At 43.5% G+C, this 576,716-nt stretch overlaps 4 protein-coding genes across 10 annotated transcripts; 2 read left to right on the forward strand and 2 right to left on the reverse strand.

The window, feature by feature from the left end:
* Positions 1-53,314: 53,314 nt before the first annotated feature.
* Positions 53,315-394,220, forward strand: Adcy2 (adenylate cyclase 2). Of its 3 annotated transcripts, none has more exons than XM_070042164.1 (25): positions 53,315-53,379; positions 74,169-74,366; positions 158,077-158,238; positions 249,742-249,891; positions 296,891-297,039; positions 298,665-298,776; positions 301,479-301,606; positions 305,513-305,671; positions 306,562-306,694; positions 307,992-308,168; positions 310,197-310,240; positions 314,080-314,160; positions 320,363-320,432; positions 322,768-322,865; positions 331,374-331,458; positions 344,988-345,125; positions 351,432-351,551; positions 353,814-353,983; positions 363,488-363,572; positions 367,823-367,981; positions 372,776-372,922; positions 374,168-374,275; positions 385,910-386,024; positions 389,962-390,086; positions 393,403-394,220. In XM_070042164.1, exons 2-25 carry the CDS (start codon positions 74,316-74,318, stop codon positions 393,553-393,555), a joined length of 2,919 nt encoding a protein of 972 aa, XP_069898265.1. In that variant the 5' UTR covers positions 53,315-53,379; positions 74,169-74,315; the 3' UTR covers positions 393,556-394,220. The 3 variants fall into 3 exon arrangements, with proteins under 3 accessions (XP_069898265.1, XP_069898263.1, XP_069898264.1); XM_070042162.1 differs by lacking the exon at positions 53,315-53,379 and adding an exon at positions 57,016-57,228; XM_070042163.1 differs by lacking the exons at positions 53,315-53,379; positions 385,910-386,024; positions 389,962-390,086; positions 393,403-394,220 and adding an exon at positions 57,016-57,228 and having other exon boundaries at positions 367,840-367,981; positions 374,168-374,256.
* Positions 394,221-396,939: 2,719 nt separating this feature from the next.
* Positions 396,940-404,703, reverse strand: Cfap90 (cilia and flagella associated protein 90). The gene is made up of 3 exons (XM_070042071.1): positions 404,383-404,703; positions 399,223-399,339; positions 396,940-398,546 (listed from the first exon to the last, which is right to left on the reverse strand). The coding sequence occupies exons 1-3, from the start codon at positions 404,611-404,613 to the stop codon at positions 398,367-398,369; spliced, it is 528 nt and encodes a 175-aa protein (XP_069898172.1). The 5' UTR covers positions 404,614-404,703; the 3' UTR covers positions 396,940-398,366.
* Positions 404,704-411,002: 6,299 nt separating this feature from the next.
* Positions 411,003-419,086, reverse strand: Fastkd3 (FAST kinase domains 3). 2 transcript variants are annotated; one of them, XM_070042165.1, is made up of 7 exons: positions 419,032-419,086; positions 416,818-418,291; positions 415,983-416,068; positions 414,323-414,497; positions 413,162-413,231; positions 412,791-412,905; positions 411,003-411,857 (listed from the first exon to the last, which is right to left on the reverse strand). In XM_070042165.1, the coding sequence occupies exons 2-7, from the start codon at positions 418,265-418,267 to the stop codon at positions 411,759-411,761; spliced, it is 1,995 nt and encodes a 664-aa protein (XP_069898266.1). In that variant the 5' UTR covers positions 418,268-418,291; positions 419,032-419,086; the 3' UTR covers positions 411,003-411,758. The 2 variants fall into 2 exon arrangements, with proteins under 2 accessions (XP_069898266.1, XP_069898267.1); XM_070042166.1 differs by lacking the exon at positions 419,032-419,086 and adding an exon at positions 418,412-418,738.
* A 186-nt stretch (positions 419,087-419,272) lies between these two features.
* Positions 419,273-452,282, forward strand: Mtrr (5-methyltetrahydrofolate-homocysteine methyltransferase reductase). 4 transcript variants are annotated; one of them, XM_070042169.1, is made up of 16 exons: positions 419,596-419,751; positions 420,650-420,804; positions 422,602-422,755; positions 424,569-424,686; positions 427,570-427,930; positions 431,022-431,144; positions 432,740-432,893; positions 433,463-433,551; positions 435,141-435,321; positions 437,191-437,233; positions 438,276-438,459; positions 441,173-441,291; positions 442,615-442,707; positions 442,818-443,000; positions 444,724-444,911; positions 451,881-452,282. In XM_070042169.1, exons 1-15 carry the CDS (start codon positions 419,709-419,711, stop codon positions 444,866-444,868), a joined length of 2,145 nt encoding a protein of 714 aa, XP_069898270.1. In that variant the 5' UTR covers positions 419,596-419,708; the 3' UTR covers positions 444,869-444,911; positions 451,881-452,282. The 4 variants fall into 4 exon arrangements, with proteins under 4 accessions (XP_069898271.1, XP_069898272.1, XP_069898270.1 ...); XM_070042170.1 differs by lacking the exons at positions 419,596-419,751; positions 451,881-452,282 and adding an exon at positions 419,273-419,400 and having other exon boundaries at positions 444,724-445,451; XM_070042171.1 differs by lacking the exons at positions 419,596-419,751; positions 451,881-452,282 and adding an exon at positions 419,273-419,377 and having other exon boundaries at positions 444,724-445,451.
* Positions 452,283-576,716: the final 124,434 nt, after the last annotated feature.

Raw genomic sequence — 576,716 nt, forward strand, 5'->3', positions numbered from 1 at the left:
GTGGTTCTGCTTGCCTACAATCCCAGCATTTGGAAGGCTGAGTCTGAGGTCCAGCCACCTCGTCTCAACATGATAAAACATAGTGTAATTTGTTTTCACATCATCATTTCAGATTTTCCCCCAAACTAGAATAGGCTATGCAAAGAAAGAGGCGCTATTTTATTTAAGGTATACCCCAGATACATCAGTTAAAATACATGTTGTCTTTCCTTTAGAGTCATATTTATTTCATCATTTTGTTACAAAATCTTACATAAAAACCAATGAACATGGCTATTTTACATGGTCTTATACATGGTTATTTTTTATACCACAACCCTAGTCTGTGTTCTAGTCCTACTGAATACTGGATGTAACATTAACTTTCCCATTATTTTCCTCTTTGAAGCCAAATCAAAATACTAGCAGAAATAATGATGAAAATTATGGAACCAGGAGAGACCTATTCACCACAGATTGCATAAGGATTTTAAGTGGCAAATAAGCTCTTACCACAAATAAATATTTCTTGAATAAAGGAAGACTGTTAAAATAATGTTATTGGGTTGGAAGATTTTCTTTATTTATTTGTAATAAGGTCTCATCATAAAGTCTATGCTGGACTTGAACTTGCCAAGGCTGAAATTGAACTGCCTCCCGAGTAGGCAAAGCCCAATAAAAGGCTGTGAGACTCCTCCTCAATACCGACTGTGTTTCCTGTGCACATGGAAATGGTCTCTCTTGATTTCTCACCTGTCCTGTCTTGTCACCTGCAGAAAGTTTTCCTCTACACTGAGAATCCATGTTATTTAACAAGCAAGCAAAGAAGATTCCCGAAGAAACCATAAAGAAGCCTAGAGAATTCCTACCCAATTCCTACCCTCATTCATCCATGGCACCAACCATAGAGTTCATTCAGAGATATGTGTGCGTTGTATGGTGGGGGGACAGATGCCATTAATCTTCTCCTCATTGCTTTCCTTCGTTGCACTACATGAGTGCATCTAGAACGGCCAATTTCTATCTTTGGGAATTCATTCTGGCCAGCTCTCATGTATACATTGTTGAGAGTCTCTTTTTAAACAATGCCATCCACTCTAGTAGAGTTAATTAAGGAGGGACAGTGTTGGGAGCTCTAGGTCTAGTTAATACAGTTACTGGAATGGCTGGAAGGAAGGATCCAGAAATGTAACTTTCAGTCACCATATTTTCTTCTTCAGTAAAGATTGCTAGCACAGCTGATGGAACAGAATTGTACCTGCCAAGTTCTAGATGGTTTCACTGCTGCACTAAAGCATCTAGATGCACACAAGACCTTTCTGTGGGCCTCAGAGCTGCAACTACAGAGTCAGGCTAGATTGGAACCGCTTCAGTCTCCCTCTCCACCACCAAATAGGAGCCTTGTACCAGACTTTTCCCTTGGAACCGTCTCAAATCAGATCTCCAGTGAGTCTTGGTGGAGCGGCAAGATCAAAAGAAAATAAGTGCATTAAACATTCCTCTTTAACTATTGCTTCTTTGCCTATATCTTGCCAGTATTAAGCATCAGAATTTTCCGTAAGTGACAGCTCTAACTTATTTCCAGAGTGTAACTACCTTTCCAGTTATTCCTCATTCTTTCTTTTGCTGCCTTCTTTAAGAAGCTTATAACTACCCTTACCAGGCTAGTTATTGAGATTCTAGATCTTTTAATACAAGAATCCCTGTTATTATGATGTGGGATACCTGTTTCTGCAGCACCTTAGTTTGAATCTGAGAGATGGTTATGTTGAATTTTGTGTCCTCCTGTGTAAAGAGACAGTTTTGGTTGTTGCTTGATCTGTTATGGAAGGAACAAAAGGTGATTTGTTCAATTCTTTTTTTTTTTCCTTTTCTTGGTCAGTCATGGGGTCTGAACTCTGGGCCTGGGCACTGTCCCTCAGCTCTTCAGCTCAAGGTGAGTGCTCTACACTTAAGCCATAGCATCACTTCCTGCTTTTTCTGCTTATGTAGTGTTGAGGAATCAAACGCAGGGCCTCATACATGCAAGGCAAACACTCTACCACTGAGCCACCTTCCCAGCGCTGATTTGTTCAATTCTTGAGGCAACTTCTCTTCATTAGTATGGAGAAGACAGCATGGTGTGTGCTCTCCTACTGCCCATCTGAGGTATCCCAGAAGCCCTTGCAGGTTTCCTCATGGGCCGGGCCTTGGCCCTGCTGACCACTGATGAGGAGGCAGGGACAGCTCAGATTGCTGTTCTGCTGAGCCTGGTGGGCCCCCTGACAAAGCATGACAAGATGTGAAGTTGTAGGAGTTCCTTGTCCTGTCGGTCCCAGTGCTCCGGCCGAGCTGGTCCGTCGCAACAAGACCCATGGGGCAAGCCTGGCTTTGTTTCAAGGGTTTGATCTACAGATGGAGAGGACCAGGTGCAGAGCACGGTAGGCTCACTCCTCATTTCCAGTGTCTCCGCTCAGGGTATGTGGAGAAAGACGGGCTTCATCAAGGCAACCCAGAGGGAACAGGGGGCTGGGGAGCCACAACTGGACACTGCCTGATTCTTGCTATGACAGCGTTCGTAGGTCTTGGCAGGAACTGCCCTTGACAAGGAAAATCCAGGACCAAGTCTATCCAACATAGCCTCCAACGAATTCTACAGAAGCCAGCAAATCGTTAACTGTAGGCTTAAGCTCACTCATCATTCTCTCTTGCCACACTCCCCCTTTATCTTCTGGCCACAGCTCACTCTTCCATGAAGAGGCCCAGACCCCTGAAGTCATGTCTGATGTCACCGTTAGGAGGACTCTGGCCTCACCCATTGGAGGAAGTGCTAGAGGCTGATGTCGCCCTGCCTATCCATCCATCTGAAATAGCTTGCAGCAGAGCCGAGCGTCTGTGGGTTCAGCTTGCTGCTTCTTCCCTTCTTTGCGGAACGCTGACTTTTCGTGGTCCGTTTTGCTATTCTTTCATTAGTGTATGCTTATCACCCAAAATAATGGTGGCATTCACCTGACATCTTCACACACGTCCATAATGTCCTTTGAGCATATGCGTCCACCCATCTTGCTTTCTTGTGCTCTCTCCCAAGGGTCTCCCCTGTGGTTCTACTTAGTTTCAAGTCTTTTTTTGAATATCCAAAAGAAGGTAGGCCAGCAGACAATAGAGAAAATTGCAGACCTATGTGTATCACAGTACTATTCATAAAAGCCAAGTGACGGAGTCAGTGTAGGTGCAGAATGAGATCCGACTGCCGAAGCCATGGGCAAGGACTGAGGACAGCCACGCACGTCAGAGAGCAACGGAATGGGGCCTCCTCCCTCCTCCGCGCCCCCTTGACTCTTGTGCTCTGGACTCAGTCTGGATTTCTGATCTCCAGAACTGGACAAGAGGATTGTGTGACTTTTGAAGCCAAAGCCTTCCTAGGAAATCGTTCCCGAGGACACAGAATAGGATGCAGGCCGTTCACATGGAAGGCAGCTTGCATCTTAGGAAGGCTGTTGCCGGGGAAGTCATTTTCATGGATCACTCAGTCCCAGAAGGAAAGTGGAGAATCCACATCCTCTGGGTCCTTCAGTAAGTCACGCCCGTCCTTAGTCAACACTGGAGAACTCTGTGCTTATTGAGCTCAGCTTTTCACGCCACCCTGTCACCGAGGATTCCTCTACCCCTGTGTGGGGAACACATTGTGATCACCCAGTTGTCAACGAAGAGATGAAGTCGGTGAGTACACACAGAACCTTCCCCAGCCCACATGACCTGGCATTTCCAGATGCCTCTGGCAAGTACGTTCTGGTCCTACTCCTGGACAGTCAGCCCTACATCGTCCATCCTCTTGGTGCCCAAATTAAAAATTTGCCTCCACTACAGGTGTTGGTGGCTCACACCTATCGTCTCAGGAGACTGAGATCTGAGGATGGCGGTTCAAAGCCAGCCCAAGCAGAAAAGTCCATGAGACTCTTATCTCCAATAAACCACCAGAAAACTGGAAGTGGAGCTGTGGCTCAAGTGGTAGAGCCCAGGCCCAGAGTTCAAGCCCCACGACCAACAAAAAAAAAAATTGCCTTCTTCCATGGACAGCTATATCCCATGATTTATTAAGGAAGGGTTAGAAATAGAGAGGAAAGATGCAAATACAAGTTCCTCTAGAAATCGCCTCTGCATGCCTTGGGACAAGTTGGAGGAGGAAAGGTTCCCCTCCTCCTTCCCATTCCTCTTCCATCTTGTCCCTGTCTCCTCTTCCTCCTCGCATTCCTTCTCCTCACCTGCCTCTGCTTCTTCCGTTTTCCTAGGCAAGCACTCCTCCTTGACCCTACAATCTCACCCCTCATTTTCTTCTCGACAGCCCCATGTAGATCTGCTCAGAATTTTATTCAGGCTTGATCAGAGCTCCACTTCTCTTTCTACTCAGGTCTGCCCCATTTTTCTCTGCTTCTAGAAGCAATACCAAGAGCCCCTAGTAAATGCCCTCACTCAAACCTCTACATCAGATTCCACTTCTGTTGCATACATAATGTCACTGTGTATCTATAGGATGGGACATTTTTCTTTTCTGTAAGAAAAGGGCTGTCGGTGAAGGAACCTCTGTGTAGAGAGGAAAGATGCAAATCCAAGTTCCTCTGGAAATGGCTAGCATTGCATTCAGCTTTCCTTCTGTGCTGATGGCTCCTTGGTGCTGGAAGCCTGGCTCTGTACTTTAGAGTGAAACTGTGCTAGCAAGCAGCCCATGCTGAGAGAATCTGTCCTGATCACCACTCACCTTCCTGCCAGGGGAGGATGAGGTACCGTGCTAGCTCCAGGCCCAGAGGATAAACGACCCCAAGAATAATCCATCAGGGAAGAGTGGCTTCCCAGAGCTGACAGGGTATTGTTTTCAGGAGCTGGGAAAATGGCTGGGAATCCATTTGCATTTAAAGAAGTGTCACTTCTAATTCTGGACTTGTTTGCTGGCCTGATTTCTATGCTTTAGTATACAGAAAACTCTCACCAAGTAGCTGATATAAATACAGCTACATTTATTTATTAAAATGTTACTTCCCCAAAGCTGAGGAGGGCCTTTCTTTTGATGTCATTGCTGGTTCTCAGAATTTCAAGGTGACTGTATTACAAAAATCCCATATTCCATAAGAACATTTCATTTTATAGAGGATAATTGCATCTTCTTTCGTGTGTGTGTGTGTGTGTGTGTGTGTGTGTGTGTGTGTGTGTGTGTGTGTGTGTGTGTGTACATGCACATGCATGTGCCAGTCCTAGGACTTGAACTCAGGGCCTAGGTGCTTTCCTTTAGCTTTAGCTTTTTCACTCAAGGCTGTTGCTCTACCTCTTGGCTCATAGCTCCATGTCTAGCTTTTGGGTGGTTAATTGAGATAAGAGTCTTTCATATTTGTCTGCCCGGGCTAACTTTGAAGGGCAGTCCTCAGATCGAGGCCGCCTGAGTAGCTAGGATGATAAGTATGAGGCTCCACTGTCGGGCTTGCATCTCTCTTAACTGAGCCATAGAATGGAAAATGTCTTTAAGGTTTGTAATCGTTCCTTAGCATGTATTAGTCGAACGAGGGGAGCACATCTTGGCCCATTTTTATTCATGAATTCAGTGGTTCCCACGCCCCTCAGCCTCTCGGTCACTCTCTCCCTCATCCTCCCCTCCACTTCTTCTGACAGTTTCATCAGGTTTCGTTTTCTTACAACACACATGTTAGAACATGCTCGCCCTCTCAGCTGCTCTGGCTACGACTGCTGGGGGGCGGCCCCCAACCTGCACTGCCTCACTTTCTGTGATTTATATTTTTTCATCATCTACTAATTGTCCAAAGGGGTTTCATTATGGTAATTCACACATGCATATATTACAATTTACTCAGATTAGCCTCTATTGCTCTCCCTTGAAATCACTAGAAGAGCTATATTTTATTTTACTATAATGCAAATATAACAGTCTACATTTTGAAATGGAGTTCATGAGACTTCATACTTAGAAGTACGAATGTTATACTTAAATAAATGTAATACTTAAATACCTTGAAAGGCAATAGAAATCCAACTATAAGATGAAAACGTATCATGGTGGACACCTGGATTGCATTCATAGGTCAGCTGTTGTAAATACTAGTGTTCTGTTTACTGAGAACTTGATAAGAAAGCAGACTTCCGATGACTTCCACAGCCCCATATATAATAACTACACAAGGTAGAAAGAATCACGTTAATTAGCTTGATGTATACAAATAATTACATTATATACCTGAAATATCCACTTACAACTTTTTATTAAATATCTTATTACTATCATCATCATCATCAACATCATCAGTGTGTGTGTGTTTGTGTGTGTGTGTGTGTGCTGGTTCTGGAGCTTGAACTCAGGGCCTAGGTGTTGTCCTTTAGCTTTTTTTACTCAAGGCTGGGGCTGTACCATTTGTACCACAGATTCACTTCCAGCTTTTGGGTGGTTAATTGGAGATGAGAGTCTCATGGACTTTCCTGCCTGGCCTGGTTTCAAACTGTAATCCTCAGATCTCAGCCTTCTGATCATCTAATCCTCTATGTGTCAGGCAGTGCACACATCTTTACTGTTACCTTTAAGTAGATGTACAAGGAGACTTCCACCTCCTGGACTATGGTGTCTCGGATCAAGCATTGAATTGGGAGAACTTCATGGAACTGACTGACTGAAACAGAAGTCAACAGGTGCAACACAAAAATAGAACAAAAGCCCTCCATGTTTTAGATTCTCCACAGCCTACTTGGAATGAAGTAGTGGGAAAGCCAGGCTACAATATGGCATGTGAGAACAGAATTCATGAGAAATGGGTCTCAAATAATCTTCCACTGATCCTCCACTTTGTGTATCAAAAAATGTCCTAATAGGCTGTTGAACAGAGTAGAAAGCAATCGACAGGCTGCCTAAAGCTAGGGGAGGTAGGGATGAAGGAGAGGAATAGGATGTCTATCCTGTTCCACACCTACGCCCCTCTAGCTGTGCAATGGGCTCCATGGCTCTATCAATAAACTGGATGTTTGGCATTGGCTCTCTGCACCTGTGTTTCCTGCGGGCCGAATCCCTCCCGGAAGGCAGCGATGAGCTCCTCGGCTTCCCTCACCTCTCTGCAGTCACAAGCTGAGGATGGACAACCACTCCCAACAGGAGGGCCAAGAAGCTCAGAACTGCCGAGCTGTTGGCTGATCATCTCTCAAACACCACACGCAGTTCTTGACTTCCTGGGTATCAGTCACAATGCTCTAGAATATTTTCAACACGAACTGCAAGAACAGGAAAGCACTCAACACTGAAGTGTTTTCAAAAATAGTTACAGTGGACCAATTATACAAATACCAGTACGGATCAAAATTGTCCAATACCTTAATTTTTCTCTCTCTGCATGTGAAGATTTATGTGGGTGATAATTACATCCAGGTGTTGTGAACACTAAAGCCCAGCACATGGGAAGGGAAATGGGAAATCTAAAAATGTGAAGGTGCCTGGAACATTTTCTATTGTTCTTGGCTTACATGGCATTCAGACTTCAGTATTTCTTAAATATTAATAACTGAAAAATATTTTCGGCTCTCAGTATAATCTTGAGATTTGTTTAAAAGTGAGTTATCTTGCCACTCTTAAAGACTACATTTGAGTCAGAAAATAATAATAAATTGAGCAAGAACTAGCAGAGAGAGTCATCAAAAATTTGGAGCTTTCATTCCATAGACTGAATTGGAACTTACTATGATTTGTAGTCTTCTCTAGCTTGTACCAACAGTGAGAGCTCTGTTAATCAATTCAATGGGGCATCTATGAAAAGCTCGAGTTCACGCTTCACAAACATATGTTTGAGACATTAAGCCCAGATATGTAGGAATATTCACATTAAGATAAGATGTAAGAGTGGCTCTAACCCAGGATGACTGGTGACCTTGCAGAGGAAGTGATGCAGACGCACAGGGAGAAAGCCACGGAGATCGGAACCATGCATCTAGAAGCCAAGAAAAGCCACGAGTTGCCAACACCGCTGGAAGCTAAGAGGAAATCACAGAACAGGCTTCACTCAGAGACTCTGGCTGAGCATGCACAGGCTGTGACGCCTTGATTTTGAACCTCTCCCTTCCAGAACGGAGGCACATACACGGTCACATACACGGGCCTCTCCTACCAGTGGAGGAGCTTCCTGATTTCAGCCAAGCAGTCAAGCGTAGTCTGAGAATATTCAGTGAAAAATACCAGAAAGGAGCAATCCATGGCTTGAAATGTAAGCCCATCTCTGCCCAGCACAAAGAAATCTTGTGCTATCCTGTCATTCTTCCCATTCATTCCCAGGTGCAGTGTGCACACATTACATATTCTACCAGCCCATTAGTCACTTAGTGATTCTCTCGGTTATCACAGCATTTATGTCCATCTAATTTTTTTTTTTTTACAAAAAAACAATGTTCGCAAACAGTAAGGGTAATGACGCTGGCAACTTTATTACAATTTTTTTAAAATAAGTGTTCAATTTTGTTAGTAGTTCTTCTTCTTTTCTGATGCCTGATTTTTAAATAGAGCATAACATATTTAGGCTTGTAGGTAGGAGTATTTAAACATAGGTTTGTGGCTTCCGAGGCTTTGGGCGTCTGCTGGGGATGGTGGGACATGAGGATAGGGGTCCTTCTGAGATTTGCAAGACCAGTCCTGGGAGAGTAACACATTATGCATATGCATCCTAGTTTCATCGTCATAAACGGCTCGGAGGAAGACCTGAGTTTCATTCAAACGTAAGCATCTTAGCTTGGTTATTTTCAGTGCACTGTGGATTGCAGGGCTATGCGTCCATTTGCTGATCACCCTGCGGCGGAAGCTCTACCCTTCCCTGTGCTGGCTCCTGCAGGAGGAGGACTCGGGGCTGTCCAGACCTATGCCGACGCCACATGGTCACATAAGTGCTTTGCTTTTCACAAAACCAGGGTCACAGGTAGAACTCTATAAGGTGGAGTTGAATTTAGACCTTCCACCCAGGACCAGCCTGAACGGGCTGCCTGCTGCCCCACAGGGCACCCCACAGGGGCGGCATACTGAAAACGGTGCCTTCTTACCCAGCAATGGATCCTGCGTGCCATTCTATTTTAATTGCAGCTTATCTTCTTGTTGCTGCTCTGTGCGATCCTAAAAGCGCAGTGCGCACCCATGCGCTCTGCTTTATCCGGGAGCCTGGCTCACTGTTCCTGCCCCTGGGTGGTACCAGCAGCATGCTGTGTAGGCAGACTTTTCCAGCCTGAAAGAAATTCCCCGAAGTGCTAGATGATTCTCTATGGAAGAACACGGCTTACTACAATGGGATTATTCACCACTGGAAAAAAAATTAATGACCGATAAACCTAATGGAAAGGTTAAATTGAAAATAAAGCCAACAATGCTTGAGACACTTGAGTTTCAAATTGAAGTCATAATTGCTTTTTGCTGGGATTATTCTGGTTACTTAAAACCTTGTTCCAACACTGAATAAATAAATCTAGTGCTTAACCTCGAGGATTAGTAAAGGGCTTTTCTTGGAGCAGAAAATTATACAAGTAATCCATTAACAGTCATGAGTTCTGACTTGCAATTCAAACAATATCCACTACCATTGCCTCTGGGGCTGAACTGGTTGGACTTCCTTGTGCCTCAGTTTCCTAATCTCTACACCCAGGGGAGTAATGTCCTATTCACTGGGCTGTAGGCACCGGTTACAGTGTGTGACACACAAGAGACCGTCAGAAAAGGCCAATATTATTACTGTTGTCCAGTTCTTCTGCAAACTGTTAATCTTATTTTATTTTGGTGATACTGAGGTTTGAACTTACAGCTTTGAGTTTGCAACGCAGGTTCTCTACCACCTGACCCATATTTCAAGCTCTCAAATGATTTTGTTGTTGTTTTTTTTCCTAATGACTTTTCCCCCCCTATATTATTAAGGTTTGAACCCAAGGCCTCATACTTGCCTGGCTGGAGTCCTCCTACTGAACCACAACTCCAGCCTGTTCTTCTGTGTACTTTTAGGATAGGGCCTCGCTTCCTGGCAGTCCAGCATCAGAGCTAAGATCCACCTTTGAGGTGTTACACCTGGTCTTGCTTTCCTCGGTGGAGACGGATGGGTTTTCATGACTTTTCTCTGCAAGGTCGCCCGGAGCCATGATCCTCAGCCTCAGCCTCCCCGTCTCCGCGTCAGGGAGTGGACAGCCATGGGCTGAGAAGGCAAAGCCCTTTCTGCCTGGGCTGTCCTCACACCGCCGCTCTGCCGTGCATGGCCCCCTCGTCACTAGCACTGCAGACAGGAGCCATGAGCACCTGCCTTCCTGGGAGGTTGGAAAGACAGGGAGACACTGAGTCCCGGTTGCTGCTTTCCCCAGAAGCCACAGCTGCCTTTTAATCCTCTCTTGAGGAAGCAGAATCTGGAGACAAAAGCCCTGATGGAGGTGTCCAAAGACACGGAGATTCTCTTCAACCAACGTTCCTGTTTACCCAACTATGTGATGTACAGTCTATTGGGAAATCTCAGTTGATATAAAGAAAGCTTGTTCAACTTGCCTAAAAGATTATACAATTCGCAGTAAGTTCTTCATGAACTAGGAAGCTCCTCCATTGTCTCTGACAGCTGAGTCAGCACAGCATTGATTTAGACAAGGAGGAGGAAGTTGTTCCTGGCTAAGGTAACAAGGACAAGCGTGGTTTGGGGAACAGGTTAATATTTAGCCATCTCGGCCATCTGCTGGGTACATTATACAGACTTTCTTGCTTAAATCTCACATCTGTAACAGTAGATTTCACTTGCACCTTAAGGAAAGCCCGTTGATTCTCAGCGCTATGGAATAGCTTTGCACAGCCTGCCCTGGGCAACCCTGCCCTCCTGAAGCGTGGCCTCCTGACCTCACCCCGTGAGCAGCCACTGCTCCCACGATCGTTTTGCCTGCCTTTACCGAACCACCATCCCATTTGTACCAGCAGCCATTTGGTCTTCTCGGGTGCTCCTGGACCCCACGGGGGTCCTGTGGGGTCAGCTCCCACCTCTTGTGAGCTCAGTCTCTGCATTGCTCTCTGAGTGCTATGGTTTCTGTGTGTCTCCTAAACCCACACACTGGAAGCTGGCTGCGCAGAGGGGCAGGCTGGGAAGTGGGCCTCACAGGAGGCAAAGAGGTCAGGACGGAGAAGACCTCATAAAAGGATAAAGGCTGATGCTTCGGAATGGGTGTGTTGAAGGTGGGTGTAGCAGAGTGGGTTGTTATAAAGCTGACTCTGAGCCAGGCGCCGGTGGCTCACACCTGTAATCCTAGCTACTCAGGAGGCTGAGATCTGAGGATTGTGGTTCAAAGCCAGCCCAGGCAAGGAAAGTTCAAGAGACTTATCTCCAGTTAACCATCAGAAAACTGGAAGTGGCGCTGTGGCTCAAGTGGTAGAGCGCTAGCCTTGAGCTAAAGAGCTGAGGGACAGCGCCCAGGCCCAGAGTTCAAGCCCCACAGCTGACCAAACACAAACAAACAAACAAACAACCCTGACTCTGCCTGCCTTGCTTTTCTCCCTTAGACGATCTCTGTATCTGTTCACCTTTCACCATGCTGTGCCACCGCATAGAGGCTGTCACTGGACACACCCCGTGTCTTTGGATGCAGTGGCTGCCTGTGTTGTAAATGACCCCGTCTGTGATGTGTTCTGATACATAGGAAGCAGACCAAGATAACATGCAACACAGTAAGACACCGAACCTGCAAAATTCCCTGTGAAGCTCATCCGCATGTCTGCCTTCTCTGGTGATGCCTGTGGGAATGCAAAACGCATGGTGGAAGCTACTTACTTTGAAGCTGTTTGTTGATTTTCTAAAGCAGTAGGGCCCTTTATTCTTCTCTCATCTCCTATTCCTTGCGGTACTCTTTCCTACCCCTTTCTAAATTTTAGACACTAAGTGGCTAACACCATTAGCCCCTTCTTATTGTTCGGACTCCAGAGCCTCTCTCTTTCCTGCAAGGCAGCCAGATTTTCTCTGGCTGTCTCTTCTAAAGCTTGGAGCTGGAGCTGTTTGCTTTGTTTTTTCCTTGAAGGATGCTGAAGTCTCCCATGTTGGAAAGCTTCATTATTCCTCTTTGGCTGTAATAAGGGCCCGAGATTGAAACAGAATGTCTAATCACATTGGAAGGGGAAATATCGGCGTTCATTTATAAATGATCTTCCCGGTGGCTTCATAGATACATGTTCCATGTAATGAACCTGACGGTGACCCAATTCAATCCCACCATTGTAGAAATTATAACAGAAAGCTAGCAGAGCCATGAGGCAGAGGCTGTGTGGCCTTTGGCTCTGGTTTCCTAGCCCTGGGTTGTGCTGCAATACAAATGTTTTGAGCTGAGGCTGCTTCACTGAACACAAGCCCAGGACTCATTAGGGCGGCAGCAGGAGCCAGCTCGCGCTCACAGGCCGCGGTGAGGTACGGTGGATAATTGCAGGGTAGTTTTGTTTTGTTTCGTTTTATGTTTGAAGCTGGGGGATCTGAACTTTGGGACTAGCGCGGCCAAAAAGGGATGAAAGAGGGAAAGAAAGGTTTGAAACGAACATCTAGAGCCGAGCAAAGCTGAGCAGTGAATTGTGGGGTGGACTTCACTCTGCCCACTGGGGTTTGTGATAAGCAGGCAGGGCAGCCAGCCACCACCCTCAGATTCCTTTCTGTCTTTTCCTTCGGGGACACAGCTCACTCCACGTTATGCAACTGTACCTCTCAAGGAAACTCTGCCTAGTTGCTGAACTAACTGAGATCCTGGAAGCCCCCAGGGGAACTTCTGTGGGCAGCCCTGTTGACGCTGCCAAATAGAAGAACAGGAAATTGCTCAGGGGAATATTAGTTTTTGCTTTTCTTCATGAGATGAAAGAAAAAAAACAACAGATTATTAGTGGCTTGGATTAGAAGAAATATGTGTATTTAATCACACTAATTGTATTATTCGAGCAGGCTTACTCTGAGCTTGTGTCTATTACTGTGTATTTTTTTTTTTTGGTCTGTAAGTTTCATTGCCTACATTTGTAAGATCAAAAAGATTTTTTTTAAAAAGACACTAGTATCATGAAAGTGTTGGGAATCCCCTTGAAGTTGTTACAGTAATAAAAGTACAAAAATACATTCCATTTCTGGAGCCCAGTAGATGCGGCTATTAACTGAGAACTGGAAAATGTATTCAGATTTCTACCTACTTTGTAAAAGAAACTTGATGTTGATATTGAGACCGAGGGACTAGAATGTCCACCAGAAATGTGGGCCTGGTGAAATATTTAGAGACTGATCTATCCTCAGCTACAGCACTATCAGGCTTGATATGGAATCCTTGTAAAAATGTAGCTGGGAAAGGAAGTAGACAAAGCATTCTCACATTTCTCCAGCTTCACTGTGTGACCTCAGGACCTAATGTCACCGTCACTGGCCTGGTTAAGGACCAGGTTAAGGTCCACATGTGCTTGGTGGTCTGCTGACAATGGTGGAAGAGGACAGACCTACAGTGATATAGTCAACCGTTCTCTGTCCTTTGCAGAGAAGGCAGCTCAGATTGGGACCCTCTAGCACGCCATACCTCCAGGCATCAGTAAACAAGAGGGTTGGGTTTTAGCTGGGTAATTTATTGAGGTTTTGGCACGTGTGCGTGCATCGTTGGTAGTAATGCAGGGAAATTCAGTGTCCTCTTTCCCTGATCTTGTCAATAGTGACATCTCAGAAAATGAGGCAGAGTGTTTTGGATTTGGAATCTTTTTCAGAAATATTTGGTAAACATAATGAGATATTTTCGAGATGAGACCCAAGACTAATCATGGCATTCCACATGAACAGAGCCTGACTGTAATTTCATACAATCTTTTTAGTGTACATGTATTTCCACACAACCCTTCCCATGAGGTCAGTATGGACTTTCTGCTTGGGGCATCACTCAAAAAGTTTGGAGTTGGGAGTGTTTTCAAATTTTGTATATATAATATATATATATATATAAATTTTGTATATATATAATATATATAAATTTTGTATATATATATATATATATATATATATATATATATATATATATATATGAATGGAGCTCATCCCTCCCTACCATATCCAAACCACAGTACTGACATAGACAGAGTACCCCAATCTTATTCACATTTCTGTGGTTTTGCTCTGTGCATATATGTGAGAATGTTTGCTTCTGTGCAATTTTACTACACCCAGTCAGATTTCTGTATCCACCATTGAAATTTATAGAACAAGATTATATGTTCCTTCCTCTTTCTCCCCTTCCCCTCCCCTCTCCTCTCTTGTACCAATGCTGGGGCTTGAACCCAGGCTCTAACATTCTCAGATGACTTTTCCTCCTGAAGACTGACTCTCTATCACTTGAGCCACTTCTGGTTATTTTTTGCTGCTTAATTGAAGGTAGAAGGCTATGGACGTTTCTTGTCTGGTTTGGCTTTGAACTGCAGTCCTCAGCATCCTGCATAGCCAGGTTACCCAGCACTAGGTCCTGCTGGAATAAAAACGCTTCAAGCCACCACTGCCTGGCTCTCATTGAAAAGCATACCTATCTTTTTATTTGTCCTATGCCCTAGACTCCCATCGCTATTAATCTTTGAAAGTGTTGTGTAATGTGTGGACTTTGCGGGACTCGGTTCGCTCAGCGTAATCCTTAGAAATTTGCCCAAATCCCAATATTCATGAATAGTTCATTTGCTTCTGATCACTGTTGTGTGGAACGCTGTGGTTTACCATGATTGGTTTAATGTTCGCTAAGTGGCGGGTATCTGGGATGCTTCCTATTGGAACCATTACAAATGAAGAGGCGATGAATGTTCAGGGCAGTTGTTGGAGCAAATGGAAGTCTCTGGATTACATGCTGCATTGCATTTTTGTATTGTCTTTCTAGGAAATTCCCACACTTGTCTCCCTCATGGTGGTGCTCTTCCCCATCCTACCTCAGCACGTGGCCACCCAGCATCTCCGCACACTCTCGTCAACATTTGGTGTGGTCACGGCTCTTTATTTTAGTTAGTCTAGTCAGTGTGCGGTGATGGCTAATGCTAGTTTCCATTTGCATTTCCCTGGTGGCTAATGAAGTTGAGCATTTTTTTCATGTAATTATTTTCCATCTGCATGGTTCTTTTGGTAAAGGCTCTGTGGGTAGGTTGCTTGTTTTCTAGCTGGATTGTTTGGGTTTTAAGAGTTTTCCATAGAAATCTCCACCTTAGTCCTCTGTCTGATATGTGGATTGAATATATGGTCTCCTAGCCAGTCACCGATGGCTCACACCTGTAATCCTAGCTACTCAGGAGGCTGATATCTCAGGATCAAAGTTTGAGGACATTCCATGTAGAAAAGTCCAGGATACCCTTATCTCCAATGAACCATCCAAAAGCTAAAGTGGAGCTATGGCACATGTGGTACAGCATCAGACTTGAGAGAAAAAGCTAAGAGACAGTTTCTGAGTTCAAACCCCCGTACTGGCACAAGAAAAAAGTCTCTAATTATGTCATTTGTCTTTTTGATAACCACATGGTCTCTAAGCATAAAGGTTATTACCTTTACCATACTATTTATTCCCTTTCATAGATTGTGTTTAGGCGATAAATTGAACAACTCTCTGCCTCAATTCAGTTTCCTTTTCAACTAAAAGTTTTATAGCTTTAAGGATTACACTTAAGCCAACATGTATATTTGAGTTAATTTTTGCCTGGGGCATGGGGTTTAGTTGATACTCCTTTTATGACAAGTAGATGCTCCATTTCCTCACCACCATTTGTTGCAAAGCCTGTGAACACCACGTGTTTCTGATGAGAATGCATGCCCTGCAATGCTAGGCATGGTTAATGAAATGCATTCAGTATGAATGCATTTCTGAGGCCACCATAAGAAAGCTGGGCACCTGACCTTCAGGTGTGGGACACACAGGCCACCCCAGGGGGGCTGCTGTGTCCCTGGCTGTCAGTGATACCATGAGAAGCACATCCATATTCTCACTACCCAGAAGTAGGAGCACAGGTTGAACTGTGGCATTCAAGCCAACACAGTGAGACAAAAAAGAAGAGAAGAAAATTCAAAGCTGCAGAGAGGTAACCAAAACCCCTTAGTGGCCATGGATGGCTATTTAAAGTTCCACATTTGGACACCTGATGTCTATCTGCTGTTGGCTGGTCCGTTTCAGCTTGTTTATCTGTTATCGTACAAAGCAGCTTTTCACAAGAAAACTTGGCAGACTTTCCGGCACTTCTTGGCCCGTTTCATTTTGCATTGCAAACACTGTGCAGAATGAATAGAATCTTCTGCCCAGAACATTTTGCTTTGATTACTGCGAAAGAACTGTATTTTACACATTCTCAACTATGTCAACTCCATCTCTGTATACTTTACTACTAAATCTTTATTTTTAATGGGTACAATTTTAATAGAGTTTTTAGAGTATCTTGAGGTTCACACTAGAACTGAACAGAAGCTAAGGAGATTTCCCAAATTCTTCCAACCACTGCTTTCTCCAGCTCTCTTTTATCAACATTTCCCCACCCAGTCATGTATGTGCTAAGATCGGCAAAATAACATAACAACATGGATATTTCATTAACCACCCCACACTCAGGTGAATGGCCACTCCTGGTGTTATATATCTCAAAAAAATCTGAAATGACTTATGTCATTACATAGTCACTCTGTATTATGTGTACAATATTAGTTCATACTGTTAGGCAGTGTAGTTTAAATTTGCTGTTCCAAAGTAAAAAACAAGGTCACTGGGGGGTTGGGTAGTGTTAAGACAAATGATGGGATGGGTAATACTAATCAACATGCTGTGCACTCCTGAACTCACAAGTTGAACTGATACCCCTTACAGCTATCTAAAGACAATAGATAGATAGATAGATAGATAGATAGATAGATAGATAGATAGATAGATAGATAGATAGATAGATAGATAGATAGATCGAAGTTGCTGCATCCTGGTGCATGGTTTGGTACTTTTACTAAAGCATTGGTACATCCCTCAATATGGTCTGTCATCTTGCATTTCAATCTCCACCTCCAGCTCTTGACATCCACTGATCTTTTGGTTTTCTCTACGTGTTTTTTTTTATTTTTCCAGAATGTCATCAGTGGAATCATATGCAACATTTACAATTGATTTCTTTTTTTATCAATACATAATTTAGTTCCCTGGATGTCTGCCCTTAGGGAGTGATGATAATCCTCTTCTTCATTCACTGACAGAAAGCCATCTTAGCTGGTGGTTACAAAGTCTGAGCAATCATGAATGCAGCTGCTGTAAGCATCCACGTACAGATGTCCCTAAATGTACATGGATAAACCCGCTGTAAGGTGAATACACTGTGAGGCCAAAATCCATTTCATACACCTAGCCCATGAACGTTACAGCTTAACAGCACGGCGTCTTCGAGGATCCTGGTTGCTTCTTCTCTCCATTGTGGTGCTGTGCATCATGCTATCTCAGAAAACCATCAAGATTCAAAGTTGGAAGTGAGGCTTCTCCTAGAGGAATATAACTTCTGCAGTGTCATAGAGTCCAAAGGTTGACAAGTCCCATTTTATCAGTCAGGACAATCTGTACAGGCTCCTGAATGATGCTGCGCTGGAGAGCAGTGAATCTAAGTGTGGAGTTCCAGGGAAGGTGCATTTAGCTTTGTAAGCACTGCTTGCCCGGTGCAATGTGGCTGCACCATTTGCACTGCCATTAACGACCCCAGTGCTCTCCAGCATCTTCACTGCTGGTGTGGAGCACCTGGGCCATGCCCATGGGTGTGCAGAGACACAACATTGCTGTTTCCATCGCCATCTTCCTGATAACATAACACATGGAATGACTTGCCACAAACCTGTTTGCAGTCTGCATATCATCTTCCATGATGTGTCTATTAAGGTCTCTGGTTCATTATTTTAATTGGGCCGACTGCTTTCTATTGCTGAGTTTTACAAGATCGTCTTCCTTGTTAATAATCTTTTAACAGTGATCTTTTGGTTAATAACCCTGTATCAGGTATGTCTTATGTAAATATTTTCCCTTAGTCTGTAATTTGTCTTTTTAATCTTTTGGTAGTAGAGTCTTTCAGAGCGTAGAAAATGTGAACTGTAATGAAGTCTAATTTATCAACTTGTTCTTGAACATTGTCACATGCCTCTGTGCTTTATCTAACAGGTCATCACAAACCTGGAAGATTTTTATGTATTCTGTCTTCTGCAGGTTTTTATAGTTTTGCATCTTACATCCAGGCCTATGATCAGCTTTGAGTTTAATTTTGTGGCACTTCAAGGCCTGTGTCTGTATTTCTCCTCTTCCTCTTTCTTTTTCTCCTCATCCTCTTCCTCCCCTCCTGCCCTTCTCCTCCTCCTCCTTCTTCATCTTCTTCTCCTTCTTTGTGGTATCGTCTTTGTTTCTCTGTCACAGATTCATTGACCAGGTCTCTGTGGCTGTCTCTAGGCTGTGTTCTATTCTGTTGTTCTGTTAATTCTTTACTCAGTAGCATCCCTTCTCAATCACTGAGGTTTCTCTTGGTCCTTCACATCTGTCCTGCCCTTCAGCATCAGGATCTTTTGCTTTCGCCTATAAACTTCAGTTTGCCAAGATTTAAAATTTGAATTTCCTTATTTTAAGAAAACCAAGAAAGTCCTGCTGGGATTCTTGTCACGATTCTGCCAGTCAACGTGTGCTCCTTAAACTGTTGACAAACACAAAGCATTTGTCACCAATTCACTAGAAAAACATTGGGTGCCTTGCAGACCTTTAACCATGCTGCGTTGTTTTTGAACATGGCTTTGCATCTTATATGGTTAGTCCCTGACTGAGCAGGTATACAAATGTTGATCTTTGTCAACAGATAGTTACAAAACACAGTTCAGTACTACTATTTTAGGATAAAATTTACTTCTTCAAACAGCTTTGCATATTCTTTGTGCTAATGTGTAAAATGCAAGTCAAATAACAAGTTTAAAACTTTGTATCCAGTACAGCTTTTGATTTAACTATGTATCAAAATGTGAGTACTTGGATAATAAGAATAACAATTAAGATCAGAGATTTAAAATTAGGAGTACTTCTCTGTCAATCATAGTTAAGCATCTTTATGAAGTGATTTGATTTGTTTATATTGGTACTACTGAGGAACAATATTTGGGTAATAATTTTGTTTTTTAACATATATTTTTATTGTAAAGGTACTGTACAGAGGGGTTACAGTTACATGAGTAAGGTAATGAGTACATTTCCTATCAAGCATTGTTAGCTCCTCCTTTGTTTGTCCCCTACCATCCCTTTCCTCCCCACCTCCCCAACTCTTCCCTCTCCCCCAAGTTGTAAAGTTTGTTTTCAACATAGTACCTTGTACATCTCACTGTTACAATGGATCAACCTGTATCCTTATTTCAGTATTTTGTTATTTTCCTTCCTTTCCCTAAATTAGAAAAATGTATATACATGATACAGGGCACCAACATCAAATACAGTGAAAACAGAAGTTATACCATGGGGGTAGAACATACAAAAGAAACAAAAAAAATCAGATAGTACATTCTAAGTACAGTTCTTTCTTGTGAGTATAAGAGGCATAAAAACTAAATATTTGATGGCTTCCTCAAAACTAAAATTTTTCTAAATCATCTTTATTATTTTGCTATTTTCAGATTAGCAGTGAAATTCTATAGGAAAATTATGTTTGAGGGAGTCATCATAAGCTAATAAAATATCACTCACTAGATGATATTTTGTGATTATAAAATGCAAATCATAGCTGGGCACCGGTGGCTCATACCTGTAATCCTAGCTACTCAGGAGGTTGAGATTTGAAGATTGGTTCAAAGCCAGTCTGGGTAGGAAAGTCCATGAGACTCTTATCTCCAATAAACCCTAGAAAACTGGAAATGGCTCTGTGACTCGAGCAGTAGAGCACTTGCCTTGAGTTGAAGAGCGCAGGGACAGCGCCCAGGCCCAGAGTTCAAGCCCCATGACCAACAAACAAACAAAAAAAAGCAAATCATTTCAGTGAGGATGTTTAAACCTGATGTGGTCAAGAATCTTATAGCCAAGGTGGTGGAAGAGATTACAAAGGAATGGATGCTGTTTTCTGTCCTTGGAGAAATCATGAGCTCTCAGGAGAGAACCTTCCAGCTGTCTACTCCGAGGCTGCTGTGGAAGAGCAGGTATGGTGTGCGGATTTCAGAGCAAAGCAAAGGTGATGCTGGAACTGAGTTGATTTAAGAAGCCTGTGTACAGGCTCAGAATGTTTGCCTAGGCTTTGAAATCTACAACAACAGAATATCAACTGGCAGAGGGAGAATATTTGACAGCCATCCAAAATAGGTTTGGAAGAAGGAGGGGACGAATGGCTGGGGCCTGAAGCATGCCTAATGGAATCAGGAAACCAGTTTGATTAGAACAAAGGTAGATTGGGGAGAAATAGAAAAGAAGAGGAGATAGTTGTCAGATGTGTTTAATGACAGCCCATGTGTGAAGATGGGATTTGTGGCTTTGAGACACAAGGAAAGAGGGCACTTTTAGCAGGAGAGTTCTGTGATGCCAGCCACAGATCTCCTGAACACCATGAGTGAGTGCAGTGTCCAGATAAATCCTCAGATGCTGGTGTGGTTATACTGCGCCATAAACCCTACAGCCCCTGCGTGTAAGTCAGACATCACCGTCAGAGACTTACTTCTTAATTCAGATTGCTCTGGAGCAAAATGCGACATGAGTTTCAGAAGGCTATGGCGGTGGCTTTGTTCTCTGTGTAATGCAGTAACTCTGTAATGACCACTGTAAACATTTTAAAGTGTGGAGCTAGGGTAGGCAAGACTGATGTCACTGTCAGAAAAATACAGAGAGACAAAAACAGAACTGAGGACCAGAAAAGAGGAGGAAAAAAGAAAAAAAGAAAAAAGAGAAGGGAAGAGGAGGGAAGAGAAAAGAAAGAAATTATTTAAAACTCATTACGGCTGGTCACAGAGTATGGGCCTGGGCTCCCTGGAGACCACTTGGCATTCCCATGTCTTAATAGCGGCCTGTCCAGGGATTGTACAGCATCATCTGTTGGCTTTTGTTTTAGTTATAAATTATACAACAAAGCCTTTTCATTACTCTAGAAAAAATCTCAACAATCTTTGAGATGACCCTGTTGGTAATAGTAACTGCTGCATGCATTATACAAGCTCATCTACTGCTGTCATCATTAATATAAAAAAAGAAACAGTCATCAAAGGAAACAGTTGAATATGACCAATACATATAAGTTTTTAAATAGATTTCTTTAGGCTCAGCTGTAAGTGTTAAGGTATATAATCATTCAGGAGCAAGACTGAAAGGTTGTCAGTCCATCCTTAAAGAAACTGTAGCATATTTTTCCCATGAGAAATAGCACCCGCAGATACAATGGAGTTACTCTACAGAAGGTTGCATTGTCCACATTTATACCACCAAACTGATGCAGGAGAAGCATGGTGACCCAGATCCCATGTCTGGGAAGGGCAGTCCTGTGGAAGGTGGGCCCAGGCACCTGGGGAAACGGAGGAGACAGAGGCAGGATTGCCTGCTACTGCGGATGACCTGAGGGGTGAAGCTCCCTCCATCTCAACTACTGCTTTATTGTAGCGTTTCCTCAGAGAAATAATACATAGGGCACAGAATTTATTGTTTCCTAAGCATCCTGATCAGAAGAAGCTAGAGTGCACTTTTTGGTATCTTAGAGTGCATTTGCCTTCAGAGTCAGAACATGGTACCCGGGTGTGCAGAGGAGTGCACCAGACAGCCCTCTCCAGCTGCTCATGGTGTCCTACAGCAGGCAGGATTCAGCTCTGCCAGTCCAGCCTCCAGGCACTCTGGGCTCCACAGTGGAAATGTACTTTAAGAATCTCAACCCAGATGCCCCTCAGTAGACAAATGGATCAAGAAAATGAGATATCTATACATCTCTCTCTATATATATACAGATAGATATATGAAAGAATGACATGACCCCATATCTCAAGAAATGGAAAGACTTGGAAAAAATGATATTGAGCGAAGTAAGCCAGACCCAAAGAAATATAGGTCCCATGGTTTCCCTTATTTGCAATAATTAATATATGTGTAGGATAATCTTATCAGGTGAGCAGAAAAGCTCAAAAGTTATGTACATATGGCCATATAAGATGATATGCAGTGAAATGAACCCCAATATATGGACATGAGGTTTTTTTCTTTGTTGTTGTTGTTTATAAAGTACTAGGTGATTTTTTTGTTTTTTGTTTTTGTATGTTCTTCCCCCTATGGTATATCCTCTGTTGTCACTGCATTTGATTTTGGTACCCTGCATCTTGTATATACATTTGTCTAATTTAGGGGAGGAGGGGAATAACAAAATGCTGAAACAAGGACACAGAATGACCCATTGCAACAATGATACCCACAGATCAGTATATTGGAAATGAACTTTACAACTTTGGAGGGGGAGGAATGAGGGCGGAGGGGAGGAAAGGGATAGTGGGAGAACAACACAGGAGGGGGTAGCAACGCTTGACAAGAAACGTACTCATTGCCTTCCTCGTGAAACTGTAACCTCTCTGTACAGCACCTTTACAACACAATACAATTTTAAACAAAGAATCTCAAAGCATCAGTTGGGTGTTTTGTTTAAAAAACAATAATAAAAACAAAAACAAAAAAGAACAAATGTTCACACTTCCTCCTCAAATCGCACGCATTATGGGTAAAATGCTGCGTAATCCTGCCGCCTTGTGCCTGCTTGTGCGGAGGTGGCTTTGAACACGCTGCTCCGTGTCCTCCTAACTCAGTTCAGGAGGAATTTATAATAGAAGTAGAAAGGGTTGTGTGTGTTTATTTCAATTCAAACATTTTCCATATTGATCCCGAAGAAGCTCTATGCATCTGTGCGTGGAAATAATTTGAATAAAATCACTGAGACTGTCAGGTAGAGAGTTGCACTGTGGACCTCTTCCTTTATGTGTGTGTGTGTGTGTGTGTGTGTGTGTTACTGTAAAAATACTGTACAGAGGGGTTACAGTTACATGAGTAAGATAATGAGTACATTTCCTATCAAGCATTGTTGCCTCCTCCTTTGTTGTTCTCCTACCATCCCTTCCCTCCCCACTCCCCAGCTCCTTCCTGCCCCCTGACATTGTAAGTTTGTTTTCAACATAGTGTCCTGTACATCTCATTGTTACAATGGATCGAGCTGTCTCCTTATTTCAGCATTTTGTTATTTCTCGTCCCCTCCTCAAATTAGAAAAATGTGCATATAAGATGCAGGGCACCGGAATCAAAGTGAAAACAGGGGTTATTCCATGGGGGAAGAACTTACAAAAGAAACAAAGAAATCACATAGTGTGTTATAAGCACATTAAAAACAACAGCAACAAAGATAAACCCTCTTGTGTCTCTATCTTGGGGTTAATTTCACTTAGCATCATCCTATATGGGCATATGTTCATAGCTTTTAAACTTTTCTGTTTGTCCTAGACATATACTAGTTATTGCAAATAAGGGAAACCATGGGACCTATGTTTCCTTGGGCCTGGCTTACGTCACTTAATAGAATTTTTTCCAAGTTTTTGCATTTCCTAACAAATGGGGCAGTGTCATTGTTTCTGATGGAGGCATAGAATTCCATTATATATCTATATCTATATCTATATATATCACATTTTCTTGATCCATTCATCTTACCGAGGGGCTTCTGGGTTGGTTCCATATCTTAGCTATGGTAAATAATGCTGCAATAAATATAGTTGTGCTGGTAGCTTTAGTATGGCCTTATTTGTGATCATTTGAGTAAATGTCCAAAAGTGGGATTGCTGGGTCATAAGGGAGCTCTATGTGGAGTCTTTTGAGGAACCTCCATACTACTTTCCAAAGTGGTTGAACAAGTTTACACTCCCACCAACAATGCAGTAAGGTTCCCTTTTGGCCACATCCCCTGCAGCATCTGTTGTTATTAGCATTCTTGATTCTAGCCATTCTAACTGGGTTGAGGTGGAATCTCAATGTTGTTTTGATTTGCATTTCTTTTTTCTTTCTTTCTTTTTTTTTGGTCCGGTCAGGGGGCCTGAACTCTAGGCCTGGGCGCTGTCCCTCAGCTCTTCAGCTCAAGGCTAGTACTCTACCACTTGAGCCATAGCGCCACTTCCGGCTTTTTTCTTTTTGTTTATGTGGTGCTGAGGAATCCAACCCAGGGCCTCATGCATGCACAGCAAGCGCTCTACCACTGAGCCACCTTCCCAGCCCCGTGATTTGCATTTCTTTTAAGGCTGGAGAAGTTGAGCATTTCTTCATATGTCTATTGGACATTCTTATTTCCTTTTCAGAGAAGTTTTTCTTTAAGTCTTTAGCCCACTTGTTGATGGGGGAGGTTGTTTCTTTGAGGATTTGTTGTTGAGGGATTTAGTTTTTTGAGTTCTAAATATATTTTAGATATGAGACCCTTGTCCATTGTATGGCTAGTGAAGATCTCTGCGGGCCCCTTCCTATTTCCTATTTTTTCCCCAGCAGCATTTTACTATGAGTAGACCTACATCCTCATAGGATCGAGGCCTATGTGAATCACCAACTGGATTTTAACATACTGGTAATGATAATACAGAAGATGCAAGGTATTTCTTTTACTTATGGTTGGGGTGCTGAAAGTGATACCCCAAAATATACCACTTTGGCTTAAATGTCAGAGCACTGCAAGCAGGAGACACAGAGGAGGGCTCCTCTGTGAGGTTCCTTCATCTGCCTAAAGACCACATTTATCAGAGGAGCACAACTAAATTTTGTCTTCTGACTAAAATGTCATTTGCAAGAGAGTCAACTCCCACCATAAGGAATATAGAGGAAAATAAGATTTCCCACCGAGAGCCCAAGAGAACTTTGTCCCAGTCATGCTTGGGGCCACACATTTCCCCTATAAACATGTGTGACTCCCCTGATTATCTACACTCCTTCCCTCTCCCCTACAAAGAGGATACGTCAGCTTCCATCCGGCCCTTCGGTGAGCTTGTTTTGTGGGACTCCTGTGCACGTGTGCATGCTCGTGAATACATTCACCTTTCCCCCCAGTTACTGTGCCTACTGATGGTTTGTTTCAGCAGATGTACTTGCTGACATTTCAGAAGCGAAGTGTGAACTTCCCTCCCCACAGGCAGTGGACACAGAAGACATCACCATTCTCTCTGCCTTTCTCCTGTGACCTTCAATGACACGAACCTTTCAGGATTGTCCCTTTCTAAGTGATTTGGTTGTCTCTGGTAAACAAGGAGACAGTAGCCAGACATATATTTTATCTCGGTAAAGGTAGGTGTTTTTTTTTAACAATACAAGAATTCTTACCTTATATTAAAACTTGAAAAGATATTGTCATAAGTAAGAAAGCAAACCTTGGCATTACACCCAATAGACTTTTCAACAAGGGTATCTCACAAAACAACTGAGAGCAAAAGTAAAAACAAAAGCACAAGCAGGCATGAAATAAGCAACATTTGATAGACAAGAAACATCAATTATTCAGAAATGAATACAATGCAATCATTTTAAATTCAGAACAATGTCTGTGTCTAATAAACCACACAAATCCATTACTACATCCCTCTTGGCACAAAAGAATTCTGCCCAAACAGAGGTGTTTCAAGTAACACAATTCTTAACCTACTGATTTTCCTTTGTCTTCCATTCTGACATTCTTCCTAGTGACTTATCACTAAGCTAAAGGCTTATGAAGAAATTGAATTAGTAGCTGGACTTAAGGAGGAAAATGTATTGAAGTACTTCTGAACACAAAGCTTCTATGGTTTGCCTCTTTCTTATCAAATTATTAGATACCCTAGGCTAAAAAGAATACAAGTCCAGACAAATGAAATGAATTCTCTATTTTCAATTACACTTGATAAAATACACTGGCAATGTTAGAGACAGGACTTGGGTGAGCATCGAGGCATTGAGGTCTGATTAAATATGGGAATGGGAACATGGCTTTTGAGAAAGAAAGGATGGTGATGTGAATTTTGCTGGAATTTATTCACAGAAAACTAGATGATCCCCTGGAGTCTGGGAGGCTGAAGCCAGGTATGGCAGAGGCATGATTGCTCCCTAAAGGAGTCCACAGCCTAATTCCTAAAACCTATGGGTGTTACCTAATAACAATGGCAGAAGGACTTTGCAGATAGGGTTGAATCCAACATTTCAGGACGAAAACCTTCCTATAAAATATGTGACAGACCCAGCATAATCCCTGGTCTTTAAGACAGGGAGGCGGATTGTCAAGGTAGAGGGCTGGGCTTGAGGATGGGGGAATGTGGGGCCTCCCAGAAGCTGGGACTGGCAAGGGGAACAATGCCAGGAAGGAACACACACAGCCCTGCTAACATCCAGAAAGACTCGGGTCCCACTCCTCAGCTCTAGGCATAAATTTGTGTTGGTTTCAAGATCCTGAATGAGTGGTAATTTCTCCCAAGAGCCCTAGAGGCAAGTGCAATAATTAAAGCCAACACATGCCAACGTCAGGAAAAAAAATCCAAATTACTGCCATTTCTGCCTTCATCGTAGAAAGACGTGAATGATTAAAAGTGAATGATTAAAGACACTTCTTGTAAAACTCTGATGCAGTCTTAGCTCCTCATCCCAAGTCACAAATTTTATTTTATTTCTGTGTCTTATTGGGGTATGTTAATTGTACAATGGGAGGGTATTTATTGTGCCATTGTCGTGCATGCGTATGTTTTGATTATCTTCTCCTTCTCTTTCTTTCTCATCTACAGCCTGTATCCCATTTTGTCTTTCTTGCAGTTTTTTAAGGGATTCATGATGGCATTTTCATATAGCCATATGATAAGCTTGGTTCATACTCTTCCTGCCTGTCTCCATTTTCACCATTCTACCTCTGGCTGGACCCCACCTATTCAGGCCCGTTTCTTTCTTCTTCATTTGTTGGTTGTACTGGAGTTTGAACTCAGGTGCTCTACCACTTGAGTCCCATACTCAGCCCCTTGCTTTGGTTTTGTTTTGTGTTGAGATAGGGTCACCCTTCCTTCCCAGGTCAGCTTAGACTGCAACCCTCCTATTTGTGCTTTCCACTCAGCTGTGGTGAACAGCATGCACCACTGCACCTAGCTTTGCCTGTTGACATGAGGCTCCATGAATGTTTCACCATTGCTGTCCTCAAACTGCAATCCTCTTCATCTCAGCCTTTGAGTTGTGAGGATTTCAGGCATGGTCTGCCATTGCCTGGCTTCCAGACCTTTTCTTTAGATCTAGATTTGCATCTGAGAGAAGGGATGTGAAATTTGATCTTTTGAGTTGTTTGTTTGCTTGACATCATGATCTCCACAAAACTTCATTTTAGATGGTGAAAGGAACAAGGGCTCATCAGACATAAGGACAGGAAAGCTACCATGATGCTGTTGATGGAGCAACCTAATGCCAAAGTAAGGGTCAGGGTGAGCCAGGGAGTCCACACAGGAGCAAAACAGACAGACGTGAGCCTGGAACTTCAGGAAGACTAGTGGTATTTATACATTCTCAGAATTCTTTTGTGAGTGGCACAATAGTTTGTCCTGGACACCACTTCTATCACTGTAACCATCCATTGACCCAGAATAGAAATATGCAGAGTCCTCATTACAGTTACCATGTTGGAGGCTAGCATGATAGGCACAGAACCCACGGCCACAGCCCATCTTAGTCCCCGAAACTTACCTGCCATGCTTCTCTTCATCCCATCAAAAGTCTGATGGATTCCCACTCCTGTTCAGAGCCTTGAATCAGGAGTAGCTCTCCCAAGAGAGAGAGAACACGTGTCCTTCCAAACATGAAGCCAACGCCAGTGTTAACAGAGCTGAGAGAGGAAGAAGAAGGTTCTGGGACAATTGGGCTGCCATTACCTGCCATTTAGGCACCGTTGTGGCGGACCTGAACACTTCCTGCTATCTACACCCAGGCCGCGGCTCTTGTGCTTTTAGTTGTGAGTGACGGTTGCCTTTGGGGCAGAAACTGGGTATATTTTCCCATTGCTACACATTGTTTGTTAGGGCTGATTTCAAACATACAAATTAGGAAATTATAAGGATGGGGTAAAAATAAATGTACCTAAAAGAGCAGCATACCAGCAGTCTTCCTCCTGCCAAATTTGTATAATGAGAAGTTTTTGGCACCTAAGACAATGAATATAATTCATCACTCGAGTTCAAAAGAAGATAGATCTATCGCCAGCCTGAACAAGGCTGAGAAAGAGGCAATTAGCCGTGAAAAATCACAGTTTTAGATGTAACTAAAGTCAAACTTCCAAAAAGTGCTGGTTGTTCTTTGTCCAAATCACTGGAATATTCTACCAAGTGGAAGACCTCAGGAACAGTGTCATTGTTCACATTTCAGACAAGGGTACTGATGTGTGGTTATTGACCTGGGGCTGGACTCTCTTTCTTTCCAAATCTTGTCCAAATCTCAGCATATATGTCTAGACTGGTGACAGTTCTTTGTTCTGTACTCTGATAAACTCACCCACCTCCGTAATGCAGATGCATAATGGGACGCTTGAAAATAGTTGGGCACAAGTTTCTCCTTGTAAGAGTTTCTCTTTCACAACAGATGGTTGGTACACCATGCTTCAGAAGAGAATGCTATGTGTTCTGTGGCCGAATAGTCAACAGAAGAGGCTGTCTGCTTGGAAATGCAAAGGTGTTTACTGATTAAAGAAAAGGCCTCCTTTTAAAGTTCAGAGAAGTCTGACATTTCTGGCCTGTCTCACTATAGCTTAGCTACAGGCATGATGCATCACAAGCCTGCACTATTCCTCATCCTCGTAGGTAGGTAAATTCCATCTAGCTATCCTCTCCAGTGCACGGGCAGGATTACTGTGTCCGCTGAGAATCTGATGTAGGGCTGTGATGGAGCTCAGTGGTAGAGTGCTTGCTCAGCATTTCCAAGAGTGTACGTTTGATCCCTAGCACTGAAAGGGGGAAAAAAGGGGGAGACTTTTCAAATATTGGTGTGTGGGATGTTTCGATTTTGCAAAAAGGTTAAGGAAATTTGATTTAGAAAGGCTTCAGGACGGAAGGCAGATTTTCATTGTATGTAGGTATGACAGATATAACTCATTGTCCCAACTCCATTAATTGGATGAAGATTCTTATTTGTCATGAGCTTCAATTATACCTGTTATTTTCTCTGCAGAATAATTCAACGATGCTCTTCCCAAGTTCTCCCCAAATGTTTACTCTGCATGCTCACTGAAAAAGAACCATAAGAATTAGTACTGTTACTAGTTTGGATGCTTGTATGAGGTGGTCTTTTAAAGGGGAAGAGAAAGCCAGTGTGTGTATACAACTTTTCATTAGTATAGTTGATCCTGTCCTCTGCAAAGGGACATGGTCCTTCAAATAGGAACACAAATCAATGATGATATACATTTTGGACAGGAGAGCTTGTCACTTATGAAGGGCTGTAAAGAAAGCTTCTTGACATGAAGAACAAAATGCATAGGAGTTGATTAAAGTCCTGGAATCCTTTCCTGGCAGGAGCTAAAATAATTTATGCATTTTTACTCTAAAGCTTCCTGTCTGATTGCACTGAGAAGAACAAAGTCATTAAAAGCAATTACCATGTTAATAGACAAGAGCTTGACGGTGCAAAAGCCTGGGTAAGTCCATCTCACCGTCACACACAGTGGCTTTGCATCTGCCTGTAGATTTCCAAATGAATATGAATTGGTAATCAGCACGCTTCATATTCATAATGCAATCAAAATTCATATTTGATTCAACGTTCATTTAATAAACCAAGAAAATGCACATAAGAGTTGTGTTAATCATTAGGGTATTTTTAAAAATTATTTGCTATTTAGGTATAGTCATGTAGAGTAAAATGTTTCAATCTTAAGCATACTCCATGATGAGTTTTTTTAAACGTATATAACCAACCATGAAACCAAAATACAAACAAGTATAGAGCAGACCTCCAAACCTAGAAAGTTCCTTCATGTTTCTTCCCAAACCTAGAAAGACCACCATGCTGAGTTATATTCCCACGGAAGCTTTAGATGTTCTTGAACTTCATGTTTGTGAACCGTCAGTTCACATCTACATATGGCTTCCCACATGTCCATGGTGCATTTAAAGTGTTCATTCATGACATATGCCTCATTAGCTCCTTCCTTTCTGCTATGAAGTACTAGAATATTCTATCCAGGTGCCATACATATTTGATTCTACTGTTGGTGGTTTAAAGTATTTTCTGTATGGATAAAACTTCAACAGGCTTTATTGTTCCAGCATTTGTGTGGACATGTTCTCGGTGGATGTGGAAATACCATAGATCATGAAATAATTTGCATTAATTCTTACAAGAAGCCATCAACCTGATTTCTAGACTGGCTGTGTCAGTTTACACTGCCTTCCCACAGTCTCTCCAGCATTTGGTATTGGAAGCGGTTTGGAGTTAAACCAATGCTAGGGGCTGTATAGTTACCTTGCTCTGGTTTTAATGTGTGTTTCTTTGATACTGACAACTTCAAACATCTTTTAGACTTTTTGTGAGTATTCTTATCATCTCCTTTTGAAGTAGCCAGCTCTACATAATGATTTTTCAGTCCTTAAAATTGAGCTCAGGGCTTCACAGTGCTTTACTACTTCAGCCAAAACCAGAGCACTTTTTAGTTTGTTTTTCAGATAGAATCTCATGCTAATTTTTCTCTGAGTTGTTCAGACTTTAACTGCAATCTTCTGCCTCTGAATAGCTGGGATTATATATATACATATACAGATATTATACATATGTGTGTGTATGATCATGTCCAGATTGTTTTAAAGCTTTCTTGCTAACTGGTGCCTGAGCTTAACTCAAACTATAATCCTATAATCTCTGTCTCTCAAGTAGCTGGGATTACAGGTGTATAGCACCATGCCTTGATCATTTTTAATTGAACTGCTTTTTTTGTTTTTAATGAATATATATATTTATTTATGTAAATTGTTTTCATGACCTCTATCAAATTAACAGATTGTAAATATTTTCATAGCCTGTGATTTACATTTTTATTTTTATTGATAGTCTCTTTAAAGAGTAGAATTTTCCTGATTTGTTTAATGAAGTCAAAATTTACTTTTCTGTTTGTTTTCCCTGTTAGGGCTAATATAGAAATGTCACATTTTTCCATTTGGGTTAGTGCCTTTGCAGTCTCTCTAAAAATTGGCCACAAAAGTAACTAAAACATGGCTTCTACATAGAAGTTTTATCATCTTAGCTTTTAAATCTCATGAATAGTCTGTCCATTTCTGCCCACTTAGATGGGCAGATCAAGTTTCAATCTCGTGTCCACAAACAACATCCAGTTTTCCTAAATCCTTCTTCTGAAGGCTTTCCTTCCCCTATTGCACAACATTGGCACATAGATCAAATGTCGTTTCCCTGGTGCTGCACATCTCTGCTCTCCTTCAGTCTCCAACCTGGAAGCAGAGCCTTGCTCTCTCCATCAGAGTTGAGCTTTATAGCAATGCTGAGAATGAGAAGTAGCTTATAAATTCATGCTTTTTCGAGTTTGCTTTGCTATTCTAAGTTCTTTACCTTTCTATATCAATCTGGCATCAACTTTAGCATTCTTTATTATTTCTAAAACAAGCTTCCCAGCAGTGACACCAAAATGCTGGGTTAAATCAACACCTCTCAGCACCTGGTATGGGAAAAACCAGCTCCTTGAAATTTCTCTTTCTGTTCCTTGATCGTTATTTGCCTTTGTCAGCGTACCACACAAAGAAGGCTCAGGGTCAGGGCTTCAGATATCATGCTGTAATTAACATTTAAGGAGCTATTACTCTTTAAGTCCTGGTGAACAACAAAGAAGACTCTTCATGATTACCTATTAAATATGCCTCCTTTCCCAGCTGCGGGCCAGATCTTCATATATGTCAAGAAAAAGGCACATCGAATGTAGAACACACAAAAGCCCAGCATTCCTTTCTTCAAGACATGACATTTGGTAAACTTTCAAACCATGCCATTTCATATGACTAATTTTGGAGGGGAGGGGGTGGGAAAATGTACTTTTCATTAAAATACAACATTTATGAACACATGTAGTTTATCACAAAACCTAAAGTATGTTTTTTTAAGTGCTTCAGTTTTAATTTCTCATGTAGAAAAACACCTGCAAGATATAACACACATCAGCCAATCCTGACATGTTTTCAATGTATTTTGACAACTCTTTATCTCATTTTAAAAGGTAATTTTCCAGAATGTTTTTTCCAAGTGTTTTATGTGGAGGACCAATAGCATACCAACTTAGGAGATGGTGGTAATTCTTTCCTATTTGGATATTCAGTATCAGCCATTTACTAAACATACATTGTTTTTGCTCATATAATCTGTCTCCAATATGACACACTTAACTTGTTTTTAAACATTTAGTTTCTTGTTATTTTAGAGGTGATATACAGCAGGGTTATAGTGACATACTTCAGGTAATAAGTATACTTCCTTTCACACAGTATACTTCCTTTCATCTGCTCCCTCACTCTCTCCCAATCCCTCCCTCCCATCTCCACCCATGAGCTGCATAGTTCATTTTCATTAATGTCCAGTTCACTCCATTGATGCACTTTTTCATCCTATTTCCTCAGATTCTTTGCCCTCTCCTCACCCTCCCACAGATGTGCACCTGAAAAACAAGGTAAAGAATACAGAATCATCAGAAAAAGAAAAAACAAATTTATTTATTTATTTATTTATTTATTGGTCCGGTCCTGGGGCCTGAACTCTGGTCCTGGGCACTGTCCCTCAGCTCTTCAGCTCAAGGCTAGCGCTCTACCACTTGAGCCACAGCACCACTTCTGGCTTTTTACTTTTTGCTTATGTGGTGCTGAGGAATTGAACCCAGGGCCTCAGGCACGCAAGGCAAGTGCTCTACCACTGAGCCACCTTCCCAGACCCCAAAAAACAAATTTAAAACGTCCTTTGTTTCCATATCATTGGAGTTCATTTCAGTGTGTATATTATTTTGTATACATATGAAGAGCACTTGGGTATTGAACCTTTGTGATTCTCTCCTAAGACTATCTTCTTTCGGTCTTGCTGTGTGTGAGTATCTAGAATCCTGTGTAATTGTCATATCCCAGTGCAATTTAGATCTAGCTTCCGTAAATTAGGGAGAACAGGTGCAGTTTGTCTCTTTGATCTTCGCTTATCTCACTTATCATGATTTGTTGTAGTTCTGTCTATTACCCTGCAAAACACATTATTTTATTCTATCTTATGGCGGTGTAAAATTCCATGGTATATAAATTCCACATTTTTGGATCCACTGATCTACTGTGGGATGTCTGGGTTGTTTCCATGTCTTGGCTATTACGAATAGTACAGCAGTGACCATGGATATGCAGGTGTCCTTGTCATATCATGGTTCTTCTTGCTCAGGGTAGTTGCCTAGGAGTGGTATGGCTGGGTTAGGGAACGTCTATGTTTAGGCTTTTAGGAACCTCCAGACTGCTATCCAGAGTGGTGGTACTAGATTACACTCCCACCAGCAGATCAGTAGTGTTTCTTTTCCTGCACATCCCGGTCAGCATTTGCTATTAGAATTCAAAATGTGGGCCAATCTAACTCTGGGGTAAGAGGGTATCTCAGGGTTGCCGTGATTTGCATTTCCTTAACAGCCGGAGATGATGAGCATTTCCTCATGTGTGTCTTAGCTATTCTTTCTGAGAAGTCTCCGCTTAGGTCCTTTGCCCATGTAGTAATTGAGAGATCAAGTATGGAAGGAGTTGGTTTCTTGAGCTCCTTGTACACATTGGAGATTAGGCCTTTTTCTGATGTGTTGCTGGTAAAGATCTTTTCCCAATTGGTTGGTGGTCTTTCTAGTTTAGTAGCTATGGCCTTAGTTGTGCAGAAGCTTTTTAGTTTAATGGAGTCCCACCCGAGCCTCTCTCTTGTCTGTTGTCCCCCTGGAGCTCTATTCAGGAAGTTCCTGCCTATATCTATAATTTCTCATGTTCCTCCTACTCTTTTTTGCAGTAGTTTCAGAGTTTCAAGCCTGATGTTGAGATCTTCGATCCACTTTGAATTGCTATTAGTACACAGAGACAAACAGGGATCCACTTTTAGTTTTCTGAATATGGCTGCCCAGATTTCCCAATACCAATTGTTGAAGAGGCTATGCTTTTTCCGTTGTCTGAATTTGGCGCCTTTGTCAAATATCAGATGACTGTAAGTATGTGGTTTTATTTCTAGGTCTTCTCATCTGTTCTGTTGATTTTCAGGTCTATATTTGTGCCAATACCAAGCTGTTTTTGTAATTATGGCTCTGAAGTAAAGTTTAAAAATTGGTATTGTAATACCACCCACATTGCTTTTTTTTTTTTTGCCTAGAACTACTTTGGCTATTCTAGGTCTTTTGTTGTTCCATATGAATTTTTGGATTGTTTTCTTTATTTTAATGAAGAACGTCATTTGATGGGGATTGCATTGAATTTGTGTATCATTGAATTTGTGTATCATTTTTGGCACTACAGCCATTTTCACAATATTGACTCTACCTATCCACATGGAAGATCTTTCCATTTCCTGTATCCTCCTTGATTTCTTTCTTCTGATTTTTATAGTTTTTGCTATAAAGATCTTTTATATCTTTCATTAGGTTAATTCATAGGTATTTTTTAGGCTATTGCAAATGGGGTTGTTTTCAGGATTTCCCTTTCTGTTTGTACATTGTTGGCATGCAGAAAGGATACTGATTTTTGGTGGGTTATTTTTATAACTTGCTACTTTTCCCAAGTGGTTGATGAGCTCAAGGAGTTAGGGGGTATCTTTGGGTCCTTTAGATATAAGATCATGTCATCTGTAAATAGTGATAGTTTAATTCCTTCTTTCCCTATATGAAACATTTTTATGTCCTTTTCTTGTCTTATTGCACTGGCTAAGAACTCCAAAAGCATATTGAAGAGGAGTGGAGAGTGGGCATCCTTGCCTTATTCCTGATTTTATGGGAAATGATTTTTGGTTTTCCCCATTTAGTATGATGTTGGCTGTTGGTCTGTCATATATAGCCTTTATTGTTTTAAGGAACTTTCCTTTTATACCTAGTTTCTCCAGAGCTTTTAACATGTATTTTGTCAAAGGCTTTTTCTGCATCTATTGAGATGATCATGTGGTTCTTGTCCTTGGCTCTGTTGACATGGTGAATTTCATTTACTAATTTGCATGTTAAACTAGCTTGAATTTGTGGGATGAACCTGGTAGGTTCATCATTTTTAATTTTTTCTGGATTCTGTTTGCTAATATCTTATTGAAGAGCTTTACACCAGTGACCATTAGAGAACTGGTCTGTAGTTCTCCTTTTTATTGGATCCTTACCTGGTCTAGGGATGAGTATGATATTGGCTTCATAGAATGAGTTTGGAATTGCTCCCTCTGTTTCTATTTCATGGAAAAACTTGAGCAGTATTGGTATTAGTTCATCTTTAAAAGTCTCCTAGAATTCCACAATGAGTTCACCTGGGCCTGGGCTTTTCCTTGTTAAAGATATCAGATTACTTCCTCTATCTCATTGTGTGGTATTGGCTTTTTTTAGCTGGTTTATATCTTCTTGGTTCAGTTTAGGAGTTTGTAGGTTTCTAAACCTTCATCCATTTATGCTAAGTTTTCCTTCTTTAATGATGAGTATAGGTTTTGAAAGTAGTCCTTTATAATCATTTGAATTTCATGAATGTTGCAATTTTTCCTATGACATCTCTGATCTCATTGATTTGAATCTTATCTTTCCTTTTTCATTAATCTTGCAAGTGGCCTGTCAATTTTATTAAGTTTTTGGAGTCCTAAATCTTCTTTGTCATTTCTTTGTACTCTTGAAATTGTTTTTGTATCTCCCCTTTTATTTTATTGGCCAATTCTGTCATTTCTTTAATGCTTCTTTTGTCCTCCATCTCTTCTTCATTCTCACCGGGGTCCTTCCCTAGATTGTTGTTGGCTTTTGGATTTGGTTTGTTGTCTTGATTGTTCATGAATCTTGTAATCTTTCATTGTGATTTACACATTTGGGTTCAGGGATTGTCAGGGCAGAGCTTGGACTGCTGATACCCAACCGGTGGCAGCCTCTCTTGGGCTGGGCTGGCTCATCCTGGGTGGACTAGATACACTAGGTCCCGGGTTTGCAAGCACCTGGACCCAGGCCAGCTGAAAGGAGCTCAGCCCTGGGCCGGCAACTTGGTCTGGTCTGCAGTGAGGAGGGGAGTGGGGAGCTGGGAAGCTAGATTCGGTCTCCAGGATGGGTGTGCACTTCGGAAGGGGCAGGCTCCTACAGGTCTCTGAGAGTCTGTCTGTGATGTTTTAAACAGGTCAGGCTTCCCTGTTGATAGCAGGGCTGGGCAGGACACAGGGTCTTGGCACCCCAGTATGAGAAGCGATGGAGGGCGGTAAGGAAGGGCTCTGGCCTCTTGGTCCTCTTCAAGTGCAGTGCCCTTCGGCAGCGGGAGTGAGCTCTGTGGGTCATCACCAGCGCCGGTCTCCGGTGGGGACAGGGGTCCCAGCAGGCGGCCAGCGGTGCTGTGGAAGTGCACTGGACCATGGATCTGATGTGTCTCACGTTGCTGGTCTGTTTGGTTCATTGTCTCTGCAGGCCGGGCTGGAGCTGGTGCTTGGGTTTTCTGCCTCTGGATGCTGCAGTCGCTCTGTCCGGATCCTGGAGTCCCAGATACCCATGCAGCTGCCCTCGCAGCCTAGCTGCACTATCGGCCCGGAATCAGGAGCTGGGGGAGGGCTCTTTGTGGTTTTCCACTCTTAGATGTTTAAGTTTTGAGTGTCCCCCCCATTCCTATGGTTCTCTATTTGCTTGTATGTTTACTTATACATTGTTGTTGATCTCTTAGGGAGAAGGACCTACATCTCTGTTTGATTAGAGAGAGCTAGGGTGATTCCCTACTGCTTTGCCACCCTCTTCTTCCAGTCCATCACACTCTTAATTCTTAAGAATTTATTTTTTGGTCAGTCGTGTGGCTTGAACTCTGGGCCTGGGCACTGACCCTGCGCTCTTCAGCTCAAGGCAAGTGCTTTACCGCTTGAGCCACAGCACCACTTCCAGTTTTCTAGTGGTTTATTGGAGATAATAGTCCACAGACGTTCCTGACAGGGCTGACTTTGAACTGAGATCTTCAGATCTCTGAGTAGCTACGATTACAGTCATGAGCCACTGGCGCCCGGCTTTCTTGAGAATTTTTTAATCTAATAAAAATAATACTTTATGGTGACCCTACATAAATGAAACCCAACAGTGTCAGTATTTCTTCTCTTTAAAATGTTTGCAATGAAAGGAGGACAGTTTTCTTTCTTTCCTTCACTATCTCTCTGAAAATATGAAACAGTATTTAGTTTAATCCATAAACCTTAAAATAGGTGGATATTTTAGAAAACATCTATGTGTACAGATCATTTTTCTATCCAACTTTAAATCAATAGATAGAGTCTTATAAATTTATTCAACAAACACTTATTAAGTGATAATAGAATTTGTCAAAGACTTAAATCTAAATTCAATAATATTAATATATACTTATTTCTAAAGAAATGTATTCCATTATATTGTATAGGAAACTGGGGGGGGGCATACCATGTAGTATATAATTTGGGTTTCCATGGAAGATATTCCACTCCTATTTCAAATGATAATTTTGCTACCTTTTAATTTTCACTCCCATCCTACAGAAAATCATATCCACCTATTCCAGGTCACATTCTTCATTCATCATTAAAAGCTCTTAACATTGCATATAAAGCCAACTTCAACTTTATTCTAAAGAGAAAAGTTTGAGATATAGTCACTTTTCCTAAACAAAAATGACAATGGCAGGTTCTGGTATAGAGGTAGATTACAAATCTGGATTTTCATGTGCCCTGAAATTTTATTTCTTTTTTCAAAGCATATAGCCAGTTCATTCACCAAGACCGGTGTGAGTGGGAACGCTTACACGCAATTCTGCATCAAGAATGCCAGCATTTTGGACCCCAAACATAGAGGCCATAGAGTACTCAGCACATCAAATGAAAGCCAGAGAGAGAGGGAGAGGGGGAGAGATGGGGAGGGAGAGAGACATGGTTGAGACCACCTCCAGTGCTGGCCTGGGACTCTTGTTTATCTGGAGTTATTGCAGGAACTGTGAGAATGGGGACCTTGGGGCCCCCTGGGGCTGCCCTGAAATGGCTCTCCTGGGTAGAAGTGGTCATCTGATTCTCAAGTGGACATCTTCAGAGACAGACATGACTACTTCGCCAGCAGTGTTTTGGAGGTGATTGTTCCATTGGCCAACGCAACCTCACTGAACAGCGTCTGCTGTCATTGAATAGCGTCTGTGGTCATGTGCTTTTCCTCCAGTTCTTTCCGGATGTGGAAAGGAACCCAAGCCAGTGGCACCGCATGGGGTCCATTTCCCTGGAAGCTGCCCAGGAGCACTGTGGGGTTGTGCTGTGTGACTGCTCTCTCTGTGGCTTCAGCCACAGTCCCAATCGGAAAGAAATCATTAACCGATCTCCAACTCTGGTGGGCTCAAGACAGAACTCTTGCCCCTACAAGACTAGACATTAAATTCATCAATTAATTTACATCCAATTTAATTTGCCCGTGGGGGTTAGAGCATCTGATTCTCAATGATACCATGAGTTTCTATTAACCACACAAGTGTGGTCCCTTTAGGTTTTGGTGAGAGACTTCAGGATCAAATTAACAATTTATTTGGGTCTCTATCAGGGCTCCTGGACTCATTGGGCAGTTTCTAGTCAGTTGGCTTCAGAGAAGCCTTTTTATTCTGCAAAAGGATGGATGGAGACAGAGGTGTGCTTGACTTCTTCTTCCAGATATTCATTCATTCTCATGGCCACATTCTCCCTACATCCCAACTTAGGTCCTACTTACAGCCTGCCAGGGGCAAAACCAAGAACACATTGGGTCAGGAAAACATTAGTAATATGTGAACTGTGAGTTGGTGAGCCAGGACCTGGGGCCAATTTGTTGGCAGAAACATGTCCCTGAATTCTCCAGACTGCTCCCCCAGGAAAAGCTGCTCCATCCTGTTAGTGGCAGTCCATCAGCGATGGGAAGCTATGTTAGCTTGTGTCATACCAGGCTTTCAGTGTAGTCAGTAATTGTCGAGGACTGCAGTGCACCAGGTACGAAGAGAGGCACTGAGGTTAGAGCAGCAAATAAAGACATTAGCATACACAAGCATGCTGCAAAAATACTTCTGTACGCTTTCCGAGTTTCCGGCCATTGGTGTGGGGAAGCAGCAGCCTATTTGAGCCTTGTAATCATGGGCCACATCCCCTGCTCATCCATCTGATTGTGTCTCCATCTGCTTAGCTCAGTTTCTATGTACAAAGATGGCTACCACATTGACCTACTATTATACATAGATAGCATGTTTTAACGATCATGTTTTTTGCTTATCTGAATTTTATATGGTAACTGCCAAAAGCCCTGAAATCGTTATGGATCTGGGAAACTGTGACTCCTAGCCTGGAGCTATTCTCTCCCTGTCGATAGCTTCCCGATGAGTTTACCCCTGCCTCACCAGGCAGACGCTCTCTTCTTCTCTCCACTCCATCTCCGTGGCCATGACTCCCTCTACCATCACAACTGCCACTCCTATTTCTACCCCCAGCACCCCACCTCCCACCATTATACCTTCAGTACCAACACCAAGTAGAGATCACATCACCACCCCCATTACCCTAATCACTATCGAACTCACCGCTACCTGTTCCACAACTCCTCTCATCTTCAACGCTCCTCCATCAGCAACACTGCGGCAATTCTACCTACACACAGTACCAGTAACTCTGCTACCACCACCACCATGGCCACGACAACCCTCATCACCACCACAACCAACATCATCATTACCACCATCACCACCATCACCGCTACCACCGCCACTACCACCACCATCACCACCACCACTATACCATGACCACTGCCACCATACTCACAACTAACATCATCACCACCATCTCCACCACAACCCTCACTAGCACCATCATTACCACTACTAACGTCACCACCATCACCACCACCACCATTGTCATCACCACTATTACCATAATCACACTAACATCACCACCACCATCAACACCACCTCCTACCATCAGTACCACCTCTGTAATTCCAACTCCAAACAGCACCAGTAGCTCTGCTACCACCACCACCGACACCACCACCATCATCACCACCACCATCACTACCACCTCTTCTAATCAGCACCACCTCCAAACACCAGTGGTTGTGCCAGCACCACCACTGCTACCATCACTTAGTGAGATGCTCACCAAACTTAAGACAGTCTGACAACCTCCCAAGACACAACGTTAAGAGACCTAGAGACTAGACGAAGATATAGTCCAATTTCAAGTCTGAACCAGGTGAAGTGGACCAGAGAAGGCCACGGGATGCCATGGAGGGAAAATACAAATGCAGATAAAGAAGCTCAGATCATCAAGGCAATGGATCCAGAATAAGAAGGACGTGGCAGTTCCTGGCTCCTGAAAGATTTCCTGAGGTCTATCTTCCTTACAGGTGGGGCTTCTAAACTACACCTACACCAGATCTACTTGTGCTTTAACTACCTGCAGAGTGAGAATCTTCTGTTTTCTTGCTCTTCACCAATACTTAAATTAGAGAATGACAATATAGACTCAAAATAATCATTAGTAAGACATTATGAAAAATTTATTGAATTGTTAATACTCAAGTATTAAATATACTTAATATATGAAGCTGGATTATGGCTTATGTGTTAGATACTTGCATAGCACATGCAAGGTCCCAGATTCAATACCCAGAACTGACAAAAAAATTATTGTGTCAGTTCCTATAAATATATTTACAAGAGAATCACTATCACTTCCTTTAAGTACACTGGAAATTTTATGGTTTTGTCTTAATTGAAAATTAAGACAATCTCTATATGTTCTCTTTGGTTTAATGCGTTAAGAATGAATGATGCTGTGACTGTCTAATTTGGAGCATGTCGAATGATCAACACATTTGGCCTTTGGGTCAACATGGAATGAATAATGTCATTATTTATCCTGACCCTGAGTTGAATACTGTATTTGTCATAATTCAAACTGCTGATACTGTGCAAACATTTTCTCACTGCAACCAAAGCCAACCTGACTGGGGAAATTGTCAGTACCCACTGGTGAACTAATTCATGCTGCAAACTTAGGGAGAACTGAGAAAGGGGTAGAATTCTGAAGGCAGTAAAGTCATAACTTTGTAGTGAATGAAATTTCAGTCACTGCCTCCAGAGGGGACTCAGAACGAAGATGCTCTGCTCCTCCTCCTTCTCTGGCTCTCTTTAACCTACACCAAGGGCAGGCATCTGCTACTGAGGAGTCTCCAACATTTCTCTTAAAATATTTCAGAGCACAGAGATCTCTGAATTTTTATTTCCAGTAATAAAAAGGTGGTAGAATTCTTTCATTACCACTTCACATGCTGACAGCAAAAGTGTTTAATTTTCTGTTTACCAGCTGGGTATGGACTGCATTTTAAGCAGAATGACATTTCCCAACACACTCCCAAAGATATGCATCCAAGGCAACATGTATCTTGATAATTGCTGAGCTGAATTCCTAAAAGTAGTCCAAAAACAATGGTCTATTGCTTATTCATTCCCAATGCATGTTTGAAGAAATGGTATGCCTATATTAAAAATAGTTGCATTCATTTTTATTGCTTCTAGATATTAACATAATGTCAAGGTTGCTTTCTTTAGTCTTTATTAAGAATTAAAAAACAGTTTACTAATAGAATGCACTGTCTCTTTGGAAAAATATCAAAAGTAACGTCAGCAGAGGGAAAATCGCCTATAATTCTATCACCAGTAGTTTATCACTGATAACAATATATTAGCTTCTGAATTTACTGTAAAATTTTCTCTATTCACTTAAAATACAGGATAATTCCCACAATGTCATATATACATATATATATATATATATATATATATATATATATATATATATATATAACTGAAAATGCCATCTTTAATCATCTTTAGCAGCAGCATAGCTTTTCATGGTATCCAGCATACATATTGACAAGCCACAGAAGCAAACAGGCAGCAACTATATTTTTAAAAAAAATAAAAAATAAAATATAAAATAGGTGAGTTTCTGTCTTTCAACTTCCCCTCCCTAAATCTATCTACCTATTATCTCTTAATATTTCCATAGCACAGATATTGGTGACCCTTTCCTGAGTTTGTTGGTGGTGGTGCTCACATTTAAGCGGAGAAATGGTTGAAATGTTAATATATATATATATATGCATTTTAATTTTTAAAAGGTGCTTCACTGTGAATTTCCACACAGACAGTGTCCTCTGACTATATTTACCCCTACATAATTTCTTCTGTGGTTTCTTCTCATTTGTTTCATGCTTTCAAATTCTCAGAAAGCTAATGCCTGCATGCATTCTTTGGTATTGTTTTAGTTTCTTCGTTTATTAAAGAAAAATAGTGAGTGCAAGGCACTCATTTCAAAAGTGACAACGTGATGGTGGGAATGAGTCTGGCTTCCCTTACCTCTGCTGTACCTCATCCCAGGTCCCATTGTGCACGGTGAATCAAAACCAGTGTCCTATGTACCTTTCAAGGGTTTTCTTTCAATGCACAAGCTTCTGCTTGATCTCACTCTTATGAATCAACAAGCTTACTGGAAAATGCTTAGTCTTAGCAGAAGGTAGTTTGGTCTGTGGAAATAACCTTGAATATAATCTCAGCAATTCATATATGCACGCACGTGTGCCTGCACACAACCCACACACAGAGATTCTTCCAGCGCTGTGGCTTAGTTTCCATCTACCACTGTTTTGCGACGTTTTTAGATCTGCAAGACAAGGGACCACTAGTTTGGAGCTTCCTCCTCTTGTAGAGAATATGAGCAGGACACTGCAGGATGGATTTCACAGTGTTACTGGGCATGTTTCCTTGTGTTCCTCTGCTAGGAATAGACAGGAGAAGGTTCTGAAGACCGAGAAGCTCCGCTAGATGCTTTGTGTTCATGCAAATCTCTTCTATCTTCACACTTGCAGGAGGTACAATCAAGTGCCTCTGTTCACAGTGCACACACAGTCAAGACCCAGTCCATTTTTGCCTCTGGCCTTGCCTATGTACTTGCCCAAGGCAGTAGTGCCCAACTCCAGTACGCTCCTACCTGCCCCACCCTTCCCACCAGCACTCGTGTGTCTCAACAAGAGTCTGGTACTGCTCTTGTTTGAACATCACTTCCCATGACACCGTTACCTTTGACCCCTTGGCACTCATCTGTTCCCATCAACTACTTAGGAGGCTTTCCATTTCTAGTCTCACCTCATCCCTTCTTAGAACACTACTTTCCTAAAAGGGCAAAATCTCTAATGATGGTGACAGAATTTAAAATCGGTATTACCAGTGATACAGTTATTATGATTGTTATTGTTATCTTTAATCTCAAGTCAGACTGTTCCATACCTCTTGGTTCAGAAATTCCTAGAAGACTTGACTGGAGCCTTCAAACCTCTGTCAACCTTTTCCAGAATTTGGATGTTGAGGTAGGGAAAGTAACGAGAACCTCTTGTGGGTAGAGAAACAAGGAAAAAGCGAAAGGCGAGCACGTGGATGATGAACTTCCCCCTTGCCATTCTCCTGGCACCACATCTTCGCCACTGGGCTGTTCGCCCATCTGCTCACCTTTGCCACCTCCTCACCCTGTTGCCATCACTAATTCTTACAAATCTCCCCAGCCTCAATCCCCACTTGTTTCCTGCCATTCTCTTTTAGGAAGCAGTGGCTATAGAAACATTTCTGACACAAAAATACTGGTTTTACCATATTTACACTAGATCAGCACAGCGCAGCCCTGTGGGGTAAGGGTATTATTCAAATACCATGCAGAAAATCTGTCTAACAAATGTTCACTGATGATCATTTTTCATGGACCAAAGGGACCAGTAAGTCTAGTGCACTCCATTTTATAGTGTTCTTTTCTCTCCATTAGTAATATTCAATAAATGTATAATGCATTGCTTACTTTCCCATAATTCCTGCATTGATATTAGCCAATAAATAAGTAACTGAGGATTATGCATTACCACTGCAGTACCGATGTCTCTGAGGCCGACAGAGTCAGTGATGATTCATGACTAGAATCCTGTCTGCCCTGGGCACCATTATGCACAGCCATGGGCTGATAAGAAAAGTCTAAGTCTTCATGCAATCGTTTTTCATACCATAGCATCACATCTTAATCACTCCAGACAACTTTCTGGGATATGTGTTACCTTTGACATAAATGGGAGAATGGGGAAAAAAGTATTGTTGAATTTGATACAGAAAGGACAAATCTGAGTATCTGCTCAATTCATGATGTTGTTTTTTTCTCATATTGTGGATTACCTTCTTTTATTTCTGAAAATTCTGCTAATTGTTATAAAATTTTGTGCCACATTCTAGAAATTGCGTGCTGTGTTGTCTTTCTCTCACATTGTTGATTTTCACCTTGGTTATTGGCTCTCCTCTTCTCCGTCCAACAGGTTTTATGCGTTGTTAGGGCAAGGGAGCTTTGGTTTTGACCTTGGTTCTAATGGAGTCCTTAGACTCAAGGTGTCGTTTTACTTACTGGTGATTTAATAAAAGCCTGATGTGTTCACTACATCCTTCTAGTTTGGAGTCATTCAAACTTTAAACCTCATTTCTCTTGAGGTCAGTAGCAGCTATGTTCTCTGCTTAGCTCCTTTGACTTTCCAGGACTTGTTTATTCATGCTTCTCAAAGTCCAGAGTTTAACCAAGCATTAGAGAATATTTACACTCAGATCCACGTCTTCTCCTGCTGTGGCCGCCTCCCCTCTTCCCTAGCAACCCAACCCTCATTTCCTGACACCTGAGAGAGCTAAGATATAGCTTTCCACTTGAGTCCTGTGTGACAGTCCATGTGTCCTACAGAACTTTCGGGGCAGAGGGGGCGGGGCATGTGGACACAGGTGGCTTTGCCCAGTGCACACGCCTCTTTTATAGTTCCTAGCCCAGTCCTGCTTTATGCTTGTTAAATGAGTCATGATCCAGTATGTCCTAACAGGTATGTGTACATGTGTGTGTGTGTTGTGTGTGTGTGTTGTGTATGTGTCTGCCTGTGGTATGTGTGCATATTCACATCCCTAAAATTGTTCATTTCCAACTGAACACTGCTGTTCTCATGCAGCCATTGATCTTTCAGTGGAACCTGAACTTTTAGACTACTGTTTCAAGATGTGATTCAAATCAGGCACGTGGCATCTGCAGTGCCAACTCCTGGAGAAAATGAGGCAGGAGCATCACTTAAGCCCAGGAATTCAAGACCAGCCTGGACAAGAGGGAAAAAACTCCTTCTCAAATATATGTGCATGTATTGTATAAATTACATAAATATGTAAACATATATAAACACATATATATATACCTTTATTTAACCCATAACTATGTAAATTCAACATCATTTTATAAGTGCATGTAACAACATATGCCTAGCAGATAGTAAATTGTATTTAAATATAAAGTAGTGTATTTTTAAAAATCATTAAGTTCAATAGTGGGCATTTTTAAAAAGATTGTTTTAATTAACCCAGAATTGTACCAGAATGGGGTGTCCAGGTAACAATACTTCTTATCAATAATGATATTGGCCTAAATTAATTTTCTGCTTGGAAAATAAAATTATAGAATTCTGAAAGCAATGTTTAGTTGGCTAGGGAATGCTGCCAACAGAGAAAATCTAATTTGTAAGTACAAACAAACTTTACTATTAAGATCTCAAGACATTATTGAATTAGTTTTAATTGAATAAAATAATTTACCCCAAGTTTCTGCATACGTGTCAAGGAATATAAACTTGGTGGGATAATAGAAGCTACTAATACTTTTAAATTTTTCTCAAGCTCTTTTACCATTGGGGTTCTGCGTCCAAACTCTAATCCTAAAACAGGGTGCTTCACGTTCTCAAAAATATTCCTTTAGAAGATAGAAGGCATTTACCTTTAATGTTAAATAATGTGCTCCTGTACACTGTGCAGATTCCATAAAAAGATGTTAGCTTGAGGGTTATTTACTGTGTGGATTTTCTAAAAATAATTTGTCATAAAACTGGGTGTGAGCTGGGTGCCAGTGGCTCACGCCTATCAGCCTAGCTACTCAGGAGGCTGAGATCTGAGGATCACAGTTTAAAGCCAGCCCAGGCAGGAAAGTCAATGAGACTCTTATCTCCAATTAACACCAGAAAACTGGAAGTGGTGCTGTGGCTCAAGTGGTAGAGAGCTAGCCTTGAGCTGAAGAGCTGAGGGACAGCACCCAGGCCCAGGGTTCAAGCCCCACAATTGACAAAAAAACAAACAAACAAAACCTGGGTGCGTTGTCAGTTGATTGTTTTGTATTCCAAAGGATATGTGCACAGTAATCATATCATAGAATTTTAATGCAAATAGCACTTGTCTGGGTTTTGTACCCGTGCTGATCAGAGTTTGCATTAAGTGTAATGAAATATTAGAATCAGACAAGCAGGATGTATCAGCTATCACTATGCACCACAGATGTATCTTCAAGGTTACAAGTTCCCTAGCTAAGCCAGTACATTTTAAGTAAGCATGAGAAGTTAAGCTTTCTGTTGACTAACATGTGTCACTCCTTAATTTCAGTGTATGGCTTTTTTGTTCCTCCATGAAGCTGCTTATGTAAGCTGCTTTCCTATGCTAGCTCAGGCCTCAGTACCACTTTCTAATGCACATTCACTCTCTGAATAAAAGACGTGCCACCATCCAGGTGCTGCTGGCTTAAATGGGTACTCAGGAGGCTGAGCTATGAGGACTGCGGTTCGAAGCCAGCCCAGACAGAAGAGTTCATGAGACCTTATCTCCAATTAATCACCTAAATTGGCAGTGGAGCTGCAGCTCAAAGTATCCTCACTAGCTTCAAGGTCTTTTAGAAAAGTTCTTGCACATGTAATAAACAAAAAAGTGTTCAGCCCCCACCCACCCAAACTGTAGGTACTACAGCCCTAGTGGGTGTGGGGACCTATCTCGATGAGACCAAAGAGAAATTACCTTTCACTCTTACCATGGACCTTGACTTCAGTTAGGTGATGGTTGTCATGGAAGGGCTTTGTCAAGGGAGAAAAGGCTGCGGAAGTTTCCCCGCTTCCCCTAAGAGAGTATCCCTTTGCCGATCCAGCCTCCATGCTGACTGAAACAGCATGAATTCCTTGAAGGATCTGCTGAACGCATGTTCCTGGAAGCTGCTCTCCAGAGAGTAGATCCCAGTGGATTTTGCATGCTTGAGATCTCACTGCTTTTCCTGGGGCTGAGATGAAGCCAGGTAGATCGGTCTGTCAGTGGTAAGTGGAACTTTGCTGTCTATGAAGGACGCTGATTTCCCAACTTAGGGAAGGGCGGAAGTCCCAGAAGCAAGGGCTTCTTGGGCCGATGCACTTCCTCTTCAGAACAGCGTGTGTGAGCATAGGATGCTGGTCACTGGAGCTGGCGTGGTGAACTCGTGCCCAGGAAGTGACAGGGTCAGGATGCAGAGATGACAGGGCAAGGGACTGGAAGCTTGGGAATCTAGGACTGCATGGAGCCACAACCTGCCTCTATGCTTCTGTTTTGTAAAGTGATGGTATAGATGACCCAGCCAGGAGTACCCAGGATTCCCCTTCATTCATAGAGGGGATACTACATCAGCAAGTATATTCTGTCTCCAACAGAGAGACATCAACACCAGCAGAAGAGTGGCTAGGGGAAAGGGTTAGCCAGTGGATACTGTCCCCAGCTCCAACAAGCACATGATCTGAAAAGAACCCAGACATCCTTGCTTGCCTGTGAATAGCAGAGTCCCTGTGGCTAGCTGAGGTGAGAGTGGCCGATCCTTCCTGAGGCTTTATGATGGTTGCTTGCCAAGTCAGCTAGGCCATGGCCATGGAGAATCGTCAAGGAGAGTGCAGAAGTTCTGTCTGGTCTAGCATGCCACAGAACCTTGACTCAGCTGGCCGCTGGCTGACCTTGTATCACTAACTGCCCCTGGAATGAAGCGTGAGCAGCCAGGCTTAGGCTCCTGGCACTGCATGCTGGTGTCACAGTGAAGACCACCAAGGGCCTCCCCCATCACTGATCTTCTATTCCCCTCACTCGCAGATACATCCGTGGTGCTGCGTGACACACGCATCCCGAAAGCTGAGGGGCTATAGCTCTTCAACCAGAGCTCAGGTTGGTTACATAAAGGGAGCATTCCATTGCAGAACAGAGCGCAATGCCCTTGAACTCGGTTGACATTCTCTCCTTTCCATCCAACACTCAAAGAGCTCAGTGAGGCTCAGGGGAACATGGAGAGGTGACTCTGAGTGTCTGGGGGGCTCTGGAGCCAGCATGGGGCTGCAGGGCCCTTCTTTCCAGGGGAAGCTCTCCCAAGTGAGCCACACAGCAAGCTGTCCCCAGGGGCCCCAAGAGCAGTCGCCATTCTAGCTGTGACTTCGCTTCCTGGCATCTTTTCCAACATTTACTGTGGCTCCACAAATACAATAAGCACTCTGAAATAGTCGTATCTAGATTGCATATGTGCTCATTCCTCACTTTTAAATTAACTATGCCATATATATATATATATATATATATGTAATCTTAATTACCTTCAGATTGTCTTCGAGTAACTATAAGTTAGTTCAAATTAATATCTCACTTTTTTTCTAAGATAGTTGGAATTGTCTTATAATTAGTGCTAGTTAAAGTAGAACCATCAGAGAACTGCCATTGATCTAAACCATCTTCCAGCTTTGGTGGAGACCCATCAATTGCCATTCAGCAAAGAAACAGCAAAGCTTCTGGATGGTTAAGAGAAGAGAGATTCAGCATAGTATACGATTGTATACATATTATGACATCAGTGAATGGGAAAGACAACTAACATTATGTCTGTGCATCGTCCAGTGGTCTGAGCAGTTCAGGCAGTGAAGTCTGCTCTTTTAAAGGTCCTGTATAAATGTGTGTTTGCTTGAGAATTTGAGATTCTGGGCCGTGGATCAAAAGGAAGATAAATAATCCCAAATCATCATTCATTAAACACTTGACAACTAAACATGTTAAAATTGCTCACTCAGCAATCAGTGGGTTAAAGGGTTGGCTGGGGTGGGGGAGGGGGCTGTCTCCTCCCACCTGGACTATAGGGATGGATGTGCTCCATCATGTATCACACCAGGAGACACACAAGCTACCTAGGGTGCAAGTTCAACATTCCCCACAGGATTCATGGCCTATTCTTGAACTCTGGGCTCTGAAATGCATCTCCATAGACACAAAATAATTTCATAAATTCAATGTTGTAGTTTTGTTTAGCTATGACTAATGGAAACATTGATATAGCCTAAAGAAGACAAAAGGCTGAATGGTATTTGGGCAAAGAATAATTTATCTATGAGTCTAGCATCTATATATGAGAAAAATGACCTTTTGTCCTTCTGAATTTATCTGACTGCATTTATTATGATACGTTCTAGTTCTATTCATTTTCCTGAAAATCATATAACTTCATTCTTTGTTATGGCTAAATAATATTCCATGCTGTATACATGTATTGCATTTTCTGTACCATTCATCCATTGTAGAGTATCTGGGCTGCTCCATGGATTGGCTACTATGAATGGTACAGAAATGAATATGGATGTGCAGGTGTCTCTATTGTACCCTGAGTTACTGCGTCTCTACTGTACCTTGACTTACCGTGTCTCTATTGTACCCTGACTTACCTTCCTTTGGGTAGATGCCCAATGGCGGTAGCATCAGACCATATGATAGATCTATTTTTAGTTTCATGAGGAAATTCCATATTGATTTCCATAATGATCACCCTAGCTTACATATCCATCAACAATTTTTAAAGATTTCTTTTTTTGTGTGTCTGTATTGTATCCTGACTTACCTTCCTTTGGATAGATGCCCAACAGTGGTAGCATCAGACCATATGTTAGATCTATTTTTAGTTTCATGAGGAAATTCCATATTGATTTCCATAGTGATCACCCTAGCTTTTTTAAATTTTCTTTTTTTTCCTATACTTTACAGTGTTGTTGCATGAGTGGATTCTAGACCAAAAAATACACATATACATAAACACATGTGAGATCACAGTCATGTGTGTATGTGTGTGTGTGGGTATGTGGGTATGTAGAACATGTTTGTGATTGTGAGTCTGTTTGAGCAGATTAGACTTGGAGGACAAAAAGAGAAAGTTAATGTTCCAGAGTGACCAGTAACAAGCTGCCTCAGACTCACTGTATGTGTGAGCGGAGATGGGAAATGGAAACTCACTGGAGGCTGAGACAAATGTTGAGGAATATGATGCAGGGGGAAAGAGAGCAAGAGAGGGTTGATCTGGCGAAAGTATTGCACACGCATGCATTCAATGCCATGACTATTACCTTTGAACAATTACTATCCACTTTGAAAAGCGAGTGACAAGATTGTAAAATGGGTCCTGACAGGGAGTGGGCACTAGTGGAAGGGGATGGATCAGAGAGGGTGAAGAGGCATCACTAAGGTGAAAATACGCTCAGTGCACATTCCAAATCAAGGAAAGAGTCTGACGCACAGTCATTGGGGTAATCAGGTTTGGTCGCAGCCTAACAATTGTGATTCCTAGTTTCCCCATTCCAAGCTAATTATCCCCTAAACTTTCTAACAAACTGTAAAGAAATCAAATACATGTTTTCTATAACTTTGGTATAGAATTGGTAAAACTGTATACCTGTAAACCACCTGTCTCGGACTCAGGTCCTTTGCACTATAAACACTTGGTATTAAGCAATGTGAACAAAGTTGTACAACCTCCAAGTCAAATGTCTGTTTTCTATATTTTACTCAGACACTTCAATGTTAATATATTCACATTTTATTTCCTCCCTCCCTCATTCCCCTTTTCCCTTCTTCCCTTCTCTTTTCTCTCTCTCCCTTCCTTCCTCCCTCCTTCCCTTCCTTCTTTCCTTTGTTCTCCTTTTCCTTTCTCTCCATTTTTAAGATAAGCCCTCCTGGTGTTGGCTCTTTAATAGAGCACATTTAGAAACAAGGGCCGGCTCCAGCACAACGGGGGGGGGGGGGGGGAAGAGACCTTTTTTCACGTATTAGCTATTAGCCTGTAATGCAATAATGAGTGTCTAGTTTTAAGATTGCCTTTTTATTTCTTTAGCCTGCTGAGCATGAAAACATCTTCAACGTTTCCCAGTAACAATGTAAATACAGCCTGTCTAGATGGAGTTGGCACATTAACTGTATCTGGCCATTTGTAGGTTATTTAATCGAAGGCAATTGGCCACACAATTGCGGCAACCTCCCGGACCCCCGTCCCGGGCGCCAGCTTGGACTGAAGTCCAAGTACGGCCAGGTGCAGCACTTCTTCGGGAAGGCTTTGAGATGCTTCCCGGGAAGGACGGTGGATGACAGTGACAGTCTTCCATTTACTTAAGTGGCTTCCCATGGAAATGGACTTACTATGCATCTATGTATTGAAACGTTCTATTTTTAAAACCCCATGGTTGAGATACCCTCATTCCTACTGATAGAAATGATCATGCTGTTATTGGAGAGTGAAAAAGAAACCTGGGTTTTAGTCATCCATTATAATGCATTAATTTTGTAAGGGCATCCTTTAAGAATGTATTTTACTTAAGCCTCCCAATACCCTGTTTGGCAACTGTGGCTGGCTATTTTAGGAAGGCTATAGGGGCAGAAGTACCATGCAGTCAGCTGATAGTGCTGAGACTCAGTGGAAGAGGAGGTCAAACGGCATCTCCAGAATGAGAATTCTGGACTAGGGGAGCGGGCGAGGAAGAACACGGCTGTAACAGGCCGTCAGTGATCTCTATCTTCATTAACACCCAACTAAGATGGTGGTATTAACATGGCCATGGCACACAGCTGATGTCTGCTTTATGCCAAAGGAAAGAATAATAGAAAGAATTATTTAGAAAAAAGATAAATATTTAGGAAAAAACAGACTTTTGGCACAGTTCAATTTACATGACTAACATGTTTGTTTTTGTCAGTTGTGGGGCCTGAACTCAGGGCCTGGGCACTATCCCTCAGTTCTTCAGCTCAAGGCTAGTGCTCTACCACTTGAGCCACAGCACCACTTCCAGCTTTTTCTGCTTATGTGGTGCTGAGGAATTGAACCCAGGGCTTCATGCATGTAAGGCAAGCACTCTACCACTGAGCCACCTTCCCAGAGCCATGACTCACGTGTTTTAAATTCATATCAAGTGATGTTTTATTTCCTTGTTCTAGAAAAGTCCATTAAAATCTATTTTTTGAAGTAAAGTAGCATAAGCCCATTTGAGAGAGCTCCTTAGAAAGTTGCCATTTTGTCCCTTTAACTATAAATTAATTGAAGCTCAGAGATCTTGCAAGATTTCTCCAAGTATGCACAGTTGACCTCAGAGATAAAACAATTTCCTTAGGGATGTTATCTGAATATTGATGATGATTACGACACAGCGTGGAATGATACTATCAGTGAGCTTAATTTAGTTTTCAAATTAAAATAAATATGAAATCATAAATAGTGTGAAGTGATTTAAAAAACAATCACAAGCCATGTTATCTGAATTGAATGAGAGACATGAAATTAAACACAAATATTCCGGAACTGTGTCATTCAATGCTTTTCTAGTTCAATGCATCTCTAGTTCCTTACAAATACATTGTATCTCAAGTTTAGACAAAAGCTAGGCTGTTCCTTGATGATTGCTCTGGGGAGACTTACTGCTCTAGTTTGGGTGTGAAGTGTCTTATGGAAGGGCTTCTGTATTAAGGAAGGGTTATTATACTTCCATGTGATTGGGTAAAGAGGGCTCTAAGTTCATCAGTGCATTAATGAGCTCATCTCTCTCTCCTGGTCCCTTCTTCCCACCTTCCTCTCTTCCTTCCCATCTCCCGCTTTCTCTTTTCCTCTGTCTCTCCTGCTGTACTCGCCTTCTGCCATGATGTTCTGTCACCAACCCCAGGCCCAGGACCACCCCAGCTGAGTGGCCATGAGCTAAAGTGAATCCTTCCTCCCTACAGTATAAATACCCTTGGGTATGTTATCACAGCTGTAGAAAATAACTAACACAGTTAAAAATTACTTTTTACAAAGGAGAAGGCAACAATGCTTAATAAGAAATGTCTTCATTATCTTGCCCATGTAATTGTAACCCGTCTGTATGGTATTTTCACAATTAAAATATATGATGCAAAAAATTTTAAAAATTGCTTTTTAAAATCGGAATCAGCTGAACTGCCCTTATAAGCTTCTAATGAATCTCTGCCTTCCCGTAATTCTCCAGGTGACAACTCCCAGAGCCCTTCTTGCCAGCATGACTCACAGCTTTGCAGATCCCATCTTCTGAGTAAGAGACAAGGCAATCGATCTCCCTCCCCCAGTTATAGAAAGGTGAGAAAGGGATTCATCATTAATTTGTTCTTTCTTCTCCTGAGGCTCATGGGAGAAATTCTTGCATCTCGGTGCATGTTGAATCAGTGCCAGTAACTAACTCCTCAACGGCAGGGGACTTTGGTGAGAAGTGTCTTCTGAAATATCACAGTCCCAGGAAGTCCTGTAAAGTTGGAGCTCATAGATGATTCTAGAAAGCACACTAGTTTTGTCACTGAAGAAATATGTCAGCTAATAAGCCAGGCAAGTAGAGCCTTTTGAAGGCTGGTAGACATCATTTCATCCTGAATGGAAAAGTAAGTACAGACTCAGGTTGCATTCTGATGCTCTGAAAACTCAACTGCAAAAAGAGGTGGGGAATGAACTACAAGGGTTAATTTGACTCTGAGGAGCCAGCAGCTGGCTTTGGCCAGCTGGAACCTGTATTCTTAGACTCTGGTTCAATAGAAATGTAAATGCTCTGGGTAGGCAAAACATATTTCACAGTGATAATGAATCTGATCACATACCGTTTTTACTTTATTGTATAAATTTTAGTAATGTATTTGCCAAAGAGAATAATAAATGCACAGGGAAAGACTCCACTCTGCTCTCCAATCTGCCCGCGTTGCCTGGCACATGTCCACTTCTTTCCTTGTTGTAGTTCGTTGGTCTGCCTTTATTTAATCAATCAGGTCACTGTGGATGTTGGAAGAAACACGCCAGCATCCTATTGACTGAGCTAATCTAACTGGATTTGAAATAGGAACTAGGAGAGGGGTTATTTTTAAAAGCAAAACCCATTGATGCATAAACCCGTCCTGCAGCATGATTACTTAGACTTAGAATCGATGAGGTGTATAACCGTGTGGGAGAAATCCAATTAGGAGTGTACAGGTGGACTGGAGTCCCAGGCAGAGGAGGCCTTCTCCTCGGGCCAGATTTCATAGACTGCACGCAGGTAGAGACGGGAATGCCGAGTGCTGGGTGTCTCTTGTTAACAAGACTAGCATTTAGGCTTACAGGGCTATCACCAAATGGAAATTTGGCCCTGCTCAAAATTGGTAGCAAAACCAAGCACCCAGGTCTCCCACCCAGCCCTCCAGCCAGCTTTTTCTGCTGCAGCTGCTGCAAAAAAAGGATTGAAGGCTGCCCTCTAGCGGTGCATGGGAAGCAGCAAGCAAATTCTCCTCCAATGAGGCCCAGGCCGCTCATCTTTTTCTTTACCCTCTGAGGCCCAGTGGAGCTGCCATCGTTGGTTTCCTTGTGTGTTTTGTGACAAATAAATTGATATAGAACAGACTTACAGGAGCGGCCCCTTGCTCCCCGAGCCCACGCTGCACAGCAGTCCTGATAACCGAAAGGTGTAGACATGAGCTAGAGGACTCCTTGGGATCCCACACATGCCACGAGTCTATATTTCATACTTTGGAGTGAAAGACATTTTTCCCCCATTTCATTTCATACTTCTTAGAAGTTGTTAGTTTGTTTCTTCTCCTTTTTTTTCTTTCTTCTTTCAAAGTTCCTGTTGAGAATATTTAAAACTGCCTACTTGACCGCACTGATTCTAAAATGCTGATAGAAGAATAGTGATGATTATAATGGTTCACATTTGTGTGTGTGTGTATTTTACAGATAAAACACTGACATAGTTTCCTATAAATTCAAGCATCAAGAACAAAATAAAACAGTAACCAAGCCTCAGATAAGCCTGACACAGCCTTGAGTTTTGTAAAGGTCTGCCTAAGACCTTTGTCTAAGAGGAAACAATTTGAATGGTAGTGCTGGGAGGAGGGGAGGAATGCAGGCTTTGTTTCTGATTTGCTTTATGTAGTCCTGCTTTCTACAGTCACTGGACTCTCCCTCGAGAGAGCTGGACTCCTTGCCACCACCCCTCCCCCCACATCTGGCACATGGTAAGAACAAAATTAAATATTTGTTGAAAGAACTAATGAAGGGGTGAGCGCTTTTAACTCTCCCGAGGGTGAAGGACAGGGTGTCCACACAGTCTGCCCCAGTTGATTTTCCACTGTATTTTTAACGAGATCTCCTAACGATCTGCCAGCTCCCTGTACCATGGATGCAGCTAGCATGCTCACTGGATAGTAAAAGAAACAACTGGGAAAGGAGATCATGAAGCCCTCGGTGTTCCCATGTAACTCTTCCAGCTTTTACCCTTCCCTCCCCATTCAAACTGCATCCCAGTTTGTGTGATCTTCCTTGTGTGGTGAAGGTGGATGTGTACCGACACATGAGTGAGGGAGGGAGAGTTGGAGCAGGTGGATAACACCCTAGAGCACAGGCCAGGGCCAGCGTGGTGGACGGACCCGCAGGGCCTGGCGTGTGTGGGCCTGGCTTCGTGGAAGGACTGATCGGGCTCTGGATAGTTATAAATTCGATCATCAGTGTTGACTGTGATTGAAGCCAACTCTCAGAACTTCCACAAACCCAAGGTGGGGCGAAGTGGCGAGGGGGCCCGTAATCCCACTTCCTGACCCCAAGGAGAGCGGCTCCCAGCCTGAGGTTTGGTCTTCCTGGGGAGGCTGAGGCAGGATGGCCCCCGGGAGGGTCAAGGGTGGGCTTTGTTCTGGGGAAGCTCAGGCAGGCTGAGGCCTGTTGTCAGGGCTGGAGTACACACCGAGAACCCCCACCCCTGACGGTGAGGACACCCGGGGCGCCTCTTCTCCCTCATCCAAGGCCTCCTTTCCCTTCTCCCTGACCAGAGAAGAGGCCCAGGACGAAGGGGAGTCTGCTTCCTCCACATCCCACCCCTGCCCGGATGTGGGGGGGGGGGGAGGTCTTGGCTCTCCCACCGGTCTGGGTCCACGTGTGTGACCCTGGCCCAGGGATACAAAGGCCCTCGGTGGTGGTGTAAATGTCCCAGCGGGGAAGGCGCAGGGCAGCGTTGGGCCGGAATGGCCCCGGGGGCTGCTGCCTTTGGGAGAAGAGAGGATGGGAGCCTGGGACACCTCAGCAAAGGCACTGGGGTGGAATGGGCTTGAGGAGGAGGAGGAGGCTGGACAGGAGGATGCGCTCCTTCGCGGACCTCAGCCTCCAGAAGGCCTCAGCCGGGAGGCGCATGGGGAAAGGCCCAGCGCCAGCCCTGCCCACGCGGGGCTGGCGGGGGCCGGGCTCTGCTCCTGGGACCCTCCGGACAGACACATCCCAAGCATGGGCTTAAAGTGGGGTGCCAGGCAGGTGGCCCGGGGGACTGGAGCGGGGTCGCACCACCCCCAGCCCCGTGCCTCTCTCCGGTCCCGCAGGCTGGGGGGGTGGTCTGCCGGGGGTGTGGAGGAGGAGGGTGCCCGGGACGAGGACCGCCCCGCCGCCCGCTCAGCCCCGCGGTGCAGTGCGCGCCGCCCGGCCGTCGGGGGGCGGTGGTGGGCGCGGGCCGGCGCCGCCCAGCGCGGAGGCGCGGGGTGGGGAGAGGCGGGCCGAGGGCCCCGTCGCGCCCGCCCCCCTCCCGCGCGTGGCGGCGGCGCGGCGGCGGCGGCGGCGGCGGCGGCGGCGGCGCCCGGAGCTGCCCGAGGCCCCCGCCCGGCCCCAGCCCCGCGCGTCCCCGCGCGCAGCCCGGGGCGCCGAGCTCCGCCCGCGCCGAGGCCCCAGCGCGCGGCTCCGGTGCCAGCGGCCGGCCGAGGCGGCGCGGGCGGGGAGGCGGCGGGCGCCCCGCGGGCCGCCCCGATGTGGCGGGAGGCGATGCGGCGGCGGCGCTACCTGCGGGACGGCGGCGAGGGCCGGCGGCGCGCCCGGGACTGGCTGTACGAGTCGTACTACCGCATGAGCCAGCAGCACCCGCTCATCGTCTTCCTGCTGCTCATCGTCATGGGCGCCTGCCTCGCCCTGCTCGCCGTCTTCTTCGCGCTCGGGCTGGTGAGTGTCCTCCCCGCGCCCCGGCGCCCCGCGGCGGGCGGCGCGCGGGTCCTGCCCCGGGGCTGCGGCGCCCGGGGTTCCCCGCGCCCGCCGGCCCGGCCGGGGATGGAGGGAGCGGTCAGGGCTGCTGGCCGGAGGGCGGGGGGAAAGTTTCCCTGGAAGGCTTTGCCCGAAATAAAAGTTGGCGGGGTGCTCTCCAGGTGGCTGGGCGTGCGGGCTGCCCGCCCCGCGCCCCGCCCGGGCTCCCCTCCGGCGCGGCCGCGGGCCCCCGAGCCGGCCTTGACTCCAACCCCGCGCACACGCCCGCCTCGGGGAAGCGGCGGCGGACACCGGCGGGGGGGGGGGGGCATGGAGTCAAGAGCCGGGACTGCCAGCTTTGCTGTGGCCACCGTGCGTGCCCGGCCCCGCACGCGGAGAGCGGCCGGCTGCGGTGCGGCTCCCCGGGGCTTGGGGCTTGGGGCGCGGGGCGCGGGGCTGCGCGCGCGGTGTGGCCGGCCTGGCCCCTTCCCGAGAAGCAGCGCGCTGCTCCACGGCTGATGTCAAGTTCACGCGTCCCCCCTTCCTCACGCGGAAATCCCCCACCCGCCGCGGGCACGAGGGAGAGGGGGAGGCTGCAGGGGCCGTCACTTCCCGCTCCTGCTCTCTGAGTGGGGGGCTCAAACTTTGCTGCCACCCTTGTCCGATCGTGTGCGGGGCGGGGGGGGCGGCTCCCGGGTCTGGGGAGAGGGGGACCGGTGTGGGCAGCCGCGGGTCTGGGGGTGCCTCCCACGGGCTACTTTTGGGGCTGAAAGCCAAGACACAGGGAGCGGTGAGCAGACCCCGCCGCCTCTGCGGGCGCACAAATGGCCTGGCTACTTGACTTCGTTTTAGACCCCCTGGCCCCAGGGCGCTCATATTGTGCCCGGGAAGAATGGTGTCCATCAGGGGTTTATAATTTTGTTGTTTAATCATGTCCCCCCCCCCCCACTACTCAACGGGTGCTGTTTTTGGATTAAGTTCCCTGAGGGTAAGAAGAGTCAGTCCTATGGGGGGATGACGTCAGAGATGACACCCGAGTCTGCTTGTCCAGCCAGAGGTCGCCTGTGATCCTGGCGGCGCGGACACCAGGGGAGGGCAGCCCGCACACCCGCACACACGGCAAGACCGCGCGCTCCTAGAGCCAGGTCTTCACCTGTCTCTGTGGCTTCCGGCACAGAGAAGGACTTGTAGAAAGATGCTCACGCCAGCGGTAGCCAAAGACATTTTCTCCTCATGCCCACCGTGCAGGAAAGAAAGCACAGCCGAGTTTTCCTTTGGGAAGCTGTTTGTCTAGGGTGTGTCCTGTCATGGTCCCCTTGAACCCGAAATCCACACCGCTACGCTCAGGCTGATTGCTTTCCAATGCCAAGGAGAGACAGGTGATGGTCTATTTATAGCCCCGTGAGTGCTGGAGGCCAAGCTCGAAGTTCATGGGCCTGTACGGCACTACTTTGTTTTCCATGATGCAACAACCTTCATTTGGGAAGGCTCAGTAGTCTAGGTGTTTTTGAAATGGTCAGAGAGGAGACAGACAGAGACGGAGAGAGACAGGGGGATGTAACGCCCAAAACATTCCATCTTCAAATTGGCTTCCTTCTTCAGGTCTGAGTTTCTTTCCACCGTTTCTTTCTGGTCTGTGCTGCTTGGTGCACATGCTGGCAAGAGGGCTTTTTAGAAGTGGGCACAGGCATCTTCACTCTTCCTTGATGGACCCAACATTTCCACACACACCTGTGTTCAGCCAAATCAGTTAAAGCACCTGGTGATCACCCAGGGCGAGCTCAGGCGGTGGACAGTCAGAGCCAAGGATCCCGATGGTAGCTGGGTGGTCTATGGAAATCCTTAGCCATAATCCGCCCTGTGGAGATTCTCAAGGAAGGATGACTGATCCGCGTCCAAAGGCAGCTCCATGTCAGGACTGCACCTAGAAGAAATGGGTGCTGCCTTCTCAAACAGCACCCTGTCATGACCTGGGATGCTCCCCACAATGCAGTTCTGTTTTGGTTTTTAGTAATATTGTACCTTGAATCTCCACAGTCCCCAAACCTTCTATATCCATACTGACAAAGATGGGTGGTGGGTAGGCATGCCAGAGACCGAGCAGGACTAGGTGAGAGCTGTGTTGATGTGGGTGAAGGCAACTTGGTGTGTCAGACTGAGCAGGGCTGGCGTGGTGGAGTCCACCTTGGGCTTGGAAGTGCTGTAGCGGCTTTGAGCTATGCCAGCTTTCCACCTCGGAGCCGTCTGCTGGAGTAGCAGTGCTCTCATGTAATTCAGGAGAGAAGCAGATCTATTTTTTGCTGCCTGAAGTCTTGGATACTTTCCTTCGTTTCCCTGAATCTGCCTGGTTTTCATTTCCATTAGACTTGCATCAGTTCTTAGAGTAGAATAAGTCTGGTAGTTTTCTTCAAACATATCCCTTTTGGATTACAAAATGATCTTAGCATAATCTGAGCACAGCAAATGTCTTGCTGTTGTAATTGCCTTTTAGTTGATTTTGAACATATATTAAAGAGAAAGAAATGCAAGCATTCAAATTCATTTCCCCCCAAATTTATTTCACTGAATTTTAATCCATGGTGAGTCCATTTTCCTACCTTGCTGACTATGAGTTGGAGTGATCATCAAAGTTTGTTAGTTGGTTTTGGTGGAACTTAAATTTGAATTTAGGACCTCTAATTTGTGAGGCAGGCAGTTAATCTCTTGAGCTAATCATCCATTCCTTTATTGCTTTAGTTCCCTTTGACATGGAGTCTCATGCTAACCTTGTCCAGGCTGGCTTCAGACTGTTATCCTACCTCTACCCTGCCTCTGCTTCCTGAGTAACTGGGATTATTTATGTGTGCCACCATGGCCAATGTGCTTGTTCGTGGGGGATAGAGTCTCTTGCCAAGTTTTTTTTTTTTTTTTTTTTTTTTTTGCCTAAGCTAGTCTCAAACTATGATCCTCACACAATCTCCCTCTCCCAAGTAGATGGGACTATACATGTGATATAATAATATCTGTCTCCTCAAAATGTTTGTATTATTATATAAAATAACTTGAATGGAAATAACCTTTTTGTCTTGCATAAGTAATTATTCCCTACTTAAAAATCTAAAAAATAGGTTTAATCTCATAATGAAAATTACTGAATACATGACACAAGGTAAATAGGACGTAGGATGACATGCCTAGCATTTTCATATTCTGTTAGTCATATACATGTCTCTGTTGCTTATTGTGGACATTTGAATGAAACATTGTCTGAATTGCAGCTTTTCGCCATTGGCCTAACTATTTGCCTGGCACAGGATAGGTGGGCAGAAAGAGCAACCCAATCTTGATGCTGAAACAGGGAACTTAGAACTAATGAGATAAAACAGTGACAAATCTCAGCATATCATTTTCTTTGCTAGACCCGGATCGCATTATTGAATGTAGGAAGCCCCTTTTCTGAAAAGAAATTCTGCCATTTATTATGTCCAGAATTAGCCATCTTTTCTCAAAATTTGCCTGTCATTGTTAGAAAGGTTGACATAAATTTAGTTGGTCAAAATACCAGCTGGCTCCAGCCAGATTTGTTTTTGCTAAAGTTTATGAGCTGAAATGGCCAATATTTCAATTTGAAGGATAAATGATATTCTTGTAAGGAGTCAGAAACTTCAATATGATAGGGTTGTTTTTTTTTTTCAAAGCATGACCTTATATAAATACACGTACCTGGATTGAAAATATTTCCTACCATCTTTTGCTGAGCTTGATTTAACCATAACCATAACCAAACATACTTTACATTACAAATAAGTTTTCCAGCACTAGGCTCTCCCTACTCTAAGGTAGAATATATCAGACTTCGTCTTTTATCTGTATATTTACAAAGAATCTTACCCCTCCAAAACAAAGAAACAAACTTCATGCTTGCAATCTTCCAGGGCTTCCAGGCTGTGCAAGAAGCGCAGCCCCCTTTCTTAGAGGCTCGAAAGCAGATAGATGTACCTCATATCTCTAAGAAGCAGGAATATTTGTGCACTCTTTCTCTACTTCCAAAATTATGGGGGTGTAGAGGAAGATCTAGAATGTTCCTAGATACTGGTATTTAAATATACTTTTTTTTTTCATGACTTTGGATATCCATACAGGAGCATCCCCCTCTGCAGGTCTTTGTAATTTGCAACTAGTAATTCACTAAGTCATTTTAGTTATAATTTACCTGTGGTGTATACAGACGCCGAGCAAAAACGGTGATGTTTGGCAGGAAAGGTGGCTAATTTAGAGACCTAGCAATGAAGGCTGTGCAGCTTCTTTTGGCTCCTGAAATGCATGACTCGGCACATGCCTGGGGGCTTGCCTACTCCACTCTACATTCCAGAAGCATGCAGTGGCTAAGAGCATGTATGTTTTTTACCCCTTCACACCTTTGACTTTAGATTGTTTAACTAATTCGCAGCCCTTGCCTCATAGGTGGTACACCTAATTAGTACATGCAAAGCACTTAGAATGTCGGCTGGCCCAGAATAATCCATTCCCAAGTCTTCTGTTAGGGTGTTCTCGTGGCTCCTAGGGGAGGAGTGTGTAGCCCACCTTGCAGGTGATCTGCTCTCATCTTACCAATGAGTACAGATGAGAACACGGAAACTCAGAGATGTAGATTCACTTTTTTCTAGGTGACCCAGCTCCAGGGTTTCGGCCAGGCCCTAGCATGTCTGAATTACCCACAGTGACTTCTGGAGGCCTTCCGTTCTCAGTTCTGGGCCAGACATGGTTGCAGTTCTCAGTAGCCTCTTGGTTCTGTGTCAGAGGTATCCTTACGAATGCCTTGTCCAGTTGTGGCCGACATTGATCTTGGTCATCTGCAGAACTAGTGCTCCCATAGTGAGTCTCTACTGACACAAAATGGCTTTGCTTGGGCCAGGCATTCTTTAAGGATTTTGCACATGCTCTTTGGATCATCACTGTGTGACAGAGGTTCATAGGCTAACCATTCTGAACTCAAAGCTGGAAAGTGAGAATGCCGAAGTTCAAATGCAGATAGACAACAGTAAGGAAGGGAGCAAGAAGATTTTGTCCCAGGAAGCACAGCATTCTCCTGTGGCTTTGTTGTGTTGTCTGAGAAGTCCCGGCCAACCGTGTGGCCTGCATAGCATTCCCTACTGAGCTGAGATCCTTACTGATGTTTTAAAGTCATACATTCTACTAAAATATAAGTTCCTAGTTGGAGCTGCTAGGTTACTCTGTGGATGTGTCTGGTGGGCATCTTGTTGCTATCTTTGATTGGTAATTGGTAGTGATGGGGAGATTCACTTTAGATGTCCGTAAGGGTCATCCTGTGACTTGCTGTTAGCTCAGGGCAGTCCGCTGTGCAGGGCTCATCCCTTCCCTCCTAAGTGTTTCCAGAGCACATGATAGAGGCATTGTTATTGTTATTTTGTTATTGACGTCACGCTGGGTGGGATTTCACTGGAAAGAGCTCATCTCCAGAATGAATGTCAGGGGATAGTCTCTCATTCTGGATCCCTGGAGCTGAGGATACCCAGGGGTGGGGGAGGGGTGGGGGGTGGGAGGGTGCAGGTGGGCTCCTCCTCTCTGGGCTGCTCTCTGTTCACATTGCTGCTCTTCTCCTTGATCCCCACTGTCCAGACCTTGCTGATCATTTCTGCTTGTGTTGATATCTGCTTCTGGTATCTGCAGAGCTCAGCAACTATGGGAAATAGTTTAACCTCTTTATTACCAGCACACTTGAGGTAGTTCTGTGCGTTGATTTCTCTCCATTAATTGTTAGTTTTTTTTCCCCCCTCAGGAAGAAACTTGCATCTTCTGTATTTAACACAAAGCAAACCAAGCAGCAGGTGTTTAATTAACCTCCACAGAATGCTCAATGTAGCTGTCTTTCCCTCAGCAGCTGGGATTCTATTGTATAACCTCCTAGATAAAAAAAAAAAAAAAAGTCACAACCTGTTGACAGATCCTGATGTGGGCCTCAAGTTTGCCCCAGGGTCTATGGGCTTCACAAGTTACATGATCCTTTCCTAAATTCTTGCCATGAGTGAAGAAATGACAGAATCAGGCTCCTGGATCATAGTTGGGAATTATGTAAACTAGATTGTTTGAGTATTTAACACAATACGAAGCACATAGTATGTATGAAGCAAAGTACGTGTCTGTTGTTTTTATTTATACTACAGACAGATATCCTTGTCAAGGGCTTTTATAGACATCCCCGTGTCAGACCAAAAACAAAATAAATACTGTAAGTAATTAATTCTGGTTGTGAGAGAGCAGAAGATGTGATTCTGCGCATGTGATTACCATGCACAGAACTTTGATTTGTTAAAAGGAAAGCCAAGACAGGAAGAAACATAGATGCTTTAATTGAAAGTTTAGTATTCCCTAGCACTAAATTTCTTCCTATATTTCAGTCATATAGCCCACCATACTTTGACATTTTGTTGGTTTTGAGTACTTTTATATAAACCCACCCAAAGTAATAAGGAGATGTTTTCCATGTGGGGGCACGGGTCCACACACCTGGTAGCTTTGGCTGGCCTCTGCCGGGTGTGCCTGGTTGAGAGGAAAGGTCATTGGGTCCCTTCGTGTGCTTGGCCCACGAATTAGGCCTGTGCTAATTCAATGCCCTCTTTGTATAGGGCTACAGTAAAAGCACAAGGAAGGGAATAGGAAGAGACTTGGAGCAAGAATTCATCAATAAAACAGTTCTGGCAATGTTACAATTAATTCTTTTTACTCTGTCTTTTGTTAAAATAACTTCCCCATGTGCTTCTGTGTCCAGCATCAGACTCAGATGAGAGAACACGAGAAAAACCTGCACCAGAGAAACCAACACGCACAGCCGAGCCGCCTGGCCAGCCAGCCTTCCGACTCTCCCTAGAGTTCCAGAACAACTGAGTTGAGGCAGGGAAGGGGGGAGGGAAGGAGGAAAGAAAGGAAGGAAGAAGGAAGAAATGGGGAGAGAGAGATAGAGAATGAGAAATAGAGAGCCCGGAGTGCAGTCACAACAACACATAAGGCAAATTATCTCCCAGTCCAGTGGTCACTTTTGACAGAGTAGGTGCTTGAAATGGAGACTTTTGAATGATTTGAGAAAAGTATATTAAGTAAATAATTGATTGCAATTGGCACATGTAGACTGAGAGTATGTAGTTTCTTTTTAGAACGTTGACATTCTGAAGATTTCTCCAGCGGTCAGTGTTCCCTGGGAGAATCCTTAGAGTAAGGCCAGTCTGGGGTCCCTGTCCCCACAGAGTTCCCAGCGAAGAGGGTGGCCGGTCAGATCAGGGATATGTGACCAGGCCAGCTCACCATTTGGCACCGCTGGACAGGCCAGCGCACACACATGCTCACAGACGCCCACTCCTCCCACCAGCTTTGCCCCGAGATCTAGTTGTTGTGTGGTGTTTAGTTTCCTTTATTAAGGATAAAGAGCCAAAATAAAATGTCAAGCTAGTGGGGGTCTATAGACTTCTTAAAGGGAAATTTTAGATGTATGTTATCAGAAACTAATGAAAGCTGTAGATGTTGAAAAATGCACTAGAAATCACCTGGATACAAGCAACACAGATAATGAAGAGACCTTAACACACCTCCACAGATGGCAAACCGATGTCTAACCCTTTCCCATCAGGGACTTGCATTCATTCCATCAGGCAACACGCATGCTTTTCATGACTGGAGTTGAGGTGTGAGAGTGGGATTAACCATTGAGTGATCCTGAATTCTTGAGCGCGGCGCTCCTTGATCTAATCAAGCTTCCTCACTTGTGTGAAAGCAGCTAGCCATGAGCACAGGTTATACACACGAGCTGGGTTATACCCAGCGACCCCCATCCTATTCTCCTGGGTCCCTTCTGTTGTAAACTTCATGTTGCAATTGCTTTCTATTTTGTTCATTTTTATCATAAACACATGCAAGCACACGTATGTATTATAAACACACATGTAAGCACACCCAAGGGAATAATGTTTGACTTGGGACCTTCTGACTTAGTGAAGGGTGGAAGTGAGCCCTGTGCTGTAGAAGCTGTACTTCTCTTCCTGTCAGCAGGATGGGCGGTGACACCAGGGTCCTGGGGGGCGGGGCAGGCAGCCCTGTGTCATGGGAGGGGGGTGGTGAAGGGGGATGGGGGGGCATGGCCCAGGCTCCCAGCGTCCTGTGCTCTGTTAAGGTGATCCATAGGTTAGGTTGCGTGTGCATTTGCTGCTTGTGACATTTTCCTTTTACAGTGGGATTGTCCCAGTGTGAACCACCCAGGGCTGATGGGAAGAAGGGTGTCTATGGGGTGTGAAGGGCAGAGTCACACCATCCACATGGAGTTTCTTCTCATATACTCCAAGACATTGCATTGCTGTTCCCCGCATCTCTCACGCCAAAATTTTGCCCATGTGATTTGCTAAGAGCTGGCCTGCTCCTTTGGCTGTCTTTTCCGTTTTTGTTTTTGACCCTGCAAACATACACACCGCAATACTAAAGCTTTGTACTACATATTGGGAAGAAAGAATGCTTTATTCAGTTTTACTAACAGTATCTTGGACATTCTGTGTGAGTGTGTATATGTGTGTGTGTGCACACACACACGTGTGTGCATGTGCATGTGTGCACATGTGCTGGCACTTGGCTTGAACTTAGGGCCTAGGCACTGTTTATTAGCCTTATTTTCCCCCTCAAGGCTGGTGCTCTACCACCTGAGCCACATCTCCACTTTTAGCTTTGTGATGATTGGTAAGAGTTAAGTTTCACAAACTGTCTTCCCTGGGAATGGCTTGGAACCATGATCCTCAGCTCTTCATCTCCCGAGTGGATGGGATTACAGATGTGAGCCCAGTGCCCAGTTCCTTGGGCCTTCTTAACCTTCTGTTCTTCAATATAAACTTTATAACCAATTTATATCAATCTGTATCTATAAACTACTGAGAGTTTCTTACTGTCATGTTGAAGCTACTGATTCATTTATGACAATTAACTTTGGATATTACATTTTTCTTTCTCTAAGATTTCACTAAAGTTTTATAGTTTTCTATATCCTCTTCTTGCTCCTCAGTCTAAAAACGTATTTTGTAGCTATTGCTTAGTGTATGTGATGTTTTACAAATTAAGATTTTATTGTTTTCTGCTCATCTGAAGTAATATAGTTGAATTTTGGATATTCATCTTCAAGTAACTCATCATCATATCCCATTTTATTACAGTTAACACAACTAAATATTCTCTTAGGTATCCTACACGGAATACTGTGTCATTGACGAATACTGAGTTTTCTTATTTGTTTTGCTTGTAGCATTGTGTAGTTCAGGCCGGTGATCTTTCTTGCCTAAACCTTTCAGTTGTTAGCAGCTTGTGTTCCCATGCCTGTGTTTCCATTTCCTGCGAAGGTGTTTTTACAGTGTTGTAAAGATGACATGATTTGCCTACCCAGCCAAAGGCCCCTTACCATCTATGTCGGGAGACTGACTACCTTTGGCAGTCATAGGACTATGCAGTATTTCTAATTTTATTTCTTGAGTCAGTTTCATTAAAGTATTTCTCTCCAGGATTTTTTTTTGTATTTCATCCAAATTTTTAAATTTACTAGGATGTACCTTGAAAACACTATTCTCGTTCTGGTGTTTTACAGATATTCCACCATTGGTTTTTATCTGTAGCTTGACCTTTACTTACCTTCTCATTTTTTGTATTTAATCTTATCAGAAGTATAAACCTGACTTCTTTATCCTATAACATATTTGATTAATTTCCATTCTTTATGACCTTCTGTTACTTTAGTCAGAACACATTAGATCATGATATGGACACACACACACACACACACACACACACACACACACACACACACACACACACACACACACACACACACACACACACACACACACACACACACACACACACACACACACACACACACACACACACACACACACACACACCCCTTCCTGTGAAATCTGAGTGCCTTAATACAACGAACTTTTCTGTTTTGCTCGGGTACCTAGGAGGTATGAGTGAGCAGGTGTCTCGGGTCACCCGTTGGGGATCCTGGATGAGGGAAGGGACAATGCAGAACTCACCCCTTCCTCACTCGCTACACCAGGGAGGGAGAACACGTCTGTGTCTTGATACTGACAATACACATCTCATAGACAGAAGGGACATGTTTTCCATTCATTTTCTTGCTGGCCAGAGTAGGTGTTCTAATAGTCTTTTGTTGCTTTAAAAACCACCCAATGCTTGATGACTTAAAACATTAGTATCTTTCATTTCCTTCCTGCATCTGTAGTTTGAGCAAGATTGTCAGAGGTCCCTCCTCTCTGCTGCTGGTTCTAATGAGGCTGGCATCGTGTAAGGCCTGCTCATTTACCTGTCTGGTGGTTGATGCTGAAGTTCAGCGGGGCCTAGCTCTCTGGCCCTGGCCCTTTGGCAGGGTGTCTCCTGCCATTTATCAGGCGAGCCTGAACTGCTTTGCATGGAGCCAGAGGGGAGGACACACCCGCTCTCCAGACGTGGTGGTGTCTTTGCTTGTGTCTTGTGGTTGCAGGCAGGTTGGCATGTGGCTGGGGCCAGAGTGACTGTCATAAAAAAAATACATGGACTTCATCACTGGTTCTTTGACTCTTTTTGCAAGTTGCCTGAGGTATGATGTATTTTTTCCCTTAGGGCTTGCAACCAAACCAAAGGCCTCGTGCAGACTTGGCAAGTGATCTGACGTTGAGCCACACCCCTGCTACATACTGGAGTTTTGTAAATGCTCCAGGCAAACCCAGGAAGAACACTGTCCTCCGGATGTGGAATTCTGTACTTGTCAGTTAGGCCAAGTTGGATAATCATGATGTTCGTCTTTTGCCCATCTTTTTGTTTATTTATTTATTTTTGCATTCGTGTTTGTGTGCTTGACGTGTTAGTACCTAGAGGTGGGTACTGAGATCTTCCATTCTTGGTAGACTAGTTTAATTTTGTATACTTGAAACTCTATTATTGGGTTTTTATGTGTCCAAAATTATTATACTTGCATTCATTTTATGCTTCATGGGAAAATACAGGATAACTATGTGGGTAATAATGAAAACAATCTTCGTGTGTGTGTGTGTGTGAGTGTGAGTGTGAGAAAATACCTATCTCTACATATTACTTTTGTCAAGTAGAGATGACAACTCAATACAGATTCCATTTTTCCAATGATCACTTTCATTTGTATTATGTCTGTGGTGTTACTAAATACCCAGCACCCATACTTAGTCCTGGTCAGTATATGAAAACAAAGGTGATGTGCGAAATGGGCACAGTGGCTCACACCTGTAATTCTAGCTACTCAGGTGATGGAGATTGAAAAAATCATGGCTCAAGGTGAATCCTGCAAGACGTGTGTGGTTTCTCTTCTCCACTAATAAAGAAGGCACGTTGGCACAGCAGCGCCTGCCTGCCCATCCAAGCCGCACAGAAGCAGAAATAGTAGAATCACAGACTGAAGGTGAGATCTTATTCAATCAGTACCTAAATCTCAGGACATGGTGGCTGCCTACCTACCTTAGCAGGTGTAGAGCTTTGAGTTCAATGCAGGGAATGGACCAAAAACTGGGAGGAGGGAGGTGGCTGGGGAAGACTCCTTTTCACCTGGGTTAGACAGCAGGACGTGATGGAAATGGGCTTCTACCTTCAGTCTGGCTTCAAAGCATTATACTAAAATATTTTTTAATAGAGAAGCATTATTTTCCATTAGCCTCTCCTTTGCTCTGGAAATGAAAAGTAGTACTTTCAACAAAAATGAAACGTGCGCATGGCTAGGAGTGAAAATAAGATAAACGGTTGCTCTATCCAGCAGCCTCTAAGAGACAAAGGCATTGCAGAGAATAAATAAAAGCTATGGGTATTTAATAGGCCTGGCAATTAGAAGCCACGCAAAATGACCAGAAAAGGCAGAAGAAATGAAAAGATAACATGTTCAAAGAGAGCGACAGAAACTCGTTTTCATTACGTGGGATGGCACTGTGCGGAAAATGCCCTTTGTAGAAGGCTGCTCGGTATACATTGACTATGTATTATGTGGTATTTTCTTTTTGCCTTTTTAAAGGCACTTCAAAGCATTTTAGTACCACTAAAGGCACTTACTTAGAAAATTCCATTTAGTTTGGATTTCATGGTAACTTTTTATTTTCTACAAAGGAAGGAGGGAGAGGTACACCTAGAAATGCTCCATGTAAATTGATGATGTTTTTGGTATTTTAGTTTGCTGTTGTAAGTGACTCTCTTTTATACCCTGAAGTTTGAAAATTCAGCCCTCTCAGAACACAGCCGAGGGCCATGGCTCTGTGGCTTCCTTGTCTTCTATCTGCTGGGGACGGGGAGGGATTTGAGGCAGTGCACATGAACACAGCGAGGTTGAAGGAGGATGTAGCTTATAAACATGCACATTTTTTTAATGAATGCTCGTCTGTGTTTTTGAGGCACCATATAAAAAGTTCTAATTTGTGGAATCTATATTAAGCCTCATCCAGAGCTGAAGCTCAAAGGCAGATGACGCACCAGTCAGAGGCTGCCCTCTTCCCTGCATTGGGGGAACGGTGAGGGGACAGCATCATGAGCAGCAGCTGATTTGACCAGTGCAGTTGCCCATGAGGGACTTTGGCTCATCCACACCATGAGTCTTCCTGGGAAGCAGCTCTGCTCTGCCGGTATATGGGGTAAACCTGAGGCTGTCCGCCTGCCTGGCCACAAGGGCACACCGAGCCACCCAACATCCTCATTTTGGCTTAGGTACTGAAAACATACAAAGAACTATAGTTGGCAACTGGGTTACTATAACGACGTGTATAATCATAATCATTGGCTCTAAAAGTTAGTGCTTGTTTTTTCCCCCCCTCTTTTTTTTTTTAAATAAAATACTTTGTGGATGTCTAAGGGAATTGTGGGAACTAGGGACTGTGTCTTGGGGACAAATGGAGAAGGCACCTTGCAACCTAGACAAGTGATTTCTCAGCTATCCGATATTTAAAAAAATTTCAGTGGCTCATGCCTGTAATCTAGCTACTCAGCAGGCTGAGATTAGAGATTATCGTTAAAAGCCAGCCTAAGCAGAAAGGTCTGAGGGACTCCATCTCCAAATAGCCAGCAAAATGCCAAGCTGGAGGCATGACTCAAGTGATAGAGAGCTAGCATCAGCCCTGAGCAAACAAGTCAAGCAAGAGCTTAAAGCCCTGAGTTCAAGCCACACTATGACAATAACTAAATAAATGTTAATTATAAAGGGAGAATGGCAAAGAAACATAGGTCCCATGGTTTCCCTTATTTGCAATAACTAGTATACGTTCAGGATAATCTTACCAGACAAGCAGAAAATGTCAAAAGCTATATAAGATGATGCTAAGTGAAATGAACCCCAAGATGGGGACATAGAGGTTTTTTTTTTCTTTGTCGCTGTTGTTTTAATGCACTATGTGATTTTTTTGTTTCCTTTGTAGGTTCTTCCTCTATGGTATAAACCCTGTTGTCACTGTATTTGATTCTAGTTCCCTCTATATACATTTTTCTAATTTGGGGAGAGGAAGGGAAATAACAAAATGCTGAAACAAGGATACAGGTTGACCCATTGTAACAATGAGATGTACATGGCACTAAAAGAACTTTACAACTTGGTGAGGGGAGAGGAAGGGAGGGAAGGGATAGTAGGGGCAAAACTATGTGCCTTTCCTATGCTCAGTAGGAAATATACTCACTACCTTACTCATGTAACTGTAACCCCTCTGTACAGTATCTTTACCATAAAAAATATTTTTAAAAAGGGAGAGTAGATAGTTTAGTCAACAACAACATCCAATCTTATATGCTGTGTCCACCAAGACCTTGAGTGTCATGTTTACAGGTGGCTCTCGTAGGGGGCTGTGGAAGAAGCTCCTATGGGACCACACTGATCCATACTTACTAGAAGGATACGTGACAATCTCCCCCCCCCCCCAGTTAACTAATGCTTATTTTGAGCTTTTTAGTCTTTCTGGAGAAGTAAGATCCCATGAATTTGATATTGTTCTCTCTTCCACTAGATTCATCATCTAAGTGAAAAGTCCTACTGGAAAAATAGTAAGCTGGCCTTCTGCCTAGTTATTGGGGAAGATTTGTGTGAGATCAGCTTGCTGTCCACCGCAAGTCTGATGATGTAGGCTGTGTGGGGCTGGTGGTATCTGACCTAGCCTTTTGCAGTGACAGTCAGAAGTATCTCAGGCTAACAGTAATGACTTAAGGACATGCTCCTGGTGATGGTAGTGGTAGAGGGAAAGAAAGGGATCTCATGCAGTGTCTGGTGTCCTGCCAGTTCTGGGAACGCTTGCTCTTCTGCCCAGGCTAAGGCAACCCTGCCTCGCTTGAGCCAATGCCTGCTTCCTGACCAGAGGGCTGAGTACCTGCCTTTCAGACTCTGCAGGAGATCCATGGACTGACTGGAGTTCCTGGCTGTCTCTGTGCTAGCCTACCATCCCTTTCAGCCCTCCCTGTGCGCAGTTTCTCTGCTTTCATAGGAGGTTAACATGAGGCCTCCCTCATAAAATTGTAATGCAGATATAGAGAGAGTGAAGAGGGGATGCTGGGTCTAACCGGCGCCATCTTGGCCACAGGGTGGATAGGGAAATGGGCTTAACTGGTGCCATCTTGTCTCCATGGTGGAGGAAGGGGAAGTTCCACCTCCTGGGTGATGGGTGTGCCTGAATTCCTAGAAGCAGGAGTGGTGACTTACATGATAGGTTACTGGACATATGCTGTGACTTGAGCTTGAGAGGTTCTCGCATTTCCTGTGACCCTGCGCCCTGACCTGACCCTGTTTAGGCCCAGACCGGCCCACTCACCATGGTGCCGGGAACGCCACACGTCTCCTGTCTCTGTGTCCCCTGGCTGTCCTCCAGCCAGCCTGGCGTCCCACGTCAGCCCCTCATGGAAGTTGATCCGGCTTGTCGGTAATGTTTCTGCTCTTTCTTTACTCTCTGGCTTTCATAGCTCAGTTTTCTAACAATGTTAAGTGTACTCGCAGGGCTACACATCTTTGTGACAATAGTCCATACAGACACCGACTGTCCAATTTGACTCCCAGTTTGACCTCTCAACATGTGGCTTCGCTGGTGGCTGGATTTACCTTACAACAATAGATAGATAATACATAAAACATGTAACATTGTAGTAAGAGAAAGAGAAAAGCAGATGAAGTTCCTTGTAGGGCGTCTACATTCAGTTCTTTCTCCTCCCTGGTAAGCTGGCCTGCTGTGGGTTGCCTTCCAGTGGTCAGCTTGGCATTTGGATAGAGCCACCTCTCATGTGAAGTTCGAGCTGCTAGTGTGATGGTAAAGCTTAGGGAGCATCTGGCAATACTATTTGACAGCTGCTCCATGAGTCCCAGAGCTTAGTACTCAGTACTTAGATCCAAAACCTCAATGGAGGCTTGTATGGTTCTGAGATTTTTTTTTCTTTTTCTTTTGTTTTTTGCCTGTCCTGGCACATGAACTCTGGGCCTGAGTGCTGTCCTTGAACTTCTTTTGCTCAAGGTTAGCACTCGACCACTTGAGCCACAGCCCCACTTCCGGCCCTTTTGAGAAGCTTATTGGAGATAAGAGTCTCATAGACTTTCCTGCCCTGGCTTCAAACCGCAATCTTCAGATCTCAGCCTCCTGAGTAGCTAGGATTACAGGCGTGAGCCACTGAAGCCGGCTTTATGTGAGACTTTTAAATTGAAAACTGTGTTGTATATCTTAGATGAGGATTAAAGGACGTTCAGCTGTGTTTCACCCCTGAGTGATGCTGACCATAGCAAGACCCTGGTTTAAGGCATGGCAGAAGCCACACCCCAGCCCTAGCATGGGGGGCTAGAGGCAACACGATTATCTGTGGCATAGTGTGGACCTTATGTGGGTCTGAAATTGCGTGTGTGTGTGTGTGTGTGTGTGTGTGTGTGTGTGTGCGTGCGTGCGTGCTTGAATGCACATGTGCATGTGTGTGGCTGGAAAGAAGCAAATAGAAAATAGTCAGAAATATAGGAAAATGAACTTAGAAAAATGCACTGGAGGGGCTGGGAAGGTGGCTCAGTGGTAGAGCGCTTGCCTTGCATGCATGAGGCCCTGGGTTCGATTCCTCAGCACCACATAAGCAAAAAGAAAAAAGCCTGAAGTGGTGCTGTAGCTCAAGTGGTAGAGCGCTAGCCTTGAGCTGAAGAGCTGAGGGACAGCGCCCAGGCCCAGAGTTCAGGCCCCACGACCGGACCCAAAAAAATAAAAAAAAAAGAAAAAAGAAAAATGCACTGGACAGAGGCTAATCAGAACTGCCCATTTTCTGTTTGCTTCTGGAGCTATGAGAGGAGGAAGCAAGGTAGTCAGAGTGGTACTCTTCTAAGCACTTCCCGCTCCCCAGATGTCTATATTTAGTATTCTCTGACCCTCTTCTATTAACCTGTGATCCCGTTAAAACGCTAATTGCCGTGCATTAAAATAAAAGCTCATCATTTCAGAAATGGAGGTAGTTGAAAAAATTTTTGAATTAAACATTTTAAATCCATTTGAAGACTTATTTCCCGAGGCCAAGGTATTTATGATCCTCTGGTTCAGGCAGTAAATTTGGCAATGTTATTATTTTTTTTCCTGGCATTCACTCATTGATCTTGCATTCATTCATCTCAGATGCATACCTGTATAACTGTCTAACGTTCATTCATCTCTCCAGGTCTCAGGGCAAATGTGTACATAAGGGTGTTTTACCTACTTTAAGTAGGCAACAACTACCTAGCAAAACAGCTATTTAATGTAAAACGTAGCCATTTGAAAGCTCAAACTCTTCTACGTGTGAGAAGCTTAAACCCAGTGTGCGTCCATGTGGGTGGCCGTGGGCAGTGTTGTCACAGCACATGTACACCCTTGCTGTCAAGACGGCTCTGGGTCTCACCTCACCATGTTTTATTTCTCTTTCCTCAGGCGGTGGAAGACCACGTGGCGTTTTTAATAACAGTTCCAACTGCTCTGGCCATCTTCTTTGCCATATTCATCCTCGTGTGCATTGAGTCCGTGTTTAAGAAGCTGCTGCGTGTGTTCTCCCTGGTGATCTGGATCTGCCTGGTCGCCATGGGTTACCTGTTCATGGGCTTCGGGGCCACCGTCTCTCCGTGGGACCAGGTAAGGGCAGAGCATGTTGGTTGTTTCCTGGGTGGGCCTTGACTTCTGCCATACTTACTTCTGTAAACTTGGCCTTAGACACTAAAGAGGAGATCAAGAACAATTTTTTTAAAAATCTAGAAATGGTGCACTTGTTCATCATTGAAAAAAAACTATATCTGTACTATCTATATATGAATATATACATATATACGTATACATATATGCATGCTTTGATGTTCCTGGGGCTTGAACTCCAGGACTTGGGCTTGCCAGGTATGTGCTCTACTACCTGTGCCACACTCCTAGGACTTTTGGCTTTAGCTAGTCTTTGAAAGGCTCTCAATTTTTTCCTGGGCTAACCTGAACTTGAACTTTGCATAGCTGGGCTGCAGGTGTGTGCTAGCATAGACACCATGATCCTTTGTGTCTAGATGCTCCTAGTAACTGAACTAGGCTTATAGGCATGACCCAGGATGCTTGGTATAACTGTATATCTTTATGGGATAAAAATATGTCTCGATACAGCTATATTTTGTAAAAAGATCATCTCAAGCTAATGAACATGTTAAGAAGCTTGCCTCCTTGTGTTTTCAGAAGGTGGAATGTTTAGAACCTATTTGAGCAATTGTAGAATGTATAATTGATTATTATTATTTTTTATTAACAACTGTGGTCAGAGTATGGGCAAAAATAAAAATCACTGAATCATATTCCTCTCATCCAAATGACAGTAAAATAAGCCAAGAACAGAGAAGCAGATCTTTTTTATATAGTCATTGCAGACCTGCTAGGTGGCCGAGGTCACCCAGTGGCCGTGGTACCTTACCAGTCCTGCCAGCAGCATGGAGCCGGTCCAGTCCTGCTGACTGTGATGGTTGGACTATGGAGCTGTCGCCTGGTCTGCTCTTGCCTTCCGTCTTGCAGCCCAGCACCCTGTGTGCCCCTAACCCTGCCAGATGGTTGGAGCTCCTACATTCTTTCTCGACTCTGATCATCTCCCCACTGCTTGGCAGAATCTTGTCAATGAGATCACATCCTGGGAAGTTGGCTTTGCTTTCTGGTCAGGACCTATGGGTTATTTTGCTCCTGGTAAGGCGCTTAGCTTTGCAAATGCCCACCTCTGTTGGCATCGTGTCTTTCAGAGATTGTGATCCACCAGTCCGTTTTCCCTCATGTTGCTGATCCGCTGCCCCGTGGGTGGTCACCCCTGCCCTGCCCGTCTGGTGGCTTGAGAGAATGGCAGATGGTGTAGGTCGCAGGTCTGGGCTGGAGACAGTAGATGAGCTGTTCTCTGACAGCTTGTAACCACAGCCAAAGGCATTTGTGCCATTCAGGGAGAGAGCTAATCAATGGAGCAGCCCAGGGGGCCCTGCCAGTGTTGGTGAGGCCATCAAGAACTGGGGGAGGGGAGACAAACAGGATCACAAGATCCAGGAGCAGACAGAAGAAGAGCCACAGGGAGAGGAGACTAGCTGGTGTCCTTGCTGCAGAGGCTCAGATGGGAATAGAGGAGTCAAGTGCACAGCAGGGGAGAGGCGTGGGGGGTGTCTTGGTTGGAAGGAACCTGCAGACAGAAGGGCCTGCAGCTGAGTTTTTAATCAGTCCCTGCTCTTGGGCCATCTGCCAGGCCCATTCTAGTTTCTGGGTCTCAGCTTCTTCTGGATGTGACATGGTGCTGTGATGCTGGGTGCAGGAAGCTGAAAGTGGCCCCAGTGCACTTCACTGCTGTCCTTAGAGAGTTCCTTAGAGAGTTGACCATGAGCTCCTGGGCCTAGCCAGCTCCCCTGTCCCCAGCGCCTGCCTCTCTGTGTGCCTTGGACCCTGGTGTGCCTGGCCCCCCACTGGGGTTCAAGTGGCTCAAGGGCACTCCCTGAGCACGCAGAACGCAAGATCAGGAGGGACAGAACAGCACTTCTCCATTCCATGACCCCAAGGCCTCCCTGCCCCAGCCACACTTTCTGTTTCTTGTTTTTGTTTATTAGTATGAATCCTCTCAGGTAGGCCACGTTTCTCCCGCTTTGAGTTCTAAGCTTGCTTTTCCATATGGATTGAAGAATCAGTGCTATTCAATATCTGGATTGATATCAGAATTTTTTATTTGAAAGATATTTAAAGCCCAGGAGCTTTTAAAAAGATACTCTTAAAAAAATCACCCTCCCCCATGGTATAACCCCTGCTTTCATTGTATTTGATGTTGGTATAATTTGTGGAGGGGAAGGGCAAAAACAAACCGTTTAAATAGGGATACAGGTGGACCCATTGCAACAATGAGATGTACAAGTCGTTATGTCGAAAAACGAACTTTACAACTTTTGCGGGGGGAGGTGGGGGGGAGATAGAAAGGGATGGGAAGGGGAAACAAAGGAGGAGGCAACAATGCTTGATAAGAAATGTACTCATTACCTTGCCCATGTAATTATAACCCCTCTGTACTGTATTTTCACAATTAAAAAAAAATCACCAGACATCTTGCTGTCTTTTATGTTAAGTCTTTCTACTGAATGATATAGTGATGTTTTGTATGTTTCTAAGACTTCTCCTTCTTTATAAAATTAGTAGTATTTTTGACATTTGTTCTTAGATGCCTGATTTTTTCTTTATTAATGGAAATTTTACAATTTTTTGTCTAATTGGTTAATATTGATACATAAGAACAATATTGTTTTCTATGTTGATCTCTACTCTGTGATCTTTGCTGACTCTTGTTAAAGCTATTAGTTTGTCTGAGAGTCTCAGCTTATTTTCTACAGTGACCACTGTCATCTGCTAATTGCCAGAGATGATTTTCTCCCTTTCTAATGTATTGTCTAGGACTTTTAGCACAAGGTGAATAAGGAAGGGCAAGTGTCATTAAGATGGTTCCCCTTAATGGGACATTTAAGTTTCATCAACAATATGGTGTTTACTTTATCATTATTGCTAATAATCGTAGAATTGATTCATTAGGATAAGATCTTCCCCTCTTTCTGGAATGTTCTTTTTCTACATGTTGTGTGTCTTTTTCTGAACAGCATGGTGTCCACAGGCTACCCCAGGAGACACCGCCTGTGCCCTCCTTGAGGTTTTCTGCAGCACTTAGGGTTATTTGTAGCACCTCTGATCCGTTTGCGCACACCCTGCTCTGTTTGCTGGCTGTCCTCTTTGCTGGAGCGTGAACTCCCTCTGGGCAGAGATGAGATGCTTTTCTTATCCCAGGAAAATTCTGTCCTGGGCATCCGGGCAGCTGCTTGCTGCTTGTTTGATGTGTTCATTAATGGATGGCCATGTTTCTTCACCTCCAAGTGTGTTTCTGTTGTTTGTACCAACTTATTCTATTTTTACCTGTCTTTTGATTGTATAACACACCATTATTTCTGATGCTCTCTCCCTGATTTGGAAAACCTATCAAAGCATCTGAAACACGCCTATTTCATACTCATTTTGTGTCCATTTTCTTGGGGCCAATTTCTCTCAGGTGTTGAACTTGTTGGCCAAATTACTTGGTATTATATTATTAGCTAGCCCTGTGTCTATTGACATTTCTATTTCCAAGCTGATCTTGAATTAGATTTCTTTAGAGTGATGGATGCTAGGATTTTAGAACATGTCTTGTAGATAGTATCAAGTCTCTCATTAATGCCTGGGCAATGGATTTGCAGGATTCTTGGATCCAGCTGTTTGGTGGTAGCATTTTCATTTTACATGGCCATCTTTCTCCCTCACCTACAGCTTTGTGCAATGACTTCTGGTTAAGCCTCAATATCCCATGGCGAGAACAGACACGAGGCTTAGATGGCATGCTCTAGTTGCTTTGGCTTAAGAACTCTTGAACTGTTATGAACTAGCAGTCAGCACAAGAGCACAGAAGGAGATTCCTCTGTCCTGATGGCAATGGGATAATTTTACTTTTAAGAATGTGGTCACCACGCTTGTGGAACACATCTGCCCTTCCTCTGCCCGGTGCATTAAGACAGAAGACAGGGACAGAATAGGGACAGCGCTAGCTGTCTTAGCATTAGTCCCATGGGAAGTCTCCATCAAGCTGACAAATGGTGTGGACCTGCTGTGGTGCTACTCAGTTGGTCCAGGAGAGGAGGAGCAAAAGAGCTGGAGTTAGAGAATGTGCCTGTGTCTCTTGTTCTGTGTGCAGAGTTGGCTCCGTGGTTACCTGCTGCTTGGGGTTCTAGTGCACCTGTCACCAAGTACCATGGGAAATTGTGTTCCCTATTAGAATAGCAGAAATGCGTGGTCGCTCAGCTCTGGAGGCAGAAACCTGAGATCACAGTGCGGGTTCTAGGGGAGTCCCTTTCCTGACTCTTCTGGGCTCTGGTTGTCCCCAAAGGACTGCACATTCTTTGGTTGTAGATGTTTTGCTCTAGTCTCTGCCTGTCTTCATTGGTATCTCCCACGTGTCCCTGTCTATGTGTCTCTTCTCCCTTTAGAAGAACATGAAGCCTAGGTGCCCATGGCTTATGCCTGTCATCCTAGCTACTCAGGAGGTGAGATCTGAGGATCACAGTTCAAAGCCAGCTCAGACTAGAAAGTCCATGAGACTCTTATCTCCAATAAACCACCAGAAAACCAGACATGGTGCTGTGGCTCAAGTGGTAGAGCACTAGCTTTGAGCTGAAGAGCTGAGGGACAGCACCCAGGCCCAGAGTTCAAGCCCCACAACCAACAAAAAAGAAAGAACACGAATCACAGTGGATTATGACCACCCAGAGGGTGTCATCTTTACTTGATCTGTTTCCAGATGGGTTCAGAATAGAATCACATTCATTTGAAGTGGTGTTTAGGTCTTGAGTCCCCCTTCTGGAGGTTGGCTCCTAAGATTTTGTTTCACTAGAGAATACACTGTCCGGCCCTGTAGTGGGGGCAGGCACGAGCCCGTGACTCGCCACCCTAGTGTCCACTGTCCTTGCTTCAACCCGAGACCTCTCTTGATGTCCACCTTCTTTTTACCCACTCTGCCTGGAGGGAACTGTGTGGCAGGGAGTTAGTTTATGAGCCTCTCTTTTTCAAACCACTGTTAGTCAGGAATTAAAAGCATTCTTGTTGTGTGAATGCTGTGTTAAAGTAAGTCCATACTGATGAACAAAAGAAAACATAACTTCTCTTTCTCACATGGGTGTGGAAAGACAGCGGGTAGCCTCGGCTAGTTTGCGTTACTGTCCCAGTGATGGAAGAAGGTGCTACTTCTCACTTCCTAGGTCTAGTGATTCTTTGTTACTTGGTGCTTAAAAAAAAATAACTTCAGTTCACATTACTACAAAGGCCATGCTTTTAAATGACATCTCAGTAAATTTTTAACCAGATCAAATAAATCCATCTCAATTGATAATTACTGACTGAGGATCTGTTTCCCAAGATGATTTTAAGAGAGGGAAATGCCATGCAGAAGGCAGAAGTTGAGGGGAATTTTTGTCACCAACATGGTCAACATGGCTGGTGCTCATCCACTTACTGGGAGCTGGCCAGAAGTGCTCACTTGTAGATAAGAGTCCTGCTTGCCTCTGACTCTAGTTTTATGCACTTTCCTCCTATGAAGAGTTCATTGAATAGAGATAAATGGAAACTTCTGTTCCAGCGGAGGCAGGGAGACCATGCTGAATTATTGTGAAGATGTGTTAAATTACCAGGCTGAAGCATCGCTCCAGGAAGACAAGACTTGCATTGTCCTGTTATCTGAAAGGATTTCAAGCACCCAGTGTGTATACAAGTATGTTTTCTGATAAAAATAGGACATCAATTTGCAAACATCTTTCTTTTTTTTTCCAAAATGGGGGAGAATGAAAAAAAAGAGAGAAAAAGAAAAGAGGCCTCTCAGCCTCTGAAGTGGTTCAGTTCCGTTTGCTTTTCCCCCAGTGCAGTCATGTGGAATGCTATTAGAGAATTTGCTGGCCACTGGAAGAGCTGAGTGCATATGAATGAGAAGGGGGGCAGACATGCACAGCCCTCCCTGGGCCACACCAGAAAACAGTCTCTGAATGCTGCTGTGCCCGAGGGCGATTTCTCAGGGGCCACACGTCTGAGGACAGTTAAAAAGTCATTAAGACTGTATCAGTAGACAACAAAGCTGAAGGATGTGTCGTTTTGGCAAGCACGGAGGGATGAGGTGTGAATTTTAAGGACGTGTACTGAGTTGGGCCCCTCCTGCAGTGCAGCTATTTTGGGGATCCCACACATTTCTGGCTGTTTAGAGCAGAGGCGGTGTTTGTGAATTCTCCCTACTGTTAGGTCCTGAGCAGCATGTGGTGGAAACCGCGCCCCCCGAGCTGGGAATTTACCACGATCCTCAGCAGGGCCTTCCCAGACCCGGGCTTGCTTGAGGAAAATATTCTGTTGCTGTTTCTGGAACAAGCTCTCTGCTTCCTCTTATTCTCCTTCTGGACTTTTCTTAAAAGGAGCCCTGTCTTGGTACTGAAGATTGGCCTTTCAATTGAAGTGTTACCAAGTCACTGAGCTGACTCTACCATCTTCCCTTTGTTCTTCTGTGGGCTTCCAGCATAACCACTTGGATCTTAGCATGGTCGTGCATTCTGACTGCTCACCACAGCCCACGAGCACACACACACACTCTCTCATACAGAAATGATCATATGAGTACACAAATTATCTGTCTATCCACCTGATTCCTCCACCATAAGATGATGGAAGACATTTCCGAGGACTGCCTCATCACAGACACCGTCCAGTTACTTTCCATTCACAACTTTTCTGCGCAAACTATGCAGCAAATGCCATTTGGGTTTACATTTTGCTGATGGGAAAACTTGAGCCCAGAGAAATGAAGTAAATTCCACAGAATCTCACTACTAGAAGAGAAGCAGGATGTGATCGTGGCCTTCTGATGCCACGGCAGAGACCTCTGTGTTCCGTGGTCTTCAGCGGTCCTGGAGTGTCCCCGCCTGCTGTGCTGGGCAAGACTCAGTGTGCCATTTAATGTGGAAGGGACACCCCTGGGAAATCCAGTTCTCCTCTCTGGGTTTGATATTAGAGAGCAGATTTCATGGGGAGGCTGCTGCTGCTTCAGAGATGGCAGAATCTCAGCGCTATCCCTGTTTTGGACTGCCAGCCCACACTTCCATTTCTCAATAAGAGGAGTAGAACTTCATAAATTCAATAAATAAGGGATCAGATGTATGTGTATTTATCACCTACAGATACACATTGTTTAGGAAACAATTGTAGATTTTATACAGAAATGGAAGTTTTACTTCCTGATAGCAGATTCCTTATTAGTAAGTTAAGTTTCCTTAACATTTCACCCTTTGTGTTCACTGTTCATTGGGGATTGCCTGAGATCCTGATGTCTGCTGCAGGCCTCATTCTTCCCTGGGGTGGGGGTGGGGGGCGGGGCCATGGCAGGCTTAATGGATGCAGGGTAGGCATTCATGTGTATGTATGTATGTGTGTGTGTGTGTTTGCTCACATGCACACATGCACACATGCTCACAGCTCAGCTTTGGCCTGTGTTGGGCTTGAATTGGATTCTAACTGTGGCCTCTCACAGAGTGCCATGAGGCTGTCTGTGTCATAACTCCAATCCTGCACGTGCAGCCTCCTGGGAAGGGTCATGACAGCCTTCTGGAAGGGTTTTGGTTTTGGTTTTAGTTTTTAGGGCTGGTACTAGGGCTTGAACTCAAGGCCTAGGTACTGTCCCTGAACTTCTTCTCTCAAGGCTGATCCTCTACCACTTGAACAACAGCTCCAATGCTGGTTCTTGTGGTGACTAACTAGAAATAAAGAGTCTCACAGACTTCCGTGCCTGAGCTGGCTTCAAACCATGATGCTCAGATCTCAGCCTCCTGAGCAGCTGAGATTACACGCATGAGCCACCTGCACCTGGCTGGAATTTGGTACTTCCTTGAAAGTTGACACATTGAAGGCTGCCTGGCCTTAGTCTTGTTATTCCAACCACTCCTCCGCTGGTTCTTGAACACTGCTGCCAGAGTCCAAGAAACAGGCTTTGGGACATTGGTGACCAGTCACAGCACAGCATCATAGCCACCAGGGAGGGGCTCCGTGTGTGTGTGTGTGTGTGTGTGTGTGTGTGTGTGTGTGTGTGTGTGTGTGTGTGTGTGTGTGTGTGTGTGTGTGTGTGTGTGTGTGTGTGTGTGTGTGTGTGTGTGTGTGTGTGTGTGTGTGTGTGTGCATGTACACGCGCACATCATCTAGGCAGGTATGCGGGATGCTGCCGGAAAGACTAGGAGTGAATTCTAGACTCAAGGCAAGAGCAGCAAGTTCTCAGGAAAAAATAAATTCCCAGTTCAAATTATTTCCTATTAAGAGTTGCTAAGCAACATCTCAATGTGCTCCTCCAGTTTTCTGTATTTCACACTTCCTTTTCTCTGTAGCCGCTAATATCATCCTCACCTTACTCAGACAGGAAGGAACAGAGAACACACCTCAGATCCAATACCACATGCACTGGAAGGAGGAGGCTCCACAAAACACCTTGCAGCTACATGCCCATGCCAAATGAACATCCATGAAAAGTATTTTATTGTATAGTATATATCCACTCATAGTTTCTTTCCATTATACATTCACAGTGCTTCCTTAATATATGTGTCTTATCAGAGCTACAAGGTTTTCATTTGTTTGTTGGCTTTGGGTATTAAAGATAAGTAGTTCTTAATTAGCACATTGTGTTTCTCTTACGCACTGTACTCTCCCCTCTCTCCGGCGTGAACTTTCCAATATCTCACTTACAACTCACACCTCTAAACCCCAGCCTATATAGAAAGCAAAGCATCACAGATACAGGCCTTGGACACAGTGTGAGAGCAGAATGCCTATCTTTCCGAAGGGGATGCCATCGGCACTTGCAGACACTGCCCACCAAGCATCAGCTGACTCCAGAGCCATGTGCCATTCTGCAATCAGAATACAATTTTTATAATTATGTGTTACAATTGTATGTATAAATTATGGTTATAATAATTATATATTACAATAATTGTATGTATATTATGGATTATACTAATTATATAGTTATATATTATAATAATTGTATATATATTATAGGTTACAAGCTGAATACAATATTTCCTTGAGCTTATAAGTGAATGTTGGGTTCCCATCACATACTTTTTAGGCATGTTTGGCTATAATAAAATGCTGCAGATTGGATAAAATCTATAGATAGCAAAAATTAAGGTCAGCTGTGCTGCTCTGCCTGCCCACGTGAGCACCCTCTTGCATTGTTACCACATGGAAGAAGGTGGGAACGGAAGGGGATAGGTGCTGTGTCTGTGCAGGGCAGAGAGGTGGAAGGACCAGACAGGCGTGTCTGAAGACGGACTCATGAGAGTCCTGACCCCATTCCTGAGTGTGGGGTCCTGTGGCCTAATGGTCCCTGAATAGCCCCATCTATGTATCTGGCTTTGCCACAGATTCAGTTTCAAGGTAAATGTTGAAGGGTTTACATATGGTCAAACCACAGCAGCTTGGGATGGGATTCCCCGTATATATACATGTACATATTCATCCTTTGACAGACATCTGGGCTGATTCCATACATTGGCTATGGTGAATAGTGCTGCAGTGAATATAGTTGTGCTGGTGGCTTTACTGCCTCCTGGTTTGTAATCTTTTGGATGAATGCCCAAGAGTAGAATTGGTGGGCTAAAGGGTAATTCTATGTTTAATTTTTTGAGGGACCTCCCTACTGCTTTCCAGAGTAGTTGAACAAGTTTACATTCCTACCAACAGTGTCAGGATTCCCTTTTGGCCAGATCATTTCCAGCATCTGTTGCTGTTTGTATTATCAATAATGGGCATTCTAACCAGGCTGGGGTGGAATCTCATTGTTTTGATTTGCAAACTTCTTATGACCAGAGATGTTGAACATATCTTCATGTGTTTGTTGGCCATTTTTCTTCTTCTGGGAAGTCTCTCTTCAGCTTATTAGCCCATTTATTAATTGGGATTTTGTTTTTATGAGTGTTTAGTTGTTTAGGCTCTCTGTATATACTGGATACTAGGCCATTATCTGATGTATTATCTTTAGTTGAATTATCTTTAGTTTCCATTCAGTATGTCAGCTTATGAGTACAGTGTGTCTTGATCAATCTCATTCAGCTTTTAATGTGAATAGGATCTTCAGTGCCAGAGGGTACATTAATATATACCAATCTATCTACTGGTATAAATTGTGTTACATTTATTTTGCAGTAAATCAGTTTTAGCAATTTATTGTTCAGTAAATTTAAAGCTGAGATATACATGTACTCTTCTTGAACAAAGTGATGTTAAGTTTTGATTCGAAAGCCTATGCAGATGTGATAGAGGTAACAGAGACCCACTTATTATTTCACTAAAAATAAGAGATAAAATACACGAAAAAAAGTTTTATGACTGTGATCAAAGGAAACTGTAGGAACATTTTATGAGGAGAGAAAAATTACATGAACTCTAGAATTTCCCCAGCTTCCTGCCCTTGGTTCCTAAGCTACAGCCCAAGGACTAGGGCAAAACAGAGCCTAATAATTTCACTGAGTTGCAGAAACAAAGTTAGGAGACTGAGTTCAATGGCTAGGATTCCAAGGAGGAGAACAGAGAGGGAAGGAAACAAAGAAGAGAGAACTGCTGAGATTTGTAGGAGTTCTGTTGTTCTTCAGCAAAGCACTGATCAGCACATGGAAGAACCTTCCAAGTTCAGAGAAAGAATCTCCAGGAAGAAGCACATGAACAGCTCTTGGTCCTCCCATAGAGCTGGGAAGAACCATTACAATGGCAAAGACAAACCTCCTGTAAGCTAGAGAGTCATCTCAAGAGGAATTAATAGCCTAAAACTTATACCCTTGGTATGAAAGATTAGAAATCTAAGACATCAAAATCTGCAATTCTAGTTAGCGATTTCAACACTTGGTGTCAATAACTGATGGTGCAAGAAGTAGCAACAGTAGAATGTTGGAAAAGTACCAGTCGGCATGTGGACCTGATTCACAGAGCACTCTACCCAACATTGCAGGAGATGGATTCTTTTCTTTTCTCTTCTTTTCTTTTTTTTTTTTTTTGTCAGTTGTGGGGCTTGAACTCTGGGCTTGGCCACTGTCCATACACTCTTCAGCTCAAGGCAAGCACTCTACCGCTTGAGCCATAGCACCACTTCTGGTTTTCTAGTGTTTTAATTGGAGATAAGAGTCTCATGGACTTTCCTGCCTGGACTGGATTTGAACCGTGATCTTCAGATCTCAGCCTCCTGAGAAGCTAGGATTACAGGCGCGAGGCACCAGCACCCGGCCGAGATGGATTCTTTTCAGTGCACACTCTACTAGGCTTCAGGATTTATTATAAATTTGCAATAATCAGGATGCAATGGTTCTGATGTAAAAATAGATTCAGGCCTGTGGGATTTATTGGACTGTCAAGAAATGAAATGTGCTAAGCCAATTTAATGGAGAAAAGTGTAAGTTGTTTTTTTTTCAGAAATAGTTACTGAAAAAATTGGACAACCCATGTAAAAAGTAGAGTTCTACTTTTATGTCACATAATATATAAAAGTTAACATGAAACCATTTTCCTAAACATTAGAGCTGAATCCATTAAACATCCAGACAAAAAAATGTGGGAGAGGCTTTTAGTAACTTGGGGTAGAAAACTATTTTATTTTCTTCAGTCTGTTCATTCAATACAAGTGTGTGACTCCAGGGTCTCATGCTTCAAGTGCTCTACCATTTGAAATATACCCCTATTCTTTTTAAATTCTTTCCCTCGCCCCATAAAATAGGGTCTAGCTAACTTTTCCTGGCCTGACCTTGAAATCTCTATCTTCTTGCCTTTCCTTCCTGAGTAATAGATTGCAAGGGTATTCTTACATAGAACACATGGAAAGATGTGAACCACACCCCCCCATAAATATAATTTTATCAACAACCATTTTAATTTAGAGCACCTGAAAAGATCTAAACCACAAAAACCATCCCCAATAAATATAATTTTTAACAACCATGTTAATTTGGAAATGGCAATTGGATGTAGAAAAAAATTAGTCACAAAGCATCTCTGACAAAGCTCTGGTATTCAGGATATATAACAGACTCAAATAACTTAGTTCTAAGAACACACAATAACAAACTAGCATGGGCTTCCAAAAATATGTCACCACAGGAGACAAAGAGCAAATATTCTCATGAAAATATGCTAAGCATTGTAAGGTTAGCATACAATACAAGTTCTGAGTCCAGTCAGACAGAATAATGTACCCCTCAGATTTTCCAGTGGTAATTGTTGTAGAGGTGTAAGATCAGACCCAGACACTGGCAGCGCCAGACATTGAGGCATGATAGCTCCTCACTAGCTTGACTGTGCTTAGAATTTCATGGATTGTATACTCAAAGTCTGTGTAGACTTTGTACAGTTTATCAGTTGCAGGTCAACAAGCATATAAAATAGTATCAAAAGTTTATTGTATGTAAATAAGCCCCTCATTTTCCATGTCAGATAACTGATATTTATCTTCAACAGGAAGTCATTATTCCTATTGATCCTTAGGCAAAATAAGCAGGTACAAGAAGAGGATTTGTGACTTGCTTCAAGCATGGAGTATATCCCGGGCTGGACCCACTGTTCGCTCCTTCCTTCTTCTTAGAGGGGCTGACAGTGGACTTCTGGATTATCTCTTCCCTGATGTTGAAGAGTCAAGGAAATGTGGGATTCTGAGGGAGGATGAAGTTCTTGAGTTACCCTTAGAAATTGGTAATGTTAACTTCGTCAAGTCTGAGATGCTTCCTTGAGCAAAGATGTGAAACAAGTAATGTATTTATTTATTATACAAATTGGAAATCAGTTGCTAAGTCATTTAAATTTCAGACTCTAGTTTCTTTTAAATGGTGTATGTCATACACCTATGCATACACACATGCATGTGCATATACACAAATACACACAGATGTACTCACATGTACCCCTGCAAATATACATATACCCATGTACACATATATACATAGAGACATATATACCTATATGCAAACACACACATGCACACACATAAACATCCATCTATACACAATTCCTAAGCACTAGTCTGTTCTCTTTAACGTTCCCCAAACTGCAAAAATTTCTTTTATCCCAATGTTTGACCTCCTGCTTAGGGCCATAGCTAAAGAATTAAGTATTCTAGGAAGCACGAAAGCACAGAATGCACTCTTCTAAAAATTGTGAAACAATTAGATAAACAAGCCAAATTCCTTGTGGAAGGGAACCAAAGGAAAACTAATTTTGGTAATAATAATAATAATAATAATAATAATAATAATAATAATAATAAGCTGGCTGCTAGTGGCTCATACCTGTAATCCTGGCTACTCAGGAGGCTGAGGTCTGAGGATCATAATTCAAAGCCATCCAAGGGAAAAATAGTCCATGAGACTCTTAACTCCAATTAAGCACATAAAACCAGAACTAGAGCTGTGGCTCAAAGTGGTAGAATGCTAACCTTGAGCAAAAGATCTCAGGGGCAGTGCTAATGCACTGAGTTCAAGCCCTATGACCAACAGAAAATAATAATGATAATAATAGTTATTTAAAAATTATATCATATTGGTCCTGATAGTAAAATATAATTCATACTAGCTTCACAATCACCAGAGATCAGTAAAGCAGTCCTGCTATTCTTGCTCAGGGAAGTATTAAGGAAGAGTCAAATAGAGAAACTCCAGGTAGTATGGAATATATCATGTTATACTTCACAAGTGGTGTACAAGGGACTCAGCCCAAACTCACGGTGACACATTCCAAGTCACCTTTACTTCATGCACGTCTCTGGAGAGGTGAAGTGCAGTCCGTATCTGGCAATGGATATTCACATCTGTCCACAGAATGCAGCCTGGCATGCAGATTCTACAGGTTCTAGCAGTGTGGACACAAGTCCTAAGAGGGAATTTAGAAACCAACATGGAAGCATGCCTTTCCATCCCATTTGGTGGTTCGAGGCCTGGCCTCCCTGCTCCTCAGACTGGTTGTCTGTGGGTTTTGGAACAGACAAAGTGCAACTTGGTTACTACCAAGTTTGTGTCTCCACATTGTAGTTATAGAGAACCAGACATACAGACCAGTCAGCATTCACTGGGTTTCAGAGTGTGGGGGTCTACAAGTCCAGAATTTCTGTTGTTGCTCTGTAGGGACGATCTGACAATGGGAAATTCACATAGAGATCTAGTGTGTGACCTGATTGCTGTGAGGAGAATGCCCCATAGGTTAACCAGAATACCCTTTTTTCTGTGTGTGTGTGTGTGTGTGTGTAACCAGAATACCCTTTTTTCTGTGTGTGTGTGTGTGTGTGTGTGTGTGTGTGTGTAACCAGAATACCCTTTTTTCTGTGTGTGTGTGTGTGTGTGTGTGTGTGTGTGTGTGTGTGTGTGTGTGTGTGTGTGTACATGTTGAGCAGATCAGAGCCAAGAGGAATCATACACTCTCCTTGGACCCTCCCTCCAGGCTCCCAGAGTCTAAGTAGCGTGGCTGTTTCAGGCAGGGTCTCTGGGCATGGACATTGTTACACAGAAGTTCTGTGGGATCTCTAACACTCAAGTGATCTTAAGATCTCCTACATAAAGTGAGGTCCAGGGAAGAGAATGGGTATTTTTCAGAATAATACTATTCTGTTTTACTTGGTTTGGCTAGCATCTTCTTCTGCACATGACCTTTTCACTCATGATCGAATACATCTGCCAGTTCAAGAATCCATCCTTCCAGTCATATGATGTGATCAGAATTTCCAGTGCATGTGGTCAGCAAGAGTCTGTGGCCAACAAGGGCCATTTAAGGCACAACACAGTTTATTTCTAAGTACAAGAAAAACTCTTCATGCATAAAAGCCTTTAATTACATGAAGATAGTCTTCCTTTAGAGCCCCATAAGATTTCTAATGAGTTGAACTAAAAAATTAAGACTCCTGTGGTAATAGGAGAAGGTGTTGCTCACTAAAAGAAAGCTGGGGTTCTCATTTCAGCTAGACTCTATTTTGGGTATGGGACATTGTCTACGTGTGGCAATCATGGGCTGCGTGTCCTCTAAGGGTCCTTTGAGATGTTTGCCAGGCATGATTGAACAGCAGGGAGGTGGATGCCTATAGCCATTAGGCAAGAATAGCCAGTTCCTCTTTTCCTCTAATGGGTAATACAGTGACTTAGCAATGGTAGAGTTGTACAGAAAGAAAGCTGCTGTTCTGAAGCTCTCTGAAATAACCTCTTTAATTAGGTTTTAGAACGGCATTTACCTGCAGTGAAAATATAATTCATCCTATTATTTGGGGGGTTCCAGCTTTGTGAATTTTCCTATTCTCTAAAATTTGTTGCTCCAAAGTCAGTATTTAGGGTCATTCACAGACATGTGTAGAGAGATAACGATTTTGAGCCACCTGAAATTCTCCTCCCAGATAACAATGAACAAGGCAATATTGTGTTCTTTGTGCTCCCCAAAACTTATACAAAGTGCTCCTTTTGTGGTCTGGTGTCAGTTGCTCAGATTTTGCTTTACGTCTATGATTATGCTGTTTGATTTGGTACCCAAACATTTGGCTGAAACTATCAAGGGTTCTAATTCATTATATATGTGTGTGTGTGTGTGTGTGTGTGTGTCTACACACACACACATATATATACATATATGTATATATGTATATATATATATATATGCCCTAAATAAGGTATTTTGAACAAATAACACCTAAAGCAAGGTAACCCTGATCCATTGATGAGCATGCAGTTATCAGGACTATACAGGGATGTATCCATGCTTCTCAGGACTGTCTCCACTTGTCCTTGGATGAGTGAGCAAGGACGCCATCAGCACATCACCTGCGGAAATGGCGTGCGATGGCTGGGTACCGACTTCCGTCTCTGCGGTCAGCTCCCCCATGTTCAGATCTGGTGTGCTGAGACAATACGTGCTCTCATGGTTCTGTAAGTTGTGTTTTTGTGACGTGAGCCCATCTTGGACATATGGTAAATATGTGACCGGTAGCATTAGAGGAACTGAACTGGTCCGCAGGAAGGAGGGAGGACTTCAAGGGTTAGCAACAGTCCCCGCCTCCACGTGTTCTTGACGCGTGATCCCTAGTGCCTTTGGTGACATCTTCACTTGTTAGCAGCTGGTGCATTGGCAAAGGCTTGATGGCAGGCGGTGGCAGGTTAGGTGACATGCCATCTCTGTGCTGTTATGGTTCCTGAAGACAGCACTGCAAGACAGCCTAAGGACAACACCCAGGCAAGTGCAGCCTGCCGGGCACGCCCTGCAGGTCTGAATCCAGGGTGAACCACCGCCCCAGACATCCTAGATTTGTCCAAGTCAGTGCAGGGGTGAGGGAGCAGGCATAGGTCGTAGTCACGGAGTCTGGACCACTGCATAGAGTAGCAATGGCTAGTTGCGTGATTATGAATGTTAGATTCAGGTCGTCTGGGAAGGCCACCTGGAGGATTCCAAACAGACAGTGGCTCACAAGGTCCTTAAGAAAGCTTGATGTTAGTGTGGGAGGCTTAAAAAATAGTAAGAACAACAGGATTACTAGTCCAGGACAGCTTAAACGTTCAGTCTTCTCCCCATTAGGGCTTATGCTCATGGCTGCCATTCAGTTCCTTCCACAGGTGATTGAAGAGACCCTGGAGAGAGAATGTCTTGCTCTATGAGCTTCCATTCTGGTGGGACAGGGAGAAAACAAACAGTGTGATGCTCAGCCCAGAGGATGTTCATTATGTACAGTTAGCAGGTGGAGGGTTTCAGGAGAAGAGGATGCAACCTGAGACTGACAACGGCTCTTGGCTGGGCTTTGCAAGGATTCTTCAAGCTGTTGATGGGAGGTGCTGCGGGGGTCAGACCCTCACCTGGGGAAAAGCAAGGTGGGCAGAGTTCCAGGGCTGAGAGACCAGAACCACCAAGCTCCAAGTGTGGCTTCATTACTTGTCAGCTTCAAGTGATTTATTTTTTAGTTTCTTCCCCTGTGCAGTGGACCCAGTGAATCTTCCCAGATGATATTCCAGACAGCACAAGTAAGGAGCCCTGTAGTATTTCCTCTCTGGGTCATGGAACCCAGAGATGATATTCCATGGACTGAGAAGTGTGATTAGGAGCAGTAAGTAGGAGCTAAAGCACCCGCTCTTCCCTAGGGAAGGTGGGCCCAGAGTTACCTCACACCAGCTCACAGGCACCAGAGGGAGGGCCATGCTTCATTCCTTCTTTTCTTCTCTCCAGCATTACAAGATATTCCAATCCTCTGTGAGTATCTTTCTCTGTTGGCCTAAAAAGAAAAGCAGAATTCTGTGGTAGAGTTCCCTGTATATAATGGATTTTTGTTGAAGCATTTTGTGAAGTAGGAAGCCGGAACTTGTGGTGTTGGCAAGAGAGTGAGGTCAAGGGCAGGGGTGGGTGAATGCGGTCAGAAGATTCAACGTACGCATGTGGAAATAGAACTGGAAAAGTTGAGGGAACACAGTGAAGTGACCCGGATCAAGGGGCCTTGTGTTTGTAAACCGCCTTGTTCACCCGCAACCCCTTTGTACAACCACTTAAAGATAATAAAAATAAATAAATAAAAGATGTGCTATACTTGTAAACTGGCATGTTGAATTGAAACTCCTTTGTGCAACTACTTAAAGATAAGGAGGTAAGGAGTAGCAGTATTAAGTATCCACACGCATGTGGATCCCCGAGCAATATGTGTATACACATGCTATACATATTTAAACTCCACAATAAAAACCCAATATTTATTAGAATAATAGAGTAATTATGCTCATTTATTATTCATCAGGAAGGCATGCCAGATGAACAAAATCAATCTGACTGTAAGAAACACTGGGTAGGGAGAACTCATAGAACCTCATGCCATCGATGAGAGCCAGAATGAGGAGGAGCTGGGATTGCCTGTAGGTGTTCAGTTTGAGGCTGTGCAAAAGTAGAAGACAAGTGAATGTAAGCGCGCCCCTGCCATCCAGGTGAAGGGAATGGGGTGTCAGATGGTAGTTTAGAGCCCAAGAGAAGGCTCCTTTAAACAATCACTTGTTGGGCTCAGAGGCAGAGTAATTATAAGACAAGCACAAGACTGCGCTCCAGCATCAGCACTGCAAAAAATAAATAAAAGCAGAGTTTCAGGTGTTCAGACTTGTGTGATCAGGTGGTAGATGGGTAGGTAGCACAGTGGTAGACAGTGACTAAATCGGATGTGGTCAGAAAAGCAAGAGAAATCTCAGCCAGGTAGAGGGAAGGAGGTAAGGACAGAGGTTCAGAGCATAGGTTGGGAGAAGGCCATAGAGTCTGGATGTTGACCTTGAAGTGGCTCAGGATGAGCATCTACCCAGGCAAGATGACGCTTTCCAATGCGTCCTTTTTCCTCTACTTAATGATGAGCCCTACTTTGAGATGGCACTAACTCATTTAGCAAAGGATGTCCTTGATTTCCTCTCACACAAGAGGATGATTCACTGAGAAAAATGCACTTGTGGGCACAGCGTTTATGGTTTTGCCCTGAAATGTTTAATTACAGAAGCTTTTCAAGTATTTTTTTCCTAAGTGACTTTGGGGAGGAAAAAAAAAGCATGTAGCTTTTCAAGCTTTTGGAAGCATACATTTTTAAGGAAGAATAATTAGCGGAGCTATTTTAGCAGGAGTCGTTTGGTCCCTGACCCTCTGTGAGCTTATGCCATGTCTTATTCAGTTCTACCTGGTCGCAGATACTCCATGTGGGCTTATTTTTTTCTCATTTTAAAGAATTGTCTTTAAGTCATTGTACAAAGGGTTCCCAATTCACATGACGGTTTATGAGTACCTTGTGTCGTGATCAGTATCACCCCTTCCACTGTGGTCTCTCTGTTCTTACTCTGACTCCATCCTTCCCCTCAAATTACCTGGTGCTGCTTTCACTTGTGTACATTCCTTATAACTATGTTTAAGAAAAAAGAGAATAGAGCTCTATCAATAATGGCCAAAGATTCCAATGACCTTTGATTGTGAGGAATTTGTTCAGAGACAGAACACAGAGTGGGAAACTCCAGATGTTTTGCAACATGTCAAAAAACAATGTATGAAATAAAAACAAGGAAAATTTATAATCTCGGATAAACAGAAAGAAACATTTTGTACCCAACGTCGGAGCTGAGGTCAGCCTCTGCGGGGTACAAAGAAGCAAGGCCACGGACACAAACGGGGTTGACTGCAGCCCCGAGGTGGAAGAGGCTGCAGTCTCCACAATGAAGACTCACAAGAGCTCAGCTTACCCGGCTGGACTGAAAGGGGAATCAAATGTGGTTTCTGGTTTTGGAGGCTGACAGCATAGTCAGAGCTGGAGATCAGGGAGCAGAAAGAAAGGCATTTCAGGAAACTCAGTCTGAGGAGGAGGTGGGATTTGATGTCCTCACAGTGGCCAGCTCACTAAGTTCTTGCAAGGCTTAGTGTTGAGTTTGTCTAGTAACGTCTGGTCTCCTGTTCACCGAGAGAAGATGAAGAGACTGGGACTGGGATCCAGGGGAATGGCCCTAGGTCCTCAGAGTTGTCACCACCTGCTGCCTAGTGACCCAGCTTCCTGATGCGGGGAGTCCACCAGGGATGGAACAGGCCGAAGTCTACCAAGAACAGAACAGGGACTTCTTAGATGCTTAGTTGAATGATATTACAATAATCTGTAAGTTGATAGATATGTGTCCCCCATTTTCTTGATAAAGAACGACAAGAACAAGTATTCTGGTATAGTCACTTATCAGGGAAATGTACATTCCCACTGGCATGTTCTCCAGTTTTCAAGGTGTAGCTGGACACTGAGCTGCTGCCCACTTCGAGAACCCTGAGCCCAGAGAGCTCTAGATCTTCAGCATCTGGCTTGGTGCTAAATAGTTCCAGAGGGCATCTGCAGAGAAGGCTTGGGGTAAGACCCTGACGTTGCTGCTGCCCCACCTTTGTGGTGCGGGGGACAGAGACGGGGCAGGGAATGCCATGGCCAGGCTGGCTCAGGGGTTTCCAGATTGATGCATTTTTCTTCTGTTACAGTGGCCTGTCTATTCCAACTCAGAATGTGGCTTTGGGAGATGTAAAATGAGTAGCATGGAAAATTTCAAGTAAACCCAGAAGAAGAGAAGAGTGGATCGAGCGCTCACGTGTCAGTCATCTCGATCTCACAACCCCAGAGGTGGTTTTTATGGCTCCGCTTGCTAGGCCATAGTCCCTGGTGACTCAGTTCAGTCACAGTGTTTCTCTGAAGGTAGATGTGACTAACGTCTCTCATCAATTGATTCCAAGAGGGTGAGCCGTGATGTCTGGGCCCCATGCAACCTGTTGAGGCCTTTAGAACACAAGGGAATTGTCCCAGAAGCTTGAGCTGCATCACCAGCTCAAGCCCCAGCCGTACTAATCTGCTGGGCTGCCCTGTGAAGTTCAGCCTTCCCAGGTCCCCAATTATGTAAGTCACTCCTTGAAATCTAGCTCCGTGTACATGTCCTACTCATTCAGTTCCTGCCCCAGACCCTGACTGTCACAGTGCTTCTTGCTATCAGATAACACCAGTCTATGCACAGATTGCTCCCATGGTTCAAATACGTCTCCTTTTTTTTCCCACTTGGCTCTCCGTAATAAAGCCCACATCAGATCCACAACTGTGCTTGCTGGTGGGCTTTCTGTCTTCTCACCTGAGTGCGTCCCCCATGGTGCTCTTGTTTCCCGTGGTTTGAATTTGCCTGCGTGAACTCAGCTTTGTGGCCAGCAGCAGTCCTCAACTTCTGGGTTTCTGCTCGCTGTCTCCCGGGCTGTTGAAGTTGTCTCTCTGTCGGAGGCTACATGTTACCTGGAAAGGGGGTGTCAGATTCAGGCTCAACATTTGGAGGAGAGCATGTGTGTGTTTGCTGTGCATCACTCGAGGAGGAGGGGTGCTGTGCCTTCTGAGCAGGTCTTGCTAGTGGTACAACTATCCATTGGATTTGGGTACTAGACTCAACCCCAAACATGCGGTCCTTTCTCATGATGCTTTCTCTCACTCAGCCTGGCCTATATCCATTATTTCTTTGGTTCCTCTTAATTTTCACAGTTTTGAAATGATTCAGCAAAGAACTTGTATTTATGAAGTATGGTTAATTTGTATAAAATGAAACTTTAATAAGAAAGGAAGAAGAATCAGATCTGAGCAAGGAATCTGAACCCTGATACTTTTAGTGCTGACTAACATATTTTTTGGAGTATCACATGAACCCTTGGATCGTACCCTAAATATTCTACAAATACGTTTATGCACATGAGTGCTGGGACCAATCACAGTCGTCATTTTTGATCCCCAAATTGTCCCTTCTTTGAGTACCTGAGGCCGCACAAAGCTCACTCCTGTATCCCCGGCACAATCCCAGAGGTCTAGAATGGCCCTCAGTCATCAGCACAGCCCCAGCCAAGCAGACTTGACGTTTCCCCTTCACAAGAATGATGGGCAGGGCTGAAAAATATCCATGTGGTCTGGGTCATGATGGCCAGGATTTTCAGGAGACAGGACTTGCAACTATAAACATTGAGAAGAAAGTCAATTATGACTTTATACTGACATTGTTGCTACTTTGATTTTATGCATGCATGTACTCTGATGCTTAAATACCTATGTCCTTAAGTACCTTATATGATTATGTACTTGTTTAATTTTAGGATATATTTGTGTATAGAAACAATTATTTATATATGACTACATTAAACAAAATACAAGCTATCACCATAAGACCTTAGAATGAGTTTTCACTATTCTTTGTAGTTCTTTTGGGCGGAGACTCTATCCCAGTAGGTACACAGAGTCCAACATTATGTTCTAAAATTCCCTGGGATATATTCTCAGTCTGTTTTGGCCTCTACCTATTAGGCAGCTGGGCTCAGTTTATTTTCAGTTTTTAGGAAGTTCCTATTTAATAGAACTTAGTTTGACTTGATGAATGTGGAAGGCATGTAATTCTAACGTTATGGCTGTGCATATAACTGTAGCCCAGCAATCTCACTTTAGTCTTCCTTGTATATCTTGTTTTTGCTCTGTTCCGCTTTTGCCGCTCTCGCTTAGCATTTCTCTGGGTTTAGCTATTTATCTTTTCTGTTGCCCACCTCCTTCCCCCAGTTATATTCTGCAGCTAACACCCTGTAACACCACTAAGAGCTCTTGTTTGGCTCAAACTCGTAAACCATGCCTGGATTGATTGTGACTTAGTTTCTCTCTTTTACTACCACGAATGCCTGTCTCCATTCTTTGGGATAGGCTCCTAGGAGCAGGATTTTTTTTTTTATTGTGATAAGAGCAGGATTTTTAGGTTGGGAGATAAACGTGGTTTTGCTAGATGTTGTGAAATCTTCCTCTCTGAGCTAGGGCTGCCAGCCTCTCCAGCACTGCCCTTGGGTCACTTGCTTTGTGGCTAGCTAACCATTGCTGTGGCACACTGGCAAAAGTTGTGTCCCACAGTTTCATTGCTTACTCCTGAACTGAGACAAGATTCCATATGGTCCAAGGACATTTGAATTTCATCTCTCGATTTTTTTGCTTGGTTTTGCCCATTTTTATGTTAGCTTGTTCTTTGCTCAGGAGGTATAGATGTTGCTTGCCTTGCTGGAAGTCGAAAGTATTTTCCCAAGTTGGTCCTTGCGTTTTGAATTTTGTTATGATGTCCCCATATAAAAGTTTTAGTTTGAATTTTTACATAGTAAAATGAACCAATGTTTTTTAAAAAATATTTTTAGTAGCTGTACACAGGAGTTGCTACTTCACAAAGCAGTTCATGAATGCGATACATTTTGATGACGTCACCTCTCTCAGCATTCTTAGCCACCCCTCCCAGCCCAGCCCTTACCTGGCTTTTCTTAATTTTGGAAGACACACACTGGATTCTTGACAGCATTCTCCTCCACTTCTCCACCTCATTAATCTATAACCCTCTCCCCCTGGCCCCACCCACTTGTTGCAAGTACCCATTTCCTGATGTTTATTTTGTTGAATTTTGGGGATAATGTATTCTAAGGAATTACACTATTTGAGTTCTCTCTTAAATCTATTATGATGCACTTGTATACATGTTTGTATTTGTATGTACTTGTTCATGTATAAGCTAATTCTAGCTTCCACATATGAGGGAAAACATGCATCTTTGGTCTCTCTGGGCCCGACTTTTCTTAACAAATTTTTCCATTTCTTTATAAATGATACACTATCAGTCTTTGTTATTCCTTTCAATCCCACAGATAAGCGATAACATGCTGGTATTTAATTAGGACTGGGATAATGGGATGAGGAATGCACTGTGGGCTTGTGGTGGTATCCATGAACATAGTACTCTTTTCACTAATATTTACATTTATTTCAGGACTGTTTGAAATGTTTTATACAAGTTTGCTGTGCATACCATTTATATCAGTTATGTGATTATTGCTGCATTACTGTCATGCGTTTATTTAATTATTTAGTCATTAGTAAAATATTTCCCCTACTGTCTTCCATTTTCATATATTTATTATAAATATGTTTTGGTTTCGGTACAGTTTATAAGCTGCTATTTCACTATGTTTTTTTATTGGTTATGAAGTCTTTCGGTAACCTTTTGATTTTCAGACATGACTGTCTGAAAATAAAAATCACTTTCTCTCCCTCTCTCCCTCTCTCTCCCTCTCTCTCCCTCTCTCCCTCTCTCCCTCTCTCCCTCTCTCCCTCTCTCCCTCTCTCCCTCTCTCCCTCTCTCCCTCTCTCCCAATTCTCCTGTCTCGTTGAAACTCACATCCTGGGCCCCGTGGTGATACTCTTTCTGTTGGCATCCAGGTCATTTTTTTCACTCTGGCGGTTCTGTCCCCAGTGTCTCCTCCCTCATTGTAGATGGGCCTGGCATTTCAGCCAAGATCTTTATATTTACTTAGTTCTGTTCAACGTTAACTAAGCCACCACCAATTCACCTATAACTGGCTATCTTCCTTTTTTAATAGTTACAGTTGCATTTTGCTAACTGCCATTTTGACAGTTTTGAAAATGAATTTTGTGAATTTCTGAATATAATCAGAAGAGATTTTAATTTTGATTATCTCTAACATTATAAAGTACTCATTTTTTTTTGCCACTAAGACATTTTGTCCTAAGTTCTACCATGTTCTGGCATCAACAATGAAAGCTCATATTAAGTCTTACAGTTTTTGTCTGGTATATAATTTCTTGTTTTTTGTGTGTGGTACTAAAGACCTGAACTCAGGGCTCATTGCTATTGCTTGGCTCTCTTTGTTCTTCTATGGTGAGTGCCTTTACCACTTGAGCCATGCCTCCAGTCTCGCACTTTGATGATTAATTGGAGATGGAGTTACACTCATGTTTCTGCTAGGCTAATCTTAACTTCCTGAGTAGCTAGGAGTACAAATATGAGCCACTGATTCCTGGCTTATACCTTTTTATTTCAATGCATTCAGAGCATTTTAAGAATCTATTCTTTATAGCAAACATAATATTGTTTTGTTTTCTGAAATCATTTTAATAGGTAACAGAAATATTTGCATTTTTGATGTCTAATATTCTTTAGTTCGGTTATGTGTAGGCACACAGGGAGACTGTGCACAGGTGTGTGTACACAGCCCAGATCCACAGAGTTCTGTTGAGAGCTGTGTGCTTTGACCATATGGAAGCTTTGTATGTGAGGGGAGATAGTTGCTCCTGCCACAGAAGCAAGTACCCTCTTATCTGTTGCCTTCATGTTCACCCTTTCTGCAAGGTCTTGAGCACCCTCTTTGATAGAAGTTCTGGTTTCCAACTCTTTTGTGCTTGACTGGAAGGGTAAGCTCAGCTGCAGTTGGATTCATTCTTCTTCCCTGCCTATCTTCAAAGGGCTGTCAGGAGAGGAAACTCAAGATACAGAAGACATTTTGAAGAATGTCCCTCTTCAGGCTGGGTCAGGTGATGAAACCCTTCCTTTTCCCTGTGCCTGGCAGTCCTGGTACAGGAAGATTCATCTCTCAGTATCTCCTTTACCACATTTTCAGACTCACTTCTATCTGAGGGCCATGAGGTCTCTGTGTGGGACAGCCCCATCCATAGTGATTACCACCTTCCAACGTTCAGAAACGCAAGGAACCAACCTATCAAGTTGCACTTCCTGTCCCAGACCATCCTTTGTGTTTAAAAATGTTTACACACACACATACACACACACACACACACACACACACACACACACACACACACAGAGCAACTAAAAATGAAACCATTCTTCGTCAAAGCAGTACTGTACTTTGAATGTGTTTTCAGGGATTTAGTGCTGGACTCATTGTAACAAGAAAGACAGGAGAACAACAGGAGTGTCTGGTCTAGGCTCAGATTGTTACTGAACATGAATAGCAAAATAAATACAGAAAAACAAAATAGGAAATGTTGATTCCCCTGTTTATAAACACAATAACTGCCTCCAGAGCTTGGGAGCAGGAAGTAATTGACTTTCCCCTTTGAAAGGAGCCAACTTGAAGTATTTAGTTTTCAGATCTGGATGGAGAAAAGAGTTTTCAAATATTTCAAAATGTGTGGTATGAAGTTCCCCTTGACTCTTGCCTGGCAGTTTTGTCTTATAGTTCTGCATGCACCATGTACAAAAGTGACCGAATGCTTTCTCACCTAACCTGGCAAAAGACTGGAATAAAGATGCTTTCATTCATACAGCATTGGGAAACAGTGCTCTGTCATAAAATTATAATTAGCTTGCAGTGAAGAAGATCAAAATTCACAAATGATTTCAACTTGCAGAGCTGACACATGCTTGTTTCAGACATTCCTATTTAGCTAACTTCCTGGATATTTGATTAGTCCAAATTTTCTGATTATTATAATCATGGTGTGATTCCTATAGACAGAGTTATTTTGTTGATTCAATACTATTTCTTAGTATCAGTTGCAAAATACCTGGCTCAAAGGAGCATTTGTCAGGTTCTATACTTTTGCAGAGAAATTCAACATTTGGTTTCCTGTGAAACCAGAGTCTATTCTTTTTTTATTACACAAACTAAAACCATGCTGTCATCTTACCTAGTCTGTGTATGTGTGTGATATGCAGTCCAATGACTGTTTAAGAATAATAGTGGAAGAGTAAAATTAGCTGAGCTATTATAATTCTGCCTGTTGTCCTCAGTGATTTTGTGTGGTGACGGGAATCTAGAATTGTCTTTCCATGTGTAAACATGAGCTGTCTTTAGATTTAGAAATCTGTCTGAAAAGGAGAGATAGTGATGATGTACCGTCCACTAATATTTGTATGGAAGCCGAAACTGTGAGTAGAAGCAGGAAAATCCCTGGCCCCTGTGCTATTGCTTGCCATAAAAAGTTAGAATTATATAATTACTACGTGATTGAAAAGCACAACTAAAATCACGTAACATATAAATTTTAAAGTGTCTATAGTTTATTTATGTTTATGCCATAATTTATAGACTAGAAATGAATATAAATGTGTAATATAAATTAGAAATTATATAACACATAGGTATTATGATACTATGCAATATATGAGGTATCATAATGATATACTATTGTATAACTCCAAATTCATGTTATATTTCTATAATACAAAACTTATAGAAATGACTAGAAACTTTTAGTAGGAATAAAATTGAAAATCAATTCAAATTTTAGTGGATACTCCCATCTATAACAAATGAAGTCTGGAAATAGTATGTTTACATTTTCACTGGGAAGGAAAAAAAAAGTCTTATTCTAGGAGCATAGTATTTGCTTTGAAATTATTCACTCGATAAATTTGTGGCTTACCAAATAATGAAATTTAAAATTGCTTCTTTAAACATGAATTTTAAATGAAAAAAGAATACATTAGTGCTCATCTAAAAATAAAAGTCAGTTTGGGGGATTGTAAGGCATTGTGATGATTTGAACAAAGTGAATTCATTGTGAAGAGCTGCCTTCAGAGTCCTGGGCATATAACGGTCTCTTAAATGCAAAGATGGATGAAGGCTGCATGGACAGCGCCACAGGCCTGCAAAACATTAGACATTACTTCAGTGAAGTGCAGGGGTTCAGAGAATGCAAAGATACTTCAGTCACCGAAGTAAGACGTTCAAAATAACACACTCCATAAACCGTGATGGTGTTGAAAGCATGGGTAATATCTAAAACGCTATTGCAACTAGTTGCAAAGAAATAAATGTTCTCCTTGCTATGATTTTCAAAATTTGAATATTAATATTTTATGGAACCGTGTTTATTCCTGCTACAGTATTTAATGTGCCTCATAGTCTTTGCAGTGTTCAAAAAGCTTTAGGTTTAAATACAGCCATAAAGCATCGCATGGAGCATAATGCATGGAGTGTTTGTGGGCTAGGTGAGATAGTCTGTTTCTGCCAGTTTTAATGTTCATTTGCCCAGCAGGTCTGCAGAGTAGACATAACTCCTTTTCTCTTTATACTGAAATCTGATAGGACCCTTCCCACCCCCACCCCCCACACACTCAAACTGGATTTGTCTCCTTTCAATAAGTTTAATCGTTTGTAAGGGAATCTTTTCTGTGCCGTCCATGTGGTTCAGTGACGCAGTGGCTCTGAGTGTGTGCTCCCCATCCCAGAACAATCGACTTAGCAGATCTAGCAGAGGGGTTTCAGAACTGCAGGTGCTACATTCAGTACAGGTGATCCCTACTTGAAGTTCCCGGTGGGGTTTCAGAACTGCAGGTGCAGCGTTACGTACAGGTGATCCCTACTGAAGTTCACGTTGTGACACTTCATCCTGTCAGGTGTGCATTGTATCCGGGTTTGTGATGAAGACCTTGCATGCCCTCGAATTTCATGGTTTCAAACAAACAGGTGGTCTCTACAGGTCTCTGGGCTTGGCTGTGATTCCCTCTTTCATCTGTGGTTGGTAGCCGGCTGGCTGGCTGGGGCTGTGCACTGTGATGTCCTCTGATGCATAGCCTTGCTGTCCCCTACGTGGGTGTCTTCCCTTCCTCCCGTAGGCTGCACCAAGATCCATCCCAGGGTCTCCCTGAGTGGCAGCACCCTTCAGGTATGTACATACAGACATATCAAAACACACAAGGCCAGAACAGCCCTCTATACCCTCTGTCATATTCTCTGACCAGCCCAGGATTTAAAGCCAGGTGGACCTCAAAAAGTACAGAGGACTGGGTTTTATGGGCAGACTTTTCTTTTCTTTTTTGGGTCCCGTCGTGGGGCCTGAACTGTGGGTCTGGGCGCTGTCCCTCAGCTCTTCAGCTCAAGGCTAGCACTCTACCATTTGAGCCACAGCACCACTTCCAGCTTTTTTCTTCTTACTTATGTGGTGCTGAGGAATCGAACCCAGGGCCTCAGGCATGCAAGGCAAGTGCTCTACCACTGAGCCACCTTCCCAGCCCAATGGGTGGACTTTTCAAAGTCATACCCTAAAGAGGAGAGGGTACAGGAAGGCATGGCGTGTGGTAAACTGCCCACCAAGCCTGGGCGTGAGAGTTGAGACTGGTGACCTAACCAGCTGAGAAGTTCCAGCCCTCTGGCCTACAGTCCACTGAATCCAAAGCACAGACCTCAAAAGGGCTTTCTGACATCCCTGGAACAGATAGATAAGAGACCATGGCTGAAAGAAAATGCGGTGTGTTACAGGTCAACAAGCTAACCTCCAGGTTGCGAGAACAGGGTGCTTTCCAAAGTCAGGTATGCCTCCACACTGGATAAACAGCCTACCAAACAAGCTGATTACAAACGAGGAAACACACATTTTATTTCAAGCACATTTTCCTCTTGTTGGGTCCTGAGTTTGCTGTGCAGTTTCTGCAAGGACTCTACATTGTCCCATGTGTGCTGTGTCCAAAGGCTTACTGGCCATGTTCCTGGGTTACTCTAGGAGCTGGATCTTCATCATCATTAGATTTTAATAATGAAACTCTGATCTGATTCCGCAGCTGCCAAAATTATCAGAGTGTTCAGGTAAGTAAAAGCACGAGAAGTTTGGAGGAAGAATACGTTTTCTTGATTGATAAGCTTTGGACCAAAAAATAAAATGAAAAAAAAAACCCACGATCTTTTCTCTTATTTACATCTGTAGCAGTTTTGAATCATTTTATTATATTTTAAATCAGTAATGATGGGTACAAGAGTCTTGTACAATATGATGATACAACAAGGAAGTGATAGTTCCTTTTGCTAATGTGAAAATAGAGCAGTGATTTGCAAATCATGGTCAGATATATTCAACAATCAGAGTTTGTATTTTAGAGACACTCAATATATGATTAGGTGGTATTTCTCCTCCATTGAGAATTTCAGTTCTCTTACACACAAGTTCTGTCATTCCATCCAGCATGTTTTTAATGACTTTTCTATCTAACACTGTTTCTGTCTTTATAAAAGTGTAAGAGCAAGTTGATTTCCTCAGGGATCTTGAAAAGATACAATATGGAAAACTCCATTGCCAATCACGCCACAATCACAGCCGGCGAGGCAATGTAGACAGAGGTCATTTGCGAAAGCTTTGTGGTGCAGCAATCTGTTTGCACAAACTATTTAAGAAAGTGTGGTGGGTTGGTTTTGGGGAAGTCTGGAAGGAAGTGCTCAGACTTACGTAGTTCTACTCAGTGCTCGAAGGGCTGGCTGAGGGCCATGCGTGAGGATACCTGCTCAGCTCGGCAGGGCATCTTCCATGACTGCGTCCATCACAAAGAGGTTGCGAATCTCCCACGCCCAGTGGTGCCACTGTGAAGTCACGAGCAAGGTCTCACGCAGGTCTGTGAGTTAGCTGAGATTCAGTGTCTGCAGGCTGCTGGCGGGTTCAAATTTTCCCTGCTAACATTCCCATTTTCCATGGATTAGGAGTTAGTCAGGGTGTTGTCTCAGGGAGAATCGTCACAGCACAAAGACCAAGACATGTGCAGAAACACGGAGGCGTTCCCACTGTCTATGATCTGCAGGCCGCAGCGTGCGCTGCTCACCCCAAGGGAGCAAAGTAAGCTTGCTTCCAGAACCTCCCTCAGCTTGCCCCTGCCCTGCTGGCCTTTCCAGATGCACGCGTGCTCCTGTTACTTTCTGGCTGCTCACCTCAAAGCCACACACAAGTTCTGAAGACTCTGTGAGACTTGTTTTTCTGTCGTGTAATTAGCCTGTAAGGAGGTTTTTTTTTTTTTTTTTATTAGCAGCAAGTTAGAAATAGCTAAGTTTTTTTTCCTAAAAATAGTGATGACAACTTGAAGAATAGTGTGTGTGTGTGTGTGTGTGTGTGTGTGTGTGTGTGTGTGTGTGTGTGTGTGTGTGTGTGTGTGTGTGTGTGTGTGTGTGTGTGTGTGTGTGTGTGTGTGTGTGTGTGTGTGTGTGTGTCCTTGCTTTAACTCCAAATAGCATAGACACTGGCTATTTCTCTATTTGGCAATTTAAATATAAAATGACTCCAAACTGTAGACACAGCTGGTAATAAAAATGATAGATAGCATGAATAGTCAAAAACGAGAGTTCCTTGTCAAATGAAAACAAACTTCCATTCAATGTTCTGGGCTACCTTACCTGTGCCATATAAAATTCCTTGGTGTATAAAACAGACACCCTTCATACAGAGTGCTAGGAATTCTGGGAATACTTGCTTTGGCTTTTGCTATAAATTCTCCAAAAAATATTTTGGTTTTGGTTTAGAGTTCATTACGGATATGAGAGGGCTTCGTTTTGACAATTCCATAGATTGGATCAATGTACCCTGGACAAGTTCCGCCCCTGTACCACATTCCTGTGTCTCTCTCCCTCCTCTTCCGTGTTTGAAGGGTTGATAGGTTTTTATTGAGTCATTGCAAATGTATATGTGCATATGCAAACATACATATATGCACATGTTTGCACACCTATTTGTAACACTTTGATCTTCTTCCCTGCCCTTTCCAGCTGGTAACTATTCCTTTCTCTTTCCCCTGTCTACAGATTCCCCATCCAGGCTGCCTCCTCTTTTATATTTATGTCCAATTATTATTGTTATGGTCATTTTAAGGCTGGATTCTATAAGTAAGCAATGATATGGGAGATTTAGCTTGTGTAGCTTGGCTTATCTCATTCAACACAATGATCCCCAGTTTCATCCCTTTTCCTCTGCATAATTTAATTTTTCTTTATGGCTTGGTAATACTCTGTGGTATATGCATGCCATTTGTTTGTGTACGTGTTTGTCTGTGCCAATGCTGGTGCTTGAACTCAGGGTTGGATGCTAACCTTAACTGTCTCTTAAGAACGGTGCTCTGTCTCTTGAGCCAAACCTCTACTTCTGGATTTTTGCTGGTTAATGGGAGATACAAGTCTCATGGACATTTCTGCCCAAGCTGGCTTCAAACCATCAGGGGTAATGATGGATGTCGCCTGGAAGAGGATGGGTATTTTAACACCTCCCTTCAAGTGACCCTGAAGATTAGGGTTCTTGGCATTGAATAACAGAAACGGTGTCAACCACTGTGATTGCTACAAGAGGGAGGCTGTGTCATTTGGTTTCCCGGGTCCAGCATGAGGAACGTGTGGCCTGTTGGGAGACTTGGAGACAACAGCAGACACAGCCCTTCCCCGCACTGCTCTGTCTCCATACCTTCTCAGGGTCGCATCTGCAGGACCGTCAGCCCCATGGATAGAAACATCTCCCTCCATTGCCAAGGGCCTGGCAGGGAAACTCAAAGATACCGCTGTCTGAATTACTTACGTGTTCACACCATCCTAGAAGGGTCACAGGAGTGTGGGCTAGCAGCGAACTGGTCTTCCTGGACCAGATGTGTCTGGTCTAGCAAACATTCTGCATACAAAGTTGGGGGCACCCATGGAGAGGTGGGTCAAATTCCAACGTTTCAGTTACATTCACAGAAGCTTCCTTATTGAGTGTGATATTGAGTGTAATATTATCCTTCTCTTGTTTATTTTATAAGAACTAGCTTCCAAGCTAGGTAAGCCATATTTTTTAAAGGAATTTAGTTGTGTTACTCTACCTTTGCATGTGGTTCTTTAATGAAAAAATAAACTTGGAATTTAAATTTTTTTCCTTACAGTTTCAGAGTGGGAATTTATTAGTTACGTTTTCTGGTTTATATTTGTTGAAAGTTTATTTAAGTATGGGACATGGTACTACTTTCCAGGTAAGTTAAAATGTTTTACCTGTTGAGCTAGACATCAATGGCTCACGCCTGTAATCCCAGCTACTTAGAAGTCAGAGATCTGAGGATCATAGTTCAAAGCCAGCCTTGACAAGAAAGTCAGTGAGACTCTTACCTCCAACTAATCACCAAAAATCTGGAAGTAGAGCCTGTGGCTCAACTGGCTCAACTGGCTCAACTGTGGCTCAGCACTCAGGCCCTAAATTTAAGCTCCAGGATTGGAACCCCCTGCTGAAAATAAAGCTGTTACCTTGAAATTCACATTTGAAACACCATGTGGCTACTAGGGCAGACATCATTGCTACCCAGGCTTCCTATATTGTGGCCCAGGTCAGGAAGGCACATCTCCTGCAGGACTGATGTCACTTATTCCTTTGATGGTTATCGGAGTCCCCACCAGAAGTAGTGTCATGAGGTACGACACTGCATCTTGTCTGTTACTGGATCTGCAGGGGAGAAATCAGGGTGAATCCTGAGGATGCTTTTCCTAGCTGTGGGTTTATGGTCCTGCATGTACTGCTGCACTGGTTCTCCATGAGGATGGAGAAGCGTGACGCTGTCTACAGAATGAGACCCACGGGAGCTCATGTAGAACGTACATTCATTAAAAGCAACCTAAGAACCTAACGTTGTAACCTAGTACGTCTAACCTTATGATTTTCAAGTAGCAGTTGAATAACACTTGGAAGAGAGTCATAAATCTCTCGGGCTAATTAATGGAAATGTTTTAAAAATACTGGCAGATGAACGTAACACACATGTCAGTCCCCAAATTGTGTTTTCTCAGCTACTGATTGAGAATAATAGGTCAGTTGCCAAATTTTATTTTGATTAAACGGCATTTGCAATATTGCTGTCTTGTGCAGATTCACTAAAATTAGTCAGGAATGCTTTTGATCCTTACTCTCTCCTGGAGGAAGTATTTCTTCTCATTACTCAAAAGGCAGGTTGTTAATTATAACTGTGAAAATGATTTTTGACATGTTATTAATAAAAAATTGAGGACTATGGTAGCAATTGATGACAACTATTACCAAAAATACCTAAACATTCTGCAGTGCTTTTTGAGTCAAGTTGGTAAAGTTACCTTGGGCATATTTTTAGAACTCCCTGCCTTTCTTTTCTTTCTTTTCAGCATCCGGGACATGTGATTCAGGACATAAGTGGCAACTTTCTGTTAAACTGGTTTGTCTGATTGTTTTTGTTCATGTGTGGGGTGGGTGAGCGCGTAGACATTCGATGCAGCTTTCTTGCTGTGGCTCTTCTCACATCCAGCAGGACCCGGATGCTCGTAGAGAAGCTGTTGCCGTGGTCAGTGAACGGGGTGATGCACGGGTAAGAATCTGCCCGGTAGTGGGCGGAGATGGTGTTAGGACAAGGATGGATAGCCAGGTGGGCAGTGTGGAGACTCCATGATGCCTGCGTGTGGTTGGACTGCTCATCAAGTCAAGTCTAACCTCAGCTTCTTCTCAGTTGGTTGATGTTTCTCTTGGAGTTAGTGAAAGTGGAGTTTTAAAGTAAAAGCTACTTGAGTACGCATGGCTTTTGAACCCTAGTACAGCACTTAGGCTTGTGGGGGTGACACTGAGTGGTTTCCTCTTCTCCCGTGGATTGCAGTCTTTTAAAATCTTGGTGCCATCATTGTGTTACCACCAAAGCTGTCCATCAGCTGAAGATTTCCCAGTGTCCATTTCACACTGACGGAGGAGACGGGAAAAGTTGTTCCAAGGATGGTGGCCTGGTGCGTGCATCCCCGCCACGCCCAAGCCAGGCATGTTCAAATCTCTCCTTTTCTCTTCCTAAGGAATACTGCTGCTGTCTTCCTTTACCCAGGGAGTAGTTTCTCCTTTCCCCAAACTCGGAGCTAGTTTTCAGTCCAGCTCAGATGTAACTCAGCGAAGACATTTCGATGTGGTGTCATTCCATCACCCTTTGTCCTTCACGGGGCCGTCATGGGGCTGGGAGCACAGGAGACAGAAATAAAAAGAATGAGACAGACTGAGATGAGAGTGGGTTAATGATGGAAATGTCTGTCGAACATGCCAAAGACAGGACAGCATCCGCCCTCGGGGAACAGAAAATTCCCTGGCGGCTTTTGGAGGAAGAGCTTGCTCTAGGTTGAAAGACTGAAAATGCTCCATGGGGGTGGGGCTTTCAAAGGTGGGGCAGGATAGCAAGAGAAGGACAGCTCTGCAGGATGGAGAATTTGACAGCCACAGCAAGGCTGTGAGATCAGGGCCCCATATGCAAATAGCAGGTGTGGGTAGCCTCGAAGAAATTGATTGAGTACGGAATTAACGAAACGACTTAGATCTACAATCTCCTAAAGGTGATGTCCTCCATAGAGTGCTCTTCAGCCCAGGGGGCCAGCTGGCCTGACAACCTTGCGCCTGGATTAAGCCCCTCAAGATAGGGTGTTTCCGACACTCCCTACATTCTCCAAGCCCAGTAGACTGCCTGCCCCTGCATCCATCCGGCTGCTTTGTTGTCCTTCCCTAGGACACCAGCTCCACTTCCTCCTGCTCCACAGGCCCACCCAGAAGAGCCTCTCTCTACCTGCATGCTCCTTCGTCTGACAGCGAGGCACAGATGGCACAGGACAGGGAGCCCTCTGTCCTAAAGGGCACAGGTGTCCCAGGCTGCTAGAATGGGCCCTGCAGAGCGGGCACCACCGGGGACTGGAATAACACCCCTGAAGATGTTAGATACCCGTGGTTCTTTGGGCAGGAGCCATGCTGGCCTTTCTTTTTAATCCGATTTTCTTCTATATTGAGGTGAAACTTTTTGATGTTAGGGGAACCGTTTAGAAGCGTAATCAAATATACATATACACATACACATGTCTGTTCAGAATTGTTTTAGAAAGCGTTTTCCTCTTTATTTGGTCTGTGTGTGGCGGGATGACTGGGTTATCTCACGGGGAGCACTGTGGGTCTGAGCCCAGGCATGTCGTCAGGGGGCAGGACAGCAAAAGAGGGCCTCGGTGGCCCATCTTCATTTGTACCTCAATGAAAAAAAATCTTCGCAAATAAAACTGTTTTCTAACCCCAGAAATTATCCCACGTACATGAATTCTACCTCTTTGAAGTGTTTCCCACCTCTGAGCACTAGAAATAATTATGCACAATTAGTAAGACCAAAGCATGGTTAAATGAAGGCCTATCCCATGATGATTAAATGAAATCCTGTCCCATGTGTGCTGGGGTTATTGGTGATATTGACAAATAGCGATCTTATGTTTAGTACTAGAAATTGAACTCTAGAGCTTTGTACATGCTAGACAGGAGCTCCACACAAAATATGTCCCCAGCCCTGCCATTTTGATTTTAAGATCTCACACCACCCTCACCTGAATTGTCCTCAAACTCAAGATCCTTGTGCCTCTACTTCCCACATATCTGAGATTACAGGTGTGATCAGTACACCTGGTTTTGTGACTGTTTTTAAAGTTGATTTTTAATCAGATTCTCTTTGGGTCGGGGTAAAATTCTCAATTTACGCCTCCAGGTTTTCTTTTACTTGTAATGTCATTTGTTGGCCTGTGGAAAATTACTTTTATTCATTTTGCCCTAAACTTATTTGTCTATAGCAGCTAACATCAATCGAGTATTTTCTATACAACCAGCCCATCAAACACCTTTTGCCTATGTTGACACGTTTATTCAATTTCCCAGGTCTCATGGAAGAGGGGGTGTCATTATACCCATCCCACAGGCAGAATGGTGGCACAAGGGCATTACGTGCCAAGACCGGATGAAAAGGATGAATCAGAGCCAAGCTGTGACAAAGCCGAAAGTTCTGACCACTGTACTACACACGCAGTCTCAACTGAGAGGATATGCAAACTGGGGAAAACCTGGGAAAACCAGAAAGTCTGTAGGTGAAACTCGGAAGTTTCTCATAACCATAATTCCTAGGTTAATGTGTAAATGACAGCACGGGCATCATTGAGCATTGAGTTTGGGTCTTAACTTGTCCAGTGGATGAGAAATGATAATACAGGCCCATCAGGCTTTTGCCTTTCTTGAGTCTTGTTGACTGTCATTCCAGCCCAGGCAGATGAGATAGGTTCAGTCAGTCGCACAAATGCCAGCCCATGAGCAGTTCAGCCAGGCTGCTGACCGGGGTGGCCAGTGGAGCTTCTGCTTTGTGCTTCAGCTATAAATATGTCCCTGGTTGTGCCTTCATACGTGTACATTGAATGCTATGACTGAATTCACCCATCTTTCCTCTATCCCTTTGTTTTCCCCCTTCCCTTGACCATGACGATATTTTCTCTTTTTTTAATCTTATTTTTGTCTTTAAGTCGTTGGACAGAGAGTTGCGTTCATTGAGGTGGTGCGTGAACACAGTGCATCTTGATCCAGTCCTTTCATCCCCCCCCCAGCCCTCCCGCTCCCCTTTGCTTCACTTTTCTTAATTTTGTAGGGAATGCATTGAATTTATGACTCCCCCCGCCGCCTCTCTTCATTAAGCATGTTGGGAAATGATCATCTTAAGATTCGTATTGGCAGGTAATGAGATAGGCAGGCAAAGGAAAGCCACCAGTCTGCAAGCCACAGTCCTGTGAAAAAGACAGTTGCACAAATTTCCCGTTTCATTTAAACATCACAAAATATATTCATGTTATTTCTGATGATCTCTGCATAGCATTGACTGTTATGATGGTTACAGTCATCGTTTGGAAAAAATGAAAAAATCATAAATATGGTTTAAATAAGGTTGTTTGATCTCAGGGTATTAGAAGTGGTTCTGAATCTAAACACAAACAAGTACATCGGCAGTCTTTAGAAGAACATACTGGAATGGATCAGGTTTGATGAGCTGTGTTCATATTAGACCTAAAAGAGGAGACAAAACATGAGTCTCACAGAAAAGGAGATGTGAAAATATGTAGGACGCGGTGGGAGGCTACTTTACTTTTGGGAAAGTGGAGGAGCTGCATTGGCTAGGACGGAACTCTGGAGAAAACATGTCCCATGGACCAATCATTTTGCATTTCATCGCTTTGGTAACATATTGGAGGCAGGGCACTTTTTAGAGAGATACCTCGCCCTCTGCCTTGGAGGCTGGAAGTCCAAGCAGCATGGACAGCTTCTGGCATGGGTCTCCAGGCTGCATTCCATCACTGTGGGAAGCCCAGGTCCAGCACTGGAGTTTTCTCCTTCTCCGCATAGAGCCTCTGGATTCTGATCATGGGGTTCCTTATAATCACTTCTCGAAGGCCCTATCTTTAAATGTGTTTCCATAATGTTCCCATCCTTCTAATCCCATCCACATGAAACTCTAGTGATTACATTCCTGTAGGCGTTGGAGGGGGGAGGGGCAGAGAATCATATTCAAACCATGACAAAAGAAAAAATACACTCTTAAATAGTTTTGGCAGGTTTCCTTTCGTTTGGATAAACCAAATGTATTCATTTTGTATGACCTTTGAGAGTATGTTTTATGATTGTTTATTGAATTTTTAAAAAATTTTTATTGTGAAAATACTGTACAGAGGGGTTACAATTACATGGGCAAGATGAGTACATTTCTTATCAAGCATTGTATATTGAATTTTTTGCAAGATTATTTTTTTCATGTTGGTGGTTAAAACTTACCTGCCTTATAAAAATACCATGCTAGTAATAACAAGGATGTTAATTTAAAAATGGAAAAGGTGAATGGGATATAGATGCAGAATTATTGCCATGAATCTAGGTCTACAGCAAAAGTCTCCTATTTATCTGTCGAGAGCGAAAGCTAGCTCAGAGGACAAGGTCCCAGAAGCCCTAGGTTCTGTCTTAATGACTTTCTCCTAAGTCAAATGGTCCTATGTGGTACCATCCTGTGTTACATGTTAACCGTCTCTTGTGGTGGATCACCTGCATAGTTTATAATCTCCTAATCTTTGTTGTAAATGTGCTCATCAATATGTACTCCACATTATTTATTAGAATAAAACCTTGCTCTCCCTAGGAGAAAGATTGCACATTTCCTGGAAACTTACTTTAGTTTCCTTCACCCAGCTGCTTATCCTTTCTATTTGACTCTTCTTCCATCACTGGGAAACATTTCCCCAGAATTTCTTTGTAAGTCTTAGTAGCATTGTGTCTTACCTGCAGACAAATTTTGGGAAGGTAACAGATTCACAGTAACTAGGCTTTCTGGAGCAACACAATTCCATAAAATTCTTACTCATCAAGTTCACTTCTTTTGACTTGGTGAGGATCTGACATTTTCTACATAATACTTTTTGTACTTGTACTTTTCCATTCTGTTTATTTCCAAATCCATTATAATGCTCACATTAGTATGGGGATATATAACTTTGTGCATATTTTAACTTAACTAGTTATTTTAATGCTTTTTTCCTTCACTTTGATCTTTCTGCCAACAAATGTAATTTCTTTACTCATCTTCTGATATTAATACCTGGTAATATTTTTCATCTCAGTGTTCTAACTAGACTCAGAGAACAAGACATAAAAAACTGCCCTGGCATTAATATCCCAAGGTAATGTTAGAAGACTGGAATAGTTGTTGATTGTAAGTTGATTTGGATATTCTTTTGTGTGTTATATTCTCTTTCATGGATTACTTCTGGCCTCTGGCTTCTTTTAAGCTATTGATCTATATTTTGCTGAGGATATTTGTCCTTGTTTCATAGCATTTTTGAAAATAGGTTTCTGTGATTTTTTTTGACATTGCATTTATCTCCAGGTTAAGGTTCAGACATTACATGATTATTTCCTAAATCTGTTCTTGAATTCTAGGTTAGTGTCTGCTCTTATGGTGAGAGAACACACCTTACATACTTGTTCTGATTTCAGTGTTTGAAGGTAGTTCTGCGACTCAGTCTGGTTTGGTGATATTCCCTTGGGAAACACTCAGAAAGGAGCCCCTGACCATACCTGGCAGCCAGGCTGAGGCTGGAGAGTGGAAATGCTAAGAACCATCATCTGCTTGCAGCAGCCAGGATGGAGAGAACAGGGGGCCAGGTGGTAGAGCAGGAGCAGGCTGCTTCCAGATGTGCTTTAGGGGAGCCAGTGGGGCTTATCGAGGAAGCCAGCACTTTTCTGCAAGTGAGCAGGAGGGCGACAGGGTTCTGTGAGAGAAGAATATGCGGTGATGTTTCAGAGACCATGAGTAGGGAATGTGCCTTTGAGATGCCAAATGCAAACGCTAAGCAGGTCAGCCTTCCCCTGTAAGCCTCCCAACATGAGAAAACACTTATGAAATACATTATCTTTACTTTGGACAATAGCAGAGAAGACCTGGTGTAGTGTGGCATGGGAAGAAATCCAGCATCTTCCTTTAGATGTTACTCCTGGTAGTACCATGAGGATACGAAAGCTTAATTACTTCTTGAAAACTGTAAAATTTTAGCTTACAAATAATTTTTCCAGACTCAGTCTTCTTGTGGAAGTGTGTTCCCTCTGCCTTGTTCTTATTTCTACCTCCCCTTCCTCTGATGAGTATGAAGCTTTTCACAGTTTATGAAAACTTGATGTTTCCGCCAAAGAGAGTCACACCAGGGGGCCTACAACATTAAACTGCTTTCTGACAGAGAGAGAGAGAAGTTAGTTGATATCCTTAATCCCAGTCTAATTTATCCGGCACTTCAATTTATAGTTTTCCTGGTTCTTGCATCGTCAATTTTAAAAATTTGGGGAGGGAAGGGAAAAAAACAAAATGCTTAAATAGGGATACAGGTTGACCCATTGTAACAATGAGATGTACAAGATGCTATGCTGAAAATGAACTTTACAACTTCAGGCGCAGGGTGGGGAGGGCAGTTAGGGATGTGGGGGGGGGGTGAAGGGATGGCTGGGGAAAAACAAAGGAAGGGGTAACAATGCCCCATAGGAAATTTACGCATTACCCTACTCGTGTAACTGTAACCCCTCTGTATAGTATCTTTACAATAAAAAAATATATATTAAAATAAATAAATACGTGGAACAATGGATTTATTTATGTTCTACATGCTAAATTTTCAACCTTGAGCTGGGGAAAATGCAGAAATAGGGGTTCTCTTCCCTCCTAGTGAACTGTCATCCACAAAGTGGGTACCAAAATCACCCCATTTAGAGATCTGCCTGTCACCGCCCAGCTCAGACCCAGCTCCTCAGCCATGCACCAGACACAGAATAGACTTTGCATAAGGGCACTGGCATGTTTACATCTGCTATCTTTTTTTTTCTTCTCCTTTTTCTTTTTTTTTTTTGTCAGTTGTGGGGCCTGAACTCTGGGCCTGGGTGCTGTCCCTCAGCTCTTCAGCTGAAGGCTAGTGCTCTACCACTTGAGCCACAGCACCACTTCCGGCTTTTTCTGCTTATGTGGTGCTGAGGAATCGAACCCAGGGCCTCATGCATGCAAGGCAAGCACTCTGCCACTGAGGCACCTTCCCAGCCCTATCTTTTTAAGATTTGCTGTCCTCTGGTTTTTAGTGTATTTGTTTCTAGATTAAAAATACCTTTGTGGGGCTCAGTGGTAAAGTGCTTGCCTAGCAAGTACCACATCTTGGGTTTACTCAGTACCAAAAAAAGAAAACATAAAAAATACAGTTAAAATTAGCATTGTGTCCATGCTTTCTTTGAGGACTTGGAGCTGAAACCAGACTCTGACTTGTATGGGGTGGAAAGGGTCGTGGTCATTATTGTAAGAATCACTGCTCTCCTCCTAACACCCAGTCATTTAAATAAAGCAAGACAAATGTCCAGTGACATGGGTTTACTTCAACACATCGTGCCGCGGTGGCTTGTGAGAGGGCACAGTGGCGAAATAAAGGGCTCTTCCTTCACTTTATTCTGTCTTTGACCCTCTGTGGTTCCCGGGAGCTTAAAAATAAGAAGAAATCATTTCTTGATTAGAATCTAAGTGACGGTTTTGTAGTATTTTTGTAGCTTTGTATCTTGTTCCACTGGTATGGACTGAGGGCTGTTTCTCTGCTCTCACACTCTGCACGTAGTCTAGCTGGGTAGTTCTGGGTGAACAGGATTGTTTTAGGTATTCTACACAATGGGTGCAAACCATGCATGGATGATTGATCATAAGATGATTGGTAAAGGTTGAGCCGAATTATAAAAGAAGCCTTTGAATAAACACATGTAAGCTAGTTAATGGAGCCAGAAACCAGCACCTGCTGCTATTCGAATAGAATTGAAAGAAACTGAAAATGTTCTTATCTTTTTTCATCAATCTCAAATATATATGCATATATATTGTGTTTATCTGTTTAAGCACATATGAGTGTGTACATATATAATAATAATAACAGACTCCATTTAAATCTACCAGGAACTCAAATATTTGTTTCATGAATGTTTTACCTTTGTTACCCAATAAATATTTCCTAAACTGTTGAATGAAAATGGAAACACACTTGATAAGGCGATGCTATTCTGTCAGCTAATGGTTTATGGTAAGGCTAATCTTTGAAACCACACAAAGGCACCTCTATTTCTACAGGGTTGTTAAACACAATATACACTAGCAATGTTTTCTTAAAGGGGGAGACCCCGGGCTGAAATAGATTTAGTCCCAAAAGTATGTTTATTTTCCACTGGTGACACAATGGAGTGACACAAAGGGACGATGACTTTGTATTCAGCATGGGAGGCAGAGTAAAACACTGAGGCCTTTCACATGACCGTGGCTAAGTTTTAAAAGACCAGGGCAGGGGATAGTAATCGATCATTTTCCTCAAGAGTGTGGAGGTTTGAAACTTGATTTGTAGGTTGTCATTTATGCTGGTGAAAGTCTGTCTATGTTTAGAATTAGTAGAACCTTATGTAATTCAGTATTTATGTTTTATTTTGTGAATGCATGTTTTTTTGTATTTTATGTAATGGTCAGGGTTTGAGTGATTAAAACTTAGCAGAAATCATGACTAGACTTAAGATGTGTTTCTGGAGCTCTCCTTGGAACATAAAGTAGGTCATAATATGCTTGGATCATAAACATATTTCATATGTTGATGCTTTTAGGGGTTCAAATGGAGCATGAACAAAGCATAGGTTTTTTTTTTTTTTAAGGGCCACATTTGCAGAACGGTGTTAAGAGTATAAGTGAGTCTTGATGGCCTAGATGTTTTAGTTGGGCATATTCCTGGTTGTTTGGGGTTATTTCCTCATGCACCGGAACGAAGCTGCAGCTTCAGGAGTTGTCTGATTGTAGCAGCAGGCCCACAGCTTAGTGCAGCTGTTCGGCAGCATGGCTCACTGCATGCCTGCAGGGTACCTCAACGGCTGCAGGAAGTTAGTTTTAAATGAGGTTCTAAGAGTGAGGACTACAGGTGAATTATAGAGGTTTCAAGGCTCTCCTTCCTCTCCTTCCGACCCAGAAATGTGTAAGATTAGAGTTTTCAAAAGGTACGAATGCCCTGGAAGGCTATGATGAAAAGAATCTACAACTGGAGTTATGCTCGCCCCCCCCCCCGAAAATGCCCTGGCTTTCCAGTGAGTGAAAACTGTGCTGCCATCTGAGGAATACCAATGGCACTTCAAGTTGTCACTAATAAGAACACTGAAAACATTCCCTTCTGTGACTAGCATGCAAATATAAGAGGGTTGTCAACTTGCAAAGTAAGGAGCTTTGAGCATTTGACACAACCTTTAGATTAGCCATGCTTGCAGCCCAGGGATATGGGTGGAGGTTTTTGCTGAAGGTGCTGGATGGGGAGTTGGGGAGGGGTGGGGATGGGGGGCGGTCCTGGCCATTGCCTTGCTGGCCCACCCACTGACTCCTATGGCCACACTTCCTCCTGGTCCTCCTCCATTAAGTGCCTCTTGCTTCAACTTTGCACTTCAAATCCTGATCAGCATACAGGGGCAGTCTGGCTGTCTACTAGGCCAAGTGTTACTTGTCTATCTCTTAACTAATAAAATCAATCATAGCTTGTATATTTCTGAATAATTTATAAAGAATTGTATATAAAGGGTCTGGGAAGGTGACTCAGTCATAGAGTTGTCTGTACTCCCTGGCCTCAATTTGCTCTGAACCCCAAGCAGGTCCCATGTGGATAATATCAGTATGGCATTAACAATAGTCAAAGGGTAGCAGACCACATTAGGTTCATTTGCACTTTCTGAAGGTCATAGGCAACAGATCCATTGGTCATTCTCAGCCCATCTTTAACCTGCCATACTCAGTAGATTTCTTTGTACCTCTGAAACATGGAAGGATGTGGATGGCCATGTACCCATTTACAACTTTTATAACTATGAAAGAAAGACACATGCATTGAAGAATTAAGACTGGGGGCTGGGAAGGTGGCTCAGTGGTAGAGCGCTTGCCTTGCATGCATGAGGCCCTGGGTTCGATTCCCCAGCACCACATAAGCAAAAAGGAAAAAAAAGCCGGAAGTGGTGCTGTGGCTCAAGTGGTAGAGCGCTAGCCTTGAGCTGAAGAGCTGAGGGACAGCGCCCAGGCCCAGAGTTCAGGCCCCAGGACCAGACCCCCCCCTCAAAAAAAAAGAATTGTTAAGACTGGACTACAGGCTTGGAAAAGTACTTGAAAATTAATGAAATGTCACAAGAACAACTTTCCCGGAAAGAAATAAATACAGTCAAATATAAAATTCACACCACAAATAGAACGTGAAAAACTATGTTTATTCTTACCAATAAAAAACAAATTCACACAGGCAAGTCAGCTATATTTTCTAAACAGAATTACAATGCATCAAAGAAGAGGTATGCAGATCTATGCCTGTGGTGTGTAAGATGCTATGCATCTGTGGATGGTATTGTGGCAAAATTTCAAACCAGTCTTAAACTGTTCTTTTCTTTTGAAGCATTGGTTCCACATCTGGTGAACTATACTAAGAACATAATTACAGCAACATGCAGCATTGTCACTGAGCCTTTGTAGTTGCATTCCACAGCTAAGAGATGCTAGATTTTAAAGAAATGCTAGATTGTTAAAAAAAAAAAGTATTGCACATTAGTAAACTTCAGAACATGAAGATTTATGAACGTCCTGCTGTGATACGTCACTATGAAATAATGTGTGGATGTTGGTCCCATTTTCTATTCATCTTAGAAATAACGCAGGAAATAAATATCCAAATGGGAAGAAGGGGAGTCCCTGGACACTGGTAATAGATGTGTTGATAACTGATGTTTCTCCCTTATTTCAATTCTCTATGTTTTCTTTAATGAATGTCGATTCACATAAAGGTAAAATAGTAAAATAGAAATAATTCATTATCGCTCATTAAGGAAGTTACATAATTTAAATCCTAAGTATAAATCACACAGTGAAAATATATGCAGTTTTGCTCATTAAGAATCCATAAGATAAGAGACACCGGATGGGTCCCCAGGTAGGCAGCGTCTCAGGGGAGAGAGACGATTCTACAGTGAGCTGCACAGACTTCCTTGAGCTTTTATCTCGGTGTTACTGAAAGACTAAAGCAAGTTCCTTGAAATGTTATAAAGATAGACACATAGGACCTTCACACACACACCCATATACACGTAGTGGAATGCTTAACTCTATAGAAGTTAGCATATGCACACATGCATACATGTACCTGTACATGTACACATGCTAGAATGTATTGTAGAAAAATGTTGGAGTCACCAACACACCAATCCTGTCAGGCTATGATGGAGCTGATAATGCCTGTCACCCAGGGCCACCAAAGGCAGCACAAGCCCTCAGCCTATGCAACGCTCACACTTTTCTGGTGATGCTGGTGTGAACAAACCTACTGCACTGTTGGTCATAGAAAAGCATAGCACATTAATTATGTGCAGCATGCCACGCTTTGTAATAAAATAGCTTTGTTACTAGGTTATGAATCTCTGAGACTATACTTTGGTCAATATTATAGTATATGCTTACTTACAAGGAAGTTTCCGGTAAACACGCCAGGCTCTGCCACCAGTAGCTCATTCACCTCATGTTTCCTGGTCATGTGCCCTGACTGATACGTGCATCTAGGTTTGCATGCAAAGAGCCTGCTGTGTCACACAGTACCTATTTTTCACCAAGAATCCCTTAATTATGTGATGCATGGCCAAGCACATGTGTTTATTTGACATTTCTGGAACATCCTTGATACTTGGTTTATAGCTTCCTGTGTGACTTTCCAGTTCTGTTCAAAATGATTTATACGAGGTTTCTTTAAAAGCAAGCAAGCAAAGAAAGAAAGACAGGAAAAAGACAGGAAGAACGAAAGAAAGAGTGAAAGAAAAGAAGGAAAGAAGGAAGGAAGGGAGGAAGGAAGAAAGGAAGAAAGAAAGAAAGAAAGAAAGAAAGAAAGAAAGAAAGAAAGAAAGAAAGAAAGAAAGAAAGAAAGAGAAAGAAAGAAAGAAAAAGAAAAAAAGAAAAAAGAGAGAGAAAGCAAGCAAGCAAATGCTTCTGGTAGAGGCGGAGCGTTTCAGGCAGTATTTGGGGAAGGGCAGCTCCACTTCCTGCAGCAGCTGGCAGCCATGTGAGCAACTGAAAAGTCTCTGACACCTCCAGGCAGATTGTTACTGTGGAAACAGACCTTGCTTTGTGAAAATGGGTAGCAGGCCTGCAGAACCAAGCTTAGCTTTACCCCCTTCCCCACCACATCAATCCCTTGCCTCCATGAATTCTGACATTTTAAAGGACATTTTTGAAAATACTTTGCCCTTGGAGCATGTACGACCATTTGGAACAAACTTGAATGTAGAGTGTCAGATAGGAAAGAGGTCTGAGAATTGCTACCTAGTCATGACCCAAGCTGGCCCAAGGAAGGCAAGCCAAAATAAACACCCGGTGTGTTTCCATCAGAGTTCGTTCATAGGACCAGGTCCTAGCTGGGAAGGGCCTGTGTGTCACTCCTGAGGTAGAGGAGGGTGGGGGCTGTGGGAAGGAGGCAGTGGCCATGCACACAGGCTTCCTCTACAAGGTTTTGGAGATTAGCTCTAGTTTGCAGTGATTAAAGAAGGTCTGGTTGTCTTAAAAGGGTGATATGAGCAAGCCTAGTCCTGAGGAGAGCACTGTGGTACGGAAGCAGCTGTCTTTGCAGTTGTGTGTCTGTCCACAGTTGACCTGGGTCTCTAATCCCCAGACTTGAAGGTATCTTGGACAGGGGCCTGCCCACTTCAGGTCGTAGGTGGGGCAGGCGTCTCCTCCCTACCCCAGCAGCCAGGCCAGGCTCCCAGGCGTGGCCTCAGAGAAGCTTTCTCTGGAATGACCTCCACCGTCACCACCACCGCACAGAATGAAGGACTGTGTACATGTCCCGAGGCCCCTGTGCTCTCTGTGTATTGCTCTCTATTTGTGGCGTCACTGGGGACACATAACTAAAGGTCTTATGGATGGTGTGTTTAGGGAAAGCCTTTTCTGTGTGTGTATCAGAGGCTTTCCAAAGGCAGGGCCGCCTCCTGTGCCACCCAGATTCCAACAGTCTGACCTTAGATGCGTGGGGTCCTCCCCCAGGGCACAGCTCCCGCAGAGCACATTTATTTTGTTCAAGATCAAAGGCATTGGTCCCTAGGAAATCAATATTTTCATTCTTATGATGAAAAGAAAGTGTACAGTGTACAGCTATCTTCAAAATGGTGATTTTTTTTTTTTAGCCATGGTCCTAGTCGATTTCCATCTTCTATTTCAGCAGCAAACTATGCATCCTTATGCAACAAACTTAGGCTATTTATTTATATATACTTTTATTGGGAGGCTCCAAGTGATGTGGGTGATAATTTGTGTATACAAAACATATCATTATAAAAAGGACTTTAGAAGTTGAGTCTCTACTGAAAGGGGAAAAGAATACCACATTGTGATACTAAAAAGAAAGTTTGGCTCTCTTAGGGCTCATGCTTGTAATTCTCGCTACTCAGGAGGCTGCTATCTGGAAGATCCTAGTTCAAAGCTAGCTTGGGTCAAAAAGTTGATGAGACTCCATTTCCAATGGAACTCAGTGAAAGGCTGAGCTGGACAGGTTCCATAGTGGTAGAGCACCTGCTGAGCAAGCTGAGCAAGCACAAGTCCAAGAGTGCAAACCCCAGAACTAGCAAAATAAAGTAAGATCAGGTAGATAGCCTCTTAAGGTGACCCAGATGGTCCTGTTGGGGTTTCGGTCATGTGTCTGAGCTTGTGGGATCACTGACGCCCTTCCTCGCTAGGTCTTATAGTGTGAACAGTAGCTTTTCTCTCTCACATACTGCTGTGGAGAGTCTTGGAGAGACTGACAAAGCATCAGGGGAGTGCACCAAAGGGAGAAGTTAGTTTCTTGTCACCCCAAGGCTGGCCTGTCCCCCAAGCCTCGCCTGTCCCCTGAGGCGGAAGTGGGTTCTACAATGCATTGGCCGGCCTAGGGTAAGGGACACTCCAAATTTCCATGTCGCAGGGAGCAGGAGCCCATTGTCCTTTTGCTTAGATACATTCTCCGTTTCTTCTGGAATCCTATAATGCCAAGCCTCTTGGGAGGGCTTCTGTGCCTGATTTCTTCCACAAACTCACCAGTGGGCCAGAGCTTCCTGTGAAATGCCGACAAGCCCTATGAATGAGGCCCATCCCTAGACAGCGGCTGACTGTGGAGGTTGCTTTTGCGTTAGCTCCGTCAAATAGGCCATTCCCTCTCACAGTGCACCGTTCCTCTGACTCTTCCGCCCACCCAGAGACCACTCCTGGGCTCCTCTCTCGATTCTCACATCCAGTAGCAAGCATGTGCCTTAGATTGTTTGGACGCTCACTGTGCTGCTATTTCCACAGCTGCACGTCGGAGTCTCAGAGTTCTACAGACAGAAATCTCACAGAGGCCATGAGCGAATGCCAGTCAGATCCCAAGCTCAGTAGCACCTGCAGCCCAGCAGACAGCCACGTTTCTCAGAATACATTCCCCCGTGCCCCTTCCTCTGTGGCACCACTGATTCTCTGGGACAGCCTGCCCACGGTCACCCTCTGCTAGGCTCTCCCTGGGTCCTGGGCTGTGAGACCAGTAGAACTGCCACCTTCCCTTACATCCGCATTTCCCTTCCCTGTGTCTTTGGCCCCTCCTGGGTCCCGCTCTGAAGCCAACTAGGGAAGAGGCTTTTTGGTTATAAATCTGAGGGTCCTCCCAAATGTGTAAAAGAGATTCTTTTAAAGCGAGGTGGCTGAAGTTGCCTTTGCCCTTTTGCTCAGAGAGAGTGTTGATATTGGCTGTTTAAGACCCAGGTGAGAACCAGGAGGAGGAGTCTGGCCTGGGGTCTGGAGCCACGCCAGCTGACCTGCTAGACAGCCAGTCCATGTTTCTGGGCTTTGGCGTTGGATTCTGAGGACATTTTCAACATGTCATTTAGTCAAAGGACTTCATGGTAGCAATGTTTGTTATTTTTAGTGAGCAGGGATCATACTTCCAAGAGATTGAAATTGGACATGTGATTAGAAACTCATTCTTAGCGTGAGAGTAAGTAGGAGGTCTCAAAGATTAAAATATATACAGACAATTGATGTTACGTTTTTCTCCCCCTTATACCTGTAGTATGAATAGCTGCTATAAAAGCTGCCTTTTATTCTGCTAATGCCATTAATCAGATCTCTCAGAAACTCTGATAGAAAGCAAGGCTGTTTTCAGCTGAGAACACTGAGCTGCAGGCTGGCTGCTGCCAGTCCTGACCCACACCAAGCGGGAGGTAAATAGGAAGGAAGGCAAGCACCGCACTCCGCCTCCACCCATGGGTGAAGTGGCCCTGAGAGGGAATTCAGCCCTAGACAGCTGGCAGGAGGAGGAAACTGAGGCTTGGGTTGGAAACTTCTCCTGAGGAGGTATTGCCTTATTCAGAAATAAAAGGAAACAATGTGAATTATATTACAGGTAACTGTCCCATACATTTGATTTTTTTTTTTTTTTTTTTTTTTTGTCGGCCGTGGGGCTTGAACTCTGGGCCTGGGCGCTGTCCCTCAGCTCTTCAGCTCAAGGCGAGCGCTCTACCACTTGAGCTACAGTGCCACTTCCGGTTTTCTGGTGGTTTATTGGAGATAGGAGTCTCACGGTCTCTCCTGCCCGGGCTGGCTTTGAACCGCGATCCTCAGATCTCAGCCTCCTGAGTAGCTAGGATTACAGGCGTGAGCCACCAGCGCCCGGCACATTTGATTTTTTTAAATAAGTTTTTTTATTGTGAAGATACTATACAGAGGGGTTACAATTACATGGGCAAGGTAGTGAGTACATTTCCTATCAAGCATCGTTGCCTCCTCCTTTGTTTTTCCCCTGCCATCCCTGCCCTCCCATCTCCACGACTGCACTCCCCCTGGCCACCAAAGTTGTAAACTTCGTTTTTTGACATAGCATTTTGTACATCTCATTGTTGCAATGGGTCCACCTGTATCCCTATTTAACCAATGTGCTTTTTTCCCTTCCCCTCCCCAAATTATACCAACATCAAATACCGTGAAAACGGGTTATACCGTGGGGGAGGGACATACAAAGCAACAATACAATCACCCTATAAATATGTTAGAAACAATAGCAAGAAAGAAAAAACCACTTGTGTTCTTATCTTGGGGTTCATTTCACCTAACATCATCTTATCTGACCTTTTCTGCTTGTCTCAGACATATACTAGTTATTGCAAATGAGGGAAACCATGGGACCTATGTTTCTTTGGGCCTGGCTTACTTCACTTAATATAATCTTTTCCAAGTCTTTCCATTTCCTAACAAATGGTGCAATGTCATTCTTTCTGATGGAGGCATAGAATTCCATTGTGTATATATACCACATTTTCTTGATCCATTCGTCTACTGAGGGGCATCTGGGTTGGTTCCATATCTTAGCTATGGTAAATAATGCTGCAGTAAACATAGTTGTGCTGGTAGCTTTAGTCTGGTCTTGTTTGTGATCATTTGGGTAAGTGCCCAAAAGTGGGATTGCTGGGTCATAGGGGAGCTCTCCACATAGATGTGTGTATTTCTATGTATGTGTATGTATACATATGTATTTATATATATGTATATGCACATGGGTTCTCTGTATGAAAGAATTATGTCTTTATAAAAATGCGTAAGTACTCCTGACGTACAGAGTGGCCTCACTCAGCACCGTGGCCGTCTGTATGGTGTTGGGTGCTTCTCTTGTGACTGCCGACTGACAGCCTTGGCTCCCTGCCTCTGCCCGCGTCCTGAGAGACCCACACATCTACATTCCACTAGGCCAGAACTGAGAATTCAGATGACAGTTTTTTTCCCCCAGTGCTGACCTGTTTTCTTCAGAATTGGAGCCATTTGTGCAGTGCGTTTGTGAGGAAACAGGGTGCGGATTCGCGAGGTGAGGAGGCGGCAGATCTGGGACTCCTCGAGGGATCCTCAGAAGCCACACCATGGCCGTGGTGAGATCGCCTAGTGATCAGAACCCCGGGAATGGCTGGCAGGTCTGCGGCAGCATCCCTGGAATCACACTTGGTTCCTGAGCTGCGTTTGATGAAAACCATGGGTATAGGAGGGGTTGGAATTCTTGTTTCTCGGGATAATGAATGATGGAAAGTCATGACAAATCATTGGTGTAAGGGATGATATAGAAGGAAACATGAAGAGGAACACAAAGTAAAGTTGTAAGAATTGGGGGAATGGCGGGAGTTAGCCCTGGTCGGAGGAAGGAGAGACTAGAGACAGGGTGGGTGTAGCTCTTCCCGGGGCACTGAGGATTGGTGCTTCCGTCTACTGCATTCTTAGTCCAGACATATAAGGTCATAAGCAGTAAACAATGGGCCAACAGTAGGCCTGCCAAACTAACTTGTTAAGTCCAGTGTCAACAGAACTATTCTGAGACAATCTGCTGATTTTGTTCAAGCACAAAGAAGATGTCTTCAAACTCAAGCATACTGGCTCCAGGAAAAGGAAGGTTAAGGGTAGAAAGGAAACTGGGTAGAATTAATGCAAAATAATACTTGGCCTGGGACTGTTTGCTCCAATTCCAGTTCTAACATTCCCTCCCCTATTTGGGGAAGGTTCTCAGAAAAAGCCAGGTGTTGGAGAGAAAAGGTACCCTGCCCACCTCCTGGGTGCAGTGTAGAATTGGCCTTGCTGTATCAGCACCCAGAGCTGCCGAGCTAGGAGATAAGCAAGAACTTCCAAGCTGAAGCTGGGTCTCCACCTCTCTCCAAAGGCAGCGGGGAGGGGGAGCGGAGGTATCCCTGCCTTTTCTGGCAATTGTCAAGAAATGGTGCCTTTTCTAACTGGACCGCCCCAGCGGGGCTTGTGCTTTCTGCTCCATCTTCTAGCTTGGGCTTTGTAATCCCTCACCAGGGCAAGGTGACGTCACTAGAACCCAAGCGTGCTCAGGTCACGGACCTTGGCACCCTGCCTCTGCTTGAGTCCCAGCCTGTGGTGGAAGGCGCACATCTGTTTGTGCTCTGGCCTCTTCCGTCTCCTTCCATTCTTTCACACGCACTTCTGTGCTTTGCTTTTTCAAGTCAGTGCTTTGTGCGATGTTGCGGCGAATGCCTTCTCGGCCAGCGAGGAAGAACAACCACCACACCAGGAGTCTTCTCAGATCACGCTTTATTGGAGAGCCTTCTTGTTTGTAGGAGAGCTTGAGCGCGAGAGAGCGTGCACAAAAACATGGCCGCTTATATAGGGAATAGGGACACGTGTCGTCCTATCATTGGTCGTCTGCCTTTCACCGTCACCAGGTGCCACGGGATTGGCTGGGGACTCTACGTGGCTCGCGCATGCGCAAAGCCCAGGACCCACCGTCCCTCCAAGCACTGCCTAATATGGAGTTGTTCACCTCAAAGCTGCAAGGGAGTGGGCGGCGTCTAATTGCGTTCGCCCCGGCTCCCCGCAGGATGTGGCCTGCAATTTGACACTGAAGTGAGTGTATCATACATACACCCAATTTCTCCATCCTTGACTTGTCCTCTTGGGCAGGGTCTGCTTCCACCATCCAAAAACTCCTCGAAGCCAGGGAGATGGTGGGGCTCAGCAGGCCAAGGGAAGATGGGCAGTTCCATTGGTGTTAGTAATTACCTGAACCTAATGACCTGAAATGGAGACAGGCTCCGAGGCCCCATTTGAATGTCATAGAAAGAGGACTTAGAAATGTTTTCTGTGGGTTTCCAGTCGAGTGTGAATTGCCTGGAGAGATACTGAGGTATCTAGTGACAGAGCTCCACAGGATGTCAAGGACAAAGCAGAAAGAAATGGACTTCACTGCTGCACTTGCAGCCTTCACTGAACATTCAACGGGGGAAGGGGTGGGGAGGGAAATGGTGTGGGTATTGCTTTAGATCTTGCCTTCCTAGAGCACCAGACTTAAATTAACTCCTTGGAGAGGGGCCAGCCGTCCCACGCCACTGGAGCTGTGCAGCCGATCCTCATCTGTTGGCCTCTGTTTTTACTTTTGCTTAGAGGAAGCTTCCCTGGCTTCGATATGACACAAAATCCAGGCACATTCAGATTCCGTTTCCTGGAGACACTTCATCCTGAAAGCTCTGCTTGGGTGATACCCACATGACCAGAACCACTATCCAGGACCACTCCTGCGTCATTTCTGCATCACGCTCCAGATCTCACGACCCTCAGGAATTTGCTCTTACAAAGAAATTCGTTCTGCTTCTAAAAACTAGTTTGTTTCCCTGTTTATTTTTTAATCTTTTAATTTTTTTTGTCGGCTGTGGGGCCTGAACTCTGGGCCTGGGCGCTGTCCCTCAGCTCTTCAGCTCAAGGCTAGCGCTCTACCACTTGAGCCACAGCGCCACTTCCAGCTTTTTTACTTTTTCTGCTTATGTGGTGCTGAGGAATCGAACCCAGGCCCTCATGCATGCAAGGCAAGCGCTCTACCACTGAGCCACCTTCCCAGTCCCTAATGTTTTTTAATTTTCAATTTTTAAGTAGCTGTACAAAGGAGTTGCCATTTTATGAGGAATTATGGATACAGTGCATCTGGCTCAGTCACCCCTTCCACATTCTCCCCCCTCCCTCCCCTTGCCACCCTTCCCCTCTACTCACTCCCTTGACTCTGTAGAATATACATTGTGTACCAGCAAACATGTACATTTCTGTATCTGGACTCCCAATTCTGTCACATCATCTAATTCATTTGTTTGGAAGATTATATGGGGACCCCCATGGACTCTGAAAGTACAATTAAGAAATTAATAGTGTACATTTAAGATAAAATACCACTGCACACAAATAATAGGTCTCAATACCTGAAATAGTGAGTTATTTCCAGGAAATGAAACTGAACATATATAAATGATGAGGAGGAAATGGCTTTACTTGGATATATTTATGTTCTTTTAATCTTCAGGACAGTATTTTCATCTATTTATACTAAAAGGCTCTTTATTTCTAATACAGATGGTGTTGATGCAAACTGGCACAATCATACTGTGCCTTTATGTTTATTGGGAATCTATATTGCATGAGCAGGGTGAACCTGACTATTTTTGACATCGTATATTCAGCCAGCTCCTGAGATCATTTTCATTTCGTTACCTGGGGGTTAGACTTGGAGATACTCACTGAGTGCTTGACCAGGAGAGCCTTCACTCACTTCCGAAGAGGATTAATCATGGAGAAGATGACTAAAGTTTTAGACTAATTCTCTTTCACACTAATTAAAATGTTATTCTGTACCTTGCCTGCAGTAAGGGCTTTATGTTCTGAAAGAGCCCTGGAGGGTTGTTCTGGTTTGTGCTAGAGACACAGCCAGGGTTACAATATGGCTGGGATGGTTACAATTCAGAAAATAAGGAGCAGAACTGACAGGATTGTCCCAACTGGCTTTGCTTCTATTTGTTTTCATTAAATATTTGAACTTGTATGGAAAACACTGGGGAGAGCATGCTTCTATAAAGAGAAGAAATAAAGTCACTGTGGCAGAGGTGATTGGATTACTTCCTTTTCTGTTGCTGTCACAGGATGCCCGAGGTTGGGTGTTTCAGTCAGAAAAGAGATTCATTTGGTCAGTGGTTTGGAAGGCCCAGCTTGGACAGCGCTCTGGTAAGGGCTCACACTAGTAGACAGGGGCATATGTCAGTCGGTGAGAGGCCAGGGTGGGAGGGCTCAGGAAGTAAAGGAAGCAGGGCTGGGCCAGACCTGCTCTTTGATAATAATCCTCTATTAAGAACCAATGAGGACCCCGGGAAGACTGCTTCCTCCCTGCAGAGAGCACAGGCCCCCCAGGACTGAGTTCATTCCCCACTGGATCCCCCCCCCAGGAGCCTGGGGGACACCCCTGAACCATGTCCACATGAGAGCCATGACTTCACTTAAGGATTACTCTTTTGACTCAGCGCATTTATACACTCATGGAGAAAATGCAGTACACACAGACAAGTGAGGCGGCGAGACACAGGTGAGGCAGAGGGACAGGTTGACAGCTGATTGGCCAAAGCAGTTGGTGAGCAGTAGATGCGCATAGACCTCGAGGATGGCATTAGAATGCTACAGTGCCCTCAATTGGCAACGCATAGATTTGAGGACGAAGGATAGAACGTGGTTTAATCTATCTGTGCTTTTCTGGCATTGTGAGTTTTTCTTTTTGGTTATTGTTTGGTTCCATGGCACAACTGCGCTTAAATTTAGAGGTTTTTTAAATGGTGAATAATGCATGCAGTCTTGACAATGGATTTAATTTCCTACAGACAATAAGGAGAGGGTAAAAACTTAATTTTCCTCATTTGTTCTCTCTGTGGCTCTGGGACAGGCCCTTCCATCTCTGCCATGGAAGTAGGCAAATACTAGAAACTTGCAAAGCATTACTGTGCACAATTCCATGTTGATAAATAATTAAAATCTAAACGAAGTAGAAGATTTCTAAAAATATACACATGGATATACATAAATATTCTAAACACAAGAAAACGGGATGAGTGAAACAGCCAGTTGAGAAATTGAACAAGAGAAAAGTTCTCATAAGAAGGTTCTATGCTGTGTGCCAGTGGCTCACTCCTGTAATTCTAGCTGCTTAGGAGGCTGAGAACTGAGGATCAAGGTTTGAAGCCAGCCTGGGCAGTAAAAGCCATGAGACTCTTCTCTCCAATTAAACAGCAAAAGCCCAGAAGTGAGGTGTGCCTCAAGTGGTAGAGCTCCACCCTTGAACAACAAAACTCAATGACAGTATCCAGGCTCTGAGTTTAAGCTCTAAAACAAGCAAACAAAAAAAATTAAAAATAAATTTCTGGTATCGGGAAATGTTGTTTTAGGTCTGGGAGTTTCTGCAGTTGTGAACGTATTACAAAATGTAGAAAGAAAAAAAAAACTCTTCAGTGCGTTTATGATCACAGGACTTAAGACTCTAGAGAATGTTTTAGCCTGATGAAGATGTATCAACAACTGCTCCTGACAGAGCTCATGCCTACAGGTGAGATATCTTATGAAAAATGCCGCCAAGCTTAATCCAGTGGTGTACTGAATATCTAACACTAACAGAGGCCAACGCTCCTGTAGATGTTCCTTTGTTCCTGCTGGGTTCTTATCTCATTAACTGAATAGTAAGCTCAGGAAGTCTTTTTCTCTGTTCAAACAACAGTGGCAAGAACATTCATGTGTGACTCGTTGCAGTGAGCAAGGATGTGGAGTCAATGAGCGGACAAGGTTCACAGCAAGCATGTGAAGTTGAGACTGCTTGTGTTCTCGTTCTATGTGAATGTGTATAACTGCTTGACAGGACACAGATGCCATGCACACTTAAGCAAGAATTCCTTTAAAGTAGTTTTATTTCCAAATGGTCAGACAAGGGGCGTCTCGATTTAGCATGGTTGTTTAGGGGTGCAGCATCTTGATCTGGGCCCCCTTCCATCCTTTTCCACTCTCATCCACCGCCATTAGCCCCCACCCGTCACATAGCACATTTCCACTTTCTTTTTCACACACATGCCTAAATATTATGAATGTGTGAACTGAAAATAGAGTTAAACATTAGCAAAGTCTAGTAATACTGCTTAATTAACTTACTGTCTTTTTCATTTCTTGTTCGCACCGAGGCTTGAACTTAGGACCTTATTCTCCCTTGCCTTACCAGCTGTGCTACAACTCTGCTGATTTTCAGAGTCCCATTTAGGTGCTTGTGACGCCTGCGCTGCGTCCTCCTGGGGGACTATCATGCCGCTGTGCTTTCTGGGATGATAGCCATGTGCCACCAGACAGCCGTGGAGTGAGGTGGAAATGGAGTCTTGAACCGCCAAGCCTTAATCTCTGCCTCCCAAGTAGCTAATACCATACGCTTCCATCACCATGCCCAGCCTGATTTAACCTTTAGCTATCAAAGGATAAAGTTAGATTGTCACTTTGATTGGTCTCCTAACAGTTCCATTTGTAAGGTGGGCACTTAGTAAACAGAAATCTAAAGAAAATCTAAACATATTATAAACATGTGTTTTAAAATACTTAAAAGTTGTTTTAAAATACTTAAAAGTTTTAAAAAATAGCTAATCACACATTGATATACTGATTACCATGAAATCAGTGAAGAATGTGGATAATACTGTCCTTAACCAAATTAGCTGAACAAAGGGCAAAATTAGAGTATATCCAAAGGAAAATAAAAGGTAAAATTTTTTTATTAATTATTGCTGTTATTCACTAACTAAAAAGCTAGATTACATTGGCCAGGTTCTTCAACATGTCCAAGGTTTACTATTTAATATCTCAGTAGAGCATATTACTACCACACACTTTATAAATTTGTTAATATAAATTCGATAATGCTTTATAAGTTGCCTCTTTTATAGTAGCAGGCAAATTGCACATACTCGATAAGTGCTACTTATCTTTTATTATCACTTTAAAAAGACCAAAGTGACTCACAGAAACCATTAGTATTAAGGGACAGTTCCATGAGTCTGTGCTAGGAGTTGGCGTGGAACGCTCAATTGCATTCAGTGTGCAAGTCCCCAGAAGTTCCCTCATGTACTGTAAAGTTAGTCCTAGTTGCCTCAACAATGGTATATCCAGGAACATACTATGATTAAATTACAATGTTAATCATATCTAGAAAGTAACATAAGAAAAAGTTCAAAATCCCTTGGACAAAGCAATAAAAGAATATCCTGAGAGACAAATCAAGAGATAAACATATTTCCCCATAGGTAGATTCAAGAGACTTTAACAACATGTTAAAATTTGCCAGTCTTTCATCTAAATTGAGTGCCTAATCAATCAAAATATAGATATGAATATGAGATTAATCACATGCCATTAGCATTAATATAAAGATATCAGACAAGATAAACTAGAGAAGGTAGGTAGAGCACGTACATACATGGTTACATGAAATTTGGTGAAATTAGATATGTGACATTTATAATGATTAAAAGATTGGGCTACTGAAATAAAAATAGACAGATGGTTAGTACAGAAATAGTTACAAGTACATCTATGTCATTACATATAATAAATGTAAGACTTGAAATAAAATCTTTGCTAACCATTAATAAAAACAGGAAATGTTCATTTCTAGTGTCAGTATTTCTCGCGAGGTGGAAAGCAAATTTAACTTTCTCCTCCTAATTTAAAGTTTTCCAAATATATCCCCCAAACTTTCAAATCAGAAAGACTGGAAATAAGACCATCTATAATCTTCCCCCAAAGCATCTATAATCTTTAAGACAGACAGACAGACACAGACAGACAGACAGACAGACGGACAGGCAGACACACACACACACACACACACACACACACACACACACACACACACACACACACACAGAAACATCAATACAATTTGTTCAAAGACATCTAAACTTTCCTGTACCAGGTACTAATAGAGCCAAATGTAGAGCCATGCCTGAGTAAAACCAGGGGAAAATTACACAAACAGAGGGAAGACCATGGCAGCCTGGGGTGGGGAAATAACCCACATAAACCTTTCCCAGTGAGAGAAGAAGATCCATGAACACATGGGTGAAGATGGATGGGTCAGGATTTGGACTTGGGGAGAATTCATCTCCAGTCATTTGGAAGTTCCTGGGAGTAGGGCTGGCATTGCTTCTTGGCCAGGAAGCGCAGACAGGAGGGTATGCACTTAATACAGAATGATGGAAGAAAGGAAGAATGGAAGTGGGAATTAAAATCCTACTGAAACAAAAGAATGAAGAATCAGTACCAAGCCTGCTCCCTCCCAAGAACCCATTGATAAAAGTATATGCATATTTCATCATACCAAACTAGAAAGTGCCTTCAGTCCTGCCTACACATAAGCAGCATTTATTTTTCCTTCAGGAAATGAACAGAACTTGGCAGACACAGCATCTGTACAAAGCTTCTTTAGAAAGAAATCAGAAATGAAAGGAGAAAACAGTTTTTGAGAAGTGTAACACACTACTTCAAGTTAATTTATAATTTTAAAAAACATTTTCAGATAATTTTATGACTTGAAATTAGAAATTCAAACACTCAGAAAGGGATAGATAGGACATAAGAGATGAAATATGAACTAAGGATTTTCTAAAGTGGAGACAAAATGTTGAAGAAAACTGCAAAAGAATCTAAGACAGAATAGTTTTCATGAAAAGTATGATGAAGGATGTTGAATACCTGCCAACAGCCTGAGAACCAAGAGAAGACAAAGAGACAAAATAGTCTAGAGAAAAAGGACAAATGTAGAAAATAGAAAAAGAAGTTTCAACATTTACATAAATGGAGTTCCTGAAAAGAAAAGCAACATAACCACCTTGATACTTTAAAAATGCAATGAGATTGTTTCCAGGTCCAGGGGTTTGAACTCAGGACTTGGGTGGTATTCCTGAGCTTTTTTGCTCAAGGCTAGCGCTCTGCTATTTGAGCCACACCTCAACTTCCAGGTTTTTCTTTTTCTATGTGTGATTAACTAGAGATAAGAGTCTCATGGATTTGCAATATGAGAATTTTGAGGAAATTAAGGAAGGTTTTTATCTATATTTTTAAGAATCCATTCCATCCTTATGAAAATTAATGTGAACCACTTACTATAAGAGAAGTCATAGCTACGATTTTAGAGGTAAGAGCAAACCTTCATGGTATTCACACAAAATGACCCATTCTCAAATATACACTACTTGAAATAAGATTCCAATGATATTTTTCTTGTTTGTTTGTTTACTTATTTATTTATCATGATCGTACTAAAGCTTGAACTCAAGGCCTTTGGACACTGACTCCTAGCTTTTTGCTCAATGATGACAATCACTTGAGCCACAGCTACATGTCTACTTTTTGATGGTTAATTGGAGACTGGAGTCTCAGGGCTTTCCTGTCTAGACTGGATTTCAACCATAATCTTCAGAGCTCAGTTTCCTGAGTAGCTACTATTACATGTTTCAGCCACCAGCACCTACCTTGTCTTATGTTTTATAGTTACACAGAATTGCAGCAGTAACTCTTGAAAGTCTACCAGAAGAGTGCTCCTCACAGGATTGGGAGGAAAGTAACTTAATATATCACTGTCTTTTTAAATAAAACCTTGCTCACAATCAAACATGAACAAACCACACAAAAGGAACAACAAAATCTGAGCCAAACCCTCTTCTTGGAAAAATAATTAATTCAACTCTGGCCCAAATTTAATCTTACCTTTTTTTCACTAGAGCATATTTTTTGTAAGAACATACAAACAGACAAGGTTTGCCCAAGGGGTGACAAAGGGACCAATTATGTGCACTGAATTGATTGAATTTTGAGTTATGATCATGTTGGATCTATTCAGTCTTGAGGTAGAGGTATACGGAACATTCACAATTGTTTCTAGGTCATTATCATTTTGTAAAACAATAATAAGGACATTATTACTTGTTTCTAGATTCTGTGGGTACTATGTAGGTCTAAACACAATGAAACTGGAGACTAGCTTGGGATAACAGAGTATGTGACTCTCATGTGCTCTGAATAGACACAGATAATAAACCTTAGAAACGGGAGTAGTACTAGCAAGGGCAATTAAACACTCACATGTGACTTGGCAATGAACTAGGTCTACTGTTTAGAGTATTAGTTAGTTCACTGGCACAGCTCTACACATTCAGAGGCTACTTACTACCCAGCAATTATAGTCCATAGATTATATTCAATATGGAGGTGCAAATGTATTTTCCGAAAGATAAAGCTCAAAGATGGTCCTGGTAGCATTTGAAATGGCTGTAAATCTGGGAAGTACTTGTAAGCCCACTAAGTCGAAGACCAGTTTGAATGAACAGTGGTCACTTTACAAAATGTGATGCTAGGTTTTTGAAGGAAACACAGTGAATGACACTGGCCTGGGGATGTGGCTGACTTCCGCACACGCTGGCAGACAAGACAACTCAATCGAGGATAAATGGTAGACATTTGAGAATGTATAACATTAACCTTCGATTTTGAAATCAGTTAAGGGTTACCTACATAGGGTGGCTCATGAGAGCCAGAAGAAAAGGTTTTTTTTTTTAAATTGTTCTGAGTTCTGAGCACACAGTTGTATTTAGTATGTTAAAACCATTTTGGTATGCAGGTCGATTTTTTTTTTTTTACTTTATTTAGAGTGCAATGTAGGGATCAAGGTTGGGAGAAAAAAAAGAAAAGAAGAAAGGGAAATAAGTTCTGTTATTGTTGTTTAGATAAAAAATAATATTACGGCTGTTAAAGTAAATAGTATATGCCTACTAACAAAAGAAGGACTAAGGACACTAAACATGTATGTGTCATTCGATATTGATAGGTATTAGATATTGATAGATAGGTTATTTCTAAAACAAAATTAAGCCTGGTGCTAGTGGCTCATACCTGGGATTCTAGCTTTTTAAGAGGCTGAGATCTGAGAACCAAGGTTTGAAAAGTCCATGAGTTCTTAAATCAATCACCAAAAAGCTAGCAGTGGATCTGTGGCTCAGATTGTAGAGTGCTAGCCTTGAGTGCAAAAAAAAAAAAAACACAAAAAACCTCAGGAACAGCATGCAGACCCTGAGTCCAGGCCCTGATAAAAAGAAAAACACGTATCCTTATGCACAAAGAAACATAATGAAAAATCAAAGAAACTCCTCCTCAAATTGAAATGTGATACCCAGCAATAGAGACCCTGACTTCACTGTATCATCTATAAAGATTATATCTAACTCAGTGTTGTTTGCATTTTCATTTTAAGTGAACATATTCAAAAATTAAATTGAAGAGGTATAAAAATAATCAAACCTTCAAATAAACATAAACCTATGTGGTACCTCAAAATTGATTTATAAAAGTCACCTTTGAATATACAGTACCCTTGCTCACAAGCTTAGGAAAAAATTAAGAACAGAAAAATTGAAAGCATATTCTAAACTTTACTCAGGCCTGTGTTAAGCAACTGAGTTAATATAGTAATTCTAAAGATAGGAGTATGTGCTGGACATAAGATAAACATCTGGTGATGTTGGGCAGAATTATAACTGTGGGAAAAGAGAGAGATATTTGCATTGTGTGAAGTGGAAAGAACCATTTATTGCTGGGTTCAAAAGTCAGGACAGGCCATGATATGAGTGTGTGTGTGTGTGTGTGTGTGTGTGTGTGTGTGTGTGTGTGTGTGTGTTATTATTATGACCACAAAAAACAGTCCAAAATAACCTAGCATTTTAGAATAATAGTTGCATCTAGCATCCAGTTCCTGGTTTCTAAATCTTCTTTCCAATTAGAAACCAAGATCCTTGGGGAAATCTTGATTGCTTGAAGCGGAAAAGTATTATTTGAAAATTACTGATGCTTGCTTTCCGTGTTTCTGAAGTGGTTAGGGAGTGCAGGTTGAAATGATGATACCGGTTTTATGAAATTTGATATTACAAATGTTCATATAGATGACTTTTAAATTATTGTTGGCAATGGGTACATAAAATAATCTTTAAGTAAATGAGTACAAGAGTGGAGATCATTCGAATATATTCTCATTAGAGACTCTTCAGTGACATACTCCTGGTTTATGGGTTCATAATTAACAGCCTCTCTTGTGTCATACCCATATGTTTTGCCTGGCAGCTTTTTAGAAACTTTTCAGGAAAAGCGTGATGTCCCTGCTTCTAAGCTGGGTTTTACAATACGAGGGTTGACCTAATTGAACTAACGCAGTGTATGTGGAAACCTGGAGAGTAAAATCACCTCTCCTATGGATGGTCTCCTTCAGCTCAGGCCTGGCCCACGCTGACCTCTCCCCGCAGTGTGGGGTTTCCCTCGTGTTGTTCTTGAGCTGTCCCTGGGAGGAGCCTGCGGGCACCTGGGCCGTGGCCAGAGCTGTTGGGCACACCAGCCCTTCACTCCTTCCTCTTTCAGCATGGAGCTCAGAGCTGGGCGAGCTGACGATAACTATCGTTTCAGGAACAAAGAAGGAAGGGGATACTTGATCCCATTGGACTCAATCTTGACCTGAAGTAGTTAGTTGCATCCTTGTCTTTCCTATTCATGGCAGTGCGGTGGGCGCTTTCTATGCTTCTTAAAAACCCTTCTGTCAAGATTTTAAGTGTTGTATAAGTGCCCAGTGAGTTATCTAGTAAAACACTCCACAGTGGCACCCACAGGAGATGCACACATAACAAATTAGAAGGATACATTGCAATGAGAGACTGATCACCTTCTTACGTCTCTGCTTATGCTTCAAGATGAAGCAGACTGGACCCCAAAGTCATGTCTGTTCTGTAATCCTGTGCTGGTGTCCGGCTAAGCCCAGGATCAGGTTCTGTGGTGTTCAGACTCCAGGCTCCACCCAGTGTTCCTTCATCCACTATAGTGGGAAACACCCAGGAAAGGTGTTTCAGCCAGGTCACTCAGTGTCCTTACCCATGGAAAAGCTCAACCTCTCATGGCTACCAAAGGTTTTCCTTAGCTTTTCCTTTCTAAGTTTTTATTATCAATTGGCCAACATGCCCCCATGCCTTAGATGCGTGTGGCACGTATACCTGCACAGATGCCCCTCGCTTTCTCCCTGCCCTTCCCTTCCCCAGATCCGGAACTAGTCTCAACAAGCTTCATTGTTCCATGTTCACAGATGATACACATAAGGTATCTTTTTGTTGTTGTTGCTGGTCGTGGGGCTTGAACTCTAGCCTTGGGTGCTGTCCCTGTGCTCTTCAGCTCAAGGTAAGTGCTCTACCACTTGAGCCATAGTGCCACTTCCGGTTTTCTAGTGGTTTATTGGAGGTAAGAGTCTCACGGACTTTCCTGCCTGGGCTGGCTTTGAACCGCGATCCTCAGATCTCAGCCTCCTGAGTAACTAGGATTATAGGCGTGAGCCACCAGTGCCCGGCCACATAAGTTATTTTGATGATATACACCCCCGTTCACCTTCTTTATTTACCACCTCTCCCCCCATGAATATTCACTCCTTACTACTAGGTCCTGTTTTCTACTGTTGGTGGGAATATAAATTGGAGTGACCACTATGCAAAGCAGTATGGAGACTCCTTTAAAAACCAAATCTAGAACCCAAAGCCGTATCAGTCTGGGACATGTATCTGAAGGAATGTGAGTGAGATACAGGGCAGTACTTGTACACCATGGTCACTGCAGTCCTATTCAACGTAATGAAACTGTGGAGGCATCCCACGTGTCCTGAGCCGATGAGTGGATGAGGACAGTGAGGTATAGAGAGAAAATGGAGTATCCGCAATAATAATAATAATAATAATAATAATAATAATAATAATAATAATAATAATAGAAGTATGTCATTTGCAGGGAAATGGAACTGGAGAGCATTATATTGAGCAAAATCAGCCAGGTGCATGTTACATAAGAGCAAAGTTGCGAAAGTTGCATGTTTCCTCTCATTTGTGGACCTAAAAGATAAACATGTATGTAAACATACATAAAATAGGTGTGAGCATGATGTTTGTAATTGGAGAAATTTTTGGGAGGGGGCCCGGAAAAAGAGAATGATAAAGGTGTGAACGATAGCACTTGTGGATGAAGAGGATGGAGTAAAGCTCACTATACCTCTTTAAATAGTTCTAAGCAAACGGGGTAGGGGGTGGGGGGAGAGGAAGTGTGTGAGAGAAGGGATGGAGAGGGAGAGAGCATTTCTGTGGCAGAGGGAAATCCCAGGGGAGTGGAGGACACTGGGTAACCCTGGAGTACCATGTGTAGCCTGGTGTTTACAGCCATGGGTGCACATACACATACATACTCACACACCATATATACAAACACATAGACATACCACAATATATACACACACATAGACATACCACAATATATACAAACACATAGACATACCACAATATATACACACACATAGACATACCACAATATATACAAACACATAGACATACCACAATGAGTGCAAGGTGCGTCTCGCTGAAGGTTTGGCTGTCCAGTGAATGTTCAGGTGATTGACTTTTGCTCCATTCATTTCTGGAGTGGAGAAAATTATGATGGCTCAATTATGAACCAGAAAGAAAAATAAAGTGAAATAGGTAATAGGCCCAAACACAACATTCAAATATCAAATTCTACAGGGTCTAAAACTGAAATATTTCTTTTAATAAAACCCTATTGAACCTGCTTCAGAATCTGCATTTTCTAAGGGATAAAATTGTGGGGAAGAAAAACATTCACAGTCTGCAATTTTCCTATTTTGTTTCGCTCACATTGCCCTCTGGAAAATATTGCCTATGCAAACAGCAATTCATTCACACTTATTAATATTTAGTCAATAATGAGGCCATTAGTCACGTTAAAAATAAATGTGATTCAGCTAGAGGTAAGTGCTATACTTTTCCTAACTTTGAAGTGATTTTAAAGTCATGCAAAGCCCGTTGGACTGTGTAATTTGTTACGGCTTTTCATGGTTCAATCACATTTCTTCAACGAGCTCGTTACATGTCAACAGGATGGCTAAGCCTCATAGTCCAGCCTCAGAGTGTAAAAGAGCTTTCCCGTGTGAACCGGAACTGGCCATTCCAGTAACACGAGGGTGGTGGGCATGGTGGGTGGTGGTGGTCTAACTCCTCTGGTAGATGAGGCCTGCTCAGGAGGGGGCCTGTTTGCACCCATGGGGGGCCACGCAGTGGCCTCACCCCTCTGCACTGACGGGTTGGAGTGGGTAGCTACGCAGGAAGGAGGAGGTGTCACTCAAGCAAGCCTCATGGGGCCCTCCGAGACAGGGGAATAATTCTCTTCTACTGCTTAAGAATATGTGTTCTCTCTACAAGCATTTCCTCTCTGAGAATAAAAGAGACGGCAAACAAAGGCAGTTAGGACTTGGTGGGTCTTTTTGTGATAAGGACGCATTGTGCCAATCGAGTGCCCTCGCGGGTGCTGACTTAGGGAGCTGTTGAATACACAAGCAGAAAACTGAGTCCCCAAACAATATTTGTTTTTAGATGAATAATTCACTCATTTTCCCTGCATGAATTTTTTTCTCCTCTGATGCACTGGCCTTTCAGATTAAATAAATATAATATTTCAAAAGAATATGGACATGAATATTCATAAGGACCAAAACAGCAATATAAATAAAAGCTCTTTTACATAATATTTCATTTTTTAAAAGCAAGGATCTTTTTTTCCCTTTTACTTCTAAGATGATATTTTGGAAACTCATTTTCCGGGGTACCATTTCATCGGCAAAGTCTGTGTTATTTCAAGGTAGTGATCACTCTTCTTTGAAATCATTTCGCGGCAGAATTTCCTGAGCACGCATAGAAATAAAGCAATGCTTCCTTTTGCAAAGTACATTAGCCATGGTGCAGCCCAGCCTGGTTCTAAGCACTCAATAAAATATTTGTCTAAACAGCTGGAGGGGTGTCAAAAACAATAAAATAAGATAAAATACTACTGTCTCTCCTGCAGATTTTAGCAAGTGCATGGACATAAAGCATGATGGATATTTTGGGGGTGTTTGTATACATAGACCAAAGATTTAAAAGTTTAAAAAAAATCTACTAGACACTGGTGGTTCACTCCTGTAATCCTAAAGTACTCAGGAGGCTGAGATCTGAGGATTGCAGTTTAAATCCAGCCCAAACAGAAAAGTCCATGAGAATCTTATCTCCAGTTAAGCACCAAAAAAACTAGAAGTGGAGCTGTAGGTCAAGTGGTAGAGTACTACTCTTGAGCATAAAAGCTCAGGATCAATGCCCAGGCCCTGAGTTCAATCTTCAGGACACACACACACACACACACACACACACACACACACACACACACACACACACACACACACACACACACACACACACACACACACACACACACACACACACACACACACACACACACACACACACACACACACACACACACACACACACACACACACACACACACACACACACACACTCCTCATACACACAAAGTGTATATTATTACATATTGGACATACAGCCAGTAAAGATATTCTTGTAGTTACTGAAAGGCAGAGTGAATCAGCTGCCAGTGGGATTGAAAATGGAAGATAAATGAGATGAAGGCTGAAGTTATCACTGCCCAGAATAATAAGTTTGAGAAGACCCATGGGATTGACTTCTTTTGGGTGTTCAGTGAGTGAGGCCCAGCACGTAAGGCTCCAGTGTCTGCTCCAGTAAGGCCCTCTGTTGGTGACCTCTGAGAACACCGGGATCGGAGGAGCAAGTGTCTCCTTTACAGCACTACCTACACATGACTGTTTCTGCTTGTTTTGCTTTGGCTACTGGAGCTCTTAATCCCAATGCAATGACAATATACTGTATGATTTAAACTCAAATGTTAGTGGTGGAACACAAGGTGGACAAATACAGCAGTGAGATTCATTAGATGCTAGGTTGAAAATGAAAATGCTACATTGCGCTATATGATTTGTGTGTGAGATGGTTACAGGAGTGAAAAGGAGGAAACAAGGGAAGGGTGACACTGTTCAAAAAGAAATGTAGTCATTCATTACCTGACTTATGTAACTGTAACCGCTCTGTACACCACCTTTACACTAACAATAAAAAGAAACTAAATGCAATTATAATAGGAAGGATGTAATTTCAGCACACTGGAGGCATGGGAATTTGTTTTGGAGATATGGCCCAAGTGCTAGACACTAAGTCTTGAGTTCAAATGCCAGCACCAATCCAAAAAGAGCGATGGCTAATGGTATACTCAAGTCGAACAATAAAGGCTGGCAGGGGATAGAAATCATTATAAGGCCAATTTTGTAAATATCTAAGATCAGAAAGTAGAAAGTCATTTCCTAACTTCAGAAAAAATGATTCAAAACAATCATAAAACAACATATTATTTTCTTCTGATCATATAGCTGTAGAAATAAGGAATAGACACTTTCTAGTTAGCATTATTTTGCCTGATTGCTTCCAAATGAATTTGTTCTTTTCATTCTTTGCTTTTGTTGTGAAAAAACAAGTTTTAAGGAAAAGGGCTTTCTGGTGCTTTGGGCGGGCTGGAGGACACCGGTTTCCCTGTGGTTGGAATGACTTGAGCAGCCCTGGCGTGGCACCCGCTCATCCCTCCACTCATCCACCAACCCTCAGGGGTCTCCTGGTCACCATGTCCTGACAACTCAAGACCACGGCTGACTCTCATGTGTATGAATTTGGGGAAAATGCTTAGCTCCTCAGAACCTTGGATATTCTGATTATGATAGATAGATAGATAGATAGATAGATAGATAGATAGATAGATAGATAGATAGATAGATAGATAGATGTATATATATATATATATATATATGTTGGTAAATTCTGCTTTTGAACTATTTTTAGACAGAGCTCAGTTCTAGGCTGGATAACACATTGACAGACATTATGAGAAAGCTGCAGTTTTCCTCAGCTGTTCTGCTTTTTCTAAAGACCTCCCGATTCAAAGTGCTGCAAAGCCTGTGGGTTTTGGTGAAGATGTTAATATCCACAGCCCTGTGATGACTCATCAAGAAGCAAGGACTTGGTGTTAGGGTAGTATCTCTCACTTCTTGTATCAGTCATGTTTCTAGTTGGACACTGCAGAGTAACAAATAGCCCCAAGTCCCAGTGTTTTTGCACAATAACAATGTGCTCACATTTCATCTTCACAAGTCTTTGAGTTAGTCAAGTGTGCTGTCTGGTACACAAATGCATTCAGGTTAGCAGTGAGGGCAGCCTCCACCTGGGCTCCGTGATGAAGGAAGGCTGCAACTCCAGGGTGGCTGGGAGCAATGCGATTGAGTTCTGAACTGGCATGTCTGTGTTCCACCTCTGCCCTTATTCAGTCCCCAAAATGAGTCAGGTGGGCAAATCCAGAATCACAGGTAGGACGTATTCTCCACTGGCTTTGTTCATTGGCAAGAACAAAAGAAGAAGAAAGTTAATGACTGATAATACACTCCACCCCATCTTCCTTATTAGGAGAATGAGGAAAGTCCAAGACAATGCCCTGTGTTCTTGCTTGCACAAAGCCCAGGAGACAACCATCTGAAACCAGGTTTTAAATGGATCTCAATAGGTCCTGTGGGAAATGGCTGTATAATGTAGAACTGGGATGTTTTTATTCCAGGCACAAGGAAGATGGATTAAACACTTCGCACAGAGATTGGAGATGGTAGCCTGCTTTTTAGACAAAGAGAGGGCTTTCTAATTTGTTGGTGGGAAGGTTGCAAACTTGAATGCCTTAAAATCCAGCATATGGTCAGACCCTGCAGCCATTAAGTTTATATCAGCAGGGGATAAAAAAGTATAGGAAATAAATATCCAAATGTAGAAACTGGTATTTACTCCAACAGTCGTCAAAGCTCATAAGAATAGTAAACCTGAAGCTGGATGCTGGTGGCTCCTGCCTGTCATCCGAACTACTCAGGAGGCTGAGATCTAAGGATCATGGTTCAAAGCCAGCCCAGGCAGGAAAGTCTATGAGACTCTTCTCTCCAATAAACCACCAGAAAACTGGAAATGGTGCTGTGGCTCAAGTGGTAGAGTGCTAGCCTTGAGCTGAAGAGCTGAGGGACAGTGCCCAGGCCGAGAGTTCAAGCCCCACAACTGACCAAAAAGAAAAAAAAAGGATAGTAAACCCACATTATCATTACATGTTAGTCAGCTTTCCATTTCTGTGGTAGTACACCTGGGGACATGAACCTAGAAAGAAGTCTTACTTTGCCTCCTGATTCTAGAGGTTACTAGGTGTGGTTATGTGGGGTCATTTGGCACATTTTGAGCCTGTGGCAAAACAGAACCATTACAGGAAGGAGTGTGAGGCAGTCCAAGGGTCCCAATGGCCTAACTTCCTCCTGCTAGGCCTTACCCCTAAAGCTCAGAGCCTCCCAGCAGCACCAGGGGCTTCGGACTTAGCCTTTGACTTAAACGATAGCACTTTCATAGCTGATAAAATGCCTTCCTCGCTTGCGTCGCTAGGTTAAATGTGGGCAGGTGAGAGTAGAGATGTGAATGAGGAGTTGAAGGCAGCGTGTTCATTCTCCTACTCTCCTCTTTGTAAAGCCTTTAAAAATGTATGATAGACCTGCTACCTCTTTTAAATTAAAAAAGCACAGCGAAAGTTATTGTTTTAGCTCTGATGCCATTATCAGTCTCTCAAACTCTGCATAACATTTTCAAAAGAAGTATGAAAGCGCCGGTGATTCATGATTCCATCATTATACTTTTAGAGCCCAGGTTTCTGTCAAAGAACGTAATATGTATTCCTTTATATAAGAACATAAAATTCAAAAAAATGCTCTCAGTTCTTTAACAGAGTTGATACTCAGAAAATATTACTGGCCTGAGATAACTATATAGAAAACGTAAAAAATCGTTTATATCATCTAGCCATCAACAGGCCTGAGTCTTGTTTTCCTTGTTTAGTAGTTTCAAAGGGTTTTGTGTAAATTAGCTATTAGGGAAAGTAGTATGGAGTTCCTGAGATTTAAAGTAGAAGACCCCATGATCCAGAAATCCCTTTCCTGGGTTTATATACACAGGGTTTATACTAGGTGTGGCAATGGAATCCTGGTATGTTGAAGAGGAAGCTGTGTGTCCTGGTATTATGGCAAGGTAGCTGTCTGTTATCCTGGAATATGGATGACATAGCTGTCTGTCTGTCCTGGTATGCTGACAAGTTAGCCATCCATCTGTGCTGGTAGGTTACAGGGTAGCCGTCTGTGTGTCTGTCCAGCTGTGTTGACGAGGCAGCCTGTTCCTTTGCTGTATATTACAGCACTATCTGCTGCAACTAAGCTATGGAATGACTGCAACTGAGTTTCCAGGGGTGGCTGAGTGGGTAGTGAGGTGGGGTCTGTGTACACTGTGTATATACCATGTACACGCTGTATACACTGTGTATGTACTGTGTACACACGGTATGCACTGTGTATATACTGCGTACATACTGTATACACTACGTACACATTGTGTACATACTGCGTACACACTGTATACACTGTGTATATACTGTGTACACACGGTATGCACTGTGTATATACTGCGTACATACTGTATACACTGTGTATATACTGCGTACACATTGTGTATATACCGCATACACACTGTATACACCGTGTATATACTGCGAACACATGGCATGCACCATGTATATACTGTGTACACACTGTAGACACTGTGTATATACAGTGTACACATGGTATGCACGTGTACATACTGCATACACACTGTATACACTGTGTATATACTGCGCACACACTGTATGCACTGTGTATATACTGTGTACACACTGTATGCCCTGTGTATATACTGCGTACATACTGTATGCACTGTGTATATACTGTGTACACACTATGCACTGTGTATATACTGTGTATACAGTATATGACAGTCACCATTACAAAAGGGAGACGTTTTTGCAGCAGTGTGAATGAGCCAGAGGTATTAAGGCACACAGACATACATATGGTCTTAGTTATATAGCCAGTAAATAGATTCAGAATTCATTAATGTAAGGGGCAGGGAACTGGAGAGACTTTATTCAAAGGATACTAAATTTCAGTTAGAAATAAGATAACACTATCATATCACACAGTAATTAGTAACAACGTGTTTTTTAAAATTTTGCTGAGATTAGATTTTTTTTCTTGTAAAAACACAAGCATGTGTGATAATACATATATTAATTAGTTCTATTAGCCATTTCAGAATATTATACATATTTCAAAACATCTTTACTGTAAAGAGTGCGTGTGTGCGTGTGTGCATGTGTGCGTGCGTGCGTGTGTACGTGCATGTGTGTGTGCGTGCGTGTGTGTGTGTGTGTGTGTGTGTGTGTGTGTGTGTGTGGCAGACCTGGGCTTAAATTCTGAGTCTGAATGATGCTGTCTCTGAGCATTTTTTAAAAAAAAATTTGCTCAAAGCTAATATTCTACCACTTGAACCACAGCTTCACTTCAGGCTTTGTGGTGGTTAATTGGAGATGAGGATCTCACAGACTTTCCTGCTGGATTGACTTTGAACTGTGATCCCCAGATGTCAGCCTCCCGAGTAGCTAGGATTACAGGCTCACTGTAAAGATTTTAAATGGATTTTTGGAATTATATGAAATTATTTTTTAAGAATTTACAAGCAGGGTTTCCACAATAAGAAGTGCATGTCTCTGTTTAAAGTATTAAGATATGGAGTAAGCAATTCCATTTGGTGGGTCACAGGTCACTAAATGTCTGAAATAAGAGTTCTCTGTCATGAAAGCCGTGGCAGCAATGTGGGGTAATGTACAGCCTCGGGGATTGGCCCGGACAGCACACATCCTCTGCTTATGAAGCAGAAGTAAGTTGAAAAACCATAATTTTAGTAGCCTTGTAGTGAAGGAAAGTTAGTTTGGACATGTCAAGAAAGAGAAATGATTAACCACTCTGAAGATAATTATTCTTTGTAATTCCTTAGTTATCAGCTTAGTCAATGTTTGATTTTCACCAGACATGGAGTCAAAGTACCTGGTAACAACTGACAGACGCATTCTCCTTGCCTCTGTTTACCTTGGGGGGTATTCTGGTGGCCCCCAGCAGTGACTTCCCCACACAGAAGGAGTGAGCCATCCCCCGGTCCCTTGGGAGACGGGCGGTCACATGCACAGCACCCAGTAAGCAAGGGTGAAGATAGTCTGAGGAAACGTGAGCAAGGCCCAAGGAGAATAAGCACCCAGGAGAAGCTGGTGCTCCACCCTGTGCACAGTGCAGCCCGGGTCCTGAGCTCCACCAGGCAAGGGGCCCTGCAGCTGCCGAGGTCACCGGGAGAAGGGAAGGATTCATGGACATCTAGTAAATGCCACTGCAGCAGGCAGTTGACTTAGGAGCCTGTTTAGTCTTCACAGTCTCCTCCTAAGAAGTTTTGATTATCCACAGCATATGTGGGTCTTGTAATGAAGAGCAAGCAGTTATTAATGCTTTCCTATTCTCAGTTATCTTTGTGGCTGGTATGAGGTTAAGATTTATGGGAAGCCACACACCGGTGGCTCATGCCTGTAACCCTAGCTATTCAGGAGGCTGAGATCTGAGGATCTCATTAGAAGTTTGCTCTGGCAGGAAAGTCTATGAGATTCTTATCTCCAATTAACTACCAAAAAGCCAAAGTAGAGCTGTAGCTAAAAGTGGTAGAATGCTAGCCTTGAGTGAAGGACAGCACCCAGGCCCTGAGTTCAAGCCCCAGGACTAGTGAGTGCATGCACATGTGTGTGTGCGCTTATACACACACACACACACACACACACACACACACACACACACACACACACACATTTATGGGAATAAATGGAGCTGTGGCTGAAGTGGCAAAATGCCAACTTTGAGTAAAAGAGCCGAGGAATAGCACCTAGGACTTGAGTTCAAGCACATGGGGATGGAAGGAAGGAAGGAAGAAAGGAAGAGAGAGGGCAAAAAAGGGGAGGAGAAAGAGAAGAAAAAAGAGAGAGGGAAAGAGAGAGAGAGGGAGAGAAAGACATAGGGAGAGAGAGAAAAAGAAAACTAGCAGCTCATACCTGTAATCCTAGCTACTCAGGAGGCTGAGAGTTTAGGATTAAGATTCTGGATTCTCAAAGGCAGTCCTGGCAGGAAAGTCCAAGAGACTCTTATCTCTAACCACCAAACAGTTAGAAGTGGAGCTGTGGCTCAGGCAGGACAGTGCTATCCGTAAGTGGAAAGCTAAGGGACAGTGCCCAGGCTTCAAGTTCAAAGCAGAAAAAATTAACTGTGGGGTACAAATGACTTCCACACCAGATGCTGCTGTGACGCTGACATCTGCCCAGCCAGGCTCACACCTTGGCAGCTTCTAGTCCATCTTTCAATGGGAATCTTAATTTCCCATGTAATCAGTCAAACTGTCTTAATCCTTTCTTCCTTCTTTCAGCAAATGTCTATTACAGTTTTAAGGTGCTGAGTACTAGTCTCTGTGTTCTTGGCCTCATGAAGCTTTCCTACATAAGTTGGGAAGAAAGGAAATTTCACAAATTAAACATAAATAACATTCTAAGCACCTTGATGATCTGAAGGATGTGAAGTATTGAGATTAGATCAAGAATTGGAGGTCGGATTTCAGATATGGGATTGGTGAATTCTCTCGGGGGAAGGTGTTTGGGTTCTGAGTTTTGAGTAGCAGGAAGGAACCAGTCAATAGGAGACTCCAGGGTAATATTAGGGGCAGCCGAGGCCACAGGAGCAAGGAGCAAGAAGGTGACCTGCAGGGAGTGCTGTGGACATGGACGATGGACTAAGGGCATAGGAGCTCCAGCGGGGACAGCGTCTGCACGGCCCGTGACAACTGCATTTTCCCAAGCAGGATAGCAAGATGCTGCAGGTTCAAGTACAGAAGTGGCCATAGGATCAATTGAGCTTCTTAAAATACCACTCTGAGTTCTGCATCGAACGCACACCTCTGCTGTAAGCAGAGGTGGCATTTGAGTGCTTTGCGGGAGTTCAGGGGTGGCAGTGTGATTTGGATTATGTTATGGCCGCAGGCAGAGGACACAGATGAGTTCAGGATGTCTCAGTAATGGAGAGAATGAAGAAAAATGAAACTATTAAGAGGAACTCTTAGGAAACCTAGGAAAGGAAAAAAGGAGGAAGGCGGGGACAGAACTTGAGGAAGAGGATAACCGTAGAGACTCTAGACAGGGACTTTGACCATGTGAGGAAGAACTGAGCTTTATCTTTTAAAGTCTTAGAGTACATTTGTGGCTGCATCACCTTCTATTTATGTTCTCAGAAATTTAATTAAAAATTGTTCTTGACTTGTAAATTATTATTTACCAAAAAAAGTGCCTAAGTTTTAAGCTGTTAGATAATATACAGTGTGGAAATTTTTATTTGATTGTAAAAGTTACCTTCCAGGATACTCAGCTAGATCAATACAATTGAAAATTCTTTTCCTTATAATATTTAAACTTTACCTTGAAAACTTGTAGCTGTATAAATTTATGGGTACCAGGGGGTGCGCAGTTATGAATACATTGTGAAATCATCCAATCAAGTTTATTAACATGGCTGTCACCTCAAATATCGACCATTTTGCTGTTGAAATGGGACTGCTGGAAGTGTACATTTTGCCATTTTAAAATGTACAATACATTATTGAAGTACCACATTGGACAATAGATCTGGAAGTTTACAGAACAAACTTCTCCCTGTGGAGCTGAAGCTTTGTATCCTCTGATCATCATCTATCCATCTTCATCTATGACATCTTCCTTCTCCCCTCTGCTTCTTGGAATTCAGTTGTTTTTAGATTCCACACATAGCTGAGAACATGCAGTGTTTGTCTTTCTATGCCTGGCTTACATTTAATGTAAGAAATACTCATCGTGTCCTCCACTTCCATCCTTGTAGCTTCTTTCTTTCTTCTTTTCTTATCCATTCACACAACAATGGATGCACAATTTGATTGTGTATGTGAACATGGGGTCATCTATCCCTTCCACCCTTCAGATCTGGACCTCAGATCTGTTATGACTTGAATATGAAATGTCCCCTGTAAACTGAGCACTCTGACCTAATTGGTGCATTTATCCCAGGATGGATGAATGAAGTGGGTTGTGAAGAGGAAGAGGTCGGGCCTAGCTGGAGAAAGTACGTGACAATGAGCGGCTCCATCCTGCCCCGGCCCCTCAGTATGCCTCTTTCCCTCTCTGCTGCTTCCTGGCTGCCATCACATGACTTGTTCTTCTCTGCTGTCCTCCAGCCCAGCCCACTGCCATGATGGACTGACTCTTTTCGAAGCAACTGTGAGCAAAACCAAGCGCCTGAGTCGTTTATGTTGGATATGTGGTCACAGTGATGGCAAAACATAGTTAGCACAGCAATTTCACTCAGAATTTCACCTGAGAATGTCTTTATAAAATTTCCTTAACAACTACAAATGTACATTCCCACCAACAGTGAGTTGTGCTTTCTCCACAACCTGGTGGCCTCCTGCCGTCTTTTGTTTTTGGTCATATCCAAGCTGACATGCAGGAGGAGACAGTTTGTGGTGGTTTGAATTTGCATTTCCCTAGTGATGAGTAATGGGGAACATTCTCTGCTACAAAAATATCTAAAGACTATTCTCCATTTTCCTTGTGTCACTTTGTAAATATTTTCCATTGTATCTCATGTTGAGATACAACATTATAAATACTAGCTCCTAATATAATAATTAGACTGATATAATTCCCGTTTTTCAGTGAAGACCTATATCTTTGAACAGTGAGATATGACTTTAAATACTGTAAGTGTTCTGGAATTTTCAGAGAATTTTTTTGAAGAGAAGAACAGTTTGGGTAATTCTTCTGGTTATAAAATTCTTACACTCTATTCACTGAGATGTTATTTCCCTTAACATCATTAGCATAACAAAAATAGAACATCTTCCTCTGGTGGTGCATTTCTACAGACACTGTGATTTACATAACTAATCCTGATTATCTTGCTGATTATGCATGTTTATACATTCTATTAGAGAGTGGCTTGCAAGGCAAAGCTTCAGTAAGATATTAGAGTTGAAGGCACTGCTTGAAAGAAAAATACAGAAATTCTGTCTCTTTAAGCTTTTTGGGGGGCTTGTTCTATAACTCTTTTCATAGCATAAACTCTAAAAGAAACTTTGAGTCTTACTCTGAAATCCATAAGCAATGACAGAAGCTGGATTATCAAGTTACCTTGAATTTTAATCAGCTTGGTGTCACTGTGAAAACTTACCTGAGAAAATCAACCTTACAAGAAACAGACTTATTTTGGCTCAGAGTTCCAGAGGTGTTGGTCCCTGTCTCCAATGCCGTGGGGACATTTGTTGGAGTAGGCAGTTTGTTACCAACAAGCAAAGTAGGCAGAAATGCCCTTTCAGGATACTCCTCAGTGGCTCACTTGTTCTGACTACAGTCCATACCCTAACACCAGCCCTAGCACAGCTTCATGGATGGTTTGTCTGTTGATGACTCTCGGCCCTCATGTTCACATCGGCTACAGAGGCCCATGCCTGACTGTTTCTGAATGAGGGTCAAGCCTTCAGTAAAGGACCAAAGCACATTGTGCCTCTTAGAAACACAACTAAGAACTCCCTTTGTACAATTAATACACAAAAATTTTTAAAAAAAACAGACAAAAGTACCATTTAAAAAAAAAAAAAGGTTCTTTGGAGAACAGCTTCTATCTACACATAATGTCTATGTCTGAGTTTTAAAATGTAAGCAGTCTCAATTGCAGAGACCTGCAGGAAGAAGCCGCTTGAGGAAACACACGCAGACCCCAGGGACGAGGTTCTGTAAGGAAGGATGGTGGCTGAGACGGGAGTCCTGTCTCCTGCCCAGCGGGTGCCCAGAATTGCTTAGAGTTGTCCAAGTCCACCTAGAGAGAGACATGATGGAGATTCACACTCAGCACCTCTGGGAGAACCAATCCTGCAGATGCACACAGTTTGGTCTTACGCTCTCTAGTAATGTTTTGTGGTTTTGATTTGTTTTGATGGGTGGGAGAAAGTCATATGCCTGGCATGTAACTGCATAAGCTGTGGGGGTCAGGAAAGCTCTAGTCCTCCAGGGATGGCTTCCCCCACCTCTCGGACCCTCACACCTGGCGTGGACCCACAGACCCCCCCATCCTCACGTCACTGTGCGTGTGTGGTCTTGCTCTTGGGTACCTTCCGCTCCAGCTCCCCCCGAAGCACTGGGTCCTTCCACTGGAGGCCATGCTTTCCCTGCACATGTGCTCAGGCCTCATCTGGGGAGAAGCCTTTGTGTTTTAAGAACTTGCTTTATGCGGAAAAGGCACGGTAACTGAAGTACTAGAAGCGTACCTTGGAATCCTATGTACTGAGGAAGATCAAGGTTCAAAGCCAGCCTCAGCAGAGAAGTTCATGAGACTCCATTTCCAAACCAACCTGCAGAAAACCTGGCTGGAGGCATGGCTCAAGTGGTGGTGGTAGAGCTGGCTATGAACACATAAGCCAAGTGAGTTGTGAGGGCCTGAGTTCGAGCCATGGTGCCATTCAGAGGTGGGGGGGGAGAGGGAAAGGGAGAGAGGAGGGGGTGTCCTTTTCTTTAGTTTCCACTGAGATCTCATCATACTGAACTTTTTGAGAGTGTGCTCTTTTGGAAGACCTCATGTTGTGGTGAGTACCTGTGGATTCACATGCTGCTTCCAGCTCATGTGCGGCAGGGCAGAGGTGATTAAAAGGGAGAATTTCATGGGACAAGGTTATCTGCCCTGAGGTCTGTCACTGGTGGCAGATTAGCAGCTCAGGGAAGCTCGGAAGCCAGACTGATGTCCAAAGCCGGAGACATGTCTTCTTCCCATGGATTAAGACTGGCTTTGCTCTTTTCAATGCCAGAGGAGATTTCTTACCTGGGACTCGAGGGCTCCTGGGTAGAGAGCAAGACAGTGCTGTGCAGCACAGCTCGACCCCAAGCGTATGAGATGCTGTCAGCATCCCACTGCTGTCAGCCGCAGGCTCCCAGATAGCTGAATCCTTCAATCTCATTGCTCTATTACATAGAAAAATGATCACTCAAAAATCAACATGGTTATAGCTAATGATGGGTCAAGGTGGTAGCACAAAAGTTTTAGAGATAGGGCCTGGGAAGGTGGCTCAGTGGTAGAGCGCTTGCCTTGCATGCATGAGGCCCTGGGTTCGATTCCTCAGCACCACGTAAGCAGGAAAAAAAAGCGGGAAGTGGTGCTGTGGCTCAAGTGGTAGAGCGCTAGCCTTGAGCTGAAGAGCTGAGGGACAGTGCCCAGGCCCAGAGTTCAGGCCCCATGACCGGACCCAAAAAAAATTTTTTTAGAGATATAGTTAGTGAGGAGATGCTGAGTACGGCTTGACTTCAGGTCATATTGAGGTGTATTATCAACTTGCCTACAGACAGAAAATATTTGTGGAGAGTGTGCCTTGTGCTATTGAGGTCTTTCTTAAGGGTAAATTAAGTCCTTGCTCTTGAGGGGTCCACTATTCCTCACTGCAGGTGTGTCGGGGGGCAGGGGAGATTATTACATGAATTGGAACTATAAGTATGATCAGTGAGTGAAGCCTGAAGCCAGTGGAGAGGAACCACTGTGTATGGGGAGAAGTGTGTGTGTGTGTGTGTGTGTGTGTGTGTGTGTGTGTGTGTGTGTGTGTGTGTGTGTGTGTGTGTGTGTGTGTGTGTGTGTGTGTGTGTGTGTGTGTGTGTGTGTGTGTGTGTGTGTGTGTGTGTGTGTGTGTGTGTGTGTGTGTGTGTGTGTGTGTGTGTATACTCATGTGTGGAGCGTGGGACAGGTTTACGTCTCAGGCCTGTGCGTTCAGAGCCTGTGTTGGCAGTGGTATTTGGGCTGGATTGGAGAAGACAGAATGTCAGAGCAGCAGGGGACATCAGAGAGAGTGCATTGCAATCCGCTGGCAGGCATCTGTTCTGCCATGAGAGATTAGCAGCGGGGAAGGCCTTAACTGTAAATGACGCTGAACCTGTTACTGTGGAATGCTTTGTCACTCGGAAAAAGTAATGATTACTTTTTTAAATCTGTAGGCTCAAAAATAAGCCCACAATGAATAGTTAAGGGAGAAAAGTAATTTGGAGACTATTGGATAGTCAATACTTTATAAATGCACATCAATAAAATGGAAGGAGAGAGCCGCATTAGTATCCGCCCATGTACTTAGGGATAAGGGGCTAAACACCACCAGGCGTCATCAGTCGATTGCATGTCTGAAGGTCCCTATGGAGCCCCCAAGGGACTCTGCCCCTCACCTTGCTGACGCATGGCTCTAATGCCATGACCCCATGATTCCCCGGGGAGACAGAGGGCAAGGTGTGTTACACACTCACGCCTCCAGTTTCCACCCAGAAAGGACAAATCATCACTTCTGCTTGCTTTGTCACAGCAAATTGTGAGACCTCACCTAACTGACAAGAAAAGTGATGTACACTTGTACCAGGTACCCAGAGAGCGCTCGTGGCTCCCAAGAATGGACTTGAGCTGATGCACACAGAACCCTGCTCTCTCACTGAGGGATCGTGAGAAGAATGAGAAAGAAGCCAGTGTCGTGGAAAGGAAGAGTGGAGAGGCACAGGTGGAGGAGGAAGCAAACGTCCAAGTTAGGAAGAGAACTTTCATTGAGTGTGGACATGAAGCGTACTATGGTTGTAGTCTGGCTGATTGGAGACTCATCACAGACAGAAGTGAGGGGTCCTGGAGGCAAAACAGCTTTAGGGGGATGCAGGAAAGTCTTTGTTGGCTGTGTTTGAAGGAGGAGGTCTGTGAAGGTCTGCCTGTCTTCCTGCTGGGCTGGGCCAGTAGATGCACTTGAGCTGCTCTCTTGGAATGAGTGCTGTGTCACTTCAGATGTTGTATCTACACGCCTTTTTGCCTGGGTTGGTGGCTGTCAGATCAGTGGCTTCTCATTTCAGCCCCTGGACAGAGAGGTATATCTTATGTTCATAAGAGTCTTACATTCCCATGGTAACATGGAAAGCCTAGAGATTACATTAGGTTTTTTAGAGCATTTTACCCACATGTTCTTTAGATGTGCCAAATCCATTTTAGTTTTACATATGGTCCTGTTTGAAGTTGTGTTGGGAAAGCAGGCTTAAAAATTCAGAACCCTCGGTGATTAATAGGATGTGAAGAAAGCTCCCCATGTGGAACTTGAAGTGAACGTAACCCTCTTTTTAGCTCAGACCTGTAGACAGAAGCTGTTCAGGTACCTTTAGCTGAGCTCCTAAAATGGTGCCGCTGAAGTCCCCCAGACTGATTTAATACCATTTGTTTAACCAACCATTAGCTATTTATTTTCCCATCTACTGTGATTCTATCACAGGAACTATTATATTTGGGCAGCTAAAGGGCTGTTCTTCACATAATTCTATTTTGAGGCTCTATTTGTGGATGGGTGTATTAGTAAAACGATAGACAAAGTATCTGTAAGTTCTGATCATCGCAAAGCAATGTTAAGGATGTTTGGGTTAGAAGTAAAATATGCGGCAGTAAAAGAGAGGGACTTTGAAAGTGGCTATAAATTTTGGTGTCTGAAAAGATTTATTTAATACTTGCTGGAAGGTAGAAGCTTTTTTTTTATTATATGCTATGTTGTAGAAAAAATAATATATTAATTGAATGTATTTCCTTTAAACTTGATGGATATCAGAATTTACAAAATAAAAGCTAATTTTTGCAATAAACCATGACCATGCAACATTTTTTTTTCTCATTCCTGAAGAAAAACATTTCCTGGAGCTCATTGTTCTCAACCATGCATTGTATTGCTCCTGAAAGACATTTGATGTTGTCTGCAGATCCTTAGTGTCCTTAGTGAAGACCCGGGTTCTTCTGTTCAACACATTCCCAACACTCAGCCCCATGTATCAACAGTGCCGAAGTCAAGACTTTCCTTAATAGAACCTAGGCTGTCATTCAACACTCAAAGCACAAAGTCTCTATTTAAACTAGTTTTCAACTCTTTAGTATCACTTTCTCCATGTCATATTTTTGCTGTTTATTGTAGAATATTATTTAACGAATCCTATTACCACATTAGAAGTTAAATTTGTACACATGAAGGCAGTAAGTGGGTGTCTTTGGAATATTAGCCATTTTGGGCCGTCCTCTTTACTGACAGAATCAGCAGCTTGTGGCAGACTGAGTGTGGCAGTCCTGGCAATAGGAAAACTCCCTGCTGTCACTCTTAGAATTGCAGAAATGGCCCCATGTGCTTGTGTCTTGCACTTGTGTCCTGCTAGGCTTTTCTTTTACATTCCGATGCCTCTCCCAACAAATGTGATTTGTATCTGCCACAAGAAGAAGCTCTTATAAGCTACCAAGAATGGATGGAAGCGTTGGACCCTGGGACTCTTATTTGAGCTGTGACATTAATTATAAGCTATCAGTCAAATTTCCAATTCCTCTGGGTCAGTGAAACTGTTGTGAAAATAGGACTGAGGACTAGTACCTTGGGAGGCTCTTGAAGGGCTAAATGCTTCTACAGAAGTCATCAAAGATGTGTGCATGGATGCCAAGTACAGAAATAGCAATATCTTCATTAGAAACCTTCCCTGTAATTTCATGAGGATCGGGGATTCCAGGGGAAGTTTATTTTTCTCAATTATTTGGAAATACACAGAAATTGCTTTCCTGTTTCCTGAAGAATCCTCTCCCACAGCTCAAAGATTCTCAGCGATGAGCTGTGGAAGGTCTGAGCAGTAAGTACTCAATAAACTCTGGCACTGGTAATTTGTAGGTTTGAAATTGCGTTATTGATTGTCATCTCACCCTGAACACACTCATGTGAAATATGAGTATCGATTCAGTGAGCTCTCTGTGTACATTCTGTCCTTGGAAAGATGGTAAGAGGGCCCCACTCTCCACAGGAAAAGTCTCCTAGCTACATGTTACATCTTCATTGGTGAACTAGCTAAGCCCAGATCTTTGGCCTCAGCATTATATTTCACATACAACATGGAGTGAATGGATTACTAAGTAATGCATGCTAAGTAATAATGCTTGACAGAAAAAAATTCTTCAAAGTCTTTTATTTTGAAGAGGTGAAAGGAAAAAAATTGCTCAAAAAATATCACTATGGTAATCTGTTTCACCCACATTTTTTTGGCCTGAGGCTCTTACAAATATAGATTGAAGGGGAGGAAACGGGGGCATGAAGCAGATGGTCCACACCAAACCCGGGCTTCCTGGTCACTTGGCCCGCCCACAGTGGCTTTTTCCTTGGCTGCCATTTCAAGGAATGGCGGCAGTTAGAGAGAAGAAGATGGAGGGCAGATCATGGTCCTTGGGTGGAGCTGGTCGTGAAGTGTGTCCTTCTCTCTGGATATGCGCGCTGTGAAGTACAGCTGGCGTAGTACAGCTGGTGGGCTGGCATGCATGACCCACATTTCCCCCAGTGGAAAAGGACGAGAGCTGGGCTTCAGTTGTTGTGTGGGCCTCTGTCCCTCAGCGTGCAAGGCATTTGTGAAATGAATGACCGTCCAGGCGGGAATGCCCTGAAGAAAATGAAAGGATCTTAGTTGATGTTCAGAGTGTGAGCACTTCATCTTCATTAGGCTTTTTAACCAAGACAATTAGACAAAGATACCAGCCTGGTGACAGACACTTGCTTTTTAGGTTATAAATGTAACCCAGGTCCCTATAAGTGGATAGTTAGGAGATAAAGCCTGGTGTCTTTCAGACTGGGTACTCTTTGAATCCGTCTGTAGCAGAGCCTCATGCCCAAGTCATGCTTGGAACTCAGAGAAACAGCTGAGCTGACTTGTCAGTGTCGATGGGCCATGCATGGCTTTCGTGCTCTTTCCATGTATCACAGCACACTTGTGCAAGCTGGGCGGGCAAATTGCTCACCTAAGGGAAGGAGCTCCATGGTGTGGAGCCTCATTCCTCAATTCTCTGACCTTAGGTCCTTTGCCTGCTCGACTTATGGCTTATTCTTTTTTTATATTTTCTGTCTCAGCTTCTTGTGTGATGAAATTGGTCTATTTTACTACCTGTTAAACATCATCGTTTCCATTCCAAACCTTTCTCTGAGAGGTTTCTTACTGCTGGTTTCTTTGATATGAAGTTCACATAACAAATTAGACATTTTAAAGTAAAGAATGTTGAGGCATTTAGTAAACTCCCAGTGTTGCACAGCGAACATCTCTGTCTAGTTCCAAAACCTTTTTCATCAGCCCCAAAGCAAACTATAATGCTTATTATGCAATGACTTTCCCTCTTCATCCCACTCTGTCCCACCCACAGGCAACCACCAATCTGTCTCCTGTCTATGGTTTTCTTACTTGGTGTCCTTCCTATAATGCAATCTTGCAATATGGAGCCTTTTTTATCCCAGCTGCATTTACCCCGTATAATGTCTGTACACCTGGTGTCATGCATTCACAGTCAGTTGGACAGTTGGACAGTGCTGTGATGTATGAATACCAGGTGTGGTTCACTCGTTCTTCTCTTGGTGGGTATCTATCCTTTCTGCCTTGTGGCAGTGAGGTGAGCGCTTGTCATGCACATATGTGTCTGAGAATCTGTGTCCAGGTTGTTGTTTTGTTTTTGTAGGGAATATACCCAGGAGTGAAATTGCTAGGTCACATAGGTATTCTAAATTTAATCTCTTCTGGAGGAAATACAAAAGTGCATTTTACAACTGCTGAACCGTCTCCGTCCATGCTGGAGGGGTATCCCTTTGCTCATTCTAAAGCACGGATACCAAAGGTTAATGGTTTAAGATTAGCATTGCATACATGCATGGGCACCACTCAGATCTGCAGAAGTTTGGTCTCAGAACTGAACATCTCACGGTTTTAATCAAGAACTTCTTTTTCCTGTTACTATGATGAATCCTTTGCTATAATCTGGTGGCTTTGTCTCAGTGTGCTGTCGTATTTTGCCATAATGGTATTCTTAAGTAAACATGTGTTTCCTGCTACCATTAATAGGAAGGAAAGAGACGCCACTAAGGAGCCAGGTACTCCGTTCACCTTCCTTTTCTGCTTTCCCATAGGTGTCCTTCTTCCTCTTCATCGTCTTCGTGGTGTACACCATGCTACCCTTCAACATGCGAGACGCCATCATCGCCAGCGTCCTCACCTCCTCCTCCCACACCATCGTGCTGAGCATCTGCCTGTCTACAAGGCCTGGAGGCGTGGAGCACCTGGTCTGGCAGGTAGGTGACCCACCTCATCTGGGCCGATGGCCTTGCGCTGTCCACGGGCCTGGGGAAGACGTACAGGCGTCTGTTCAGGGACTGTCTGTTGTCTCCCCGGTCTGCACGTCTTCCTTCTCCCAGGTGTTTCTGTTCCTGACTATCGCAAGGGGTGCTCCGACCCGCCCCACTCATCACTGAGGCCCTGTCACGGAGCTGCTAGCAACAGGAAAGCTGACTCTAGCTGTCATCTGAAAAGTATAAGTCCATCTGGCTGATTGCTGAATTGCGCTATGATTTTGGTGATTGCAGTGTCCTCACTGTACATTCTTATTTAGTACTCGTACTTTTAGAATGAGATAACTTGTATACTTAAATTCATAACTCTGCCCTACCTTTCTCTTTACAAGGGATAAAGGTTCCCCATTTCTCAGTCCTCTGGCAGGTCTCTGGGCATGAAAACATAGAGTTCGTGAAAGGGCTACAGCAGCAAATTTTGTTTTGTTAGTAAATGACATTTCTAAGAAGCTACTCTATTTAATTAGGTAAAAGCATTTTAAATGTTTATATATGCATATATAAGATTGATATATACTATCTATATTCAAGGCACATAGATCGCGATTTAATGTGTGTATGTGTATACTATTACATAATAATTACCATTTATATCATGCATCATATATATCATACACATGTCAGTGAACAGTAGAGTTAATGAACTGAAGTTATTTCAGGCAGACAGGTTTTTACCTGTCAAAAGTATGTTTTATTTTGCCTTATTGGGATTATTTGAAACAAATGTGGCTGTGGTAGCAAACACTGAAGCTAGAGGAGTTATAGTTATGAACATCACTGTACAATTAGAAAGAAAGCTTTATTTTGGAGATTGAGCTGGCCTTGGGTATGCCAGGGCAGCACCCTGCTGCTAAGCTATACCCAGTCCTAGGGAGATGACTTTGAGACAAGGATCACTTGAGGCCTGCAGGGTCTGAGAAAGCAGATTTCCATGAGCTCGGTAGGTTTGTGGTATTTGTAAGCTTGAGATGTATCTGGGGGCTTAGGTTGGGGCCTGTGGGAATCTCTAGTCTTGAAAGCTCCCTAGGGATTCCTCTTCTGTGTATTTATCTCCTGGTGTTCATACCATTACATTCATTAAGAATAGCTAGTCATGGTGACAGTACCTGTGAGCATGAATTAAGAAAGAATTTGCCTTAGCTTATGGTTCTAGAGGTTTCTGTCCATGGTCACTGGCCCTGTCTCTGGTGTGGTATGGTGGGGGCGGGACATCCTGGTGGAGAGCATATATTGGAACAGAGTAGCTCAACTTCTGATGGACTGGGTGGGAGGGAAAGAGAGAATGAGAGAAAGAGAGAGAGATTACTGGGGAAGGGAGAATGACTGGAACCAAGAGAATCAGTCTCAGGACTCTCCAAAGGCACACCCCCAGATTCCCACCTCCGGTGAGAACTCATTACTGGATGACTCCATTGATAAAGTTGGGAGACATGTTTAGTTTCAACCCATAACAGCACCTTTTGTCTTCACTGCGTGCAAAGACCTGGCCTCTTGTGTGTTGTGCACCTGCATTGCACACCTGAGCACAGCTGGAGCTGGCCAGGGACTATTTCATGAGAAAGTGAAGGTGGAATGTTTGACTTCAGAGTATTTAGTTGACAAATAAAGGTTACCTATATCCAAGGAATGTAGAGCATGATTTGGTATGTATATATTATGATAGTACATAATGATTATAGGAGCAAATTAGCGCACACATCTATCACCAGTGGTGTTATTCTTTAGATCTCCAGAATGTACTCACCTTATCTAGTTTTGTCCAACATTCTCCTCCCTGCCAGCCATCAATTTCTGACCACCAACATCTAACTCAAAAGATAAACAGAGCAACTCTGTTTGGGATGATATTTAAGAAATAATCTTTTGCACACACTCTCAGCCATATTTTTTTTTCCTCTCTATGAATTTGCCAGCATCTCCTTTGAGAGCATTTCTCCCTTTTCCCTTCTACTCTGTCCTGTACCAGTCCTTGAGCCAGGAAGCTCAGCATTGGGTTGGGTAGTGGAGTCTGGGTCAGGGTGTGGCTGGGTCAGGGCATGGCTATGCTTTTGCAGAAGCAGTACGGACCTGATCTGCCCAGCCACTTGAGAGTGTGGAAGCGACTGTGGACTGGAAATTCTTCCTGGCTTACAGTACCTTCAGCTGGGGTCTCCCCTGGCAAACTTCTTTGAACATTTTGTACCTCTCTTTATCTCCTCTGTGAATACATGAAATGTCTGCTGGCACAGACATAAGAGAAAAAATTCTGAGAAGAGATGTTTTTAATAACTGTCCGTAAGGATCAAATTGTGTTTTTTTAAGAGGAAAATGAAAGTGCTTCAAAAAGTATTCTAGGTTATTGAATACTATATTGAGCCAAGCTGCCTAAAAGCATTTTTATCTTCATGTATTAGTAAAAAGAACTTGAGAAAATGTAATCCTTAGTTTTTATTTACCCATTTTCCAGAGCCAGCAATGAAAAATAATTTATGGCAGCAGACAGTCAGATAGAATATTTCTGCAGAAGCAAAAAAAGTGAAGAAAAACAGCCTCATCTGTGGCATTTCATATAAGAAATATATTTCATGTAATACATTTCATATAAATATATTTCATTGACAGGAAAAGAAAGAACCACGGATTCCATTTCCCGTCACTTCAGAAATAATTACATAATGATTCTAATAGCCTTAAAATGAAAGGATTATATGTAAACATCAAAGAATGTTTGAAGCCTGGCACTGGTGGCTCACGTCTGTAATCCTAGCTACTCAGGAAGCTGAGATCTGAGGATCATGGTTCAAAGCAGCCTGGACAGGAAAGTCTTTGAGACGCTTATCTCTAATTAACTACCAAAGCTTTCCATACTTTGGCCACCATGGAAAATACAACCTAAAAATATCACTGGTGTGGGGTGATAGGTGGAAAAAAACCCATTTCATTGAATTCTTCTTATGTACAGTGTATATAAATTAGAATGTAATGAATTTACTGGTTAGATTTCTTTTAGGTATTTTAAATATCATACTGTATAAAATAAAAGGAACTGGTTTGGTGTACAGAAGCTGCTTGTCCAGCCGGTCAGCTCCTGCTCAGCCCTCAGGGGAGGGCTGTGTTTTGCTGGCTACTGAGGTTTTGTTTCAAGTTTCTTTGGCATTGGGGCTCATGAGACCATGTAGTACTTACCTGTTAACCAAAATAATGACTTAAGAGAAAACCTGTTCCCTTTCTAAAGCTGTATAATAGAGTTCATTGTCAGAAAATTCATGTCACTGCCATATGCTTTGAAGTATAATAGCTAATAATTAAACAGTACAATTGGCATCGCCATACCCATTTCAAACACAAACTGAAATCGCCTATACACCACGTAACTTATTTTGAAGCAGCTCCAAATTCTGAAACAGTAAGTTGTAACTACAATACTGCTTCTTTTTTCTCCCTAACCCATTTCGAGGTCAGTTGCCAATTTGATGATTCTTGACCCCAAATGCTTTAGCTCTATATTTTCTCTAATACCATTTCTCTTACCTAACTCTAATAGAACTGTCAGAGTTGGGAAATCCTCTGCCCTATTACTGCTGTCTGATTCTCAGTCTATTCAAGTCTGTCCTGTGTTGCCAGTAATCATTTCCATTTGTAGCGGAAGGGATCAGGCCCAGGTGAGAACCTACATTGCCAAGTACAGTGAAATCTGTTTGGGTTTCTGTCTGAAACAATTCCTTCCTCTGCTACTCACAATCTTGACACACTGGACATTTGCAGTCCCATCACATTGTAAAACAAATGTCTTCCAGTGTTCAGCTAGCCTTTGGCTCTTCCTTGCAAACAGACTCAAGTTCCTTGTTGTGGCCAGGAGTCTGTGGTGGTGGGGTATTCTCATAGAATCTTCCAGGGGTGCATGATTCCACTTTGCTCTGTTGCTTCTAGTGTAGATTTGTGTTTGGAGGAGGTTGTCCACTTTGAAATGACTGTTTTCCCTTTTGTGAGCAATACTTACTTTGTGGGAACTTTCTTTAGGCATATGTTCTATTTTTACATCAATTTTTCCAATTTATTTATTTATATGTATAAAGTCTTAGGTTTAAAAACGTCCTTTGATAGGTTATTTAGATGACCTCACCGCTTTAGATTTGTTCAGGATGCACCCACCAAGCTGGCTTCTGTCTTTCCAACATGGCCTCACCTCTTTTGGGTACCAGAGGGCTCAGACTCATCTTGTTCCTCCCTGCGCCAGCCCTAAATCCAGCTGGGCGCTGTCCCTGTGTGTGGCTTTCCCATAGTGTACACTCCTAAGTCATCACTTTGTCACCTGTGGGCAAATGCAGTTCTTATATCCTTTATTGTCAGTGCACATGCTGCCATCTTGGGCCTCTCTGATGGCTCAGGACTGAGTAATTCTGGAAGGAAGGGACAGGACAGGTGGGAAGGAGAAGAGGTGGGAAGAGGCAGGCAAAGAGGACAAACATTTTGAACACAGCACTTATTTGTAGGCGAGGAAGAGATAATTTTTGGTTGCTCTGTGATTCACTATGTACTGATCTCATGTGAATTTTCTCATAATTCTTTTCTCTCTGTTATCCTGAGTCTCAAAGAAATATGTGTCTGTAATCTGTGATTATGGAGGGACTTTGAAATCTCCAAGGAAGAGGAGGAAATGTTAATCGCAAGTAGTTCTATATTGTCCCTGTAGGAAGAATATATCATTTATGTGTGATAAATTACATTGATGGGAATAATCACTTGATGAAAGAGAATTAAGGAGTCTTTTCCGCTCGTCATTAGGCCAAAGTAAAGGGAGACTGAGGCTGGGAAGATACAGTGCGAAGCCTGCCCTTCTGCTGCGGTACTGCCTGCCTCCTGGGCCAGGGAAGGAGGAGCCTGCAGTCCTGCTGCGTAGAGTGGTCCAAGGGTCCACCTGAATCTTGTGTTGATGGAGTACGTGAGCATCTGGAACATTCACCTGATCTGCTCCACTTTGTACATCAGAGTCTCTGTTAGCAACTACTGAACCAACTTCAAGGAATTTTCACATATTCCTGTCTATAAACCCTGATTATGTTTTTTTTTTAATTGTATTTTATTTTATTTGAGAACATACTGTACAGAGGGGCTACAATTACATGGGCAGGATAATGCATACATTTCTTACCAAGCATTGCAGCCTCCTCCTTTGTTTACCCTTCACTTCCCTTCCCCGCCTCCCCCCTCCCCCCACCCAATTTTACCCCCCTCCCCCCACCCAATTATACCCCCCTCCCCCCCCCACACCGACATTGTAAAGCTGGTTTTGACATGACATTTTGTACTTCTCATTGTTGCAACAGGTCCACCTGAATCCTTAAACGACTTGTTTGTCCCCATCTCCTCCACATGTTATACTGACATCAAATATAGTGAAAGCGGGGGTTACACTGTGGGGGAGGGACATACAAAGCAACAAAGAAATAATCTTATAAATGCGTTAGAAACACATGCATGAAAGAAACGAAAACATTAAAATACATATTTAAGGGTTCATTTGATTATGTTTTGTATGCAGTTTACTCACTCTAATGGACTTTTATTTCTTGGGAATTTATAACACGTTCTGAAGTTCATTTCCTCTACCTTTTGTTTTCCCATAAGAAGGGGGGGAGGATTTAATACTGATCTACTGCAGTCAGACAGTTATATGAGGACCTATGTTTATTAAAGAAGATATTCTAAGGAGCACCTGTTGGTTTTCTAGCAGAATGATTAGGGTATTAGCGAAATGGTACAAGATTCTTTTACACTACAGAAGCTTTCATGTGTGTGTGTGTGTGTGTGTGTGTGTGTGTGTGTGTGTGTGTGTGTGTGTGTGTGTGTGTGTGGTATGTGTGTGTGCGTGTGTGTGTGTGTGTGTGTGTGTGTGTGTGTGGTATGTGTGTGTGCGTGCATGCATGTGTGCGTGTATGCTATCCCTCCACCACTTGAGCCTCAGCTCCACTTCCAGAGTTTTGGTTAGTTAATTGGAGATAAGACTCTCATGGACTTTTCTTGCCTGTGCTGGCTTCGAATTGCAATCCTTAGCTCTCAGCCACCTGAGGAGCTAGGATTATAGACATGAGCCACTGGTGCCCGGTAAGCTTTGATAGATTTAAACTGTGATACAATTGGAAAAAAATTTTATTGCACCTAATGTAGACAATCATCTACAGCAAGTGTGTAATCAGCAGCAATGTGGCTTTGTTACATAACTGATTCTTTTTAAGTATAATTCAGGAAGTACATATTGGAGTCTGGAATTAAATTGCATTTAGGATCTAATCTGAGAAGCCCAGAGGAGAGGAGGGGAGAGACAGCAGGTTACCAGCTGCCTGGCTTCTGGCTGTGGAAGAAACTAATTGCTAGGAATTTACATCTCTGTTCTTACTGTTTGTCTTTGGAGACATGTGGAACAGTTTTCCCCCCTCTGTAGAGGTTAAAAAATGGAGAGTGGGTCACTGCCAGGTTTGCATAGCATGAAGGCATGGATTGAGTGTAATCTTTACCTTGTTTTAAGAAGCCATTGTTTACTTTCACGAAAGGCAGTGGGATTTAGAAGAAACAGGCTAAGAATGGACAAGAAGGAAAAATAGGAATGCGCCTGCCAAGACTAAATCCTAGAGTGAGTTTAAACATACTTCACTCCCCTGCCCTTTTGTCTTTCTTGGTCCCGCCCCCCCTGACCCACGCTCACTGCCGGCAAGAGTCTTGGTGACTCAACTAAACAGCGACTTCCACGCCTGCCTGCAGGCCCTCCGATCCCAGGAGACATGGTCGGTGATGTTGAGACTTGAAATTTAGAGACTGATTTTCATATTGGTAATTAGTAGCTGGACTGCAGTTTTGGAATGGGGTCCAGTGTCGGTGGAATGGCATCGAAGGGACGGTGAAGGAACAGAGCTAGGCAGGCAGGAAACCCCACCAGCACAGGGCTTTGTTCTTACGATCTGGCCAAAGGAAGAGTTCTTTATAAAAAAAAGTGTCAGCTATCCACAAAAGGTCTCTATCTTCATCTGTCATCTGAATTCTCTGTTTTCTGTTTATTCAAAGCAGTGGACTGTTATTGAAAATGATGCTTTATTGTAGATTTATTAAATGGGGCTGTGGCAGTTTCTTCACTCATGCCTCTTGCCAGCTAGCTAGTGATTTTCTCCTACTTTCACTAATTCCTGTCTCTTTGGTCCACTATTGACAAATACCAGAGACTCTGCCAACTCTGAATGTTTATTTTTAAGGGAGGGAGGTAGTTTCTGACAGCTACAGATTCTGAGCATTAGTATAGCATTAGTAACTGGTCTTTGAAACCCCTACAGTACAAGAAAATCAGCAACCCAACTTCCTTGGATCTCTTGAAGAGTTATATAACCTGTGAGCCTGCAGCCTGGATCCGAACCATTCTAATGGACTCCTTTAAAAGAAGAACCCTGGGAGCTGCTGCGGTAGAGATTATGTATATGTTGTCATTCGGACATTTTTCCAAGGAGAGACAGAGCTGGCGCTGGGTCTATTTATTAGCAAAATGAAATAATGATCGAAACATCTTTCTAGGGCCTCGGGGATGATGAAATGAGGGGATAAATGGACTTAACTGAGCCAGGTACATACTTAGTGCTCAGAAAACAGCAGGTATTAATCATGATCACTGCCCAATGAGAATACAACATCAACATCTCCTCTGTGTTTGCAGAGTTTAACAACCTAGGTAGACTGAGGACAGAGGGAGGAGATGTGCTTCCTGTCTGTCTCTTCAACAGTAATCACAGCCTAAAAATAATGTCCACTGATTTTGCCTCCCATAGGAGATGAGAGGCTCTGATGGCCAGCCACCCCTGGGTCATTTCTGATATTCCTCTCAGCAGCCTGAGGGGGTTGGAGTAGGGAGGAATGAGCAGATCCAGCTTTGTGCTGCAGGCAGAGTTTCAGTTTGGACACCTTTTCTGCCTCATGGTTATGTGTAGTGGCCACAGAGACAGACCGCTCTCCCGCTCCCCAGGGAAGAGTGTCCCGCCAGTGATTTGGGCTGGTGTCAGCACTAGCTTTCTTTCTGTGAGCCCCTTTCAGGGACTGCCCAAACATATCCAGCAGCCTGAGGTCATGCTACCCTGACCTCCCATGCCAGAAGTAAGGAAGTCTTTTCTTTGTGGCCCCACATTGGACAATTGTGGTCAATCATGTCAGCTCCAGCACATTTGTGGATTTGGCTGAAATTGTTGGGCCTAAGCTGCAGCTCAGCTTCTGTGCGTAGTTCTGCTTCTTGTCACCCGATCCAAAGGACACTCTGGAACCCACTCCAGGTCAAAATGTGTTTCCTCAGGCACTCAAGCTGTGGCTCCACTCAGTTTTCCCACGTGTACAACTGCAACAGTAAGGCGATCTTCGTCTATGGCTGCTGGCCTTGGTGCTGATTAGGAAGGGTACTGAATGACAGTCCATTACTAAGCTGCACTGGTGCTGAGCTCCCAAGAATAGTTTATTCTTGGGAGTGGCAATAGTATTGTTCACTCAGTAGGTGTGATTGGGTAAAACTTAAGAGAGCTGGAACATAGAAATACTTGGGGAAATGTAGTCACAAGCAGATCACTGGCCCCAAGAGCTCAAGGTCCGTTCTGATGAGCCACCCCAGGGAATGCTCTTCCCTGGCCCTGGGCAGAGCTCCCTCTTAGTGGGAGCCTAGAAACTCAGGCTCTGTGAAGGAGAGGAGTTCAGCCTTCCTCCATTGTGTAAGTGTGAGAATCGTGTGCCTTGTGGCATGGTTTGTATGTGCAGTGATAGCCAAAGGCTAATGGTTTGAAGGGTTAGTCCTCACCTGGTGGTGCTGTTGAAGAGGGACTGGGTCAATGGATTAATCCATGGTGTTCCCAGAAGAAGGTAGAAGGTAGGGCTTTAGACACAGAAAAGATGGAGCCAGTGGGCCGTGGACTGAAGCCTCTGAAACCAGGAGATAAAAGTAAGTCTTGAGGGCTGGGCTCCAGTGGCCACGCCTGTAATCCCAGCTACTCAGGAGGCTTGAGGTCTGAGGATCATGGTTCAAAGCCAGCTCGGGCAGGAAAGACCGTGAAACTCTTATCTCCAATAAACCATGAGAAAACCTGAAATGGCGCTGTAGCTCAAGTGGTAGAGCACTAGCCTTGAGCTGAAGAGCTGAGGGACAGTGCTCAGGCCCAGAGTTCAAGCCCCACGACTGACATGCACAGAAAAGTCTTAATATTAATTACGGTTCTCAGCATTCTTAATATTACCTTTCTCAGTATTCTTGATACTGTCTTTCCCCATATTTTTAATATTACCTTTCGCATGTGACTAGAATACTAGCCAGTATACCAGGCTTTAGGAATCCTTGAGCTACAGTTGGCAAAGTTAGCCTAATAAGAAAAATGAAGGGGAGAGATACAAGAGTAGACACTTGTTGGAGACTCAGCGCTGACTGGATTCCCGGGCTACCCTCCTGCTGAGGGTCAGCCTTGGAGAGGGCTCTTTTCCCCTCTCTCTAGCCATCCTCCTGGTACTTTAATCTTGACCATTTGTGGTGAAGAGATAGACACCGACTCTGTCAGCTCTGAAGTCCTTCACTACCTTCCACTGAGATACTATATTGGTTGCCCAGTGCTGATATAAAGAAGCACAGAAAACATTGGTGCTTAAAGTAACAAGTATAGACATGCATAGATACCCATTGTTTTGTGGAAAATTAAAACAAGATATTGGCAGGTTTGAGGAAGAACCTGCTTATGTCTCTTTCCTACTTTCTAGTGGTTTTCCAGAAAATCTTGTCATTTGCTTGGCTTGGAGATGTGTAGCTCAATTCTATGGTCTTCTTGTGTTACAGTTTTCTCCCCAGCTGTGCTGTCTTCTTTCTGTCTCTTCATCTTCTCTTCTAACTGTCATGGAAACACTAGTTCTTGTGGTTAGGTTCCATTCTATAACCAGCGTGATCGTATTGTACCCTCTATCCCTTAATTATATCTGCAAAACATTTATTTATTTTAAGAAGTCATATATGAGATCCCCAGAGGATCTAAGTAGAGGGAGAGGCTACAATGGAACTCACTTCGGATACCAGCATCCAGAGGTGGCTGTAGGGCCCCTTTTCTCCCTCTGTGGGTTGTTGCAGACAGCTCCAGTTGTTCTTCAAGGTCTGGGCCTGGGGGATTCACTTCTCTGGTTTGTCAAGCCCTGCAGGGCGTAGCAGAGGAAGGTACCTTCCTGGCAGGTATTTATGATAAAATAGGAAAATACATCCGATTTCAAGCAAAACCCAGAGTAGACACATAGGGGAATTTTACTTCATATTTAAACAAAACTGTCATCACTAGAGAAAGCAAAGAGAAGTCCTGCCAAGTGATTATAAGTAGCTCAGCTAAGTAAACAACTGTCCTTTTAAATGGGAGGGAAAGAGAGTGAGAGCAAGAAGGGGGAGGGGCAGGGAGAGGCGGACTCTCAGTGGAGTCTTCAGTGAATGTACATCTTGTTTCCACTTGTGAATTTACTCCTTGTATCAGTTCCTTCATCTGATCCTCTTAGTTCTATCACCTAGCTACCTATCTATCATATATCTATCCATCTGTTTGTCTATCTGTCTTTCTACCTACTTACCTATCTATTTTGAAGGTACTGGGGCTTGAACTCAGGGCCTTTGAGCTCTTACTTAGCTTGCTTACCTATCTGACACTCTACCACTTTGGCCATAACTCTAGTCCTGAACCTCTTAATTGTTCAGGTACATAATCACATCACTTTCATGTGGATTTTTACTTTCTAATTAAAAAATAAAAACTCCTTTTCTTTCCAGTTGCTTTGCCATATACCTCCAAGGAACTGATTAACATCACGGCTGTAATAGTGGATGTATTTGTTTACTTTTTAATTTCCCAGCTTTTTTTCCCTTTAAGCCATACACTAGCTTTTGGGTTAAGTCACATAGATTTTTTTATAATTTGAAGGCAATACTGATGGCAACTTACTTCTCTTTCTTTTTCCCTTAAAAAATGACTCTTGTCCTGCTACCAAAGGACTTAAAATCATCTATGGACAAAAATTTAAGATTTCTGTGCTTATGTAATACCAAATAGTTCTTGAATTTCTGGACTTGTTTTCATTAGGTTATATTGTAATTTTCCCTAATTTGCTGCTTGATATTTTTGGCTAGTTCTCAAGGCTTCTGCATCTGTTTTGACTATAATAACAGCAATCACTTAGACAAGGCCCAGGCATGGGTCTGATTGCTTGACTTATTTGTAAACTTCTTTATTTACCAATATTTATGCAGAGTACATTGCATTACATATTATTCTTTACTTTGCCTGTGAAAATACTTCTGTCCATCTTTACCTTTTGATTATATATTTTTTTGGTAGGACTGGAGCTGAATTTAGGGTTTTGCAATTACTGAATTTAGGGTTTTGCAATTACTGAATTTAGGGTTTTGCACTCTATTGCTTGAGTTGCACCTCAATCCCCCAAATTCATTTTTTTGCTCTGGTTGTTTTTGAGACAGGCTCTTGCTTTTTGCCCTTCTGTTTATTCTTCCTGCTAGAGTTGAGATGACAAGCATACCATCACAGCCAGCTCTTTCTGTGGAGATGGAGTCCCGTTAACTTTTTCCCTTTGCCAGCCTTGCAGAGTGACCTTTCCTAACTCTTCCTACTTAACTAGCTGGGGTAACAATGTAAGACACTGCTGCCCAGTCACAAATAACACTTCCTTATAACTACAACCCTTTACATTCAAAGGTTTAGTTGCACTTTAGAGTTGAGAATTCTCATGATGGTTTTGATTGCTTCTATGGGTATGGTTTTCCTTGGGTAGTTTCTTATTTTATTTAGTGACTGTTAGGTATTTAAAATATTTTTATCCCTCATATGTGCTTACTATTTTTCTGTGTTTTTTTTTAAATTTGAGTTTCTTTCTTTTTTGACAGATAAGCCTTTCCTGCTTAGTTCTACTTTGGGCATGTTCCTTTCCCTTGACTCTGCCTTCCCAGTTCATGGCAACTTGATGAAAAGTGGTGATCAATCATGACCTAATCATGACAGCTATGTCCCGATCGGGTCCTAATCCTGACAGCCCAAGTAGCTGCACCTTTAGGTGGAATTCAGATTTCTTTATGAGCTTCAAACTTATGGTCTTCTAGAGAAATCAGAAGAAAGACCGAGAGATGATTGAGAAAATAGGATAGACAGAAACTCAAGAATCTGGGATTACTTGTCATTGGCAGAAAATGAGCTAAAATTGACATGCCCATAATGACACTATTTAACCCATAGAAGCTGTAGGCCCAGTTTCACAGAGGCTGAGAGAGTGCTGTGTTTTAGGTATTTTACGGAGCAGAGAAGGTTACTGATTTAACTTCCTGTGTAACACATCGGAAATGCCTCTCTGTGGACATTTTCAAAAATATTTACAACTGACGCCATTGATTTGATAACGGACATGGTACACAACTCAGGGTGTTTGCTCTGAAAACCCTTATTGAGCCAACCTGGAGGTTTCCACCTGGATTTAAGACTTCTTTCCAGGTGGGAGACCAGGTTGATTTGGGGTATAGTTGGTCCCTGCCAGGTGTAGCCTCTAGACAGTGATGAAGCACATTTCCACCCACCAACCATCACCTAGTGCTCAGATTTCAGAGTTCTAGGACTGGAGGTGATAGTGTTGAGATAGACAGATGTATCTGAGTGGACATGACCTGATGATGTCAGCACTCCATGGCGGAGGTGAGATCATGCTCACCACCTCCCTCTTGCTCCCATCAACTTCACCTTCCCTCCCTCTCTCAGTCCCTCTTTTTCTCTCCTTTTCTCCTCCCTTCTCTCCCTTTCCTTCTATTACTCAATTTCTCTCTCTTCTCTTTTTCCTCTCTTCTCCCCTCCCTCTTCTCTCTCCTCTCTGTCTGTCTCTCTCTCTCTCTTTCACACATACACTCACCTCATAAGTCTTGTGAAATTGGCTCTGTAATACTTGTTTCAGTTGATTGCATTTCAGTTGCTTTCTTTGGGGAAATGATCTTACTTACAATTTTTTCTAGTTCTTTCTGCTGCCCAAATGTCTGTACATCAAAACCCATTCTAGATATTTGTATCAACTGACATTTGGTTTATGTACATATCTAATAGCTGTTTGGATTATTTTGTGTTTCAGTTCAGCTTCGATTTTTCTGATAAATAAAGTTTGCCATTAGTTTCAAACTTTTAGGACAAAACTGCTATTTGTAAGGAAAATATAAGTGCATGCATGACTTGAGAAAAGCAAAGAGTCTGCCCAGTTATTTCCGTTCCTTCCTTTAAGTGTCTCCAGTGGAATTTAAAGAATTTTGTGAGCCTAGGTAAAAAAAGGCTAGCCGGGTGTGAAAGTGATCCTGGAATCAGAGAGGGTTCTTGCAGGAAATCTTACAGACTGTCTCACACGTATTTTGGGACCAACTTCAGAATCCAATTTAAGAATGATATTATTTTCTTTTTTAAATTATATTTTATTGCCTTTAAGTAGCTGCACATCTAAAGTTACCATTCAGCAAATCAGTTTATCAGACCACTGCATCTGGATGCACACCGCCCTTTCATCCTCCTCTCCCATCTCTCCCAACCTTCCCCCTCCCTTCAGTTTTCTTATTTTCACAGGATATGCATTGTATAGTACGATTGCCTTCTCCTTCCCTTCCTTTCCTTATTCCTCTGTTCCCCTCTCCTCATCCTCTCCCACACCTTTCAAGTGCCAGTCTCCTAGTAGTTATTTTGCTGGTCTGAAATCATTTTTCTAAGGAATTATACCATTTGAATTCTCTGCAATTATCATACTTCAGTTCATATGTCTGTTTTCATTTGCTTACAACTCTTATGTGTTTCCTTGTACGTTTATAAATTAGTTATAGCTTTCACAGACAGGCTCTGTCTCTCAGGGCCTGACTTAATTCATGCAATTGCTTTGCAAATGGTACACTATTATTTCTTATTCCTGATGAATGAGTAAAATCCCATGGTGTATAGATACCATATTTTCTTGATCCATTTGTCCATGGAGGGGCCTCTGGGCTATTTCCATAGTTTTGGCAGAACTGGTGTTTTGAGTTCAGTTTTGCTTAGCATACATAGCTAGCATTCTACCACAGGTAGCCCATTTAAAACTATTCTCTTTATTGCTATTATCCAGGTGATGTAGAGAGGGAGTCCATATACGTGAGTCAGGGAATTTGTATGTTTCCTGGCATGCAGTGTCCTCTGTTTCCTCACTCTCCCCCAGTCCCTTCCTCCCATCTCCACCCACGAATTGTATGGTTCAAGTTCATCAGTGTCCAGTGAGCTCCACTGCTCGATGCTCCTGTCTGTACCTCTCACACAGTTGGGGTACAGACATGAGCCACCAGGCCAGGCTTGTCCTTTACAACAGGGTTGTGCTAAACTTTTTGTCATAGTTCGCCTTGGACTACACAATCCCTACCATCCTATCTCCACCTTTCAAGTGTCGGTGATTACTGGCATGAGCCACCGTGCCTGGGCTCTCCTTTATTATTAATGCATTTTAAAATCAAATATTTATAACATGCAAGAAGTAAAAAAAAATAGTTCTACTTTATTGCTGGCCTTTTGGCTTGCACATAATTTAACCATATTTTGACGTTTCCTGCCCTCCAGTGCTTGATATATACACTGGTCTTCAGAGTCTGTGAGCTCAGGGTCTCCCCCACGCTATCCTTGGGCTCCTCAAAGTCAGCCCATCATTTGCAAGCTGTGTGCCATGCATCTCTGGATGGTCCCACTCCCAGAATTCTCAGCCTTTGAGCTGGGGCCCTCTTGTCCCTCATCCTTTCAGTGGTCCTCCCACTTGTTAGATCCCAGACTCCTTTGTAGCTCCTTCTCGTCTCTGTCCCAGGACCCGCTCCTGCCTCTCATCCTTGGACCCTGGCCCTGGGTCAGGATGAGTTGCTTCAGGCCGGTTTCCTCTAGAAGCTCCGAACCATCGGTTGGGGTGACTGTCCTTCAACATGCCTGCCCTTCAGATCCTTCCGCAGCTCCTCTGTGTTCTGGGAAGAGAATAATCCAGGCTTTAGGCATTGCCTGCCAGGCCCTGTCTGTATGACCTGGCCCAGCTGATTTTCACAGTCTGCCACCTTCTGTCCCTGGCATGTGTTGGGAGCTCTGCCATTGCTGGTCCCGCCCTGGCCCTTTCTCAGTGCTGTTACACCTATCCTGTCCTCTACCTGGAGCATTCCAAGGTTGTAACCTGGCCTTCCCTGAGGACAAATCTAGGGATGACCTCTATCAAATCCCCATGACCCATAGCCTGTCTCTAGACTGTGTCCCAGTTCTTGAACAGACTCACCTCCCACCCTGTCAATCACCCCAGAGTCTCTGCGATCCTAAGGGGAAGGGCTCTGCCTTTGATCTGTGGTCCCCTCCCCCCGCAGTGCTTACTGGGTTTACTGAAAGCCTCTGTGGCTGTTCCTAGCCCTGTGATCCTCCGCCTGCAGAACTCCATAAGATTACTTGACTCTCTCATGAGCAAAACATTGAAGCAAAATTCTTTTGTAAAAATATTTTTTGCTCAGTCTCCCAAGACTGAAAAGGCATGCTTCCCTTTTCAAAGATAGCCTGATGTATAATGGAAAGAACTTTAATAACAGCATCAGAAAGGCTTTAGCTCAGCTTCCAGTTCTGCATGAATTGGTTGTATGACTTTGCGCAAGCAATTTAACTTCTCTGACCATCTGTTTACTTATCTGTACAAAAGGACCAATAACAGAATTAAGCTGAGGATTAGGGACTGGGCGTGTGTAATTCCCAGCTGAATGCTTGGCTCATGTGTTCAATAAATGACAGCCATTTGCTAGGTTATACCTTCCTGGGATTCCTTCCCTATTCCCCCCTCTCTATTTTCTTCTATCTCTCCAGTTCTCTCTCTCTCTCTCTCCCTCCCTCTCTCTCTCTCTCTCCCTCTCTCTCTCCCTCTCTCTCTCTCTCTCTGTCTTGTTTTCTCTTTGCTGTCATTATTTTAGTCACACACACAAATCAGCTTCCAGAGTTAGTAAAGAACTTCACTTGAGAGATTGAAAGCAGAGAAAAAATATGCCTGGTGTGTTTTTAGAACAGTTAATGGATAAATCAAATAATCATAATGGGAAGATAGGTGACCCTGGCTCAATTAGCGAAACCAAAGAACGTCCCAGACTTTAGAAAAATCACGATGCAGTATGACAAGGAAGCGTGAGAAATGGCTTAACAACTTCTCAAAACAAATTTCTTGCCTAAAAATGTGTAACTAAATGATCTTCTTTCCACAAAGCAGGTTGCAATTTTGGTAAATCCCTCTCCTCTAGGTTTAGAAAAATTGTTTCATTGATGTCTGTTGGTCCTTCACTAATCTAGACTTTAAGACACTCAGCACTTTCCTGACAAAATGGACATGAAACTTTAAAATGACAAAAACAAAAACACCTAAAGAACCTTAGTCTCTGTTTGGAGACTGGGAAGTGACACAGATATCCGGGATATGGAATCAGACCCTTTATGGAAGCCATTTACAGTGGGATTTTCTGCTGAACTCAGCTTCCAGCCTGCACCCGACCTGCAATGATGCTTTATGGTCACACGGGTGGCGCACTGCTCACCTGTGCGTTGTTAGTAAGACTTGAGTGGAAGGTCCTGAGCCACAGCAGAAAACTTAGGTGTGTTGTAGAACAAGGGATCCAGGCTGTTGCTGGGAAGGACAGGGATTAAGTATTTTCAAATCATGGCCTGTTTTTAGAGCCTGCTCCACTTGGCTCCAGGAACAACCACAGCAAGAAGGCAGCAAGTGAGTGTGGCTATGGCCTGATCAAACTTTATTCATAAACAGATGGTGGCACATGGTCTATTCCAGAACAATAACTAAAGGTCTTATTTTCTCTTCAGGATAGGAATGTATCACCCTACAAACCCATTTACAAATCTGCTAGCAACATTACTAAACACAGGTCATTGTTTTCTTCAGAACATTTAAAAGATGCAACATCTAAGAGCAACTTGCCCTTAGAAATACACCTCGTTCAGCTTCAGAATGCGCAGCTGTGTGAAATTCCCAGCGAGAGAGGTCAGTGTCTGTTGAATTGTCTCCACACCTCTCCTCGGGCAGTTGCGCTTGGCGTTTTCCCCATTTTTCCCATCTCGGTTCTCCGGGAAGCCAGGGCCGGGTGTGCACAGCCTCGGCTGCTCCTCCAGCAGATGCTTCTCGCTTCACGCAGCACATTTACATCTGTGACGCTGTGTCAGTGCCTGGGAATTTTAGGCACAAATGCCATCCATTTTTCAGCAATGCTGGGTACGGCGAAACATCTCCCAAAGAGTCTCTCGAAAAAACAGATGGGAATATTCCAGAAAAGGTTGGCCAGCATTTCTCACAGCTCATGTCCTGGCTGGGGGTCAGTGTTTTACAAAAACAGACTGCTGGTGAAATGAGCCTGTATTTTAATTCACCACAAGATCCGCTGACCCGCCAGATTTCTCTGGCATCCCTACCTCTGCCCCTTGATTTTTTTTCTTTCTGTTGTGTTTAGTGAGTTTAAATTGAGAAAGGTGTTGAGAAGAGATCGGGCTTGCATAAGGGGGTCACGCAAGGATACCGTGGTCACGCCAGCTGTCTTCGTATGCAGCTGTTGCTTATGAGACTGTTCCCCGGTGCGGTGCGGCCCTTTCCTCGTGGTCCGGCTGTCAGTTCTCCAACCAGCCGGGCACTGTCCAGCCACGGAGGCCCCTGCTCTGGGAACGTTTCCGTTTGCATCTGCTTTGGTTTTCCTGTTGCTGAAACAACCGAGCGATTCTAAATGATCTTGGCTTCTGACACGATCTGCTCTCATTAGGTCTTCAAAGACGCTTGAGAAATTTTGTTTAGAATGTCTGACAATGTAGCCTGCGGGGTTTTCATGCTCTGCCCAAAGCAGGCATCCAAAAATAAAATTTAAGCTGACTGGCAGCAAGAGAAGTGCCCAGATCAGCAGATGGTGTGAAATGCAAGGCTTGTAAAAGGAAAATATATTCACAAAGATACACATTTTTCCCCATGTATTAAAGGTCTGTCGGGAACACATGCTCCCTGGGAGACCTGACGGCTGGTAGGCTAAGCTTGTCCAAGATGGAGGGAAGCTGTATTTGAGTGGGTTCCTGATAGGCTCCTTCTCTCTTTCTTCAGGGACAAGACAGAGACTTGTGGCGAGGTGGTGGTGGTCACCTGGGTCGGTGAGGAAGGGACCTACAGTGTTGGAGGGAGGGTCAAAATCCACCTGAAGGGAAAATTCTCAGGTGTGTGTTGCAAGAGTGGCTTTTGTTCTACTCTGTGTGTGTGTGTGTGTGTGTGTGTGCACGCGCGTGCAAGTGCATGCGTGCACACTGCTCTTGGAGCTTGAACTCAGGACCTGAGAGCTTTATTGCCTAAGGTTAGCACTCTACCACTTGAGCTACTGCTCCACTTCCGGTTTGTTTGGGAAGTTCATTGGAGATAAGGGTCTCATGGACTTTCCTGCCCAGGCTGGCTTCAGATCTCAGCCTCCTGAGTAACTGGGATTGTAGGTATAAACCACTGCCACTGGCTCCGATCTCACGTGTTGGTGGTGCAGGGGAGGCCGACACAGCCCGTAGTAACATGTGATGATGTGAGGGAATACAATGTATATAATACAACATCCCAAAAGAATTTTGCCCAGTGATGAGGTGTGAGAAATTGGTTGCGCTATGACTTTCTTCCAATGGATGGAAGTCCAAAGGTGAACGGTATTTGCCCAGGAAGTGACTTTGCAGATCTTCTTAGTGAAGCGTTTGAAGGATCTCTGTGTGTCTCCTATGGTTTACTTAGACTAAGGCAGAGTTATCACTTCGTATACCCTGTGATGTTTTTATCATGTCAAACAAAACCAAACAAAGAAAGAATACAAAGACAGACACCTCCACCTTAATGTCCTCAGTGGAAAAGAATTATTTCCAGCAAATAGGGTGATAACACCAATTAGCCTCCTTAACATTGGGCTCACGGACATTTGCTATTCTAAGCACTTGGTGCATCCTGATTCGCCCCCATCACCCTTCCCAAATCTGGGTGGAGCCCGGAAGACGGTAGCTCAGAGGGCCTGGCTTGTGAGGGGAAGATGTCGGGCTGGGACCCTGGTAACCTGACTGGAGATTCCACACCCCAAACCACTGTGGGATCTTGGAATACTTGCTTCAAACAGTTCAACAGAGCCTCACCTGATCAAAGCAGAGTTGTCCAATTCTAGAGGATTGTTTCATTTTGCTAATGGATGGTGGGGGGCAGGAGAGGTATACTTTTGGCCCACAGTCTGTAACTTGGTGTGCCAGGTTATGATTTGAGAAGAAAGACAGTTGACGTATTACAGAAGAATGAGTCTTCTTGAGGCCCATCCTAGGCTTTGCTTCCTCCTGGGCTCTGCATTGGTCATCCAAGGGGTTTGGAGGTGAAACCCTGCGACTGCTGCCACTCTGCCCTTTCTTGATTAGGCGAAGGCAGTCCATCACACTCGCATAACAACTGTCCTGTGCAATAGGGAAAGGATGAAGACTATGGCCTGCCTGGAGGGACAAGATTTCCCGGAATGGCGAGGCTGTGGATGGCAGCATTTCTGCATCCATTGAGCTGAGAAAGCTCAAGGTGATTGAGAACTGACCCACAGCAGGGCTCCTCAGACTGGGGTGAGAGTCACCAGGCTTCTCTTTCTTCTTGTTTTCCATATTTGTTTTTCAATGAAACAAAAAGACAAAATACGGAGAACCATAGTCCACTTGACCTGAAGAGGTCTTTGAAAGCCAGAAGCACTGTGACAGGGCATACTGCTAAGCTGACATACAAGAAGCAAACTGGGTCTCCTGTCCACCTCCTGTGTCACCCAGGAAATTGTACTTGCAGATCCAGTGGCTCTTGTCCAAACGGTTGCCTTCATCTCTGCATGGCGTTCGGAGCCTCCCTAGCTGTCACGGAACCTCCCAGGAACCTGACCGAGACAGTAACCAAACCAGGCATTCTGGAGTGAATAATTCACTGAATGCCAAACAAAGCGAATGCCACACATCGTGTTCACACATTCGAAGCCTGTTCTTTAGTCTGGATAGAAATCTATCATTTTCTGGATCTCTTCAAAGAAACAGATTTTAATTTTTTTCATTTTTCTCTATCACTTTCCTGATTACAGTTTTATTCTTCTCTGCTCCAAATTTTAGATACAGTTCTTCTGCTTGCTTTGAGCTTCACTTGGCTTTCCAAATTTTCTTTAATTTCACATGATAACATTTATATTTCAGATCTTTCTTCATTTCTAATATATGAATTTAAAATATATATTTTATTGTTGTGTAGAGGTGATTATAGAGGGGTTACAGTTATATAAGTGAGGTCTAATATATGAATTTTAAGTCTATAAATTTCCATCTAAGAACTACTTTAGGTGCATTTCACAATTTTTGATAAATGCAACTTTCATCTTGTTCCAAATCTTTTTAGAGATTTCTTTGTCTAATATATTATTTATAACTATGTTATTAATTTCAAAATATTTGAGAATCTTCCAAATTATTTGCCTACTATTTATTTCTAGTTTAATTCTAAGAATAATACACAATTTCACAAAATATATATCATATTTAGTTCCTTTTTATCGATTGATATCTGTTTTATAGCCCAGAGCATAGTGCATTATGGTGAGCAATGCACATCCGATAAAAATTTACATACTGTTGCAAGTCCATGACCTATAAGTACCATCAAGGTCAAAGGAATTGCTGAGAGATGTTTAAGTTCTTTATACCCTTACAGATCGTTTGCTTGCTTGATCTACCAATTATTGGGAGTAGCATATCCAGGATCCCAGTTGTCATAATGGGTTTATCTACCTCTTTCTGTTCTATATGCTAGGTTTGTGTCTTATGGTTTTTTTTTCTCTTGTTAGTTATATAAGTATGTGGATTATTATTTATTCTTGGATAATTGGCAGTTTATCATTGTGCAATGCTATTCTTTTGTTGTTGTTGCTTTCTTTTTGCCATTCCTGGGGCTTGAACTCAGGGCCTCAGCACTGTCCCTCAGCTTCTTTTGCTCAAGGCTAATACTCTACCACTTGAGCCACAGCACCACTTCTGGCTTTCTCTGTTTATGTAGTACTGAGGAATTGAACCCAGGGCTTCATGCATATTAGGTAAGTACTCTACCACTGAGCCACATTCTCAGCCTGCAATGCTATTCTTTATATTTCTTATTCTGTGGTCTATATTGTCTGAAATTAATACAGCTAATCTAGCTTTCTGTAATTAGCATGATCAGGTGTATCAGTCAGAGTGTTAAAGAAGAAAAACACACATACAGAAACACACAACACACACACACACACACACACACACACACACACACACACACACACACACACACACACACACACACACACACACACACACACACACACACACACACACACACACACACACACACACACACACACACACACACACACACACACACACACACACACACACACACACACACACACACCCCCTCCATGGCCACATTAAGAGATTCATTTAAAGGAACTGGCTTGCATGGTGCAGAGGGTTAGTGGCATGTCTGATGTTGCAGGCTGGCCGCTGGGGGATGGGGGTCCTTGAGTGGGAGCTGGGTTAAGCCCTTCAGTAGAAGTCTTTTGTCTTGGGGATTCCAAGTATCATTCTGAGTATCTACAACTGACTTGAGTCCTGTTGTTAGGAATGAGGAACCATCGAGATATGAAAGTAAATGAAAATCCAGCTAAACCCGGCGTCCCAACCTAAGACCCTGGCCCTGAAGAGAAGGGAAATCCCCTTCACGTGGACCCAAGGCTGTCTACCCTGAGCACCTGTCAGCCTCTCTCCACTGGATCACAGGGCCTACCCGGAAGCAGAGTCCCCAGGCTCTGTGGCCTGCTGGCTTCAGGCCCCTGGCATCAGAAGAGATTCTGGAGGCATAGGAAGAAATAACAATATTTGAGGGCTGGGAAGGTGGCCTAGTGGTAGAATGCTTGTCTAGCATGCATGAAGCCCTGGGTTCGATTCCTCAGTAGCACATAAGCAGAAAAAGCCAGATGTGATGCTGTGGCTCAAGTGGTAGAGTGCTAGCCTTGAGCAAAAAAGCAGAGGGAGCATGCTGAGGCCCTGAGTTCAAGCCCCAGGACTGACAAAAAGAAAAAAAAGAAAAATAACAAAGTTTGTCTCCTCTCCTTCAAAAGTTACTTCTCCTGTTTGGTGCCAGTACCTGATGCCTAGGCCCACCTTGGCTCTGCCCAGTAACCTTTGGGGTCTGAGGACATCGTCTGTCTCCTGTGCCCTCCAGCAAGGGTCCGGGCCATGGACCTGCTCTCCCTGGTCTGGGTTGCTTTGCCTCTGTTGCCTTCACGTTGCTTCAAATTTCTCCCATCTCGATGTGACTATCTCCAGTTCTGGTTCTAAAGGATATCAGTGCCTGTGGCTACTTCACAAATTCCCCCTCGATGCAGTGGCTCATAAGACACATACGATGCCCCTGTGTGTGTGATCAGGGATCCAGGCTGTGGCTCTGAGCATCTCTCATTGTTGATGGGGGTTCTCCACATCCCAGGGCCCCGGAGCTCCCCGAGGGCACCCCAGGTGCTGTGAGCTGTGAGGTCTCAGTTTCTCATGAACCTGAGCTATTGGCATGGACATCACAGAGTTCCCGGCCTTGTGTCCCTGTCTGGGGGGCAGTTCACAGCATCACAGCTCTCTAGCTCAGCCAAGTGTGTGTGAGCAGAGTGACAGGAGGTTGGAAGTTAGCAATGAGACCTACAGATGCAGCATCTGACCCATTCCCCCGACGCCCCTTCCCTCCCCCATTCTGGTCATGGAAAGGAGGTTGCTGGTCCCCCATCTGAGGAGAGCAGAACCAGCTGGGGTGGGGGAGGGTCACTGGGCCCTCTAGGCAGCTGGACGGCTGACGCTCCATACTTCCTGGCCAGCACCCTGGCTCTGCTCCGGGGGTTGCTTGCGGTTCTATCAGATTCTGAGTTCCGTCTCCTCTGCTGGGCGGCCTTGCTGTGTTCCTTCTCTCTAAATGGAGATGAGAGCGGTGCTTTTGAGATCCGGTTCTCCCCAGGGTGTTTGGGGGAGGTTTGCCTCCTTGTTAATGCAATTAATGGTTGTGGGGAGACTTTCTGTGCCAGCCAGGCAGAAAAGTGAGTGCCCACTCTGTTCTAGAGGCCTGCAGAAGCTCCTAGTGAGGAAAATAGGATTACAGATTCCTCAGACCTAGCCACAAGAGCGACAGTGGTGTTTAGAGAATAGGTATGTTCCACTCTATTCCTGTAAACGTGTCTGCCTTTGAGCTCGGAGACTGCGGCTTGTCCTGTGGAAGGGCAGTTGCTTCTCCCTGAAGGTTAGTTAGAAGGCGGCATGGTAATCCTTCTGCACACAATCAGTGGGTTCCACTCCAGCTCATAAGCAGCCCCTTGGCATACTCCTTCTCTGTGACTGCATTTTGCTAGTAATCCCCACCTGCTGAGCTGCTCAGCCTAGGCCGAAGCAGCTTGGGGAGTGGATGTGTTATCAGAGTCCGTGCAGCTGCTGTGCATCAAGTGATGCCCGGGTCTCCTCTGAGTAGTGGTGGCAGATGGTGTCTGAAGCAATTTCTCCTCTTGAATTACTGTTTCCAGAACCACTGACAAAAACTAACCATTCTCTGGCTTAAGAAACCATTTGCGAAGGAAGAACTCTCTCCTATCCTATCCCTGCTACCCCATAACTGTGGAAATAAATACCATTGCACCCTTCCATTAGAAAATGTTAAAAGCCTTTGTATCGGATCGTGGAAAGGCATCTTGCTCTGTACGGACCCTGTGGTCTTCTCTCTACAAGGCACAGCAGAAACCTAGTTCATCTCACAATTCCTTATAGATCTTTATTTTTCTAGCACCATGCCTAGAAGAGGCTTTGAGTGAAGGATAATGCATGGATATAGCCATCAGTGGTACTGGAAATCGTGGTTGGCTATGACAATCACTTATTTGAGACTTAGTGTATCCAGCAAGCAGTACCCCAGTGCCTGACATGGCCCATTTTATTTCCCTCTGGTAATAATATCCCTGTCTCCTTTTGGCTGGTGTGAAAACTGTGCCTTAGAGAAATGAAGTGACTTGCTCAGACCTCACAGAGGGTGAGAAGCAGAGCTGGGGTTTGAGTTCAGCCACGTGGACCCTACTGCCTGGCCTACCTTCACCCTTGTCCTATTCCCCCCAAGTGCGGTGGTACCTCCAGACATCCCACCATCATGGGAAGTCCTATCTTGCTTTCTTCTCTTAATTCCCTCTCTATTCAGCAAACTCTATTCAGTAAAACTCTACTGGAGCACATGAGGCCTACAATAAAGATAAAAAGAGTCTTTTGTGAGGCCCCTGTTGTCCTCCCTGTCCTCCAGCTGGCCTCTCTCCCAGCTGGGAAGACCTTCTGCACCTTGCTTGACCGGAAGGCTCCTGGCTCCTTCTCCTTCCTCGGGTGTCAGCTTTAAATGGTTTACTTCCTTAGACAAACCACAACCCCGATAGGTCTCCTTTGTTCCTCTTCCGACCCCTATGTCTTTGGTGGTGAAGTATTTCTCATAACTTCAACCCCATCGGTGAGATTTGTATGTATATGTGGGTCATATGTGTGTGTGTGTGTGTGTGTGTGTGTGTGTGTGTGTGTGTGTGTGTGTGTGTGAACTCCACCTCTAAAGCTCCACAGGCTTACAAAAGGACCCGCCTTCCTTGCATGATACTTGTGCACACTCCCAAACTACTACTGAGGAAGAGCCAGCATGGACGTTTCTCACCCAAGTCAAGTGTTTGGGATGTCACACCGTGAAGCATGACCGCTGGCTTCCTCCTTTTATCTGTTCTTCCATGCAATGCTATGGTGTCTACTCTGTGCTAGAAACCCTAGTGACGAAAAGAACAGTGGCCTGGGGCTTTTACACCCCAGAGGACAGACAGACAGACACTGCAGCAGCGCTGTAATTATCTGCTGCATTTGTTGAGGATGGGAAAGGGCATGTGTTGGGAAACCCAGAAGTCTTAGAGAGTTGTTTCTTCATGTGGACAGCAGAGGCTGGAGAGTGTGCCCAGAGAGACCAGCGTGAGCGAGGGAAGGGGTCTCTTGTGTTGTAATCTAAAGACACAGCTTCCAGGAATTTCTAACAGGACTCTAAAAGCAGAGAGTTTCTTTTTTTATTGTGAAAATACCATACAGAGTGGTTACAATTATATGGGCAAGATAATGAGTACATTTCTTATCAAGCATTGTTGCCTCCTCCTTTGTTTCCCCTTCCCATCCCGTCCCATCTCTCCCCCACCCCACCAAAGTTGTAAAGTTCGTTTTTCAACATAATGACTTGTACATCTCATTGTTGTGATGGGTCTACCTGTATCCGTATTTAAACTATTTGTTTTTTCCCTTCCCCTCCACAAATTATACCAACATCAAATACAGTGAAAACAGGGGTTATACCATGGGGGAGGGACATACAAAGCAACAAAGAAATCATCTTATAAATATGTTAGAAACAATTGAAAGAAAAAAAAAACATTTGAATACTTACCTTGGGGTTCATTTCCCTAACATCAACTTATCTGGCCTTTTCTGCTCGTCTCAGACATATACTAGTTATTGCAAATAAGGGAAACCATGGGACCTATGTTTCCTAACAAATGGGGCAATGTCATTCTTTCTGATGGAGGCATAGAATTCCATTGTGTATATACCACATTTTCTTGATCCATTCATCTACTGAGGGGCATCTGGGTGGGTTCCATCTCTTAGCTATGGTAAATAATGCTGCAATAAACATAGTTGTGCTGGTAGCTTTAGTATGGTCTTGTTTGTGATCATTTGGGTAAATGCCCAAAAGTGGAATTGCTGGGTCATAGGGGAGCTCTATGTGGAGTCTTTTGAGGAACCTCCATACTACTTTCCAAAGTGGTTGAACAAGTTTACACTCCCACCAACAATGCAGTAAGGTTCCCTTCTGTCCACATCCCCTCCAGCATCTGTTGTTATTAGAGTTATTGATTATAGCCATTCTAACTAGGGTGAGGTGATATCCCAATGTTGTTTTGATTTGCATTTCTTTTATGGCTAGAGAGGTTGAGCATTTCTTCTTGTGTCTATTGGCCATCCTTCTTTCTTCTTCAGAGAAGTTTCTCTTTAAGTCTTTAGCCCACTTATTTATTGAGCAGTTGTTTCTTTGAAGATTTGTTGTTGGGGGATTTAATTTTTTGAGTTCCAGGTATATTTTAGATATGAGACCCTTGTCCGTTGTATGGCTAGTGAAGATCTTCTCCCAATCCATGGGCTTTCTATTGATCTTTCCATCTGTGTCCTTTGCCATGCAGAAACTCTGCAATTTCATGCAATCCCATTTGTATGGCTAGTGAAGATCTTCTCCCAATCCATGGGCTTTCTATTGATCTTTCCATCTGTGTCCTTTGCCATGCAGAAACTCTGCAATTTCATGCAATCCCATTTGTCCACCCTTTCTTTGATTTGTTGTGTTTCTGGGTCTCTATTAAGAAAATTTTGTTCATAATAAAAAAAAAAGAAAAGAAAATTTCGGCCTGCTCCAAGGAGACCCAGGGTTTCTCCTATTCCATCCTGTAATTTTTCAGTGTCTGCTTTGACTCTGAGGTCTTTGATCCATTTGGAGTTGATTCTGGTGCAGGGTGATATATAAGGATCTAGCTTTAGTTTTCTACAAGTAGTTAACCAATTTTGCCAGCACCACTTACTGAAGAGGCTGTCTTTCTTCCATTCTATTTTTTTAGCTCCCTTATCGAAGATTAGATGTCTATAGGTCTGTAGGTTCATTTCTGGGTTTTCAATTCTATTCCATTGGTCCTGAGGTCTGTTCTTGTACCAGTACCAAGCTGTTTTGATTACTATGGCTTTATAGTAGAGTTTGAAATTTGGTATTGATATTCCTCCAGCACTGTTCTTTCTGTTAAGGATTGTTTTTGCTATTCGGGGTCTTTTATTGTTCCATATGAATTTTTGGATTGTCTCTTCTATTTTCTTGAAGAATGTGGTTGGAATATTGATAGGTATCACATTGAATTTATAGATAGCCTTGGTAAGTATTGCCATTTGCACGATGTTGATCCTTCCAATTCAGGAGCATGGGAGGTTTTGCCACTTTCTAAGTTCTGTTTTGATTTCTAAAAGCAGAGAATTTCTGAGCTTGTCTATCTTCTTGTTCCTTTGTTATCAATGGCACACCTGATGTCACCTGTCCTAAGAAAGGGTGTTCTTAAGATACCCTGTCTTGCTGTTTACAGAGTAATTAGGCACTGAGTATGTTTATATTGGCTGCTGCTGACCTGAATTCTGTTTTCAGCAGTCGCTCCCGTGCTTTGTGGGTTGATGATACACATGTCCTCTTCTCTCCTCACTGAGACAGACTTTGCTATATGTAGGCAGGAAGCTGTTCATACTGACAGCCTTCCTCTCCAGATTTTTACCTGCAAAGCCCAAAACGGCATGAGACTATTGACAATTGCCTTGCGCTCTGAAATGGATGCTTCTTTATTATATATTCTCCCAACCAAGTTGTCCTGAGTTATGGATCCTACAGAAGGAAAGTTTGTAAAGCCCCAGCTCTCCCACTGGGATCTGCGCATGGCTACAATGACGCATGCACATGTGAGCCAGAAGTGGGGACAGCATTTGTGGAAGGGTCTGCCTTTTCTTATAGGTCCACGTTACACAAACGTACCACCTCTGGCATGCAACAAAACTGTCTTTGGAAATTAGAAAAGCACTCGTACTTGGAAAGTTCAACTGTTAGTCAATTTCGCCTTATTAATGTGGGGTTTTTTTCTTATGTTGGTTTTCTTTTTTGAATAAAAAGAAAAAAATAGCATTGTCTATTTAAAGTGGAAATAATGATTCTTCTCAGTTATTATATGTATATGTATATGTATATTTAAAGATAAGATAGCCAGGTGTCCAGTGACTCAAACTTGTAATCCTAGCTAATTAGGAGATTGAGCTCTAAGGCTCATGGTTCAAAGCCAGCCCAGGCAGAAAAGTCCATGAGACTCTTATCTCCAACTAAGCACCAAGAAGTCAGAAGTGGAGCTGTGGCTGAAATGGTAGAGCACTAGCCTTGATCACAAAAGCTCAGAGACAACATGTGGCGCGCGCGTGCGCGCACACACACACACACACACACAAACACACACACAACAATAGTCTATATGTGAAATGTGTATATTTATGTCAAAATTATATGGATATACATACATATATCATAATGCAAAAGCCAGTAAAGTCAGTTGTTTCAAACTATCTGAGGAAATGAAATACCACATAGAAATAGTTGTGGCAAGAATGAGGATTGACTTTGGATTGCTTTCAGAACCATGCAGAATAGCTGATAAAGAATCGATATCCCACTGTGCTGCCTGTCTGTGTTTACATAAACAATTGCTATCTCAGTTTCGCACCAGTGGCTCATAATTATTCTGTCCCTTCCAGAACATGCTACTACAATCTCAGTTCTTGCCAGTTGTTATTATACATTGTAAAAAATTTTTATAGTAGGGCTGGGAAGGTGGCTCAGTGGTAGAGTGCTTGCCTTGCATGCATGAGGCCCTGGGTTCGATTCCTCAGCACCATATAAGCAGAAAAAGCCTGAAGTGGTGCTGTGGCTCAAATGGTAAAGTGCTAGCCTTGAGCTAAAGAGCTGAGGGACAGTGCCCAGGCCCCAAGTTCAAGCCTCATGACTGACAAATATATATATATATATTTATTTATTTATATATATTGTATTTTATATATATATTTATTTATATATATATATATATATATATATATATATATATATATATATATATATATATATATATATCATGTGCCAGTCTTGGGGTTTGAACTCGGAGCCTGGGTGTTATCCCTGAGCTTTTGTGCTCAAGGCTAGCATTAGCCTTTTACCACTTGAGCTATAACTCCACTTCTGGCTTTTAGTGTGTTTATTTGAAGGTAAATTTCTTGTGGACTCTCTTGCCTGGGTTGGTTTTGAACTGTGATCCTCAGATCTCAGCCTCCTGAGGATTACAGGCATAAGCCACCAACACTCAAGTTTGATACTTGTGTTATCAGCAGCAGATCTAATGTCCTTCATTGGGCTCAAGCACTTGAATTGAGACCACCAAAAACTTTCCTCACAACTTGTTCAGAAACCCAAGCTATTGCTGCTTTGTATATGCATGAACATTGTGAAAATTAACAATATATATGCCACCATCACATTTACTTGTTTGCCTGTGTTCCTTGCCTTGCGAGGAGAGGTAGGAGGCTGAGAGCAAGCATTTGCCAGGTGCCTGAGAACTAAGCAATGATTCTGTTAAATCTTCATGTTGCAACAAATAATTCATATGTCCTGGTTTTGTAGGCAAGGATTATGGGATCAAAACAAACTTAGAAAGCCTTTTATGAAGGCAGTAGTGTTACAAAACAGTTGTGGTCTCCATCCTGTTGGAATTACCTTGTAATTCTTTCAAAGCACCACACATATCAGAAACCAGGCATATTAATCAGGACGGCAAAGTTATGCTGCTGTAACCAATGATCTTGGGCTCCTAATGGCTTACAGAAGAGTTGTATTTCTCATCCAGATGCCATTTCTGTCAAGGATAATTGGCAACAATTCTCTCTTCAATCTATTTCTGCCAGACCCCTGGTTGAGGGTACCTTCCCAGCTCCAGGCAGATGGAAAGAAGAGTCAGCAGAGGCACATGACGGTGTTTAGTTTGTGCTCACAAATGGCTCATTGAGTAGGGAAATAAAATTCCCCTAACAGAACTGGAGTCACTAATAGGAAGAATGTTCTTGAAGATAAAGGGACAGGAAGGTCTCCTTTTCTCATGGAATGTTCCAGTGCCTTCCTAGGAACGGTAGTGCTATCTACCACATCTGGGTCTTTCAAATCAGAAGGTTTGGGGTTGGGTTTTCTTTTCTTTCTTTCTTTTTTTTTTTTTTTAAGATAAATCCCTTTGCAAGCAAATGCAACTTGTTTCTGGATCACTGCTTTACCTCTGGATTGTAAATATCATACCTCTGTGTGATACGACTCTTTTGGCTGAGTTTGAATAGGCTGGTGTAATTGTCCATCAGTAAGCTCTGTTTAGTCATCTGGGTGCTGTGTCTCCAGAGTTCTCATTGTGCAGGAACTGTTAACTGACCTCTCTGAAATGCACGTTGAAGCTCCATCCTCAAACTCATGGGTTTACAGCATTTGGAAATAGGACCCTCTTGGGTCATGGAAGGGAAGATCTATTCTAATCCATTCATGAGTTACTTCACTAATAGGTTAATGGTTTAACAGAATGTCTTGGTGACAGAGGGGGCTCTGTCTGGCACATAGACTTGGTTGTACTGTGTGGTGCCGTCTGCCACGTCTTGCTGTGCCAACCAGGCCTCCACCAGATGCCAGCCAGATGCTGGCCCCCTGGGCTTACACATCCCCGCTTCTCTAGCCCCCAACCAAACGAGTCTCTTTTTCTCCATTTGTTTGTTTTTCTTTTCGTGCCAGTTCTGGGCCTTGAACTCAGAGCCTGTGTACTGTCCCTGAGCTTCTTTTGCTCAAGTCTAGCTAGCGCTTTACCACTTGAACCACAGCTCTAATTCTGGCTTTTTTGGCAGTTTATTGGAGATAAGAATTTTCCTGCTGGGGGTGGCTTCAAAATGTGATTATTCTCAGATCTCAGCTTCCTAAGTAGCTGGGATTACAGGTGTGAACCGCCAGTGCCTAGCCAAGCCTGTTTTCTTTTTTAAAAAATAACCCATGATCAGCCACCAAAAATGAACTAAAAGAGTGTTGCATGGAAAGGTTCCCCCCCCCTTTCTCTCTCTAGATGATACCTGCAGTGCCCTGGACAGACCAACTTTTCAACTAGGAAGCCTATATGGGGCACTGCATATTATTTTTCTGCCCTCTTCCCAATTTGGGTCTTTGCATAGCCCTGTCCATTGACCAGGCCACCATCTTCTTTGCCTATGTAATTTGCTTTTCTGGGATCCTAGGAAATTTTTCAACTAGATCTCAAGGTCTTGTCTTTTCAGTCCAGAGTTCTAAAATTGAAAATTCAAATTAAACCAGGATTTGGTAACTACAAGGAGTGGCTAGCACTGGTGTATGAACAGAAGCAGCATCTATCTATCAACCCTGGCAAATCACAATTTTGTAGTTTACTAATTTCAAGAGGTACTCGACTTCATGGATATTCTCATTTGCTTGTCTGGCCATGCAAGTGTCCAGTATATCATCATTAAGTCCCAGAGGTTCTGGCCACCCCAAGATGAAGCCTTGTCTAAAGTTATGTGCAGTCTACTTCTATTATTTGTTCTCTATACCTCTATGAAAAATGCAGTGATGCGATATATATATATATATATGTTTATATATATATATGTTTATTTATTTAAGTTTATGGCCTGAATAATATGCTAACTGAAAATAATGAAATCAGTAGAGTTGTATCATTCAATTAAAATTGCCATCAGTGGTTTAATGAGAATCTTGTAATATTTGGAGGTAGACCATAATAGCGCTATTGATTGGGAAGAGCAATAAATTTGTCATAATTGCTTTTAATGAATAGAGCCTTTTATTAGACTTAGAAAAGGCTCTTTTATGAGGAACTGAGTGCTGGTATAAACCTCTTCAAATAAACTGATTTTTTAAGGCAGAGAAAAGACAAACTTTCCTCCTTAATCTACATTCTAATTACATTATTGTTTAACGAATTCCATCTGAAAACAAGCGTATGGGATTCTGAGTCTTTTCATCTTTGAGAAGCAATACATAGATGGCTCCAGGATTCTCTTCCAAAATCTTTGCAAGTGTCAATGCAAAGGAGCTTTATTTAGCTTTATTTGTTGTAATTTTTTTCTTTTGGAGAGAGTAAAAACATCCAGATATCATATTTAAAAGATTAGTGAAAGAAGTTGGATCTGCTATACCTCACATGGTTAGAAGCCATTGAATATAATACAATTGGGTCCAGTTAGAAAGATTTACCTAATGCTTCCTATGGTAGTTTCTGCTGATCTCCCTTTGGTCTGATCATCCAAGTCAGATGGTCAGAAGAAACTGTAGAAAACAATTTTCTCCTCTTTCTCCCCCTCCCTCCCTCCCTCCTCCCTCCCTCCCTTCCTTCCTTCCTTCCTTCCTTCCTTCCTTCCTTCCTTCCTTCCTTCCTTCCTTCCTTCCTTCCTTTCTTCTTGCCCTCCCCTCCTCCCCTTCCCCTCCCCTTCCCTTCCCTTCTCTTTGAAATACTAGTAATCAAACTCAGAGCTTCACACATGCTAGAGAAATCTAGGCCTTATCTTGGAATTTTTGGAAAAGAGGAAGACAGAAGAAAGTAGTCAAACTATAGTAGAAACTCAGGTAAAACCACACACACACACACACACACACACTTCTTTTATTCATTATATTTTTGTTATCTTTAAACAGTTGTGCAAAGGGGTTACCATTAACAAGTCACTTTATATGTACAGTGCATCTTGATTGATATCACACTTTCCATTATTCTCATGTGTCCCTCCCCATCCAAACCCTCCCTTCCTAGTTTTATATCATATACATTGAATATTATGACTGCGTTCTCCCTCCCAACCTCTCTTTATTCGTCTCCACTCTTTTGGCCCTGGATAGTGATTTTAAGAAGCAGCATAGCAATTCCTGGACCCCCTGAAAATCCCTTTAGATAAACTGAGATAGTGCTGAGCGCACTACAGCCTCAACTCTGCCCTGGAACTTGTACCTTCCCCGCACAGGAATGTGGACCAACTACAGGGCTTCCCTGAACCTGTGCTCTCCCAGCACCAAAGTGCCCTGTAATGTTCCCAAGCTCTCTTACCAGAAGTAGAAACATGAGAACATCACTCTATGCAAGCAAAACTGCCATTCTAGTGTCATGTGTCTGTATCCCCAGTCATCAGACCAAAGAGTCAGACATGTAAATAACGAAATTGTTTATTAGCAGTTTCAGTGGTGAAACAAAGTCAACTCTGTCTGGAGCAAACGAATAGCCAAATTTGGAACATGGTTGAATTTACATTGTTCTTCCTTCCAATTAAAAAATTAAGTAAAGGATTTGTCTTCAGCTTGTGCTAGAGAACTTTATTACTCCTGTTTAATTGTTTCTAAAAATGAAAACATCAGTCAGAAAACTACAGAATGAAAGACCACAGTATTGTAACAAATGTGAGCCTGCCATGAACACATACATCAAAGGACAGAAGCAATTTCTGCATGAGAATAATGGTTCCCTCCTTTCTACCCACAGGTCACCATGATCTGTTCCACACTTTCACCATGTGGAGGTCATGGTCAATGCAGGGCTCTTCTTGATGCTTTACTCTTGGCTCAAATTGTAGGAGTCTATTCTTTCTGATGTAGTGGAGGACTCAGGGGGGACCAGTGCTGCTAGAGCATAGAGATCCAGTTCTTGTCATCAGAGTCTGACAGTTCCTTTATGTGAAGACACAAAGAGTTAGTGACTCCTTTCTCTGTCCAAATGTATTAATATTTTTCTAGTAGTTAAACCGTATCCTTTTCTTAGCTTTTCTCTTAAAAAATACACTAACTTTGTTGATTTTTCTTCTTTTTGACCCTTAAGTATATATAAATTTGCGATTATAATTAATCATGGCTTAAAAACACATTTAGGACCGGCATGATATTACTTGCCTATAATTCCAGGACTCAGGAGGCAAAAATTAGGAGAATCATGGATTCTAGGCCAGCTCAGGCTACATAGCAAGACCCTGTAACCACCTCCCCCCAAAAAATGGAAAGAAAGGAGGAAGGACAGAAGGAAGAGAGGGAAGGAGGGTGAGGACAGAGAGAAGGTCACAAGGAGGGAGGGAGGGAAGAACAGAAGGAAAAAAAGAACATACTTATTCTTCTAAAGCTGGATACTACTTAGTGAATTTTGTTTTATCTTCTCAGTAGCTTATATCATCTACACTTAAATATAAGATGCGAATTTTGGAAGGATATAGTCTCGATAAAGTGCAAACTTTTAAAATGTGAAGGTAAATAATAAATATATTTCTGCAGAGCTATTAGGAACTATCAATAATTTGTTGATTTGGAATTGACTCTGTTTTCAGAAGCCCTGGGTTTCTGCCTGATTCCATTTGGATGAGGACTGTGTGGGGTGTGATTCTCCTTCACACCGTGTATTCACCCCAGAAACACTGCATTAGTGACACATTTCTGTGATTTCTTCCCTGATGTTTGTCAATATGGGCTTATGTATTTCTTGTTAACTTCTGAGTATCTTTGTTGACTCTGGGTATATTTTTAAGTTGTTAATTACTCTTTGTAACTAACTTTTTGCTGATTTTTAAGAACGTGTCTTTATTTTGATATTTTTAGTTTCTAATAGGCCATCAAATACATAAGAGCTCAGTGCGAGGATTTGAATTAAAGGGTCTCAGCTTGCTAGGTTAGTTCTCTACCACTTGAGATATGTTCCCAGCCCTTTTTGCTTAAAAACTCACTTAGGACAGGGATGATGTTGCCTGCCTGTAATCTCAATGCTCACAAGGCAATCAGAAGAATCTAGCCAGTTTGAGCTACTAAGAACAGCTACCCAGAGTTGGCCTAAAACTGTGGTCTTCCTACCTATTCCTCCTCAAAGCTATGATTACAAACATGCCTTGCTTGTTTCTTAAGATGGAGTCTTAGTAACTTTTTGCCTGGGATGAGACTCTTGTTCTCTGTTTTTGTTGTAGCTAGAATCACAGGCACTAATTGAATACTGTTCATATTCCTGTTGTGTTTTTATTTTTTTTTCTAAACAGTATGGACATATTTGTGAATAATATTATTTATCATTATTAGCAGTGTAAACTTAAATGATTATATCCCTTATATTTACTTATTTGGTTTGTCTAATGAAATGAGTCCTGAGAGATGTTAAATAAGATCAGCATGATAAGTGGTCCTGGTCATCTGATATGAATGGAACCACCTCAGATGTCCATCTCAACATGACCTGTGACATCTTATTTGCTACAATAATGTATAGATTAGAGACATCCTTTGAATGACTTGTGTAGCCCAACCTTCTGTGTTGAACAAATAATGTGTCAGTCTTTTCCTATTCACTTAAAGAATTCACATAAATACATGTTTTGAGTTACTTCTATCTAGAAATGTTCTTCCAAACACATTTGGTCTCTCTCTGTCTCTCTCCCTCCCTCCCTCTGTCTCTCTCCCTCTCTCTCTCTCTCTGTTTTGCCTCTCTCCTTCCCCTCCCCCTTCTCCAGCCCTCTTGCCTCTCCCTTCCCCTCCAGCTCTTCAGACACACACATGCATGCACACATACCAAGGCTTTAAATAATGGGATAACTTCCACGAAAACATGTGTCAAAATGGTAAAGCCTTTTAGTTTAGCTGGAAACCCCAAGGCTTTACCTTGCTTTTCAAGTGCTATACTCTTTGCACAGTCTGTCTGTATTTATGAACTGTGTTTTCATTGTACCTTGGAATTGGTGAATAAGGCATTAGGTTTTCCTTCTTGCACACTCTAGAGCTCTCCTTGTAGGACAGACTCTGTTCTTGGCTAATAAGGAGGGACAGTGGAGCATTTCCATTGACTATTTCCATTCGTGCTTTCATTTATCCTTTTGGAAACTATGCACCTCTGATATAATCAGCATTTTCTGCTGTTGTTCTGCAGATGGTTTGCAATGGGTCATTTGGTCTTGTTGCCTTTTTCTAACATTTTAGAGGACATTTATCCTTTGATCTAAGATGCTTGGGATCTATTCATAGAAGATGAGACCTATGGTAGAGTTGAAAGGAAGGAACAGATCACACGCTGCCTTGGGGCCCTCATGAACAAGCTGGCCCCCACACTGTGTGTCAGTACCCCCCTCCGCCATTACATTGGAGAGCAGCCCTCCTGTGTCTGAGCTCCCTCACCTCCATCAACAGAGACTCGAAAGCGGGTGAGCAGAAGTTACCATATGCAGGGGTATGTGGTTATGAATGGGATGGCAAAGCACCCCAGAGTCTGGAGGCCCATCCACCTGGGCTGCGTGTGGGCCCAGGATGCTTACTGTGCACCTGCTCCAAGCCTCCTCTGGTTGAGCTCACCTGTCAGATCCTCATCAAGATGAGCCGTCGTGGGCTGGGAATGTGGCCTAGTGGTAGAGTGCTTGCCTAGCATGCATGGGTTCGATTCCTCAGTATCACATACACATAAAAGGCCAGAAGTGGCACTGTGGCTCACATGGTAGGGTGCTAGCCTTGAGCACAGAGAGGCTCCGGACAGTGCCCAGGCCCTGAGTTCAAGCTCCAGGGTTGGCAAAAAAAAAAAAAAAAAAAAAAAAAAAAAAAAGATCAGCCTTCACACATGCCTGTCCTGTTGGTGGTACCTTCATGACTGTCACAATATTTGAAGGTGGCTAAAAGCTATAAATAGGAATCAGCATGGCTCTTATAACTTTGTATAACCTGGGCAAAAAGCAGCCAATCCCTGAGAGGGGACAACTTTGGTCTTCAAAGCACACCACAAAGACTTGGCCAGTGAGGGGGCGGAGTGCACACGGCGCCCTCTCCATGTGCTAGCCTGGGAAGGAAACCCACACGTCCTTCCTCAGTGTTCTTGGTATTCATTTCATGTTCTGATGTTTAGGGCACTGTCTGACCTTCGTCCTCACCATGTTCCACGGTGTGAAGGAGGAGGAGCCTTGTATTTTCAACTTTATGTCTCTCTGGCAGTTTCCTGGTCGCTCATGTTGATTGAGTGAATGTTCACCTGGCAAGGTGCTGTAATTAATTTTTAATAGTGAGACTTCTTGCTTTTATCCTAAGCAGTACACAGTCCAGCCACATCTCATACAGAGTGAGGATTCTTTTTAGGAATTGCATGTTTAGATTCATTCTACATATGCAGCCAATTTACAGCTCTGTTCCTCTTTGGTTTGACAAAGAATTTAATTCGGTTAGTGTTGAAGGTTTGTTCTCCAGAACTAGTTTTGTAAGCAGAATGAAGAAACCCTTTCACTCCAGGACATGGTAGCTTTCTCCAAGCAACAAACCCTTTCTCCCAGAACATCTTGATGTTTGAGAGTATGGCTTCTCTGTTGGTCGAGGGTCATTCCTTTATACCCCATAATCCATCATAGCTAGCAGAATAAGGTTACATCTATAGAGAATCTATAATAGATGAAAGAAATAATTAGTGAAGACTTGCTTCTCACTGAGCTGGGAGAAGTATTAGGAGATACGTGACTTAGCCATGAAGAAGTTGAGAAGGCTCACTGTGAGGTAAGTGGCCTGCAGGTAGGGTTCTTCCCTGTGCCTGTCGCTCTCAGAGGTCCTCCAAGTACCAGTTCTCTGGAACAGCCTCAACTTGCCCAAATCCATCCAGCTGGTAAGAGGCACGGGCAGGAACCTTTCTTCTGTGTGGTCTTCCCAGTCTGGGAACTTTGTGCTGCTCATAAATGCAAGTCGCACACTTGGGTCACGGTAGTTGGCACTGCTTTTTCCTGTGTGTGGGGCCATTTCCAAAGCCAGGCTGCCCAGTGAGGGCCGGAGCTTCAAGTGGTTTACTGTGTGCCTTCTTCAGTGAGGGCCAGCCCTGCCGCCATGTTGGACGCTCACAGCTCCCGATGAAGGCCATCCTGAAGGAAATGGAGGTCTGCATTCCGCTCTTGAGCCCTCACAGTAGCCAGGGTGGCTGGTGTGGATGAGGAGCCGTGACTGACACCCTCGAGAGGCGTGGTGTGTTACCACAGAAGACCAGGGACATTGGGCAAAGAGTTCTCTATTTTCAGTGTGTGTTTTCTAGCATTTGTCCAAGTTCAAATCTATGACTTCAGTTTGCTTCTCCCACTTAACAAATAGAAACCCAGAAGCACATAGAAATGACCTACGCCCAGCTAGACTCACAGATGCGGCTGTGCAAACCCCACACAGCACCCAGCTCCCAGCTCACCAGCAGAGGCCAGGCTTTGCTCCTGGCTTTGTTCTTTGGGCTTGTTCTCAGGACATTTGGATGTTGATGTTGAGGCCACTTGCTGTTCTTCATGAGCCTTTTGAAGCACATATAAATGAAACTGGATAATTTAATAAGTGTTCTTTTCGAGTCTAAACAATTCAATGCAGAAGTGAGGCGTATTCTTCAGCTTCATCTTTCTGATGTACTAAAAGAACCACAGAACCATCACGCCTGTACATACATGCACACACACATCCTTCCTTACAAGTGATTCTCTGTGACAATCACCGTAGGACAGAGAAGAACAAGAAATGCACCCTGACACACAGTGCAGTGAGCCACTCATTTCCTTCCCGGTCACCCTGCTGACAGGATGTTGGGGTTCAGTGGGCGTAGGCATTGGCCACAGACTGTCTACTCCCCTAGAAGTCGCCTTAGCAGTTGCTGTTACCAACTCTTGGGGAGTTTGGGCTTGCAGTCCTGAGCTCCCCAGCGTCTCCGATGCGTTCATTACATCAGCCCCACACCGGTCTGGCACGTCACCAAGCTTTACCTGGAGCGATGAAAAGCGAGGCATTCAGGGCAGCACAAACTCAATTAAGGATTGTCTTGGAAATGTTTTCCCAGTGAACACTTAACAGCGTCTCTAGGCCTTAGAAACACGTTTTGGGAAACTTACCTGGATTTTTCTCCACATGAATAAAATCAATCAATCTAGTCTTATGCTTCTAATAATGTCCAAAAGATTCTTCACACAAAGTATCTGCAGTGAGGCAGTAAGAACCGGGAGGAGGGCACCATGGTCTAAAGAAGCATGACATGTTTCCTAAGCAGCAAGAAGAGAAAGGAGCTCCATCTCATGCGCCGCTGAGCTCTTTTAGCTCTACTTTCTGCTGGTGAGTGTGCAGATGCGGCCTGACTTGCAGAGGTAAAATGTGCACCCTGGACACACAGGGCTTCCAGGGATGGGGCTGGTGGTTGAGGGGCCACTTCGCCCCTGGGCAGACACTTAGGCCCGCTGGAGGCTTTGCTGCATCAGTGGCAAAGTGGTGGAATTTGTCCCAGGGCCACCTTGTCTGGTCTTGTCTAGGCTTTGCCAGTTAAGGTGCGAAAGAGTGCTTGGAATTGTCCAGCTATTATATTTTGGCTTGGGGAACAAAATTATAGAAATAACTAAGACAGGAACAACTAAGTTTCCATTCCAGTGTATTCTAAGAATGTACGGACTGATTTCAAATGACTGCCTGGTAAAATGTACTTCAAAGCATTCTAAGGAGTTATCTTAATCATTCTATCACTTACCTGATATTAACTGTGTGGGATGCTTTTTCTTGGCTTGTATCACTGCATGTCTTCCTAGGGTGCATCATAATATACAAATGACCTACTTTTCTAGATAACAAATTAGGTAACGTTCTCTAATTGTCTGTTGGTTTGTACGTGCCGTTTTATTTCTGCAAGCTTTGCAACCTTTTTTCTCCGCTTCCCTCTCCCTTCTCCCTTCTTTCTAGTCCCTTTCTATCCTCTTCCCTTTCTTCCTTCTCCCTCTTCCTCTCTTCCCTTCTCCACTTCCTTCCCCCTCCTCAGTGTTGGGGGTGGAGCTCAGGGCCTTGCATGTGCAAGCCACGTGCTCCAGGCTCAGCTTGGTAAGCATTTTGCTGCTGATGTTAGCTATCTGTGTCTTTTTTTATGTTAGTTGTCAATTAAGTTGGCCTCCACCCCTAGGGTTAGTTGTTGCCATCTCTTTTGTACTCACATGTAAACCTGGAACAACTTGACTTTTGTGGACTGGATTTGTCTTGAGTTTTGATATTCACCCAAATTAGAGTTTCGGACTCCACCAGGCAGGTTTGTATGTAATGTTCCCTTACCCTGTAATCTTGGTTTTGTTGGTTATCACTGTACAGAATATATATGTAATATATATAATATAATGTGCAATTTAATATATATTAATTTATTATTTATATATAGAACTTATATAATTTATATGTAACATTCATGTAATTTCTTAATTTCTATAGTTATTGAAAATATGTTTTCTTACTTGGTGAAAAACTCACACAGATAATACTATGTAAGACAACTGAGACATAGAAAAATCTGACCTAGATTTGGCTCCAAACTTTAAATGTTTAGACTTTAAATGAAGCAACATTCTTTTTTATTTATTTTTATTTTTTTATTTTTTTATTTTTAGTATTGTGAAAATACCATACAGAGGGGTTACAATTACATAGGCAAGATAGTGAGTACATTTCTTATCAAGCATTGTTGCCTCCTCCTTTGTTTCCCCTTCCCATCCCTTCTCCTCTCCACCCCCACACCTCCCTACCTGAAACAACATTCTTACATACATTCTCTCTCTCTCTGGTGCTCTCTCTCTCTCTGGTCTCTCTCTCTCTGGTACTCTCTCTCTCTGTCTCTCTCTCTCTGGCTCTCTCTATCTCTCTGTGTGGCTCTTTTAGCATGTCACTTACCATTGTTTTTTTTTGGTGTGTCTCTCTCTCTCTGGATATCTCTATGTGCTTTTCTGGGTCTGAATCTCTTTGTTTCTCTGTTTCTGTCCCTCTGTCCTATCTGTTTCTCTCTCTTCTACACACACACACACACACACACACACACACACACGAATCTCTTTGTTTCTCTGTTTCTGTCCCTCTGTCCTATCTGTTTCTCTCTCTTCTACACACACACACACACACACACACACACACACACACACACACACACACACTCTTACATCTTAATCGAAGGAAGACCTGCCATTTCTTTCTTCATATCCATTTTTCTGTTGCAATTAGTTCTATCTAGTTCATGAAGAGAGAACAATATTCTGATTTTCACACACACACACACACACACACACACACTTACATCTTAATCGAAGGAAGACCTGCCATTTCTTTCTTCATATCCATTTTTCTGTTGCAATTAGTTCTATCTAGTTCATGAAGAGAGAACAATATTCTGATTTTCAGACCTAAATTTGCAATCTGATTATTAGAACCTGTCTTGTCCATTTGGCACTTCCTGTGTTATATAACCAAGGCTCAAAATCAGCTCAAAGTTTACTTTTATTAGCACACATTTCCATTCATACAAATTAAATGGAGGAATAAAATCTATAGCGTCTATTCATGGCCTACTTGACAGATATATTCGTGACTATTGTCCAACTTTTACCATGAAAAATTGCTTCTAAAATAGAAGCTATCTTTCATTAAGAAGTTGGATATGCTGCATGACTGTAGATCCACAGTGGTCTGCAGAGTGTGTGTGTGTGATTGCACCGAGGGTAGACATGTTCACCAGGTCCATGTGCATGTGGTTTGCACAAGGTGCTGTGTAATAATAGAGAGATTCTTGAAGCACTAAACAGTCAGGTGTACTCCAAAAGAAGAGGGCACTGGGCAGCAGAATCTGGAAGACAAAGGAAACCACACAAGGCACTGAGATTTAGGGTTACACATACCTTTGGGGAATTACACCTGTCAAGAGTGGTGTGACCTGGCTGGTAGGTGTAGGTCCAGTGTAGGTAAGACCTTACAATGCTTCAGAATGACTTGAATTAAATCAGTTAAACACAGATGGTCAAGGACAAGTAATTTGACCTTCATTGTGAGCATCAAAGACGTCATTACTATTTGGATGATCCCTGAAAACATGCCTAGGTGTTCTCAAACATTCCCTAGCTCCAGCCCTTGTGCAGAACTAGAATTCTTCAGTCCCCCCTGCTAACTGACTCCTTATGTTTTTCTGCTTTCCTGGGTCACCAAATACCAAAAACTTGACATTGATGATTCTTTTTCTTATTACTTGTTTGTTGGTGTGTTTGAACTCAAAGCCTATTACTTCCTAGACTAAAGCATATACAACCCTTCATGCACATTTTAGATAGGGTCTCATGTTTTTTGCCCAGGGCCAGCATTGAACTTTGATCCTGTCATACCTGAGGGCATGTGGCTTGTTGGCTGAAGTGGTGTCTCACTTGGCCTGGGTTGTTTTAAAACTATTATCCGCCCTGTCTCTACCTCCCGAGGAGCTGGGATTACAGGGATAAGGCACTCTGCCTGGTCAAAAGGCTCAAATTGATGACTCATGCAGCTGGCTTTTTCACATCTCGTTTACTTGACTTTGTGACTAACCATTCTGTTGAACTGCTGTAATGTGGCCTCTGGTTTTCCAAGAATGGAGGGAGGAAATGGCGGTGAATGTACTCATGATATTCAATGTACATTGTGAAAATGGAGCCAGGTAAATTGAGGAGCTGGGTGGGGTGGACAGAGATGAGAAGAATGGTGAAGGGGTGACGTGTTCCAGATGCCATGTTCTAGATGCCGTGTTCTAGATGCCATGTTCTAGATGGCGTGTTCTAGATGGCGTGTTCTAGATGCCGTGTACTCACAAGCTGATATGTTGACTTAGAACCCTTTTCTACAACTACTTACAGATGTCAGGAAGAAGAAGAAGAGAAGAAAACCCCCCATACGATTAGTTGATGTTAATAAAAAATCTGGAGAAATATAAAAAAAAGGTAAAGCCAAGTATATAACTTGATTATTTTGGAGTAGTGAAATTACAGTTGATTTTTATATTTTCTTTTGAAATATCTGTTTCCCATAGCTTAAGCATAAAATATTGTTTCCCTGACTCTCTTTTATTTAATTTTTTATGTCAGTCATGGGGCTTGAACTCTGGGCCTGGGCGCTGTCCCTCAGCTCTTCAGCTCAAGGCTCGGGCTGTACCTCTTGAGCCACAGTGCCACTTCCTTAAGCATAAAATATTGTTAAAAGCAATACCATTTATTTGACTCAAGAAAGATGGTAAGGAGAATATACTTTTATGATTGCTTTGGCTTCACTAAGATGAGGATATAGAAATGAAATCTGAAGGACTTTTGCCTCTGTTTATTAGCAGTTAGTTCTTTTTTTTTAAATTTTGTTTAAGTAGTTGTAGAAAGGAATTGCTATTTAACAAAGCAGTTAATGAATTCAATGCCTCTGGGTCACCTGCATCATTCCACCCCTCCTCCTCTCCCCGCCCCCACCCTTCTTAATTTTGTATGATCTACACTGAATAGTTGACTGAACTCTTCCTCTCTCCTCCTCTGTAGTTTTTTAACGCCATTTTTCAGAATCCGTGTTAGGCTCTTACTTTGTTCATTTAACTAGATGTTATCTCTTTTGAAAAGTATTTCTGAAATCTAGGACTTTGGACTCAGACTAATATAGATATTCTAGACTATATTTACCTTTGGTAAAGTCATTCAGTTAAAATTTACTCTTTTGAAAAACAGTGCCAATGTGTATGATCCAATTATGGACCAGTTTAAAAAATCTAACAAATTTATATTTTTACAACCAAGATTATCCTTTAAATATTAATATTGATGCCAAAAAATCCCAATTTGTTGTAAATAATCCAGCCTGATGCTTTTCTACAATAAATGTCTTCTAACGTAGCATGATTGCCTTTCAATAGTTAAGAAATACTGAATGTGATAAGTTTTTGACAAATGAATATGTTCTGTCTCTTTGTAGAAATAAAGCAATAAGGAAGTTTGTTTGGGGACTGAACTATTTTGAAATGGGTCCTCTGGCGGTGGTGCTCTGGGCTTCAGACTTCTTGCCCAGGAACCCGGCATCTGTGCCTGCTCTGCCTCCTGGCTTTGGCCTGTACTGAAGCAGAGCCCAACGTGGTTTCTTTCTGGCTGAGCACTAGCCCTCCTGAGGGCGGTGGGAGTGGCCGAGCAGCCACAGGCTGTCACAGAGGGTTCAGTGCTCTGTTGGCATCCTGGGTTTATGACTCCTTGGCGGGGGGAGGGTGGCTGGAAGTGAACTCACATGCATGGCAGGACCCTGGGGGTCAGCAGGCAGAAGCAAGCCCATTCATTACAGAGGGCAAGCGTCTCCTGATGCTCTTTGCTTTCTCAGGTTGGCCTCTGGAATCAACAAGGCAAAAATGTGCTAGATGATGTATATAGGTGAAATGGGGTTCAATTAAAGGAAAATCTCCCAATACCTTGCCTCAAATATAGTATTATAATCTAAATTTCCAAGGGTACTTGAATAAAGAATAATAGTAGCTACCATATCATTTTTCAAATGCACCAGAAACTGTATAAAAACATTTTTTCAATTATTTTGTTTATATATTCCTACTTCACAGAATATGGGACTGATACACTGATAGTCTAAATTGCTAAAGGTCTCAGGACTATAAACACAGACAGAAAATAAACCCCTTTATTAATACTCTTCACTATCATTAGGAACTTTCCTAACGGGGGATTCATTCTAAGCAGATTCCCAAATATTAAACAGATTTTGGTGATTAGCAAGTAAAGCAAGAATACATATGAAGCTGGCAGGCTCTTTGTAACCAAGTTTTGGTGCAAATCTGAATAACCTAGTTGGGTTTATTTTTACAAAAAGTAAACTTTACTAATGTCACAACAATTCTTAGATACCCCATTCCATCCTCATTCACCTGTAACAAGTGCTATTCTGTGTTTCTTGAGTTGATGATGGGAAAGTTGTTAGCAGCTCTGTTTTTCCAGACCATGTGATATTCCACAGATTAGTCATGCTGTGCTAGCTAGAGGAATACATTGTTCCAGCATTCCAGAATGGGAAGGAATGCTTCTTGAAAGGATGACAACTTGTACAGAGCTTATTCAGATCTTCAAGGTAAGATAACATATTATAGTAAAGAAAAAGAATGTTCTAATTCAGTTCCAGATGAATGACCTATTAAAAAGAATCTTGAGAACATGTGCGTCAAACTACTTTGCACTTGAAGACATTAAACTAAATGAATCACCTACCTGCAATATTCCAAAAACAATTTTAACACCCACTGAATTTGCAATTAACATAAGTTGTGTGATTCTGATACTTGTGTAGCTAGGATCCTGACTTTTCTCAAAGGTGCCTATGATTTATACTCAAGGAAGATGATAACAAATTTGAGACCATGCGGCTGGAGTTGTAAAGAGGCGAGCCTGTGGCTTTAGGTTTAACCCACCATTCATGAGAGAACTGTCACATGACAAATACCTGCTGTGTGTCTATGTGTGTTGGCTTTCCTTTGACTGCTTTTTTTTTTTTTTTTTTGGTCAGTCATGGGGCTTGAACTCTGGGCCTAGGTGCTGTCCTTCGGCTCTTCAGTTCAAGGCTAATGCTCTACCACTTGAGCCACAGTGCCACTTCCAGATTTCTGAGTGGTTTATTGGAGATAAGAGTCCCACGGATTTTCCTGCCAGGGCTGACATTGAACAGAGATCCTCAGATCTCAGTCTTCTGAGTAGCTAGGATTACAAGCATGAGCCTCCTGCGCCCAGTTTGACTGCTTTCTTATAACAGTTAGTAGTAATATAATAAAATAATAATAGCAAAGTACACCAAAGCTTAAACATTTAAGAGAAATCACTTACACCTGAATCATGAGAAAAGGGAGATCTGAGAGATTATTACCTGACTGCAATGTAGCAGAACTGAGCACTGTGTTTGATTTAAAACATTTACAATGCGGTCACTGACAAGAGCAAGAGGAAAGCCAGATTCTGGGTCCCAGTGTGTAAAGAAAAGGAAGGAGAACAGAGAAGAGCTGCATGAGATCTGGCCTGGGTTCTGCCCCCAGATCTGACAACCTGTTCATGTCGCTGGGAGGGGCTGTCTTTAGTCTTCTGCAGAGCTCCTGCTAGTTGTGTGGACTCAGACTCAAGAGACTGAAGCTCTGGCTGGTATCTTGTACTGATAGTCCTGTAAAATCTGCACAAACACAATATTCACTGATCAAAGATGCACGTAGGGAGAATAAATGTGGTCACTTGGTATTTTGTTTTGTGACACTTTATCAAAGAAGTCTTTGAAAATTGTCAGAGAGAGGGAGCCTTCTGCACTGTTAACCAGAGCATTGATGTTGGGCTAGTGGTCAGATTAAAACACAAGTAGTCTAGAATGTGTTCCCAGTGCTTTTTTTCCTTGATTGAAAAAGTTACAGAAGTACAGCAACAAACCTTCCTTACTACAATCACCAAACTCTTTATTCTCACCTTGTCCAAATCTGGAATCTTTTTCATGGGCTTCTGCTTACTATATGTGTAATTTTCAAAGTGAAATTCTTTTCTTTGGGAAGTTTTGTGTATGTGTTCTTCATTGTGTTTTTGTTATTTTTGTTTAATTATTTCTGAAGTAAATTGGCTATTTATTTATCTGCTTTCTCTGAGTTGCTCAAGTATTTTATAGTTATGGGCATATTATTTTACAAATTTGCTTTTAACCAAACTGAAATGGGAGGCTCTTCTTCATTACCACTTTCCACATTTGAAGAGTCAATGTTCCATCTACAAGGTCCACCCTGCTCCCATTGTATGATTCCTCCTTGCTCCCTTGGGCTGCATTGCAAGGATTCCTTGCACATCTGTGGTCATAGTCTTTCATGATGTGGTACATAGCCGCTGTGGTCGCAAATATGGTCTCTGTTGATTAGCTTGTTTGAATGGTGGGACTAAAGACAGACAATGCCCTGGGTTAGGGATTGGGCAACAAAGGACTTTTCCTAAGTAGCTAAAATCATTTTCCAATCAAATAGAGAAGTTTACTGATTTTGATCTATAAATATCCCCTTGGAATGCTAAGCCCTGGAAAAGCTACCTAGATCTTGGCCTTCATTCTTTTTTCATCTTCCCTGGGATGATAGAGCTGTGTTCTCCAACCCTGGTGAAATAGCATAAGGTAAAAGCAAAACTACCCAGAGGCTCTGAGGAAAATCAAAAAAATGAGCAGAACTAGGTAGAAGTCTACTTCTTGTAAGCATGGAAGAGAACCAGAGTGAAGTTTCTATTTCTATAAATTTTGACCTCAACAAAGACCTTAGTAGGTGCCAGAAGGCATGGCAAAAATATAACAGGAAACGCTGAATTAATTCCTAGTCCAAAGAGGCCTACAGTAATCTAGCAGCTGGGACATGAAGGAAGAAAGCATGAGAGGAGAGATCTGTAGAAAGAGCTCCCAGTACTGCATATAAACTTCTCAGATGTGAGCACAAACAGACAAGAATCCCAAGAGTACAAACAAGGCTCAACAGCCCAAAATGAGGTGTTAGCTGATACTCACTCTGGGAAGGTCAGATGTAGACTTTGAACTTTGCAAGAATACACAAAACAAAATAATACATGATTTCCTGAGAAATAAAACAGAATACAAGGTCTTTTAATCTTAAGTTAAAGGCAGAAAGATTCTTATGTTACATCTCCACAGGTGTGCACCATACTCTTATCATTCTCACCCCCTTTATTATTCTTTTTGCATCCTTTCATTCCACTCAAAATTCCTAGCAGGTTTCACTGATCCATTTTCATAGTTCAGAATAATTTGTTCCCCCAATATTCAGCTTTCTTCACCTTTCCCATCAGGACAGCTCCATCCCACTGGTACCCATCTGCCTGCAGAATCAATTTGTCTTTTTTCTCCCCTTCATTCTTCTACTACCAACAACTTTTTATTGAGTTTCTCCATGCTGCTCTCATATATACTTGCAATATATTGCAAAACTACTCACCTTTTTTATGACAATGCCTGGAACACAATTCAAATAAAATAAGTATAAATAAGTGATAAAGATAACTATATTTTAAAAAGTCAAACTTAATATTGCCTGGAAGTCATAATTACTATGCAAAATTTTAAAGTGGCTGCAATTAAGAAACAAGAAAAAAGGAAGAAAAGAGATACAAATAACTTAAAAGATCAATAATGAGTAATCAGATGAAGCAATTTTAAAGCACCTCTCAATAAAGAAAACTCAAGAAAAGATATATTTACTGCTAAATTCTACCAGATGTCTTAGAAACTAACACCAAATGCTCTTCAAACTGTTCTTCTAAATACAAAGGGCAGCAACATTTCAAAACTGAGTCTATGAAAGCAGTATACTCTGTTATGAAATCCAGAATGAATACACACCAAAAAATGTGGAAAACTAAAGGACAGTTAACTAGTGAACATAGGTGGAAAAATCTTTGGTGAAATTCTTGCAAAATGAATTCAACAACACATCAAAAATACACACTATAATTATTGGCTTCATTCTAGGAATGCAAGGATGGTTCACCACATATAAATCAATAAATAAAAAAACAGCATATAAACAGAAGTTAATACAAAAAATAGCATAATCTCCTCAACATATGCAGAGAAAGTCTTTAACACAACCTAAAATTTCTTCATGATTAAAAAAAAACACTATGAATCAGCCTGGCACATTTAATTCGTACATAAACTCCTACCTACCTACTCTAGAGGCTGAGATCTGGTGGATCATGGTTTATCTTAGCAGAAAAGTTTTCTAGACTGCATTTCCAAAATAAGTAGCAAAAACAGATGGCTGGAGGCAAGGCTCAATTGGTAGAGTGTCAACTTAACAAGTATGACATCCTGAGTTCAAACCCCAGTACTTATTTAAAAGGGGGGGACTTGAGGAAACTAGGAATAAATATTCACATCTCAGCATAATAAAAGGTATCTATCTATCTATTGGTAGATAGATATGTATGAAAAATACAGTAAAGTCATTATATTGAATGGGGAGAACTTGAAGACATTTCCTGTCAAATGATAGTAAGACAACACTTTCTCTTACCATTCTTATTCGTATTCATGCATGAATTATTAGCCAAGGGAATGAGGCATGAGAAAGAAAATTTTAAAAATACAGTTTATAGTGATATGGTTGTGTACTTAAAAGTACTGAAATGTATTCTGTAAAGCAGCAGGATACAAAAATTAACATTATAAAAACCAGTATTTTTCTATACACTAATAATGAACTCATTTTTCAAAATGTCAGGAAAATAATCTCATTCATAATGTCACTACCCTTTAGAAAAAAGCACTTAGTCACAAATTTAACCAATATATTAAAGATCTCTAAAAGAAACCTATAAAGCACTGAAGAAAGAACTGTAGATGTCAGAAGATGGAAATATCTCCCATGTTCCTGCTCTGGAAGAATTAATACTATTGAAATGAGTACACTACCAAAAGTGATAGACAAATTCAGTGCAATCTCCTTGAAAAAAATGAAATTAGATAAATTAGTATATAAAGTAGATAAAGACCCTGCACAGCCAAAGCAGTCTTGAGCATAATGAATAATGGTTAAGGTACCTCATTTCAAATTATGCTGTCAAGGTGTTGCAAAAAAAGAATTTAAAATTAAAAAGCAGCATGGTACTGGAGACACATAGTCCAATGGAGTAGAATAGAAGATCCAGAATCAAATAGCATTGGCAAAAAGGCAAAATCATAGCCTCTTTAACACATAGTGCTGGGAAAACGGGATTGCCACACATAGAAGACTGAAGCTAGATCCCAGACTTGTACAAAAAAAAAATCAATGTGGATCAAAGGATTTAATGTCAAACCTAAAACTATTAATTTGCTATAGAAAACATAGAGAAACACCTCAACATACAGATTTGACAACAACTTTATGGAGAGGATTCTAATTGTTCAAGAAATAAAGAAAATTAACAAATAGAATTTAATTACATTAAAAACTTTAATGCAGAGCAAAAAAAGCAATCAACAGAATGTAGAGACAGCTACAGAATGTCAGAAAAAAGTGGCCAATTATCCATCCAAAAATGGATCGATATCCTTAATATGTAAAGGACTAAAAATATTAAACATAAATATAGCCAATAATCCAATCAGTGCAGCAAATGGACTAAACAGTAGAACAAATATGTAATGAAAACATGAAAAATGCTCACAATTCTTAGCCATCAGGGAAATGCAAACCAAAACTAAGTTGAGAATGTCTTATCCCAATCAAAATAGCTATCATCAAGAAAACAAGTGACAACAAATGCTGACAAGGATGGTGGAAAAGATCCACTTAATCACTGATGGCAGAAATGTAAGTTAGTGCAGCCTCCACAGAAGTCAGTGTGGAGGTTCTTTGAAATGTTAAAAATAAGAGGCCCACGTGATCTGGTCATAGAACTTCTGGGTATATACCCCAAAGAAGCAAAATCATTTTCCTCTGTTTCAGAGATTCCTATATACCCCGTATTTCAATGTTGATCATGAGACTATTCAAAATAGCCAAACTATGGAAACAGCCTTGGTATCCATCCATAGAGAAAGAAAGGAAAAAAATGCAGAATATACACACTAGATTTTTATTCAGCCATTAAGGGAAATGAAATTATTTTGCCTGCTGCACAGTATGAAGATCATTTTGAGTGAAATAAACCAGTCCCTCAAGAACAAATATCAATTGTGTCCTCTCATTTTAGAAGTTTAGTGTGGGAAAAAAAAAGCAAAGCAAAGAAGAGCAAAAAGAGTAGAGACTACTGTGTAGATGAGAGACAGGAAAGAGGAGGAGGGCAAGAGAGCAGTGAGCGGATGAACATGTGCACAGAGCAGAGGTGCTTGTGTGGAAAGTTATGAGACTGCTGTATGCATTTCCTGTACACCAAAAAAATAGGGACAATCATTTTAGAATATAAAATAAAGGATTTGTACATGTAAATATCCAATTGTACTTGTACATGCATGCTTAAATGTTCAGTAACCAGTATACTTATTTCAGCAAGCTCCTTGAAAGTACTATGAGCTCATGGATGGATAAGTTAGTAGAAGAAAAGGTGGCTAAACGACAAACAATGACGTCTTTTGTACGTCTCTGAGCATTCATAGTTAAAATTTACCTATCTGTTGGAAATTTTCCAGTTAAAGTATCAGTAGGAAATTAATGAAATGACCAATACAAATTAAAATGTGAGTGCGAATAAGGAAGTATGCTGTCTCACAAGGGTTTTGTGGGAATCAAGTGAGGAGAGATTCAAGGTGCCCTTGGCCCGTTCTCCATCACCTCGCTCTGATCTGCAGGCTTGTGCTGGTTGTTTAAGTCAGGTTGGCCTCCCAGGGTTCACGGGGTGGGGGGGCAGGGTTCGAGTGCAGCCCAGGTAGTCCACCACCATTCCAGACGCCATTGCCTTCCCACCCATGCCTTGGAGTCTTCCGGAGAGTTCTGCAAGATAAATGGCATCCAAGCTTTACACTGGCATGCTGAGATCCTGCACTTTCCCTTCCTGCCAGTGGGGAGGAGAGCCCAGGGCCTTCGCTGTGCTTTCTTCTCCGCATTTCCACAGATACTGGATGAACATCGCACCATGCCTCCTCGCCTTGGAGGGATTTACCTATTTACCTATCTCGTGGAGAACACTAAAGATCAAGGTTTATCATTTGGATAAAAACAGAAGTGCTGTATAGTTTAGGGCCCCGTAGTCATGTGCTGGCAACTGATGAACTAACGTAAGATTGGCAATTAAGTATGGATGTGGGATAGAGTCAAGGACACCTATAGACACAGGTGATGGAGTTCAACTTCATATGAGTGGCTTTTTTTTTAGCCTGTCCTGGGGCTCAAATTCTGAGCTTGGGCACTGTCCCTGAGCTCCTTTTTTGCTCAGTGCTGGCACCCTGTCACTTAAGCCATGGTACCACTTCCAGCTTTTTCTGTGATTAATTGGAGATAAGAGTCTCATGGACTTTCCTGCCCTGACTGGCTTCAAACTGTGATCCTCAGATTTCAGCCTCTTGAGTAGTTGGGACTACAGGCGTGAGCCACTGGCACCAAGCTATGAGTGTTGATTTTTTTCTTTGCTCATGGTGCATTTGTAGTAATTCACTAGGTTACAAATTCAGAATGTCTCAAGTGAAATGACCAAATGTTGAATTTGCTTAGTTTGAGTTCTTTTAAAAGCAAGAACAAAAATCTTCCTTCATGAAACTAGAAGGACCTTTTAAACATTCAGATCCTCTGTGCTGATGATCACAGCATCCCTAATTGTTGTGTCTGTGATTTGGAAGTACCTTTTATTGTCTTCTTAACCTCCAGCTTGCAGTCTATCAACTGTAGAGCAGAACAGTGGATGTGCACATAAACTCTTGTATGAAGCAAGGGAAGACAGATCTCCTCATGAAAGGGAAGCAGTGTACTTGAGTCTGTTAGACAAAAAATAAGCTTCCCAAATTCATCTGCTGTTTCATATTTCTCCTCGTATTGTGGCTGATAGATGCAATTATGACTATATTGAGAGTGGAAAGGAAAGCATTAATTTTGTAGATCTCAGTTTTCATAGTTTCTTTTTTTGTGGCAAACCAGTATTGCAAATTTGGATTAATGAGCCAGTTGGTAGAAACAGTATAGAGGTTGAGAAAATAAATACTAATAAATTATTGGTGTGGTAATGCAAGGCAGAAGAGTAATTTTTCAAAGGGTCGAAGCTATTTTCTGCACTCATCCTGGTTTTCTGGCTTCTGGGGTCTCCAAGCACAGGTGTTTATCTGCATACAAAATTGTAGGTCAGTTCATGAATTCTAAGGCAGGAAGAGAATGTGTAGTTAATTAAATCCCATCCTGTCTGCCAAGGGCTTCATTGCGGAACATGAAACAAACTAATCAAGTAAGTAACTGACAGGGACCTTGAATGCAGGCTTCTCAGGGGATGTGTTGAGGTAGTTAGCAGGCTGTCTTAATTTGCTCAGATATGTCTGTGTTACATTGTATGAAAGACTGTCAGGGGCAGGCCTGCAGCCAGTGGACTTGTAAATCTGTAGCCTAAGGTGGGATCTAGGATCATATCACGTATGTAGTCAATTAGTATACCTTGAAGTTATGGCAAAGGCCAGGTAAAGGTAACCTTGAGTATGTATGTAGATGGAAATAGACTGCATTTATGTTCATATCTGTATCGCTATCTGTCCATGTTGTATTTCCATTTCTGCAGCTACCTGTACTCATCCAGTGAACCACAGATACCTGTGCGTATGTGATACACTGTAGATATCTGTGACCATCTAATAAACCACGGGTAACTGTGCCCATATAACACTGGAGATACCTATATTCATATAATGCACTATATGTGTGTGTGTGTGTATATGTTCACACTTAAGTAAATTATCCATCTGTAGATACAGTGTTCAGGTCTGCAGACAGATCAGTGGCAGATACCTGTGTATGTATGCATGTCTAGGCAGAGATACATAGATTTAGATAGCAATAAATTACATAGTGCAGCCGTGGACGTCCAGCAGTGTCCTGACACCGGTCTGTTCACGCGGTGTCTTCCCTGCTCTACTGTGAAGTACCTATTGACATGGACCATTTTCTTTTGTAACTGAAGAACTTTAGTTTCAATTTTAGTTTTACTTTCGATCAAAAACTGTACCATTCATTATAAGCATGATGCTTGCGCACAACGTCCATGAAGAAATAATTAAGAAAAAGGCATGTCTCCCTCCCCCAGCCTGACCTTCCAGAGTCTCCCCCAGAATTCTCTAAATCTTAAATTATATGTCTGGAATAAGACCTACTGAAATTAAGTCTTTTGCCTCTTGAATTAAGAAAATAGAATAAATACTTGGATGATAACAATCTGGCTTATATGTACAGCTAAGAGAGAGATTTGGTGAGGGAGCAAGTACTATGAAATATAAATGTAGAGACAGCAAAATATGTAATAACATTTGAAGGTGGGAGGCTCAGGGCTGGAGATGGCGGGGGTCGAAGGCCACTAATTACACTTCCCCAATCTCCCATTCTTCTTAAACTTACTATGTCAGGCCAAGCCAATGAAATTAATAAAAGAAATAAAGAAGCTATAATTATTGGGGAAAGACATGGTGGTTTATTATTATCATTTTAATCTCTATTATTGTCATTATAAAGGATATATTGCATACCAGAAATATCCAAGAATTTAAGAAATGTAACTCAAAGCAAGGCAAGAAGCCAAGCAACTTCCCTTATTTTTAGTAATAGTTATGTTCAAAATGTAACAGAGCAAAGGATGTAATTGGAAACATTTAAAATATACATTTTTGAAAGAAATTAATAAGAAAAATAGAAGACACATAGAAAAAAATCAAAGTTCTTCCCTGGGAGAATATGGGCATACCATATTATTGGCTAAAAATAATATAACAAGGCTGGTCTTTGCCAAATCAGTTATCAAGTCTCCCATTCAATTACTGTCTGAATCGAATGTGGTCTTAATGAATCTTTTTCTGTATTTTATCTGAAAAAAAAAATAAAACAAGAAATAGTGCTCTTAAATTTGCCATCATGTATGGGTTAAACATCAGTGGGCCTGGGACTGGGACTGTGCCTCAAATGATGAAGTATTTGTTTTGCCTAATATATTCAAGGCCCAGAGTTCAATCTCCAGTACTAAAAAACTAGGAAAAAATAAAAATAATAGTAAAAAGAAAAGAATCAGGAGACAGCTGAGCATGGTAGCGTTTGCCTCTAGTCCCAATGTCTTGAAGAGCTAAGGCCCACACACAGAAATAGTAGACTGAATAATGATTGTTAAAGTTTTACGACAATGAGGCAGACAATGCTTATTTTGGTCTCTGTGGGCCAAATTACTTGTTTTTGGTGTTCCAGATCAAAAGCAGCCATAGACAACATGCAAACAATGAGCATAACTATGTTTCCATACCACAGTGGTATGCAATTCAGTGATTAGTGTTAGGGCAGAAGAAGAAAGAAGTTCTTTCAGACCTTCACCAATGAACATGTAGACAACTTCCAAATTAAGAGGTAAGTCATTAAGATGAAGGAAAATGCAGCAAGCAAAACTAACGGATTGGCATCCATGCAGAAGTCCTTAACCACTCACCTTCAAGTATTGCCCAATTTTCTTGACCTTTCCAGAACATTAATAGCATCAAATTGCCTCATATCTCATGTCTTCCAGCCTCACCCCAATTTATTATTACTATTGTCTGATTTTTCTAAAGAAAAGACTTTAGTAAAGGATTTGGGAAACTAAATAGAAAACATGTACTGTAAGAGAAATATCATGTTCTCAATTTTGTGTTTACAGAATGTATAGATGAAAAAAGTAAGAGTAGAGACTGGTAAACCTTCGAACAGGAAACAACAGGAATGTATAATTGAATAGTTAGTTTTGTATTGGCGAGGTCACTGACAGGCCTCCTCGGGGACACCTTCGTGGGCCACTGCTTCCCTTGGGTCTCCGCTGAATGTCCTTCAGAAGCTGGACAAGGATTCAGGTCTTGTTTCTCCAGAGGCCTGCAATGAGCAGAAGCCCGATGATCTGTGATGCAGAGCTGGAGGGCAGCACGGCTTATTCCCCGTGTCAATCTGGAGGAGGCACTACGTAAGCCTTTGGTCCCTCTCCCAAATACATACAATCCAGTGGACAAAGAAGAGCCTTCATTGTGCCACGTGCAGTGGAAAAGTTCAAGCAGTGTTCCTTCTGCACCTGCAGGAACAGGTACCATCCACAGGTGGCGCACTCTCTGGGCCGATGTGGACTCCTGGCAGCCACAGGTGCCCACATCCCACACCCAGGGGGAGAGTTAATTCCATCCACTGCAACTTGAGTCAAAGCTGATGAGGGGAGCTGTTGGAAGTGTGCTGAAAGGAAATGAGTCATTTGGGAGTCACTGTACTGTTTGAGGAAGTACAAAGGACAAAAAGACTAGTACTGTAAAAGGACCAAGAAGGCTAAATTTGGAATCGTTGCAACGATGATAGGATGTAGAGGTTATTAATTAAGCTTGGCAATGTTTCAGTTTGGCCATTTAATTTCTTTTACTTGGAAGATGATAGTTTTTTTTCTTGGTAGATACATCAGTGAGCAAATGATATCTATCCTTTTTTTAAAAAAATTCTGAGTTTCTTAAAACAGTATTACTGTTGTTTAAATCTAGGATCTTTATGTTCTCTTTATCGAAAGGCATATTTCAATAATGAAAAAAAAACAGTTTCTTTGGATTTGGAGGAAAATTAGGAGATACGGCTAGGATCACCTAGTGAACATCAGGGTTGGGATTGCAAGAATGGCTTCGATGGCTTGCCTAAAAAGTATCCTGGATTTGATGCTCACTGAGAGAGGGGAGGGGAGAGGAGAAGGAAAGGAAAGAGAAGGAAGGGGAAGGGAAGGAAAGAGGAAAGGAAGGAAGGGAAAGGGGGAAGTAGGAAGGAAGGAAGAGAGGAAGAGGGAAGGAGGAAGGAAGGAGAAGGGAAAATAAGAAGCAAAGTTTTTTCTGTCATAATTCAATAGCTTAAGAAAGTATCACCAGTCTTTCATCATTAGAAAAGGTAAAACACTTCCCAAAATTATTTAATAGGGGCATGGTATCATCCAATAATACTAACCAGGAAAAGGCATACATAATATAAGTGTGGTAGTGTTTGATATGTACTGAAAACAGTTACATTCATATTTGCTATTGGGAACTTAAGGATAGTTATTAATTTACATCAAGAATATATTCAGTACTCTTATTTTGTTTTTTTGTTCTCTGTTATTTATCTTTTTTGTGTTTTAACATAAGAAAAATGAATAACATTCAAACCAAGAATGAATAGCATTCAAGAAAGGAAGTGGTTATTATTTCAATTTCCCATCTTTTCTATTTTAAAGGTAATTCCACTTTTGTCATGGCTTCATCTCAGTTTTAAAAGCTACAGCAGTAGGGAGATTTTGAAATGATTACCTTTTAGCTTTTGAAATTGCTTATATGATTACTAGAGCATTAGAAGAAGAGCCATGGGCTTAAATTTGAGACAAAGCTATGTACAGTAGTTGACATTTCTTTGTAGGTAAGGAAAAATACTTATGAGTTGGTAGATCTGAAACAGAAAACTCAGACAAAACCTTTCTTGTTCTTTTTTTTTCTTTTTTGGCTCTCTATTCAGTGACAGTTGCTTATAATTTGCCATTTATACTAGAATACTTTCATATTACCTTGTCATCATGCATCTACAGGCAAAGTTAAGAAAAAGATGGTCACATATTTATAAGCTATCCAAACATGATCTTCCATATAAACAGAACAGTTGGTGTTCGCGTATGTTGGAAAGTCAGGGGTCTGATCTTCGAAATCCAGACCACTTCCTGTGAAAAAAGTAGCATTAGTCTGTCTATGTTAGCTTGGCGGTTTCTATGCTAGGTCTAATACCCAGCTCTAAATCCATCTCAAAGTACTGAAAATCCCTGCTTGGTTGCGTTCATGCTTGTGTGGTACTTGCATGGTCTTCATTTCTGTGATGTCCAGCCTGGAGGATAGAGAGAGATGTAGGATAGCAAGTCCCAGCTGAGTCCTCAAGCCAGGAAAGTCACCACACAGCCTGGGAGGACAATCCAGCAGCCCCGCGCAGACCCAGGGAAGAGAGCCCAGGATGCCCTGTCCCTCTCTAGTCTCAAGAGGTTGATAATCATAGCATCTCATTTTCATTTATGTGCATCTCTGGTTGCTGGGAAATCTGACCATCCATCTGCTCATAGGTTTACTGAATCAGATAGTTGGGCTTTCTCAGAAGTGCTTTTATTTTTTAATTCCTTTCACCTGTAGGGTTTTTTTTAAAAAAGATATCCTATATGAATTGCAAGAAACTAACTCCCAATGTATGTGCTACGAGAATATCCATCCAAGTCTATCGCTGGTCTCCTGTCCCTATTTGCAGAGACCTTTAACCATTTCCTTCATCCCCTAGGCTTCTGGTCATAGTGCTTTCCTGCAGTGCCTCCAGGTTTCAGTCTTGATTAGGAAAGCCTCTCACCCTCTGTTATGAAGTGAGTCCCCCTAAATACCAATGAACACATTGCTGTTTCTATTACAAACACAATCCATCTGGAAAACTGTCTTTAAATAGTACAGAGCCAGAGCCTGGTGATATTTTCTCCTCAGTGGAAGCTTATATCACTGAATGGATATAAAATAAGGTTCCGTAGTAACAAACTATCGGTCATTGGTTATCCATTATAGTTGATCAAGTAATTGCAGAACTGTTCCAGATAGAATGTTTCAGCGCCTGCATGAAGATAGCCTACGATGTTCTTGGAAAGCAATGTGTGGCCCAGTGCCAGCAGAGATGGATTTGGGACGGGGGGGGGGGGGATTGGGGGCGGGGGGAAGATCCAACCAGGCCTGCTCCTCCCTCCTCCCACAGTGTGCGGACATCAGGAGGCTACAATTGCACAGTCATCTTTTCTGGAGATGGCAAAGTTCACAGAAAAGGAGAAATCTTGGGAACAACAAAAGAAATCAAATAATAAGAGAGAACTGACAACATACTATTTATGATCACACACTACGAGGTGAGTTTTGATGCGGGAGCGCACCAGTCACTAAACCAAAGATTCCAATAACAGATATACAGAGGAGAAAACCTGGAAGGGTGTGAAGCTTTCTCGGGAAAACTCAACGCTTCACTTGGGACCAGATGGTGTGGCAAATTCTACCTGAGTTATGAAGAACACCAAGCACCCACATGCGTCCACACGCACAGCACCTTTGTGAAATAGCAGCAGAACGTGAGTGGTTTTCTATGGAGAGCAAACCTTCCTGGCAATGGGAAAGCCTCCTGCCTCAGTGTGCTTCGCGGCGTGCGGTGAAGGTGAGCGCACAGCTCAGCGTGTAGGTTACATTCCACTGATGAGCCTTTGGTATCTGGGAAGCACCATGCAGAAGGATTGGGATTTGGGGAAGACTTGGGGCCCTGAGGCAGCTTCTGGGTCACTGCAGGGCAGTGCGTCCCTGCTGCCCAGGGACCTCCTGGGGTGAGTATCATACTCCCTTCCCCTCCTCATCCTTCATCACATGGAAGGCCGATGTAACACTTCATCACCAGTTTCTACTCATTATACAGAACATGTGGGAAGCATGGGAGTGTGCTGCAGCCAGGCTAGGCCCCTCCGGAGCTGTCTGGGTTCAGGGAAGGCACGTTAGAAGTGACGCTCAGGCCTGCACACACCGTGTGGCCCCAGTGAAGGAGCACTACCCACTCAGTCCAGAAGGAGCACCAACAGCAAGAGTCAGCTGTGAGCCTGAGAGCTGCAAGGGTGATGGAGGCTCCCAGGAGAGTGTGAACAGCATGGCCGCCTCTGGAATCCTGGATCTCCTGTCGCTGGAGAACTTCTAGAGTTGTGCAACTTGGAAGAAGATACACAAATTGTACCACAAGCTGTGAGGGGAATCAGTAGCACAGGGGATCAAGTGTTCAAAACAGCCATTGAAAGGTTTTTGTTTGGTTTCCTTTTTGTAGGGTTTTTTTGGTTTGCTTTTTAATGGTCCTGGGGCTTGAACTCAGGGCGTAGGCACTGTCCCTGAGCTTCTTTTACTCAAGTGTTCTACCACTTAAGCCACAGCACAACTTCTTGCTTTTCCTGAGTAGGTTATTAGAGATAAAAGTCTTACAGACTTTCCTGCCTGGGCTGGCTTCAAACCATAATCCTCAGATCTCAGCTTCCTGAGTAGTTAGGATTACAGGCGTGAGCTACCAGCACCCAGTTTCACTGAGAGATTTTTAAGCTAATCTCTAAATTCTTTCTTTTTCTTTCTTTGCATTTTTTCTTTCATTCTTCCTCTCCTGTCTGTCCGCCTATCTATCTCTTAACTCAGAAACTATGGATGTTAAAACTACTCTTCCTCTACTCTATTGGTTCCATCTTCCCACCCACAATCTCTCTTCATCATTTGCGAATAATACCCAAGGTTTCTTTCCATATGAAGAGTGTGGTGACACGGAACACTCCAGTGCTCAATCAAAAGGAGTTTCTTGCTGTCTGAGTTCAACAGAAATGTTTCATTATTTCAGTATAAAATGTGGAACTAGCTCCTGTGCAGAAACGATGGCAGGACAATGAATGGGTCTTATGGGAGTTGAACTGAGTGGCTGGTGGCTTTCCTTTGCGCAGTGGGGCACCGAAGGCTGGGAAGGGACCGTCTTTCCCTGTGAGGCCAGATGAGCAGGTGCAGTCTCTGCCCCCTCTATCCTGAAAGGGGAGCACAGCATTTCTGTAAATAAGAGGGGAGAGAGAAGGATGAGATGATGAAAGGAAAAATAGTCCAAAGCTGTGAAAACTCACTGGAGAAGGAAGAGAGTGGAATTATTCTTCTTATAGAATACTGACTCAAACAGATGTGCAGCTGTTCAGAACATCCTTTCAGCATACGAGAGTTAAATACCCCCAAGTATTTCTTCTAGAAGATGGAGAAAGCTGTGCCAATCCTGAATTTCCATTCTCAATGAAGGACAGAGTGTGGTAAGTATATAGAACAAAAGGAAGCAGGAAAAGCAACAGTGCCGCACAGGAAGAAGTGAATCTTGTTATACGGCATAACCACAAAGCACCACTTGAGCTGAAATCTAAATGGTAATACACGCATTAGCACTCTGCCAAGACTAGCAAGGAAGTCAGTGGACATGGAGTGAGCAGTGAGTCATGCATTGGGGAGGTGGACATCAGGTGGGCACAAGTGGCTTGTGTGGTGGTGCGAGGGTTTCCTTTTTGCCGTGAGTTGATTACAGAAATCAGTAGGGTGTCGCTTGTTAATGAAGGCTGTGGTCCATCCTATGCTTAGTGTCACTGGCCGCAGTGCTGTGGGGCCAGAGGTGGAGATGAAGTCAAGCTCAGGGTAGGCATATGGGTCACTGCCAGTTCAGGTGCAGGGAGGGCCCTCAGCGGGGATCCGGGGAGTGGCGGAGCTGGTAAGAAGTGTTCCACCTGGGATGTGTGTTGAAGGCTGCACAGTCTGTATCTCCAGCCAGTCGGCGGTGGGGGGTGAGAACAGAGGCAGTACATAGGATTCCAAGGTTTGGGGATGGTGTATGGATGGCTACCAGGCCAGCCTGTAGAAGTTTCAGAGCTCCACTGGTTGGAGCCCCCTAGTTTTTAAATAATAATCCGTATTTTTCTTAGACACCTCAGTCCTGGGATAACTAGGAACTCTGGTGAGATCATCTAGATAGATGCTTATTTGTGCACTGCAGTGTGTAATTAGTTATTGACTTAATTAATGAGTTTACACACTTGCTGTCAGTTGTCCCCTACCAGAATATAAATCTGCACGAGGGCAAAGATTTGTCTGTCTGTGTGCAATCAAATGTTCAAGGAATCAATCACATGATGAACAAAAATCCACCAGGAAGGGGGAATTTCCTATCTATGGGAAGCATTCACCCCAAAGAAGCTATTTTAAATTATTAAAACAATGCAAGGCTCTGCTATAAAGAGTTCTTTACCTTCTTAAACCAGTATTTGAAGCTTATTTTATAGCAGAAAGAAAAATAGTGTCTAAGAAGAAAACAGAGCCTCCAGGCTGGTTTCATTGGACAGAATTCAGAGCCTGCTTTTAAATGCTGTCTGTTTGTGCTTACTAAACCAATTATTTGAGACACTGGCATATCATTCTAAATTGGTCGTTCTCCTCCCATGTTAATCTGTTTTTTGTTGTCCTTGACAAGGAGACAGTGGCTTCACTCACCATCTAATTATAATTGTTCCCTTCAAGAAGCACATTTCAGCAGGCACCAAACACCTGGTCACACCTCAGTACCAACTCTCAGAATCTTGAAAGTTAGAGAAAGTTGTAAAAGAGCAGTGTTGTCAAAAAGAGTGCAATTTAAATAAAACCCAACAGTACCTTCCCTGTTGACCATTGTCATTACTAATTTTCCAGTGTTTATGTTGTAATATTATGCACTAATATTTTAATGTCATTCCCTACAAATATTTATTTATATAACTTATGTTACTCTTTCCAGGCTCTGCAATATTGAGAGGGATTGATGTGCTTTTTAAAACTATGCATGACGGTGTTTCTAGTTCTTGGCCTCATTAAAAAAAATCAAAAATGGTGAGCATGTTCAAGGCCAAGGTTTTGTTTTGGTTTGTCAGTTCTGGGGCTTGAACTCTGAGTCAGGGCACTGTCCCTGGGCTCCTTTTGCTCAAGGCTAGCACTTTACTACTTGAACCAACAGCTCTACTGGCTTTTTCTGTGATTAACTGGAGATAAAAGTCTCACAGATTTTCCTGCCTGGGCTGGCTTTGAAGCATGATCCTCAGATCTCAGCCTCCTGAGTAGCTGGGATTCCAGGTGGGAGCCACCAGCACTAGCATAAGGCCAGGGGGTTTTTCTCTGGGTGAAAAGGAAACTTCCTCCCTCACGTTCAGAAACAAAATAGAGTACCTACCAACCTCATAAGCAACGAGCATCTCTGAGTTACAAATAATTTAGCTCTTAAATGCTAGGAAACTACATAAACATACCAGAAACTTTATGTGCGGATGCTGTTTTGAAAGCACTCTCTCAGCTTCTCCATGTGGCCGCCATTCTCCCTTTAACACAGGATGACTGTAGCCCCAGTCCATGCCATGGTGCCTGCCATGCTGCTTCTTCCTGTACTGTCCCCTCGGAAAGCTGCCCCTGGGGTCCATGTGCCTTCCTCATACAGGGACATGTTTTGTGCATTTGCTGTGAACTATGCGTGCGCGTGCGTATACACACACACACACACACACTCTCTCTCTCTCTCTCTCTCTCTCTCTCTCTCTCTCTCTCTCTCTCTCTCTCTCTCTCTCTCTCTCTCTCTCTCCTTCCCTCCCTCTCTCTCTCCCTCTCTCTCCCTCCACTACTGAGAGTCAGAAGGGGCTTGGAGCTCCACTCACGGAGCAGCCAACCTCCACAGACTGGAACATGCATGTAGACAAAGAAAATTGGCTGGGCTGATTTGCATGGAAAAACTGTGGTGTTTCGTGATTGGTTAAGTATGTAATTTAATTTACAGTGGGCTTTGATATTGTATCTATCTTGGGCCTAATGGCTCTCTAGTTAAAATCTATCTATCTATCTATCTATCTTTCTATCTATCTATCTATCTATCTATGGGAATTATCACTAGTATATATTTTTTTCAGTAGGTGTTATCTGCAGTCATATACTCCTTGCTGAGGAAGTTACATATTCCCCATCCCCTCCACCTTTCCGTGGTTGGTAAGCTGTATGTCACAGGGCCCCTTGCAAGGCGAAAGTAGATGGGGTGAATATTTACCATCCGTCTCTCCTGTGGATGACCCTGAGCACCCAAGGATCACAGCTTGTGGATGAGGCAATCCCACGGACCCAGCGGGTACCCGTGGTGTTCCCTCCATGCCCGTAGCATGCACCTGCATCGGAACCCCGGCCCACACACAACTCCAGGCACTGCTGCTAAGCACTTTCCCTGTTTGTTTGCTTACTTCCTCTATATTTGAAAGACCCACCAACCCCTCAAGCGATCAGATTGCTGGATGTACTATCTTATCATTAGCTGAGGAAAAAATGAACAATGACAGCAAATCTGAACAACTTTTCTAAGCATTAATTTGTAATTCCCTCAGGCAGGGTGAAGGGGCGGGCAGCTGAGCGGGTGCCCTCTGGTCAGGCATCCTGGGCCCTTGGAATCCTGGGCAGTCAGCACTTGTCTCTGAGCCTCGCATCTCCAGCTCTCAGAGAAAAATGGGAGTCAGAACTGGCATGCAGCGGTGAGCCTGCGCTGGTCCTCACATTACCCAGCCTGGTGGGCACTGCACAGCCCTCATCCGGCTGCAGCTGGAGCCGTTTCTATCACGGGCAGTGCATTCCCATGTCAGCTGGTATGGAGTAGTGAATCGGAGCCATCACCATTTAATAATAATAATCTGACATGATTGTCAAAGGGGGACTGTTTGGGAGGAATGTGCAGGAGAGAGGGGAAAGTAGATGCTAAGGGGGATTAATAGTCTAAGAGTACATTGGATAGCTAGATAGCTAGACACATAGATAATAGCATAATGAACCTACTAAAAGTTTTTTAAAAAGAAGAAGGGAGGAGAAAGGATATTAGAAAACAAACATAGATGGAGTATATTTGATCAAATTCCATTTTTTCTATGCATGTATGCAAATATCACAGTACAACACCTATGAACCATTAATTTATTCTACTAAAAATGAAAGAAAATAAAAGGAATATGAATCACCAAAGGGGAAAAATTAGTCCCTATGTCAAACAGGAATTAAAACTGGCGTGGCAGTGCAAGTGTATAATGCCACATATTGGAGGCTGAGGCGGGAGGATTTGGGCTACGCAGCCTCCTCCTGGGCTACATAGTAAAGCCCTATCTTTAAAAGAGAGAGCCAGGCACTGGTGGCTCATGCCTATGATCCTCACTGCTCAGGAACCAGAGATCTGAGGATCTGCATTCAAAGCTAGCCTGAGAAGGAAAGTCTGTGAGGCGTTTAATCTCCAATTGGCCAACGAAAAGCTGAAAAAGTGGAAGTGGAGCTGTGGCTCAAATAGTAGAGTGCCAACCTTTAGTGAAAGAGCTCAGGCATAGTACCCAGGTCCCGGTACCAGCACAAAAGGAGAAAGAGGGAGGGAGGGAGGGAGGAAAAGTAGGAGAGAAAATGGTGTGGGATGTCTACAAACAGTGCAACACCTGAAACAAACTTCAGAGACGTGGGAAGTGCAGGGAAAACCAGTGCAGGAGTGCCAGCCTCCTGGCTCATGACCCTAGGAGCCAGGCCTTAAGAAACTCAGATCAAATGCAAGGGGAGCTGGCCCTCTCCTCCTAATTAGAGCCGGGCCATGAAAGTCTGTCTCAGACTGAAGCTGTGCAGGGAACGACATCCAGAATCTCTATTTATCTTGGTCTTTTTTTGTTAACTGTCCAGAGGGCAAGGAAACAACATTTGGCTTTTGCTGGTGCCTCCCTCCCACTGCCAAATGCTATTTCTGTGTGTGCCGTAAAGGCCACAGCAAAGGAGCAAGGGGCCGGGGGGAGGCCAGGGCTGCGGCTTGGGCTGGATGCAAAGCAAATGTTCAGGCCCAGGCTGGCAGAGGCTCCACAGGGCCCCCTTTGAGCCAGAGGAGCTAGCAGAGGTTTCTTGGGAGCATGAGGTTGCCAGGCCACAGGGAAGGGATCCAGGGGTCTTGGTCCTGGCGTCTACGTTTGGCATCAAGGTATTTTCCTCTGGGAGCCAGGACCAGGAAGAGGTGAGGAATGCAGTGAAGGCACAGCTAGATAGGAGAGCTTATTGGCTCATTCATTCTCACCAACATTGGACAGTCATGATGGAACATCTCTGTGTGCTTTCTCTGTGCTAGGAGATAGACGCATCCTTGCCCTTAATTGGGAAGGCTACCAGAAGAGATAGCTTCTGAATTGAATTGGAAAGTCCAGTGAAAGCTAGAGCTGGCAATCAGGCCTCAGGCCAGGTCCTGCTCAGGACAATGTTTACCTACATGAGGAAACCTAATCATTCTACCTAATTTGTTGCCCGTTAAAAGATAAAACCCTGGCGTGAGGAGCTGAGCTGGGCTTTCTCTTTATGTGTGTGTATATCTCCTAAGCTGAAGTCCTAGCTCCCTTAAGAATAGGAAAAACAGGAATAGGTAGGAGGACAGAGAAGGGGATGTGTTTACAAACTGGGAGATCAGGCTCCAGGCTGTAGCCCTGGGTGGCCTCGGCAGGCTGGGTACCTTCAAGGCCAGGGAAATACCAGTGGCCTTCCTGAGGCTGCTTCTGTGTTACAGGCACTGTTCTAATGTGAGAAACTTGCCTTGAATATTGTAGCCAGCATTCCTTAGAAATACAGCATGTGCATTAGCAGCACAGACCTCCTGGAGGTGAATGAAAATGCAGACCCCTGGGCTGCACCGCCAGTTTCTGAAGGTGTGAACTGGGACACACCTGGGATTTTTACCATGCATCTTTAGTCTTCTTGGTGGCTAGAGAATTTGGAGGCCAGGCTGGAGGCTGTGGAGAGGGGTTGGGTCATTCCTAGCTGTCAGGTGTAGGTGGTGGTGGTTGGAATGGTTTATTCCCCTGTCTGTGGAGCTCAGGGGTGAAAGCAAGGGGAGTAAAAGGGGTGAAGATCAACCTACTGGCCAAGAATTATAACTGAGCCAGATTCACCTGGAGGGTTTCTGTGCTGACTTGCAATTCTCCTGGTTATAAAACAGGGCCTTGAAGGAAGACTACTTCTTTTTGTTTGTTTGTCTTCACTGGTCCTGGGGTTTGAACTGTGGGCCTGGGCTCTGTCGCTGAGTTTCTTTTAAGCTCGAGGCTAGCACTCTACCACTTAAGCCACAGCACCACTTCTGGCTTTTTCAGGGTAGTTTATTGGAGATAAGAGTCTCATAGACTTTCCTGCCTGGGCTGGCTTCAAACTGTGATCCTCAGACCTCAACCTCCTGAGTAGCTAGGATGACAGGTGCAAGCCACCGGTGGCCAGCTCAAAATCCCTCCCCAGCAGCAGTGATGTATAGCTCCTTTGGGAAGAGTCACTGTATGATTGGTTCTCCTCAACACAAGGATCATGGATTCCCAAGTGAGATGAGCGCCAGGTCCACTGGGGTCCACGTCTGCCTCAAATTTGAGAGAGAAATGTGTATTTGGGGAGCCTCAGGAAGCAACGTGGAGACGTTTCCTGAGATCAGGAAAATGCTATTTGTCACAGAGAGGCCTTGCCAGGTCAGTTCCCACTGGTTTGAGGGCCATCACCTTGGGGACCAGAGGGGAGGGTTGAGTTTGTCGTGAAGTTCCTGGGGCTCTGTTTTAGAATGTCACAAATGACCATTGTGGAGAGTTGTGTGGCGAGCAGCCTCTGCAACTGAATTCTGGAAGGAAAAGGGGGTCTGGGCCAGGGATATGGGCATGTTACATGAGGGGAGATTGCGGTCAGCCATAGAGCCCACTGGGGCACTTGGAATGAATCCTGTGAGAGCAATGTGGGTCCCCAAAGAATGTCACAGGATGAGGAGCTGGGGGGGGGGGGAGAGGACCCATGGGGGACGGTAAAGGAAGCAGATAAGCAGGGAAAGCCATCAGCAAGTGGGCTGGTAGCTCAGAAGAACATGCAGAGCCAGGGCCCCGATTCAGGATAAGATGTGGAGGGCGGAATGATGGCTAGATGGCCTTCACTGGGTCCTCAGTGCTGCCCTGCCCTGCTGGCCTCCAGGTGAATGCGGCCGCCCTGTGGGCAGAGCCTCCACGGTGACCCCATCCTCCATGAGGCTTCTGGCTTAGTTACCTTCTGACCCTAGATTCTGAGGCCAACTTAATAATCGTTTTAGTAGTACAGTTTCTAATGAATACCATGGTGAATTAAGACAGCAAAACAAAAAAGAGCCGGGGACATTCAGACAAGGCCAACACCTTCCGTTACTTTCACCCCAGTCCTCTGCAAGAATCGATGACAGGGATGCTCCAGCTGTCCAACACCAACACTATTTAGGGAGATAACTTCAGCAGACTCTGCAAGTTCGCCTGGCCCCAAATCTTACTTTCACTTTCAGTCACAGTCGGGTTTGAACGAGACCTTCTGCTAAAGGAAAAGTGTTCATTGAACTTATGAGAGAACTAGCACTGCTGTCGTACAAAGAAAGCCCTCCGGGCCATCCTGTGCGTTTCAGGTCATTCACTGTTCTCTTCCCCAGTGCTGCTCTCTCCTTCCCTTCCTTCTATGGGATCTGTGCCCATCTCTGCGGCCCTGCTGTCTTCCCAGGATATGTACAGTCGGCACCAAGATGGTAGATTCCCGGAGTTGATGTCACACCCTATTGTTGACTTCCAACGGATGCAGGTCAGAAGGCCAGCAATCCAAAATCCAGATGCTGACCAAGCCGTGCTCCTTCCAGAGGTCCAGGTCAAATTCTGCTCCCCTCCTTTGGTACCAGTGACTCAAGACCCTCCTGGGAAGCTCCCTCTCTCCTGTCTGCTGGATCTGGAAGGGAATTGGACCTTCTTGACGGAGCCATTTCTCCATAGAAGGACACTTGCTGTGGGATCCAGATTCCACACTGCCCTGTGATGACTGCCCAGTCCTGAATTAACATGGGAATGATAGCGTAGTTTTCAAGTGAACACATTTTTTTTGGTTATTGTGGAATTAAAAAGTTTCCAATTCTACCTACTTCCATCAGAGAATTGCAACTGAGCAAGATTCACTTAGAGAGTTTCTGTGGTGCTGATAGCTCTCATTACTATTCACCGGGGCCTTAAAGAAGACTATGCCTTCCCTTTCTCGGGACCATTTTCTTTAGCATTCCAAGGATGCCTTCCTTGTGTCAGCTGCATTAGCATCTTCCCAACATGCAGATGTGCAGACCTTATTATTCAGGCTGCCTTCCCGCTGCCTTCTAGTACTTTACTCAAAGTCCACCTCCAGAGCTCTCTTCTAGTAGATCTCTGGCATGCTACACTCTATCCACCTTTCCTACAGAAATCCCTCTTGGCCTTAATGTCTCTCTGCAAAGGTTAATGCTTTCCAAATCCATCTGAATTGTTCTCTATTTAGCTTTCCAGCCTGTTTAAGGTTCATTGCATACACGGCTTTTCTATGTGGTCTCAACTTTTTCATTTGCTTTACCTCCAGACATGCTCTGAAGCTGATGCTACCCACAGGCAAGGCTGTTTGCTGACTCAACTGGGCTGTCCCAAACATATGAGTCAGCCAGACATTTGGCTGCAAGACACAGAAAATCAGAAGACAGAGGCTTAAACAAATAGGCATTTGTTTGCCTTACATAAAAAGAAGTGCAAAGGTAGAGGGGTGCTATGTGTGCTCTAGCAATTCATGAAAACAGAGCAGTTGTCTTTCTTGGTCTGCTGGCTTTTTTCTTAACAGCCCTAAGAAGTATTGCAGATACAGCCATTTCCTCTGCGTTGAAATCCAGCTTACGTGGGAATGTAGATGTATGCCAAGAATTGCATCTGCTCCTCTTTATTGGGATTTTTTTTTAAATGGGTACAGAGGCCCTTCCTGTTCCAAAGCAGCTTCTCTTTTACCTGTCTCCACACCATTGATGAGTCCTGGGGAAGTAAATGCTTAGGTTTCAAGTACACAGGGAGAAGGTAGGCAAATGCCGACTTGCTCCTGTGCAATTGGGTCAGGTGTGGCTTCAGTGTCCCAGCAAACGCTGGCATCTCCTCTGACACAGTGAGCCTGGCAGTGAGCCATTTACTCCAAAGTGATGCTGAGTGTAGTCCCTCCCCCCATATATATTTTTTATTGTAAAAATACTGTACAGAGGGGTTACAGTTGCATGAGTAAGGTAATGAGTCCATTTCCTATCAAGCATTGTTACCTCCTCCTTTTGTTTTTCCCCTACCATCCCTTCCCTCCCCACCTCCTCCCTCCCACCCCCAAAGTTGTAAAGTTCGTTTTCAACATAGTGTCTTGTACATCTCATTGTTATGATGGGCTGGGAAGGTGGCTCAGTGGTAGAGCGCTTGCCTTGCATGCATGAGGCCCTGGGTTCGATTCCTCAGCATCCCATAAGGAAAAAGAAAAAAGCTGGAAGTGGCACTGTGGCTCAAGTGGTAGAGCGCTAGCCTTGAGCTGAAGAGATGAGGGATAGTGCACAGGCCCAGAGTTCAGACCCCACGACCGGACCCCCCCCCAAAAAAATACTTGATCATTGTTACGATGGGTCAACCTGTTTCCTTATTTCAGCATTTTGTTTCTTCCCTCCCCCTCCCCATCTATAAGATGCAGAACACCGGAATCAGATACAGTGGAAACAGGGGTTATACAATGGGGGAGGAACATACAATAGAAACAAAAGAATCACATAGTGCATTATACGTATGTTAAAAAACAATAGCAAGAAAGAAGAAAACCACTTGTGTCCCTGTCTTGGGTTCATTTCACTTAACATCATCTTTTATGGTCATATGTACATAGCTTTTGACCTTTTTTGCTTGTCCTAGACCTGTACTAGTTATTGAAAATAATGGAAACCATGGCACCTATGTTTCTTTGGGCCTGGCTTACTTCACTTAATATAATTTTTTCCAAGTCTTTCCATCTCCTAACAAATGGGGCGATGTCCTTCTTTCTGATAGAGGCATACTTGTAGTCCCTTTCAGTGAGCAGGGAGCAGGGCTGAGGTGGCGATGTGGGTCAAAGGAAGGCTGCAACTTGGCCAGGTCAGGAGTCAAGTTCATGTGCATGCTCACAGACATTCTCTGTGGGCATTAGGGCCATGTGTGGAGGAAAATATCACAGCGAGGGCCAGGGAAGGAGTCCCTGTGGCCTCTGCTTACTCTGGAGAGGAAACTCGCTAGGATTCACAGTGTTCCTTTGTGTCTGCAACCAGTACTGATGCAAAAGTACAAGTGAAAGGGATATATGAAGAAGAAATCAAAGGAAGTTTTTAAAAAGCATAAAAAAGAAAATATTAACTAGCGTGTCTAGGGTTTATTTGGAAGAATTGGATTTAATTAACAGTCTTTTTTCTAATAAAACTTTTCAATTGCCTTAAAAAAAATAAAGTGCTTCATGCCTGTAATCTTAGCTACTCAGGAGGCTGAGATCTGAGGATCATGATTCAAAGCCAATTCAGGCAGGGAATTTCATGAGACTCTTATCTCCAATAAATTACAAAAATAAAGCCAGAAGTAGAGCTCTGGCTTAAGTGGTAGAGAACTATACTTGAGCAAATGGAGCTCAGGGATAGTGTCCAGACCTTAAGTTTAAGCTCCAGGACTGGGGAAGGAAGGAAGGAAGGAAGGAAAGAAGGAAGGAAGGAAGGAAGGAAGGAAGGAAGGAAGGAAGGAAGGAAGGAAGGAAGGAAGGAAGGAAGGGAAGGAAGGAAGGAAGGAAGGAAGATTTATGTAACATAATTAATGAAGTATGGTTTTACACTTAAATCTACATTTAGTCTGTGATCAGAGTATATGTTTATTATTAGGGTCTCTTATTTATTAATGACTCCAGTTATGTTCTTACAGGCATTGGAATGTGATCACCTTAATTATCTAAACTCTGTATCAGAGTTTGTAATCCAAATGCTATGTCATGTAAGATACTGACTTGCACTGAAAATGGAGCAAAAGAATCGTACATAATTCTAAAATTTTGAACCAAGAGTGGTGGCTCATGATTGTAATTCCAGCTACTCAGGAGGAAAAGATTAGAGGATTGTAGTTCAAGGCCAGCTCAAGTAAAGAGTTATTGAGATTACCTCTTCACAAACAAACCAGGCTTAGTACTTGTGTAATCCTAGTTATAAGGAAGCATAAATAGAATGCGTAAGTCTGAGGCTAGACTCTGAAAAAACAACTGATGCAAAAAAAAAATTTCTACAAAAACAATACACATTTTTAGGGAGTGGTTTAAATAGTAGAGGTCTTGCTTATCGGGCTTGAGTCCTTAAGTTCAAACCCAAGAAGCACAAATTAATGATGATGATGATGGTAATTGTGATAATAATTTCAGAATGATAATTGATTATCTGCTTCTAACTTGATGGTTTTAGCTATCTTAGAAACTGTGGAATGTCTGATACTTGCTTTGAAATTAAAGTGTATATATGCACCGTAATTCAGAAAGAGTATATTAAAAACACTCCTTCAGAAGTGACAGGGACACGGTCTTCCACGAACATGCGCCTTAGTGCCATCCTGCGTGCACACTGTCCTTCATCGGAGCCCTGGTTCTGGCCACCCTGTGTCATGGGACCTATAAAATGCCATCTGTCTGTGCTGTGAGACTTGGAGCTTAGGCACTGGCTCACCGCTTCCCATGCCATCCTGCCTTCTTTTTCTTCCAGCGCTCTTCCATCCAACCTCTACTTCATCTGACAGGGTTTCTAATCCTCTTAAGGGAAGTTGCTGTTGCTTCCCTAGTGTTGTGGCAGCCCTCCTCTGTATCTTCCCTGCAGCTTAAAACATGACCCTAGGCCTCCCATTTCCTGCCTGAGTAACAAAGCCACCCCCTGCGGAGAAACCCACCCTCATTACCATGAACCACTGTCAATCCACTATTGAATTCTCTGCTGTCCTCCCCACCTGAATTGTTCCTTTGTTCTGGCAACATGCAAGTTGAGTCATCTGCCTTTGATCTGACAAGAGTTTCTCCCTTGGTCCTGTACAACATATTCACCAGGAGAGATTTATGTTAAAAAGATATGAAGCTGCTGGCTTTCCCTGAGTGGGCTGCAGACAAGTAGTAGCTTTTATAATTGCAGCTGATTCTTATGCATTGCCTGATTCAGAGCCCAGAGCCCTGAGCGCTAGTGAGGAGAAGACTGGGGAAGTTTCTTTGCCTTAGCAGTTGCCAAGAATGAATCAGAAAATGCCTTTGAACAGCTCTTCCGATTGACAGCATTCTTTACAATATTTCATGACGCTGATTTCCTAACCAGAGCATAGGATTGCTCACAGAATTTATATGCATGCTTAATGGGGATGTTTTCGTTAGGATGATTACAGAAGTGGAACAGTCAAACTCAGAACTGGTATTTAAGTTCTAATAATTTAAGTTCTACCAAATGAGAAAGGATACATCAACTCAGAGGGGTATTTATATCTATGGCTGATGGATTTATCAATACATTAACCATATTTATTTCTATCTGATGCACTCAGATAGAAAAAAAATCATTTCCTAGGGTACACATGGATAGCATTTGTCTACCTAGAAGTGTTCACTAATGGGTTGGAGTGGTCCCTGACCTGGGAGGAGCTCTGAAGTGGAATTCTGGGAACCTTCTGGACACTTGGAATGCTGAGTTTCTCTTTTCCAAAAGGGAGAGAAGGCTGGCATGGGAAGCTGGGAGGTTCTTGTGTTCGTTGAACATGAGGAATCATTCTTTCAGGTATGCCAGATTGGACGAATCGAAAGCCCTCCGACCTTTTATGGCTTTGAAGCTGAGCCCTCACATCTAGACACTTGTGAGTGTGATTAAAATGTGCAAGGCCCTCTTTCCTGACCCCTCCTATTATTACCCTCCTAAGGTGCCTTTTCTGATTTATTTTCTCAGAACTTTCTCTTGAAACCTTAATTACACAGGCATATGGCACATCTGTGTATGTGATGTTTATGTATTTGTGAATTGTTTACCTCCTCTTGAGAACCAATGTTTATTGCTTGGGATGATAGCAACTTGGAAAACATAAGGTTTAAGGCACCAACTCCAAAGGTCTATTTCATGATCTGTACCAGAGAAGCACACCAGCCAGGGAGGCCGGGAGTTGGAACTCACTGAGAAATCAAGGCAGAGAGGCTCAATTTTCTGAGAGGACTCAGACCCCCCCCCCCAAATAAAGGTCTGGTCTCCTGGTATGGCTTGGCCATTGGTGCTATAGAAATAGCGTAGATGAAACAAGGAGTGCAGATGGCACCGTAGGGAGAAATTCAGGAAGGCATCCTAGACAGAGCCCAGGGGGTCACCAGCATTTGAGTCAGACTGATGCAGTCAGAAAAAACTGGGCATACCCAAGGAAGCTCCAGCCAAGGGGGAGTCAGGATCATCAGGAAGAGAAGGAGACCAGCTGTTTCTGACAAGATGGCTCAGGAGTTAAGCCAGGAAGCCTAGAAAGCTCATTGGGCTGGCAAAACTGGAGAGTGCCGGTATCCTTGAAAGAATAGTTCTGGTGGTGTCTTGATGTTGCCTAGTAGTATTGTAGGAGAGCCAGGGGTCAAAAAAGTACAAACAATGTATGTAGACACATAGATGTCTGCCCATGAAGAGAAAGCAAGAAATGAACCATGTGTAATGGGCAGGTACTGGTGTTGGGGATGACTGAAAGAAAGAAAAAAGAATGCAAGCTAAGGGACTTGTCTAGGATGAGCAAGCAGTAGCATGGGGGCCCTGTTGTGTGAGAACCATTGACAATCACGGTGATCATACTGCTCCATGCTGGTGGATGCCTTGAAGTAGACCGAAAAAAGTAGTTTTCTTGCAAGTGGTGAAATTTGGTTGTCAGATGTGATGGAAATGAATTTCCCACGCACACTTGAACGATGCATGGGCCCATCCGTTCCCACACTACTCCCAATAGATTCTGATGCCTGCCACGACTTTTTCTCATCAGCATCTTCTACTGCTATGATTGCTATAGTGATCCTTGAGGTGTGAAAATGATTCCTTGTAGCAAGTACAGAATTTCAATTTTTCTCTTAGAGAAAAAACTCTCAGGGCCACTGCTCAGGGCGGCTCTGCAGTGCCTTTCTGTGCTTCTGCTTAGGGGAAGAAAATGGAATTCACTCTTGTTTTTAAACTTTCAAAAATCTTCTCTTTCTGCTTTATCTTATATCATATTCCAGATAATCTTGTGAAAGCATGAAGTTTAAATGTTTATGAGTCAAAAAATAAATAAATTATACGTCTGGGTTCTGGTGGCTTACCCTTGTAATCGTAGCTGCTCAGGAGACTGAGATCTGTGAATCATGGTTCAGAGTTGAGCCAGGCAGAAAAGTCTGTCAAAATCTTATCTCCAATTAACCAGAAAAAGGATAGAAATGGAGCTGTGGCTCATGTAATGCCATCCTTGAGCGAAAAAGCTAAGAAATAACAACCATGCCTTGCATTCAAGCCCCCAGGACTGGCATACACAAACATTATGAGAACATAAATACTGTCCCCATCAGTAGATGGACAGTTGTTTTATATGTGACACAAAAATGAAAGTTTTCAATTAGAATTTGCTCTTTATTAGGACCTTTAAAAAGTTCCTGCCTCTGAACTAATTCACACAGTGTAACCCTGGGCTTTCAAACATCTAACGGCGTGACTCTTGTCATTGTTGCTTTTGGAAGTACTAGGGTTTGAATTTAGGGCCCTACAACTGCTAGGCCAATGATCTACCACTGGAGTCATACCTTGTTTCACTTCTTGCCTGGGTACACAACTGAGCCATAATCTATGTGCTTTCGCCTTACGGTTGAGAGGTCAGGCATGTATCAGCATTAAGATGGAGACTTATAGACCTTTTCACCTAAAGTGAAATTTCATTTCACCCAAAGTGTCCTGGGACCACCTTCATGTCAATCCCAGCATCCTATGTAGATATAATAGGTATGTACCAACGCCTAACTATGAGTTGAGATGGAGTCTTGCAAACTTTTTGCTTGGAATGGCATCTAACTTCAATCCTCCTCAGTCTTCAAAATAGCTACAAACTCTGGCAACAGCCACTGGCGCCTGGGCATCATTTTACACTTGATATTCTTCTATTGGGTCCACTTCTTCCAAGTATTTTGTATTTTTGTATTTATTTTTGAAACTCTTAGTACCCATGGAAGAATTTCTGATTTATGACTGGCTTATAAACCTGTCATACACTTAGGAAGTGTATTAATTCATCCCAGAAATTCATTTAGAGTTGGGGACTCTAAGTAGTTTATTTTGATCATCACAGTCCCACATGAGTTACTTTTCTCTTTATTTTCTTTATAAATTGAAGAAATGAGAGCGAATCCTGCCATATGAAAAACATTGCTCCACTTCCTAAGAAAAGTAAGTGCTCTTGCTCTGAAAACATTACAGGATGGAATAGGAGAAACCCTAGGTCTCCTTGGCACAGGCCGAAATTTTCTTAATAGCAACCCAGAAACACAAGAAATTAAAGAAAGGTTGGACAAATGGAATTTCATGAAGTTACAGAGCTTCTGCATGACAAAGGACATAGCTAGCAAGATCAATAGAAAGCCCACAGATTGGGAGATCTTCACTAGCCATACAACGGACAAGGGTCTCATATCTAAAATATACTTGGAACTCAGAAAATTAAACCCCCAACAACAAATACTCAAAGAAACAACTGTCCAATAAATAAGTGGGCTAAAGACTTAAAGAGAAACTTCTCTGAAGAAGAAAGAAGGATGGCCAATAGACACATGAAGAAATACTCAACCTCCCTAGCCATAAAAGAAATGCAAATCAAAACAACATTAAGATACCACCTCACCACAGTTAGAACGGCAAAAATCAAGAACTCTAATAACAACAGATGCTGGAGGGGATGTGGACAGAAAGGAACCTTACTTCATTGTTGGTGGGAGTGTAAACTTGTTCAACCACTTTGGAAAGTAGTATGGAAGTTCCTCAAAAGACTCCACATAGAACTCCCCTATGACCCAGCAATCCCACTTTTGGGCATTTACCCAATGTTTACAAACAAGACCACACTAAAGGTACTAGCACAACTATGTTTATTGCAGCATTATTTACTATAGCTAAGATATGGAACCAACCCAGATGCCCCTCAGTAGATGAATGGATCAAGAAAATGTGGTATATATACACAATGGAATTCTATGCCTCCATTAGAAAGAATGACATTGCCCCATTTGTTAAGAAATGGAAAGACTTGGAAAAAATTATATTAAGTGAAGTAAGCCAAGCCCAAAGAAACATAGGTCCCATGGTTTCCCTTATTTGCAACATCTAGTATATGTATGAGTCAAGCAGAAAAGGTCAGATAAGTTGATGTTAGGAAAATGAACCCTAAGATATGTATTTAAATGGTTTTTTCTTTCATGCATTTGTTTCTAACACATGTATAAGATTATTTCTTTGTTGCTTTGTATGTCCCTCCCCCACAGTATAACCCCTACTTTCACTGTATTTGATGTCGGTATAATTTGTGGAGGGGAAGGGGAAAAACAAATTGTTTAAATAAGGATACAGGTGGACCCACTGCAACAATGAGAAGTACAAGTTGTTATGTCGAAAACGAACTTTACAACTTTGGTGGGGGGAGGGAGGTAGGGGGACGCTGGGAAGGAATGGGAAGGGGAAACAAAAGAGGAGGCTACAATGCTTGATAAGAAACGTACTCATTATCTTGCCCATGTAATTGTAATCCCTCTGTACAGTATTTTCACAATAAAAAATAAATAAAAAATTAAAAAAAAAAGAAGTAAGCGCTCTCAGAAAGTAAACATAGTCGTCTGGGAGATGAGTGAGCCAGCACTCACCCAGGGCAGTGCCTCGGCCCTACCTGTTGGATTTAGACTGCGGGTCCGTGTGGCAGGGACTTGGTCTTGTGCAGTCCTGTGCCTGCTGACACCTCAGCAACCTTGCAGCAATGAAGGAGAATAAGACAGCTTATTCCAGAAAAGTGATTTTATTGACATAACTTGGAAGGGACAGGGGAGAACAGTGAAAGGTGTGACAGTGAACAAGATGCATGGAACTCATAAAATGACCTGTTGAAAGGCAACCCCTTTGTACAACTACTTAAAGATAATAAGAACATAAGAAATGACTTTCTAGTATACGCAGAGCTCTTCTCAAAGGATAATCATTGTTTATTTTGTTGTTTTGCTTTTTAGAAGTGTTTCTTGATTCCTCACAGTCGGATATGAGGAAGAAAAAGAGTGGTCTCCACCCCAACCAGGTTAAGTCACTTAAGTAGGTATTGAGACTATCATGCAATAGAAGTAGGAAACCATATAATAGTTTTTCAGGACAGCCAGTCCTATACACCACAAGGAAATGTCAGACATCAGTCAGAATGTGGCACAGATGCATAGGTGCTTTTGGATTGATTTTCCAGAAGCAGGGATTCTCATGAGTGGGGCCTTCCCTGGACTGAGGGGAAGCATGAGGTCAGGGAAAAGCTGCACCTAGCTGTGCAGGGGTGATTCAAAGCCTAGCGCCCTACCGTTAGACTATTACCATCCAAGTCTCATCTAGAGGGAGCATCCTTTTGCCGATGAGCTGTAGTTCCATATGGCACTGACAATCTAGAATGGGGGACAGCCTTACAAGTTAGGGATTCCGACTTCCTCATGTCTCCCCTTTCTTCAAAAGTGATCCTTGTTTTCACTACCCCCAGCCCTCTGCCCTTCAGATGAACTCTCCACAAATTTGCCATTCCTCATCACCCTGCCTGGTGTGCGCTTCAGTGTCCAGAGCTTCTGTGTGGTTGTTCGTGTCACCGTTCTATAGCGTGGACTGAATCATTGTCCCTGTGTCCAGCACCTTTTCTTGAATTCCTCAAAGCCTCAAACTTCTAACAGCAGGCTTTTATATAACCAGCCCCGTCGCAAATCATTTCTTCTCTTAGCAAAAACTCAGATGTAACCAGAGGGGCTTATGAGTGACAAGAACTATCATTGAAGAGATTGAAGGACTTAGAATCTCCCTTGCAGAGCTAGGAACAAGCACTAGTACCAAGCAAACAGTGTCTCTGTGTAGAGGAGGTTTTGCTTTAATACAAGATCAAGTAGTTGAACCAGAAAGTATTAGAAGATCAAGGTGAGGAGGATTAGAAGCGCAGGAAGATGAGTGTAATTTTAAATGTGACCAATCTGAACAATGTTTAATACATCTTCATTTTATTTAATATTTTTCATAGTCACTAAAGCAAATTCTAAACCAAATAAGATGAGCCTCAACTGATAAAGTGAATCACAAAGAACAGAAGAAATAATTTGTAGTAAATTTGGAGAAGGAGATTATTTAGAAATATCTCAAACCCCACTTTGTTTTTTTTGTTGTTTTTTTTATTGTGAAAATACTGTACAGAGGGGTTACAATTACATGGGCAAGATAATGAGTACATTTCTTATCAAGTATTGTAGTCTCCTCCTTTGTTTCCCCTTCCCATCCCTTCCCATCCTCCCCGCCCCCCACACAACCCTCCTCCTCCCCCTACCAAAGTTGTAAAGTTCGTCTTTCGACATAACGACTTGTATGTCTCATTATTGCAATGGGTCCACCCGTATCCCTATTTAAACGATTTGTTTTTCCCCTTCCCCTCCACAAATTATACCTACATGAAATACAGTGAAAGCAGGGGTTATACTGTGGGGGAGGGACATGCAAAGCAACAAAGAAATAATCTTATAAATGTGTTAGTAACAATCGCATGAAAGAAAAAAAACATTTGAATACATATCTTAGGGTTCATTTCCCTAACATCAACTTATCTGACCTTTTCTGCTTGTCTCAGACATATACTATTAATTGCAAATAAGGGAAATCATGGGACCTATGTTTCTTTGGGTCTGGCTTATTTCACTTAATATAATCTTTTCCAAGTTTTTCCATTTCCTAACAAATGGGGCAATGCCATTCTTTCTGATGGAGGCATAGAATTCCATTGTGTATATATACCACATTTTCTTGATCCATTCACCTACTGAGGGGCATCTGGGTTGGTTCCATATCTTGGCTATGGTAAATAAGGCTGCAATAAATATAGTCGTGCTGGTAGCTTTAGTGTGGTCTTGTCAAACCCGACTTTATAAGCTTACATCATTGTTCCTCTGAGCATCCCATTGCTGGCCCTCGACATGTATGTTAGTTTTTTCCCTTTCTGGAAGCAAACTTCTCTGTTCTATGGTTACAAAGGTCATTCCAAAGTGGAGGTTTCCACCCCTGGCCTACAGCCTTCATCTTGGTGCTTTCAACCTCTAGGCTCATTGGAGAAGAGTCAGACTCAAGTTCCTAGAGATATGATGAGCCCAGGGTTTGGCCTATAGCTCATACCTGAGTCTGTGCCAAGGTTAAAGATAGTTAGTCATCAAGGTAATGATGGTCCTTGTGTGCTGTCCAGATATATGGTCAAGCCTCACGATTTCTAGACCAAAGAGAGACCTAAAATAAAATGGAAAAAGTAATAGTAAAAAGCAAAAAAGAATTTAATCATTATAGCCGTACCAGGAAAGCAAGGACCAAACGTCATTAGCCCCATCTTCCAGGATGCTCACATGAGTTTCGCTTTTAAGTAGGAACAGAAACACAAGTTGAGCAGGCAAGGAAAGTGCCTAGCTTAGAAGTACTGGTGAGAATGTGGCCTGTTCAGTCATTGCCACAGGTCTGGTTCTGAGGAGTCCTGGAGAAGACAGACACTATAGCATGAGGGGAAAATTCCATTTCCAAACTGAAATGATAGCGCCTGCTTATGAGAACCATCTATTCATGGGGTGATGTGTTCTTAAGGCTCACATCTCCTGGAATCTTGAAAGTGGTTCCTATGATCTTACTCCCTTGAGTCTTGAGAGGGGATGAGTTAGGCCAGATAAATTTGGGGCTAATCACGTTGTATTCTCAGATTTTAGAGAAACCTTAAATGATTAACATGTCTACATGCAAAGCTGAGCGGGAATCTAACCTAAAATTCGAGGCAAAGGAGACAGATGAGATTCCAAGCTTTGGTCTTTACTCACTGGGCATCTTTTGGCTCTAGAGTAGAATTGCATTTTAGTAAAAGCGGCCTCTAAGCCATAGTGATAGTCTCACTCTTCTACTCTCTGGTCCTCTGGCTTTGGCTTGGGTTGGACATCTGGAAGGCAAAGTAAACGTGGCAAGGCAGGAAGAGTGTACAGTCAAGGACTACTCTGCCAGGACGCAAGTTGGCAGTGATGCTTCTCCTGCTCAGCTCCTCGTGGGCATCCAGATCACCTACGCTGACATCTCTCTCCACATTCTAGCTACACCTTCTTCCTTTATCTCTGTTGTGAGCTCCGGGCACTTCTGAACTCATTGATTTTTCTTATCCCTGCCAAAAGCTTTGCACACTGACACGTGGCTGGACTTGACCTCTTTTGTACATGCTATCCCCCAGGCTGAGTTCTTAACTGAAGCCAAGCAATGGGATATGTTGGAGTATTGTTCTTTTGTGTGTGTGTGTGTGTGCCAGTCCTGGGGCTTGAACTTGGGGCCTGGGCATTGTCTCTGAGATCTTTTTTTGCTCAAGGCTAGTGCTCAACCACTTAAAGAAACCACTCTACCATGTAAACGGTAGCATTCTACCACTAGGCTAGTGCTCTACCACTGGAGCCATAGCCCTACTTCCTGGACTGTTGTTTCTTGTCATGGAAGAAGGGGATTATGGGGAAAATATACCTGCTGCTAATTTAGCATCATTTCAGAGCATACCAAGAACAACACAGATAGCAAGTTCACTATATTTCAGTTGTACATTTTGTTTATGAATATATTTTGCTTTTGGTTTCAATTGATACATTTGCCTTGTTGAAACTGATGTTGTTTCCCAATGGTATACTAAAGCGCTCCAGGGTACTGCAGGGTGTTTTATATTTTTGAGCAGCCCTTGAAATCTGCCAGACACTGTTTGTCAAATTAGAAGTTTGAGTTCACTCCTGGTTTAGCCATTACATCATACTGCATTCCTTTGTTGATTTAATATCTTTGCAGAGATGGATTTTGAATGTTGCTATGAGCACAAACCATTGTGATGTGGAAATCAAGATAGAACCAGAAATGTAGGTGGTAGTTTTGTGTGGAAACCTCAAGCTTGGTGAAGTTATGCAATGCTTACCAGGCACATTGAGTCACTACAGTTATTTAAAACAAAATAAAAAATATTATGTATTATTTCAATATATGGCAGTGGATATTAGGTTTTTGCAACAACTACTAAGTTTTTAGCACATAATAATTAATTACTTTTGACCTTACTAAATAAGAAACATAGGCTCCATGATTTCCCTCATTTGTAATAATTACAATGTGCCTTTAATTCTACAAGTAAACATAATGGATAGTGAAAGACAAATAATTAGACATGATTAATTAAAGAGCACTATAAACATTCACACAGTGAGAGCAAAGGAGGCTATTCTTAGAAGAGGATCACAAGGGCTAAATAGCTATGTGCATACGATCCTATAAAATGATATTTATTGAAATGAACTCCAAGAAATGGAAACGAGTTGTTGTTTTTTAAATTATTGTACTGTTTGTGGCTCTGTTTGTCTTTTCTTCTTTCCCTTTTTCTTTGGTTTATTCCATTCTGTCATCATTTTTTATTTCTGTCCCTTTGTCTTGTATATGTTTATCTGATTTGGGGAGAGGGAGGGAAAGCACAGAAATGGTGGGACAAAGAGAGAACCAATTCATCAGTGAAGCCCACTAGACACTATGTTGGAAATAAACTATACAACTTCGGGGAGTGGAAGTTGGGAGGGGGATAATAAAGGAGTGGGTAAGGTGGCACAGTTCAAAAGGAAATGTACTCATTACCTGACGTATGTAACTGTAACTCCTCTGTACATCACCTTTACAATAATTTAAAAAAAATCTGTTCAACAGTGGCTCATACCTATAATCCTAGCCATTCAGGAGTCTGAGAATTGCTATTTGAAGCCAGCCTTGGCAGGAAAGTCCATGAGACATGGTTGTGGCTCACATGGTATTTTGTGCCAGCCTTGAACAGAAAAGGTAAGGGGCAGCACCCAGGTCCTGAGTTCCAGCCCCAAGACTGGCACAAAAAAATCTTCTTAGGCTTTGGCCTAAGACTTAGTAGTATAAAAAACTAATGAGACACTAAGCACACTGAAAACCGAGAAACCTCTAGATTTGTGGTTTTATTTTTTCAAGTAATGTTAAAATAATGTCTGAGGAATTGTGCTCAGTTTATCACTAGTGTACTGTCACCACAAACATCTGTGTGTTCTCGTGAAGACAAAGAGTAAATGAGGATTCTGAAAAGCAGAATGTTCAAGGCAATCATCAGCGCTCCTGACCTGGAGACCGTGGTGAAGCCTTCCTCTCAGATCAGGAGAACATTCCATCAGTTACCTCTGCTGGCTTGCTTTATTGACTTTTCATTGGTTTTCTTCGTTGCATTTATCCCAGTCATAATGATTTCCTGGAAGGAGGATACAGACTTAATTAATTATAAATAAATCTCAGAACATGTGTGTTGAATGAATTGATTTAATGAAGATCTCACCTTGGTCAATATTAAATTGTCATCAGTGGTATGTGACATTTGTGCAAAAGTGCTACCAGCCTCCAATCTCCAAGGCATCCCCGGTTTAACCATTAAGTGAATTCTCTGGTGATGCATAAATGGTCTTTAATTCTTGCTAGTATGTTGATGTTGATTATACTGTGAATTGTGACTGTATTTACAGATAGGGCTTATGAAGAGAGGATTCAAATGAAATAAGATTATTAGGGTGGATCCAATACAGTCTGACTGCTGTATCTACCCCATATGAAGAGCAGATTAGTATGCACAGAAAAGCAGCCAGAATGAATTCTCACAGAGTAAAGACAAAGTAAAGTAATGTGGCTTAGATGCTCCCTCCACACTCATGTTGAAATTTAATTGCATTATAACTGGATTAAGAGTCGAACATTTAACCTGGTGTCGCATGCCCATAATCTCAGCTACTCCGGAGACTGGGATCTGTCATTGATTCAGATTAGAGCTATTATCTAAACTAGTGAAATGTCTGAACTACAGTGTGTTATTTTTTTTCCTTTTTTTAAACATTTAATTCTGCCCAAATCACCGTAACTAGACAAACTGGACATTGTTCCTTAGCAGAATTGACTTAACACTAGTAGAATTTGGATTGTAGTTAGCATATAATTACATGTTCATAATTTTTTAAATGCATTGGAAGACAACACATAATATGTTTTGCTGTTGGGCATCTGTCATCTCCGCTAAGGGAGCGGGTTTGGGAAGACCCAGAGACCAACATTTCAAAAGCCCCATGGGAAATCCAGGAACCTTTGGCCCTTTTGGTTTCTTTTTTTATTGTTGTTATTACTATTATGTTATTTTATTGTGAAGATGCTGTACAGAGGGGTTACATTAAATGAGTAAGGTAATGAGTACATTTCTTGTCGAGCATTGTTACCCCCTCCTTTATTTTTCTCCTACTCTCCCTTCCCTCCTCTACCTCCCCTACACCTTCCCCTACTGAATTTGTAAAGTTCATTTCCACATAGTGTCCTGTGAATATCGTTGTTGCAATGGGTCATCCTGTGTCCTTGGTTCAGTGTTCTGTTATTCCCCTTCCCCTTCCCAAATTAGATAAATGTATATACAAGATGCAAAGTACTAAATTCTAATACAGTGACAAGAGGGATATACCATGGCGGAAGAACATACAAAAGAAATAAAAAAAATCACATAGTACATTAAAAATAACAACAAAGAAAACCTCTTTTTTAAATAAGTTTTTTATTGTGAAAGTACTGTACAGAGGGGTTACAGTTACATGACCGAGGTAATAAGTACATTTCAGAAAAACCTCTTGTTAAGCAGTTGAGGTGGAGTATCAAGGTAGGTAGTTAGCATTCATTCCACTATTGGGACTCAAAAAGACCAGGGAGACAATGGTTTTTAGTGAATATCAAAAGGGATGCAAGTGAAACTGGATCATTGATCTGTTGGCCGACTTACGATGAGATGTGATCGCTGTACTGTCACCTGCCTGCAGGCTTACGGTGATGGTTGTCCTGGCCTGGGAAGAGACCACTTCTCACAAAAGCCCCATGTCAGGTTATGTGGTTAGTGGTTCTCTCTGTTTTGTGACTTGCCAAAAAGCCTGATGAATTCTCTCACAGAGAATGACAAAGTTCTTTAAGGAAAGATATTTCACAATAGAACTTGATTATCTGTTCCTCATTTTCATCACTGTAACTTCCTCATACCAGCCATTTGTTTGTTCTCCCCTCTTCCTGGAGTGAGGAGGTGTTAAACTTGACGCTAACATAGATAGTTGTGTTTCCTTAAAGTCAAAGGGAGAAAGAATGGACAGAGAGTAATCAGAGCAGCAGTAGATTCTTCTGTGGGAGGTAGAAGGAGCCAGAAGCGAGGGAGTGAGTCTGGTGTAGTTTTCTTCCCACAGAGCTCTGAATATTGGGAACTTTGTGTTTTTTCTCCTTCCTTATATGCCAGACTATTAATCAAGGAAACCTGTTCCCATCAGTTCAAGTTCACAATCACTGAGCTGAAAAGTACAAGTTTGGGTTTCCGTGTGGGTAAGTCATCACTCTGCTATTGGAGGAGGATGTTTTCCCCATGACTTCATTTGTGGCAGAGCCTTTCTAATAAGATCACGAGGATCTTCTGAGCACGGTGTTTGCCCACACAGTTCCCACCCCAGTACTAAGGTTTGAAACTCAGGGTCTTCAGCTCTCCTGGCTTGCTTGCTTGGCTGGTACTCTACCACTTCAGCCATGCTTCCAATCTAGCTTTTTGCTGGCTATTCTGGAGATGGAGTCTTGTGGATTTTTCAATCCACTGTCCTGTGGATTTCAGCCTGCTGAATTGGTGGGATTGCACGCATCAGCCACTGGTGGCAGGAGCGCTGCTGAGAGTTGCAGGAGCCCCCACAAGCCACACATCTCTGTGTTTTCTAGTTATTGCACTAGACTTGCACTCCGTCTCTGAAGTTCAGGATTTTTTATCCTAAATACAGATGGAAAAGTACATGGTTGATACCATTCAGAGAGAAACAACAAAAGATATGGTTTATAAATGAAAACACTCTCAACCAAAAGGATTCTCTTTTACAATGGCGGTTTCCTTAGAAAATCCAATTGCATATGACTCCTGACCTCCACTGCTAGCCTTTCAACCCATACCCATCACTGAGGTCTTTCAGTGTCCTGTATCCCTATTTTTCTGACACTACCAGTCCTCACTTGAAGGTATTTAAATCAAAGGGAGGCTAACATGTGACATCAAATCAATGATGTGATGGATCAGAGCACAGTGTTCCCAACCTTCATTAAAGGGCATGAGAGTAGAGATTTCTGTAGGCCCTTGCACATAGCTAATATTATTCCTAGCAGGCCACACCATGTGAGGAAATTGGATTGAAATTTCCTGTAGGCATAGTTGGGAGATATTTTAAGAACTTCCACCTGATCATTTTCCTCCAAAGAAGAGCCTCATTTCCTCTTAAGTCTAACCCGATGCTCTAGGGACACAGGATGCCTGCTGGGCGCTCACTTGCAGCTCCACTCATAGGGTGCTATCTTCCCACTGTTCCCCCCTGTGGCTTTGTGTATTTATAGTCCTTGTTTTAAGTTGATGAGCTGGTTCAAATTTCTGCATATTCTTTCTTCTCTGACAATGCACCATTAGTTCATAGAACAACAACAACAAATTATGATACTTTGCTCACAACCAGAAGCCTCACCTCACCCTCAGCCTGCACACACGTTTCCTGATACCTTCGGTGACCCTTTTCATTTGCGACCCCTAACATAAAGTGAAGAATTAGAACATCCACCTCTTTGGAATGCATAGTATCTCAGAGTGGTCAGTTTCTCAAATACTTGAAAATAATCAGGCAGCGCCGTAAATATCCTCTTCTTCGTTGGCATCTTCTCTGATAGGTCGCCCTTCGAGCCACGTTACCCACTTGGGTGCAGCTTGGCGTTCTCAAAACTTTGAGCACGCACAGATACACGGCTGAAACAGTGACAAGGACTCATCGTGTGTGGTCTCCAGAACGCGGCCACTTAAAATAATCCTACATGATGGAAGCTCTTTATAGCAGAAGATAAAAATGCCTTGTGAAGAAAAGCATGTGAGTGTCTTACAAAGCCACATCAGAAGTTCCACAGAGATACGTTCCCTGCCCCCTGGAAGAGGGTGGTGTTGCTTTGGAAGGATCTGACGTGAGACAGATGATGTGGGGCAGGGTGGGACACTGTAGAATTAACCTCCAGAACCCGGCCTGGCCAGAGCCAGCCCTCCAGCCCATTAATTTTCTTGGACTTTTGGTTCCTTGACACCAAGCTTAAATAAGAAAACCTGTCTAAACTCTGGATTTTTGCTATTATTAAAAGATAGGCCGGTGCTGTGACTCTAGTGGTAGAGCGCTGGCCTTGAGCTAAAGAGCTGACGGACAGCACCCAGGCCCAGAGTTCAGGCCCCACGACCAGCAAAAACATTAAAAAAATAAGAAATAAATAAAAGATGGAGGTCTACTTGGAAAAACAATGGCAACCAGCAGGAAAGATGCAAAACCCCCAGGGCCTGGGGCCTCACCTTCCCCACAGGGGGCTGTTAACAGGCCTCTGCTGTGAACCTCTGAGAAGCATCAGGTACTTGTGAACAAACTCCCCACCTCTGTGACAAGCAGAGATCCGGAGCTGGGCTGCACACAGCCACACTTCCATGGCGACGTGTTAGCAAACTCAGTCAGCACAGATTCCGAATCATGCACCATGCACAGTTTCAAGCCCCGGATTTAATCTTCAGGGTAAAACTTGACTGGTGTTATTACCTTAAGCAATTTGTTTTCTTCCCAGCTCTCTCCTGGGAGGGCAAGTGCCCGCCTCTGCTTTCTGAGTGAGAAGAACTAAATGAACAAGAGAAAAGAAGACATCAAGACAGGATGATGTTATGAAACAGATTCAATGTTATGAAAATAGGATCTTTTGTCATATTCTCAACAATCTTCTGGAAAATAGAATGTTTTGATTATTATAAAATCTTAACCTAATCACTGCCTGCATATGACAGGTTTTATATAAAGCCGTATGGATGCGCTGATGTGAATGAAAAATAGATGTTTTAGGACATCAGTCGTCTTGGAATATGCAAGTTGTTATTAAAATACCAAGGCCAGGTCTATTAACCCTAGAGCACAGTACTGCAAGATGAATGGTGGTATCAAGGAAAAAAAATGTGTATTTGTTTTCATCAGAAAAGAAGTCCCATTTATTACTTGCCATTAAAGCTCTTGGTGGTTAATTTCTTGAGCATTTTCCTTTAACTATGCATATGAGAATCAGGAAGTGTGTTCTTTTTACTTATCTGATCCAGGGAGGGTTGACGTTCCATGTTGTTCAAAGCTATGTATCATCCAGAATAAAGGACCCCAGGAAGTTTTTTCTTCAAGTTCCAGGACAAGTCTAGTTCTTGAGGTTGTCTGCCCGTGTTGGGTGGCTGCCGCCCATCCAGGCATGCTGGGAGAGGCTGCAAGGAGGGATGTTCCATGGGTTAAAGGGAGCCCCCACCCCCCGACCCTGGCCAAGGAACCAGCGGACAGACACAGGCAGTGGGATCCTAGGAAGAAAACACAGAAAGGTCAGCTCTTGTCATTCTGGTTAGAAAAGACTCCACTCCCTGCTAGGGCCATGGTCTGGGTAGAGGGGAGGACTCCACCGCCTCTGCTGCGTAGATTTCACTCTTAATTTGGATATTGACATTTTTGCTTTGAAAGCACACTGTGTATGGAAAAAGAGAAAAAAACTTTCATAATCGTGAAGTTGAGTTATTATTTTGGCTGTAGCTTATGAAGAAGGAGTTAGTATTTTCTAATTCTAGACTGTGTGGTTTGCTTCAGCTTTTCTCCTTCCCTGCATTCTTTGGTGCCTGGGGTTCTTTTAAAGCAAGTCCAGCAATGACAAGGTTTGAGGACTTTCCCACAAGCCAGACATCCTTTTGCAAAGACCAGGGACAGCAAGGCTAAATGAATGGAGCGCCGCAGGATGAGGTGCCTGCCTCAGCCTGCTTGGCCAGAGTCGGATCTCCTCAATGGGGAGGTCAGGAGTGTCACTAATACATCCCATCACCTCAGAAAAGGCATTCACAGAGCTGATGCGTTCACGCATGGTACTGAGAAGCAAGACAGCCCCCAGCAGCTGAGGACGACAGGCCACTAATTCTGAAGCTGTCATCTCTGATCTATGACAGACACACATGCATGTTAAGCCTGTGTGCAGCCCACACAGAGCACATGCATGATATGCACAGATCACATGTAGCTCTCAGACATACACAGCACACATGTAGTTTACATACCAATTACCTAGGGATGCCTACGTGCATGCTAATATGTGTGTCATTCATAGATCACCTGCATTTGTGCATACTAACTACATGGATATGTCACATACAAATAATACAAAGACAGAGAACAATAGTAAATGTTACTATTTGAATCCCCTCAATCATGAACAGTGGCTGTATTCCTAGCTACTTGAGAGGCTGAGAAGTAGAAGATCATTCTTTATGGCCAGCTAGAAAATAAAAGTTCATGAGCTCCCTTCTCAACCCATTGCTGGGTGACAAGCGGTGTGTGCCTGTTATGCCAGGTAGGTGAAGGGCTGAGATTGGTTGGTGATGGTTCCAAGCCAGCATGGCAGACAAGTCTGTAAGATTCTATTGCCTTATAGGGAAGCTGAGTACACATGGTGGCCTGAGCCTCTGATCTCCAATGATGATGGGAAGTCTCAAGTAGGAAAATCCTGCCTCGGTCATGATCTTATCCTTAAAAGAATTAGCAGTGTAGCTGGGCACCAGTGGCTCACGCCTGTAATCCTAGCTATTCAAGAGGCTGAGATCTTAGGTTCGCCATTCAAAGCCAGCCAATTATTATCTCCAATAATCTGGAAATCTCCAGAAAACCAGAAGTGGTACTGTGGCTCAAGTGGTAGAGTGCTTACCTTGGGCTGAAGAGCTGAGAGACGGTGCCCAGGCCCAGAGTTCTATCCCCATGAACCAGGGATAGAGATATAGTTCAAAAGAACACCAAATAAGAGGAACAAGACCCTAAGTTCAAACATTAGACTAGCTGAAAAGAAGAAAAAATTATAATACAAAAAAACCTCTTGTCTCCATTTCTTGGAGTATATTTCGATAAGCATTATTTTATATGGTTATATGCACACAGCTATTGAGCCATTGTGATCCTCTCCTAGGAATATCCTCCTTTGGGGGCTGGGAAGGTGGCTCAGTGGTAGAGCTCTTGCCTTGCATTCCTGAGGCCCTGGGTTCAATTCCTTAGCACCACATAAGCAAAAAAAAAAAAAAAAGCCGGAAGTGATGCTGTGGCTCAAGTGGTAGAACGCTAGCCTTGAGCTGAAGAGCTGAGGGACAGCCCCCAGGCCCAGAGTTCAGGCCCCACGACCGGACCCCCCAAAAAAAATATCCTCCATTGTTCTCAGTGTGCAAATGCTTATAGTGCTGTTTAATTAATCATGCCTAAATGTAATTATTTGTCTTTTGGATTAAGTTGTAGACTTATAGACATATTCTAGTTAGTACAAATGAGCCTGTGTTTCTTTGGGTCTGGCTCACTTCCCTTAATATATTTTTTCCAAGTCTCTCCATTTCCTTACAAATGGGACATTGTCATTCTTTCTTATGGAAACATAGCTATTTCCTTTTTCTTTCTTTTTTTCTCCTTTGCTTTCTTTATTCCCTGGTGTCACTGTTTTTTATTTCTGTACCCTTTGTCTGGTGTATACGTTTATCTGATTTGTGGAAGGAAAGGGGAATAACAGAAAGGGTGGGACAAAGGGTGAACCAGTTCTACAGTGATACTTACTAGACACCATGGTGGAAATGAACTTTACAACTTAGGGGGGAGTGGGCTCAGGGAGAGGGTAACACTGTTCAAGAAGAAATGTACTCATTACCTTACTTGTGTAATTGTGACCCCTCTGTACATCACCTTTAGTGATAAAACTTAAAAAAAAAGAAAACAGAAGAAAAAAGTGTAGTCACCTAAACTAGTGGAGGGGTGGTAAAACACTGGTACAGAGGAGAGGAGAACATTTTGTAGAAAGCTGTGAGAATGTAGGATTGTAGAGCTTCTCCACCCAAATATCCTTGGAAAGGTGAATTAGGCAGGGTGGGGCTGGGGGCTCATTCATCTGCACCATGGCTTCCTCGCTTCTCTGAATTGATCTAGAAAGAAACTCACTCTTCTCATTTGTAACTCAATCCTGCCTTTCCCTCCACCCTCAAATATATTTCTAAGAGCTTGAAAGGGATCACAATCAACATCACATGAAGAGATAACCCAAGACACTGTGATGATGGAGAGAAAAATTTCCTCCTCATTCCCATCACAACTGTCTGGAGAAGACAGACAAGGGATAAATGGTCTTGCTAGCATTCCTCTGAGATCAGCTGACTCGTCCCCATAGCCAGATGAAGGTCTTTCCTAACAGATAAGCTGAGAACATATCATATGAGGAGGATCACCCTTGAAATATGTGTGACTTTGGACTCCATATATAATATATAGTATAGTCTAGAAAAATGCTTAAATATGGACGTGAAGCATTGTATGTGAGGTGGATAATATAACATAATTTAAATGAACCCAATATTAACCTGATAAAAGTAGTATCGCATCATATCTACATAGCTGATTGATGAGTGTGATAGACTCGACATCATCTGAACATTCAGAGTCCTATTTCTACATCTTTTCTGGATTCTTAAGATAGTTTTGATTCACTATTAAGTTAAAAACAGAAAAACCCCAAACCATGATTGAAATGAGCTCTGGCATTTTAGAACATGAGGAGACCAGGGTCTTGACAGAATCAAGTTTGGCACCGGTGTTGAGAACGCAGGGCGTGAGCTGGGTAGACAGGGCCCAGTGGATGCAGTGTTCTTCCTAGGGTTGTGATTTCATATTCTCCTTGTACTTTTTGTTTGCTTTCCATATGATGGTGAACATGACTTGATTTTGTCTTCAAGAGAATAGTTAAGTCATATGTCCTGAAAGGAAATTGAAAGGCTACCTTACTCCCTGATAAACAAAGGGCTCAGTGAATGCCATTTTGGTGAGAAATCAGCATGAATGTATCAAGTCTTAGCAGTCGTGTTGTGGTAACAACCATGTCATTACAGTGGTAGATGGCAGATCGGCCAGGGGAGCTCTGCTCCACGTAGGTCATTCTGGGACTACTGGAACATGGTATAGCATAGACTTTTCCCCACGCACAACAGAGTGGTATTAAACATACCATCCCCCTACGCTGGGTAGGAGGTGGCACACAGCTATTCTGTCCACATTGTATTAGCCAATACAAATACAAATACAAATACAATACAATACAAATACAAAGAAAATACTGCCCAGACGAGGGAGGGAACTACTGTGGTGTGCCAAAGGACCCAAATTGCCATGAAGAGGATCAAATCCCAAATGAAAATTGATGCTCTCCATTATGTCATTAAGAGTGTCAGCTGGGAAACAGAAGTATCATTAACCTCCTGCTATTGTTTTTGAATTCTTAAGCTAACAGGCACGTTCCTTTTGTCTTCACCTGAGTTCACCACACTGAGCAGCTCCTTTTGTCTGTCTCTTTAGATCCTGGCCAATGTGATCATTTTCATCTGTGGGAACCTGGCCGGAGCCTACCACAAGCACCTCATGGAGTTTGCTCTGCAGCAGACATATCAGGACACGTGCAATTGCATCAAGTCCCGGATCAAGCTGGAATTTGAAAAACGGCAGCAGGTAAAGTACGGTGGTGGTTTGTTTTTTCATTCTCTGTCCACCTTGTTTTAGGTATTACTGAAATAGTGGTAATCTCAAGACTGAATATGGAGTTCACTCACTCATGAGCTCCCAAAAGAAAGAAGCGATGCTTCCTGTCCAGGCAAAGCCCTGAGCTCTGTCCCTTGGGAGTTGTGACAAAAAATAACCTAAGGGACATGTTCTCCATGTGGCCTTCAGCCCCAGAGACTTAGGATCACGCACCTGCAGACAGCCGCAACACCTGCTGCTCTCCCCAGGCACCTGGCGGAAACCACGTGACCATCACTGAGCCTCCTTGGGGCACCAGGACCTGCTTGGTATTTGTGGCAAGAGTCTTCCCTGTAGAAACCCGAGTGAGCCTCTCCCACTGCACCCACCCAGCAGTGTGTGTTGCCCACCCCTCGTGTACACAGGTCAACGATGAGAAGCTGTGGCTGGGATCGTCAGTTGATGTGGTCGGGAGATATTTGAGGATGGTGCATAGAAAGGTGCATTGGGAAAATACAATGATGGTGATGAAGAAGGTATTACACTGGACAAGTAGGAGGTGTGTAGAGGAAAATGTGGTCGTCAAGAGCGGCGGAAGGCAGCAGAAGGGATGTGCTAGGGAAGGCTTGCGGCTGATGCACTTTGCTGCAGTAAGGGTCATGAGATGTGCTGTGTGCCATGAGTTCATGGATTCATTTGTCACTGAGAACCTGCTGTGTGAAGGTGACAATTTGTACAGCAGTCTGTGACCTCTGCTCCTCTTCTCTATGAGCCGTTGTCACAGGACCTTTTCTGTCAGCAGTACTTGGCAAATAGCAGATGCTTAATGATTCTGTTAAGTTGCATTGAATTAAGCTATTCCATAAAATTTCATCAGAATGAGTTTTGGTGATGAGAGTGAAAAATAACCTTTGCGTGTTGGCAGTGGACTTTTATGTGTGGACTGATGACTAGTAGTCAAGTTGTCTTTTGGAAAGCAGGGATAGTCCTTTGTTCAGGTTAGCAAATGTTTGCTGAGGCAACATTTGTGTATAACATGGTTCTAGGCATTGCAGTATGCCAATGGGCATTGTTTTCTCACCGGTATTGGAAAACATCGTGGATTCTTTTTAAAAATTGCATGGTAACATATGTACATAAGTATTTATATACATATATATTATATATATTACTGGATATAATATTAAGAGCTGTAGACAGCTATTAACGTAGAAGCGTCATCTAGTTTTTCTTCAGGCACTATATCTGGGTTCTAGAAAATTCCCCTGCCTCAGAAAGTAGTACATGTTTGCTATTGGTGTCACTGTACTCTTAGAGTTGATATGTTTTAGAAAAGGTATTTTCTTTCTCAAAACAATGGAGCTTGTATCAGGTTAGTCCTTTCCCATCACCTCTGGATTTTTCTTTTCAGAATAGGATCAGGGCTGCATGAAACTAGAATTACAAGCAAACAGATTATATACTTTAATGTTTGCAGTAAGAGCTTTGACAAAAGCTCTTAGTTAAGGCTACTGACTGAACAACCCATCCTCTTTCTCTGAAGAGGCTTGGTACAGGGAAAGCAGGTAGCAACTGAGGGTCCACGTGGTCAGCTCATGGGAATGCCCACAAACATATGCACTTACCGTTTGCTAGTTTTCTTTGATGTGGGGTGGTTTGTGCGGTGTCTGTGTGTATGCATGTGTGTGTACATGTGTTTGTGTATGTGCCAGTCTTAGGGCTTGAACTCAGTGCCTGGGTGCTGTCTCTGAGCTTTTTTGCTCAAATCTGATGCGCTAGTATTTGAGCCACAGCTTCACTTCAGGCTTTGTGATGGCTAGTTAGAGATAAAAATATCACATATTTTTTCCCCTAGGCTGGTTTTGAACCGTGATCCTCAGACCTCAGCTCCTGAGTTGCTAGGACGAGAGGCCTGAGCCACGGATGCCTGACATATTTACTACTCCTTACAAAAATAGAAAAGATAGCTATTTTTCAAACAAAGGAAGACACAAGGAAAACCTGGAAGAAAAAAAACTCAAGTCTGAGATGTTTAACAGAATAGAATTGACACCTCAGCAGTCCGCATCCACAGAGGTTTCAGAAAGTATCTCCTAGAATGAAAATAAATGTGCTTTTTCAGAACAGCATGCAACCAAGTAGAAACATGAAATTATCTCAGCTAAAAACCATTAAGATGCAATTTGGCAGATTTTAGGAAACAAGAATCGGCAAGGGCAGTCTACGCAGTCTTCACAGAGACTTCCTGTGTCGACATCCTAGCCAGGCTATAGTCATCGAGGGCTGGATCCCATGGCTGCTTTTGCTTGGTCCAGGTCAAGTCCTCCTCCTCTGTCCAACCAACCTTTACTGCTTCATCCACAGTCACTCTAGCAAACGGTGGAGTCCTGTGCGGTCCTTCATGCGGGAGACTATGTGCTGAGTAGCCAGAAAATCATGTCAGTCTTTGTGTGCCTATGTTGTCCAACTCAGTGTTACATGATGGAGATTGCCTCAGACAAGCTGATACTCCCAAGAGGGTGAGAAGCCACCATCTTGAATAGTTCTCGGCCTTCTTCCCCAGCTCTGTTTTCCCTTTCTCTTGGTCCTTGGAGAAAAATCAAGGAGCAGAGGAGCTCCAGAAACCGCCCCCCTTCAGCACCGAAGGGAGATATAAACAGTGGATATCTTTAGAAGGGTCTGTGATTCCTAAATCCTTCCAGAATTGCTCAACTCTCTAGTTTTTTTTTTCTTTCTTTCTTTCTTTCTTTCTTTCTTTCTTTCTTTCTTTCTTTCTTTCTTTCTTTCTTTCTTTCTTTCTTTCTCTCTCTCTCTTTCTTTCTTTCCTTTCTTTCTTTCTTTCTTTCTTTCTCTCTCTCTTTCTTTCTTTCCTTTCTTTCTTTCTTTCCTTTCTTTCTCTCTCTCTCTTTCGTTCTTTCCTTTCTTTCTTTCCTTCCTTCCTTTCTTTCTTTCTTTCTTTCTTTCTTTCTTTCTTTCTTTCTTTCTTTCTTTCTTTCTTTCTTCAAATTTTGTAGTACTTTTCCTAGGTGCAAATGAGAAAAATTTCTAGGCATTGCAATTAATGTTTGAATAGAGTGGCTATTTGTATACAAGGTGTGGGGGGTGGGGAGGAGAAAAGGAAACATAAAAATGGTCCTTATGGCTTTTCTCAGGGTGGCATTCTCCCCCTAAAAGTGCTCTCCTGTGGGAACAGTGACAATGGGATTGTTTTTATTAGGTAGGGAAAGGAATGTGTACATTAGAACCAAGGCCATGATGGCAAGCTGGAGGGGTTTCTTGTGCTCAGTTTTTAGTTTATGGTTGATGTGTGTGTGTGTTTGTTTGTTTTATGTTTCACATCTGCAGGAAACCTGCAGCTTTTTCCTGAGCTGCTCACAGCATTACAGATGGCTCTTTATTGGACCTAAGAAAAGAGCATCTCTCTGGAGTAGGCAGTAGGCTCTCAGGAATTGGATGAGAGCTGGATTCAGAGCAAAACAAGAACCTTGTCTCCTAACTGCTGTGGCAAGTTGAAATTAATGTTGGCTCTGTAGGAGTAAAAGCTGGTTTGCCTTTTTTTAGGGAGAGTGCAAATCTTCTTTCATCTGAATGGTGTCTCCATTTTAAAGAAGTTTAAAGGGTGTTCACATGGTTTCCCTTAACAGGAAACTACCTGAAGATTGAAGATGGAACGCATTCCAGTAGAAGGCACGCTGCGCTTCAGTGGGAGTTCACTGAACCAAACTTCCTTTTGGTCTTTGAGTGAAAAATGGTTTTCCTCTCACTGAAACAAGCATGTGATCCCAGTGTGACCACGGCTGAAAAGCATAAAGTGTACTCAACTCTTTCCCATTGTACTAGCAGATCGTAGCATTGCATCACTCATTTGCATTGCTACCTTAAGTATTTGTGGAATCATTCTATGTATGTACTATAAGTATTCAGTTATTTTCCATGAAGGAAAAGAGATAAGTCGCTAATATTTCTTTCAGTTTTCATAAAATGGCAGGCAAGCTGTTTAGTACTTTTAGGAATACTGTCGCATCAGATTCCTATTGCTACTATGAAAAACGACATCAAACTTGATGGCTTAAAACAAAATAGAGCTGGGTGCTGGTGGCTCACACCTGTAATCCTAGCTACTCGGGAGACTGAGATCTGAGGATTATGATTCAAAGCCAGCTCAGGCAGGACAGTCCGTGAGACCTTTATCTCCAATAAACCTCCAGAAAACCAGAAGTGATAGAGTGGTAGAGTGCTAGCTTTGAGCTGAAGAGCTGAGGGACAGCGCCCAGGCCCAGAGTTCAAGCCCCATGACCAACAAAAAAAAATTTATAATCATGGAAGTGGCGCTGTAGCTCAAGTGGTAGAGCTCTCGCCTTGAGCTGGTAGAGCTGAGGGACAGTGCCCAGGCCCACAGTTCAAGCCCCACGACCGACAAAAAAAAAAAAAAAAAAAAATTTATAATCACATTGCTATTAAGGGTTAGAAGTCCAACTGTGCTACAAAAGCTGCTTTTGCAGGCTTGAAGAGCAGAATTCTTCTTGCCTCTTCAGACTTCTAGAGGAAGTTACATACTCCCTCCACACTCAAATCCTGCAGGAATAGTCTTCTACTCAGTCTCTCTCGTCTCTTCTAAATCTGGTGATTCAGGTTCTTTCTTCTTCGACTCCAGCCCTCATACCTCCTTTGAGAGTCTCTTTAATTACATCAGGATCACCAGAATAATCCAGAATAATCTCCTGGAATTAATTACATTGAGAAAAAACCCCATTTGTCCTGTAAGCAAACATAGTCACATGTTGCAGGGATTACGTGTCACCAAGCTGTCTTCTAAGCCACTCTATATCTTAGGTCTCTTTTCCTGTTTTAACAAGAGGAACTAACTGTCCAATGTGTGCAAGGTCACATGACTACTAAGCGTGATTGCCAGGTTTTATCTTATCCAACTTGGGAATTAGTGTTGTGCTTTATGTTTTAATGTAGTGCCTTTGGAAAAATATTGCAAGCCATGTCTTGTTTCTGGTATGTTATCTTACATAATTTTCTTCATGCCTTTCTTCTGTTCCAAATCAGTGATTTAAAGGAAGGGATGGTGGAAGGATTGGTTGATTTTTTTTTTCAGAAAGAATTTCAAGTTTCTGCATTACTAAAAAATCAGAGGTATCCTGCATTCTGTCTGCTAGCAAACATTCTCGCAGTTGGCACTAGGAAAGATTTTGGCTGGAGAGAAACACTGAAGAAGTGATGTAGAATAGGCACATGGCAACATAGAAACAGTGAGGGCCACAAAATGCTGCATGATGGTAAAGAAAATGAAAAGGAAATTAGGAAAAAATCAGTCTTGATGAGGGTTAACCGTGTGTTAGAAGTATAGTGATGCTATATCACAAAAGTAAATTCTAAAACCAATTCATCCACGTGTAAAATAAATAGAGAGCCTACCTTCTGAAGTTCACGATCGTTGAGCAGCCAGTAGCAGCCACAAGTGAAGAAGCCTGGGACAGCACATGGGACAACTCTTTATTGGAGAGGACAGAGTCTCCAGGCTGTCTTTCTGGTACCTGGACTTGAGGACTGATGAGGACTGACAGGTTCTAAGTGGGGACTGAATTACACTTGGCCTCCTCCAAATGGCGTTTTCATTTCTTTCTGTCTAATGGTCTTGTTTTAGATATCTGTCTTCGGGGCCAGATTGGTTAAGAAATGAGGGCTTATTTTGCTGAGGAAATAATATGCAATACAGCCACAAATATCTGATCATTGGCTGTGGAAAGGGGTCGTTTTCAGCAGACATGCCACCCAGGCCTGCCCTGAAGAAAATGGCCATTCTTTGGGCAAGCTTGGTTGTGTGAACCCTGTCACCCGGAAATAAGATCCAGTGATTGCATTTAAATAAAAACTTTAAAAATAATACTCATCTTTGAAGGTATCTAGAGGATGTCTTCACCCCAACATCTCTCAATGGCGCTGCCTGAACATGGGTCATTACGGGGCAGACTCATCTCCACACACTGTGAAGCCCAGACTCCACACTCCCATCATGCCCTGAGAGGTGACCTGGGCATCCATGGCCAGGGACAGCGGCCTTCCAAGCAGGCCTCCCTAGCTCCCATTCCTGCTGTCTCTACTAGACTGTGAACTCTCTGGTGGCAAAGGCCATTATTCCATTAGTTTTCTTTATATCCTTAGTATAATATTATGGATAGCCCTAAAAATGAATCTTGCAGCCCTGAGCTTCTCCTGGCTTATGGCAACCCTTGAACTTGTGAGATTCCTTACACCTTCTTGGGAAACAATTCCTACGTCTCTCCTCTCTTCAGACTTACATGCAGGCCCCAGGCCACTGCTGAACAGCTGCACCTCGGGATGCTCTGAATGAACCTAGCTGCGTTGACCTACGTTTTCACAGCATGAGGCTCACTTGCTTCACTGCTCAAAAAAATGGTGCTTGTGAAGACTGCAGACACTAAGCAGCACAGAATGACTGTTCTCCGCTCTCCCAGATCCCTGTACCAGCATGATTTTGGCTGACCCATTTCAACAAATTTTAGTGCCTGTCACCTCATTGTCGTTGGAAGCATCTGTCTCTTTCCAAGAGGTAGCATCGACACAGAGTTCTTGAGTATGTAATGAAAGATGTAATTTTTATGTCAAGATTTGAAAATACGTTCTTGAACGTATCCCAGCCTATTCATCTCAATATGCTGAAGGAGGTGCGTTGAAGCAAGCTCACCTTTATCAAAACACTTGGCTCGTGGATTCCATCAGCCTGTCAGTGTGCGTGGAAGGGAATCGTTGAACCAGTGTTTGATTTTGACATTGATGAGAACAGTGCTTACCATCATTTTTACTTCAGACTTTGTTGAATTTTACTACCGCAGGGAGGCGGGGAGGGTTAGGAAAATATTTAAGAAGGGATATTACAAAAAGGTGTATTTGTACACAGAGGAAATTGTGAGTAACTCTTTCTAACCATAAAAAGAGGTGGTTCGTGGCAGATGCACAGCCCAGGCTCCAGCACCATGACACCTTCTTACTAAAAGCCTCCTGAGGAGCGATGAGTGGCATTTTGAGTACTTCGTTGAAAAACACAGGAAAAAAGTTTCATTAAAGAGCAATGTGCCTCCTCAGTGATGTAAGTGAACATACAATATGACAAATTCCATACGACAGTGAATTGACAGATCTCTCAGAGTTACTGGTGAATAATACAAAAAAGAAGCTTGGCTTTAAACAAAGTTTGCACTTTTTTTATGTCTTTGTGAAAAATGTTCCTTTCTTTTCCCATGTAAGCTGGAATTTATGGCCCTTCTCTTCTGTGTTTGGGGCACCATGAAGTTATTTGATTAGGAAATGAACAGTGTAAAAATGAAGTGTCACACAAGCCAAACTGAGAGTTTTACTATGCAGAAAAAGAGAAGTCTATGTGTTTTATGACATTTTATGGATGTTTTTGCAAAAGGGTAGTTTGATCATTTCAAGTTCTGGTATCTTTCTTCACCCATGAGCTAGTGATGTGCTACATTGGCACAAGAAGTAGGGAGCTTTTATTTTGCTAGGTGCAATTTAGGTATTTATGACATGATTTGTGGGCAGTTATCAATGCAGATGGCTGCAGGCAGGGATGAGAAGCAGACAGTGAACACGTGACCATCATGCCCTGCACCGAATGATTCTGTGGGCCTTATATGGACAGAGATCTTCCCACCACTGGAAGAAATAACAGTCCTCCCATGGACATGGTGTTTTTTGAAAAGTTACTTTTCTTTCTTCAATTTATGTTTAAAATTATCTTCAAGGAGTTGTCCAAAAAGGTTTTCATTAACATGCCACTTTATGAGTATCATGCATCTTGATCAGCGTCACCAGAAAACTGGCTTTTCTTATATATCCAGTTTTATGCTTTCTTTTGCTTTTGATGGTATGAGGGTTTGAATTCCACTCTTTGCAGTTGCTTGATGAGTGTTCTACCGTTTGAGTCACAGCATCGGCTACTTCTGTTTAGTTTTTCAGAGAGGGTCTCTCTGAGGGTCCCTCCTACTTCCCTCATCTGGGATTACAGAATGAGTCATCAAACCCCACCCTCTCATACTTCAAGGTTTTCACCTGCTGGATGCCCAGTTTTCACTCCTTGAAGCACCAATGAGGAGAGGGGTGAGGGAGTTGAAAATCTGATGCTTCTGTGCCTGTCTTCACTGACTGCTGCCTTAGAAACTTACAAGGGCTTGGGTGATGGGGTCAGTAGGGACAGGTATGAGGAGAGAGGGGCTTGTGTGCCATGTGGAACCAAACTGTCCCTACATCTGAATCAGTAACCTTGGATTCTGTGAACTTTCATCTCAACCTCTGTTTCATGTGTGCTAAAACTGAGTTGTACAAACAAGAGTTAAAAAAACACACAGCAATTACACAGCAATCCAAACTTCCAGAATAACTTAGGTGACAATAAGACAAATATCTGTTTCTTTTTTCTTATTGGTACATTACCTTTCTGTGTTTCATTTTATTAACGGTCTTGTTTGTCACACTTATTTTTAAAAATAACATTCTTAAGCCAAGTTGAGCTTCGCCCTTCATTCGGGCATCTGTTCCTAGGTCCTTGGCCTAGGTGGTTTCAATATTTACTATATTTTACAAGTCTATCACTGCCCTTCAGATATATATTCATATGAAAATTCAACTTTGATTTGGGGCATGTTTATGTTTCTACCTACAATGTGAGATCTTTTTACAACTTTCTGAATACAGTACTACTTAAGGCTTCTTATCCAGAAATGTTTGGTTTTTTTTTTTATCAAAATATAAGCCAGTCCATAAGATTTTAAAGTTTTCTCCAAAAGTTCTCACAGAGTGTCAATAATTTCATTCCGGAATCGTGTAGGTTATGTTGCTATGGAGGTCACGAACTCTGTCGTCTGATTATAAACAGTGTTCAGGGAAACAGTCGGAGAGCAGTTCATCTGTTCCGGGGACACTCTGCACACGCCTTCTTCACTCCAGCAGTGCTTTCTACCTGACCCCCTGTGGGAACACTCTGTGATTTACTATGTGCTTATGCCATCCAAAGCCATCAGAAGTTGTAAATATCATAAGTTCAAAATGAATTCATGCGGCCTAATCTACTGAACAGGGAAGCCTAGACCAGCCTTCTTTAATGGGGTCAGAAAAATTCCATTAGCCTATAGGAGGGCAAAATCATTCACCCTGAAGCCTACTTATTAGTACTCAATCCCCTGTATAATTTATTGATGTCTGCCCTGAGATGGTTTTTATGGGAATGTTGGCACACCATTGCGCGGTGAGAATGACGTAAGTAGAAGCATTGTGAGTCGGGGTTGGCAGGAGTCGTTCGGGAGCCACACTTCTGGGTTTCTCCTGTTGTTGACCAGGCTGTCTGGAATCAGGGCTTCAGAGCTGGCGCTCAGTGTCTCGGGCCTGTGGAGGCTTTGTGCTTCCAGGGAGGAGAACCAACTTTTTTCTTTTTTTTTTTAGAATTAAATACAAAACTCTGTTGATAATTTTTTTTCTGGTTTCCTTAAACATTTCTCTTTTACATCGTGAAGTTTCTAAATCTAAACTTACATTGCTCTTTAGGGAGATAAATTTAGTCAATCTGTACTTGTCAGAATCACATCAAGAAAATTTCATTGTGTTTCCCAATGTTTAGTATTGTTTCCTAATCTCTTTTTATAATGTCATTCTATTTCACATTTTCTTTTAAAGTGTGATTCTTAAGGCGTCTATCCTATTTCCAAAGTATCTTGGGATCTTTACTAACATTTTACCATTATAATTACTGCTGATCTAAATGGCCCTCATCATTCATGTCTGGTCTTCCTTGTTCATAAACACTTCCACTTCTTATGTGTTTGAACCTACATAAACTCCAAAACTTATCTCTTCTGAGATATACCATAAGAATGTCTCTAATCTTGCTTCCTCCCACTTGAAGTCTTTGCAATGCTGTATTTCATTCACAGCTAATTCTTTTTCATTGTATGTTCTCAGCTATACACTGGCTTTGCTGGGATATTTCCATGCATATGTGTAATACATTTGATCCTATTTGCCCCTCCACTCCTCTTTCTTAGCTCTTCCTGCCCCCTTTTGATAGTGTTTGATGTGCTTCATTTTCCGTGTTCATGCATGAACCCAGTGCCCTTTGAAATTTTACCCACTTCCAAATCTCGTTGTTCATCCATCTGCCTAAATCCAGCCCAGCCAAAAACACTTGCTGACACTCATGAGTTTTCACCCTCATCCTCACTTTGGTCATGTTTCTTTCTTGTTTGTCTTTTGTGTTTCCACGTTAGGGGGAAGCCATTCTTGGAAAATCACAGGGCGTTGTTTGTCTTTTTCTTTCCTTTCCATATCTATGGAAGAAGAAGACACTTTTCTGCTTCCTCCCTCCTGCCCCCCCCCCCACTCATTTCTTAGTCCTGCAGCATCTGCTCTCCACTTCTGTGGCTGAGCTTTCTCCTCTGGCATTCTGTTCATCCTGTCCAGGTTGCTGACTTTACTCTCAGCAGGAATTCTGCTTGTACTTTTCCGAGTTGCAGACCGATTTTCCATCAATATAATAGGCACGAATGCCCTAGCCTCACCTCTGCCCAAACCACGTTCTTCTGTCATTCTGGGTGTCTCCATGGCTCCCCGTTCCCACAGCCCCAACTCTCTGTCCGCCTTCTTTGCCTTCCTCGTCTACAGTGAGCACTCAGCTGTGTAGATTCTTCCTTCACATTGCAGGTCTTCACCTTGTTCGTGGCCACCTGCTTGCTTGCTTCCGTTTGTCAGTGTCCCCTGACTCATCAAGCTCATAGCATGCAGCAAAACCATATTAATTCTCCCAAGGCATGGTTAATTCCAGGGCCTGGTCTGTTTAATAATGCAGTGCTATTAACAGATGCCCTCTGAATGATTATTCAGAGGTAGTATTACGCAATTGTCATAAGCCTAGTGCTGGTTCTGTGCTATTTGATTTTAAATCCTTTGGAAACCCTTGAAGCCTGTGTGGCCTTGGGGAAGGCCCTTGACGTTCTGGTCTTGATTTTTTTCATTTGTCCATTAGGGATAATGACATAACCTACCTCAGCTGAGCTTGAGTATCATAAGCATTTTAATCTGGAAGCATTTGCTTCCAATGTTACATATTCACGTGAACTCTATATGGACAGAAGAACTTCTATACAAGTGGAGTCTGTATTTTGTACCAGGGCAGAAGGATGGGTGAGGCTCTTTGATGTCTGGCTGACTTCAGGGAGCAGTTTTTAAGAATTATAATGAATACAAAGCTCATATTCCCATCTTCAAAGACCTTAGAGAAGAGTGAGCTTCTGCAACCCAGAGACCACAAGGACTTCCCTGCCCCACACATTCTGAATAAGGAAATAGCAGACACTGGTAAGATGAAAGGAACTCTAGTCCTTATCCTCAGGCTGGTGTATGAACTTTGGGAAGAAAAGGCAGCTGGACCGGATCATTATGTCAGGGAACAAATTTCCTAATCAAATCATTGCCTCCTTTCAAGAAGAAGGTATAAAGATTCATTACTTGGAGATGCTTTTTTATACTTGGAAAAAACAGGAGGAAGTGGTAAAATACTCTGCTAAAGAGCTTGAATCTTTATTTATTCAACAGGCACTCCAGATACCCACAGGAGACTTTGCTACACTAAGATTTTAGGGTTAAGAATAAAGAGAGAAATCCTAAAAGATTCAAAAAATAAAAAGTGTGTTGCGGGGCAAGGGGGACTGGCTAGGTTAACTGCTGTGGGAAGAGAGTCTGATTTGCATTTCTCATCAACACTACCAGGTGTTAGCAATCAGGAGAGAAAAAAAAATCTTATGATTGAAGGGAAATATTTTGAATTTCAACTTGTATACCAAATCCAACTACTGCTTACAAATAAGATTAAAGTCTTTTAGGTGTGTATGCATTCAGAAAATGCAACTTTTATACATCTACTGTAACAAAGTAATTCAAATATGTCTTCTAGTTTAAAATAACTTTAAAGAGATAAAGGGTTGGGGTTAAAAAATAAACTGTGACAAAATAAATAAAATGAGTAAATAATTATAGTTAATGTAAAAATAGCACTAAGTAGCAAAAATGAAAAGTCTGAATTTTTTTAAATTGGATAAATTTATCTTGGGGAACATTGTGGTGATGTCTTATCTAAAAGATTGTGTGTGTGTGCGTGTGTGTGTATGCGTGTGTGTGTGTGTGTGTGTGTGTGTGTGTGTGTGTGTGTGTATGTTCAGTAGTTCATCCCGTGTTAAGTCAGAGTGAATTCTTTTAATTTTGTACAGTTTGAAGGAATTAGATTTTTTTTTTAGGTTCAACAGCGTAGATCAGAATTTAATGCAAATGAGGAAAAAAAAAAAGCTTTGTTTCTATAAGGACAGAGCATGTCCTTCAAGGGTGCATTTTAACACACTCAATGTTCACACTCCTTTCCCACCCAGGTATAATAAAAGTTCAGTTTAAGGACCAAGTAAATAGTGGTGTTACGGTTAAGGGGGAAAGCCAGAACCTTCTGCAATACTTCACAAACATAGCTGGTTATTATGGACTCCTGCACCTTAGCTGGTTATTATGGACTCCTGCACCTTAGCTGGTTATTATGGACTCCTGCACCTTTCCTCTGAGGACACCGTGTTCTTCAGGACATCTTGTCCCATTGGATTACTTTGTCCTGTGGCATTAGGCCAGAGGGACATGGGGTGGAGGTTGATGACGTTTAACTGAAAGCTTGGGGAAGCTGACAGTGGCCTGTCACCCCGGAGCGTGGCACAGCAAGGCTGGTGTCCTGCGTTGGGCTGGTTCCCCATTGTGTCCCAGGCCCCGGCGCACTCAGCATTTCCCTAGAAAAGTTTACAACAGTCAGGTGGGGAATCCGAGACAGGTGAGATGGAATCCTGCCCAGAAGCCTCTCTGCAAACATCCCCTTGTCCATCAGAACAAGAACAGCTCAGCTCCTCACACCACAGCCCGCACCCGCTCAGCTCACAAACCTTGGGGAAGTGCTTTTGATTGATATTTAATCTCTCAGGGCCTCAGTTTCCTGAATCTGTAAAGTTTGAATAATGACAGCGTCTGCTTCATGGGATTGTTCCAAGTGTAAAGGCCCGAGGTAGTGAGCAGTGATAGAGAGCACTTGCTGCCTGAGGACCCTCAGCCCCTAGGCAGGAAGAAGGCAAATAGGCACCTCAGCCTCTCCTCTTTGATTTCATGATGTGCCCATCGTTAGTCCCGCATGAAGTCTGAACTACTGTATGAACACTTAGACATAAGCCTTTGGAAATTCGCAGTCCTTGTTGATGGCTCTTAAAAACGTAGAAAAGAGCAAACTGAGGAAGATGAAGAACTAATGAAGCCTAGGAGCCAATTCTTACATTACTGGATATTAGATTCTTCTTCTTCTCTTCCCTCTCTACTATCATTGGGCAAAGTTTTAGAACTATAACTATCTAACTATCTACAGCTGCTGTAGCCTCATGGTCCTTGGCCTCAGTTTACCTGATATTCTTTCCACATCCACTGAAATATTTAAGACTTGAAGTGCAATAAAATTGGTCCTCCCCCTTTCTTCCTCTTTCCCCTAATAGGACCTGGGGAAAATCCAAAGAATTGAGAATGATTTCATTGCTCACTGGGACTCCGTTTCCTCTAGTATAAGATAAAGGCCTGGGCTTTATCACCAGTAGATTTCCTTTCTGCCCAGCGGGCTGTGGTTTTACATCTTTCTATTATTTTCAATTTTGCCTAAACTGTCAAAGAAAAATGACACTACTGGTTGACTTTTTATGTTTTTAGTACATCTCACAATGTAGCTATGATTCTGAGATGTTTTTCCTTAAATCCTTCTCTCTCCTCTGAAGGCATTTGCTCCCACAGAGTTCCCTGGCACAGGGCAGCCATGATTTTAATTGTGAGTACTCAGGCACACTTACCATAAGGAACTCTACACCAAGCTAAAGGATAAAATTTCCCCATTAGACAGTAATTTTCATATTTAAAATGAAGAGTACTATAACATATAGTAGGAAAAAAACACAATTTTGCCCCCCAAAATAAAATTTGCCATTGATATGGATATTATCAATTATTATCAATGGATAGCCCCAAAGTGTCAATATTATTCACACTAATGGTTTCATGCAATGAATATCTATTGAGTTATATTGCATATAAATAGATGGGGTTACCTAATAATGTAAGAAAACTTTTGCAAGTAAAATTTGATAGAATCAAGAACTTCCTGTGAGACCTGAAATTTACAAATGTGTGTGTGTGTGTGTGTGTGTGTGTGTGTGTGTATATATGTGTGTGTGTGTATATATATATATATATATATATATATATATATATACACACACACACACAATGGGGCAAATTTAAACTATAAAACCCAGAAGATGATAATTATAGATAAAATGAATTAAGACTTTTTGGCATTTACTAGAATTTTGTTGGGCAAAGTAAGTGCATTATTTTAAATATGTGAGCAAGTCATTTTTACCATTGTAAGCATAATAGATTTTCTGCCAAGCTTTCCAACTAGTGGAACTGAGCAAAGTTTTGTGGGGTTTTTTTTGCTTGTGGTTATGGCTTAGGCAAACAATGATTGCTCAGAAGATAAGACTCTAAACGTATTGAACATAAAACAAGTGTAATAAATATGTGTAATCTGTTATAAATCATGTCTCTAGCTAGAAAATGCTGTCATTTTTATGTTCTCAAGGTCATAGAAGTAGGATTGAAATTTGGAGATAGGCATTACTGAACGAAAGTCCTGTTTCAACAACATGACAACTTTCAGATATGAATAGTATAGGAAATGTAATTTTACTGTTTTAGGTTTCATTTGAGCCACAATTGAATAAAATGTTCTTGGTTTTTGAGAGCTAGAAATATTTCTATGTAGTGTGTAGCAACGTGGAACGAACAGTTAACTTCTGTTGTTTATATTCTGATTAAATAGCAGATTGAGTATGGAAAGGTGAGCTTATTAGATGCCCAGTTCCTTTAAGGAAACATCAGAAGTTTGTAGAATACACAGCTAAAATCTCAATACTTGTAGTGTATATGTAGGGTAAATTTAACCAGCTCCGGCATTTGAAAACATTTCTAAACATAGCCCTTGCTAAGCTATGATGGCATTTTGAGAGAGGGGTGGGGTAATGAAACAAGTTTTTTCTGCTATTTATTCTATTTATGAGGAAAATACTTTTTTGTTTATGAATGAAATACCTTTTTCTTGTTTTCTTGTATTTCTTTGTAATACTGGGCTCTGAACTGAGGGCCTTGCATTTGCTAGGCATGTGCTCTACCACAGAACCATATGCTGGTTGTTTTAGAGATAGAGTCTTGCTTGTTGGAAAGATGATTGCCTGAAATGTGATCAGTCTGTTTGTGGGGTCCTGCTGCTAGAATTGAGAGCCAGGGCTCTGTCCCTCAGCTCTTTTGCTCAGGGCTAGCACTCTACCACTTGAGCCACAGCTCTGTTTCTGGTTTTTTGGTGCTTAATTGGAGATAAGAGTCTCACAGACTTTCCTGCTTGGGCTGGCTTTGAACCATGATGCTCAGATCTCAGCCTCCTGAGTAGCTAGGACTACAGGCATGAGCCACCAGTAATCGGTGGCTGTTTTATTCAAGCTTCCCATTGCATCTGGAATGACAAGTGCTGGTACTAGCCACCACACTCAGCTTCTTTCTGGTCAAATGGAGTTTGACCAACTTTTCTGCCAAGTCTAGCCTGAGCCACAATTCACAGGGTGTCCTCCAGAATAATCTAGGATGGCAGGCACTCACATTGTCCCTAATGATCAGTTGAGAACAAAATCTCATATGTATGACCAAGCTATTCCCCTCCCTCCCTCCCTCCCTCCCTCCTTCCCTCCCTCCCTTCCTCCCTTCCTTCCTTCCTTCCTTCCTTCCTTCCTTCCTTCCTTCCTTCCTTCCTTCCTTCCTTCCTTCCTTCCTCCCTCCCTCCCTCCCTTCCTCCCTTCCTCCTCCAGATCACAGTCTCCCAAGTAGTTAGGATTACAGGCATGAGACATCAGCTATGAATTCCTATTATGCCCTTTAAAGACCATATGGCTTGTTGTTGTTTGTAATCTTGATGATTACCATTCCAAGTGGCGTGAGCATATGCTAAAAACAAAACAAAGCAAGACTAATGGCAGGATTGTAATGCAGGTCCTGTGTAGGGTACGGGTGTGAGGCCAGAAGATGAGTTCGGAGAGAGGGTGGTGAGTGTGATCAGCGTGTGCATTGGAAAAGTGAAGATTGTGGAGACTGGCGTAGGCAGTGGGAGACGGGGCTGAGGGAGGATGAAGGAGGTGGACGCTGAGCAGGTACATAGTGCCATCTATGGATGTGTCACAAAGAAACCTTGCACAACTCACTGATGCTGGTAAAAAGTGTGAGACAAAATCCATCAGAGAGTGTCTGCTCCTCACCCTCACGGGGGGAGCAGCATCTGGTGCTCACAGCACCCCAGGCATCTGACCCTATTTCCAGCTCTGTTTGCAACCACACCCTTTCCCTTGTATCAAGGATCTGGGGCTCTCTTCCCACTTCAAAGAATTTGGTATATTCCCAAAGGAGCTCTAATACTCACTGTCACCTTTCCCTATATTCCTGTGTTGTTTCTGCCCAATGCCCACATTAACGAAAAACCCTGTGACCACAGTAAGTCATGACCGTGACCGATACCGCACCAACGTGATCCTCGACCTTCTGACCCTACCCTGAAGTCTCACCGCGCCTGCTTGAATCCATCATATCTCTGTACTCCTCCCCCAGTCCTCTCCTTGCCTGTCCCTCTTCTCCCTTCCCATCCTCCTTTTCTATTTTCTCCTTTTCCATTTCTCCTTCTTTTCCTCTACTTCCTCATTTCTTCTCCTCTTCCTCAGCTTCCTTTTTTTCCTCTTCATCCTCTTCTTCCTTACCTCTTTGGCTCTCCTTCCTTCCTGTCCTTCTTTCTTTCCTTCTTTGTTTGTCTACCTGTCTGTCTTAGTGTTTTGTTTTCTTTCTGCATTGACAGAAACATTTTTATGTAAGGGGCAAGCAGCAAACATTTCAGGCTGTATGAACCAAGAGGTGAAATCACATCCCTGACATATCATTTTATATACACATACACATACATACATATTTCTGCATCTAAAAATATAAAATCATTCTCTTCTCAAGAAGGAAGGGCTTCTATAGATGGATGATTCCTTGTCATCAAACACTGTTCGGTGAGGGACCTTGAAAGTTTCATCTTAGGACTCAAAGACTTCTAAGAGGCATAACAAATATGTTCAAAGAATTAAAAAGACTTTGCTAAAAATAAAGGAAAGAATGAGGACACGGTCTCATTTTCATAAGACCATCAACAGACTGACAGAAATTGCAGCAGGATCCAAATAAAAATTCTGTAATTAAAAGTACTGCTGGGCGCTGATGGCTCACGCCTGTAATCCTAGCTACTCGGGAGGCTGAGATCTGAGCGTCCTGGTTCAAAATCAGCTTGGGGAAGGAAAGTCCATGCGGCTCTTATCTCCAATAAACTACCAGAAAAATGGAAGTGGTGCTGTGGCTCAAGCAGTAGAGCATTCATCTTGAGCTGAAGAGCAGAGGGACAGCGCCCAAGCCCAGTGTTCAAGCCCCACGATCAACAAAAACAAACAAAAAATACCGTAACTTAAATGAGAATTGTTGCAAGGGAGCAATGGCCGATTTGAACTGGCAGAAGAAATTAGTAAACTTGAAGGCAGAAAAGTAGATACTGTGGGGACTGGAGAAGTGGAGGAAGAGGAATGCAGCGGGAGAAAGTCTTCAGGACCCTGCCCCATCCGTCAGGAAAGGCATCACAGGAGTCCCGAAGGAGCAGAGAAAGAGCAGAAAACGAATCAATTCATAGGTGACATTTCCCCAAATTTACTGAATCCAAAAATGAAAGTAAAGAACTCCAAGTAAGATAAATGCAAAGAAATACACACACACCCAGGCATCTCAGGGTAGAAATGCTGAACTCCAAGCACAACGTCTTCACTTAGAAAGGAAGCCTATTAGATGAAGGCTGATTTCTTATGAGGAACAGTGGAGGTGGAAGGGTTGTGGGATGGTGTGTTCAAAGGTCTGAAAGTACAAAGAAAACTGTCAACCAAGAAATCACTTTCAGATAAATACAAGCTCAATACGTGCTGTTGTTCTTCTCTCCGATTTTTCAAAACACACAAAATTATATGCAATAATTATTATAACAGAGCATTGCTGAGGTTTTGACACGTGTGGGTGTTCTACATGTAATAACATAGCATGCAAAGCTAAGTGGCCTCAGCCATGTAGACAGACCCTGTCTCAAAACCCAGGAACAACCTCAGGGCTGGGGCAGAGAGCAGGGGGGAGAAATCTAGGACATGCAAATGGCCCAACAGAACTGAAATGATTCTTAGAGAACAGAGCTGGATGACTCCCTCTTTCGAATTTCAAAACTTCTTCCAATGCTATAATATCGAGGAAGATCAAACTGTATGAACTGTATGTTTGGTGTGGTTGAATCTCCAGTGTGGTTGGATTTGAAGTCTAGAAGGAAGCCATCGGTAGCATTGTTTTATTGACAAGAGTGCCAAGGTAATTAAGCATTTCGGCTTCACCTGCAAAAGGATGTATGTGGTTAGCTCCCTCACACTATGGATAACACTTAGCCTAATAGGAATGAAGTAGCTAAGTGTAAGAGCTAAAACTCTAGGACATGTAAAGTATTGTCATCAACCTTTAGTCTTCATGCCCCATGTGTAGCTATACTTGTCGGGATGTATTACTAAAAGAAGAATAATGGAAATCAAAATAAATAATTTGACCAAAATCAACAACTATTGTACTTCAGAGGTGGCCATCACCCAAGGCAAGGTCACCTGACAACGTCAAGGAAATCTTTCTGGTGATCCACGCGGTAAAAGACTGGAATTAAGAGAATTCAGAGAACACGTGTAGCTCAATAATAAAAGAACCGATATTCCAGTTAAAGTGGTTGAAAGCATCTCAGTACGCATGTCTCCAAAGAAGAAACACAAATGTCCGGCGTCCACAGAAGAAGGTGCTGTGTGTCCTAGAAAGTGTGAACCTAGAAAGTGCAAGTCAAAACCAGAGAGACATAACTCTGTAGTCATTTTGATGGATCCAGTAAAAACAACAGACAATGGCAAGGGACGGGACAAAACTAGAACCCTGTACACCAGAACTGGAATTGTGAAGTGGAACAACTACTTTGTGAACAATCTAATCCTTCCAGATGCTACACATGGAGTTCCCAGGGACCACCAATTCTGTAGACTCATGGGAAATGGATCCATAGGTCCACAAAAAAAGTGAAGGTTCACAGCCCTGCTATCATCAGTCCTGGTAGCTCACAGGTGGCAATGATCCAGCTCCACTCATCCAAGAACCTTCTCTCTGCTTGAGTCAAATGCCTTAGTAAGGAAAGTTGCCAGTACCCCATGGTAAAGAAGCAGAGCCTTGCCCAATCCTGTGGGAAGGGTCCTCTTTATGCTGTTTTATGTTGTATAATTGATTATTGACAGCCATCAGCAAATGCTAAACATATTTCAAGAGCTAGATTTGCCAACTACCCTGATTTAATTGCATCCCCACACACGCACACATACAACTGTGAGGCAGGCGTGCACATGTATGCATGCACAGTCACACAAACAGGCACACGCACCTTCTCCCTCCATGCTCCCTAATAGAGCAGAATCAGAAGCAAATGTCAGTCACAGTAGCAGCAGCCATTATTGAAGATGCATTTGTCATCTTTGGTTCTTTGCACTGAATGAGACCAGTTCAGAAACAGGAGCAACGGAAGAAGCCAGCACTAACTGCACAAGTGAAGGAAGGGGTGTGGCGCTGCTCTGGTGGCACAGGTCGCCCCGGTGAGCTGCCAGCTGGGACCACGCCCATCTTTCTCCTGGAACTCCTGCGCCTTGGACCCAGCTCGCCCCCTTGTGTGCATTCAAGTATTGCTGCCAAAATAATGAGAGCATATAAAGGTGATTCATTGTTCAAAAATTCGGGATTTTTTTTTTTCAAAACCTCATGGAATAAAGATCAATGTTTAAAGAAAAGACACAGTTGCCCACATCCTAATAAAGCAGAACTGAGCAAGGCCGTGTGGTTCCTGGAACAGAATTCCGTCCCCCTGCGGAGGCCTGTTGCCCAGGGAGTATTAGTTGCATGAAAAGATGCTGATGGGTCAGTTCATTGACAAGATGTTGCTCGGTGGTTAAATGCACTCGTTGAGGTCTTGGCAAGGATAACGTTGCACAGAGAGATGGCTCAGGGCTTGACTAGCAGCTCTGGAGCTTCTTCTTCATCCTGGATTACGAGTAGTCTACACAGACAGCAGGGACTCCTTCCAGGAACTAGGATCTAGATTTGAAGCCCAGTATGGAAAGGTTTTTTTTTTTCTCTAAATCTGTTTGCCCAGCAAGAAGATGGAGGAAACGATACCCCTTCTAGTAAATAGATCTTATGACCATTAATAAATGTCTCCTTCCACCTCTACCACTTTTAAAAATCATTTTAACCTGCTGAGGTTTCCAGCCCTGAGCAGATATATGTGAAAATTTATTGCACCCATAAAATGTGATCAATGAACTATCAAAGGTAAAGGTTTTAAATCACTCGCAATAGCTGTAGGCGCTTCCTTTGCCTTTCCCATTAAAGTAGTGACATGTATAAAACCATTAATCCGGGTGCCAGTGACTCACTTCTGTAATCCTAGCTGCTCAGAAGGCTGAGACCTGTCTGAAGATTTAGGGTCCAAAGTCAGCCCAGCTGAAAAGTCTGTGAGACTCCATCTCCAATTGACCAGCAAAATGCCGTACTGAAGTGTGGTACAAGTGCCAGTTGTGTGAGCAAGAAATCTGAGTGACACTGTGAAGACTGGAGTTTGAACTCCTGCACTGGCATACAACAGCAAACAAAAGTCTTTTAAGCCTTTTACATAATTGGAAAGAGAAAAGAACTCACACTGATAGGAAGGACTGATTGAAATGAAACATTTCTTGCTAACTTAAAACTACCTTTTCAGCCAGCTGATGGCTCACGCTGTAATCCTAGATACTCAGGAGGCTGAGATCTGAGGATTGCAGTTCAAAGCCAGCCCGGGCAGGAAAGTCCATGAGGCTCTTATCTCCAATAAACTACTAGAAAACAGGAAGTGGCTCAAGTGGTAGAGCGCTCGCCTTGAGCTGAAGAGCACAGGGACAGCGCCCAAGCCCAGAGTTCAAGCCCCATGACCGACAAAAAAAAAAAAAAACAACAACAACAAAAACTACCTTTTCAAAAATTAAACTTTCCAGTGAGTTATCTCTAGGGTGTGATGGACAATACATATAAATACTTCTCTTACCTGGTCTTTAAGTTTTGGATATGCTATTTAAAGAATAACCTTGCGTTCTCTGAAATTGTTTTCATTGTCACTGCTGAAAGCAAACTTTGGCATGTGACATATTCTGTGCTGTGCAGAAGTTCTTCTGCAGGTTAACACTGTCTGACAGGAATGAGCATTTAGCTGAGCATTTAGCTCAGAGGTTGGAAGACGGGCTCAGGGATGGGAATGCCACTTTTCTTTTTTTTTTTTTTTTTTTAATTGTATTTTATTTTATTTGAGAACATACTGTACAGAGGGGCAACAATTACATGGGCAGGATAATGCATACATTTCTTACCAAGCATTGCAGCCTCCTCCTTTGTTTACCCTTCACTTCCCTTCCCCGCCTCCCCCCTCCCCCCACCCAATTTTACCCCCCTCCCCCCACCCAATTATACCCCCCTCCCCCCCCACACCGAAATTGTAAAGCTGGTTTTGACATGACATTTTGTACTTCTCATTGTTGCAACAGGTCCACCTGAATCCTTAAACGACTTGTTTGTCCCCATCTCCTCCACATGTTATACTAACATCAAATATAGTGAAAGCGGGGGTTACACTGTGGGGGAGGGACATACAAAGCAACAAAGAAATAATCTTATAAATGCATTAGAAACACATGCATGAAAGAAACGAAAACATTAAAATACATATTTAAGGTTTCATTTTCCTAACATCACATTATCTGGCCTTTTCCGCTTGACTCATACCTATACTAGATATTGCAAATAAGGGAAACCATGGGACCTATGCTTCTTTGGGCCTGGCTTACTTCACTTAATATAATTTTTTCCAAACCTTTCCATTTCCTAACAAATGGGGAAATGTCATTCTTTCTGATGGAGGCATAGAATTCCATTGTGTATATATACCACATTTTCTTGATCCATTCATCTACTGAGGGGCATCTGGGTTGGTTCCATATCTTAGCTATGGTAAATAATGCTGCAATAAACATAGTTGTGCTGGTAGCTTTAGTGTGGTCTTGTTTGTAAACATTTGGGTAAATGCCCAAAAGTGGGATTGCTGGATCATAGGGGAGATCTATGTGAAGTCTTTTGAGGAACCTCCATACTGCTTTCCAAAGTGGTTGAACAAGTTTACATTCCCACCAACAATGAAGTAAGGTTCCTTTCAGTCCACATCCCCTCCAGCATCTGTTGTTATTAGAGTTCTTGATTTTTGCTGTTCTAACTGGAGTGAGGTGATATCTCAATGTTGTTTTGATTTGCATTTCTTTTATGGCTAGGGATGTTGAACATTTCTTCATGTGTCTATTGGCCATCCTTCTTTCTTCTTCAGAGAAGCTTCTCTTTAAGTCTTTCGCCCACTTATTTATTGGGCAGTTGTTTCTTTGAGGATTTGTTGTTGGGTGGTTTAATTTTTTGAGTTCCAAGTATATTTTAGATATGAGACCCTTGTCCGTTGTATGGCTAGTAAAGATCTTCTCCCAATCGGTGGGCTTTCTATTGATCTTGCCAGCTATGTCATTTGCCCTGCAGAAGCTCTGCAACCTTATGCAATCCCATTTGTCCAACCTTTCTTTGATTTGTTGTGCTTCCGGGTCTCTATTCAGAAAATTTCGACCTGAGCCAAGGAGACCTAGGGTTTCTCCTATTCCATCCTGTAATGTTTTCAGAGTGTCTGCTTTGAGTTCAAGGTCTTTGATCCATTTGGAGTTGATTCTGGTGCAGGGTGATATATAAGGATCTAGCTTTAGTTTTCTACATGTAGTTAACCAATTTTGCCAGCACCATTTACTGAAGAGGCTGTCTTTCTTCCATTCTATTGTTTTAGCTTCCTTATCGAAGATTAGATGGCTATAGGTCTGTAGGTTCATTTCTGGGTTTTCAATTCTATTCCATTGGTCCTGAGGTCTGTTCTTATGCCAATACCAAGCTGTTTTGATTACTATGGCTTTATAGTAGAGTTTGAAATTTGGTATTGATATTCCTCCAGCAGTGTTCTTTCCGTTGAGGAGCGTTTTTGCTATTCGGGGTCTTTTATTGTTCCATATGAATTTTTGGATTGCCTCCTCTATTTCCTTGAAGAATGAGGGTGGAATTTTGATAGGTATCGCGTTGAATTTGTAGATAGCCTTGGGAAGTATTGCCATTTTCACGATGTTAATCTTGGGAATGCCACTTTTCTGACACCAACTTTACTTCATTGGTGTGATTAATCAAAGTAATCTAGCAGGTCTGGGAGAGGGCTATTATTATCATTTATTATTATTTATGTGTTTAATTGTATGAAGGGCTGGGTTTATGTGACATTTCCACATATGTATATCCTATGCCTTGATCGCATGCTGCTATCCCTCTCGGAGAACATACCACTTCCTCTACTCCTGTGAGGGTCGCCTCTGTTTCCCCAGCCCCAACCCTGACACGCTAGCCCTCCATTTTATAGTTTTTCTCTGAGCTCTGCAGAAAGAGCAATAAAACAATGACAAATTGGAAAGAAATATGCCCCCCCAAAAGGAACAGAGAAACCAAGAAAAGAGGTTTCAGAGTGTTTGAGAGAGTTAAAGTGATGATTTTGAATTTTCTTATGTAAGTGCGTTGGTTCGGGAACTGTGGCTGTGCCCCGGATGTGGTCCTGTAGCTGTGCCCTGCCCCAGGTCGGGGACTGAGCGGCTCCTCTGGGATGTGGGTACTGCCTGGGGTCCTCACACATCGACACACATTATTTTTTACACTGAGTATACTTACTAAGGAATTTGAATTCTTCTCTGTTTCTTTTTTACCTGCTAGCTTCTAGACCTAGGATAGAGGGTGGTCTGGCACCCAAGGTTGGGCTTATGTCTGACTCCCTTCAGTCTTCCTGCAACCTACCTCTTCACTGAGACTCCCAAGATGAAAAAATCCAGAATGATTACCATCCCAGCCATGCCGCCGTACTCGGGGAGGATTAAATGTATAAAAGATGCCAACTGTTGACTTTTTCTTTAATTTTATTTTTTGTCTGTCATGGGGCTTGAACTCTAAGCCTAGGTGCTTTCCCTGAGCTCTTCAAGGTGAGCACTCTACCACTTGAACCACAGTGCCACTTGTGGTTTTCTGGTGGTTTATTGGAGAGTCTCACCGACTTCCTGCCCAGGCTGGCTTTGAAGGATGTTCCTCAGATCTCAGCCTCCTGAGTAGCTAGAATTATAGGCGTGAGCCACCAGTGCCCAGCAAGAGTTGACTTTTTCTGGCACAGAATGTTTAGGAAGTACCGGGTGGTTGCTCCCATCATTCTCTCTGCAGTAGCAGAGAGAAGATCATAATAAAAATCTGATGATTGAGTCAGACAAAAATTGCCTTGGATAATCTTCTGATGTTGATGAGTATCAAATACTATGAAGTATATTTCTCACTTTCACTGGCGGCTCACACCTGTAATTCTAGCTACTAATGAGTCTGAGAATCACAGTTCAAAGCCCTGAGATGCTTATTTCCAATTAACTGGAAAAAAAGCTAGAAGTAGAGCTGTGGTTTGAGTGATAAAGTGTCACTCTTAAGCAAAAGAGCTAAGGGACAGCACCAGGTCTTGAAATAAAACCTCAGTACCAACCAGCATGTATGCACACATGAGTACACGCACATGCACACACACACACACACGCGCACACACACACACACACGCACGCACACACACACACACACACACACACACACACACATTGGAAAATTCAAAGCTAGGGATTTGCAGCATCAGTCATGAGAGTGAATCTTGACTCCTGGAGAAGGAGCCAGTTTGGGGGTAGATAAGAGGTTACTTACCTTTTGGGATTCACAGGAGAAGTTTGTTAGAAATCCAAGGAGAAATGTTGAGGAGGCAGGAGGAGTTCAAACCTGGTTTTGTGATCAAACACTGAGCTAGAGATACCTGGGAGGGAGACCTCAGGAGGCAGTATTTGGGACTCTGGGTCTGAAGGGACCTGGACTATCAGAGAGCTGGGAGTAAAAAGGAAGCCATCAGAGTCTACAAAGAAGATCGGGCAGCAGGAGAAGAGATTTGAGACAAGGGCAGTGCTCAGACATCATCGTAAAATAAAGTCTGGAAGGAGGAAGTCTTTAACTGGGTCTTTGGCAAGGGGTTCTAGTGGGAGCTCACTTCAGTTCAGGTCAGCTCAGAACAACAAATGGTATTAGGAGCAGGTTGTTTTAAACAAGGGAGAGAGCCGAGTGCTGTGGCCCACTACTGTGGTCTCAGATACTCAGAAGGCTGAGCTGGGGGTTCACTAGAGCCACAAGTTCAAGAGCGATTTGGGAAACACATGGAGACCCTGTCTCAACAAAAACCCCCAAAACCAGTTACATTTTGGAAGTACTTGAATTTGAACTCAGGGCCTTGATTTGCTAAGGCAGGTACTCTAGCACTCAAGCCACACCTCCATCCCCTCTCCTTTTGTAACTTAGTTTTCAGTTAGGGTCTCCTGCTTTTCCCCTAAGGCTAGCCTCAGCCTCAGCCCATGATCCTCCTCTTCTTAACCTCTGACATAGCTGGAATCACACCTGACAGTAGAGGAACTGGAAGGATGATGTGTTGGAACTGCACACGCAGGCGCCAGGGCCTTGGACACACCCACCTTCCTTGTATTTCCAAGAGTGAGCACAGACTCTCCCTCATTTTCACACGAGATATTTTGGATTCCCAGTGGCAGACATCAAAGTTCTCGGCATGGGGATTTGATGTTGTGCCCAGACCCTACTCAGGTAGATTTGCTTTGCTTTCTGGGCACTGCTAACATTCCTGAGCCGGAGTCTCATTTGAAAGCCCTCCCCTAATTTCCTTGTCCCCAGATTTTACATAAACACATTACAATAATCGCTGTTTTTTTAAAAAATTAGCTCAGTCTTGGGGCTGCCCTGTTCTTTGATTTATTCTTTTATTTTTTTAATTTCAAGTTATTATTTTCTCTTTTGACCAAGGGAGAAAATTGTAGTTATTGTATCACTTCTGTTGAAAACACAAAGCTAAGGGAACTCAATCACTCAGTTATTAATAGTGAGCATATTAGCCAGGGTTCTCAGAGAAATGGAGCCAATAGAATGATTTGAAGGGCAGGGATGGAGTCTGGCAAGGTGGACAGTACAGGGAGGAGCAAGCCCAGTCCTGTACTGTCCATTTCTTCTTTGTGATGGAGCTTAAAAACTTCCTCTCCAGACCTTTCACATCTTCAGAAGAACAACCTGCTCTACACAAAATCTACAAATGTAAATGGGATTTCATGCAAAGCAGACAATAAGGAAAACATCTAGAACTGTGTTGGGGCATATATTTACTCCAGTACAGCCAAGGTAACACATATCACACTGAATTTGAGGGAGCTTCAGTTAAAAACATTGACGTGGAAGCCAGGGATGTAACTCAGTGGTAGAATACTGAAGACCTAGCATGAGCAAAGTCCAAGCTCAATTCCCAGCATCCCTCACCACCAAAACACCCACTGAAACAAACTACAGATGAAGTGGGTATCTATCAGTGACTTGTGCATATGTTCATGCACCTATGTGGACGTATGAATTGTCATTAGGTATAACTTTATAAGGTTTGCTTTTCAACACAGGTGGTCTTTCTTTAGCTATTCACATGATTCAACCAAGGTCCAGGTAAACAATGTGCAATTTAAATAATTGCCTATATCTCCCGATGAAGTGTAATTTAAGATGAGATTTGGCACAAAGCAACTTGTCTTCTTTGTGTGTAAGAATGTATTGTGCATCTGAGTTCTACTCAAGAACTTTGCAATTTCCAGATTACCGTTGGCTATTTCATTGTTTTTCACTAGCTGTGGAATCAAAAGGAAAGAAGTCGGCTAAAACTGATAGCAAAATTATGGCCTGTCCCTCTGTGACTGGGCTAAAGCCCAGGGCTCTGTGGTTTCTGAGTTATCCGTATAGTTATTCCTCCAATATCTGTGGCTGTAACAGGACACTTGTGAGACCAGGATACTGAGTTACTAAGAACAAACAGTACCTCTGCTCCGAACTAGCCGGCTCCACCACAGTGGCCCAACTTAAGGAAAACAGCTTGATTCATCCCATGTACTTTGTTACATAATTGTACACAGTTGGCTTGCGGACTTTACATGTAAACCCATGGCTCAGCCTGCACACAAGAAGGCATTAGTGTATATGCCCAGCTTTCCATGCTGCTATCTGTAGTTCCTTGACTGTGAGGCAATACCCCGAGGAGCCCCTGGATATACAGCCATGAAAAGTGGAGCTACTTATATGAGTGTGGGCATTTAACTTTCACACCTCTGTTCTTGACTCAATTATTTGCTTTTGTACTCAGAAATCCAGGTGATGTGAGTTGAGGGACCAGAGCAGGTTATGGAAAGAAGGTGCGGGGTCATGAGAAGAGATGCCAGGGTAGGTGAACCGCAGTCACCACTGTGCTCAGACCCGCCTGACAACAGTCTGCAGACAGTGCTCGGCTCCTCCGCGCCTCTTTCCCACAGATTCTTCCCAGGCTCCCTTCCTCTTAGCTGACACCGTTCTCCTCCACTGGGGTGTCAGAGAGAGAATCCACTTGAAGAGTGCTCATGGGCAACGGGGAAACCAGCCCACACCACGTGCTCAGGCCTCCATGGCCAGCCACACTGGCACTCCCTGCGAGCAGCGTGCACAATGCTCGTGCGGTTACCTGGGTCGGGAGAGGCCCCATAAACAACCCCCTTGTTACCTGGACTGTAATAGGAACAGACAAACATAAACAGACGGATGGGGATCAGAATGGCATCTCTACTATTAACGGTGCTCCCCGGAAGGGCCTGGTATCGATCTGGCACTAAATGATTAAAAGTAGTCATGGCCTCTAGTAGTGCCGAGTGGACACCGCTTAGAAACCTTCCACGAGACACTCAATGCAGCAGCAGTGAGGAACAGGTGAGAGGGTGTTGCAGTCACAAAGCAAGGGGAAGAGGAGATGCTCTGAGCATGCTCATACTCTTCTCCCACACCCCAGCACATCTCTGTCCTTAGAGAGGAGTGGAGCAGAGGCAGAGAGTAGACAGGGCCGGATGGTGAGGTCCCACTTGGCTCCTGTGTATGAGAGTAAGCTGCCAGGAAGGATTCCCCAGAGCAACAGAACCAACAGGAGAGGGGGTAGAGAACTTTTATGCAATTCTGAAGGGCTGGCCAATCCAAAGCATATAGCGAAAAGCTCAGTAGATGGGAGACTTAGGCAAGCATTCCTGTGGTCATTACTTGGAAGACTGGAGACAAGCAGAATTTCTGTGTTGTACTTGGGAGAAAGAAGTCCTTCTCTTTTTGAACAAAAACGCATAGAGAAAGCACCCAAGCCTGAGTTCGAGTCCCAAGACTGACACAAAAACAAAACAAAACAAGCAACAACAATGAGTTGGAAGTGGATGTTCATGTTAATACTGTTTATGGAAACCAGCAAAGCTAAGGTTCTATGGGTATTTCAAAAGAATCTCTTCATGCAGCTCAGTGGTGGAGTGCTTACCTATCATGCTTGAAGCCCTGGGTTTGATTCCTCAGTACGACATAAACAGAAAAGGCTGGAAGTAGTGTTGTGCCTCAGGTGGTAGAGCACTAGCCTTGAGCACAGAGAGGCTCAGGGACAGAGCCCAGGCCCTGAGTTCAAACCCCAGATCTGGCAAAAAAAAAAAAGAAAAAAGAAGGAAAAAGCAGAGTCTTTTCATAAAGCCTTTTATTTCTTTTTGAACAGTGTTACCCCCTCCCTCATTTTCTCCTGTTTCCCCGCAGGTTGTAACATTCATTTCTAACACAGTGTCTAATGAAGATCCCGTCGCACTGTTTACTCTTGATCCTGCCCTTCTGTGCTTCCCCTTCCCTTCTGCAAATCAGATAAACTTATACACAAAACAAAAGGTGCAGAAACCAAAAACAGAGATGGGATAAACCAAAGGAAAAAAGAGAAATAACTGCAAGCAGTACAGTATCCAAACCTCTTGTTTCCATTTCCTGGGGTTCATTTTGATAAGCTTCATTTAATATGGTCTTAGGCACCTAGCTATTGAGCTATTGTGATCTACTGCTAAGAATATCACAGACATAGTCTAGTTATTACAAATGAGGAAAACCATGCAGCCTGTGATTCTTTGGGCCTGACTTGCTTCGCTTAATATAATTTTTTCAAAGTCTATTGCTTTATGGATGCGGCAGTGTCATTCTTTCTGATGGAAACATAGAATGCCATTGTGTACTTATACCACATTTTCAAAGGACATAACTAGCAAGGTAAATAGAAAGCCCACAGATTGGGACAAAATCTTTGTTCCCTATATAACAGACAAAGGCCTCCTATCTAAAATATACTTAGAGCTCAAAAAATTAAACCTCCCCAAAACAAATCCTCAAAGAAACAACTGCCCCCATTAATAAGTGGGCTGAAGACTTAAAGAAACATTTCTCTGAAGAGGAAATAAGAATGGCCAATAGACACATGAAGAAATATTCAACATCTCTGGCCATAAAAGAAATGCAAATCAAAACAACATTAAGATTCCACCTCACCCCAGTTAGAATGGCTATAATCAAGAAAACAATAATAATACTGGTGTGGATGTGGCCATTGCACTGCTGGTGGGAGTGTAAACTTGTTCAACCACTTTGGAAAGCACATAGCGCTCCCCTATGACCCGGCAATCCCACTCCTGGGCATTTGCCCAACTGACCACAAACAAGAGCACACTAAAGCTACCAGCACACACCTCCCCTCCCTCTCCATCCTCTCCTCCCTTCTCCACTCCTTTCCGCACCCCTTCCTTGCTGTGAAAGATGCCTGGAGATCACTGGGGAGCCCTGGGACTCCCAGCAGTTGTCCTTGATGTTTATCAAGAGACGCATAAGGCCTCCAGCCCTTCTCCAACCCAGGCAGGCTTGCTCTTTGGCTTTGTAGACTCTTAAGCTTAATTTAATAGCAACCCCAAGCTGGGCGCCAGTAATTCATGCCTGTAATGCTAGCTACTCAGGAGGCTGAGACCTGACAATTGGCTCAAAGCCAGCCCATGCAGAAAAGTCCCCATGAGATTCTGATCTCCAATGAACCACTCAAAAACCAGAAGGGGCACTGTGGCTCAAGTGGTAGAGCTCTAGCCTTGAGCACAAAGAGGCTCAGGGACAGTGCGCTGGCCCAGAGTAAAAGCCCCACAACCAACAACAACAACAAAACAGTAACCACAGTCCACTCTCAGAAGCAAACTCCGAGTCTAGGCTCCTAGAGAGGGAGGCACGGAAGGCAGAAGGAAGATTTTTTAAAGAAGTGACTGAGCGATCCCATAGGTGCTCCTTGTGTTGTGGGGCCCCTGCTGTGCGTAGGGGAAGCCGGTCACTGGCAGTCACCTCCCTGCACCCCAGAAGCAGAAGTCAGAGGGAGCAGAGCTGAGGGGGGTCGGGCCTGGGGTCGCTTTTGCTCCCCTTGATGCATCATGTCCTTGGTAGAGGCCACGGCCTCAGCTCTGCCTACCCCCATTCCATTCACCGCTGCTGCCTCCAGCGTTGCAGGCCCTGTCTGTCCTTCTGGATTGGCTCCTGACCGTCAGAATGGTCGGCTCTTTTCCCTAACAAGTCCCCTCCAGAATGTTTAGTTGTGGTTTTGTCAAAGTTTAATCCTTAGAGGAAAACGGTCCATTGCTTTTCCCCCGAGTTCTAGGAAGAAGCAGCACCGCCCCGGGCACCCACATAGCACCCACATAGCTCCGGCGGAGAAAGGAGCTGGTTTGAATTGAGGGCCCACGTTTAGGCAGGGAACATGGCGTGTTTTTGTTAGAATGTCAATGACAGCACATGGGTGGGCGGGACTTCGTTTATGTTTCCCCGCAACAAAACTAAGATTCTCCTGTGTGCAAGTCCCCGCCCGAGAGCCCAGCTGTGGATCTGAATCTTCTGCTTGCCTTCTCACACTTCCTGGCAGCTGAGCCCCAGCGTTACAGGGGCTCCATGCTGTCCGGACAGGCCCTTCTGTCCTTCCCTAGCGGGACATGCCCACAGATCTCACTCTCTAGAGAACTGACCTTCCATCCATGTGTCCAGTTGTACTGACAATCCTAAGTCTAATGAAACACGGGTCAAAGTCCACTCCTGGCGTCTGCTTCATGTCCCAGGTCCTCTGTGTAAAATAAGAGTTCCTTCCGCAGGCTGAGCATCCTGAGAAGCCTTCTGTCTTGTGATGGCAGTCAAGTGCTTCTGAGAGATACATGGAATGCCAGAGGGTGATAAAGTAGCATTGCATTGTGTTATGTTCATTATGATTCAGTCCCCCTCCTGCTGGTTCTTACCCAGGGAGTTCCCTGTTACATTCATAAACTGTTCTCTTCTTTTTTCTCCCCAACTGATTGCAGGTGAGTTGGACACTATAAGACACTAGTTGTTCTGAAGTTTTGACTTAAAGATGGAAAGTATGATAAGAGATATGTGAGGTCACTCAACATCTGACCCAGTCCTTGCTAATTCTGGAAAAGTCTAGGATCCATTATAGCTCTGCGTTTCTAATTTTGGAGTAGGTTGGCATGCATCTCCATGCCACTATTTTCAGGTAGATTCTTAACATAGAAGCATAATTCTGTATTGAGGCATTCCTGTAGTCCACCCAAGGTTAAGCAGCTGTGTCGGGAGACCTCATGATTCCGATGGTAGGGAATACCTTGTCTCTTGACTTTTATGGGAGTCACAGAAACTATGGAAACCTTTTCAGGGGGAGCAAGGAAAAGGAATTAGAGGAAATAAACCCAGCAGGGGTCCCAAAAGAAGAGAAGTGTGGGTGAGACTAACTGAAATTATGATGGGGTAAATAGACAGGTAGGCACAGTTGACAGTGTCTTCCCATTCAAACCATTTTTTGAGCTCTAAGTATATTTTAGATAGGAGGTCCCCATCTGATGCATAGCTAGGTACTCCTATTGTTCACCTAATCTTAACCCTCTATGATTTGTTACCAGAGATTGGAAACACTTTTCACTACATCTGGTTTTTGGTAAACCAAGTTCTACTTCAATCAATATGACTGGTGATATGAGGGGAAAAAGCTGGGGGATTTCTTATTTTATCAGTAATTTGGGGCAATTCATTACTTATTGTGGCAGTTTCTCAAAGGTTGACTGCTTCAGAGCAAAACTCAGTAGAAACTGCATGAATTCACTGGCTTTCCAGCTTAATGATGCACTCCTAGAAGATGATGCTCGAGAGAACATGAGAGATTCAAGAGCTACGCAGAGGAGGATTTATGTTTAGTATTAATTACACGACCGAGGGCTGGTCCTCGCGCCTCTCCATCTCAGAGCTGCCTTAGAAACGTCTTGCTTATTGTTCATGGTGGGTCTGTTGGAGACGAGCATGACAGCTTATGAATCAAACTAATTGTAGCTCTCACTTGGTTATGAGGAAAAAAATGACATGTGTGTTCTTCTAAATTAAGTCTTTCTTACACAAATTACAGGTTGCCACTATAGATCAACCAACATGTGTTCTGAGTTCTGACTGCCAGAGAATGAGCTACTGCGTAGGGAAATGGGATGCCTTTGTTGTAGTTACACTCAAGTTGACATTTCCCCCTGCTTTGGCTTTATCTCAAGTTAAATGCTATAAAAGTCTTGGTTTTCCAGCTTCTCCAGCTAGCAGGGCACTGAGATTGTTCAGCATTATCCCTTTATTTTAAGGTGAAAAAACAAAAAAGAGGTCCAGAATAAAGAGGGAATAAAGTCCCACTTAAAGTAGTGGCCAAGACCAGACTTGGAATTTAGAGCTGCAATTTGAAAAGTGATCTTGCTGCACCCCAAATCTTGTCCTTAGATGCTACTGTGATGACAGCCAGCAATATAATCAACATCAAGACTTACGGATATGGCAGCCTCAAATCCAGACTTGATTCCAAGGCCCTCTCTGACCACCATAGTCTTGTTCTCTGTCGAAAATTCAGCAACAGCCTGGAAATGGCTCTTTTCCCAGAAGACCTACTTTATGGCTTTTAACATAAAGTCTAACATGTTAACTAAAGTGGAAGAGACAGATGATGGAAAAAATGTGAATGTCCTTCGAATAAGTGATGTAATCCAAGAGAGCTTTCTCCTCTTCAGACTACAGCCTCTGGGCAAATTCAGTCTGCCATCTGTTCTATGCGTCTTTGAGGATTAAGGACCTTTTGGTTACACTTCTAAAATTTAATCAAAATTTCACGTCTACGAAAGAAGGTTTTATTGTCACCTGAGCCACCCACATGTGCATTTGCACACTCATGATGCCTGCTGGCACACACCATGGCAGAGGTGAGCGGTGAGGCAGAGCACTCACGTAGAGCATGAAGCCTTAGTGGTCTATTTTCTGGCCCTTTTCAGGAGGTGTCCGGCAGCCCCCTGTTCCCTCTGAAAGGTGCGTGGCTCTATGCCACCCGAAGTCACAGTCCTGCCTCTTCACTCTGAGGGTCAGACACTAGCATCCCACACCTTTGCAGAGAAAATGACATCTTTGAGAGGCAGTGATGGCCACAGATAGAAATGGATGACTACCAGGTTACTCCATCACCACAGCAAACTGAAGGGTGAAAGCATGCAAAGGTAGAGACAGTGTGAGAAGGAAGATGGATGTGAGGGAGCCCCATGCCACACGAAGTGCAGCAGCATTCTTGCTTTCTTCCCACTAAGTGTGTGTCTCCAAAGCTCTGTCACAGTCAGGATGCTGATGGGGACACAAATTGTCACAGGTTGCCGCTGGCTTAGACTAAGGGCTCTCAGCAAAGCCCGTGGAAAGTAGGAGGGCAGGGAGAGGTTAACCACAGATGCCAGAGAGGAAGTCAGAAGCAGGGCCATGAAAGGCAGGGTCCCTAGTGGCTTGCCATCTTGGGGTATATTTCCATTGTTCCCCGAGATTGTCTGTGAGGGCTCTGGGAGAATCCTGGTTTTCCATCCCCCGCCTTGATCAACTGACATTATCTGGGATCTAGGCACCATTATTGGGATCCATACTGCTTTGCAGCTCTATCCAGTGGCGGACATGATGAGCTGAAAGATGACATCAGTGCACACGCTGTTCCCTGTGTCTTGAGTTCAGTCTTCCATTACAGAGTCCTGCAAAGACTGCTGTCCAGGTCTTAGTGCTCTGTCTCCAGCTTCCCTTGGCTTTAGTGTTCCACCCATCCCACAGCTCCCCCTCTGTCTCCCCACCAGTTATGATCATGGTGGTAATGGTGGAGGGGTATCTAATTTATTTAGAGTGTAGTTAAAAACATTCCTTAAAGTCGCTACCTCACGGCTTCTTGTCTTTTATCTTCACTTCCCCTCCGCCCCCCCCCCCCCCCCCGGTGTTGCAGTGTGTCTTACTTAGTAAGTGGGATTGGTACCAAGTGCTCCTTCTACCTGGCTGCAATGGACAAAAATCTTAGTGGCAGAAAGCACTTCCTCCAGATGTGTGCGCTGGCTTTCTCCTGACATGGCCCACAAGTCTTGTCTCTAGTGACACACTTCTCAGAGGGGAGTATTTCTCACTGTTCCTCCATTTCCATGGAGACAAATAGGATTCAAACCCATTCTTCAGCCTTGAGGGGGAGACCTTCACCCTAACCAAGACAAACAGTACCACTTTATCCATTTTCCCCCGCATCTCTTTTTTCATCATGGCATGGAGTCAATCATCCCTCAGGTGGAAATCGACAAAACCTTTTAATTTCCCTCTCACCAGTTTCGTGATTACTCTGAGAAATTCACTGGCTCTGTGAGCTTACTGCCGAAGGCACCTCCATCTTAGCCTTCGCTCTGGGGGCTTTTCTTCCTCCTCTTGATGACTGGTTTTCAAAGTTTATAATATTTTTTTTTGGGGGGGGTCCAGTCATGGGGCCTGAACTCTGGGCCTGGACGCTGTCCCTCAGCTCTTCAGCTCAAGGCTAGCGCTCTACCACTTGAGCCACAGCGCCACTTTTGGCTTTTTTCTTTTTTGCTTATGTGGTGCTGAGGAATCGAACCCAGGGCCTCATGCATGCAAGGCAAGCGCTCTATCACTGAGCTACCTTCCCAGCCCCTCAAAGTTTATAATATTAAACCATGTTCCCCTGTATGATTCACTGGCAATTAGTGAAAGTTCTTTTGTTATTCTTTTACAAATATTGTCCTATTTTAATAAGTACCCCTATTTTCATTTAAATTACTAGAAACCATGGATTTTATTTTGAAGGTTTGAGAATTGGATAAATGTATAAGGATCAGATATCTTATTTTATGTGAGTTATACTGTTGAAGCCTAATTACCCATGAAGCCTGAGATCCATCTACTGAACTGAGAGTTGGGATGATTCTTTTAGTGGTGGTATTAACTGTATGTGTCATAGACAGAGTTTACCTTGCCTTGGGTAATATTATGGCATGTGCTTTTATTAACAACTGAAAAACTATTTTAGTAAAATCACTAAATGGAAGAACAGAGCATTTCTAGATATTTTGGTGGCTCACTTAAGAATGATTCATGAAAAAAAAATCTTAATGCCATCTTTAAAATTTCCTCCTAAAATATTTACTTACTAAAAAGGGTCACAGACTATGTTGTTTGATTTTATTTTCTCGATAAAACATCAATAGGACTTTGTATAAAAATGTTTGTTATGTCAGGGCACAAGTGGCACACTGTAATAATCCTAGATCTCAGGATCTGAGATGAGGGCCAGAGTTCAGAGCCAGCAGGGGCAGGAAAGTTTGTGAGACTCTGATCTCCAATTAACCACCAGGAAACCAGAAGGGGCATTATGGCTCAAAGTGATAGAATACTAGCCTTGAGCAAAAGAGCTTAGGAATAGCACCCAGACCCTGAGTTCAAGCCCCAAGACTGACAAAAAAAAAGCTGTTTTCATTTATATAGATTTCTAGAACAATCTTATAATAAATTGAAAATTACTGATGTGATTTGTTGATATCTACTTATTTCTAGTGTCTTGCCTTTTATCAAAGATTTCTAAAAGTTATTTGCCAACGACTACTAGTTTTTGGTAAAAGGCAAAATGTAATGATAGAGCACAGCATAGAAATCACATCACAGCCTTCCCTGGACCCCGCTTCTCCTATGGTATTAATTAGCCTGGAGCAAACATGTGGATGCTGAGAACATGCGAGAGTAATTAAATACAAAGCTGGGCACATGGAAAAGCCATAGGAGGTCAAGGTGGAATTCAGAATGGCTGGGAGTGGACTTAAAGTTTCTGGTTTGCTAGCTCCTTGGTTCTCACATTGATTAAAGCTTCAATCAAGTTCCACGTTGCGTCCAGAAAATGGGGAGTCTTGGGGTAGAGAGAGGTTCTGGAGCCCAAACAACCTAAGATCTTGAAGACCACCTTCCAGTTTCTGGGACTGCTTCCTTGAGAACACTCGTGTGGAAGGTAGCATAGCCGGGAGAACAGCAGTGGCCAAACTTGGGGCAGGAAGCCCAAGGCGATTCTCAGAAATGACTGCCAAGCAGGTGTGTGCCTAGGCCTGGGCAACCTCCCTCTGAAGAGAGTCATGTGATTTCTCCAAAGCAAAAGCATTAATAACCCCATCCACTGAACCCCCCCCCCCAAAAAAAAAGAGGGGACAGAAACCTCTCTGTTGTCCTAAAAATCCACTTTTGAGGCAACTCGCTTTATAACAACCAAGGACTGAAATGCTTTCCCAAACCAAGCCAGACCTGAGCTCAACAGGCATGGACAGAGCTAGTAAGAATGGCATCTCCTTAGAAAACATGGCCCTAAATCTTACCAGACTTCAGCTTTGCACACCTCCTCATAATACTCTTAAAGATCTAGTGTTTGACAAATATTTTTGTCGGTGTATTGAGGTAAAGAATTCTCATGAGCATATATATCAACCTTATTCAAATTAATCCATAAATATGCATTTTAATTCAATATAATCCTGTCTCATTAGCCATCATTTTCATTCCCATGCTGATCCTCTATTTTTGTTTGCTGACAGGAAATTTGCCTTCTTTTCACTTTGGCAGGACTGTGGATCATAAGTTACTCATTTCCTCTTAAGTTCCTCTGCACTGCATTCCAGGCTGTGAGCCTGTGGCTGGTATCAGATATGGGATGAGTCTTGGCCCAAGTCATTGACACGAGTGCTCAGACTTACTCAGAATAATAAAAAGAAAAGAAAGACAAGTGTCACTTCATCCGCTCCAGAAAGATCAGAAATCAGAGACTATTTTTTGCTGGTCTTGGGGCTTGAACTCAGGGCCTGGGCCCTGTCCCTGAGCTTCTTTTGCTCAAGGCTACTGCTCTACCACTTGAACCACAGTGTCACTTTAGGCTTTTTTTCTGGGTAGTTTATTGGAGAAAGGAGTTTCATGGACTTTTCCTGCCTGGGCTGGCTTTGAACTGTGCTCCTCAGATCTGAGCCTTCTAAGTAGCTAGGGTTACAGGCGTGAACCACTAGCTCCTGGCTTAGAAATCAGAGAAAATACGCAAAATAAATTAAAATATTCTTTCTTCTTAGTACACGGGTATACTAGTGTTCACATAGACCCAGTGGTGGGTGTCATGGCAAACCTAGGTATGGATATAGATGCACACAAATAAAATATACACGTAGAATATAACCCTCCCATCCTCCCATCATTTCTTCTAGTGAAGAAAATTACAGGTTTCAGTAATGGCCCAAAATAGAATTGAGAATATTTCCATTTCTGCTGCCACACTCAGGATGCTTTCCTGTTTCCTTCTGACACCTGACAAAATAGAAGTGAACTCGAGCTGAAAGAGACAGCAGGGTGTATCTCCACAACCACAGCCTTCAAGGACACTGAGGGCCGGAGAAGTCGCATGTTTTACCCACTGTCCACGTACCGAGAGACAGAGCCAAGACTAGATTGTCTTCTTCTAGAACTTCAGACAATTTAATGAGCTTCTTAGTGGAAGTCCATTCAGTCACTACTTATGCATTCATACAGCAAAGGTCTACTAAGTGTCTTCTGCACACTGGGCTCCAGACTCCATGTTCTGCGCTGGGCAGAAAACATTGAAAGCCCCCAGTCGAATACATGATCACCTGAAGTAAACAGGTGATTTTAGTAGAGTTCAGGTGTCACCACCATGGTGATTGTGAGCAAATCACACCAGTTGGGGGCTGGAAGGGGGGAGTTGTGCTGGACAGCTGGGAGGAAAGAAACAGGATGGGATTGGAAAGGGATCGGACAGTTTGGAGAAGATAATGTTAGCAAAGGAAGGTGCTGGAAACCATAGGAGGGTGCCAGCCCTTGAGATCCCCGGGGTAAGACCTTCTCCAGTGCTAGCTGGCACTGCTCATGATGTGGAAGAGCTGGGCTGCAGATCCCATTGCCGAGGAAGGAGGGAGCGATTCGTGAAGGAGTGCCAAGGATGCACAGCTCAGAGGGGAGTTGCCCATCAGGTGGGTGATGGGTGTCCAGGAACTGGGAGTAGCAGTAGGTTGGGGAGAAGGCAAGTTCTGCCATCAAAAGCAGAGTGAGCATTTCTGCTTGAGCATTTGGATGTGCAATCAGCCTTAGCTGGAAGAAGAGGATGGGGGGGGGGGTGGTGTTTTCTATCAGGAAGGTGATAGTTTCCATTTGAGATGCTGTCTTGGTGTTCCTGCACGTGACAGAGAACTCTGCTTTCTCCAGTATAAATTCTCTTCTTTCTGTACCATGAGAGAATCTTTTTTTTTTTTTTTTGGTCGGTCGTGGGGCTTGAACTCTGGGCTTAGGCGCTGTCCCTGCACTCTTCAGCTCAAGGCGAACACTCTACCTCTTGAGCCACAGCACCACTTCTCGTTTTCGAGTGGTTTATTGGAGATAAGAGCCTCACAGACTTTCCTGCCCGGCCTGGCTTAGAACCACAATCCTCAGATCTCAGCCTCCTGAGTAGCGAGGATGACAGGCATGAGCTACCGGTGCCCGGTGAGAGAATCTTTTTGGTTGCACACAGCCCACTTACAAGATAGACATGTCACCGGGCATGGCCTTCTGATGTTTGGCCCATGGTCTGGGAGAGAAGTGGCCCCACTCTGGAACACTGTGGGCCATGAAATCGTTGAAGTGCTCGGCCGTGAAGTTCAGAGAGAATGGAAGTAAGGGGAGGGTAGCCGTAAGAGGGAAAAGTAGTCATCTTAAAAGTCCAAAGAAGGGCTTTCAAACTACAGCACTGATTCTCAACCACAGGGAAATTTTACCCGTCCCCCTCCCCACCCCAGGAAATACTCTGCAATGCCTGTCGGCATTCAATTTGTCTCCATGGAGATCGGAGTTTTTATTGGCACCCGGTGGGCAGGAGCTACTAAAATCTAATCTGAGTCTCAGTCTACTGGGTAGATGTTGCTACACTTTGCTCCATGTGCAGGACAACCCCACGAGGAAAAACTATCCAGCCCCAAAAGCCAGCAGTGCCAACAGCAGGAGACCGTAGCATGGAGGAGAGCCAACCGGAGCCAATGCATAAGGTGGAATTCCAAGATATTAGGGAAAAGTAAGGAAGGCACCCAGCTGCCCAGGGCGTGGTCTGCCTGGACGCCTTTGATTTCTTTAGGCACTCATGCAAATGAGCTCCACATGCCCTGGGTAAACTGATGTAGCTCTGTTCTACCAGGCTTATCACACATATTGCTGGTGAATTTATTTCCTCTGAGGTTGACAGTTTGATAAGGTTCAAATCTTTTCTATTCAGATTTAAGTACATGAGCTAGAAACAGCAAATCAAATCCCCGACTACATTAGATGCAGGGTCTGAGTTTGAGCTGTCAACACATATAATGTACAGGGAAACAATTGCATGATGTCAGATTTCTTCAATTGTATAAGCTCCAACAGTGATCCTGAGCAAGAGCCGGGTTTCTGTGGGTAAACTAGAATATAATTCTCTTCAAAGACTGCAGTATTGGCGAATTTAGAAGGGGAGTCCCTGAAACAATTCTGTGCTTTATTAAGAAGACTTTTATAAAATAAGGCGTGGTGGTGGGGGAACATATAGCTTGGTCATAAATATGAACTATATTTGCCAGCCATTTAGGAAATAAACCAAGTGTATGAACAAGCAAACTGTGGAAGATCACCTTTCTTTTGAGTTTCCATATGGTCATTTCATTTGCATTACTGACTTTTATTCTATAATGACTTTGTGGTGCAATTTGTCACTTGAATCTTTCATTTTTATCTGAGGAAACTCAGGACAATGCTGATTATCATGCTGAAAATTCATGTGGTCAGCTGTCTCTTTTATTCTTTATTATTTATTTATTTATTCATTTTTTTATTGTGAGAATACTGTACAGAGGGGTTACAATTACATGGGCAAGATAACGAGTACATTTCTTATCAAGCATTGTTGCCTCCTCCTTTGTTTCCCCTTCCCATCCCTTCCCATACTCCTCTCCCTCCACCTGATCCTCCCCCCACCCTCCACCAAAGTTGTAAAGTTCGTTTTTCGACATAACGACTTGTACATCTCATTGTTGCGATGGGTCCACCTGTATCCCTAGTTAAACGATTTGTTTTTTTCCCTTCCCCTCCACAAATTATACCTACATCAAAAACAGTGAAAGTATGGGTTATGCTGTGGGGGAGGGACATACAGAGCTACATAGAAATCATCTTATAAATATGATAGAAACAATTGCATGAAAGGAAAAAACACGTTTATTATTTATTTTTACCTGAAAAGTTTATGTGCAAAAATAATAGTTGAAGCTGGACACTGGTAGCCAGACCCTCCCACGGCCAGGCAGTAAAGGCTCATGCTGTCATCTTCGCTCCTACGTAGGTTGAGATCTGAGGTTCACAGTTCAATGCTGGCCTGGTCAGAAATGTCCATGAGACACTTACTTATCTCTGATTAACCACCAAAACTGGAAGTGGAGCTGTGGCTCAAGTAGAACACTAGCTTTGAGCAAAAGAGCTCAGGTACAGCTTCTGAGTCCCACAATCATGTGCACACTGTACACGCACGTGTGTACACACACACACGCATATACACACAGCAATGATGCGCTACCGCTGGATATAATTGTTGTAGTGCCTAAACCACCAGAAGTTGAGGACAGGTACAATATGCAGAGGACATTACCTGCTGGGTTGTGTCTTTGAAGTCTGGGTGGCACATTATTTACCAGGACAAGTGAGCAAATATTTGGACATCTGTTGGAGAGACTTTGGCTCCCCTCCTCCACCAGAAACTCAACTTCCTATCTACAGCAGAAAGTAGATAACAGATATTCCCCTTTTGAGAGTTAGCTGTGTGCTCAGGAAGGGAAGCCTGAAGCACTTTGTCGAGAAATCTCTTCAGTTCAATGTCTTGTCAAAGAAAGATTTCTGATATGGGGAACAATACGCTCTGTGCTCCAACTCTCTTCTTGGTTATTTTGATTGACAAATAACAGCGTTACGTGTTTATAGGATGCCAGGTGATGCATGTGTACACTGAGGGATGATCCACTCGTGCTCAGGGAGGGCTTCTAGCCTGGCTGAGAATCACTTGGTGGGGAGCAGCCTGAGGACTGCCATCAGACCCCAGCCTGTACCTGGGCTGAAATTTGCTTATTTTAGGATTGTGTGGAACATGGCCACCATGCTGAGCTTCTTTCTGTGGAAAGAGCTTTGCTGACTTCCCTTCCTGGCATTGCCTGAAATCACAGTCCTTTTGATCTTAACCTCCCAGATAGCTAGTATGACTGAGGCTGAGGAGTCTCAAGACTTTGCTTCCGAGGCTGGCCTTGAACCACAGTCCTACCATTCTCAGCCTCCCAAGTAGCTAGGATCACAAGCATGAGCCATTGGTGCCTGGCCATTTTTTATTGACTTTGTGATAGGAAAATGTTGTCATGTTCTGATGATGAGATTCCCTTCGGGGCAGGTTGTTAGTGCTGGTGTTGAGTTATCGGGTGCTCAGACTTCGTGGGAGCCTAGTGCGAGGCCTCGCCTGCCATCTTGCTGGGTGCTGCTGTGCAGCCATGTCCTCTGCCCCTGCTGTGAGGGGTTGTGGCCGTCAGGGGGGGCCTCCACAATCTCCCATTAAGGGCTGAATATTTTTCCACCTTCTGAGTTGATTTCAGTTTCTCTAGAGGCTGTATTTTACAGAATTGAATTGACACTTGATGGTAAACAGTTCAAGTTTAGAAAGACCAATTTGCTGTCATTAGTGACTATAGACATCCTTTACAATTTGCCTTGATTAGCACTTTCTTCTGTAACTTCATTTAACTAGATAGTAATTGCATGTGTGGTAATTTCATTCTTCCCACTTTTTTCCCACAGTATGCTCTTTAAAAGTTTTCTGGTCATCTTCTTTTCTTTTTTCTTTTTGTAGGTCTTGGGGCTTGAACTCTGGGCCTGGGCGCTGTCCCTCAGCTCTTCAGCTCAAGGCTAGCGCTCTACCACTTAAGCCACAGCACCACATCCAGCTTTTTCTGCTTATGTGGTGCTGAGGAATCAAGCCCAGGGCTTCAGGCATGCAAGGCAAGCACTCTACCACTGAGCCACCTTCCCAGCCTTCTGGTTATCTTCTTGAACTTCCAAATCAGAGTAGCTGGAAAGAGCTGTCCCTGGACCTGGAATTTGACAGTTGAAGTTTAGTCTCGGCCACCCAGGTGTGGACCCCCACACCTGCTTCCCTCTGAGCAACACCAGTCTTTAAAATTCAAAAGATTGGATTTTAAATAAAATGGAATGTCACTATCATGTTTTAATGAGAAAACAAGGCATGCATGTAGCCAAAGGACTTCGTGTTTTACATCAAAGATGGAGATGTGCTGAGGTGCATCCTGGTTTTAATTTGACAAGGCATCACAGTTCTCTAGACTGTGAAATAGGCAAGACAGCTCTTTCCCCCACACATACACAAATTCTCCAGCCCTTGCTCTCCTCCTCCTCCTCCTCCTCCTCCTCATCTCAGCCTTTCCTTACCCTCCTCACTCTAGCTACAGTTACTCTTCAAGAACCCACTCCCTTCTTGCTTATTGTCTGTCCCAGAGCTACCATCTTCCCTAGGGCGCTGTGGACTTAGGCTTTGCATCCGAATGTGGTGGGTTGAGGCTCACAGGACATAATTATCTCTGCAACAGAAGACTGTAAATTGTACAAAAGGCAAAACATGGCTCCCTAAAGTGTCAAAAATCCTACATTGACAGAGAGCCCCACGTCTCCCAGCCCACAAGACTTAGCCTAACTATAGCTCAGAGACTGATGCACTGTGGTTGCAGTGGCAGAGAAGATAAGTCTTGTCTCTGCCTCCCAGGAGGGGAAGTGTGCTGCTCTCCAGCATTGTAAAGAGGAGCACCACTTCTTGGTGTAAGGTAAACCAGGAAGCATAAAGCAAGATCAAATATGAAGTCAGTGTTTGAAGTTGACCAATATAAAGTAAGAATTCCAAGGGACCTTTGAGGAGCATGCTTTATTGATGAAGGGGACTAGAAAACAATTTGGGGCAGTGCCCAGATGGAAGTCAGACCCTACGAACAAAGATGCTAGTTTTCTTGTGGTGCTCAGGATGCTCCTGAAATGACGCTGCTGCCTCCTCCGGACCTGGAGGTGGAGTCACGGGTGGTCCAGAGCTGCTTAGGTGTCTAATATCTGGCCAGTTTGGTAACTGCTTTCTGTTGGGACAGGAAGAAAGCACATCCTTCCTTCCCAGGGCATTGGCTCCACATCCTGATGGGATGCAATCGTATTTTAAAAATTTTTTTAAAAATACTAGAAGCTAGACCCCTGTGGCTATGCTGCTAGCTACTCAGGAGGCTAATACCAGAAGGATTCAAGTTCAAAGCCAGCCCAGGAAGAAAAGTCTATAATATGTCATCTCCAATTAACCAGCAAAAAGCTGGTCTGAAGGCACAGTTCAACTAGTAGAGCACCAGCTCTGAGCAAGCAGCTAAGCACAAAGCCTTAAGTTCAAGACCCCATACCAAAAAGAAAAAGAAAGAAAAGGATTGGAGAAAAGCACCTTGATGGAGAAAAAATATTTTAATGCTTAAATATTTCCCCTCCCTTTATAAAGCATTTGCAATGTTCATTATATTCATGGCTTTTTGAAGTAATAATGCTATACTGAGCATGACTGTATCTTACATCAGAATTCGAACACAAGTTTTCTTTGTTTCGATTGCACTTTTCTATCAGTCTGCTCTCACAAAAATACAATAAAGTGAAGTTATAATATTCTCATCATTATATTAGAAATACTTTAGAGCTCAGACTGCCTTGCATGTTGATCAATAAAACATTGAAATGTGTTCTAGTGCTCTTGTATAAAACACACATTAAAAGAACACATTCCAGGAAAAGGTCATTGCTATGGAATATGACTATGCGGAGGTGGGGGCTGGCTCTAGGAAGGGTGTGAAGAAGTGACCCCAAATAAGAGCCCCCTGTCTCTGGGGAATGTTTGGGTAAGCCAGAACAAGCGAATTCTCTAACATTACATAAGCTGCTCTAGCAAGAGCATGAGTCAGTGATGGTCAGGGGGCAGCTGACCAACTGATAGGCGAGGTGGGTTTCCAAAAGTCTCCCTAGGAAATTTGTCTATTGACCTGGCATGCTAACGTTGCTCAGAGACATCCAGAATGGTTAGCGCTTCAGTGTGTGTGTTGTTTTCAGGGAAGGTAGCACAGCATGCAGCTACTTGAAGAAAAGGAGAAATGTGTACTGACATTATTAATCTCGTCACATCAGGGATTGAGCTGAGGTTTGTCCTTTGTGCAAAAATATTCAGCACTTCTTGCAGTGAGCTCCTGGGCAGGCAGAGGGTTCCGCGTCGTGGTGAAAAGCCTGCAGCCTCTTCTTTTAGATCAAGGGAGAAAGACACGTGTAAAGGACAGCTCTTCCCTCACATTCCACTGAGCTCAGGCTCACCTCTGGCGTAACGCTGCTTCACCACGCGCTCATCACTGACCCCAGAGCTGGGTCCCCTTGGTGAGCTTGCCTAGTAGAGCCCGCTTGGCCTCCAGTGGAGGCAGGAGGGCACAAGAGCAGGTGAGCCTTTTCTGCCGGCGGTTCGCCAAATCTATCTTGATTCCTCACACCACAGAATAGTCTAAAACAACAAAAGTGAAAAGTTTTTGTTTTACGTAACGTATGAATTTCATCTTGTGGATTTTTCAAACCACCCAATAAAAACGTGCTCAGAGCTCTACATTTGGGTTTAAAATAGAGATTGTACTTTCCATTTGGTTGTTAAATGAGGCTGGGGTGGGAGGGAATTACTAAATTTGATTCTCCTTTTCTTGGTTGTAGAATCTGTGTCTTTCAGGAAGGACTGGCCCTTGGGATTCAGCATAATCTTATTACAGAGACAGGGGAGAGGGGTGCTGCCTGGAAATGCCTTCCTCAGGTTTATGCCAGGTGTGCCCCAATACAGGTCTACAGGTACCATCTTTCAGTTGGGAGGTGGTTCCAGAGAGAAGAGAGAGGGTGGGGGACAGGGCGGAAGGTCAGCTTTCGAAAGCAGCTACCTAGAGGGGCAGCAGGACTTTGAAGGACATGTGGGATGTGTGGAGAAGGTCATTGTCTGAGATACAGGAAAATGTGAGATGCACGTGCGCGTGTGCGCACGCACGCGCGCACACACACACACACACACACACACACACACACACACACACACACACAAGTTAATCAGCCATTATGAAGAGTAAAATTACGCCACTGACTATGGGAAAAGGAGGTCATAGAAGTGCAGAGGAGATAGTGAAGATGTAGAAGGGAGAAGGCAAAGGTAGGGAAGGAAGGAGTCAGAAAGAGAAGTAGAGGGGTTGAATACAATCAAGGTGCGTTCAATGGTCATATGCATGTATGAAAATTCTGTAATGAAGTCTTTTACTTTGTACAATTAAATTTTTAGAGGATTATAAATATGTGCTTTCCTTTAAGAGAATGGAGACATTTTCACTCTAAAATTAGGGTCTACTAAAGTAAGTACAATATTACATAGTAACATTTCTTGTTTACTGGATGTACTGACTCCACCAAACAAAAACAAACAGATTTTTGTTTGCTTGCTGTTATGATTTCCTTGTGGTCCACCTCTGGTTTCTTATATATTGGCAGATATATTTCACAGATACTTGGCAGAAGTTAATATTTCTAACTCCACTCTCAGAATAGTTGCGAATCACTAGAGGAGACCGGCTGTTTGTCATAGAGGAAATGAAATACTGGGAAATGTATGACTGCCGTTTTTAGGAAGTATGGGATATGAACTGCCTTTCCGAAGTGACATCAAGCTTGTGCTTTGTCTCTGGAATGAACAAGCTCCAAAAATGAGTGTTTTTATCTCAGTCTGACCACTCATTTCTCGGATTTTAATATAATTCCTGTTCCACTACTTTGGAATCAAAAATAGATAAATAATATCCTTTGGGAAATAAGTTTGCCTGTCTTTGTTACTCATGGGGAAGTTCTCATATGTTTAGAACTCAATAAATTATAAGCTCAATAAATAATAAGCAATATTGCACAGTCTGACCTTATAACACTGGTTGGCTTTTATTTCTTTCTATTTGTATTCCTAGAATCTATGTTTTAACTTACAGGAAAGCATGCCCGCCATGTCCCCCTTACAAGTCAGTGGTGATTTGGAATAGCGCTCGGTTGTCTCCATAGTCATCAGAAACCTGTGCATTGTTCCTTCCCTGCCTCATTCTAGGAGCGTCTCCTGCTGTCCTTGCTGCCAGCACACATAGCCATGGAGATGAAGGCCGAGATCATCCAGAGACTGCAAGGCCCCAAAGCTGGCCAAATGGAAAACACAAACAACTTCCACAACCTGTACGTCAAGAGGCATACCAACGTGAGGTGAGGTGCGCGGCCCTGCCCCAGCCTCTCTGCGGTGCAGCTCTGCTGAGAAATTCCAGCTTCTCTGGTGTCCAGCCATAGCTAACGGCTTCTCAGCAGGGTCGTTACCTTACAGGACCCACTGGTCACTTTACTTGCTGCCTGGTAAAGGCTTGCTTGACCTGGGTGACCTGGCCTTAGGAGGTCATTTCTGGTCCTGTCTGCCATAACGTATTTATTGCACAGCTCAAAAGGAGGAGAATGAGGTCCTGATTTTGGCCCAGGGTCAAGTGACAGGATGACCTGAGATAGGTTTTTCAGGCCCAAGGACTGATCCCTCAAGATGGGCTTTCTGGGGGGCAGGGTTTCTATGACCATACTGCAGCCCAGGGAGCTGGGTATTGGCTTTCCACTGGGCATAATGGAGTTCTGGAGTATGGCCAACCAGTGGCCAAGGCCCCAGGGGACTGATGGGTACCTGAACCAATGCACTGTGAAAGTTAACTGCTTTTCCAAGACGAGCATCATCTTCCTTACAGACCAGGGAGCCATTGCTGGAACTATGGTACCTGGAAAAAATGAACTACCAAACAAACACCTCATGACATCCTGGGGTGGTGACCCAGGAGAACTGGGTGAGGCTCCCTTTCCCCTAAACTCTGGAGAGTACCCCCGAATGGCCCTCACCCCCAGACTGGAGCAGGGAGGGCTCCTGGCTGTACCCCCTGATGCCCAGCCATGGAAGAGCCACGTTGCTGTGCCCCACCTGTTCTCAGAACCTCATCTTTTAGGGCTATTTTGTTCCATTCACTCACCTTGATGTGGTGATCAGTGTGCGTGCCAGGCATGCACACCAGGGCTCACTCGCCATGCACTGTGGTGATGGCTTACTTGTCAGAGAAGCGGTGTGGCCTCTATTTCAGTACCAGCTGCCATCACAACCACATACGGCTGAGTGTCTGTGGGAGGTGGGGTCCCGTCTGTCCCTCAGCCCAGGCTCTCCACCACCAATGCACGTCTCTCCTGGACCTTAACGCTCATGACGGAAAAACAAATTTAACTCAAACTTGAAGTACGTGGCCGCAGCTGCTCTCGTTTGACAGGAGATCTTAGCGAGGACATGTGATATGTATGACTCAAGCACATGACGGTGTCGATGTGAGTTTAGAAACTCACTTCAGGGAGGACCCGATAGAAAACCAGAAAACCTCACTGCACATGGAGAAGGAGCTGAGTTACCACTGGATGTCTGAGAGAAAACCCTTCCTATGTATCAAGAATGTTTATACATTTGAAAAATGTCCCCATCTTGCGGTTTCTGTGGCATTAGCTGGCCGTGGTTTCCTTCAGGTGGTCTCTTTCGTGGTTTGCCAAGCCTTTCTGGCAGCTCCTCTCTGTTCTCTGACTCCTGCGTACGAGACAGTCATTCACAGTCAGGAGACGGTCATTCACACATGAGCCATGTGAGACATGCATCTCAGTGTAACTTGCCCTGGCCATCCTCCTCATGGCATTTAAGACAGTATCACCAAATTCACAGGCAGTTGAATTTGTACCTTACCCTTCACTACTAATGGGAAAACATGGTGATGGCTTCCTTAACAAATACAAACGTTCAAACCCCGTCCCTCCTCCTGTCCCCGCAGTATTTTGTACGCGGACATCGTGGGGTTCACCAGATTGGCCAGTGACTGCTCACCAGGGGAGCTGGTGCACATGCTGAACGAGCTCTTCGGGAAGTTCGACCAGATTGCGAAGGTGAGCACAGATTTCCCCGGGCAGGAGCGGGGGGGTGGGGGGTGGGGGGAGACATGTGGGATCTTAGCTTACTTGACCGCTATCCCATGATCAGTATCTTCCCTTGGTCCTGAAAGCCCCCTCCAGCGACGTTGTTGCTTGTACAATGTGTTGGTTTTATTTGCCATCTAGTCTTGAGGCGTCTTAAACTTGTCTCCAGGATAAGAAACGCCATCACATATAATTATTGCTTATTTTCATCTATTTTTAAAACGTCTGGTTATATATAATTCAGCACACACACAATAAATATGTGCAAGATGATGTGATACCATTTGCAGTTCTTGCAGCACGGGTGTTATAAAGTATGCCTGTAGGCATTTCTGTGTCAAGGAATTGCTTTAATCATCCTTTTTTCATATTGTTAGGTAGGCCTCTGAATGAACCCCTGAAACTGGATAGATACCAACTGGGCCAGACCGTTACTTACCATTGTCTTATTTTTATGCTTTGACTTTGTGACACTGGATGTGATGTCCAGATTTACCATGTGTGGCAGACTTCACGCACAGCAAGTGCGGACAGGCTATGACAAACTGCGTGATCCCTTGCTTGTTGGAGCTTCTAGGGTGGGTAGGGGCAGTGGACAAGAAGTGTTTCCTTCCTTGCCAGTTCTGTCTTAGCATTGTTTTCACCAAAAATACTTCCTTGTACCTATTACATGTAGAAGTATTGATTATAAATTCAGCTCCATCTTAAATATCACATACCCGTTCAGTGAAGCATGTTAGGAACTAATCTGACCTGTATATGTGAGAATATCCATTCTTGGGCTCAGCTTTCCAAGAGTGTGTGTTTTTTTTCTTATGCTAAATGACAGCTCTCACAAGAGACTTTATTTTTTTTTAGTAGTAATAGCATTTAAACTCAGGGCCCCAGCTTGGCTGGTGCTCTACTACTTGAGCCACACCTGGAGCCTCACTTTTTGGAGATGGACTTTTCTGGATGAGCTTCAATCCCTGATTCTCCAGCCTCCTCAGTCTCCTGAGCAGCTCAGATTACAGCATGAGCCATCGGTGCCCAGCCCACAGGGGACTTTTAAAAAGTCAATGAGAGCTTAACTCTCCTTCTATCCTTTACAAAGTCCAGGAGAAGGGGATTTTGTAGGTGTTCATCAACAGAAAGGGAAAGGTTGAGATTTAAATAATAATGTGGAGGGTTTTCTAGTTCTTAAATATTCATTTTGGGGGAGAAGGGCTCCCCAGTGAAGCCACATGTGGATGGTGATGGTAACATGAGCTTACGGGCTCTTACCCCGTCACACAGCAGCAGGCCCGGCACTCCATGAAATCAAGACCAATGTCTGCAAAGAGTTTGGCAGGACGCACTCATTCACAACAGAAGTAGTCCCAGCGACGTACCCTGACCATTGTAAGGGAAGAGTGACTGGGCCACAGCTGATTCCATCTAGGTTGACTCTGCTTATCCGATTGTCAAAGGGGCAGCAATCCAACACCAGTCCCTGGCTCCCAGTTCAATAATACACCCGTAAAGAATATGATACGCGGGTACCCCAGTTCGTTGAATGTTGCAAAGACCACATTGTAAGCCAGAGCACTCAAATCATTGCCACTGTTATAGTCACCCCCAAGATCTCCAGATCTACTGCTTCATACTCTATCGCTTACTGAGTGCACATCCCAGAGCTCATGTTTACCTGATTATTATAGGAACTATCTTTGAAATGTCTGTGTAGGAAGTGTGGAGGAAACACAAGCAATAGGTAAAAGTTTGCTCTTTCTTATTTATGATTTTGCATTTAGAAATGCAAGGCATGCTATCAGCAGTGCTATAAATAAGCAGGGAAGTGCACTGTAGCCTATGAACAATTCGTTAGGCAAAGAAATATGTGGAACTTTCCATAATCCTAATGTGTATTTAAGAGCAAGAAGATGCCATGTTCATTTTATTGTCTGAAATCTGTTCCCTTAATACATTAGCTTCTGTGAGTGCCAGAGGGAAACGTTAGACTTTATTTTTGTTTCATTGTACCAAAAAGTCCATAAGCTATTTGAAAGATTCAAAAGATGCATATGAATGCTTGATCTATATACTACAATATGAATAGAACCCAGCCAAGGAAAATAATGAGTTAGTCAAACTTTGTATTCCAACAGTCTCACCTAAGATGAGAATTAAATTTAAATTACTTGGCCATGTTGAATGGTGGCTTATTAGAGGTAAAGATGTTTATCAGATGCTGCATGTCTGTAGCAACAATCTGCTTTAGGTTTAACATAAGTGAAGAAAGCCATAGCACAGCAGAGAATCGTGTAAGATGATTATAATTCCGATGGAGTGCTGGCCTTCTATTCTGGTGTGAACAATTCAGCTCTGCACAGGATGTTGCATTTCCTCATCTCCTTCGGAGATGTTCTGACTAAAGAATATGATCCTGTCCTCATCCTCCTCTGCTCATGCTGAGAGAAAAACTCTCTCTCTTTACTTTTCCCTGACAACCTTTTCCTTTATTCTTGCTATTTTGGAGATGAGTTGGGGGGGCGGTTCTTCCTGGGGGGAGGTGGTATCCTTTCCCCTCTCCCCACAGGCCACAGCCCCCAGGGCAGGGTTAGGAATGGTAGCACTTGGTGGTGGTGGGTAAATCTGAGTCATTCTGCAAGTGCCTCATGCAAATGAGATTCTGTGATGCTTTTTTCTTTCAGGAGAATGAGTGCATGAGAATTAAAATTTTAGGAGACTGCTATTACTGCGTTTCCGGACTCCCTATATCGCTCCCGAACCATGCCAAGAACTGTGTGAAAATGGGGTTGGATATGTGTGAGGCCATAAAGTAAGTGCACTGTTTTAACGCCCAGCAGCTTTGAGTCATGGTCCTGACCTGGAAGTACCTTTGCTTTTCTGTTGTCTCTGGGTGCTGAGTGCCAGGCTGTGCTTTAAATACAAATATGCAGACACTGACTGGCAAGTGAGTGACTCAGTCACGACCTGCGTAAATGCCCAGAGTCAGAATTGTGAATTAGAAATACATTTTGTTTGTTTCAGAGGTTTTTCTTTTAAGTGAACATCTTTTGTGATCTTAGAGAGTCCACACTCAAAGTATCTCTCAACACGCACTAGAAAAGGAAACCTACTTTTTACTACTAGACTGCAGTGAAACAGATCTTTCATCCAGAAGTGTTCACTCAAAAGTCTTCTGTTTGTGAATATACTTCCAGTTCATGTCTGTACTGATTTTCTGCATTGTACCTATATTTTTCCCCATGATTCCAGAGAACACTTGCTTATGCAGGAATATATTATCATAGACACACAGTGCTGTAATCCCTGCACTCTAGAGGATGAGCAGGAAGGTCGTCAGTTCAAGGCCAGCCTAGGTTGCACAGTGAATTGAAGATTAGCCTAACTGTTCTCCCCATCTCGAAAAGAAAAGAGAAAGAATGATGCTATCAATATTTCTGATGAGGATAGGGTAAATATAAAGTAAATAGTGATTTCTACTGCCAGTACCGTCATGCATCTTTCCGTGGTAACACTTTCTGTAGATGTCAGAAGATTCTTATCAATAGTAATTTTTTTGTCTGCTGATTGCATAAACAAAGACTTTTCGTTTGCTGAGCTGTTTGATTATCTATGTTAGTAATGATTTTTCCCTATCCTCCTCACATGGTGTTTGGTTTGGTTTTACCTAAAAAGGGTGGAGATAATGTACTTACTGGTACAGTTTCTTATCTTAAGGTTATTAATATAGGGCAAAGTCAGAAGGCAACAAATCTGGTGTTTAATCACTGTGTATACTGGCCATGTTCCAGAAAGTGACTCCAAGGTTCATAGGTAGTTCTGTCAGGACTTCTGGGCAGGGAGTAACAGGGCAGCCCAGTGATCTCCAGAGGCCGAGATCTCCCAGAGGAAGTGGAAAAACCTAGTTCTGCCCAGGGCTTCTGCTCAGCAGCAAACCACAGCAGGTGCTGTTGGGCAGCTGGAGGGTGGGAAAGAGACAGCATGGAGGTGAGGAGCAAGAGGAGCCACATGGACTCAGTTTCCCCATGAGACATGAATTACATGAATAGCCATGGTCTACTTGCTTCTTCCTATAAGTAAATCATATACCTTTTCTCATGCAGAAAAAGTATTTTTTGTTTTCTTACAAAAGTGAGTAACTTTTAGTGGCTAGATGAATCCATTGTACAACTACTTATAGATAATTTAAGAAATAGCAACATAGAAAGGAAATTTAGTCCTAAGAACTCATAGATTCCGCCAACTTATCTCCTTCCCTTGGAGGCCATCTGGCCGTCAGTTTCACACTCGAGGTGAAAGGCTACCATCGGTGCGGGTTACTCTGAAAACTTTCAAATCAATGTGCTGAAGAATTTTATGGAGAGGAAAATTTGTGCGTATATAACATAAAGCCCTCTCTTGTACAGAAACTTGTTTTTCTGCTTTTGAAGTGCATACTTTCCAATTCCATTAAGCTTAAATTACTACAACGTGTACAAGAGCTTTTAGAGAGAAAAAAAAAGAATTTACACTGCATTCATGAGCACGGGCATTGGTTCAACAGAAACTTCCTTTTTCATAACACTGCCTTATTGTGGTAAAAATCTATGAATCATAAATGTCAGCCTTCAGACCAGGGGCTGCACAAATAGTTTATTGACAATATCATCTCTCCTTTCTTCCTCCTGAGTCTTTTCCCCACCCCAGGCAGAAACTTGTACCCATTCCTCCCCAACTCCCTTTCTCCTCCTCCTCCTCCATGCCTGCCCTCTCTGCTCTACTTTATGTCCTTAAGTAGGTGTCCATGTTAGATATCTCACATAAACAGAATCACAGACTGTAGTTTCCTATCTGCTTCTTGCATTTAGGTCTTTTGACTCTATGTACATGTCTGCACCTCATTCCCTACTTACGGCAGAGCTGTGTTCCGTTATCTGTGACTCGCCTTTGCTGATGTGTCAGCAGTATCTACGATGTCCAGATGCTCAGCAGCAGCCACAGCAGCCCTTGCGTGTCCCTGAGCTCAGTTTCCAGAGGGTAGAGAGAGAAGGACGTCTCTGTGTCCCGCAGGCCCACCATGTGGACCAGGGACTCCACCCTTGCCCTCTGTTCTACATGACACACGTGACCTAGGAACCAATCATGCGCAGCTTTCTTTTTCTCATCAGCAAATCGCGTATTTTTTTTCTGATGCATAAAATAATTAATTTGTGTTTTTGGCTTGCAAAGTGAAAAGATGACCACGGCACTGTAGGTCAAGATATAAGCACATACCCTCAGTGAACTGGGAGCTTTCCTGACATGTATAAACTGTGCCCTAGGGGCAGTCTGGGCTTGTCTTATGCCTGATTGATAAAGTCACATCAAATAGCAGATTGCTTTGTTAAATCCCCAAAAAGAGAGCGACAGAAGGCCAACTTAGCAAGCCCCGGAGCTTTCGTCTCTACCCTTTCTCTCTCCAATGAGGCCAGCATCTCCGTGTCTCAGAATGAAATGGGGAGCATAGTAAAGTAGAAAGCCATTTGTTTTTATCTTCTAAAATTATTGTAGCGTGCTCAAATGATATCTAGTATGGTATCACGTAAGCGTGACGTGCTTTGTGTCACTTTTTGATGTTAGTGACCCAGGGTGCTGTGACCCGGGGAAGGGTCACTGGGTCTCTTCCCGTCACTGGGCAGCACAGCCCCGATGCCCACTCTGCGGCCTCCCTGCTGCTCACGTCCTTGGCAGTGATGAGTTGATGATGAGTGCTTTTTGTTGTTATTGTTGGCAGAGAAAAATGTGCACTGCCCAATATTTTCATTTCCCTTCGTTGAACTTCTACACATGGCTGTGCCCGTGGAGAGGGTTTTGTTCCCACTTTTTCTTTTTCTTTCTTTCTTTCTTTTTGGTGGTTCTGGGATTTGAACTCGGGCTACACATTTAGCCTTTTTTTATGTCCATTATTGTTTCCAGTTGGAATCCTGTGCTTTTCACCCAAGATAGCCTCCAATCACGAACCTCCCTTAGCTGGGATTACAGGCACATACCACCACACACAGCTTGTTCTTGGAGACAAAGTCTCACGTGCTTCTTTTTCTCAAAGCTGGCCTCAAAATACAATCCTCTTATCTCTACCTCCCGAGTAGTTGGGATTATGGGCATAAGCCACTGTGACTGGCTTTCTAAAGAAAGTTTAATTAATTTCCATCATATAGTATGCATTAGTAAAGCGCTTTTGAAAAGTGTTTTCCTCTTTTTATTAAAGAATAGACACAATTGAAAAGCTGTAATCTCATGATCATTATAAAATGCTCCTTATTCAGGCTAAAGCCACTCTCGACTAAGCTGGATTATTCTCTCCTTAGCCGAACTTACTCACTGGGGCATAGAGCTCAGGAAGCAACGGAATTACAAATGACAGGCAGGGCTCTGACATGAGAACATAGTGTCATATGACTCCAGGGTGAATGCACAGTCAAGACAGCACATGAAAAATGGGTGCCTGATACTTGGTTATTAAAGAGTGCAGTCCAGAGCCACCTCTGGCCACAGGTAGGGCATTGTGTTTCTCTGTGGGGAGGCAGGGAAGGAACGCCCAATCTCAGAGCCCAGGGAGCAGTGGTGTGTAACAGGAGGAAGAGAGTCTGTGACAGCATTTCTGAGAAAACCAAAATGGACACAATGCCAGGGAAATTGGCTATGAGTTAAAGAAAAAGTCAAGGCTGCCAAGTCATGACTCCACCTCTCTTGTCTTCAGGAAAGTGAGGGATGCCACAGGGGTGGACATCAACATGCGTGTCGGAGTCCACTCTGGGAACGTCCTGTGTGGCGTGATCGGCCTGCAGAAGTGGCAGTATGATGTGTGGTCACATGACGTCACCTTGGCCAACCACATGGAGGCCGGAGGAGTCCCAGGGTAAGGCCAAGGCTCACGTCTGCCTCCTTCACGAGGCGCAGTTACTTTGACCGCTCAGCGGACAAACAGCTGTTGGTCTCAGACAACCTTTCCTGCCTGTGTTGTACCATGGCACTTGTGTCCAGGAATTGTTTAGAGTAAGCAGAAAAACACGAGCTCTGAGACACACTCTCAGTAAACACTAGAATGAGCGGCGATCACATATCAAAGTCCAGGTTTGGTACCAAATTTTTTTTTCCCGATAATATCCCACAAACTCTCAAGTCCTGATTCCACTGCACTTACAACCCTTGTTAGATTGTGGAGAGGCCAAATTATAAAGCTTTACTTATTTGCAAATTTGTAAGTAGAGACCTGAGTGAATGATTTTTAATGCCATTTAGACAGGACTTCTTTCGAGTAATGATGATGTCTAAGCATTACATTAGGACAAGCAATGGTAGCCTCCTTCGCCAGTTATAGGTCAAAAATGGATGAACAAGAGCAGTCATTTGGAGATGCATGAGCGCAGCACTGAGAAAGAAAACCCACACTTTCATACAGTGCAGTTCTTTCTCAAAAACACATTTGATGTGCATCTTGAAAGATACCCTTGCATGCAAAAATTCAATCTGACCATGTTTCCTCGGCTATCGTTCACTGAAATATCATTCACGGAAATGTCTGTGAGCGCAGAGAGGTTCCAATATTAGAATTTCATGGTCTCTAGGAGTCACTCTCCAAAATGAAGGCTGATGGAATGGAAACTATAGTTCATCTTTCCATGAACACTCCCACCACATTCCCTACATTTGTGGAGGGACTGTTGCTGAAATCAAAAACAAAGAGAACCTGTTTACACTCACCTTTTGGTATCGTGGCCATATTGTGACCATCTGCTTTTGGAACAGACGTGTTCACATTTCTTCTGTCACCTTGGAGCACTTGAATGGAGCTTACAAAGTAGAAGAGGGAGATGGTGACATCAGAGACCCATATTTAAAACAGCACCTGGTGAAAACCTACTTCGTCATCAACCCCAAGGTCAGTGTCATTGAACAGAGCCTGTGATTAGCCAATTATTGCTGTGAATGAAAGGGAAGAGGAGAGAAAAAGATTTATAGGGGAAAGTGCTGTTCACCAAGAATTAGTATTGTTCTTTGCTAGTGTTTGCCTCTAAGTGATTGTAAATATCTTTAGTGGCTTAGTTGTGAAGATGTGTTGTAGTCATGAATTCAAATGTTGACTAAAGGAATCGTTGAAAGGCCTGGGCTGCCTGTAGCAGCTGGGTACTGATGCAGGCTGTAGCCCGGAGTTGTTGCGTATCTGTCGGTAGTGGTCTGTGTATATGTGGGGTGTATTCTCATTATACACAGCCTTGATGCCTGTGAGTACAAAATAACAAGGATTTTGCTCAAATCTTCAAGACATAAAAATCCAGTGAGATGAAAATAGAGTGAAATGTACAAAGAAAAGGAAAAGAAAAATTGTTTGAAGATTAACAAATGAATCACACATACCCACCTATGAGGATGTGCATTTACACACAAACATGTTTTTGTAGTGTGCCATGGAAACTCCCATTAGCAGGAAAACAATCCCAGCAGTGAGAAGTTGTGTCTGCGTGTTCACACTACATGGTCGGCCAGACCCATGTTGTCAGCTGTCCTTTATTTAACTCCTCTTACATTCCCACCCTATAAATGAGTATGATCACTAGTTACAAATTAACACTAAATTTTGAGTGTTAAAGCCCTCAAATTAGACAGCTGGTGAATGGCAAAAACCTTGGTACGAAAGACTTCTGAGCGATGAAAATTAGTGTCACAAAAGAGAGATCAAGTTCACGGTGTTTACTCATGGTGCTCTCCTTGATAGTCAGATTTCTCCTTTGGAGAAAAGTTTCCAAGCCTCTCAAGACTGACCCTGGGTAGCTGGGTGTAAGCAGTGGGAGGCAGGGCATGGGAGAGAGCATTATGGTCTGTAGAAGAACATGAGAATGTCTATGTGTGACATCATTCACACCTAACCATCCACAAAATCGTAGCTGAGCACATGTTGTTGAAGGGTTTATAAACATGTCTATTTGTACGTCTATTGTTTTTTCCCTACATTTCTGCTGCTGGTAAGTTTGATATGGGGCTCCATGTGCTGAGGGAATGAAAGTAGAGCTGTGAAGAGGTGGGTTGATGCTAGAAGCACTAACTTGATGGATGCATGCTGAAACAGGGAGGAAGAGGAGGAGGAGAGGAAGGGGGAAGGGTAGGGAGAGGGGGAGGAGGGAGAGGAGGAGGAAGGCTGTGATGCCCCATTTGTGATGCTGTGTGTTTCTGACCCCAAGGGTGAGCGCCGGAGTCCCCAGCACCTCTTCAGGCCTCGTCATACCCTGGACGGAGCCAAGATGAGGGCCTCGGTCCGCATGACCAGGTACTTGGAGTCCTGGGGAGCAGCCAAGCCCTTCGCCCATCTGCACCACAGAGACAGCATGACCACGGAAAACGGGAAGATCAGCACCACGGTGAGCCCCCTGGATGCCCCCACAGCATGGCTGGTTCCCAGCAAAAGGCTGCGCCCATCCTGCCGCATGGGGCTTGTCTGTCACCAGCGTGACCCACCAGGGCTCTCTCAAAGAGGGACAGGGATGTTCATTGTCCTTTAGGTCTGTTGTTTAAAACAGATAATAATACCCAGCTCTCACAGATTTCTTTAACCAAGTTCTTTCTTTCATTCTGAAGTACAAAGCCTTAAACAGAATAATGAGAAGGTAAATATAAGTAGTGTGATTAAAACCTGTCTGTACAAAGCCTCAACAGCCCGCTGAAGCTGTGGCAATACACCACTCCCACTTCCAACCCGGAGAAAAATCCCAGAGTTCCTTACAACAGGGGTGTGTGTGCCAAGACATCAGCATGGGAGCGGGAAGATAGAAAGACGCACAGGAGCGGAGGGGGAGGAACACAGAAGATACTTGTTTCCTTGTGGCACTAACTCTGTTAGGGATGTAGTTGAGATTTTAAAGAAATTCCAGGTTGAATGATGCTCACTGGCTCCACACAAGAAACATGGTGGGTGAAAGTCCCATCTTTCCTGTGCCGTGAGCCCCAGGGTCCTCCAAGGTCACCTGAAGCCCAGCAGGTAGGGGCTCCATATTCTTGTTTTGGCTTGATTGTAGAAGTTCCTCCCACTTCCCTTGATCTTTTCTCAACAAAGCAAGCAATGTACTGCCATGGGGGACATGGGATCCCCCAGTCCATGGGGGAAACTGAGGACAGACCCTGCAGTTTGCATCCTAATGCCCAGAGAGAGACCATCGGTAGGAAATGAATAATGATTGGGATCATATCAGGTGCTGCTCATAGCCACAGAGAAATAAACCAGAGGAAGTTACTGAGAGTGAACCAAGCGGCTGCTCTGGGCAGCGGGGGGGGGGGGGGGGGGGATGTTCAGGTAGGGGGTGGCTGGGGAAGCCTCAGGGAGAGAAAGAGGGAAACTGAGATCTGGGAGCAGGGGAACGAGGGGAAGGCCAGGGACTCGATGATGGAAATGTGTTGTCCACAGTGGGCAGAGAAGGCCGGAGCCTGGACAGAGTCAGAGGCAAAGCGCTTCTGTTGCACTCTTGAGTATAGTGGGGGCCTACAGGGATCTCAAACAAGAGAGGAACATGAGCAGGAATACCCAGTGAGAGCAAGGCCCTTGTGCATTGGTTGCAGCAGTGGAAGACTCGAAGACTTGAGGCTACATGGCAGTGGGGAACAGGTGTCTGGGAGGCAGACGGCCTCCCTAGGGGGGGATGTCTGGTTATTTAAGACAGGGTAATCAGGGGTTGGCTAATGGATGTCTTTGGGTCTCGTATGCCTCTTAGAGACTTGCATGCAGCAGGGAGGTAGAAATGTCTAGACCCCAGGGAAGAGGTCCACACTGGAGAAGTGGCTGAGAGTCTTCAGGTTTCCAATGGTGTCTGGACCTGTGAAACAGGGTGAAATCAAGAAGAGGGTGTATCAAGAAGGGAGCCTGCAGGATCTTGGCCTGTTAGAAGAAAGCATCCCGAGACTCTAGTCTCCAGTGGCCAATGAGCGGATTTATACCATTCTAATGAAAATAATGAGTTAGATATTTTTTTCCTCATCCCAATGCTTTCTAATCCTCATGCCTTAAAATTTGTCACTAGTCGAGATTTATTACCCATCAGCAGTTGGTGGGTTGGTTGGTTTTTAAGGAAATGAAAATCATTTGTAGTTTGTCATCTGTGGTTATCTATGTTATTTCTTAAGTTTGCTTGTGGGGAAACAGTGTTACTTCATCGTGCTGTGATTTCCTGTCATGGTCTCCCTTGCTATCTGACCATCTCAGCCTGATAGTCTAAATATAAACGGGGTTTTCAATCTGGATTCACATTTATGGTTGGGAGCTTTTCTTCACATGGTAATTAAGTGTTACTGAAACGATAATCAGCATAATAAAAGAGGAAAGATGTTACAGCCATTATCATCACAGCATTCTCCTTGGGAGAAATTTTATCTACTAATAAACTTCTTTTTTAATACAGGATGTACCAATGGGCCAGCACACTTTTCAAAATCGCACATTAAGGTATGGTATATTTTTGGATATATAAATTTTTAAGGCTTCATGCTTGTTGTGTATTTCTAGAGTAATTGTCATCAATTATAGTCATTTCAAAGATGCCTTCCAAAAGAGCAGCTACTTGTGAAAAGCCCTATTCAATTGTATCTAGCTTCTTAAAGGTAACATCTTAGTGTCTTGTTATTAGAATTAAGAGAGAGAAGGAAAATGCCACTTGGGAGTTACTTTGGAATATTAAGTTGTTTTCTTGAAATGACTCTTAATATATATTACAATTCAAATTGTTTTAAAATGAGTTGCTCCAAAGCAGTTTTTGTGTTAAATTCTGAATATAAACCTAGTCCAGCTTTTCTATGGTGAAATTAGAGCTGACCACTCTTAAAGAAAATATGTTGCATCTGCGTAAACTGTAAACACACATGGCCACAGCACATTCTCCAGAACATTTCCAGATTCTTTTTTGCTATACTGGGTTTAATTTGTATGTTGTGCAAAATTCAAAATTCTAGCATTGAGTTGAAATATTTAGAGTCCTTATGCTAGGAAGAAAAGCAAGTTCTTGGGTTTTGTTATTGTTGTTGTTTGTTTGTTTGTTTTTCTGGTCCTGTGGCTTGAACTCAGGGCCTGGGTACTGTCCCTGAACTTCTTTCGCTCAAGACTAGCACTCTACCACTTCAGCCACAGCACTGATTCTGCCTTTTTCTGTTTAGTTTATTGGAGATGAGTCTCACAGACTTTCCTGCCTGGACTTGCTTCACACTGCAGTTCTCAGATCTCAGGCTCTTGAGTAGCTAGGATTACAGGCGTGAGCCACCAGTACCTGGTTAAGTTCCCTGGTTTTGAAACAGTTCATTCAGTGGCATATACTGTACTTTACAAAGAGCTGGTGTTAATCTGAGCCCTATTGTGGATCCAATGAAGATGAGAACACATGAACCTTAGAGCCACTTGGAGACAAGCATACATCTGATCACCCATCCCTGAAAATTCCCTGGTCTTTCTCATTTTAAATTCCCTATCTCTGTGTCATCTGTGTCTTACTCCCTGAAATTCTGCTTCAAGAATCTGTCTATTGAGATTCAGCGGAGCATGCTTTGTGGAACCCCAGTAGGATGTGGGCAATGTCTTCTGGGATGAGCAGAGCCAGGAATTGCATGGTAATTAATCATCATTTTCTGTACAAGACCACAGACAAGCTGATTTTGTGTCTACTGGGAGGTAGATGTTATTCCATGGTTATTTTGGAGAGGAAGGAGGTAGGCATCATGGTGCAGTAGAATAGTTAGAGCCACATGGCAGCTGCGGCTGGAACCAAGCTTTGTGCTCAGGCTGCGTGACTCGGAGCCTCCTTTGCTGGCCTCTCTGTCCTGCCGGCCTAGCGGTGCTGATTCCACAACTGTTCTGCTTCCTTTGGGGTTGTTGGCTTTTTTTTTCATCTCTGAGAACTACGGACAGAAAGCTGCTCTTGAGTCGGCTCCCTGGCCTTCCTCCCACCTCCTGGCTTCTGATAAACCCCTGTGAGACTCCAGGCTGGTTCCTGCACTGGTGTCACACAGCCCTTTCCCTGCCTCCTTAGGTGGAAGTGCCCAGGCCTGTGGTAGGACGGTCTGGGAAGGACTCTGGGATCAATGAATGGAAAGAGGGCTAGATAATCAGAGCAGGGGCCAAGGCCAGTGCAGACTGGGAATCCGCCATGCAGAAAGGCAAAGGAAGTCCCAGTGAGTCAGCCGGGAGCCCCAGGGCTGAGGATGTCAGATCACGCACACAGGAGAGGCTCTCAGCCAGGGACTGCAAACTTCCCCAGAATCTGTGTCCCTATAAGTGCTCTGTCACAGCATGCTTCTACTGGCTACTCACCTGTCACATTAACCGGCTCAGCCCTGCACAGGCACTATCTCAATTAATCCTACCCAGAGGAACAAAGGCCTCACCCCTGTGGGCCTGTAATAGCAAAGACACACATTTTCCTGAGAAATTCCTGGTACCTGCCCTGCTCCACAGTAGTCTTTGTGAAAAAGAAAGCTATTGAGTTGAAGTTGAGGGACTCAAGTGCATTGTAGGACAGACAGATGGACAGATGGACAGATGGATGGATGGATGGATGGATGGATGAATGGATGGATGGATGGATAGATGGACATAGATAGATAGATAGACAGACAGACAGACAGACAAGGATGGAAAATAATTTGCTTCCTTCAAATGATTTGGAATTAGATACGCTAAAACCTCTTAATCATATTTGCTCAATATGAATAGATGAACCGTCACTGGCCTGTTTAAACCAGTAGGAGCAATGCCACAGATCTATAGCATAGAGCCCTGGAAGTGGAAATCCACCCATCTCATTGGTGATTCTGCAGCATTTAATTACAAATAAATAATAAATGTGATGCTTTATAGCTCTTCTTATCTATGTCTAGAGGCAGTTCTTATCTCAGAATAGTATTACTTTTATTCCAGATTAGGTCTATCCTCTTAAACAAGGAGAAGTAGAATCATGGCCAATCCTAAAATAAAGCATAGCCTCATGAAGGCTAAACTGTGCTTTTAATGTTTGCCGTAGATGTTTCAATTTCAAAAACAAAACTTCCAACTTTTTTCTCTTGTTCAATCATTCTCATATCATTTACCAAGTTACTTTGGGGGAGATACTATTATTTGACCCATTTCATTTAGAAATCATGTTATATTATGAATAAAGATCATTTATTTTGGATACCAAGTAAAGTTGTTTACAAACATGAGTGTGTGTGTGTGTGTGTGTGTGTGTGTGTGTGTGTGTGTGATTACTGAGGATTGAATTTAAGGCCTGGGCACTGGCCCCTACCTTCTTTGCTCAAGGCTTGCATGTACCTCTTGAATAATACCTCTATGCCCTGATTTTTGCTGGTTAAAGAGATCATTTCACAAACTTTCCTGACAAGCTGGCTTTAAAAGGTGCGATCCTCAGATTTCAGCCTCCTGAGTAGCCAGGATTACAGGCTACTGACACCCAGCTTGCAAGGTATTGTGTGGTTGCTGAGGTTCCCCTCCCCCCGCCCCCCAGTGGAAGGAGCAGTATTGGAGATTGAACTCAGGACTTGATGCTGGCTAGACAGGAGCTCTCCCACTTGAGCTATTCTTCTAGTCCCTTTTGGCATTAGTTATTTTCAAGATAGGATTTTGCTTTTGCCCAGGCCAGCCTGGGCTTGGATCTTTTGACTTGTGTGTCCTTACATTGCTGATGATAACAAATGCATGCCAGTGCCCAATCATTGACTGGGTAGTTTCACAAACGTGTTAACCCTGGCTGTCCTGGCACCAACCCCTACCCCCACCCCACAATGTCCACCTCTCACATAGCTAGGATGGCAGGTTGGAGCCATGGTGCCTGACAAAGAGTCAAGCTTTGATATGCTTAAAATGGCACTGTAGGTTTCCAGGTTCTTTTGAACTGGCCAATGAAAGAATTTGTCAACTAAACCAAATGCTTTCCCAGGAAGTTCCAGAACAGAGAATAGTTCATGGAAACAGCAAGTCAAAGGCAAATGCATCGGGAGAGGAGTCCTTGCTCATCAACACCAAGTCCATGTTTTCTTTATTGATTTGCAAAGCCTCATGAATTTCTCTCTCCGTGCACAACAAGCCAACCTCTTCACTGTAGCAAACCCTCTGGTCAGTTCCTTCAGCTCAGACTGTAGATGTGTTACCTGAGAAAAGCCTGCTGATGGGTTATGGTCATTTTTCCTATTTACTTTGCTAACATACTAAACAGAGGTTTTGGCAGCAAAGAGAACTTACTTGGCTTAATATTTACCTTAGTGCTGATATGCCTACCCATAATATTTCATTTTTTCATCTAGAACCAAGTCTCAGAAGAAACGATTCGAAGAAGAGTTAAATGAAAGGATGATTCAAGCCATTGATGGGATCAATGCACAGAAGTGAGTAGTCTTTTGTTTTTTACTTTATCTTATTTTAAAGCTAACTATTTAGAACCAATGTCATATTTTCCAAAAATGTTTCACAGTCGACTGTAATTTTTATCATGACAAAGTGAAGATTTGGGGGGACAATTCACTCATTTTCCTTATTGTCCATCAACTAATAGTATTCCTTTTCTTTAAAAAAAAAAAAAGCAAAGAACAGTAAGAGCTGTGGAGGAAATTTTTACCAAGTCAGTTATTATTAAAGAACAAGAGAGGTACAGTCTCAAGTGTAGAGAAAATTGCAGCCTAAAATGCTAAGCAAGAATCTTGATGAAGAAATCTCCAAATTGTGCTGTTTGACACTATGTGACACTATCCATTCAAAATGTACTGATTAGCCAAGACACCAGATAACCACATGCAGTGCCCCAAGTCCAGGACAAGTACTTGGTGTAAATTCACAGCACGCAAAAGAGGCACACTTGTTCTCTAGGAGAAAAAATATTATTCACCGTGTGAAACCAAAAATTACCCCTAGAATGTCTATAGTCTACAAGATGTAGGAGCAAAAACAATGTGTTTTATTTATTTTGGAGTCAGTATGGATTTGAGCTCAGGGCTTCATGCTTGCTAAGCAGGGACTCTAGCACCTGGGCACAGAGCCCTTTTTGCTCAGCTGTATTTTCCTCCAGATAAGTTTTTGTATTTTTGCCTGACTGATACCAGACCGTGATCCTCCAACTAGTGCCTCTCCTGTAGCCAGGACTGCAGGCATAAGCCAGCACACCCAGATTAATTGTTGAGATAGTATCTACTGCCTTTTTGTCCCACCTAGTTTCTAACCACCATAGTCACAATCTCTGGCTGCTGAGATTAGGATTACAGATGACAGCCATTGTTCCCATTAGGGTTTCAAGGAATAATTTAAATGAGATAGTAGCTTCCACACCCTGGAAAGAATAGTTGCATTCAGCAAACTGTGCATTCTCCCTGTGCAATCGGTAAACTCACCTGGGTCATAGAGAAGCTCACCGTCTTTGAGGAACTCAGAGGGCAGAGGGCAGATGATTCAGAGGGGAGCCGGCACACATTAGAGTCTCACCTGATGTTGGATTGCATTGTAATGAGCACTGGGAAGTCTCCAACAAACGCTTCACAAAAAAGTTTCCCTACAAACAGAAACCTATGAAATGTTTAACTTGGAAATCAGCTTCTGAAAAGTATCGATTATTTTCACGTAGGATTCTCTGCCTGTAACACAGAGCCTTGGGTATCACATGGGTTTTCAAAATAGAATTCTGTTGTCGATTGTTCCACCAAATGCTTAGAATATTTACAGGGATCATGGGGGGGGGGGAAACACTCAAATGTGTATGTGATTAACAGGTGTGTGTCCCTGTATGTAAATTTATATGTGTCCATGAAACAAAGCATCTTGATCAGGCTGGAGCTGAACCTCAGTTATGCTGAATGTTGAATTATCATCTGCCTAGAGTTCTTTATGTGCTCCCAGCCATCCCAGAATGCACCAGACACGGCAGCAGTACCTAGGCACAGACCATGAAAACTGTTCTGCCTCTGTCCCATCTGGAAGTTCACCACATCACCAACCAAGAAGCAAATGATTAAAGCTGGGAGCCTAGTACCATATAGCACAGGTGGAAGGACACAACCATCCCACCAGCCCTCCCACCAGGAAAGAGCAACCAATGCTCTGGCACCCACCAGCCTAACACCAGAGAAGTAGTGATAGTGTTTAACTGTTAGTTATTGTCCTTATCACTCTCATCACTATTGTCGCCATCATCATCATCATAGTCGTCATCATCATGAGCTAGGCTTTGAATCCACACTAAGCATGGACTAATCCAAAACCTTCTTTAACTGCTTCTGCCTTCACCCTTAGGCTGTTATGCCGAAGGGTGGCTGTTGGCTTTCTGTTATGGCTGCTTTTGAATAGTCCATTTGGTTTGTCCATCCAGGCAGTGCCATTCTAAGCAAGGCTTCTTGCTAGTGTAGCTGCTTTTCTTGTGATTTTTCACAACATGTTTTGCAAATAAAATAGACAAAAATCTTCTGTACTCAAAAAAAAAAAGAAAGAAATGTTTTCGGTGGAGGCTCTTAGGTGCATATATTTTAATTAGCATCAAACACTCATTAACTACACTTGTTTTTGATGTGATGTTTCTCTGATCTTTTAATTTCTACTTAAGGATTTGATTAGAGATCTGCCCTTAATGTACCATTTAGTTATTTTTGTACCATTTACTTGTCTTTTGCTATTGACAGAAAACAGTGATTTCCATGCAGATTTGTTTATTCACTCATTTTGTTCATGTAACTAGCATCTGCTCAGCGTCAGACAAACCAGTGCACAAGCCTGCCTCTCCTGGGGCTAGGTACAGGGTAGAGGGGGAAGCTCTCTGGGCTGATAAGAACACTCATTCTATGAGCCAGGCCCTGCCCCTCACCTCATTCACTCTCGTCCACCTTCTTGATTGCTTCCTCAGTGCAGCCATGCTGGGGTTTGCTCTTCAATGTGTGAGCACAGAAGGAACAATAGTAGGAAAACGATCTTCTCACTACTCCCATGGGTGAAAATTTACATTTGTAACCCCAGAAGGATTTCAGTGAGGACAAGGTGCACCCCTGCTTTCCTTTATTTGGCTTAGCAAAAAAAAATCTTAGTCTAAATCAATAAGGAATCACCTATAGTATACACTGGGGATGGAGTATAATTTCCCCATGATACAGACCATCTTAGATCAGAGAAAATATCAGGAGTCCATGAATAAAACACACACATACAATACACACTCCCACACCCATTTCCCCTCCTCTCTTCTTCTGATTCTCTTACTAAGAATAATATTTGATCTTATCAACCTAGACAAATATTTCCTATTCAGAAACCAGATCATATGAAGTCTCTGAATTCTTACAAGTCATTAGGGGAATGTAGTCCCCTTCAGAGGATTCACAGAGATGATTAAATCAGTGCTATGAACACATTCTCCTCAGTGTAAGGACAAGATTAGGCCCATCACTTACTGCCTCTGATCACACTGGACTTGCTGTGGAAAAGAGGAGTAAGAGCAAGCTTTGATTTGATGATGTCTGCCCTTCCCATTTCTGCACTTGTTGGAATTTGGCCATTTTCCTTGAGTCCCTGACTCAAGAGGTACCTTAGGCCATGGGAGCACTGTTAGTGGAGTCCCCAGCCCCCTCCTGTCCACCCACAGGACAGAAGCACAGGAGGGTAGAGCCCCAGGATAAATGAGGAGCTGGTTTTATTTCTACTTTCTGACCTTCATTCCTATTTTGCTTCCAGGCTTATATTATTGGGGAACATTTTTAAATTAGATTTTTCTTTCTCAATAAAGAAAAGAACTGTTTATAGTAAGTTACCACAATACATTATTCATATTCTCATAAATACATAGTATTAACCATCAGTATGGTTAACATTTATTTCAAATTTTATTATCTGGAAATTCTAATATTCATTCATCCTTGGTTCCTCCAACAAGTCTCATAAAAGCGAAGAATCCAACAGCTCTACAACAGGCACATTAAAGAAATACCAACTGTTTATTTCCTTGATGCCCAGAGATTCAGTCAAGCAGTGAATTTGTGTGTGTGTGTGTGTGTGTGTGTGTGTGTGTGTGTGTGTGTGTGTGTGTATGTGTGTGTGTGTGTGTGTGTGTGTGTGTGTGTGTGTGTGTGTGTGTGTGTGTGTGTCCTGAGGCTTGAACTCGGGGCCTGGGTACTGTCCCTGAGGTTTTCTGTTCAAGGCTATTGCTGCTCTAAAACTTGAACCATAGCTCAAATTCTAGCTTTTTTGGTGGTTATTGGAAATGAGTCTCAATTACATTCCTGCCTGAGCTGGCTCTGAATTGAAATCCTCAGGTCTCAGCCTCCTGAGTAGCTTGGATTATATATATAAGCCCCAGTCACCAGCTGGAGCTCACTTCCAATTTCAGTCACTGGAAAAGACTTCAGTGCCTCTGATAAAGTGTGCATGTCAATAGTTTAGTCATCTGGATCATTCAAACTGGTTTCAGTGCACATTTGGAAATGAATGTTAGAATGGCAGAGGGACCTCAATACTGCTTTCCAGAGTGGTCATACAAGTTTACACTCCCACCCACAGTGTAGTAGCATTCTCTTTTGGCATCTGTTGTTACTAGGCTTCTTGATAAGGGCCATTTTAACTGGGATAAGATGGACTCTCAATGTCGTTTTGGTTTGTGTTTCTTTTATAGCCAGAGATGTTGAGTGGTTCTTTATGTGTCTATTGGCCATTTCCCCTAGGATCCAGCAATCTCACTCCTTGGCATTTACCCAAATGACCACAAAGAAGGCCGTACTAAAGCTACCAGCACAACCATGTTCATTGCAACATTATTTACCATAGCTTAGATATGGAACCAACCCAGATGCCCCTTAGTAAATGAATAGATCAAGAAGATACAATATGTATACACAATGGAGTTCTATACTTCCATCAGAAAGAATGACATTGCCCCATTCGTAAGAAAATAGAAAGACCTGGAAAAAAAATATATTAAGTGAAGCAAGTCAGGCCCAAAGATATATAGGTTGTATGGTTTCCCTCATTTGTAATAACACACATAACCCATTGCTAAGTGCCTAGGACAATATATAAGGAAGCATATCAGGATGAACTCCAAGAACTGGAAACCAGAGGTTCTTATTATGTCCTGTATGCAGTTATTTCTATTTTTTCTTTCTATTTTAGTTTTCTCTGGCCTTTGTCTTGGATATAAGCTTATCTGATCAGTGGAAGGGAAAGGGAATCACAGAAACAGCAGAACAAAGGCTGAAGTGATGCAACAATGATACTCAATAGGCACTATGTTGGAAATGAACTTTACAACTTGTTGAGAGGGGAGTGGGGATTGGTAAGCAGGAGAAAATGAGGGAGGGAGTAACAGTGTTTAAAAAGAAACATACTCATTATCTTACTATGTAACTGTAACCCTCCTGTTCATCACCTTTACAATAAATTAAAAAATAAAAATAAATTTTAAGAAAAGAATGGCAGAGGGCTCCAAGGTGACCTGAAGATGTCCCCTCTGCCAGGGTAGCCTTCTAGGTTGCTATAGAGATAAACAGAATGTGGCAGGTAAAGCTACATCTAGAGATCTAATTTGGAATCTGGAGAGACTGAATTTGATTGACCTGAAGTAGAACCAATTCACTCTTTGCTGTTCTTACCTGAGTCTTTTCACTCTAATACCTCAGGATTCAAATGTACAGAAACATAGTGAATAGTTGAAAGTACTCTATTAATTAATTCATGTGAGTCAGTGACTATTGAAATACATACAAATATATTCTTGGAAGTTTATATAAAACATCATTTTCTCCTTAATGTATAGTATAAATAGATACAAATATCAAATACCTATATCTAAATGTAAATGTAAATATGCAGATATTTATATAGTATCTATAATTTATATAAATATAACATTAGTATAGGTTTGTATTCTATATAATATATATATATATACCAAGACAAAAACAATATGCATATATGTCAGATCACTGAATTATTTTAAATTACAAAATTCTTTTATTTAAGCAAAGACAGGAAAATAGGAGTCTAATTTTCTAAGTGACTAATGACTCAAATAAGGCAGGAATATTTTTTATTGATATTTCCAAATACTTTTATGTTCAGATTTAGGTTTTGTCTTAAATCCCAGTGCGTATAGGAGGTGTATCTTCCATCTCGCATCTCCCACTCAGGGCTGTGTTTGATTTCGCTGTGAGCTGTGTGACTCCATGCAGTGCCACCTCTGACACCACATATCTGTTTCTGTCCCGCTAGTAATTCTGTGAGGCATTCAAAAGTAAACTCTCAGAAAATCAAGTTATTGACATACTGGGAACCTCTTAATGACTTATCTCCTTAGCCATTTGATTTGAATTGTTGAAGTCTAAATCTGACATGACCGTTTTCAATCTGAAAGTTTTGAAAAGGACAATGCATGAGCAGGCATGTCATGTTTTCAGATCCCGTGAACAATCTCTGGATTCCACACCCACTAAAGCTGGTACTATACACTCCTAAGAGACTATTCCGTGTGGGATGATGTGTAATCAAGAGAGAAGTCATTTTACAAAGAATAGTTCCAGGTGTTTGGCTGGAGCTTTGGTTTGATGATTTCTGTCCTTTTTTTTTCAGGCAATGGCTCAAATCTGAAGACATTCAGAGAATCTCACTGCTTTTTTATAACAAAATCCTAGAAAAAGAAGTAAGTCATTTTTTTTGTCATCAAGCTCAATCAATTTTTTTCTCAAGTGGTGGTTCTGAATTCCTTCATGATTTTCTTTGTAATGAGAAACATTTGAACTGCCTTGGACTGTATCAAGACCTCTTCTTGCTTGTTCTGTACTTCTTTGCAGACATTGTCTCAGTATATTTCTTGTTAGCAACTCTGACTTTGAATTCTCAGATTCTTAGCCCTCCTGGTAGTAAATGGTATCATGTCCACAATATGTGGCCAAAAGAAAGGAAAGAAGCTAATGCCAAGTTTTCTGTATGTGTGATTGTTCTCTGGGAAGGCTTTGCAAACACAATCCTTCCATGTAAACTTGCAGTGTAGTTACAAAAATTGCTTAGATATTTTGGCAAGAAAATAGAAACTTTACATTCAATACCCATCCAGAAAATTTGAAAACCCAAACTAGTACGTTTTATACATCTAAACACTTTGACCTTGTATCACTCCAAAAGTTATTTCAGGCAGAAGCAAGAAGGAGATGTTTAGTTTTTATGGATTTGAAAAAATGAATTAAGTCGTAATTGTCAGTTGCTTTTTCAAATCATCTTTACTTCATTCACCTTTTGTGTTGGTCTAGAGAAGCAGTAAGATTCAGAAGCACTTTCCATCATCCAACAATGTGGTCATATAATTATGCACAGACTTAGACACAACAGAAGGAATTATGTGAAAGCAAACATTCGTATCATCATTATGAGAGTCAGCTCATTGCTTTATGAAAAGTGAATGAAAGTACCAAAAGTCCTTCTAAAATCTGTCACGGTTAGATTTTAAGACACTTGCTTATCACTGAGGGACTGCAGAAGATACTAATGACCCTTACCATTCCACCTTGGTAGAGGTCCTTTTCCTTAGCTCACACTGAGATGAAATTCCAACTCAATCTTTGCACAGAAGCCTGAAATGTTAAAAGATAAAGTGTAATGAATGCATAATATATAATCACATTTCAGGTGGATGCCAATATAGCTTCTTCATCTGCATGTAAATTTTCCTGGCTACTAAGTCACAAAATTCATTTAAAAAATCACACCTAATAAGAAGAAGGTGATCGTTGTGTGAAATGTAGCTTTAGGGCAAATTTGTAGCAGGCTGATGATTAAGCCATCCACCCATCCCCACACTGTGCGTCATGTACCAGGAAGTGCAGAGGCAAATAGGCAGCCAGGAAGTGGGTTTTCCATCAGCCAAAGGAGAGCCATCCTTCATCGCCAAAACTCAAGTGGATCAAACCCAAGAAACGCATACATCCCTTCTAGGTAGACAGAGCCACTCAACCCGACAGTATTTCAAGAGGTTTTGATGACATTGTCACAAAGAGGTATTTCCTTAGATTGTATTACTAACTCTTTGGGGGAGGCAGTGGAGGGCCATGTTTGAGGTTTGGGATTCAGTCTTCCTGATGAGAGTAATGGCCTCATGGTTCAGTCCACCATTTCACCCTGCAGTTCCTTTCAACAAAATCGGGGAGGCAGCCTTGGCTTCTGCCTTACCTCAGCGACATAGTATGTAAAGTTTCTGGAACACCTTAAGGGCTGTGTGAAAAGGGATCAATCATCGTCATCATCACTATCACCACCACCATCTTCATCATCACCATCATCATCAGTGCACTGGTGCTGCTTTTGTGTTCATTAGAAGCCAAACAGGGAAAGCTGTTGAGGCCGGGAGCCAGCACCAGCCAGCTGATGGTCCAGGATGGTAGGCAGCCCCCTGGGCTGTGAAGGCCCCTTCTGATAGTGACGGACTAGAGGAAGCTGGCAAAAGCCCCCAAGCCAGCTCAGCAAAGCTCAGTGGCCTTTCCTGTCATGCCTTCCCTCACCACTCTGAGGCTCCTTAAGACAAATAATAAAATACAGTGCTAAAATAGATGCAATGGAGAGGTCTCGCATTTTCTAATACTATTCAGAAGTCGGATTATTGTGCAAAACCTCATTCTCTTTGCCCCCAAATAACTGTAAGCCACAGACTGACAAGGTGCTCAGAGCACTGGCCTGACTCGTCTCCTCCGTTGGTTCACTCAGCTTTCCGGTCAGGTTCCTCTCTGTACACTGGAGTGATCTGGTTACATATAAATAAATGAGTTTGTGAACAGTTGCACTCATACGTTGTGGTGTGTGGAAGTCCCTTACATTCATTTGCGGGCAGGGTCCACTGACTGCCTGACATAAATAGCCTTGGCTCATTTATGCTGCAGTCAACAACTCGCGATGAGATTCCCCTCAGGTACGACCAGATTGCTGGGTGATTGTGTAAAATCTCGCTCTCACAGAGCATCGTTCAACCTTTCCTTTTCTCCCCTCAGTACCGGGCTACGGCACTGCCAGCATTCAAGTATTACGTGACCTGCGCCTGTCTCATCTTCTTCTGCATCTTTATTGTGCAGATCCTCGTACTGCCAAAGTGAGTACTCTGGGCTTTCCCTTGGAGCCAGCCTGATGAACCTTTACTGGGGTCTGGTTGTATTTGAGGGTGTGAAAGGATGCTAGTTTCCAAACAGAGGTCATTTGTCATGTCACCAGGGAGGAGGAGTAAATCTGAGACTTTGGAGGTTAAGTGCTCCCCATGAGTCTTGCTTGGATTTCCAAAGTGGACATACTAATTCACCATATTGAGATTTTTTTTACATATAAATCTGTCTTCCTTACTTTGATGCCCCATCGAGGAACATAAAGAACAGCACCACCAGGTGTTATATCTAATGAATAAACAACATTGCTATAAACTAAAAGGGGAAACCTGCCGTAGGTGTACCCAGCCGTTTGTTTTCACTGTCCGTGCGTCCTGCTCCCTTTTCTCTGTCTTATATCTGCCATCTTGCTGGTTCCATGTCAGGGACCACTTGATCGCTCCGGGGAGAAAACTGGGTTCAGTGGGGAGAAACTGAGCTCCAGGTCATGCTCTGGGTGTGTGTCTTCTAGTTCTACCCGTTGGCAAACATAATCCGGTCACTGTGATTCCGAGGTGATCTCTTCTCTTGAAGCTGCTTGGTGAGAGTCAGTACAGACCAAGTTGCTTTCTTCTAAGAATCCAATTCTCATTATATAAAGAAAAGTTAAAACTTTCATCCTAACAATAAGAGAGAAAAAAGTAATTTCTAAGTACAATTTTCCCTCTCTTATCGATATTGATTTTGTGAAAGCCAAAGAAAACATTTTCAACCCATGAATGTCTGCAGTACAGCTAGAACATAGACAACTGGACTTGAATTGGGTTGAATTTTGTCTCAGGCAGAAGCTTAGCAAACTGGAAAAAAGTTCTCTTTTCCCTTCTTTACTTCAAAGCATTTGATTTCTATCACTGAGCCCAGAATAAATAAGTACATACGCTGGCAGTTATAGGAGCAATAGAAGGCTTGTCTGTATCATTCTTTAGCTAACTGCTCCATTTGTTTGAGGGGTTTCCACTAGATTTTCTTGATTCCCCATGAATTTGTGCTAGGATACATAACCAGAGGGGCCGTTTTTCTCAACTCACAATATCTTCCGTGAAATTCTCAAATGTCAACTTATCCAGTGTTCAGTCGAAAATATTATTAATTAAATTCTTTCTCAGTGCCAATTCTTTATTGCCTGATACAAGAGAAAAAATATCTGTCCTCAAACACAGGCTAAGAAATAAAAGTGTGTTGACAAAGGTGCACGGCTGAGCTAAAGAATGAGCAAGGAACTGGGACTTCATTTTGACTCTAAAGTCGATGAATTAATTCAGTTCTCTGCTATCTTCCCAAATGCGGGCCTTGGTATTTTCTGTGTCATAAGTAACACAGTCTGTCACAGGAGGGAGTTGGAAGAATGGAAAGTCTCTCCAAAGAGGACAACACTTTCAGAAACCAAGAAAATTATTTCATTTCCGATTATTGTTTCTTTTCAGAAACATGTCTCCTCCTGCATTTCCTTCTTGCAGTGGTTTCCTTGTCTGTCAGGACCCATGGAAGTGTGTCCTCTCAAGCCTCATCCCCCCTTCCTTTGCTTTCCTCTTGGGCATCAAGCTGGTGCTTGGGCCTGAGCCCTGTGGAGCCCACAGGTGGCCTTTCCTTGTGGTGTAACACTTGGATTTGAATAGATGTCATTAAGTTGTCAGCTGATTCTTTTGTGGGGAGGTGATTTCTACACTGTCGCTTTAATAAAAATGTGAGCTATCTTCAAAGATGAAAAAGTGACTCAGAATGAAAAGTTTCTGCATGTTTTGGTAGTTTCTTTTATGTTGTCTATCAAAGTGAATGGGTGTATTAATTCAGGCATGAGAGAACTTGAGCTCATCTTTCAGAGAGAGAGTAGAAAGAGAGAGGACTGTGAGTCTCAGGGAACAGAGTGTCTAATATTCAAATCTTCTGTCTTTGTTGTCACTGTGAAGAGGAAGTTTGCTTTGTCAGACACAGATAATACTTTTTCCCTTTTTCCTCTATCTTGGAATCTTCCAGTAGCCCAGATATCTAAGTCCTATTATCAGAGGAAGACCACTTGCTAGCAATCCCTTTTTCTCTTTTTGACTTTCACTTTGTAAAACTGAATTGTCTGTCCCTTTGAAGTTGCCATTGAGAAGAGAAGGCATCTGTTGGTTCACCCTGGATTAACGTGAAAATTTCTCTCCTCTTGGTTCTTTTTGTCCTTGCTGAGCACCACACAGCAGACCTGAGTGGAGATGACAGAATCTCCCTTTGGGAGGAGGGAGGGTGTTGAGAAGAGAGGTGTGAAAGCCCTCCCACCAAGTAGAATTCCAGAGAAAGACACCACAAGGTGCCCATTGGAACAATGTTTATGTCTGAGGAGGGCGGGTCTCTGCCTGGCTTGTTCACCAAATGTGTGTTTCATCCCTATTGGGGCCACTTTTCTGCCCTGGAAGCAAAATCACAGGCAGCCAAAAGACCTTGTCTTGGATCAGCGTGATCCCTGGATAAAACAATGCACTTGATTGAAATGCCGATGGTTAAATGCTGTTAATTTCCCTTACCTGATGGCAGGGAAGGGCCAAAATTGCTTTTCAGTAAGTGTATAAATCAATTATGCTTGTATGTTTAAAAGAAACAGCTTTGCAACCAGAATGTTAATTAAAATTGATTAAGTTGGACAAACATCTTGGTAGGCTTAATGGGCCTGAACATGCTTTTGATAGAACGAGCAACATCAGTGGTAATCACTGAGGGCTTTCGACCAACTGTTACTTGGCCTCCAGTTCGTTTGTAATCCCTGATGCTTCTATCATGAAGAGGAAGGTGTGGCTTGTAAACTGTAGAAATTTACTTCTGACTACTCTAGAAGCCAGAAGTGTGAGGTCAAGGTGCTGGTAAGGTTGGGGTCTGTTGCTGGCCTTCTTGATGGTGATAGACTGCCTCTTCTCCATGGAAGAAGACAGGGCTAGCCATCTGCCCAGTTCTTCTAAAGACACCAGTAGAATTCCTGAGGACCACACCCTCGTGACCCACTCCTGTTCCAGTGGCCTACCTCCAAGTACCACCACAGCAGGGATTTAATTTAAACCCAGGAATTGGGGGTATTCTGTCCATAACAACGTGGAGAGCGAGGCACCATCACCTGAATGAGCAGCTGCTGTGGGGTGAGCCCATCGGGGAGTCCTACAGGTTTACATTTCAAACTTAACACCCTTTCCTGCACTCGAGATCATATCGTCTGTGTCACACACATGAAAAACATCAAAGATAGAATTAGACAAATTCATAATCACACCTATGTTTATAGATTCCTTTTCTATCATTGGCTGTATGACTAATAATGCGGAAAATTCAAGTAAGATTATTGGCTTTCTAATGACTAGTTTGTAGAACATAAAACCCAACTGCAAAATGTATGACTAAGACATAATGTATACTGGTCCCTCAATGCAGTTGAGAAGGTTGAACTAAGTTAGAAAAAATAAAATCTTACACCCTGATGTTTGACTACACCAAAACCAAAACCTCTTAGCAATTAATTTGAACTAAAAGAATTGAAAGGCAGAAAACCGTTCCTGTCCAGGTTGTCGACACTCATGGGCAGGGAGAAGGAGAACAGAGAGGGTGAAGGAGAACAAAAATGGATGAAATACTTTATGAGCACGTGTAAAAATGGGACGATGAAGCTTCTAGAGATTGGTTTGGGAAGGGGTCAGAGGTGAGCAGATTGAGAGGAGAGCGAGTAGGATATGGGTATGTCCAGGGCTGATGTCAACAATAATTAGGAAAATCAATGGAATAGCTTTAAATTATTCTCAGATAGCCAGTGTTAACCTATATGATTTTGAATAACCAAGGAGTCAAATGAGAAGTTATAAGAGAAAAATTTCAATGCTTGAATACCAAAAGAAATGATTTTAACATATGTGGGACATAACCCATTCAGTAACCCTCAGGGGCAACTTGTTGCTATATTAGAATAAAGAAAAGGGTTAAAATCAGTTAAGTTTCTAACATAAGAAGCCAGAAGAAGTTGAGAAAATTAGAATCAAACCAGAAGAAAGGAACAGATACAAATGATGAAAGAAGAGACTGGTACTTTAGAAATCAACTTGGAGACCAAATTATTAAAGCCAAAACTTAATTCGTTTATTTCAAGAGTTTCAAAGTGGGCTGGGAAGTTGGCTCAGTGGTAGAGCGCTTGCCTTGCATGCCTGAGGCCCTGGGTTTGATTCCTCAGCACCACATAAAGAAAAAAGCTGGAAGTGGTGCTGTGGCTCAAGTGATAGAGTGTTGGCCTTGAGCTGAAGAGCTGGGGGACAACACCCAGGCCCAGAGTTCAGGCCCCACGACCGGACCCAAAAAAAAAAAAAAAGAGTTTCAAAGTTCCTAAACTGATGACCCAGAAAGGCAAATAAAAAAGTTAATTGTCAAGAACCCAGACTAACAGAGTAAGGAACTGAGGATGATTGAGTACAGACCCTAAAGACATTAACAAGATCAGTCATAAATTACACAAAGACAAAATGATTTAAAATTCAGATTAAATGGAAGACTGTCTTGAAAACACAATGTACCAAAACCAATACAATGGAAAGTTTAAAGGTCATTAAATTTCTTTTAAAAATTCTTCCCACAAAAGGGTACTTTGTACACAAATGATTTTTGTGTGAATCCTAGTCACTGAACACTTTAAGAATATAAAATCACAGGAACTGCTCGAACAGTAACCATCATTGTGAATGGGTAAAAGTATTCTGTTTGTAGAAGAGGGTGAACAGGCTGGTGCTATCACTGGAGCTGTGGCTCACTGGTAAGAGTGCCTGCCTGCCAAGTGCAATGTCCAGAGTTCAAACCTAAGCATCACCAAAAAACAAACAAAAATGTTGGAGCCAGAGCCGGGCACTGGAGGCTCACTCTTGTGATCCTAGCTACTCAGAAGGATGAGATCTGAAACTCAAGGTTCAAAGCCTAGGCAAGAAAGTCAGTGAGACTCTTATCTCCAATCAGCCATTAGAAAACTAGAAGTGACACTGGCTCGAAGTCGTAGAGCAAAAGAGCTCAAGGACAGCACCTAGCCCCTGAGTTCAAGCCCCATAGCCAACAACAACACAATAACAACAAAAGCCTTGGATCTATAAATCAAAGGCAAAATCCCTGTTATGTATATCTCTAGCTGCAACAGAAAGAGAAATATTGGGAATAAAGAGGAAGAATAGCTATTCCAGGAAACATTTTACCAAATTGCAGGGAGCTGCAATACTATCAAATTCTGAGAATACAGAATTCAAATAAAAGGTAGTCTTGAAACAGGGAGATACTATAAAGGTTCAGTCTCCAGTTTAACAGTCATGAAAAGCTGTGAACTGTAGCATCTCCTTGAAATAAATTAGAAATTATTAAAATGTTCTGGTGCATTGACAAACCTGCAATGAATACACTTTTGCCGTCAACAAACCAAACTTGTGAGTCCCTTAAGTGTTTACCACAGCAGGTTACTTCAACAGATGGGTGTAGAGATTACCCATTGTTTTTAGTATGAAATAAGATGGGTCATTTTCAAAAATCTATATGTTGTAGGAAAAGCAGAGCACACCCAAGGGGGGAAAAATATCAAAAGAAAAAAAGTAGAGGTCATAATCTTTGATCAAACCTAATAAAATTAAAGATGGCAAGGACCAACTCACACGAATCTCCTTTTGGAATTTTAAATCTAGATATCTGAATTATTCTTGTATTGAAAGCAACTGGAAATTGAAATGATAGGGTGTGTGTGTGTGTGTGTGTGTGTGTGTGTGTGTGTGTGTGTGTGTGTGTGTGTGTGTGTGTGTGTGTGTGTGTGTGTGTGTGTGTGTGTGTGTGTGTGTGTGTGTGTGTGTGTGTGTGTGTGTGTGTGTGTCCCAGTACTGGAACTTGAACTCAAGACCTCTTATTCTTGCTTATCATTTCCTAAAGGCTGGTGCTCTACCACTTGAACCATACCTCCACTACTGGAAATGATAGGGTTTTAGAAAAGAGTTACAATGAGTAGCTATGAATGAAAAATCTGTGTGATTTGGCTAACGCAGCAACTACTAGAATATGTCCTTGAATCCATTCAGTAGAAAATACCAAAGACTATAATAAAAAAAATGAAGAAAGGGGGAAGTATATGTTTCAATAAAGAAGAAAGGAATTGCAAAAGTTTAGTTAGGCAATAATAATAATATGGAAAATGAACATAATACTATAATAGTAAACCTAAAATTTATACTTTAAGATTTTGCAAAATGTGCAACCTCAAAAGAGTCATCTAAGGGAAAAAATAACATTAAATAACAACAGAAAAATAACATTAAGCACAAGAAGAAATTATTTCAGATAGAGGATTTTTAAAATTTTAAGAGATTTTATGTAGGATATTTTACATTTGGGAACTTACATGACCATATATGTTTTCCAGGAACATTAGCAAAATTGACTCAGATATAAAACTATGAAACTAGGTAGAATTATGACATATCTGCTCCTAGAAACAGAACCTAGGTCAGGAATAAATTTACACAGGCATAAATCCTGAGCACTGTTTAATGGAGACAGCATCAACTTTTCTGGACCTCAATTTCTCTGAAAGATGAGATAATCATGGTATCTACTATACACAGTTATCGTGACATTAAAATGAACTATAAAATGCACAGATTCCTCAGAACTGCAATTATTACGATCACCGCCAAGCCACCCCCACCATAAGCATCGTCATGGCAGTTGCCATTGAGATGACTGTCACCATCTCCATTAACGTGATCATCTCCATCATCACTGCCTGGGTCACCATACTCCTAGCCCCTGCCCACCATGTCACCGACACCATCATCATCACTGCCACCATAGCAGCAAACCATTACACAGATCTATACCTAAGAAATGATGTCTTGTTTCTGAATTTAGCCTTATAAGGCTAGCATTTCTTTGACATGAGAACTAGCAGGGTATAGAATCAAATAAGACTGAGAAGGCGCATGGGAAAACAGAGATGGTGACAAGCTAAGCAGGTAGGTCACTGTGTCACAATGCGATGACAAGAGCCCTCTTAACTCGGTAGAAAAGGGCTTTCTCTTCTGTCCCTTGCCTTCCTAAGCAGGAAGCTTCCAGAAGGTATTCTGGGGACTTGATGAGCTCAGGAGGAAGGCTGGTAGCTAGGGAATCTGACAAGGGAATCCACACAGACCAAGGAGTGTCCTACAGAGTGGATGCTGGTAGACACACAGTACATCCCTCCAGTAGACTGTATGTGCTCCAAAGCGGGTATGCCACTCTTCTTTGCATCAAAGCAGTTTAGCATGGGCCTGCCCGCAGGGCTAGTCAACAATCTGCATGTTCAGTGTGCATGCAACCTTTTAGCAGTCCTATAATTGCTAATAAATGTGCAAAAAAGATTATCAGGCCACCTATTTGAAAATACTCTGACACACCTAGGAAATAACTCAGTGGCCGTTCATCCCTGGGGCAGGTTTAAGCATTGGTTTGAACGTGTTTCGATGGCTCTTGCTTGTTGTGTGGCGTCTGGCCATTTCTCCTCTGGGACTCTCCCAGGCATCTAGGCAGGGCTGTAGCTTGTTGCTGACTTGCATCTGGTTCTTCTATTCTGCCTACGGGTGAGGTCACGTTTGAGGGGGTCCTTCCTCTTCTCAGCTCCACCTCTTTGGTTTCTTCTCCATCTCCAGCCATTGTCATTGACACAGAGTTCCACTGTGGTCTCGGACTCCTCCTTGGATATTCCATTTCAATTTTATCTTTGATTATTCATTGTGCCCCAGACCTTTGCATACTCCAACCAATTCTGTCCTTATCCTTAATGCAATTTAAAGGAGTTTGAATGAATTATTTAGAAGACATCTCAGAAACATATCTGGTTCTTGTAAATGAATCTATAATGCGCTAGGGTCAGAATTTAGCTCGTGGGCTTTGGCTTACCCACATGGTGCTTTCACATTTGTTGCCTTGGTCAAGCATGCCCCAGGGCCTGACCTGTGAAGCCTTGGGAGACTCTCAGGAAACATATGACACTGTCTGTGCAGAACAGAGTTGAGTGTGGTGGATGGGATGGGAGAGGGGAGGACTTGGTGTAGCCAGGTTGGCAGGTGGAAGGGCAGCCCGAGCCTCAAAGACATCATGGTGGGGCTTGCTGGAGGCGGTAGCTACCAGATTTCCAGTGGCAGGAAGAAGACACAGAGATGGAGGTCATGCCCAGCGCATGTATGACCCACATAGAGGAATGTCTAGATCTTTTCTCTCTCAGAGAACTGCTGTTTACAGGACAAGGTCAATAAATTGAAGCACATTCATCTACCACAACTGCAGAACCTCTTCCACGAATGTACGCTTCGATTTGCTTTAGCTCCTTTTTCATTTAAAAGAAACAACTTAGCAAGGACCACAGTGTTCATTTAATTAAGTCCCAGTGAAGTCAAACATTAGCACACAGAATGAAAGATCTGGAAGGATCTCCATCTCAGCCTGTCTCTGTTTGTTGGCAGAACATCTGTCCTTGGGATTTCCTTTGGAGTTGCGTTTCTCTCACTCGCCTTCATCCTTTTCGTCTGTTTTGCCGGACAGCTCTTGGTAAGTACTTCAAACACAGAACTCTTTGAAGTCCGTTCATTTTGTTTTAAAAAATGTGTTTCTTGTTTTAAAACAAGGAGCTTGTTGGTTTACATTTTTCAGTTCACACCACACTGGAGTTACCTAGTGAACAATCAAGAGGATAATTTGATGATTGTTTAGACTATTGAGTGCCTTTTTCCCCATTTGAGTTAAGGCTTCACAAGGTAATCAAGGTTGACTTCAAACTTGTGATCTTCCTGCTGCAGCCTCATGAGTAACTAGGATTACAGTGGTACACAGAGATGCCTGGTTTAAATGATGTATGTCACACTTATAAGTTCATGGTTTTGTTAGTTTGTTTCTGTCAACATTTTTTTTTATCATCTCTAAGTTTTCACAGTACTTGTGGTAGTGAAGAATATGACACTTGGAAGGAACTGAAGAATTAAAATTTAAACCACATACATCTTTTATATTTTAGAATATATGAAAATAGCAAATATTAAGTTATCTTTTAGTGAGGCTGTAATCCTTGCTATAAGTCCTACTTGGGAGGCAGAGGCCAGGGGATCAGAATTCAAGGCCAGCTTGGACAAAAAAAATGCATGAAACTCAGTCTCAACCAATAGCAATATGGAGTAATAGACTCCTGTCCAAAATAGATGAACACAAGTAGGCATGTTACAGCTCAGTGAGACACTATCTCAAAAATAACTAATACCGATGGTGGAAGAGATAACACTGATTGAGTTGCATTGTACTCTTAATCAGACATATGGAATGAAAACCCCTTACTAGAACTACTTAAATCCAATCATGAAAAAAATGTAACCAATACAAAATGGGCCTGGAGGTATGGTTCAAGTAATGGAGCATCTGAGTTCATAGCTCTGAGTTCAATCACCACCACCTGTAAAAAATAATTAAGTGTTTTAATTTAGGCCAGGTATTTTCAATGTTTGTGATTTAAATACTGGTTCCCCATAAAAAGTTACATGTCAGCTTATTTCTGAGTGTGAAGTAGGGCTGTTCACTGCCACAAACTGTGGGAACAACACTAAGGAAGCTGGTAAGGAGACAGAATTTCCTGAAGAGGACTCAGTGTTCAGTTTGCTCGAGAGAGAAGTAGAAACCAGTGAGGCTGCCTGGATTCCCTACATTCCTATGCATGTCTGCCCCGGGCTCCCCTGAAGTGCCCCCCCTATACTCCTAGCCATGTCTGCCCCGGGCTCCCCTGAAGTGCCCTCCGCCCCCGCACTGTGAGGTCCTCCAGAGTGGCTCCCTGAAAACCTTCCTGGACTCTGTACTCAGCTCCTGTGATGGCTCTTCTTGGGTATCACAGAAAAGATAATCTTAGCCTCCATTTTTTTAACATCATCTCTAAGCCTCTACTTTTTTCCTTCTTCTTTGCTTTGTATACAGTAAATTCCTAAAGACAAGAATGGGTTTGTAAGCTTTCTCTATTTCCCACTAGGCCTGACCAAATGCTGTCCTCATACACTTGTTTAAGGACCTGGTGCTAAGTAAAGTCCTTGCAGACCTCTGGTATTATTTCCACGGGGCCATTTTTGCATTCTCTCTCCCTCGCTCTTTCTCTCCCTCTCTCCCTCTCTCCTCTGATGTGCAGAGCTCCTCCCTCACCTCTGCTCAGCAGAGTTAGACATGCCCCAAGGGCTATGTGAATGTTTCTTTCTACGGAGGTTCTAGCCTGGGGATAAGCTCCTCGGATAAATGAATGCATGAAGGACAATAGAATGGAAAATTGTAGCTCTCCTCATGCACCTCAATATTGGTTGCTCATGTGCACTGAAATTTGCGAGCTCTAGCTTCAGACTATTCCTTCAGACAGAACCCTCGTGAGTGCATGCTGAAGAACCCAGGCCTCCTCAGCAAGCTGCCTTGGTGCTGGCTGTCACAGCTTCTGGTTTGTATTAGGATGTTTGCTCTGCTGGATGGAGGCATCGGCAGTTGAGTTCATCTCAGCTCCGCTTTGCTGGCTGCTGTTCTTAGGACACCTGAAAGACCCGATAAATAATATCAGAAAGCTTGACAACACACCAAGTGGCACCCAAATACAATTTCCTGGATTCATGAGTCAGAAAACTTCCTGCCCCTGTCTGGGTCCAGATCAGACGTCCTGTGAGCTTGTAGCTCTGCGCTCATTACTGTGAGCCCTGCTGCCAGCCCTGCCCAGCTCCCAGCCTCCATGCCTGTCAGGCCTGGGTCCATAGATCACTCTGCCTCCCGCATATTCAGGAGGGGCTCTCCTGTATCTGATGCCAACTAGTACTTCACAACGTCAGAACTCTAGAGTAGAAAGGGAACCAGAGGTAGCCCTGTTCAGACCCTTCATTTCGGACCAGGAATCAATCCAGAACTCCAGAATAGTTCAGTGCACTGGCATGAATTTCCCTTCCCGTCATTCATGATAATGTTTCCTCATAAAAAATAGTGCAGAAATAGTGGTTGTTGAACCCCGTAGGATAGAATGGACACACCAGAGCAGAATCATCAACGTGATGCCTGCACAGCCTGTGTGAATTTCCTGTCCTTTGGTGAGAAATGTTCAGGATGGAGCTGGGTGCTGGCGGCTCACGCCTGTAAAGTCTGTGAGAGTTTTATCTCCCATTAAACACCAAAAAGCCAGAAGTGGAGCTGTGGCTCAAGTGACAGAGCAATAGCCTTGAGCAAAGGAGCACAGGGACAGTACCCAGGCCCTGAGTTAAAGCCCTGGGGTAGGAGGTAGGAGGAAGAAAGGAGACAGACAGACAGATGACAGACAGAGACAGACAGACAGAGAGACAAAGACAGAGAGACAGAGAAACAGGAAAAAGAAAGGAGGGAGGGAGGGAAGGGGAGGGAGAAAGGAAAAGAGAAGAGAGAAGAGAAGAGGAGAGGAGAAGAGAGAAGAAGAGAGTAGAATAGAGGAGAGGAGAGGAAAGGAGAGGAGAAATCAAGATAGTTCTGAGCTGCTGGTGGCAGGCAAGGTCCCCATGAGTGGTTCCAAATGCAACCTTATCACAATGACACAATAATGCATTAAAAATGCCTACTTTCTTGCCTAGACACTGGGCATAGACTGGCTTGATTATTCTCATAAGAGCCCTTGGAGACAATCCAACTGAACGTTAAGGACAAGGAGGCTTACGGGTACTTTGTAATTCTCCCACTGTGTACAACTAAGGGTATGGTGTCAAAATGGAGGCACGCCTTGGAGGCTTGTCATTAGAAGTGGGTTCAGGAGGGTCAGCTTGTGTGCAGGTCACCAGCACCAGAATTAGGCAGGGCTGTCCGTGGAACTCACCTAGGGATCACAACCCCTCCATCACACTGGCCAGAAATCCAATGAACAGTCCTCTCTGCAGAGGCAGAGTCGTTACAGTGCTGTAGTAAAGTAGGAGTGCATCTCAGAAGATGGTACACACACTGAAAACACGAAGGTAGATTTACAACTGGATCTTAACTTTAAAATATTCTAATAAGAAAATACCCTTATCAATTACTTTATAAATGGTTTCTGTGTGCATGGGTGTCTTTCAAAGTATAATATAAAATAATTACAGGTAGCACAGTACATTATCTGTAAGATATATATAAAGAGACAGATATTATATTTTATTTTTTTAATTTAATTTAATTTAATTTGTGAACATACTGTACAGAGGAGTTACAATTACATGGGCAGGATAATGCGTACATTTCTTACCAAGCATTGCAGCCTCCTCCTTTGTTTACCCTTCACATCCCTTCCCAGCCTCCCCCCTCCCCCCCAATCCCAATCCTTCTCCTTCCCCCCCCTTCCCCCCCCCTCCGCACCAAAGTTGTAAAGTTCGTTTTCTACATGACAACGTGTACTTCTCATTGTTGCAACAGGTCCACCGAGACAGATATTATAAAATAATCCATCCAGGTATACAATAACTCTAGCCTGGGAGATTGTAATTCAGGTTTACATTTTTGTTAGATCTGGCAATAAGAAATTCTGGTTGTTACTTTGGAAATAATAGAAACAGGCCAAGTTGCTGTTACATTGAACTTCTAAACTACTGAGCTGGACTTACATCTCTAATAGGATTCTAACCAAAATAAATTAGTCCTCTTTAGAACACACAGGGTGGAAACAGATGATGGAAATCCCAAGGAAGCTTTCATCACTTGTGCTGTGACTAGCTAAGAAGCGGAGACACCACAATGCCAGCCCCTCCACACCCCCTTTTTTCCAGGCAGAGATGAAAGGCTAACACAGAAGTCATGCTAAGAAGGCGAAGTAGGTCATACACAGGCCACTGCAAAACACTCGACTCCACAGGAGAGCTTTCCCTGGAAGTCTGTTTGCTCTAATGTCAGGTACAATGCTTGCAGCCTTCTTTGGGTGGAATTGAGGATGAACCTTCTTCTGTGTTTTACCTTCACATTCACCTGGGAGATTTGTATGTTTTATTTGTATCTCTGGCAGATAACATCCCAACTGCACGTCATTTCTCTATCCCCCCCCAAAAAAAAACCCTCCCTTTTACTGAAAAAGGGTCATCCATTTATGTGTCTAATCTTATTTATTACTGCTATGATCTTCTTTCTGTGCCCCGGCATCTCCCTCATGCTCTATTTACTCATTCGTGGCTGACCTTTGCCCACGAGCCACCCTTCCGCTTCCAGCTTCTAGCTGGTTATTTGTCTCTCAGACAGACTTTGAACTGTGATTCTTAGATCTCAGCATCCTGAGTAGCTAGGATGCTACTGGTACCAGGATATAATCTTATTTTTTTAATCCACCTGTATCCTTTTTGTTTTTACTCCTTTTTCTGCTCTTCTGCTTTCTCTTGACCAATGGAGTTGGTCATGGATAACTTACAAGTTTTGTTTCTTAGGTTTTTGCTCTGGTTTTTAGCCATTGACTTAAAACCTGTAACATGTATGGTTAGTAAAATCCATTAATTTCTCCACCGTCTGAAACCTGTAATCCTAGTTCCTTTAGGAGGTAGAGGTTGGAAGGATCAGAGAAGCAGAGCCAGGGAAGCTAGCCAGGGAAAAATGTTAAGCAAGACCCATCTCAATAATCAATCTAGACATGGCAGTTCACACCCTGTACACCTAGCAACGTGGTAAGGAGGAGGCTGACAGTGCAGGCTAGCTGGGACAAAAGTAAAAACACAGAGACCCTACCTGAAAAATAACTAAAGTGAAAAGGGCTGGGGCATCACTGAAAGGGTGTGGGGCTGCCTAGCAAGAGCAGCGCCCTGAGTTCACACCCCACGGCCAGCAAAGGAGATGCGCGTCTTCTTCAGGCAGAATGCCACAAACCGTGATCACCCTCCTAGCTTCCATGAGAGCACTCGTTGCATTTTTAAGTTTAAGCTACTTACATTATCTGTTTCTGTCTTTTGGTATCTGTAGTCAATTAACAATTACTTTTTTCACTACTCCTTCTGAATATTTTTTCTGCTTAGACTCAATTTTCTTGTTGACACAACTACTTTCTTTTCCCATCCTTTCCATGCAAGCACATGTGTAATACTCAGGATTTATATTTTTAAGGAATTTTGGGTTTTCTTCATTATGATTGCGTATCATTTTTTTCTTTCTTTCTTTGTCAGTCATGGGGCTTGAACTCAGAGCCTGAGATCTATCCCTGAACGTTTTCACTCAAGGCTAGCACTCTACCACTTTGAGCCACAGTGCTGCTTCTGGTTTTCTGGTGGTTCATTGGAGATACAAGTTTTGCCGATGTCCCCCCAAGCCGGCTTTAAATCACAGTCTTCAGATCTCAGCCTCCTGAGAAGCTCGGATTATAGATGTGGCACCTGGTTTCACTTATCATTTTAGTGTCATTCCATACATACGTCTGATGTACCTAAGTTAAATTCACCTTCTCCCCACTTCCTTTGGCTGTCTTCCCCTTCTTAATACAATTTCCTCAGGTTTTCTTCTTCTATAATCACAAATATTGTGAATCCTCAATCATATCTCCCAATGCAGTGTTTCACTACAGCATTTAAAAACATAATTCTGTATTCTTCTGGCCTCTGTTGTACTGAGAAATCTCCTTTCTGCCTTGTTGTCATCTCTTGGTAGAGAATGTCTTTCTTGGTATTTGTAGAATTGTTCTTCATCTTTCTGGAAAACAGATTGCTGTGTTAAAGGGTGTCTGTTCTCCATTTTTCCTGATGTAAAGTCATGGTGGCTACTCAGCCTTGGACTGTACCCCACTCCCGTCACTGTCTGGTATCTGGGTGTATTTTATCACTTTTCTCTCCTTTCTATTCCATTCTAACTTTTGTTAGAAGTACATTGTGGGCTGGGGGTTTGTTTCAAGTAATAAAGTACTTTCCCAGCAAGTGTAAGACCCTGAGTTCAAGCCACAGTAGCATCAGAAGAAAGGAAAAGAAACTGTTGAATCCTGTCTTTGTGGCTTCTGTCACAAACTTTCCTGTTTCCATTCCTTCAACCTTGCCTGTCCTGTGATGGGTTATTTGCTCAGACCCATTTCCTACTATCTGTGTTTCTCATCTCTGCAGAGTCCAAGTGTCTGTTGTCGCCTATGCTTCACAACTTGCTCCCGCATTGTAGAGTCCAGTCCTTCTTTTATTGCCTGATTTTGTTTTATGGGCTATTTTGGACTGTAATATCTGAAGTTCTGTGCCAGTTCTCATACTCTTTTTGTCTATGATGCCTTAGGAATTTGGAGCAAGAGAGAGTTTTGGGGATTTTTGTGGGTTTTTCATTGTTGTTGTTGTTGTTGGTGGTGGTGGTGGTACTAGAGACTGGATGCAGGGCCTTATAAAAGTAGGCAAGTGTCCTAACATTGAGATATCTCCCCAGCTCTCACCATTTTTTTTGAAGTTATGTTCAGTCTGTGCCCGTGCCTGCTTCCATCTGGGACATGCCTCAACTCAGTGTCACGTTGGGTTTTCAAGCCATGCTGTTCATTTTTGCTTCCAGAAACCAGAAGACTTTTTCTGATTCTGACCTGGTTCATAACAGTGTGGCTTGAGGTTGTCATTATGAGACAGATAACTTCCAACCCAACACTGATAGTGAGGATTCATTTTCACACTTAGTGTTTATGTTTAGAATTAGTATTTGTCATTGGAAGTGCAGTCTTACTAACTAATGAGTAACATTTTCCTCATTCTCTACCAAAAAACCCCACAACCTTTGGAAGTTCCTGCTTGGTCGAGGAGATCAGCCCCAGCTTCTCAGCTTGTGTAGGTCCACATTACAATCCCACCCTGCAGATTTATCATAGCATGTGTCCTGGTTCTAGGATGTTTCTGGGCCAGTCCCATGGGGACACCCCTCTAGCAGAGAGACTTCTCTCTGTTTCTGTCACCTAGCAATTTATTTCTCTTTGGGATTGCTATTAAAGAGTGGACAATTGCCGAGTTTCTTCTGCATGAGAAAAACCATGATGAACTCAGAAGCAGCAAAGATGAGTGTGATGTGTTCAGCCAGCTCTGCGAGCATTCCAAGCCACCTAGACAGAGGCAAGTGCTCAGCCAACAAGACGAGGTGGACAGTGTGACAAGTGCCTCTCAGTGTGGTGACAATGCAGGAATGTGGCTCACCCAGGGCAGGAGAGAGAAGTGGGCGATTTCATCCAATGTGATGGACTGACATAACCATGTGTTAACATAGAACATTCAAGAACGATTTAAGGGGCTGGGAAGGTGGCTCAGTGGTAGAGTGCTTGCCTTGCATGCCTGAGGACCTGGGTTCAATTCCTCAGCACCACATAAGCAAAAAGAAAAAAGCTGGAAGTGGTGCTGTGGCTCAAGTGGTAAAGTGCTAGCCTTGAGCTAAAGAGCTGAGGGACAGTGCCCAGGCCCAGAGTTCAGGCCCCACAACCAGAGCCCCCCCAAAAAAGAACAATTTAAATAATCAAATTACATGTGATAGTCCTTATGACATTAAGTACTTGGAATAATTTTTGCTTTTGTGTGTTCCTGCCATTCAAAATGGTCCCTCAGCCAACTAAAATGCAGAAGGAGATGTTCCTTCAGGCAAATACTCAAAAGTACATATTTGCATAAAAATTTGACCACCATGTTTTTGATATTTTGATACGTGTTTTGCTTCTTAGATAATTATTCCTTATTAGGACACTGTGATATATTTACCTCTTTTCTAAATTTTTAATTAGTGTTTACTTAGTATGGACATCTTCTTTTTCATATAGCTCATATTATTTCAGAAGAGCAGTAATGAAACTACAAATGCATCTAACTTTTATAATTATTAAATTAAATTTTGAAGAATTACTTTCACAGCAAGAGGCGACTAGTTCTTTCCAATGTAAAATGTTCAAATTAGGAAGAGAGAAAGGAAGTGGAGAGACAGAGAGAGAAATGTTTCTGGAAGAGATCTTTTTTTCCTTGTTATTTTTAATCCGAATAAAACTAGGAATATTTTATTACCCTATGAGGGGATCTGTCTACACAGGATTAAGAATATTAGTTAGTGTTTCTATTGCATAATTTCTAATACACCATGTTATTCATTGTCCCAACATTAACTTGGTCGAGGGTTTTCTTATAAATATGTATGAATTCTTCTGTCTCCTGCTGCATTTAGTACAAAGGCTGTATTTGTTAATGATAAAGCTGACCTTAGCCACAATTCCCCTGTGAAGGATGCAGCCAGCTCATGAGAGGTCGGAACGAATCTTGGGACCTGGGCACACCTGCAGAGGACCAGGTGCAAGAGCAACCAAACAGGGCTGAACTGAAGCCAGACAGTCTTCTCCTCTTGTCTATTGAACAGCTCTTTCTGAGTAAAGGCCAAAATGTTATCTGACACTGGTAACATTTTCGTCATTTCTGACATTAAATTAGAATGCCCAGCATTTTTGACAGATTTACTTTTGTACCAATCTTTGTTGGAACATATAACCAGAATAATAATAACTGATGCCCAGAGCAAGAGCCATTTTTGTAAAAGATAACAAATGAAGGCATTTTGTTCTCCTTTTTCATCCTTAATTAGATTTCTTCTATTTGAAGATCTTATTCTTTTTTTTTCTCTTATCTTCATCATGGGTTTTTTCTGATTCTGTATTAGATCCTTCCACTTCATTCTCCTGGCCATTAGCAAGGTAGACCAGTTGTCATACTGCCTGTGCCACAGCATTATTTCTCTAGTGACAAGGAAGGAAATAGAACTGCCTTAGCTGGGCACCCATAGCTCACGCCTATAATCCTAGCTACTCAGGAGGCTGAGATCTGAGGATTGCGGTTCAAAGCCAGCCCGGGCAGGAAAGTCTGTGAAACTCTTATCTCCAATAAACTACCAGAAAACCAGAAGTGGTGCTGTAGCTCAAATGGTAGAGTGCTAGCCGTGAGCTAAAGAGCTGAGGGACAGCCCAGAGTCAGGCCCAGAGTTCAAGCCCCACAACTGACAAAAAAAAAAAAAAAAAAAAAACCTGCCTGACTCATGGACATTGAAATCTGTGAGCATTTGGCCTAAAAAGTTAGAAATGGTTGCACAGGGGACTCTGAGGCATGCGTAAAAACGGTGACAGAGACGGAATCTTACAGGTACGCCCACAAACCTCAAATAGAGCTTGTAAGCCTCACCCAGGTGCACCTACTTATCATTTTACTAACCATGTTGCGTAAGTAGAACTAACGTTATCATGCATCTGTCCAGATGTGCTTCATAAATTATGAGCCTGTGCACAGAACATTATTTTCAAAGGACAGATTTATTAAAATTGTTACCAGGTATTTTTAAAATCAGAACAATTTAATTTTATAATTTCACAAATAGTTCTGTGTAATAACTAGATAATCTTTTATCTGATTGATTGTGTCATGGAATCTGAGCTATAACTAACAATTATTGAAGCTCTGTGGACTTATCGTTTCTGTTCTTCATGTTTTCAGTATCACATGTATTTAAAATTTCTAGTACAGACAAAAAGCCACTGATTTTTAGTAACTCTGTCTTAATAAAAGCAATAATCTTAGATAATCAAGATACAACTACATCCAAGGGTGAGAAAGTCTGGCCAGTAGGCCATTTAAGGTCATCGAAATTGTTTTTTTGTTAAAGGGACAGACATATATGCTTCTTGTTGGCTACCTATGGTGATGTACTTTTATCAATAATTTTGCACGATCCTATAATGGTGTTATAAATATCTAAATGGTCTTTGGCAGAAAAAAGTTTCACTAAGTTTACAGAGTTCAATCAAAGGCCTTGACTTAGTGGAATATCAGCTAGATGGTGATGAGCCAGGTGAGGATAGCATTGGACTTGGAAGTGACTCTTGGTAACTTATGACAGCTTCTGTAGAACCCAAGTCTGACAGCTCTCTGGATGGGTAACACCAGAAATAAGCAATCGTGACACACATGTTCACATGGCTGTTCCGGCACCAGACATACGACCTCTCTGCCCCTGTGTGCTCAGAGCTTGGGTGGAGAATCATCCTATTCAGTGACATATTTAAGGCCTCCCCATTCCTTATCAAAACCCTGCTCTTGTGTAAAAGTGTGAAGTGTAGATGTGCCTTCTGAGTTGCCAGGGGTTAAGGAGTTCAGCAGGAGTCCATCAGGTTGATGGTCTTCTGAACTAACCAGCATTCAAGGCCGCTTACTTCAAAGTTGTTAACAGGCTTACAGAAAAATGAGGACAGTGCCCAGGAAAATCTATCCAAGAAGCAGATCTGAACCATGCTGTCTCCATACTGGATCCTCTATACACTGTACATATGTTATCCATCGTTTATATCGGGACCATAGTGAGGAAGAGGAGGGAAAACCTTAATGCGTTGTTGCTTTCTTTTACTTTCAATAATGTTGTCCAAAGAAATAGACAGCAAATAGATTCTTGGTCACTAAAATGTTTCTGAGAAGTATCATGTTTTATTCATTGAAATAAGAGGAAAAGTTAACATTTGTAAACCCTGTCCCTAGTGCCCTCTGCAGTTCATTTAAAACTTAGCATGAGACCAGGAGGCAGGCACCATGGTGATCCTCATTTTGGAGGTGAGGAAACCAAGACCAGAGAGAATAATTAACACTAATAATAATAACAACAATAATAACTATTGTAATTATTATGGATGCCTGACTTTTTTAATTTTTAAGATTTTATTATAAAGGGTATGTACAGCAGGATTACAGTTACTTATATAGGCTGACTGTTTACCAATCTAACCATCTTCCATCCTATGCTGGTCTTATTTTCTTGTTGTATTGACCTTTAGCATATTATAATATGTATGTCTTGGGCTGGGAAGGTGGTTCAGTGGTAGAGTGCTTGCATCACATGCATGAGGCCCAAGGTTCAATTCCTCAGCACCACATAAGCAGAAAAAACTGGAAGTGGTGCTGTGGCTCAAATGGTAGAGCTAGCCTTGATCTGAAGAACTGAGGGACAGAGCCCAGGCCTAGAGTTTAGACCCCATGACTGACAAATAATAATAATAATAATAATAATAATAATAATAATAACAATAACAATAACAATATGTATGTCTCTAATACTTTAGAAAGAATATGTAAAATGGATAGGGAAATAAGTTGGGGCTTGTTAGTGCTACATTAGTACTATTTTAGTATATTGACCTCAAACCCTGTCCACTATTGTATTAACTCAGTAGGTCAGATTAAAGGGCATCATGTCTTTATTTCTGAATATTTTGAAGTCATCATTTGTGTGTGTACTTTCAGGATAGCTAGTCCTGGGACCAGAGACTTTTTAGCATAAAGATTGAAATGTAGATCTGCAGAGATGTCTTCAGTACTTCCTGCCACATCAGATGGCGTAGACAAACCCCACCATCACGGCCGGTGCTAGTGGGCTCCACGTCTAGGTGGACCTCCCTACCTAGACTTAGGGGTGAGATTCACAATGGTGCCTACCTGGAAAGATGGCCCTAAGTATGAAGTGCTATGGAGGACCCACAGTGAATGGTGAGGAGACCCAGGCTGCAATTCTGTAAAGGCCTCTGATCCTTCTTGTAGCAAGAGACCTTTTCCAGTAACCATACATAACATCATTTCCCACAGCTAAGAGATGGAAGCAGATAGCCTGTCCTTCGGTAGGTGATCAGGGAAACAAAATGTGGCATATAATTGCAATAGAGGAAATGGCTGGGCGCTGGTGACTCAGCTGGGATACTGTGAGCTGAGGATTGTGGTTCAAAGCCATCCCAGGCAGGAAAGCCTCTGAGACTCTTATCTCCAATTAACCCACTAGAAAACTGAAGTGATGGGGCTGGGAATGTGGCTCGGTGGTAGAGTGCTTGCCTTGCATGCATGAGGCCCTGGGTTCCATTCCTCAGCACCATATAAGCAGAAAAGACAGAAGTGGCACTGTGGTTCAAATGGTAGAGTGCTAGCCTTGATCTGAAGAGCTGAGGGACAGCACTAAGCCCAGAGTTGAAGCCCTAGGGCTGGCAAAAAAAAAAGAAAGTAAAAGAAAACTGAAGTGATGCTGTGGCTCAATGTGATAGAGTATTAGCCTTGAGCAAAAGAGCTCAGGAACAGAGTCCAGGCCTTGAGTTCAAGCCCCAGGACTGACAAAAGGAAAGGAAATGCTATTGTACAGTACATACAATATAAAGAACCTCAAAGCATTATATATATATATATATATATTATATATATATATATATATGAATGAAGTGAAATGAGTCATAATTACACTGACATAGAGTGTCTAGACTGATCTAAACCATGGAAATAGGAAGTAGAAAGGGAACTTCCAGGCTGGACAGAGGGAGAAATAAGTTCTTGTTCAATTATTACAGAGTTTTTGTTTTGTAAAATAAAAGTCTCTGCAGTTATCATACAATATAAGTATAGCTGGCAGTACATTACACTAAAAGATAATTTAGAAGGGAAATTTAATGTCATGTATTGATCCACGTCATCATATCATCTAGAAGTGTTTTGAATAGAGCTCTGTGTGAAAGAAAGAAAGGCAAGTACGGTGAAGATGCTGTACCGCTGGAGATGTTCTTGGAAGATTCATATACGGTCTGCTTATATGCTTGTGATCATCTGCTGTACCAAGCGAAAGTCTGGACGGTGAAATTTGCAATGTGTAGTCTGAAGGCCATCAGTCATTTTCTGAGAGAGAGAGAGAGAGAGAGAGAGAGAGAGAGAGAGAGAGAGAGAGAGAGAGAGGAGAGAAAGAACAAAAGCTATGCAGAAGGTAGACCAGGCTTGACAGTTGCTTGGTGCTGATCTACTTTCTTCATAACTTTGCTGAATTCATATTAACTTTCAAATGAGGCCCAATGCATACCCCAAAGTGATTTAATTAACAGACACATTTTTCTCTGCCAAAAAAAATTACTTTAAAACGTAACTTCAGGTCTATTTGTAAAGGCATACCTGTGTCTCCATCACTTAATTTGTTCATAACAATGAAGCCAACATAATTTTAATCAAGTTTATGACTGGTTTGAGGGAATGGAATCTGTCTGTTTAGTCTCTGAACCATGTTGGTACTTCTTATGGTTTTAAACATTACTATTAATAAACTTGAGAGAATATGTTAAGTGGAGATACATTCCTTTATCTCTCTCCTCCTAGCAATGCAGCAAAAAAGCCTCTGCCTCTCTCATGTGGCTTTTGAAGTCATCCAGCATCATTGCAAATCGTCCCTGGCCAAGGGTCTCCCTCACGATCATCACGACGGCCATCATCCTAACCATGGCTGTGTTCAACATGGTAAGTAAGTCCCGGGGTGGGTCGGGACTCCAGTCAGGCAGGGCACACCTGCTTTCTGTGTTCTGGATTGAGGCAGGTTTGAAAACTTGCCCCAAACTGGGTTTCCCAGTTTTGCCCAGTTTGCCCAATTGCCCAAAGACTGATCTTACGACTGCAGCATCTCACAGCAGCAACGTGGTTTGTCTAACTTTGAAAAGGAAGTGTTTGCATGAGCCACTTTAAAGCGTGTCCCCACTTACTTGCTGGTGATGGCTCTCAGCAAGCTTCAGAAATAACAAGCACTGTCACCAGGGTGGGTATGAAAAGCATCAGTCGGTGAGTGAGTGGAGAGGCTGGTAGGCCCAATTGCAAACCCCAGCTCCTGCTGGAAGGGGTTTGGAAGAGATTTTCATTAATGTCACAGGCATCCATTTCCACATCTCAACACGAGAGTCAACTTCTGTGGAGGGGTAGTTCTGAAACTCTGCTGAGTCAAGATCCCTACCACACTTGGGACAGACAGACGGGACACTTCATAACTATGGAACCAACGACCACGCCTCTCACACCCATGTCATTGTTCCTGCGATGCCCACCAAATAAACCTCTTACCCATTAATGACCTGGAGCCATCTCCTTGTAACTATTCTCCTGTCACCAGTAGCAGAATGAATCTTGGCGTGTGAATGTTGCAGATATTGCTGGTGCTTGGAAATTCACAGAAGCATCTAATCTGGATGAGGTGACCAGACAGTCATAACTTCATAATGATAAATATCTCCTGACATAGTTTTCCCACTGCATAAATGTGAGGCATCTAGACTCCTGAGTCACGTTGTGCTTTCCAGGAGTTCATGGTAGACTGGCAGCTGATTAAGCCATCCTGAAATGCAGTAGGGCAGCACTGAATGCACACAGAGGGACTGGGGTGGCTGGTAAAAGCCTACCAGGCAGAAATCATCGTTTAAATACAGATACAGGTTGACCCATTGCAACAATGAGATGTACAAGACGCCATGTCGAAAAACCAACTTTACCATTTAGGTGGGGGGGGGGTGTCATGGGGGGTGAGGGTGGGGATGTAGTTGTGGAAATGGGAAGGAAGGGATGGTAGGGGAAAAACAGGAGGAGGAAACAATGCTTGATAAGAAATGTATTCATTACCTTACTCATGTGATTGTAACCCTGCTGTACAGTATTTTCACAATAAAAAAAACTTATTAAAAAAAAAAAAGATGGAGGGGTGACCCTTGGATCTAGGAGGAGAGTGGAAATGTATGTTGAGAATCAGTGAAGCACGAGGCTGGGGAGTGGACAGACATGTTTGCACAAGATCAGGTCTCAAGGTCCTCTCATAGACCACAGTTCCCCACACCCCTGGGATTCAGGAGTGGGTGTGGCTTATAGCAACTGGAGCCCCCCCGCCAAGCTGGGGCCAAGCTGCGGGGCGGGGGAGGGCACTCCCAGAATGCCTGGCCCTGACTAGGAATGGAACCTGCAACCTCCTAAGACGGCGTCAGAGCAGCTGCGGCGCAGCCTAATGCTCCCTGAGATGTCGTGGAGGTTTGAGGCACAGGCAGGCAAAGGACACTGTGGGAAACTGTACAAATATGAAGGAAGTGAGTTTCTTTAGATGGGTTCTTCATGTGCAATGCAGTGCCCTGTGTATGTGCATTAGTCCCACCACCCCAGAGCCAGCTCCCCGGGAGAGCACACTGCCGAGAGCCAAAGCATTCAGGCAGATGAAGGCTGCAGGAGTAGCCGAGCAGTAAAATCCATTGAGGAGGAGGGGCAGAGAAGCAGTGGCTGAAGACAGGGACTGCCAGCCCTTCTCACAGCCTTAAGGCCGGTGTTCAGTTACTGTTAGGGTGCTGACTGCTGCAAAACCCTAAGAATACACCGAATACTCCTCCTCCTCCCTCACCTGTGCTCACCTGTACGCGCACAGAGAGGGCCAGTGCGCTTCCTGGGAGCTGACCTTCCCCACTGGCCAACAGCCAATAGGAAGACAAACAGCCTCCCTCCCTCCACCCCTTCTCTCCTCCCACATTCTTTCTTTTCCCTCTCTTTTCTCCCTCCTTTTTCTCCCTCCCTTCCTCCTCCCCTTCCTCTTTCCCTCTTTGCTTACTTCCTTACTTCTTTCCTCCTTCCCTCCCCCTTCCTCCTTCCCATTCCTCCCTTCCTCTTTTCTTGTTTTCTTCCTTCCTCCTTCCTTCTTTCCTCCTTCCTTCCCTCCCTCCCTGGGACATAGGGCCAAGGTGGTGAGCTCCATTTTCTTTCATTCAGCTGGGGAAGAAACCACCTCCCGCTGGAGTGACAGCAGCCCAGCTTCCCCTGAACGTAGTCAAATAACTGCCTGTGCTGTCTGTCTGCTTTACCCACACCTACTTCCGCTTATGGTTGCAATGAGGCATGGATTCACGCCTCCTATGAAGAACAGTCATTCTTTGTGTTGGGTGGAGGTTTGGTATGTGTGTGCACCTTCTTTGTTTACATCATTGGGAAGAAAATGAAGTCCCCAAACTGCATTTTTCTGTTTCAGGTCATAGCCTAATTCCAGTCTTCATGCATAGCCCCTGTGGTTATAAAGTGTTTTTTATTAGGATAAATCATAGATACTTAAATTTTATTTCTTTATTTCCCTTTTTAAAAAAAATATTATTTGTGTTGTGCAAAAGAAGTTATCTAAAAGGCTTTTTTTTTAGCCATTTTGAGAGCACAGATTAGTGTCATTAAGGACATTTCCAGTGCTATGACATCATCCCTACCCATCTCCAGAACTTAGTCATCTCAAACACACTGAGCACCACTAATGCCCCGCAGCCCCTTCCCCAGCCCTTGGTTGCTGGCATTCTCTGTTCCCGTGAGCGGGTCCATTCTAAGTGTCTTCTATCAGTGGAGGCCATTGTAATTGTTCTTCTGGGTCTGGTTTGTCTCACATTTTGTCTGTGCTGGTAGCTCTCAGTTCGTACTAACGCTACAGCCCGGAGCCAGGGCTTGTGCTGAGATGACAGGCAGCCCTGATTCATGGCTCCTCTAACGTCGCCTGCCCTCCCCTTGTTTACCTCACAGGGGACAGATGTTTGGGCATAATTTGAGAGGGCTTGAGGCTGTTGCTGACCAGTGTCTGCTGTTGACTATTGAGATGAGCCAGTTCACACCAGGTCCAGCACTGATCCTCTTCACGGGTGTTGTTGCTGAGCCTGTATCTCCACAGCTCGGATCAGAACAGGCTCAGTAGGGACAGTGTGTTCAAGGAATGGGCTTGTCAAGCTCTTGTTTTGTGCTGATATTGAGTAACAAAACATGCAGGTCCATTTACGTAAATTGAATTGGGAGATTGTACTGGACTATTTTAAACATTTGGTGTTCATCTGTGTGACCACAAATACCTTCATAAAAAATGAACACAGTGCCCCATATTGTTTCAAATATAGGAATGTTGTGGTATCAAATTGCAAAGAACCCTTCTTTTGTTCAGTTTCATTCCCAGCAGACTATGTAGTCACACGTGAGCACCCAGACAGGAATGCTGTGGTTTACTCTGAACTTGACTGCATTATCATGTGACAACTTACATCAAATCTGAGAAACTTACAAGAGATTTAGTATGAATAAGTTATAACAACTTGTGAGCCTCACAGACAAGAAGTTATCAGTAGTTCATCCCTAATCAATCTGGACTTCAGATTCCAATTAAAAGACAAATACAGTGATATTACCAGGTGTAAATATCATGGTAAACAGTGTGTTCACAGTATGCCAAATAAAAAGTTTCTATGTGCTCACCTTATTTGAGAAGCATTAATTCCAATATGGGGACTGCAAAATTTAGGAAGCGATTTTGCAGTGTTCTTTAGGATTTTGTGAAGCTCCGTTGTTCATTGTCTAATTATTACCAAGGATTTAGAACTTATTATGAAGGGCAGTTCCTCTAAATAATTATGATTGTGGAGATTCCTTTTACAGAGAAGTTGAAGCAGTATATCTGAAAGGAGGACAGGGAATTCAAACACTTGCTTGATTGGAGGATATTTAATAGATACTAGAACGGGAGCCAAAGAGCTAGGGATGTGGTCATGCCCATGGTGATTACAGGTTTCTACTTTACATATTTGCAACATCATATGTATTTATGTCACCGTGTGTGTGTGTGTGTGTGTGTGTGTGTGTGTGTGTGTGTGTGTGTGTGTGGTTTCTTTGTGTTTGTTTTCTGTGTGTGTTGGTTTCTTGGTGTTTGTGTTTGGTGAGACTGAGGATTGTACTCATTGAACTCATGACTTCTTGATTGTCAGGCATGTGCTCTACCCCCAGAGCCACGCCCCCAATCCCTTTTGACATTGGTTATTTTCAAGAGAGGGCCTCCCTTTATGCCCCGCTGACGGGGGCTCCAATCCTCCTACTTGTGCTTGCCTATGTTGGGGAGGACAGACAAGTACCAGTTTACCAAGCTGTTGTACTTCTCCTAGAGCTGGAAGAGTAGGCACACACCACTACACCCAGCAATTGAAAGGGAGTCCCAGGAACTTTTATGCCTAGCCTGGGCTTAACCTGATTTCTCAATCTCCATCTGCAAAGTAGCTAAGATTACAGGCGTGAACCACCACAGCTGGCCTTACCGCACCCTTGTAAAGACGTATTTTTTCCTCATACAGGGGAGCATAATGCCCCCTGCTATGTACTGGCTGGCCAGTGTGGCCATGTTATCAAAGATTTTTCATCAGTTATTTTTAGACCATGGTACCTGAAAGTAAACTTTGTGATAGCATTGTAGGCTCCTTTTTTTTTTTTTTTTTTGGTGTTTTTTGGTCATTCCTTGGTTCTTAGTGTTTAAGTCAATTGAATTTAGGGTTGGTCAAATCTAACTTTGTGAAGTTTTAGAGCCCAGTATTATTTGCAAAGTAATCACGCTATTCATTTTTTACTGACATATTTTTCTCAAGGATTAGAAAACTAAGATTGTAATATATAATTTAGCACTAAATAAAGAAATCTCTTCCTCTAACCTTCTTTGACTTTTAAATCAATATTTTGCTGGGTTTTATCAAATTACATAATAAGGAAAAATATTACATCTAGTACCACTTGTAAAACAGAAGAGTCATGTATGCAGAAATATGCCAAATATCTTCCTGCCTACTAAGTAAATTAATCTATATGTTTGACAAGAGTCATAATGTCAAAGGTAATAAATCAAGACAAAAGCACCCGCAGAAAAAGCAACTGCAGGAATTATATCAAAATTCGTTCTACTTTTAAAACCATGAATGTTTCCCCCATGCAGACAATGCAGTCTAGACTTACAGACAAAGTGAATTTCTTCACGAAAGAGGATCTGGTCCAAATCATGATTCTGTGATTTATCTTTCCAGAACTCTCAACAACTTGGTCTTTGGTCACTAAAACAGTCTCTCATGTTGAGAGGGCAGAGAAAGAGGTGGAGAGAGAGAAGGAGAAGAGATAAAGAATAAAAGAGAAGAAGAGACAGAGACAGAGAGAATGAGAGGGGGAAGAGACAGGTAGAAGAAAGAAAAAGAGAGCTGTTCTTATTCCTACCACTTTTCTACAGTACGGAGGATATCCATTACAAATCAGCAGCCCTCAGGATCTGAGCCACCGGGTGTTTACACTAATAGAAACAAGTAGAGTTGGTGATTACCATAAAATCAATTTCCTTCCTTAAACTCATATAAGCATATTGACTTATTAATTATTTGAACCATGATAGAAAACACATTGCTATAAAAAACAAAGAGCTGGGTGCCAGTGGCTCACATCTGTAATCCTAGCTACTCAGGAGGCTGAGATCTGAGGATCACGGTTCAAAGCCAACCTGGGCAGGAAACTGTGAGACTCTTATCTCCAATAAACCACTCAGAAAACCGGAAATGGCACTGTGGCTCAAGTGGTAGAGTGGTCACCTTGAGCTGAAGAGCTGAGGGACAGAGTTCAAGCCCCACGACTGAAAAAAAAAAAAAAAAAAAAAAAAGACAACAACCATATTGAAAGCCCTGATCTGTGGGTGCATTCAGTGTCTGGAAACAGAGTGAGGTATATGATACTGCTGATTCTGTTTTGGTTAGCATCAATCTTGAAGCCCAGAAACTGCCTCCTGAAAGCAGAACATTACGATATCTGTTTACTTATTGAATAGAATTTACCAAGGCTTCGAAAGCTATAAGCACTTACAGTTCCCAGACACGGGACTATGCTGACTCCCAGTGCCACTCACTGCCTGTGGGGACAGTAAACGCAGCTCCAGCCTGGTACTTGTTTCCTCTGCTTTTGCACCCATTTCACTAAGAAAAGACACATTTCTCTTTGCAGTTTTTCCTGAGTGACTCGGAGGAAACGGTTCCTCCCACTGCCAACACCACAAACTCAAGTTTTTCTGCCACAAATAACCAAGCAGCCATTCTGCGCGCACAAAACTTGTTTTTCCTTCCGGTAAGAATGTCACACTCGTTGCTGTATTTGTCACTTTCCAGAATGCTATTGTCTATGCAGCTTATGTTTCAGATTCGGTCCGTGGTTTGCTTTAGAATTTCATTTTATTGTTGTTAGGGCCTCCCACTTTTTTTCAGTTCTTTGGTAGGTCTTGAGTTATAAACTCTAACCATCACCACTGTCTGCAAACTTGTGAAGCCAGGTTAACACTATCTCTGCCACCGCCACCGCCTCCCTTGTGCCTTACCATAGTACATTCATGGTTATGTCACTTCATCTCTATGTCTGGTTGATTAGAGATGTTACTAATGGTTCTGTGAATTAAGATTATCCACTGATACTATGGAGATGGAGGCAGAATCTGTGTCACTTATTTCTGTTCCCCAGTGATTCTGTCCTTCAGTAATTCTTAAGGACATTTTGACCCATTTTAATCAGTGTCACAAAAGATCTAGAAATTTTTCAAGTCTTCTTAACACATGAAGTCTTATTAGTATAAATGTTACGTCTACTATTTATAATTTCTTTCACACATTATTCATGAAAAGAAAAAAAACAACAGTGTTTGAACATTTCCCATTCTTGAACAGTCCTCTTAAGGTAACAGAGATCTTATCCATTTAATTTTTATCTCCAATAGTCAATTTACAGAATGCTCAGTAACTGCTACAAACTGAAATGAATTCATTTTATACATGTGTTTTCAAAATTTCCAAGCAGTATTTTAATCCATCAGGCATAACAATAAATTTTACTTCTGCCAGCTTATTGAACTGATTGGTTCCCTGATGTTTTCCTTTCCTCCTTTCCTCCCCCTTCTCATCGTTCTTCTTTCCCGGGAGCTTACCCCTCTGTGTGCAATCGCAGTGAACTGAGGAGTTCTTTCGAGATTGCAGAAGCATGACCGTGTCCCCAAGGACAAGGAAGACAGGGGACCATGGGTGTTAACTTTTATCCCCAGGGTTCTGGTCTTCAGATGAAGTCTCCTCCTAAGTCCTCATGAGAATTAGCCATGGTCTTCTCCACCTATTGTTATTGAGTTCTCCAGAATGGTTTACTGGCTTGCATCTTCCTGTGTGGATTTGGGAGCCCTCTCTGTTGGGGGATAAGTAAATTTGCTGTGTGATTTGCCTCCTCCTCCTCTTTGAGTCATGATATTAGAACTGGATGAGTGGAGAGAGAACACCCCCCCCCCAGAATTCACACCTAACACGTGAAATCCTAAGTAAATTACATTGACATGAAATACATTGATGTGCATTTCAAACCAGGGCACTGTGAGAACCTGAATAAACAACCTTCAATCCCCCGGTCTCCTGGACCCCTCCCAAATATACACACACAGACACCGCCGCCATGTAAGTGGTTTTTTTATGTTGCCTTCTCTCCCAGTGGGGCAACACTGGTTATGACGGATAACTTTTGAAGAACACCAGCAGATTCCACGTGCATTTGAGCCAAAACCCCTTTGACAAAAGCGGAAGCTTAGGAGGAGCGCCAGTGTGCAGCAGTAAAAGAGTTGTTACCCTGTGTGGGTGAAAGTGCTGAATGTCAGCTGTTTAGGGTGCTGGTCCAGAGTGACCGAGTGACACCAAGTCAGTGAGCGACAGAAGCAGGATTGGGCTAGGGCTATCCTCAGCCCATCTGTGCGGTAGATCAGGGGAGCACACGTGCCCCAGCTTCTGCTGGACTGAGCTGGGACGTGCTGAGCTATGGGACATGCCACATTTCCAGAGTCTTCTGGCATTTGTCCAGCTTCCAGGGCACTCATGGTCTGCCCTGGGCCAGGCTTATAGTTTAAATCCATTCCATCTCAGATGCTGTGACATGCAGTTTCTCTTTTAATTAAAAGTCTACGATTTCTTATACTTTTTACAGCTTTATCTACAATGATTCATATCCTTTTCATGTATTAAAAAATTGGAAGGCCAAAATGTTCCAAGTACTGACTTTTTAAAAAAATTATAAATGTATCAGAGGGTCACATCATTTTCATTTTTGAGAGATACATGATGCTTGTTTATGAAATCTATGCAATGTAGGGTTTTTTTAGCTTTGTATCTGGAAAGCATTTGGCATTGTATATGTTTATTTTTACTTCTTCTGCCAGACTGGATCAGAAAGGCACAGAGATGAATCATTCACACAAATCAAATGTACTCAGGCATTTTATGCTGGATCAGAGGGTAAACCCAGGCATCTGCTTTCCCAGACAGCTTAAAGAGATCTTCAAGGTCTGTCTCTCTTATTTCCCTGCCACAGTACTTCATATACAGCTGCATTCTGGGCTTGATCTCCTGCTCGGTTTTCCTGCGAGTGAATTACGAGTTGAAAATGTTGATCATGATGCTAGCGTTGCTGGGCTACAACACCATCCTGCTCCACACCCATGCCCACATCCTTGATGCCTACAGCCAGGTCTTGTTTGAGAGGTGAGCAACTGTCTTCCCCTTCTCCTTTTTGCTTTGATTCTTTCATGCTGATGAGATAGTGAGTGTGTACTGAGTGTGGAGAAGCAAGGCCATGGTTGCTGGTGATTGTGAAGGGAGTTTCTTTAAAGTGATGGTTCTGAAAGATGATGAGTGTTATGTGATTGATAACAGAATATGGGTCATCAAAGGTATTTGGAAGATGTGATTTAGAGAAAAACCTTGTATCATAATACCTGAAAAAATATGTGTATATAATAAATACACATATATAGAGAGAAAGAGGGAGAAATACATATACATAGAGAGAGAAGAACATACATATGTATAAATACAAACACACATATAAGTGTATATATATGTATATATGTATATATGTATATATATATATATATATATATATATATATATATATATATATGTACGTGGGGTGGTCTCCCTCTGTTGCTTAGTGTAGACTTGAACTTTGTTCCTTGGTCATTTGGGTAGCTGGCACTGCAGGTATGCACCACCACTGGCCTAATTTGAACTACATTGACAAAAGCAATCCAAGGTTTTCTGCTCCAATCTTGTTGGCATTTTGGATTGAATCATTCCTGTTTGAGGGACTATCCAGCCCATCGTAGGGAGTTTGGTTACACACCGGTGACCCTTACCCACCGCTTGCCAGTCCCAGTGCCAGTACTGCAGCTCACAGCACCCCAGAAACCCCAATATCACCAGGAGGGTAAAGCGGTCTCCAGCTCAACAACACTTAGAAAACAGCTATATTCAGTTATATTGATGGCATTCAGGTTCTTAGTAAAGATTTCTTAATTACTGTTGTGGAAAGGGCAGAAGTGAAGAGCCTCAGAAAATCTGGATTGCGAAGCTCATGAGAAGAATCGTGCTGGGATCCAGTTGTAGAAAAACTTGTCTGTTATCAAATTCCTTTCGTAGGCTTATAAGAAATATCATATCCCCTGCTTGAAGAACAATATTTTAATCGTTTTATGATGCTCTCCCTTTCACAACTCAGTAACAGAATATTCTACATCAAGCCTGAAATGTGTGTGTGGACCCCCAGCCTCAGGGTATTTGCTTTGCATTCTCCTCCAAATTATTTTTTATTTCCTTCCTGGAACATAAAGAAAATGTCTCAACTATTGACATCCATTTCTTGCTCTGGAAGTTGAAGAAGGCAGTCACTATACTGATGACTTCTTGCCAGTATAAAACACTTCCAGAAATGTAACCCCAGCAACCCTCCTTGCCACGCTTAATTGTCATCCTCTAGATCGTGGAAACCCCAATCATCTGTAATCAAGGTTATAGCAGTAGAGATGCAAATTGCATAATTGCATTAAGCAGATTTTATGATTCCTTACTCATGGTGAGAATGAAAGCCAAAGTTAATTTTCCTATAAATTCTCAACATCTCCAGCCAAGTATACTTTAATATTTGTCAGAACCTGAATCATATTCCTAAACAGACGTGGCACTGCCGATTTCTACACTCGGTGGGTGATGCCTGTACATTTCCCTTTATTACATTTGAAGTGCTGGTGTCTGTTACACAGGGGAAGCGAAAGAAGCCGTGAGGCCCGACAGGTTTGGGCAGAGGATTATTTCTATGGACTTCAGCAAGGCACGTGAAGAGACTGCCAGGTTCTGCGTGGACCCCGCTGTGCAGTTACTTGGGAAAGATAATGGCATTTAGCTTTGGGAGCCCTTTCCTTTCATGTCAGTCTTGTTTGTGTGTTCTCCCTTTGTTTGGTTTTACCATGACTCAAAGCCTAGGAAAGGTTGAGAGAGAGCCTGGGTGCTCCATCTCCACGTCCACCACCAAATCCAGCATCCTCTCCAGGGAAGCACCAGTCTCTTTCCCTAACCTCAATTCAGGAGGTTCTGGCACAATCCCTGTGCCAGCATTACCAAATGTGTCCCTTTGCTGTAAGAGCCCAGACGCAATGGCACAAGAGCAAACTCATCTCATGTAATGTAAGCTCCCAGGCCACGCTGGGAGAAAGAGCTGGAGAGCAGGAGCTCATGGTCACCTGAGTTCTCAAGCCTTGGTACCTGTTGGATACAACACGATGACTCATGCCGGATGCAAAGCCACAGCCAGCATTGCTCTTTCCTGAGATTCAAGAACTCTGTCAAATAATTGATTAAGGATCTTTGCAATGAGAGTAAGATGTTTATAGCACCATGGTCTGGCCTTGGGCCTGGAGAGTGAATGTTGCGGAATCCTGGAGCTGGACATGCCCTTCAGATGCCCTTCACGGAGGAGGCTGCTCAGAAGACAGCTGGACAGCACCTGTTTTCTGATGGAGCTGGTCCCTGGCACTGACGCCTAGCACTTACCCCTGTTCCTTTGCTGGCCTGTTGCTGAGCACCATATCTTCATCCTTTCCCATGGCTGGTTTCCTGCTTCTTGCTCTGGTCTTTCTGGGACCCATGCTTAGCTGTGAAGGTCAATCTTCTTGCTACCCACTGAGCCTTGGATGTGTGCCTCCCTGGTGGTGAATACACTCAGAGAACCTAACTCCAGCCCTTGCCTCCTGCTGTATACCCAGCACTGAGCTTCCCTGTGTTGTTGATACAACTCTAGAAAGGTAGAAAGTTTCCAAGGACTGATCCTAGATGAATCAGACATGGCCTTTCTGCCTTGTCGGTGCTTTCCATCTCAGTCTCTGATTCTGTCTCTCCTCCCTGTCCCCTCCACTGACTTTAACTCATCTCTCAAGAGAAGCAACGTAAGACCTGAACTCAATGGCACTGCCATGTTTATGGCACCTACAGCAGTGCTTGTCACTTAGTACATGCTCAGTAATCATCCATTCCATGAGTGAATAAAAGCTTCCAGACATGCCGACGGTTCTCAATACTTGCCGCGATGGAATCTCTCCTCTCATCCACTTCCTTGAAAACAGAGCACAGCTCCTGATCCTTCAGGATGTGTCTCATCAATACCCACGGCAGTTTTGGTTTACCTTCTTGAGTTTTGAAAAGAAACTTTCACAAGAGTGTGTCCACGTGGAGGTGTCCACGTGGAGTCAATGCCAGCACGCGACCACACAGTTGGAGAGGTATGGCTTTCGCACACGCGCTCACGCTGGCCTCTGTGGCAGGGACCTTATAAACTGAATTGGTTCTTGATCATGGATGAGCCAGCAAGGCAGTTCTCTTGTCAATAGAGTTACCAAGGCTAGAAAAGGCACTAGGCAAACTTCAGATCAATGAATAACTCAGAAAAGGACACCCAAGATATTTTTACAGATTCATAAACATAGAAAGCAGATTTTTCTGGAGACAAAGGACAAAAAACAACCCACGGGAGAGTGTGCCAATAAAACCCAATTCTGTTGTAGGTCAGAGCGTTCCAGTACCTAACCTCACTGCCATGTAGGATCCTGATACATCGCTTCATGTGATGGAAGAATGGGAGCTTGGTGTTTAGAAGGTCCAGACAGGCCTTTCTGTAATTCTTAGGTGTTTATAGCAGGCTTCCGTATCATCTGCGAGATGTTTTGCTGAGCCCATCGTATGTCCCAGTTCTGACCCAGGACATTCTCCTCCCTAGCCACAGCCAGAGCTCTCGGGGCTGCTGAGCTCCTCTTACAATGACACTGACGTGAGGACAGCAGTCGAAGTGTTTTGTCCTCATCCACACTTCTGCTTATTTCATATGAACTCACCTGAGGCTAGAATTAGACCCTTAGTTCCAAAGATTCCTGGAAGAGAGGAGCCCGCTAGGAGCTCCATGCTCCAACCCATGCTGGCAGAATAAAGCACATGCTGTGCGGAGAGCACACAGGCACATGCTGAGGCAGAAGTCACATCCAGAGTGTAGCGTCCTCTGGCAGCTCAGGATGACAGGGAGAAATGGCGGTCCTTGCGACTTGAGACCAAAGCGTTGAACTTCGAGAACTGTCCTGCTCTCCCTTAGAAACTCTGACGTCTTGAGTTTGAGCTATTGTGATATATTTTGACCAACTTTGGATTGAGTGGCCATGGACTAAAGGAGAGTCAGGACAGCACTGTAGAATTCATCGCTTTCAGGAAAGGAGCTAAGGGTCACTGCACATCTGTCCATCTGTAGATGTTGCTGGATTTCTTGGCACACCTGGCATCTCTTGAAGCTCTCCTCTTTAAATTAATAATGATTTCAAACATTGCATCTCCCGTGATACACTGGAGTTAATGTTGAAATGTCTTGAGTATCTCAGCTCTCCCAATCCTTCCTGTTTGCTCCCTCTGCCAAAAGCACGGAGCATGTTTTTCTGTGTCTGACCCCACCAGCCGGGCAGCAGGGACGGAGGAAATCACAGCTGCCCACTTTGACAGTGAAACACGTGGACTCGGGGTTAGCTAGCTTCTATCAGCTTTCTTCTTTCCTTCCATAGAAAGCAGCCATCAGTAGAATAGCATCATCTATAAGAAATCATCCTATTTTTAAGGCTGTGTTGCTTTGTTTGATTTAGGGCTAGAGGTAATAATGGATTATACAGAGCCTCAGCGCTTGACTTGCACAGAGTCATGAATTCTGACCATCCACTGCCCCAAGCCCAGCCGAGTGAATCAAAGAGCCTCATTACCTCCATAGCGAAGGGCCCGCTAGCACTGCCCGCACAGCCCCGCACAGCCCCGCACAGCCCCGCACAGCCCCGCACAGCCCCGCACAGCCCAAACAGCCCGCACAGCCCGCACAGCCCCGCACAGCCCCGCACAGCCCCGCACAGCCCGCACAGCCCGCACAGCCCCGCACAGCCCGGCACAGCCCGGCACAGCCCCGCACAGCCCCGCACAGCCCGCACAGCCCCACACAGCCCGCACAGCCCCACACAGCCCCGCACAGCCCGCACAGCCCCGCACAGCCCCGCACAGCCCGCACAGCCCCGCACAGCCCGCACATCCCCGCACAGCCTGCACAGCCCCGCACAGCCCGCACATCTCCACACAGCCCCGCACAGCCCCGCACAGCCCGCACAGCCCCGCACAGCCCGCACATCCCCGCACAGCCTGCACAGCCCCACACAGCCCGCACAGCCCCGCACAGCGTTCCTTCGGACCCGCCTCGGGCTCTTTCTCAGCAGGAGTATGAGCTGTTCTCTTATTGTGCATCACTAGAATATCTGCTCGCCTCTGCGAATACCACGTTACAAAAGCACGATTCTGTCCCTGGATGGCAGTGAGCCACCTTGTCTGGAAATGTGCACAGAATTGTCATGAGTTGTGTCCAATAAGGGGAAGAAAGAGTGTCTACAAACCCTGCAGGCAAGTTTAGCTATCCCTAGCCAACATGACAGTTTAGCCTTACTTTTATAATGAGCTGTTATTGCTCACACTTCATATGGTCTATGGGACCTGGCTACACGGTACGGCTCATGCCTTGTCACCCATCAGGCTCCAGTGAGCCTGAACAAGGCTGCGGCTTAGGTGACAAGTCAAGAAGTAGAGTTAGAAGAAGAGACACACAGACATAAAGAACATTGTGGCGATCACTGGTGGCTCACGCTTGTAATCCTAGCTACTCAGGAAGCTGAGATCCGAAGATGATGATTCAAACTTATCCTGGGCAAGAAAATCCATGGGACTCTTATTTCCAATTAACGACTAGAAAGTCTGCAGTGGTACAGGGCTCAAAGTGATAGAGCACCAGCCTTAAGGGAAAGAGAGAAAGAACAGCACCCAGTCCCTCAGCTCAGGCCCCAGAACTGGCAAAGAGAGAGAGAGGAGGGGAGGAGAGGAGAGGGGAGGGAAGGGGAAGGAAAAGTGAAAGGGGGAGGGAAAGGAAGGGAAGGAAAGGAGAGAGGAAGGGAGGAGAGGGGAGGGAGGAAGGGAAACCATAAGCAAGGCGTAGTAGCACTTCCCTGCCCTCCCTCACCGCCCAGGCCGAGAGGAAGATGCACTACAGCACTCAGGGCTGTCTTTATTTTGCTTCGCTCATTTTGTACTCAACATTTGTTTTCTGGAGTGCTTTGTTTTGCTCTGTTCTGGTCTGCATCATGGGATCCTATAATTAACTTCACAGCTCGCGCTGAGTAGACCATGGGGAGAGGACTCTTTCCCTCCATTCTACGCATGGTTTACATCACGGCTTCCTGTGGATTCAGGGGTCTCTTGTGGGCAAAGTCAGGCACTTCCTTCCTTACTAGTGTACCCAAGAGATGGCCAAGAAAGCCAGCGGATAAGTCAGCCAGAGACCCTGGCTTGGGGTGTTTTTGTTGTTGTTGTTTTACAGTAGTGGGTTTGAAGTGAGGGCTTGAGCATCACAGGGGCAGCCCTCTACCCCAGAGCCATCATTCCAGGCCCTTCTCCTCTTCTTTATGAGTCATGGACAGAAATCCAGACCCAGGTTCAGATGAATGCTTATCCCCATCAGTGACCTGAGAATATATATTTCTATTTCAGTCAGTCAACTAGTCACAGCGCAACAGAAAGTAGGTTTCTTTGCATACGTCTCTTATTTAAAAAATAGTCCATTTCGCCTAGGAAAATGTCCAGGTTTTTTTTTTTTGGTGGGGGGTTATTTTTTAAGGAAGAATGTATGTGTGTCTGTGTGCCTGGATTGCTTTCTCTTACCCAAGCCTTTTGCATTTTGAATAGCCACACGTTCACCAAATAATTCCTCCATGTCTTTTTCACTCTGCTTGATCAGATATGTTGCTCTCTGGACTCCTGAAACCTGAGGGTCAGAAGGATTGCTCATTAGCAGCCTCAGGCAGAGAGCAACCACTTGCAAATCGGTGCCTGGATAGCTACAGGCATGTTTGTGGGCTGACATCCCTGGAGTCTAACTTGTGGATAGATAGTTGTGACTACATTGTGATGCTGTTGGAAAACTCATTTGTACTACCGACGTCCCCTCCTGTCAGTCAGTGACAGTGCCATGCTCAGAGACAGCTCACAGGGGATGTCACCGGATGGGTGGCACCGGTGGGGTCTTCTTTATGTAAAGCCTGACTGCTGAGTTGACTTGTGTCCCCCCAAAAAAAGGTATACTGAAATTTTAATCCTTCCTCACATGACCTTTTCCGGAAATAAGGTCATTGCAGATGCAATTAATTAAGGTGAGGTTTGCAAAATTACAAAGCCCTCTCGTCTAATACGGCTGGTGTCTTCATAAGAAGATGTCACATGAAGTGACAGACACGCGGGAAATCTCCAGGTGATGAAGACCGAGACAGGAGTGATATTGAGGCGAGCCAGGGAGCAGGGAAGATTACCCACAGGGAGCACCAACGACAGCCGGCCAGCTGCCAGAGCCTAGGCTGCAGCAAGAACTGATTTCCTGTAGGTTTCAGGGGTGTGGTGCAGAAGGCATCCTGACTTAGACTCCCGAACTCGGAACCTATCAACAATAAATCCCTACTGCTTGAAGCCACCCTGTGGTGCTGCTACTGTGTTGCTGCACAATGGGAAACAACTAATACGGTGATCAATACTGTGGCTTGGACGCTACCCAGAAGCTACCTGAGATTATATCCTATCTGTGGAAGACCGGCCGTTCCGCCACCCCTTCTCCTGCCCGCCTTCGCTCGTGCACACACCAGCAAGGGAAGCAGGAAGGAGGGGTAGTTAAGTCCAGACTTGGTGATCCTCTCCTCTGACCAGTGTGGAGAGCTTCCTCCCTGGCTAGCCACCACTCACCGCCATTTAAGTCAGGTACAAGGCTGGGGAGATAGATGGAATGGATGTGCCTCCACCCCAGACCAAACCACACTCCAAATGTGTTCCTGGGAGGAGTCCCCAGAAAAGATTTCTCCACTGGCTACCGTGTGCACTTGTCATCTGCTAACTGGAAACCCAGCCAGCTCCTGAGTCGCATAAAAGGATCTCCAAGTGGCTGCCTCTGTGTGTTTGGGTTTCTAGGTCCCTTCCCTGGGCGTGCGAAAGGGAGCAGAGGTCTGACTCATGGCAATGATGAAGCTCCCACCGACTCCTGAGCTGGGCATCTGCATTTTGCTCCTAGTTGGGTTCTCACAGGGTGGGTTGGACGGAGGGCATGCCCTGGCTTCTAGGCTGGTGAGCAGCCTAGACCAGCCTCCCGGACAGGGGGCTGTGTTGTGCTGCTTTACTAACCATTGAACTGGTGTCCGTGCAGAAGAAAAGATTGAGTTTAAAATGAAGGTGAGGGCAGCGTTGTTTGTCGGTGAGGATCATTCCAGCTGTGCTGTTAGACACAGCTGCCCTGGACTGAGAGGAGCAACTACACTTCATGAAAATCAGTCCTAAGTGAAGCAGGAAGTCAATGCACATAAAACCTTCATGGGGTCCACATCCCCAGCTTGTAAGCCAGCAGGGCTCACTGGTGGGGGGGGGAGTGGTTGGGTCTCCTAACGCCTCCAGGAATCCACTCTTCTTTTGTACATGAAGCTCATGTACAATGACTAAGTGAACTTAGTCATTATGGACCTCCTTATCTTCTTCTCTACTTTTCGAGTTTCTTTACCTTTGTCGTTTAGCCATTAACCCTAAAATCATGAGTACCACTCATGAAGGACTTTGGTGTCAGACTCTGCTGTGTGGACAGATACATGATAAAATGTCCAGAACAAGTGGGCGCCGGTACCCTTTTGGGTGGATAAGGTTTGCAGAACTTTATCCAAGGTCCCATCGCTCAGATTTCAAACCCAAGTCATTGACTTCAAAGCCCTCCATGGCTGCTTTCCTCTTAGCCACCACTGAAGCTCTGGGGGGAACTAGAAGTCAAAAGGCAAGGATAAACCAGAGGAAAGTGAACGCTCGGCACTCATCCTGAGCTGCTGCTGGGACAGGGGTGGAAGCCAGTGAATCTTGACTTTTCCAGTCTTCCCCACATCTCCATGTGAGAAATGACCCTTTGTTAGGCTGTGCAGGACTCCCCTGGGGATGGCGGTAGATGTCACCTAGTGCCAGTGTAGCATTGCAGGCCCTGTGGTCATGGGACATGGGGCTCTGGCCAGCACAGCAAGAAGGTGAGAAGGAAGAAATGACCTGGACCTGAGGGGGAGCAGCCATGGACAGGCGCCCTCCTCTGTGCATGAAATCGTAGGAAAATGAGGACAATTGAGTACTCGCTACAAAGTGCGGGAAACTGCATCAGCCACAGGTCAGAGGGGCTTGTAGAAACGAAGTTCCCTCCTTCATTTTTATGCCTCACATGATTAAACATTTCAAGCTTACTGTCTCAAATGGTAATGAAAAGGTGGAAGAAACGAGATACCTGGTTCTCCCCATTGACCCCCAAGGTATAAAGAGCATGGTTTTAATGCTCTGCTAGTTCTGACTTTTATCTTTATTGGAGCTTGATGTAAAGTAAAAGCCCCTATGAGTTTGGAAGTACTGCCTTTTGACTGTGCTTGCAGAAGGTGAAGTTTTTGGCTTATTCTGGTTCAATTTAGGTTTGGGATGTGTTGAAATGTGTGCTTTGTAGGGTGGAATTTGAGCATGCTGTGGGGGTTCTCAAGTTTGTTGATGTTGGAATTCTAAGTCCTGTGTGCATGTTGTTTTGTCTGTTGGTTTTGTTTTTGTTTTTAATAGGCCAGGCATTTGGAAAGACCTAAAGACCATGGGCTCCGTGTCCCTCTCTATATTCTTCATCACACTGCTTGTGCTGGGCAGACAGGTAAGAAATCTTTTCTCTATGTTTCCTCAGGAGCTTATTAATAATACTTCATTGGTGTGCATTGTAGTTGCTTTTGTGCCAACAAATGATTAAGAACCAGAATCATCATCATATATCCAGGCATTGGTGGCTCATGCCTATAATCCCAGCCTTTCAGGAGGCTGAGATCTGAGTATCAGGTTTCAAAGCCAGCCTAGGCAGGCAAGTCTATCTTCAATTAAGTACCTATCTTCAATTAAGTACCTATCTTCAATTAATTCCTCCAGAAAAGACAGGTAGACCTGTAGCTCAAGTAGTAGAGCACCAGCCTTGAGCAAGAAAGCCAACTGAGAGGTCCTGAGTTCAAGACCCAATACTGACACTGCCCCCAAAAATACATAGCATATGTGTGGGTCAGAAACAGTAAAGAAAAAAATGCACAAGGGCAAAATGTTGTGCATGCAAGAGATGGTGTTATAAAGTGAATTCAATAGCGAGATACAGAGAAAACAGAGAAGCCACATTTTGAGAGGTCGACTCTGGAGTCTTTATTAAAAGGCCATCATCTGTATGGTGGACTCATGCCTCAAAGACCAGCAGCCAGCAAATACACTTAACCCCATTAGGAAACAGCCGTGAAGGCCAGAGAGTGGTTTATTGGAGGTAAGAGTCTCACGGACTTTCCTGCCTGGGCTAGCTTTGAACCGTGATCCTCAGATCTCAGCCTCCGGAGTAGCTAGGATTATAAGCATGAGCCACCAGCGCCCAGCTGTCATTTGCATTTTCATAAGGGGGGCAGAGTTGTTTTGCTGGAAGTAGCTTGATACTTCTCCCAATGCTAGGACCCTCTTAAAAAAAATAAATCTCTATTTGTGACATGACTGAAACTCCGTCCTGAAGCCACCACTTTCTCCTGACCCCCCAGGAGAGGCTGTGGATGTAAGATTTTTCAAGATGATTACTTTTCTTCTGCCTCTGCATGAAACGGATTACCTACAAAGTCCCAGACTCATCCATAGTCAGTCAGGCCTGCTTCAACCAGTCCTAGGATATCGGCAGTATAAAACAAACAAATAACTAGTTAGGAGCCGATGAAGATTATATGCACATTATGAAACAGTTACATAAATATGCAGCAGATATCTGAGAGGCATGGTACAGAGTGTGAACTTGGGTCTGACTTCCAGTTTTCCCTGCTACCGAGCTCTGAGCAGCATTTCAGACAGGTAATCTGCCACTGCAGCTGTCAGTCCCACATCTGGACCTGAGCTCTCCGGTTTGCCCAGGCAGGAGATCTGTGTCCTTCCTGAGGACTTAATCCTGCAACCCACCCCAGGCTTCCTGGGCTGAGCTGCCCCGTCCTCTGCAGCGCTTTGTAAGATTGCTTCCTCTTCCTCCATCTCCTGACTGGTAGCGTCTCTCCATTCATTCTGCATTGTTGGGCTTGCACTTTTGACAACCTACATCATGCCTTTTCTCTCATTGCTTCCCTGATTCTCCTGTAGCCTCCTGTTTGTTGCTGTGAGAACCTAAACTCAAGTTACAATGCTCTTGAGTTTCTATTAGTCACCTAAATGATCCAATTTGGTGCCACTACTTAATGGTGTTTAATGCCAGTGACTGACAATTGACCCATTTACTCCCTGATTGATTCAAGATAAATAACCAAAAAGTATTCGATATCACCATTAAGTATTCATTAATTTAATACAACTGGGTGATGCCAGTCTTACTAAGAGTTGTTCTACTTTTATCATTAATGTGACAATAAGTAATGTGTTCATAGGGAGGCCTGGAAAACTCATTACCCCTGGCGGAGGAGTCATTTTTCATGGTCATTCTGCAACATCGGCTATGAGTCACCTAGCCTGTGGCGGGCACCACTGAATATGACCTTAAGCCCCCAAACCACAAAGTGAATAAGTCCTAAAACTCTTCTGGGCTGAGAGCTTTGGTGTGTGCGATGTGGAGCTTCTGCACTCCTATCTGAACTTCACAAGCATGCTGCAGACAACTGCCCCATATTTGAATAGAGCATCTCCCAGTGCCCCAGGCACTCGGTCCTGGTAGTCACTGCGTTTCTGATTGGTTAGTAAGCGACTGGATAGATGGTTCACTACTTAGCTTCATTGTGATTGGTTCTAATGGCCTCTCTGCCCTATGGCCATCTCATACACATTATGCATATGTATTCTTTCTGAACAAATTAGCATTCTCCGTACCAAGTATGGGAACTCTAAGTAACCTTAATGAAAAAGTAACACATCTCCTATTCAAATCTACAGTGCTATTGCTGTACTAAAATCGAGTACATAACTGAAATGTGAGCCCTCCCAGACCCTCTTTTGAAAAAGGGAGCAGCACGCATTTCATCCTGGCTGAAGCAGCAGCACACCCAGCGAGGGTCTGTCTGTACTCCAGGTGGCGTGAATTGACAGCATGAACCGGGGCAGCTGCCTGACCCCAAGGTCAGGCCAATGTCATTCTGTGGAGGAGGAGCTCAGTCTTCAAGGATAGGCAGAATTGCATGCCGCCCTGCAGCTCAGCCCAGGATCGATGCTCTTTTTTTTTGGTCAGTTATGGGGCTTGAACTCTGGGCTGGGCGCTGTCCCTCAGTTCTTCAACTCAAGGCTAGCTCTCTACCACTGGAGCACAGCACCACTTCCTGGAAACTGCTCGTGGAGGTGCAAAGCCCCATGTGGCTTGGGAGGTATTCATAGCCAGACCAAGCACAGAACCGGAGAAGGGGGTTGGGGAGGGAACAGCTAGGCACCCAGACAGATGAAGGAGGAAAATGCCCTTTTCAGGCAATACAACTGGCTCCAAGCTACTGATTTCCTTCTCGGCATAGACTGACAAACGGCGGCTCTGGAAGCCTGCGTAACTTCTGGGCATGGCAGTGGGCTCACTACCCAAACTTCCCTCTAGGAGGCGGCTGCAGTCCTGCAGCTCCCACGGAGGGCTGGGTGTGCAATCGTCACCTGGGTGCCACGGCTCAGTGCATCTGCCACGTCAGACCCATCCCGGCTGGCCCCCACAGTCCACACACACATCATTATTCCCAGTGTGAGGGCTTCTCTAGTCAGTGAACACGACACTATGTATTAGTATGGTGTGGTGGGAAATTTGGCTTTCAGGTAATATGAGCAAACATCTAAAATGTCTTTTGAGCAGTGTATTTAGAAGGGAAAAAATGCTTGTCTACATGAGGCAAAAATAAATGCCAGAGCAGAGGAGGAGGGGAAGTTTTTTTTTTTAATCATGTGTAGTTAGAATCAAACATAACTGATAAATGATCTTTATTTTTTTTCAGTTTGGGGAATGTGAATTATTTAAAATTCTACATGAGAGGCTATTGTGTATTGTGGATGTGTGTGGATGTGTGTGCTGTTATGCTCGATACCATCATTATTATTAATCTAATAGACAACCTTTGCATGCAACCCCTTTTGCATTTATTTGTCCTTACATTATTCTCTCCTTCTGTGTGGACTCAGTCAAGATAGATCATGTTCCATCACCTACATCAGAGGAGACAGAGACCCATGACAACCCAACACCAGAAAGACCCTTGTCAGTACATGAGTGTCTCCATTTCCACCGTATAAGTAACATCTGCCTTTTAAAAACCATTTTACTTAAATATACTCTAAAGTATGAACACAAATATTTTCACTGACAGGAACTCCCTTAAATTAAATGATGTCAGCACGTGCTTCATCTTCACATAATGGCATAGCTATGTACAGTGTAATCCCGAATGAAAAACTATCATATTTTACCCTGAAGACTTAATCGTGTAATTTGGGACAACAGAAAGTCATTTACAAACAGTAAAGTCAGACTGCCACAAGGAAGGCTATGACGGGTCTTTGAACAGCAGTCAGTGCATGATTCATGCTCTGTGCTCGCTCTCATTTCCTTTGATTCACCCTTTGTACTCCACCGTGCCCCTTTGCCGAGGATAATCCAAGCCATGATTTATTAACACAGCCATTCAGGAAGCTCTGCTGCCACCTACACTTGTAAGCCCTGCGCCACAACTGTTGCTCAGGATGGTTCCTTGCTTTGCTTAGTTGTTTGCAACTCTATGCGACAGGTGGATTGGGAAATGCTGGGCAGGGCAGAGGGGTCTGTGGGGAGGGGGTCCTTCTGTGGGGGGATTCTGGGTGTGGTTTTGTGTTGTTCTTTTGATTTTCTCTTTGAAACCTCCACTCTCTGGCAGGACAAGATGCCTATTGTTTCTTTACCTCTGTGTCCTCTTGTAACAGAATGAATATTACTGTAGGTTAGACTTCTTGTGGAAGAACAAGTTCAAAAAAGAGCGGGAGGAGATAGAGACGATGGAGAACCTGAATCGTGTGCTGCTGGAGAACGTGCTTCCCGCGCACGTGGCGGAGCATTTCCTGGCCAGGAGCCTGAAAAACGAGGTCAGAGGGGTGGAGGGCTGGGGCTGGCCCTGGTGGCCAGGCTCTCTCTGGGAACGGGGCCGGGGCGGGGTGCGTGGTGGAAGCAGAGCTTTGAATTGGAAGAGATTCTGATGTGGTACTTTGCATACTCGTTGTGACAGGTGGCCTTGGTCGGCCTGAGTGCTGTTGATGGGTGGCCAGTTGGAAGTACTGAATGGGAATCACCTTTTAAAGTCTCAGCAAGGACCTGATTCTTTTCTGGAAGTTGTTTGCGTTTTTGTTGTTTATTTTTTTTCCCAATCGTATAAAGTTCTGGAGAATTTTATGAGACCCTGCAGTCCCAAATACCCTCCCCCCCAGTGGCCACTTCCTTCTCCCTAATTTAGGAGAACACTAATCCTCCCTCATACAATGGAACCCAAATTCCAAGGCCAGGATAAGCCGCAAGGTCTATATGCCCAGGGCTCCTTCGCTGTGCTTCCCTGGGAACCTCTTAAACATGTTAGAATTTCAAAGCTGGGTGCTGGTGGCTCAAGTTTGGAATCCTAGCTACACAGCCAGCCCCGGCAGGAAAGGCCATGAGACTCTTACCTCCAACTAACCACCAGAAAACCGAAGTGGAGCTGTGGCTCAAAGTGATAGAGTGCTAGCCTTGAGCAGAAAAGTTCAGGGACAGCTCCCAGGCCCACTGAGTTCAAGTCCCACGACTGACAATAAATAAATAAAAAGATGTTAGAATTTGAAAAATAATGAGACAACATGCCAGATCCACATGACACCAGACAAAGACTTGGATTCGTCCATCTGAATGGGTAGAAATGGAATGGATGTTTTCCTAGGATGTCACTGAAATACTGAACTCAATTATGGAATGAAATGTCAAGCAATTTCTTTAATATTTTTGAATTGCAAGATAGAGCAGCCAGATCTATGGTATAATTTAGTCTGAAATGGCACCTGAGGGCTACTGTGTCATCAAGGTCAGATCTGTGAGGTTTCAGAGGTTTGCGGAGACAGACAGGAAGGCAGCAGAGAGAACCCCGCTGACAAATTAAATCCTTAGCAATCATCTCATCTCAGGTGAGACTGCAGTGCAAAGGCTCTGCGCCTTTCTCTGATGAGTATTTAATGTTGATCTGAAAGATAAGAGCCCGTGGTAGGTGGCTTTCTGGAAATTGCTGCCCTCTTCCTCCTCGGAAGGTGCAGGATGAGATGACTCTTTGACTCTATTTCTTCTGGTGTTTTCTATGCTCACAAGGCATCTGAGCAACTTGTTTCCCTACTGATCACAGCTAATGAAATCCATTTACCTGTTATGGAATGATCTATTTCCATGAGCCTGTCTATACTCCAGCTTTTGATTCAGGTTTAAGTTCAGTAAGTTCCTGCTGTTTCCTCCATCCTGAAGCCAAGCTAGCTCTGCCCTGGTCATGGAGATGATCTGCACAGAGTGGCCACACTCCTTGCTCCTCCTGGGGACCAGAGTCTGTTATCTCCACAGACGCTGGCACAGTGAAGGTTGGGAGGGGGGATGTCAACCATGAGGAAGGGATTTCTGAATCTGAAACAGTGCTAGAAGCTAGGTGGGAGATGGAGGCTAGAGAGTGAGAGGGACAGGGAAGAAGTTTCTGGACTCCATGGTGATCCTTTCCCTGAGACACCGAAGACCTGGGAAGAGGCCACCACGGAGGCTCTGTGTCATAGACCTGATGGGACCCACAACCACCGAGAACCTCCCAGTACCAGGCCAGCAAAAGCAGCGTGTTCTCTGTTCCTTCCTGCTTGGTGTTTTCTGAGCAGTGTTGGAACACCGCAGCACCGGGTGTTTTCTGAGCAGTGTTGGAACACCGCAGCACCATCGGCAGTCATCAGGGAAGGTGGAGCAAGGAGAGAGATGAAAAGTGAGCTATTTGTTGTGGGTGTGCATCTTAGTCCCCTCACTGTCTGCTTTGTGACCTTGAACCAGCGCCGGGATCTGAGCTTTGGTCTCCCCATTGGTAAGAAGGTGGCATTGTGGCTGTGCTAAGTAGAATGCGGGACACTGGCACTGGGCCATGTACCAGGCAGGCGGGCATTTCATAGAGCAACGAGCAGGGAGCCACACTGGCCTAAGTGAGAGTCACAGGGCAGGACAGTGCCCAGGCCCTGGTGCTGGCAGCCCACATGGATGCCTTCTTTCCCTCTGTGGTCCTACTGTGTGTCACAGCAGAGACTCTGTGCCACTGCAGAGAACTGTTTTCCAAGCGAGGGTTATTTCCTTCTAATGCAGCTAATTGGATCCACGAAGACATGTGGACAGAGTATCTCCTGTAGATGTCTCTGCGCAGGCAGCTGGGAGGGGAAAGGCTCTATGTGTGGACCCGGCTGGCTCAACCTGATCTGAGTCCTGAGGTGACAGTCAGAGGCCTGGGCGGAGGCCTGGTTCAGCCTCTGCCTCGATGCGTAGGCAGTTTGGGATATTAGTGACGATTCACCACACTCCTCGCCGTGACTTTCAAGAGATAGCTGCTCCTTCCCTGGGAACACACAGTCCCCAGTGCACACCTGACCGAGAACAGCCCAGCCCTGCAGGGACCTACCACGGCTCATCCCTGGGCCTCTCCTCATTCAAGCTGAACAAATCACTGCATGCGAGAGTCATGACCCTCAGCAGTTTCCGAGTGTTGTTAGGATGCACTGGATGGCCGCTGACCAATTGAGCCGGGCACTTAGAACAACAGACACAGTCCTGTGGCTCTGGGAGGTCACCACTGCTGTGGGACGCTGTGTTTCAGTCACATGGCTACAGTGCTGTGCACTTTCCTGACATTTTGGTTGGTCAGAATGAATATTGAGAACGTGGCTACTCAAAGGGATACAGTTAGACTTTGAACTAAACTCATCAGAGTACATAAACCATGGCAAACTCTGCTCCTGGCTTCTGTGAATGGATTGCTGTGGCATGAGAAGACTTCCTGCTCTACCTGGCGGGAAGGATCTGTTTCCTCCATCCCATAGTCCACTGTGCTAGGCTCATCCCAGAGTACACTGCGAGGCTCACACCTCTGCTGAGAGCCTGGGGCCTGGAGCTGCCTGGCAACGGTGCGTGAGCCTGGTTGTTCAGGAGCCTCTTCTTTGCTCCCTTTAAACTTCCAGAAGCTTCTCCGTTCGTTCTGCACTATCCTGGCTAGGCCAGCCCGACATGGCCACCATTCAGCCTGGGAACCATGTGCCTCAGTGGCTTTATCTGCAGTTAGGACACAATAGCATAAGACTCAGAGGATGGTGGTCACATGAGGGCTCGGAGAGGTGCCCATCTGACACGTGGTACTAAATTATCCTGCTTATTCTTGACATAATCTTCATTCCCCGGGGGTCACTCGGCCAATGACAAAAGGCAGTGGGTAAATTGATGGCACAGAAAACATGTGCTAGCCTTTTCTTCAATGGAGAGTCTGTTTACTTGAAAACTGACGTTTTTAACTAAAAGAGGCTCCTAGTGGCCATCTCTTCCCTGTTCCCCTGACTCGCGGGCTGCCGTCAGCAGTGCCGGCATCTGTCCCCGGCCGTCACATGTGTCATGGGCTGTCTGCTGTGAATACCAATGTTCACAGTGTTACTAGGAGAGAAACAAAGGACAGATCTGCCCAACAAGTGCTCGACAATGCGGACACAGGATCAAGTGAGCACGTCTTCATTCTGTTGTTCATGTAACAGAAGGCGCTGCAGGTTGATGGGCACTGGAAACGAGAGTGTGACATGAGTCTACTTTTCCTTGAAGCTGTTGTGGTCTTCAGTTGGGTGGCCGTGGCTCTGATGCATTTATGAGACCAGGGAAGGCAACCAACCTCCCTGCGAGAGGCCAGCAGTCACTACAGTCGTAGTGTTCCCCATGTTGTCCTGTCCAGGATTCATCTGAGTGTCCCACAGAGGAGCGCTCACAGGCAGTGTCCACGGAGAGTGGGGTCCTGGCCTGCCAGTCACACAGGAAGCACCAGCCACTCACAAGGGCAAGGACCCCTCCACCCTAAGGTCAACCATCTTGTTTGGCAAACTCTCTCCCAGTGGTCTGAGTGTTTCCCATGTTGCACTGCAGCCTGATAATAGTGCCTGGGTCAGGGGCCCGGAAACCCAGGGCCAGTGGGAGGGCAGACTTTCCAAACCTCAGTGCAGACCCCCGCCCACCCAGAGCCTTTCCTTTCTGAAACTTCAGTTGAACTGGAAGGTGTCACTGTAGAGTGGTAAAATTATGGACACACCTTGAAATGGTGTATGTGAGATGTTACAATTTTACTCAAATCTATAATGAAGAGCTACAAGTCTCTTTCCACTTGAAGTCAAATGGGGACCTGCATGAAGTCCACTGGAAGTGAGGACTTCCAGTGGTTCTTTCAGGTGTAATTAAAACCGCTTGGTGGTTTTTAGCCTCTTCTCTTACCCCCACCGCCGCCACACCCACAGGGGTGGACTCATAAAAATTCCCATACAAAGAATATAGCTATCGCCGTGTATTTTAGCACAATACTGTCATCTGGGAAATGATCCCAGGCCAGATTCTGATCACTTGTAGTGATCCCAGGTAGTGATGCGGGCGGGAAAGTTTAATGGGAGGATGTCTCCTATTAACTTGTGGTGGAGTTGGGAATCTGCATCTGCTGTTTAGAAGCTTCACTGCCTCCTGGTCAGTAGCACATGGATGGGGCAGAGGCAGGGCTAAGAAGGGGTGAGTGGGCTCTTGAGGGGCTTCTTTATCATCTGAGCATAAACAAGCACTTGCATTGGGGGTCTTTGTTGGAAGGGTTTCCTGGTGCTCAGCTCTTCTTTTTCTCCTGGCAGGATTTATATCACCAGTCCTACGAATGTGTCTGTGTCATGTTTGCCTCTATTCCGGACTTCAAGGAGTTCTACACAGAATCAGACGTGAACAAGGAAGGTCTGGAATGTCTCCGGCTCTTGAATGAGATCATCGCTGACTTTGATGATGTAGGTACCAAACATAATCCTGAAAGTCAGGGGAAGGCCCAGTCCTGTAGTGTGCAATTCCTGTGCATGTGAAGTGGGTTGATTTCTTCACACAGGCCCTTTGGCCTACTTTGTGGTGGTTTGAGTTACATCTATGGACTATAGTTAGGTCCCTGGCCAATTTGGGAGAGACAAAAGAATTCTGTTGTAGAATTCTGATATGACTGAGACAGCTACAATTTCACTAATAAACCCTTTAGAAAAGTTTGACCTCTAGGGAAAGTACATGTCCATCTCTTCACATATTAAAATAGAATGTTTCTTTATTATAGTAGATTATTGGCATGTCTGCACATACTTCAAGGTTTCTACTTTCTGCCATGTGATAAAGGGAAGCAAAGGCACATTTGCTTAAACAACTCCTTGGTAAAACAGAAATAAGTCCCCAGTACTGATGGACGGTTGACAGAGGTTATGTGGACGTGTTAGACAGGAGAAGGTGAATAGAAGAAATGGGGACATGCTCATCTAGCTTAAGTTCCTTAGCATGTAATTCTGGAGAAAAAAAAACTTCTCTAAAAGTGGGAGTGCCCAGGAAGGGGCAAGAGAATGCTTCTGGTCTTCAGTTAATGCTTTTCATTGGGGCCTTTCCTTTGTGAGCTCATATAGAACCTTCCAGAATCTTCCCCCATCCTCATCCTTTCCCTATAACTTCTAGGTTTTATATTACAGCTATCCCACCCCAAGCCCTAAAGAAGGGGGTCAGAGAAGAATCAAAGTGAAATCTGGTAACTTGGTCACCCACTAGAAGCCTTAGGTTGGGGTTGATGGGCAAATCTTTCTTCTCCATACTTCTTCTCTCCATTTCAAGTACTCAGTGCTGACAATTTGTCACAAATCACTTAACCCTGAGGGAAAGATATCACTCATGGAATCATAATTTTGTATTGATGCCTTGCAAACACAGGATCAGGAAATTTATTTGAGGCCATTGAATTGTAATTGATTCTGATTCCTTCAGCAGCAAAGCTGGAGAAGTAATTCGTGTTCACTGAAAGTAAATCATCGGGCTCTCTTTTCCTCCAAGGCCACAGTGGCTCTCTATGAAATGCATGACGTGTTGGCTCCCAGCCAAGCCCGTGTGGTGTGGGCGGGTGGTGACATCAGCTGAATCTGGTCTGCCTCCCAGTATGGGGTAGACTGCCCACACGCCTGACTGGTGGTCAGTGCCAGCTACCCAACTCAATGTCTGTCCCTGCCTTGCAGCTGCTGTCCAAGCCAAAGTTCAGCGGGGTTGAAAAGATCAAGACGATCGGCAGCACCTACATGGCAGCCACGGGTCTGAGCGCCGTGCCCAGCCAGGAGCACGCCCAGGTAGGGACCAAGGTCTCGGGTATCCACAAGCCATCCTAGAACCACAGTCGTTGTGCAAGGAAGGCCCCAGACAGTCTCCTAAAAGCTCAGTGAGCATGGTCTTCTGAGACCAAAAGTGAATTCTAGAAATTTCTCAAAGTCTGAAGGTCTGCAAACTCCTACTGAACAAGAGGAATCAAATAGCCACTCGATGCCACACAAGTATGTGATGAAGTACAAGAAGAAAACTATTACTTAATCGGTCTCATGAAGATAAGCTACTTGTCATCTATCACAATGTGGTCAGTCAGGCTCAGTGTCTCACACCCAGGCAAACCCAGGTAAAAAGTCAGGAGGACCCCATCTCAACAAAACATAGCCGGGCTGGGGCGGTGGTACAAACCTGTCATCACATCTATGCACAAAAACAAACAAAAAACTATAGTATCATACCTGAAAAATAGTTAAAGCAAAAAGGGCTAATGTCATGGCTCAAGTGGAAGGATGTCTGCCTAGCAAAGATAAAACCCTGAGTTCAAATCCTAATTTCACCAAGAACAATAATAATACTTTCTAAATATTCATTTTTAAATAATATGGTAAAAGAAAGTTGTCCACATAGGAAGTTGATTGAAAAGTGATTTGGATAAAATAGAGTATTATCAGTCAACTAAGGGTTTAGAGGTTTTTTTCACTATTCTTATTGCTGTGCATAAAGATCTTACTGCAAGCTGGGTGCTAGTGGCTCATGCCTACTCAGAAAGCTTAGATCTGAGGGTCACAGTTCAAAGCCAGCCTGTGCAGAAAAGCCCATGGGATCCTATTAAGTACCAAAAAGCCAAAATTGGAGCTGTGGCTCAAGTGGTAGGACACTAAACTTGTGCTTAAAAAAACACAGGGACATCACCCAGACCCTGAGTGCAAGCCCCAAGTCAGTCTGTCTCTATCTCTGTCTGTATCTCTATGTCTCTCTCACTTCCTGTCCCTCACGCACACACACACCCACACACACACTCACAATCTTAGTGTGTTCTTAGAAGGAGTCGATAACAAGACTTCTGTCGCCTCAGGAGAGTGGACTCTCTCCTGGCTGCAGCACAGCCTTGCTATGGGATCTTCCCTCCACTCTGTACAAAGGATAGAATATACCAGAACACAGTGTTGTGAAAGGAGATGGATTCCAAAGAGAAGAGAGAAGAGCCCACGATCTCAGATCCCCTTCCAGGTCCATGGAGGAGTGAGGGCTGAGGACACATCTTCACAGAGCTGGTCCTCTGGGGGCATCTCTGCAGATCTAACGGCTAGAGGCAGTGGTCTCACTCAAATCTCAACCCTCATGTTTGTCTGAGTGAACGGGTACTGTGTTCTACTTGTCATCCCCTCATCTGCTCGTTTCCAGAGAATTATCCTTAACAGGTAGGCACAATAAGAAAAAGGAACAAAAGAAACAAGCAGTCAACCCCTAGAAAAATCTCCCTCTTAGCCTCTGAGCAGTGACTCTCCCTGCAGCCTGAGACAGAAGGAGGCAGTGTGGCCCGGCGCGTGGCTTGCATATCCTTAGTGATTGCCTTTTTTTCTTCAGAACGTTAATGTGTTGAAAAATTACAGGAAAAATGCATCACATAGAGGTTTTAATATATAACAGTGTTTACATTTTAGATATTTTATTTATACCAGTACTAGAACTGATTATAATTTTACTTTCTTGACTTTAACAGAAGCAAACTGACGCTTCTCTACGGCCTTTAACCACTGAAAAATTAACATGAAAACATGAATGTAGAGACAGATTCTTCTCTTTTTGCCTCAAGCTCTCGGATGCTCAGGACAGCACTGTCAGAACCTGTCTGTCAGTGCAGAAGGCCTGCCCTGGTGAATACCACAGACAGGCTGGTGCCAGCTGGCTGCTCTGGAGGGAGAGGAAAAGATGGGGACAGAAAGAGAAGGAGGAGAAGGAGGGGAGAAGAGGAAAAGAAAGGGGGAAGGGAAGAGAGAGGAAAAGAGAAGACAGTGAAGGGTATAGGGAAGGGACGGGAGGGAGGGGATGAAGGCAGAGGACAGAAGAGGCAGAGCAGAAGTGAGGGAAGGGATGAGGGAAGGGATGAGGGAGGGGATGAAACCTGTGGGCACCATCTCCCTCTTGCCAGGCCCCATGCTTATGGCCTTAGTGAACCACAGCCACATGTGTACAAGCTGGGTCTCAATGCAGTCACGTGGGATATAACGGCTTCAAGATAATGAATCTGGTTGGCAGAGAGCAGTAGAAAGGTGTAATTTACCCCTTGGCACTATATTTACTTTATCTCATTCTAGGCTTCTGTCTGCATTGTGTCTGAGTTTTTAAATACTGAGTTAAGATATCATTTCATTTTTTAATTATGTTTTTATTGCCATCATAAAGATGATGTACAAGAGGGATTTCAGTTGCATAAGTCAGGTAAAGAGTCCATTTCTTTTGGGACAATGTTACCCTGTCCCTCAAGATACCATTTCTTAAGATTGGTGAGCTCCAGCTGGGAGTGGTGGCTCACGCCTGTAATCCTAGCTACTCAGGAGGCTGAGGTCTAAGGATCGCGGTTCAAAGCCAGCCTGGGAAGGAATGTCCATGAGACTCTTATCCCCAGTAAACCACCAGAAAACTGGAAATGGGACTGTGGCTCAAGTGGCTCACCTTGAGCTGAAAAGCTGAACGACAGCGCCCAGGTCCAGAGTTCAAGACCCATGACCGGGGGGTAAAAAAAAGATTGATGAGCTCCCAGAAGCCTAAAGTCTCCTTCTAGACATGCGGACCTCACTTTGCCACACCCCAAGCAGCCAGTCCCCCTGTGGAAGGCCACCTGCAGCATTTCATGTCTAACTTCTCACGTCTGGCAGGGTGGGCAGACCCATTGCCTACCTTCTCTCTGGCCCACAGAGTCCACCTGCTTGTCCACACCAGACTCTCCTGGATGTTCAAGACAAGTCCCAGGGCTTTTCTCTCCCACCTCCCAGTCCCACGTGGAGGCCTGCCCATGGCCCTGCCTGCCTCTCCAGGCAGTAGAGATCCCCAAATCCCACTCTGATTGCCTGCTCCAGGCAGTCAGCCTCCATATCTGACCTGTGGCCTCTGACACCGCTGGATGTCAATGTTCCCTGGACATCCTCTCCTGGCTCAGCTCCTAGACACTTCCCATGGCTGCCCTTCTCCTATATAGGGAGTTGTCATGGTCTTCCCCACGCCATCCACGGCATCAGGGTTGTACTTGACACCTTTTCCATCTCCTCCGCTCTGTGACCCCGCTGACCATCGTCATTGCCGGCCGGGTCACTGAGCCACCGTGGCTCTCACTCCCAGCTCCCTGCAGGCACAGCTTTTCTCACAGTCCCTTCTCTTCCACTCGTCCTCCCAACTCTCCAAATAAGCTCTGATAATGAGCCTCCGGCTCCTGCCGACTGCCCATCTCTCCCTACGCGTCCCAACCTTAACACGGCCTGTGACTTCCTGCCCTCCTCCTGTTCGCTCCACCCCTGGTCCTCCCACCACCTACAGGCACCTCTGGTGGTGTGAGTTAGTGGCCATGTGCATGGAAACCCTATACCCACTGAGTGGGACAGGAGTCCCCATTCTGACTATGTTCCTCAGGTCATTCTGACATGCACTGAACTGCAGAAGACCCTCTGCAGATCTCAGCTATGAGCAGAGCCACGGCTTCCTACGAAGCTTCCTGTGCCCACCCTGGAGAGCTGTGCCACACCTGCATTCTTGTGTCCAGATCACCCTTCTTCCTCTCCTGCTTCTGTGATGCATCTCAATTTCAGTTCACTTGGGAGCTGTGTGTGTGTGTGTGTGTGTGTGTGTGTGTGTGTGTGTGTGTGTGTGTGGGGAGGGGGAGGTGCTGTTCAGTCATTGTGTAGGTTACAGTCTTACCTATTGTCCCCTGACATCCCCAGCAAGGGCCTGACTGGAGCCATCACACACACTGGTTCTGTGGGTGACTGGTGACATCCACCCACCTCTATCTGGCTCTGCTCTCTGCCTGGGTTTGCTTCTTTCCCTCTGCATTAGTAACCTGCTCCACCCAAACACACCCTCACTTTTCTTTTGTTTCCCTGACTAACTGCTCTTTTTTTCTCTCTCTCTTTTTTCTTTTCCCTTTTTGCCAGCCCTGGGGCTTGAACTCAACTCAGGGCCTGGACTCTGCCCCTGAACTTGTTTTGCTCAAGGCTAGAGCTCCACCACTTGAACCACAGCACCACTTCTGGCTTTTTCTGAGTAGTTTATTGGAGATAAGGGTCTCACAGACTTTCCTGCCTGGGCTGGCTCCAAATGTGGTCCTCGGATCTCAGCCTCCAGAGTAGCTAGGATTACAGGTGTGAGATGTCAGCACCTTCTGCTTTTTCCACCTTTATCACAAGCCTAGCAGTTGGGTAACAAAGGCTCTGAACCTTTTCTGAAGAAGCATAACTTGCCCAAGGTGGTCCTGAAGAGCAAGAGCTGTAGGACAGGGCTGTGGAACTACAGGTCTGGGAGCTCTGCTGTCTATGTGGAACTCCTCAGGTGGCCTCTGGTTCTGCCTTGCCTTCTCCTCTTCTCACCGGTCCACCCCCCCCCCCATCCACCCACCACCCTCCCTTCCTGCCATCCTCAGCCCTGTGCCCAAGAATGGGAAGAATCAGTCATAGTTTTCAGGGGGAGATTAAAAAGAACATGACTTTCAAAGTAGCATGAGACTGTCATTATTTTTTGCAGGTTTTCTGCATCTCAGTTTCATGTTTATAGCAATGATCATGCATCTCGTTTCCTAAAGCCATTGGGACTTCATGTTCAAAATATTTAACAGACTCCATAGTCTCAGTAGGCAATAAAGTTGCTAGCAGTAATAGTACGGTGGAGGTTTATATTTGTTTTGCATATCGATGCCATTGCGTGTCCAATAGAACAGGGATAATGGCTGCTGACAGAAATGAGATACATGTCATCATAGTTCTATGGGAAGGCCTACGCAATGTGAGCTATTTGTGATTACAGTGTCGAGAGAGAGTCTTGGCAAAGTCTTCTTTAAGTGCAATGAAAGTTTCTGAAAGTAAAGTTCATCACATTTGATGTGAAGAGAGCGTGCTTGACAAATGTTATTACTATTTTTAGGAACTTTCCTAAGAGATGAATGTCACTTTTTCTTTTTGTAACCCACCTGAGATGAGCTTCAGACTTTGTTTCTCGATTGATCAACAAAATCAAATCTTTCCTTTGACCATAGAAGACATTCAATCTGAAAAATACATAGAATTTCCAGAAAATTAATGGAATTTACTTACATCCAAAAGGAGACAAAAATTTTCAGATTGCAACTTTCTCAAAGTTAGCTCTGAGGCACCTTTCACTGGCATTTTCTGCGTGCCTGGGCGACACATTAACTCTGTCAGGACAGTGCTTCTGCACCTGACTCTGCTCAGCCGTATTTTTTGGCTGTAACAGTAGATTCTAATTTTAAGTATAAAGACGATGGGACTGAAAGATAGCATTCCATGTAGGAAGCAACCATTGCTTTTCAAAGAAGCAGGCTTCTTGGCATTGAGAGCAGGCTTGCATCCACTCTGGCTTCATCCAGGATGGAATCCAGCCGTGGGTACAGAGAGGTTCTCCCACCTCACAGACCCTTCCTTTCACCCTCAGGACCTCACTCTTTTCTGAGCGCTGAAGGCTTTCCCCACCAGCTCTTTCATTTTCCTGGCCTTTAGATTTCACACAACAATATAGTAGACTGGTGGCTACAGGTCTATTTTTTTGACCTGCACAGTATTATGTGTTATTTTTGGTTTTGCTTTTGTCCTAGTCCTGAGGCTTGAACTCAGGGCCTGGGAGCTGTCCCTAAGCTGTGTCACTCAAGGCTAGCACTCTACCATGTGAGCTACCCAGATCTTGCTTCTTTGTAGTTAATTGGACGTTTTTATCTGAGCTGGCTTTAAACCAGGACCCTGAGATCTCAGCCGCCTGAGAAGCTAGGATTACAGGCATGAGCCACTGGTGCCTGGCTGTGTATTATGTTTATAAAAACTGAAAAGTGGCCATTTTCATGCAATTAATGAAATAATCTACCTGATATTCATTCCTGAGGTTAACCACCAGCTAGAGTAGCAGCAGTAGCTCCATTTGGCCTTGGCAAACTCCCCTCCAGTTTACCAGAGAGCCCCCAATTTCCATTACTTCAGCCTCTGTGAGGCCCTCAGATCCTTGCTCAGCCTCTGAGCAGAGGAAGTCCCTCCTTAACCCCCTCACCAGCCAATAAGATTATCACCGATTATAGCAATGACTTGAATAGCTCTAATCAGTTCCAAACAAACTTGACCAAGAAGTTAAAAGTCAAAACCAAAATGCTTCCATGAAACCTTTCATTCAAACCATGATGCTCGCATGCATAATAAGCCAACCTTGAAGCTTTTATTCATGGATGCAAATAGTGTAAAGTCGCTTTCCAGGGAGGATTGGGAAGGCCGTGCCAGGAGTCAGGGGAGGGATGAGCAGAATGGAAGAGGAAGCAGAAGGTTCTTTATCAAGCTATGAGCATTATTGCTTATTATGATTTTAGAAACTTTTGTGTCATGGTTTATCTGTACTTGTTTTATTTTAAAATACTTATTTACACATTGTTGAAAATACATATATTTGTCTGCAAACAAGCCCCAGGCCTGGGTCCCCCAGCACCCCTTGGGTCCCCCTTGGAGATTGTGTGAATACCACAATCCATGTCCCCTGCATGAGAGGTAGTGAGTTCATCGGCACAGGCAAAGCACACCCAGTGCCTGGCACAACGGCAGAATTCAGAAGGCAGATGAGGAAGCTGGGTGTCTCCTCCTCATTCCTGCTAGCTTCCTAAGAGCGAAAGGCTGAAAGGGCTCCTGGAAACCGGTGTGGCCCTTCCCTATACCGGTAAGAACAGGGAGTCCTTTAGTTCTCTGCTGAAATCAAAGCGAGGTCCCAGGGCTGCACATTCTTGTACAAGTGCCAAAGCTACCATGAAGTGTCAATATCAGACAGAAATTTCTTTGTGCTTCCATGCTGTTTACAGGAAACTGAAAAGTGAAAAAAAAAATAAGGCACCCTTCCTCACAGTATACTCAGACACTCAAGGACGGCTGCAGTCCCAGGCAGAGGTCACGTATCCGTGTGGGATGCCCCCTGGAGGGAAATACAGAAAGCACAGCCAGGTGCTCAGGCCCTTCCCTGCTAGTACAAAGGCGTGGTCCCAGCAGCAGGCACTCCTGAGAGGAGGTGGATGCTCATGAAATCAGGAAGTGAGTCCATCAGAAGCCAGCCCTTTCTTTCCAGCCATGAAGTTCTGCCACACATCACATCCAAAGGTCCAAAGGGTCACGTGAATCCTCTGAACCTCCTCTTGAGTTATCCTGGGTCTTTTGTCACAGCCACAGCAGCTGACTGACACCCTCTCTCTCCTAGACACTGCCCCCATCAGGCAGGGAGGACACTACTGCAAAGAAAATTAGAGAAATCCAAAACACCACGATTTAGACCAGTTCCTATAATCATGTCCATGCCTCTGAGGTGGATGTAACTGCCCCATTTTACAATGTCCAGGGAAGCTAAGCAGCTCTGTCCCAGCTTGGCAGGGCCTAATTTAGCTAGACACCGGGGCTGAGGGTCAGCGGCTGGCAGCTGCTCACCTGGAAGGGTGGAGGGCCCCCTGAGAACTGAGAGATCTCAGATCTCCTGGAATCCCTTCCCCCCCCCCCCATGGGGGGACCTGGCTAGGTCATATTGTTGGGATCCTGCCATATCAAGCAAGTAGAATGTGAACTCCAGAAAATTTCCAACACAGAGCACAATGGCAGCCAGCTACAGGTGCCTGGCAGATGGAAGGAAGCAGGGAGAGCAAGGTCATGCTGATGTTAATCTCCCACCGCTTGGATTTTAAATGAATCTCAGCAAACACGCATCTACTTTGAGCCATCTTCCTGGTTGGTGAAACTCCCAACACAGGCAGTCATCTTTCTGTGTCTCTGGAAATGTGTGCAGAGACCAGGCAGAAATTATTTGAGTCTTGGGGGAAATGCCTCCTGCTGCCATCGCATATGTAGCGAGAGCTCAGTTATTAGGACCTTTTCAAAATGAACTGGGTACATCCAGAGATGGCACACATGTTCCCTGAGGGGTTCCGAAGCCCAGGTGAGGTATTCACATTGGATTTCAGCCTCCTCCCAGAACTCAGTCCCTCCATGCTGCTGAGGGACTTCGACTGCTCCCTGAAGGCAGGTTGGCCCATAATGTTTCAAGGAGAAGAGCTTAGGTGCTGCTCCTTGGTTTAACACAAGTGATTTTTCCCTCCCCAATGACCTCCTTGCTGGACACACACTGGTGATCTTTGTCCTGTGAGATTCTTTGTGTTGGGCTGCCCGTTTGGACTTCCTGTTCAGGAGTGTGTTCTCCTAGGCTGCTGTGGGCTCTGGTCCCCAAAGGTGGTAAGACGGAAGGTATTAGAAGCCTATGGGAGAAAGCTTGCAGTTCTTAAGAAATGACACTGCCTTTCCACCAAAGGCAGGAAGCATAATACTTTCTGCTCCTTAGTTCCAATTGATATCATTTGGTTTTTCTCTCATGAGTTTTAGGGGGTTAAGATTTACTAAAATAGGACTGGGAAGGTGGCTCAGTGGTAGAGCACTTGCCTTGCATGCTTGAGGCCCTGGGTTCGATTCCTCAGCACCACATAAGCAGGAAAAAAAAAAGCTGGAAGTGGCGCTGTGGCTCAAGTGATAGAGTGCTAGCCTTGAGCTGAAGAGCTGAGGGACAGCGCCCAGGCCCAGAGTTCAGGCCCCACGACCGGACCCAAAAAAAAAAAAAAAAAGATTTACTAAAATAGTGTTCTAGAAAGCTATCATTCACCAGAGGCATGAAGAAATCTTTCTATTTCAATGGGAAATTGAACTCCTCTTGTCCATTCTCATTTATATTATTTAATGCAGGTCTTCCTCATTTTCCTTCAATTTCCACCTAGACATTTGTCAGCATCCGGAGCTATTTTTTGTCATCACCAATAGAGGTGAAAGATACCCATCATCTTTAGTAGGTAGCGGCCAAGGGTGGCACTAGACACCTTGTGATACTCAAAATGGCCCCAGTGCAAGGATTATCCAGTACAAATGACAGCCGTGCCAAGGCCAAGAATCCTCTGCTTTCATTCTCAATGACATGAGGAAGCCTTGCCACCATTGCCCATATTGTCTTAGCTGCCGACTGTCCCCACCTTCCTATTACCTTCCATGTGTAAGGTAACAGTCCACTGTCTCTTTTTCTCCCTCTATCGCCCTTAGGAAGCAGCCTGGGGCTGATTTTATTCTTCTTCCTCTGTGAAAGTTGATCCAAAGTCACCCAGACTTGCTTCTGCCCTAAGATATTTTTCTTGATCCTTTGATTGAGCTCTTTTTGGAGCCTTAACAGAATTAAACTCTCACCACAGATGGGAGCTGGTCGTCCATGTCTGGAATCCTAGCAATTTAGGAAGCCCAGAATAGGGAGATCATGGTTTGAGGGCAGCCCTGGAAGAAATGTCAGCAAAACCTCTTTCAACTCATTGCTGGGTGCAGTGGGGCATGCCATCCCAACTTGTATGAGAGGCTGAAATGAGGGCACCCCAGCTTCCAGACCACCGGGGTAGAAAAGACCAAAAGACTGTCCACAGGGGGAATCTGGACAGGATGGCAGACGCATCAGAGTCTAAAGCAGACTGCTCAGGGTCATGTCTGGAGCAAGAAAAGAGACTGTACCCTGAACATAACCAGTAAGAACAGCTGTTGAAGGGGTGGCTCAGAGGTACAGCACCAGACCCCCCCACAAATAAAAAACACCCCGGAAGGCTCTGCTTGATATGTGCAAGCCCTCAGTTTCTTGCTCCTGATTTCTCTCAATGACTCCTAGGGTCTGACTCTCGTGTGTCTCAGCCAAGGGCAGCCTGTGTTCCCAGTCTGTCCCTTTAAGCCTGATTCCCGTCCTTCCCTCGAAGCCTGCCATCTTCTGTGGGCGCTTTAGCTATCCTCCCCCCGTGTCCGTCTTCCACCAAACCTGATCCGCGCTCCTGTGACCCCTCCCCGCCCATTTCTTCCTGGTTACTCCAAGGTCAGCCTAAGTGTGGTCACTCAGCAGACATCAATGACGTTTTTGTGTGTCAGAGACCTTATTCTCCTGTGGCAACACAGATTAATAGAGCTCAGACTCTTCCCCAGGGGAGCTCACAAACTAGTGAGCCAGACAGAGTGCAGAAGCTTTGATTACAGAGCTAAAAAAAGATGTCCTTACTCAGGCCACAGGGACCTAGCAGGCTCGGGCTGCTTTCACCTCACCAGACCTTTTGATACCCAGACGAACCTCCACACTGTGTTGTGGCTATCTATCACTAAGTATCAGAGGAGTGGTAACATCCAGAGCATGTGAATAATGCATCGTATGAATCATATATATATATATATATATATATATATATATATATACACACACACACACACACTTATATATACACACACACTTGTGTATGTGTTAGAGAATCTATTTTAAAACATAGAAATTAACAAAAGATAAAGTTTGAACGTAAATATAATAGACTTTGCAAAGTAATGGTAACTATAAATTAGTTAAGGGATGTTAAATATAAACTTGTAAATAGACATGAATTCTCATTCATTTGGAAACTTTGGAATTCTCTCCTTCAGTTTAATAACTTGTGTCCCATGGAATTATAAGATACTCAGGGATGAGTCAAAGCAGGCCGCGGCTACCCCTGTGTTACTCTGAGGGCTGCCTGACAAGGCATCGGCCAGCAGCACGCATGCCTCACAGCTCTGGCTGCCAGGAGATCCATGTGTCCACAGGCTTGGTTTTCCTCTTTCTTTGGCCTGTAGCTGGCACTTCTTGGGCCCTCATGTGTCCACCCTTCTGTGCATGCCTGTCTCTTCGTCTTCCCTTCTTACAGGGGACCCCAGTCCTGCTGCGTTAGGGATGTCCCCAGTGACCTCTGGGAATGACCTCTTAGAAGGCATTCCCCACTGTGCCATGGTCACATTCAGGAACTGGGTTATGGCTTCACATAGGGCTGGAGTGAGAGTCCTCCTCCAGGCCCCAGCATTTTCCTCCTGGAGACCTGAAAAGCAATAGCTGGAGGGGGGGAGCATTAGCAGAATTTCAGGGGACAAGACATCTGACACCAGAGGCAGGAAGCCTCAGTCATAATGGTGGGAACCAACCATGGTAAAAAGCCGGCAGTGGGCGGGGACAAAGGCTCTCCTCTCCTGTCTTTCCTGGAGTTCCCATTGGTCAGTCCCTGCTAGAAGCCAGGGGTAAGGTGGTACAGTCCACAGGGATCAACAGACAAAGGCCAGCACTGGGTGACGAGGGCAGACACCCTGAGTGAGCAGCCAGGGCTCAGAGATAGCGCTCATTTTCTGGGGAAAACCGTGCAGGCGTCACAAGCAAGCCAGTGTGCCACGTGGCACCTCCACCTGAACACGCTAATAACGGGCTCAGACACACGTGTCCTCCAGATGAGACTTAATTCTTCCAAAACATCTTATGGCCTGCGAGCCTTCCCTTTGGGCTTGGGCACAGATCCACGATGGAGAGTCTCTTCCTGTCCGTGTCTCTCACCCAGTCCATGTGGGTTTCCTCTCTTCCAGGAGCCAGATCGGCAGTACATGCACATAGGCACCATGGTGGAGTTCGCGTTCGCCCTGGTGGCAAAACTGGATGCCATCAACAAGCACTCCTTCAATGACTTCAAGCTGCGAGTGGGTACGTGGGGCAAGGTGGTCTGGGCTTGGGCATGGAACAGAGAAGGGAGTCCAGGAACTGAGAATGGTCCGTAGCCGCGGTTATAACTCCATCTGTAGGGTAGCAGGACCGAGTTCCAGGTGGACAGACTGAGGGATTCGATGAGCCTCTAAGTTCATCTGTGTAAACTGGGGGGGAAGGGGGGAAATTAGTTCTTTTGGTTGGACCCACATCATAAGCATGGCCTGTTTATCTGGTGGAAGGTGGTTGGAGCTCAGTCTCTGTAGCTCACGTGTGTCCAGCCAGAGTCCTGGACTTCTTATTTCCTGTGTTACTGATTGAATGTTGTTCCATTATTTCACTGACGTTACTAAGAACCTGCTACTGTAACACATCCAGATTTCAGTGTTCTAACCCCCAAGATCCCTGCCAGACTTGTGTCTCATGTTATCCATAGGGCTCTAGATTTTTCTTCCAGTCTTAGGGGCAAAAAAAAAAAAAATAGACTTCCTGATTTCTAATAGTCCGAACAAACTTTGAAGTTGCTTTTGTAGCATGTGTCATGATTACTTGCCTTTTATAACTTCTCATTAAAAAAGAAGTGTGATTTAAGCCATAGGGTCGCACACGGCTCCCTGTGATGCGTGCTCGATTGCGTGCAGCATTCATGACGTGTAAGAACTTCTCTGACAGTCTTAGCGTCTTCTTGGCAACACATTTTGCTTCCTCTGCAAGTCCACATGACACTGGTTCTGTGACAGGTTCCATCTGTATGGTTTTAACATTCTTATACTTACGGATTTGAACTTTTTGAAAAAAAAGAAATCTAGATATGTAAAGCTAGTTTTTCCTTTGCTGTACATGCAACCTGAACTTTAAAACCCAAGAGGATTTTATGCCTCGCAAATGTGACTCGCTCCTGGTTTTCAGCCCCAGGTGTGTATATATATATATATATATATTTTCTTTCCTTTGAACACTGCCTGCTCTGTGCACACCACACCTTAACCAGGACTGGGCCAAGTACGGAAGGGAGGAGGCTGGGGCTGAGGAGGAGGGGCAGGGGGGAGGCCCCCATCCCCAGCATTGTGTCACTTTGGTCCAAAGTACTGTAGATTGTTTTGGCAGCTTAAGAAATGGTGTCATCAAACAGTTGTACTAAGTCTAGGTGTGTCATTCCTTTCCCTGTTGCTATAACAAATTGCCTGAAGCTGGGTGATCATAAGGAATATGATGTGCTTGGTTTACTATTTTAGAGGCTTGAAGGGTGGCCCCCCTCTCTCAAGGGGGTGGAACTCACTGAGTCTAAGGTGCCTGGCTGCGTGGTCACCTGGAAGGGTTAGGCCTGCTCTTCTGTAAGGGCCCCCTCTCAAGGGAACTCAGTCTAAGAGTTGCCTTCATTGACCCCTTCCAGGGGCTGCACCCCCAGTGACTTGATGAGCTTGCACTGAGACACACCTCTTAATGATTCTACATCTTAAACCTTGCCACACCAAGGAGGACCCGGATTGGACACCTGAACCTTTGGGAGCACATGTCCAGTCTTCTCTTAATAGAAGTTTATTGCATGGCAGAGCGACCTCTCTCATCATAACTAGATGGGTCCAAGATGGCCTTGCGCCGCCCCCAGCACAGGCCCAGGACAACTCTTCAGCAGCCACAAATATTTTTCTTATCCAGATCCTGATTTTCCAAGTGAATGTGCGCAGTGGTGGACGACTTTCTTCCATTGTGTTGGCTGAAACGCCTACTTTGTCCCGATCATTTTATAATTGCTATCTCTGTTCTCAGCCTGCTTACCAGTCCTGTAGACGGTTCCCCTGAATACCTAACCTAGTGTTTCACTCTACCACAAATCACATTCACTCTCGTACTGAGTGGAGAGGCCCACGGCCAGGCGTCGCCAGCCTGGGCTCTCCTCCACCTCTGGAGCCGCTGGCTGAGCTGGAGTCAGCAACCATTGTCAGGAGAGCTGCTGGGTGAGGGAGACAGTCCCAGGCTGTGCCCAGCCCCGACTCCTGGGCACTCTGACCCATGTGACCTAGCTGCAGTGCATTAATTGTTCTGTCCCAGGCAGAGGTAAATTTTACTGAGCACTCCACACAAGCAAAGCAGAATGTCCTTCGCACCTCTCTTGCATCTAGTAAGCTGGTATAGAATAATATTTAGGCCACGGCTAAAATCTGTGGAATAATGATAATAGTAAAATGAATCTCTCAGGAATGCCCCTTTAGTCAGCACAGCTGAGCTGATGCGGGCCTGGGCCCAGGGGAAATGGAGGGGAAGGGTCACTGTATCTCCGTTCCTCGGTTTCTACAATCCTCTTTGTATTGTGTGGTTAAACTGTGTTCCCAGGAGGAGAATTTAGCACCCACTCCCGAATGGGGCTACATACAAATTCAGGCGTCCCTGCATGTAGACGCCGACCTGACTTTTAAAGCTTTGTCCCCCATGCCAAGGGCCCTCTTCACATGCCAACCCGTGTCGCAGCATGGGTTTTTATGATTACAGTTATTGAGAGCAACCACTTAGTGGTGGCTTGAGATGTCCCACAATCTGGAGGAATAACACAAAAATCCCACATAAATCAAGATTCCAAGAACTCTACCATGCCTTAGAGCAAGGACTAGACCAGCTAGAACAGTGAGCAGTAACTTTAGAGCCCTGAAGCTTCTAGAAACTATACACAATGCATGTGGGACAGGAGAGCCCAGCTTCAAGGGGGAAAAGGTCTCGACAGCAGAAACCAGCAGATGTTCCGAGCTAGAGACCATGCTGCACACCACCGCCTCACGGAAGGCCAGCTCCTCAGCCTTAACTGCCGGTCATGTCCTCAAGTGAAAAACATCCCCAAACTTGAATTCTATCAAATTCTTTTTTTTAGGTGCCAATACTAGCTGGGGCTTGAACTCAGAGTCTGGGCACTGTTCTTTAGCTTTTTCACTCAGACTGGTGTTCTACCACTTGAGCAGCAGCTCCACTTTGGCTTTTTGGTGGTTAATTGGTGATAAGAGCCTCCTAGGTTTCCTGTCCCAGCTGGCTTTGAATTACAGTCCTTTTATCTTAGCCTCTGGAGTAGCTAGAATTACAGGCTCGAGCCATCCACTTCTGGCTTGACAACTCTTTACACTAACAGTAGTGTAGACTTGGAGAATCCACTGCAAAGCAGTTTAGAAGTGGGTATCACCACCACCATATTCTTCTTGAGCTCCATTAACTGTCCAAAGAGATTGCATCAAAACAACAAGATGTAAGTGGGAAAAAGCCATGTATGTGTACCAGAAGCTGGTGGTGGAGACGGTTCCAGTTGTAGGAACATAGACCTGGAGCTGCCCGTGGCTTTGTGACAGCCCTCCCTCTGATTCCTCACCTGGAATGAGGGGGTAACAGCCGCGTGACCCACATCATCATCAGGATGTCCTATCAGATGACACCAAGATGATGCACAGAAGCACTGCTCGTGTGGTTAAGGACGTTGGCATTGTGCTTGTCATTGTGGCAAAACGTTGGAGCCAACCCAAAAGTCCAACCATAGCAAAACAGTAAATAGAGGGCCATAGGTCTACTCCACTCACCATTTAGAGGTCAACTTTATTTATAAGTTGGTGTTATCTATGAAACCACTGGAACCCACCTACCTAAGATTTTATAGCGACCTACAAAACAGTTGTTTTAATTTTTACATTTTAAAAGCATCCCAGTTTTCTGCTATTAGAGAAAGATGATACATGGATAGGTAAACAGGAGTCCAGATCATTCTAGAAGGAAAATAAATGAACAGACTTAAACATTGTGGCCGTGCAGAGATGCCCAAGCTGGAGGGATTTTCTGGGCTTTAGAGTGTCCTGCGTTGGGTGGATGTGTTCTTAGCAAGGATTGAAGAATGGCCTGGTGACAGTTTAGTCTTTAGGACAGTTGCTGCAGCCCAGGTCTTGATACCAGCTGTGCTGTGTCGCAGGTATTAACCACGGACCTGTGATTGCCGGTGTCATCGGTGCCCAGAAGCCGCAGTATGATATCTGGGGCAACACTGTCAACGTGGCCAGCAGGATGGACAGCACCGGAGTCCTGGACAAAATCCAGGTAAGTCCTTCTGGGTCAGCTCAGCCAGGCCTGGCCTCTTACAAACTGCAGGGAATAATCACAGTGGTCATCATTAATTACATGTTAAGCACAAACTTTGTAATTCACTTACACCTTTTGATTGGGGGAAACGTCAGTTTCTGCAGTAACTCAAAACAGCAACAGCAACCGAACTCTAATAATACCCAAGTTATTGCACTTGAGCAACCAGATCTCCCAACCCCCCAGTCAACTGTATGCAGGACCATGTGACAGCCCCAGCAGGAAGCACACGGCCTCACTCTCCTCCCCTAGCCCTTCTCCTGCCCCCGCACCTGGGAAAGGGTTTACCTGGCGCAGAGACCGGGAGCTGAAAGCACATAGCCCTTGCTCACCCCAGTGCCACTTCCCTGAGAAGGGGAGGGACTGGACCAGAAGATTGGGGTGAGAAACATAAGGTTGACTGAAAATTGTTTCAACCTCCCATTAGATTTGAAGAGACAAGACCTGAAAGTTCTAGGATCTGTTCAAGGAGAAAAGGGGGGAGAACTAACCAATGAGATAGAACTGCAGCTGGAGAAAAATAAAATGATGTCGCGTGAATATTCCCTTGGCTCCTTCAGTCAGTTTCCACCATGGTGAAAACAACTGTAATTACAAGAGAACTTATCCCATTCCACGAGAGAGAAGTGGCTACAATGGCTAAAACCATCATAGGAAAAATCTGTTGCGGGAAGCGTGCTGAAACTCCGCCGTGCAGCAGTGGGGCAGTGAGCGGTGTGGGTGAGAGGGAGAGCCAGGAGGAGAGGGGAGGCTGGCAGAGGCTGCAGACCTAGTTTCCTAGTTTGTGTGGTAGAATGCCAACCAAGCAAGCAAGCTGAGCAAGCCACAGGCCCTGAGTTCAAACCCCAGGATCAGTGCACACGCATGCGCACGCGCACACACACACACGCACACACACACACACACACACACACACAAGAAGCCACTGGTAATGAGGAAATGCAGTGGGATGAAAATTCCCAGGCTCTCCCGGCTGAGCTTGACACCCTTGCTTCCCAGGCCCTGAGCGCACAAAGACCTCCAGACTCTTCATGAACCTAGCTAGCCAGGACCCAGGTTAAGGGATGGTTGGGCAATTCTGGCTCGTGGGGTTTGACCCCCGAGGCCCCGCTGGTGTTGCTGAGGGCCTGTGGTGGCTAGGCCTCCTGGCACTGCAGCCGTACAGCCCGCATGGACTCCCTGCCCCTCACCGTGCACTCCGGTTGGGGTGGGGGAGGCACTAAGGCAGGTCTTTGCCTGTGGGAAGTGAAGGATGTCTGCAGGCTGTGCGTGTGCTGAGCTCAGCAGCGGGGCCTTCTCCTGACGGCGGTGCTTGCTGCAGCTCCAGCGGCCTTTCCTTTCTGTGTATGCGCAAGAGCAGCGTGTGTGTGACGCCAGGGAGATTGGACAGTGGTGCCAAGACCATTGCAAAGCTGCTCCCTGGCCTGAGAAACACTTTTTGTTGAAAGCATTCTACCCCTACGTGTTTTCTAGCTCCAAAGCCCAAAGAACCGCGGAGGACCCTCCTCCCATTGCCCGGGCGGGCTTCCCCAGGCCTGCTAATGTCTGGACACAGGGCCAGTGGCTTCAGGGTGCTTCTACCTCCATCTGTGTGCCGCTGTCTTCCCTTCCGCCAGCCCTGTCTCAGCTCCTCAGCTGAGAAGACTGGCTTCTTGCTGTTGGCATGGCCTTTGCCCAGTCCTGCCGATTCCCCCCTTCCCAGGAAGGGTCCGTGCTAGAAGCAGAAGTGTTTTATACCACCCCGCATCGTCCACAGCCCCCAGCTCTGCCAGCCCTGCGTCAGGCCTGCCATCCGCCCTCCCAAGGCGGCAGAGCACCACAGACCCCCACGACAGCCATGCTCTGATGCCTTTGTGCAGAGTGCAGACCCCTTCTCCCCGTGTGCTTCTCACCTGGTTCAAAGCAGTGTTCGCAGGGCTTTCTGAGAAACCGAGTCCTTCCCTTTCTGCCCAAGACCCACACACTTCCAGGGGAAGGCTGGGTGTGGGCGGGGACTCCTGAGCCTCTGTAGCCCGGGCCGCCTAAGACCACACGTGTGCCCCTCACGCATTGCTGGAGGGAGTGTCACTCACAGAACGCTCTGCCAACGCTCACGCAGAGGGGCTTGGATCCTGCTCGTGGCTCCCTAAGAGTGCACTGCACGTGGCAGCTGGGGCAGCTCAAGGCCTGTGCAAAGGGCTCCTAGCAGCTCAGCGTGGTCCTAGCCTTTCCCCAGGAAGCTGCTTCACTGGAAGCCAGTGTCAGACTATGTGGTCCCCGAGCCTTAGCCCAGGCAGGACATGAGGAGATGCGCCCTCTGTTGGCATCTGTTGGCAGTGCAGGAGAATGAGTGAACCTTGAAGACCAGAGGTTTGAGCGCATGGCCACTGCTAGGATAAACCCGCTAGGTCACGATCACAAGTGACTTATCCATGAAAGTCAAGGCAATGAATCTGTTGATTCTGTGCTTCTCCGGGAATTTCCCAAAAATTCTATTATTAGTAACATTTAGTGGCCTGAAATGACATTGACCATTTGTGAATTTCATCCAAAATCCTAGCACCTCAACCTTACTTAGATTTACATTTTTTCTTGCACATCTCTTCTATGAGAATATAATCCCAGGAGGTTAACATAATAACTTGGATCCAGATTAAATACTAGTCTATTTTCTCGTGCACGCTGCCCCATGGCTGGTAGCACCATAGTTTTCTTAGCCATGGAAATTACTGGATTTTTTTGTTTTGTTTTAAATTGTTACCAGATTTTTGCTACGTCAATACTGAACTAAACATCATTGTCCCTTAAAAAATGTTCAGGGGGCTGGGAACGTAGGGCTCAGTGTTAGAGTGCTTGCCTTGCATGCATGAGGCCCTGGGTTCAAATCCACATAAGCAGAAAAAGCCAGAAGTGGTGCCAAGGCTCAAGTGGTAGTAGAGTGCTAGCTTTGAGCTGAAGAGCTGAGGGACAGCTCCCAGGCCACATGACACACACACACACACACACACACACACACACACACACACACACACACACACACACACACACACACACACACACACACACACACACACACACACACACACACACACACACACACACACACACACACACACACACACACACACACCAAAACATGCAGTTCTAGTAGGATGCTCTTTCTTTCTGTTCATTTCTCAGGAGTGGCATTCTGGGTCTTGGAGCATGGAGCTGTGGGACTCTTTAGCCTTGTACTCAGGTAGGTGCCACTGACTTAGGTTCTGAGCCATTCTCCGTCTGTTCACCTGGCCTGCAGGTCACCGAGGAGACGAGCCTCATCCTACAGACCCTGGGCTACACGTGTACGTGTCGCGGAATCATCAACGTGAAAGGCAAGGGCGATCTGAAGACGTACTTCGTAAACACAGAGATGTCCCGGTCCCTTTCCCAGAGCAACGTGGCCTCCTGAGGAACTTCCAGCTTTGGGCTGGAAGAGAGTCCTTTCTGCAAGGGCCTCCCACGCTCTGACTGCGACCTCTGTCCCTTGTTTCAATGTGTGTGCCGTCTGATCCTCGGGACCTTTGAGGACTCGTTCCCCTGACCCGGTGGCATCCTGGTTGGTGTCTGACATGTGCCTAGATTGTCTGCCACTTGCACTGTGCTTACTCCTAATCAAAAGGAGAAAAGGAACGCTCAGAGAAGAAAAGCATTCAAAGAACTGGCAAGGAGGAGCGAGGTGAAGCAAACACAAATTCTTAAGGCAATAAAACTGGGGGGTGTGTATATTATCTCCGGGTGCATGTTCTTTTCTGGAAAATATGATAGCTCGCCAAAAGCATCCACTAGTCTGATATCTAAACACACAGTGTTTGTGACTAAGTTGGTTCTGTCGCCACACATGGAGTCTCTGTTCACCCACCACCCTCGTGTCTCGTGCCAGTGCTCACCCAGGGGCCCCCGCCCGGCCCCGCGGCTCTTGTCACCTGTCTGGGCTGCGCCTCCTGACAGCGGCCGCTCAGCCGTGCACCCCCAGAAGTCATCCTCACAGCCTAGAACCCCGTTTTCTACCAAACTCGTCTCATGGTCTGACGCCATTTGTCTTTTGTAAGGTTAATTCATTAAAAGTTTTATGTACTTTGGTTTATAGTGCCTGTGGCTTTGATTTTCCTTCCTGCTGTCTCCCGTGCTCTGCTCTGGCCTTCTCCCCACTGGCAATAGTTATTTCTGAGGTTGAGATTGTCCTGAGTGATTCAAATTGGCACCGATTTGTGCTGCGGATAATTAGGACCCTGCTCCCTGGAAGGAGATGTGTGCGTGTGTGCGACGTTCAGAGCGTCTCCTGGGCTGCTTTTAATTTTGCCATCTCTTGAGAATATTTTCAGGGGAAAAATAGTTTAACAGTAAAACTTCTGTACCCTCTACAGAACTCCTTCTGTCCACTCAGCCCTTGTGGATAGGGATGCCCAAACCCCAGGAGGACCCTTTGGAGCCTGCTATTTAAGTCTGGCAGCTCAACAATTTGAGCTATCAGAGAGAAGTGGCTGCCCGCTGTGCTGAGAACGGAACACGTGCACAGCCCATGGTGACGCGCTGCACAGCCCATGGTGACGCGCTGCACAGTCATGATAGAAGAAGACCTGGGAGTTTCTCTCATACATTTTCAAAAGTTTTGAGGTTTTCTTCTTCCCCCTCCCCTTCTCTTTCCCTCCTTCCCCCTTCTTTCTCTTTCTTCCTTCCTTCCATTCTTCATTCCTTCCTTCTTTCTTTCCTTCCCTTCCTCCCTTTCTCCCCCTCTCTTTTCTTCCTTCCTCCTCCTTTCTTTTTCCTTCTTCCTTCCTTCTCTTTCTTCCTTTCCTTTTTCTTTCTCATCCTTCCTTCCTTCCTTCTCTTTCTTTTTTCTTCCTTCCTTCTTTCTTCCTTTCTCTCATCCTTCTCTTTCACTCTTCCTTCCTTCTCTTTCTTTCTTTCTTTCTTTCTTTCTTTTTTTCTTTCTTTCTTTCCTTTTTTCCTTCTTTCTTTCCTTCTTTCCTTCTTTCCTTCTTTCTCTTTCTTTCTTTGGTAGGGCTTGAACTCAGGGCCTGGGCACTGTCCCTGAGCTGTTTCATTCAAGGCTGGGACTGGAGCACTGGAACCACACCTCTACTTTCAGCTTTCTATTGGTTAATTGGAATGATATTTTTGTGGACTTTCCTGCCCAGGCTGGCTTTGAACCATGATCCTCAGATCTCAGCCTCCTGAGTAGCTGGGGTTATAGGCATGAGCCACCAGCATCTGGCTTTTCCTTTTAATGTAAAGATATGATGCTTTGCCAAACGATGAACATAGAGCAATTATGCATAATCACATGGTTACAGGAAAACCTCAAATAACCTCAGGGCTGGCATCTGACCCAGGCCGAGGGCCCAGATGAGCTTTCAAAAAGTTCATTAATGGAAAGTCAGACCTAAAGCTTAAGTCTGGAGTTTGACCCCAGTTCGGATTTTTACTAGCTGTGAGACTTGGAACCCATCTCTAATCCCTCTTAGGAGCATTTTCCTCCCTGAGAGCTCATGGTATGGGGTTGTGATTAACTGAGTTGATGGCTGTAGAGAGCTTGGCAGGGTGCTGCCTTGCACTGGCCAGGGTGTTCTCAGCACGCACAGCTCGGGGCCAGAACAGTCCTTTATTACCAAAGTGGGGATATGGCAGGACTTTTTCAATTTTCTGCCTCAGTCAGGAAAATTGTGATCCTGTAATCACAACTCCAGAAAGGTGATTGAAGCAAAATTGCTATAAGGACATTTTCTTCCCTCCAACTGAAACCTGGGCTGGGAGGCCCTCAGACTCACTCACAGATGAGCAGCAGAAGCGTCGGGTGGTTCCTACATCCTCTGGCCTCACATCCTAAATGCCAGGTCACTTTAGGTCACCGGCCTCTGCGGACCACAGCTGGTGTTTCACCGTGTTCTCTCAAATTCTGTCCCCGTAGAGACAATAAACATGGATCTGTGGTGAAAAGAATCCAAAAGGAGCTCTCCACCACCGTTCTGACCAATCTGTAGAATTGGAGATGATTGACTTCATTGTCAGCATCCACCTGGCAAAGCTCTGGGCACACAAGACGCTCACTCTCCAGGTGAGAGCCCAGCCAGCAGCGTTGCCATCGCCTGGAAGCTTGTTCCAACGATGTCCTGGGCCCCAAACGTGGACCACAGACGCAGGAAGCCTCCCCTCACCCCTGCACCCTCTTGTTTTAGGGAACAGACTCACAGGTGATTCTGATTCCCTACCCAGTGTGAAACCCCTTGCATTTTACAAATGCGAACACATGTGCAGAGAGGAACAGGCCGATGGCCAAGACGGTTGTTCATGGGACAAGGCGAAGCTGGGATGGAACACTGCCTGCCTCATACCAGAAAGGGTCACTCCTGATGAAAGCTCCTTGATCTCTGAGCTACGAACAGCATCCCCGTGAGCAAAATGGCAGATAGAAGACTTGTTAGGCAGCTCCATGTGGGTTCTGTCCCCTGGGCATCAGGGTGAAAAGCCTTCCTCAAAGCTCTCCTTCACCTCTAACCTTACAGGAAGATATCTCGTCGAAAACGCCCGTGTCCAGCCCCTGACACCAGCGCTTTAATAGATCGCTTCGCAAGGGCTGGGTTTGGTCAATCGTTCATGTTTCTCTTTCTCAACATTTGGTTTCCTAACACAGCAATCAACCTGCTCTCCTTGGTCTACGTACAACTGAGCAGCAGGAAACATCACTGAGCAATGGTTGAAGTTTTGCGAAAGAAACTTGATTAATATAAGAACTGCTTCTCTTTGATTATTTTAATGGGTAATCCTTTATGGGCTTTAAAGGGTAAATGCCAGGATATCAGCAGCAATTGATTGAATTTTCCCTTGAGACCTTTTGAAATCTTGATCTACCCCATCCTTGCTCTAGAAAAATAAGCAGATGGCTAACGTTGTAGTCTGGCCTAAAGTAACTTTAGTTTGACAGTTTACTGCAGTCAGGTTATGCTCTGTTTATACAGACTTCCTACATCGCCTTTGAGTATAGCTATATAATGCACCTAAAAGCACCTCAAATAAACGACTGCTGTTTTAAGGGAGGAAAGCACCTACACTGAAAACAGAAACATTTTAAAAATAAATATTTAGGAATCACTCAGCCTTGAAATTGCCAGCAATTCAGTACCATCTGTCTTTAGAGAACGCTCCTAGAAGATCCCAAACAATGAAAGGAGGAATGGGGATGCTGGCATGGAAGTTAATTAGATCACCTGCCTGTCAAGAGGGAGCCTGCGGGGAGTTCCATCAGGGCCGGGAGGAGAGGAGGAGAGATGATTTCTCCTTGGGGTTCCTTTATTTACAATTGCTGGCATCCTAGGACTTGAGTGCATTTCAAATTACTTCTCAAAGTTAACATTTCCACCTTAGGTTAAAACTGCTACTGGGAATAAAAGAATGTATTGAAAACAACAGTCGGGGCTGGGGAGGGGGGGCTGGCGAGTGTGGGGGGAGTGTGTGGAGGGGGTTCTTAGCACACAGGAGGCCTGGGGTTCAATCCCCAGGAGGAAGGTGATCAGATGGATGGCCTTTCCTTGGGGCTGGGTGGTATACAGACCTTATTGGTCGCCTGGCCTCTGCTAGCTCACTGCATCACACAAAAATGTGGTCTAGGTTTGGAAATTAAGATGAGAAAAATCTAGGCTCAAAAAATAACAACTAAATGACTGATCACAGAACAAGAAAACGCAGGAGTTGAGAATTTTCCCTGAGTCCCATGAACACCCAAGCCGGGGTTCTCCCGGGGCCTGGGGCTGTTTCTCCTTTGAGGAGCAGCAGTGAAAGGCCATCCTTACTGGGACGTGTTCTCAGTCCTGTCAAAGCCACTGGTTGGCAGCTCAGACGAGGGGCCATCCATTCTACGCCTTGGTCAGGCTGTGTCCTCACACCGGGAGCACAGGCCGGGCCGGGCCGTGACCGCCTTCCCCTGAAGCCCTGTGGAGCCCAGAGGCAGAGGACAAAACCGCGCAGCCGCCACAGAGGGGAGCCAGGTGCCTTTAATTCAGGCGCTCACAATGAGCCCCTCTCCAGGGTCATTTAATCTGAACTGGGGGCACATTCAAAAGTCCTCACACTCCCCATGTTCCCTATGTGTTAAAGGTGTTTGGTTCTCAACCAACACCACGGTGAGAAAGGGGCTGGGCCACAGATGTCACCCAAAAGGCAGGCAGGCCAGATGCCTGTCCCTCTCTGTGCCAGCCGCGCCCCCCACCGGCTGTCGAGACCCCTTCAGGCGGGATCCATGTGTCCAAAGCCCGGCTCTTCGATGCTGGGGATGTCGTTCTTCCGGTAGAAGTCGTTCTGCACGTGGTTCACGCGGCCGTGGTCCCGGTTCAGGGGCTCCACCGGATTGTTGATCCGCTTCCCGTAGACAGAGGAGGACCGCACCCCCACCGTCCTCTCCTGTTCCTAGAGAGGGGGAGCGGCACGTGGGTCAGTCGCCTGCCCTCAGGACGGATGGATGGCCCACGCGTCAGCCTGGTCCCACCCAGGTGGACCTCACCCCAACGCCACACCCAAGTCCCCTCCAGCAGCAGTGGCGAAGCTGCATCCTCTGCTCAGAGCCTTCTGGGGACACCTGAGGGCCTGTGCCAGGTGCCAGCTGCCATCTGATGGCCCTTCTAGTCTAGGTTTGGAGACAATTTCCTTATGTGTTGTTCTGTCCCTGGAGGGTCACTGTCCCTAGGGAAACTGTGACAGCTGGGACTCAGACGATCACTTTAGCTGTCAGAAAGAACTGGACTACTTTTCCTTGTCAAATTCTGCAGCCCCAAACAAAAGGATCCAAACAGGTTATGTACAAAAGACATCAGAGAAGGAAGGACACTATAAAAGTGTAAAGAAAGTTACATGGAGCAACGTGTGTGTTCTCACACACACACATGCATATACATATATGTGATACACATGTGTGCACACAAGGACACACAAGTAACCATGTACATATGCAGACATGTACATGTGTGCATATACTGTGTGCAGACGCTCATTCCTTCCTGCATGTGTGCATATGTGTACACACATCCACAAATATACCCAAACTATTAATGTGTTAACAATTTATTAGGATTCTATCTTAGCTCACCTCCTCACTGATATGAAGTCCCATGCATTTTGCGTGTTCTCGGTCATCACGGTGTAATTTCTGGTTATAACCTGGGCTGTACTTATATGAACAGTCATAGAGAGAAATGATCCCTGTCTGGAAATAAGAAGAGAAAGAGGACCAGGGGTCATGTGGAAGCTGAGCCACTGACGCCTGGGGAGCCAGTGAAGACAGGATTGCTTAATCTCTGGGACTATGTAGGAAGTGGCTGAGGAAGGGCAGCTGCGGTGTGCAGCCCAGAGCTGGAGTGAGCACGATCAGGCCCAGGCCGCTGCAAGGCCAGGACAGACAGCAGGTGTTTGACAACCCTCCTCCACTCCCCGGTGACTTCCTGACAGACCCCGCTCCTGAGCTCTAGCTGCTAGCGTCCACACTTACATAGTAAGAATCTTAGATTTGTCCTGTTGAGTTGCTAGGATGAAATGCCATAGCCTGGGTGGTTTATGCACAACAGAAATGGGTTTCTTCCTCTGGAGGCCGGAAGTTCAGAGTGAAGGTGGTGGATTCCGTGTCTGGTGTGTGCTGGTTGCTCACTTGTGAGTGTGCACACACTCCATCAGGCCTCTCTTATGAGGGCACCAATCCCATCTGTGCGCTTCCACTCTACGACCTGATCATTTCCCCAAATCCCACCTCCCGAGGCCCCGTGTGGAGGGTTAGTTTTCGGTACATGTGGTGGTAATGTTGCAGGGTGTAGGGGCGGGGCCTGGTGGGAGGGCCTCGGGCCATTGGAGCGTGCCAGGGAAGGGACTGGGAGACTCCAATCCTGAGGCTTCTTGCCCCGACATGTACCCCTGCCACTGCTGTCCAGGACACAAAGCAGGGTAGCTAAGGGCGACCCTCACCACAGGGCCGGTGTTCTGTTTCCACTTCCAGCCTCCAAAACTCTGAGCCATCATAAATGGCCTGCATTGGGTATTCTGTCACAGTCATGAAAGATGATTTATATCAACCCTTCCTGGGAGCGAATACAAATGTCAGATACACGTAGGAACATGTTCACATGAAGTATAGGACACACGGCTCACACAGGTACACAGGGTGATGACATGGCTAACGTGGTGTGGTAATTGACAGTGGCACTTAATCCCTGTGGATTGGCGTGCAGCCTCCTCCCTCCTCCCTCCTCCCTCCTCCCTCCCCCCTCCCTCCCTCCTCCCGCCCCCTTCCTCCCTCCCTCCCTCCCTTGCTGGCTTTGAAGGAGAACTTGGACCTTGAATGCAACCTCTCCACCTGTGCTGGAGGAAGACAGCCCCGCTGCTCCTCCAGGCCTTGCGTTTCCTGGGGATGAGCCCCTGGCCAATAAAAATCCATCCAGCACACACAGAGAGAAGCATCAGGTGGCCCACACCAGCCACCAGCCCTGAGGTGGGGGCCCGGCCTGGGGCCCAAGCCGCACATGCTCCAACCTGAAGCGGCCACCTCATCTTCTAGGTTATGCTTCTGTTTTCCACACTTCACTTTGCGCGCATCCCTTCCCGTTCACTCGTGCCGTGAGAGTTTGTGGAGCATCAGAGCCGGGCTCTGCTTTGATTGCAGAGAAGATAGCAGTGGCAGGAATAAATCTCTGCCCTCCTGTGCGGCTGGTAAGGCGTCAAGAGAGAAGCCACAGGGAGCGTGTCGTGGGGAGGGAGCCCCGCGTCACAGTTCACAGACGCTCGTGGGTGGCAGGGGGAGAGCCCTCCATCTTAACCGGGAGGCTGACGTCAGAGCCCTGGTTCCCTTCTCCACACCTGGAGCGTGGCCCCCCCTGGAGCACAGGGAGCTGGCCCCTGGGAGTCTGCTCGTTCCAGCTCTGGGGGGAGGCGGGGGGTCGGTGTGATTCTCTACAGCGGCTTCCTGCCCTGCCCGGAGTGGAGGGAGGTGGAGATCTTGGGTTTCCTCACCTGCATGCGAGGGGCCTTGGCTCGTCTCCTCCAAAGCTGAGGTGAGGCCTGCAGACCCAAGTCTCCCTGGGAACGCAGCTTCCCCGGCCCACCAGCATAGTGCAACACAAATCTAGGGTTTTTTTTTTGTTCTTTAGTGTAACTTTGAGAGATTTAATCAAAACCTCCACAAAGGGCTTGCTTCTGACTCGGCTTTTTCATTTCCCTGGCAGAAATACTGCACAGGGCAGAAGCAGCAGAAGAAGAAAAGTAATTTTAAGGCACCGCTGCACTGAATCTGCTTTGCTGCTGCTGGCACCCCGTTTCCCGGGGGAATTCACTGCCGGAGCCCCCAGGGAGGCCCCCGCCCCGCCCCAAGCTGCTCACATTGTAGCTAGTGGCTTCATGGGCTGTAAACACGGGAGCAGGCTTGAGTGGGAATTCTGGGATTCTCGGGGTCGGGCTGCATTAGAGGACTGAAAGCCACCAGAGGGAGGCTCAGACTGCTACGCTCACTTCTGTCCATCTCCAGCAAGGGGGTGGGGCCCAGGGATGACAGACACAGCTGCCAGGACTCAACGTCCAGTGAGCACCAGCTCTAGTAATCTCTCTCGGGGCATCATAACCCGAGCTGTGTTCACGTCAGGTATCCTACACGTCACCTCACAGCTCTTTATTCGATTAACCCTGCATGTCTTCCACGTGGACGCCTGTGACCCAGACCAATCTGCACAGCTGACAGACAGGGAGGCTGAGAGCTCACCTCCAAGACCACACCCTTCTGCCGCCATCTGCTGCCTCCCCACAGGCCCAAAGCACCAGGAACAAGTGATCATGAATCCCAAAGCCACAGGAGCAAGGACCCAAAGCTCTGAGAGAACCCTGAGTCCAAACCACTATTTTCTCCTTTCAGTTGGATTATCTCAGGTATTTTGTGGCAGCATCAAAAAGCTGACGAGCTCCATGGACCACTGGGAGGGTTTGCATACTCATCAGGTCTTCTGGCTGCTATAACTGTAACATGCCACAGACTGGGTGGCTTCTACAGAACAGGATTTCCTCACAGTCTGGCAATTGGAAATTCCAGCCTCAGGGCATAGCAGATTCAGTGTTGGATGAGGGACTGATTTTCTGGTTGACGGATGGTGACTTGTGTCTCCATATATGGGAAGGGCAAGAGATCCCTCTGCTCTCTTTCTTTGTAACTCCCATTTCTCCTTAGGAATCCTTTATAGAGTACCTCCTAGAGGCCCTGGGCCCTATGCCATTCCATGAATTGGGGAATGAGAAATGTCTACATTTGTGGTCAGACCAAGCATTGACAGAGAGCTAACTCTGCAATGTTGCTGAGCTCCAGTACAGCCTGAAATAATCCACGTGGCCGTAGATTGAGTCTTCAGTGACCCTGTGACTCAGTTTACCTTTTTTATTCTAAATGACCCCTAATCGGAAACTTCTTGGCTCTTTTAGATGTTAACCACCAATGTGTAAAATCTTCGGGGGGGTATCATCCCCATTGGTTCCCAGCTGCTCAAAAGGGCTTGGAAATGTCATTTGCTACTCTTACTGCTCTCAAGATTCTTCACCTGTTAGTATTTTTTACACCACTTTTTTTTCATGCGATATTAAAGGCTCCAAGTCTTGAATTTCTTTGTTGCTCGCTCCAGTTATAAGTGTGCTGAAACTTCCAGAAATCCGCTTTGCATTGATTGGTCCTTCCTCCCCAAGGCAGGCCAGGGATGCCTTAGAGCAGGCCGGGAACTTCTGTGTAAAGGCCCACCCCACGCTGTAATTAATTTGGGTATAGCAGATTGCAGGGATACTCAAAGATACTCAACTCCAGGTGGTAGACAATACCAAATGAATGGCTATGGGGCTGTGTTCTAATAAAACTGTATTGAAACAGGCAGTGGGTCCCATTTGGCCAAGGGGCTTTCCTGTCCTGATCTCCTTCCAAGTGACAGGTCCCTAGTCACTTCACAGATACCTTGTCTCTCTGTCCATGGGTGGGTTTGGTCTCAGGAAATTGAAGTTATTTATCAGACAACTAGAGTTAAGAGTTAACTGGCCCTAGCTGGCTCGGGGCTGCTCATTTGTGCTTGACTGTGCCTGGTCCACAGGACTGTGGGATTCTGCTCTGCTTTTTCTGGGATGCCAGGTACTGAGTCCAGGTGGGCAAATCCTCCAATTCTGTCTGATTCTGAGCGTCAATACTTGCAAGCCTATGCGCCCAGAGTCCTTACTGCAGCTTTTCAAAAACATCATAGCTCTTCATGGCATCAAGGTGATATTTAACAGAATCCTTCAGCATGGTATGTTCTGAGTTTTAAACATGCTCTTCAGAATGCTATGTCCTGAATTTTATATTACATCAAAAAGGCAGATAGATTTTTATAATTCTCAGTAAAACAGCATAGGCTTTAGAACATGGTCTCCTTACTTTGGGGGATCGTGTTTATCCCACGCTGTGCATTAATGCCCTGTTAGTGGTGAACTAGCAGCACTACTTGGAATGCACAGCGTAGTTAATACGTGATTTTTTTCTCTTTTTAACAGTTCTTTTCAAACATACTACTCAAAAGAAGGGAAGGGAGGTGTCTGGTGGATAGGAATCGGGGACCGCAGCCTTAACTCCCACCCCACACCAACACAACCTCAAGCCTACAAGTGCCTGCCAGCGGGAACAAGGTTCCCTCTGCGGCCCTTCCCTACGGTGAACCCGCCCGGCCTCGGCAGGAAGCCCCGCCCCGCCCTGCCCACCACCCCGCCGCGCCCACCCCGGCCGCCCGGCCCACTGCCCGTCCTCGCCCCGCCCACCCCGGCCCGCCCCGCCCACTGCCCGTCCTCGCCCCGCCCCGCCCCGCCCCCTACCCGTCCTCGCCCCGCCCCTCCCCACCCACTGCCCGTCCTCGCCCCGCCCCGCCCGCCCCACCCACTGCCCGTCCTCACCCCGCCCCCGCCGCGCCCCCGCCACGCCCACCTCGGCCCGCCCCCCGCCCCACCCCGCCCCCTACCCGTCCTCGCCCCGCCCCGCCCCGCCCACTGCCCGTCCTCGCCCCGCCCGCCCCACCCACTGCCCGTCCTCGCCCCGCCCCGCCGCGCCCCGCCCCGCCCACCCCGGCCCGCCCCGCCCACTGCCCGTCCTCGCCCCGCCCCCGCCGCGCCCCCGCCACGCCCACCCCGGCTCGCCCCGCCCACTGCCCGTCCTCGCCCCGCCCCGCCCCGCCCACTGCCCGTCCCCGCCCCGCCCCCGCCGCGCCCCCGCCACGCCCACCTCGGCCCGCCGGTTGTAGTAGCTGTGCTCCTTGGGGCCGAGTCTCCGCGGGGGGACGTAGCCCATGGTGGCCTGCGCCGACGTGGGCACCTGCCGGGGTTTGCCGCGCAGTGTGGCGGCCGTGATCTCCTCCTCCTCGTCCTCCTCGGCCATCCCGGCCATCTCGGCCATCCAGGACATCCTGGCCGCCCCGGCCGCCCCCGGGCCCTGGCTGCCCGCCGCTGAGGTCATGTCCCGCGTCCACCTGCGTCTGTCCGCGTCCGCCCGCGTCCACCCGCGTCCGCCCTGTGTCCACCCGCGTCTTCCACGTCCACCCGCGTCCACACCGTTGCCTGGAAACGGCGGCTAGGACGGGGAGGGGGCGGAGCTGAGCGGCCGGGCTGGGCGGGGCCCTGGCCCTGCTCCCCCTCCTCCTTCCCCTCCCTCCCCCTTTCCTCCCCTCCTCCTCCCCCTCCACACCTGGGACAGTCGACCCCCCCTCTTCCTCCTCCTCCTCTCCACCCTCCCTCTTTTCCCCTCTCTCCCTCTGTCCTCTCCCTGCTAGGCCCCGCTGCAGGGGACTGGCCCCATGCCATGCCAGATGCGAATCTCGAATCTCGTCCCCTGGGGCAGGAAGCACCAGCTCAGCCCTGTGACCTCTGGGCAGCCCTGGCCTGAGGGGGGCCACGGGAGCTGGGGTCAGCTCCACAGAGCAGGGAGGGAGCTGGGGTCAGCTCCACGGGGCGGGGGGACGGAGCTGGGGTCAGCTCCACGGGGCGGGGGGACGGAGCTGGGGTCAGCTCCACGGGGCGGGGGACGGAGCTGGGGTCAGCTCCACGGGGCGGGGGACGGAGCTGGGGTCAGCTCCACGGGGCGGGGGACGGAGCTGGGGTCAGCTCCACAAGCTTCTGCCACACCGCCACTCCTTCCTCAGATGAGCAGTGGAGGTGGAGGCACTCACTGGAGTCCAGCAGGCCGGCCCACCCGCTGACCAAGTCTAGGTGGTCAGTACCTTTCAGCACCAGACGTACAAACGGAGACTTTCAAATGACCACTTGATTTTGGCTCATTTTACAGTAACAGTAGCTGTGACTTCATATGATTCCACATGGGGCCAAACCTCTGAACAGTGGCCACGTTAGCAATGAGCACAGTGTCCCTACCACCCTGCAGCGCCCGGCTCCTCGGAGAGCCTCGACCCGGGGCCAGACAGGGACATCCCACCGCGTCAAGAAGACAGAGGGGTGACGGTATCCCACAGGTCTAAAATGGGACAATTTCAGTGATCAAAACACAAAAGGAGTGGGGAAGGGTGGGCAGATGCTGTCATTCTGTGTACGGTACATGTGTAAAAACCGAACTGTGTAACGAGGTAGAGACAGGATGAGAAAAGACGGGGAGGACTACGGAAAGGTGACACTGATCAAGACGCACTGCACTGCTCATACCACCACCGAATAGCAGTAACAGTAATAGTAAACATCACAGCACATCATATCAAAGTTCATGAGCTCCTCATTATCCTAAAACAAGCAAACCAAATCCTCTGGTTCACCAACCCTTATTACTGAAATAAGAAAAACATTCATTCTACATTCTTTTATTTCTGTATAAACTTGATTTTAGGGCACATGAGTGGGTGAGAATTTTTTTCCTTTATAGACAAAAGGATAAAAAGTCGAAGGGATGATAGAGTTAGGAAATCACTTCAGTTTTTAAATTGTTTTTTTTACACCTACTGAAATGACAGATCCAGGTTACAATCAACAGATGCTAAATCTACTGGCGAGGGCGGGGAACAAAAACAATCGCTGCAGGAATCTGCGTAGATGCACGGTGCAGGGTGGATTCAGGAGGCCCGTCCAGAGGAACTTTCATACTAGTCTGAACAACACCAAGAAAAGAGAACAGGAAGGAAAATACAACACACCTCTGATGATGCATTTTTGCTTAGGAAACAGAAGCTGACTGGTGGTAACTCACACCCATAATCCAATATTCAGGAGGCTGGGGTAGGAAGATCATAAGCTCAAGATAAGCCTGGACTATACAGCAAAGATACTAAGAATAAAGAAAAAGAAGGAGGGAGGGTGCAGGTGCGGGGAGGATGAAGAGGAGAGGAATGGGGAGGAGAGAAGAGGAGGGAGGAAGAAAAGAGAAAGAAAACCTAGCTGGACTTAAGGAAGTTTCTGGATGGAGCGTTAACCTCACTAGGAGATACAGCAGACCTGGGAATAGGTCAGAGAACAGCAAACCATGTAAGAATCCTCAGCAGATCAACATCTAATTTCCACAACAATTTACCAGCATGGAAGCTATGCAGCAAGAGTGATGTAAGAGCTAAAATCATGATGTAAGCTTTGTTTCCTGGTTCAGATTATTTTTGAGAGCACACAAGACACTTGGAATGTAGTTCTACTCCAGATATTAAACGATAAGGGAGTATTTATTAATTGTGTTTGTTGCAATAATGGGTGGTTAGGAAAAATGGTCATAAAGGCACATTGAAGTATCTTATTTAGGACAAAATGAAATAATAGTTCGGATTTCTCCAGAAATGGTCCAGCTTAAAAAAAGAAAAAGGGGAAAGACGGATGAAATGTGATTGGAAAATTATGGTAATTTTTCATGCCAAATACGGGGGAGGAGCAGTTCATGGGGATCTATTATACAGCTTTTTGTTTCAACTCTTACATGTACTCAAAAATTTCCATAACAAAAGTTAAAAACCGTAGGATTATTAAGAGATACTATTTCTTGCAAACATCGGAGCCCAAAATATCAGTTCAACCCACAAACTGCGTTACATGCCAGAGACCCTGGGAGTCGTGGAGATTTTTGTTCAAATCTATAAAGACAAAATTCCTCCTGATGGAGCCCCATAGCCAAAGAACAACAACAAAGTGTTTGGTTTTCTGACTCGTACCACAAAGCTTGAAGGAGGGCAGTCAAGCAGCTCAAGAAAGGGATAGGCAACCCAATATCCAACCCACCAACCGTGGGCTCAGCATGCTGGACCGCACTGGTCCCCTCCCTGAGAAGCAGAAGCAAATCCTCGGCCTACCATCAGGGCAAGGTCTTTGTCAGGCATGCCCTCACCTGATTACCTGATCACCTGAGGCTCTGCAGTGGGGCCGGGCACCCAGGCTGCTGCTAGGTAGGAGTCCTCCTCACCCCTCCTGGGGTGTAGAGCCTGGGGTCTGTCCTATTTCACCTGAGTTTGAACAACTTTCTTTTTTTTTTGGAGGGGGGTCCAGTCGTGGGGCCTGAACTCTGGGCCTGGGCGCTGTCCCTCAGCTCTTCAGCTCAAGGCTAGCGCTCTACCACTTGAGCCACAGCGCCACTTCCGGCTTTTTTCTTTTTGCTTATGTGGTGCTGAGGAATCAAACCCAGGGCCTCATGCATGCAAGGCAAGCAATCTACCACTGAGCCACCTTCCCAGCCCCAGTTTGAACAACGTTCTTGGCACCCCGTCCTCAACGCTCACCATTAAGGCAGCTGTCACACACTCCAGGGGTCCCAGGGGTAGACTGAGCAGAGTGAGTGGTTCCTCTCCACCCTCCCGAAAATTGTAAGCATGCCACACAGCAGTGTGACCAGGGTTCCCTGTGAACTCACCACTTCCCAGGCTCCTGAGAATCATAAGCATGCCACACAGCAGTGTGACCAGGGTTCCCTGTGAATTCACCACTACCCAGGTACGGGGCTAACCCACTCACGTGGCCTGTCTCATTTACTACACCACATAACCTCGCAGTGGATCTCGATGTCCAGCTGGGGAGACTGTCAGCCTTGAGATGCTAATTTACCTAGTTACCACCTCGGAGCCATGATCCTTCCTATGTGCAGTCTCCTAGTACCTCTACCTTGTTTTGAGAGAGAATTGGATGCTCGCTGTTTTGCTCAAATACACTCACAATAGAATGAACTCTGCTCCTAGTCTTTCTTCTACACGAATGGTATTTACCAAATAACACCGTCTCCAACAGATCCCTCTTCATTCCAGCACAGCGTGACTCTTCTCTTGTCTAGGCCTGGTTCACTCAAAAGGAAGATAAGAAAAACTGCCTGTTGGTTGCGACACAACTGTCATGAAGCTGCCCACAACCCCTGAGCCCCCACTCACGTGTCCACACGCAGCGCACACGTGTACACACACACACACACACTGCACTCTCTTCTAGGAGGTAGTGTTTAGATCCTCAGTCCTATCAATGTTGCAAACCTTGCTGCCCTCTAGTGGCTGGTTGGAATAATACCACTGCTTTAAGAGATTTTGTAGAATTTTCAAATTCATTGGATGATGGCTGATTCCTAAGCGTCAGCTATTTGGTACTAAGAACTACCAGAGTAGATGCCTGTGCTGGTCCAAGCCCAGACATTAATCATGAAGACTCGGTGTTTTCATGATGGCTTTCTTTCTAAATTGGACAGCTTGACAATTCACTCTTACTGGTGAAACCAGAAATCCTATACCCTTTGGGATGAATTATTTTTATAATACATATATGTGCATTTCCAGGATGGAAAACTGTTTGAAAGGGTGCCAGAATCAAAGCCCGCCTCCCTCCTGGGGCCTGCCTTCCACTGGGCACGGCGGTGGCATGGCACTGCTGCTGGATCAGCCCTCTGCCTTCCAGAGCTCCACTTCCCAATCGCTCCAGAGCTCTTCTCTCAGGACCTCTCAGGACCTCCAGATGCTGGTGGGCATCGAGTCATCACCTTCTCACCACGATTGAAGCTCTCTTGTGTCTAGTGAATGAAGTGGGCAGGGGACAGTGGCATCCCGCTTCATGGGAGGTGTAAATAGGAGGATGGTAGTCCATGGCAGACTAGGGAAAAACACAAGACCCCCCCATCAGAAAAATAACTACACGCAAAAGGTGCTAGGGATGTGGCTCAAGTGGTAGAATGCCCGCATAAGGCTGAGTTTAAACTGTGATACTATCAAACAAAAAAAGGAAGGAAAAATGTTTGCTTCTGATAACCATCAGGGAAAACAAGTCATGAAGCAGCGCTTTCATAACAGCACAAGTGCAAATGTTCCAGGGAGTCTTTTCCTCCAGGTTTGTGTAATGGATCTCGGGGCTAGAGTTAGGTTTGTGTCTAAACTGTAGGCTGCTAACCTGCACAGGGTTGTTTCACAGCAAAGATGAGCTGACTGTGGGAAAGATCAACAGTTCAAGAATATAGCAGGCAGGGTCAGGGTGCAAAAGGAAACTAGCACCCACGGAAGACAGCAGATGGCATGAGATTTCAGCAGCAAGGGAGGGTAAGAGGACTTTGAGGCTTGGCACAATCCAGAGAAGAGCTGGTGTTCAGACAGACGTCAACTTTGTAGAGCCTAATTGCTGTGAAAGAATGTGACTCAACTAATTTCCCAGATTTCAGAGAGATGTGAGGATCAAGCCCAACACTGAGTGACTGTCGAGGTCACCCAGGAAGATGGACATGTAGAGTCCATGGCACCTTCTGTCCACATCCGCCTTTGCTCGCTCTAACCAAGGTATACCGCTCCTTCAGGTGACAGCGTATGGTCCCCACCCCACCGACGGCTCGTCACAGTGAAGTCACCAACAGCAAAGCGTGATGGACAAACACTCAAATGCTGTGCGCCCTTCTTCCCTATGCAAGGTTCGTCTCTGGGTGCTTTATCCATGCCCACCCATTACAGGCTCGATGGTCTAGTCCCTGGTGTGTGACTGGGATCTGATTGGAACACAGAGGCTTTGCAGATTTAACTAATCAACTTGAGAGTCTGAAGGGGAGCCTTCATCCAACATGGCTGGCATCTCCATAAGAGGATGTGGAAAAAAAAACACTAGAATAGCATGGGAAGAAGACAGACACTGAAGAACAGTATGTGACCGGGACTCCATGTGAAGGACAGACACAAAGGATGCCACAGAAGAAGGGACATGCACACAGAAAAGGAAGCTGGCCACGGAAAGATGGAGACTGGTTAGTGACACTCCCACCCCCAGGCCACGAGAAGCCAGAAGCGGGCAGTGGTGATGGCCGAGAGCCGTCCAGGGCGCCGGGCCAACACCTTGACAGTAGCCCCAGCGGCCTGAGACACAAACTTGCTATTGTGTGGGAGCTGCTGCGAGAGGCTGCCGCACAAGCCCACGGTCAGCCCACCCAGGCCACAGGATTCCTGCGCTGAGATGCTTGGCTACAAGATGCTGTGGCTTCTCAGGGTCAAATTCAAGTCGCACGTTCACCACTATGATGAATTAAGTCATCTGAGCCAGCCCAGTCATCTGCACAATGGACGCAATCTCTAAGTCAGAGCATGGGGGGGGAAGAGATCGAGCTCTCTCTACCAGTCTGCCTTGGTCCTCATTCTCTGTACCTTTAACCAGATGAAATGGAACAATGCTGAATCTGAATGCACTAACCTGTAATTCATTGAGTTTATATGCTTCCTCCATACACCTCTAGAAACCCCAGCCTAAAGGAACTAGCTTGATTTCTTCATGCCTTTACCAAGAAACAAAAACCAAATAAAAAACCCACAGTTCCTATATTAATATATCTTGTTATTCCCACATGATTATCTCTTTATAAAGAACCATAGAATCTACTTTCCATTATTCTTTCTCCTTATCTACCAACTAAAAATAGAAGAAATGAAGAAATATTTTCCTTATATTTATTAGAAAACACAGGTCTCAGATTTATTACATTTCTTTATTATATACTCGATCCATTTGTTTGATGTGCAAAAAGTATCCATGATACTCACATTAAAATAGAATTTTATATCTGCCCCTAGTAAATGTATACATGCTATAAGATCAGATCAGCGGTCTCTACATACTCTATAACGAGGCTAATTCACCATTAAACCATGTCTTTTAAAGACACAAGTTCTTTGGGCTGGGCAGAGTGGCTCATATCTGTATTCTCATGAGAGGCAGAGGAAGTGGATGACAGTTTGAGTCAGGCTGGGCAAAAAGGAGACTATATTTAAAAGAGCAACCTGGGCATGACAGCAAATGCCTGTAATCCCAGCTGCATAGAAGGCAGAGGTAGGAGAACAAAGGCCTTACGTGAGCATTTACAGGCCAATGATAGAATGCCTGCCTAGCAAGCATGAAGCTTCAGGTCAAACCTTAATACAAAACAAAGAGAAAGTTGGTGCCCGTGGCTCACGTCCGTAATCCTAGCTATGCAGAAGACTAAGATCTGAGGATTGCAGTTCAAAGCCTGCCCAGGCAGCAAAGTCCATGAAACTCTTCTCTCCAACTAATCAGCAAAAAGCTGGAAATGGAGCTGTGGCTCAAGTGGTACAGTGTCAAGGAAAGCACCCAAGACCTGAGTTCAAGCCCCAGGACCAGCACAAAAACAAACAACAAAAACCCCACAAATTCTTTCACTCTGAGTCCTTCCTGTTACCACTTAATAGCAGAATTTTGGGCAAATATTTTCCTTTGTAAATATTCCACCACCTCCAGTCTGGACTTCAGCATCTCCATGTCATGGCACGGGATCTGCAAAGGGAGAAGAGAAAACCCATCACAGCCTCCACCGCCACAGCCCCCGGTGCTCCGGAGCGCCCCACCTAATTCCTCACACCCCTCCCAGCACAGAGGAGGCCGAGGAGGGCAGAGGTCACATCTGGCTTTGGCCTCCTAGAACAGGGCTCGCCCCATAGGTGAGTGGATTTCCCAGTTAGGGTGGACTGCACCCCTTCTTAACCAGCTGTGAGTCCGATATGCAGTAACTACAACCAGAACTTGGCGATTCCCTACTGACAGGGAACTTGAGCTGGCAGGTGAAGGGTCACCATGATGCAGATACTCAGGGGATGGAAAAACAGCGGGGCAGACACAGCAAGGAGGGAGAGAGAAAGGGGGAGGGAAGCGAGAGATGGGAAGGGCGGAGTAGAGAGGAATAAGAAAGGGGAGAGTCGGAGGGGAAGGGAGAGAGGAGGGAGGAGGGGTGAGAATGAAGGGAATGGGACAGTGGAGAGCTGGGGGTGGAGGCAGAAGACAGCAGAGCATGGAGCTGCGAAGCCCTCGAGTAGGCAGACAACGCCAGCGAGGTGTTGAAAACAACTTGAACATGCTTAGATGCAAACCTAACTGACAACTCACTTGGGCCTTTTCTTGTGAGAGAAACACAACTCAGATATGACCAATCAGTAGAACTTTGTTCATTATAAAACCAAGGACTCTCCATCAAGACTTATCAAGTAAGGTGACAGTAACCAACTCTGCTTGACTGTCTTTGTCCTGCCCTTCTATTTGCTTGGGGGGAGGAAGGGGGGCAAAGACTCTTATTTTGCATTGCCTGATGCACAAACTGCCATTTGCTCAAATCAGCTCTTTTAAGATTTTATTATAACTTGGAGTACTTACTGGTAAACTAGAAAAAGCAAATGTGAATTAAGACTTTTTTGGAGAAAAAAGGCAACATCATACCTGAACAACTTGGTAGCCAAGTAACTGTAGGTGTCTCTGCTTAATCGCTTCTTTTCCTAGTAGGTGTTTGCTGTCAGAGCAAAATCTTTTTGGACCATCAATGCACAGTGCTACCCTGAGGAAGCGCAAGGAAGAAACATGTCTGACAAAAAGTGTATTCCTGTGTGCCAACACTATTTAAAACAAACCGCAGACTGCCCTTTAATGTGTTGAAAATCATTTAATGCTACTATCTTAAGTCTATAAAACACTCGAGGACTTTACAAATATAATGTGCAAGAAGCAGCGTTCTAATTTTCTAGAATCATGTCTTTTTTGCTTTCAACTTTTCAAGAATAAAAATGTCAGTTTATTCTTTGCCAAGTTCTTACCTTTTATGGACCTCCTCATCAGCTGTGAACGGCAACGCAAATCCTTCCTCATCTAACTTAATTTCAACATCTGGTGAGAGAGAAGGAGCAATGCCTTGAGTACCAGGCCACAAACACCACCTCCCGCATCCCTTGTCCTGGCTGCACTCCTTCCACCCTGCATCGCAGCAATGGGCTGAGGCTGCAAAGTAACCGCCACAAACAACAGCGAGGGGTCCACCTTCACAGGTGCTGGCATCAAGCGAGTCAGCCATCAGTCCAGGCTCAGTTGCGCAAAGTGGGGTCCCAAGCAATCTTAGGTAGGACGAGAACCACCTACACCTTGCCTTCCTCCATGCCCAGGCCCAGTGTCAGAGGGAGGCAAGCTCTCAGGCGACTGAACACTTTCAGCTCCAGCATATGACGCCTCGTCCCACACCCCGATATGAGTGCCTCCAGCCGCCCCCCCAACCCCACCCCACCACGCTTCGGCTCATGTACTGCCATTCCTTCTGTAGAAAGAGCCCATTAAGGAGAAGAGTTAGATGCCGTCACATGAAGCCTGTGAACTGCTGTCCTTAATGAAGTGATTCTTTGACTCGACTGTGAAGAACAGGAAAGGCAGATGGACTTGGACTCCAGCAAGTGCTGCCCAATGGACAGCCTGTGCCCGGAGATGGTGATACCCAGGCCTCCAGCCCAGCAGGCACCAGCCACGTGTGGCCACTGCATACCAGAAATGGGGCTCGTGCACACGAGGAGCTGAACTTCCAATTTTTAACTTTCTGTTTAAAGAGCCCCTTAGTGATGGCTCCTGAATCCTGACAATCCAGGTCTTAACTCTAACGGCAGCGAATGATGACGGAGCAGTGCTGGCCATGCTCCAAGTGTCAGATTTCACCCCATCCTTCAGCAAGACCCGGGACGTCACCGCTTTTTATTTTGAGATGAAGAGGCAAACAGAAAAAGGTTAAAATATTCTACCCACATCAGCTACATAAACGAGACTTAAAATGATACAGTCTTGCCACGATAACTCTGCCATTCACCACTGCTTCAGCTTGTCTTAAGGTAAGGGAAGATCCATTTTGCATTTTCAGAGACCACTGGCTACTAAGTCCTGTAGGTCACCAAAAGAAGCCACAACTCTTCAGATCAAAACAAAATTCCCACTCAACTTACCTATGGTGTAACAGTAAGGTGTCAACACTTTTGAAGCGAAATACAATCTTGACCCTAAAAGGTCAATCAGTCCCATCATCACGGACTTATAAAGAGGAAAATCCATCGGGGTCTCCAGGGAGCAGCAGGGAGTTAAAAATGATTTCACTTGATACCTAGGAAGAAGTTTCGGACCCTAAAATTCATACATGAAAACATGAAAAATAAGATTGAAATAAAGAACTGAAGGTTACATGGGTAAAAAACATCTGGCACAAGCTTACTTTACAAGCAAAACCACTCTCTATAGCTATGGGCAAGTACTTTTCCCAATATGACAGTGCATAAGATAGTTATAGTTCAAAAATATCTTGTAAACATGTTTGAAAAGTAGTCTCCATACACAGAGAGAGAAAGAAGGGAGTTAAAGACAGAGGAGAGGAAGAGAACACAGCATTGTCCAAAACTGAATTCTTATAATTGCTTCAAGGGCCTTAATTATTCTCCACCAAAATTCTTAAGAGTGAAAAAATGGGATAAATATGGCATTTCAATTTAGAAAAGGTAGTGATGAAATAAACAGTGCTAGCAAACTGGTCTTTTAACTGGAAAACAGCCAAGTTCAATTAACATCCATCACAGCGTAAAACAAATCCTGGGTGGCATAAGACAAGTTCTATAGTTAATTCATTCTGTTCTTGAAAATTGGTGCAAGATAGATTCTGAGTGTGTTCACCATGAAAAGAAAAACAAACTCTGAGATAATGCATGTTGATATATACTGTGGAATGGCCAACTATGCATTTATTTAAGAACAACATGAACAAGATGCACATAATTTTGTTTTAAAATACCTGAAAGATTTCCTCCAGTGTTGAATAGCCTAAATGGTGGTGACAGAAAAACCCAGAGGACACAAAGGCAGAGCTCACTAGAAAAACTAAAACTTCCAATATGTCATCAACAAGAGTAACTTAAAACATAGTACTTTTACATAATCACCTGTTCCACTCCAAGCGAACAAGTAGAGAGTGTTTGTGTATCTGGGTACACCTGAGAATTGCTCGCTCGGAGACAACAGTGGTGTCTCTCCAGTCTTAGACCCTCTTCCCAATCACAGAGCCCCTCTCTGTGCTCAGGAGAGGATGGAGGACAGACAGGGGATGCTGAGCCTCGGCAGCGACATCTCAAGCTCAACAAGGCGTGTGCGGCTATAAGGACAAGTCTTTACAGTGCTATAAGGAAGAGCAAACTCTACCTACACTAAGCTGCCCGAGAAAAGTCAAAACTCTGGCTTGGATTCAAAAATGCACTCAGAAACCATGTAGGATGTGTTTGGAATGGAGAGTCATGCTTTGGTAACGAATGGCTACGGGAAGTGCTCAGGCCTTTGAACTCCTCAGAGGATCTGGGAACGTGGCACTCACATGCAACGTGGTAGTTGATGAACAAAATGGATCTTTCCAGAAGAACACAGAAATGCGACTATTATCAAAGAAAAGGCTGTGTAGAGACAACTGACTCCAAGTAAATGAGAAAGTTCTGTCTTGTGAGAAGATCACTTAGCCAGATCAAAAGTGAAAGAAATGAAGAATTTCAAGAACAAAAGAAAACCAGCCAAGCCACACTCCTCCCCACCCTAGGGAAAAAAAGCCACACCACTGGGGCTCCTGTTTTCTACCTTATAGAAAGGGCACTCTAGGACGGAGGTCATGAAAAGCTGGGTCAGCCGGGCCAGACTCAATCTGTCCAGGTACAATTGTCCACCTGAAAGACAAAGCACCTGCCACTGCTCAGTCCGATCAAGCAGAAGGACAGAGGGAACAGCAGCACGACGCATGGCAACATATTCCCCCAGGCAACAGGCCTCTTCCGTGATACCGGAAACACCCATGTTAGAACCCTGCATCTTCTTCACTGACCGACTTCCCAAAATTCAAGCTCCCAGTCACAAAATATATATGAAAAGTGATGATGTTAACTCTGGAGTTGATCACATCTGGTGGCCTTGAACAAAATGAACCACACACCTCTTTTAAAATGGTGATAGTTGGGGCGAATGATGAAAGGGGTGACACTAATCAAGATGCATTGTACTCGCACACTGCCAAGTTGAATTCAAACCCCTTGAACAACCACATAAGAAAATAAGTAAAATAAGTAGAAAATAAGTAAAAATATACTAAAAAAGAAAATAAACAGATTACAGTTGCTCACTGGTCAGAGGCTCTGTCCATCATGCTGGTTCTTCCCACCAGAAGCACCGTGCACCACGGGAATGCCATCTATCTCTGCTAGGGCTCCAGTTTGGTTTCCTCCTTGCATCCAATGTCCCAGAATCCTCTCGATGCCCTTATCCTAGCACCAATCACTTATGATTGCCAATCATTCCAGAAGAAAAACTAAAGGCAGATCATCACTCAACATAAATGAGACCTATGACTGAAAACATCCCACGTTCAAAAAACAAAAAAGGTGAAATCTTTTTTCCAGTGGTCAAGTCATAATCAACTTACCTTGGAGCTGTTGAAGAAAAATGGGGCTGAAAAGTCGGGCCAAGAAGTTGACTGGATGGCATTCTATGAGAGAACACGAGTGCAGAAGTCTCAACAGTGTTTTGGGTGGAAAAGAACTGAAATGAGTGGACAGCACATTTTCCAGCTTTGTAAATAAAGCAGTGGCGTTTGGCGGCAGATAATTGAGTTTTCCAAATGGTTCAATTAGTTCAGCAATCTGAATAGGTGAAAATTTCTCTGACTGGCAAACAAAACTTTCTGCCACTGCATTGAGAATAGGTTTTGAAAGAATCAGTTTTATACTGCAGTATTCCATCACTGTGCTGGTGACCGCAGGATCCAGCGTGAGGCAGAGCGAAGCTATGTGTTGCTCTAGGGCTCTCATAAAAAACCTGTCATAGTGTCCAAAGTATATGAAGGCCTCCAAGACCTTTCTGAGCTCTTCATTTGTGAAATACGGAATGTACCGAACAACAGATTTGCCCAGTTTTATAACCAGAGGCATTGCCTGTGTTTGATCAAGAACTACGAGCGCAGTGAGTATTTGACTGATTGATTTAGGACTCAGATGGGAAACTATGGAAGGAGCAAAGTTGTTTATTGCATTTAAAAATGTTTGATGTTGGTCTGCTTTTTCAGGACATGCCTGCAGTATTCTGTAGATGGCCACAGTATCCTCTGGAGTAAATGTTTCCAATTTTTCCCCCTGCAGTTGGCATAAAATCAGTTCAAGCATCATGCAAGCTGCACCTTGTAGTCTAATCAAACTTTCTCCAAGAATACAAAGATTGTGGCTTTCCAGGCCACCTCTTCTGAGACGATTGTGGCATTCTGCCACCAAATTTATTATGAGGCGACTCTGAGGATCTACGTGCAGCAGAATGAGCGCTCGCAGGCCAGTCACCAAGGCTGCGTTGGACAGGTCCGAGGGTGCTCGCTCAAACCGGAAGCACAGAGCTTGGAAGGCACTATGCTCTAGGATTTCTTTGGGCAGCCTTTGATCACTTGGCCTTTTTTCCACTTCACAAATGCGCTGCAAAGCTGCAGCGGCCAGAGTGTCGGGCAGTGTTTCCAGTGCGTTCACGACGCCTAACAGCTCTTCTGAGGAGGTGCAGCTGTTCAGTCTCCTGCAGAATGCCTTTTCGTTCTCCTTTTTAAGATCCCGTTTCAGCGCGTCCCAGTAGCGCACCGGCGAGAGCACCCGCTCGCCAGCGGGCTGCAGGTCCTTGCCATTTTCCGAATGGAATTTCTTACAGAGAGCATGATGGAACCGGACCCTGGAAGGCCCAGGTTGTAGTAGCGAGCAGAGCCAAAGATGCCGGGAATCCAGGGGGACCGCAGGGCCAGGATTTGCCGGCTGGTGGTTCCTCGCAGCAGCAGCAGCCAGAGCTCCAGAGCCCCGAAAACTAGACGGAGGAGGAAAGCTCCTGCGTAGAGCGATCAAAGCCATGCCATCGTCAGATCCTCGACTCTTCTAGATTCACCGATAAAAGAAAAAGAAAAAAAAAAACACCTCGTGGTAAAAGACAACAGAGACAGGACGTACTTGTACCCGCAAGGATCAATACAACTTTTCCCGCCAACCGGTCCCCACCTCCCACTCCGAAGATCCCCAGCGGGTCGCGCCGGGGTCCTCGCCCAGGGGCTCCGTGAAAACACCGCGGCTCCCCGGTCCCGTTTACGGCAAAGAGGGACTCAGGCGAGGAGGAACTGCGTCCAGAGGCAGGGCGGAGACCAGGCCGGCAGGCTCGCTCCCCACCCCCGGCCGAGGAGGTCCCGGGCTTGAACGCGGCTCCTGGGCGGCGCCCCGAGCTTTGCTTTTCCATCCTGTGATCTCGAGACTAGAACTTTCCCGCAGTGTTTCATTCCCCGGGAAGGGCGAGGCCGGCAGGAGGTCGGCCGGTCGGGGAGGCTCGGCTTAGGAAGGACGAGGTCCCCCGTGGCCCGTGGGGGAAAGGAGCCGCGCGAACACGCGCAGCCCCCGAGCCTGGGCGCGGAGGCGGGACGCCCGCGGCCGGCGGCCCGCGGGGGACTTGGGACCCCGGTGTGCGAGACCCCGGGGCCGCGTCCTCTGGGAATGAAGGAGCTCCACGGGCCTGCGACCCCGGCCCGGCCCGCGCCCCTCCCCCGGCCGCCCCCCACGGTCCCCGCAACCGGGCCGCCCGCCGGCCCCGGAGGCGCGCGGGTCAGCGAGGAAAGCCCGGGCGAACTTACCGCGCTGCGCACGCGAGACGCCCGGTCCAAAGCGCAGGTTACTGAGCCTCGGGAGCTTCCGTAGTGGGGGGGTGGGTAGGAAAGGTAGAATACTGACCAATCAGGAGCAGCTCGGCTCCAGGGACACGCCCAGGTACCGCCCATATCCGGCGCTCCGTGATTGGTCCAGGTTTCCTTCGGCGCTCCTTATTGGTTATAAGTGCCGCGCAAGCGTGTTTCGTGACTGCGCGTGGGCTGCTTGATCGGACTTGGAGTAGTTTGGGAGAGAACCGGACCACGCCGCTCGGGTAGGAGAGGACGGTGCGGCGGTCCCGGATCAAGCCTGACGGAGAAGCGGACCGGATCGGTGCGGGAGCTGATTTGCGCGTGGTGGGCATTGGCGGCGAGGCTTGCCCAGGGTCTGGGGAGCGCTGTACCGGCCCTCACGATCGTTGTGCACCGGGAGGCGCCGAGGCCCGCGGGCCTGTCCGGGGGCGGGGCTGGCAGGGGGCGGGGCCGACAGGGGCGGGGCCTGCCCGCCAGGGGCCTGGCCGGGCCTCCTCCCGCGGCGCCTGCCGTCCGGGTTCCCCAGGATGCGGGTTCCTCCGGATCCGGGATGTTGGCCCCTTCCAGCCTCGCGCGTCGAGTGCGTGTGGGTCCTGCGAGGAGACAGATGATGGGAAAGGGTGACACTGATCATGATCACGAGGACTTGTGCTCACGAACTGAGTGTGATCTCAGGTAGGGGTGTGTGTCACTTTGTATTTAGATAAGAAGAGCATAAAACTAGGTGGTTCATGCACCCAACAGTTAAGACTTTGGTTCGAGATTCACTCTAAAATGTTCCCTGAAATTACCCACAGAATGGGGATGAACAAAAATCCACCCAAACTCTGCAATCAGAGTTTGAGCTGGAGATACTTTGTTTCCATGTGTGCATCCATGGTACACATTTGATAGTAAGTTGTAAGGAAGAGTTGCATTGTGATTAACTTTAGCACTATGATTAGTTATTTTTTCTTTTAGCATTAAGATCAAATAGGTACCAGTTAATGCTACAGTTTTAGCGCACTTTCTTTGTTTTTGCCTTTTTTTAAAAAGAAGAAACAAGGTATCCAAGACTTTCAGCAGTGATCCTGTTTGATTCCTTAGCACCACATAAGCAGAGAAAGCCTGAAGTGGCTCTGTGGCTCAAGTGGTAGAGCACTAGCCTTGAGCTGAAGAGCTGAGGGACAGCGCACAGCCTTGAGCTGAAGAGCTGAGGGACAGCGCCCAGGCCCAGAGTTCAGGCCCCACAACCCACCAAAAAAAAAAAAAAAGGGGGATCCTGTGGAATAAGCTGTCTGGTGTTTGGATCCTGCTTATGTTCATTTGGATAGATAGATTACAGGAATGCACTTCTGAATGACAGTTTGCTATTGGTATTTCTGGAGGATGGGATTTGCTTTCCATTCTCTTACATTCTCTAACTTGAATTAATTATTTAAGCTCATTTTAAATTAATGTTAAGCAAAATTAAAGAAGGCTATCTTGTATTTCTGGTGGATATTATTGAATTGTTTTAAAAAAATGAAGCCAGTATTGTTATTACTTCCTTAAGAAATAACCCATTTTCTTGTTTTCTGTGTCACTGTTACAGTTAGTCACAGTCTATGCCTTGAAATAATGAGAAGATTTTTGTTACTATACGCCACCCAGAAAGGACAGGCAAAGGCTATAGCTGAAGAAATACACGAGCAAGCTGCAGCCCATGGATTTTCTGCTGATCTTCACTGTATTAGTGAGTCGGACGAGGTAAGAGCTGTCATCCCTACAGATGTTGCTGTGCTTTAGGCTTTTAAGTGTTGGGTTGGGAAGTGGTGTTTGTTAAACAACAAAAAGCAGCAATGAAAGACAACAGTCAGAGATGTATTTTAGCAACTGTTTTGTAAGATTTCTCCAGCTTTTTTTTTCTTGTTTATAAAAATATTTGAATTAGGCTAAAGTATTTCAGAAACGGAAAGAAGTTTCAGTTAAGCTGCACCTTGTTTCTCTCACAGGTTGGCTGTAAGAACAGTGGAGTTGTGTCTGTTTGTATGCGTGATTTTCCATTCATTCATCTCAACACAAGAATGTCCTTGAGATTCATGTTAGAATTCCTCCAAATGAGAGACCACCTAGATTGTTCTGTGGAACAGAAGCTAAGGGGTAGTAGTGTTAAGCTGCAGACAAGATTGTCTACTAAGATAGGCACAGCTTGTTTGCATGCTTCCTAGTTCTCTGCAGAGTTTCATCCTCGAGGGCACGTAAAACCTAACAGTTCTGTGTTCTTCATTGTGTCTGAGGCCTCTAGATTCTAGTGTTCCTCACAGTTGAGGTGTTAACATCCTGGTGATATGCCAGTCAGTAACAGTCACTTTCACTTCAGTGCTTCTCATTCAAGTTCCCAATCATCTCTGATGATTCAGGTTCAAAAGATGAGACTGTGCTGCAGCACAGGAGAGTTAGAAACATAGCTCACAGAAGGACACTCAGCTGGCTCCTTTAAGCAGTGCTGTCTATGTGGCTGTAATGTAGTCCTAGAAAGCCATTTCCCTGTACAGCTATGGGAAGGCTCTGTCATTGGATAGTGACATTGCAGTGCCACCAGACGGACTCTAACTGAATTTGTTACTGTGAATGATGCATGAGCTAATTTGAGTCCAAAGAGTTCGTTGTATTTCACTCTTTGTGGCACTAAGGATAGAACCCAGGGCCTTGAGGCTGCTGAACAGGTACCCTACCATCAAGCTACACCTGCTGCCACTGAGTGTTCATGGACAGCAATGTTCATGGGATCATAAGAGAGTGAAGTATTCTATTAGAAGCTTGGTTTCTAAGGATGGAAACACACATGATAGACTGCTCAGCTCTCCAGAACTTGGGGGCAACGAGGAGCTGTGATTGACAAGCAGCCAAGGCTGAGGGCAGCACTTTGAATTGCCCATTTGAAAATGCCTATCTGTCTCTATGCTCTTGTGTCATATGTAGTATAAATGACTGTGTTTAACTTTGCCGAAGATTTTAGAGCTGCTATGTTTCCATTGTTGTTTGTATCTTCAGTGGGATGTCCCTTACCTCCCCTCTAGGAATCTCTTCGCTCACTCTTCTTATTTTCTTGTGAAAAGACAGTTGTGCTCAGTGAGGCACAGCTACCCAGTAGCTGCCTTTCTTCCGTGCCAGCTCAAGGTCCTTGGCTTCTTGTTTTAGCCTAGGGGCTGTTGGCCTCGCTTTCCAGAGCCCCTGTGTAATGTTTGGTACAGAGCACAGCAGCAGAGTGAATGTCTCTCTTCTCTGAGTTTCCTGAAGTGAAGGACTGGACTAGGTGTTAGCCTGGGGTGCAGTGCCCATCTGTGGTTAACCACATCAGCAGATGCACATTTCCACCGAATTACATCCTACACCTGCTCATTGGGCTGATCAGTCCAGCATGCATCTCCAGCAACTTGGGAAGGAAAGAAATAAAGAGGAAGTAGAAGATGGAGTAAACTAAGCTGATGGCTTTGTCATGCTGTTTGGTCATGCACACACATGGCATCTGATCCCTGACTCGATGCCTGGGTTTTTTTGCAGTATGATCTGAACACGGAAACTGCCCCTGTGGTGGTGGTTGTCTCTACCACGGGCACTGGGGATCCTCCTGACACAGCCCGGAAGTTTGTGAAAGAAATACATGACAAGACACTCCCCGCTGACTTCTTTGCTCACCTGCAGTATGGATTATTGGGTAATGAACAGTATTTTCTGCTCTTGCCTTATGATGTTAATTAATGGTTTAAACCTTGGCATCTGAATACATCTTTCAAAACCATAAAGTAGAATTATATGGGTCTTATTTGCATAAATATTATAACTGTAAAAAATATAGATGTATATGTTTTCCCCGTTTTTACCTCCCAGCCATACTCTGCTAGACCTTTCTCCCTGAGGTGCTGAGGCAAGTGCTTCTCATCCCCTAGCTCTGCACATCTTCTCCGTGGCTTTCCAGATTGTTCCAGTCATAAAGAATTTTCACAGTATTAGTGTCCAGGCCTCACCCCTAACAAAACAGAGCCCTTGAAAGAACAGCCCCTCATGGTATTCCTTGTTTAAAGCCACAGCAAACCACACAGAAAATTCCAGGCAATTGTGTCTTAAGACTGTGCTGCTAGGTTAGTGGTGTTTGGTCCCTGCTTGCATATTCAGACATCTGGGGAGTTCTAACCATTCCTTCACTTGGCTTATCACCAGTGATGTCAGGGATAGGGCTCTGGAAGTGACGCTTTAAACGCTTCTAAGAATGTATTCCAGGTTGAGAAAACTGGCCTAGGGCTGTGTGGAGCTTAGTTTAAACAGATTAAGATAAAAGATTAGAAAGACCATCAAAAGCAAAGGATGACACCGGAAAGGGTGTCGAGGGCCCCTTCTTGCCTGGCTTTGTGGTTTTATTACTTATCTTCGGAGATTTTTTTCTGAAGAGGGGGATGTTTATGATCAATAATTGCTTAGATGTTGAAATTGGAATCCTGGCCATGATCTGGTATATAGCACAAGTTCAAGAGAGTATTTCACAGTGTGATAGTTTTCCTAAACTGAAGTTTTTCTCATTTTAGTGTTTTCAAAAATGAACAGGTATTACTTTGAAAAAAAATATTTTTCTAAATATTGTAAAGAAAATCCTGAAACCTCTCGAGCTGATATTCTAGTCAATGTTGGGCTCACATATGAATCCATCTATTTCTCAGTTGGAAAAAAGCATGAGGATATATTTTTTTTATTAACAAATTTTATTAGATTTTTTTTCCATTTTAAACTTGAATTGATTGTATCAGTGGTGACAATTTAACATTCCTATTTATATGTCCAGTGCTTCTTATCAGAGTCATCCTGTCCATCCATCTCACATGGGGACGATCAAACAGAATTTCAAGCCTTTAATTTTAAAATTTCAGCCTCATTTGAAATGTTAGTCATTCTTCTTAAAATGAAAGGTAGAAGCAATGTAAAATTTACCTAAGGCAAACATTTATAGCAGCTGGGGGTGTGTGCTCATGAGCCCTGTGCTGTAGGTCAGGGGTCATACTTGCTGGAAAGGACCAGACTCTGCTTGTAGCTTCAAACCTGTCATAGTGATATTCAAGCAGACAAACCTGGCTGTGTTCCAGTGACACTTTATTTGCAAAATCAAAGCCATTTGGTTTGGGTTGTGGTTGACAGTGCACTGCTCAGGGTCAGAAAAGTGTACAGAATTGTATCATAAACCTGCCTGATCATTTTTGAAATTTCAGTACTTTTACAGATTCTTGGAAACAAAACTTGAAGTATGTATATTTCTTTGAACAGCTGTCAACGAATATTTGTCTTGTTTTATAGTGCCAGTATATCTGGTACTTTTGTGTTGTAAGATAACATAACATCCCCACTTAATATTAAGAAAAATATGAACATGTGAAATGGTATTTTTTGTAAGAGTATAGAATATTACTGTTTTAATTATTTCTTGTGTTTTTAATGTCTGTACATTTAAAGTGTAGTATGCTCTAAGGATCTGTTTGGTCTAGGTTTGGGTGATTCCGAATACACATACTTTTGTAATGGAGGGAAAGTAATTGATAAGCGACTTCAGGAGCTTGGAGCCCGACATTTCTATGACACTGGACATGCAGATGACTGTGTGGGGTAAGAACAATAAACTCTTATGTATAAACGTGATAAACCATGTCCACATGACACTTTGAGCTTAGAAGTCATGTTAGATTAGATTTCTAGCTCTGAGAGCTCTAGGATCCACAGAGGTCCCTTAGAGCTCAGAGTAACCTATTTGTGTGTGTGTGTGTGTTGTGTCTGCGTGCTACATGTGTTAGGAAATGCATCCCAGTGCAGTTCCCTTAGCTAAAGTGTATGCATCTTTGTAAGAGTCAGCATGTCCAGCAGTAGCCTACTACCAATAGGCTATCGCCAAATACCCAGGCTTTTCCTTTTTTGTTTCTTTTATTCTTGATTTTACAACTCAGTTTTTTCTCCCATGCACAACCTTTTAAGTCATCTTAATGTGTTTAATCAAAGGTCTTATAGTGTGTTCATATCATTTATTCAGCCACTTAGCCTTTACTTTTATTATAGTCAGACAACAGCACACACTTTTAGCTGTTTTTATTATAACCAGATAACACACAGGCATGGTTTTTGTTTGTTTGTTATACTAGGTACATATATTAACTCAATTTTCTCTCATGTGTTACTGAGTGGTCTTTGTTTATGAATATGATGAATCCAGCAAGTGTCCTCTGTACATTGTCTGCTCCCATGGACAGCTCCCCTCACCATTCCTTCCAGCATTTTCTGGAGCTCGGATGCTCTGGGTGTTTACTGGGTCTGCAACACACGTGGTATTCCTCACAGTGACACAATCAGCCACACTTTTTACATGTTACCTTTTAAGTTTGTTCCTTTATGCTGCAATTTATTTTTACCAAATCCAATTGGCATTAGACATTTAAGTCGTATATACTGTGTTTATTTGCTAATATAATTTCTATATTAACAAGTTAGGTTCATTTTGTCTACATTTTGCAAATCTATAAATACTTCTGCCTTTCCTGCCTGTTTATTGGACCAAGTATTAAAATTCATAAATGTGTATTTTAGTATTCTGCCCCTTTTAAAATTCAGCCTGACTACTTGAATGTTTCTTTTCTAAAATCAAGGTGTTTTCTAGAAGACATTCTTGCTTTCTGTAGCCCCACACTGAGGGATAAGCATGCAGACTCAGGTCTGTAAACACTTGGGTTCAAACCCTTGATCCCCACTTTCTCACTGAACCCATTTTGGGCCTTAATTTCTTCCTTATGAAGTGTCAGTAACAAGATTTTCTGTGTAATCTTACAGGAATAGACAAAAAAGAACAGTGAACGTTTTCCCCTTAGAACCATTCTGTAATACAGTAAAATATTAAGTGAACATTTGCTCTTGTTTATTCATTTGTCAGTCCTGAGATTTGAACTCAGAACTTGAGTGCTGGCTAGGCAGGCCTGCCACTAGTTGAGCCATGCCCAGTTCCTGTTGGTTTAGTTATTTTTTGAGCATTGTTATGCTGGGGCCAATCTGGATGGCGATCCTCTTACCTATGGCCGGGATAGCGGGTCCCCAGCAGGCATAACGTTTAGTTTTCTTTTTTGTACCAATCCTGGGCTTGAATCCAGGGTCTAGGTACTGTCTCTAAGCTTCTTTTGCTCAGGGCCAGCACTCTACCACTTGAATCACAACTCTGCTTCCAGCTTTTTTGGTAGTTTTAGTAGAGATCAGAGTCTGACAGACTTTTCTGCCCAGGCTGGCTTTGAACCATGATCCTCAGAGCTCAGCCTCCTGAGTAGGATTATAGGTGTGAGCCACCAGTGCCCAGCCCTAATTTTTTTTTTTACAGGTTGAGATGAAGTCTTAGGTACTTTTTCCCCAGGCTTGTCTCAATCCACAGTGCTCCCTAATGCTTGCCTCCCTAGTAGCCAGGATTACATTCATGAGCCAGCCTCGCTGAGCAGCTCTCTCTGTAGTTATGAATATTATCAGCTTAATATGTCTGAGTTCTGAGTGTAACTGTAATGATTATATGTAACTGTTACTGAGCCTGTGATTTTATGAACTTGCTTTCAGTAAGATTCCTCAGGGTAAACCCTAAACTGTGAGCTGTGTACTGTTGAATACTTAGTGATAAAACATCATTTCCATTGCTCTGATAAGCCTTCTTATTCTGTGGAAAATATTTTACTGCTGTTCAGAAATAAGAGAAATGTTAGTGTTGAGATGCGCTTTGTTAGTGCTAAGTGGACTACTAAACTTTACGGTTAGTTCAACTTCTAAAAGAAAGCTAACCCAGCTTTCTTTGTTTCCCTCAGGTCAGCCCCCAGAAAATTCTCCTTCTCCACAAAATTGTTCAGAACTGGTAGATTAGAAATGTTCATTGAGTGGAAAGCAGTTGGCATTACTCCATGTTGGGTCCTGATGCTGTTTTAATCAGTATGAACACAATCAAGTTAGGCATAAAAGAAGGTGTACTTTATTATGTAATCAATACTTGCTACATAGGAGTAGCCTTGGATTTTGGCTAAATTTGCTCAATTTATTTAGCCTTTGTCATGCCTCTTTGAAATTCTAACTTAAAAGAACTATTTAAGAAATGATTGCCAATTGTTTTTACCAATTACAATTATTTTTACTATAACTACCAATTACTTTAGGAAATTAAGAGGAGTTGTATTCCTCTGTCTTAATGACTACAGTATCTTCATTTCCTATATCTTGACCTGGGAACATGTTCATATTTTTGATAGCTGAGTGCTTTTTAAAGAACTTCTGAGTAGTTATTATAATCATTTATATTTGCTTATGTTATATATAACCGTTATATAAGTATATATTTCTGAGTATTGATTATGTTTGGGATACTCTTTATACAATATAGTTTCTATGGTTGTATCTAGCATTCTGCCAGATGGGTAGACTCACCTATTATCCTCTGTTGTGATCAGATAGACAACTTTATATCTTCTTCCCTTTTTCTACCAGTTTAGAACTTGTGGTTGAACCGTGGATTGCTGGGCTCTGGACTGCCCTCACAAATCATTTTAAGTCCAGTGGAGGACAGGAGATGAATGGCGCTCTTCCAAGGGCATCAAATACTTTGTTGAAGCCAGAGATGTTACACATGGAGTCACAGATAGAGCTACTGCGATTGGATGACTCAAGAGGAAGGGAATCTGAGGTTTTGGAGCAAGGTGAAGTGAACAGAAATGACTCCAGTACTTCAGTCAAAGAGTTGGAACCTTCCCTTGTGTGCTCGGTACCTCCACTCTCGCAAGCCTCTCTGAGTATTCCTGCCTTACCCCCAGAGTATCTGCAGGTGCATCTGCGGGAGTCTCTGGGTCAGGTGAGCAATTCACCTTGTATTATTTGTGCCCTTTAACCTGGGGTGTTTGCTTTTTTGATATCGTTCCACAAGCTGTAGCTCTCCTGCCCAGCGTGAATGTGACCCATAGCCTCTGTTTTTAGGTCTGGGCACAGAACCACACACACTTTGCTGCACAAGTTGAGCTCTGCTAGCAGTTGCCAGAAGGGTGCTGCCGTTGAGGCCTGCCAAACTTTAGGCATTTGCTTTCTGGCCTTTCAAGAAGTGTTTGTCCATTCTTGGATTAAGGGACTTGTAGTACAGACTGAGCACCCTAATGAAAAATGGTATGAAATTAACATCTTTGAGTGTTGTTAGCATGAGTCCATAATTGGAAACTTTCATACTGCATCCCATATGGTAGATTTGAATCATGCTACAGGTGCATTAAAAGTACTGCATGAAGTTACAGGTGGGCTGTGAATAAGGTATTCATGAAACATTAATGTTTACATGTTGTTCCCCCAAGTTCCTCATGGGCCTGGGCTGTAGGCCACTGATAAAGAGTACTTGCTAATGTATGTAAGATTTGTCCTGGGTACAGTTCCGAGTATCACAAAAGTAATAAGAGAATTACTTTATTTTAAATGTATTTCATTGTATAACTACATTTATACAATGGAATATACTTGTATAAAATGTATTTATACAGAAACACATTAATATAAATGTTTAAATACATTTATATGAAATATATAAAACCAAAAATGCTTTTTACCCAAAGCATAATGTAGTGTATCACATCTTGTCTTTGAAGTGTAAGTGGCTTATTTTGCAGAACTTCTTTGTAAGTTTTGTGGGAAGCAAGGCGTGCACCTTAGTGGAACTTTTGAGAACTTCCTTACAGCATACTCTACACTTTATGTGGACTTTGGCATCCTCGGATGCTGCAGTATGGGGAAAATTTTGTTTTTCTAGCTGGTTTCTTACCTATCTATTGTCTATATTAAATGGTCTTTTGTTTTTGTGTGTGTGTGTGTGTTTTTTCCAGGGCTGGGGCAGGCTAAGACCTTTCATTTTTGAGCATTGAGTTGGGAGTTGAGTAATAGCTAATTTCTACCTACTAGTACCAATAAAAGGTACCCTAAAATTTCTTCAGCATACGTAAAATAAATTTCCAGTGCATCTAATCTTTAAATATGAGATAAAGTGGTTTTTAAAAACACCTTTAATATGACAACCACCATTTCTTATTTTTTTTGTTTGTTTTGATGGTGCTGGGGTTTGAACTTGAGGCCAGGATGCTGTCCCTGAGCTCTTTTGCTCCAAGTTAGCACTCTACCACTTAAGCCACAGCTTCATTTCTGGCTTTCCGGTGTGTAATTGGAGGTTAAGATTCTCACGGACTACCTGTCCAGGCAGGTTAGGAGCCATGATCAGAATTGTTTGTGAACATCTAATATGATAGCTGTATTTTAGCCTATTGTTTTAATGTTTGAAACATTGAGATAATGTTTTTATGCATAAATAACTACAAATTGCTGTGTTTGTGCTTTGTGTTTATTATGAGTCACTTAAGTGAGATAATAGCAGTAAGTACATGTTAATCAGGCTGGGGAGCAGACATGCTGGTGCTTAGTAATCATGCGTCTGGACTGGTGGTTAGAGTGTGCAGATGTGACTGAGGTTTCTTCTGCACCGGCGCAGCTGCGACAGAGAATACTGAGTCTGGGTGGCCCAGCGCCATGCTGCCATTTTAGCATCTTTTGCAGATGATTGTAGCACCAGCCGTTACCAGATGGCTGGGATTGACAGGAATCACCCTGGCGTTTTCAAAGCATCTCTGCAGCAGCGCCGCACAGGGACTGGGATCTCCAGTGCAGAATTGGCATGCTGAGGAGCTGCAAAGGCTCCGCCAGTCCTGTGGAGTTTGCTCCTTTAGACTTTTCCTCAGTTTTGGAGAGTCAAGGCTCATAGTGACTGGCCACATTGGGTGAGGGGAGGCGTGGCTGGCACGCAGTGAGCAGAGATTGATGAGAGTCTCTCACAGGTGGCAGCCAGGGCTGATGCACAGCACCTTGTTCACATCAGTGTTCTGAGGGTCACACCTGAGACCTCGCCCCCCACCTTCCCCCCCCCGACACACACACACACACACACACACACACACACACACACACACACACACACACACACACACACACACACACACACACACACACACACACACACACACACACACACACACACACACACACACACACACACAGCGTCTTCAGGCACCAGCCAGCCCTGGGCTGGCTCCCATCTTTCCCACATAATAACTTAGAAATTAGCTAAGTGCTGGTGGCTACTTGGGAGGCCGAGATCTGAGGATCATGGTTCAAAGCCAATGTAGGCAGGAAAATCCATGAGACTCTTATTACTAATTAACCACCGGACAAGCTAGAAGTGACACTGTGAATTTAAAAAAAAAAAAAAAAAAGCTCAAGAACAGTGCCCAGGCCCTGAGAGCAAGCCCAGGACCAGCACAAATTAAAGAGAAAATTTAATTAGCACTTAATCATTGTTTCCTACTTTTAGTAATATCAAGTTAGAAAAGGCATTTGGAAGATATTAGGTCTCGTTAACTAAGAGCTGTGCTGTCCAGTGCAAAGTCTACTAGTCCTGTGTAGGTACTTTAACTTGATAAATAAAAATAGTAAGAATCTAATTGTAAGTCATAATTACTTTAAGGCCTCACCAGCCATATGACCAATGCTGCCCAGTACCAGGGCCTCCTGTGACCTTTTCTGGACAGAAACATTCTACCTTAAGTGCTGATCCTTTCCTTGAGAATCTCCTTCCCAATTTTTTTGCATGCCTTCTATCTCTCTACTCAGTATATTAGGAAGATGGCTAGGCCCTTATGTGAAAATGTTAATATTTTCTGTGTTTTTCAGAAGTTCTAAGTCTTGACAAAGAGTTTAAATATATATGAACTGTTCTTTTGAAAAGTGAGATCTACAAGGTTGCACCCTTTACCTTAGAAATGAGTATTAGGTAGTAGCCAGGGCGTGCACGATTGCTAACTGAAGGACTGGTGTGATTGGACATTGCATTTGCTCATATTGAATCCCTTTTGTTTCTCAAGGAGGAAAGCCAAGAATCTGTGACTTCCGTGGATCCCGTTTTTCAAGTTCCAATCTCAAAAGCCATTCAGCTTACTGCAGATGATGCCATAAAAACCACTCTCCTGCTGGAATTGGATATTTCAGTAAGTAACCGTTTCTCAGTGGTCACATTGTCCCCATGAACCGAGCCTGCATGGAACTGGCTGCCAAAGAGGTTCCTGCCAGAACACCACGCCGTTCTTGGTCCCTCGGGCTTTCTCAGGTGACCCCTCCTTCCTTTCCACTCCAGGTAAAGGCCAAGTTGAGGAGTGGCTGGTAGTGACTCAGCAGAGAGCTTAGTTTGCTGCCTTACTTGTAAACCATAAAAGGATTATGGTACCAGAAAGGCATTTTGCCTGGGATTGGCCCACCAAAAGGAGCTGTTCCTGAGATTAACCAGCTAGTTAGAACAGAGCTGAGACCCAGTCAGGTGAGGACTGACTTCTCAGAACAGTGCTTCTGGTTCTGGGAGAATGGAAGACAAATGGTTGTGTAGAGATATTTGCCTACAACTTCAGGGGGCTCCACACTGTCTCTGTCCCTCTCCCCTGCTGGGACCCATTGCCCTCAGGGTAAGAAGCTGACTGAGAGTCCTAGCTGGTCAGTGCTCAGAACCTCTTCCCACTCCAGTTGCTCAGCACTATGTAATGAGGGTTCTTCAGGCTGTTTTTCAGAAACTAAAGTCATCTCAGTGTTTCTATTAGCATCCTAATAGAAGACTCTCAGACATCCAAACTAGATGGTTTTGTTTCTGTACTGTTGAGTACACTGGGTTCCCCAGAACAGGTTTTATCCTGATATTCCAGGTCTTCACCCTGTAAAGCATAGCATAGGTCGGCTGGTCTCTGAGCCAAGCCTGTCCTTGAAGGCCAGGGATGTGAGTGGTGGTCCTCTCTCCTCTCCTCTTCCCCCACGGAACGGAGCAAAGCAGGGACAAGGGAATTGGAAAGCAGTGCAGATGGCCTAATGAGCTTCCCTTGGTGCATGTGTGTGGATGTTTTATAAAAAGAATTTTGACATGGGTCTTACGTAGATTATGGACCTCGCTTTGTGGAAAGTAAGGACGCGATGCTTTATGTTCTGTGAAGATGTAGTAACAGAGGCAAAACATGGCATAATTACCAAGTTTCTTTTCTAAAGTAGTATTAAAAAGTTATTCATTCTGTTAATTGGGCTCATTTGTTACTATCTTTTTGTGATTAGGATTCTTTTGTTTCTGAGTTTCTGTATTATTATTGTTACTATTTTGGGCCAGTCCTGGAACTGGAACTCAGGACCTGGGTGCTAGCTCTGAGCTTTTTCATTTTGTTCAAGGCTAGTGCTCTACCACTTGCGCCACAGTTCTACTTCCAGCTTTTCAGTTTTGGGGGATGGTTATTTGGAGATTAAAGTCTCATGGACTTCCCGGCCTGGGCTGGCTTAGAACCTGGATCCTCAGATCTCAGCTTCCCAAGTAGCTAGGATTACAGGTTTGAGGTACTGATGCCTGCCCAGTATTGCTTATTGGTATGTATTGATTGTGTACAGTAAGGGGTGTCTTTGACAATTCCATAAATGAATTGGAGTACTCAGATCCCATTTAGCCCTCCATTTCCCTCTGAAAATGGTCTACAATGAAAACTCACAGCTTAAACTTCCATATTAAAATTGTATATTCTGTATTGATACAGAATATTTTTTCATATTGGATCTTCTCTAGACAACAGGATTTTCCTATCAGCCTGGAGATGCTTTCAATGTCATCTGTCCGAACAGTGATTCCGAGGTACGCAGCCTTCTCCAAAGACTGCAGCTTGCTGACCAGCGTGAGCACCGGGTTTTCCTGGAAATCAAGGCAGACACAAAGAAGAAAGGTGCGGCTCAGAGCTGTGCCTGCACTGACGAGCATGCTGGCACGCAGCAGGGTGCTGGCACGCAGCAGGGTGCTGACACGCAGCACGGAGACAGGGCCCGTGCTGGGCCTCAGCCACCTGTCAGGGCACACAGACACACTGCGGGCTGGCACTTCTGATTTCTCCTGTTGGCTGCATTGGAGGCAGCTGTAGTGGCTTTTACACTGATTGGACAGTGGCCACAAAATGATAATTGAACTAATCTTTGATAAACATCTCAATGCGACGAGAAGTAAACATTTACATTGCTTTTAAAAATATTTGCTGTTTTATAATTGAAAGAAGCTATTTTTTAAATCATCGAACTTATTTGTGTGCAGTCTTGATCTTGAGTTTATACATAAAGTTCTGAGAATAGTATTTTTTGGAACACTGCCGATTTGCCATGTCATTACATTTTGATGGCATTTGATGTAAAGGTGACAGTTCATTGTGTTCTGGGGCACATTCAGCCTATGTCCAGAATTAGTGCTGTGATTGTTCTTTATTTTCTGTATCCTGATTTTCTTTCCTGTCTTTTCCTGAGAAAGGCGCTGTCTTACCCCAGCATGTACCTGAGGGGCGTTCTCTTCAGTTCATTCTCACCTGGTGTCTTGAAATACGATCTATTCCTAAAAAGGTATTTTTTTGCTTCTTTGCAAGTAACCATTTTAAAATGTGCTTAAGTCTATTTAGAATTTACTTTTAAACAGAACGTTATTTTTCAAAGTTTAAAAACTGTCCTTTGCACCGTATTTGTAGAATTAATTCCCAGGGGTATATGGTTTTTAGAATTAGTTTCCGAAGACAAGTGGTATTGTACAATTGTCATAGAGTAGATAGCTATTTTATTTTTTGTTTGCATTCACATTGTGCTGTTGTAGGTTTATAAAACCTGTCGTTGTCATAGTCCTAGTCTCCCTAGGCATGAGCTTCACATCGCACAGTACACAGTGGTGCTGTGTGCAGGCTCTTGTGGCCACCGCCTCTCCTTGTAAGAGCTCATCCCTCCCTCAGTCATGGCGTCTGTGTGATGTTACATATGCTTGTTGCTGATTCAGAATTCCTTGGGAAAACTTGAAGCCAGTTGGTTTCTTATACTGATGTTCAGATAGATACATTTGGAATTGGAACAATCCACTAGAGGTCAGTATTACACCAGGAACTGTATTTTAAAAACAATTGTCCCTGATTTCTTCCTGAACATTTCTCTCAAATGCATACTAATGGATAAAGCTTTCAAAGCTAGGCCCTGACAGAAGTCATTATCACTGAGCATCAAGAGTGCTATAATTAATATTGTCCTCTCTTCCCTTGACCCCTTTCCCTTTCCCTCCTCTCCTGTCTTCTGATTTCTCTGATGTTCTTACTAGACTGCCATTCCTTGGGGACCAAGGTGCCACCTGGTCCCCAGGGCATCACTGTCACTCAGTGCCCTCTTATAAAAAATACTTCACAATTGTAAAATGAATGTTGAGGTCTACATTATAATCATCTGCTTAGACAAAAAGTATGTGTTCTGAACCAGTGGCTCACTCCTATCAGCTACTCAGGAGGCTGAGGATCAAAGTTTAGAGCTATCCCAGGCAGACAGATTCATGAGACTGACAAATAATGAGCAAAAAGTGGTAACTAGAGGCACGGCTCAAGTGGTAGAGTATATACCATGAGTAGAAGAGCTGAGCGAGAGCAACAGCACATGCATGTGTGCACATACACACACACACACACACACACATACACACACATACACACAAATGTATTCCGAGATGAAATCTTGAGTTATGAGATTTTGTGATTATATTATTGGTATAAACCTGTTATGTGATTGGAGATTGTACTTACGATTGATTGGCCAGGCTGCTTAGGATGGAGGCATGATCCTATCACCAGGTGAATTTTCACTGAGTGTTTGGAGCCTGCAGGGTTTTTCGTGTGTGTGTGTGTGTGTGTGTGTGTGTGTGTGTGTGTGTGTGTGTGTGTGTGTGTGTGTGTGTGTGTGTGTGTGTGTGTGTGTGTGTGTGTGTGTGTGTGTGTGTGTGTGTGTGTGTGTGTGTGTGTGTGTGTGTGTGTCTTCGACTTCCCTAGCAGTGCTAGGTCCTGAACCCAGGGTCTCTTAAGTCCTTGCAAGTGCTGCTGTGCCAGTGAGCAGCACTTACTGTCTGACTCCTCACATAGTCCTAACTCAACGCAGGTCATAATTAATGTACTGTGGCTTCCTTATCCCAGGCATTTGTGCGAGCCCTGGCAGACTACACCAGTGACAGTGCTGAGAAGCGGAGGCTGCAGGAGCTGTGCAGCAAACAAGGAGCCTCGGACTACGCCCTGTTTGTACGCGATGCTGCTGCCTGCCTGTTGGACCTCCTCCTCGCCTTCCCGTCCTGCCATCCGCCGCTCGGCCTTCTGCTCGGTGAGTGCCATCCCGAGGTACGTCTGGTCTTCACACACTGTACCAAGCCTCCTTGCTGCTCCATTGGTGTCTCTGTCATTTCATTTCCTCTGTTGAAACAAACCTTCGTTTTTCCTTTTTGCATAGAACCTAATGTCCTTTCAAATTTATTTTTTTTAGTGGTTATTTAGCTAAATTTTTTTCCAGACATAGGCTAAGAAAAAAGTATTGTGTTTGCCTGAGAGCAGCACGATCCATGTAATTGGCAGGTGAACACAGCTGGGGCTGCGTGTGGGTGCAGAGACACTCGGTCAGGCAGGTCCACACAGAGGGTCCTGCAGGTGCCCAGGGGCTCTTCCTGTCATGCTCCGACACTCGGAAGCTGAGACTCATCACAGAATATTCCAGATGAAAGGTAGTCTAGCGTCATTCTCAGCCTTCAAGGTCAGCTGATGTCTAAGGAAACCTTCCTGAAGATGTTAGTATTCACTAGAAGGCTCTCTTACCTGCCTGGGGTAGTTCATGTCATGTGCTTTGGATACCCAGCCAGACCTTAATCTTCACGCATCTTCAGTGACTGAAACATGTCTAGTTAGGCCAGCAAGGACTCCGTTGATGTCTGATAGTGCCTTCGTCTCATTCTTCCTCCCCAGAAGAGTAAAATAGCATTACTTGGAGGGTCTGTCCTTCCTGGAGCTGGCTCTCTCAAAAACTTTTTGGTTCAGTGCTTTAGAGTTGGTGGTCAGGAAGTCTTAGAAAGTTCTCTTAATATATATAAATTTTTCACGCTTTATTCTTTTGTATGTTCCCATTACTTTTAAATATTTATAAAAACAACTTTTTGCAAAATTAAAAATATGTAAAAATATTAGGAGCCTATGGAATTAAAATTCCTCAACTTTCTTAAGAAAAAAGTGTATCTAAAGCTTAAGATGAACCTTTTATTAGACCTGTTTTCCAGGATATATCAAAAGTTTATACCATTTGGGATATACTATTGAAAGCTTATCTGAAATATATTAAAAAATATACTACACAGAAAAACTCCAAGATATTTGTTAGTATATTCTTCAAGTAATGGTGATTTGAATTGCTTTCCCAAGACTACCAGTACTCCTTGAAACCACATAGTTTCTCCACAGTTGCCTTAAAAAATTTCTACCATATCGGGGTGCTGGTGGCTCATGCCTGTAATCCTGGCTACTCAGGAGGCTGAGCTCTGAGGATCATGGTTCAAAGCCAGCCCGGGCAGGAAAGTCTGTGAGACTCTTATCTCAATAAACCACTCAGAAAACCAGAAGTGGTGCTGTGGTTCAAGAGCTAGCCTTGAGCTAAAGAGCTGAGGGACAGTGCCTAGGCCAGAGGTCAAGCCCCACGACCACCAAAAAAAAAAAAAAAAAGTCTCTACACTACATAGACTTTTTCCTTATACAAGTAAAAGAAGAAAAAGTATCTTAAACCCATATGTAGTTCCAGTAATCTATAAAATAATAGTCTGTGATCTTCTTTGAGATTATGACTTTATTTTAAATCTGAAAACTCTAGACATTTCTCCCCAGACAATTTCACATACAAGGAAGTTGAATGAGTTCCTTGACTCTAAAGCCCATTTGTGGATCCTGTTCTTGTTTCTTTGGGTTTATGTGGCCAGCATTTGGGAGAACTACTGATTTTAACTTTAGGAATTGGAAGGAAAAATTAATGATACTTTTCTTAGACAGTATTGAACTTAGATGTGCTATAAAATATGATTTAAAACTAGGGCATAAATTATTTTGAAATATTCTAAATAAGAAAAAGTAGGAATTAAATTTAGGCCTTAAGATTTTTTTTTTAATCTAAAGCTATTTTCTGTATCAGTGAATTAATAATTGTTTTTATTTTTTCTAGAACATCTTCCTAAACTCCAGCCTAGACCATATTCATGTGCAAGGTATTCATATTTATTAACATGATATGAAACCTCTTTTCCCCCCAAATCATATAACATCCAGATTTCTAAATCCTCAATGACTTAGGGTTCATTCCTGGTAACTTAGCTGATGTGTGAGACGGGGCTGGGCACAGCAGTATGAAGGAGAGCCACAGGACTCCTGTCCTCCGGGAATTCACATAGGAAGATCCTGACTGGCTCTCCCATCACCCAGCGTCCTGGCCCTCCACCTCCAGGGAGGGGGGCGAGGGAGGGGGAGGGGGCAAGGGGAAGCTCTGCTGTACCCTATCCCATGAGTGCTGCCTCAGGTTCAGGCCTGACTCCCCTTGTGGCACTTGTGGGAAGGAGAAGCAGCCCGGCACCCTTTCACATTATTTTATCATATAACATGAAAAGCAATAGGGTTTGTAGAAGTACCTTTTAAAGATAATATTGAAAGCTGGGTGCCAGAGGCTCACACCTGTAATCCTAGCTGCTTGGGGCTGAGATCTAGGGATCTGAGTCTAAGCCAGCCCAGGCAGAAAGACCATGAGACTCATCTCCAATGAACCACAAAAAGCTGGAAGTAGTAGAGTACCAGCCCTGAGTGGAAAAAACTAAGGGATAGCACCCTGGCCCTAAGTTCAAGCATCAGTAAAGTCCAGCCCTCCCCACAGGAAAAAGAAAAGATAATGTTGAATATTTAATTTTCTTCAGTACATTTTTAGTTTTATCACCAGAGTACAGAAAATGAAAGTCAGTAGGGTTTATCCCCATTCATTCATATGGTGAAAGGTCTTTATGAATATTAAATGAGTCACAGCATCTTGGTATTTATAAGTTTTATCTGGTATTGAAGACAAATGAAACGAGTAACTTTCCTGAATAATATCCAGAAGGGGAGGGCCGGGGGGTAAGCAAGTTAGATTGCTTTTGTCTCTGAGTGACCAGGCAGATGCAAGTCCATAAGAATCTATTGCTCTGCTGCAATAGAAAAGATGGATTGAGCCGGGATATGTTTGCCCTAATGCAGAATTCGTGGCTTACGCCTCTGTTTCCGCAGCTCCGGCTTATGTCATCCAGACAAGCTACGTTTTGTTTTCAACATTGTGGAATTTCCCAAGTTGGAGGCGGTGGTCCTCCGGAGGGGCGTGTGCACAGGCTGGCTGGCCACGTTGGCTGACCCCCTTCTTCAGCCAAACACAGAGGCATTGCAAGCGGACAACAGAGAAGATTGGGCTCCAAAGGTATCACAGTAGTGTGCAGCTTGACGAGAGAACTCAGCCAGGTCCCCTGTCACTGGCCATTGCTGACACCAGCCAGGGAATGGTACACGATACTCAAATTTCAAAATCTCTACTAGCCAGTTCTACATTATTTTCCCTCACTTTCATCAGTCCACATATTTCCTGAATTTGCAAAGCTATAAACTTCTATAGTTAGCTTGTGCTTGCCTGTCCTATTCACAGGAAAAACCACCTTGTTTTGTAAGTATTCTTTATAGATCGGTGAGAAGGAGGACAGGAAAAATCAAGAAGGATCGAAGGATCTGTCAGGACACCTGTATCTTATGTCCAGCCCGAATCCTGCAACAGGGCTTGAACTCAAGACTCTTTCATTGCAGCTTGCTTGCTCATGGCTCACACTCTATCTGGTTAGCCTTACTTCCAGCCCTGCTTTTTGCTGGTAATTGTACATGGAGTCTCACAGACTTTGTTCTGCCAGGCTGGCCTTGAACTGTGATCCTCCAGGTCTCAGACTCCTGAGTAGCTAGGATTCTAGGTGTGAGCTCCAGTGCCTGGCTTCCCTCCTTGCCATACCAAAGTTTAAACACAGGCTTGCGCCTGGCTTGGTTTGCTCACTGGGCTGGCACTCCCACTTGGAAATCCCTTTTATAAACACTTAGGATAAGAAGTTTACCCAGTTTCCTGAACAAGCTGTGGGTATATTTGTACTTAGATTAGGTGATGTCTTCATATTTCGATTAAGTACTTTGAGTACCACATGTGGTACTTACTTACAGTTGCCCATTTAAAAATAAAACGAGATTTCAGGCTTTTCATGAAGTGTTCTTCATAGTAATGAAGAAATCAATGTGTCACTGTAGCATTATGACAAACGTAGCCTTGAGTTATTGGAGTTAAAGTTTGGACCCTTCGATGCCCTCTTGAGAGGACTTACAGGGAGACCAAGCTTGAAGCCACCTCATCCCTGCCCCGAGCAGAGACCCTTTGCACCGTTCATGAGACCTAGCGTGCGCTATACACCCACGTGCACTAGGAAATGGAAACCTTTTGTTCTGTAAAGCAAGTATTACATATTCACAGAAGTTCTGTCTTAGTGATATGTCTAAACACCAGGTGATCTCCAGAAAGTTCCAAGCATACATAGCAAATGCTAAGCATGGATGCTTGTGACATACTTCTCATTCCCTCATCTCACTCCTTTCTTTGTTTCAACAAGACGTTATTATCTACCTGATATGTACACACTAGAGGTAGGATGTACCTTGAACTGTGTGAATTTTGCTGTGTGCAGTAGTGCCATTGTTTTTAGGGTGCAGAGTGTAGAAGGTTGTCTAGATCAGGCATATCTTGCTGCCTAGGCCCTGGGAGGATTCAGGGTCAGTGCGCAGCCTACCTGCAGCTTTCTACGAGGACCATGGAAGTTGGTATTTTGCACTGCTGCTCTGCTCGTAGGTGTGCATGCAGTGAGAGTCCTGAGCTGGGTTCATTGTTGCTCTGCTCTTCTTCCTGCCCCTGAACAGAGAAGCTCTCAGCTCAGAGCTTTTACACTGTGCTTTTCCACGAGGCCCCAGCTCTTGCATGGCCGACTCGCACAGGCTCAGGTCTCTGTCAAAGGCCTGTCAGTTCCAGGCCTTCTCCGACTGTGCAGCTTCAGTTAGCAGCTCCTTTCCAATCTGTCTGTTCCTTGCCTTGTCTAATCTTCATAATCCTTGCACTACTCATGGTCTGTGGATCTATGTTTGCTTTTTACAGTTCTGACCACAATAATGCACGTTCTATGGAGATAGTGACTTTGGTGTATTTCTCTGTGTGTGGCGCCTGTCATTGAGTCCTTTCAGTAAACCTGAATCTGAATGATGTCATCACAAGTACACAGTCACTTCCAAGTAGACATAGCATTACCATTTACACAATGTGCTATTTCAAACTTTTCCTCAATGTAAGCAAGATGTGGTGACATGTACCTGTAATTCCTGCACTGTCTTGCTAGGCAGGAGGACTAAGAGTTCAAGGCAGTGTGGGGCTATTATACTACCATGCGAAGTACAACGGAGTCCTGACCCTGTCATTCAGTATGACTTACATGTGTGGCAGGGTCATCGTGACTTGTGTGTGACAGGGGGAGACATTTGGGAGTCCTTTGCAGATACCTTTGCCGCATGATTGATTTAAACAAAACTCTTTCAAAATGTTAAAAAAGCTCTGTTAACTGTATCAGTTCTAGCTTTCACACAAACAAGTACTTCTTGGTAATACCAGAACCTGAGTAGCAAGTACTTCAGTTCTCTGTACACAGCAGCTTCTCCCTAGTCTTGGCTGCCTTATTATCGTTTAAAGCTTGAATCCATCATGTTATGAAACTTGACGGGCCATTTATGTGCAGACACGAAGAATTGTGTCTCCTTTGTTGTGCATCTTCTGTAGACCTATGGTGTGTTGCCTGCTAGGAAGTAAATTTTGCCTAGAAAAGGCCTTATAATCTGTCCATTGTTCTCCACAAGAACCGTGCATGTCATTTGTCTGTTTCTGAGTACATGCAAGGTAAATTTAATTTTTCTTTAGTGATATGGGCATCTGGTTCCATGGGCTACTCTTTATTTTTCCGATGCTTCTTTGAGGGGAATGTTGCGTCTGATTTCTTAGCAAAGGTCATCTTGGTCATACCTTCTTGCCTAGGTTTTCTTTCGCACTTACCAGCTGTTTACCGTTTCAGGTATCCATCTCTCCTCGAGCAGTAAATTCTTTCCACTTACCCAGTGACCATTCGGTCCCTGTCATCATGGTGGGTCCAGGAACCGGCATAGCTCCCTTCATTGGTTTCCTGCAACACAGGTAGGCGTGCCTTTGGCTGTTGGGGAAGTAAGTGTCCCCCGGGAGCCCAGGCAGCTGTGAAGTGACCTTTTGTTTCTTTGGGAGTTATTACAGTAATTGAACTCTGGCTGTCAAGTGTCTATTTAAAAGATATCGTTATCAGATGTGCGATAGCACACCCACCTGTCACCGAGGGAGGGGGGAAGGGAGGGAGGGAGGGGGGGGGAGGGAGGGAGGGAGGGAGGGGTAGGCGTGATGACTTCCTTAGGTTGCATTCCGTACTGCACCTTCCTTTCACAGTGGCTCCAGCAGTTTCCTTTTTTCAGCTCTCCTGTGCTTTATGGCATGAACTTCAGGTTCCTTCATGATAAAATTGGTAGAAACAGGTCCCATTGTACTGGAAAATTCCAGGTATACTTTAGGCATCAGTAATTTTCAAAAGGATCCAGCTTAGTATCAGAACAGCACTGTCTGGTGTAAAGCAAGATGATCATACTTCTCTCGGTGCTGTGGAGCAGTGGCCCAGGGCTCGCGCTGTCCTCTGGGTAGCCGAGGCCTCTCCCCTCGATGGTCACTTCTTTATCAGTGTTCCATGCAGAGAGCAAGAGCCCAGGGCAGACATGCTCTGCGGTGTTCGTGTGCTCCTCACAGCATAAATGCACTTTGCATGTCCTACTTGCTTGATTTTATGCATGAGTTCATTTATTCAAGAGTTCATTTATAAATTCTTACTCATAAAATGACTGTTATTACTTAGCATCGGCATTGCTCCATGCACATATCACATTGTGATATGTGTACGTATCAGCCTGTAGAACTCAAGGATGTCTACAGCTTCTAGGCATGTGTGCTTACTGCAGTGCCCGCCGCTGGGCCCTGAAGGGCTGTGCTGTCTGACCATAATGAAGTACCTCAGAGGCAGTCAGCTTACAAAGAGACAGCTTTGCCTTGCAGTTCTGGAAGGTTCCGTGGTTCCACGATTGATTGGCTTAGAGCTTGTGTTGAGGCAGCAGATCATGGTGTGCACGTGGGTTGGAGTGAAATGGCTCACCTCTCAACCAAGAAGCACAAGAGGAAGGCGAGGGCTGTGGTCCCAGGGGCTTTCCCAGTGCCCACACCAGGCCTGGGTTGCATCAATGGTGGGGCGCATGCTTATTAGCAGGTTCATGGTTCTAGCATGGTAGCACAAAAGGTCATCTAAATCATAGTAGATGTTAACGCTAGTTAAATGACTGAACTTCCATCAGCTGTTGAGAACCTCAGACTGCCAATGTCATTTTCTGATGAGATGAGGTTTGTTTTTTATATTCTGTATACCAAACATCTGAACTGTTTTTCTCACAGAGAGAAACTCCAAGAACAGCACCCGGATGGAAGTTTTGGAGCAATGTGGTTGTTTTTTGGCTGCAGACATAAGGACAGGGACTATTTGTTCAGGTAAACAGTTCTTGTGTCAAGGTGCTCAGCCACTGAGAATATGGGTTGGGTTTTCGAGTTTCTCGATGGTAAGTGCACCCTTCCTGGACCTGTGGTGCATTCTGTTTCAGAGAGGAGCTCCAGCGTTTCCTTGCGCGTGGGATCTTGACTCACCTGAAGGTCTCCTTCTCAAGAGAGGCCCCCGTGGGGGAGGCGGTGGCCCCGGCCAAGTACGTGCAGGACAATCTCCAGCTCCACAGCCAGGAGCTGGCCCGGCTCCTCCTGGAGGAGGACGGCTGCATCTATGTGTGCGGGTGAGTGGACGGCAGGCGTGGGGACTGGATGGGAAAACACGGTTGGAGGTACCAATGTGATTGGCACAGGGTTAAGTGAAACTTAATTTTTTAATTTTTATAACACCTTTTGGTAATTTCCTTTTCATTTTTCAATTTTGTTTTCCTGCTTAAGTTTTTTTTTAAGCTGCTTTGGCTACTAAGTTGATGTTTTCTCAGTCTGTTTTGATTTACTAGAAAACTAGGTTTTTGACTGTCAGTTGGAAAGCACTACAGACTTGGTTTGGTTTCCATTTTCATTTAGCTTTTAGCAAAGGAGTAGATCTTCACTTTGTAGAGCCATCAGCAGTCAAATACAGGCTGACATTTTAAACACCTGAAAGTAGTAGAGATCCTTGGATTATATAAATATACAGAAAAAAGGCACTTGAGGGCTTGGAGAGGGCCCCAGCTGTTCAAACTTTTGAAATGTGTCCCCCAAGTGGCTCCTCCGGTCACTTCCGTGCCTCTAAAGGGGCGTGTGGCACTGATCCCTTGGTCTGAGGTGAGGGTCCCAAGGAGCCCCTGGCCTGACAGTGACAGTGGCTGGACAACGCAGGAACAGCAGGGGCTGAGGGAGGATCAGCCGCTGAGGAAGGGGGAACTGCTCCTGGAGTTGGGGGCCTGGGCCCTTCTCCCCCCGGGAGGCTCTTGGTACAGGTGGTCATGTGAGAAGCGGAAACGCGTGTTGTAGGCCGAGCACCACGGCACTCCGTGGTGGTCAGAGCTGTGGGGCCCAGGAGCGGAATGGTCCCATCGTGCACTTCACGTGGCCTAGCGAACATTGGAGCATCTGCTGAGGTGCTGAGAGCCAGGACTGGTAGAAACCTACGCTCCCTGCCCTCAGACAGTGCACCCCGGGCACAGCCCCAGAGCAGTGCTGGACAACAGAAGTGCCTTGAAGGAGACGCAGCCCCGCCATGCCTTGCTAGCGCCAGGAGCTGCACGAGCACGTTAGGTGCTGGTCGGTGGCTTCCCGGTGTGTGTGTGCGTGCGTGTTTGTGTGCACGGTAGGTGCTGGTCGGTGGCTTCCTGGGTGTGTGTGTGCGCGTGCACACGTATGTTAGGTGCTGGTCGGTGGCTTCCTGGGTGTGTGTGTGTGTGTGTGTGTGTGTGTGTTTGTGTGTGTGTGTGCATGCACGTTAGGTGCTGGTCGGTGGCTTCCTGGGTGTGTGTGTGTGTATGTGTGTGCGCGTGCACACGCACGTTAGGTGCTGGTCGGTGGCTTCCTGGGTGTGTGTGTGTGTGTATGCGTGTGTATGCTCGTGAGCACATTAGGTGCTGGTTGGTGACTTCCTGGGTGTGTGTGTGTGTGTGTGTGTGTGTGTACACGTTAGGTGCTGGTCGGTGGCTTCCCGGCTGTGTGTGCGTGTGCTTGCGTGTGCGCATGAAGGCTTAGAAGGGACAGCTTGTTCAGGTGCTGCATGCTTGAGAGACAGGAAGGAGGCCAGGCAAGCTAGTCCTGAGCCTCACACACGAGGTAAGGCTTCCGGCTGTCTCAGAACATAGACACCTGTTGCTGATGTTAAAGGAGGGGGCCGTGCAGGAGGCTGAATTTGGGAGCTATCACCTGGGTGGGGGTTAGCCTTGACTAAGGGAAGCTGGGAGCATGTGAGGAGGAACTAACAGGAGTCAGGAAATGGTGGGGATTGGGAGGGCTGGGAACTCCCTGTGTGAGGAAAGACGCTGTTCTTTTCTTTTCTAGAGATGCTAAAAATATGGCCAAGGATATAAATGACGCACTTGCAGAAATAATAAGTAGAGAGGCTGGCGTCGACAAACTGGAAGCAATGAAAACATTGGCTACTTTAAAAGAAGAAAAACGATATCTTCAGGATATTTGGTCCTAAGACTGGATACCAAAAGAGGAGAATGAAGATGTTATGGTTGAAGGTATTGGAGGATAATGAAGCTGGACACTTAACTTTTGGGGGTGGTGCTGGTCCTGGGGTTTGGACCCTGGGTCTAGGCACTGTCCTGAGCTTTTTTGCACAAAGCTAATGCTCTACCACTTGAATCACAGCTCCGCTTCCAGGGTATTTTTTGTTTGTTTTGTTTTTGGAGATAAGAGTCTCACAGACATGCTTGCTACATGGGCTGGCTTCGAATCGCGATCCTCAGGTCTCAGCCTCCTGAGTGGTTAAGATTACAGGCGGGAGCCACTGGCGGCCAGCTTAAAATGTTTTAAAAATATTTTGTACACATCTTGGAGGAGTTTGGGAGCTGAGCAGATGGCTTCACAGTACAGCCACAGTTGCTGGGCAGTGACGCTGCTGCCTTCCACCACCTCCCGGCTGTGCCGTGACCGGCACACAGTTTCCTGAGATACAGCCTCGGCGAGGTGGGCAGCCCTCATCAGGCTGCTTGTGTGCCTTCACACCGCGGAGTGCTTGCACCGTCACAGGGAATCTGCCCATGGTGCCAGGCCGCCATAGTGCCAGTCATACATGGTGCCAGGCCACCAGTACCAGCCAGGCATGGTGCCAGGCCGCCAGTACCAGCCAGGCATGGTGCCAGGCCACCAATACCAACCATACATGGTGTCAGGGCGGTCAGTACCAGCCAGGCATGGTGCCAGGCCACCAATACCAACCATACATGGTGTCAGGGCGGCCAGTACCAGCCAGACATGGTGCCAGGCCACCAGTCACAGCCAGGCGTGGTGCCAGGGCGGCCAGTACCAACCAGGCGTGGTGCCACCGCGGCCAGTACCAGTCAGGCATGGTGCCAGAGCAGCCAGTACCAGCCCGGGCGGCCAGTACCAGCCAGGCACGGTGCCAGGGCGGCCAGTACCAGCCAGGCATGGTGCCACCACGGCCAGTACCAGCCAGACATGGTGCCAGGGCAGCCAGTACCAGCCAGGCATGGTGCCAGGGCAACCAGTACCAGCCAGACGTGGTGCCAGGGCAGCCAGTACCAGCCAGACATGGTGCCAGGGCGGCCAATACCAGCCAGATATGGTGCCAGGGCAGCCAGTACCAGCCAGGCATGGTGCCAGGCTGCCAGTACCAGCCAGGCATGGTGCCAGGGCAGCCAGTACCAGCCGGGCATGGTGCCAGGGCAGCCAGGACCAGCCAGGCATGGTGCCAGGGCAGCCAGTACCAGCCAGGCATGGTGCCAGGGCAGCCAGTACCAGCCAGGCGTGGTGCCAGGGCGGCCAGTACCAGCCAGGCATGGTGCCAGGGCAGCCAGTACCAGCCAGGCGTGGTGCCAGGGCGGCCAGTACCAGCCAGGAGTGGTGCCAGGGCGGCCAGTACCAGCCAGGCGTGGTGCCAGGGCGGCCAGGACCAGCCAGGTGTGGTGCCAAGGCAGCCAGTACGAGCCAGGCGTAGTGCCAGGGCAGCCAGTACCAGCTAGGCGTGGTGCCAGGGCGGCCAGGACCAGCCAGGTGTGGTGCCAAGGCGGCCAGGACCAGCCAGGCATGGTGCCAGGGCAGCCAGTACCAGTCAGGCGTGGTGCCAGGGCGGCCGGTACCAGCCAGGCATGGTGCCAGGGCAGCCAGTACCAGCCAGGCGTGGTGCCAGGGTGGCCAATACCAGCCAGGCGTGGTGCCAGGGCAGCCAGTACCAGCCAGGCATGGTGCCAGGGCAGCCAGGACTAGCCAGGCATGGTGCCAGGGTACTTGACACCAGGCGGACATGATGCCCGCCAGGACACCCAGCACCAAGCAGGAATACCAAAGTTAACTGAACACAGCCTTGCGAACATAGGCTGCCAGTATTTTTGAAATAATGTGAAAATAATTATGTGAAGTATCCTAATAAATATCCATTTTAATATATTTAAACCACACACATAAAGCAGTCTTTTGTGTGTTTGTATAATTAGCAAATGGTTATTATACAAGCTACACTTATTAAGGATTACTAATCTATAGAACGGGCTTTTCTATGATATTAAAATGGGAAATGTATTTGAAATTGTACTTTGGCATAGGATTATGTCAGTTATATTCAATTCTACAACTCCAGAATATAAGGACATTTGCCTTTACAGATGACAGCAAGTTGAATGTCAGTAAAATTATAGCCTTTTCTTCTCTGTTGAGCCCTCCTTTCTGATCTCCGGCACATTACGCTTTCCCAAATGACTTACATATCTCCCTGCTATCTCTCAAATTGTGTCTAGGAAAAATATCGGTGAGTTAGTATGCCTTGTAATTGTTAGATCCCCGGTGCCACATTCTCTAAAATTTATCCAAAAAAGTAATAAAGTAACAATATGTGACAAAGTTTCTTCATCAGAAGTACTGTATAGTATCTTACTTAATAACTTGGTATTTTGGAAACACCTACCTGTCAAAGGCTTTTTTTCCCCCTCAAATACTGGAGTTTGAATCCAGGGCCTTGAGTTTGCTATGCAGGTGCTCTACCACTTGAGCCTTGTCTCAAGCCTTTTTTTCACTTTTTTCTAGTTTTAATTTTGAGACTAAGAGTACTTTATTGTCCTTATCCAGGCTTGCCTCCTGCCTGCGTTTCCTGAGTAGCTGAGAAGCTGGGGTTACAAGCATATATTACCATACCCAGCCTTCATTTTAAGAAATAAGATTCTGAGAAAAAAAAATAAGACTTGGGATTAATAAGATCTCTACTCTTACACTATTGTGTAATAATACATGTATAGATTGTATACATCAGCCAAGCTAGGTGTGAGTCAAAATATTAAAAGGATCACAGTATTCAGACAATATTTACTTTGATCTGAAGGTCCACACAGCTTTCCTCCTTTGTCCATGCATGCAGCAAGGATTCAGGCGGGACACAATGTGGTGAGAGTGGCATGAATTAAGGTTTATTGAGAAAAATAGACATGTCCGTGAGCTGACAGGGCTGCCTTCTGTGTGAGGAAGGCACTTAGCGTTGGGGTTTGAGTCCTTGCTGGGTACTGGTGGGACAGATGCGCAGCTACGGTTGGTTTACAGTGTTGCAGGGCCCCTACAGTATGGCCTGTGTGGCTGGGTCTGTGTAATGGATCTGTTGATCAGAAGCTGATGTCACCAAACAGGCTTGAATAAAGCCCTTTCCCCAAGTACTCATGTTTCTGCTTCTCACATGCCATCACTTGAGCAGCCACTTCGGTCTTTATCAGCTGATACATGAATTGGCAAACTCAATTACAGAGACTTGTGATCTGGCATTTCAAGTTTCTCTGCAAATCCTCGTCTGTCATGACTATTGACCAGCATCCTTATACACGGCCACAACTGAGAACAGCTGGTCAGAGGTGGCACTGGGAATTGGTCTACACGAATCTCTCAGAGATAATACCCAGGTTGTCTCTAGGTCTTGTTTAATGACAGATTTTAGAGAGCATTGATCCACTGCTCCCACAGCCTTACCAGCTATGAAAATACTCTACTTGATAGTGAAAATAGGTTTCAGTTGACACTCTATGCACAAAAACATGTTCATTAAACCACAATGTATGAGTAATCGGGCATAAAACAGTTCCAGTAGCCGATTGCCCGAGCTTAATGGGATTGTAACATTGTGTCTCCGTGAAGCAACTGGAGCCTGGATGGGAAGTTCGTGTTGTGACTTGAAGGGGTGAGGTGGTTCCGTGGGAGTCTCCCATCCATGGACTGAACCATGCTGATCTATAGGTTAGGCTCCCGTTCCATACTGCTGGGTAGTCTGACCTTATACAGATTAAGGGTAGGGAGAACTCTCAATTATTCTACCCAGCTTCCATATCTAGAATACCTTTTATAGCCCATTCTCCTCAGTGGCACTCAGGCCGTCTGGTGTTGGAGTTGGCAGGGGACCATGGCTGTGCAGGGACCGAGGCGGTGCAGGCTGGCTTTCCTTACTGCCTGCCTGGGTCTGGGCGGCCTCTGCGGCACAGACCTAGTGGCTGTGAAGTATAAAGAAGAGAATTGGGGCTCGCTGTGAGCAAAGAAGATGGATATGCTTCATCCAGCAACTTAGGTCGCACTCTTGTGGTTTTACATTCTTAGTGTTTTTACATACTTATTTTACATACTTATTTTTTAATAACAGAACAGACCATGAGGGCAGAATACAAAATTATCTAAAGGGAGGTATTGATTCCTGGTGCTAATGAAAGACCTACAGAAAACATATAGAGGTCATAGCGAAGCCTTTTAAGCACATGAACAGTTTAGACTACTAGACTTCCACATGCAATAATCAGAATAATACCCCAAAGGATGTCCCTTTCATCTGTTGTAAGTAAATACTGGAGTGTCTGCTTTGCAGGTTCTACTCAAAGTGTTGTGGATACAGTCATGATTACAACAAACGGGGGGACCTCTGTCCCCCGCTTATTCTGAGGAGAAACACTAGAGGATTCAATGTATAAAGTATGTTCATAGCTGGGTGCTGGTGGCTCACACCTGTAATCCTAGCTACTCAGAAGGCTGAGATCTGAGGATCGTGGTTCAAAGCCAGCCAGGTCTTTGGGGGCTCATCTCCCATTAACCACCAGACAACCATAAGTGGCGTTGTGGCTGAAGGTGTGAGCAGTGCCCAGGCTCTGAGTTCACGCCCCATGAGCGACAAAAAAAGTACATAATAAATAATACATTCATTATTATCTGACATGATTAAAAGCTATGGAGAAAGACAAAAGGGGGTAGGTAAACTGATACGTGATAGTGGGGAGTTGGACAAATTTACCAACTTTTCACAAGGTAAAGAGAGATGTCTTTGCACGTAGAACTCAGAACAAAGGCCCTGAGGTAGAACTTGTGCTGAGCAGAGCATGGAGGAAGGTGCCACGGTGGGTGTGAGCCGTGAGTGAGCACAGGCCTTTGTCTTTTACTGAATGAGGTCAGCGGGTCACTAGAGGAGCTCACTCCCCTTCCATTCAGAGAGCTTACTGCGGTGGCTGTCATTGAGCAGATAGATGCTCTGGGCCAGAGATCCACAGAAGCCATGTAGATCAGCGCAGATGAGGCCCTTAAGAGCCCACATCCTCGCCAGCGTCAGGCTTGGCTGGTAAAGGATGGGAGCAGACCTGCAGGACGCCAGCACCTGTGCTCAGCTTCCTGCTGTATTCTGCCCGCCCTGGGATTTGGTACGTGCTGTGTGTGTGTGTGTGTGTGTGTGTGTGTGTGTGTGTGTGTGTGTGTGTGTGTGTGTGTGTGTGTGTGTGTGTGTCTCACATAGATGAAAAAGGAGCTCTTCAGCTCATGACATGTCTATTTTTACTAAATTGCATTATAAGCCAAAAAGCACATAGCTATGAAGCATCCAAAATTTCTATTAAATAAACTCTCAAGTGAAATCCTATATGCAAGAAACAGTGTTAAGGTAGTTTGTCCCTGTTGACTTGCAGCTGGGCAAGTAGGTTACACTGGCTCTGATGGAACAATTTGCCAGCTGTGAAAATCAGAGGAGAACATGAAGTGTGCACACACACACATACACATATACACACACATGCACACATATATACATACACATGCACACACATACATATACACATACACATGCACACATATACATACACATACATACACACACATACATGCACACATATACACATACACACACATACACATGTACACATTTTCCTGTAGTTCTGATGTGGCCAGTATAAGAGGGAACTCCACATTTATATCTGTTTCAGTCATTCCCTGATGCTTTAATAGGAGACTTCCAAGTCTCTGTCTGTCTCTGCCTCTTCCTCTGTCTCTGCCTTTTCCTGTCTCTTTCTTTGTCTCTGTGTCTGTGTCTGACACATTAAATTGAATGATGTTTCTGTATGTAGTCAGGCCCAGTTTTGAACATTCTTTTTTTTTTTTTTCCAGTCCTGGGGCTTGAACTGAGGGCCTGGGCACTGTCCCTGAGCTTCTTTTGCTCCAGGCTAGCACTCTACCACTTGAGCCACAGTGCCATTGCCGGCTTTTTCTGGGTATGTGTTACTGAGGAATCGAACCCAGGGCTCCATGCATGCTAGGCAAGCGCTCTACCACTGAGCCACCTTCTCTTATTTTAACTTCACTTTTTAGACATGCATAACTAGGGCTGACCCTTGTGGACAGTTGTAGAATAGCAGTAAGGACAACTGCAGCACTGGTTCTCAGCTAAGAGGCATCTCTCATCTGCTCTGATAGCCCTGAAGAATGTGTCTGACAGGCCTAGAGACCTGAGTCTTCAGACATTCAAGTTCCACTTCTAACACTGCCACATGAACCCTTTTTCGTTTTCTGATTAGAATCCTGGCATTGTTTTAACCTGGGTCAACTGTAAACCAAAAAGGGGGAAAAAATCTACTCTTGTGTATAATAACCCCTTTTTCAGTCTGTATTTTCTCACAACCAAGAGGTCTGGCTCTGTGTTACAGCCTATGGAAATTATTTTCTCAAGAAATGATTCTTCAGGAAAATTATTGAATCTATTTTTCTTAGATTTTTTAGGAAACATTTTTGGTGATTTTTAGGAAATTTCTAAATCTTGATCAGTACTGGCAGCGAAATAGGGTTTTTTAATAAATAAATAGGAATTTTGATTATTCATTATATGGTTTGACACATTTAATGTGTGTAGAATTAAATTAGAAATCTAAGGTTTGTAGCATTTATACTCCAATTTCTACAGTCATATCTGTGTTATTTCTGCCACGGAGAGTTTCTGGAAAAACTCCGTTCTGTTGGTGTGTGTGCTCTGAGTTTTGGGTGAGCATCGGATGCACAACAAGGTCACTGTGATTTTTTTTTTTTTAAACTCCCCTGACAAGTACAGCTGTCACATGCTTTCAACATAGACATCTGTCTCCCTGGTCCTTGCCCCAGCAGCGTTAGCTCCGGGCCTTCTCCAGCTTTAATTCACTTTCCAAAGGTTAACAGGTAAAAGAACGGGTTCAGGCAGGGTCTGAATCATGTTTCTATTTTTCCAGATGGATGACTTGAACAAAAGACCATGACTCCATTGTAGCTGAGAGTACTTCACTTCTGCCTTTGTGTCTGAACATATCACTTGGAGATGAAGAGGTTTTTTTTCTTGCTTCAGAATTTTTCAAGGGGAAGTGAGAAAGTTCAAGAGATCTCTTTGTAAGAGATTTCTGAGTAAAATAGGTGAACCTTTGTGACAAGACATTACAAAGGAGGGACTTTGCCTGTCTAACTTCTGACAGTCTGTATCCTTGTCTATGTCATATCTATTATCTAACATCTTATCTGTCATCTACTATCTATTGACCTGTCACCTATACCTCTATTATCTGTTATCTCATTTGCATCCTTATTTAATAGCAATTACAGATCAATAAGGTAGCCTTGTAATAAGTTGTCATTCACCTACGTTTTCTCATTATGGTCTAAAGGGACTGACTAGAGGAGAGTTGGTGTGGAATTGGCCCAGAACACCCCAGAAGGCTGAGTGTGAGTTTATGTGTAAGCTGTGGGGACATGCCAGTGATGAAGGGGGTGAGGTCCCTCATGACACACCAGTGTCAAGAATGAGTCACAGTTCTATGGAGGGTATGGAATTCCAATCTACAAGATAGGGAGAGGAGCATACTTCTTGCCCACTCTATCCCCAGAATGTCAGGTCTTCCCTTTACTTGGTGGCTAAATGGAGCACCGTAACTTAGAAACTATGTAGTTTTCTCGTAGGGATTCAGCAGCACCTAAGCACGGCTCAGTTCCTCCTTCCAGTGCTCCAGAGCCAACCTGAGCCAAAGTCTTTGGTCAGGCCAGCCTCTGCATCTGTTTCTCAGCTTTCCCTCTGGGATGAAGCTCTAGAGTGGTCTGGGGCTGCAGCCTTCCTTTAGTAGAAGGAAGTTACCCAGCATAGAGTGACTTCTAAGTAAGACCCAGGTCTTGAGCTTTCTTTCTCCCTGGGAGTATTCTGCTGCAAGAAGAGCCTTGGCAAGTGGGTCAGCCTAAGTGTAGCTTCCTTCGGGACTAGTTGAGAGTGGTTCTTAAGAGAAGCAAGAATCTCTGTGAGGATGACCAGACTGGAGGATTTTGGTTCAGCAGGTGGGGGAGGAGGAGAAAGAACAGCCAAGCTGTTACGGTGACCTACATGACCGTTGTGTTCTGACTCCCAGCGCCAATAACTTCCAAATGACCAGCAGACGATGTTAATGGGCGTCTTGAGATGAGTGGAGACGCTCTGAACTCGGGGATCAGAACAGCGTGGAAGCTTCTGTGGGAGTCCACCCATTCTGCCAGTGGTCTTCAGGAATGGCGGGTGGAGCTTGGTGAACGGACAGGCATGGAGGGCGGCTGACACTCCTGTGGCTCCTCCCCCTTGCTGCAGTTCAAGGCACTGCCTGTGCTCTACCATACCGACCGGGGCTCCCTCCCAGTACCCAGGAGAGGACTCCTTCCCTGGGGCTTGTGGGAAACAGCACCCGTGACAGTTCCCAGCCTCTGCATCGCATGGGCGGGGCTGCGGGAGGTTGTCTCCCGAGGCTGGAGCAGTTCAGGCAGAGATGCACCAGGAGAGGCACAGCCACGAGAGCAAGGCCGGGCCCGTGGGCCTCAGCGACAGAGCTGGGCCCTGCGTGTTCCCACTGTTATCTTCAGGTGTATTTCTCCTTCTCCCATGAGCGCGTGCATCCATCCAACAAATGTTCATTGAGCAGCTGCTACAAATCTGCTCCTTGCTGGGTGCTTCCCAATGGATGCCCAGTAGTAGAGACCATTGAGAATTAGATAATGAACAGGTACACTCATGGGTAAGTCACAATTTAGGTGTATCAAGCATACATACATATATATATATATATATTTTCTCTACCTTCACTTTTTTTTTTTTGTCAGTTGTAGGACTTGAACTCTGGACCTGGCTCTCCACCTGAGCTCTTCAGCTCAAGGCGAGTGTTCTACCACTTGAGCCATGGCACCACTTCTTGTTTTCTGGTGGTTTATTGGAGATAAGAGTCTCATGGACTTTCCTCCCCTGACTGGCTTTGAACCATGATCCTCAGATCTCAGCCTCCTGAGTAGCTAGGATTACAGGCATGAGCCACTGGCGCCAGGCAACTTCCATCACTTTTACCTCTACACCCAAGTTTCTGTTGGAGGAGACTCAGCAAAACAAAGCTGCTGTACGTAATGAAAAGGATGCTGTGCCCCAGACCTCTGTCCCATTACAAATGCTGTACTCGGCTGGCGCTGGTGGCTCATGCCTGCAATCCTAACTACACAGGAGGCTGAGTAGCCTCTCCACTTGTCTACTGGGTGAGTCCCTTCAAAACTCAGGAGCAGCCTGCTTGCTGTGGCTGTCATGATCCTGGCTGAAGATCCAACTCCCTAAGTTGCTTTCTGGCCAGAACCGCTTAGTCCACAGTGAATCACCCCACACCCAGCACACAGTGCTCATCGGGAACAGCTGCGGTGGAGCAGAGGAGCCGACCCACCATCTGTGTTTCGCTTTTCCCTCGCTGCACAACACGCAGTTGGCACGGGGATCTGTGAGTGTGCCAGGCCAGACCGGGCACTGAAGACGGGGAGGTGAGGGGTGTGAGGGGTGCTCCCGATGTCTGCACCCTCCCGGCTCTCACTCCCACGGGGACAGATTGGTGCTGTCACGTTTGATAGCCATCACATACCAGTTAGAGCCTGCGACGGTGGGAAAGTTGGAGAAAGCAGGGAAGGTGACAGGAGACGGGCACAGAAGGGGCTGGGAAGATGGACGGGAAAGCGGCAGTCTGTCTGGGAATGGGGAGGGGGAGATGGGTTCTTGGGGCGGGTTTAGTTTCCCCACTGCCTTGGGGGGGACCCCTGTGGAATAACACCAGTTGTCTCCACACACATGGAAGCAATTGCTGAGCGACACAGGCCGAAGCCAGCGAGGAGCCCAGCAGGCAGCACTGCGAAGGAGCACGTGTGGAATCGGGTAGGCATTGTGGGGTCTCCTCCTCTAATTACCCAACACCGGACTCCCGAAAGTCTCCATTCATTTCTGAATCCTAGGAGCTTGTTTGCCTTGGCTTTCAGACCTGGGTCCCAGACGTGGCCCAAGAGGTGTCCTTTGAACCTCACACTGAGAACGAACCTCACATGTGACAATGATTTCGGTGCTGCTCTGAAACAGATGCCCAGGGCCCGCCTGCCTCGGCCTCTCACATTTCAAACAGCTGTCTCCTCTGCCCAGGACTGCAGGCGGCTCTGCAGCGGGAGGGCCTGTATTAAGGCACCAAAAGGGCAGATGGGGGAGGGAGGTATTGGGTTGCACCAGTTAGACCTTGCTAAAAGTCTGAGCCATCAATTGGGATAAATACTGTGTGAAGTACTGGAAGTCACGGATGCAGTGGGACAGCCACGGAAGCCAAGGCCATGGGGCCGGGCCTCCACTGGCTCCCACAGCGCTCGGCCAGTCCATACCTCAACAAGATCCTGAGTCAACCACACCACGATTCAGTGCGGCCTCGATTTTCAACAAAATCTTAATTCAACAAAACCTTGACGGAGGGAAACCCTGATTCCACCAGACCCCAAGGCAGCGATCGATGACACCCCGACTCAGCAAGATCCCCAAGGAGACCCTAAGCCAATGAGATCCTGATTGGAGAAGACGTTGGTTTAATTAGACCCCAATTCAATAAGATCCGGATTCAGCGAGACCCTGATTTAACACCAGCCCTATTCTCTCTCCACTCAGGCAGGGATCCCTGACACCTGAGGTTTCCCGTCTCAGGTTTGTAAGTTGTTATGGCAATACTCTGTTTTTTTGTTTTGTTTTGTTTTGTTTTTGTTGGTCGTGGGGCCTGAACTCTGGGCCTGGACACTGTCCCTCAGCTCTTCAGCTCAAGGTGAGCGCTCTACCACTTGAGTCACAGCGCCACTTCCAGCTTTGTCTGCTTCTGTGGTGCTGAGGAATGGAACTCAGGGCCTCATGCATACAAGGCAAGCACTCTACCACTGAGCCACCTTCCCAGCCCTGTAAGTTGTAAGGTATTATAGCCGCGAAAACCCAAGTGACCAGGAGATGTCTGCTGAACTGCAGCAGCCACGAGACAGCACTTGACAATCACGGTTGGTCAATGACCGTGTGCTCTGACGAGTTTGGTATTTGCCCACCACCGGGAGCTGGCTCTCCACACCTGTTTCATATCACGGGAAGATTCTAGCGCAGACCAAACAACCTATGGCTTCTACTGAATGGGAATCAGTAAAGTAGAAAAACTTGTTCATCCGGGGACTGTCTGTGTCCTCTATGGCTGCGTGTTACCAGGGTTGCTTACGTGTCTGGAGGCGTGGGCCTTGCTGTGCACGTGTTTTTCCCTGGCCGGCCCTCTCTGATCTAGACGGTGGTAGTCCTTTAGGACCTGAGCACCCATGGAGGTGATGCAGAGCTCAGTACTACGTACCAAATGCTGGACTCCAATGCTTCTCTTGTGAGTCTGAGTTAGACATGCCAGTCCGACAGTGAGACAGATCAAACACTGCCCCCTTGACCTTCAGAACTGAGGTTTGATCTCTTTAGCAGCCAACAGGTAAAACAAGCAACTTATCCAATGACAAGTTGGGATGCTGAGAGAGACCATGTGGGCTTCTTATCTCTTCGTTGAGAAATGCACCAGACTTTGCAGAGAAAGTCAACCATCTAATCAATCCAGCTGGGCGGTCCCCTCCCCAGCCTACCGGCCAATAACAGCAAAACGCGTATTGGAAGACGAGCTACGCTAAGTAGACTCCAAAGAGACGAATAGGCTCTATTTTCCCCTTTGCAGGAAATGTGCTCCTACTGAGACTTTTCAGTTGAACTATTTTTAGTTGCACGAGACACAAAGACTATATAATCATCGTAAAGATGTCAGCTGACCAGGCACCTGTGGGAATGATTCATTTGAATAATGACAAAGTGTCTGCCTATGGAGACTATCATTCATCTTCCAAATGTTGTAGTGAAATATAAGTTGTCAGTGCAGTAGAAAGTATTTTTGTCAGGATGTGGCATTGATCCTGGGGAGTCCTAAGGAATAAAATACAGAGGAACGAGAACTCAGGTGAAATCAGTGCTTCCTTATCCTAAGTCCAACGCCAACTTGAAGGTAAAACTTCTAGTGTTTGGTGAGGGAGGGACCTGGATGCTTTCTCCAGCTGTCACAGGCTGAGAGGCTCCGTGGCAAAGCCAGAGACGGGAAGCGAGTGCGTCTCTGGCTTTGTCCTTCCGTGGCCTTTGCCAGCAAGGAAATAAACGAGGAGTGAAGAACTGAAGTGGTTTTCAGAGCATGCGTCTGAGGTGCTTTCGGAATCTGCTGGCAATCTCCAGAATTCTCCAGCCATTGGCACTAAGTAGACTGGACCTCTCTGTCAGTAACTGTACTTTCTGGAATTCCAGTACATTTACAGGTGTGCTGTTGGTCTCCCAGTGACTCCAGGAGAAGGTGGCTTAATTCACTGTGTAAACCCGTGCTCCTGGAAGTCGAGTCTAGGAGCAGGCTGGCTCACGGTATATGGGAAAAGCTTAGATTTAGGGGCAAATGAAGAACATCCAGCCAGGCATTGCAGGTGAGGCCCTGGTGACATCTCCTGTCCCTTGAGTATTAGCATTTCACAGGGTCTCAGCCACTAAGGTTGGTTAAAGGCAGGAAGAGCCTGCGGCCCCAGCCAGGTTGATAGCTGTAGCCTTTGACATCATGTTCAGTGCTAGTCTGATGCTGGTGGGGACGATCCTTCCAGATTAATGTCAAGGCTGGGTCATAGAGTGCCAGCAGGTCCATTAGGAGAGCCCGATGGAGGAGGCTGGAGGGTGGAGTAGGGGCTAAAGCTCTGGGTTCAGAGGAGAGACCTTGGCCCTCACGCTCTTCATTTGTGGTCAGACAGGCTTATCCGGTGTCTATGGCGATGCCCAGCAGACATCAGTGGTCAGCCTCTCCACCTGTTTGGACTGTGATACCATTGTGGTGTCCACACCCTCTCCCCGCCCCTCCCCTAGTTTGGATACAGTTGTAAAAGGAGCCCTCTGTGGTGAACTGTTTTAGTTTTGTTTTGCCTGAGAAACCTGGTGGTGCGTCAGCCCAAGGAACATGGAAAAGTGGGAGACAAGAATCTTCCCAGTGCAGCCCCCAAAACCTGGCTTCCTGACCTAAGGCCCTTAGAACGGCTGCCTGCAGCCTAGTAAACTAACCGACTGGCAGCCGGACGGGTGGGAGAGGGCACTGCCATTTCACAAGCTGGCCCTAGATGGCAGCCAAGGACAACTTTTACCTGGTTTTCCCACACACTGGCAACTCCTGAATTTCAAGTCCAGAAGAAGTTCCGTGTATAATACGGTAGTTGACATTTATTTTTCTCCAGTGGATATCAAACCACTGGTTTTCAAAGCAGATGTAGACAATCTCCTGGCACCTGAAGTACTGGGATGGGAAGGGCACTGGACTTGGTAGTGGTGTGGATTTGTGCTTATTCAACTGTTTACCTTTGACCTGGAGAGAACTGGTGTGGAATTATGAGGTATCGGGGGTGTTTGGACTGAGTACAGAATGTAGTTATTCATTAAAAGGAAGTCTCCTTGCGTCTTGTGTGGTGATTAGAGAGGAGGGCTTAGACCAAGACAGCCTGTGGCCATTATTTTTAGCTAAGTTACTTAGCTTCTTTGGGACTCAACTTTTTAATCCCTAAAATGGACACAGCCCTATGCATTTCCATGCTTCTGTCAGCTTTAAGTGGTACATGAGGCAGTGTCCAGCAGAGAATAGCTGATACTCCTACTGTGCCTACAGAAGAGGTTTGCAGCCCACCCCCAAACCAGAGTGCTTGCAGCCCCTTCATCATGTGTGGGACAAGGGACCGTTCCTGACCTGGGAAAGTGACACATGGAGTTCTCATTCATTGGACCTCTCTACTGTTCTGTGTCATTTGTCTGAGTGACCAATGACCTCTCCAATCCCTTTGCCTTTACCTTTTGGGTCTGACTAAACCTGGGTTCAGATGAACCCCAGCTTCCTAGGACTCAGTGGAGCAGTTGGAGAATAAAGCATTTTGGGTTGAACCCCTTCTTTCTGTGACTCCTCAGCCCTGGGCTCTCGGTGTTGGCAGGACCAAAGTCAAATCACACAACTCTTCCATTTCTCTGTATAAGAATGTTCTTAAGGATTTCCTGAATGAGTTTCTATAACAAGAAAAATGGGGTTTGTGCAAACACGCCTTGGCAGGGCAGTCACAGCTACCCCAGGACACGAGCAGAAACCTGTGGGGGTAGATCAGAAAGCTGGCCGCCACATGGGCAGGGGATGATGGTGACACCCCCTCACCCTCTGCTCATTCATGAGACTTCTAGAACTTTCCTTGCCATGAGACCTGGTCACACCTGGCCATGACCGGGCCAACCACCCCTCCTCATTTTGTTGTTCTCCTCGGTTCTCAGCTTCTGCCTGTGAAAGTGAGGTTATGCACATCTTCAGCTTGCTGCCATGATCATGGAGGAGGAAGGGCCAACCGCAGAACTCCGCACACACGCCCAGCACAGGAAAACCAGTGCCACCATTTGGAACATGATCACTGTGTTTCACAAAGGTCTTCCAAGAGGTCTTTTGAGGCACAGTTCTGTGGGAAAGCAGAACTCTTCCGTGACTACTTTGCTTCATACATAGCTGATTAGTCTTCTGTAAGGGTCCCCACTTGCAATGGATAGTTCACTGAGTTCCTTGAGTGGATCAGAAAAGAGACTGCTGAGCTTGTTTTGTACTTTTTATGACAAAGGTAGGCTAATAACTAGTGCAGCCCAAAGTGCAAAGAATAATCTGAGGTAAAACAGAGAGGGAGGAAGGGAGAGAGGGAGAGAGAAAGCAAGAGAGAGACAGAGAGACAGAGACAGAGAAAGGGAAAGAGAGGGAGAGACAGAGACTGACTGCGTTCCCAGGAGGAGACATTGGAAGGAGCTCCAGTTTCATGATCTAATTTCTTCCTCAGTTCTGACAACCATCTTATTTGCACCCCCCTCAGGGAACTGACAGTGAAACTTACTTTTAGAGAAAATAAACACTCACGAGTCCACCTCTGAGAGGGAAGATCCATTCTGGAGCTCCTGGTTAGATGAGTTCTCAAGGATTTCCAGCTCGGGCTCACTCACCATCCCCAGAGCCCCGAGGCCTCGCCCCTGTAGACTCCCATTACATCTCCAGCTTCAGCGATGAAAGGTGATGATTCAAGCACACTTCCAGCCAGCAGTGGTCCTGCTTGCCAAAAATCGCCTCCCCACAAAGCCATCAAAAACTCCATGCAGCAGTGGAAATCCATTCATTCTGCTATGCAGGCCCAGCAGAGAGCCGCGGAGCACTGCTGGGAAGTGAGAAGTTTGCAATGGATTCAGTCAACTACCACCACCCGGTGGGTTCTTCTGAGTGTTTGTTTTTTAAAATGCCATCATATTCGAAAGCATATGGACATCTTGCTTTTTGTGTAACTTCAAGACGTTTTAATTGAACACGCGCATTATCCGAGAGGCCCCTCCCTGCAGGAGGCCATCAGGAGGAAATGGACTCCCCTTGGAAGGATAGCACCGTGGATTCTTGGACTCGCTTCCTTGGCCAGGGCAGCCGGGGCTCATCCCACCTGCACCTGCCGCAGCGGTGGCTGGGGACCTCTGCGCATCATCACCCGGCGTGAGCGGACGGAGCCCAGCACGCCTCACTCACCCTGGGGTTCCAGGCCTTTGCAGGCCCGGGAGCCATGTCTGGTCCCCAGCGATGTGCAGAAGAGCCAGGCTACAGAAAGATCGCTGGCCGAGCATTGGACAGACCCACACCTCCCATCTGCCTGCACAGAAACATCTGGAACATTGAGAATACCGATTAGAGAAAGTATTGGAAGTACTCATCTGTAATTAGAAATAACTTTTAAAAATGTGTGTTATGACAAGTATTGAGAGAAAGGAGATCTGGCATCCTTTTAAGAAATGTCCTATTTGGCAGTCACCCTACTGCAAGCGTGAGTGTGACACACGTTAGTTCCATAGCATTTGCTGTTGCACACCAGGGGGTGAGTTCTTGTGCCTTCCTCCACCCCCTCCCGCACCGGCCCACCGGCCCACCCCCACTCAGTCCCCTTCTTCCTGCTTGCAGGCAGTGGTGGTTCAAGGTGACCTTGAGAAACCAAGGACTGGAAGTTAGAATGCACATACCTCCTGTTGATCTTTAATGAGCATTTCAGGGTTGTTAGAAGACCATTCACAGAAATCCCCCAAAGAAAAACGATAAAGTGTTCACTGGCAACTGACATACAGCAGGTGACAATTGGACAAACCAGGAATAATACAGCAAACTCCCACTCCAATGCTTCCGGGAATGTGACCCGTGGCCCGGGTACACATGAATACATGCTTTTATTGATAAATTAGCCTTTAGATCCAAAAAATATGAATATTGAGAAACAAAGGTGTCAACATCTCTGCTGTTGAAGAGGAAATTAAGGAAAGTCTTAGAGCAGTGCACTTCGCTGATCCTTTGCAGGGAATATTGATTTCATATGTGGGAATTTGAAGAAGCAACTCTGCACTAAAATTGGCACTGGGATGGCAGGTGGCAGGTTATCTGCTCTGCTACAAATCAGTGAGGCTTGGAGTCATGCGTTCCTCATGCTTCCCTTCTATGCAGTACAAGAGTCCTGTCTCAGTGTGCATACTCAGAATCCACGGACACAGTGAAATTTGCCAGATGTTTTTCTAATTGTTACTAGCTTGGATATTCATTGCACGCTTCAACCCATGTCTTCACTTTTGTAGAAGTAAAACGCCAGCACCATCATCGCCATGCAGCATACTTTGGCTGCTCTTTTTACTCTCTACCAATCCTGCTATTTTCAAAGGCTAGTGGTAATGTAGAAATATTATTTTCCCTAGGAAAGAAGATATTCTATTTCAAGAAGGCTTCTCTAGCTTGATGGGAAATGGGTTCTAAATGGCCTCCAAGCTTGTGCCTAATTAATCTCATAGAATGTCCCATAAAAACATTCCCAACACACGCAGACTTTGTGTTAATAATGAAAATCTTTGAGACTGCCATATGTTTTATTCAGTTTTTCCTCTTGTAATACTATTAAAAAGTATTCTTTTCAATTTTCTCTCTTTCTTTCTTCGATGAAGTCCATTCTTTAAAATTTGTTTCAGTTCCCTCTGTGTCCGTTATTTTCTTTTTCGCCTCCGTGATCCTCTCCAGGAACATACATGATTTTTTTTTATTAGTTACCATGTGTCTCCAGGTCTTCCTGGTTGTGACAATTTCTTAGCCTCTCCTGGTTTTCAACCCCTGATAGTTTTAGGGAACACTGCTTGGTTAGGTCTCAGTTATTATCTGTCTGATGTTTTCTGATTATCAGATTGAGATTGGGAAGTTTTTGGAGGAAGATCATGGGGATGGTGCCATTTCCATCATACCAATATGCATTCTACAACTTACCACAGTGTGTGTCAGTTTTGACCATGTTGCTGCAGTAGCTCTCACTAGGTTTCTCCTTTGGAAATGTTTTTTGTTTGGTTTGTCCCTTTCCAGTAATGCTCTTTGGAAGGACTCCTGTGTACAACCCATAGTTCAGGAGCATGGAGTGATGCTTCCCTTCCTTGAGGGCAAAGTAGCTTCATGAGTCGTTCTGAATTAGTCTGCAAGGAATATTTGGATATTTTCCACCGTTGACTTATTATTTATTCATGCAACAAACTCATGAATATTTATTTTGTTTTGTGCTACAAACCAATACAACTTTAATTATTTTGCTTCCTCAAATGGCTTTATCCCACACCTGTCAGGATCTCTTTCATCTGTCTCCCTCATCTCCATGTATTTCCTTAGCATTTCTGCACCTTCCAACACTGATGGATGTTCCACGCTTGTAGTCTGTACTTCAAATTTTTATGTATCCCGTTTAAACTAGCTTCTTTCCCTTAGCAATTGTATCAAAGAATCATCTATTTCTTTGTATGACTTGATAGCTCATTCCTTTATTTTGTTGATTGATATCCTATTGTGGGGTTATATCCCCCTCCCTTTTTTTTTTTTTTTGAACTTTTTTTGTTTGAACTCGGGTCCTTCTGTTTACCAGGCAGGCATTCTGCCACTTGAGCCATGATCCCAGTCTTATATTAAAGAAATCCCTGCACCTATTGAAGTAAATCTGGTTTCTAGTTTTTAGTGATGACAAACATTCAACTCTTAAACTTTGGCGCTTATATTAGTTTGTACAGGGGCATAAGTTTTAAAAGTCTCTTGGGAGAAACCTAGTAGCATGATTTGTAGCTCACATGATAGTCTATACGTAGCTTTGGAAGAAAGCACTAAGGTGTCTTCCAAAGGGTCTGTGAGATGGTTCTATTCCTATGGACAAAGAAAGAGAGCTCCTGTCTCTCTGTACCTGGCTAAAAATAGATAGCTTCAATTTATCTGGATTTCATCATCTTGATAGACACGTACTGAGGTGTCATTGCTACCTTTGGGGATACGATTTTAGAGAAGGGCATTAGAATAATGTGAGCAATAGTCTAAGTGTTTGACCATCTGTGGAGTAACTTGTCTTCACTGCTCTTGCTGTGGGCTCTGGGCCTGCCCAACCTCAGACCTCCTCTAATCAGAACTCTTGCCTTGTGTGTGCAAGGGCCAGCAGTTCAGTCATCTGTCCTGGAACTCCTTCGGGAAGCAGCTTTCCTTGAGCCACGAGGCCTGGGATTCCTAGTGGAACCTCTGGGGACACCGTCACACTTTTAAAGTCCCTATGATGTTTGGGTATTTTTCCTTATCTCTTTTTCAACGACAAGAAATACTATTAAGGACTAATACTTTCAAGCTGCACTAAGTAACTGAATACTTCTAAAAGGAAACCTGATGTCAAACAACATTAATCCTAATTTAATTTCTAAGATTATTTCTGGACAGGGTTGAAATTTGCCTGATATTCATTAGGAAGATAGCTTTAGATTTACATTTAAATGCTTTAAAAGTGAGTTCTAGTGTTTCTTTAGCTGAGACCTGTCACTACCTATTGTAGATCTTATGATAGATACACAGATGCACGTGAGAAGGAGGAGAAAATTACTGCATAATGCCCTCACAGGAAGCCCCAGGGACCTTTGGTTAAACACGGCTTTGTGGCCCCTGCAGAACACAGACTCAGTGACTTCTTGGAACGCTAGCGGCATCTATCAGACTCTGCGACACAGAAGAACTCCAGTCACCAGACTCCAGGGCTTTTCTTTCAAAACTCCCCTTTTTCCCTCAGGCACATTTCTCTGCCTCTCTCTTACATCTTACTCAAGGGATCTGAACTTCCCTGCTCCGGTAGGATTGTTCCACTAAATCTGTGCAAGTAGATTCTGACTAGAATTAAAAATTAACACTAGGGGAAATGAAGAAGTTTCCTTGTGTGTATAGAAAAGTGGGCAAGGATTCCAAAGGAATTGAATATAAATCATAAAAAGCTAAGGGGCTTTAGCACATCCCTGCTCAGAAGACACATTTGAGAAGTAATGTGAAGTGGGTAAACACAGAGTAATATTCACTTTGACCTGCAACATTCACAAAAGGTAGTGCCAAATATTACACAGTGCATTACTGTGCAAGACAAAATATTTGCACAACAGGTTTAATTGGGGGATTTATTGTTGTTTCTATCATTCACTGTTGATACAATTCATAAGAATGATTTGTAAATAAGGGAAACCATGGGACCTATGTTCCTTTGGGCCTGGCTTACTTCACTTAATATAATTTTTTCCAAGCCTTTCCATTTCCTAACAAATGGGGCAATGTCATTCTTTCTGATGGAGGCATAGAATTCCATTGTATATATATATACCACATTTTCTTGATCCATTCATCTACTGAGGGGCAACTAGGTTCTTTGTAATATCTAGTATATGTCTAAGTCAAGCAGAAAAGGTCAGGTAAGGTGATGTTAGGGAAATGAACCCTAAGATATGTATTCAAATGTTTTTCTTCTTTCATGTGATTGTTTCTAACACATGTATAAGATTATTTCTTTGTTGCTTTGTATGTCCCTCCCCCACAGTATAACCCCTGCTTTCACTGTATTTGATGTCGGTATAATTTGTAGAGGGAGAGGGGAAAAACAAATCGTTTAAATAGGGATACAGGTGGACCCATTGCAACAATGAGATGTACAAGTCATTATGTCGAAAATGAACTTTACAACTTTGGTGGGGGGGCGGGGGAAGGGGGAGCGGGGATGATTGGGTGGGGGGTCGGGGGGGAGGATGGGAAGGGATGGGAAGGGGAAACAAAGGAGGAGGCTACAATGCTTGATAAGAAATGTACTCATTATCTTGCCCATGTAATTGTAACCCCTCTGTACAGTATTTTCACAATAAAAAAAAAGAATAAAAGAAGAATGATTTGTAACATAAGTACTGAGTCAAAACATTCGGATCATCTGATTCAAAACCACAAAGCCTGGGATGGTGATATAGCTCAGTGGTCAAGTGCTATCTTAGCATGGACAAGGTATTAGCTTCCATTCCTAGCACTGCAAGAAAATCTAAGCCACCAAACCAAAAAATATTGTACCAACTGCCTCTTTTCTCTTTTGGATATTGAATAACCATGAATGAAATACTGCCTGTTGCTTCTCTGAAGTGTTGAGATATAGACAGTAAATTATAAAGTGATAATATTTTAAACTATAATAATGGACTTATACTAAATGTAGTTGACATAGGAAAGTAACCTTGAGAGCAAGTTCAGAGTCATCTCACAGATGCACAGTTCCTAGGTATCACAGACCAATTTCTGGCTGCTCTTGTAGCAGAAAAACCAAGCTTATCAATCACTATCCCTGATAAGTTGATTTCATATATAGTCTAGCTGAACCTATTGTATTGTCCATTGTAACAAGACAAAGCCAGCCAGTCAAGGACATGATCAGATCAGAAAGAAGAAAAAGTAGTGTAAAATTCTTTGCACATTGCCAGTGGCAGGAAATCAGTCATGATACTTGTTAGAGTAGATATAGGTCATACAAGAAGTTGTGTTCTCTCTCTTATTACTTCATTAGCAACTACCGGCCAGTACTTGAAATATGTTCTCTTTCCTTCTCTACTTCTTGGCAACTTAATACTGTGTAACATGGAGCACTTAAAATGTCTCAGCGACTCAAAAGCTGGAAGGAACATCTAGTTCTGGGAAATCCAAGATATTCTCTCAGGTTTCTAAGAAGATCACATTATTGGCTGCTTTTTCAAAAGTTTAGACAATTTGATTTTCTATTAAAAAATCGCCAGGACTTTACTTAGGATGATGACTTTTCATTTCACCTGTTTCAAGCCGAAGCACAGAATGATTCCATAGAATTTAAGAAAATTACTCTTAGAAAGTGACTTAAAAGTCAGAGATATAACCTCACCAACAAAAACCTATTATCACTCCCCACTATGGGGTTGGAATAGGTTCAAAGCCACATTTAGATTTGAGGTGAACTCAGTCTCAGCCTTTCAGAATCCGACAACTCTGTAATTTTCACAAGTTCTAAAAAGACACAACTCTTTTCCTTCTTCAAAATGCTATAGTGCCTGCTCTGTAGTATTAATGATGGTGAGAATTTGTGACTATTTTTCCACAGGTAAATCTACAGATATAGGAAAGTCCAACACAGACTGGTGACAGCCGGCAAGGATATGATGAATGGCCCAATGGGGACCACCTAGAACATCCTTTACTTTTAGAAGACCAATTTCAATGCATTGCTAAAGCTGACAAAAGACATCAGCGTTAGCTGTGGCTAGCAATGTACTTCTTGTTGAATTTTTCCCTGTACCATAGTTGTTCACCAGCAGCAGTTTTTAACTTCTGCAATTTAAAAGAGAGTCCGGGCATCTGGACTCAACCCTGTGTCTGTGTCTTCTTCAAAGACAATGCAAAACTCGATTCCATGTGCAATTTATGCCTCTGGTGTGATGTCTGACTTATTATGAGTTGCTCAAAGCATCATTCATCATTGCTTGCAGTGTGATACAAGACAAATCCATTTGGAATAGTTTTATTTTACTGCTGGATATTCTCTGAAGCTTCACTTTAGTACTTGGTAAATGCAATGACCATGTCACTCATTTCACAAATCACATCTGAGTAGCTAGGATTACAGGCGTGAGCCACCAGCGCCCAGCATTGCTCCCTTTTCTTGCATGGATGCAGTGAAGTCCAGCACCGGGACTCTCCTAGCTGTGCGTCAGTACTGCTGACCGAGTGGTGTCAGATTCTTTCAGGAGTGATTCCCTGACCCGTGTGACTTGAGAGCTGTGTGGGGGTCATTGGCACTTGGGGCTCTTTCACAGCCTCATTCCTGGCTCCTCTTGGGAGATGAGTAGATTGCGATTTCTGTCCCTAGCAAAGTGGATGTGACTTCCTGACTGGCTTTGACCAATGAAATATGAGTGACAATAAACTTTGCTTCCTGGTGGGTGTTTTAAGATCCAAGAGGCAATGCTTCTCTTTGCCTCTGGAGTAGTGTTTGGACATTCTTGCTATAGTAGTCTGCAGGCACTAGCACTTCTGGACTCTGTGAGCATCTATGCTGTGAGTGTATTTGTGTTGAAAGGTTACAACTGAATGTATTCATTCTCGGTTTTAGTCTTAAAGAAAGTAGGACCACTCTACTTTTCTAAAGAACCGATTTTATTGACCACTGCTTTTCTTACATATTTTAAATGATGCATTTTCAGACCAATAAATATTGCCAGTGACATCCATGCTTGTGTTCTTTAGATTATTTTTAGTAAATCAGTAAGAATTAATGTTTAAGGGCAAACCATGTGAGCCAAGGAGCTAATTATCTCAGTTCTTACTTCTTCCTACATTGTTTTGTGGTTATTTATATGGAATATACTTTCTTAATGAAGGATTGAGGTGATGTGCATCATTATTGTGCTTCATGGAGAAGTGTCTAGGACTCAAGGCACCTCAACCAGACTACTGCATTAATCATTAATCATTAATCATAGATGTGATGAATAGATAGCTCTTCATACACCTAACAGTACTCCAACTGTGGGTTTAAAAATGTTGTATCATTAAAGGAAACTTTGATTTCTGCTATCTCAAAATCTTTTTTAAGCAGGTTAGTTATGTCTTCTGGATGAATTATTGAGAGCTACCAATATCTGGTGCCTTGGTTTGTACAGGAATGTAGAAAGCAAGTCCTGATGTGCTGTATGTTGCATTGGGCTATTGTATGGAACCAGGGATGGTGTAATAAAGGAATGCTATCACTTAGAGCTGGTAGGGTCAATGAAGTATGCCTTATCAATAAAACACAAAGCTGTTCTGCGTGGTTCAACCATGTATTAAAACAAATATAACACCTTTCATGCTCTAGAAGAATTATGTTTGTAAAAAAAGAAGACCATTCATAGACTTACTGACTTTTCAAGGGCAGAAGTGGACTTAAAAGTGATCTTTTTATATTCAGAAGCCCCAGCAAAGGGCCTACCATAGAAAAGCATTGTCACAGGAGCTATTTGGGATTCAGCAACAATAACAACTCTGCCCTTCAGGAACTCAATTCATTACACATTTGTATAAGATGCAAGGGAGATATTTGATCGCCTAATTTGGATTAGGAGTAGCTGGCTTCCATCAGGCTTTTTGGACATTTTGAGTTCTGCAAAATGGTGTAAGTGGCTTGTCAGAAAGAGCTAACCTCATGCTATCAGCTGTCCAGTGAATTAAACAGCGATAGGACTTTCACTGTGGCGCTGATTTTGAACTGACGCTCATCCTAGCTTCCCTGTTACTGTTGTAGTCGATGCAGACTCTGCACATGGTAGGTCCCGTGTGAGGTTGTTCAGTAGAATCTATTGAAGCAGGTAACAATTGGCTCTTAAAGGTTCATCACACTTAAGTAGATTTTTAGAGATTTGCAATGCCTTATGAAATTTTATGTTAAGTGTAGTTAAATAGCTTATTAAAACAATACCTCTGCTCTTGGCCTCTTTCTCTTCAAATAGAACTGACCTCTGCTAATCTTCTATAATGATCTTTATTCCACTTGCATGGAGAACATCCTCAAATATGTGCGGTATAATCTCTGGAGCCTGTGAGCTTATTTCTGGTATAGGTGGTCTTAAAGTAAGGAGATTATTTTGGGTTATTTGAATGATCCAGTGAACTCACAGGGATGTTATCTGTGGAAGAGGGAGGCCCAGGACAAGGTATTGTGGCATACAGAGAGATTTGATAAAGATACTCTGCTATCTTCAAAGGTGAAGGAAGAGGCCGAGGCCATGAGCCAAGGTATGATGATAGCTCACAGAAACAGGAAACGGCAAAGGACACCTCTCCCTTAGGGCTTCTTAAGGGAAAAGCCAGTGCTGATGATTTGATCTTATTTCACCAAAGCTCATTTTAAACTTCTGAGTTCTAGAATTGTAAGGTGATAAGTCAGCAGTGTTTTCTCACTAAATGTGACAGCAATAAGAAACCAGTACAAAGCCGTGTTTATAAGATGGTAGAACATGTGTTCAGTTCTGACACAAATTAAAAGATGCAGGTAAGAATTTGAAGCACAAATTCTAACTTCTAGTTATCCCTGAAATGGTTTAGGATTGTGTCATGAGTGGACATATGTATTCATCTTCTCAAAGAAGACTGTGTGTGTGTGTGTGTGTGAGAGAGAGAGAGAGAGAGAGAGAGAGAGAGAGAGAGAGAGAGAGAGAGAGAGAGAGAGAGAGAGAGAGAGAGAGAGAGAGAGAAAGAGAGAGAGAGGTGATAGTGTATTACAAAAGACTTATTTCTGTAACTAGTTTTTATGATAGAGCTAATCTGATCTTAGTGCTAGTGAATATAAAAGCACATATAATGAAGAATACTCTCTCCATATTAGTAACTCTAGCAAGAAAACAAACCTTCATGATGATTGTGTTGAAAAATCCAAAATAGGAAATATCCATTACACACTCGTAGGATGAAAACACTTTTCTAGAGGCTTCTAAAGGAGAAGGTCAAGTGAAAATAGGAATGACATGCAAGGCTGGACAAGAGCTGAGAGCCGAGCCCTGTGTTTGCTTCCACTCTACCTTTTGAGGAGGGGACTCCTCAGACCGACTTGCACAGCCAGCTCTGGGAGCAACAGTTTCTCCCTTGGAGAATATGAGACATCTGTGTCCAGCCGAACCAGTCACAATCCCGATGAGAGCGTTTTTATCTCTTAATATATACGATACATGTATCTGCCCATGGGCATGAAGTATCTTCTTTGTGAAAGTATTTGATTTCAACCCATTCTTAAACATAAAAAATGTACAGATTTCTGGAGCTGCATGCAATGTTCTGATCTATGTATACCTTGTGTAATCTTTGAGTCAAGGTGAACATACTTAGTTTCTCAAATATTTATTAGTTCTTATGGTGAAAACATTCAGAGTCCTATCTTCAGCTTTGTTGAAGTGCTCAGTGCTTGGTTGTCATCTGTGGCCTTCACGCTGGAGGGATTCACAGGATTTAGTACACCCTGTGACCAGAGGTCTCAGCAGATCAGAACTGACAGAGATCAGACAGTGGGTGCTGGTTAAGCCAGGAAGCGGGGGGAAGGGAATGGAGTATTCCTCCATTTGATTGTTCGGGAAATCAAAGAATGTTTTCTGTGGTGGGATGAAAGTGGGATTCAGGTTTCTTGCTCAGGTTCCCCAGCCCAGCAGTTCCGGTCAGCAGATCCCATCTTCTCACTGGTGCTGACGCTTCCAGTCTCTCTTCGCTGGGGGCACCAGGAGTTTATAAGGAGCTTCTTCCACTTTTCTATAAATTTTGTCTTCAAAGCTAACATGAATTTCGTTACTAACTTCTTGGACCGTGGAGTGTGAAAGTAATGATGTAATCCTACCAGTGCAAACTTCGCTCTCCTAATGATTTCCTAGAAGCAAAGAATGTGCGTAAATGCAAAGGTACATGCCTTTGCCATGATATTTACAAATGCAATAGGAGGTATAAAGAAGAACCCTGCAGTTGGAGGTTCTGGTGTTGCTGCCCCAAGAATAGCCTGGGAACCATGACCTGGGAACAGACCTTTGTCTGTTAAATATAATTGTCAGACATCTTTGATTCACCCTAGAATATTCTCCAGTTTATGCAAAGAAAAGCTACTCTTCACTTTTGCTCTTTCAACACATACCCAAATGAGATTCAATGTTTAAGTCGTTTGCATGAATTGGTAATTTTATCTTTGCATTCCTAATTTTTCCCTTTATAGTGGCTGAAGACCCACTGCACTTGAGGAGAACAAAGTATTTTAACCTTTGAGCATGTAGAATCTTGTGAGAGGAAGAGACTTCAAAAACATACCTAATTAGGATATTCATACTGACCAATTTTTATTCCACAACTGCGCTCTATGATTTTCCAATTATGCTGTTTCATTCCAATTATTTTACTTTGTAATTTTTAGAGAGAATATCAACTTTGAACCTACTTACTCAAAGGTGCATTGAAAAGTCCTCAAATTATTCTTATCCAAGCACACTGTGGCCAAACTTTTAATTGAGCCCCTTTCTCTCTTGGTGTCACAGCAAACTTGGGAATTGGGGTCAGAAGACCTGTTTGCAGGTTTTATTTGTTCTGTGCAGCGTTGGTAAATTCAATTGGAATGTCTGGGCTGGGGATGGGCACTGCGTTTCTAGGCAACTCTGGATCCTTTACTCCATGACTTGTTTCTGAGAAAATCCCCCCATGTTCAAATGTCTTCCCTGTACCCTGTACTTTTAGCTTAAACCTCTGCTACAACACGGACTTTAAAATTCTGGACAGGACATACTCGAAGGGAGGATATTTTCAATGTGTACAGCTAACATCTCTAGGGGAATTGGAAACAAACAAAAAGCCTAGTGAGGAAATAGGTATCAAATGCCTCCTTTTATTTCCAAATCCACAGCCCTCAATAGCCTCACCAGAGGCAATTTGGGAAGCTGGAACATGAAACCACCCAGAGAAAAGCCTCCAGACCAGATGACCTGACAGTACTCACTAACTTCTAGTGCGGACATGTGGTGTCAAATGACCGAATCTCAGTTAACTCCTCTGTAAAACTAGGATTTTCACAGCTTCATACTGGGGCTAGGAAGATGGAACAGAAGCGTGGGTGTGGCCAGGGAGGAGTAAGGCAGCTTGTGTACGTGACCCACAGCCCAGACAGCGCACCCCCAGCAGAGGCGGCCCACAGACCTGCCGGCTCTCTACACGTCAGACTTGAAGAAGGTCAGAGCACTTTCTCTTTTTTGATACATTTTTTATCGTCACTATAAAGGTGCTGTACAGAGGGGTGACTGTGACACCAGTCAGATCAATAGTGCATTTCTTTTTGAACAATGTCACCTCTTCCCTCGCTCCTCCCAGGTTTTCCCACCCATCCCCACCCACAAGTTGCACAGTTCATTTTCAACACCGCTGCATTTGTTCACCCTGTGTCCCTCCATTTCTGTATTCCTACTTATCCTCCTAGAGTCAGAAAAATGAACAAAGAAGACAATAGGAAAAGAAAACAAAAATAGTAACAAAGAAAGAAAAACCTCTAGTTTCCATTTCCTGGAGTTCATTTCTAAGAACATCATTTTGTATGGTCAGATGCCTTTGTGATCCTGTCCCCAGACTCTCCTCCCTTGGCGTCACTGCGTGTGAATGCCTGGAGTCCTGTGTAATTTATCGTGTCCCATCTACTGTTTACTAGCGAGTGTATTTGCCATCCAGTGTGTTTACTTGTAGATTTATAGGCACATTCTGGTTACCACAAACGAAAGAGGCGAGACAACCTACATTTCTTTGGGTCTGGCTTACTTCACGTAATAGAATGTTTTCCAGATACTCCAGTTGTGCAGTGCACAGCACCCTTCTGGAGACCCGAGGCCCCCCAAACAAACTGATTGGAGAACTTTTTTTTTGTCCGATCACTTTCTTGAGCAAATGCTCCAGGAAACCGAACAATAATCCTTGAGACTGTTGGCTCCTAATGGCTAGGACAATTTAGCAATATCCATTTCCCTATTTGTTCCTGCTTCCAATTTAGGAGCTGGCAGAGTCAATCAAATATGCTCCAAGGACCAAAATCACTGACGCATGGACCAAGATCACATAGGATACCCCTCTTCGCCTTAACCCAACTTGCATCTCCCACACACCAACAGCCTCTGGTCAGGGCACAGGTGATGCCTCCCATTTCCCCATCATCTTCTGATGCTTTTCTACTCCTCTCCCTACCTCTGACACCGCCAGACTTGAGAGATGATGGCATGATGGCGGACACTCTCACACCAACAAGCGCAGAATAAACACTGGCTGTGCGCGTTCTCATTTGGATGATCGTCATTAATTTCCACACTATTCCATTAATATTATGAATAGTAGTAACTGTAAATAACTGTTGAATTAAATATATCAGAGAATCACTTATGTCACCAGAGGGCGCAGGCTCCTATTTATGTATCTTATTTTCTGCAGCTAGTTTTTTTTATTACAAAATTTCAATTTCTATCATTTTTCATAAATTTGTTTTTTTTGACCTATTACTGATTTTCTTAGCTAGTCCTTGGTGGGAATTTTGTCCTGTTTAGGATTCTAGTTTATTGGCTCACAGCGCAAGTTAGTGTCACATAGAATCTCTGTTTCACTTTGAAGTTTCTTTTTTTTTTTCTTTTTTTTTTATTGTGAAAATACTGTACAGAGGGGTTACAATTACATGGGCAAGATAATGAGTACATTTCTTATCAAGCATTGTAGCCTCCTCCTTTGTTTCTCCTTCCCACACCTTCCCATCCTCCCCCACCCGCCCTCCCTCCAATCCTCCCCGCTTTCTCCCCTTCCCCGCCCCGGCACCAAAGTTGTAAAGTTTGTTTTTGACATAACAACTTGTACATCTCATTGTTGCAATGGGTCCACCTGTATCCTTATATGCCTCCATCAGAAAGAATGACATTGCCCCAATTGTTAGGAAATGGAAAGACTTGGAAAAAATTATATTAAGTGAGGTAAGCCAGGCCAAAAGAAACATAGGTCCCATAGTTTCCCTTATTTGCAATATCTAGTTTATGTCTGAGTCAAGCAGAAAAGGTCAGATAAGGTGATGTTAGGGAAATGAACCCTAAGATATGTACTCAAATGTTTTTTTTTCTTTCATGCGATTGTTTCTAACACATTTATGATTATTTCTTGTTGCTTTGTATGTCCCTCCCCCACAGTATAACCCCTGCTTTCACTGTATTTGATGTCAGTATAATTTGTGGAGGGGAAGGGGAAAAACAAATCACTTTGAAGTTTCTAAGGGCCAAACTTCCTAACTTACTGTTCCAAAGATGCAGAAGGGGCCTTTCACTGCTGCTAGGGGCATCTGTGGCCTTCCTGGTCTTTCAGCCTTGCTGAAATTGTTTTGGGATCTTGTGTATTTTTCACAAATCCATGTGGCTTTCTTGGCTTGCTCCCCTGTGGCTGTGGAAGTGGCTACAAATAGATTTTTTTTAAAACAATAATTCTTTCCAATATTTTTAATGGCTGTTGGATTTGAGCTATGCATGTCTAGATTTCTGAAGGATTTCCTTTTGGTCCATTTCGCGTCTTAAGGGAAGAAAGTGCATCCATTTCTATGCTTTGTCAAGTGCCTTGGATCTTACCTGCCTTTACAACAGCGCAGAAGACCTGGCAATCACACTCACATGCTCACAGTTCTGGGGTTCCCTGATCCATAAATGCTCACTTGGGGCTCACAAAGATTTCTGGGCAGCCTCCTGCAGGTGAAACAGAGCTTCACAGCTCCCAGGTGATGCCCTTCATTTGATATGTTTCTCCTTGAGTGTCTCCCTACCATGCTCCTACCATGCCTGCAGTTCAGAAACATCCGGAAATGCTGTAGCTACCCCTCTGGTGACTATCCATGCTATAGCGTATGCACTTTATCCTTTCTAAGGTTAATACTGAATGGTAATTCCCAAAGCAACAGTTCTGGGCGGTCTGACCTTTGGTAGGCAGAGCCCCAGAGCTGATATTGTATGTACTCATGGAAGGGTTAGAGGAAGCAAGCCCACTCTCTACGCCAACCCTCATCTGACACCAGATGCTAGCACCTTCATCTTGGCTTTCCCAATTTCCAGCTCTGTGAAAAGTGGATTTCCATTCCTTATATATCTGGCATACTATTACAACACGAAACAGTCAAAGACACCCACTCCCCATGGTACAGAAAAGCCAAGGGCAATTTGGTTATCAAGAATCCTCTTACACAAACCTAATTTACCCTAAGTCCAGAGAGAAAAAAAGACATCAGTGAATGGGGTTTATATAGTGTCTCTTAAATGGTAATAATTTAAAACAGTAATTTAATTACATTGTTGCTGTTGACAGTGGGCCGTCTGGCACAGATCTAGTTATGAGTGCAAATAATGTAGTCTATAAATTTTCTGCTAGCTTTAACTTTAGCATGCTAAATCCCAGCAGAGGAAATCCTGGTCAGGAGGAAGAGAAGTTAAGCATTTCAATTATGGTGAAAGGGAGTGATATGTGATAGGTGCTTAAAGATAACTGAAGTTATGTGTTTCTTTTCACAGGGCAATAAATGTGGGAAGGAGGGTGAGAGGCACATTTCATTAGGGTTATCCAATGTGAGGAAATAATCCCAGAAGACACATCATTATTACACGTTTCTCTATGTATAAACCCACTTAGCTCAGCCAAATTACCTTTGCAAGACATAAGACCTGCAATCATTTGTGTCTAGAATACAGGCTGTTCCTATAAACCAGGTGATTTTCTTGTCAACATGAAACCATACTGGTCAGAGAGCTCAACAAGTCACCTGTGTTTCTAAACTGACATTTTGGAGAACCAATTGTCTCCAGCGACTGCAGGTGGGGATATGGGAAGGGTGAGGTCCATGCTCACAGCTGGGCGAGGAGAGGTGGACTTCACAGCTGGGCCAATGCTAGGGATCTCTGCTTTCTACCTGGTCAAGCGCCTCATCTGGCATTTCAGCTCTAGCATAGTTTGCAGAGAAGACTTTGGACACAATCTCATGCCACATAAAAGGAAATTATCTGTCCTTAGAGAAGGGACATGTCTGTTTGCTAGGTAAAAACCACTTAATATGACTTGGAACTTCCTCATAGAAATGTAGATTTGTCTTGCCTGGATAGGAATGTAGAGCTGATGAAATACCACTAGAGAGAGTGACAGACACTTACCTCTAAGAGGAGTGGCCGTCCATTTCTCTATACCACAGCTGAATCCCTTGGTGTGTATGGGGGGTGTTCCTGGGTGTGGTGGGTGTGTGATGGGAGCAGGTGGTCCACTGGTAACTACTCTATTGATTGATAGGAGCTGCAGGTGACCTGTATTTCCCTAGGTCTCAGATGAACCAGGCTAGCCGATGGTCAATGTGGTGATCTTGGAGATTCAGAAATGTGCCTTGGGATAGCATAAGGTGACAGAAGAGAAGGCCCTAGCTTCAGCCATGGCTGGGTCCAGGAGCTCAAGCTCGGTGGGCTCCTCTGTTTTCTCTCATCCCCTGCCCTTTCTGTCTTCTGGATGGGCGCTGTTCCCCATAGTGCTCATCCTGCTGCCAGCAGGGGCCCCTGCTTGATTCCACGCACTTCCATGGACAATGGGTTGATCATTCCTGCTCTTCAGGTTGTTTCCAGGGCAGAGACACCGTGGAATAAGGAACACAGCCTGCTCCCTGCTGCAGGATCAATGCCACTCACTGGCCATTGAGCGCCTGGTGGAGATGACTGTGCCTGGGATGCAGACAGGGAAAGCAGCCATACTGTTAGGAGGAGAATGTTAGGAGCACCTGGAGAGCTCAGTGCAGGAAGGGGGAAGGAACTCTGTTCCCTAGGGACAGCCTGGAATTATTCTTCCAACCATAAGTGTGTAACCCCAACATTCATTTACCTACCTTGTTATGTTACTAAAAGCTCAAGAAAATCCTGATGAATACAAAGTCAAAAATATAAAGTGCCAAAATTTAATAACTATGAAAGGTTCCGATGAAAATTAGGCCACAGAGAAACTTGCTCCACACACACACACACACACACACACACACACACATGCACACGTGCACATGCAGAGTTTTCTTATTTTCTGTTGATAATTTTTGTCACTGAGCATTAGAAACATACATATAAGTCTGAGCAAAATAGCATAATTTCCTCCTTCTACTTTTGGGGAAATCTAAAGAGAGTTTCAGCACTGTTTTTGTGTAAGAGACACACAAAAGAGAGACTGGGAACCGTCATGTTTTCTTTTACTGTCTTCTGACTCGACTCAGTGATATTGTACCTCATGCTGTGTGTGGAAAACTGCAGGGAATCCTGAACATCGGCAGCCATGGCTTCAGGTGGAGGCCACTGGTGCCAGATTGTACATTTGGGCACCTGCAACCAGAGAAACTACTGCCTGCTTTCTCCTGAAATCAAATGAGGCTCTTAGAGTCGGGCTACATTCATCTGACACTTGCTAGATACTTGTTTTGGCCATTGTAAATAATCAAGAATATGTTTCTACGAAAGATGGTGCTTCAGTCACAGAAGTCTGCAATTTCAATGTAATCTAATTTGTTACCATGTTTCTTTATAGTTCAGTTCTATTGCATTCTGTTTGGGAAAGTTTTGCTATCAAAAGCCAACTATATTCTCACCTGTTGCCTTCTACAGCTTCATTGTTCTTTTATCACTTAGATCTAGAATACACTCGGAACTGATTTTTGCTATTGTAGAAATTTGGGGTCAATACATTAACTTTTTGCATTGTATCCTCTTGATCCATTGTGATCTATTTAAAAAAATGTGGACGTTTCCGTCATTGAATGATGGTACCCACTTCTGCATGTTTCCTGCTCATTAATCATTAACCATAACTTCTAGGTCTGTAACATTATGGAGCTAGCCCACTGTCTATTTATCTTTCATTTACTGTCTCTGCAAAAAAAATTCTGACATTTTAATTCTTGTCTTGTAATTCTTAGTATTTCCACATGGGTTTTAGTTCATCATTTAAATTGGTATGTGAAAACTTGTTGGGATTTTAATTGAGGTTATAGATTTTAAAGAGCCCTATCTTGGACAAAGTCAAGGTAGCTACATTAGGATTTTTGCTCGTCATTACTTATTATTTTTCCTTTTGCGGTAATTTTCTTTAGAAAATGTTCTTTGTTTACAAATTTGGTGTTATTTGTCTAAAAATGTCTTTAATTTTCCTTTTATTCTTTAAATGATTTGTCATTGGTCCTTGGTATAGAAATCTAAACTTCTTCAATACTTTGAACACTAAATCTTCAGGTTATCTGGTTTCCATTATATATGCTGAGGAAGTTTCTCCTAAAAAATCCAGATGGGAGTCTAGGAAATATATGGGGTATGTGAAAAGGTGTAATGATTCTGGAATTGGGGTACTGAAGCAGAAGAAGGAAAAAGGGTAGGGGAAAACTTTACAACGTTAAGGCCTAATGCTTTCACAAATGGATGATGGGTCTTCTAGTGTTCCTCATGGGAAGAGTTGATCTGCAGGAAGTGAATGTGAAATTACCAAAAAGTGATAGCTGATAAAAGGCAGCCAGACTACTGTCCAATGGAATAGTAAAGAAGGCATGCGGAGCTCATATAACACATGCCTTGTTTCCATGTGTTGTTTATCCTTTGGACTGCAGAACCTGTACTAGCTCCTCACGCAGAGGGCGAGTGGATCTGCGGCCAGGAGGAGGGGAAGACAGAAGGCTCACGTGAAAGCAGGAAGCACTGGATTGAAATCCAGAGGGGCCTGGCTGCTGTGTGAGCTCGGGGTCCTAGAAGGTTTCCTCTTTCCCCTTCTTCTTAGTCTCCTCAGGTGTGATAGAGAGCCAGTGTTACATTGTGGATCTGAAATAACCTCCAAAGGCTCAAAGGCTGAAGGTGTGCTCACAGCCTGTGGCACTGTTAGGAGGCGGTAGATCCTGTAGGATATGGCACCTGGTGAAAGGAAGTGAGGTCATTGGGATGTGACCTTGAAGGGCACACTGGGATTGCTTCCTTCTCCCTGTATGGTGTCCTGGTCGCCATTCTTATCATGATGTTCTGGAGCATCCCAGACCCAGAGCAATGGGGCCAAGTGACCAGGGACAGAATCCTCTGAAAAACTGGGCCCAAATCAGTGTTTCCTCATTATAATGAGCTACTCAATCATATAGTCAACTAGCACAGCTAGTAACGCTTCTCCAGCACCGTGATACTGGAGGGTAGATCAAAGTCAAATAGAAGACGGATATGAGTCTTACTTAAACTTTGTTATGGTAAGAGGATTTGTAAGTATTTTTTCTATTTCTAGTTGTATTATTTGGCACAGAGGACAGAGATCTCTATAAGAGAAAACAAAATCAAATTTGTTACCTGTGTAATTTTATTTTATCCATGTCCACTGTGTTTAGTCCTCAGCTTATAGGAAGTTCTGATGAAATGTTTTGATAGTGCTGACCTAGGAAGTTAGCTCTGAGCAGTCTGAAAACATGTGTGAGAAGGTTAGATTTGGTGTCTCTAGGAAGACATGGCCAGTGTGGAGACTGTTTAAAAAAATGTATTGCCCAACCCAAACTTCTGGGAAATGTGAAGCATCTGCCCCCTCTCTTACAGGCCTTCATGAGAGCACCGGATATTGAACATCGCTCTCCTCTTTTAATTCAGGGGTTCTTAATTATTCGTTGCTTTAGCTGCATTTTATGATCTAGTGAAAGGTCTATTGCAGATATATATGGGATTATGAGCGTGGTCATATCAGTCTGTTTTATTTGAATTTGGTAGACAGAACATCTTTAATACTAGCAAAAATAATGGTGCAACAGTATCGGCATAATGTTGTAAATTATAATTTATTTTTATATGCATGGGAGTGAAATGAAAGATGTATTACACAACGAATCAATCACTTCTTAAGCTGAAAAGAAAGGAGTTTATGGAAACATTTGCTTGGAGAAAATCACTTACAGGATGAGGAATTGCAGAGACGAATTGCTTTGAGTGAGTAGAGACACCTGCCCCCTGCCAGCTCCTAGGAACAGAGTATTATGAAAGCAGATAAAACTGAAGAAGAAATAATGTAAGGGTCATTAATAATGAAGAGGAGATGACAGCCTGAAATGTGGTGATGATAAAAACCTGGGAGCACTGTAACTCAGAATTCTGATGTCTGGCATTTTATTGGAAACTCTGCCTGGTTTTATTGATGTTTCCACAGTGTAAAGTTTCTTTTCAAATTGCCATTCTTGGAAAAATGGTCAAAAATGCTATTTTTATTGTGTTGAGGTTATAGAAACATGCCATCTCATGTAAATGAATAATGTACCTCTCCTAAAGGCAAATGAAAGAAAAAGAAAACAGAAAATAGGGTATGAAATGGCAGTAGCACAGAATTAGAATAAGTATGGAAACTCAAACTGAAGAAATAAAATATAATGGCCCGAGTTTCATAGATGAATATATAATCCTTTGAGGAAAGGTATAGCTAAGAATTTTTTTTGAAAAGTGCTTAAGGCAAATAAGAATTTGTGATATTGAGGCTGAAGTCAATCACATGACCTTATCAGATTCATGTAATCTGAAATATCAGGATAAGTGAGTGGACTGATTAAAACTGAGAAACATAGTAAACAATATTATTTCTTCTTTGGCCCCAAGCAATGTCTAGCCTTGATTTATTGTTTTGAAAATGATGGAATTACATTGGCAGAGAAAAAGACTTGTCTAGACATTTCTATTCAACCTGACCAATAATTTAGTATAGAAAAAAGGTTTTCTCACTACAAATGGGAATGGTGATGTTCTACTGTTATCATTTAAGCAAAACCATCTCCTGATTTTAACTAAAAATAAATTTCCTGACCTTCCTCTAGGTGGAGCCTCCCCCCCTTCCACCCCCCCCTCACCCCGCCCCCCCTCACCTTGGCCGGTGGGATATTGTCTCTCCTCCCTCATTTGGTGAGGTCAGTGGTTAGGATTTAGGCCTAGACTCATCCGCCCATCCCACCTACCCATTAAGGACAACAGCCTAGAATGTGACACGCATGCACACACACACACATGCAGGCACTGAGCTTTTTTGCTTTTCCATATAGGTTTTTTGGTGTTAAGGAAATAAGACTCTCCCCAATAGCTCCTGCCTGGGCTGGTTTAGAACCTCAATCCTCAGATCTCAGTCTCCTGAGTAGCTAGGATTACAGGCTGGAGCTACTGGTGCTTTGCCTTTATGCTTTCCTTTCTAAACTAGCATCCAAGTTATCAATTTCGGGCATCAGATTTTCTCACATTCTGTCCAATACTTATGTCAGAAGAGAATCTTTGATGACGAGGTCAGTTGCATAACACAGGACTCTACAACACCATGTTCCTTCCACAGGTGTAGGCTTTTTCTGGTGTGCTCAGGAAGAGGTGCATTACCATAATAAGTTCCTTAGAGTGCTGACCACACTTGTGCCAACATATTGCTGCATCTGGTTATAAACATATTTATCTAGGAACTTCATTGTTATGCAGTTTATGCATATGCACATAGCAAGTTGTTTCATTTTTTCTTACATTTTCAAGGGTGTTACTATAACTGACTTCCAAATGGAATACATTTTAAATCATCGCCACTGGCTGACTGTTAATAGTGCTTGCAGAGACAGAATTGGAGACTGATATATTATTCTAGTATTAATTCAAAGTCATCTAAAATTTACTTCCTCATAATGAGTCACACCAGGCTGAGAGCATGATAAATTCAATTATAATTGACTTTGTGTGGATATTGCCCGTCATTTCCGTATTCACTCTGGTCCATGGAATATGACTTTTCTGTTCTCACCAATTTTAGTGTTAAAATTGAGAGCAAACAAATGCATAGAAAGAAGATATAAATGACCTGTTTTTCATTGAAGGTGAATTGGTCTCCTGATAAAATCTTCTATTTAAATAAAGTTCCTAAACTCAGCCCACTGGGTATTTCATTGTAGCAATGGGACCCTCTCTCTCTGTGACACATTCTTGGTATTTTCAGTTGCATGCAGCTACACTTAAAGGCTTCAAGTACTAAGGAAGCCCATGTCCACTTCCTGTTCACTTAACCAGTGTTGCTGCTTTGGATGCCAATGTGCTCTTCATTATTTACTACACCCCTGACTTGATTATTTTTTTTCTCCTACCTCTTTGAAAATCAAGTGGTTCATTAAAAAAATTCCATTTCATCTTTACTCTTGGATAACTATTTTAAGGTTCTAATATACAGTTTGGACTTACAATAATTATGCACTAAATTGTATTGTAATGCTTTGGTAGGGTGCAATGATCTTACTAAGTGTACTTCCATTTCCTCCTTTTCGTTCTATGGGCCGCTCTGTCTTTCTATATCTGCTTCAAATGCCAAAGTGCACTGTCAGGGCTCCTTTTCTGAACTATTTCTCTTGAATTGTCACGCCTGGAGTCCCTAAACTCTTTTAAGTTACTCATGAGTTGGAAAATATTTCCAGAATAATTAAACACTTCCTATTTAGTTTTCCTGTCACCCTATCATACACATACAGTTTCATTTCCACAAGTGTCATACAGATAGGGCATTCTACCTGTCTTAAATTAGGGTCAGAGACGTCTATAAAATTAAAAACAATGACACACTTCTTGCTATATTCTTTAGTTTTAAAAGATTTATTGTTTCTCTAGGGAGATTTTACAAAGTGTTAAATACAATAGCAAGTATAATTTGCATAAATTCAAGCGTTTTTGTTGCTCTCAAGAGATTAGCTTTAACTTGCAATTTGAACATTTAAAATATCAAAATATTGATTTATAAACATGTATATATGTATCTAATTTCCTTTATTCTATCTTCTTTGGTGTGGATCCATGGTTCCAAGAAGTGTCATTTTCTTTCAAATGGAAGAAATTTCTTTTTTTTTAATTAATTAATTTATTTTTTATTTTATTTGTGAACATATTGTACAGAGGGGTTACAATTGCATGAGCAGGATAATGCGTACATTTCAAATGGAAGAAATTTCTTAAAAATTCTGTATCTCAAGTTTTCAGCAATATAACATCATGGCTTTTATTTGGGGTATAACTTCATTTTTTACATCTGTGTGTTCTTAAAAATTTGCATGTGGAAAGCTTTTTAAAGAAATCAGTGTAAACACTGAGATTCTGCCTCCCCCTCTCCCCCCCAGATACCAGCTCTCCAGTGAGAAAAAACTACAGAAACAGACGCTTAGGATGGTCAAAGTTAGCTGTGTGTGAAGAAAACACAGCTGCGGGAAATGGGAAGCACACACACCGTCTTCATGCTCATGTGCAAGACTTTCTCCAATTCATGCTCCATCCGCAGAGCTGACACTTAGGCTGGAGTTCTCTTAGGGAATTTCTATTTGCCCTGACCTTCCACCTTTAAGAATTCTCTTCGTGGCACCCACAGCTCTCAACACTGTTATTGGACTTTATTTTTTTGTTAAATTTAAACTCTTACGTTAATAATATCCAACACTTTTTTGAAAGAGGAGATATTTAAGCCTAGCTGGGTGACCTTTTACAATATTTTTTCCTGGTATTTATGTTGCTGACAGGAACATCAATAAGCTTTACCAGAAAATTGCTATTCTTTATGAGATGTCAGAGAGAGGGATGATCTATTACTAGGTGTTTGACTACAGATGTTTTCTTAGAAACATGAAAGGGAGCTAAACTTTTCTTCTCTGATGCTGATGACTTCAAATCTATTTTTAACAACAGACATGAACTCCGGAACTTAAAAAAAGAAAATAAATACAAACTCAAAATTTAAAAGAACGATTTATCCAACACCATCAAAGCCACCCAAAATATGACAGATGCTCAGCAAAAAGTGCACGCAGAACATTTGCTATACAGGGCAGCACAAAGCTTTATAGGAGACAACACACGGAGGGAGAGGAGGAAAACCACTGTGAGGACAGACAAGTTCAGTGCATTTATTCAACTCGTTCAGCTGCATGCTTTCCCAATGGTAACTCTCCTACTGAGGGTATCTGCAAGGACACCCACACAAACCCACAATGCAGGCTCTACCTACTCCAGTCACCCTTTACTGTCTGCTGGGATATGTCTATCTGAGCCCCAAGCGCATCTTCTTGTCTTAGCCTGTACTGCTGTACCCAAACACCTGAGCCTAGGTTAAACAAATGATACAGGATTCTAGGTGCTGGCATACAGTGAGACCACAGGACAAGACTCAGGAGAGAATCACAAAGGTGCAATGACTAAGCGCCTCTTCATATTTATATAAAATAATACACATACTGAAACAAACTCCAATATATGGAAAAAAAGACTTTCTTGCCTTCTTTTTTAGAGTTTAGCTTTTGTTGATTTTGTCTTCTTAACTTGTATAGGGCATATTCATGTGTATATCTTCGGGAGGGTGGGGGAGTGCACGGAATTTGAAGGGAGGAGGGTGAAAGAGTGGAAACAGTGGAGCTCACTGGAAACTGCTAAATGTGAACTGTACAACTCGTGGGTGGAGGTGGGGCGGGACGGGGAGAGCGTGAGGGAACAGAAGACACTGTAACAGGAAACATAGTCATTACCTGACTCATTACCTGTAACCTTTATAAGAATACCAAAATAAGCCGGGTGCTGGTGGCTCACGCCTGTCATTCTAGCTACTCAGGAGGCTGAGATCTGAGTATCGCAGTTCAAAGCCTAAGCAGGAAACTCTGTGAGTCTCTTATCTCCAATAAACCACTAGAAAACTGGAAGTGGTGCTGTAGCTCAAGTGGTAGAGCGCTTGCCTTGAACAGTGCCCAGGCCCAGAGTTCAAGCCCCATGACCGACCAAAAAAAAAATAATACAAAATAATGTAAAAAATACAAAGTTATTTCTCACAACCCTTAAGGCTGAGAAGTTCGAGATGAAGGTTGCGGTAGGCTTGGCTCTCCATAGCTGGCGCTGTCTGGATTTCCTCACACAGCAATAGAGCAGAGGGAAGGGCTGCACGCCTCCCTCAGTGCCTTTTCAGAGTTGCTCGTCTGGTTTAGTCATCTCTTACTGCTGTCTCATCAGTGACTGTCAGTACACGAGTATGGGTGACGTTCTAACCACTGCACAACTCCCGTACCTGCCACCCTCCTCACATCCCTGCCTGTACGCCCAGAGCCTTCCCTCAGCCTCTGTACAATTCAGCCTTCGAGGCCCAACCAGACGCCTGTCCATCACATAACTAGCACCTAGGTTACAGAGAGAATTGGTGCTCTTCCTTTCTGTTCAGCAATGCTTTCCTTTCTCTTGAAGAAATATCAACATTGATAAAAATGAAGCAATAACGATATTAATAAACATTAATAAATAGGAAAGCAACCAACAATATTAATAAACCTATACTGGTTATTGGTTTGCTGTGCACCTCTGGAGTTATGCAGTACCACCAGCTGTACTGCATCCAGAACATGTGGTTTACCAGGAATGGTTGTAGGAGCAGAGAAATAGGACAGGAAGCACACACTGTGAGCTTTACCTTCCCTTACCCCTGTCTCCACATCCATGGCTCACCTGCCAGGATTCAGGGCCTCCCAGCTTCGTGTAGCTCTGTATATGTATGGGGTCAAAGATCAGGAAACATTATTAAGTTCTCCTTGGCTTAAGAAGCGGCTTTGTTAGAAAGAATGAGTGAGTCCTGCCTGAAATTAGCCTGACCTCCTGTAGAAAAATTTCTAATATACAGAGCCATCTCTCTGCCAAGATTAAACAAACTATACTGGAAGGTGATTGTAGGGTCAAACTGTGCTTTATTTCTTGGTAACAAATTGCAATGGAAGAAAGGCCAGGCTGGACTGATTCTGCTCTCCTGAGTCCTAGCACACAGATGGTCCCATTGTAGTGGGAAATGCAGGCTGTGTGGATAGAGAACAAAGTACCAAACTCCAGACATGCTTAGGACTCTACCAAAAAATTCCATGAGCTAACTAGAGTGAAATTCCACAGAAAATCACTCTTTGGATTTCCAGATAGGAATGACTACACAATAGCTCAGCGTGGGGATTTCATAATTTCTTACTCCAACTATTCTCAGAGGAAGAAAGGCAATTTGTACCCTAGCCTTCATTTTTGACTGATATGTACCAATCCCATTAATGAGACTTTCTGACTTCTCCGACCATGTAAACTTTGCATCACCAGCTTCTCCTGAATGTTTCCCAAGGATGGAATTTTTTTTTAAAAAGCTTTTGTCCACATGTTTTACCATACACTTCCCAATGTAAATACATACTTTCAACACTAAGAAGAAAAGAAAGATATGGTTTCCATTTTCTGACATCTTACAGGCTCTCGCATGCAGCAGTATTTAAAAATCTTCAACACGAAAAGAGAGAACAGGGTGAGAGGTGTTTACTGCTGTCTTGGCTGTTATTCCAAAGTTCAGCTGAAGATTTATTGATATTTTATTCCTCCAATTTATAATGCATAAACCAGAGGCAAAAATATTATGCATTGTACTAGAAGTAGCAGGAGCACTGGGCAGAGCTTTGTCTGAAATCTTGTCGAGAGAGGATAGTCGTAACTTCAGTTCAAATTGGTCCTGGATGCAGCAGCCCGCAGATACCCTGAGGATGGCCTTTAGTTCTCCACTACAAAGAGAAAATTGTCCTTCAGTTCCTAGGTTTAGCCCTGTTGGCTTCCCAGACGTCAGCAGCCTGTGGGAATCATTTCCTATTCTTTTCTAAGTTTACCTCTGTCTCTTTGATGGCTTTATACCTCTTGACTTGGAAAGCCATCTAATAATCTTCCCGGTGAGTAATGCATTTTCACTAGCAAAAGCTGTACCGAATAACCTCGCTGTTTTAATTTTCATCTATTTTCTATCTCATGGATTGTATATTTTATTTCACACATTATATTATCTTGAATGTTACCTCTTGGTCTCTTCTCTTGGTGTCTAATCCTTGGTGCTTCTCTTAGTGGTTCTATCTTAGTGCTCTATTCTCTTCTCTTGGTGATTAAGATAGATAAGTTTGGGTAAAAGTGACCATTGTTCTGTCTTTTTAAAATTGTATTTAGTTATTTATTTATATTTTTTATTGTGAGAATACTGTACAGAGGAGTTACAATTACATGGGCAAGATAATGAGTACATTTCTTATCAAGCATTGTTGCCTCCTCTTTGTTTCCCCTTCCCATCCCTTCCCATACTCCCCCCACCTCCCCCCACCTGATCCTCCCCCCCACACCAAAGTTGTAAAGTTTGTTTTTCGACATAACAACTTGTACATCTCATTGTTGCAATGGGTCCACCTGTATCCCTAGTTAAACGATTTGTTTTTGCCCTTCCCCTCCACAAATTATACCAACATCAAATACAGTGAAAGCAGGGGTTATACCATGGGGGAGGGACATACAAAGCAACATAAAAATCATCTTATAAATATGTTGGAAACAATTGCATGATAGAAAAAAACACTTGAATACTTATCTTGAGGTTCATTCCCCTAACATCAACTTTTCTGACCTTTTCTGCTTGACCCAGATACTCAGATGCCCCTCAGTAGATGAATGGATCAAGAAAATGTGGTATGTATACACAATGGAATTCTATGCCCCCATCAGAAAGAATGACATTGCCCCATTTGTTAGGAAATGGAAAGACTTGGAAAAAATTATATTAAGTGAAGTAAGCCAGGTCCAAAGAAACATAGGTCCCATGGTTTCCCTTATTTGCAATAACTAGTTTATGTCTGAGTCAAGCAGAAAAGGTCAGATAAGTTGATGTTCTGTCCTTTGAGCAATATTTCCTAGTAAGATAAAGAAACACAATCCTTAATTTTTTCAAAATTTTATTTTAATGGTCTGTATCTTAGTATAGTTTTATGGTCAAAACAAAGTTGAACAAAATGTGCAAGAGATTTCTCATGCCTCAGGCCGCACTGATATATAAACTCCTCCTTTATCGATATCTTGTCTTCTCCTCTCCTCCCTCTTCTCCTCCCTTATCCTTCCTGTCTTTTTCGAGAGATGGAACTCCGATAATACATGTTTATCATACAAGCACATAAATACTAAGTGAAATAAATAAGCAATACATTTGAGCTACTTACACATTATTTCCCCAACCCTGTTACAATTGCCTCAGGAAGTAGTCATCTTTGATATATGTGATGTGTTGTTATGTAATTATCATAAGGGATGAAATTTGATCTTGTATGAATTTTGAGTAAATAACATCCTAGCACCTGTGTTAGTTTCCTTGGACTACTATTAAAACTAAGCTCTCCACAGACTGGGTAGCTTAAAACAATAGACCTTTATTCTTCCAGTTACAGATTTGGAAGTCCAACGTGTGGTGTTCCCCGAGGTAAGCTCCTTGCCAGGGCTCTGAGGGAGGAGCTTTGCTTGCCTTTCACCAGATGTGGTGTGTGGTGTAACCTACAGTGCTTAGCTTGCAGTGCATCACTTTGCCGTCTGGCATGCTCCCCTCTAGCACATCCCAGTGTCCATTCTGCATTTCTGTGTCATAATTGCCTTGTCTTAGAAATCAGGACTCACTATGCTGGCGCTCACCTCACCCCACTAGGAGCTCATGTTAAGTTGATTATATCTGTAAAGAACCTATTCTCAAATGAGATATCACTCCGAGATTCTGGGCATGTAGGCCTGCCATATATCTTTTTTTTTTTTTGGTCGGTCGTGGGGCTTGAACTCTGGGCCTGGGCACTGTCCCTGGGCTCTTCAGCTCAAGGGGAGTGCTCTACCACTTGAGCCACAGCGCCACTTCCAGTTTTCTAATGCTTTTATTGGAAATAAGAGTTTCACAGATTTTCCTGCCCAGGCTGGCTTTGAACCATTATCCTCAGATCTCAGCCTCCTGAGTAGCTAGGATTACAGGTGTGAGCCACCGACACCCAGCATATCTTTCTTTCTTAAAAAAAGTTATTATATTTATTTTTATTTTCAAGGTGATGTACAGAGGTGTTACAGTTACATAAGTAAGGTCATATGTACATTTCTTGCCGAACTTGTTACCCCTTCCTTCATTTTTCTCCTACTTCCTCCTCCCCGCAACCTCCTTCCAATTTGTACAGATCATTTCTAACATAGTGTCTTGTGAGTGTCACTGTTGCATTGGTTCCCCCTTATCCTTTATCCCACCTTCCCTTCCCCAATTCTGAGGAATCGACATTGACCTCTGGTACCACCTCTTTCTTCATCGAAGCACCACAGAAGAAGCTACTCTCAGGTATGATTTTAAGATACCTGTATATTCTCTACTTCCTGGCCACCACGGGCAGAGTGCTGGGGATGGAACTCAGGGTTTCACCCTTCCTGTGTGCTCAGGCTTTTTGATGTTTATTTTCTTGTTGTAATAGGGCCTTGTTGTCTTTCCCCAGGCTGACTTTGAACTTGAGATCCTGATTCTGCCTTCTTAGGAGCTGAGGTCTCAGTGGTGCGTGAGCACACCCCACCCATGGTGGCCGGAATGTTCTCCCGTGTGCCCCATCCTTCAGAAGTGGCTCACTGAGCAGTAGTCTCTAACCAGCCTTTTTGTCTTTTTATTACAATATTTTATTTCTAATAAACTTGCATCTTATAATATACTTTATGTGACAAATAAAAGTCTCATGAAAAGAGAAGGCCAAGAAGTAAAAATTCATGCTATATATATATATATATATATATATCTATATATATAGATATAGATATATATATATTTATCCATCATCTATCTTCTTTTTATTATCTATCTAATCTATGATATTTATCTATCATTGATCTGTCATTTATATGTCATCTAGCTTCATCTATCCAACTATATCTTTCTATTCTCCTCTCTAACATCTATCGCTCTATTATTTACCTATTGATCTGCCTATCTAATCTTGATTTTGACTTGACTTTTATTTTCAGATATTCATGGACCTCTGATACTGGTGTCACTCAAATACTGAATGATTCTTTTTGGTTTATTTCTGCCTCCACATTTCATAAAAGACATGTTACAGCTTCAATTACAGCCAGTTTAAGTTCAATGAAGGAGGGTGTTTGGGTAGTTATGGATTATTCTAAGAAACAATCACATTTACATTTACTTCCACTCTGGGAAATATTTGGAGAATTGGAAGCAAATAAACCACAATGCAATGAATTTTAAAACAGGTCTTGCTGCGGGGATAGACTGAGGTTTCCAGAAGTAGCACATTTCTCTCCTGTATGATAAACTAATTAATGGAAACTCCTGGATTTAGTCTCTTGATGGCTATGAGAAGCCAGGACTTGCAGATTTGGCTGCTTGAATATCAAGCTGGTTAGAAAGCCAAACAGAAGATGTATCTAAAGGCACGGCAGTCAAGGTAAGCACACAGGAAGATAATAAATATTTTAAAAAGCCACTCTGCCTCTGTGAAGGTGGCTGGCAAGGGTGCCCGGCTTCTGGCTTTGCTGACAGCCTTCCCTCCCTGGCTGCAGCTGCCTGGGATAGGAGGCTTCGTGGGTCTCATTAGTGTGTGCCCTTTGGCTCTGTCGCTGACTGTCTGCTCCTCAAATATAGACAGCAGGTCATTTGCTAATATGATTTACTCACCGCTGTGTCTCCCAAGCCTTCCTCTGGAGAAATAATCCAGTCATGACAATCTAGTAATAACTGCATTAATAAATGTCCCCCTCGATGAACAAGTATCCACAGAACAGTAGCAGTTAATATGTTACAGATGACCTTAGAACAACTGAATCCAGGAGACAGGTGCAAATTACAGGATTTATACTTATGCTGTAATTGGAAGAGGACAAGTAGATAATGTGGCCAAAGATGGTCCTGAGAATTTGACAGAAATGAAGGCAAGGTATAGGACACTCTTCTGTTGATGATGGATGTTGAGGCCAGCGAACACGGTGAGCTCTAGTACTACCTGTCGGCATGGGGCAGGGGCATGAATTCCAGCAGGGATGTCCAGCAAAGGCTTGACTAGCTGATTGTTTTTATTATGGGCTGAATGAAGGAACACTGGGCCTGGGCCTGGGCTCAGACCAGCTGAAAGAACACTGGTTTCTGAATGAGGTCTGCCCCAATGGGCTCCGAATAAAGGGCGGAAGAAAAACAGCCATTTTGATGGACCCTGAATAGAGCAGGACGAGCAACACACCCACCGTGACTGTTCACATGGTGCTACTCCTGCAGTGGGTCTACTCTGCTTTCCCTCATTGCTACAGTTCAGAGGAGAGAGATGAAGAACAGCACACAAACAATGCGTAGGGAGACAGAGTCATTGTATCCAAACAACCTGTCCGAGTCACACATCCCTTCATCTATTTTCTTCCTGTTTTGGAATGCACAGACCTTCCAAATGATTGTGCTTTCCAAGTATTGGGTGCATTCTTGGTGGGTAGAAGCTGAGAATGGCAGATACCTAAGTGAAAAGATTAGTAGTTAGGCAAAAAAAAAAAGAGCAATTATGATCTACAGAGGGAAGAGTTGCGAAAACAGTGTTTCAAAGAAGAAAAGTCTACCGGGAAGAAATGAACTTTAAAAATCGGATTAATTCTCACAGGATTCTCATGAAACTGATTCAACCAAGTTTAATCTTTACTCTGAAAAGTCGAGTCCTAACAGTCACCTTGAATTCGAGATTTCCCTGGCTGGCCCAGATGAAGAGGTACAGGCATCACTCTCTGAAATGGGGATCTGAGGTTGAGCAGGACTGACACAGCATTGGTGTGGGGGGGAACAGGGGAGAATCACACCCATGTGCTTCACTCACTCACTGACAGCCCAGTGAACTGGAGAGTGTTCACTGTAGACACAATGTGTGCATGTCCAGCTGCTGGCCAAGAGAATCCTCAGGCAGCGCCTTCCTCTGCGTTGTCTAGCTGTGTCTCATCTGCTGGAAGAGTCAGTCTAAACTAAGCTATGACCCAGAGTAGGTACAATTATGCCTTGAGTGGAAATGTTGACTTCAGACATGGAAGGTGGAGGAAGGCGATTCTGAGAGTTGCTCTTCCCTGAGGACTGACACTAGCACTTATGTAAAAAACTAGTGCAAGAGAGCCAGAAAGAGAGACAAAGTGTGGGAGGATGCATCCCTGGAGGATGAGCGTGGCCAACACCCAGCACACCAGGAGTAACTGCGTCTGATGAAGGTGGACACAAGCCAGTGCCCACATTGTACCTTGAGGAGATGGAAATCTTTGATCTGTTCATATTTTCAGAAGAATCTCTTGGGACTATCTAAGATGCTGGGTGCAGACCAAAAAGGGCACAGACATTCGGGAGGAGAATGAAAGCTGTTCACTCTACATGTGCATCTGAGAAGACAGGGAAGATAGGCACATGTGGACACAGGAAGAGGGAAGAATTGGCAAGAGGATCTCTAGGAAAATCAGAGTTTAGGAAACCCTGACTGGGAATGAAGAGAGTGAATGACCCCCACGTAGGATCAAAGACTTCTGTCAGACTAGCTACAGATGGGGGGCGGCCGTGTGGTTGGACCTGCTGGTAGCAGATGTCTCTACATGAATAACTACCGAAAGGATGGATTAAATACACATTTGCTTCTGAGGGACAATTCCTATATTAGCTCTCATTTATTAAACATCTGCTCGGTGCTTTACATACTTGATCTTCTGTTTCTTCATCTACATATTTAACCATGCTCCCAAATTGTGAGTGAGAAAACAGAATCTGTGGGAATGAAGCATCCTGCTGTTTTGAAATTTTTTGTGGCTCACTCCTGTGAATTTACCACACAATCCTGGTTAATTGAACGAGGGAAAACAGGCCAAAGAAAACCCATCAGTGAGACCTTATCTCATAAAAAAAAAAGATGGACTGTAGAGGTACATGCTTACAATCAGTCATGCAGGAGGCCCGGGGGAAGGATTACTAGTGAAGGCCAGCCAGGAATAATGTACAAAACCCTGTCTGAAAAACATAACTTAAACCAAAAGGGCTCAGAGATTGGCTTAAGTGGTAGAGCTCCTGCCAACAAGTGTGAGGGCCTGTATTGTCAGAAACAACAGAAATTTAAAATCATTTAGATACTGTGCAAATTAATAGGTAACTATGTCACCTTGCTCTTTGGGTGTCCATAAGTCATGGATTGGGTGTCAACACCAGGGTAGTAGAACTTCTGATGCTCATGTGGGGAACAGCTTGGACCAATCACAGTCCAGTAAGGAAGGGAGCCTGTTATATGCTCTGGCTTCTCCACCTCCCCAAACAGAAACTTTGGGCATGAGCTATGTGATCTCAGCTCCATCTTGTCCCATGTCCCCTTTGCTGGCATCTGCCTGCATTATCACCTGTGTGCCCTGCAAGTCCCTCCTGGCCTGGGTGAGAAGATGGAGAGCTACTGGTTCCTGGTTGAGTGAGCTCTGGCCTGTGTCCTCCACGCAGCCTTTATCATGCATGAGGTCAGTGCTTTAGTCTGGCATGTGCCTATCTCTCCGTGACTGATACAAGGCCTTGGGACAGCAAATGAGTAAACTGTACCGGGGCCCCCTCTGAGCCCCACACCCTTGGTATTTCCATTTGCCTATTTCATGGAATGGTGTGGTGGGACAGTCTGCTGTGACCTCATGTTGGTTTGGTGGTCTCCCTTCCTGTCAGTGACACTGGTACTCAAGGTGGTGTCACTCACCGTTGGTCCCTTGATATCACTTAGTGACTATAAAGGAGGAGCAGCCAAGCACCCCCTGCGTCACCAGGGCAGGGCCCCTGAGACACAGCACAGACCACAGCCAGCCTGGTGGGTCTCCTTCCATTTGCCTGAGTTACATTAAAGGCAATCAGTAGAGCAATTTTACCATTGATATTGAAAATGTCATAAAATCAAGACAACAATACACAATATTTGTTCCGAACCGGTTTTCTTATATTTAACATTTCCTCTCTGTCATTTTCTTTCCATTTTTCCTTTTCATGTAACCTTTGTCACTGTAATTTTCTTCTAGTGAATTTTTTTGCGGCACCAAATAATACATTCTAATAAATTGAACTCCATTTATCTGACTCGGAATTTATCATAGATTAGAAATTTTCTGTAGCAATGAGTAAAAGTCAGCATTTTGTTTTGAACAAAAATTACAAATGATTTTGAAAAATAATTTACCGAGGAAAGAAATGATGTAAGTAGTTGTTTGATGTATTTTTATCTGTCACACAGCTGTATCTAGAAATCAGAGCTATTTCCAGGAAAACGCGTTCTCTCTCTAATATTAAGTCCAGCAAAGAATTGGAAAACTCCAATCACACAAGCTCTTAATATTTTGTTTAAAACGTGTTCTCTGTGTGAGAAAACCCACCACCACCCTCTCAAGTGCAGGTGAATCGGAGGCTTTCCTTTCTTTAGTCGTCAGTTGGAATAAGGAATTCTGAGCATGACTGCTGAGCATCTGACCCTGACATTGAACCATCTCTATGTGGGGCCATCCCATCTATGCTTATTACAAATCAATCTGGTTACTGGGCATTAGAGGATCAGCCTGCAATCCCAGCTACTCAGGACTGATACCTGGAGGATCCATTCAAAGCCAGCCCCGGCAATCCCATCCCCTATTAACCAGCCAAGGCTCAGTTTAAATGATTGGTTCAAGTGGTAGAGAACTAAATGTGAGAAAGAATGTTGAACAAGTGTGTGAGGGCCTAAATTTAAGCCCTAGTAGAAAATAATAGAAAAAGAAAAAGTTAATCTGGTTTGTAAGATTCATCTATATTGAATAATCAAGATTTGAGTTTAGGCCAAGCACTAGTGGCTCACACCTGTAATCCTAGCTATTCAAGAGGCTAAGATCTGAGGTTTACAGTTCAGAGCCAGCACAGGCAGGAAAGTCAGTAAGACTCTTATCTCCAATTAACCACTGGAAAGCTGAAAGTGGACTTATAGATCAAGTGGTACAGTGAAAACAACAACAACAAACAAACCCAAGGACAGAGCCTATGCCCTGAGTTCAAGTCTCAGAACCAGCACATATCCAAAAGATTTGATTTTCACCAAATATGGATGAAAATAGTTCTCTCTTTAAAAATTAATTATCTCCTGAAGCAAAGACTTGATAAATGGGATTTCATCAAATTAAGTTTCTGCACAGTGAACAACATAGTTAACATGGTAAAAAGTCAGCCTACAGAATGGGAGAAGGTTTTTGCTAACTATACCTCAGACACTGGCTTAATATCCCGCATATATAGAGAGCTTAAAAACTAAACTCTCAAAAAATTAACAACCCAATTAGTAAATGGGCTAAATTGAGTCTTCTCAAAATAGATGTTAACATGACCAAGAAGAAATGCTCATCTTCTCTGATCGTAAAGGAAATGCAAATCAAACAACATTGAGATTCCACTTCACCCTGTTAGAATGGCTATCATCAAGAAAACAAACAATCACAGATGCCAATGAGTATGTAGCCAAATGGGAATTGCTGGGAATGCAAACTTGTTCAATCACTCTGAAGAGCAGTGTGGAGGTTCCTTGAAAATCTAAACAAAGAACTACCCTATGACCCAGAAATGCCACTCTTGGGAATTTATCCCAAAGATTACAAACCAGGATATAGTAAAGCCACAAGCACAACCATGTCCACTGCAGCGCTATTTACCACAGCCAAGACACAGAATCAGATCAGCTGCTCCTAATGGGCAAATGGGTCAAGAAAATGTGGTATATAAACACAATAGAATTTTACTTATCCATTAGAAAGAATAAGATGGCATCATTTACAATGAAATGGAAGAACCTAGAAAAATTATGTTAAGTGAATTCAGGCCCAGAGAGACAAAGATTACATGTTTCTTTCTCATATGTGGAAACTCAAATTAGTTTATAAATATGTAAGTAAATACTTTGGGAGTTATACAAGAATGCACAAATGTACTAACCGAAATGTGATAGATTCAGAGGAAAATTCAACGGTGTAATTCCTTAGAAAGGCTAAATCAAAGGTCAACAAAATGAACATCAGAGAGCACACAAAGAGGAAAACACTAGAAATCTTCAGGAAATGGGTACTTGAAAGTGATGGGGCAGGTTTAAGGGGAGGGGGGTGTAGAGGAATGAAGAGAAGAAAAGAGGGAAAATGGAGTTAAAAATTCAAGGCATATCCTACAAAATTAAGAAGAGTGAAAGAAGAGGGCTTGGGGGAGTGGTGAAAATGATGAAAGGGGTGACATTGATCGAGACCCATTGTATTCATAAACTGCTTTGTTGAATGGCAACTCCTTTGTACAACAACTTAAATTTTTGTGCATTGTACAAAAGAATTGACATGTTAAATTTAAACTTGTTGTATAACTATTAAACAATAATGCAAACTGAATGTAAATGGAGAATTAATTGGTATTTAATAAAAATCATATGATTATAAAGAAATAAAAGAGAAACCATAATCAATATGTTTTCTTCCATTAAAATGCAGACATTATCTTGGGGGAAAAACAAATTATTCTAGTTTTTACAACCCTGCAAATCCATTGAGTAATAGAAGATTATACAGAGAGAAGGTCTGTTTTGCACATGTTAAGCAATTATATTCTCCCCTATGATCATTCTTAATGTTTTTATTAGCGACATAAACATATGTTTGTTGTACAAAGACACATACATTGGAGGGCACCCAAAGAGGAAAACACTATAGATCTTCAGTGTTCTGTACAGATCTCTTCATTTAGTGCTGTAGGTACTGCACACACCTACACACATGTACACACAGGGGTTACAGAGCACAGCAACCAAAAATATACAAGATGGGAATATATTTCCTTCCCTGTGTATTCAAGTTGATATATATAAACTAGAATGCTGGAATTTTCTTCCCTTTCTTTGTTTCTTTGTTTCTTTCTTTCCTTCTGTCCTTCCTTCCTTCCTTCCTTCTTTCTGTCCTTCCTTCCTTCCTTCCTTTCTTTCTTTTTTCTTTCATTCTTTCTTTCTTTTTTCCTTCCTTCCTTCCTTTCTTTCTCTTTCTTTCCTTCTTTCTATTTCTAGACCTTGTCCAATCTTCACAGATTCCAGGGGCAAAACCTTTATGAACTATTAAGTTCTTTGTTAGATGATTTTCATTTCTGCTCTAGTCTACGAGTCATGGGATGGACTATTTTGGAATTCTAAATTATTTTCCATATAGATAATGTTTATCAATTTTTTCTTTATTATTATTTAAAACATTTTATTGTAAAGGTAATGCACAGAGGGGTTACAGTTATATAAGTCAGGTAATGAGTAAATTTCTTTTTGATCAATGTCACCCCCCTCCCTAATTGTCTCCCAGATTTTCCCTTCCTGGTCTTCTTTCCCCTCAACTTGTATAGCTCATTTCCAACCCAGTGTCTAATGAATATCAATGCTGTATTATCAATTGGTTTTGACCATTTATTATGAACCAGTAACTTAGTTTCTTTACCATGAATAAGCAAATCAAAACCAAGACAGAGGCAGACACCTATTCTCAGATTGATTGAAAGGGACACATTTCTCCCTGCATACAAACGGGACCATCAAACCCATGCACAGACCACACACTCGCATCTTACTTCAAACCCATTTTTCAAACCCACCCTCACACTCCTGTTCTCATAAAGGCAACACACACACTTACACATACATATTCATGCATACACACACGTGCACACACTCTATCACACATGTGTGCATGCTCATACACACACAGGCACATGAGTGTGCACACCCTCCCCTGTCCCCATTCAGGGCCTGCTTTGCTGACTTAGGTCTTAGGTGTGTTCCTCTAGTGTTGTGGACCCAGCCTGGCATGTCATATTGTGTTGAATGCAGACAGAAGGCGAGTTCCCCTGTCCATCATCACTGTAATTGCTGCATTTAGCCTCTGTTATTAGGACAAAAGTGAAGGGGTTAGACAGAATGAGCACTTTCTCACAGGAAGCACTGGAGATGTGTATTTGTTGGGACACTTGTGAATTAAACGTCCTGTACAATTTAGTCTCATGTCACTCATCAGCTTTTAAGTTTCTACAGATCTGCCCTTGCAAGTCACATTGAGGACATGGTGGAAAACAGCTTTTCCTTAAGAACGTCTGGAAGCCGCTGGGAGCACCGGTCTTGGTGAACACCTGCATTCTACCATGTGCTAGGAGAAGCCGAGCCCAGGGGCCCTGGAGACACTGGGCTCCTTGCTGGGAATCAGGAGTCACACCTTCAGAACCATGCTGTGCCCCCTCTGGCCGGGACCTCACAAACACAGGCTCAGTCTTCCCCCTCCTCTCTTGCCCTTCCGAACTCGTGTAAATGAGCTTGTACAAACTACATTTCTTTCCGCTTTGAGGATTCTAAGTTCCACCAGCTGCCTGCGGGAGCTTTACACAGAGTCAATGTCACTCTGCGCCAAGTGCCTTTCTGGGTATTGCAATCTTTGGGTCTCAAATCTGACCTCATGGGACACTTAAAGATTGTCCTGGACATCTGAGTTGTCTCCCTGGTCTTCTGGTCACAGCTCAGTGGGTTCATGTTCTCTGTGCAGAACACTCTCTATCTGGACTTTCATCATCCATGTGGTCTATTGATCACAAGTGCCCAGACTTGCTGTGTTGTCCCTCCTAATGCAAACAGGCAGCAAAGCACATCAGCAGAGAACCAGAGAACCATGTGCACTTGAGAGGTGAGGTCAAGGCAACAAGAGGGAAAGTTCCCTGGAAGGGAAGGGCAGGCATAATGCTGAGGGTGTGGGCTAAAGTTTATCATGGGAAGTAATTACTTGACTATTCTCAGTGGGATTTGTGGTGAGCACTGAGATAATGTACTCTGGTTTACAAATCATGTTGGAGTTGTCCTTTGTTTCAAAAGCAAACCAAGATTTCAACAGAAAACCAGATTAGGATAGCCATAGACAATATTGGCCATCTGAAAAATCTTGAGAAATATAAATAACTTCTAGAACCTCAATTGTTCTCATGTGAGCACCTTGCACGCGTCTGAGATGATGAGATATGACGTGGCACATGCTTGTGGCTGGGAAATGTGATATCACATGGAGCATCATGCCAGTACTGAAGTCCCAGGTTGGGGAGTAGGCTTTAGATACGTTTGCTTCTGACTTGGATGATATAATCCATCAAGAACATGAAAGAGAAGTAAAGAGTTTAATTTTACCTGTGGAGGTGGTAATTTACTTTATTGATTTCTTTGTGAGTCTTAAGCAAAATGATCTGTGTTAAGAGATCATGGCCTACTTGCCCTGTCCTAATACTCGATTTGGGTGCTTTTCATACATCTATAGTTAGGATGCAGAATGACTGATCCCTCCAATGTCCGTGTGTCAGACTCAGATCTCAGCTTGGGCCACAGGAAGGTGATGGAATGTTAGGATGTAGGGCCTAGGGGAAAGCCTTTTCGTCATCAACACACGCTGCTTAGGGGAGAGCAGGCCCAGCCCTTCCCTTTTGCTTTCTCTGCTTCCTGGCTAGCATGATGTGAGCAGCTCTCTTCTACTATAGTTCTCACAAACCCCAGAGAAGGGGGCAAACCTTGATGAGTGAACAACAGTATTATGGTTCTGCTTCCCAAACAAGTTCTTGCCTGAGAGCTTCAGGTCGGCAGTGGAAGATGATGTCCTGGTGGATAGAGCCATCAGCCATGGTCATAGCCTTATCAAGAGTCCAGAAACCTAGTCTCGGAGTCACCAGTGCTCTATGCTCCAGCCACCCATTCCAAATGCATTTGCTAACTCCCACCCATTCCACATGCATTTGCTAATTTCCATCCATTCTGAATGCATTTGCTAATTTCTGAGTATTGCAAAGCTAATTCTGAAATGAATTATTGAGAAGAGGAACCTTGATTATAAACCAAGTGGGAAACATGGCGAGCGTGTTTGCTAGGAGCCCCTTCTGGAAGTGTGAACAATTCTTGGACTAGCGAGTGGATGCAGAGCCACCTTTGCTGGTTTCCTGAGGCTGCTGATGGTTGGAGGCTGGGCTTTGTCAGCAAGTACCACTCTGCAAAGGTCTGAAGACTTGAAAGTTGAGGGTCCTAACCAGAAGTCAGCACCCTTCACCCCTCAAGGAGATACGGAATGACTTCTGCAGCCATAGTCAGAAATGAGCCTTGGACAGCTTCATTGGTTTCTCATCTAGAGACATACTGACCAGCTTCAATTCTTGTTCGGTAAACTTTCCAAGGTACTTACAGTTGGTTGGGAGTACAACATTTGTAAACGTGAGTCACTGTTAAGATTCTCAGCAGTATCCAAAAACAAAAAAGCCATGTCCATCAGCGGGTGGCTAGGTTGCAGTGTTAAGATCCCATTTACTGTTCCTGGCTAAGCAAGGGCATGCTGGCCCAGAGCTGTCTGTGAGGTTTGTGGTAGGTAGGTGGTTTTGCTTCTTTTTGTTTTATATTTATTTATTTTTGCTGGTTCTGGGGCTTGAACTCAGAGCTTGGGCTCTGTCCCTGAGCCTCTCTGTGCTCAAGGCTAGCGCTCTACCACTTGAGTCACAGCGTCACTTCCAGCTTTTTCTGTGTATGTGTTGCAGAGGAATCGAACCTAGGGCTTCATGCATGCTAGGCAAACACTCTACCAGGGAGCCACATCCTCAGCCTGGTTTTGCTTCTGTGTGTTCTCCATAGTCCTCTCCTCACCAGCCCTCACAGGGCCAGTGCCCCCTCCACAGCCGCTGCCCAAGGCTGAATCCAGGCCCCAGTGAGATCTCACCGGGGTCAGGCCCACCTTGCTGGGGGCCTTGGCACGCCTGGCTCCTCTTTAGACAGTCGGACCCTGGACCCTCCGTCCCTTCCGAACCTCCCAGGCGGAGCCCTTTGCTCTCCAGCGCTCCCAGATCCAGGGCTGCTCTCTCCTATTCTGGGCCGAGGAGGCTCAGTCCTGCACAACCCCGGGCTGAGCTGAGCAAAGAGCTCGCGTTAGACTGTTTCCAGAATGGTTCTTTTTCTCTCGGCTTTCATCTTGAGAAGCATGACATGTTAGATTGCTGGGGTTTAAAACACAGGGGCCTGGAGCTCTAGGAGACTCCAACGGGATTCTTAGGCCTAGGTATGCGCAAAGATCAGAGGGGAGAGCCCCGGTATGCCCAAAGATGGGAGGGGGGAGCGGGTGCCACTCGCTCCCACGGGCAGCGAGCTTCCGCTCGGCCTGTGACACAGGTGGAAAGCAACTCGGTTGCCCAAGCAGGTGGCTTTCATGCCACCGCAGTGAGGGAAGGATCCCATCTCTTCCCAGCGCGGCTGGTTTTCCAGGCAACCATGGAAATGTTGAATTATTTAGTCATTTCCTGGAGATCCATTTAAAGAATATTCTCCTTAAAAACAAAATGAAAAAAAAAACAGTAATGTTTAGCCTCTTCTCTCCGAGTGCAATATTATCTGATATCCAAGAACCGATGCCTTCCTCCTCGCTTCTCCCTGGCTTTTCTGGCTGTGGAACAAACCTTGGTTGTTTCAATTCTTTAGAAATGTATTTATATACTTATAGTTTCATCATAAAGTTTATTAACTAACATCAAATATATATTTTATTAAATCAGTTGATAGAAAAACAACTTCTCGTGGAGTGTTTGCAGCCCAGGCCAATAATCCTAGCTACTCAGCAGGCTATGACTTAGAGGATAGAAGTTCAAGGCCAGCCCATACAGAAACGTGATGAGACTCCATTTCCAATTAACCAGCAAAAAGCTGGGCTGGAGATATAACTCAAATGGTAGAGCACCAAGTAAGCAAGCTTGCAAAGCTAGCTCTAAGCCTTATGTAAGTTTTTGATGGCTGCTTCTAGAATGCCCAGGCATGCTTTGGCATTTAGATGCTAATATATTACCCAGCTGTTTGTCCTGGATAATTAGTTACTAGTGATATTTGAGAAACCATTGCTGTGGTCTATGCTTAGAATTTGTCATCCTTCTCAAATTTAGAGAAGTCAATATTTGTGCTGTTTTACTGGTCACATCTGTCACTCAAGATAATTCAAGCAGGTTTGCTTTTTCCTCTTCTATGGTTTGTACTATAACAGATGGTACTAGATGGAAGGTAGGTTGGTTTGGAATAGCTTTTCCAGCATTCATTAGAGGCTCCTAACAAATACACTCACAGTTTTTTCCTGGTTGATTAATAACCCAGGATCCCTTTTCCCAAGAATTCACTTCAGGTCAGGTCAGTCCTTATTGCCTATCTCTGTATTTGCTGATGATTGTGAATGAACTCAGCTAAAGGGTGATCTCCTAAACAGAGAGCTCCCTAAGGACCTAGCAATCCCACTCCTGGGCATTTACCAAAATGACCACAGCCAAGACCACACTAAAATTACCAGCACAACGATGTTCATTGCAGCATTATTTACCATAGCAAAGATATTGAACCGACCCAGATGGCCCTCAGTAGGTGAATGGATCAAGAAGATGTGGTATATATACACAGTAGATTCTATGTTTCCATCAGAAAGAACGATAGTTCCCATCCATAAGGAAATGGAAAGACCTAGAAAAAAATCATACTAAGCCAAGTAAGCCAGACCCAAAGAAAAGCAGCTTTTATGGTTTCCCGCATCTGTAATAACTAGAATATGGCTATGATATTTTTAGGAGATCACAATAGCTCAATTGCTAAGTGCATAGGTCTATATATAATGAAGCATATCAACTTCAAGAATTGGAAACAAGAGGTTCTTATTATGTCCTGTATGCAGTTATTTCTATTTTTTCTTCCTGTTTTATTTTTTCTGTACCCTTTGTCTTGTATATAAGTTTATCTGATCAGTTTATCTGATCTGTGGAAGGAAAAGGGAATCACGAAAATGGCAGGAAAAATGAACTAATGCAACAATGTTGCTCACTTGACACTATGTTGGAAAGGAACTATATAACTGGGGGGGGGAGGGGAGTAGGCATGGGTAAGGGGAAGAAAATGAGGCAGGCAGTAACAGCATTTAAACAGAAATGTACTCATTACCTTACTTATGTCACTTCTTCTGCCATTCACCCCAGTATAGTTGTATAACAAGCTTGAAATAACTGATATGGATAGCTGATGTATATTCTCCCCATTGGAAAGGAAGAAATGCAGCAAAGAAACTGAGAGGCAGAATTTGTGATTTTTAGTTACTGTTTTGTAAGACTTTATTTGGCCTTCTGAACTTTTACAGGAGTCTAGAACCTTCAAATCTTCAACAAACTTTCAAATCTTCTACCTATTAGTAGAAGATGTTGTAGACATTTCTTTGTAGATCCTGGTTTCAGATTTACCTCAGCCTCATTTCAATTGGATAGAGGCATTATTTCAGACAATATCCAGCAGAATCTAGCAGTGAGCCAAGAAAATGAGCCATAAGACAACAAAATATACCGGGAGCACATTAATGCATTCTAATCAAATGCAGACCATAGCTACTAACCCATGCAAAGATGAGATGCCAAATTGTAGATTCCATGTCACATGTCCTGCATTATGCTGCTCAAATATTTGCTCATTAGTGCAAATCTTCTCTTTGGAAAAGACACTAGTGTAGACAGTAGCCCAGAATTGTTATTACTGAATATCTAGAGAAAGAAGTGTAGACTTGTCTTATGGACTACTAATAATTGGTCAAAACTAAATACAATGAATGTTACCCAATGATTTTAAGTTTAGAATGGATAGTCTAAGGAGGTGGTTAATAGCGGATGATCGAGGATTTCAGCACCAGCTGCCTACACTGTCAATGGTATTGATCCATTGGTCAGGTAAAGAAATGCTTTCTGTATGCCAGACACTACTCAGCACTGAAAATGCAACAGTAAACCAAACCGACTAAATCCAGCTTGCAGCCAACCAAACTAGTGGAGAAAAACTGATTCTAACTAAGAGATCCTACATATAAAAATAGTATTACAAATCATATGAGCATGCATGTGTGCAATGGAATGAAATAAAGAGGTATAGGGTGGAAAGCATATAGGAAAGTAGGAGTTGTATTATATATAGAAAAGCATACTCAAAGGTTGAGCATTGATTGCCAAAGAAAACGAGGCATGAGGTTATAGATAATCATGTCCTCCGCGTAGCACAGAGTGTGCAAGAGGAGATCATACTTACTTCTTCCACCTCAGGAAAGGAGCCTTCTAGCCTGGTGCAAAGCCACCAAGGGGGTAGGAGAGGCACCTGGGGTCCAATGTGTGCTCTGAGCTTCGTTGTGATGATTTTGATTACTCACTTCGAGTCACATGTGGAGCCTTCAAAGTATTGGGGAAAAAGTGGTCATCATCTGGCTCACTCATTAGAAGGCACCGGTGGCTCTCATCTGTCATCCTGACTACTCAGGAAGCTGAGATCTGAGAATCATGGTTTAAAGCCAGCCTGTGCAGGAAAGTTCACAAGGCTCTTCTCTCCAATTAAACAGCAAAATGCCACAAGAGGAGCTGTGGCTTAAAGGGCAGAGTGCCAGCCTTGAGCAAATACCCAGGCCATGAGTTCAGTACCACCCTCCCCCAGAATGAAGAGAACTGTCACTCTAGCTGCTATGTTAAGAGAACCAAGAAAAGGCTAATGTCATAGAAGACCCGTTCCAAGACCACCGCCAAGGCCCAGAGCAGAAACTGCAGGGGCTTGGGGCAGGAGATTAGGGAACCTAGGAGAGGTTACTAATTTACCCAACTTGTGTAGGGAGAGAGGGGGTAGAGGTGTCTACCTGAGAGAAGATTATGAAGAAACCCTGTTTAAACTGTATTTGTTCATCTTCAGGTGGTTGTGTGGGAAAGCCCACTGTAAGGAGCACTTCAGCCTGAGTCTACAAAGCCAGGGTTCACTCCCTCACCCCCTCACATCCCACAGAGCTTCTAGCAAGAGCCTGAAGTGCAATTACTACCCAAAGGCAGGACCTCAGCCTGAGGGAGGCTCTTGATGCCATTTCCTCAGCCATGGCTCTTTCATCTGTTTCTGGAACAGTCTCTGTCTTAAGTCTTGCTCATTATTCTGACACCGCCTCCTCCCTGGGACATGGCCTCTTTCTGTGATGGGACCCCTCCCTGTGGTAGACCCCCTTCCTTTGATGGGGTCCCTCATGATCTCTCCAGCTGAGTTCAGCCCAGGAAGCCACTGAAAACTTCCCTCTCTCCTCCTGCCCTCTGCCTTTAAGAAGCATACATGCACAGGAACCTCACCAGCAGCAGTGAAGCCTGATGCATAAAGCCCAGGTCTTTCCCAATGAGAGTAGCTGAGCGCCCCTCACCGCTCATGGTGCTGACACTCTGTTCTGTTCAAATCCTTCTGAAGAGCGAGCAGATTGAGAGCACGTGCCTTCCAATCACCACTATTTCCTTGGAGTGATTGTGTTTGTGTGGGTCCAGGTGTTTGAGAGAGATTTTTTAAAGTTCTTTATTATCTGAAGAGTTCAGGGTCTGTTGAGCTTCACAGACAATAACAGGAACCTCCTTTATAGACTTGTCACGAATTAGTGTGCGATGTTGACAATAAAAAAGGTTAGAGAGTCTGTTATTTCTAGTTAAAATTTGGAGGGCATTTGTAGAAAATAAGTGTGCTTTAAAAATGTGGCATAATAGATAATGACTATTTTTCCTGACTCCCAAAGCACACACAAATTAAAAAATCAGCTCGAAGAGAGAAAATCAACTGAGAATATCTGGTCACAATAAACCTGGTCTATTCTGCTTCTTTTGTTGTTGGTTATCAAATAATTTCCCCACTTGGATTGTGGAAGAAGGTTTCTGCAGAGCGAGGTCATTGTTCTAATAGAAAGTTCAGTGACCTGTCACTCAAACATTATGGATTCCTGACCTCACTGCCTCTCTGTGGGAATCAGATATAGGTTTTCTTATTTCCTGTTCTATGAAACTTGACATTCACTTACGTTATTGTGGTCCAACAGAAATACATGTAACACATAACTTTTTGCACACATATCACCATATTAAAATAAATAAAAATAATAAAAGAACTTAATTCTAAGAATATATCCTATTTAGTTCAATATACCCTAGACATTATTATTTCATCATGCACTCAATATAAAAATAACTACGAAACATATTTTGTATTCTTTCACTCGCACTAATTCTGCAGAAAGAAGTTTGTGTCTTTTTTTAACCCTTACAGGACAGATGTTTCAGCTTCCATTGGCTACATCTGAAGTATTCAGTGACACAAGCAAGTCATGACGACTGGATCGGCACCATAGATGGTACCCAGGGGCCTTTCTATCTGATATTGCTGGCATCAAATCCATGTCTTTGGAAGGGCTGGGTTTACTTCTATATTAATAAAGGATATGTAAGTGGAACAACCATGAAAGAAATATCAACATAGGTCTAACTATGTAGTTTATGTAGTGCCAGATAGGGGAGAATCATTATCGTAGACATCATCATTTCCCAAGGTAGTGCCAGATAGGTGAGAATCATTATCGTAGATATCATTTCCCAAGGTCTCGAAGCAAGGAACAGAAGCTCAGCACTGGCCTCGGATCCAGAGCCTGTGTGGAGACTCGATGCCATTCTGGGTTTTATGGCATGTGCGGGGCCGAGGAGCAGAAAGTGTATGGTAACAGCCAAAGGCATGAATGACATTCTGCATGTGATTTTTCCATGGAAGTTTTTGTTTCCAAAATGCAGGAGCAAGTCAAGTACTTTCAATTGAAATCAACACGTTATAATAATCCTTTGTCTCCTTCACACTTTCAACCAAAATAATTAGATAAATACTATGAACTTGGAAAACTGAAATTAAGTTTTAATGTAATAAAAGTATCTCAATGATCCTTGCTAAATTTTCCCCAAAAGATCTGTTTAGGGGATAAGTTTAAGTACCTCCTACAGAGATTAATACTATAAATTATAATCACACTACCTTTCCTTTATTTCGTTGTGAATCTAAGGTCATTAAATGTGAGCTAGTCTACTCTAGCCTAGGGTATACTGGCTATCGGATCTTGATTGGTATCTGTCCTAATATTTCTAGGGGGGTGTGAGCGCCACAAGGTGGTGTATTTCTGTCTTGTCCTCTCATGTACTCCACACCCCTGGGAAACGGAGTGCTCTCAGACACTCTTGCCATGAATACGGCATTGCCTAGGAGGAGCATCGGGGAACTGGGCATGGCTCATCTCTCTCCTTCTCTGTCATCCTGAGTCATAGCCAGAATTGCCAGCACTCCAAACCAACCTCCCATCTTCTTTCAACCAATCACTGTCATGTTCTTAGCCTCACTTATAATGACATGTTATCAGGAAAAATGAACCATGTGGAAAGCGATCTCCTGGGGGAAAAATAGTCTGTCCTTGCGTTAGTAGAGCTATATTTCAAAAACTATTTTAATTGCTATTACATTACTTGTAATAAATCAAGTAAGCAATAAAAATTTGTGAACGTTCAATCCTGTTGTTTTGTAAGTACCTACAGAATAGTTTTGTAGTTGCCCTTGGGCTGCAAAGCTTAAGATATTTAACATCTGAACCTTTACAGAAATGTGGTGTACCTAGTATAAAGAAGCATTACATTTGTGACATATGGATAAGCAAGGTATGGCGGCGTGCCTACAGTACAAAGGACAGTTGAGACTAAAAACTCAAGTGTCCATCTTAACAAGCTTGAGAAAAATAGAGAAAATTAAGAAAAGTAGTCGTAGAAAGAAAAATGAGAACTTAGAATCAAATTCATTGTTGGAGGCCAAGACAACTTATTTATATGTATTCAATTGTAAGGAATATAGCTACAAGATAAACTCCAGTTGATTAAAAAATCCTGTGTCTAAAAACATTAAAAAAGCACAACTTAGAATGAAAATTCCAGATAATTCTTTCAGACATATAATAAATGGAGAAGAAATTAGTATAAATCAGTGTATGACTGATTTGTCTTGCTGGAGTTAGGTTTTTACCTAAAGTTTAATTACTGGTGTTAAATAATGAGTGCATTTGAATGTTCTTTCTAAATATTTGAATGAGTCAAATAAAAGATAAAAGGATAATTTTTATTTTAATTTAATTTCAGTGGAAATTAAATGGAAACAAATGGAAATCTAGCTGTGGCAGGCACTGACAAAGACACATATCAAAAGTGAACAATGATGCTATTTGCTGAGCATGCTTGAAGAGCTGAGATGTGTTTTCATATGGATCACTTCATTGATCCTTAAAATGACATTATGAGTGAAACAGAATTCCCAACCTATGCTTTTGGGTCCAGAGGTCATATCTCAATAGCCAGATCCTATAAATATAAAAGTAAATACACAGTAAAGGATCTATTAAGACTAACAAAAAGACATATAAGCAGGCAGTTATAAACTGGAATTCCAGCTGGACATTATATGAGACAACTAGAGACAAAAATGATTATCCATGAAGAACTCAGATAACTCATTCTACTACTGCCACAGACTTTCTGAATATACAAAACAAAAACAATGAGACATACAGGCCAAAATTTATCATCCAATTTAAATTCTATAATGTTCAATTTTCAGAATTCAAAGAGACAATTTGAACAAAAAACTATAAACATAGGAAATAGCTTGATCTAATGAATACATACAGCATTCATCATAGCAAAAGCCTTCTATCAATAATATATAACTAATTATTAATAATAAAGATGTACAAAGACCTATATAGAAAAGTTTGCAAAATAAAAACCATATACATTGTTTAAACAATGTGTTATCTCATAACAATGAGGGAGGGAAGTATAAAACCAATGATACACAGTATAAATTAACAAAATATACAATGTGTGTGGTGTGTGCATGTATGTATTATTATCAATAGACAAAATATGTATGTGAATACACATCCCCCCACAGCCTTTCTTGCCCACATATTCTGCACCCATGGATTAAAAAATTTGAATTAAAATATTAGAAAATCTATCAGATCTGCACTTAATATATTTCTAGCCATTGTTTCCTCAAGAATATAAAACAACTACTTTCATAGTATTTACTTTGCAAGTTCCAATCTGGAGATGATTTAAAGTAAATGGGAAGAAGTATGTAAATTTGATGCCAGTACTATGTGATTCTATATGAGAAACTTGAGCATCAAAGATTTTGTTCCCCCAGGGACTCCTGGAACCAATAACCCCTGAATATCGAGGGCTGACTATATCCATCACGTTGTTAAAAATAAACTGGCTGGGGGGATGAGGATAAGGCCGTACAGAAATGGCAGTTTCATTTGTGAGTCGATAGCTTTTCACAGGCCATTGAAAGACCAGCTCTAGTGCCGATCTCATATCAGATGTGCACATCCTGTGACTGGAATGCATCACACAGAGCCAGAGAAAACCATGCACCCTAAGGCATCTGAACGAGAGAAGTTCTTTGTGACTTTGTTTGCATCAATGACAATTTAGAAACCACCGGAATGTGTGTTGGGAGGAGGACGGTGGACATGTTCAGACCATTCATCTTCTGGTATACTATGCGGCATAATATGGGATGGGTCGAGAGCTGTATGTACCCCTGTACACTATGCTAAGTGCAACTATGTATAGATGTGTAACTATGTTGATATTTCTGTATGCATACTGTGTGTTGATATTATTGAAACACAATTCAGAGGCCCAAGATAAGCTCCATGGGTTTTCATAAACTACCAGGTGCTGGTGGATCATGCCTGTAAATCTAGCTACTCAGAAGGCTGAGACAGGTCAGCACAAAATGACATAAGACTCATATCTCCAATTAACCAGCAATATGCCAGAAGTGGAACTGTGGAAAAAGTAGAAGAGTACCAGCCTTAATCAATAATTCACGTAAGAGTACAAGTCCCTGAATTCACGTCCCAGTACTGACACAAAGGAAAAAAAAAGAGGGTCTCTTTTGAGGAAGAGATTAAACTTCACTAATGGTACAAAGCAGGAAAAATGAAGAACAGATTTTTCTCTGACTGTAGTTCTGCATGAATTTATTGTTTCTCAAACAATAAGATTTCAAGTATAACTTTGTAAATAAAATAAAACATGGACATGCTCCAAATTTTGTAAAATATTCCTTGAGCAGGTTAAAATGGTTTAACATCAGTCTTTGGTTTTCCATTTTTAAGAAATTGCATTTTCATCATTCATTTGTAAACATTTGGGGAACTTTTGATAGATTTCATCAAGGAATTAAGTTGTCTCATTCCATTGATTTCATAGAGTACTATTTACTTTGCACTTTTGAGAATGTATTTTCAACTTTACTGGATAAAGTCACACTCCTACATTTTTCATCTGGCCACAGATTTGCAGATCGAGCTGTCATGGTAACAAGATACAGACTCCAGCAGATTATGGGTGGAGTCGGGTTTGTTCTTGGAATGTCCATGGGCTGTATTGAGTACGGAACACGAGTAGCTCTTCAAGAGATGTCAGTCCCTGGGTCTGTTTTACCTGGTGCATTTTCTTAGGTGTAGGAGACAGAGATTAACTGGGAAAGATCTTCTCTGAATTTTAAATTCCTTTGAATCAAAGCTACCTGTTGCTTTGTTAACTCTCCTAGATCCCTGTTCATGTTTGTCTCAAGCCAGAGACGGGGAGTTTTCTCATGGACTTCAAACTCAGGGTAGCATCGTGCCTTCCATCTTTTGTGTTGACATCCCTCTAGAAGGAATTGACATTTCTTTTACTTTTTTTTTTTTAATTTTATTTTATGCTGTACAACGGGGTTAGTTACATGAGTAAGGCAATGAGCACATTTCTTGTGGAGCAGTCACCCCTCCCTTGTTGTTCTCCCACTATCTCTTCCCTCCCCCTCCTCCCTCACTCCTCCCCACCATCCCAAAGTCGTCAAGTTCTTTCCATTTCCTTGGAGAAGAAATGCACATTGAAGCCCAGGACCCCCCTGGGTGGAGAGTCCCCATGTTTCCGCCTGCATGCACCCAACCACTTCCATCTATCCATTCACAGCCATCCAACATGGCCCATCAGCTCCAGCCCGGGCGGCCTGAAGGGCAGGCGGTCCATCTGCATGGAGGACCTGGACCCATTTCTGGCTATTGCCTTGGGCCCGTAGGATCTTATTTGCTTCTCAGAGGCGCTCATCTTTCCTATCTCGTTGTACATTTATTTCTATTGTTTACAGAGTATCGTGTGTTTTTAATAATTGGCCCCCCGGAGGCATCTTCTGGTAGTATATTCTCTCAATTATTTCTTTCACGGCTCATTATACAGTCTGACTCGGGAGCATAGGGAGAAACTCTCTTCCACGTCGGAACAACAAACAGGAGGGAGGGAGTTTGCCCTGACATAAAGACAGAAGCAAGAAGAAAGAATTCCTGGACAAGAAGCCAGCATGTGCTGCGTGCTAAAGTCAGTGTGGTTCCCAGGCCTCTAGAGGTTAGCAGATGGGGTCAGAGGTCAGACGACCATGATGCTCAGTATTTCTCTAAAAAGCAGGTATAGGCAAAGCTTGTAAACTAGCAGTGCAAAAAGCATTGGTCCAACTTAGGGAAAGGGGGTTATTTAAAGATGACTGCTCCCCAAAAGCACAGAAGGCAGTTTGTCCTGGTTCTACAAGGTGTGAAAATATGAGGGCCAAGTCCATGTCCATCTCAGTGCCCACAGCGACCTTTCCCTCCAGGGTGAACAGGTAGGTGCGGTGAAAGCCAATGGGACCATCTCTTACTGAAGAGGTGATGGTGTCTGGCTGAAGATGACAGAAGAGATCATTAGGAATCTGATCTGTGGCACAGAGATGGCTGCGCATGCGTGGTGCCTCTAGATGACTGCGCATGCGTGGTGCCTCTAGATGACTGCGCATGCGTGGTGCCTCTAGATGACTGCGCATGCGTGGTGCTTCTAGATGACTGCGCATGCGTGGTGCCTCTCTGCTAAGTGATACATGAGCAAGATTCACCCTCCAGGGCTGCACTGCCAAATACAGATGACAGTCCCCGAGAACGGGGTGGTCACCCGTCTGTGCACACGTCCTCTGTGTAGATAATGCTTCTGGAACAACTAGAAGCTTGTCTTGGCGCAGATACATGATACAAGAGATTAGCTTTTACTACTTGCCCTGTACTTCTTTGGAACCTTTGCGTTTTCTGTGTGCATTTCTTATCCAAAGCCAAAAGGCAAGACGGCAGGAGGAGGAGAGGAGAAGGTGGGGGGGAGGGAGGGAGAAAAAGAGAAGCTATGAAGCCAGAAGCATGCGAAGCGTATGTGGATCTGCTGCTATAATTAAAAACAAATAAACAAACACTGGAGAATGTTATTGGCATACGAAGAAGCTGACACCATGTCTCCAAGAAGACAGCTACGTTACCGCTGTTTTATTCTGCTAATCTGAAACCATGCCAGGTGCAAAGGCAGTTATGTCAAGCCCTTTCAGGATGGTCATAAATAAACATAGGTAGGACTGTTACTTTCTTTCAGAGCATTCAGAGAACCTGGACTTGCACATGTGTGGTTATCAGGAATGAAGGAGGAGGGGCAGAATTTCTCCCTACGCTTTTCCAAGAGAAGGCGTCATTGGCTCCAAAGCAGCTAGAGGGAGTTTAAGGTAATATTTTCAAGAAGTTAGAAGTGGCAAAGAACAAGAGTTGAGCAAGGCGGTAATTTCTCAGCCATGGCTAATGGTATTCCACAAATCTTTCATGCAATTCAGAAGTAAAGCACAGGCGGAAAATTAGACTAGAGAACAGCCCAGGGGAGAAAATGGGCCATTTTTAGTCCAAGATGGCTTTCTAATTCTAACCTGGTATTTCAGATTTATTGACTGATAGAGCTAAGCTCACATAAGCCTTTTTCCTCCCACAACTGAAATGCAAGTTTTAAAAATAAGTGCCCTGGGTAATAAAAAAAAAAGTATTCTAAATAACGCAGAAAAGGTTACCATCAGTGGTGAGCATCGTTCAAGCAAACTCACTGATCCTTTCAGATAAAGTGTGTTTGAGGGTGGAGCTGCCAGCCACGAGGTACTAGATAGGTTTCATCATACTAAGTTCTTAGCACTTAATATGTTTCATCTTATAGAAGTATAAATCCTTTCAAAATCCAGCTACTGTGTAAGGCCACAAGAGGCTTCCAAAGTTTGCAGAGTTGTGTTCCAATGAAGAGATTGTATTTGACTCTGTGGGCACATCTTAGTGTACGGACATTGACACATTAGCATCTGATTCTGAATTGTCTGGCTTTTCTTTGAAGAAGACATCGAACAACAGGTGGACAAGAGGAGAGAACTTGATTAAAAGCAGGGAGTGGAAGTGATGGGTTAGACTGGAAGTTCGGACACAGACCAAATCCAAACCAGCCCTCATTTTGTAGGGCCAGACATTTAAAAAATAGCTTCCATGTTATTGGAATTTCATTGTCTGTACAAAGATGAAAGAAAGGGCTGGGTCAGAATGACTCCTGGTCAGCTGAACTCCTCACCTTGATACTCTTCTCCAATCCCCTTTCACTGACAACATCAATGTCTAAAGATACACCTCCAGCCTATTTCTTGTCTCGGTACCAGAATTACATATGTTTCGTTCTTGCACGTGGAGCTTCAAGTTGAGAAATTAAAAATAGGCATTTTTTATCTTTTGTAGTTCTGGGATCTCCACTGAGGGGCTCTACCCAAAGACTTTACCACTCAACTGCAGCCCCAAGCCCTGGCAGGTCATTCTTGATTTCCTCCATGAAAGCCTTTCTAGGAGTCTTCCACATCTCAGTCAATAAAACCTCAGTCCTTCTTAGCTTGCTCTCAAATCTGGCTTTTGTCTACATCCAGTCCGTCTTCAAACACCACTACTGTTCTTCCAAAAAAGTGAGCTTTTACCTTTAAATGTTTAATCCGTGTGAGTTGATTTGCAAATATATTGAGATTTAGAGCCTGATTCCATTCTTCTCCACATGAATATTCAATTTTCAGCATCATTTATTGAAAACTCTGTCCTTTCCTGGGTGTGGGTTCACCACAGACAACAGAATAGCTAACCCAGAAGTCAATCCACGTAACTATGGTCAGTCCTTCTTTGTCTTTTATAATGAACTTCATTCACTTATTTCTTTTAGCATACCAAAGCATGGTACTGTGGCTCTTGTGAAGGTAGTTTGGGAAGTGATTGCTGGAGGATTCGCACCCACCATCACCTCCTCATTCATACACTTGATTATTTTTTATAACTCAAACTCAGCTATAGCAACCAGTTTTCCCTTTCTAACATATGATTAAGACCAAGGCTAAAAAGGCAATCTTGTGGAAAAACAGCAAAAAGTTACTGTGGAGACTATGAAGCTATAGTAATGAAGATAACTAAGTCCATGAGATAGAGAGTCAAGAGTCAACCCATTCATATGAGGTCATGTGTTTTCTGATATAGCTTGAACTTGAGAACAGAGATATGTTGGGCAAAAGATTTGAGATAAGAGGCTATTCATATTAATATAAAATATTGTTGACCATGTGGCTGAAAAGTACACACAAAATCAATTTTGGATGTATTATAGCTTTAAAAATAAAGGAAAAGCAATTTTCCAGGAGAAAAACTAATATCTGAAATAGGTAAAGATTTTTTTTTAACAAGGCTTGAACAAAAATACTACTCATACAAGGAAATGGTGGATTCCTACAAGGTATAAACTTTTCCTTATGAAAAGATACCATCTGTGTGCTTGTGTAAATGAGAAACTGGGAGCAGAGATATGCAGAAGCGGAACTGCATTTTACAAATCGGAGAAGTTAAAGGCATAGCCTTAATAAGAAAACTGATGAAACATTTGAACAGATACATCACAAAAACAAATATCCAAGGGGCCACAAATCATATGACAAAGATGTTCTTTGAGGAAAACAACATCGAAATACATTTACCATAATGGATAAGTAAAAAGAAAGACAACATCCAGTGCCATAAAGGTGCACTGTGGAATTTGTTATATTGTGAGCGTGAGTATGTGTTAAAAATACTTTGAACCATTCAGAAGATTAGTAATATTTGCCACACGAGTCAGCTTTCTGATACCACAGCAATTTTAAAAAGAGGACGGGTTTATTTGAGACCACAGCTTGGGAGGTTTCAGCTCATACTTGGTTGGCCCGGTTGCTCTCGGGGCTCTTGTGAGGCTGGGTATCATTGGGAGAGCGTGGTTGCACAAGATGCTCTCCTCACCATAGCTGGAAGGGAAAGAGGAATAATGAAGGCAACCATCTCAGTATCTTCCTTGAGCACATGCTTCACTAGAGCAGAAGACATGCAAGGAGGCCCTCCTCTTAAAGGCTCCACAAGCTCTCAATGGCATGGCACAGAGGGGATCAAGCCTTTGACACACGGGTACTTTCATCAAACCATACCATAGGCTAAAGTGCTCAAGGTCATAGCAGTGTATGACATGGACTCAAGTGGTATAGCACCAACCATACACAAGAACGAGACAGCTGAGAGCAGGAGGTGCTGAGTCCAAGCCTAGTATTAACACGGACACACACACACACATACACACACTAGAAAATCATAGCCACACCTTTTTAATTAGGAAAAAAACCTAAATTGACCCTCTGCAATGAAAAGCATGTTTAAACCGCGCCACATTCAGACCATTGAATCGGAGTGGCCGCGGTAGATCAGGGCTTAGCTCTGTGTTCCACACAGGGCAATGTCGACCCTTGGCCTCCCCCTGGCTGGCAGTCACGGGCAAGTTGACCGTCTCATGCGGTCTCTGCTTCCCCCGAGATGACTGGGAGAAAATGAAGGCCCACTGCCAGACTGCAGTGGGGTGAAAGGTGAGTCCCCCTGCGGTGTCTTTCATCTTCTGGAACAATCCAGAAATGATCTCAGCTGTAGTTTCCCTGTGGGGCAGCCCCTTCACGCCTTCTTTCAGATCCAGAGCTGTCTGAGGCTTGCCGACATCCCTCTTCAGCAGTCATCTCTTAGCTGCAGCACCCACGGTCAGCCCCTCTGCTTGGAGACAGCCTCTGCCCTTCCTAGGGAGCCGGGAGCCGGGCCACGTTCATCCCCGCCTCCTGCAGTCCTCGGTCATGGGAGTGGGCACTGTCTTACCTTTGTCTTTGTTCTCTCCAATTCTACATCTTCAGGCTGATGGGAGCTCAGTCCCTGCTGAGGAAGATGCTTGCTGGGCTTCCTTTGGGCCTGGAGCTGCACAGCCTGGTCCAGCAGAGGCAGGAACGCGCACCCCGGCTTCACCGGAGAGGACCGTGTCAGCGCTGGCGAATGGATCTGCTTGGGATGACTTTATGAGAGTCTCTTCTCAAGGACCATGCCTGCTTTCTGCTGTGTTGCCAGCCAGATGTAATCACAGAAAGGAAAGTGGGCAGTGGGACATGGGAGAGCTTGTTTTTGTACTTAATATTTTCAGGTCGAGCTACACAGACAACAGTTTCAAAGGAAAATGCAGTACGGTTGTAAGTCTGGGATTTATCAGAAGCTCAGGGAAAGGACTGTTGGAGTTTCCCCAAGGCAAAGCATGAAAGTGATTTAATAGCAACACAGACTAAGTTCCCCAGGTCAATAATTTCATTTTCCATTATTGTACAGAACGATCACCTGGAGGATTCATAGAAAAAATTCAAGGCCTCTGGATGAATAACCAACAAAACCATTTTAGACCAGAAAACATGGAATTCTCAGTCTCTTCCAGATTTACTCGAGTGCAGCTAATATAACACACAATCATGGAGAATGACTTCTGATTCAATTTAATACGCAGAAATAATGCCCTGGCTGAATCCGGTGGTGCTGAATGTACCCCCCCCCCCACCCATCTCCATGTTTCCCCACTTGAAAGAAAAAAGGTAGGACTGGACCTTGCATCAGAACTTGACCAGAGGTACATACATTCCTTCTCTTCGTTGATCTCTTTCTCCCCCAAATCTTCCTGCTCCTGAAGGACCTGGGTGTTCCCATTGTTTAGGAACCCTAGTACCTGCACCTGTGAGATGTCATGTCCTCCGCACAGTGAACTGTGACTGTCCCAAAGGTCATGAGTGAGGATTACCTAACACCACGGCAGTTCATTTCCACAGAGTTCAGAAGGGCTGGGACTCATGGGACAAGCCAGCAGGCACCAGTGATCGGTCAGCTCTGGTGCTTATCAGTTGATCGTGCATGAATCACCACAAATTACCCATCTTTCAGCAATGAAATACATTGAAATGTATACATTGAAATGCCTAATAAATCATGAGATAAAGCACAGGAAATGTTTCTCATGATGCTTGAGAAATAGTGAACTCAATAAAAGCTATAAACTTTATGGGTATGTTCACGGTTGCAGTTTTGGGCGGAGGCAAAAACAACAGGCATTACTGTAGAATCAAACACCGACACCCTACAAACTTCCTAGAATCAGAATCAGGTCAAGATTCAGCTACAAGGAATTCAACCCCTACAGGAGCCACATTCTAGGAAATGGGGATCTGAAGCTAATTTCAGCCTGAGATAAATGTGGTACCCATGTTCAGAGTTCAGAATGCTACTGTGTAGCAAGCGTACCCACTGCCCACATGGTCATTCTGTGATAAGTTGGAGCTCATTCTGGGGATGTTAAAATCGTCCTTCTTACACACAAAACATGAACATAGGAAGACACTTTTGAGATCAGTCCATTCAATAGACTATGACTCATGGGAAGAGATGTTGAGTGAACTTGGCGTGCTTAGCCAAGAGTGGGTGTGGTGAGTGGCCTCGGGGTCTAGAATTGCTCTGCTGTCACATCACATGCAGTCACGTGCTGTCACATGCTGTCATGGGCTGGAGTGACGCAGCCAGTGTAAATGGTACTCCTTTTCACTCAATACCCCTTTTCTAAGTATGTTCCAATTAGGCTTTTCTCTGTCTAAACTGTGTGGTTCCAATACTGTTATTAATGTAAAATCATGTATATTTCATGCATTTTTGGCACATCAAGTCCAAAACCATTAGCTGCTGTATTGATACACTGAACCATTTCATTTGTAGTAAAGACTGAGTGTGATATCATAGGCCAAACATCTGGTGCATGCTCAATTGCTTTTATTGGAATACTTAAAAATATGATTATTTGGAAATCTTTGTTTCTGCAAGTATTTTGCATATTGCTCACAGAATGAAGGAAGCAGATACACTAAAATCTTGGTATAATTAGGCCAAAGGGGAAACCAGAAAACTTTGGTTTCTGTGAAAAGTCATGAGAGAGTCCTCAAACACTTCCCTGGCCCTGTGTAGTGCCTCTTACAGAAAGCTGAATGGTAGTGGAAGAATAATGTCTATTTTCTCTATTACTATATGCATATGAGTTAAAATACTGTATATGTACACACACATATATAGTTACCTCACCTTAGGATTCATTCAACAATCATTCCTGTTTAAACCACTTGTGAATTCAATGTCCTTTCAGTGTTCACTGCTTTTGCTGTCACCATCTGGGCTGCTGTGCTACTACTAAGACGAAACTTTGGCCACCTCCTGTCATGTTGCCAGCTTGTCCAGCTCCAGTAATGACAAAGATCAAAAGTAGGCAAGGAAAAATCCCAACACTTCAAAGGAGACTCGTAACGGCCTGATGCTATAAAGCAAGAGGCGGCAAAGGCAGGTGCCTCCTGACGACAAAAGTCAGTAAACAGCTATATTATATGCCAAGAAGTGGCAGGTGGAGAAGAGGGTTCACAAGAGCTACAGGTCTTCAGGGCCACCGGAGGAGTGATCCCCTTCTGGCCTGCAGGGTCAGCTCCAGTTCACAGAGGCTGGTGTGGCTCACACTAGTGCTCTGCCAGTCCAGGGCAGACCGTCTGGAGTGGTCATAACAGGTGCAGGTCTTCGGTCAAGGTTGCAGTCATTTTTCTTATAGCGGTGGGAGTGTCCTCAAGGTGATTCTACCATGTCCAAACAGCTGTTTGTCAGTCCACGGGCTGCTTGGCTGACAGTTCCCTGCTCAAGCTGCCAGGCCTAAGGGAAGGACTTGTCAAATGTTGGCTCTTAATTCCAATGGCATTTAACGAAACTTAATAGTATTTTCCAATGCCTCAAGGAGAGATAGCTCCTCAAGTCTATTTCTCAAATATATGTCCTTTGGTGAAGTGTTTGTTCAAACCTTGTGTTCACTTTAAAATGTTCATTTATTTTTTAAAAGTAGAATTTCTGAGAGGTTTCTTTTTGCCAGAAAAATACCTGACAAACTGATGTACATAAGTGTTTTAAAATTTTTAATTAGCCATTTTATTTTCTGTTTGTTGAACTATAATAATCAGTGTTGTTAATGTTGTTAAGTATAAGATACTCCCTAAATCAATGTGAGAGAATTAACTCCATAAATTAAAGCTCTTAAGTAGTTTAACTTAGACATAATTTGGAGGAGGAGTCTTTACACAAACAGTGACTGGAGTAGAAGGGGAAAAAACATTTCAGAAGAAAAACAATTTGCTTAGGTGTTGTAGTATTTAAAAGCAGATAGCAGAGAGATTTGCAAATTTTGTTGGTTTTGATATTCAGCTTACTAAGAACTTAAGAAAGTTGGGCTTACTGAGATGCAATTAATTTAAGATAACACCCACTCATTTTAAGTGTATAGTGAAGGGTGCGTTAGCATATTTATAGAGTTGTAGAGCCAATATGAGAACATAGTCATCAACTCCTCTAATAAATAACCAAAATTTTGATAGCTCAAAGCAGTCTCACTTTGTTTTTTCACAGTTCTAGAGGCGGAATTGAAATCAGCTCTAGTAGACTACAGGGCCAGGTGCTTTCTCCACTGGAGGCTGTGGAGGGTCTTCTGCCTGCCTCTTGTCCCTGTGGTATTTGGCTTGATGTGGCTTGATCTGTCCTCAAGGCCAGATCTGTGAATCCTTATGCTGCACTTTCCCTCACCTTCTTCTTCATGTATGGGTCACATCCCCTTCACTTTCTGTCTCATGAGCATATAGATTCGTTTTTTTGTTTGTTTGTTTTGTTTTTTGTCGGTCGTGGGGCTTGAACTCTGGGCCTGGGCGCTGTCCCTCAGCTCTTCAGCTCAAGGCGAGTGCTCTACCACTTGAGCTACAGTGCCACTTCCGGTTTTCTGGTGGTTTATTGGAGATAGGAGTCTCACGGTCTCTCCTGCCCAGGCTGGCTCTGAATGGCGATCCTCAGATCTCAGCCTCCTGAGTAGCTAGGATTACAGGCGTGAGCCACCGGCGCCCGGCTAGATTCGTTTTTTATAGAAGTGATGGCTTGGCTTTTATTTTTCATCTTGTACTTTTTAGTATTTGTTGTATTTTCTAAGTCCCCACTCAAGTTGTATAGTTCATTTCCCACATAGTGTCTAGTGCGTACCACTGCTGTATTTGTTCACCCTTTGTCCCACCTTTTCGTTGCCCCCCCCATCTGCCTGAAGATAAACTAACAAACAAGACAAAAGGAAAAGACAACAAAAACAGCAGCAATAATGACAACAAAAATCTCTTGTTTCCATTTCTTGGAGTACATTTCATAAAATATTATTTTATATGATATTATGCACATAGCTATTGAGCCTTTGTGATCTCCTCCTATGAATATCTTCTTTTGGTTTTAGTGTGTGAATATCTAGAGACCTGTAAAAGTGTAATGTCCAAGTGTAATTTTTTTTGTCTTTTACCATCCAATGTGTTGACTGATAGATTTACAGGAACATTCTAGTTACCACAAATGAGGAAAATCAGCAACCTATGTTTCTTTGGGTCTGTCTTACTTTGCTTAATATAATTTTTCCCATGTCTTTCCATTTCCATGGAATAATATCATTCTTTCTGTTGGAAGAGTAGAATTCCGTTGTTGAATATATACGACATTTTCTTGACCCTTCATCCACTGAGGAGTGGCTGAGTTAATTCCATATCTTGTCTATGATAAACAGCGCTACAATGAACATGCTTGTGCTGGTAGCTTTAGTGTGTCCTTGTTTGTATTCTACTGGATAAATGCCCAGGAGTAGAATTGTAATGTCATAGGGAAGCTCTGGATTAAGGATACATATTCTTAAAGAATTCTATATCACAAGACCTTTAATTAAGCATATCCTTCACCTAATATAGTAAAATTTACATTATCTGGGGATCAACAAGTAAATAAATATATCTTGGAGTAGGAGATATTTTTCAGCCCACCATCACTACATACAAAGATACTTTGAGCCCAGTTACATGCTTGTCTAAATTCCAAAGGTAAGCCCTAGGCAACTGTTTTCTACATAACCTTTAGCTTTTAATGACCTTAAATGATTTTATATAGAATAAGTGTATTTTATATAGAATAAGTGTATTAGTTTTGATTCTCCTATATTGAGCTGTAGTATTTGTATATTTCTGCTTGTGGATTTTCATCCATTTAAATTTAATAGTCCTAAACCAATGACATTTACCAGATTGTGAATACTACATGCATCACAAAACTATAATTAGTAAAGTCTATTTTTTAATTAAAACTTTCCTCCAAATAAAATTTTAGTACAGCATCTCAAAATATAACAATAGAACAAAGCATATGTTTTCTAGTTTTTTACTCTAGATAATGATAAAATATAGGTTAAATATTGACCAATATCAAAGAAATTTCTACATGACAATTTAGTTTCTTTATGTAGGAAAATATTTCCAAAGTTTGCTTACAAAAGCAACAGGGATTAAGACATTTTCAGAAAGGTTTCAATGAAAACATTATATTCAGTATTTTGTCATTCCATCCAGGTTTATTCCATTTTCCAAAAGAATAAGATATCAATAAAGGATATTGTTTAGTGAATAAAGTCCAAGGTGTCAGCGGTTATAATGATCTTATATAATGTTCTTCAAAATTGTATTTATATTTTCTTTTGCATTGCATAATCTGTTATTACAAGAGCTACATTATCTAGGAATTATGAACTAGCTACTATTCAACTTCAATAAAGATTTATCTTTCTGTAACTTGCCTGGAAAAGTATAGATACCTCAACTACTCTTGGAATTTTACCTATGTCTATGAAGTCTCAGCACTCATTTAAAATATGTGGTCTGGTGATAACATTAGATAAAGTTTAGAATATGAAATCACATCTAACGCTACTAAAGTATATTTTCATTAACTTAGTCATGCACGTATTAAAAGTGTAGTGTTTTACTTATGCTCTTATCTTATTTTGCTAGTACTACTATAACAAAGTACCATATCTGAGTGGCTTAAAGAACAAAAATATGCGGTCTCTCAGTTAAGGAGGCTGTATGTGAATGAGCAAGGGCTCTACATAGTTGCTTCCTTCTGAGGTTGTGTGGGAGAATCTTCTCTGTGCTCTCTGAGCTCTGGTATTTGCCAGAAGTTGCTGGAGCAGTCTGTTGGCTTTGAGAAGCTGTAGCCCTGTTTCCTTATAATTATACAACATTTGTGTACTTGTCTATTTTTCTAGGACACTAGGCACATTGGAGTGAGAGCCCATGACTCTAGTATGACATCATTATAATTATTTACATCATTGATGGCTGGTTTTGCAAACAAGACCATGTTCTGTGAGCTACTGATAGTTGAACTTTGGAGGGGTGGGGGCTGGAATTCAATCCATAATAGTTAATAACAATATATTATGTCTTGGAAAATCGCCTTTGTGTCTGTCTGGCACAGCTGGTACTATCTAGGGAATTGCTAATATGTGTCAGTGCACCCGTGAGGGAATGGCATGGGAATCACTCAACATCACAGTATCACACCTATCACACATCTGTGTGTGTACAGGGAAAGATTCTTGAATGGTCTCAGGTTCCAGAACGAGGAATTCTATTAGGTTCTGTTACTTCTTTTGTCATCCATAGACTTTCTTCATGGAGACATGAAAAAACCAAGGGCTCTAGCATTTCCCAGTTTCCTGTAGGCTGAGCTGTCCTGACAGGACCACTCAGAAATTCTGGCTGTGCCTCCTCCCCTCAGCATGTTGAATTGTGTTTCATAACTGCACACTTGACAAGTCCACTTAGCAAAGGTTGCCTGGCAGAAATCAAATTATAATAGCATAGTAAATCTCTAATTAGGTGAAAATATGCCGCTCTCATTATCAGCCAGTTTTATGAACTTTTAAAGGTATTCTGTCTAAAAGGTTATGGAAATGTTTTCTACAATGTAAGTTCTCTTTCCAAGTGCATTATAGAATGGGATAACTTATATGAAAATATATCATCTATGAAAATATCTGATCTGCCACCTTGCATCAGTGCAGAAGATACTCAGACTTCAGTCCTGTAGAAAGGGATCGGGTAGTTACCCAGAGTTGAGTCTGTTTAGATACTAGCTCAGTGAAAACTAAGACACACAATGAAGCTAATTAACCTCTCACCACTAGTAGCTCTTTGGGGAAACCTGGCATATGTACTTATGTGAATCTCTGTAATTTTTTTCTGCTATAAATCTCTGATTTTCTACTTTAGTTAATTTAAATCCATTTTATAGCTAGGGAAATGGTGAATCTGTGTAGCATTTCAGGGACTGTAAGAAGCAAAGAAGGCATTCAACTTAACATGAGCAAGGTTGATTACAATTTCTCTGGTCTGGTGTACAGTCCAGCTTGTTGTCTGTTCATTTTCAAAAAATGTGCCAGGTTTTCAGGGCAAGAGATAAAAATACCTAGCCTTAGAAACACCAGGTCACAGGCAGGAAAGCAAATATTTATTTACTTACTATTCACTTTGACTGCTTCTGATGATAACAGTTATATCACTGTCCAGATTTAAGTCCTCACAATTTCTGGACTAGTTGACCCAGATAGAAATTGGCTCAAAGAATGATTTATTTATTTTCTCCCCAATGTCTAATACTCCCAATGAAATGTTGGTGAAATACTCCCAGTGAAATGTTGGGTAAGCATCAGATTTCAATTAGTGCAAGCTAATATTTATTTAGCTTAATAGCCAAAACATAAGGATATAAAGTACGTATATTTGGAGAAATTTAAATACATATTAGTATGTATATTATTTCACTACACTGCCTTATAATAAAATTAAAACCGTGTTCTCTACCTTCATGCAATAAATATCTTTCCTTTGAACTGGGATGCTCAGATCTCAGCTTCCCAAGTAGCTAGGATTACAGGTGTGAGTCATTGGTGTCCCTCTCTCCTTTCTGTCATGTTTTAAGAGGTCAAATGTCCCAAAAGATTCAGAAAAAATAAAACATTCTTTGTAACCCAGTGGGCTACAAAGTGTGAATGATAGTAAAAAGAAACAAAAAAATAAAAATTAGTTCAATAAAATTAGAAACTATTTTTAGGCTAACATATTTTTAGCAGACAAAATTCTAGAATATTCGAGCCACAGAATACAAAATTTTAAAGTTTAAGAAAAAAATCTATCAGGTCACATTTATAATTATACAGAGGAAATATTGGTTGCACACTGATCTCATGGTTATTTTAAAATTACTATCAAGTGGATTTGAATTTTCATGTTTTGATTACTTAATTTCCAAACCAGTTCACTCAGCCGGAAAGTGGCTTCCTCCCAGAGATGGTTCACTAATCCCTTTCTACAGCAGGATAGGCAGCAGACCGGCCCCTGCCAACAGGGCATGAGTAGAAGCCGTGGGATCACATCTAGTCAAAAGATGTTGAGAAGCTGGATTCTTCCCCACAGATGGCTGATGGATGAACAGGGTTCACAGCCCAAAGGAATGGAGGAACCCAAAGAAGGAGGAGCCACAGGTCCCTGCGTCTCTGTGTCCAAAGAAGGCCACACACAAACAAAGCCTACTCACAGCGCATAGCCAGGCGAGCTTACCTCCCCATCATGGGTCAATTCACCTGTCTGACTGTCCTTCCTGGAAATTCCACCGTTCTGTTACCAGCAAGGACAAGGCATCGATGGCCAGAAACTTTACTTAGGTCCCTTCAGCTTGGAATTTTCCAGAGATGAGTTCAGGTGCAGCTAGCCCCTGGGAAGAGGCAGGGTTACTATATGGAAATAGAGATGGATGTTTAGAGGAACTATCAGCTTTGCTGATAAGGAAAGAAGGAAGGGAGAAATATGAAGCCTCCCCCACCCCCACAGAAATCTCACCGTACCAAAGCATTTTTCCAGTGGGGTTTGGAGGACTCTGCTCTTCCAACTCAGGCCAACATGGCCAGGGATGGGTCCCCAGATTTGTGTGACAGATCTCATGACCTGCAAACATCACATGAGATTTAAATTATGGAATTCTGTTTTTTATTGTGAAAATACTGTACAGAGGGGTTATAACTACATTAACACCTTACCATTCTGAGCCTGAAATCTCCTTGAATATTAATGAGATAAAGCACTATCTAAATCCTAGTAGTTAGATGGAATCACTCTTCTATATCAGTGGAAGCTCATTTAAATGCATCATCTACTTAATTATTCCAGTACTTCTTTGAAGTAGATAAGAGTGAGGGAAGACGATAATTGTTTGGTGATGAATTTCTCCCAAGTTCAAAGTTTCTAATTTATGTAGCCAAAAATAAGATACAGTTCTTCAAATCAAGATATCTATGATAATGATAGTTGCCAGAAAAAAGTGATCTATAATTTATTTATTTATTTATTTTTTGTTGGTCGTGGGGCTTGAACTCTGGGCTTGGGCACTCTCCCTGTACTCTTCAGCTCAAGGTGAGCACTCTACCACTTGAGCCACAGTGCCACTTCTGGTTTGTTGGAATTAAGAGTCTCATGGACTTTTCTGCCCAGGCTGGCTTTGAACTGTGATCCTCAGATCTCAACCTCCTGAGTAGCTAGGATAACAGGTATGAGCCACCGGCTCCTGGCTGTATGTTTTATTTATAGTGGAAAAAAATTCAAATAAATGTTGAACTTAAGGATTGGGTAGCTGTGAAGAAGAATACTTTATTTAAGAAAAATCAAGTGAAAATACTTCTAAAATGAATCAGAAAGCCAGTAGAATTCAGGGACAAAGTGAATATAAGATTCCATAGCTTGACTAAATGCAAGTAAATGTGATGTAGTGAAATATAGTATTTGTAAGAAGAAAATACAAGATAAAATAACTCAATATAAACTTTACAAAGTATGAACCGAATGGAAGAGAATAAGAGTTAAAATTTTTTCTGGAGGAAATAGCAGGAAGTAATTGGACATGAAGAGCCTACTCTCACATTGAAAATTAAAGATATTATCAGAAAAACTGTCAAGAAGTCAATTTCCAAATTAGCCTATGCATGGTGTTGAAAGCTATAGGTTTTACATATGACTAATCGATTCTAGAACTATTGGGGGAAATAATTGTGTAAGAATAAATAGGACACTTCCCAAAAGAAAACAAAATAAGTTGAAGTCATTCTGCAGATATTGAAAACAACAGAAATAAACACCAATTAAAATAATGTCACTCCCAATGCATAAGAGCCGACACGTCAATAGAACACAACTCACAATGCAGAAATAAGCTAGCAATACATATTCAGTGAAAATTAGAGTTGCTCCTTCAAGTCGTGTGGATCATGTGGCTTAGTAGATGAGTGTGATCCAAAACACTTCCTGGAAAATGTCTTCCCATAGGAGACAAACTGACCGGAGATCTCTGCTCACCGGCCGACCATCATCTAGCCTGGTCTGGACATGATTGCTTGGGCGGAAGCTTGTTCTAGGCTGCAAAGCATTTCGGAGTGTGGGGGTAAGGGTGTCCCTCTGTCATTCCAACCATCAATATTGCTCACGGTGCCGGGAGGCAGGGCTAGTTTACCTCAGGGTGCTGCCAGCAGCTTCTAGGTTCACCTAGGTTCATTTCTTCATCTCCTCCTGCCCTGATGTGCCCCTACTTTGTATCTACCAAGGAAAACAGATTTCCCTTACTCTTCTAATCTCTCTCAAGGAAACTTGTCAGTCCCTGTCACCAACTGCAAAAGCACTTTTAAATATTTAGTAATGTGGTCAGGAGTAGTAAAAATCTACTAGGTATCACTGGCTCATGCTTATAATACTGTAACTTACTCAGAAGGTAGAGATCTGGAGGATTGTGATTTGAGGCCAGCCTGGGCAACATGTTTAGGAGATTCCATATTTATTTAAATTATGCTAATTTTGGCTTAATGTCGTGACTGTTCATCAGCAGTCTAGAAACTAGAGGTTTTTTTTTTCTTTTTTGTCAGTTGTGGGCTTGAACTCTGGGCTTGAGCACTGTCCCTCAGCTCTTTAGCTCAAGGTGAGTGCTCTACTGCTTGAGCCACAGTGCCACTTCTGGTTTTCTAGTGGTTTATTGGAGGTAAGAGTCTCATGGACTCTCTTGCCTGGGCTGGCTTTGAACTGTGATCCTCAGATCTCAGCCTCCTGAGTAGCTAGGATTACAGGCATGAGCCACTGGCACCCGGCTGGAAACTACAGTTTTATTGAATACCTTGCCTAAATCTACATAGGTCTGGACACATGTCAACTGGCAAAAAGTCAGGGCTGCAGGCATGGCTCAAGTGTTAAGAGTGACAACCTAGCAAGAAAGGCCCTGAGTTCAAATCTCAGTAGCACCAAAAAAATGAAGAACTATCTAAGTTTCCCTTCTGAAAGTGATTGTAGCCTATATTAAATAGAGTCATGAAATTAAAAATAGTCATGAAAAAGCAACGATTTACATATGAGAAGAGAGCCAAACAAAGCTAGTCCTACCGTGACCCCAGACAGCCTCCTCTTCATGGACAGCTCTCATGGAGTTCATTTCAGCCAGTCCCTGTGAGCCAGTGAATAGAACTATAGAAACCAAAGCCTTTGCAGGCAGCCAGGAACATAATTATACAGTTACAGGCACACAATTCCAAGGATGATGGCATTGTTTCAAAGTAATGTTTCCTAGTGATCACCCACCTGGGTTTTTCCTATATGCAACGCAATACCATTGCTCAGGTAACAGCACAGCATCTTCCATTAGACAATAAAACGAAGGTGACCTTCCCGTACCTCATGCTGACTTGGGGTAGTAAGGACTGGGTAGGACTGTGTGAGCCATGCTGTCTGTGGAGCAGAGATGTCTCTCTCTCTCCAACTCCTGGAGAAATAAGGAAACCACAGCTTCCTGAAGAGCTGGGGATGGTGCCTAGCAGCAAGTGCTTCAGTATCACATGCTCAGAGACACCCTGAACCTCCCTTCCTTAATCATAAAAATCAGGAGGCATTTTAAAGGAAAGAACGGAAGGAGCTAGCAAAGATCACTGGCTTTGAGAAGTCTGAGAAATATCAACAACGCCCTGCAGATACAAAGTATACGTTAACATGTGCTGCTAGGTATTTGGAGTGGCAACAGGGATATTCCTGAGATATCAGTCAGTTCTGAGTGCGATGTGGGAGAAATCTAGACAAAAACAGCACAGCCATCTATAATATCTGTCCAGTTGCGAAGAAATTATTTAAATCCGAATACATTATTATATAATGTAAATATGATCAAGAAGATTTTGGGAGAATGATGGAAGGTCTAGAGCTTAATTATTGAATAAAGAAGGAAACAGTTTTGACACACTTCATTAATTCAGTGGGGGAAGAAGCAAAGAAGTAAATTTATTGTACCGGGCTGATGATTGAGGATCTATATATCTTTCATGATTGCTATTATGCTGTTTTTCATATAATATATGTTCTGAAATTAGATTCTACTTTTGAAAATGTGATTGCATTTTTATAGAATGGTATAATTTTTTGGTGCTGTTCCTCAGACTTGAACTGAAGGCCTAGGCACTATCCCTGAATTATTGTGCTTAAGGCTAGGGCTGAACCACTTTGAACCACAGTTTTATTTCTGGATTTTTGATAGTTAATTTGAAGATAAGAGTCTCACAGATTTGCCTGCCTAGGCTGGCTTTGAACCACAATCCTCAGGTTTCAGCCTCCTGTGTACCTAAAATTACAGGTGTGAGTCATTGGCGACTTGCTTGTTTTTGACTTTGGTGTGTATGGAGTAAGTAAGCAATGGCTTAGGAAGTCAGAGTTTTAGAGATTGGGAGAGTAGCTCAGCTGCTCATTGCAAGTTCTCCAGTGATCCGTCTCAGTCCACAAACAGAGTACTTAGAAGGATCAGCCAGACTCAGGCCAGCCGCTGGCTACAGACCAAGCATGGACTTCTCCCTGTGCAGACTGCAGGTGTAGTTGGTCCTTAGACACCTGAACAAAGTACAAGATGTCTTATTCAGAGACACAGAAAGATGATCAAGGACTTTTTGGACAATCATAACTCTTTGTCTTTTAGAAACTATGTATCTAAATACTCTGTGAACCCTCAAAACATTTAAATTATGCTAATATTGGTTTAATTTAGAGACTGTCAATCAGCAGTCTGGGCCCCAGAGTGTGGTTGAATATATTGCCTAAATCCACACAGGTCTGCATGGGGCCAGACACACATCAGTACCAACTCTGTCCACCATGGTGACGAAGAAGAAGATGACCCACACAGACTCCACCCCAATTCCATGGGGCTTGAAGTCAGGAATGCAAACTAGGGATGACCCAAACTCCATTACAATGTAGCATGCTGCTTATTTTGCTCACCTGGAGCTCTGCTCGGTCCTGCGCTTCTCTGGGCCTCAGCAGTGCAGAGCTGCAGTGGCTCAGGAGAATGGAGCGCCCCTGATGCCAGAGCTGGGCACATGTGTGCCAGGCTGTGTTCCACCAGGGATGTACAACCGCTCCACACCCTCCATCTGAGCACACTCAGGAGGATTAAGATGCTCCAGACAAACTGATCTTTCTCACTAACTAGTCTACAATTTACTCTGAAATCTCGATCCCCAGAGGTGAAAGAATCACCTGCAAGAAACGTTTCTGACTCTTACTCAGCTTACATGGTTTATTTATTTACTCCCAAATGATTCTATCTTGGGGTAGAATGGCCCACTAATACGCATTTTAAGCATCATCCTTCCAGCAAAGTCAAAAGTGTGGAGGAGATTCTGCACATTTAGTTCCACTTGGAACTTGACTAGGGATTGATGTTCAAAGTTTCTTTCATATAAATGCGTGCTAGGTTGACATTATCCTCCTGAAGGTAAGTCACCCTGCTTTGATTACAGTGGCTTAAAATCATTCACAGAATGAATGCATGAATGAATGACATCAGGAAAGGTGCTTACAGGACGAGAGGTTGGTGCTCTGGCTTTCATTGCCAGAGGGACGGGGTGGGAATGAACCTCTTGCTGAACTCTTCAGGGCAGGGCTGTCTTCAGGGCCAGAACACTGCAGTGGATGGTGGACATAATGGATGGTCGACTGGTCTTTCTTGAGGCTTGTCCTAGTAGAATGAGATGAGCCTCTCATCCAAAGAGACGGTCAGTGGCCCCCTGCAGTGGTGGTCTGACTGGCCTCTACCAGCCTGTGGATGACTGGCCATCCTTCTTGATGGCTGTGACATGGAGTGGCAGCTTTTCTTAGACTCCTTGGTGGTCTGGCTGCTCCGGCGTTAGCCCGGTCTCTGCGCTCTCCTTGCGATGGAATCCTTGGTGGCTCCCGCCCGTGGAGCTAACACTTTCCTGCTTTCGGCAGGGTCCTTTTGATCTTAGGCTGCATTCCAACGGATAACTTAGTGTCAGAAAAATTACTCTTCCTGTACTATATAGTTACAGAACATTGCAAATAGTATGTAAAGTGTGTCTGTATATCCTTCTGTGACATTCCCTTCTTATTCTGGTCTTGCCTCTGGGACATTTGTGAGAGCTAACGGGGTGACATTGACACAATCTAAGTTCACTCTTCTCTAGTCAGACTCCCTCCGTTTTCACCCTCATGCCCTTTTTCATGAGGGATTGTGTATTACACATATTACATATGGATGCTGTGTCTCCCTACAGTCTCTTGGCGGTGACATTTTCTTTGACTTTCTCCATTTGGGAGAAAGGCCACAGAAATGAAATGGCACCGTCACCCGTCCTGTCAGCGGTGCCTCTGTCCACGTGACTTGTCACTTCCAACCCTGGACTCCATCTTCTGCCTGCTGGGGTGCCAGCTCATAAAGTTTCCTTTCCCCCTTTCCATAAAGTTTTCTTGTAAAGAAAGTAATCGCATCTAGCCTGCACTTAAGAACCTAACATACTATAAGGGTTGAGAATCTATATCCATCATTTGAACAAAAAAGACAAAGCTCCATTGTATGTCCCTCCCCCATGGTATAACCCTTGCTTTCACTGTATTTGATGTTGGTATAATTTGTGGAGGGGAAGGGAAAAAACAATCGTTTAACTAGGGAAACAGGTGGACCCATTGCAACAATGAGATGTACAAGTTGTTATGTCAAAAAATGAACTTTACAACTTTGGTGGGGGGTGGGGGGAGGGCCGGGTGGGGGGAGGGGGGAGTATGGGAAGGGATAGGAAGGGGAAACAACTAGGAGGCAACAATGCTTGCTAAGAAATGTACTCATTATCTTGCCCATGTAATTGTAACTCCTCTGTACGGTATTCTCACACACACACACAAAAAGACAAAGCTCCAACTATTAGTTATACCAGAAGGGACAATCAGATGTCTTTTATCAATAAATGATCAATTACATTATCAATCAATCAATACTATTCTTTGGGGCTTTAGATCATTGTATCTCTAATTAAGGGACCATCTCTGTTGGCTTCTATGCCTGGCCATGAACCTCTACCCACTCAAACAGGAGCAAGATCCCGGATGCAGGGTCTCAGGCACGATGGAGGGGAGGCAGCCCACGCTTTTCTGGACGTTCTTCATGCTGGGTATGGGTGTCAACCAAGTGGTACGGTGCTATTCCCAGGGGTAGTCCAGGGGGCTCGCAGGTCCCCTTACCAGTGCTCACCCTGGGATCCCCTGGCTCTCTGTCTTCTCCACATGGCCGTGAAGAGGGGAGGGGGGGACTCAGGAGTTGGAGGTGTCCTGACCTTCAGCGTCCTGCTGCTCCTACACACAGAGCATTCACGCACCATGATGGGGATCAGCACACTGTGACTTGGGTGTCCTCCAGCGGGGCAGCCCTTCTGCTTAACATCAAGATCACATCTACAGTGTAATCACAACCTTCAAGCACGCCCCTAAGGATGCTATTAGCAAGTTGGCCTTCTGTCCACGACACACTTCGAACAAATTAAATCTTCCTGTCCATTAGTTTTCATGATGTCTGCAATGAGGCGCATGCACTTACTCTGTGGTTTTCTATGCTGTTTCAAGTCCCTTCTATACGTGGTGCTTCGGGGCTGCTTTTGCTGTGGAATATCAATTCCTGACTTGGGTCCAGGCATTAATTAGAAGCAAGGATGAAAGCTAGGCCCACCAGAATGTACACTGCCTCTGTGCCCTGAGCTCTGACCCATTCTCTCCGGTAGCCACTTTGCAGTCACCTTGGGCCCCCCGGAAGGACAGGATGCACAGGTAAGCATCTTGTGACACAAGCAAACTCCTGTTCTGACACAGGCCTTTGTGTCATCTTCAATCCAAAGCCAAAACTGTCTCCAAGGAGGACCCCAAACCTCAGGGCAGACCAGCCAGGAGAAGCCAGGGCAAAAGGCCTTGACCTCCTGCTTCCAAGGACTGCTGTGTGAGGAGGCGTGTGTCCAGCCAGGGCTGTTAGACCGTCTGGGCGCCTTTCACCCTGGGCTCCACTTGCCTGTGCATGGAAAGCTAAAGCTCATGTCAGTCCCTCAAAACGGCAGAAGATGAGCTGAATTGTGTGGTTTGTCTCCCTCCACAGCTGCGCTTGCCGTGTAATGATCCTCTTTTCTCTGCAGTTCTCCTTGTCTCCCTATTTGGCAGATAGAGCAAGGGGCCAGACCAGACATGTGCATGTCTTGGAGGGTTTTATTTTTTTTGGCGGGGGTGGGGAGGGGGGCTGGTCCTGGGGCTTGAACTCAGGGACTGAGCTCTGTCCCTGAGCATGTTTTTCCCCTCAAGGTTAGAATTCTACCATCTGAACCACAGCACCACTTGTGGATTTTTTCCTGAATAGTTTATTGGAGAGAAGAGTCTCATGGGCTTTCCTGCCAAGGCTGGATTTGAACCATGATCCTTAGACTTCAGCTTCCTGAGTAGCAAGTATTATAGGCGTGAGCACCAGTGTCCAGTGAAATCTTGGAGCTTAGAGTTTGGGTTTTCAAAACTCTGGTGACCATCAAAAGAGAAACTGAACAGATAGAAAGCAGAGTGCTCTCCATCCTTGGGAGTTTCCGAGCCCTTAATCGGAAACAATGTTCTACTCCTTCAATGAGCAGATTGGGGATGTACGTATTCATAGAAGTAAAACGAAATCTGATGCTGTGTAAAAATGCCTTGCTCATTGGCTCCTCTTATGTGTTAATGACACTCAGGCTTTTACTGATCTTGGTGGAATAGGTCTTCATACATGAGAGAATAAATTCAGAAATTCAAAGTCTAGATTTCATTGTCGAAGCCAGAAATGCTAAGCATTCATAAGGCAGGTTACAAAGAAATGGACTTGCTTCAAACCTTGCCCGGAGAAGCAAGATTTCTTTCAGCTGCAATTGAGTATCTCAGAAATTTGTCCATAGGTACTATCATTTACAACAGCTCTAATGTAGCAAACTGCGAGACATGGTGTAGGATCTTGACATTTTAAAATAAATTCAGAGTACTTTTCTGAAATGCATCTGAATTTGAATTTAATTAATTATGTGACTAGCCTAAATGTGAAAATAATTTCCAACTCTTGATACATTAAGCTCCGTAGAAAAATCCTAGGAAGAGAAATGGAGCTAAATGAAGTCTACATTATTATTTTTGAAAGGCTGATTTACTTTTATCCTTTCCAGCTCAATCACTGGCGCCACGCTGATACTCACTGAAATGACAGGTCTTTGTTTATAACAGCAATATTCATAGAAGAAATAGCTCTTAGGTTAGATTTTTCTCTAGAATACTATATACTATCTACTATATAGAATACTATAATTTTAATATTAGTTATATATATAGTTTATACACACATGGAAAGCTATAATTTTAATATTAGTTATAGATGTACACACATACTACACACACACACACACACACACACACACACACACACGTTCTAGAGCTCAGCTATCTACTTCAGTCTTCTTTCCCATGACAGAAAGTTTCAGGTAAGACACTGAAGGTAATGCAAGTGATAGCCAACCTTATTTAGAAAGGAATACATTTTCAGTAGACTTTGGAGATTAAATACTTATTAAATTGTCTATGAGAAATTAGAGGTGTAGCCTAAAGGTCCGCGCTTGCCAGGAATGAACAATGGTGTCTGCAGGTCAGGAGAAATGTACAGCATCAATATATAGATGGATGGATCCATCTGACCCCTCACTTATGGATTTGGGGCCTGGGTCTGTGCTTTGTTAAGTTAAAACCCTGCTCCAGGGTTTTCTGTTGTTGATTCCCCTTCGGCTGGAATGCAGACTTTCCTTCATCCTCCGATGAGCAGGTTGCTCACAGCGATTCTGTCAGTCACCCATCCCGTGACCAAGGGAGATCTTAACAAAAACTGGTTACCTCTGAGTTGCTACATTTTATTTATAGTGATTTTACTCAGAGGTCTTTTGATTTCTTTTCCACGATCTCTTCCTTCCTTGCACACTGTTTATGACGGTCTGTGCTCTATCATACAATCTGCACAGTACATATACACATAAACCAGCTCAAACGTGTTTATACTTCTAGCACATCATAGATATGTATGTGTGAGTATACAGACATATTATATATGATCTATTTCTAATTTACCTAATATGATGGTTAAAGTTCTCAAAACAATAGAACCGAGATAATTTTTGCTGCACAGAGACAAACCCAACTTGAAACTTAGAAAATGTTCCATAGCTCTGTTGTTGATTCCTAACAAGAAGAGCTGAGTGCACCTGCTGCCGCCCAGCCCACCAGAGGCAGGGCGGAGTGCGGGCAGGGCACACCAGACAGGGCAGTGGAAGGAAACTGGACCTTCAGCGACTTAGTGTTGATGGCCAGGGGAGGGGGGACATTGAATGTTTCTAGCTCCTTCTCTTCATCCAGGAGACACTCATTTCTATGTCTTTGTGCATTAAACACAGCCGTTTAAAAACAGCATTTTGCATCAAGGTTTGTAGCTTAGCCCCTGACTCTTTGACTCACTCAGTCATTGACTACTTATATTTATTTTTTCTGTTTCTTATTATTATCTTTAAATAGCTATACAAAAGGTTCTCCAGCAAACATGTTGGTTTTTATGTACATCTTGGTCAGGCTCCTGGCTTCCATCCTTCTCCTTGACCCTTCCATCCCCCATCTTGTCACCTTTCCTTAGTACTTTACAAAGATTACTGTTCCCTCTCCCCTCCCCTCCCCGCCCTCCATCCCCTCCCCCTGCAGCACTGAGTCAGAGGATAGACAGAGAGCCGCAGCTGAGATGACAGCTACTTCTCAGCCTGGTGACATCTTCCCTGGGATCAAGCAGTCCAGGGGGGCAGGGTCATTGGAGACCCAGGAAGGCAGAGTCCATTAGGATGAAGAAGGGACAAGTTTGAGGTGCTTCTCTTCGACCTGGAGAAACAGGAGGGCTTCCCAGAGGAGGAGGACCGTTTCATGCGTGGCTCGGGCTGTCAGGCCTGCACTGACTCAGGAATCACATGGACCATCTGTCAATGGGCAGACAGAGACTCAAGAAGATTAGCTATGTATGTTCATCTCTGGGACAATGCTGCTCCGATTTTTACCTGCTGTGGCCACTGCATGTTTTTTGCACTTCAGGATTTGAACGGTCTGAGACAAAGGCAAATTTCCAATTGATCTGAACAAAATTCCATGATCATGGATCTAATCCTCCAGCTTCAGTCCTGTGTGGCTCTGTCCAGGACACCATTTCAATACCGTAAATGATGGAGCGATTGATGTCTCCCTGCTTGCTATTCTGCTGCTCTGTATACCCGAGGGAGATACTTTCAATTCGTGTAATGTTCAGGGAAGAAATTCAAGCTCTGACAATGCTCCATTATGAATTAGCTCCTGAGAACTTTGTCCTAAACCTTTGGGTTGGCTCTGGTGATGCGCATGCTCTGTTGTATGCCTGCCATGCGATGTTTGCAACTGGAAACAGGAGATGCGTGTCAACCATCAAGAGAAAATGCCTCTTTCTTCAACATCCCTTCAATGTTTCCTTCTCTACTCTCTTCCATTTCCTCTCACCAACTCTTGCTTTACCTGAGAGTGCCTAGAGAGAAAAACATGCGTCCTTTCTTTACTTTTGAGAAAAGCAGACACTCTAATGAGCAATGTCCAAGATGATAGTTTTTAAAATCTTCTTTCTCATGAAACTGCAGTAGAATTCAAATATGCATTCAAACAGTAGACAGATGTCTATCTGCATTCTTATTACCTTATTTTTCAGGATGGAATGTTTGGATACACAATTCTAAAGTCCGTCAGAAAGTTTAACCAAGTGTTGTGGCCAAATGGGGAGAGATCCCCGTTGGGGACTGTCAAGCCAGCAAGAATATGTGCAGATCAGAGTTGGCAAAGAGAAAACAAAAGATGTGCAAAGTGGTTCAAAGTGAAGATTTATCAAATCATCTTGCAGGGGAAGAATAGTAAGACAGACCTTCTGTAGCTGAAGGCAGGAGCGGAGGAAAACGTGTCTAGGTGTCTCTTACAAAGAAGTTTTCTTAGAGAAAGGGCGGCCACGTGGATGCCTCGTAGTGGGCTTTCTTCTGAGCCGTGGCCAGTGATGAAGCAAAATGGAGCACATGCTGCACAGAAGGTGTGCAATGACGCTCTGGATCAGACCCTGCTCTCTCAGACTCTGTCACTCTCCAATGCCCACTCATTCTGCACTGAAGTCTACTTATTTATATGGGGCTAGAGAGAACCACAGTGTCTTCTATTTAATGGATGGACAACGAACCAACACAGAACTGTGGCAAACAGACTTCCTGGCTAAGCTTATTGCTGAGTAGAGCATCCTTTATCCCTTCCCCTCATGGCAGACTGGTGTGTCTGGCGGCTCGTGGATAGAACCACTGGGAGGTGGAGGCTAGGCAGTGCTCACAGGCTGTCTGTGTCCACAAACCCTCCAGAGCCACAAAGTACATGAAGCCTATGGTTATATTTTTAATGCTGGCTGAAATCAGCACAGAAACTTGTGACTTAGTCTTAGAATCAAGTTAATTAGATTATAGAGAATATATGAAAGTAGAAATACAAGGTCAGATGGGTCATCTACTTTCGGAAAGCTATTTACTATGTGGGTGTACAAGATAGACACAAACACAATTTACCATATGACTGTTTTATGTTCAAAGCATCTTGGTGTTTATTATGTTGAACTTTGACTTTGCTTTTCTAAGAAATTACACTTTTGGCATTCTCCTTTGAATCTAACAGGAAGTTGGTATTTAAAAGGGGTGGGGCGTTTAAAGAATCCCATAGACTCCACTCCCAAATTACTCAAGCTGATTCAAAACTTTGGCAAAGTAGCAGGTTATAAAATTAACCCCCAAAAATCAATGGCTTTTCTATATGCCAACAATGAGAAAAGTGTGGCTGAAATTAGGAAAGCAACTCCATTTGTAATAACCCCACAAAAAATAAAATACCTAGGAATTAACTTAACCAAAGAAGTGAAGGACCTCTATGATGAAAACTTTAAAATCTTGAAAAAGGAAATCAACACAGAACTTAAAAAATGGCAAAACCTCCCATGCTCCTGGATTGGCAAGATTAACATCGTGAAAATGGCAATACTTCCCAAGGCTATCTACAAATTCAACGCGATACCTATCAAAATTCCACCCTCATTCTTCAAGGAAATAGAAGAGGCAATCCAAAAATTCATATGGAACAATAAAAGACCCTGAATAGCAAAAACGCTCCTCAATGGAAAGAACACTGCTGGAGGAATATCAATACCAAATTTCAAACTCTACTATAAAGCCATAGTAATCAAAACAGCTTGGTATTGGCATAAGAACAGACCTCAGGACCAATGGAATAGAATTGAAAACCCAGAAATGAACCTACAGACCTATAGCCATCTAATCTTCGATAAGGGAGCTAAAACAATAGAATGGAAGAAAGACAGCCTCTTCAGTAAATGGTGCTGGCAAAATTGGTTAACTACATGTAGAAAACTTAAGCTAGATCCTTATATATCACCCTGCACCAGAATCAACTCCAAATGGATCAAAGACCTTGAACTCAAAGCAGACACTCTGAAAACATTACAGGATGGAATAGGAGAAACCCTAGGTCTCCTTGGCTCAGGTCGAAATTTTCTGAATAGAGACCCGGAAGCACAACAAATCAAAGAAAGGTTGGACAAATGGGATTGCATAAGATTGCAGAGCTTCTGCAGGGCAAATGACATAGCTAGCAAGATCAATAGAAAGCCCACCGATTGGGAGAAGATCTTTACTAGCCATACAACGGACAAGGGTCTCATATCTAAAATATACTTGGAACTCAAAAAATTAAACCACCCAACAACAAATCCTCAAAGAAACAACTGCCCAATAAATAAGTGGGCGAAAGACTTAAAGAGAAGCTTCTCTGAAGAAGAAAGAAGGATGGCCAATAGACACATGAAGAAATGTTCAACATCCCTAGCCATAAAAGAAATGCAAATCAAAACAACATTGAGATATCACCTCACTCCAGTTAGAACAGCAAAAATCAAGAACTCTAACAACAACAGATGCTGGAGGGGATGTGGACAGAAAGGAACCTTACTTCATTGTTGGTGGGAATGTAAACTTGTTCAACCACTTTGGAAAGCAGTATGGAGGTTCCTCAAAAGACTTCACATAGATCTCCCCTATGATCCAGCAATCCCACTTTTGGGCATTTACCCAAATGTTTACAAACAAGACCACACTAAAGCTACCAGCACAACTATGTTTATTGCAGCATTATTTACCATAGCTAAGATATGGAACCAACCCAGATGCCCCTCAGTAGATGAATGGATCAAGAAAATGTGGTATATATACACAATGGAATTCTATGCCTCCATCAGAAAGAATGACATTTCCCCATTTGTTAGGAAATGGAAAGGTTTGGAAAAAATTATATTAAGTGAAGTAAGCCAGGCCCAAAGAAACATAGGTCCCATGGTTTCCCTTATTTGCAATATTTCTTTGTTGCTTTGTATGTCCCTCCCCCACAGTGTAACCCCCGCTTTCACTATATTTGATGTCAGTATAACATATGGAGGAGATGGGGACAAACAAGTCATTTAAGGATTCAGGTGGACCTGTTGCAACAATGAGAAGTACAAAATGTCATGTCAAAACCAGCTTTACAATGTCGGTGTGGGGGGGGGAGGGGGGTATAATTGGGTGGGGGGAGGGGGGTATAATTGGGTGGGGAGAGGGGGGAGGCTGGGAAGGGAGGTGAAGGGTAAACAAAGGAGGAGGCTGCAATGCTTGGTAAGAAATGTATGCATTATCCTGCCCATGTAATTGTAGCCCCTCTGTACAGTATGTTCTCAAATAAAATAAAATAAAATTTAAAAAAAAAAAGGAGAAAAGGTACAGTTTATTTTAATCTTAATGCTTTGAAACTGTAGCAGGAGTGGTTAAGTTTTGACTTTGAGCTGGGAGTGGAAGATTATGTAGACAAAAATTCCTAAATGATTCTTATCATCACTTGAAACTGTTAAAGAGTTAAATTCCTGTTAAAGTTGAAAAAGAATGTCAGGGCTACATGACTCAAGAGAAGATAAAGAAGACAAAAATAAACCAAATGGAAATGTCCAAAGAAACAAGAGTCTGATAAACAATATACATTTGGTGTCTCTGGGGACAATGTAATTTTCCAGTAGTTCCAAGTCATTTCAGGTAACTTAGTCAAGGAAGAAAATGGACAAAGTTCACATTCCTCCGCAGCAAGTTGAGATGTGCTTAAGTCCTGTTCCCTCAACAAGTCCATTTTGAAATAGTTTCTCAACATTTTGCTTTCATCATACCTTTCATTTTCACTGGAACTTAATCCAAAACAATGACTTCCAACTTTTTTTTTATTTAACAGAAGAATAAGTTGTTTGGGGAAGGTGATGGTTCTGGCCAAAAATGGAATGAATTCTTACAGCTTTTAGTTTACGGAGGTGTTGGTTGGGGATCTGAGGAATAAAGAGAGATCTGTAGTTACTTGGAGCAAAAAAAAAATAAAATAAAATAAAAATAAAAGGGGTGGGGCGATATTAGGGAGAGGAGTCGATGAATGAAGAGGAGAAGAGGCAGAGAACGCAATAAAGAACACAAAATATATCCTAAAGAAAAGTGAGAGGAAGGGATGCGCTGGGCGGGATGGGTGAGAATGTGGAAAGGGATGGCACTGATCAGCACACATGGTATTCATAAACGGCTTTGTTAAATGGCAACTCAATTGGACAACTGCTTACAGATAATAACATCAAACAAAGAAGAAAAAAATCCTGATATGTAAGGATATCACTGAAGGCTTGTCTTCTGTGGGGTGAGGGTATGTGATGAAGGCCTTTGGTTTCTGCTCTGTGCCTTGCTGCACTGTCTGAATGCTTCTCCATTCATATAGGTTAAGTTAGGAAATGATAAATACAAATTGAAATGTAGATTTATAGTTTGCAAGACATACAGGTATTAAAATATTAAAACTGATCTTTCCTTCTTTTATGTCCTTTAAGTGAGGATGTTTATTGGAGTTATTTATTGATTAACCTTTCAAAAAACTTTTGTGCTATAAGTAAAATCAATTGTAATAGTTATAGAGTATTTCCTCAAGTCATGGAGAAGTATTTACACCATCAAATTGGTGAGAAAGTCAGACATGGCTTAATTCCACATTTTTAACTTATTTCCAATCTCCAAAACAATATGATAGTGAAAATTCACCAATATGAAATTAAACAAACTTCTATGACTTTGCCTGGCTGATCTGGTTTACTGTGGCAGACTGGACGTTTTGCTGATTATAACTCCTCCCTTAATTTAGGAAATGCAGTTTGAACTATTATGTAATCTGAGTATTCATTATCCATTTGCATCAATACTAAGTTGGGAAGACTGACTCAAGAAATGGGACGTGGCTGGGCCCAGGCAGGTTTTTCTCTGAGCTGGGAATCATCTTGGATTCTGCCCTCTTCTCTCATGGAGAGCATTCTGCTTCCATGTGCAAAGTCTTATTAAAACCCAGACAGCAGGTAATAGATAGTTCTAATTGAATGGGTCATGAATTTTAAATGAAAATATACTGGATTAAGCCAAGAAAAACCTCATAATAAATGAGATATCCCTACAACCAACCATGAATGTAGTTATGGTCAATCTATATTGTAATACCCATGAGGGATTCCTATGGAATTCTAACTTAATGAAAATTCTGATTGAAAAGGAGTGGGAAAATAGCATGAATTCTATGTCAAACTCCTCATGGCCCTGTTCTCCCCCATTTTGGTAAACCACAGTTGGAAGCATTGAACTAAATTCTCACATATGTAGCACGTGTCAATAATAACAAAGATATGTGATTGCAATCAATGTTGTGGTAATTGTTTTACATAAACAAATGTAATTCAAAATAATGTAGATTTCCCTTTAATAGAGAAGTCTTAATTCTTCAGAATCTGAGGCGTATGTTAAGTGAAAGGAATTCTGTCAGCTCAGTGGTTAATTTGGAGGGAGGCTTGTATAAGAACAGAATCAACATAGTCAAAGCTTTCACTCGCGTTCCTTTGATTCAGGCCTGGGATTGTCCTAAGGGACTCTTCAAATTCTTTGGCTGCTTCTGAAAAGTTGTGTGGGTGAAAGTGGACAAATCCTAGTGGCTATCTTTTGCCAGGTAGTTAAAATAAGTTCTGGAAGCCAGATTCAAATGTCACACTAGCTCAATAGCTATGTGCCTATGACCATACGAAATGATGCTTATAGAAATGACCTCTAAGAAATGGAAACGAGAAGATTTTTTTAAGTGTACTGTTTGCAATTGTTTATTTTTTTTCTTTTTTCCTTTGTTTTATTCCTATTGTCACTGTTTTTGATTCCTGTGTCCTTTGTCATGTGTATAAGTTTATCTGATTTGGGGAAGGGAAGGGGACCACAGAAATGGTGGGACAAAGGGTAGACCAATGAACAGTGATACTCACTAGATACTGTGTTGGAAATACAATTTATAACCTGTGGGGTGGTGGGGAGACAGAAGAGGAGAGAAAGGGAGAGAAACTGTGTTCAAAAAGAATGTACTCATTATCTTAATGTAACATCACCTTTATAATAAAATTTAAATTTTTTCAACTTAAAGCATGAATGTAACCTTTGACAGACAATGTTTAACACATGCTAATGTGCCTGAGAACAGTGGCTAGTCCAAGTAGATGATGCTGTAACATTGAGTATGTACATTTGTTCTTTTGTACTTTCGTGTGTGTGTTGTGCGTGTGTGTGTGTGTGTGTGTGCGTGCATGCGGGTGTATGTATGCATGTGTATATTCTGGTGTGTTACTAGATCTAAGCCTTCCTCATGCTGGACCAGCTTTGTACCACCTGAGTAGCACCCCAGCCATTTTGTTTCCTTACTAACATTTCCCTGACTTGTTTCAAACTCAAGATCCTCCTGACTCTTCCTCCCTAGTAGCTTGGACTACAAGTGTGAACCACCATGCCAGCTCTTACATTAGTTCTTTATGTGTGAGGACCGTTTCCACACTGAAGCTTAGAGAACATGTGTGGCTTGCTGACAGACTCCCAGTTGGGCGCCTCGCCAGGACTTTGTGATGCCCATGCAGCCCATGCTGGGAAGACTTTGCACCATGGCTCTTTTCCAACAGGCCTGCCTCTCAGATACTTCTCTCATGAGTAACAGTGGCCTTGTCCTGTGGACACTGTTCATCCAGGAACAGCATGCTCATTGTCCCTGATGGGAAGGGCTGTTCATCTGAAGGGCGCTTTTCTAGGGGCGCTCTGTTGGGAAGTGGGTAGAAGTGTAGACGGCACCTTCCTTGGTCCCACAGAGACTCAGGGACCCATGACACCACAGCATCTTTTGGACGGTGACTTTGGAAGGGTAAAGACAAAAGCAAGAGACTTCATTCTTCACTAAAGAGACGTATCTTTACGTTCCTCTTCTTAGAGCATTTACTTTTGAACACTTACCAGTCAGATCTATTTGAAATATTGATACCACTTAACAGAAAGTTAAAGAGATTTCTGGATATCTTTGCAGCCCAGGCATATCTTTCTGAAGTGCCTTGGGGCCATCTTTTTGAAGTGTAATCACTAAGGCAGATAGAGCCTGCCTCCCAGTTTCTCTGGGAAGATAAAAGTGTGACTTGAGTGGGTGCCTTGCTCCCAAAGTCTTTTTTGTCATAAATATTTGAGAAGCTTGTTTTATTTCCTTTGGGAAAAACCAATTAGCTAACACAGATGGCCAGCCCAATTACCAAGTATATTTAGAATATATTACATATGACAAATGGTGCTGTCAAATCTTCTTATTGGAGATGAATTATTGTTTATCTTGAGAGCATGTATGGATTGGGTTATGTCTGCTCAGCTGCATAAAAGTGTGAAATTTGCTTCTGTATTTGCAGTCGCTTTAGCTGATGGCCTGCCATGCATATCACATTTGGACTTCATGCTTATTTTACTAATAAAATTGTTCTGTTTCTTTTCTACATTTGTGTGGCAAGCAGCAGGTTTTTATTTTTGTTTTCATTTTTATTTTTGTCTTTACTGGGGCTTGAAGTTGGGCTTCTGGCTCTTAATGGGCTTTTCCACTCAAGGCTGGAGCTCTACCGCTTTAGCCACCACTCCACTCCCAGCTTTTTGATGTTACATTGGAGATAAGAGTCTCACAATCTTTCCTGCCTAGACTGGCTTCAAAATTCAATTCTCTGATCTCAGCCTCCTGAGTACAGGTATAAGCCATCAGTATCTGACTGGGCAGGAGGTTCTTCTTAATTGTATTTCTGTATTTCCCCTATTCTTCTACTAGATCTCTGGTCCTCAGGAAAGAGATGACCTTACAAAACAGCAAGCTAACATACATAAAGGTTCTGAGTTTTGTGTGTGTGTGTGTGTGTGTGTGTTTAAGTTTTAGAACTGGTGAAGCTGCTTTTAATTCTACCACTTAAAAATTATAGGCAACAAAACAGTTCAAGTACATTTAAAGGAACTCTTTCTATTGGTAAGAATCTGGCCTTGTATTTACAAATCATAATTTGTAAATTAGTGCTTGAATGAGCAGAAGTTTTCTTTTTTTTTTTTTTTTTGTCGGTCGTGGGGCTTGAACTCTGGGCCTGGGCGCTGTCCCTCAGCTCTTCAGCTCAAGGCAAGCGCTCTACCACTTGAGCTACAGCGCCACTTCCAGTTTTCTGGTGGTTTATTGGAGATAGGAGTCTCACGGTCTCTCCTGCCCGGGCTGGCTTTGAACCGCGATCCTCAGATCTCAGCCTCCTGAGTAGCTAGGATTACAGGCGTGAGCCACCAGCGCCCGGTGAGCAGAAGTTTTCTTTTATGTTCAATGGATTGAATTAAATCCCCTTCCCCCAAAGGTGTAACATTTGAATTCCTACAATCTAGAATGCCGATCTATTTGTACATCGGGCCATTGGAGGTGTAATTAGCTAAGAGGCTAGCACACAGAAGCAAGCTGAGTGCTTAAGGCAGCGCATGTGCTGTCTTTAGAGAAAGAGGAGCTCCATGCAATGGGGGATGGATGTCAGAGTCGTGTGGTATATACTGAGGCACGCCAAGTCAACAGTGATAGCCAGCATCAGCAAAAGGCCAGGATGCTCCTGAAGTTTCCGGGGGCGCACGGCCCTGCCTATGCCTTCATATTGAGCCCAGCATTCTGAGAGAAGGACCAGAAAAAATGTCCCACCTCCCAGTTTGTGGTATTTGTCACTGTAGTTAGTGTCTTATTCATTCACAAAAGAGCTTTATTGTTTTGAGATAATGGACTCTTATTACTAGACTGTGCACAAACTTTTACCTTCTAGCTGTGTTGGAAATGGCTTCATTATAATTGCTTGGTTGACATCCGCAATATTGGAAGGTATTTTTAATCCACTCTACTTTTTATATTTTTAGGCAACAATGCATCGCTTCCAGCCACATGAGAACTTTGGGGGTATAGAAACACACATCACACTACCTCTTAAGTCACCTTTCGGGGTGTGGTCACTGACTGGAAGACCTCTGTGGGGTGGGATTTCAGCCAGCTTGCATCCCCCAGACTCTTCTTCTATATCTAGATTTGTATGTCTGATCCTGCTCTGTGGCATGGTCTATGGACAATAAGAAGACCATTAACTATTTCAGAACCTGACCACAGAAGAATATCTCTTCGGATATTCAGTCAGGAGGTCACTTTTTTGTTGGCTTCAATTATGGTAAGCTTCTTGGGTAAGGAGGGAGATGGGAAATTCCATGTAAAGGGATGACATGGTTGAGATCCCATGATGAAAATATTGATCTGTCCATAACGGCATGAAAAAGGTATTGATCCATTCATAAAGGCAGAGACTCTGTGACCCAAACACCTCCCAACAGAGCTGAGGCTAAGCCATGGGAGGAAAGAATTGATTTTTTCCCCCACCAACTGCTTTCTGTATTGTAATGGGAAAGTTAACTGAATGTAAACTTTGCAAGTTCAGATACATTATTCACCAGCAAGGAATATTGTATTCACTTCATGTTCTGAATTGGTAAATACATCATGCATACATAGATAAGTGAGGATTATAAAATAGAAATTTCTAAATTTCCAATTTCATTATTTTTAAAAGAAAATGAAATCATGGATCCACAGCTCCCTGTTCTCCTAAGAATACAAGAACTAGCTTGGGCAACTCAATCCTTTAGCCACGCTAAACCATCTAAACTAAAATCCTTAAGGAGTGGCCTTCAAATAACCTAGGGAGCAGGGCTTATGGGCTTGTTGGCTGTCTCTTTAAGGGTCTGCCTGTTTTTGCCGAATCTGTAGTCAGGTAGGAAATGTGTAGTTAAGCTAGGAGGTTTCCAACATGTCCCAGTGTGTGGACTTTTGGGAGACAGCTCTGGAAAGAGCATATATCATATGTAAACTTGAGAAATGCTCTTACCTCAATGTTAGGGACTAAGATATAATTCTTGTGATCCAGGCTGATCATTATTGATTTACCCCTAGGAGATCCTAGCTGTAGGTCTGCAGGTTTCTGCACTGTGAAGTCCAGGAGACTGGTGCTGACTCTTGCTGGATGCTACTCTGGACAGAGAGTGTCACCCTAAAGGACAGGGCAATGCAGACTCATGTGGGATAGAATATAATCATGCAAAGTCACAGCTGCTGAGGTAAAGAACAAAACTGCCAAGAGGCCAGAGGTCAAGTCTTTTGTGAAAGATGAACCCTACGATCAACTTATGCCCCAAAGTTACTCTGTGGTTATCCTCTTGGACAAATCTATTAGCAACACAGATGAGTGAAGACACTCAGTTCTTAACACAAAGACAGATGAGAGGCCAGGGTCAAGTTTAAGAAAAGATAGGACGCTGGCAATAAGAAATGATTCTTCCAATAGCTTTGATTTGAAAGGTTCTTTGTTGTTGTTTGTATCTTGAAAAATAAAAGAAAGAAAAATATTTGTCCAGTGCTGGGTGACATTGTAGGGCCTGAGACGCTCTCTCCACCGAACTCAGAAGAGTGTTCAAGCCACAATGTGGAGTCTTTGACACCAGCCAAGGCTGCTTGGAACAGATTGTGAGGCCAGCTATAAAGCAAGGAGAGCTTGAGCTTTTGAGCCAGTATGGCCATAAACTAAGCCGTCGACCCTCACTCCCCCAACTCTGACAGAAACAGAGCCAAGACAGCAGAGGGGACGTGGTGGGATGGCATCACTTTGCTGATCAGCAGGGACTGGAGTGAGGCTGTGTCCTCCAAGAAGCAGGAGACTGGCAGAGGCTGAGCACGGGGCAGCGACAGGGAAAACGATGCCTACCTGCTCTGGAACGTGAAGGAGTGAGTGACTCCACCACATGAAAACAGAAACAAACAACCACACTGACCTAGCGTAACAGCTGCCCGATGGTCTCTACTGCATGCATACGCACGTCGGGACTGTGCTTGTCCACGAACACCACTTCAATTGGTGCGTGCTTTTATCTATGAGGCTATAAGGTTAAAGGATAGGGGGAAATGAACACAGCCAGGGGAAAAGAAAGGCGGATTTCTGAAAATAAAGAAAAATTGGAGCATCTTATCTTCTGTTGTAACCATCTAGGAATCTTTAGTTTTCTAGGAAATAAAACATGCTACATGAAAGCATTTTGTAAAGTGAATGTTTTCCCTACCCACCCTTCTGTCTGACAGCATTTCTAAGCACAGAGCCCTCCCAATGTCACGAACAAGAAATCTCAGACACTCACTTTGACCCTTTCAGAAGTGCTAATTGCAAGAAACAAGACAGAGTAAGAACTTAACTATGGCACTTCACTATTTTTTTTTTTTTTGGATGGGTCATGGGGCTTGAACTCTGGGCCTGGACACTGTCCCTGTGCTCTTCAGCTCAAGGCTAGCACTCTACCACTTGAACCACAGCACCACTTCTGGTTTTCTGTTGGGTTATTGGAGATAAGCGTCTTATGGACTTTCCTGCCTGAGCTGGCTTTGAACTGTGATCCTCAGATCTCAGCCTCCTGAGTAGCTAGGATTATAGATGTGAGCTACTGGTGCCCAGCGGCACTAATTTTTTTGTGTCACTCCAGAAGCTAACATATTTTGTGTTTATTAGTGTTGAAATACATACAAGCTAAACATGCAAAAATACCCAGACACACACAGACACAGATACACACAGACACAGACACACCTTTCTCCATGCTTTCCAGATGTATACATATGGAGATAGATAGGAAGACAGATTCATAGGTAGGATATTTCAGATAGACTAATTTATGAAATAAATTATTAGACAAATGTATTAGACAAATTAATACACAGATAGCAAATAGAAGATAGATTCATAGGTAGATTAAGACATAGATAAATTAATAAGAAGTAGACTCAGAGACACATAATTTAATAGATTTATAGATTGGTAAGTAGGTATTTGTAGCTGTTACTTATCCATTTCTTTGTCCAGAAAGATTTCAAATTTCTCAGAAACTAAAACTTTCAACTTTGGGTTTAAGTAAATTCATAATGTTTCCAATTCATTCACTAATTACTCATTCCAAGTGGTTAAATATTGATATGTTATCATTTGTACTGCTTTTTCTCAAAAACATTGATTTCTAGCTCTTTCTCAATAAGAATGTTGTTTTACTTTGTGAAACACGTGAAGTCAAGTCAAAATGTCAAAATAATTCACACGCTTTTATTTACTCAATAAGTATGTTGCATATTTATCTGAATTGAAAAACGGAGCTAAATTTTTATGTTTGTGACATTATCATCAATAGTTTTACCTTAGCAATTAATAAGATAGTATAACATTTCTCAAAAGTATATTTTATTTCATAGAAAATCTATTAAAAAGTCAAGAAGGATTTCATAACAGTTGGTGAGACTAACAAAAACAAAAAATAAGCTAGCCCATAAATCACTTATAATAAGTTAGAAAATATGGTAGAAAACAATTCCTCTTATATAAGCAATGAAGTCCACAAAATTTCCAAGAATAAGCCTTAACAAGGAATTGTTGACTTGAAGAAAAACACCAGTGAAAAACAAGTATAAAAATTTCTGGAAACTGAAAATGAAAAGTTAAATACAAGGAGAGCAATGTGCATAAATTTGAATATAGGATGCATTACACATAACATTTTTCTCCAAAGATATCTGGTATATTAACATTGCTGTAATAAAAAAATGTCATAAGGCTGAGTCTAAAATATATGCACAAAAAGAAACATGGCATAGTTACAACAAAGGGCAAAGTGACCTTACCAAAGTCTAAATGTGTGAAATCATCTCTAGCGTTGTTACAGAAAACAGCAATGTCAGATGGTGTGCAGAAGTGAACTTTACAGCATTTGGATATGCACATAGTGTTTTACACATCGCTATGTACAAACCAACAAGCAGATCATGGGAACAACAAATACTTGAACTCTGGGCCTGGGTGCTGTCTCTGCTGGGCAACTTTTGCTCAAGGCCAGTGCTCTACCACTTTGAGCCATAACATCACTTCTGGCTTTTTCTGTGATTAATTGGAGATAAGAGTCTCAGGGATGTTCCTGTCCTGGCTGGCTTTGAACTGCTATCCTCAGATCTCAGCCTTCTGTGTAGCGAGGATGATAGGTGTGAGCACTAGTGCTGGGCTTAGACTTCACATTTTTATTTGCTGCCTTTGAGGATGATGCCATTCTTTACAGCTATCACATCACTAAATCATGAAATGTCCTGAACGGTAACATTACAAAGCACAAAGAAAGTTCAAAATATTATCACTATGTAAAACATTGAGAATTAAATAAAACAGAAGATGTGATATTGCTGCACAGAAAACTAGCAAGAACCATAGATTGTCAATGACTCAACATATATAGATAGGTTAGTGATGTTTGTGGACATTCAGGAGCTAATTTCTTATAGGTGGCAACTTTCAGATTCATGTAATCACAATTATAACACAATCAAAATTGTGTTCATTTTTTTCCCTAGGACTTAGTATTAATTTCTCTTAAAATGTCAATTGGTTTAAAAGACCTGAGATATTTTTGAACAAATAAAAGCAACATTTCAGTGTTTCACAAATGGATTTCAAAGATGAATTAAACAGTAGCGTACAAACACAGATACCAACAGAGGAGAATAAAAACTTCAGTAACACTTACATGACATACATGTGCGCGTGTGCGCGCGCGCACACACACACACACACACACACACACACGGAATGTGATATATGGCAAGGGTGATAGATGAAAGCCATCGGGGAAGGGTAGTCTTTGTGACACGTGGGTTCTTGTCAATTGCACGTGGGTATAAAACCCCAAGACCCTCAAAGAATCTAGGTTCCGGCCTATACTAGAGTGAAAATCAGTTCTACATGGTTGTACATCAAAGAGTGAAAAGCAAAACAGCTTTCTAGAAGAATTAGATGTGAAGATGCAGAGGACAAGTAGGCACCGCACAACCAGGGTGATGGGGACATTTGGGGTCTCTCCTCTCACCCACTGGTGTGACCTTTTTCAGGCCTTTGACCAGGTTTGTGCTATTCCTATCCTGTACATGTCATTTCTAGACACTGATCCGTCCCTTGATTCAACTACCAGGCTTCTATGCATTTTGGAATAAGCTACAAACATCCACATGTGTCTTCCTTATACCCAGCGTAAATAATTCTGCATGTAGCTCATCAATTGGGGTTCAATATGTATTTATGGTTTCACATAAGGTTTACATGTAAGAAGCTATGTAAATCTCAAATGACTACTTGCAGAATTTTGACTAGTGGTTGCAACTAGAAGAGTGTTACTTTTAGGAATTAAAATAGGAAGCTGTCCATAGGAAACCGAGACAAGGAAATTCATGACGAGTGTTGTGGATTATAGTTAGTCACAGATAATTGCACAGAGGCATAAGGAAAAGCCAGTGGGGAAAGCTAGAATCAATATGTGAGAAAATACATCTAAAATTCAATGATGTAAAAAGCCAACCATACTCATGTTTATTGTTTCAACTATTTCCTCATTAAGATCATAAATTTAAGGGTTTTTATTGTAACTAGAACTCCATATGGAAAAGATAATGTTATTAATTTGATTTATCTACCAATTACTCAGAATGTACAAGTACTATTAAAATCAGTTTAATTACACAGATTTTAAGGCTCTAAAAACAATTCTGACAAAACTCATAATTCATAATTTCAATATGGGCACAGTCAAAACATTACCTGCACATAAGACACATATACATCAGTCCAAAGAATGATCAATAGTTTCTCAGGATGATGGTATTGTTAAAGAATTCAGCTAATTGCATTATATAATATAGATGAATTACTCAGGTATTTTGTTATGCTTTGAATATTGAATGAGTCTGTGTGTGGAAAGCTTGGTCTTCAGCCCTTGTCTCTGCTGGGATGGGTGGAACTTCTAGAGGTGGAGCCTAGCGGAAGGAAGTTAGGTAATTGGTGATGTGAGTGCCTCCTCTCTCTTTCTCCCTGGCCTTCTCCCTTCTTCCTGCTTCCATGAGGTTAACACTATGTGGTTAACCTCTGCTTTGCATCTGTATCATGAGCTGGGCAGCCACGATTCAAAACTATGTGAACCTGGACAGAAACTCAAAAACGGTGGACCTAAAGAAAACTTTCCTCTTGTGAGTGGATTATTTCAGGTGTTATGTCAGTGTAGTAGGAAATGGAACAATACAATATTCTAGTTAATTTTGTAAGTGTCCCTAGTTATAGCAGCACTCTAAAAGTGCTCAGCATAATTTCCCATCAATAAATAAATACCTTAAAAGTCATTTATGTAACATAAATGCAACCATTTCACCACCTTAAAGCTAGCAACCCAATCATTGTGGGTTTTCTTTTTCCGCATAAAGTAGCTAAAGCTTTCAAAATACATAAAACTCTTTTTAAAATGTAAAAATTAAGTTGACCATCATCTGTTGTCAGTTCCTAAAGGGGGAAAGATCTCATTTGACTTCCAGAAAACAATGTTTATTAGCAGTCTTTTTTTAAAATAAGTTTTTTTATTGTGAAAATACAGTACAGACGAGTTAGTTACATGAGCAAGGTAATGAGTCCATTTCATATTGAGCATTGTTGCCTCCTCCTTTGTTTCCCCCCTATCATCTCTTCCCTCCCACTTGAAGTAGTTAGATACAAATAAAGCAATTGAGTCCCACTGACTACTTAGGCTGAGAAACTGGTCATAAGTGAATGTTAAAACTATCTCAGCAAAGTTTCTACTCTCTTACACAGGGGCAAAAATTTATTTTTTAGGATACTTCCTCATGTTACTTTTTAATGTGTATCCTAACCTACTTTACATTTTCATTTGAGATTGAAAAGTAATTTAAAATATAGTTTCAAATCTATTTATTAGGCTAACCCTGCCATTATATCTAGTTCTTGTCACAGAGTATTAAATTAGCAGTATTCTTGCAAGTAGTCTTGTCTCTGTATTTAGATGGACAACATTATGTTGAAAAGCAATATTTCTTTATTAGGATAAATGATGCTGGCCATTTTCAACAGAGAGCTTTCCCTCCCCAAATCTGAGGGCTCAAACCTATAAACACCGACTTAAGGAAGAAGCAAGCTCATGAGACTTGTGGAGAGACCACTGTGAAGGGTTAAAGTAAATCCATTCTTGAGGCAGTGACCATTTGTTGCTTGTTTATCTCAGCTAGCAGAGCAACACATGGTGGTAATCCAAACACCTGAATGTTTGCCTTTATAAGCCCTGCAAATCTTTAGCTGGGGGCTCTCCTCCTAGGCTCCGCTGTGTCGGAGTGTAGGACGAGGCCTGAGCTGTGGCCCATCTAAATAAAACCTTGCTTTTGCATTTCAGAACGTCTGACTCTCGTTGGTCTTCTTGGTGGGGGTCCTGCGACGTCGGCACTACAACCATTCAGTATATTATGTCTCACATTGGCAGCTTTGAACCCCAAAACGCTTTACATCACCCTCCTCACCTGAATTACTAAAATTTCAGAGCCAGTAATCATGGGTGGGGTTTGGAGAGAAGTCTAGAGGTGCGCCTGGCCAATACTCTAAGATCTTCTCTTGGGACAATGAAGGGCATCTCCCAGGATCCCTGATCATGAGAGGTGGGACATGTTGTGGAAAAATAGAGCAAGCCAACAACAAGGCCTGAGCAGGAGGAAGAGCTCAAACTGCACACATCCAGAAAGCTTCCCCGAATCCCATCGAGCTGTTGTTTAGGGTAGCAAATAATCATGGTACTTTGTAGTACCATCATTTTTATCCACATTCTTTTTAAATCTTGGGGTGTTGGTTCTTGACATTTTAGTTTTTAACAAGATTTCAGTCATAAGTTGTACGCAGCCGCCTTCCAGTGGCGTATGCCATCTAGGGTTCCTGTGGAAGTTTTATTTAAGAGTCTACCACTCTCATCTGTGCACTCCATTTGCTTCAGTATTCCATGACTTCTATCTGAAGTGTTAGGACCCTCAGTCCTTCTCTAGTGAGTTCAGTCTTGCTCCCCCTCTCAGCTCCACTCCCCAGGTCAGGATTAGCCATGACACTGTCTCCAAAACACGGGCCTGAAGCCATTCTGCTGCCACTTACTTCCGTTCTGGACCTCTGCCTCTTCTGCTCCCACTTCTGGAGTCTGCCCTCCTGGAAGAGCTCACTCCACAGATCCGTCTTTACCCACGATTCTGCTCAGATCCCAGCACCCACTCAAGACCCCTGTGAGGGTCCATCGTGGGCTGTCTGAGAGCTAAGGGAACCTACACTAGGGAAGAACAGCACTCTGCAGCTTCTCTCTGGGCAGGAGAATGCCAGCACTTCAGTGAAGCAGGGGTGCTCCAGGTGGCTAGGTTGGGCTGAATGGGCCACTAGAAAATGGGTGTGGGGTGGATGCACCAACACGTAGACATGGACAATGAATGAGCAGTACGCTAGGCATCCTGTGTGTCTGAATACAGACCTTCGCTGTGAATAAATAAGGTGTCCTCTCAGACACAGAGAATTTTTGCCAAGTCTTCTACTGGAAGGAAATGACTTGGAAAACCCAACGGTGTCACAGGAACCTTCAACTGTAGGGAAACCCGATTTAGAATCTGTGATGGATAACAAACCACACAGTGAGTCAAGTACTCCAAAAAATAAGTAGTATTGCATGTTACTGCAATAAAGCAATCATTGGTCATTTAAAACAACAAGTTGCAAAACTTGGCAAACACTTCATGAAACATTGAGCAAAGCTCCCTTAAACTATGCCTCCCTGGGAACGTCTTCCCCTGAATTATTTATTGAGAAGATAAACACATAAAACTTAACTATCTTCATTTTTTATTGCACTGTTAAGTCTTAAGCTTTTCATTTCCAATGGAAAAAGTTCAACTTTAAGTATCATTCAAACCCTTCCCTCTGATATCATTCAGGAAAAAAGTGATGTTGACACCAGCAGGTGCTGGTTCCAAGGTGTCTATGGCATTGGCATGTGTTAGAGCTTTGAAGTATTACAGTGCCTTTCATCTTCAGCAAGACCTTCTCAGGACAAACAAGAACAAGCTCCATGAACTAAAATGCTTGCCTTGTGCAACCCAGAAAGTCTACACCCAATATCTATCTACTTACACACACACACACACACACACACACACACACACACACACACACAACAGATTCAAATGTATCTTTTTTTTGTGCATGTGTACCAGCCCTGGGCCTTGAATTCTGGGCCTGGGCAATGTCCTTGAGCTCTTTTGTTCAAGGCTGGTGCTGTACCACTTGAACCATAGCTCCACTTCCCATGTTTCAGTGGTAAAGTGGAGACAAGAGTGTCATGGGCTTTCCTGCCACAGGCTGGCTTTGAACCATGATTCTCAGATCTCAGCCTCCTGAGTAGTTAGTGACCAGCCTCAACTTTATCATTTTTCAGCCTCAACTAATTAAAGGAAGGTGTACTACAAGATGCATTTCTTTGTCTCTAGTTTTTCTATGCACTCAGTTTAAAACCAAGACTGAAGATTAAGTGCATATACCTGAGAGCAAATGCAATGATATATTTACGTACATGCTTAATCCTAAACTAAGATGTCATTTCTGTTAAGTTGAAAATTGGTTCAAGTAGAAAAGAGAGTATTTTTTCCTAGGTTAAGCCATAAAACTGCATGCTTAATGTATTTAGGAACAGACTATATCAGTCTCAGGGAATTATAAGGATTTGAGACCAGTTGACTGATTTAATGTGAGATACAATAAAGAATTAGAAGTGGTTATTAATCATCCAGTACTTTTTTAAGGTTTCTTCCCACAAAATCATGCTTCCATTAAAAAAATACATTTGTTATGTTCATGGAACTAGCATAGGACCTTGGCGATCTTTTAATGAATAGCTTTTACACAGAATAAGGTGTTTTGAACTTTCATTCATTTAAGGATTGTAACATAAGAAAGAGGACTACAGAGCAGATGAGCTGAACTTAGATTGTGCAATAATGCTTTCAAAGTTAAATATGGGACATGGTTTCATACCTAAAATGTGGTGGGAAAATAAATAGTGCTACCTAATGGGATATAAAATGTTGTGGGAAAATGAATAGTGCTACCTAATGGGATATAGCCCTGGTGGACAAGTTATCTCTAAAAATCTCCACCAGTTACTAGATTGTGCTGAGCCAGTTGATTCATCCAGGAATCAAATGATGAAAGTTCTGGAGGTCAGAGAGTAGAAAATACGGTCTTTGGCCTTTTGGAGGCCTGGATAATGTGGTAGTCCAATGAACATGAAAACTGAGGGGGTGTAGCAGTGAGCCTGTGGGTGTTTTGGTATTTGTGCCTTAATACAGCCATAAGATTTCTCCTTCAAATGTTGTTTCTCCTTTGTTCTCTGACTTTTCTCCTGCACACAAAGGAAACTTCCAATCTTCTATCTTGCCAAAAACCATGCATTTTTAATGGCAGAGTGTCTGGGATAGACTTGGGCTGTGAAGCAAAGCAGAAACATTCTTTTTTAGCTTTCAGATACTGAGTCCCTCGTTATAATACTAGTTTAGGATACTATACTACAGCAGGCCACTCAAAGCAAAAGGGTCACGAATCCTGTTGGGATTTATCTAGAATTCTCGTGCATGCAGAAGGGAAGTGGGCTCTTAGTTCTTGAAAAGATAGGCGTGTGCTTGGCCTGGCCTAAAGTCAAGGAAATGACTTCTGAAGGTTCCGCCAGACCCTTAGATAGTCAGGGTCCCCTCAAAGGCCTTCCTGACGGCACCCTCAGTGCAATTTCCAGCAAAGCTCAAGTGAGTTCCTTAGTACTGTGAGCTGAGTTACAAAGCCTCTCCCAGGTCTCTTGCTTCTCCTGATGTTGTCTCCCTGCCCCTCCCCTCTCCCCCCACCACTCCTTCCTCCCTCCCCGACAGCTCTCCCAACACTAATGAGGTTTGACTTTGGTGAGCTGACATAAATGAGTTCTTCCATTTCCTCTTTTTCTCATCAACTCTTATAGACACCTAAAATAGCAACTTCTCTGAGTTCTATTCATTCTCTTCCAGACCAGCTAGTCCCAGCCATTCATGGCACCTCCAAGCTCATCACAGCTCGGTTGTTTGTACGATGACTTAAGACTGAATTTTCCCCGTTGGCTTGAAGCTCTGTGTGAATCTGTAGCCATGTTTGCTTTGTGATTCTCCACATTTGACACCCAGGTCAGGGGCAGATCTGTGGTCTAGGAAGGGTTTTCTCTTGCTCTTTAGTAAGCCACAGACATCGACATTTCTAGATAAGTGTATTCTTCCTGCTCGAAGGAGGCACATTTTAACACAACCTGTGAGGGAGCAGACCCTATGTCTGTACCCCAGGGTGGTGCTGGAGATGTTGTTTGGCATTTGTGAGCCCCTGAAGTGAATCTCCGGTTCCATCAAACAAATGCCATTGAAAATGTTGATCTTTGAGCCTGGAGTATGGGTCAAGTAGCAGAGTATTGGCCTTGCAAACCCAGGCCAAGTTCAAACCCCAGAACTGGAAAACAACAACAGCAAAACAAAACAAAACAAATCCTCCCCACAGTGCTAAAAGTCCGATTTCTTTCAATACTCTCTGATATGAAAATTTCCCTCCTGACAGCTTCTCTTAGTATTCGAAGCAGGAAAGAGCTGCCTACAGTTCTGTGTACTGCATTCCATCCTCAATTGTTACCTTCCTTCTACTCCTTTCATTCCAACTCCTCAAAGCAAGGCACATAGGATGCACATGGCATTATCCCCAGGTATGCTCCCCCTCACCTTACTTACCGTAGCCCTTCCCCTTCTGTTCTCTGTGGCTATAATCTCGAAATCACTATCAATTATCTCACCCATCCTGATTTTTCTAAATTAAAAGTGAGAAATTACATACTTTTCTTTTTTCCCCACAGGTCTTTTTTTTTTTTTATTTTTTTGTGAACATACTGTACAGAGGGGTTACAATTACATGGGCAGGATAATGCATACATTTCTTATCAAGCATTGCAGCCTCCTCCTTTGTTTACCCTTCACATCCCTTCCCAGCCTCCCTCCGTCCCCCCACCCAATCCTCCCACCCCCCCCCCGCACCAAAGTTGTAAAGTTCATTTTCGACATAACAACTTGTACTTCTCATTATTGCAACGGGTCCACTCGTATCCTTAAACGACTTGTTTTTCCCCATCTCCTCCACAAATTATACCGACATCAAATATAGTGAAAGCAGGGGTTATACTGTGGGGGATGGACATACAAAGCAACAAAGAAATAATCTTATAAATGCATTACAAACAAATACATGAAATAAAAATACATTTAAATACATATCTAAGGGTTCATTTTCCTAACATCACATTAGCTGACCTTTTCTGCTTGACTCATACATATATTAGATATTGCAAATAAGGGAAACCATGGGACCTATGTTTCTTTGGGCTTGGCTTACTTCACTTAATATAATTTTTTCCAAGCCTTTCCATTTCCTAACAAATGGGGTAATGTCATTCTTTCTGATGGAGACATAGAATTCCATTGTGTATATATACCACATTTTCTTGATCCATTCATCTACTGAGGGGCATCTGGTTGGTTCCATATTTTAGCTATGGTAAATAATGCTGCAATAAACATTGTTGTGCTGGTAGCTTTAGTGTGATCTTGTTTGTAAACATTTGGGTAAATGCCCCAAAACGGGATTGCTGGGTCATAGGGGAGCTCTATGTGAAGTCTTTTGAGGAACCTCCATACTGCTTTCCAAAGTGGTTGAACAAGTTTACATTCCCACCAACAATGAAGTAAGGTTCCCTTCTGTCCACATCCCTCCGGCATCTGTTGTTGTTAGAGTTCTTGATTTTTGCCATTCTAACTGGGGTGAGGTGGTATCTCAATGTTGTTTTGATTTGCAAGAAATTACATACTTTTCAACTCAGGTTTTTACATTTCACGTCAAGACCTCATATACTCCTGAACTCCGCCTCTTCCTGTCTTTTTCTCTGCTTTTGTCTACAATGAGGTGCAATCAGCCTGGTGTGGTAACAGTGATACTTTCTAACATCTCCACTTCTTCAGTGTGTGTGCCGAGGCTGTGGTGAAGCCTGTTGCTCTGGTGTGGGTGATTTCATGCATACTAACCTATCATTCCACGTACTGTTTTGTCTGTCTCTTCTCAGCTCCTGGAACACAGTGCATTGGGAACTACTGCTTATGTCTTGTCATCTGTGTCTAGGTTTTTTAAAATAAAAGTCTCTCAATGTACAGCACCAGTTTTGGATGCAGATGTGGGTCTGCCTTTCTTAACGCCTCTAAGCAACCCTTGAGTCTCCTGCTAACTTTCATGGCTCCTGATTTTCCCACCCTGCAGGAAAGCACCTGGTAGCACAGTCAAAGTCCAATGCCTATGGTGCCGATCCAGGAGTAAACTCTGTTTCCCCACACATCTGTAGACCATCTCTGCGACCGTCTTCAAATGATAATGATTCCTTGCTGCCGCTGTGGTCACATGGAGGACAGACACAACAGGCGAGAAGTCCTGGTGCCAGTGGGAAATCTCTACTTCAACATAAGCTCAGAGACTCGACAACCCGGAGTGCTCTTCCTGTTGCCTCCACAAGATAAATGGTACCTTGAGCATCGCCTGCCTGCATGTATCACTAATTTGGCATTAAGATGCATGAGCATATTTCAGCAAATTGAGCTCATTCGCTAGTTTGTGAAGAAACACAATTAATGAAATAAGTCATGCATATCTTATTATTATTATTTTTTTGCAGGTCAAACTTTGAGGTGATAACTGTTTTGAGTAATCCACTCTGAATTCAGTGAGAAAAAATAGTTCGTGCTGAACTAGTCATATGCCAAGGTAATGAACATATGCTTCTAATTCTGAGCTGAGAGGGAAGCAAAAAATAAACAAATTTAGCAACTCTTAACTCTTGACAACCACTCACAGAACAGCTCAGCTAAGAAATGAGCATATGGTTCAGGGAATAAAGAAACGAGTTCAGTGTGGGGAAAATGCCTCCAGCTCAGAGCATCATGACTACAGTGAGCTCCATTTTTGAAATCAGGTCAAGTCCTTGAGTTTTTCCTGCAGATTTTCCCATCGGTGGATGAATGCTACAAATGCTACAAATGGGCTTTTTCTACTTTATCTCATGCTTCAGTCTGATGAGTTTCACAAGGAGAATGTCAGGTCTCTCCGGCGCTCCCCAACCCACGTGTGGTTATGTGCTTTCATTTGCTTCAGAAAGTGAGGTGTGAGATGGGAGAGGGGAAAAGAAAGGGAGGAGGTGGCTGGTACTTGGCTTCTCCTCTAGCTTCATCTTGGCCTTGGCTGCTATTCCTAAATACTATAGATCAGGTGGCTAAAACAATGAATATTCTAGACTTCTGTGATCAGGAAGCCAGCATGGATTTGAACTTACAGATGATTATCTTCTCCTTGGATCCCATCTATACAAAGACAGTGAGCTGGCTGACCACTCTCTCTTTATAAGGGCACTAATCTCATTCCCAGGTGCGTTACCCTTATTACTGTCTGTCCTCCACTGTAAATTTTAATAGACTAATTTGAGGGGACACAGACATTTAGTGCATAATAAGCCCCAGGTGTTTCATTGTGATCAGACTGGGCAATATATGTTTGCTGACATTCTTGTTCACCTTGTCCATTATACTTACTATTTCATAAGAATCAAGCTTGTCCTGACATTGTAACGTGTCGAACACAAAAGCTTACCCAAAGCATCTTACCAAATCAGTGTGTGATATCAACCTTCAAGTCCGTGGGGGATTCCTGTGCTCCCTGGAGTTAGACGATTGCTGGGGAATGGGAGATACTGCCTGTACTGGCTCCCAATGACATGAATCTCCCTTCTGGGAACTGAGCTGCGAAGAGCGGAGGTGGCCTGGCTTTAGCCTTAGCCTCTTGTTCAGTGGCCAGCCTTTTGCTGCTGCCTCCACCTTGGCCTCTGCCTCAGATCTGCCACTGTGGAGTCAAGCACATTACAAAGTAGACAAGTTTCTGATCAACCCACTTCCTCCCAACACTGACTCAAGCACAGCAGACAGCCAGGGACCATCTTTCTCTAGTTATCCACACTTCTGAGACCCTGGGGATTTCATGAGGCTGTGTGGTCTTTGTCTGCATCTACAAAAGTGCCTCTCATCTGAAGCTTGCTCCTTTCTCTGTACTTCTTGCTGCCATGTGGACCATAGACTCTCTACTCCCAGAGCCTCCATCTCAAAGGAGGTTCCACAAGTTCTTCCCACCAAAGGTGAGGAGACAGATCTCAAGTCCACCTACACGCCACACTTGTTTTCTTCCAACTTGTTTCCCTCTGAACATGAAAGTGTGCCCAGATTCCTTCTGTCTGCTTGGATGGATCTAAACAAAGAAATTCTAGGTATGAATGAGGAATTGGAGACAGGAAAGAACCTGATGCTGTTTTCTGGAGATTAGGTCTGGCTCTGCCCCAGGTTCAGCCCGTGTGGGCTGCCTGCCGAAGGAAGCGGTGCAGTGTTCATGGAGGAATTGTATCCTGATAGCTCACATTATCATTTGAGCCGGAGCATTGCCTTACAGAGAGATTGCACCCTAAAACAGACCTCATTTTCCATTAAGTGTTCAGTCTGTAAGGTGAAAAGTAGTCTCCCATAGACTTTCCTCACACTGCTGGGGGCCTGCTGACAGGCATTTTGAGTGTGAGTGCTTATCCGTTCTCCTGTGCCCTTGAAGTGCACTGGCCAAGATGCTGGTTGTACATTGGCCAAGATGCTGGTTGTACATTGGCCAAGATGCTGGTTGTGCATTGGCTCAGATGCTGGTTGTGCACTGGCCCTGATGCTGGTTGTGCATTGGCTCAGACACTAGTTGTACATTGGTTCTGGAGCTGGTTGTGCATTGGCTCTGATGCTGGTTGTTCATTGGCCCAGATGCTGGTTGTGCATTGGCCCAGATGCTGGTTGTGCATTGGATCAGAAGCTGGTTGTGCATTGGTGCAGATCCTGGCTGTACATTGGTTCTGATGATGGTTGTGCATTGGCTCAGATACTGGTTGTGCAGTTGTGCATTGGCTCAGCTACTGGTTGTGCACTGGCCCAGATGCTGGTTGTGCATTGGCTCAGATGCTGGTTGTTAATTGGCTCAGATGCTGATTGTGCTTTGGCCCAGATTCTGGTTGTGCATTGGATCAGAAGCTGGTTGTGCAGTGGTGCAGATCCTGGCTGTACATTGGTTCTGAAGCTGGTTGTGCACTGGCCCAGATGCTGGTTGTGCATTCGCCCAGGTGCTGGTTGTGCACTGGGTCTGATGCTGGCACAGTAGATCCCTTCTTCTGTTTGGACCATAGCTGTGAGTGCACTTGTAAAGAAGGTAAGCCATTCTCAGCCCCAGAGCAGTGAGCTTTGTCTAGCTCCCTTCCCCTAGCTCTTCCCTTCCCCCATGAGGTAGTTAGAAAGGACTAATGTCCCCAGTAGTCTAAGGAAAAAAATCTCTGTTCTTTATGATTGAGTGCGATCTGCTTCACAGAGCAGTCTCCAGTCATGAGAATAGCTGTATTGGCTGAAAGTTATAACCAAATTGCCACGTCATAATGATTCAATGGCTGAATCGTTTTAGCATGCAGTCTGTGGGCCTGTGGTGCCTGTGTAGTGCTGCCCCAAATGGTTGTTAAAATTTTCAGTAGATTTAAAATAGTAGGAGAAACGTGTTTCCAGGGAGATTTCATTGACTTTATTCTTACTTATAGTTTAAAGGGCAGGTGTAGATACAAAGTAAATGATAGGTAATAGAAACATGGGAATTCCTATTCAGAACAATTCATCAATGCAATGTTAATGGTGTTTGAGAGCTAAGGAGCTTATTTTTCCCATGCTTTACTCTGGAAAAAAACCTAACTATTATAAACGCACAATGAGGTATGTGAGGCATTGATACAGCCAAGATTTTATCATGAAATGCAGAATCCCTGGGGTGTGGATATTGGCCTATGTAGCATATCCTACGTGACCTTTTCTGACATGCATACAGTCATAGCTTTTAACCACATGGGGTTTGCCTTATCTCTAACCTGCTTGCGAGGTGAAATGGCAGTGCTCCTGGGTCTGCAGGGCCATCAGCTGGTGTCGGGAAGGATTCCTCCTCAGCTAATTCCGTGTGAGCTCTGTGCATCTCACGTCAGCTCCAGTTCTCCAGACAGGACTCTGCCTTTTGCTCTAAATGTCCATGAGCTTCCCTTTTCAGTACAAGCAGATTATTGATCATACTTTGTTAAGCAACGTCCCCATAATTCATATTAGAGAGAGTGATCTCAAGCCTCCATCAGCCGAAAGTCCATCCCTCTTCATATATATGTGTGCATATGTGTTATATATATGTGTGTTACCTATAATATATGCATTCACATGATTAATTGGATTATTACAAAAAGCCTGAAATAAAACTTTCGGTTAATTGAGTCTTATGCTAATTACCACAGATATTAACTGACAGAATCTAAATTAAATCTACCTTCTATAATCTAAATTAATCTACACTCAGTATGTATGTATAAAGATACATATATGTGTGAAGGTACATAAAGCTTATACACGCATATACATAGTTTTCATCACTCTTTTTCTTCTGTAATCTAGAAGAGTGCTCAGCACAGATCAAGGATTCCGTGAGTTGAATCCACAAATTTCATGGGGAAGACATACATTGGCCAGACCGGCTTGTATCAAAGTGTGGCGGATCTGACGGTTCCTGAAGGGTAGTGCTTGGATACTCTATGTTTGGGCATAGGAAGATGACAGCGATGACTGTCTCCTTTACCTTTGCCTTCCTTCCAAGATAGAAACCTGAGCACCAGGTAGAGAAGAGCTCTGCTGCCATAGACAACCACTGAGCTGCTGAGCACAGAGAAATGCATGCTACTGTAGATGACCAGCATTCAGCTATTCTGATTGAGTGATTAAGGTTCCCCTCAACTAACCATATACGCATATCATTCTTTCCTTTAAAAAATCCTTTGGTCAATATTCTTTCTATTAGTTAACACATGCTGGAGAGGTAGGTTTTGCTTTAGAATCACAACAAGGGGTCAAAGTTAATTATCACAAATTCTGTGAAAATAAATGTAGTGTCAGATCAAGTAATAAAGAAATCCCTTTGTACAATTACTATACACTTAAGAAAAAGAATGACAGGAATATAAAATAGCTTCTGTTTGGGTCTATCTGAGGGGCAAAGGGTAAGAACAAATAAAGAAGGTGAAGCAGGAAGAATGTGGTGGTGGTACTTTAGATACCTGCAGGGAAGTGGAACAATGGAACCCACTGAACTTGATTTTAGAAGCAAGGGAGGGAACAGGGAGCTGGTGACACAGGTCTGTCGGTTGTTCGTATTCTAACTTGGGAGGCTAAGAGCAGGATCACAGTTCAAGGCCCTCCTGGGCATTACGGCTTATGAAACTTGAATTGTAAAACAATCTGGGCATGGTGGCACATGCCTGTTATTGCAAGCTATGTGGGTGGCTGAGATCACCAGGATCATAGATCCAGGCAGAAAGACTCAGAAGACTCCACTGCCACAGAGGGAAACTGAACATGGAGGCCTTTGCCCAACCTCCCAGTAATGATGGGAATTCTACAGCAGATGAATCAAGTCCCAGGCATTCACCTGGGTGAGGAAATGAGATCCTATCTCCAAAGCAGCCAACAAGAAACAGGGCTGGAGTGACAGAGCACCAGCATGTGCATGCATGCTGAGCAAACATACTTGACAACACATGCATACTAATAAAAATTATAGAAAAAAAGACATAAACCTTTTCTTGTAGGTCAATAGGAAACATTTTGTGTAAAAAGAGCAAGCTTCCCTGTCTTGATTTCATACTCTTCTTACTTTATCCTAATCTATTAAAAAATAAAAATGATGCATGGTTTGTAAGTTCCATGACAATAGTTACTGGATGGAATTTTTCCTATGAGCCCAAGTTGACCAATCTCTGCTCTAAATGAGCGGTGAACATAGACAATTGAATTTCTATTGATGAATGAGCTTCCCCTCAAGGGAACTTGACATTCCACTGAAATCTCTGAAGTCCCCAAGGTTTACGACATCATAACCACCATCTCACCTAACATGGAACTTCTGATTTGGTTTAGTTCTGACTTTCTATTGTTCTGTGCAAAGCTCTGTGGTCAGGTACTCGAGATTTATGACAATACATGAGCATGCTCCAAACAAAATTGAGTTGAATGTGACAAAATTTTAAATATACTGGGGAAATTGCAATAGTGATTCAAGGACAGAAATCAAGCATCTATAATAGGTAAGTCCATTGCTGCTCTTTTTCTACTAGCAATAGTGATCTTGGTCAGTAAATATCTATATTACTATCAATTTAAATTTTTTATTAGTTTACATTAGTTGCATTCATGCTTACACATAGAAGCTTAATGGCCAAAAGAAAAGATTCACAGAAGCAGAGTAAAACTATTAGCCAAATTTACAAGACTTCTATCTAGAGGCATAGAAATAAAAATATAGAAATAAAAGAGTATGATAAAAATTTCTGCTTGGTCATGGTGATCTCCCCTAGGGATTTGCTACCACAGGATATCTTTGTCTTCTGAAGTGTATTCTAAAACTCATTTGCTGATGTATCTTTCTTCTGAATGAAAATTCCATCACAAGCATCAGCCATCGGGCAAGTGTAACCTCTTGAAGAAAGGGGGGCTGAGCACAAGGAAGGAGTTTCCTTGCCCTCCAAATTGTGATACACTCATTTCCATCCACCTGCGTGTGACTACACCTCGAGAAAGAGCACACTGGCACTGCACTGTTTGAGCAGAAACCAACAGCGCCTGGATGAGCTGTGAAGCGGAACACAAAGGCTGTGTGGAGCACGCAGTCCTGTCCTCACACCAACCTTCTTTAGTTAGCTTAGCAACCGTGGTCCCAGAGAACGCAAGTGGACTTGTAGCACCATGATGGAATTCCACTCTGGGTAATTAAGAAGTGAATGCACAGCAGATGTGTTCACTGACCTCAGATGTCTTTGTTATTCTTCTATTTCAATCTGCGCATCACGTGGTCTGGTTTTCTCAGTTCAGCCTCTGGCAGAAGCTTAATGTCCTTTAAGGAGCTCAGCTCTCGGCGGTAATACCTTCATTAAATCAAATCCCAAGTTTTACCTGAATAAATATAATTAGATTCATGGTGAAAAAAATTAGGCTTATACCAAACAAATCCAATCAAATGAGTGAACAGTGGCTTTGTGATTTGCCTGTTTATTCAGAGTTTTCCGAAAGAACAGAACTGACACAGAGCACAAGCTGGGGAGCTCTGGGAGGAGGACCCTCTTTGTGGATGTAGACTCTTCCCCTGTCTGCTATACCTTTGATGTGTGCTTGCTGGCCTGGGAAATTTTGTTCATCTCCCAGATAATTCAGGAAGGGCATACTTTTCGCAAATGCATTGTGATAGATAGAAGTTTTCTTTTTCCAATGTGACCCCTAACATGATGATTGCATGGGAAAGGAATAATGCTGCATGCAGAAGCGATTCTTAATCCCGACAGCTGTGATTCAGAGACATTTTCACTGTAGATAAACAATGAGTTTTTGCAATGAGAAATCTGCCTTCGTATGCGCTCCTGTGTCATGCTGTTAATCACAAGGCGAACACCTGTCATTAGGGCAATTCTATGAGCATCATTCTGCCATGGTGAAGGGCCCTCTGTTGTGGAGATCTGTGCTAGGCCCTTCCATTTCAAATGATATTTTGAAGGAAAATACAACATTATTTTATATAAAAAGATATTGCTAATCTTTTAAGCCTCATTAGCGAAAACCCAAGTGTGTAGTATTTACTTTGAATGGAAATCATCGCTTACATACACAAATACATCTAAACATATTAAGATGCTAAGCTGAAATAAGTCTACTAGTAGCATGACAATTTATCACCATCTCTCCTAAACTAGACATTATTTCTGACCTTCCATATTAGACATTCTGTGTACCTTTTTCTGAGACATTCATTTCAAGTTTCTGGCCTTACAGACATCATTTAATGTCTCTTTAGCCTATTACATTCACTTTTGCATTTTCTCATGCATTTCATCCCATTTATTCCCCATGTACCTGATCTCTTTTCATCCACATCTCTTGTTCTGTTATTATCCTTCCCACACACATTCTTACCAAAGCCCCTCAGAGAACCTTCAACTTTATTCAGGTTAAATCTGCACAGCATGCTGCCATGATGGTCTCTCTCCACGAACCACACTGCGGATAGCAATGCCTTCTCCAAAAGCACGTGGAGGAAGTTGTGGCTGTCTGAGTCATCATCTCCCCCAGGCACAGGAGACCATACAGATTTGCATTCCATCACAGCATCACAAACCCTCACGAGTCCTGAGTCTCAGATGCTAAGTTCACTAATGGATGCTGTTGTAAGAACGGATTGCATTTTCTAGACAGTTTTTTGTGTGGCACACTGCAGCTCTGTCAGAGTCTGGGAAGTTGCAACGTGAGGTCATCCCTAAACACACAGACACCTGCCGCTTGCCCTTAACTCAGCTCTTTGGCTCAGCCAAAGTTCCGTTTGGAGGAAGGCTGACCACACCAAAAAAAAACGCCAGCATCTCCTTGACAGAAGTGATAATTTAAACTCTGGCTGGGGAACATTGCCAAGGTGGTCCCAGAATCCTGGAAGGTTAGCAAGCATGGGCTTTTATAACACATCATGGGGAATATATGACATCATGTCCAGCCAGATCCGTGCAGAAGTGATAGCTTCCTCCATCTGCAGCCGCTGTGCTGGCCTCTGACAGGAGAAAAGCCATCTCCTACATACCTATTCTGTACATCAGAAAGACAAACGGAGCCATTAAAAATGTAATACTGAACACAACAAAGTAAAGGCTAACATCAAAATGAGCAAAAAATAAATAGCTAATATTGTGTTCAAGTTCTTCCCTTAGAAAGGAATATTAATATTTATGAATTAAAATAATTTATTGGTGAGGAATGCTTAAATATAGCAATTATTGTTTTTCCATTATTGATCTCTCATGATTCTAAAATGTTTAACTCCATTTTTCCCTTCTGAGCAGAGAATAACCAAATAGATATGCAACATTATCACCATTTTACAGTTGAAGAAGCAAAAGTTTGGAATGCCCAAGTGATTTATTTATTACTCTTCGAAAGTTAAGCTGCAATCCTGGGTCTCTGTGATTTGAAATCGTATTTTCTTACCCACTATTACCCCAGAAAAATGATCCATTAAAATCACTGTGAGCAAAGCCAAAAAAAGGAGGGGATATTTTGAGGGTAAACATATCTCTAGAAATCTTATTGGGGACCACACAGTAAAGAAGAGAAAGAAAGAACAAAGGGCAGATGTTTCCCATAAGGGTAGAAAAGTTTTAGTTTACATAATTCAGGTTTCTAAAAAATTTTTTGCTTTGTGTGCATGTGTGTGTGTGTGTGTGCGCGTGTGTGTGTGTGTGTGTGTGTGTGTGTGTGTGTGTGTGTGTGTGTATCTGTCTGTCTGTCTGTCTATCCTGAGGCTTGAACTCACAGCTTGGGCACTGTCCTTGGGCTTTATTTTTTCCTCAAGGCTAGCATGCTACCACTTGAGCTCTGCCTGTACTTCTGGTTAATTTGATATTAGAATCTCAAGGACTTTTTATCCAGATTGGCTTTGGAATGAGATCCTCAGATCTCAACCTCCTGAGTAGTGAGGATGATAAGTGTGAGCCATCGTGCCTGGCTGGTTTGTGTAATAATTAATGCAGATTCCAGTTCTAAAGATGAGCAAGGACTTCTTATCAGGGACTACAAAATCCAAAAGCTACCCAACTACATATGAACTTAATTCCAAATATTCACATAGAACATATCATGTTTAACAGATGATATACCAAGTAAATGCTCATATAGAACGGATCATGTTTAACAAATGATATACAAAGTAAATACTCACATAGAATGCATCATGGTTAACAGATGATATACCAAGTAAATGCTCACATAGAACATATCATAGTTAACAGATGATATGCCAGGTAAACACTCACATAGAATGCATCATGGTTAACAGATGATATACCAAGTAAATGCTCACATAGAACATATCATAGTTAACAGATGATATGCCAGGTAAACACTCACATAGAGCGTGTCATGTTTAACAGATAATATACCAAGTAAATGTTCTTGTTACCTCCTGGTTGGCCTCGCAGGCACCACAAGCCTCCACGGTACTTGTGAGGTAGCTCCGCACACGCGTGTGCTCAAAGTGTTTTCATCCAGGTCACCCCAAAGGTGGCCTGTGAGTGGCTGTAGACTGGTGAGGGACCAAAGGGAGCAGTTAGCGATGTGTGGGATGTGTGGGATTGAACATTGCTCAGAGGGGCCTCTCGCTGCATTGATCAGTTCTCTGTGACTGGGTCTGCAGAGCCTGCAGGCAGGGCGGGAAGGAGAATTCACAATACCAAAAAGGACAGTCTAGAAAACCCCCAAATAGAGGGAGGTACAGAAGTGGCTTTGGGCAGCAGATTTCAGTGCATTAGAAAACTAAATCCAAGTCATCAATGCCAGGCCTCCCCTGAGTGGACAAAGTCACCCCTGCCAGGTATAGAACGGTCTGCTACAGTGGCCGAGGCTCACAGACTGGACACTTCACAGAACTTTCACTGCTATCGACTCGGACTTTTCCCACCTCACATTTAATTCAAAGCTGAAGCGGAAGGCATCGCTGGGGTTCTTCAGGGAACCATGGAGGTGGACATGAACAGTGCTTTGTTCAGTGATGCCGAAGGGGGAAACGTTCTTCTTCCCATGGTCATCCAGAAGCAGAAATCCAACCTGTCAGCACTGTGGAAAAGCCATGGTGGTTATTTGGTGGCCTGGGTTATAAAGGACAACGGCCATCTGGGTTTTCAGATCCCTAAATAGTAACCCATTGAGGGAGCATTTAAATGACATGGTGCAAAATTCCACATCATGTTTAGAAGTGTGTGTATGTGTGTGTGAGTGTGTGTAGGTGAAATCTGTTGTTATTTTGGGGGATAGAGGAGAGAATTACAAGATCTCTAAGGCTAGGTAAACTCCAGTAACTATTTCTATCTTTTGACTATACATTATATATATATATATATATATATATATATATATATATATATATATATATATATTTAATTATTCTCTTTGTGTGTGTCTCTCCATGTCTATCTCATATATCTGTCTGTCTCTCTGCATCCAACTCTCTCTCCCTTTCCCATTCTCTTTCTCTTGAGTTGAATTTTCTCCACCTAGCAGATGGGCACAGGCCGCTCCCCACTGCAGGCATGGGAGCCTTGTCTACACTTGCTTCCCCAGCCCCAGGTGGACGGTGAAGCTCCTGGCACTGACGGGTCCTTTGTTGTGAGCCCTGGCCCCCAGGTCAGAGCCACACATGGCCATCTGAGGAAGAGTAACTGGTGATCATGGGATGGCCCTTCAAAGAGCCACGAAGCCATTTGATGGAAAATTCAACACAAAGACATGAAATTTGAATCCTGTTGCCTATATAATTGTAATTATATATTATATTGTCATACATATTATATTATCTTGTCATATAATTCTAATGATGAAAATCTGTGAGACTTTTGTGCCAGCAGAGTTTTCCAGTCAGCTTTCCTGTCTTAGCCACATCCGACCTGAGAGCCAGTATGCAGACTTGAATCTATGAGAGGAGGTCTTTGGTAGAGGAGAGGGAAAATCTACTCCTCGTGTCTGGCTGCAGGTTTAGTTCCACATGGCCCCCAACAACAACAGTAACACCCCCAGAAATCAACAGGCTGGTCACTAATGGAGAACACAGTGAATATTTGCTATATTCCTACCGAAATGACTAGTTTGTGGAGGAAGCTACATTTATTTATATTAAAAATCTTACCATGAGAAAATTAAAAACTTTCTAAAAACGAATTGACAAATTATTTCAAGAAAGACAAACTCATGCTTCTTAAAGAGCCAACGGGCCACCGAAGTGGCTACCATCTTGTGGTTCTATGCATCCTCCGACTGGAATTATACTATATCTGCTTGTACCAAGGGCCGAGGACCTGCTATGGTGCACGCTCATTATTCCCCCTGGTTCCCTGCAGGCGTGAAGAACGAGGCCTGCCAGTGCTCAAGGGAGACGGTGGTGAAGTTCTGAGGGACAGGAAATCACTGCAGAGACCTTAAGGAGCTTGTGGATTTCTAGAGCCTTATGGTAAGGTCATAAACTCTTTCTTCACTTTGATCTTGTCTTCGGCTGTGACTGACTCATCTGGCTGTTGCTTAGAAAAGTCTACAAATACAATTGCAAGTCGCTGTGGATTGCTCATGTTGTGTTTAAATGAGCATTACTCTTAGGACCAAATAAAGAATCATTTCTATTTTTCTTTTCATGCAATGCTATTTGAAATGCACATAGCTTTATATCTGACTGCCACTTCATGGCCCCAAATGGAAGCATTGCTACTTTAAGGAATCACAAAAATGGTTAAAAACAAACTTGGCAGTCATTAATGATGCTATATTACAGTTTTGAAAAAATCTAATGCAAATGAATTAGTATCTGCTTTCACCACAAAAAAGTGATGACTCTATGAAATGATGTATTTTCTAATTACGTAGACTTGACCATTCTGTAGTGAATATATTGTTCAGAACATCATGGTATACATAGAAAAATTATGCAAAGTTACCTGTCAGTTTAACTAGTACTGAGAGAAAGCAAAATAAAGCCGAGTGAGCTCATATCTGGAATTTCTTGGAAAATCAAGAGAAAGAAGGCTCATGGTATTATTGATGTAAATATGTTTATTCCTCTTCCTTCTTTTTTATTTACTGCAACTCCCTATTTGTAATATCACCATTTAGTTTTAAGTAAATACATTCATAAAACAGGATTGTGCATTTTCTTCAAATATTTCATACAGCATCTCCAAATAAATGAACTAGGTTAATTTCCAAACAGTGAAAAGAAACCTCTGGGTAAAATAAGCTAAGTTGATTAAAGTATACACCCACAGATGTGAGCACATTCTTCTATTCTCAGAGTTCACGTTTGGCTCTCCCCACATTATCCTGGGGTAAATTAATTATGCCTGCCGCTTGCTGGGCAGAGTCCTTACCTCATTACTCTGTTCTTGCTCCTCTCGCCACCCGTTGACACTGACAGACCATGGGACCAAAATAGATACTAATTACTTTCCACTGCTACCCCTCACTGTTCAATGCAGCACATGGCCTTTTGACTGTGAGACCCCATTAACACGGAGCTCATTAAAGTCACAGAAAACGGATGAATTTACAAGAACAAAGATTATGTTAAGTGAGAGGCATAAAATACACAAGACCCAGTCAGGAAGACCAGTATCATGGAATTATTGCAACTCTATATTTAATTATGAAAGAAGAGAGAATAGGCAAGTGCATAGCATGCAGGAAGTACAGCTTGTCCTGGTTTGACCCATTGGTATCATTTTTAAATTATATGTATGCATATATAACATTATATATAGTTATATAATTATATATTTTTTAAAATATTTAAGTGGTTATTAATTCCATTTAACAAAGCAGTTTATGAATACAATATATCTTAGTCAATGTTACCTTTTCAACATTTTCACTCATCCCTCTCCTACCACCTCCTTCCCTTACACTTCTTAATTTTGTAGGATATACATTGGATTTTGATGACATTTTCCCCCTCTACTCCTCTTCCTTCGTCTACCTCTCTCCCTTTGACTTCAGCCCATCTCTTTCACTTCCTGATGTTTTATTTTGCCTTTCTATTTGGGTTCTCCCTTGAATCTACTATATTTCATTTAATACATTGGCATACACTTACAAGCCAGTCAATGCATTGTAAGTTTATTAGCTAAATCTAGCTTCTACATAGAAAGGGAAACATGCTACCATTTTATAGGAGTGAGCACCATTAATAACTGACCACTGTTACATTACAAAAGAAATTAATCAAAGCAATTCTATGAGGAAAATGTAAAGGATTTTTGTGGGTAAGCATTTTGAGACAGTTTTGTGAAGAAACTCTATCAATGTAAGATTTTCTTAACCTTGAGAAAATCTTCACATTCAACGTAAAAAGAAGTGTCATGGGAAGTTTATATAAAGAAAAGTCAGTCCACATATTATATCAATAGTGTAAAGAAAGTTAGTGAAACTTCTTGAATTCATGAGTTATTGCTATAATCTTGATAGCAAAAACAAAATACAAGCAACTTTCATGTATAAACATAGAATAAGAAACCCTACAAACACTAGAAAATTAAGTCCAAGGATACAAGTAAAATAAAACATTATGGCTGGGAAGGTGGCTCAGTGGTACAGTGCTTGTCTTGCATGCATGAAGCCCTAGGTTTAATTCCTTAGCACCACATAAGCAGAAAAAGTTGGAAGTGGCGCTGTGGCTCATGTGGTAGAGCACTAGCCTTGAGCTGAAGAGCTGAGGGACAATGCCCAAGCCCAGAGTTCAGGCCCCATGACTGACGAAAAAATACATAAATAAATCTTTAAAAAACATTATGATTAAGGTTTTGTCCTAAAAATCTTTTAATGTTTTAACATTCAATAAAAGTCTACATTGTTTCTCATATTAGCTAATTAATGGAGGAAACACAATCATCGAAAATGTGCAGAAACATGAGTTTCAGACTAGTAAAACTATATTCCAAACAGCAGATATGCAAAGCAAAAGAAATTTCATGTGATTTGTGGAAAGATCAGTAAATAAAGACAAGTTTTGGAGTAATCTACCAATCGCTGGAACCACTGACATAAACATTGCATGTCATCTAAGAATATTCTCATTTTTTTCTCATAGGAAGATGTATTCTTCCTTTTTATTTTTAATTGTACTTTAGTTTTTAATATAATTTTTAATTTCCTTTGAGAACCTGTACAAGGGAATTTCAATTCACCATGCCAGGTAACAATCTTATTGCTATACAAACATTCTGGCCAAGATGACAGAGAGACGAGAGATGGAGGAAATATGAGCAGAGTTATTGGAGTCATTATGGAACGCAGGCCGCTAATAATACATTCCTTCTACTATTGTGTACACTAATTGTTTTTAATGATGCAAGTATTTTTCAAATAAATGGCAAAGCCACGACATTTTATAGGGAGATGTTTCCTTTTACGGTTAAATCCTAATGAAAACCACAACGGGACATCAAACACGGATCTGCAGGAGTAAGTACACAGGCCGTCTGTTCCTCGGTCGCCTCGAGTGTTTTAAGCTGTTAGTTGAGAGTGGTGTGTTACACACACCACTAAAACCCATTCTTTTGGATTGATTTTTCTTGGGCACTGAAATTTGGAGGCTGCAAAGCATGAGAGACACAACTTCTTTTGCTAAGTAATAGAGCTGTCTTTGGAAAGACATTTTCTGTGCTAAGGATTTGAGCCCCAAACTCAATTTCTGAAGCATTTCATGCAGTGCGTTGCTAGCCGGTGGCAGCGCGGTGCCGTCCGTCTCCTTTGCGGCGCTGAGCATCTCGGCCACAGCAGGCACCCAGGAAAGACCCGTGACATGAAAAATGACAGAACTCAGCGTTCCTCTGCCACTACGAGATGGATCCATTTTCCTGCTTCTGCTCTTTTCCCAGATTTTCTCACGTTGCAAGCGAAATACACAACACAAACCAAACTCCCAAGTCCCCCAACGTGTATTACTCTCTGTGAGCACTTGAAAACATCTCTCCTCCAGCTGCTAAAGCTTCACCTTGGCATTCACTTTTCCTGGAATTACCCAAGGAGCCGGGACGCTGCATGAATGCCCATTGCAAAGCAGTGGGCCAGAGCTCTTCGAGCTCCACGGGCAGGGCTTCCTACTTTGTCCCTGGAGTTTTCATTCCTCTGGCCTTCTGAGCTGAACAAGTAGATTGAGTGTCTTCAGAGATGGACCCAGAGTGGAGAAGGAGTGGGGGGGGGGCTGTGTGCGAGGCAGCCTCCATTGGAACCCTTGAGTTTGGACTTGCATCAGCCTGCCTACTCTGGCTGTGGCTGAAGTCACAGCCGGCTACGGACAAGGACACGAGGTACCAAGGGGACAGGCTGCCTGGTGCATGTCTCGGATCCATTCACCACCAATGTTACATCTTTAGGCCATGGTCAGCTACAGTGTGTTTGCAGAAGGAGAAGCTATGCACGGGGTTCTGTGCTGCCTCTACCTAGCTCCCCACAGGTCAGGATTCATTTTTATTTCTAATGGTTGCATATCCCACTGACTGACTATTTATTGATATTGGCACATATTGGTTGTACAACGAGGGTGATCCCAGTGACATTTCCATGCATATATACCGTACCCCCGTCAGACTCACCCTCTATCATTGCCACCCTCCGCTTATTCTTAAAACAATTCCAGCCCGTGGCAGCGCTCTATTTCCATACATACATGTGAAGGAGATCACCTTCCACCTTCCTCCTTCCTGCTGATCCCTTCCCCAACAGGCTGCGTTACTGCTATTCATTTTTTTAGCATGTATTAATTGCATAAAGGGGTTCATCATGGTGATTCGCACGTGCACATATTATAGTTTACTCAGATTAATCTCACCTATTGCTCTCTTTCAATAACTGACATTTAGAATTACATAGATTTTTCCTAAACTTCTGGATGGTGTGACCCCCTCCCTCCACCACCCGTCTGGAGGACCTGCCTCTTCCCCTCATAGCCGTCTGGGTCTCCTCCTGACACACCCGTCTGGAGGTCGTCTGGGGGTCCTGCTTAGTTTCGGTATGGGAGGTGCTAGAACATACAGGGCCTTGGTTCCTGGCCTTCCTTAATCGATAAAGCCACCAATATGCACCATGGAAATTAAAGGGACATGGAGGACATGTGAAAGTAGTTGTTTTTTTTTCTTCTCACTATTCTGTCATCCACAGGAGTGAACTGAAACCACCCACTCACTTCCACACTAAGGCAAAGATAAAGGCAAGACACCCGCACAGAAAGGCCACCGGAGCCAAGGGTGATCAGAATGCTATGGCCAAAATCTGTCCTGGAAATAAATGGGGGGCAGTTTTTCCAACTGGAACTTGTGTCTCAATTTCAAGTTCACTTCAAAAATGGAGGCTTGGTACTTCTGTAAGAAGCAGGGGGCTGGGGGAGGGCGGTGGAGGCTGGGCACACACTTTTGCAGGACATGGTCAGCTGGGGTCCAGCTGGAGCCCCACTTACAGGCAAGGGAAGGCTGCGGACTCTGGGAGCCTCGTCCCATGGGTACTGTGTATTTTTTGTATTTGTTCTCTGCCCCAACAGCAAAACTGGCTCCTCTGGAGTCAAGAAAGTCAACAAAGAAGGGGAATTCTGCAAGGTCCTTCTTTAGAAACTTACACATAACTTGAGGGGGCCAGCTTCCACATTCTGTCAGGTTCACCTGTTCACCTAAAAGAAGTTGAGTTTCCCACCCAAGAACTTGCACACAAGCTGCTGGACACCTTAGGAGAGAGGAGATATATCATAGACACTTTGAGAATTTTGTAAATATAGTTTGCGTCAGGTCTTGAATGACTGACAGACTGATTTGGAAGGACTTCAACACATGTTGGGAGCTAGAAAGCTAGGCCAGCCCATGCCTTTCCCGTTGCCTGCCAGCACATCTGCTGTGTTTCCCGTGTCCCTGAGCTCCAGGGACAGTACACATCCCCCTCAAACCCTTCCTCTGACTGACAATGTCTCATCATTCAATATTGATTGGATTCCACAGTTCCAGGAGGAAGCAGAGGTCTTGGCCTTGAAAGAGCAATAGAATAATTCTCTTTTTCCCTAGAGCTAAAGCTACACTGTCTAATTTGCAAAGGATGTCTCCTCATAAGCCAAGCAGGAGGATTTGAGATGTAGAATGCAATGTGAGATTTAAAAAAGAAGGAAAGCATGACATGGATTACTAAATAAAAATATGTACTTTCTAAATGTTTATTATTGCCATATATATTTTCCCCCTAATTTTTCCCCCTTAATCTCTATTTGGCAGGGGGAAAGAATTTAGATGAATGAATAACATTGAACATATCATGGAAAATTGGTGTTGGGATTTTGTCCACCCGATCACACAATGTTGCAAACTTCTCTGTACTTTTGTGTTGGTGCACACCTGTAATCCCAGCACTTGGGAGGGTGAAGCAGGAGGATATCAAGTTTGGGGTGATCCACGGCTGTACAGGCGATCTTGTCTCAAGTATAGCAACAGCAATGAAGAGCAGATGTTGAGAGACTATTCTTGGGTCATCATCCACTTTGAAAACCACCAGGTGAAGTTTATCTTACCTTCCAGGGGCTTTAAGATTTAATTTAGAGGACTTTCTAAACTCACACGGCTCCCAAACCTTTCTAAGCAGCTCCAAGATGTCAAGCAAACTCTGCTCCCTCCTCTGAAATGCTGTAAAGATGGAAGCCTTCAACACATCCTCCCCGATGAAGCATTTCATGTCTTATCCGTGTCAGAGGCGGTGAGTCTACTCTCTGTTCTGTCTTCCTCTGTGCCCGTCACATTGTGTCTTAATCCCATGTTATGTTTCTGGGACTGGCATACATTAAATTGTACATCTTAGGAGAGGTGTTTTGTCAGCACATGAATACACATATTGTACTTTGATCATCTTCACCCTTCTGTGACTCTTTCTTGTCTGCATCTCCCCTCTAATTTTATCCTTGCCATTCTACCTTCCTCATAATTCTCCTTTAATGTTCATGTTTTTTTCCCCAAAATTTTCAATGATCTTTGGCTCATTTCATGTCACATGGCGTTCTTCAGTTCCATTCATTTTCCAGAAAATAACTAACTTCCATTTCTGTCATGAGGACAACCGCACAATGCATTTGTACCACATTTTCAAATCCAATCAGCCCTCAGTGGATACTTAAGCTGGTTTCATGGTTTGTTATATGAATAGTGCTACAGTAAACATAGGTTTGCAGGTATCTCTGT

The sequence above is a fragment of the Dipodomys merriami genome, unplaced genomic scaffold (genome assembly GCF_024711535.1).
Source record: "Dipodomys merriami isolate MVZ:Mamm:240054 unplaced genomic scaffold, mDipMer1.0.p SCAF_32, whole genome shotgun sequence".
Taxonomy (NCBI): Eukaryota; Metazoa; Chordata; class Mammalia; order Rodentia; family Heteromyidae; genus Dipodomys; species Dipodomys merriami.

Excerpts from the sequence above, each read along its gene's own strand:
- Adcy2 (XM_070042162.1), top strand. The coding sequence starts at position 57,040 with ATGTGGCGGGAGGCGATGCGGCGGCGGCGCTACCTGCGGGACGGCGGC. Across the intron at positions 345,126-351,431 it reads CCATGGCTGTGTTCAACATG|TTTTTCCTGAGTGACTCGGA; the intron begins GTAAGTAAGTCC and ends TTCTCTTTGCAG. Across the intron at positions 372,923-374,167 it reads TCATCGCTGACTTTGATGAT|CTGCTGTCCAAGCCAAAGTT; the intron begins GTAGGTACCAAA and ends CCTGCCTTGCAG.
- Cfap90 (XM_070042071.1), bottom strand. The coding sequence starts at position 404,613 with ATGACCTCAGCGGCGGGCAGCCAGGGCCCGGGGGCGGCCGGGGCGGCC. Across the intron at positions 399,340-404,382 it reads ACTACAACCGGCGGGCCGAG|ACAGGGATCATTTCTCTCTA; the intron begins GTGGGCGTGGCG and ends TCTTATTTCCAG. Across the intron at positions 398,547-399,222 it reads GACTTCATATCAGTGAGGAG|GAACAGGAGAGGACGGTGGG; the intron begins GTGAGCTAAGAT and ends CCCCCTCTCTAG.
- Fastkd3 (XM_070042165.1), bottom strand. The coding sequence starts at position 418,267 with ATGGCTTTGATCGCTCTACGCAGGAGCTTTCCTCCTCCGTCTAGTTTT. Across the intron at positions 416,069-416,817 it reads TTTTCTTCAACAGCTCCAAG|GTGGACAATTGTACCTGGAC; the intron begins GTAAGTTGATTA and ends TTTGTCTTTCAG. Across the intron at positions 413,232-414,322 it reads ACCTTACTGTTACACCATAG|ATGTTGAAATTAAGTTAGAT; the intron begins GTAAGTTGAGTG and ends CTCTCTCACCAG.
- Mtrr (XM_070042169.1), top strand. The coding sequence starts at position 419,709 with ATGATCACGAGGACTTGTGCTCACGAACTGAGTGTGATCTCAG. Across the intron at positions 432,894-433,462 it reads GGCAGACACAAAGAAGAAAG|GCGCTGTCTTACCCCAGCAT; the intron begins GTGCGGCTCAGA and ends TTCCTGAGAAAG. Across the intron at positions 437,234-438,275 it reads AGACCATATTCATGTGCAAG|CTCCGGCTTATGTCATCCAG; the intron begins GTATTCATATTT and ends CTGTTTCCGCAG.